Source organism: Strix uralensis, chromosome 9 (assembly GCF_047716275.1).
Source record: "Strix uralensis isolate ZFMK-TIS-50842 chromosome 9, bStrUra1, whole genome shotgun sequence".
Classification (NCBI taxonomy): Eukaryota; Metazoa; Chordata; class Aves; order Strigiformes; family Strigidae; genus Strix; species Strix uralensis.
The window spans coordinates 10244016-10704102 of NC_133980.1; the positions used below are offsets into that span (position 1 = coordinate 10244016).

The following is a 460087-nucleotide window of genomic DNA, read 5'->3' on the forward strand; positions in this document are numbered from 1 at the left end:
GAGCTAAAGAAAGAGATTTTTTTTATAAACATTGAAAGCTTATAAATAGAAAAAATTAAGAACATAAAATTGGAATCAGAATCTTCTCCTCTATTCTAGATTTTCAGCTAAAATAATATGACAAATGGCCCTGAATGAAATTGTCCTCTAAATTTCTAATGTTTCTCCACTTAAAAATTTAAAATGTGATTGTGTGATTGTTTTTCCCCTCATGTTCTTGGTGTTCTTTTTTTTTTGTTTTTTTGCTTTCCCACTAATCTTAGTAATTACCTTTTACTCTACAACCAAGCTCTGGTAAAATATTAATTTCTAATTAAGAGTGACACTGATTCAGCTATTTAACATACACAGTCACAGTCCATATGGACATAAGCGTCCTTGATATCCACTAACCACAATGCTCACTTAAAATGCAGTAAAAAATAAAGTTGACTTTTATATCAGGATGTTTACTTTTACAGTGTTCACACGGAGGAATGAGGTAAGCCTTAGCATTCCTGCAATGTTTTTGGACTGAATATATGGAGGTAAAGAACATTTACTTATACAAATCCCTTAGCGTTCCTCAGGTCACAGCCGCATCCAGGCTCGTGCCAGCTAAAACGTTCAGGCATGCCCTGTGCGGCACCTTGGACTGGCGTGTTATGGAGATAAAGAGTAGCTCAGACGTTTTTTCTGGAGATCAGAACTCAAACTCCACCCAAGCACTGGGGTGTCTTTGGAGGAGCAGCAGCACTGCCATGCATTTCAGTGCCTGGCATTGCAGTTCTGATCCAAGTTTAGACCTGCCATAATCTCAGTCTGCCACACTCTGCAGAAAATCTATGATTTTCTTCATACCTGTCTCAAATTCAACTGATAGCGAGTTACGAAGGGAACCAGAGTCCAGAGAATATAACAATCTCTCAAACTAGTCTCCTGATGAGCAATGGAAGCATCAAAAGTGAGAAATTACAGTACTGCTCATTTTCACTAGTCCTCGTTTATCTTTTTGCTGCTTTCTCTCCCTTACACCATGAGTCATCCAACTTTTAATGCTTGGGGACACCATGTGTTATTTTGTCTTCCAGTCACTTTTGTCCCTTTCTCATGCAATGCATTCACACAGGCCCTGTGATCACAGTGGAGCCCCGGCCAAAATGGCTCAGCTTCCTTCCCAGGGTGTCAGCCAGGAAGAAAGGTTTGTTCAAGGTCTTGGCTCCCTCTCCTGGCTGGCTTTGTAGCAACTTAACATGAGATTTTAGCCCTTCAAAAATTAGTGCTTGCTTACTGCCAACACACACTTGAAACAAGAGAGAAGAGCACTCTAGTCATGAGACTCTGGTTTTAAAAGAAAAATAAATTAGAAAGTTGGAAGCTAATCTCACTAAAAATACAGTTATTTAAAGTAAAATCATCACGGTTTTGATATAGATTATTTGAAAATGTTTTCTTCCTGCCAAGACTTCTTGAATGCCACATACATATGAGAAAGGGTCTTTTTTAAAATTTGTTTGGTTTTTCTGGATTACCTGTGTTTTCCTTCTGATCTGCAAGCTCTAGACTTCTGCTTAGTAAAGGTCCCAGTAAAAGCTGTGTGTTATCTTTAAACAGTGGTAGCATTCCCCCTACCTGCTAATTGCTTTTTTTGTCCTTACTGCTTCCGTCCCCTCATCAACAAAGGCTTTAGCATAAAGGGCAATGAGGTAGAACATGACAAGGAGAGTGGGAGCCAGAAGAGTGAATACTTCTGTAATTACACAGTAGCCTGGAGTAGCTCTTCTCAAATCAATTATGTAGCCTGGATTGCCCAAAACTCTGAGGACAGAGCCCTTGTTTTAATTTGCCTATGGAGCTATGTGCTCCAATAATGGGCAAAATTCTTGCCTTGTTACCAGTTGCCTTTTATTAGAATCCACATAATTCCTTCCTTATTTATTTGTATCTAATTACTTTATTAATAATACATTGTACTTAGCACAGCTACAAACCAACCATTGCAAATTGCTTTGCAAGCATTAACAAATGAAGTTTCACCTTATCTAGTTGAGAAGGTAGTGGCATGTCCATTTTTCAATGGGGAAAACTGAGACAGAATATTGTAACAAAAAGTGATTAGAAAAAACAACTGGAAAACCACCCACAAAATCCTGATAAACTTTAGTTGCAAAGTAAATTGTCGGATAAACCAAGAATTTAACCCAGCAATCAAAACATTCAGCCCAGACTCTACAGTTGCTGTGCACTCCTCGGCATTATCCTTTTTAGGAGTTTATATAGACATGAACCTGGATGGAATAGAAGCAAAGTATTGCTGGTGTCAAGAGGATTTCAGACATTTTGGAGACTGATTTTTGTTCTTGCTCAAGAGTTTAATAAATAGCATACTGCATGTAACATGGGCCTTAACAGGATTAAGGAGAATGTGCATCTTTATTGTCAACTCATTTCACAACTCCATGAAGGTCTCTTGTCCTCCAAAGCTTCTAGCTCTTGTTGTTACAGAAGTTAGTGTCAGAACTTCCCTGGCATCAGTGACTACGATTTGGCCCACATGGTGGTCACTGCCCTCATGTGTTTCTTATTTCTTCCTTCCCTGTGGGACACCAAACAGAAGTGTCCAAATGCCTGGAAAAGTTTGGAATCAGGCAAAAATTTGCTTTTGATCCCTATTCTCGTCATAAATGAACTACCAATATGTAATGAGCAGCCAGAGTACCAGTTGTTTTATTTAAGCAATGACTTCAGCAATGCTGTAGAGAAGGGGAGAAAATATTTTTGAAGATATGTTTAAAAGGCATTACAGCCACTGCCTGAAAAGAGAAGTTTACAGGAGGCAGGAGGGTGTCTAGTGAAGTTGTTCAGGTAACTGGTTGTTCAGTGACTGAGGTATGTATGCAATAGCAGAGGTGAAGGCCTGAAGTAAAATATTGTGCAAAATTTTGGTGAACTAAAACACTGAAAAAATATTTCCTATTTCACTGAAAAGCAGTTTCGAACTTCCTAGACATTTTTAATTAACTGCAAGTAAATTTAGAATGAAAACATTTTCAGACTCTTAGTTTAAAAAAAATCAACTCAACACCCATTAATGAAAAGTTTGTGATCATAATGTCTATTTCTAAGTGAAAAAGGTTTATCTGGAAAAAACATGTCTGGCTCTAGCAGTAACATTATCTGCATAACCTGTAATAGAATAACTATAGCTATAGAAAGACTTTTGTTCTTTTGGCATAGCTGATCAATTAGATGCGTAGGATGGAGTTACAGAAGCTCTTACAGTTTGCAGGAGTTGCTTTGCTGCTCATGGCTTTATGAACAGCACAGTGCTAGAAATAATGTTACAAGGAGTGAATGATATTTTGAAAACTGAGTTGTTCTTCATGTCGTGTAGCTAAAATCCTCAATTGCCACTGGTTTCCCATAGGATTTTGATGCCACAGAAATGTACACGAAGGGTCAGTCCTTGCTTCAGTCTGCCTTGATGGGGGAAAATAAAGGCAACGGTGTTAATGCCTGTTTAATACAAAGGGAGCTGAGGCACAGAAGGGCAGGCTTATTTTTATTCTGGTTTTGGTTTGGGTTTTTTTTGTTTATGCCTGGCCAAATTTTCAATAAGCTTTTTATATTAATTTCTATTTTTGATGCTTTTACCATCACTATATCATCTTTCCATCAGCAACTCTCATTGGCCCTAAATAACTTGTCCAAACTCTCTGAGGAGGTTGCTGGGAGAGCTGGGAACTGAACCTTTCTTATCTGTAATGACAGTCAATGCACACCTCTAGATAGGGAATAGATATAAACCTTCATCCAAAATCCATGTCAGGTTCAAAAACACCTTTTAAAAGACAGCTGACCTACTGCAGGATTACAGTTTCAGGTGAAGCAAGCCGGAGCCAGAGCAGGTCCTTACTGAATAACCTGCTGTGTGCAAGGTGAAAGCAGCACAATTTCAAGGCTGCGTACCCTTAGAAAGTCCAATGAGCCCATGGAGAGCAACTAATCGACTGGGAATGACCCAGTACATCTTGCAAGATTTTTTTCTAGGCAAGTTGGGTGCCAGTAAAATAGTATAAAGAAGCAAAAGTGAAAAGTTTAGTAATTTATTTATGCACAGAAGTCCAGTAGCTGGAGGGCAGGCTTGTCGGTGGAGTGTTACCTCCTGTGCCTGGGCTCCCAGACATCTCAAAAGGCAGCACCTTTTCTTTTTTATAACTCATTAAATTTCACTAGGGAAATCCAAATGCATTATCATCCTGATATTATTTTTCCATGTTAGCCACTGCTGTAATGCCCAGACAGTCAAGAGAGCAGGGAATAATTGTCATTTGGGAGGAGACAGTATTACACAGTTAGATAGAAATCACCCCTTTAAGGATTTATAGGAAAACAATTGGTGCAGTATGGTGTCCAGCTACCTCCCCAACTACTGGTAATGCGTTTGTGAAGGCACTAACACATTAAAGTTTGAGCTAGGCTCCCCCTTATCTTAGAACAGCCACCAAATGGCATTCTTGCAGTATTAACTTTCTGTCACTTCCAGCTCAAGATGTGACCTAGAGTAAAAGGCTTCCTATCTCCCCATCAGCTCCCTTAACTAATCCCTCTCAATGCATGTTAATTTTGTGCCTTTGTTTTGCAGTGCACAACTGGAAAAAATGATGGACTTGTAGCAATATTCTTCCAATTAAAAGAAAACATTCATATTGTCAAAGTTAGAGCTAATAAAGCCATCTTACAGTTTTCAGAAACTTCAGATATCAAGGAGCACACAGCCTTACCACACAGATTGCAGGCAAGTGCATTGCAGTTTTTTGTTGCTCATATATCACTACATTTGCTAAGTTAACAAAGCGAAAATAAAACAGTTCTCTGTTTCTTTAAACATTGGCTCTTTTTTGTAGCCATGTGCTGCATGCACACTGATATAACACCCCCCCATCCTTAAAAAAAACCCTCCTGCCAAAAAGCAAGATAGATTTCTAAAACTTACAAATTGTTGTCGTCACCCACAGCCCATACTGACAGACAGGGTCTGTGTCATGATGATCAGAGGCTCAGGCAGCAGCTGGCAGTCCGGGGCAGCTCTGCCTGTGCCCAGGCCACAGCTGGACAGGGCAAACACCCCTCTCTGCTTTCCCAAACCCAGAGGCAGAAAGCAGAGATCACCTCCACTTCATGCTGCCAGATGAAAGGAGTTACACACTGCAGCCAAATAAACTGCCCAAAGCAGCATATTATACTTGGTGTTTATGCTGAAGGTCACTTTTTACACATCTAAAATTAAGAATAATAAATGTGACTAAAGTACTGATGAGGAATAATGTATAAATACATTTCTGTGTGGCCAGTCTGACCTATGGAGATGTGCATTTGGCTTTTTAACTGATATATGTGACTTTTTTGCTTTGCCAGCACAAGCATCACTCCACCTCTGTGCTCTTTCATTTCTCTTCAGTATGGGAGGTGGCAGGTAGGGTTTGATGGGGAGCGACTGTCGCAGCCCATGGAGTTCTTCCCTCATTGCATAGCTGGCTCAGGAGGACTCAAAAACCGAGGGGGAGGAAGGGGCCATGAGCAGCCTGAACACACTGGGAAAAAGCATCTTTATCACTGGGAAAGCAGAGAAAGCCAAAAGAGCTAAGCCTCCCTTCGTCCAAATCTTTCACCTTTGAGGGCTGTTTTTTGTTGGGTTTTTTTTAAGGGGAAAAGGCCGGGGGGGGGAGCAAAAATGCTGACCTTAATTAATGGAAGGCCCACTAGACCCGAAGGAAAAGGTTTGGCTCTCAAGGCCCGGGCCTCCCCCTGAGCCTCTCCTGGGTGTAATGAGAGAGCTCAGCTTCATTACTGGCAGCTGAGGGGAAGGGTCACTGGGGCTGGATTTGCAGGGCCCTCATTGAGGGATCACTCCATGCTGAGAGGAGCTGGCCATGCTCTTGGACACCTGGTCATTAACATTGCTAATTAGCGGCCATTAATCAGGGCCCTGGGTTTTTTGTTGTGTGTCACCGGCTCAGAGGAACCAAGTGAATAAGAAGATTGTTTCATTACCTCCACAAGAGGTGGAATGAAAGCAGTTCCCATCAGCTCAAGATGAGCTGAATTAAGGGAAAGGTTAGACAACAATTTAAGATGAGCTGCCAAGGGGGAGCTGGGGGACCTGAGCTGTCCTCTGAGAGGAAAACCAGTCACCTATAATTAATGAAATCTTCCACAACCTCACTCTAATCACCGTGTGAGCTTTGCACCAAAAAAACCCTATCTTTTACATCGGAAGGAACCTAATTTATCTGTTTATGGAGTTCTAATCTTGGCAACCTTTAATTCCTTGGGACTTGAGCTACATATATATATAAACGTAAGTGTGTATATAAGCATATGCTCACATAGTGTGAGTGTGTCAATGTGTTCAATATATTTACCTGAGTCATCAAGAATGCTTTTTACACAAACACCCCTGGGAGGGGGAAGGGGGAGGACAGAAATCTGTATTAAAAAGTATCTAGATTGTATTTGAAAGATTTTTTTTTTTCTGAATTGTATATAAAATATTCAGCTATATATTTGTATTTTCTATGCTATGGCTATGACAGCATAGAAGAAATCTGCTGTTTTTCAGAGGCAGAATAATTAAAAGCAAGTCCTGGTTTTGTAGGTTAAAAATGACATGGGAAAAATGATAGTTATTGGTGTACATAGGAAAAAGTAAAGAATTTAATTAGCAACCAGATTGTTAAAATGCAGTGTTCTCCTCCCATGCTCTATTGTCTAACTTTTGTGGAACAGGTGTCTAATTTTCCTAATGGGATACATTTTAATTGACAAAGTAGTTTGATTGCTTTACACCAATTTTCAGTTTCTTGCTTACCTTTAATATAATAAACTCTTTATTTCTACAAACTCAGATGCCCTCAAGAAAGTAATTAGAAGCAGGTTTTATCTGCCTGTCTTTTTTTATAAACCACTTTTTGATTTCTAAAACCAACTAACCAAAAGCTTGATTTGTTCTGCTGATGTGTGAGAGCCAGTAACTTTTAGTCATATGCACTGAGCATTTCAATCAAGTTGTTTGCATATCCATTCATTTTGGAAAGACTCTCAAAATGGATTACAAACATTTAATTGTAAGAGGAATAAAATAATTAAGGAAGGACAAGTGGAAGTTAAAAATATGCCTAAGGATTCACAACAGTTATTGGATCATTCTCATCATGGGGCATAAATTCCTTCTTGTAGTTTCAAAGGACTTTATTCATCTAAGGCAGATTGCCTTTCATAACAACAGAAACTAAAACCGTGTTTCTTATGTATGTGATTCTCTTTGTAGAGCTGTGAGGTTGGTTAAAAATGTCCATAAAACTAATCTTTGGAGCATTTCAGCTGGTCTGGAATTCTATAATATGATTTCTGGGACTTCATGGGAAAGTTGAAGGCTCGAGGGGAAATTACACAATGAACAGCTGAGAAAAAGTTGCATTCTGGCACAGAATCATGCAAATGGGGCACATTCTTCAGTTTTCTCATGACGGATTGTCTCTGAAACTACTGAGCCAAGTTGCTGAAATGCTAATGAAGGAGAAGCATCAATGAGCAGTGTCATCCTGGGGGCTTCTGAAGGGGACAGAGTAAGAGACAGAGGGAGGGGGCGAGGGGGAAGGAAGGAAGGAAGAAAGAGAGAATGAAAAGAAATTGAGCAGGAGGAGTTTCAAATATTGGGGCTGGCCTACTGTTAAAATTAAATGGAAGAGGAAAAAAATAGAGCTGTGATGAACTCTTATGCACAGGTCCCTCTTGACTTATAAAAATGAATAAAAGCACTTACAAGCCAAAGAGTCTGGCTTTGGACTGGTGGGAAGTGAGTGTGGGCACTGCTAATGTTGGGGGCCACCCTTCTGTTTGATACGTGGGGGAGATGGGTGTAGCTCCCCCAGGCTCACTAGAGATAAGCCTGGGGGCAGCACGCCAAAGTTTGAGGGATGGTATGCTAGTGAGGGCCTTTGGTCTGCCATTTCAGTAGAGGTAGGGAATGGAGATCCATGTGGCAGCAAAGACGCAAGGGCTACTGATGTGTTAGAAAGCATGGAAGTGCCTGGGAATGGTCACATAGGAATTAGGACTTCTCCCCCAAAAAAGGCAGTGGGATCCATAGCCCAGCTGAAGTGCATCTTCACTGATGTGTGCAGCATGGGCAACAAACAGGTGGAGCTGGAAGCCTTTGTACATCAGAAAAACTGTCATATAGTTGCCATCACAGAAATATGGTGGGATGACTCACACAACTGGAGTGCTGCAATGGATGGCTATAAACTCTTCAGAAGGGATAGGCAACAAAGGAGAGGCGGTGGGGTAGCCCTGTATGTTAGGGAGTGTTTTGATTGTCTAGAGCCTAATGATCGTGATGATAGGGTTGAGTGTTCATGGGTAAGAATCAGGAGGAAGGCCAACAAGGCAGATATCATGGTGGAAGTCTGTTATAAACCACTCAACCAGGATGAAAAGCAGATTAAATATTCTATAAGCAGCTGGGAGAAATCTCACAATTGCTAGCCCTTGTTCTCATGGGGGACTTCAACCTACCAGATGTCTGCTGGAAATATAATACAGCGGAGAGGAGACAGTCTTGGAGGTTCCTGGCATGTGTGGAAGATAACTTTCTGACACAGCTGGTGAGTGAGCCAACTAGGGAAGGTGCCCCTCTGGACCTGTTGTCTGCAAACAGAGACGGACTTGTGGGTGATGTGATAGTTGGAGGTCATCTTGGGCATAGCGATCATGAAATGATAGAACTTTTGATTCTTGGAGAAGTAAGAGGGGGGTCAGCAGAACTGCTACCTTGGACTTCCAGAGGGCAGACTTTTATCTGTTTAGGAGACTGGTTGACAGGGTCCCTTGGGAGGCAGTCCTGAAGAGCAAAGGAGTCTAGGAAGGCTGGACGTTCTTCAAGAAGGAAATCTTAAAGGCACAGGAGCAGGCCATCCCCATGTGCTGAAAGACAAGCTGGCGGGGAAGAAGACTGGCCTGGCTGAACAGAGAACTTTGGCTGGAACTCAGGAAAAAAAGGAGTGTTTATGACCTTTGGAAGAAAGGGCAGGCAACTCAGGAGGACTACAAGGATGTTGTGAAGTTATGCAGGGAGAAAATTAAAAGGGTCAAAGCCCAACAAGAGCTTCATCTGGCTACTGCCATAAGACAATAAAAAATATTTTTATAAATACATTAGCAACAAAAGGAGGGCTAAGGAGAATCCTTCATTGGATATGGGGAGAAACATAGTGACAAATGATGAGGAAAAGGCTGAGGTAGTTAATACCTTCTTTGCCTCAGTCTTTAATAGTAAGACCAGTTGTTTTCTGGATATCCAGCACCCTGAGCTGGGAGACAGGGACAGGGAGCAGAATGAAGCCCCCATAATCCAAGGGGAAATGGTTAGTGACCTGCTACACCACTTAGACACACACAAGTCTATGGGGCTGGATGGGATCCACCCAAGGGTACTGAGGGAGCTGGTGGAAGCGCTCACCAAGCCACTTTCAATCATTTATCAGCAGTCCTGGCTAACCGGGGATGTCCCAGTTGACTGGAAGTTAGAAAATGTGACACCCATCTACAAGAAGGGCTGGAAGGAAGATCGAGGGAACTACAGGCCTGTCAGCCTGACCTCAGTGCCAGGGAGGGTTGGGGAGCAGATCAGCTTGAGTGCCATCACGCGGCATATACGGGACAACCAGGTGATCAGGCCCAGTCAACAGGGGTTTATGAAAGGCAGGTCCTGCTTGACTAACCTGATCTCCTTCTATGACAAGGTGACCTGCTTAGTGGGTGAGGGAAAGGTTGTGGATGTTGTCTAGCTAGACTTTAGTAAAGCCTTTGACATCGTTCCCCACAGCATTCTCCTGGAGAAACTGGCTGCTCATGGCTTGGATAGGCATACTTTTCACTGGGTAAAAAACTGGCTGGGTGGCCGGACCCAAAGAGTTGTGGTGAATGGAGTTAAGTCTAGCTGGTCACAAGTGGTATTCCCCAGGGCTCAGTATGGGGGCCAGTTCTATTTAATATCTTTATGAATGATCTGGATGAGGGGATCACGTGCACCCTCAGTAAGTTTGCAGACAACACCAAATTCGGTGACAGTGTTGATCTGCTTGAGGGTAGGAAGGCGTTACAGAGGGATCTGGACAGGCTGGATTGATGGGCCGAGGCTAACTGTATGAGGATCAACAAGACTCAGAACCAAGCCCTCCACTTGGGTCACAACAACCCCATGCAATGATACAGGCTTGGGGAAGAGTGGCTGGAAAGCTGCCCAGCAGAAAAGGAGCAGGGGGTATTGGTCAACACCTGGCTGAATATGAGCTGGCAGTGTGCCCAGGTGGTCAAGAAGGTCAGTAGCATCCTGGCTTGTATCAGAAATGTGGCCAGCAGGACTAGGGAAGTGATTTTCCCACTCTACTTGGCACTGGTGAAGCCTCACCTCAAATACTGTGTTCAGTTGGGCCCCTCACTACAAGAAAGACATTGAGGTGCTGGAGCATGTCCAGAGAAGGGCAGTGAAGCTGGTGAAGGGTCTAGAGCACAAGTCTGATGAAGAGCAGCTGAGGGAACTGGGGTTGTTTAGCCTGGAGAAAAGGGGGCTGAGGGGAGACCTTATTGCTCTCTACAGCTACCTGAAAGGAGGTTGTAGCAAGGTGGGTGTCGGTCTTTTCTCCCATATAACAAGCAATAAGGCAAGAGGAAATGGCCTCAAGTTGTGTCAGGGGAGGTTTAGATTGGATATTAGGAAAAATTTCTTCACCAGAAGGGCTGTCAAGCATTGGAACAGGCTCCCCAGGGAAGCGGCTGAGTCACCATCCCTGAAGGTATTTAAAAGACGTGTAGATGTGGTGCTTAGGGACATGGTTTAGTGGTGGGATTGGCAGTGCTAGGTTAACAGTTGGACTCGATGATCTTAAAGTTCTTTTCTAACCTAAATGATTCTATGATTCTAAAGAGAATAGGATCCCATTGCAAAAATGTGGGGGAATAGTGCTTAATAATAGGTTTTTGCTTGGCCCTAAAAGTTGTTACTATTTACAATTTTTAAAAAAGCATTTTCCTTATGACACAGACTTTGTGCCCTTCTATTTGTAAAGAAAAACAGTCACTTTACCCCCAATAGAGAGCTGAGCTTTATAACCAGATACCCCAAAGCCCAGCTATGAATGCTGCTTAAAATATTTGGCTTACAAGTATCAGATTTTGAAACACATTTATATTAAAAATATCCAGCAGGCTCTGTGTCACAGACTTGCAAAATGGTTCTGTTCTCACTCAGACTCCGGCATAAACGGTCAAAGATCTCAGCAAGTTGGTACTATGCTATTTTGAACATCTGTCTGGAGGTTGCTTCCAGTTAGCGTTCCTAGAGGCACTGCTGGGTGCTAGGTGCTTTAAAATACAGCCTTCAGCACTCCAGATGCAAAAGCTGCCAGCCACAGAGGAACAAAATCCAGTCATCTGCCTTTGTCCTCGTTGCTGGAATAAAAGATTAGTAGATGTCATAAGTGTGTGTGTAGACAGGGGAGGAAACCAAACTCTCAGTTTGGGTCAGCATGAGATAGAGCTGTGCAGTGGATGTGTCACTAGACCAGCAGTCTAAAGCCCTCATTTATAACCTCTGGCAAGTCCCTTCACCCATTTTTACTCCCTCTCCCACATTTTGCCTCACTGTGTTTATTTAAATTTGTTGAAATGGAGATAACTAGCTTTTCCTATGGCTTTTTATGTTGTCTACCAGGATAGGGCCCCAGCTTTATCCGTGGTTTTCTGATGCAGCTCTAGTACAAGCAGAGATAAAAGTGGTATAGCACAAAAATCTGAAACCTGAAATCTTTCAGAACAGTTTGGGAATGGCTGTGCTATATTGGGCCCACAGCAGTTATGTATGTTACGTTGTATGTAATTGTGCTTTAATGGACTTGTTTAATGGTGGTTTTTTACTGCTTTCAAACCTCAGCAATACTTACAGCCTTAGTTTCATAAGCAGATTTTAAATGTGGTACCTGTATTTGCACATGCAAATCACTGGGTGGTGTTTGCCTGCCTACATACTGCTTTTTTTTAAGTTTATGTTACAACTTGTATCATTATTATAGCATCTAAGGGCTCTAGGCAGAGAGCAGGACTTGTGCAAGCACCAGTTTCCCTGATGCTACAGTAATAGCAGGAGACAGCAGAGAGAGGCAGGCTGATGTGGGAACACCAGAGCTCTCCTGCCTGCAGTCCCATGGGCAGCAGGTTGAGGTTGGTGTCAGCGCACCAGTGACCTAGTTATTGCCCTCTCTTTTGGGTTGTTTGGTAGGAGAGTTTTTGCAGATGGTACCCTCCCAAGTGAAAGGCACAGCCCAAAGGTATTTCTGTTTGAAATCATCATGTCTAGACCACAAGGATCAGACTTGACCTGGAGCTGGGTTGGCCATTTGATGCTTAATGAGAGAATGATACAGGGAGAAGGGACCAGCTATGAAGGAGCACTTAAAACACAACCAGCACATGAGGAAATCTCTTTGGGTAACTGGCCCTGACCTTCCTGGGTAGGAGTTAAAGGAGAGAAGGGAGCAATTCCTCCCTCACATAGTCTACATAGGCACACAATCCATATTGCTGCTAACCTCCAGGGGAAGGGCTGACAGCAACACAGAGGTGTACACATTGGAATACACGGCCTTTCTTATTCCCAAATTATATTGAAATGACTGTAATTAACGTGATTATGGATGTCATCCCAGCCTTCCAGGACTTATGCCACCTTGGCTGAATCCAACCTCTCCACATGAAGCCCTGTCCTCCTATACAGTGGTGTCCCAAAATGAGGCAGGACATGCTCCTATGCCCAAGGACCTCTACACCCTCCCCACCACTGCAGACATCTCCCAGTAGTTAGTGCATCCCACCCTGCTCCCAGCCAGAGCACACTGCCTCTCACAGACCCTTGGTAGCAAGCTGGGACTGTGCCAAACTAGACATTTACTCCTCCTTCGTTGCTGGCATTTCTGAAATATTTTCTGCACCCCTACAGGTGATGAGGGATTTCTCACCTTCTGAAAATCCTGCTTGTGCTGTTGCTTCATTTCACTTGATTCCCAAGTCTGTGCCGTAACTTCCTGATTTGTGGTGGAAGGATTGCTCTCCCAGCCCATCTGCACTGTTTAAAAAGCTGGTAAGTGCCGAGATGAAAATATGAGCTCTTTTCTGTAGGGTGGTTATATAGTTCTGTAACTACTGGAAAATATGTGTGCATGGGGAGAGGGAAGATAAAAAAAGCTGTTTGGATTTTATTGCTTTGATTAAAATAAAAAAGAGATTCTTCTATAAGAGCTGGAAGTTCTTTGGTACTTAAGAAGGTTTTACGATGTTCCACCCAAGCAGCACTGAAGCAATAAATGAATGAATTACAACAAAGTAACCAGAATGCAGGGTAGGTGACCACGGCATAAAGCAGGCTGGTATAAAAAAATGAAAAGTCCATACATAAATAAACATGGATGATCAAGAGGAGCCTAAAAGTGCAACTGAGGCCACAGCCGGTCCAATGAGAAAGCACATATATTAGTACCCAAAGTTTTTATAGTATCTAATCAAAAAAGTTAAATAACATTATTTATCTCTCAAACTAAACTTTTCCAAAGTCTAGGGATGTCTGAAAGCAGGATTTTTGCTCAAAGGGTCATCTCAAATGCTATATTGTACACAGCAGTATGATTACAGTGTACAAGAATTAGGAGATCCTAAAACATGCTGACAGCCCCTAATATGCCTTATTGTGCTTCAGTGCTCCAGCTCGTATGGTACAGTCAGGAGGACCACCCACAGTTCATAACAGCCATAATGGAAAATAGTACGGGCTGGTCTAGCTAGGCATAATTGGATGGGCAAGAAATTGAGTTTTCCAGCTTTCAGAGCTGTTTACTTGACCTGTTTTAATTTTAGTTGAGATGGAATAATATGTTTCTCAAGGAAATATTCAGGCGTTGTCACTTTTTAGCCTAATAAATCTCATCTTTAGGAGAGTCTCTAAGACATTCACATTTTTAATGGCAAAGAATACAAACTCTTTTGACATTATACATTAAATCCATGGTAGTTGTACAGCTAACAGCACTTACACAGAACCAACTGAACCGCTTGAAAGTTTTATAGGAACCAACATGGGGTTTTTTTCATCATATCATTTGACCTGCTCTCTCCCACTCTGCTGGCCTGCAATTTACTACTTCTGATGTATCCTTAATTCAAGTCCTGGTGTGCCAGTGTCACCCTGAATTATGTTTATTTTGAAAGCTTGTGGACATCCCTGGTGCTTTTGGACTGACTGCTGAGAATTGGTATTGGAGTGTGTTTACTCTGCTCCAAGTCCAGCATCTCTTTGGGCTGAAACTTGAGAAGAGGCTACCAAGACATTTTTAAAAACAAATGGGTCTTAAGCCATGTGACTGTCTAGGCAACATACCAGAGGCTGCAGAGCTCAGAGCTGTTATGTTCATTCAGGCAAGTATCCATTTATGGGACAATGTAATAATAAGGAGGGTTTGCACCAGCACAGTTTGTTTTGGATGGATTATTGTCCATGGTGCCATTGGGTTCTCACAACACTCTAACACTGCAGTTGGCCTGCATATTTCAGCTGAAAGTTTATGCTGTACCAGTTTTGGAGTGATTGAAAAAGCCATAAAAAGATGTGAAACTCAACGTCCTGACATATGGGCCATAGCCCATGACAAGCAGGTGTCCCCAGAGTGCACCAATGCTCGGGGTGTTCTTCATTGCCAGAATGAGCCTTTGACTTCCTAGATAGCATGGCACAGATTAAATCAGCCTTAGACTGTTCTCATTTACACCTCAGTCATAATTCACTTATCCAGTCCCCAAAATAGGGTACCTTTCTAGTTCTATGTCTATCTGGCTTGAGGTTCTTTGAAGCCACTAAAGTCAAGCACCATTTTCCTAGCAGCACTCTTACAGTAAGGTTATTGAAGCTGTTGAGTCCTTCAAATAATTTCATTGCAATGGGCAATGTAGCAATACTTTTATTTATCAAAACTTGGGACTGCAGCATGAAAGAAAGATCTTGGTGACTTACAGTTTTGTAAAAATCACACAGTTTTCATAAATCAGGAAAATAATATATTTTAAGACAAATTGAAAACATTTCTAGAAATTGGATCAGCACCAGAATCTTCTTTCCACTCCACTCCCCTCCCCTCTGCCTAGAGTCACACTTGCCCGTTTGGACCCGAGGTGTGTTACCAGGACACTCTGTAAGAAACTTGTCTGGTCTTCCACACTGATGGGAGTTTCTCTGACTCAGTGGGAAATTTGCCTTGACTTCATGGCAACTGGATCAAGCTTTCTACAGTAAATAAAGGATCCCATTTCCCACGCTTTTGCATAGTGTCTTTCAGCACTGCAACATCTGTGCAGGTTATTAAAAATAATGTCATCAAACTGATTTTTATTCCTGTATATTCTGTCATGAAAAATCAAACTGAAAAAAAAAGCATAAACTCATTAAGCCTTAATCTAAAACAAAAGTTTGGAGCCAAATGTCCATGTTCAGTCTTTTCATTCTGTAAACAACAGTGTCTTATTAGAGAGAGATAACACATAAGGGGTACAGATGACAAACAACACGTTCATAGGATCTGTATTCACTCTGAACAGAAGGGGAAAAGAAGTGTGTATTTACCAGTAATTAACATTTTAACTAGTGTTTGGTGAAATCCATAATGTGATTAAAAAAATAAGAATTCCTGGATTACAGGGAAGAGCAATTACCTAAACAAAAGCTACTGAGAAGTTGTCCAGAGGTATATAATAATAACAATAAAAAAGATCCCCCTCCCCAGTGGGAAATGATTACACAGTAATCCATGCCACTTAGTCAAATATCAGAAAAGGATCCCATAGACCCATAATTAGCAATGTAACAAGCAGAGCCTTGAGAAAACAAGCTGGTCCTCAAGACAATAATCTTCATTGCTAGCACCCATCCAACAGGCTTCATCTCAAGGAGTGAATGAGGCAGGCAAGATAATAAAAGGACCTACAGAGCCAGCAGGAAAGTTCCCCATGTGCTACTTTGAGTGGCCTTCAAGGGGGTAAAAGGAGGAGAGGTAGGAGGGGGCAAAGCAGTTGTGCCCCCCCTGCCCAGAAAAGAATGAAAAAGAAAGGAAAAGAATCCCACTTGCTTCTGCAGAAGCTGCCTAGCGACACACAACTAATTACTATGACCGGTCCCCTGTTTGCAGATCTTGTTATCAGTAAAAATAATAATAAAATGAGCCCTAGCAGTCTGGATATCTGCAATTACAGTGTGAATTGCATGAGAGGATTATATGAAGTGCTCTTGGCGTGGAGGGTGGGGGACCAAGGCGCTTCAACTTGAGAGCAGTAAGCAGCTGCTTTGGGGCTTTGCACCTGCTGCTCACCAGGCTGTTTTCACCTCTAGACGAAAACAGGCTTCTCTCTCTTCCTCTGTCTCGTTTCTTTTCACACAGCGCACAAATGTAAAAACAGAGAAGGATTTTTATTTAGAAAAAAAACAAGAAAGAAAGAAAATGAAATCGTCTTCTTAAAGAAGTTTCACTGAAGCAACATGAGAGGCGTCTTATGGCAGTGAAGGGGAATCTGAAGATGGAGTGTGGGGCCAAAGAAACAGGCAAGCCGGCTCCATTTTAATGCAGAGGCAGCAGACAGAGTGCGATCTGAGATTGGCAAAGTTTCAATGTAAATCCAGGGGGGCAAGGGGGATGGGGCTGGGATGAGAAGAAAGGACTCTTTTACTGTTTCATGCTTCTAAGTCCTGCCGATCAGCATAAGCTCAGCTCGACATTCTGGGAATAGCAATGAGGCACACACAACAATCAAAACACCCTAAATCTGTTTGATGATTCAGACACTTCGTGCATCTGCACCGACAAAATGGGACTTCAATTAAATAACTTGCAGATTTCCACAGAGGGGGGAAAAAGTCGGGGGAACATGAGGATTTTTAATTAGTAACTCCGAATACAAGCCGTTTTTTTAATTAGGTGTTTGCACTACCACTTTATTCTTAAAGGGAGATTTGTAAGCGCGTGGGATTGTTGTGAAAGAAGATCCTGGACAGTTTGTTCCTAACATTTTGTTGCAACCTGCATTTGCTCCTAAACAGCTTTTCTTTAGCGAATGAAACTCAGCTACAATTCCAAGCAAGTTGTTCAAATTAAGGCCGAGATTTTTTTGAAAGCTTTAAGTGCATACACGCATCCATAAATATATACACACATATGTGTAGTGTCCAGGACATATTTCAAGGCCCTGCAACAGTTTTCCTGTGTTTCTATCATTCAGATTACTCTCTGTGGCTAACCTGGTTATATATATAACTGTACTGTAGACACTACATACATAACTGTACCATACACAGGGTTGAAAGAGAGATAGTAGAAGTTTGTTACAGAGTTGAATGAAATTCCCATATGACTTTACTGAACTGCAACCACCACTTTTAGAGCAAACCACTAATGATTGCAAGCTTCAGAGACTGAAAAACGATGGGTGAAATCCCGGACCCTTTGAAGTCATTGAGTGCTTTTCATTGACTACTGGGGTCAGGATTCACGCTTAAAATCTCTCGAATGTGCTCTGGCATGGCACAGTGATGTACATGCCCCTCACACACATGCACATGCACTGTGAATCTACAAAATCTCCCCTTGAAAAGGCATCCTCTCTGTGGCAGGCCATGATTTTGGAGCCTTAGAAAACAGATCTGATCTTTTTAGTAGACTAACCACCTAGTGACACTAGAATGAGGACACTCTGTATTAATTTTAAAAATATGACCAAAGAGGAAGCTGTGGCATTAACATATTTTTGAATCTTTATCTCTTGGTTCTTGGGCAATTTTTGCTTTGACAAAACATTTACACTGATGTGGAAGAGATTAAAAGTTGGATTTCTTTTTTCCCCCTCCTTTTCCTAATAGGAGTACAGCAAGGAGATCATATAAAGAGGGACCATAATCATTTATCCAAATGCAAACAAACCTAAGTATGAGGATTTACCACAGACTGACTTTCTTTTTTAAAAATTTATTTCATGTGTTAATACAAAGACTATTTAGCAAAAGTAGAATGCCAGGATTTGCATATGAATAGGTACCTAAAGATCAACGAGATCAACTCATTAGGGCCTGAACATCTAAACATACGAAAGTCAAAGAGGCCAGAGCTCAAGAGCCGGGCTGCTGAGATTCCCAGTGACTAATCCAAGCAAAGCTGGTAGTTTTAAACTTATTACTATTTTTCCTGCCTTAACAAAAAAATCCTTTACCTGAAGTCAAAACTCAGTCCAAGGAAAATAGCCTAGGGATTGTGTCTGGGACTCAATTTCTTCCTTTGCCACAGCCTTTCTCCATGGCATTGGGCAAGTCATTTAGGAGGGGATTCATCTCACCTAGCAGTAGCTGTCTCAAAGGGAGGGATTTTAACTACCTTGTCATCTGGGCTCCCTTTGCAGCCAGAGTAAAAAAAGGCCCTTACCAAAGGGCTGTTCGTTCTCGCTGACGTATCCCTTCCTAAAACAGTGTCTAAATCTCTGGCTGCAGGTGCTTATCTCATCCTCTTGCCTATGCCAGGAGTGTCTCAGAGTAGCTCAGACTGAAATGAGTATGGAGTCTGATGTGCCTCAGTTCATCATCTGTAAAATGGGATTAAGTGATTAATGCTACCCCTGTATCTCATGGGTGAGGTAGGAAGTGGAATATATTATAAACCATGAGATGTTCAGATATTAAAATAGTGGGAGTGATATGGAAGCCATAAAAAGATAAGGTCCTGATCCAGTATCTGTGGCAACCAAGGGAATCTCTCCTCTGGCCTTTTGTGGGTATTAGATCAATCAATCCCCAGTGACATTATCCATTCACTGCAGAGTAAGTGAAGGTATGGCCAGAATTTTTCCACCGGCAGAGAAGGGAGAGGGTATGGGAAAGTCCTGACCTTACTCTATGCTTGAATAGTAGGAAGAGGGAAAGGACAAACAGGCTTTCAAAGCTGCCTACAGGATTTGGACACATCAGCTTATTAATGTTAGCGGAAATTGGGCATCCACATCTCTGGAAATTTCAGCCTCTGCATTTACAACACAAAAAGAGCCCAACCACAGAGGAGATATTTCCCTAATCTTGGCACCACTGCAGATTTTTGTTTGAACTTCCTTGGATTAGACCTTTAGCAAACGGCACTGCTCGGATGTTACAGGAAGGACACATTTACTCCTCGTCCACCCTGAGGTGTAGCAGCCCAGTGTCAGGGCAGTATATTCTCATGGCTAGATCCTGAGCCTGTCATTAAATCCGTCTTTTGACCTTGGGCAAGTCACTTAACCTCAGTTTCCTCTGACTGTAAAATGTAGATAAAATATTCCCTGCCTCACGGCAGTGTTAGGAAGATTAACAGTTAGACATTGTTCTGAGAGCCTTGAATAAGAGCTGTGAGTGCATGCAGAGTACTGTTTCTATTGGATACTGCTTTCTCTTTCCACGTACAGAAGGGCTGACTTTTAAACTGGCAAGAAGCCCAGGCCCGTGACTAGTGGTGTGCCCCATTTGAATGCACAATAACTACAGTTGCATGCACAAATTGGGTATCCGTGCATGGAAACTGGACACACAGTTGTTTACAGAACAGAAGAGTTTCTCTCTCGCACTTGCTTGGAAAACTCAAGGACTCCATTTATTAAGTAGAAAAAGCAATGTGCCACCACCCGTGCAATATCAAACAGTTTCTAGGCAGCATTTTAAACAGGTTAATAAGGTATAGTATCATTCTCTCCAGAGACTGTAAGGTGGGTGCTTTATGTTGACCTGAGTTAAAATTTCACACTCATTTTACAACTCTTGCAGGTTGTCTTGGTTTAAATGTGCCAGAGGAGATCCTTTTGGGGAAGTTGAGAAGGGAAAAGACCTGCAGGTATTTTGTTTGGCGTGTGTAAATCAGGGCTGAAATAAATGGCATAAGTGCAGTTTACCCTGAGATAAACTGGACTTGGCTGAGGATCTGGCACTCTTTATACATGCACCCATAAACAAACAACAATCAGGACAGCATTCATGTTGTGTGAAGCCTCAGGAGGGCTGCTTTGCCAGGGCTTGGGCTGTGCTACCCTCACTGAAGAGCCCTAGGAGGGTCGGGTGGGCAGGGAAAGCGCTCTGGTCTGGGCTGCACTGGGTGGTGATGTGCCGGTGAGCTGTGGGAATCCCAGCAGCAGCGAGCTGTGGTGGGAGGAAGGGAGGCTGCATGCTCCCTCTGTGCACAGTCTGGTCTCCAGGCATTTTCCCGGATCATAACTCTGGAAGAAAAAAAAACCTCTCATGAATAATGTGGTGGTGAGAGGAGAAGGAAGAGGGAGTGAGGACAGAGAGCTGCTGGCTAGGACAGCATTTTCTCAATCACACAGAACTCCTTTTGCTACAAAAGCTAATTAGGAATTAAGATTTAATTAGGAATATCTCCTATACCTGTACTCTCTGCTTTCTGCCTGGCTGTCTTTGGAAGTATCTAGAAGGGATGCCAGCAAGCTTTTCCATCTGCTTTCCTGTGCCATACAGTTTCAGGGACAACCTTGTTCCAAGAGCATCCTGCTTACAGGTGCCCTCCCACGCCCCAGGCTTGGTCTGTGCGGTGGCCCCATCAGCAGCAGGAGCCAATGTTCCTCTCACACCTCAGCGCACTAAAAGGAGATGATATTCTGGGATGGCATCAGGCCTTGTTGCCTTATTTATGGGGAAGAAACAGGCTGCATAGGTCTCTCTTCAGGGTGGGTGAGCAGCATCAGCTTAGGATGTCCCCATCGCTACGGCTTATCTGCTTTAAGCAGTAATACACTAATTTACTACTGTGGTAGGAATGATTGAAATCTTTAGACATAATGGAGGAAGTTTAATAGGGTCTACTGAGAAACCCAGGTGTTTAGATCAGCTTAAAAATAATAACCTTCTCCCCTGCTGAGCACTTTCTTTTCACAATAAGCTCAGCTTTTATTCTTAACCATAAAGACTACCTCAGACAGGAAATTATTCACGTGATTGGTCTTTACAAGTAGTGGAGGGTTTAAACTCGGGGCTGGAGAGGTCATTAGTGGACAGCCATGTGATTAACCTTTGCTTGCCCGTTTCTTTTCACACTTTGTTAACAGCTCCCATTATTGCCCTTCTGTGTCTCAAGGAAGTAGTTTATTGACAGTATTAAAAATACATAGCTACAAATTCCAAAGAGCCCATCCTTGTGTAAAACCTCCAGTAATTTCTTGCCAGATGATAAACATGGGGCAGAGCCCCTCAACTTCTGGTGAAAGGGAATCCAGAAATAAATTCACACATTAACACAGGATTTGAGTTAACATCTGTTTGTTTTACCCATCACAGGACCTGTTCCCCAGCCTGTCTCAGAAAGTTTTATACCACAAAAAAAGCACCAAGGTTTAGTTAAACAGTAGAGTTAGTGCTTGTCTTAACGTACCACAGCTTAATAGGAGTCACACCAGACGCTCCAGTACCTTTTTGAGTAGAGATGGGCATCCAAAGGACTTTGGAATCTTGATCAAAATGATGCAGTCTTTCTGTGCTGTCTTGATTTGGAGATAATTCATGTGTTCCTTATTTGTTTTCAAACCAAAAGAGCAACCTTGCGTTTCTTTTCTGAACTGCACTGACTGTGGCCCTGGAGCTCGCAGTGTGCTGGGTGAGGGATGGCTGGAGAGCAGCGTGTGCTACTCTGTCCTTGTACCCACGTGTGACACGGTCCCCTCCCTCTAACACACGCAGACCCAGAGGGTCTCCTGCACGGTAGGATCCCTTCCCACAGCCAAAGAAACCAAGCCACGGAAAAAACGTCGAGGCAAAAGTGAAATGTTATGAAAGAGGAATAGAAGTTCTGTGAATATAATGCCAAGTGGCGGCATTTTACACTTGTCTGGACTTTGCAAGTGTCTGGCATAAAATTAATAGTGAATATTGCAACAACAAAAAAATACTGCAGCAAAGGCTTGGAGCAGGGGAGAGGGGTGCCTCTACTTATTTATTTTGCATTGTTGTTTCAGGGTAATTTTAAGAGGGAGGTGAAAGGGGGGAGGTCTTCAATAGGGGCCTTTCCAAAGCAAAAGGGTCTTTTGGACAGAAAGGAGAGTGTCAAGGCATTTTGACAGCAAGTGGCTGAATGTGTCTTTTCTAGTTAACTTCTCTGAACTGTTGGGCATTTCCTCACACAAAGGGGCACTTTCTTGGCAGCTGAGGAGGGAGGGCAGAAGTCAGAGAGGGCAAAAGAGGAAGGCAAAGGGGAATATCAGTTTATGAATGCAAAACTTACAGTAGAATTTTTTTTTTTAAGTAGAACATGTACACTGAAGAAAGCCCCAGGCGGCCACAACTTCCTCGGCTGGCATTTATTTGGCAGAAAACCCAAGCCTCAGTAAATTTACCAGTGCTTCAGGAAGCATCCACCCACGACATCACTCAGCCTGAGCTCAACCCAGCAGGATGCTGAGCCCAGCCCAGCACGATGCTGAGCCCCTTCAATTCCTCTTGAAGTTGCCCAGTGTTGTGGTGCTCAGCACATTGCAGGGATGAGGCCTTAGCTCAGGATGGCTACAGTCCTGGTTTGGACCTGCAGATCCCAGTGTCTGTTGTTGGACAAGGTAAAGGCGTGAAGCATGGAGATGAAAATTCAGAAAAAATGTGTACATGATCCTAGAGGTAGCTCAAATACCAGTGGCTCCGGTGTCTACATCATTTGTGGTACCCTGGCTAGATTATTTCAGATATCTCTACACTACATTAAAAGTCAGATATATCCTAAGAATTCAGCACTCCCCTTCTCCATCTGTTACTCTATCTAGACTTTTGGGTTTTAAGTAAAATGGGGAAATTAAAGTACTTGACAGAAGTGAAAACAAAAGACATCTTTAGGGATTATGAAAGCTTCCATGAAGATAAACATCAAGGAAAGCACCTTTTTATTCTTTAATTTTACCTACATCTGACTATTTCTTAATTTATAACCCAAACCAGCCTAGGCCTTCCTTTATGATGGCTATAGATCAGAAGTGAGGCAAGATTTGGAATTTACTATGAAAGAATTAAATGAAAAACTATTCTGGGGAAAAGGTGAGATCAATCAGAAAGGTTTGTGAAGGTCTCTAGAAAGAGCTGAGGTGGAGCAGTGAGAATTAAAAAGCTGTGCAAGAGCAGCAATGACAGGAACCTCAGCAGCAGCTTCTAATTGCAGAGTACATAATTTTATTTATTCAGAGGGGGAAACCTCAAGGTAAGGTCTCAAGGCAAATGCAGCTTGTAGTTTAATTAGATCCACAGACCCTTCTGGCATTGGCCATTTATGTATAAACTGGTCAAGAAGTAGTTTTGTGAGGAGAGTCACAATTGTAGTTTGTGTTTTGACTTTCCCCTTGGAAGGAAGAACTATGGTTTAACCAAACTTAATTAACTTACATTACTACTTAAGAGTAAAGGGGAATGGAGATACAAAAGCCAGATAAGAACTCGTTAGGATGTTTTTACTTTTGAACTCTGTATTAGGAAGACGTATTTGTTCAGCAGCATAAAAGCATTTTATCAACAACATAGCAGAGGTGTTAGTGATGCTTTAACAGTGAAGAGCTTCTAACCAACATGTTTTAATAATTTACCTGTACCTGGTTACAACCTTCTAATTAAAGCTGTGTCAGAGCTTCTATGTATTCTCAGCTTTCTGGAGTTTATCACTTGACTTTAGAAATTAGCTGCTGGCTAAAATTTGTCATACAAGGACTTACATAGGAGTATTTTTTAAATAATAATAATAAAACCCCACTTTGACAGCTTTATAAGTTATTACAGTGTTTCAAAAATGAAATCTGTCAGTTTAGGTTTTCTTAGGACCCCCTGGAAATGGTGCTGTCTGTTAAACAGCAGTCCCTGACATTTGGGAATTGTTTATAAGTGTTGGGAGTGGAGCCAGGTACCTCAGCTGAGGCATGTTTCCAAAAGAAGTTACTGCAGGTGTGTTTTATTAACACACCTCCCTGTGAATTTATTCTGCATTTTAGGTCAGAAACTTCAAGGGTTGGGTCTCCCTGGTCTACTTCTGTTGTTTTATTCTGACTGCAGTACAAAGGTAGGGTCACATTAGGACTAGGTCTTGTTGTGCTGTTGACTTGTTTGGGTTTTGGGTTGGTTTTTTTATTGCAGCATAAAAAACTGAAACTTGGCTGAACTTGAGATTCTTGAGAGCTCTCAGCTGGAGTTGTTTTGCTGTGTGCTGCTCCTTCTTCCACAGCAGAGGTGTCAAGGTAGGATTATAGGCTGTGCTTCCTTGTTCTAGTGCTGTAGGTTAGAATTATTCTGAATTTGATCTATCTTAGAACAGGACTTGAGAAGACACATAGCATCCTGGTTTTTGCCCATCCCTGTTTTGTGCTGGGTGCAAATCATCTTCTGGCCATCAGTCAATAGTAGTAGAAAAGTAAGAATTCACTCTCTACATGGTGCTCTGAGCATAGTTTTTATATGTGGCTGAATATAGGACACTTTAGTAGATCTTCCTGTAAGTTTTCTGTGATAACTCCCAGCTGTGCTCTTTCTGTGGATGAGTCTAGAGAGCTCACTGGGAATTGAGTGTATTTTGGGGAAGCCTTGAGCATGCTGTGAAGGAATGGATTTTGGCACTAGGTGAGACAAGTAAATGGTTTTTTAGTTACACAATTGTTTCTGCCCATAAACTACTGTACTCCAAACATTCTTTATCCTACTGCCCTATGTCCTTTCCCTGTAGCTGTCATTTGGTCCCTTAGTAAGGAGACATCCATGTGCTATTAGCAACAGAGGTTGGTTACTCACCATGCTGAGACCACAAGCTTATCCTGGCTACAACACCCTGAAGGCAACAGCACCTCTTATTCTGAACCCTGAGGCTGCTCAGTGTCTCTGGCAGGCTTGGTATTTGCTTGTATGTTTTTTCTGTACTTTCACAGTGAGAAATCAGCAGGGGTTTCAGTTACTGACAATATTCACATTTTGAGTACATTTTAGTTGATTTATATAGCCAGAGCATGTCTAAGCAGGTGTAAAAGGCTGTTCTTTTTCATCATGTTGGCTGATGTGACTTGAAATATCCTAGTCTGAGCAAGTGTACTAAGTGTACTAAGGTTTGGGGGAAGGGAAAGTCTCTTCAGACTGCCATCAGGGCACACCTTGGTGTTTTAAATACACAGAGACGGCATTTAATACCTTAGCAGTAGGCTCACAGCTGTACAAATCTGACCAGAGCAACCACAAAACCAGTTGCTTTTCCCACACAATTTTGTGACTAAGCTTTTCTATTGTAAAGGTTAGCTTTGTTGCTGTTTATTGTTTTTAAGTTCTGGTTTCTGTTACATTTGATACACCTGTTATTATTTGGAAGGGTGGCTCAGGCTGTGGGGGTCCGAGTTGAGATGTGAGCTTTGCCACAAGCTGGTGTGATAGAGGAAGTCCCTTCAGCCACCTGCATCTCCCTTATTCTTGCTGCAAAAGTGGACTGACAGTACTTCCCCCCTCCCCGTTTAATTGAAAGCTTTTAGAAGGATGCTGGTCTTACTGCTTTGGTGAGGTGGCTTCCTTGTTTGATTTTTTTTTTTGACTGATAGCTCTAGTTTTTGCTATAATGCCAACATCAAGTAATGAAAAATGAGCGAGACAACACTTCTTCCCACCCTTTAGAGGGTATATCGTATCACAGTGCTGAGTATTTTTGGTGAGAAGAGATAAACAAGCCCCTACACTTCTGCATGGGGAATGGCCACAAAGGAGGGAGGAAGGACAAGACTATTTTTTTGGCAGTGTTTTATTTTGAAATCCCAAGCTGTATTGTTTGCGTTAACTCACTAGCAAAGGAGAGAAGAGGGGCCAGTGAAGTTTTAATATTGCAATTCTAACACAGTTTTAGTCCTTTTTTTTCCTCTGTATCCATTTCTGTCCTGGAAGTCATATTTACAAGCATATTCTGTGGCATCACTCTGATGTGTACATGAAATCTTTGTGTGTTTCTACGTAATGAAGAATTTTAATTGCATTTTTAATATCTTCAGAAAATCTTTTCTGTAGTTGGAATGTCAAAATATCAAATCAAGCTGGGTAGGAGCTCTGTATTTCATCCTGTGTAGCACATGCTTTGGGTTCAATGGGCCATCTCTTCTTCAAGCATTGCCTACACCAATTGGCACTGCCAGATGCTTGGCTGCCTTTTCCACAAGTGCTTTCTTAAGGTGCTTGGTACTCAGACCGTCAGGACAAAAGCTGATTCAGACCAGCTTGATGCTCAGGTATACTGAGAACTAAACCACGAGCAGATACCATCAGAACACATTTCACTTGTGACCTTTCACAGCCAATGAATTGGAGGGATTTTCCTTTGCTGTGGATCAAATTTAAAACTACTTCCCAGGAGTGAAAGGTCATCGTGTGGAGTCATGATATCCAGTTAAATACAGCTAAATAGAACTCGTTAGCATCACAATGAATGGAGTTATATATTACCTGGTCTGGAGGATGACTGAGTAGAGTAGGAGGAGGGGGAGAGCAAAGGAATAGATCCCACATGACCCTTAATAAAGCACTGTAATAGCAGAGGAAAAGCACAAAGAGCAGAATTTGACTAAATCTGCCCTTTAAATCTGTTTCTTCTGGCCAGCAATATGAGTGGTCAGAAAAACATAGGAAGTGTTGCATAAAGGATGTATTCTCCTCTTGCCGTGTTTGCATTCACAGGAGTTACAGATCCATCAAAGTGAGAATATACTATTTACTAGCTCCCGGCAGGGCTTTGATCTCCAGATACAGTCTGCACCGAGGAAAAAGGAAATCCAGTGATCTCGTGTCTGAAATCAGATTCCCCCAGAGGGGCAAATTGCACCTCTAGACACTATCTGATTGGCAGAAGGACCTCATATATAAGTGGATCCATGACATCTTTTATCTTTCCAAGCCATCTCACGTCTGGGGAGTGTTTCTTGCTCTCTAGACCTTTCCTAATGATTGCTATTTCAGCCTTTCTGTTTCTGGTCATGCTTCAGGAAGGTTATTTTCTTCAGACTGAGTGTGAAGATACATGGCTCTTTCCCTAGCATTGGCAGCAGGTAGGGGATATGAAGTGAGTGCAGGAGGCTTTGGGGAGTGCTTTGGGATCTTTGGTGAAGAGACTGTCTGCAAATGGGGAGTATCTACACACAAAACAGCATCGTTGTCCTGTGAAGTGAATATCTCATAGTCAGTCATTTACCTGGTGATCTCCCCTACTTGGCACGATTGGGTTTTTGTTTTCTCTTTCTCTGTTTTCTTGCGGAGGGAAGGGTGGATGAAATCAAAGAGAGGATCAGTTGCTCCTTTGTTTATTTTAAATGAAGCACTAGTTGAATTCTCTCAACAAGTGGTTCCTTTGCTTTTATATATATATATATAGTTTTGACTTTTCTGTGCAGATTTAAAGCCATGGATGAGCTGCCATTTTGCTACCATAGATGGTATTGGCTTTCTTCTCTGGCTAGTTAAGCAGGACCCAAGCTGTGGAAAATGTTAAAGAACTAAATCGGATTTTTAGTATCTTGTGGCTACAGTGCCCTGTTCCCAATCTTCCCGGACTCCTACTTCAGGCCATGCTCTCCTGCTCCCTCTCAACACCAGATCCAGCCATCCGCTGCAATTCAGGAACTGGGGCAAACATTGCTCTAAACAAAACCAGTTTTTTCCGAGTCAGATGAGTGTGTCAGCAACAGTTTTACTCCCTGCTGAAACTACTGGAGATGCCATGGGTGTGATCCAACACGCAGCAGCGCCTCTGCTGGCTGTTCAGGCAGTGTGGCTGCATTTGGAGCACCAGAACAAAACCAAGCTGAGGAAAGTTGTGGACCCTCACCCCCTGCCATAGGAAACTTTCATTTCTTGCCCCAGGTGCGAAATACCAGTCATACCTGAAAGCAGTATGTTCTGGCAGACGAAAGCAAGCATGTAGGACAAATGGGAAGGAGCAATACAGAAAGGGGATCAGTAATGAAAGTTCACATCTATACATGCTAAACCAGGGATTAGTCTCGGTGGGTGTAAGTTATTTTGCTAATATACCCAAATAAACCAACCCTCAGTGCTAGCTGGCCCTATCTAAGCATTTACAGTGATTCACTGAAGAGATCTTGATGGAGGATGGTCCTGGGAGAAGTCTGGAGTATTTACTTTTTTTTTTTTTAGAATAAAACTTGTGTTTTAATGACTTCCAATAAACCTGCCATCCATGTACTGGAAATACCTCAAAATTTCCACCCCTGCCTGAGGCAAGCTCCACTGAAGTTAGGCAGTGCTGATTTACACCAGCTGAGGTGCCTGATTTTATTTTATTTTATTTTTATTGGGTTTTTTGTCCTTGGTTATAAAACTTTTACTAGCTGGAGGAGATCACATTCCATTCAGGAGCTTGCTTTATGTTCTTCAGATAGGAAATCATCACCTTGGTGCAGACAAGTTTCAGCATTTCGGCACTGAGAAAAGGGGGGCGGGGGAGGGGAGCAGATTTATACTTCCTAAATTAAGCGCTTCACATGGATGGGGAAATGCCTCCAGCAGAAGCAGGCAAAGGGAGTCTGTTCTATAAGGAACATCTGGAAATAGAGGCATACCTATTGCTTTGCTTCATCCTTCCAGAGCTGCAGGGAAATTCTGGCCCAGAAGACCACTGCCTGCTCTGACTCTGAGCTCTCCCCATCATCTACAGCTTCCTCTTTTCCCACAGGCTTAACCTGCTGAACATGGGCATTTCCCAGGCTAAGGCTCCCTGAACGCATAACACGATAGTGATCTGTCATCTTCAATAGGGTAACCAGCCACCTTTCCCTACCCTATTTTTTAATGAGGAAATGATCTTCCTCCTTTGCCTTTAATGCAATATATCTTTTGGGATTTATAGAAATGCTGTGTACATTTGAGCCACTGCTGAGCGATTCTATCAGTTGGGTTTATCTTAGAACTATTCTGCACTTTTGTGGTTTCTAAGGCAACCATACTTTTTGAATGAACTGCAGAGTAAATGAAGGTATCCAAAATATGTGACAGTTCAACCTACATGATGTGCCTCTAATATATTAAGTACATGCATGTAGCAGTTCAGCTCTTAAAACATTCAAGGCTAAATGGTATCTTGAGCTCTTACAGAACCTGATTTCCATCAATCACGGGTCTGATTCTTGCTGATATAGGACATGGTGCTTGGAATGGCCAGGCAGGTGAGGACTGTGAAAGACAAAGCAGAGCCTTGAAGATAACAAGCTGCTCCTTAAAGAGTTCCACAGGTTCAGGCAGTTACCACATGAAGAGAAGTGATAGGACAAATCCTGAGATTTTTATCATGAGCATTGCTATAAGTGTGATTAAGGGGATGAGAGTACTTATTTCTCTGTTTTCTAAATATTTAAACTCATCAGGAATCAAGGCACTGGAATTCTGAACTTTTCAGTCTCCTATTTTCTAAGGGTTTACTCTCTCTGCAGAAACAGGACTTCTTGTGTTTTAAAGATAAATGATTTTTCCAGTACAGATCAGTTTGGAGCTGCAGAAATTTTATTTATTCTGAGGATATCACCACTAACAAAACTGGAAGCGATGCGTCAGCAAGAGGATTTCCCCTGTATCTGGAAATATGTGAACATGAAATAGCAGCCTGTGAGCTTGAAGAAGGATGGCTTTTTGTGTCAAGGTGCACCTCAAGCTCACTTCTGCAAGAGGAAAGCCTGGGCACAATTTACTTAATGCGTGGTAGGCTGGATGGTTTGGGGGACTCCTGAAATTACTCCTCTGAAACTGCTACCCATTGCACACGTTAGTCGTATATACCTGGATGAATTGATTGGGCCTTCTAGGAAGAGGGCAATGGAGAAATGGAGAGTGATTGACAGCTCCCAGGATGACTTATAGGAAATGGATTGAGTGAAATGTGGCTTTCAGTTTTCTGTCTTACTTTTTTCCCCAGCCTCCCCTCAGCTTTGGACTATGCGTGTGGGTATTCTGACATTTCCGTATTAGCACAAACCTGAACCATGTGCATCTTCCTTTGGACCAGATAGTTAAAGGAGACTTTTTATAATGCCAGATCTACAGTGCAACAATGCAGCATAATATGTACTTTCAACTATTGTGCACACCTCTTTGGCAAGGAAAACTTTTGATGCAGGCTTTCATCTTCCTTCATTTTTATGTGGTTCAGCCCTGGTGCTTCTAGATTCCTGCCCCTCCCCCAAAAAAGAAATATTTGTTTAATAGATTTTGCATTGCTCTTGCATTTCCATTTTTAGCACATGCAGATGTGCTCGCTCTGATGGAACCTTTCATTTTGCTAAATGGGGAGAAGGATTTTTGCACACACCAACTGAGCTGCAATTAGGATTATTACAAGAAATAGATCCAAGGAAGGTTCCTGTGTAGGCTAGGTCCAAGTTCCTTGGCAACAGATGGAGGGGGGGGGGCGGGGAAGTAGAAAAACATAAAATTGAAGACATTTCCTTTATAATATTCTCTTTCCCTCATATGTAATCTCCTGTTGGGCTTTTCTTCCCTCAAGCCTCTCCCTCCTCCCAATTTCTCTTCCCAGGAAAGCAGGTAAGTGTGACTGTAGGTATCCCCCAAAGCCTTCTCTTAATGCCATGATAACAGAATGGGACTCTTCAAAGATGTGCTTGAAATATGCAATCACCAATTCTCCTCTGAGCAGTCAAACATTATTCTGCCTTTGTTCTTGATTTCACCTAAGCAGGAATCAAGGCTATGCCCACCAAAACTTTGGCATTTAAGCTGTCTTCACTCTTCCTTTGCCACTGAGAGTTAAAACGTAGAAAAGCATTTCAGTTTCCAAACCCAAGCATTGGAATGGAAACATTCACTTTCCTTAATCTGAAGAAGTGAATTCAACTGCAATTTATGAACGTATTCTGTGACATCCTTGCAGTGTTTTCATGAAAAGCCAGGTAACCCTTGTTGAATGAGCCAGCCTGTAAAGTCGCAGGAACTTCCTGACGCACTAGTATGGTGCACACAGTCTCCGGGCTGAACACAGCTCCGCGCCTTCAACTGACGTAACTTTTAGGTATGCAAAATGCCACAGTCTTGGAAATGGACATGTAGAGAGTGATCTGCTGAATTCTGTCAGGCAGTCGTGGGAGTGAGAGTGGGCTTGGACCTCAAGTCTAGGCTAGCAAAACCTGTATTCCAGGGAGCCTGGGAGGACTTGCCATTAGGGGATTTGCTCTGAGACATCAGTGCTGCACCTCATGCATGCTATGAAAATAATCCTTAATGAGTGGGCAGGAAAGTATCCCTTTAACTCCTAGAACTTGAGGGAAAACACTTTTAGGTGGGAGGTTTATTTTGAAAGCCTCTGGCCTGTTTTTCTAAGGGAGCCGTCACGAGCTTTCCTAAAATGTTTGGACAGCCTAAGGACTGAAAGGTCTGAACAGCTTCTCTCTGCCGAGCAAACTCAAGAGATGGTATTTCTTTACGCAAGTTTAACAGTGGGTGGTAAACATGGAAAAACGTCTCTTCCCTCACATTGCAACATGATGTGTCATGTATGGCTTGTCAGGAAACAATGTCTGGCTTATGTTTGCTGCCAGGTATTACTGCAGGAGGAACACCTGACCTGGGATTTTTTTTTTCCAGGTAATTAGTGGGTGGGGTTATCCACACCAGTGCAAGTATTTGGGGATTAGCTGCAAATCATTCAGCAAAATTAGGAGCATCACTTAGCAGAAACTCAAAATAGTTACTGCTATGTGCAGTACATACTTCTGAGGCTTTTTTTAAGGTAGTCATGCACTATCCCAAACTTCCCCTGAACCACTCTGACTTCTCTAGAAATGAAAGTAGATCCTCACATAGAGAGTTAGAAAATAGAGTTAACTCAGTATCTTGTTATAAACCAGGGTAATTTCTGAATTTAAAACTTGGGGTTTCTGTTCATTGAGATAGTTGGGAGGAGGAGGAAACATAGCAGCACAGTCTTCACAGCCTATTTTCATGTTGGAACATCAATGGAATATCCCCACACACCACCCATGTGTGCAGGTCTAGGACTATTATAAAGAGATATGCACCATTAAAATGATATCCCAGACAAAATTCCCTTTAGCTGATACATGTTACTGTATTTACATATAGTTATACATACACATATAACTAAGGACAGACTGGTGCAGTTGGGATAAATGGAATGATAATAATAAATTGAATATAAAATGAAATATAAAATTAATAATACTAAAAAGCCTTCATTCTTCCACAGCTGAGAGTACTCAGTATTTTGCAGACCTGGCTGCCTTAGCAGTCAATACAAGACTAGATGATAAAAGTTTGGGTATGACAGTGTGGTAGTCTCTTTTGACAATCTTTCTCTGCAGTGAAATAAAATTATCTTACTGTTATGTGGAGCCCAGGTAAAACTGATAGCATATGCCAGTGTCTATTTTAATCGGGTGTAACACCTTCCCAGGAGGTGCTGGTAGCACTGTTGTCCCAGGAAACCCAGAAGGCTCTGTTGTGCTTGTGTGGAAACAGATATTGCCAAAATGAATTCTGGGAGCAGAAATTGCTCATTCCCTCTGAGAACCTCTTCATTCAACATCTGTAATGACCATATCTCCTCTCAAACTCCTCAAACTCCTGAATGTAGTGAGCTCCTTAGATCTTCCCCCATAAGTCTAGTTCTCCAGCTCCTGTATTATTTGTGTGGTTCCCATCTGAACTCTTTCCACTGTTTCCAGATACACAAGTAGACCTCCAAATGACATAGTTTTGTTGTCATGATCTCGGTTTAGCTCCCTACTGAGGCAGGATCGCTTCCCCACCTCTAACTTGATACCTCCCTTTTTATACACTAAGAAGACACACTTGCCCTTTTAGCTGCAGCTTTGCATTGAGAGCTCATGTTGAAGCTGTTATCTTCACTGACTTTCTCAGTCTCACTTAGGGTCACTTTTTTCCAAGACAGAATCTTCCATCTTATAGCTGTAATCTGCCCTCCGGGTTCCCAGATGTATCACCTTGCATTTGGCTGTATTAAATGCAGCCAAACTGAATCACAATCATTTGACCAGGAGATTCGGCTCACTCTGTAATAGTAACCAATCTTGGTGATGTCTGCTGAAACTTTATCAGCAAGAATTGTATATCATCACCTAGGTTGTTGGTAAAAATCTTCAAATACTGACAGACCATAGGGGAATACTTTCTCATTTTTTTTCCACACTTCTCTCTAAAGATATCCTGCTAATTAGTATTTCTCCCTTAAAAATTGCACCCATCACAAATACAGTTTCAAGATATAGAAGGTATATACTATGTGATTCCTTTTAACTGAAGTTTTAACATTTCACTTATGGTAGAAAAGTTCAAGAACCCTATGTTAACAAACTCCCTTTATGAGCCTGCCCCATAATTCTTCTACCCTCCCCTTCCACCCCCAAAAATATCTCCCAGACAGATTCGTTAATTCCTAACCTGTGTCAAAAATACACTAATACATACACTGGTATGAATTATGTCCTTGGCACTAGTTATCCGTTATACTGAACAAACTGTTCCATTATTTTTCTGGGATTGCTCTTGAGCTAGCCTCTGTAGAATGCCGCATATAATTGAAAGTCTGGTTTCCTAAGGAAATTTTATTTAGTCAGATCTGGACATCACCCATTCCTCTCCAGTAACAATTGAAGCTATTAGCCAATTTGAACTAAATTTCCTGGCAAGACTAACGTTCCAGAGATACTAATTATTAGCGAGTTTTGTAAACAGATTCCAAAAAAAAGAGTGGAAGAAGGAGGCTCAATATAATGCCCGCTGCTCAGCCAAGCCTACTGGATCCTGGAGACTTCATCTAAGAGAAGACCTTGGGAAAGCTGGCTCCGTAAGTTCAGTGTCATGGCACTGATGAAAGAATATCTCAGCAGGTTGCTTGTCTCTTTGTCCCCGCTGTTTTCTAACGTTAGACTAAGTTTGACATAGCACCTCTCAACTAGTTCCTGCAGTACACTTCAGTGTGCTGCATACAACTCTTGTTTCAAAAATGTCCATTTTTGATAGGTACTGTGTCCCATCCTTATTTCTAGTCCAATGCCAGCATCCTATTGAGAAGGTGGCATCTTCCTCCTGTGCTCCACACACAGAACAGACGTAGCTGCAGGCAGTTCCTGCCTTTTTCTACATATCTTTTTTTTATCACTTCTCTGTCTCAGGCTAGCAGTGATCATATGTGTGACCTATAGTTTGTGTGTTCCTAACAGGCTTGTATTCAGCTCTTTAGACCACAGATATTTCAGGAATTCCATTGGCTTCACTGAGTAGTTGACTACATATTTTAGCTTACAGCTTTTATTTTACCTTATCTTGTTTCCATCCGTTGTAGACAAGCTTCATATCACTGATTATGCATCTACTTGCAGTATGTACAGCTGCAATATTGACATTAATGAGGGCTCCAAGATAGCATCTTTATTATAATAAACTGTTAATATGGGCCTGAAATGCTGCTGCTTGTTGTGCTGCTTCAGTGTGAAGCAGCTGGAAGCTATGTCAATTGTCATTCTGAATATATTAATATACAAGAAAACACGGTTATTAATATGAAGCAATACATAGAGACTAAACCAGGCAAATGGGCCTAGAACTGCAGCCGACCTGGGCTTGCACAGAGTAGCAGCTCACATACACTTGATGAAACAAGTGTACGAGTTTTCCATTGTGATTTGGACAAAGATTGAGGACATGAATTTTACCTGGAATCTGCAGTTGTCTCCACCATGGCACCCTACTCATCAAATTCTATTTTGTTGTGATCTTCCTGAAGATCTCAGTGTCTTTTACAAAAGTCACTAAAACTGCATAGTAGTCTAAAGAATATCACAGGAAAATATTACCCCCATTTTGCAAGAAGATATTAAAGAAAAGTAGCAGTAGCCAAGCATCTTGACTTCCAGGCCCTTATTGTCGTTGCTAGATAACTTTGGCCTCTCCAGAATGTGCTCTTCTGAGTGTGGCGTCCTACTGCAGATATGCCTGTGTCTGAAGGCCGCATATTCAGTACTAATAATGTGCACTGCATTATTAAAATGCTGACCTGTGATCTTAAGTTGCTATCAGGTAGAAAGCACTGAAATTGCAGGTGTATGTGTGATGTTTGTTGTATGTTTGTTGTCTTCTCTACAACCTGGTAGTGGTGAAAGGCTATCAATAGTGTAACTCATTCAGCCACAAATTTGCAGTCCATGAATTGCAGTACTATATGTTCCACAGAAATGCCAATTTTTGAGGGGGACCTGTCTTCCCATCTCAGCCTAACAACCACTGTCCACTTGGTGACAGTTTGAAACAAAAATGAACGTAAGAAATCAGAGCAAGAGGAACAGAGAGGGGTAATGCTGAAGATGATTTGGGAGGGGAAAGCAACCCCTCCATAGATTGCATTTGCCCTTGCTAGCCTTGTGAATGGTGACTAAGTCGAGGTTACGCAGAGATGTTAAAAAGATGAGACACAACACAAGAAGAAGCAGTGACAGGATGAAAGGTTTGTTGAGATCAAATGAGAGAAATGAGGACTAGAAGGGTCAGTCCTCCCTCTTACGCTTGCAAGTTCAGGCATTGGCTGGGCAAGGAACCACAGTTGACAAGGCAGGATCTGCTGAACGACGCAGGGATGAAGGGCCTGATTCTTCACTCTCACACCAGCTTTGTTGCGTGATACCCCCAGTGACTTCAGTGGATAAAGCTGCTGGGAGCAAAGGAGCAGCAAGTCCTCTGAACGAACTGTGTAGGACCACTTAACCCCTACTGGGTGGGTTACAAACTTGTCATTACATTAAAGCTCCCCAAGGCCTAGGAACACTTTGGGAAGATTTTAAGAGCTCAGCATTTAACCATTTATTTAGCTGCAAAGAAAAGAAAGAAAAGGTTTTATCTTTGCAAACATTTCCCAATAAAATGGGAACACTCATGGGTGAGTTTTTGTTCACCTGCAAGCCCCATGGAGTTCCAAATGTTTTTCATTATCTGATGAAAGCTAGGAAAAACAGCAAAGCCATAATAGCTAAAAGTATCCCAGGAAATATTTGGAAGCTGTGCAAAACTCCCACAGCAATAAGGTATGTAACCAATCCTGCAAGATCATATGAAAAGCTGCATAGTCATTACGTATAACCAGTGTGGGATTAAATCTGTATCCTCCAGTAAATTCTTCTTTCTACAGACCCTGGTCTAAAGTGATTATGGACAACAACTAATGCCTCTCAACAGTGTATCCACAACTCGGACTGGTAAGATTTTGAGGTTGAATGCCATACTGAATTTAATGTGACTATTCTGCTCAGCTCTGCACTCCATGTACATATTAGCCACGGAGTTGGCCTATTAGCAGTATTCCAACCATTACAGCAGTTAGGGAAGATGAATGTGTAAATATAAGTAATATTATCACTGAGTAACTTCACTATTAGCTGGATTTTTTTTCCTGCCCAATAACATCTATAGCCTTTCTGCCCACTAAAAATGGAGAAATAAATTCATTATTTGCTTACACTGTGCAGTGCAACACGGTACAGAAACTTTAGAGGTGGTGCTCATGAAAACCAGAAGCCCAAGTAGGCACAGTGATGCAACTGGACTGGTTAGCCTTACCAAGAGCGTGGGCTCATTCACACAACATAATGCTGCACTGACATGGTCATATTGTTTCTGGGCTCTCAACTGGTGTCTCTGCATGCTAAGAGGAAATGGCTGTTGATGGTGCTCTGAGCAAACTGGAGGACATCTAAGAAAGCACAGGTTTGCACTGTGTGGGCAGAGCCTTTGTAGCAGATTCTGGAGGGTCTTGCTCCCATTGGTCATGGCAGTGAAAGACCTCAGTGGTCATGAAAACTCCTTGTGTTCAGTGGGAAGGGAAGAGGAGGTATCTTATAAGAAAAAGATGATCTTTCAGCAAATCTATTTTTTTGTAAATGTGCTGATGAAAACTATTTAGTTTCATGAATATATATGGTGTATTAAGCCAGGCTGTTCACTGTGACTTTAAACAGATCTAGCAAAGGTGATCTGCTCTGCTAAAGAGGCTGTTTTTTTCATCAACATTATTTTAATTTGAAATGAAATGCTCTTAAGAATAGATTTTGAGATTCAATATTGATCCGGTTATCCACCATGCAGAAAGCGTATATAAACACGATCTGTAACAGAATGATGTACTGTAAAAGAAGAAATTGTTTTAATTGGTTTTCATGGGGTTTTAAGTTGAAACCACACCCCTGTGGTCCAAAAACTCTGTCTGAGAACACCTCCAAAGCAACACTTAATGTGTGTGTATGTGCTTTAATGAATTTCTGTTCTCAGTGAAAGAGGACTGCACGTCTCAGCACTCTGAATAAGAACAGAGCATTCAATCCCTCTCCATAGCAAATTCAGCCTTCAACAAGTTAGTTCTTCCAGGGATGGCAGTGATGCAAAACTGCTTTGCAAATGTTTTTCTGGGTTTTGTTGCTAGGTGATGACTTGGAAAACTTCGCTATTCCTGCTGAGAGGTTTAAAAAAAACAGGCCTCACATTAAAGAGTATAAAAAATAGGCCATCTTGCTCCGTACCTCCCATTTCCTAACTCCTGGAGTCTGCACCCTGTGTGCCTTCTACACTCTCACATGCCCCTCTCCCCCCTGCCTCGGATCTGCTTGCCAGAAATTGGAGGCCCAAAAAACCGCTTCTATTACAGTGTAAAAAAGGGAGAGAACATTAATCATTCTATCCCAGACCAAAATAAGCAATTCTGCAAGTGCACGTTGATTTATACTGGCCTTTCTTTTCTACTTAAATTTTATGGGTTTTTAATTTTATTAATCCAAACCCAAATGAACAGATTAATTACTGATGAAATGGTTGCAATCACTTTCATATAGCAAGAAACAAGAAAGCTTTGGGGATAACCCCACTGCAGTTTATTGAATCATGTACCTGGGCTGGATGCAAAATTCCTTAACTGGTAGCGTGTTGGTAATTGATGAGGAAAAGATCTAGAGGTGACACTGTGAAATCAGATTGGGAGCTCAAAGAGCTATTCCTTGGGCTATTTCCAAACTAGACCTGTTAGTGGGGTGGAAATAAGGTGTATTTATTCAATCCATTGTTGATTTTTGTGTCTGTTGAGGCATTTTTGATAACTTGTTATCAAGTTTCCAGACATGTAACCTTGAATTAGTACATGACTAAACACAGTACAGTCAGAAGCAACGCTGTTCTCCTAGAAAGCCATTTCTAAAATCAGGGATGAAGGTCTTGTACTATAAACTGAATATAGGAACAAACATCTTTTATATATTGTGTCTGGACTAAAATATTGATAATGGTTAAAAATTACCATGGCCAGAGGCTAAAGTCAGAAGAGTAAACACCTATTTTCACCAGCCAGAAAATAAGGATCACTGGCCTTTATAGCCTCAATTTGCAATTTGCCTCCTTTGGAGCTTAATCCTGTTTCACATCAGATTGACCAAGTAAGAAGACCTCAGATCTCATCTCCAGTGAAGTTCTTGGCATTTGACAATATTCGGTCTCTTAAAATGATAGCATTTCTTGAGTGTAACTGGCACCGTACAACTCCATTGAAAGACATAAAGCCAAGAATTTCAGGCCCTAATCCTGTAAATCCTTGCATTTTCTTTTAAAATCTATTCACGTGAAAAGCTCCCTTGGCCTCAGAGACACCATTTGTATTCATGACTTTACACGTGTGAGAGTTTTTGTATGATCAGGGTCTAAAACCAGGAGAACCAACAAGCCTCGGTGTCTGAGACAAGTTTCCACCACCCGGTCCTAAGCAGCTTTTGGCGGTTGTGGGTTTGGCTCTGCCGCAGGACTCGTTTTCTCTCCCTGTGCAGCCTCCACAGCAGAAGCACAAGTGCTAGCAGTTGCTTTAACATTTTGTTAGTTATGGTGCGATGGCAGAAGTTATATTCTCTCACATCAGGAAGCAGTAAGTTGGATGAGGGGTGTGAAAGAGGCACTTGCTTGCAGGTCTCAGAATGGGCAATACTTTCACAGGAGCAAATGGCACAGACATTGTCCTAAGAGATTGCTGGATTTCTGTCTGCTTTTTTTTTTTTTTTAACAAACTTAAGTAAGCGAAAATGTAGTCAGTGACAGCTGAATTAGCTCCTCTCCAGCCTTCATTATACAGAGTGGATGGAAACTCTACTCTCAAAGATTCAGAGATGCATTTATTATCTAATTATGTATTCATCACTGTGAGAAAAATTATTCATTGCAGCTTTTCTGTTCTGTGCAAAATACTCCAAGAGAAGGGAGGGAGCTGGATACCACGTAAAGAGGGGGCTTTCTGTGGTTGGTGGTGTTTAATATCTACTCACTGGTGAGCTTTATGTGTGGTTTATAGGTCTCTTCAGCTAAGGCTAAAGTTTTTCAAAGGTACCAATTCAAAATTAACTGTTTATTGTCAGAACAGCTTAGAGTGGGTTTACTCCACCTTGTGAGTCTTCTGGTCCTTGGCTGTGTGGATGTCAAGGCAGCTTCTCACCAGCATTTGACTTTTGCTTTCCTCTTGTCACCTGTGTAGAAGCAAAATGTTGTGGATCAGTCAGTGTTTTTGTGATAGCACTGAATTATTCTTAGAAGTTTGCTCCAGTCTACTCTGTACAAACTAATGCATTTTGAATGTGTTTTTAAAAATATATGTCTGTTTAATGGTCTGGAATCATTTGGGAAGGGTAATGTTAATGTTTGGGGTGCAAAAATCCAGTAGTTTAAAAGAAAGGCAAAACCAACAAACAGCTTATTACTGAACATTGTTCAATCTCTAGTACAAGAATTTAGAGGAATCAACCACTGTGGAAGATGACTACCAAGAACACAGCAAGTGAATCTGTGTCAAGTATGAGAGAAGGGAAAGGGGATTCTAGTCTGCTTTCAGGTATTTTAAAACAATGGTGGAAAATATAGGTTAATGTAGTCAAATGACATTGCAGTTTGCAATAGTGCAACACCTAGTGAGAGGAGTTCACTTAAACACCAGCACTGTGAAAGATGCCATATAAAGGACTGTTAGAGATGGATCAGGGAGGACTGTCACCAGTGTCTATGAGCATCCCTCTCCCAGTCTGGTGGAGAGTTTCTGCCAGGGTGAGGTGGCACAGTGGGAGTTGCAGTGCTCAGCACCGCGGTCCCTGCTCATCTGTTTTCCTGCGGGACCAAAGGCTTACAAAGGAGTGCTGTCCGCATCCATCTGTGTGTCCCCTGCTAATGACTTTTGAACACATTTGATGATTTCATCTGAACTTGACAAGAGCATAAAGGTCTCAAAGATCAGTAAGTTCCTACAGGTTTCAAGAGGTTTCCAATTAGTCTTGAGGCAGGGGCCCAAACAGTAGAAAATCAATATAGGAGAAAAAAAATACCCCACATATAAATGACCAATTATGTCAAACACTTCTGCTGGAACTTCATCCTCAGACACCAAAGGCAATGATGAGAGGTAAATGTATAGGAAATCAGTCTTCATTATCTTCGTTAGTTTGCAGAACTGCTTGTTCCATTTTGGGTTGTTAAACAACCATAGGAGAAGTTTGATTGCTGAAAGGGCAGTAGCATCTGGGAAATGCGTGGGGACAGTGAATGCTGGCTCCAGCAGAGCTGTTACTAGACCAGACACATTCAGATGTCTATGCAGTGAGGTGTCCAAACCCAAATGACCTAATTGCCCTCAAATGGAGATGGTTATGGAGGAAGGTGCAATTGTCCAAATACTTGGAAATTTGGACCCTTGGAGTAAAAAAAAGAGCCTGGGTAGCTGAGATAGCAGATGAGCTAATGATTGGTTTGGATTTCATTATGACTGGTAACTTTGTATTAAATGCCAGGAACAGTCTGTGGAAACTCCCTTTAAAGATGTGTCTTGGATCAAACAAATGATTTTCAGACAATTAGTTTGCTGTGAACAAATTGTCCAGGGACAGTGGAATAGCAGCTACATGCTGCAGGAGTTTTCCAGAGAGAGGAAAAAAAAAAAAAAAAAAAGGAATGACTGAAACCTGTTTAAAGATCAAGTGCTTTGCCAGGGATTTTAGCTGTGCAAGCTCATGTTGGTCTGCAGCAGAAACAGGACCTGTCCGTTTTCCAAATTCACATTTCTGACAAGCAGCCAGTAGCAGATAGGAGCCCCATAGTAGCATGAGTGAACCAGAGAATTAAGGAAACACCAGTACAGGTGAAGGAGACAGTGATTTGCCATGTTTTCTATCAGAAGGATCTGCTGCAGAGATGTACCTATAACTGGGGAGTGGCAAAGTCGTCCTGGGAAGCCTGCAGCTTGGCCACAGCAGAGATTCCCCCATGCTCTGTGCCAGCCAGATCCAGGTGAGAAACTTCATTAGTGTGGCAGAAAGCAGCAAACCATGGTGGGGAGCAAGGTGAATCAGTTCAAGCTGTGATGGTGTGGGTGAGCAGCTGCTGGCTCTGCTCTGGGCAGCCTGGAGCAGGGGCAGAGCAGGACCCAAAACATAATAACATCAGAGAAACCAGCCCTATAGTAAAATGCCTCTCAGTGCTACTGGACAAGGCAAGAGCACAAATATTAGACGTCTTGAAAGGGTGATGCCTGACTGCAGAAAAGCCTCCATTTCCTTTACAGGAATTGGATCGTTGCTGAGAAGATGCCACTGGAAGTGGTCCCTGAGCAGTGTCACTCTCGCTCTCAGGGAGTGTTGTCGCTGATACTCGTATTTGCAGTCAAGATGCACTCTGGACCTACTTTCTTTTAGTAAATAGTTTGCTCATTCAGAAAATGAGGTTTCCATCACACTGAAGGTAATCACAGGTGGAAATCAAATTTTTCAAGTAATTTTTTTCAAATAGTTTCAGCAGAGGAAGGAATTGGAGTGAAATTACCGATGCCTTTGGGCTCTGTCACTGAGCTGGTAATTGAAGGAAGAGACCATTGACAAGGTATTTCAAGGCTTATCCTTCATCCTTTGTTTTTCTTACAGCTACTCAAACAGAATTTTATTTTTATTTCATTTCAGGGCAGAAGGAGCCAAATCGATCATATCCCTCTACATAAAGCACAAGTGTCTTTTTCCTTTTTTTTTTCTTCTTTTTTTCCCCCATTTTTTCAAGAAAGGAGGAATACACTGGTTTTGTTCTGCCCTTTTCTAAGCAGGTTTTGGTTCAGCAGCCAAAATGGTTAATACTTGCCCAGCCCTAGCCAGGAGAAAACATGCCTCCATCCTGTGGCTCACCAGACTTGTGTACGCAGAGAGGGAGCTTGCCGGGGGGCTGGAGCAAGTGTGGTGCTCCCCCCGCCCGTGGGCCTTGGCAGGCCTGAGCATGTGCATGCCAGTGGTGTGGCCCTGTGCAGACTGGTTCGTTGGGAGACTAATTGCAAACCTGCCCTAATTGAGTGAGCGAAGAAATAGTTGCTCAGGGGAATATACATGTCCAAAGGAGATGGGGGTTTCCTGTTGCCCTGAGTTGTTATATGTGCAAGCATGCCTGGTTTTGCTGCTGAAGGACTGGGTGTGTTGTCACTGAAATGGCCTCCAGAGCTGCTTAGGGATTCCCAAAGGGGAGACCCTGGTATCTTCATAACATGTAGTTAGAAATGGTTTGGTCACAGTGGGAAAAAATGTAAATTTAAAGGTGATCTGTGTTTAGGTGATGGGGATAAATCAAAGGATCCCAAGGGCAGCTATCAATGGGTGGAAAAAGATATTGATTAAAGGAAAAAGAAAATGATTTCTTGCTGTGGACATAGTGAAAGGGGTCCCTGCCATGTGACTGAGAGGAGACGGGAAAGGGGGGGAAAAATCAGGAGAGATTTACATGGCACTAAAATTGCTTTGCTTATTCACGTGACTGGCTAGAATGTGCCGCAGATCATGGCACTGACTTAGGTTCCACGGAGGTGATGAGTAAGGACGAGGTGGAAGTGTTGCGAGGGTTTGATCTACCCACAGCTCCAAGTTCGTTTTCTCACAATGCCATGAGCCCAAACAGTTCCCACCCACCAGCTTGTCCTGGCTGCTCTTTCCTGTCCCCTTCCTGACTGGCGAAACAGCCGTCTGTGGGGCCATGTTGTGAGCTGGCTGAGGCATCTGATCTTCCTGGAAAATAACCTGGCACAAACGGAAAATTTTTTTTCGGCTGCATCAGCTCTGTGATCCACTTCACAGTGTTGTGGCAACACATCCAAGGAGGGGGGTGGAGGCCAGAACAAGCAGCAGGGCGTGAGAATATTTTAGTCTGATATTGCCATCAAAGGTAGGAGCCTGCCCTTAAATGTCACTGAAATTTAGAGAAAGTGAGCACCACTTCTCTTGCAGGGTCACTGTGAGAAACAGTGTAAACTTCTTTCAGAAATCAGGTTAAACCAATCATGGCTCCCAACTCAAACACGCCAGAACTGAAAATGTAGTATCTACAAGGCCCACAGGAAGGGGGTGCGGTGGGTGTCTTTTGGTGGCAGCTGGGATGCTGTAGGCGGCACCAAAGCAAAAGTTTTCAAATAGGCTTCAAAAAATAAGTAATTTATCTGGTTTTCTCCCGTGTTCTGACTCATTAGGGATCACATTTTCTACCTAAACAAGAATCCTTTTTAAATGTAATCAAAATGACTCCAGAAGTTAGGGCTTTAAGCAAAATAGAAATGTATTGAGACTGACACTAGAAGTGTGGGAGTTGATAACTCCAACACATTTACTTGCAACTACTGTCAGGATTTTGAAATTCAGTTGAGTCGAGAGGTTTCATGAGGCAGCTAGTTTAGAAACATTTGAAGTTGGGTAGTTGTGCCTCAGCCCTAATTGCAAGCAGAAAGGAAAGCATGTTTAAAACAACAATCTCCTCTTTTCTCTGTGTCCCAGAGAGCAAACGGGAGGCTTTAAAGAAGATTTTGTTGCAGAATTTCCACTCCCAGTACTGAAGGATTCTAGCCCCACACTTTTTTTCTTTTTTTTTCTTTCCACTGTGAGAGAAAGGCAAGTTCACTGTAAGTTGAAAAGCAAACAACCAGGCTAGGAATGTCTGTGTACAAAGCAGATGGACGCACATGGCCCTTTTTGGGATACTTGGGTAGGTCTCCTTAACCACAGCTTGTTTTGCACGGTGTATCACTCCACATGGGCCATTGTTGCCACACACCTGTCTGTAATTTTGGAGGTTCATCTACCTCCAGCAAACTATATTTAAAAACTCAGCGCTGATTAGAGGGGGAAAAAAAAGTTCAGGGGAAGGGATTTCCTAGTTCACAAATAAGAATGTGCAGTGGAGCACTCACTAAGTAAACAGAAAACATGGGCAGCTGAGAGAAATCAATTTAGCTGAACAAACAATGTTCCATGTAATGAACTACTAATTATCCTTTTATGCCATGTCAGTCTGAGTGATTACAGAGCTGTGCAGTTTAATTTGACGTTTGAGCATTGCCTTGCTCCATTAGCCTCATATAAAGCTACGACACGTTGAGAGGAATTAAAAAAAAATGGTGGTGGGTTGGGGGGGAAGTGGGCTGTATTTATCCAGAACTAAGTAAGCACCTGTAGCAGTCATGGGGAAAAGAGCTTCTTCATTTTTAATTCTTTTGGCTTTTTAAATTCTTGATTGTGGTGAAAGGGGCAGCACTTGGGAGACATGAAGGAGTATGTCTGATGCTCATAGAAAACTCCTTCAGTGTGTTGATTATGTCCCAGATCTTTAGATGCTGCATTGAACTATCATCAAGGGCAAGAATAAATAAATTGCGTAGATCAGACACACATACAGATCAAGGGGGAAGTAGATGGTAAACAATACAGCGTGGGAGCAAATCTCTTTTCCTGGATACTTTCTTTTTACTGGCGATTTGCACACAGTAGGTAAATCAAATCCCTAGGTACTTGGGAAATCTCGTGGTTAATCTAGGACTGAAGGACATGTATTATAAATACTGCTTTATTATCATACTGTTTGTCCAACTACCTGTACTGATAACAGGATTAGAGGGAATTAACATATGGAGAAAGCTAAAGACAGTTTGTTGGGATATATATTGTGGCTATTAACTCTTGGAGCACCAGTAGAGTATCTGTAGTCTGATATAGAGCTACATATTTCGAATTAGATTTTTGTTTCACAAAAGGTAAGTCAAGCCCAATAGCACCGAAGTTCTAGGGGAGATTTCCATGGGAAAGGCGCAGATGCAGGGAGGACCATGCCCCGTGTCTACACAATACACCAACATGTGAAACAGTGTCGTGAGGGATAAATTAAGCACAAATTGAAAAGCAAATGTTTAAAAATCATTTGTTGTAACTACCTGACATTTCTGATATGCACACCACAGAAATATGTGCCATGACACCCTCCAGGCTCACTCTTCTCACAGTGCGAACATAGATGAGAACTTCCAAGTTGAGATAATATTTAAAGAAATGCCTTTTCAAAATATCTGTTTAAATTTTATTTTAAATCTCAAGGAAATTAAGTAGCAACTTGAATGGGAAAAGAAAGAAGAAACTCAAAGATCCAGTCGACTATTTTGGCTCAGATGTAACTCATACAAGGCCAGATCCTTGGCAGGGCCAAGCTGATTTCAAGTAAGAATCCTTCTTCTGTCAGCTAAGGATGGGGCCTGAACATGTGCAGAGGATGCGGTGGCCCCTCTCTTGCACTTGCTGTTAACACACAGCCTGCCCATTTTGGCCATCCCCTAGGCTGTCCTCAGCATCTCCATCCTGTCTCCCTTTATTTATTTATTTTAGTTCTGTTGAGAAATATCACTTTGACAACCCTAAAGACTGGGGGCTTTTTATTTGCCACAGAAGTGCCGCAGAAGTGGAAATTTTCCTGACACTGCCTTGCCAAAAGGCTGCAGCCCTGACACTGTTCAGCCCAGGCACTCGCGGCAGGAACATGCTGGTGTTTGGACACCTGGCTGTTGCACATCTCATGACTCTCAGCCTGCTTCTTTGGGGTTTTACATAGGATGCAGCCACCTAGCAGGTGATACTGGTTTCTTGTCTGGTTTTTTTTTGTTTTTGGTGATTATCCTGTTGGGCTGGATTGACGCTGAGTTGAATTTCAGCTCTGCTGCAAGGCATGACTGAGCTGCAGGCTCTTACCCCAGGGCTGAACTGGCCCCTCTGTTTCTTCCTAATGTGTGTTAGACACATTGGGGCCTTTCTCCACTGTGCATTTGTAACTCCCATTGACGCTAATGGGTGTGACATGTGTCTATCCAGCGGAGAATAGACCCCATTGACTATAGCAGTTCCCCGGCCTTGAGCGGTGCTCGTCACTTGATTAAGCCAAACTAATGAGGCATGACCAGGGCCAATGGGAATGTGTGGGACTCAGGCATTGCAAAAGCTGGTGGAAACCTGCAGCTTTTACTGGGGGCTGGGTTTTGTTTTGGCAGGCAAAGATGAACGATGCCATGGGATGGGGTGCTCAGTAACGGGCGGTGTCATAGAAATGAACAGCATGGAGGGGGTTCACCATCGCTGATGACAGCACCCTGAATTGCCCTCTTCTATTGGTAATTACATGAGAGTGTCTTGTGTCCTCAGCAGGGTTTAAAACTAGGTTTCGTCTTGGCTCTTGCTCAGTGTCCTTCTACACTAAATCCTGAAGTTGGCCCTGTGACTCTTTCTTTGGGGCATATGTATGGGTGGATTTTTGGCTCTTTAGCAGACAGCCCACAGGTAGCTAAGGCAGGCAGCATCCTTTTCACCACAGCATCAGTTCGGGAATTGGGAAAGCTGAGAAAAAGCAGAGACCCTGCAGTGAGTGTTTCTTGCAGGTTGCCCACTCTGCAATAAGAAGAGCCGTTGGAGGCACGGCTCCTCTGCTGTGTGCTCGCCCTCCAGTGCATTGCTGGATACTGCCTCCAAGTGCAGAGCACCCACTGTACACAGGAGGAGCTTGAGGAGCCTGCAGGGCTGGAGCCTCTTTTGCTTTGCCTGGGCCCAAATCATCCAAACTGGGCCAGATGCAAGAACACAAACTTAAGGTATGTGAGAAACAGGTTGGGAGGAAAATCAGGATTTAGGAAGAGGCTGACACCTAACAAACTGAGAGCATGGACATGGCTTCTGTGAACAGGCGTGTACCCTGTATGGACAGGAGATGCTGCTTGCTGAAGTGAGGCCAGGAACCCTGGCCTTCCTGCAAAACACAACATCCTCCAGAACCACTGTGTTAATGCAAGGACACAACCTAGTAGTCCAGGGCCAGACTACAAAGATAGATAGGTCAGATGTAGATCTTGAGAGAAAACAGCATTAAAACAACCAAAGTTCTATTTTAAGACATGCTGTTTTGGAGAGCCTGGTTGAGAAGTTGCCTGTTCTTTCCCCTGTACTTTAGCTGCTGGTACATTCCAGGTCAGAGGAGGTTTGTATTTTTGTCATATTGCAATACTTGCCTTTATGTAAGTGCTGCTAAGAATAAAATTAGCAGTGGGAGAAAAACATCAGTTTGATGTCTAAATTTGGAAAACTTGATGAATAAATCTATTAACTTCGTTGTGGGGAGAGAAAAGAATAGCAACCCTTTGTTTAAAGAAAAGATAAAATAAATATAAGAGCTGATTGCTCCCTCTGGTTTTCTGAGGTGGGTTTTTTAATGTTCTCTTGTCCCCTTCAGAGGATAAATATTAATTGACTGTTTGATTCGCACAACTCTGGCTTGAGAAGATATGGTCAGTTGGATCTGAGAGGCTTTGTCATGATTATCAAACACTTCCACCATTTGTGAAGGGAGAGAGCAAAGGGGGAAGGAGGGTTCATCTGCTTGAGTAGGCATCCTCCCAGAAAGCAGGCTCCTGCCTGGTGTTCGGCACCACCACTGTCCTCACTGGCACGCTCACAGTGGGCAGCCCCCTGTCCCAGGACACTGATTAATCAGCAGGGAGGCTGTGATGGGAAGCAGCACAGGGCTCTCCGAGGTTTGGCAGAGAGACTCCAAGCTTAAAACTGCCCCAAGTACCTCCAGTCTTCTCCCGTCCCTGCGTCCTAGGCTGTGTGCTCCAGTCAAACCCCATGGTGATCAGAGTACACATAAGAGTCTTCTGGCTTTGTCCAGAGTTGTAGAGGACACTGCCACCTGCACCTTGCAAAGCAGGTGCCTCCTTCTGCCTGCCTTAAAGTTTAGCACAAGGTAGTAAAGTCCCCATCACAGACTGTAGCATTTTATGGCAAGCACTGTTTTACTTTGCCCAGCATCTCTGGCAGCTGTACCCACCACTTTTCTTAGCATATCTAGTACAAGTCACTTTTACCTTTATTGGTGAATTATACTTTTATTGGTAAATTAGAGATTATTTATTAAGCAGGTTGAAAGCAAGACGTTAGACATGAAAAAATGTATTAGATACTAGCCTAGTATAGCCCTGGTCTATCTTAAGAGGTGGATAACTTCCTAGTCATCTCATCTGTTTATCTTTCACGTCCCTTATTTTTATTCCAACTGTTAGCACTGCGTGTTCAGCATTCAAGTTCTGCAGAAATGCTGCCTTCAACCTATTCCTTCTTTCCTCTAATCCTAATTCTCCTCTCTAAATCTTTTGGAATAAGAAGCTGGCATAAGAATGCAAGTGTCCTGTTTAGTTCTTCTTCCCAAGTGGCAGCCTTGGGTGCTTAATGACCATTACCCTCTCCTGTTTCGTACTAAATTGGCTGTGCATGGAGGAGAGGCAGTGCATAAACTAAGCAAATACTGTTTATGTTCTTCCTGTAGCTGCTCTTTGGACACCTACGGGTCATTAATTCCTTTGTTTCCAGCCAACCTGCCAGCTGGCAGCTCTCCTGCCCAGTTTGAGCCCTTCCCTTCATGTGGGCTCCTGACCCATTCCCACTGAGCTACGTTACAGGACCTGTTCAGGAGGGATCAGGGCTCTTGGGATGTTACTAGCTTTCTGCTGAGACCAGAAGTGATATAAGTGATACAGTCATAATGCATCTAACCAGGAGCTTTGTCTGTTTTCCCACCTTACTCTCCACATGTTGGCAGTGTTAAATGAAAGAGCGGTATTATTACTTTGGTGGGGGCATTGGGCCATGCTAGCAGGTGGATGCCACTGCTGAAGAGGGGCTAAGAGCTACGCTGTGACTATAGATCCATCACACAAAAGCCCAAAGGTGTTACTGCAACCTCCAAGAAACAGCCTCTGATGATGGAAAGAAAATCAGCGTCATTTCATGACACTGCTGTTCCTGTAGGCTGTGAATTTAAAAGAAGTCAGGCTGAGGAATGGAGCATGGAAATCCCTGCTGATCAGGAGCGAGACTATTTTCCTCCTTTAAGAACATTTGCTCAGCTTTTTGATTTCCAGCGTTTCCAGTTGCCATATCAACCTGAGAAATTTGCCTGGAAATTGACAGCGTATTTTTCAACAGAAGATTTAAAAATTTATTTGCATCAGCTCCAGCATCTGATTGCTGGGATTTCAATTTAACTCATTTTATTCCCAGTATTTGCTTTCCAAGCCACGTTAGCAGATGACCAAGGATCCCCACCCTCCCTTTGACCAGGTGCATCTCAGGTTCAGCAGTCCATGTGTAGAAGTTAGGCATCAGGTCAAAATGCAGCAGACATCAGTAGCAGGGATAAAGCCTGCGTGACACATCCTTCTTGGGTGGCAGGCTGGGAAAGGCCACAAGCATCAACAGAAACACTCTGGCTTAATCTAAGTGGCAATTTCATCTTTTATGTTGCTCTGAAGAGCAGGAGCAGGAGGCACAGTGGAGGGCAGGGAGGTTGCTCCTGGCTTTGCATTGGACAGTGTGTTGCTTTTTTTTGGAGCCTGCATCTGCCCCCATGTTCCTCCCAGCGCCATTGGGGTGGGGAGGGAGCCTGTACCAATTTCCAATGGTAGTCCAGGACCTTCAGTGTTCCCCCATCTGTCCATCCATATCCTCTCTCTAGCCTGTCCCTGGCCATTCATAGTCAGTGGTGTAAACGGGGACTGAATCTGCCGCAGTGCAGATGAATCTGCAGGGATTTTTCTGTGGTGAATATATTGTTTGGTTTGTGGTGGGTTTTTTTTAAAAAAAAAAAAAAAAAACAAAAAAAAAAACCCAAATAAGAATGGAAAACAAAAAAGTCAAAAAGCCCTGAATCTTTACCTTTTTTAAGTGGAGACACTACCACAGCAGGACATAATGGCTTACTGTGGTGGTGGTGGTTTGCCTGAGAGCCTGGAGATTTATGTAATGAGAAACACAATTCCTGCAAAGAACATTGTTAAATCTTTTCAAAATTTCAGCTATAAGCCATTTTATTGCTAATAATATGGCTAGATTCTCCTTTTGAAGAATCTGGGAATGTTTGACAAGAGGGGAAAATGGAGAGGACTTGAGGCACCATAATCTGTATTTTCCATTTACCTTGCTTGAAACTTGAACAACACATGTGCCACAAATGATTTGTTTATTCCTAAGCGCCCCCAAGGAGCCCAGTCTCTATTCTCAGGCATATAATGGCTATTCAAATGAAAGCTTTAATAGATTGTTGCAGATCTGATATCAATGCAGAGAGAGAAAGAGATATGCAAATATTCAAAATTAAACAAACTAGCTCCTGCCCTTTGCCTTTGGAGGTGCAGTCTCAAATCTGGATGGTGTTACCAATGCAATGAGTTTGTTAGACTCGGCTCTCTGGAGAGCTAGTTCCTTTTTCTCTTTTTTTTTTTTTTTTTTCCCCCACTTTGCCTCACAAAGCTTTCACGTTGTTTGAAATATTTTCTGTCTGTAGCACTCATGAGTAAGGAGAGCCCCAGCTGGGGCTGAAATACGTGATGTGTTCTGATTTGAGACTGAGGAACATTGCTGGAGGAAGCTCCTGCTGTGCTGGTTTGCTCCATGTCTTCTTAAAGCAAGGCCCTTAGACTAAACACCTTCTCCTGGGCATTTTCCCATATTGTAGAAACTATTTTGGAAGAGTAACACAATCAAAAGCTTGCAGAGAGTAGCACTAGTCCAATTTGGGGCTACAGTCTAAACAAAATTTGGTTCTGTCCACACTGCAAGACAAATTAGGGGCTTCACTGGTTCTTAACACAGCCCCTGTTCATCTTTCTCTCCCTGTAATGTGTGTGGGAGCTGGGCCCAAAAACCACTTCAAAAATGTAAAAATAACATGTCATCCACCTAACCATTGAAACCGTGCCAGCAGCTACTGTGTGCATTGAACAGCAGGGAAAAATAATAATTTTACATCAAAAACACCATAAAAGTTTTCAGTGTCTTCTAGGCTCTTGTAAAACTGCTATTATCTTGTCCAACCCCCAAGGCTTTTCACACAATTATCAATTATGCTGTGTGGATTTCAAAAAAGGCAGTGTCTGAAACATGGCCCACGTGGTGGATCACACAAACAGCAGTGGTAGCATGGCTGTGCCTGGACGGCAGGAGGTCCACAGGCACCTCGGCTCTGCTGCAGGCTCCCAGCTCAGGGCCAGAAGGTCCCAGAGCATCCCTGTACCTCTGTTGCACTCCTATCTTCTGTGCTCTGATCACAAGAGCTTTGCACCTCCATCATTACTGCTGGTGAAATGTTGCAGCAATGATGAGTGGGACTCAACATAATATATCTCCAAATATCTGCAAACATCTAGAAAACCCCTGAGCTACAGTATGAGCAATTAGAAAAGAAGACAGAGCCTAATGCTCAGCAGAGAACATGAGGAGGACCTTGCTTTGGTTGGGGTATGTGGACAGTCTTCTGGCTGTAATAGGGACCAGAGTATGTTGCAAGTAGTGTGGGATGGTGGGTCTGCATCTCAGAGACTTGATGCTCTGCTTCATTAATGTTAGCCAAGGCTGGACAGCTTAGGGTTTGGGGGGCAGAACATCTGTTGAGAACAGATGAGGAAGAGGGCTTCAGAAAATAAACTCTCCACTTTAATATAGCTAGTCATTTATTTCAGAACCAAGGAGGGAAATGCCTAAAAGCCCAAATGATAGGGAAAAGATCTTCCCATACAAGTGTGAAGAGTATCATACAGAAATGTTCCTCAAAACTGTATTTTGTGACAGTGTTTGGAGCCATAGCCAAATCCCATATTTGAATGTGGCTAGACAGTTTGTTTCTACCTGGAATTAAAGGAGATCTCTGAAAACCATAGCCATGTTTAAACACGAACTGGGCTGTAAGCTTCTTATGGGCTGTGGTTACCCAAAAAAATGGCTGACTCACAGTGGGAGAGGACTGGGTTGGAACATTCCCATGCAATCCTCCCCACTCTCTGGAAGTGCCCAGTCTGTTCCTAGAGGTCCTGGACACCCAGCGCTCCCATATACTTCCCTTGACACTTGCAGATTGTTAGTATTTCTGAAAGACCGACTTAAGGGCTTCAGTTGAGAGGTGTTTCTTTTGGCCTGTCAGTAGCACAAATGAGAAGAAAGAAAATGGACTTCTCTAAAGTTTTCCAAAATGCGTGCCTAATTCAAACAGATTTGTCTAGTTTCTTTGCAAGTGTGAGTCCCTGATCACAGCTAAGTCTAGCACAGACTTCCCTAATATCATCACCAACTACCATCATTTCTGCATTGAGCTAAGCAGTGTACAGAAGCAGATTTGTATAGGAATTTTCCAATTAGGCATTTTTCTGATTCAAAAATATTAATTAAAAACTGATATATCTTGTTTTCGTTGGTTTCGGCATATCTCATTTTCAGTTTAAAACATTTTGACTTGGTCAGCATTTTAGAATGAAAAATATTCTTTTTCAAATAGAAGCACATGATTCTATAGGAAAAAATAATATTTAAGCATGAAATAATGCCAAAATATTTCATTAAGATCCAAGCACTATCTAAGCAGGTTTTGTTTCTTTCAGACTACCAGTTTTCAGATATTAAGATCACCATTTCTGGTCCTATTGAAGACTGGGAGAAAATACGAAATTCTGAAATCTTTTCAAGGTTGGAAAATAGTTTCCCACCAAGCTCTCCTCAGATGAGATTGCAGAAATTCTGTTTTCACCTTCCTCCCTGGCTCTGTTACCATGCAATTCTGTTCACGCTGTTCTCCAAGACAAAATCTGAGCCAGGCTGAGATTTGTGCTGATGGTGAGTGCCTGCCTTTCTTTTTTTTCTTTCTTTAAATAAAACAATTTCCTAAGGCGTTGGAATGGGGCGGATAAAAAGCAGCTTTTAAAATTCATTTTAGTAAATAGTTTGAAACCAGACCATAAAGTCTTATAACTGTAGGTTTGCCCTTAATTGTACCTCACTGACAGCCCATTTTCCTTCTCCTCTGCAACCAGCCTCCTTTTTCTTTAAGAGCAAAGCATATTGTATGCTACTTCTGAAAGATTTGTGGGGTTTCGCACAAGTTGAGCAAGATCTGTAGGTAAACAGTGCCACCTAGTGGATAAACGGCATCAATTTTCCCAAACTGTGGAAGAAGTTTGGCCGTGTGGTTTTTCCATTTTGTCCTAGAAAAATATTTCAAATTGGAAAGAGCCCTGTACTAAGAAATAGGATTATTTCCAAATCGCTGCAAAACCAAAGATGCATAATGCAGTGGCCAGCACTGAGCTTGGATATGTCATGTGCATGGGCACGGATCCTGTCACATCAGCAGATGCAAAAGGGGAGAACCGATTCTCCAGCTCAGTGCCTGAATAGCAAAAGGTTAAAGCAGCACAATGTGAAATACTTATTTCAGGATGTGTAAAGGTGTACCGGGCTCCACATCATCTCCTGCACCATCAGCTGCCCCTCCCCAGGCACAGAAAACAAGAGAATGTCAGTAGGTGCCTTCGCTGTGTGATCACCTGAGGCTTCTGAGCAGTAAAAGTAAAAAAAATCGCTGAGTACTTGAGGTGAGAGATTTGGCAGAGAACAGCTGAATACTGGAGAAAGAATATAAACTCCATGGAAAAGTCTCTCACCCTGAGAGGGTGGGATGATGACTTTGGGGATGTGGTGGTAGGGATGTATGAAAAAAGCTACTTAGAGAAAAGCAGGAGATATAATAAGGCTTGAAGAACTTTCTGAGTTGGAAGTAACAGGTTGGCAATTCAGGGCATGATAGCCTCAATCAAGGGTAAAATGCTCCAGAAGGAAGGATATGTTCCTGAAAACTAAACAGAGGCTGGATATCCTGGAGACCATTTGCAGTACTTAAAATATCTGCTTTCTAACTAATTTGCTGTCAGGATTCCTTGGAGTCAAGCTGAATTTGAACAAAAACACTGGAGGAAGAAATTAGTATAAACAGAATTGAGCCAAGAATTATGTGGAGTTCTCCAGGCTCCTAGAAACTCTTTGGGAAAACAGAAAAAAAATGTAGAATTCAAGCAACGAAGGTGAGAACTCAGGTAATTCGGTTTCTAAACAAAACAAATATGGGCATTCAGCTGACTTTGTGTAGTGGGGGTGGGAAAGTGGAGGTTTTATGATCCCCTCTCGCTACCCCTCGTTCTTCCTCCTCCTGCAAAGGCATCACTGCAGTTTGTGAGCATATTCTGGGAGCAGGGTCGGACATCTCAACTCTATAGTTACAATTGCATTTGTTTTTTCTGAAAATCCCTCTAATATCCCTACTCCTTTTCTCACACCTTAATGTAGCTGCTTCCCTTACAGCTCCTCCTGCTCAAAACAGGGTCATCTGAGACCAGGGCAGGCTGTTCAGCACAAACCTCAGAGGATGGAGAAAGACAGCACAACCTCTCTGGGCAACCTGTTCCAAAGCTTGACTGTCTTCATGGTGATACAGTTTTTTCTTCTATCTAGTCAGAACCACTCTTCTTCCAGTTTATATCTGTTGTCTCTTATCCATGTCCACCCTATGCATATCTACCATGCACCCCTGGGCTGGTTTCTCTTGCTCAAATTTGTGGGTTTGCTATGTCAGTCAATTACTCTGCCTATAATTAAAGGAAGCCCTACCAAGAGCTCTGTCATTGGTTACCTGGTCCTGTCACAAGCAAAGCCACGATTTCACTGGTTTAATTCATGACTTGTGTAAGAGTGGCTGAGAGCAGAATGTGGGTGCTGCATGTTCCTCATGGAAAATTCTTCCCAGCATGCTGGATCTAATTGGAAAATTCACTTGTGCAGTGGTAGAGCATGGAGGCTTCAGTCGTGGTCCTGCTGTGCTCTGCAAAACCAGGCTCTGGTATGCTTCCTCTTCAGGGGTTTGGCAGGAGATAATGCAGGACACAGATGGGGGCAGGAGCACAAGCCATTGAGATCTTGGGGGCACACTGAAAAAGAATGTGAAGGACAGCAAAAGCATGGTTCCAGAGGTGGCTCTTCCAAGAGGCAGCAGGTGGGAAAATGTGAAAGTGCCTGTCTGAAAGCTTGATAGTTCACCTGCAGGATATTATCAGCTTCTTCTTAATGTAGACACCAGTCATGAAAAAGAGGAGGATTATGTGAGGTGGTGAGGAAGAGAAAGATGAAAAGGGGTGTGACCCGCCTGACCTGCAGGCCCTGGATCATAGGCCTCCAGCATGCTGGCTGTGAGAGCACTCTCAGACTGAACGTTTAGACCCAAGTCTTACACTGACATGGATTTGGTCAAAGGAATAAGCCAGAACATTTTGAAGAATGTATGAATGAATGTTAGAATTATAGTCAAAATGATAAATAGGTAATTTTCATAGTTCAGGAAACCTGAACTCTAGTACTTAATTCCCTCCCAAATAAAAGGAAAATATTGATTGATTTTTATGGCAGGTTGTTCTGCTAAGTTTGTGTTTGGCCTCTGTTTTCTTCATTTTTGTCATGTATCAAATGGATGGTCTGTCATTCTTCTCCAAAAGGGTGAAAGTGATTATCATGAAAAGCCCAAGGAACTCTGTATACAGGCAAGCTAAAATATGCTGCAAGTCGGGACTTTTTCTCACCTGAGTATACATTCTGTTTCCAAAACAAACACTGGCGTAGCTGTATTTGCTCTGTTTGGTGCAGACCTCCTTCAAACTATTTCATTTTTCTTTTTTGTATTAGTCTTCTTGGACCAGTTTCCACTGATCAAATCAGTGGAAGGCCCCATCTTCTACTGGACCTCATCATGGGCATCAGCTGGCATGGACTTAGTCACATCACTTTGATTACTGTGACTCAGTTTACTTCTCCATTAATGTAAGTTCTACACTGGCTTTCCACAGTGCTTTTATTCTTGGGATCTCAGAGATCTTTTCTTAGCTATCCTCTCTCAGATAGTCAAACCATTACTAAATCAGACACTTTTCATTTTTCCCTTCTCAAAGAGAGGTGATACTATTTCCTTTGCTCGTTAAAGTGTAAATGGAGGGGAATTCTGCTTAGTTCAGTTATACTATGAGACGTAAAAGCAGTGTATGAGGTCAGAATCCTCCCATGTGAGTTACAGGTGCAAAAAACAGTGAGCAAAAAAGGCTAAATGGATCAAGAATCCCACTCCTGGGAACAACAGAAGGAAGAAATAAAAGTAGCACCTGGAAAATGCTGCCCTCATCAAGAGAGGCCTCCTCTACTGTAAATATGTGCTAACTCCAATATTAAATAAATAGAGATTTACCTATTCTGTGGAATCCTCTTTTGCTTCTTTACAGGGACACTTGTAGTAAAGCCTGGTCTTTATTTTTAACAATAATTTTTAAAAAGTAACTCTTGTTCCACCAGGAAATCATAATTTCTTCAGCCAAGAATATCTAGTCTGAAGTTTGAGGAGGGCTGGCATATCTCCATAATGATGTGTAATGACAGCCCAAACATCTTAACATTCCCAGCCTGGATCCATCCCTGCTGTCAGCAAACCCGTTGGATGCTCTTGCTTGGCCTCCTGGCTGCACGTGCTCCCATATCTGTGTGCTCTAATGGCACCACGCCGAGCCCAGGGTAGGCTGCCAGGTCCCCCGGGGACACAGGTACTGTGTAAAGAGGGGTTTTGCCAGGCAGCCTGCCAAAAGCAGAGAGTGCTGTTGCCCGTGTACAAAATTCCCTTCCCTCTGAGACTGCAGCATGCACAAGTGCTCCTAGGCCCGGTTTGGACCCATTTATACACATACATGCCAAATGGTGGGAGAAGAAGCTGTGTGGGCAAACACCATTGCCAAAAAGGCAAATTGCATCACTCAGGTAGACAGGGAACCTCTGGCAGCCAAGGAAGGATATAAAAATATAATCACATTAACATCCATCCCTCAGGCTGTGTGGGCAAACAAAGAACCAGAGCAAGCTGAGGAAATGGGCCGGTCGTGAAACACTCGTGTGTGTGTGTGTACGTACGTACGTATGTACGTACACACAAAAACATAACCACTGCTTTAGAAACTCCATTCCTGTTCTCTTTTAATGTTAAATCAGACTTCAGAGTTAAGAAAAGTATTGTCTGGAATGGTCTTTTTTATTTATAAAACAATATTTATAGACAACATATTCTGTTTCTGAGTTGCAAAGAAAAGTCAGAAAATCTTTGCTTCGCTTGCTTTTAAGCGCATCCTTGCTTTAAAAGGTTAAACTCTCTCAGTTTGTTGGTTTGCTGTTTTCAGTATCCATCAGCTGTTTCCAGTAGTTCTGATCTGATTTTCTGAGGGAAAATTAACCTTTTCTAACCAGCTCTATCAATGTGGTCCATGGAGGACATCTGTTGACCCCAGCTCCAGTAACATGGTCCATGATATAGTGGGAAGGTAAAGCCACAACACAAAAATATATCAGCTTTAAGAATAAAGGGTAGAAGGAAATGTAAGTGTGTATCCTCTGCCTGAACATTAAAAATGCAGCAGGTAGTGCTCTAGTAAGGGAGGCCATCTTATATCTATTTAAATGATCAGCATACAAGAAAAGTGAAACACAAGGCTTTACAAGCTGCCTGTATCCCATCCTTCAAGGTGGCCTCATCCACTAAGTAGTCACATTCCTGAGTACTGGGGAAATTTGAGGAGTTAATCATTTCCTCTGACTCAAAAGAAAACAGCAGAGCAAAAACAAAACAAAAAACACCCAGCATGTTTCTGAAGCTCCCTGTTTAAATTTGCTTCTCAGCATGCATAGGATTATTTCACATTATAAACTGTTTCTCAGGGTGATTCAGTTTAGGGCTTTGGGTAGTGTGAGGCTTGAGGACTTCAAGAAATTTGAAGGGAAAGTCTAGAGTAAATATGAAAGACTCCACTTTCCTCGGCTTCCCTCCCAGCTGCCCATTCAGATTTTCCAGGAGTGCTACAGAATCAGCTTTTTATCTCCATCACCAGTTCACATCCAATCCCGAAGCAGGTTATGCCTTTCCATGGGAAAACATCGGGGAGCTTTGGGAACTGGTGTATTAGGTTTGCATGGCAAGGTTTTGGTAGCGGGGGCGGCTACAGGGGTGGCTTCTGTGAGAAGCTGCTAGAAGCCTCCCCTGTGTCCAACAGAGCCAATGCCAGCCGGCTCCAAGACAGACCCACCGCTGGCCAAGGCCAAGCCCATCAGTGACGGTGGTAGCACCTCTCCTATAAGATATTTAAGAAGGGAGGGAAAAAAAAGCTGTGCAGCAGCAATTGCAACTGAGAGAGAAGAATGAGGATGTGTGAGAGAAACAACTCTGCAGACACCAAGGTCAGTGAAGAAGGAGGGGGAGGAGGTGCTCCAGGGACCAGAGCAGAGATTCCCCTGCAGCCCGTGGTGCAGCCCATGGTGAGGCAGCTGTGCCCTGCACCCAGGGAGGCCCACGGGGGAGCAGAGACCCACCTGCAGCCCAGGGAGGACCCCACACCACAGCAGGTGGGTGCCTGAAGGAGGCTGTGACCCCGTGGGAACCCCACGCTGGAGCACAGGATCTGGGGCCCTGTGGAGAGAGGAGCCCACGCTGGAGCAGGTTTGCTGGCAGGACTTGTGACCCCACAGGGGACCCACACTGGAGCAATTCATGGAGGACTGTAGCCTGTGGGAAGGACTCAAGTTGGAGAAGTTTGTGGAGGACTGTCTGTCATGGGAGGGACCCCATGCTGGAGCAGGGGAAGAGTGTGAGGAGTCCTCCCCTGAGAAGGAAGGAGCGGCAGAGACATTGGGTGATGAACTGACCGCAACCCCCATTCCCCATCCCCCTGCGCCGCTGGCGGGGAGGAGGTAGAGAATTCAGGAGTAAAGTTAAGCCTGGGAAGAAGGGAGGGGTGGGGGGAATGTGTTAAGATTTAGTTTTTATTTCTCATTATCCTACTCTGATTTGATTGGTAATAAATTAATTTGGTTTTTTTCCCAAGTCGAGTCTGTTTTGCCCACGACGGTAATTGCTGAGTGATCTCTCCCTGTCCTTATCTTGACCCATGAGCCTTTTGTTGTATATTCTCTCCCCTGTCCTGCTGAGGAGGGGAGTGATAGAGCATCTTTGGTGGGCACCTGGCACCCAGCCAGGGTCAACTCACAACCACTCTGAAACAGGAGTTTCTTCAGTGGCATCTACAAAATGTTAGCAGATCTCAGGTCATTTTCACATGAAACAGCCATGTGAAAGCCCATCACTGCTGCTGGCATTACTGGTTTAACGCTGGCTGGGTGTAGACACTAATTTGCCCTCTTGTTCCTTGGGGGTGGGCTACCAGGACAGGACATTAATGAGGCAACCAGGAGGAGGTGGCACCACTTCTGTACATGTAGGACTTCAATCTCCAGTGGTTTCATTCCAGCACCTTGTAGTGCTGTAGTGGAGGTTCTTGTTCATTTTCTAAAGGCAATATTAAATGGGATGTTTTAAGCTGAGAATATTTTCCCAGCTCCTGGAAAGGGTTAGACACACAGCCCTGAGGTGGGCAAAGTGTGTGATTGCCATCAGACTAAGCAGCCGTGTTCAGCTTGTCTTGGATTTCTTTATATGAGACAGGCGATGATTCATAAAAAGAAATGCTGAGGCCACACAGGTTGTCAAGTCTCTAGTATAACCAGGTGTAATGACTGAGGTTTTGCAGGCAAGCTGCAGTTAAGGGAAAAAATAACAGATCATGGGTCAAATCCATCCCTGATGCATCTCCACCATCTTCAGTAAGAGTTACCCCCATGTGAATCTGGCCCCGTGTTCCTCACTCATAAAATAAAGCAAGATCCCTCCTGCAGCAGAATCAATTGGAAAAGGGAGAAGGGAAAAAATGCTTCTTTCTAACCCACATTAAAAATAATCACTTTTTGTTGCACAATGGGGCAGGGAAAACCAGTCCTACTAGACACCAGAGTACAATTTCCTCAGCATATGTCATAGGGGAAAAAAAAATTGGCACAATCAAGAGGTCTCTTTCATCTCTGCTCAGTTCTAAACAATACAGGGAAGAGGGGATAGCCCTCTTCCCTATATCTATAATCTATATCTGGATATATAGATAGATATATTTGTGCTTCCTAGGTTATGTCACCAGTGTGAGATTTGGAGGTATTTAGGAGGAATTTTGCACAAACACAGAGTGATTTAGAAAAAAGGATTATATTCCTTCTGTTGATTAGACCTGTTGTTTAAAAATAGTAAAATATATCTGTTTTAAATGCCTACTAGAGTTTTCACTGCTGCGTGGTGTTTTCTGTCTCAGGTTTTTCTTTCCATTTGGCAGGTCTGTTGTGTACGTGAGCTCTACGGGAATGCAGAAAAGCCACCTGAGGGAGAAAATTGCTAATCACTAAAAATTACTAATCATTCTTTCACACTAAACAAATCCCACTGAGAGGTTTTTAGTTACACAAAGGTGGATTTTTTTTTCTTTCCCCTTTTCCCTCTTTCCTCCAGCTAATGATACAGAAGTGCAAAATGCAGGATATCACATCCTACTATGCATTAGCTGCGGCATTTTCATATGATAAGATCTAAGTCTGAGTCCAAAATAAAAGCACAATAGCCTGAAAATCTTCTAATGCATGCCACTAGCACTTCGCAACCAGAACGGAAGGAAAAGCAATTCAGACAGTCATAGAATAATCTTTCTGAGGTTGTTTGTATTCCAGCAGCAGTGGGGTCCCCTTACTGAGACCCCCATGCAGTTGCCCCCTAAAAGTTTACAGCCAAAACAGATGAGGCAGAAGGTTGGAAGAAAGATACGATTTGATCTGCAATTCTTACAGTTAGGAAACTAGAGAGTAAGTGCTTTTCTCAAGGTCACTTGGGACCTCTCTAGTGGAAGTAGAGGCTAGACCCACTTCTGATTCCCAGAGTCCTCACCAGAGGAGCCTGCTACCTCCCAGCTCTCCTCTCCCAGCATCACTCCCTTGCTTTTAGAAAGTCTTTCACATCTTGGGAATGTGGAGCCTTTCTTCTTCCCATTATACGTCCAACAAATCCATTCACACCTAAAACTGCTCATTTGTCTTCACTATCCTCCTGCCTTGGCATGGGACAGCAGGCAGCAGCAGGTGCATGGCAGGCGAGGAGCTCGGGTGCTGGTGTATGGCTCCTTCTGCACAAGGGCATCCTGCTCCTGCAGCCCTCAGGCTCAGCCACTACGCCACAGCCCTGCAGGTGCCATCTACGAGCACTGCAGCGTTCCTGTTTCTCACTTGAGCAGAAAGAAAATGAAGGTGACAAAATTACCTCGTTTTCAGCCTGTCATCAATAATTTTATTGTGCTGTGGTTATGGATGCTTCACCAGTGAAGAGAGCCTGTTTAATTTATGTTAATATATTGTGGTTTGATTCTCTGGACCAAATTTAGGCCTGCTGTAAGCAAGCTGATCCCAGGTATATAATACTTGGAATAGATTTTTATTTCCATCCTGTTCCCCTCTGATTTTTCCTGGTGAACACACCAGACATCATCTAAACCAAACCAAACAGAAGTGCAATATGTTTTTTATCACTGCTCTAAACTAGTCTGAAATTCACCTTTTTGTGTCAGCTGTGCCTATTCAAGTTGCAAAACATGAGATCCTCTCCAGAGTATTTTTACCACACTCATAAAGAAATAATGGAAAACCAAAAACAGTTCCTTGAGAAAGGATGCCATGAGGCATGAGTGATGCCTGGCTACAGGTCCACTCCTAATCTCTTCCCTGGACAGAACAAAGTAAGACGGTGCACTTAAAATACATCTATTTTATAACCAGACTAGTGGCTGCTTTGCTTTGTGGTGATGAGCAGTGATACTAAAACGCTATCCCTGAGCTTTAGGATTAACACCTGATGGGAAGCATCTGCAAGGAGCTGGCACTGCTCAGCCCTGTGGCTGTCCTGGGAGCGCTGCCCACACAGGGACTGTGGAGTGGGCACTGCCACTCTATGTTCCTGCAGATTGCCTTAGTTTGTGGTTTCTAAATCACTAAGTATTTTGCCTTGAAATATTTTGTCTCTACAGAAGACAGACCGGAATTTTCTGAAGCAGAACATGGCATTACGTAAATTTGATGTTTTGACACACTGATATTTTTAAGCTTGCAGAATTCACTGAATTCCACTCAAGTTTGTAGTTTCAATACCTCAGAAACATCATTTGTTGGTCAGTTTTAGGCTTCCTCAGACAGACTTATTTTTTCCATTGCTCCATTTGCCAGGGGAGCCTCCACAGAGCATCCTTTGCGTGAGAGGCCAGTGATGACAACAGGCTTTCTCAAAAGTGACTATAAGGACTGTGCTGTAAAGCTGCTGTTTTGTGATCAAAACATGCCCCTGCCAATATCAACCAGCAATAGCTACTGGCATCTGTAGGAGACCACAGTATTGCAATGAGGTAGGTTAATACTAATTACAAGGTGTTTATTCAGTCTAAGTAAAACACACTGCAGTTTAGTCATTAGCACCCAAAATGGCACATTTAATTGGAGCAATATATTAATACAAACAAGGGATTACAGGTAAGCAGGGTGCTTAACTGTCTACAGTTAATTTATAGTTAACTAAGGTGCTCATTTACCCTGGTAAGAGTATACATCCACACAGCAGCTTTGTGAGAGAAGGATTTCATCACTCTTTAGAGAAATGTAGGTACTGGGTCTTCTCTCATGTTACCTGACCTTATTGGCATTAATGTGTTTGCAATAGGAAAAGACAATTTTCCTTTGCCCGGGTAAGGTTAAAATGGCCTTTCTCAACTCAGCTTTTCTTCAGCTGACTATCTAATAACTAAAGCACAGTAAAAATATAATCTATTTTCTCATGTCTTGTATTTTCTGAATCTTTCCTGTGTCCATAATCAGGGCTGATCCTCAACTAGTTTATAAGAGATTTATTATGAGATCATAGGTTGATTTCATAAAACTCACACAGAAGTCTATATGGGCACCTTTATGACTGTTAAACCTTAAAATAATTAGGAAACAGTCTCAGATCAACCCAAACAATTATTATAAAACAAGGTAAAAATATTTTCTTAGGGATTTGTGCTGATTGAAGTTCACCTGTACCTTCATCTGCTAACTCCTTGTTGTGTATTTCACTATGCTACCTGCAAATCAGATAGAGAACACCTTAAGCTGGTTGAGCCTTTTAATTGTTCCATTGAAAATGACTGAGGAAGATGCAGACCAATAGAAAAAGAGGATTTGGTTCTTGTTAACTCACAGGTGGGGTAACTTTCTGACTATCAGGATGGTGGAGAGACTGTAAAAGTAGGAAAAGAGAAGGCATTTTTGTCAGGAGCATGTAGGAGTAACTTTAGACAAAAAAAAGAACTTAGGTAAGAGTTATTGTATAGGATGATTTAATTCACTTGGTTTGCAGTTAAAAAAAAATGTAGTTGCTATTTGAATTCTAATCTGTTCTTTCTTTTTTTGGCAATGGTTTTACTTCTCTTGGTCTGAGGCATGTTTCTGGAGTGAATGCTGATTTCTAGAGAACTGTGGAGCTTTGTTTTGTTCTTTATCAGGTAGGAGACAATACTGTTCTGGTGTGATAACTTTGGCTGTCTGCTAGATGCCCACCAAGCTGCTCTCTTGCTACCCATCCCCAATATGGTAGGGGGAGAAAATGAGATGTAAAAGCTCATGGGTTGAGATAGACATGGAGTTCACTTACCAATAGGCATCACTACCAAAGCAGAAACAATTAATTTTGAGGCAAAGGGAATTTAATTTATTGCTGATTTAAAAATAGAGTAGGATAGTGAGAAACAAAACCACCTTCCCCACCCCACTCCTTCTTCCCAGGCTCAACCTCACTCCTTCATTCCTGATTCTTCTATCTCTTTCTGCAAGTGGCACAGGTGGATGGGGGCTTGTGGTCAGTTAATATCACCTTGTCTTTGTCACTCCTTCCTTGCACTTTTCACCTGCTCCAGCATGGGGTTCCTCCAACAGGATACAGTCCTTCCCAAACTGGGTCCTTTCCCATGGGCTGGGGTTCTTCAAGAACTGCTCCAGCACAGGCCCTTTCCATGGGGTGCAGCTAGTCCTTCAGGAATGGACTGCTCTAGGATGGGTCCCCATGGACCTGTGTTCCTGGGGGTTCCTGCTGGAAAAACTTGCTCCTGCATGGGCTCTCCTTGGGCTGCAGCTTCCCCCATTCACCTGATGCAGTATGGATATCCGCTCCAATGTGCGCCTTCAGGGGCTGCAGGGGGACAATCTGCTTCACCATGGTTTTCTCTGCAGACTGCAGGGGAATCTCTGCTCCAGTGCCTGGACCACCTCCTCCCACTCCTTCTTCACTGACCTTGATGTCTGCAGGGCTGTTTGTCTTGCACTTTTTCCTCAATCCTCTTCATTGTAGCTGTTGTGCAGTGTTTGTTACCCCTTCTTAAAAGTGTTTTCACAGAGATGCCACCAGCATCACTGATGGGCTCAGCTTTGGCCGGTGGTGGGTTCATTTTGGAGCTGGCTGGAATGGGCTCCCTCCAACGTGGGAGCGGGTCCTGGCCTCTTCTCACAGGGGCACCCCTGCAGCCCACCCCCCACTACCAAAACCTTGCCACGTAAACCCAATACAACTGTCTTAATTGATACGCTTTGGTTTTGTGAAGGGGGGGGGGGAGGGGAAATCCTGAAACCATGTACATATATGTTCTGTATTTCTGCTTGACAATGTTTATTGTGTGCTCTCTGTAAGCTCATTTTATCGGCTGCTTTTTCCTATTAGGTGCTCATACTAACAGGTACTGCTGTGCAGTGAAACCTTATCACAGTATTCTGGGCTTTTTATATCACTGGTCACTCTGCCCTAACCCTAGATGTATGTGTTGAATAACCACATTGTTCGTTTATAATGTCCTTGGCTTTTCTATAGCCTTGTCCCTATGATATTACTTGTGGACACAGTGGGCTGGATTGAAGACAGTGAAGTTAAAAGTGGTGATGTATGCAGCTATGTAACTGTGAGAAGAAATGTATTGATTCCACATACTTCCTTTTCTAACCTGCTGTAAGGTGTTTCATCATGTAGGACATCATGGAGATCTTATATTTGTTACTTAACATACATTGAAAGGTCTGACTTCCCTTTCTTGCTGGCTTTCTGAATGGAAAAAGCTGTTGTTAACATGTCTTGCGTGTCAGAGATCAGGCTGTTCATGACAGCTTATGAAGCTTTGAACGTATATAGTAATAGACAGGAATGGCAAACCGTTATATTAATGTAGCTGAAGCACAAAAAGTGAAACTATTGACCTTGCTAGCTCTGCATTTGGGGCAAATGTTACTGCAGTGAATAGAGTAACTTTAACTCGCGTTAAACAGAAGTTGTTTTGAATTTTGTTTTGTGTGTTTTGCTCTGGTATAGCTAAATGTGAATGCCTGAGAAGGGCTGGGCAAAACGCTAAAGATAGTCACAATTTTGCAAATGTCAGGAATCTTTCTGGTGAAAACTTTTACTTTTGGACAAAGAGGCCAATAATGAAATAGGAGCAAAAAATATTTCCATGAGTTCTTAATTCACTGAAAAATCCTCTGTTACTCAACTTCTTTTTCTGAAATAATGCCCTTTTAAAACAACCAACCAAACAAAAAACCTTTACTATTGCTTTTGCCTGGCATGGCATTGGTATTCCCTGAACAGAACCAGCAGGTATCCAGTATGTGATTCAGGACAGCACAGCTCTTGACCTCCCTCAGACAAAAGATCCTATGAGTTACAGCGGCTGATTCCTGGAGTATACAAAAGACACTGAAAAAACATATGGCAAGAGACGTTAATAAGATTGTGTTGAGAGGTGTGTATGAGCTACAGGGAGAAGCAAAGTGCTTAGCTGCTTTCCATTCTTTTCACCCAAACCCAGTACCAAAATCAGCCTTGCAGGACAGTGTATAGTTTATCAATGGGCTGTTTCCAGGCTCAGTGATGTTACGTGCCTGCCCGAAGGCCCTTATTCCATGGAAGCAATTCCTGCCCCATAGTTGATTTACATGGTCTTTCCACTGCATGCACCATCACATTTGCTTACACAGCTGCTTCTCCAGCAGGGGATAAAGAAGTTGGGGTCAGAGGCACCAACCCACCCCTGTTGGCTGGCCAGCTGTGGGTCTGCATGGCTCACATCACCTGGTGCAGCCCAGAAAAACTGCTCTCTCTTTCCCCCAAAGGATAGCCCATGCACTCGAGCCTGGCGTTATTTCCCAGTCCCACACCAAGTCTCTGGAAGCAGCTTCCTTTCACCCCGCTGGCGTGTGGCTTCCTTGGGGCACCACAGCACGGGGAACGTTCTGGGGAAGCCCATGCCATGGCCATTAGCACTGCGCCGACAGCAGCCTCTGTGGATAACGAGAAGCCCTTCTGCCTCGCTGCTATTAAACTGCTACCTTTTCACGAGAGGAATCCTGAATTCTTCCTCAAACCTAAACAAAAAAGTCAGCCTTTTATTCGTTTCATCATTATCTAGGGCTGCCACATTCAAATGATTCTCCAGCAGTCCCTTCATTTCCGAGTGCACACGTCGAGAAGGGATTGGAAGCCTTTTGATTAAGAATAAGAGGTGATGACACTACAACCAGTGCAGGGTTGTCATCATTACCGTGTACCTGCACTTCCACAGAGCTCTCGCTCTGGGTTGCCTCTGATACAAAGCTGCTGTACTCTGTGCCCTAATTGAATGGAACTATTTTATAAACACGCATTCCCTGAATCCCAGAAAAGATCCTTTTAGAGGGGAAGATATGGGGAGGGTGGTGGGGAGGTGAGGAGCTAGATGGGCTCAGTTCCTGGCAGACCAATTTTGTCTGTGAGAGAGATTTCTTTGTTCCCTGCAAAACTGCTTGTCGTCTACGAGCGGATATCGTGGGGTTTTTTTCCCCTACAAGTCAAATGAATGATCTGACCACCCACTTTTAATCCTGTGATTTTCTGCTTTTGGCCTGGATTACAAGTCACCTATGGCCACCTTTAGTGTGCAGCAGGCTGCAAGTTTACACAAGGCACCTAAGGGAAAACATCCGTTCCTCCCTGGCCCTGTTTGTTAACTGTTCATGTCTGATAATTTAACTGTCTGACTTGGTCACAGTAACGACCTTTTGGTAGCAACACAGGGAAGAAACCTGCCGTTTACCCACCAGGATGCTCTCATCTGTCTCACAAGATTGTATTCATGTGTACATCCTAAACCCACACTGCTTATCGCAGGAGCAACACTCTGCAGATGGCTTGTTAAGCAGCGTTCCTCTTTTCAAGCACTCTGTGCTTACGCTCTGGAATCTCCACTGGTGACTTACTGTTTTCCAGGTTAACTTTTAAGTGCTGATTTTGACCCATATTCCTGTCCTGGTTATTTCTCTGCTCCCATGCAATATAACTGCAGCTGTAGTGGAAAGAAGTGCTGTGCCTAAGCCTTGAAGGATGCAGGATCTGTGCTGGGCCAGTGCTTTCTTGGAAACTGGCCCCCAGTTGCAGTTCAATAGTTAAACTAATCCTCTGCTATCTGTGTGTTTAAAGGTGAAAGGCTTTTATTGTTAAACAAGCTTTCCCTGGAGTCTACATTTTGGTAAGAATACTCTAAAACTGCTATATGAAATTATATTAATAGACAACAAAATTACAGCCAATTCCTGGTACTATTTCAATAGCTATGTATGAAATTTACTGCATAAGGGATGTTGAGTTAAAAGTGGTCAGAGGAGTTACTTTTATCTTGGCTTACATATAGCATTACATTTACACCTGAACACAGGGTGAATTATCATCCAGAGGAGTTGAGAAGGAATCTCTTTTCTCCAGGAATGGCAATTATATTTGATTAGGTACATGGGAGCTTTTTCCTCTCCTGGCCAAGGAGCTGAGGGCAGTGCTTTGAAGATACCCAGCCTCATGATCAAGGTGTAAAGCATAATGACAAATGTGAAGTTCCTGCAGGGTCAGAGTCAGCTACAATAGTTCAGGGGAGAGGGCATCGGACTGGGACTTAAGAGGCTTGACTTGACTGCCCTGTTCCTCCACTGGGCTGCAGGACAAATCACTTCCTTTCTGTGCCACAGTTTCCTTATCTGTAAAATGGTGGTAATGAGCCTTTCTTCTTTATTTCTCTTTGTAATCGCTCCAAGAGCTGCAGGTAAAACATGCTATACAAGCACTTGGTATTACTGTGTTTGATTTGTGGGATTTTTCTGTGTGATATCCTAACGCAAGGAGGTGTTTCAGATTTGCACACATAAGCTCAAGGACTGTGGTGTTTGTCATCCTGCTGTTAACAGCTCTTCCCTGAAATCATTTGGATGTACAGGCAGTACTCTGGTTTTGTTTTTGTTAGGATATCTGCAGCCCGCAATCTTAGTGCAACAGGATTTGTTAGTCAAGCATAGCCTGCAAACAAAAGCACCCAGAGGATGTGACTTTTTAGGTGCTCTCCTTTGCATAACGAACCCCCTGTCCTTTTGCCTCTGGTCTCTGCTGGTTCCCTGTTGAGAGGCCTCCATGCCTGTGGTCATCAACAGTTTGCCAATGTGAGGGGGAGGAGGTAAAAAAATCCCCTTGACATGTGTAGTAACCTAAGCCTCATTCCAAATGTGTTTGCTTAAGCATTGCTGAGGGTTCCCTCCTTCCCGTCCCCATCACTTCTTCCCTCAACCTGTCTTTGTTTCAAGATAGGAGGAGGCTGCTGGAGGGGTGGGGGGTTTCTGTGGCGGTGTCTGCTGTGATCTGGGCACTCTTTGTTTGACAACTTGTTCAGAGTCCTGGCCACTATCTCCTCTTGCTAATGAAATACATTGGGATGAAGAGTCCTAATTGTGAGGTGATACCCCACTGAGTGTCAGAGCAGGCGGGGTGTGCATGATGCTCTTTAGTTTGGGTCATTGGAAGTGATAGATGCAGGAGGATGGTAGATTAGTTCCTGCTGAAACCTGAGAAGCTGCCTGTGTTGGTGAATGTCACCCAGTGCTTGGCAAATGCATTCAGATGAAATCGCTAAAATCTTGGGTTTCAGGCCTAAGTGACCACTACAGGCACGAGCAGTTCCTGCCTGTGGAATAAACATTTGCTGAACACGCTTCAGGATAATAACACTTTGTGCCGCAAGCAATTGCTCACCACCCTCTGCCTCTTCTCGCTATTGTGACAATCCTAAATGCTACCCAGACCACAACTATGTCAATCTCTCCTAGAAGTGTTTTACTAATAAATTGCTTGACTTCACTTCCCTTGACCAGAAGTCAGGGTGCAATATTTGCTTGTTGAATGTATTTGAGTTTACTGTGCTGTTTTTTCCCTATCTGTTCCCTGGAGCTGCAGAGCAGGGCACTAATGGGAGACGCAGGACGTGCAGCCTCTCCGCTAGCATAATATGCAGATAGTGCTTGGTGCTATCGGTGACCTGTAATATAAAATTACTTGTCCAAGGCCATATGTTTCCTCCCCTTCTCCACCTCTCCAGCTCATCTGCTGAACACCGTTAGCATTCTGGAGTAGGTGCTCTACAATGCTGATTGTTTATCCAGTGCTGTGGGATATGAAATCTCACTCTGACACAATGAGGTTTTTTTAGTGATAAATCAATTTTCGGGAGGTCCAGTGTACCTTTTGTTGACAGAAAACATCACTTGCAGAGTGAGGACTGGAGCCAAGTCTCTTCACTCCTGGCCCAGTGTGTCATCTGCAATGGGATCTTGTTCTGGGGTTGGAGCTCCATGGTGCTACTACGCATTTATGCAAGAGGACCACTTGCAGTAAGAGATGAAGGGGTCTGCTCTGTAAAAACGAAACTGTACCTGTAAAACCCTTATAACAAAGTGTGGACAATGGACAATATTATGACTTCAAGATTATGAAGATTATAAAAATGGAGAAGTGCTTCTCTTGCATTTCATCAGGCCTTTCTGCAGTATTTAAATGAAATTTCTTCTCCTGTTTTCAAAATTTATAGAGCCAACCATGAAATTAGGGACATGTCAACTGGAAATAAGGAAGCATTTGACTTTGACACTAAAATTAATTAAACTGTTATTACTCGATCTCTACAGCATCTGTTCCACTTGTACGCAGAAATGCTAGTGTGCGCTATGGGGCCATTTCATACTGGTGGAATTGGATGCTGCGATCAGCCATATGCTGATAAAATTATTCTTTTGTCAGCATGTCTGCCTGGAATTGCTTCAGGAGCTGGAAATATTCAAAGCAACAATGCTCAGTGCTGAGTGCTTAAGATTGCTGATGTGAAAGGGACTTTTGGTCTAGTTCCCTACTCCACGTACACTTCATACCTCTCATACAGGTTGGCAAGTCTGTTCCTGTGTAAGCATCTAAAAATGGGCTTTTAGCGCACTTGAGTTTTGAGACCAAACTTTGTTTACTGAATAGGGTATCACTTGTTTGCAAAGCTCCATCCAACTCCAGTCCAGTCCAGTTACATGTGGTAGTTCTGTTGCACTTTGGGGGGATTGGTCAGACCCCAGAGAAGTCAGAGTAGAAGAAACCTGACATAAAAACCCTGATGAGTGTGTCAGGTGGAAGGTACAGGTAATTAGGTTGGTTTGTTGGATGGTCCTTGGTGACCTGTGTTATGCTTGTACAGCTCAAAGATAGATCAGTCACAGGCACCAACTTCCATCAGAATATAAAAGGTTTGTGTGGCAAATGACAGAGCTGCATTCACGCTTTGCCTTCCTCTATGGTTTGCATCCAGGATTTGCAATGAGCCCCTATTTCACTGCACGTGAAGAATGTGTGATTTGTCAGGTGCTAGGAGGGGAACTGGAGAGAAGAAAAACAAACCAGCCATTGCAGTGGTTTGTAGAATAATGATAGAGGAGCTGTCTCTGTCCTGAGGTTATCTGCACTCTGCCCAGTGTGGTCAGCGTTGCATGTGGAGCCCTGTAGGGATTTTTTTTAAAAATGATGATGACATGGGACAAATCCATCCATGAGTAAAGATACCCTGATGATGACCAGAGCCTCATCTGATTGTCTGGGTACTGTCCATATCTATAATTAGTCCCTAAATATGCACCTGAAGCACAGCTGTTACAAGCTTTTTTTTTTTTAGGAAAAGTGGCCATTTAAAAATGGGTATTGTTCTGAAGAATTTTCTTTTTGTAGTTTCTGTTTACCATTGAAAGCAATTCTCTTCAAGCCTTGAAAAGGAGGTAATTATTTGCTTTTACAATTAAAGCCATAAAAGCAGCTAGCTATTGTTGCATGCTCCTTGAAAACATGCTATTGCTTTTGATGACTGTGATATTATTAATCAGTTAATTATCATCACTGGATTAAAATTAAAATGCCCAAGTAAACACAAATGCCTTCTCTTTAAAGAATTCATCTGAACACTTCTGAGTTTGCATATGTGTTTCTGAGCACTTGTTAGGGCTGTGCTGTACCCTACGCACAGCCACCATGCTCTCACAGGCAACGTGCGCAGGCACAACCTGCAGCTCTGACAGCGTTCAAGCCCCTGAAAGGTTGGTGCTTTGTAACAACTCCATCAGGTGTCACCACAAGGTATTTGTCTGTCAGCAATGGCCAGCTAAGTGATTAGCTGACACAGCTACTCACTGTATGGGTCACGGGCAAAACAGACAGGTTCAAAAATGTAAGACATTTGTTCCAACTCCTCCTGAATGTCTTGCCTGCTTCTTTCAGCTATCAGCTCCATTGTCTTGTGCAGGCAAAATAACACATGTTGGCACTTAAACTGTTTAAAAATAGCCAGTCAGCCCACGGTGGGCAAAAATACTGAATTTTGTTTGTCTGGAGAGGAATTTTTTTGGCCTTCCTAGGGCTGTTTGCTGCCTCTGATAGAGTGGAAAGGAAAGGCAGCCCAGTCTTCCATTCTGAGCACTGCATGTGTCTGCACTTGTACCAGTGCTACCTGATAACTATATTAAGTTTCCTAACTCTGGCCTCAATTTTGTGTCCTGTTTTCACAGTTGTAAGAAAATCCACATCAACACATGAAACTGGTTTTAAAAGACAGATACAGCTTTTCTGTCTCCAGAAGTGCAGCTATCTGAATCCACACTGAAATGGGAAATTTGCTTTCATCAAGTTACTTTTCAGGCTTGTCCCTCCCATCATCTTTACTCAAGAAAGATTTGTGTGAACTATAACCAAGGAATAGTTTGGTGGTTTAAAAAAAAAAAATTAGTAGTAATGTCCTAGCCCTGTAGATAAGTGTAAGTGAGTGTTATGATTGTGAGCTATAACAGCCATAAGAACACCCAAAGACAGGAATAAGAAATAATAAGGACTAATACCCAAAGACAGGAATAAGAAATACCAAAGGTCTATGGTAGAGCTGATGGCTTAGGAAATGGTCAGCCCATTCTTGTTACAGCACAAGGAAAAAGCTGATCTGCTTTTCTTAATTAAAGCTGTGTTTGGCACTTAGTTGGGAGGGTTAAAAGTTGCTTTCCATTTAACATTTCATTTTTTTGAGAATTACCCTAATGATATGCTATATCAAAGTTTCATAAGGGCCTGGTTTCTTGAATTGCCTCCCCTGCATTCAATGCATGTGATTCTCTCTTGAAGTGGTAATGTCTGGTGATGAAAGCTAAGGGATGGGTGCAAGGTGATCCTGCTGGCCAAAAAAGTTGCATAGATGGAGGAAGCTAAAGAGCAGTGTTCATGAAATATAAAAGAGGCAAGTGTGATTGAAAGTCAGGGGATATATTTAGATAGAACAGGATCATGTCCTGTGTCTAGTTTCCATGGTGTCAAAGTCTTAGCTAAATCCTCATATCATAAAAATAAAAGTAGACAGAAATGTACTGTTTTAAATTTCGATTGTGTCAGAGGGGCAATAGGATTTGAAGATCCTGTCAACAGACAAAACAGAGAAGTATTATTCTTTTGTAGGATTCAGCACACAAAAGATACTACTCAGTTGACCACAAATACAAATGTTGAGATATACAAGCCAAAGAACATTTTGTACCATGTGCGTAAAGGACTTCACATAACTTACACTGGGCTTAAAGCACTCCAAAAAGGCCCACGTTTTCCTAATATTAAGGGTTTGACTTCAGGCTGAGAGAGCAAAGCTATTCAAATCCTGAAAGCACAATGTTCTGCTGTGTTGGTTGTCTGAAAAAGACATGCAGCATCCCACTGAGAGGTATGGTGGAGGAAAATATATCTACCACTCCTCCATCAATCCCTCTAGCCCTTAATTTAACACCCTTTTTTCACAAATCTTAGTGAAAATCAGTGGCTGTATTTCAACATACCCATCTTTTTTTCTTCCCACAAAAAAGGAAAACCATGAAACCCATGAATACTTTCTCCCTCTTTTATAAAACCTGAAGAAGAGGAGAAAATTTCTCAGAGAACACATCACTGCTTACTTCCATGTGTTTGTGAGCATGGTTGAAAGCAAAGATGACCTTATTTTGATGAAGCTCGTGTATGCTCCGCTGCAGTATTTTAGCAGTCCTCTCCTCAAGACTACTGAGACTCCTTGAAGTTATACGAGTCTATGGATGCCAGCAAGTCTGCGATAGCAAGCCATGGCTCTGCACTCAGGCTAATTACTGCTGAAGTCAAAGGGGGACGGATTATTTCCTGCCAGAAAGTGCTTGAGCTGCAGCAGAATGAATTCTGCGTGCAGAACCATTTGCGTGAGTTTTACTGTTTTCCATCCTGAATGCTGAAATTGAGGCAGAGCAGGAATTAAGCGATTTGCCAGAGGCTGAACAGAGAGGCACAGACTACAAGGGAAAAGAGATGGGGCTGGTGACTCCCAAGATATATTCATCAGTTGGCAGATTGCTTTGTCCTACCAGCATGCATTGCTAGGAAAATTAACTACCTAAATGAGATGATTTTGAAAGGACTTTTTTGGCATCTCCCTCAGCTGTTTTTTTGGTAGAGGAAAATATGGGATGTAAGCCAAAACTATGTATTCCTGTAATGGCCAAATGTTATTCAAGCACTGTTACTAATAAGAGCAGAATTTGGCCCTCTGTTTGTCCTGTGCTCTTCTCTCTGCTCTATACTACTTGATGCTGGATCAGGTGTTACTCCCCACTGTTCAGAAAACAGGAGAGGCATAGTCACATGAAAAGCTCAAAATTCATTGAATGCGTTGTTAATTAGGAAGAGGTAGAGGCGAGAACCCTGTGTCTAATTCTTTTGCTGAATTCTTGCAAGAAAAAGTCCCCCCTTAAGTATATTTAAATTTTTACTGCCAAGTTAAACCGTTGGACAAAAAAAAAGTCTTACAATGGAAATGCTGACAGGTCCTTAACTATAGTAGCAGTAGCAGTCTGCCATAATAAAGATGTTGCATGTTATCAATAATCCTCTTTTTGCCTGAATCCCTGTACTTCTAAAGAGAAAGGGCTTACTGACTGGGCAAATCTATTTATAAATTTTGTCTTGGCACAAGAGGAACATATCGACAATGCAGTGGAGATCTGGGGAGGCAGCTGCTCTGACTGCACGCAAGCAGCAAGCTGAGTGTCAAAACAGGGCACTTAAATTTTCCCTCATTCCTCTAAAAGAGGGAGTGGGGGGAATTAGGAAGAAAAATATCTTTCCTTTGAGCAAGGCAGGGTCAGAGGAGTTACAAAAGATTGAGTAAACTGTCACACTTGGCTCACTGAAGGGCTTTGAAGGGCTTTCATGTACTACTTGCCATTGGACAGTGTCATCTGAACTGGGAACCAGGGTGTGTGTGTATTTATACCATACAGAGGCACGCGTACCACAACAGCCCTAGCTGATAAGGATAGCTCTTCCCGGGGTTTGATGATACTTTGCTTTGAATAAAACGATGGAGGAGGAAAGCTGGAAGGAAAAGAGATAAGATCTCAAGAAGGACACTCACTTTTTTTCCCCTCTGTGACATTCTGAAAGGATGGGGTTTTTTGAATATGCTGTGGTGGATTTCACATGTGCTCACTTCTAAGCAAAATCTTACAGAGAGAAGATGATGGATTTATTTCATCAACAGCATGAACTGGCAAAAAAAGTTGAAGTCCTATCATTTACCATCTTTTCACATTAGTGATATTCTAGTAGAAATTGGGCTTGTTCCTGTCAATGGTAAGAAATAGAGATGACATTGCTCCTTAATATTCCTGTACACCTGCAGCTGAGCAGTACCAAATAACTGTCTTATCTCCCCAGGGCCCTGGCCCATTTCTAACCAGTGTGATAGAGAATAAAGCCGCCTAGATACTTATTAAGTGACCATGTTCCTGTGAGAATCAAGGCTTTGTGAATTTTTTCTTTCTCTTTTCTGCTGTTACTTTTCACAGTTCATTGTATGCATGTGTACAAACACTGAGCTGCTGTGTGCTACGAGTTACCACCTTAACTCTGCCTGCAGACTTCCATTACAATTCTTCACAACCCTTTCTGTACGTAGTCTCCTTCTGGAAACACTGGGCAGTTGACAAGAGAAACATTTCCCTTATTGATGGGATTGATGAAATCATGTGGTAATGGAGTGTGTGTAGAACAAAAACGGGTACATTGATACGGTGTGTAGTCTGAGTGATACAGCTCTGGTAATGGTAAGATGGGTGTTTAGGTGGAGGTGAGGATGTGTGCCCTTAGAATTACTTGTCGTCTTCTGGCAGCTGTGTTGCTTCGCAAATCCCACGAATGCTTCACAACAAAGTACTTCATGTATTAGTATACCTTGGGCAGGATTTTTTTTTTTAAGAGCTCACTGTTGTCCTAGCAATGTTTGATTTCAGGTTGGGGACGAATGGTTTTGAAAATCCCACTCTGAACATACATGGCTGTCCTCTATTACATGGATGTCAAAATTTCCTCCTCTTATACCCAAAGGCTAAAGTTTACTCAAAGCAGAACAGCAAGGATCACATTGCTCTCATCAAAATAGCTTACAATGTGCAACCAGTAAGTAGGTCACTTATCTGAATGGGATACTGTATAAGTAGCATGTTTGCCACAAGAGACTTATGAGCGAGTCCCCTATGGTGTATATATAATAGTCTGTCGATCTGATTCAATTCCCACAGATGTTTAAACTAGACCTTGGTTTAAATAGAGATGGATCAAGGGGTATGCATCATGTATGAACTATGGATGTGTCTTTTTCCACAAGGGCTTACTGAAGTAACTGGGGATGTCACAAAAGGCCAAAACTGATTGTATAAGTTCACTTTCAGTCTTCACAAGCCATTTGAATGATCCAGACATATTCCTCCAGAAAATGCAGGGTATGCAGGGGAGGAGAATAATGCATGTGGCAGCATTAGCTCGGGACATCGATGAACTGTTCAAATCTTGCAGGTGACCTCACTCTGACCCTTTTAGCGACTATAGAGACACGAGTGTTTCTTTTACATTTCTGTCTTCATTCTCGGCTGGCTTTGGCAGAGCGGTTCAAAGTTATGGGGAAGATGATAAAGACAAAATTCCCAACTAAGGCAAAGAAATACTGAAAATCTTGCTGGAAAGCCTGTAATTTGGGCAATTGTCTGCTGACTGCTTTTGTTAATGAAGCACATTACATCCAACAGCCCCAGCTTGGGAAAGGAGTCGTGATTCAGGGCCCAGGAGCTGTTAAGCTTCTCTTCTAGTGCTGTGTTTTTCAGCAGCACTGGAGAAAATCTCTCTCCCTCTGCAGTGAAATTCCATCTAGGGAAGAGCATGACCCAACATGTTTAAGTTTAAACTTTGACACGGCTTACGTGAAAGATAACCTTTGACTGCAAGGACACAGGAAAGCGCTCACCACAGGAGTCATCCAGCTGAAATCCCAGCACCGAGTTTACATCCCTCTGAGTTTTGAAGACTGTGACTATAATTAGGAGGTGCCTTTGATGGATTCCACCAACACCTCTTCTCCCAGAGGACAGAAGTCAGGCTTGTAGCTAGTGGGAGATCAACTGTGAAAGCCAAGACTCCGACTGTATTGCACTGAAAAACCATAAAGAATGGGACAGTGTCATCATTAATTTAAAACTATTTACAGTGCTGATAACATGACACAGAGAAAGGATTGGCATTGACAAAGGATTGTTCTGCAGGGACAACTTAGTTCTTCTACTGTTCTCATGACAAGAATTGCCTTGCTCTGTACTCAGTAAAGTACATCACTTTCAAATGATTTAAAAAAAAAAAAAAACCAAAACCAAAACCCAAACACCAGAAAAAACAGCCCTCTTTGCCCTTTGTATAATTTCATATGTTCAAAATCTGGTTGGTCAGTCTAGGGTAGAAGAGTTGAGCACTGAACAAGACCAGACTGCCTGGCTGTGCCCTCTCTGCAAGTATCTGTTTTTCTTAAGGGACAGGAGATGCCTGTGGGTTTATTCCCCTGAGTATCCAAGGTTATCTGATTTCAACCAACATAAAAAGGAAGAAAAATTATGTGCCTTATTAGATGCTCTGTATATACCTCCCTGACTAGATCCTCACTTCTCACCTTGTTGTAGCTCTCCCTACTAGCAGCATAGGTTTTATACAGGTCTACCTTTTGCCCTTGATCTTTGTGCAAAAATTCAGTGCTGAAAAATGTGCTTAAACCAACTTTTCTGCTTAAGGTGTAAAATTAATTGTGATTTTCTTTCTCTTGCTTGTACTAAGATATTTCACTTCAAGAAGCAACCTTTAAATCTGTGTACAGGAACCCTGGGTGCCATCGCCACAAATACTGTGTTTGTGGAGTGTTACAGAGCAGGAACGGGTGACCAGGACCTTCATTAGATGGCAGATTTCCACATTAAAATGAACATTAGCAATTTCAGCCTCAAAAACACTTCTTCTGAAAACAGTTAAAAGGCACTGAGACCAATAAAATATTAATCGTTGGCAGTTTTAAGAAGGTAAAAGCATTTCCCAAGGGGCATCTTGTGGTGCTACAGCCTTGCCTTATGCACAGTTTCCTACCTCTCACTTCCTTCCTCATTAGGTTGGCATTGGGATAAAAGAGCAGAATGGGTCAGGAGGTCCTGTTCCAAGTAATTAGAGAGTTGCTTCTTTTATCTAAGTGTACCTTGTTAAAGTATATCAGTGTCAGCCAGGTTAATTGGAACTTTAATACATAATTGATGCTAATTTATGGCCCTTTTTGTTCCAGGATGCTCATGCGGACCCCAAAGTCAGGATACAGTTTTCTTGTTATTAATTATATACTGAAAACCAATATCCTGTTGGGAGGAGACCCACAACTTATTACAGTTGCATAGCTTTTCTGCCCCTAAACCCCTTGGTTCACTAGCATTTCATGTTTTTTTAAAAAGCTCCTACTTAGCCTCAGCATAAAATAAATGTAAATGTTTATTCCTGCTTTCACCAGTCAACTCAGCTCAACAGAAGTGTTCCTCAACTGTGCTGCTCTGAGAAGGGTAGCTGGTACTATTATGCCCACAAAAAGCTTTTCCTCCCCAAATTGATAAAAAAATCCATGAAGAGAGAAGTAAACGCTATCACTGTCTTTTAATGAATTTTAAGGGTGAAGTCAGGGCTGTGCATTGCTTTTCCAGGTGGATATTACTGAGAAGGAAGCACCTAGAAAAGGCAAATGAGGGCTGAGTACTGTGCACCTTTGAGGCACGTTGTTTTCACTGGCTGAGGTTTGGGCTGCCCTGGGAAGTAGCGGCTTTCCCCTGAACAGGAGTATTTAGTATAGTTGGAGAACTGAGATTCTCATGGTGACATTTCATCTGAGACACCCAGGAGCCGGCATCCCACAGTGACCAGGAAGGGCAGCAGAGGCGTGGGTCAGTCTGCGGTTCCCATGTGAGATAGATAGGGAGCTGCTTAAGAAAATCACGGGATGTATGGGATGGCCAGTTCGTTCATTTTCCTTACGGTCTGCACATTTTGGAAGTCTATTGGTTTTCAGTGCTTCTCAGGCAAAATGTGAGGAATACTTTTCCCTCTTGTCAGTTTAGCTGAGATTTTAGTCATATTTTTTCTTAAAATTGTTCTTCTAGCACCTAAGTATAGCAGGGGTTGCACAGATAATATGGTGTTATCAGATGCCCCCGCTTAGACACATCCAAAAATAATGCTATTTCTGGAGTTAGTGATCATCCTACATGTACACCTGCTCCTATATGTTGCCAGATATTTGAACTGGTTAGATCCGATACGTGTACAACTGTTTCCTCCTTTAATTTGCTGCTCGGTTCATTTTGTTCTCTGGAAACCAGATGTGGCATAACATGATAACATACCTGTAGTGGCTTATGCTGGAACATGACACAACATGTGTCAAGTTTCTTTCGAACCTTTCTGAGATCAGGTATCAGTCAAAAGAAGGTCATTTTAATTATCAATGATTAATTAATTAGATGATTGTTGGACAGATGAATCCAAAGATTATATAGCTCTGCTGATCAGTGTCTGTAACACAGAAGAAAAATGAAGATTAAGTTAAATGAATGGAAAGATTGGTGCTCAAAATTTCAGTTGCTTGTATGACATTTGTGTAGCATTTCAGAGGGTTGAAAGTGATGAGGTGAAGTAGCATCTCTCAGTACAACCTCATGAACAGTAGCAAATAATTAGGCATCACTCTGCATTTTAGAAATTAACTCTTGATTTAAATATGTTCCTACCCCTGTTTGATTTTGGTTTCCAGGTATCCAAACCGAACTATTTTTATTCATACTGCTATTTAGGGATTTGAGTGCTGTGCAAAGCTGGTCTGCGCCAGCAGTACTTGCCCAGTTATCCCACGTGGATTCTCCTGTTGTTGCTGCTGGCCAGTTTGGCTTAGGACCTGTAGGACAGAGTGATCCTGATCAAATCAAAGGCAGCACTGATCACAGAAGGCAAAGCACAGACATTGGAATGGGGATATTTTGTCGGTAGAAAAATCCTTTTGGTCAGATCTGCTGTTTTAAATGATGCCTCCTGTGTTCTGTAGCTCTATATATGCCAGGGCACTGAGAGTGCTAATGGTCCGTGCTGTCCCTGAGCAGGTCAGTGACCCCATTTCAGCCCAATAGTGTGTACACAACTCAAGCGCTCATGCACCCAATATTGTACACAACCTATAGCATGGCGAAACTTTGATATAAGATCAGTGCCTTTGATAGGACAGTTTTTGGAGACCAGTTTAACCTGGGGGGAGCTAAGGAGATATTAACTCTTTGCTCTTTGCTTTCTTCAGTATTTCAGCTGATGCACTGTTTGCTTTTGCAGCATGTGAAATGTTAATGTTAGACAAAGGTCCACTACTGCCCCAGGTGCGGTGAGGTCATGGTGAGAGGGAGTGCAAGGAAAGCCTGAAGGTCAGTCCATGGCTCCCATTAGGAACAGAGAAATACAGAGGTGCCAGTGAGCTCCAGCTGCTGCAAAGTGATGAGGAGTTTGGGCCTTTCAGTAAGAAAACTGCATTTGTGAGTGCCCACTGAACAGCAATTGTGTTGGCAACTGTGGTGAAGAAGAAAGAGGGCTTGGCAAGTTGATTAGGCTTGTTGTTGCCTGGATGGCTCCACGGGCCAGTGTTTAACACATCAGTCTCCATGTGGCTATAACCACTTGGACTAGCTTCTTTGCACTCAATGCTTTTTGGGTGCCAGGCTATACAAGGTAAATCTCCTCACAGAGTTTGGGGAGCTCTAGCATCTCAAGCAGTTCTGATAACTGACATGACGTTGCACTGTACCTTGCTATATAGTTTTTCAAATGTGACACAGACTGGGTGCTCTTGGCAAATTAAAAGTGCAGCTCAGCATTCAGGGGTCTTTATTTAAGGAATGATATGAGCATCTAGAAGCATACTTCTAGACTGAGACAAATACCATTAAAAATTGAAGCAATCTTAAGGCTATAAGGATTGCATGAAAATCTCCCTTGGCTTTTTCTCTTCTTATTCTTTCCTGTCCAAGGATCTCACAAGAGAGGACTGAGTGGAATCGATTAACCTCACAGAAACTCCAGCAAGACTTAATATTCTCAAAGGAAGGTCACCAGGTTTCAGTTTGTGCCAGCACTCACTGTCCTGAGGTATTGAAGGCTGGGGAGCTGGAAGTGAACCTTGGTCTCCAGCAAAGGAACTAGAGAAATCTGCCAAGAGATTTGAATAGAAATTGATGTGGCAGTAATTTTTTCTTTTTTTTGGAAGTTGCTCCTGTTTTCAGGACCATGCTCACCTCAGAAAGGAGGCTGGGGAATAATGCTTCACGCAGCTGATTGTTACCGCTTTGGTGGCACAAAATAAACAGAATGGGGAAGGCAGCAAGTGCATTAGGGCAGGGGAAATAAAGAAGCATTTCTAACCTCTCACAGCAATAGGCAGCAGGGCACATAATGAGCTCTGCTGCACTAGTGTGAACTAAGGGAGTCTTTTCTTTCCCCACCTCCCTCCTGATGCTGCATCTACCCGTGCCCCGTGGAGAGCAGTCAGCGAGGGTTAGCAGTAGATAACACTGTCTTATTAAGTGCAGGGTCTGATTTTAGGGGGGGTTTTATTGGATTTGATTGGAGGATTTTATTCTCCCTAAAGGGTGGTGGAGAAACCTGCAGGCCATCAACGTGGATGGAGTTGGCTGGGGTTTTTTCAAAGCTGGGTCAGAAACTGTCCCTTATCTCCAATGTAGCTGCAGCAAGGCTCCTCAGGTGAGGAGCCAGTGCTGGAGTAAACAGCCCTTAAGAAAAACAAAGCCCCTGTTTTCCTGTAAATGTCTGCAGTAATTAAAAACAAGTGAATCATGAGTTGTCTGGCATACCCACAGCTTTGTGTCTATACAGGCACAGGCTTGGCATGACAGACAGGCTGGTGGTGGGAATTTCCTTTCTCTCAGACATTTCTCAGCTCTTGCTGAGAGTGTCTCCTTGTCCCTACTGCTTTCTGCACCCTATGTACTGCTTTGCATTAAATGAATAATGATAATGAGAATACTACCAACTCATGAGTCTCTTTAAGACAAAGAACGTGTAAAAAGTACCGCAAGGTCGCCTGTTTCTAACCAGCCCTCCGAAGAAGCCCAAGGATTTTTATTTTTATTTTTTTTAGGAAGAGAATGTAGAAAACAGGGGATTTCACTTATTAATAAACAGTTGACTCCAGCAGTGACTGAACAAAACTGGCTAATCACAGCTCCCTCAGGAGGGCTGGCAAAATTGGGAAAGGCACCACTGCTCTTACCAGGAGACTAGCTCCTTCTATAGCTCCATCACCTACTAGAAACACTTAAAACAAAATGAGAAATACTCTCCTGCCTGGTCCCCAGCCCCAGGAGCAGCCCTTCCCAACTGTCACTCCACCTGTGGAGGTCCTTTCTGGCTGTTATACATGTTTTGATTTTTTTACCTCAGGGACACTTAAATTATGAGGCTGTGCTTGCCACACATAGCAGATGCTGCTCCCTGGGGTTTTTAGCTGCTTGGTTTTTAAATCACGCTGCTGTTGCAAACCAGTTAGGGGGGTTTTTTTGGTGTTCTTTTCCTGACCACAAGAGTCCGGTGCATGTTTCTGCTTGAACTGTCCTGTTTACCTGTTGCAATGTATTTGCACTAAGGGACACTGACGCTACAGGTATCCGAAGGTGCCTTGTGCTTTAGTGTGAAAGGGTAATGTGCGACTCAGCAGACACTGGCTTTGTAACTTTAAAATATTCAGGTGTTATACATCACCCCTTCAAAGCTGTTCACATTAAATCAGTAGAGATGTACTTTGTTTCAGACTCGCATATTTTTGTTGTAAGCATCACTGTATGTGTTGCATAGCAGCGTTTTTAAAATCTTAGCTTTCAAAAAGAGATGAATGGGATGGGGGTTTTATTGAGTCTATATTGACAAGCTTAGGCTATAAGTACTTGGTAACACCTACAACTGTGTTCACTCCAAACTAAAATGTATCTTCAAGACGTTCCCAGGAAATACCTTGTGAAATGCTGTATAAGCCTCATGCTTCCTCAAGGTGCTCAGTTCCCATAAGAGTTTGTAGCTGCTGTATTGCAAACCCAAAGTCAAGGAGCAGATTTACATTTCACAAATGTAAATGCACCGTTAATTCTATGTACCTAGCTACCGCAAGAGGAAAGAAAACGGGTTTGGTGACGTTTGCTTAAATGGGAGCCAGGGCCGAGCTCTGAGCTTGGAGCTCCCTTCAGCGGACCGAGGTGTGTAGTGCACTGCACCTCGGGCTTTGGCTCCTGGTGACTTCAAATCGCAGTGGCTCAGAGTATGAAATGCCGTTATCCAACCCATTTCCCTGTCAGTGTAGAACTGTTAATGTAAATCCCGTTTTTCAGCAGTGTTGACACGAATCTTAAAATGAAGTCTCTGTTAAAGATGGGGACAGGTGCCAGCTCTCCCAACTTCCACCCGGTAACCAAAAGAGCAATCTCTCCTTCGTTTGCAAGAGTCTGCTGAGCAAAAAGCAGGACTCCTTTGTTGGCTGCAAGTCTGGATTTGAACCCCCCTAGCTGAGCCGGTTCTCTTGCTTGATTTGGAAAGCAAGTGCCTATTTAATGCTAAGTTCATAGAGCTAGGATTGCTGGGACTTGAAACTGCTCTTTCCTTCCTTGGTCAAGTGGGTTACAAAAACAAATGTGCTCTGTTGCTGTGTGCCTCCAGCCCAGGATAATGGAAGACCTCAAGACCCAAGTATTTATCTGTGGAGAGTAAAAGAGGCCACCGGAGGAAGTGATGGGTGGAAGGGAAGGAATTGTCTCCTCTCTCCACTGGGCATGAATTACCCTGTCACTACAAGGGCACACCATAGGCTCTTACATCTCAAGTGCTGAGCATGTGACTTGCTTGTTTCACCTTTCTTCCTGTTTACCGCATCTGGAGCACTGTATCGTATGGTCTCACTCCCCCTTCTTGACCCCATGGGCAGACTGTGCTGACTTCTCTGGAAAAGTAGGACAGGATGTAGGACAGTAATGTCAATGATGAGTCCTTGGAAATAGGTGGGCTATCTCTGGCATGTGACCTCTGCCTACCTGAGCCTGTGCTTTGGGAGTGGATGCTACTCAAGCCTCTCCTGCACGCCACAGCTGTCTATATGGTGAAGTAGGGCAGATGGCAAGTTGGTACTCCAGCCTATTCCCAGCAATTTGTCGGTATCAAGTCCTTGAGTTGATGATGTAGAGTCCTTTTGTTTATACATCTGAATATTGGGGGGAAATTGTTTCAAGCCTGATCCTTTGTAACTTACCCTGCCTCCCGAGAGCACTTAGAAGCTCCCAAGGAGTTACCTGCTGCTGCAAAGTCTTGACATATAACTTACAAACCATGATACAATTCTAGAATTAAAAATGCTCATTAAGAGCTATGTGAATGACCAGAGCAACAAAATATTGACAACTAAAACCTGATTGAGTTATGTTTCTGCAGATAAAAAGCTTGAATTTCAAAATCCTGTACTGACTTTTTCAGGTTTTGACAAAAAAAGTCCTTCCAAGGTTTCTTTTTCCCCATATAGCCCACGCAAATTTTAGATTTGCATCCATTATTCATGGGAAGTGTTTTATTTTTATTGGGTTTTGCTATGTGAGTGAGGTCATCTTCATATAAAAGCTAATATTTGGCCTGAACTGCTGGGTGAAGAGTGTTACTTTCATGTCTTTCTTGCATTTGTTTCTTTGACAAATACGTTATTCCTATTTTTACACACCCCTTTCCAACCTCTTACTCTGAGACTAGCATGCCAAAAGTGCTTGCCGTGATGAAGTTCAGATTTCCCATTAACCTCTAAAATTCACCCTGCAATGTATGGCATCATAGATGTTTAAGAAAGTAATCTATACCGCTGATGATAAATATTCAAAGGGCACTGATAAGTTTCTCTTCCCTGAAAGTATGCCTTGATAAGGAGAATGTAAATCTAGTCTCCATATCCACTCAATACAGATAAATGAAAACCAATGGTCTGAGTTGCTGGCAGCCTGTACCGAGTTTGGACTGATGGCCTATATGCAAAGTATTTGATTTCAGTATCAACTGCTTTGGTTGTCTGGTCCCCAAAAGTTTTTCTTTGACATTCTTCACTGTGATGTGATGGAAAAATGCTGATAACATCCAGGCGTATTAGAGTAAATATGTGAATTTGAACTCCCCATATTATAGAATTTGTTGCGTTTTAGAAGAAGATAAAGGATGAATGGCTTCCTTGGGAGCAGGAGCCAGTGTTTGGCTTTGGAGGAGAATCTAAATTTCCTATGTCCCAGGAGTGGTCAGGTCTCGTGTCAGAGCTCTCGGCTTCCAGCCCATTTCAGGGAAGACTAGTTGCATGTGGTAGCACATTCAACAAATGTGCAGAAAATCAGTAGCAAGTCTAATTGGTGACTTTGAAGGATGGGGGAGCCAGCAGGATAGAGCAGGAGATAAGATCTTGACAACGTTGCAACTTTCCATAAACTTGTTTTGTTTAATTCCATGGTTTTGAACATATGGTCTATCGACTCCTCACAAGCATTTAAATTACATTTCCTAGTGACACTGAGGGATACGTTATTAATGCAGGATGGTGGGAGGTGTGTTCACAAATCCGTTTATCAGATAATGGGATTAATACGCATACCTCCCGAGTGCTGCTTTAAAATACTTCTAAATCTACATATTCAGCGACTACAGCAGCCACATTACAGCACAACAAATGAAAGTGCTGGACAAGCGTTTTGAAGGCCTTCTCTCACGGTGCTGATAATACGGCAGCGGCCCGAAAAGGTGGGACAAGTTCTCACGTTACCGAGTCAGTTGGAGGATGCGAGCTCCTGAACTTGATAAAGTGAAACAAAGGCAGAGGAGATTGCAGCTCCGTTTGAAGCAGAAAAGAGCAGCACCTAAACACTGAAGGACACTGTCCTGGCTGTACCAGCATCTCCTTTGCTTATGATTTCAGCAGTAGACAGAATGGGCCCAGGCAGAGAAGGGGAAAGATACAGATGAATTACAGAGATATGCTCAGACCTAAACTTCAGTTAACTTCTGCTGTGTTCTACATAGGTCTGGCCATGCCACAGCCTATGTCTATTCACGTGCACTGGTGTATTATGACTTTCTGTGGTTTCATTTCTTATCCCACCCAAATTTTTTATCTTTTTCCTACTTTCTCCTGCATTCTTTATAGTTAACTGCTTTTTTAATATGTCAATTGTGGTTTGATGTGTTCCTTTTCTGAAAAGTCTCGGCTCTAGAAGCAGTTCTTTGAGTTTAGAATCTAATCAACCACTGCATTTTTACTGTTACAAGCATTTTACTTTTATTGTAAAATAAAAGTACAGGAAAATAAATTAGAGACAGGTTCTCTATGCAAATTAGCAGAACAATGTTCTGTTTCTAGAGTCAGGTGCCTTACTTAGCATGAACTTCTGTTTTGTATGTGGCCAACCACAAAGCTTATCAAAAAATTATTTCCATAGGCAAATACAGTTTAATTCAAACTTTATTATTTTTCCATCTCTTAAAAAAAAATCCTTGAAGGGAAAAAGAGTATGTTTTCTTCAGGAAAAGAACTGCAAGTTTCTCTTTTATCTTTGCTGGTAGAGACATGAACAAAACTCAGGCTGACACTGCTGAATGTGTAAGTCTTGTAAACACAACCTGCGGCTTTGTAGCACCAGCCTTTATATTTCTCTCTTTGCTTGTTTCATTCTTGCAAAGCAGAGACGAAGGAGCAGTTTCAATATGCAAAGAACATCCCACCATTTGCAGAATGAGCTGGCTTCTAAGAGATGCTGGTCTCTGCATCCGTAACACCCTGGCTTTGGCAGGAAAGCCCTGCTAAAAATTCCCATCACCTATACAACCTGCTGTGTCTTCTTACTCCCTGCTGCAGTTCCTACCCCAGCCCCATGGTACTGACAGTGTTGGCAGGGTAGATGTGGGTGGAGGAGACATGTCCTACCCTGACTTTGCTGCTGAAACAAACACATCCAGCATATTCTAAGTTTAATGCTCTCACAGTGCATGTGTTAATGTCCACCTACTGAAAAACATGCACAAATTTAAAGATTAGCAATAACACAGAAAAGTATATTGTGAGATAGGATATGGAATTTTATGGAGGAAAAGGATTAGTAGATATTGTAAAAAGCCACTGCAGTAAAAGAAGTGCTGAGATTTTAATAACCTAAGGTATTAAGTTTTTATCTCTGTTTTTCTAAAGCTCTGCATCAAGGTTTTTTGGAGCCATAGGGAGGATTTACACACACACATCATCTATTAATGGAATCTGGATGCCGAGCAGAAACTCCAGCTATCTTGAGACAAGCCAGGCCCAAACTTAGTGGTTGTTCTCATTGTACAAGTCCAGGGTACAGGCTGGGCCATGGCCCTATTAGGAGTCACTGTTCTGGTTTGGCTCCTAACCTTCAAATGCCAAGGTAGTGCGAGTCCAACGCATGCATTTCTCCCTTTGGATGAAGTAGAATATAGAAGAATAGACACTGTTTACTCTTGTTTTGCAGCTGCAAGGCCAAAATTGGAAAGGATCAGCCTGGCATCAGCATAGGATCCAGAAGAAAACATCTTTATTGGAAGCACTCACCTTAGCTGTGGTACTTGCAGTGTGTGGCTGTGTTTCCCTTCCATAACTCTTCAGGGATCTCTACCTTTAAAAAAATTTCTGGCAATGGCACTAAAAAGGTGTAACTACTAGAGTACACCGAGCTGCTGCTGTCCATGTTCATGATGAGACTCCCTTCACTGACTTGTCCTCAGGAATGCAAAGTGAGAGGAATGTGTTAGAAGGCTCTACTGTTTCATGACCCAGTGCTGGAGAGAACTGCTCTGACTTCAGGAGTAAAAGATATGTAGCATTTTGTGAAGCTAAAGTACAATATCCTACAGATTAATCTTGTATTATTAAATCATTGGTTTATATCCTGGTACATGTGCATTCTGTATCCAAAGGAACCAATAAGGAAAATTTCTAGGGAAAAATCCTTGTTTGGTTGGATTTTTTAACTGAAGGTAGACTTTTTGAAGTATGACATGTAATTGAAGTTCTCAGCTGAGTGTCTGAGCCCAGCGAGATAAATAGCGCAGCAGTAAGTAGAGGTGGCAATAGATGAATAAACAGGGATAGGAATATTGGTTATGACTCTGTTGGGTTGGCTCTCCACATCCCTCCAGTACAGCATAGACGGGTGCTCCTAATGCCATCCGGCAGCAGTCTCTGAGGTCTCCATCTAAGACCTCTCTGTTGTGCCAGCTGAGCAAGATGCTAGCTGTCATCATGACTGTGCCTACTGGAAAACCCAATCTTTTTATAGACCTTTGTACCACCCTCAGAGGAGAAGGGCTGCTCAATTCATGTTGTCCTTGCTGGGAGAGCCCTGGCTATAAAGGGATACATTCAAACAGCCAGCGGGACCCCTATGCTGTTGGACCCTGCATGTGCCAGCAGAACAAGGCCTGCAGAGACTGTGCCACTGCATGTGAAAGGGCGGTTTAATCACCCTATTCTGATATGGTAGCACGGAGCCAAACGTACAAAAGCTTTTCCTTAAACCCCCTTGGTCCTGCTTGTGTGGTCAGCCCGTGCCAGCCAGCACACGGCCTCTGACAGGGGAGGACTGTAAACAGCAGCAAGAGCACATGAGAAGCTCAAGGTGGATATGACAGGAGCAATAGAGAGTAAAATATATATGCAGGGAGCTTAAATCCTTAAATCCCAGTAGACAGTCACCTTTTTCCTTTTTTTCTAGCCCCAACTCACACCTTGAGTATTGTGTCCAGTATTGTGTCCAGTTTTGGGCACCTCAATACGAGAGGGATATCGAGGTGCTGGAGTGAGCGCAGAGGAGGGCAACGAAGCTGGTGAAGGGCCTGGAGAATAAATCCTATGAGGAGCGATTGAGGGAGCTGGGACTGTTCAGTTTGAGGAGGAGAAGGCTGAGGGGAGACCTCATCACTCTCTACAACTACCTGAAAGGACATTGTAGAGAGGTTGGTGCTGGTCTCTTCTCACAGGTGATTAGCAACAGAACAAGAGGGAATGGCTTTAAACTGCAACAGGGGGGGTTCAGACTGCCCATTAGGAAAAAATTTTTCACAGAAAGAGTGGTCAGACAGTGGAATAGGCTGCCCAGGGAGGTGGTGGAGTCACCATCCCTGGATGTGTTTAAGGGTTGTGTAGATGAGATGCTGGGGGATATGGTGTAGGGGAGAGCTGATGGTTGGACTCAATGATCCCAAGGGTCTTTTCCAACCTGAATGATTCTGTCATTCATGATTCTATGAACTTGTTTTCTCAGTTATGATTATACCCTAACTCCCTCCCAAAGAGGAAAGAGAACATTTACTCCCAGGGAAGCAAGCCCATACCGGGGTTTGTTTCTTTTTCCTTGATGCATATCGCTCCCAACAATCCGTGTGTCCGCCTAAATCCGACCTTACACAGATTTTTTTCCCACTAGATGGTGCTTGAACATCTCCTGAGCGCCCGGCCCCGCGGCTGCACCCCCGCTGCCCAGACAGCCCAGCTCCGCTCAGGGCTTGGGAAGCAGGAGCACGCACCAGTGCAGGTTTGGCGCTGGGCCTGCACCGTTGGCATCGTGCTTGCCATGCCTTATCATTAATAATACATGTCTTTTCCTCTGCTGAAAACAGCAGCGGCAACAAAATATTGCTTAGTGGAAAGCCAGAGACCCCAGGCTAATGCCTCCTGAGAGGATTCCTGAAGTCACACACTTGTTTGCAGAGCACCATCACCATGTCATCTATATAATGAAGCAATTTGCATGTCTTTGAGTGCTTTTATTTTGGAAGTCTGCAGTGTAGCTGTGTGCCTGTGGGCTGTATGGTTTGGGAAAGTAACTTCTGAAATATGGCTGGACTCTGCTCTGGTACAATGCCGTTTGATGGCAGACTGTCTGAACCCGCAGACCTCTAGCGATGATAGCGCTGGGAGAAGGAGCAACGCTTGCCAGCCAGGCTGTGGTGCGTGTTAGCTCTGAAGCTTAGTTGCATTATGGTTCATGTCAGTACTAAAGTTCACTGCAAATGGTTCTAGACGCACGAAAACTGCCCTGTTGAGGGGATCTGTGAAGACCAGTCATTGGTATTTCACTGGAGCCTGATGGGAATGAGAAGTTTAACTGCGTCTCCTGAAATGAAAAAAATCTGATCTTACTGTCCCCAAAGAAAAATAGAAAAACATGCCTTTCCTCGTATCTTCTGAAAATTGGCAATAAGCCTACTGTGTATTTTTCTGAGTTTTTAGTACTGTGCCCTTCTCAACCTTGGCTAATTTCAACTGCTTTTATGCTGTGCATTTGGACTTCCATGAGTGAAATCTTAAAGCTCTCTGAAAGGGAAAGGAGTTTCTGCTAGCGAGGGAGGAGGGAATTACCAGCTGCAGAAGGAATTCAGTACTCAGGGAAGTAAAGGTTAAAGTGAAGCTGCTGATTTTCCCAGACCTGGGCCTCTCTACATCGCTGAGGGAATAATGAATCAATCTTTTTAAACAAGCTCACACAGGCGAAAAAATGTGACTGCTTCCTTCCTATATAGGTAAAAGCTGAGAACTTGTTTATTTAACTGAAATGGTCCTCTCCTAAGCATTGTTTCCCCCAAACAGTTAGGAAAAACTGTGTTATTAATCTGTATCTGTATTAAATCTGTGACATAACACTAAGGGGGTGCGATGCTTCCTGTAATTTTCAACAATTCTGACTACAGGGTTGAACACCCGCAGCAGGACTGAGCCCACCTGGCTGGTTCCTGTGAGTCCATACAGCATCTAGCTCAGCCTGAATAGACTGAAACATCTTGTAAATCACAGTAATACCAATGGGAAGCGTGCATAACGGCAGGGTGCACTGAGCAAGCACAATTCCTCAGGCAAGCATCAGATAGTATGTATTATTTCTAGGCTATTTTGTTCTAAATTGAAGCTTTAGCTGCCAGACAATTTATCAGCTTAAAAATTTAAGATGCCTCTTAAGTGGAATTTTACTGATCATCATTAAACTCTGCAGAAGAGGCGTTTTCCCTTCTCCTGAACAGGAGATTTGGAAATTTGCTGTTGACATAGCAGTCATTCTGCTTCAAGTGAAGATTTCTGCCAAAACTGCATCAGGCATCCTTGAAAGCCCAGGCATGTCTGCAAGCCTGACAAGCGGCTCACCTCTGAGCTTTCCGTAGGCACCAGCATAGTTCCACGTGGGTGTCAGTTTTCTGACTCCACTTGCAAAGTGCTTAATTGTGATTGAGCCCAAAATGATCAGCCTATTGTGCACTGTCCTCCCCAGCAAAGGGTGCCCTGAATGGCTCCTATTACGTTAGCTCCACCAATGTACTGATTGCAGGGATAAATAATGTATGTTGGGAACTACCCAAAGTGATGGGTGAGCTTTTTAGAGCCTGCCTCTGTCACAGGCTTCAGTCACAAAAGGCATTGCCTTTTTTCTCCTCTTGTTCTCTGGTTATTTTGAAAGTGTGTTTGGTTTCCAAAGCTAATGGTGACATTGTTTGCTTGCCAGTCAGCTGATTGGCTATTGTTATTTTAAATCGGAGGGATTTCAACTAATGCTCTTTAACTGTTCTGGAAAAAATATAACTTTACAGCTGGACTCAATCAGATAATGGCAGTGAGAAATGCCACTCAGTATTGCAAGAGGGCTGCTTTTCAAATGGTCTGTGGTTGCAGTGGAAAAAAAAAGGTTGACTGGCAGCTGGTAATGATCCACCTGATGTTTTGATTATGCTGTTACAGCTGGTTTGTCAAGGGCTCCTGAAGAGTCAGCTATTGCACTGGAAAAGCAAGGGAAAAGTTATCCCATGAATGCTCAGAAACAAATATATCACCATTTCAGGGTCATCCCCCAGTGTTGCTTTGCATCTTCAAGAATCATTTCTGAAGGGAAAAGTACTTGGATGGTATTGCTTGACTTGGTGTTTCCAAAGGCATCTCAGTGGGTTAGATGCCAGATCAATAAGACTGAGGCTGGCCGTATGAGTCGAGCATCTGTAAGTCCTGTCTGAAAGTTGGGGAGACAAGCACATTTAGGACTGAAGTCAGAAAAAGCCCAAGATTTGTTCAAAGGGAGGTAAGAAGTCTATTACATACCCAGAACTCATCGTCCCCACACAGCGCAGGAACTGTCAGACAGACATCTCTGATCTAACTATTTAAAGCATTCTCATCCTCCTGTTTTTTTCCTATTTGTATGCATGGGAGGGACAGAGAAGGGTGCTTCTGTTTTCAAATTAGGCCGGAGCAAGAGAGTAGAAGAGCATGCCCAGTGCTCCCAAACCCTTTTTATCTTCCACCTTTCCATCTGCCTGCCTGCAGTAATGGTAATACCCACAGGGATTTGCACCTCTCAGCTGGAGCAGGGGAGTCCTCCAAGCATGGGGAGAAGGGGGAGGCACACAGTTTCAGAAAATACCATAAATATAACTGCCAGGCTCAGGGGAGCACAGATCAGAGATGTTGATTTGAAGAGTTAGAAGGTGGGGAGCAATTCACCCTTGGGGATAAGGGACCAGCTAAAAGGCAACAGCAGTGCTAGGGGTGAATGTGGAAGTCAGAGAGAGGCAGTGCAAAACTCTTAGCCAAAGCCGTGTAGCAGGTTCTTGGGCACTGGGCTGTGTTTCTTCAAAGACAGCCATGTCCTCCGGAGGGGAGCGTTTTATCTCACAATCAGTGCATTAGTGTCAGCCGCCCTCACACCCTGCCCTCCCACACTCAGCAGTGACTTTCTGAACCCTCTGATGCTCCTGTTTTCAAATGTATTTCCTTATTATTTTCCCCAGAGATGAATCTCTCTTGTCACTTCACTTCAGGCTATGCTGTAAGTTGTTTTTTTGTTCTGTTATTCTCTGTAAGTGCTGGTGTGTAACTGAGCTGTCACAAGAACAAATCGGCAAAATAATTGTCTCTGACAGGGTATTCACATCATGTAACTTCCAGTGTCTGGTACAGATATTTAAACTAGCCAGAAAAACTGCTCTGAATCACAGAAAGGCTTTGATTTTTGAATGTGTTGTAGGTCTGTTACCTCCCCACCTTGTCTCACCCTCAAGGTCTCACTCCTACCCCCACAGTTTGGAGGCAGCCTTTGCATTGCCACCATGTCCAACCTGGAATATTTCTTCAATCTGTGAAAGATGGAGAAGAAACCATGACAACTGTCTCAAAACAAGCCTCCACCTGCTCACTACCCATAGGTCTGCTTAGTGACAATTCCCACCCAGGGATGGGGTTAAGGATCTGATTTAGAGGTGGGGCTGGCTTAGTCCAAGACAGCTGGTGGGGTTACTGCTGCCGGCTCTCTGCCCACCCATGTTCCTTGGAAGCTGGGATGGGTTGTGGGTGATCTCCAGCCCAGCTGCAGCCTCCAGCTCAGCACTGCAAAGCCAGGCAGAACTGGTAATACTGGGGAAGATGTGAGAAACTGCACTTCTCACATGGGCATCTTATCTAGGCACACAAAATTAGGCTGATTACATGCTGGCTTGTAATTTGTCTTGTTCTCCCCTCACTTTGATCCTGGAAGGAATAAAGACTAAATTTTATGAAGTGTGTTCAAGTATTTAGCTGTGCAATTAGGAAATGCAATTTGAAAGTCCCACTAATTGCCTGGCTGCACCATTAGCCATTTAAATAGTTTAAAAATCTATACCCCCAGTACCTGACCTTGTTTCACAGAGCAACTTCCTTCCACTTGGGCACCCAGCCAGTACTCTGGGTGTGAAGGCAAGTGAATAACATGGTGCAGGGGATTCTACCTTTAAGAAAACAGAGCTTCTCCTTCAGCCATAGGGTGTTTTTCTTCTCCCGTTTCATCTGCAGCCACTGTGTCCTCACTCTTCCCGTTGCAGACAGACTGACTCTAGCCATGAATGAGGGAAAAATACATGGCAGTGACACAGGGAGTATATCTGTACTGGAAGGGATGGTTAGGAAATAGAAAGCCCTGAGGTTTTCCTTTCACCCCCACCTAGCCAAGATCAGTTTCAAAACTACTGCCCTGCAGGATACTCAAGATTGACGACAACTACAATGTTCAAATATACTGCCTAAAACCACCATCAGATTACAAGAAGGGCTCCCCCAATGTGTCCCTTGTTCTTAGTCTCCTTCTCTAATCTGATGCTGACTATTTTGGAAGACTGATTCAGGCCAGCTGTTCATATGTATGTATTTATATACATAAATATTTTCATATGTGATTGCTTTATGGCTATCCCTGATAGATTCAAGAAAATCATCAACCTCAGACAAGGTTTATTAAAGGTTTTAAATTAGCAATTTTGTTTAGATAACATAATTGTTGTTAATAGTATATATTAATGAGGAGAGAATTATACTCAAGATTCATGTATGAAGACACGTAATTTCAGAGTAGCTCAAAATTTTTGGTTAATATCGTGTATACAGAGAAGTAAAGATTTGTGATGCTCTCAGGTAGACTTTAGTACTAGAAAACTGCAAGCTACTAGCTAATTATCACTGTTAATAAATGTCTGTCAGTGCAGAATACAGCTTATGAGCTTTAAAGCTTACACTAATCAAGAAGCAAGATCAACCGCTGATGTAGGTCACTTACAGCTCAGCTGATACATAGCTGCTCCTCATTGATGTTACCGCTTAATCATTTATATTGATGAAATAAAAATGTACAGTTCTACGATCTGAAGTTGGGGAATAATTACATTTTGACTATTAGGAAGTCAAGTCACCAGTCCCATTTGCACAAACACTCAAGCAGATGAAAGGACAGAAAACTAAATGTATTCAATGATACATCACCTGAATTTTGTTGCTTATAAAAAGTACTGGAGCCTCCATGTAAAAGTCTTAATTGCTGTAATATTGTTATTTTAACCACAATTATTGATTTATATTGCTGAAGTACTTAAAGGCATGTAGTCCCTGGGCTGCGGGCTATTGAGAGGGAACCTTTCTAAATCTCTCCTTTGTTTGTGCAATGCAGAGATGGTCCAACACTTTTATGGAACAAGGACCTCATATCTCAAGTGAGTGTCCTAACCACCTGTGGTGGTTTAATCCCTGCCGGGGTCTGAGACCACACTGCCGCTGCCCCTACCCTACAAAGGGAGTGAAATGCAAAGCCCCGGGGCTGAGATAAGGAAAGGTTTAATACAACAGTGCAACAGCAACACAACAAACAACAACAATAACAATAACAGTAATAACAATGAACAGAGCAAAATATCTACCAATACAGCAGTGAGAAGCGCGATGGCATAACACACGTGTTAACCGACCCGTCTCGCTTCGGCGCCAGGATGTGACATCCGCATGATATATGAATAACCCAGCTAGAGCTCCCCGCCACTGCTGGGGAAACTTAACCCTATCCTGGCTAAACCAGGACACCACCATGTGATGTAAACCAGCCTCTCTTTCTGTCCCAGTGATTACTTTTTCATTCACTGAAAAACTGTTTCAGTAGGCAGGCTGCTTCCCGCAGCTTGATAGTCAGAGCTTTTTCCTAGAACAGAAGTGATGCAGATTCAGGTCTGCATTTCACTCCTGGCTCAGGCTGCTCTCTTCACTTGGTTTCTAAGTATATCCTCTGTGTAGTGCTTAACATGCTTAGAAGAGAGACCTTGGATTGAGGCATGGAAAAGGGTAAGAAAGAAATTGAAGGATGTCAAGCAACTCTACAGTAACTCTGCATCCTTCTGTGAGCTACTGAGCTGCTAATTCCTACTTATATTGGTTCCCAGGCAAGCAGCTGCATTATTTTAATGTATTCTTTATATTATGAAAACTGTTGCCTTAGAAGTTTACAAACTTTTGTGCATGTTAGTTATCATTAAGAGTTGATATTTGTATCTTGGTTCTCCTTTCACTTGCTCTGGTGTAACTGAGGAGTGGTTTGGTGAGCACAGATTGAGTGGATGTAGCTCAGCACAGCACTACTGATTTGTTAACAGTGGTTCACAGTTCATAATAACAGTGGTTCTTCTCCAGTAAAGTTATACCAAAGGATTACATTTCAGTTCTTGATTTCACTACCATAATTGACATCTAAATGCTTAAAAATGGAGGCAAGTATTCCATAGCTGTGTGGTCTAGGACTACTTATCACAAGTACAGAAGGAGAATATTGCAGGAAGAATATAAAAGGATTGAGAGCTCATTAAAGCTTAGGAAGTCATTCACTCTCTTTCCCTGGATTACTCAAACATGTATTTTAATACTCTCTCCTTTCTAGTTTAAGTAACATTGAGGTCATGAACCAAAGTAGCAAAAGCAAAAAAGTTCAGTTAATGGTGACATTGTCCCTAACTTGCCCTGAGCTGGAAAGGTGTCTTCATGACACAGCAGAGTACTCTAAGGACACAGTCACAAAATTAACTCATGTTTCACCACTGGCAGTGTACAGCACAAGTGTAAAATAATTTAAATATTTTGGTTTCCTTTGAGAAGTAGGACTAGCGAGCAAATGTCTGAAATGGGCTGCTAGAGATAGAGACAGCTTCTGATCCTCAGTTCTTTACCTAGTGGTGCTATCCTGGATTTGCATTTATGTAACAATTTGGCCAGGGTTAAAGAATCACACGAAGGCTTGGTCTGCCATTCCTTGCTCTTACCAGTTATGGTTTTCCATGGAGTGCAGTGAGTACTGGGTTAGACCCAAAACTAATTAATTTTCCAATAACTTGTTCTAGAAGTTATTTTTAGTTTATCCTGACCTAGCTGCATTGTCATTTTGTTAAGAGCACTTTGATAAAGTAATTCAATCAGATGTGCTACTACACAGCAGAATCCATGAAGCAACATCTTGTGTAACAAGAGAAATGTAACAAGAGTTATCAGGTAGGAGCTAGCGTTTCAATCTGCGGTATTCAGCTTGTTGTATGAGATTCTGGGTAACATTAGACAATCATGTTTTATGAGTTGAAACAATCTATCGATGCAAAACTAAACACTCACCAAGGATGATAAACCTTAATTCTTGCTTTTAGCTGTCTCTGGTGTAAGGACACATCTCTGTCTTGAAGAACCCCATTCCATTTTCCAAGCCTCTGCACCAGGAGGTTTGCAAAGCAGTGGCTGCCTGAAGTTCTTACCATGGGGCAGACAGCCTTTTCTTTTTCCCAGCTCCATTCCTGGAACTGGCTGGAGCTGTTTAGATAGCGCCCTTTTTTTTTTTTTCCATGGAACTTGGCCTGTTGCTGATCCCAGTATGGGAAGTCACAGCACAAGTTTTAAGGTGGAAAATTTGGCCTTACTTCTTCTAACGATTTGTTTAGGCCACAATTTTCAAATCAGACTGCCTAGACGTAGCTCTCTAACATACGTCCTTTGAATCCATCTGCAAGGATTTAAGAAGCAATTGTTCATGTTCCAACAGGAGATACCACACTTGTCAAGGAGAGTACAAGCCCCTAATTCAGTGACTCCAGTTCATGCTGTGGTACCAACGTAGGTAATCTAAATTGATGATTTCTGTTGGATCAGCAGTGGGAATAACAGAGCTTGAAGTTAAGCATCTACCTGAAGTTACGCATGATACCAAATTGGCACCTTAAATCTGCATTGAGGCCTCTTAACATAAAGCTGAGTGACTTGGCAAGCTTATGTCCACATTAATAATAGATCCTGGTGACACAGCCCCTTTAAGAAGAGCAGTAAGAGCTGAAGTCTCCTTAGGGGAAACAATCTGCTTTGTTTTGTTTCAGTGCAGCCAGAAGACTTGGAAAATTCTATTTTATTCTGTGCTTTCTCTAATTATCAGAGTTTCTAAAAACAGTATGGTTCAGTCAATATTCTTTTAACTAGCTTGTTACTTTATCTGGTTAGTCATTTTAAGAGCTATCCACTTGCCTAGGGAAGTCTGTGTGGTTTTTATTTTTATTCTGAATGACTGCAGTCATCTGGCTGTTTATGTGAATGATTAAAGTCTTTAAAAGCCCTGATGGATTTTTTTACTCCCTCGCTTCCATTACATTCCAGATTTCTGCAAATGCAGATAAATGCATTGTCACTTTGTTAAAACAAAGGCTATTATTAAACAGTGAATAAACTAAACTCAACTGGACTTCTATTATAATGGCAGACTAATGAGCTGAGTAATTTGAGTGGTATAAATAAGGAATGGCCAGAAAGCAAGAGAGGCTGTAAAAGTGTCCATTGTAATAAGAGACTGAGTTTACCGAAGCGTTTCAGCAGAGTGATGATTTCATAAAAAACCTTATAAGCAAAGGTCCTAGCCTTGAGCCTGCTTGTACCTCTGTACTGCCCGTAACAGGAGAACCCTGTGTTAGTGGGATCTGGTTCCCTTGAGTTCCAGTAGAACCAGAGGGGAATCCAGTCTCATGGCTGATGTTGCTCATTGGTGGTGCCTTTCGACCTGGAGTGCAAAATGAGGCTGGATTTCATGTGAACCATTTACATAAGTTATCTGGCTCAGACACGGCCCTGGCAGGGGAAGTAGCACAGGAAAGGGCCCCCCAGCTTGAAGCTGCACAGCAGGACAAAAGCACCACTTCCATAGGAGAGAGTAATACAGGAATCCAGGGAGTGGCAAGAGGTGACTTGAAGTGGAAGGCTTGGTGGAAAGACTGTATTAAACTACTTTGCCTCTGAGATGATGCAGTATGATACATTTATGATATGTATGTATACATCAGTTTTACAGAGCTTGCTAATAGATTTTGGATCATCAGAGTATGGGAAATAAATGAGCATACATACTGGAAATGACACTGAGGGTGTAGTAAAAGATGAGCAGGACACTTCAGGGATTATCATCTATTATTTGAAGAAATGAGTGGATCTCATTCCACAGGGCCAAGCCCTTTACAAACATATTCCCAGGCAGAGAAATATTTCTATTACATCAGCTTTCATAACAAACAGCTAGGATTGGTTTACAGATATCTTTAAAATAGTGTCTTCCTTGCAGAATAGTGTGACGTTGTGTGAGACAGAGGACCAGACCAGCAAAAGGAAATCCTGCCAAGTTGTGGATATATCTGGGATTTTTATTTGTATAGGCTGAGCTGAAGACATGCTGATAAATAGTAGTGCCTGGTATTCCCACATGACCTCTTCCTTAGCCAATGTTAAACATTTTTCCTAGTGTATTGGCTGCCAACAAGTGGCACAGGACACTGTAACTACTTTCCACCCCTGTCTCATACTTTTCTGACAATGATTTTTGACTGTGCTTATTTGTGTCTGTGTTGAAAGAAGATGGTGTAAATCAGAGAGTTTTAGCTGTTCCGTTGTTCAGTTCTGTATTCAGGTTTTAAATGATTATAAGCTCATGCCTATAAAAGTGTCCTTGTTTCCATCACCTGTGTTTGGCTTCCAAGCTACATACCATCACTGAAATTAATAGAGATTTTGCGGCTTACAGATGCTTTGCAGAAATTTTTGAGGAACTGTGTTCTCCATAGGCTTTGAAACTGAGACTGCATTTGAGTGGAAGTGGTGTTCAGGGACCAGAAACAAAGAACAGACAGAGTAAAAGCAGCTTCTTGTGAGCGTAATGGTTGGAAGTTTAAAGCCATTTAAAAATGGCTGGAAGAGTCTCCTGATTTATTTCAGGCATTGGGGTGTAAATGATCACACCCCATTTGAACAGTCTATGACATGATAAGAACAGAGATTCATCACCTCAGTCCCAAAGTGTCCTTGAGCAGGTTGATGCCATTAAGATTCATATTAGCTTTTCTGTGTGACTCTGACTGCCACGAATCATGCAGTGCTAGTGAGAATGGTCCACAGAGAACAACCAGTGAATGTCAAACTTAGAGCCAATGTCTCTTTTGGTTTTGCTTTCCCCCAAATCTGAGTATTTAGATGCTGAATCCCACCAAGCAACGGTCTCTGCTGCATGCAAGAAGTGGTCTGTCCTCCCATGGCATTTCTGAGTTGTCAGAAATGACCAGAGAGCTCTTGGGATCTTGCTGGGGCAAGCAAATAGACTTCAATGCTTTTACAAAAATACATATGATGCGCTTTTTTTTTTCCCCCTGATTCTTCACTGTGCTTTAAACTGAAAAAAAGATCTTAATGTAATTTACTTCAGATATTTGTAGCAAATATCTGAAAATGTGGCTTGAGAAATCCTGATAATGCTGATTAGTCAAGTTTCTAGTACAGGAATATTTGTGATTTACAAATACTGACCACTCTTCTCTGGAATGGTTCACCTTGCTTTTGATTACATTTTCCAGCCATACTGAATTTTCCCTTGTAGCAGGTGCAGATGAGTACAAGAACTGAAACAGAGAGCAGCAGTGTGCTTCTTGGGGAAATGGCAAGCAACTATGTAATTTACTCAGTAGTGTATTTCTACTTATAATTATTGCTAATTCAAAAAAATTCAGTGCAAATTGCATGACAGCACTGTGTAAGATGGGTGTAGAGATAAAACACGAATACCACCCATGCCTTGTAGGCTGACAAATGAAGTGTAAAACGCTATTGTTTGTTTACTGACTGCCTAAGCATGTGATGAACGATTATCTCTGCCTCAAGAGGTAGCCCAAGGTTTCCAGTGGTATCAATCTTCCTGTTTGTGATTCATTTGTGCAAACAGTGGAAAGCTGAGCATGTAACCGTGAAGGCAATTACCTGATTACTTCTCTGCCCCTTAAAAATTGTGTTGCTTCTCCATTCCCTTTCAAAACTCAGGGTTGCACTGGAGCGAGCCTGGGAGGGTGAGCCCCCCTCCAGCCTGGACATAATAGGGCAGGTCCAGCGTCACAGTCGAGCCTGCAAACCTCTCCGCTGTGAATTGCTGCTTCCCTGTAGCAGTATTTTTCTAATGAGCTCACAGGGAGTGGGAGGAGAAGCCGGATTCACCACAGTGCATCCAGGGCTGCCGAGCGGTGGGAGTGACCTGTCATCCTCCCTGGTGCAGGTTGAATTTATGTCCGCATCAGGAGACTGTTGAACAGGGTTGGTTTTAGGGTGTGACATAGTTTTTCTCTTTCCTGCGCAGAGGCCTGAGGAAGCCGCAGGGGGAAGCTTTCGCTCCAGCTCATACCACAGCTGCAACAGCAAGCTGTGCCTCTGAAAAAAGTAAAGTCCCAGGCCTGCTCTAGGGTCTCCATACTGGCCCAGTTAATGGCAAACTCAATGAGGAAGCTGGTCTGGGCAGCAAAAGATAGATAGATAAATAAATAAGGAAGTCAGGTGTGAGCCTGATGGGTGTCTGAGTTCTCTTCCACCCACCGTGTAAGGTGAGAGCGGAGCAGCAGGGGGTCAGGGCAGCTCCTGCCATCTTAACCCAGCTGCAAAACCACCCCACTGCACTCATCCCCAGGGGTTCAGCTCACAGCACCTCGACCAGGCGTTTTGGGAAGAGTCTCTTTCTCCCTTCCTATACCATGCAGCACCCTGAAGAGTATTTCACCTCCGAAGTGCCATGGCGTAAAGTCTCTGCAAAACCCCCTCGGCAGCATGCACCGCACAGAAGCTGGGTCTCAGTGGTATGAAATCCAGGACGTGCCAGGTAGCATTATCATTTTCCCACATCAAACAATTATGCTCAAGCGTTGTTTTGCCTTCACAGGTGCTTCTTTCTTTCTGATTTTGATCTGTAATATTGTATTCATTCCGCTTCTGGCGACCTGATTCCCCACAAAGCACTGCCTGTCTGCAAACCAGGCTTGAGGAGTAAACTGAGCTCTGGAAAATAAACAAAGCTCCCAGTGAAAATTGTGGAAAGCTTAATCCGTTTAGTGGATTAATGTAAAGGTGAAGTGGTGACTAGACAGTAGCTTGTAATGTTTACATAAATAAGATATCTGATATCTGATAGTATTGGACTCTCTAGATTTTAAAGTACATGGGACTCCTAAATCCAGTGGATATCTTAAATCAGACTCAGGGTAAAGTTTTGCCTCCAGTTTTAACAACGAAGTGATTGGACACTGCAACAGCTTCATAAGGGGAGGCTGGGCTCCTCCTCATTTGAAGCCATTAAGTAAATAATTGGTTCTTTTTTCCTGTTAATGTCTAAAAATACCTAGTTTCATCAAAAAGTAGAGTCTGCATATGGGACATAGTGAGTGAAACCACTTGGTCTGTGGAATGATGAAGTTTAGACTAAAAGGTCTGACCAGCCTGTGGATCTACACTATCATTAACTACTAAAATAACTGCTTTGAAATTAACTTAGCAATTCCCCAGCAGCTCTTGAAGAGAGTGTTAAACAGTGAACTGTGAAAATGTAATGAAAATGATGCTATGACAAGACACAAAGGTCTAATCTCCAAACTCACCAGGCCATTGAGGACCCCAAGGAGAAAACAAACAGATAACTTTCACTACAATCTGCAAAATGATCAGTCACTTCTTCGTGTGTGGGCAGTACCTCAGAAGAGCACCTCTGTGTGGCAGATCTGCTCACCAGGGCAAATAAAACACATATTATTTAAAAATGTATTCTGTATGGTCTATGACAAGTGTTGTTAATTTTTGTCAGAAACAGAGAAATTAAATTTCACCTGCTATTTGAATAAAATGGAAAGCCATAAGCAAACAGGTGACAATAAAATAATAGAATATTTTGAAGCCAGGTCGTGACATTTATAGGAACATCTTGCCTTTCCTTTAATCGCAGCATTGGAAGGATGGGGACTAGCTGTCCCTCAGGAAACACACTGTTGGTGCGGCCAGCTCACAGCCCTATGGACTAAATATGAACAAAAAATGCAAAAATACAAATAATTATTTGACCATACTAGCTTTCTTCTGGAACTTGGTTTGGGTGCTAAAATAATGTGCACCCCATTAACTTTGGTCCTGGATGCTCCTGGTTTGCCCAGCCCTTGCTTGCATAGCTGAGTGCCTGCAGGAGCATCACTGGAGCCCAAGGATGATGGAAGAAGGTTCATTTCCATGGACATGTTAGAACTGGTCTCCTAGGAGATTGACTCTCCCTATCCAAACATCATTTCCTTCCCTTTCTCTCTCCAATTAAAACACTGTTGTTCCACCTTTATTAAAACTGAAAAAAATGATGAATTATCCTCCAGGAAATAGGGATCTCTTGTGGGAGTTGGGTTTTTTTTTAATATTACTCTTAACCTAGCAGCATCATTACATTGCTACCAGAGTAGAAATGTATACAGCACAGGCTACAGCCTCAGCTATCTGATCTTATATAGTACAGTCTATTCGTGTACCAATTTGTAACACGTCCAAAGCCTTGTGAAAGCATCCCCATGTGTAGAATTACATTTGTGTCATATTTATTTAATGATAGATTTGCTAATACAGCGCCTGCTAACAGAATTGCAGACTACGTTGAAATCAATCACCGTATGCAAACTGCTTCTAGCAAATAGGATAGGATATCTGCCCTGCTTACTGCTAGTCAGACAGCTGAGTATAGTTTTAACTATGCATATCTCTGCGTGTTAGTCATCTTTTTTTAACATAGCTAATAAACTTGACTGTTAGACTTTTTGGACACATATTAAATGTTTTTCTATTTCTACTGTGTTTAACTAAATGAAAACTGGTGCCCTCTCTATACTTGGAACCAAACTGCTGGGAAGTCAGTGGGTGTCGGGAATCGGGGCCTCTACATTAATGAGGGAGAAAATTCAGCTTCCAGCTAGAGGTCTAGCTAAAGTTAGAGATTCTTCTAAATCTTCGTGTGCATGTCCTTGGAGATGGATTTAGAGAGGTTTGACCTTGAAAAGGCCGTGTTGGGATTACCACTTTCTAGCGATGCCTTTCTGGGATGCTTGTGGCTGCAATGAAGTATTGTGGGCTCTGACCTGCTGTCAAACTGAGGTGTGTTCTGCTCGTTCTGCTCGCCCTCCACATCAGATATGCCTTTGGGCACATGCCTAAGAGAGGGAAAAACAGCCCCTGGGGAGGGAAGCATGTCTGGGAACCCAAGGGCATCATTCTCATCCCATTTACATCCCTGTTGTAATTCCACCAGTTTACCTAGGCTTCTTCCTGGATGATTACCACTCCTAAACACCTCCAAAATACATAAATTAACCTTTGTCTCTATAAAATTCAACTGAGTATCATTGCTTTGGGAAACTGTTTTATTTAATTTGTGTTTTTAATACTCAGTTGGAAGCTGGAAGTACTTGAGCTATAAAAGGAGCTTTGTGCACTTGATGCAGCTGACAACTTCCATCATGAAAAATATATTAATCATCAGTTGCAGGAGTATGTCTTGAATGTTTCTGATTAATGTGTCCCCCAGAAAGATGTTCTAAAACCCCAAAAGAAATGTTTTTTTTTTAAGGCACTAGTATGAATTATAACATTCATGATAATTAATTAATGATTACTTATTGATTCAGTAAATAATTTAATGATTCTGTATACTATCAAAGACTCACATAGGGTTAATTCTGGCCATCAATGGAGGGAGAGCCAGAATCCTTCTGTGATTAATGTTAATGTATTTTCTTCATGGTTCTGGATGAAAAATAAATTTGGTATAAAAACTGACAGTTTCTTCAGCTTTAGAGGTAACTTTCATATTGGTGTTAAAGGCCCTTACCATCATAAATCAAACAAGATGGTACAAGAGTTCCTTTCTGTATACACTTCTTGCTTTTTGGTTAAAAGCCTATTTTTCAGAACTTCCAAGACAGAAAGCTTTAGCTACTCAAATATTGGAGAGCTTTTCTGTAACAGGAGATACCAACAGAAAAACTGTTGCTCAGCTATATGCCATTATTGTCACTATAAAGGGCACTAGCAACTGAAAAATATCTGACAAATTGACAACTTGACAGGGACACGAGATGGTGAATTAATCTACCTTGGCAGAAGGCTGTTGGTGAATATTTAAATAGGTTAATAGTCAACATTAGAACCCTGAAACCAAATACAGGCTGGCAGTAGAAGAGAACAGGTAAATTTGATATCTAAATTATACTGTTAATAGGCGTGCTTCAATCTCAGAATGAAAATCAGGTTCTCAAATCTGAAATAAAAGAGTTCATAATCTTTTCTTACAGATTCTTTTCTGAGCAACAGCCTTTTCTATCAAAAGAAGGATTTTTTTCCTTTAATTTATGTGTGCCTTTACACAGGCAAATCCCCAGTTCCTTATTTAGCTCAAAGATACATGCATTCAAATAGGAAGATAGGTAAGTTCAAGAAAGACAAATCTATTAAAAATAAATAAACCCTAACTGGATTGGTTTTGATAAATTTTGAACATATCCATGAGTCCCTCAATTTCTCTGGTCTTTTTCCCAAAACATCATGAGAAATGCCTGCTGTTCTGACCATGTATGACAGACAGACAAGAACACATCTCCGTGGGGTGGCTTTCATGGTGGTTTTACAGCCAAGATTTGTATTCAGGAGGGTAGCATCCATCCCACACCAGAGCTGGAAATGCAATCAAATGAGAAGTAAAAAAGGAAGATAAGGAAGCTTAGCAATTGTGTAGACGATCTAACCTCAGCTGTTGACTGCTGTACTTTCTGGGTCACCTGCAGTATCTTTTTGGCAATATGCAGAAGGGCTAACTCACCTGGCACCATATACATTTACCTTGCAGAATATCAGTAAAAATGCACAAGTTGGATAATGCACATTGTCCATATCACCTTCAGGTATTTTCAGATGGCATTTCTCCAAAGGGCTAACACAGTTCAATAACAATTGTTTTAGCCATCTGTGTGCACTGTAATGAATTTTTTGACTAACCCAGAATCCTGTTTATCTCAAGAAAGGCTCCAGGGTAGCCATGCAAGTTGGGTGCACTGGAAACTATCTGTTTTCCAAGGATAGCTCAAATCCAGGTTAATAATAAGAGCTAGTGCTGGTCAAATCCATTTTCATTGTGAAAATGGAAGGATGGTTCTTGTGGGAATCTATTCTGGGTCCAAAACTAATCAGTATTTTCATTAAGCATTCAGATTAGGGAATACTGTGTTATTATATTTGCAGATGATACCAAGCTGGGAGGCACTTTGAAGGAGAGGACCCAAATTCAAAATAATCTTGGTAAACTAGATAAATAGCCTGGGTGGTGCTAAAAAAAAATCAATGAAAAAATAGGAATTACTTAAGAATAATAAATTGCATGAATATTAGATATAAAGTGACTGATTTGGCCTGCAGGAAAAAAAAGTTTAAAATGTCATAGCAGAACATATATTGACCAGTAGTCAACAGTGTGATAGCTATGCGGTGAACAAACACCGTATCTTGTTATGAGTTATACAAATGTATGCAAGATAAGTGAAACGATTTTTCCGCTCTATGCAGCACAGACAAGGCCTCAGTTAAAGTACCGGCCCTGTTTGGTACTTGGCAATTTGGAAATGAAGTGGCCAGCAGGTAAATGTCCAGATGAGAAAAGAACCACAGATTTTATGAGCAAAATTTGAGTAAACTGGGTGTTCTTCAGGTTAAGGAAGAAGGACTATTTTCAGATAGTACAAAGCTATTGCTCACTATTGTTCCTCATATTTGGGCCAGGATAAGAAGCAAAAAAAATTACCTTCTGGTGAAGATCTAGGTTAGAGGTTCAGAAAAACTTACTGCTTTGGGACATGTTGGGCCTTTGTAATTGATTTTTAGGAGCAGCTGGATGACCAGGATTGGCTGGTGCAGCAGGTCCTGCCTTGGGCAGGAGTGTGGGGCTGGAAAACTGCTGCCCATTTTATTTTCTAGAAGACAGTTGCTTAACTCACAACTGATGTCAGTGATATTGAAGCATCAGAATATATTTTTGTGGAATGAGCAAAACTGGGGATGAACAAAACAAAAGGAAATACAGTTACTTAAAAAATATGAAATACTATTGTTTTGCTTCCTATTGCTCGTCATCTATTAACATGTGCTTGAGCACTATATGCTAAGCTGTTGCCTTATATTTTAGCATGGGAATCTAGTAGCTGCCATGAAATCTGTAAGTTATCAAGTGGCTAGTAAATTCATCATTCAAGAAGCTTTACTGTTAACTATAATCTCATATGAGATTTGAAGTCTTCATATAATTAATACAAGCAATTATGTCACCATCATTGTCATTGTGATGCTATAGTCCTAGTTGTGAAAGAAGCATGATTTGTGTGGAAGTGCAATAGCAGTAATTAAACCAATTGATATAACTGAAAAAGAAGACAGACACCTGAACTCTTATTTCCATCGACAGGCACTAAGTTTTTGACTGCATATGTTCCTTTAGCCTCTGACCAGGTAATATTATATATCACATCACCAAATCTTAGTTATGCAAGGCAAAATTTAGTTAATCTGTGTGGATTCCACAGAAAGAATTATTATAAATATAAGTTTCAATTTGTAAATACATTTATAGTGATTGTGTTGGGTTTCTTCCACATATATTTTAGCAAACAGATTTATGGGCAGGCACATTAAAAAAAAAATAAATTGGAGAATAAGTGCAGGACTCATCAATTTATAAATGTGAATATTCTCTGCTTAAGAATTATTTCTATTTTAGCAAGCAAGAAACAGGAGGAATAATATGTCAAATGTGAAACAGCTCATTCTTTCAGAGAATAAATTTGGTGACATTTACAGAATAGAGATAAATCTCCAGTGGCCTAGCACTGTTCCCACTCAAGTCAATGAAAAGCCTGCTATTTATTTCAGCTGGACGATCTCACAGCTATTTTAGCAATTAGGTTCATGTAATGAATTAATTACATAAAATTATAAGCAATTTGTAGACAAATACAAAGAAATTAAATTAACTGGATAAATTATATGCTGTGAACCACTCAGCTGTAATACTTATCTTTTGCTATTGTGCATCCTTAGAAATATTCCAAATAAAAGACACAGTTCAATAAAAGGGACATTTTCTTAAAAATTAAGAATAATAATTGTCATAAGATAATTTAATTGATATGTGGATTATTTTATAAAGCTTCTGGTGAATTTTATGAATCTGGTAAATTTCAAAACATCTCCTGGAAAGATATCACAAAACACAATCAGTAGCGCTCTCTCCCTTGTTTTTCTGAGTCCATCATTTAAATCTGTACAGGATCCTGTCCCTCCTCCCCGTTTTTCATTGAGCCAGTGAAATAATTTCTTATTACACCACTGCCACAAATCCTAGGGTAAAATCAGAAACAGGGTCAGGTTGCCCACAGAGAATTCAGTGCTCCAAAGCTAGAACTTATTTATTACCAACTAGTTTGTTTATAGCTATCTTTGATATCTTCTGGCTACTTTGAATTATGCATTGTTGACATACCCTCAGCCAACCTCTACAGACATTAATAAAACACCAAAAACAATAGATACACCACTAAGGACAGAGTAAAAAGTGTTTAAAGACCTCTAGATTTGTTCCAACAGGTGCTTCAACAGGGTGAGGCTTAACATCTTATAGGATTGGGCACCAGTATAGCAATAGCATCAGTAAAGTACCTTTGCTGTGATCAAACATAGAGTACAATAAGAAAGCTGGCAGAAGGTTAAAACCCAGACCTCTCATTCCGTTAGAACCATTATCAACTAAAAATGTACGCTTTCAGAAAAAGACAGGAGATTGGGAAACAAAAATAAAAATATGTGGGGAAATCATGAAATATGGGAGATTTATAGATTTACAGCTGCAGCAAGCCTAGATGGAGAAAGTGAGACAGCAGAAAAGGGATTAGGATTAGGATTGCTTATGCACTTATATAACGTTTGTTCTAAATTTGATTACAGTACTCAGTAAAATGAGACCTCGGTATTCATCATGCACAGCAAAAAACTTCACATCAGCATCATTTACATTTGCAAAAATAATTAGGAATAATTTGTAAAATGCTTTAATTATGTTAATTAGCCAATGTTTTGCTACACTTTGAAGACATAAAGCATTGTAGGAACTTCAGACAGAGCAGCCATATGTTTCTTTGTCTCATATGGCTGCAGGAACATCATCTGTCATGTTCACAGCTATCTTTTTTTTTTGTCTGCAGAGACCACAGACATCCCTGTATGGTAGATTATTGCACCCTACTTCTAGAATACTAGACCACAAATCATTTTTTCAAATTAATTAATCAAATAAATACACACTCAAATTTTGAGTATCCAGTCTCAGATTTATAGAGCTTAAGAACTGCTAAACATTCCTGTGATTTTATTCGTTACTGTAGTTAGTTCTGAAGTCTGACTCTGAAATTATAGACAGGTTTTTGAAACTCTGAACCTCTGTGACTTTTCTTGAAGCTTAGCTGGAAGTGAAATGCGGAGGTGTTGTGGTATCAGTAGTACCATGATCTGTCATTAGACTATACACATACTCTTGCTATGTGATACACAACTTGTGCTAAAAATCATCTTTTAGTTATGGTACTCCATGCTAAAGGCCAGTAAAGTCTCATGGCCCAAGAGTAGTATATATAACCCCACTTTACTATGTTTACCTCAAAATAAAGAAGGGAAAAAAACCCCAGCCAAAACCCTTTTTGTGATTGCTATTCAAATATTAAATATAAAATGGCAGTGTACATCAGCATCAGTGGTAACCTAAACTACAATGTACTGTGTCTGAGGGTGAGGAAAGCCTGACTGACGTGCACAAACCAGCACAGGGCACAGCACGGGACAGTGGCTCCAGGGGGGCCAGAGAGCAGTGGGGGATCCCCAGACTGGGAGGCCAGGCTCTATCCTACCACCTTAGCAAGGGAGCAGGGCCAGCCTGGAGCTGGTGGCCACATTCAATCAAGAGAGCAGATCGTCAGTTTATGGTGACAGAGCTAAAATGAGGTCATGGTCCGGATCAACAGGTCCACCACTGGGCAGGGCTGGAGATTGGCATCCCATAGAATTGTCGGGACAGGATGGGCAGCCCCAGGCCCATGGGCAGGATGGGGAGAGGGCCTAGGTAAGGCTGCTGAGGTCCACAAAGGTCCATTAGCACCCTCAAAGCACTGACAGGGTGAGGGAGGTGAGCAGCTGTTTGGAGACAGCTTGGCATTGCTGGTGGACACACCTACACTACAGGAGATATGCCTGGAGATACAGAGTGTGTTATTAGCACACATTAGCACTTGGTTTAGGTAGGAAGGATGGTGGTTCTTAAGAGACTTAAGATACTTATTCTGAGATGCAGATAGGTCCCACAGCAAATATCAACTGGAGATGTGATTAATTTACAATTTTGAAGTGCCAAAAACTTTACTGTAAACACTGTACTGGAAGAAAGAAGTGGTTTTGCCAGCTTATTCTGGTTGGCAAATGCTTTTGCTAAACCCTTTTGCTGTATAAAATGCATCTCTGTTAAAAAAAAATGCTTTTACAGCTGTACTAATGAACAGCCTCAACAGTGTTAAGTGCAAGCTAGTCATTTTGTCTTGATCTGTGAGGCCTTCTCATACCTGCTGATGTATCTGAAACCTGTGTTCATGGCCAACATTGGCAAAGCTCTTTTATTTTGTCCTTTACAGCCCAAGGTGGCTGTATCAGTTTTAGATGAGACACTGAAATTTTCTTTACCTCGCTAAGGTGTCTGTCTTGCCCCTCCAAGCTGTCTCTGCCTTGTTTGCTGAGGCATTTGTCCAACCCAGACACACTGGAGCCCTGTGCTTTGTCATGGAGATGCCTGAGGAGGGAGCAACTATTACTCTTTTCAAGACACCTGTACAAAACAGGCACACAGTTAAGAGTCACCATCTGCCAGTTTAATCTCTCAGACTCTTGAGAAAGGGAGGAATTCACTGATACTGGGTCATATCCTGTCACTTACCATTGATGCACATGCTTAAATGTCGGGGAGTTGATGGAGAAGGCACTCCTAAATTGTTTTGCCTTTATCCCTGGATGAGTTGAGAGAAGGGAAGATCCTTGAAGAGGAGCTTTTGTAATCACTGCTCATTGCTGCTGAAAACGGTAAAATCCATAAGCACCCAAGTTAGGTTTTCAGCATTCAACCTGGCTACAACCCAGCCAACAGCACAGCAAGGAACACCTTGAGGAATATCTGCTTCGTAATTTGAGTGCAGTATAGGGACATCTAAGTTAGCTTTATATGAGCTAGCTCAAATACTAGAAAAGCTGAGCCCTGGAAATATAAATAATATATAATATAGATACACCCTTAGTTATGACAAGCTTACTTCATATCTAAATCATTGAGATTTAATAACAAAGCTTTTTCCAGCTTACATGACTGTAAAGTCTTAACCAGGAGGTGGTCTCAGAAAACATCTATCAAATTCAGTATGGCCTCCAAGACATGGGAAACAGAGGTTCTACATGAGGGCATTTGAACCTCCCACTATCCAGAGAATGTCCCATATAGTAGACGTTACACTATTTTGAAATAAGCTATTAAGCCAAGACAGAGTGCGTACATCCATGAACAGAATTCCTATGTTCCTTTCGCACAAAGATCTCAAACTTCTTTCCAAAGTAACATACCTAGGTGTGTCAGTGTTTGTATTACAGTTGTCACAGTAGTGTCCTAGGAGACTAGTGTCAAGAGACCCAGATACTAGTCCCTGTGTTTATTCTCCAGAATTCAATCTTTCATTATCTACTCCGTGGTTTTAACTGAGATGCTACAAAGCAGAAAAAAAGCTTTCATGTAGAATATATTATGAGTATTTATTAAGAAATCCAAACAATGAAATGCATCCTTTTCTGCCTGGCAATTTTTCACAAGGGCTAAACATGAGGTGATGTATGAATGTGTCCAATAATCATTTGAGCATACAAATAAGAAAAGTAAATTGTTATAAAAGGGTGAGTATAAGAATGAAATAGTTGGAAAACTGTATTTTTATAAATCACTAAATAAGAAGTCTGGAGAAAAATTCATATTTTGTAAGATATCTGCGCTTATAATACAGAATAGCAAAATGATGTCACTGTCCAGGATATAATAGCAATTAACTGACTAATCTTAATACATTTCCTCACAAAACCCTGTTTTGCAAGATTATGAGTCTTCCAGTTTCTATCAAGATAAGAGATGTTCCAAACTTTATGAGCTGTAGGTTCAAAATTTAGCTCTTCCTCTAAAAAAAAAAAAATAAAAGAAGAAAAAAAGGGGCATGAACAACCAGAGTTTTATTCTTCATCCTGGTCATACTCAGCTTCATGAAGATAAGGGATTACTTTTAAGCATTTCCTGTTTCCTCTAATCTTGGACTGCTTTCCTAGGAGGGGGGAAAAAAAAAAAACCCGCAGTTCTAGATAAAGCCACAAACCAAACATTATGGCTTACAGGCAACACAGAATTAAAAAGTTAACAGTGAGGCTGAACGGGAGGATGAACTATAATTTTTCCACAGCTTGCTGTTATCCTGGGGCCTTGCAAACTGGGTAGCATTGACCCCAAACTCTCTGACTTGCATTTAGCAGGCCAGGCTATTCCATACAGTCAGGAGATCATGTAAGCGCAGAGTGTCTTTTTGTGAAGTGTGGTGCAGTGCAAAGGCCTCTGTGTGTGTGCAGGGGACCTGACAGGTTTGACCTTCTGCATGCCGCATGCAGGCCCTAACCTGGTGCTCTGGGATCTGGCTCTGTTGAGCTTAATGTGTTGGGTAAGAGTTGAAGCTCTATGATGTAAACAAAACCTTCACATGAAAGGAAAAAGAAATGATAGAAAGGTGAAGTTTTATGTCAGGAACCAGGTTTTAGCAATTGAGAGAATGGGTAAGAAAGAAGAAATAACAAAATAATGCACTATTTTGTAGATCCCGTAAATGTCTTGGAAATGTCACCTTGTGCATCCTGCAATTTAATCTGATCTTCTTGCAGGGCACAAAAAAGCAATAACAAACTACACAAAAGGTTTTCCTTTAAAAAGCTCAGTTCATTTTCTAACTCTTACTTTTTCCCTGAAGACTGGTTGCTCTAGGCAAGAATCCACATGTGTGTTTAGACGAAGGGCCTTGTGACTGAAAATCAGCCACTGATGATCTATATATAATTGGTGCTTCAGCCAGTAATTGAATGCCTGTGGAATAAAGATGCCTTGAAGAAACTCTGTGTCTCTCAGGCAGCTCTTTCTCTCTACGGATTAGAAACAAAATGGGCGTTTTTATAGTTAGTGTACATTTTTAATTAGACCGCAGTTACTTAAGTAAATAATGCATGGATTAAAACACTCATTTAAAAAAATGACAAAATATTTAATTGAAAACAAAATATTGAGAGGAATTCTCCAACAGGAAAATGGTGTACTGTAAGGAGCTATTATTAGTCCTTTGCTACACAAACCTACATCCCTGCTCCACTCCTCTTAGGCTTTGCTGTTTTTCTGTTTGGCCCCAAAGGACAGAAGTGCTCACTAGCTGCAACACAAGACCTGGGCTGCCTCACTGCCCGTGCACCAGCACGCACTGGCCCTTTTGCTAATTGTGTGCCTTGTTTGCACTGCAGCAGCAACCTGCGATGTGGCTGGTGCACCCAGGGATGTGGCAGGGGAAAGAGTTCAGCTACAAGCGAATCAAAGTTTTCAAAGGCAGGAATGCTGGAGGCAGCTCACCCTCTGGCATCAGTGCCGCACTTCCATCCCATCTCATCACATACTAGATGTGGCCATACAGCCATACAGTGTGCCAACAATTCACCAGCTCCTGCTGAAGAATGGCCCCAAAACACCATTCAAGAACAATGGAAATGCATGAATGTCTCACACAAGAACAAGGTCAAGGAGTAACATCAACAGCCCCACTGTCAGTTTGATGGTTGCATGTTCAGGCAATGATTCTGTGGACACCAATGTTTAATTTTATAAACCTAAAAGTAGTACCATTGATTACATAAGAATTACTCATGCACATATCATTAAAAGCTTGCTGGGACTAACATTTAAGTGTGTGCTTTTATGTTTGTGTACACATTTTTATATCGGACAACATTTGTGTCCTCATCTTGCTAAACAAACATCTGAAATCACTGCTCTCAGTGGAAAGCTTGGAGTCTCATCAAGAAAGCCTAGGTGATAGGTTAAACCTAATCTTCATATCAGAAAGTGATTTTTTTCTTCAGCAGTTGTTTGTTTTTTTTTTTTTTTTCTGTATAAGCCAGCTATGCAAATTCAGGTGAGGTTTCAGGGCAATATTTTAAAGTGGGATCTCTGATATCATAGAATCATAGAATGGTTTGGGTTGGAAGATGCCTTAAAGATCATCTAGTCCCAACCCCCCTGCCTTGCACTTGGCCTTGTTGAACTTCATGAGGTTTGCACAGGCCCACTTCTCCAGTCTGTTCAGGTCCCTCTGGATGGATCCCTTCCCTCCAGCATGTCGACCGCACCACACAGCTTGGTGTCGTTGGTGAACTTGATGAGGGTGCACTCAATCCCAGTATGGGAATCTTCATTCTTAATACAGTTGACCTTTGATTCCAGAAGTGCTGGACTGTTATTGGCTAATCAATATCTGGCTCGGCTGCTCAGCTTCAATTTTTATTTTCTGAAAAATATTTAGCTCGCAAGGGTGAGATGAAACTCCATAAATGTCTAGTATGGGCTTTTGAACAATTTAAAAGGTGCAAAGTTTTACTAGCCAAGACATTAGGCAAGGATGTCATTCTGTTGGAATTTTGCTGCATAGTGGAAAACACATGCAGTCAGACCCTTCTGCCGCACACAGCAAAATAATTTCATCCTACCAATATAATTTCATCCACTAAAATACTTTTTAAAGTAAAAACATAAACTGCAGGGTTCAAATCACTTGTAAATCGCTTCCAAGTTTTGTCTGGTGAAATAGTATCATTACAGCAACATGGAACAGGAAGCGCAAAGTAGCTTTATGTAACACAACTGCAAGCCATGGAAATAGAGGCTTGCAGAAAGTGCAACTCATACTTGAATTTGGCAAGGACACAGCGACAAATATACCTGCACTTTGGAGAAATGGCATATGATTGTTAGCATGTAGTGGTCAGGACCCTGTTCTACGTCTGATGATAAAGGAGGAGCATGAGAATATTGAGTGTATCGGTTAAGCTTCTGGCTTAAGGCCACTCTCCAGGCAATGTGCCATAACTATGAAATCACTGTTACTTTAGACTTCACATTAGATGAATAGGGTAATGCAAGCTGTTTGAAACTCAGCTTTGATGTATTTAACTGTTTTGAAATAATGCCTAGCATTTAATACAGAGTTTTGCTAACATTAGCTTTCCTAAATGCCTGATAAAAATAGTCTTATTCTCCACTGTTTCAAGGTTATTTTTCTAATTAAATGCATATGCTTAAACCATCAGCATTCACCACAAGATTCAGTTGTCCAGGCATTATATCATTTATCTTAAATCCTGAATTATGGTCTAAATTTCTAACTGAACAGTAAAAACTACGTTAGCTCTATGGCAGATACGTTTATGATTCGTTGCTATATATCATAATTACCTAGGAACAAATGGGAATGGCAGGAATGGTACTCTGAACTTTACATGCAAAAAAGACTTCTCTTTAAGTCAGTGTCAAAGTTGTCATTGACTTCACTGACAACAGTGTTCGGTCACAAATACCCAGGTCTTTACTGCTTAAAATAATCTCCTTTAGTTCTTAGCCCCAGAGGCCCAGAAGCTGCAGACTTGTATAGGTGTGCATGTTTGAAGCTGAACACTGTTTTGTTTTTGTAAGTAGTAGCTGTTTTTAGAGCAAAATGGAAGATTTCAGAGAGATCACTGCCTGACATCAACACATTTCAGCACCCAATTTTAACCAAACAGCAGTTTAGCACAACACTGCCAGTAGCAGGAGAAAGGTGCCAGATCCTCCCAGCACGTGTACCTTGCTTTGGGACACCTACACACTCTGCACTTGTTTTTTGAGTTGAAATCAGTGGTTATCAAGCCTCTTTTCAAAGTCTTTATTCCAACATGTGTACATTTTGCATTTTTTTAGAAGAAAGTGAAGATAAAACCAATGAAGATGTGAAGTAGCTTCACTTCACTAGAAAAGGGGAGTCTCAGAGACGCTGAGGCCCTGGCTGACAGACTCAGAGACCTGACAGGCTGCGGCTGGAGCTCCTCTGTGGGGAGGGGGGGATTTTTTCCAGGCCAACCCTGCCCAAGTCCCTGTAGGAGGCTGCCTGGACTCAGGTCACTCGGGCCCACGCACGGCCCTTCTGATCCAGAAGCAGCACCTGGGGCAGTGAAGAAATCAGGACCAGCGAGTCACCCCTCGCAGATAAGGCCCGCGCTGCACAAGGCGCGTCCCCCCCACCCATCTCCTCGGCCCCTTCCTCCATTCCTCCACACCCAACCCCTCTTCCCGCCTCCCCCTGCCCTCAGACGTCACTTCCTGGGGCCGGGCCACAGCGTTGCGGGTGTCAGCGGCGGCCCTGTGATGGCGGCGGCGGGGCGCCGGCAGCCGCGGCGGCTGGGGGCGCCGGGGGGGCTGTGCCGCTCCTAACTCGGCGTCGGGCCCCTGCGCCATGGCGAGGAGCCGCGGCGGGCGGCTGGCCTGAGGCGGCGGCGACAGCGGAGGGCGCGGCACCGCCGAGGGGGGCCCCGCCGCGGGGGCCGCGACCCGCGCCGCCGGGGATGTTGCGGTGGGTCCGGCAGCAGCTGGTAGGTGCCTCCCGCCTCCGCGGGGCGGGGGAGGGCGCGGCGCCGGGACGCGGCCGGGGGCTTCCCATGCACCCCGCACACCCCCGGGCCGGGCGACCCCTCGCCTCGGCCCGGCCCTCCGGGGCGGCCCCGTCCCGGCGCCTCTGCCCGGGCCGCTGCTGCCGTGGGGTCCCCGGAGGAAGCGGGGGTGCGAGCGGGAGGGCTGAGGGGGAGCCGGGCCGGAGGGCGTGAGAGAGGGGAGTCCTTCCCCCCGCCGGGAACGGGGGGGTGTAGGGGCTGGGGAGACCTGCCGGCTTCACTTGGATCATTATTTTATTTTTAAGACGTATTGGGTTTGAGGTGTTTAGGGGTTTTGCGGGTTTTCTAGGTGGTTGTTTTTTGGGTTTTTGGGTTTTTTTGTTGTTCGTTTGTTTGTTTGTTTTTCTTGAAACGACGTTGACACAGAGGAAAGCACCTTCCCTTACCTGTGGCCCCCTTTGGGAAGGGCTCCCCAAACTTCTTTTCACGGAGGAATGACGGTGCCTTTTTCTGAGGACCAGCACTTCAGAGATTTACTGGCCTCTCCTCCTCCTTCACGTTGCGAAATCTTATAAGGCTTTTTCACCCGATGTGCGTCTGTCTCATTTATTTCCCTGTACCTGAGAGTTTTGCAGCCGTTGCTTCTGCGTGCGTGTTAAGGCTTTGAAAGTGACGAGAAATGAAAGAAAAACATCCGTGAGATGCTTTTGGTGGGGGAACCACTTGAAAAAGGCTGCGGTTAGACGGTGCCTCCCTCTAGACAGGAGCTACTTGCTGTGCTTGTGTTATAACGTGCGAGGGAAATAAGGCTGCCGTGACTGTAGTGTCTGTGGCAGGGAAGTACGTTGAGTTTGACTATTTCGATCTGAAGTGTTGGCCGGCTTCCTGTCCCCTCCAGCGTTATTTCTCTTGCCCTTTCTCAAAGGGAGAAATTCCTTCTAAATGATGTATTCACAAAGTTACTTTTTCCATTCATTGGCATTACCTTGCATCACAGATGTTGTACAGGTTAGTACGAGAACTTACATTAGTTAGGTTTTTATATATTAATGGTTAAAGCTTCTGTCTCACTAATAATTTAATTTGTTACATCACTTTTTACAAAAAAAAGATATTTTTTCCGTTGGTTTTTTTCCCACCCCCCACCCCCCATCTCCTTTCCCATGGCCCGTAGATTTATCCATACTTGTGTCTGAATCACAGAGCTTGTGGTGATGGTCTCAATACCAGCTTGACAGTACTCACTAGTTTGGGCTGACCCCAAGAGTTTTTGACCGGGAAATGAATTGCTCTGTCTGAGCTCTCTGACTGCACTCTTCTGTTACACTCATACATACGCTTATTAGAATAAATCCTGTTTGTCGTAACATAGCTATCATTTTTCCCTTTGAAGGTGGCTTGAGGTTTGTGTGTGTGGTTTTTAAAGCAGCATTATGTTGTCTTCTGTAGAGTTTAGATTAGACTGTATCAGTGCTAGGAATTCATGTATCAAACATGATTGCTTTTCCCCCAGTGAGTACACTAACTAGCTTTCTGGAAATATGTTTGCCCTTAATAGAAATTAAAAGCTTAGTGTAACAAGATGAGCAATAAACCTAGCACTTACAGGTTTTTGTTCTTCTAAAGGAAACTGATGGGAAAATAAAACTTGCACTAGTTTTGACAGCGAAAGATTAGTGTAGTAGAAGAAGGGGATAATAAAAAGTCAAGATGCTTGGACAGATGTTTAAATATGGTACTAAGGAAAAAAATTGTTGCAAGAATACATGTTCTGTGTTTTCTATAAGCCTCACTGTTTGATGTTACCGGCTTGTTTGTTTCACAGCTCGTAAAGATGAAAAATGGCCTAAGATAGGTATCACACTGCATGTTTCTTCCAAGGGACACTTGGACAACTCACTCCTGTGTGTAATTGTTGGTTTAACAGAGATCCCACCATGTTTGCTGTTTCATACATCCATGATGTTTAGGTTCTGAAAGAATGTCAAAGGGCCAAGAACCTGGGAAAGGATGCTGAGAAAATAATCAGAGTGAGTAGGAAGAGTGGGGTAGCAGAAATATTTGAATCAAAGGATGATGAAATCTGTGTCTGATTTATTTCTGATAGGAGAAGAGAAGAATGTGTGGGTTTGGATGCCTTTAGAGCATGTATTTGTACCTGTGCTTGATGTGGTAATAGGTTTTGAAAAAAGTGTTTCTTCCATACAGGAAGGTTGGAACCAGGCAAATACGTGGGAGTGATTTAAGTGGGATGTTGTAGTAATACAAAAGAAAAAAGTTGGTGTACAGAAATTGGAAAGTAGGAAGGATTTGGGGAAAGGATGGGAGGGACTGGTACTTTGCTGAAGGTGCTTTTAGGTAGTTATTAAGTACACCCTGTATGAAACCAATGAATGTTTTGCGACTTCTTGTTTCTTTAAGAGGACAGTATTTCATACAGTAATTAATGAGATTGTACTGAGTGTATATGGTCTTGAGAGCTTGTGTTCTCAAGTGTTGTAAAAGGGACAGGGAAAATGAAGCAGGTGGTCTTAGAAGTAATGAGAGGACCTGGTATGGAATTCAGATTATTTCAGTTAAGTTCTTTGAGAGGTGGCTTTGCTGTGCTTTAGCCTGTGAAGATGCATGCCTTTATAGATGCATAGAGGGATGACTATGAGAACAGGAAACATGCTGAGAATGTAAGAGTTCACATAAAGACCGTCTTTATTATGGTCTTACAAGTCCAAAACAGTTTTGTAACTGATGAGTTATTTGTCTTTTCAGTGATTTGTTGTATAATAGAAATTGGTGACAGTAATACTGTTGCTCAGTCTTCAGTGCCTATGTAGAACTCTTACAGATCATCAGTTTGTTTTGGTATCTTGGCCTTCAGTCTGCTTTGTTTGCTCAGAAGCAGTTAACACCACCCTACACAAACAGTTTATCAGTTTTTCTTCATCTAATGATGTCCCATACTAAATAAACTGTGTAGTAAGTCATTAACAGCATGCAGCTTTCTAGTTAATATTATTAGAATATCACTCTCTAGTTAATAGTTGGAGGTACTTGAGTTTAGTAACAAAAAAATGTAGAGACAAATGGAGTTACAATTCATTGCTTTCACTAAAATGCCCTGATGTATGTCAAAGACAGGCTTTGAGCGGGAAAGATGCCTGAATTCCGGCTCTGTTACCTTGAGATCTCAGAAAGACAGTAGGCATGTGGATTTGCTGAGGGTTGCATAACACCACAGGCACAGCCAGCTCTGCTTGAAAAAAGCAACCGGGTAAACAACAGTTGATAGGAAGCATCATTAATATTCAGTAATAGTACAATACACTTTATTTGCATTTCCAAATATGATGGGTTAGACTACAGAGCTAATCTTTTGTACAGCAGAGTGCTACTGTGGCTCTCCTGGTCAAGTTTGTGCAGTACTGACACAAAACAAGAGTAGAAAGTGGCATTTGTAATGCTCAGTGACTTTGTGTACCACTTCTAGTTTGATAGATTTGTGACAGCGTTTGGCCTGTGCTAATGTCCCAATGGTGTACATGAGCGTAGGAGCTGTTGCAGTGGTATTAACAGAAAGTAATGACTACTTCCGTTGTCTGGCAAGGAGGTCTCCAAAAATTGTGATAGAATACCCTTGTATGTATGATCTTAGCTGCATAATTTTGAACGATTAGTCCTGTCAAGTGAAGAAGGGTCTCTGGATTTCCCTTCTAGTTGCTGTTATGTGGAGTTTGAGCCTTTTGATCTATCTAACAGTGCAATTATGTACAAAGAATACTGCGTGGAGAAAACGTAAGAGCTGCCTGCCTGGTTCCTCTTATACGTGACAGTTCAAGAGAAAGAGAATTATGCTGTATTTATTTGGTAGAGTATCTTCTTCCTACAATTTAAGAACCCAAACGCACTGTGCACTGACAACTTTTATACTATGCAGAGCAAAGTATTCAGGCCAATGCAACTTTGATATTTAACTGGAAGTCAGAAAATGTATAGATTAATTCCTTTGAATTGGTGTCTTTTAACTGGAAAACCTTGTTACCAGACTATTTTGTGGTTATAGGAAAGTTCAGATTAGGACTAGATGAACTCTTGATGTCCCTTCTAAAGTTCTGCATAAGAAGGTGATCACAGGGAATGTTTTGACTGTTTTGTGTTGGTTGTCCCTGTTGCACACCACACCTCCCCAGGATGAACACGTGTTCTTGTTCATCTTTTGGATACGTTCTAATGAAAAGTTTCTTCTACTGATAAGGGAAATGTCCTCGAATAGATTAGCACTAAAGGGCTGTATGTTTGGGATGTTCTTCCTTTTCCTTCCATGTGTTGGTATCTGCTGAGATGTTCTGAGAAGGGCAGATGGCATTCTGTGATAGCTTGTGGTTATTTGTATTCTAAACAAAGTGGACAGCATTTGATCTCCTTGTTTGCACTGACGTTTGTGTAGTATTTTCACTTAATCATTTCATAGAATTGAACCAATGTAGTTACTCCTTCCCCCCCCCGCCCCTGCATTCCCCTCTATTTTTTGAATACTGGAACTACTTTGAACTAATCCATTGACTGAGATGCCTAGCTTCTGAAATCATGTTGCTGTTCTAAAGCACAGTTTCCCCCTTCTTTTCTTGTCATTGAAGCCTGTTCCCCTTTTGGTTAAAATTAAGTGGGTGTTATTGTGTACTAGAAAAATAAATGCGTATTTGCTTAAAAGAGTTCCTCTGGTTCAGACTGCCTAGCTAATACCTTCTGTATTGTCACTGAAGGATCAGTGAGATGCATGTTAGAGCAGCCCAAAGGTTTCACTGCTTTGGTTAGAGTAGCTTCAGAACTGGGGGTTAATGACTCCCCTCATGTAACTTCACACAGGAGAAAATGTGGCCCAGTTTTTTGCTGGAGATATTCTGTGATCTGCTGGACTAGTCCTCCCATTGTGTTTGGGTCTTTTTAACCTTATTTTCTTTTTATATTCTGCGACTGCTGAAGGCTAATATATTTGCAGCACAGTGTGTTCCAAAGTGTGCAGAACCTGGCCCTGTCTTCAGCCAGCTGTCTGTTCCAAACAGAGACATCCGTTGTGCCCTGTGTGTAATTTATAAATCTTATCTCATAAAAATTAGCTCTAAATTTAAAAATTGCCTACCAGAACCTAATCAAACCAGTCTTGACACTGTTTCTTTCAAAGACCATTTTAAAAATGGGAAAATCAGGCTTGTCTAATGTGCTGCCTTTCTGTGAGACTTGGATGTTTGACCTGTATCTTGTCCCATCCTTTTTTTTTTTTTTTAAATTTCCCCTAGCCATGAGCCTTTTAAGCAGCAAATTTTTATTGTGCCAAACTTCCACTTGTCACACAATAATGTGACCATTTCATTGACAGTATGATACTCCTGCACTAATAGGGTCCTGCTCCCTTAATAGCCACTGTCTATTTGTCTTCTATGTGACTGAGGAAGAAAAGTGTTATTTTGTTGACAGAGAGCTTTTTGTGTTCTGTTCAGTAGATGGTATCTGGGGGTATGGTCAGGGTGATGCGTCTTTATTTATTGCTAAGAGATTGCCTCTGAGCTCTCATCAGAAGGTAAAATTAATAATCTAAGGCAAGTAAAACTGTGCTGAATTCAGTAACATTCAACATGTGTTTTGGATATCATTGGTATTCATTTTTCTAGTTGTGGATGGGTTGGCTGAATTCATTAAAACTTTTGTTTGCTTTCTTCTCAAGTGGAGAGATAGGAGTTATAAGAGAAAAATATAATAATGTTTTTAAATTACTTTAAAAGCATCATGACTTGTGCCTTTCACTAGTGATCTGCCATCTGTTTTTCTTTATTGTGCTATGGTGTCCTCAGTAGTTATGACTGTTTTTGTAACTATTTTGCAGGGAAAAAGGTATCTACAGTGTACCACTAAAAAAAATCCTTTAATTTCTAGCACAAAATCTGTTTGTAAGCCAGCAGATCAGAACTGCAGCAAAACAGATCTGACAAAGCGCCTCTGTAAACGCAAGGTCATATCTTCCAGCAAAACCCAGGTGACATATTTGCAGCTAGACTTTTTTTTATACAAACCTCTTTTCAACTGCTGTTGAAAAAAAACCACTTAGCAATAATACAGACCATGGTAGAAAAGACAGAAAGTAGGACCAACAGCTACATGATTTAAAAACCAAACCCCTGCAATTCCTTGGTCTCCCACATACTGTGACTTAGGAGGTTTTTTTTCTTGTTTAGTTTGAGTGAAAATAAGCATGGGAAAGGAGAACTTTGCTGTAAATGGGAAGGAGAGATAATAATGTGGACAGAAAGCAAACTGTTTTCATCCTGAAATATTTTACCAGGGAAAGAAGTTTTATATGGTTTATACCAAAAAGTATGTTTTGTTATATGTTGTTACATTTTGTTAGTCTTTCACTGTCCTCTTTGCACATTTTTGTTCTAGCTTTATGCATCGTTGTGCTAATTTTTGCAGATATTTACATACCTGTCTGGAAAAAGAATTGCAGCAACTTCGAAAGGAAGCTTAAGATTTAGCAAGCTTGAAGGATAAACTAGTTTGTAGATATGTCTGAAAGCAGGACATTAAACTGATGCTTAGGTCATAAATCATGTTTGAAATGGAATTAAAACTTAAAGTAATATTTGATGAATGCGGTAGACTTAAAACTGTAATGTTAAGTTTTCCAGAGCAGGCTTTATCAAAGCATGTTAAAAGGAAGAGCTAGAGCTAAATTATCTTCCTGTGAAACTTGTTGAGCAACAACTGACAGAGCAATTGTCAGTATAATTTTGCCACGCATTTTGAAAAAGCCTTAAGATTTATTTTCTAGGGGTGGTTTCAGGGGAAGAGCTCGTGAGAAGTTTTTCATATTGAAGGAAAATGTGAATTAGACTTGCAGTGCAGGAACTGATCAGCACAAGTAGCTGTTGCATACTAGAAACAATCTAAATGTTGAAAATGGTGGTTTTCAGTATTCATATGGGATAATGGTCATAGCAATAGCCCAGAACAGGAGCCCTCATGCTTGTGTAAAATAGTTTTATAAATAACTCTTCAGAGCAGTGGGTAAACAGCATTTCATTTTCAGACAATAGTGCACATAGTATGCAAGCATGTGAAGGAATGTGTGATTCTTCTGTATTTGTCCTGTCAGGGACTTGACAAGTGTAGTTTTTGTATATGGTGAAATTGCTAGCTACAAAATTGGAACTGCTTTCTAATTTTAAGTGGAAACAAAGTTCGTAACCTGTCACAGATTTGAATGTCTTATTTTATATTGGAAATCAGATAAAAATATTTTTGCTATAAAGTAAATGAAAGTAATCCAGGGACTGTGCAGAAAGGATACAATTAGAATTTTGGTTTTTTGAGATACTGTGGTTATTCAAGGTATATGAAGGATTTGTGTGTTGAATGTTTAATTTACTGTACTGGTCCTGTATTTCTTAGTGTGACTTTCTTTAGTAACTGCTATTTCTGTGTGATTGATTGTTGCAGAATTGTAGCACTTTCCATGTTCAAAGTACTTTATCTACTTTGATCAGCATTCTTAAAAATGGCTATTCATTTTTGAGATTTCAATTCTTATTTTATAAAATATGATGCCCTATAGTGCCTTCTGATGGGTGTCTAAAGTCACCCATCAGCTTTGAAAATCTTGCCTACTCTCTGTTTGTACGTGTCTCAGAGGGAGATAATATTGCAGAAAATTGCTGGAGACCACAGAGGAAAATTTTTAGTTCTGAAATTAAAACTGTGTAGTTGGAACTTCAGAGGCATCTTCATTCCTACTTCAGAGCAATAGGCTGCTTTGGGAATCACAGAAAATGACCAGAGATTTTGAACCACAGATGCTGTCAAGCCTCAACTTCTCTTAGACCTCTTGGACTTCATCATAATGCATTTGTTTAGGGAAAAAAGTTAGCACTGAATGGCCTTGCACAGTAGTTCGGGAGCCACTAGCCTTGTCTTTGAGACTGAGGCTTGCTTCTTAGAATCTGAATGTTAACTAAATTGCTTTCTCTATTAGCGTTGAATACACATTTATTGTAAAGTCTGTTTTCTGTCAAAAAGCACCTGAGCAAAAGTATCAATGGATCTGTTCATTATTGATAATTTTCATAATCTGTGTGTCTGAGTATGAAAGGGAGCATCCTAATAAAGCAACAAATGAGGAATATATTATAATCATTTGGTTAATTGAATACAAGAGGATAAGAATTCTAATAATCCTGTAGAAAAAATGTGAAGCTTGGAATTTTGTTGAAGACAGTCACCAAAGAGTAGCTGTTATAGTGTATAGGGTTGTTTTATCATATGAAGTCCAAAATGGATTATGCTTTGTAAATACTATGATTTGAATTGTAGGGAAGGATAAGAAAGCTGGTTCCTTAATTCATGCAAAGTCAGATTTTAAAATTAAACAGTGTACCTAAATCTCTGTTAAAATTCTTTGTTACTGGGGGAAACTGGGCATGTCATAAGTCTTTGAGAGCGCGATGTTAGAAAGCCTAGCTTGCCTGCTCGGCTTGCTTTTCCTTTCTGTTTTTGTTGATGTTACAAGACCAGTATGTTTGGCATCAGTCACCTGAGTAGAGAAACTGGCACAGGGAAGTATGTTCGCAATGAATGAGGCCAGTTTAGCTTGCTTGTTGTTTTTGCAGATAAATAAGGGCAAGATAGATGGGTTTTTAAATTTTAAAGTAGGGATTTTTCCAAGATATTTTTGTGGGCATTTTGACAAAATAAGGTAAAATAAGAACAACTTGAGCTGTATTGTAACCAGGACTGTGTTCCAAGCACCAGTATGACTTTTCTGACTTTGTGAAAGGAAGGAATATTGCTTTGTGGTTTCTCAGGCCTTGTTTCCTAGAGTGTTTGTAGTCTGGTTAGGACTTATAGGAGGTTACAGCATGATTTGTTGTCAGATATTTTAAACAACTGCAGATATAGTAAGCGGGAAGAGGAAGTTGCATGAATAGTGCATGACTTTTAATACTGTTCTATTTCTTTACTGCATTGATATTTAAAAGAGGAGGAACAAATTGCATGGCACTATGTAAACCTCAGGGTGCTTCAGCTGATTCACTACTTTAGTTGTTAGAGCAGTGTTTAAAATTGCTGTGAGAGGCTGTTTCTTCCTTCATGCTAACCTTTGATATGACAAATTCAGTTTGACTGCTGCCCAGTTACATGACTGAAAGAATTATTGGCTGACTGTTTTGAGTACAAATTCACACAGACTTCTGAAAATGTGCATGGAGTGTGAATAGATCATCTTATCTGACAAAGGGAAAAGTATTCCATGTATATTCAGAAAAAAATCCAAAGCAAGAAAATCCATTTCCTCAAAACACCTTTAATCAAAATATATCTTGGCAGCAGTGTAATAGCAGGCTTTGACTCTATCTGCCAGGAAATACGGTGTTCTGTTTCTGTGGCCTCAGTCAGTCACCTCCCTAGGAAAAAGGCTTCCTGAGGCAGAGTTTTCTTCTGTTTATTAGTTTTATTAACAAGTATGTGGTGTCCAAAGGGCTTTTGGGGGAACTACTGCTTTCCTTAGCAGAGTTCAGTGCGGTTTTTGAAAGGAGGAAGAGGCTCTAATTGAGACTTCCTTATTTCAAACCCCTTTCACTAAAAACTGGTCACATAGCAGAAGTTCTTTTAAGTTCTTTTAGCAAATATAATGTAGCTTTTTTTTTTTTTCCCTGTAAAAGCTGTGAATGATGAATAAGAAACACTGGGAGATGATATTAAAGTATCTGCTTTATGCAGATCATAAGCAAAAATTGCTTGCCAAATGATTTGTGATTATCAATGCATGTATTGCAAGGCTTGAAACAGCAATTGATTTGCTGTGTGCTGGTCTCATGTTGCTAATCCTAGCTGAAAGATCTGCAGATTTCTGCTGTCTCACTTAACAGTGCTGTAGAGTGCATGGGGAGGGTGTACATGCATGCTGCCATAAGTTAATAGTGATATTGAAAAAGTAAGAGTCTGCAGTAGATAGGGTATATTATATCAACAAGTTGACTGAGGAAGCATTTCTTCTTTTCTTTGTTTATGTTTGCAGGTTGTTGGGAGGGCAGTCTCATCAACTGCACAGTTCCTTTTCATAGTGCTGCTTTTCGTTTGCTTATTCTGTTTCTCCAGTTGCCTAATTCGTTGTTCATGCTAATAATGCTTCCTCAGCATCAATATAAAACTCTTCTTCCACAGTGTTTTGTTACATCACCTTTTGTTATTGGCATGACCATGCAATTGTTCTAGGGAACTGATAGTTAAAAATAATAAAAAACAACTGGGAAAATGGTGGGGCTTCGGTTGGATCAGTTTTCCACTCCACTTTATTGTATGGCTACATGGGCAGTTCTCCTAGGACAACGGTGGAGATGGAGACAGAATGTAGGACAGGATTGTTTGGAGGAGTGGCTGTTGAAGCCCATTTCTTTCATGAAAGAAATAACATAAAATCGCAGTTAAAAATTTCTCCTCAGTTCCCCAGGATATGTTTTCTATGCTGTTTTAAAGGAGCCTAATTATTACATAGAGGATGTCTTTGCCTAACTTTTAGAACACTAACAAAGGTAAAGGTGGGGACTAGGAGAATGAAGCCCATTATAGGAGAAGATCAGGTTTGAGACCATCTAAGGAACCTGAAGGTGCACAAGTCCATGGGACCTGATGAGATGCATCCACGGGTCCCGAGGGAACTGGTGGATGAAGTGGCTAAGCCGCAGTCTGGTGAAGTTTTCACTGACTGGAAAAGGGGAAACACAACCCCCATTTTTAAAAAGGGAAATAAAGGAGACCCGGGGAACTACAGGCTAGTCAGTCTCACCTCTGTGCCTGGTAAGATCATGGAGTGGATCCTCCTGGAAGATATGCTAGGGCACATGGAAAATAAGGAGGTGATTGGTGACAGCCAGCATGGCTTCACTGAGGGCAAATCGTGCCTGGCAGATTTGGTGGACTTCTACGACAGGGTTACAGCACTGGTGGACAAGGGGAAGGCAACTGGCATCATCTACCTGGACTTGTGCAAAGCTTTTGACACTGTCCCACACAACATCCTTGTCTCTAAATTGGAGAGACATGGGTTTGATGGATGGGTCAGAGTTGTGGTCAATGGCTTGATGTCAAAGTGGAGAGCAGTGACAAGTGGCATTCCTCAGGGATCGGTGTTGGGACCAGTGCTGTTCAGCATCTTTGGGAACATGAACAGTGGGATCGAGTGCACCCTCAGCAAGTTCACCGACGACACCAAGCTGTGTGGTGCGGTTGACACCGGGGGAGGGGTGGGATCCATCTGGATGCTGGAGGGAAGGGATCCATCTAGAGGGACCTGGACAGGCTGGAGAGGTGGGCCTGTGCAAACCTCATGAAGTTTAACAAGGCCAAGTGCAAGGTCCTGCACATGGGTCAGGGCAATCCCAAGCACAAATACAGGCTGGGCAAAGAGTGGATTGAGAGCAGCCCAGCGGGGAAGGACTTGAGGGTGTTAGTGGATGGAAAATTGACTACAAGCCAGCAATGTGCACTCGCAGCCCAGAAAGCCAACTGTATCCTGGGCTGCATCAGGAGAAGTATGACCAGCAGGTCGAGGGAGGGGATTCTCCCCCTCTACTCCACTCTCCTGAGAGCCCCCCTGCAGTGCTGTGTCCAGCTCTGGGGACACCAACATCAGAAGGACATGGACCTGCTCGAGTGAGTCCAGAGAAGGCCACAAAGGCGGTCGAGGGCCTGGAGGACCTCCCTTATGAGGACAGGCTGAGAGAGTTGGGGTTCTTCAGCCTGGAGAAGAGAAGGCTCCGCGGAGACCTTCTAGCAGCCTTCCAGTACTTAAAGGGGCTACAGGAAAGCTGGGGAGGGACTCTTTATCAGGGGGTGTAGGGATAGGACGAGGGGTAACGGTTTTAAACTGAAAGAGGGGAGATTTAGATTAGATATAAGGAAGAAATTCTTTCCTGTGAGGGTGGTGAGGCCCTGACACAGGTTGCCCAGAGAAGCTGTGGCTGCCCCCTCCCTGGAAGGGTTCAAGGCCAGGTTGGATGGGGCTGTGAGCAACCTGGTCTAGTGGAAGGTGTCCCTGCCCATGGCAGGGGGATTGGAACCTTCCAACCCAAAGCATTCTATGATTCTATGATCTGTGCACTAAGGTAGAAATTACTTCACTAGATAACTGCAGGAAAACTAAGTTTTGTTAGAAGACATTGGTGACAACTGAATATTTTTGCAAGACTTGAAATTTAATTTAGGGATTCTCTGCTCATGCTGTTTAGCTGTAGAAATCCTTTGACAAGGGCATGTTACCCTAGTTTTGCAGCTGAGTTTGATAATGACATTAGAAAGGGAAAGAACTGTCTAATAAGTGAAATTAGGAAACAGTGCTTTCTGCACTTCTTTGTTGGCTTGCATATAGAGACTATGCAAAATCCCTTTGCTTGGCAGAAATTTGGAATACAGATCAGTTTTGTGTCAGGAGCAAGATCTGTGACCAGCCCCATAGTTACAGAAAAGTTAAAGGCATTTAAGTTCTTGAACAATTAAGTTCAATGTCTGTACAGAATTTTCCTTGGAGAGATGTGTAATTAAAATTTCTCTGGAAGATCTGCTTGGTTGTGGTCTCACCACCTTATTATGTGATGACAGGGTTGCTGGGTAATTTCAAATGATCTTACTTAGTTAGATATGAAACTTAGGAAATCTGAGTTCTGTTCCCAGCTCTGACACTTATTTTCTGCTGTGACTACAGTCAAGTCACTAAGGTTGTCAAGGATGTGTCCTTTTTCCAACCATAGCTCTGACAACTGAAGAGGTTCTTCAGCCTGCCTTGCTTGTGTATTGCCATCTCCATAGATCTGCTGACTGCACAGCTTCTGCACTTTCTTTGTGGTAAATTTCAACAAAACAGTTAAATGTGTATAGACTGCAATTTTAAGCTGTTTTAGCTGCACAACAGCACCTGTCATATGGCCTGAGATTCTGATTTGGAAAATAGATTCCTTGCTTTCAGACTTGAGTGTGCTTCAGCGGAGGTATTCTCCTCTGGTAGAAGTGCTTGTGCAGTTAGGCTTGAGTTGTATGGAGGTCTTTACTTTCCATAATAAAAATGTCATTAAACTCATGAACTTTCAGGTGCTCAGATAGTGGCCTGAAAAGGGCATATAAATAGTTCGGAAAAAATTCAGTGATACCCTAGTCTCTCTGAAATTTTTCATTTATCTTTTAATAACTTTCAGCGAGTGGCATGGAGATTAGCATTTATCACCATCAGAAGACTGCCAGTTGCTTTCTTTGCTTTTTCTGGTTTTTTTTTCTGCTTTACATCTGTTTGGTTTAGAGTGGAATTTTTTCAGGCTGTAGAATATGACTTTCCAAAGTGAGGATGTCTGGCATTTTGTGATTGCCAGACATTTTCTGAGATAGAAAAGAGCTGTGTACCTGGTCTTACTAATTAAGCACATTTTTTTTCTTGCTTGCAAAACACTTTTTATTGTGGCATCTTCTGGATTGATGTAGAAATAATGTGTCACTAATGTCAGATACCCAAAATGCTTCTGCTACAAACATTGTTCTTATTTTAAATTTTGTGTCAGCATTTAACGGGTACATTTTTTCATCTTACTTTCATGCTTGTATTTCTTAAAGTTGTTAACAGTTCCTTTCCTTTTGCTTTTGGCATCCTATATATTTTTTTTGCCGTCCTTTCCCCTATCTACATTTTGTCTCCTTGCTCCATTCTTATCTTTAAACAAGCTTTCACACTGGCACATGTGACTAGAACAGCCTTCCACTGCTTGTTATCTAAAGTTTATTCTCCTTCAAATCTCTTTGAAAAATCCCCCTTTATTTCTTTCTCCCTTCTTTCTTCTGGACCTCCTTTGTGAAGCAGAATGTTTCTGTAGTAATGATGCCAAATACAAAAATTCGTATGTTTGAGAGGATTTTTTATGTGAACATACCTAATGTCCTGTATTACAGATATTAAAGATTAAAGAAAATTCTTGGTTGGTAATGCCAACCATTTTTTATGTAGCTCGTTGTGCTCACTCTTCACCATCCTCTGTAGTTAACTGGTACAGAAGTATCTTCTCTTGGAGTTCTGTGAAGTGTCAGTTTTTATTTGACACAAATGAAGGTCTGAGCTTGGTTTCACAAGTGGAGCAACACAACTGCAAAGGTAGTTTCCTCACCTCCAGTAGTGGAGTTGGTAATGCCCTTTCTAGCTGTTTCATTGGTTGTCCTTTCACTTGGCATCAGAGAACAAGGAGACTGTATATACAGTGCAAAGTCAGTTCTAAGATTGTGTGGAGCTTGGGCTGAAATTCACTACTTCTTGGACAATCATTGATTCCCTGTTGAACAACTTAATGGTTCCAAATTTAATTTCACTACTTTGTTCTGTGTCTCAAAGCTCTTTTAGTTTTTATCTTAGTAATTTTCTTGGCCTGTTATGTGAATTTTTACCGTTTTACTGTTGTGCATGTCTCTTGCCATCACCTGCTTCTCCAGGTTAGAATATTAAAGCTAAGAAGGGTTCTGGTGAGTCACATAGCCCCAGGAAAGGCTCAATTAAAGATAGACTTGAATGACCTAGATATAATAAGCCCTTGTATTACCGAGACATTGCAACCTTCCCATGTGATTTATTTTGGTTTTTAATTATTCCTTCTCATAAGAAAGGAATTTTTGTTTGTTTTTCCAATATTCAAACAAAGTTTTCCTAGCTGCAATTTAAGATTACTTTTGTTCTACTTTGCCCTTCGGATTACCACTTTTCTTGTTGGAATAGTCTTTTATATATTGGAAGATGTGCTAGTATATCCCAAGTTTCCTCTAGGCTAAATGACTCTAATTTGTTTACTCTTGCTTTTTAGATTGTTCAGCCTTGTGCTATATGTCATATTTTCAGGATCTCTTGTGGCTCATGTTCCACTCCTATGGATGCTGTCCAGTTGGTTCACAGTGCTTCAACTGTGGCTCCCACTTCTCCTCCAGCCTCCTTAGTACTGAAGGCCTTTTTCTCCATGGGATGACATTACTGACTTATACTCAATCTGTGATGAGCCTTTTGATCTTTTTGTACAAAACTCCTATATGGGCTTTTACTCGCTTTTTGTAGATGCAGTTAACTGTCCCTAACGGCTGTATCTTTCAGTCTTCCATGCATCTGGTTGGTCAAGGTGATTTTGAATTTTTTCTTGTAATTCGGTGTTCTTGCAGTCCTGAGGTGGTGTCATCTGCAAATTTAACACCTATACTCCCTTCCCCTCGCAGAGGTAGTTGATGAAAATACTGACCATTAGACCTGCAACAGGGCTTTGGTTCCAAGGGACCTCACTCAGCTCTTCTCTTTTGCGAGGAAACTATTGTTAAGTATTTCTGAGTATCCTTTTTTTTTTTAATGAGTTTGCTTTCAGTGTTGATACAGGTCATGTGTAAATTGGTGGTAGTGGCAGAAAATTGTGTTTGAGGTTAGACAAAATGTTAGTTCTTAGAGCAGAACTTGTTTGGAAAAATACTGTTGTCCAGTCAGATGCATATGCTTTCGTTTTTAAGCTGGTGAGAATCTTTTCAAAATCCAGTTATTACAGCATATTACTATGACTTGTTTTGACCTTCTACTTTTCTCACATAATCTGTTTTATTAGAGTCATCATGAGCGTTGCTGTGAGGTTTTGTAATTTATATATGTTTTCATCTCCATTTGTTTCTTCAGGTTTGCATGATAGCAAGTATTCTCTTGTCCTTTTTGAGATTTAGGATTTTTTCTTTCATTTTCCAGATTGAGTACAGAACCTCATAATCGAGATTTCCCCCTCCACCCCCCATTTTTGAAAATTCTTTGAACACAACAGACTTTAATTTGCATGTTAATTTTGTTTCCCATTCAAAAGCCACTATCCTGAAACAGCTGCTTGATATCTGGATATCACTTTTTAGCACAGAGGTAACAATTTTACAAAGCTACAGTTAATAAAATAGTCTTTCTTGATCATCTTTTTTTATTTTGTGTTTTAGGGTTTTGACCCACCGCATCAAAGCGATACAAGAACTATTTATATAGCAAATCGTTTCCCCCAGCATGGCCATTATGTTCCTCAGAAATTTGCGGACAACAGAATCATATCATCCAAGGTAAGGAATCAATTTGTCATGGGAAAACCACTTGATATGTTACTTAAGTTGTGTAGTGAATGTGCATGTGTGTATTATGTCTAATGGTGCATATAGAATATTCAAAACGAAACAAGTTCTAACCTTTTTTTGTGAAAAAGCTAGGTTGTTTCCTATATAGTTTTCTTGCTTCTCTCATCCCTCTTTCCTCAGAACCTGGCTAAGTACAGAACAATTAAGCATGTTGGTCAGAATTTCTGAAGAAAAGCAGGTTTTAAACAAGCGTTGCCCATGTCTGGATGTGATGCACAGAACCACTTAAAAGGAAGGATGAAGCTGGTTGTGAGGATGTATAAAATAGCCAAATTGTAAGCTAGTACTCTGCATAAAATAAATCAGCAATGGACTGCAATTGCAGATTCCCTCCTACTGTGACCTTGGATTGGAATCAGTAGAACTGATGGTGGGGATGTGTCTTGTCGCTCTACTGTAAGAGAGAAAGTTACAGCTGCAAGAATTAATTTTCTTGCTACCCAGGATGCAAGCAGCCAAATGACTCCAGCTGCTCCTAGCCCAGTTGGTAGGAGAACGTTTAAACCTTTGACTGTAAAAGCAATGCAGTTGCCACCACTACTTCCCTGCTAGCTGTACTTAAAAACTACTAAAACTGGATACAGCAGATCTGTGTGGGAGTAGGGCAAGACCGGAAGAAGATTTGGGGAGTGAAGATGGAAAACTAAAAGATTTAGGTTAAGAGAGTTTAACAGGAGCAGAACTGAATTTTACTGAAAAATTGTTCAGTATGTCATAACGGTTCTTCTCTCTTTCCCTTTTTTCCCTTCAGTATACAGTGTGGAATTTTGTTCCAAAAAACTTATTTGAGCAGTTCAGAAGAGTAGCCAACTTTTATTTTCTGATTATATTTTTGGTTCAGGTAAGTTGAATAATACTCAGGAAATTGCCATTTGTGTTGTAAATTCTGCCACTGATTTTTTTCTATTAATTTAACTTCACATATTCTGTAAATAAAAACAATGCATTTCCTGTTTCTCTGGGAAAAGAACATAACTTTTAATTATGTCCAGATTTAAGTACTGTCCTTGGCATTCATAAAGATAAAACCTAATACATTTAAGTGTGCAGCTTCAGAGTCCATTGCACTGCTCACACAGGGACTCAATTACCTGCTTCAAAATTCAGTTTTAAATCTCTTAAGTTAGTAATAAAATTCCAGATATGGTTTTTGATTTTTGTGGACATTGGTGGTGTTTGAATAAACCAGTTGTTTGAGCAGTTTTAGACACTTCTTGGACATTAGTGTGGACAAATGTAGATACTCAAGTTCACTTGTGTCAAATTGGGCAGTATGCTTGCTCTTCAGCTGAGCGTATATTAGTGTATATTCTCATTGTAGGTGGAATCTTGCTTTTGTAATCAATACACTATTTTCACACAGTTCTAAGACCCTCAAATTCAGTTTGTTGAGATAAAATGAACATGTAAAAATTTACAGCTAGGATTGAAAGTTTGTCAGTTTTGAAGACATCAGTGCTGTTCTAGATGAAGGATAAGTGGAAGAAAGATTGTAAGGAGAGATAATAACTTTTGAGAGACCAATTAATATCTGAGACAGAGACAAGATTTTGGGGTACACAAACTTTTCTTTCATTATAAAATAGAATGCTTTGAATGTACAGCCCTCCACAGTGATTAACCAACATTTACAGCATGCATCTGAAAAAGATGGTACCTCATTTGACAAAAAACGGGAATAGTGAAGAGTTCATAAGATTTGTCTGTGATTCACAGAATCATCTAGGTTGGAAAGGACCTTGAAGATCATCTAGTCCAACCGTTAACCTAGCGCTTTGTGCAAGATGTCAGTAGCAGGGCCAGTTCTGCAATTTGAATCCGTTGCCTCCTGTGTCCCTTGCACTTGTTCTTTCACATTTAGAAAGAATTAACTTTCTAATAGGCTGAAAATTCCTGTGTTGGGAGTTATTGAAGTCATATAGTTCTACCTTAGTCTAACAGAATGCGATGCCCATCTCATCTTCCTAGTTAAGAATATTGACTTTGTCATTCCCGTTACAGTATTTCATGCTGTTTAACATATTGTAGCATGAGGAAGATGGGGGCATGCTGGAGATGGAACAGAAGTGTTACTTAAAGTAACCACAGACAGTGTTGCATTTTTAAAGCTTTTGTTTCTTTTTTAATGCAAATTTACCTCTTTAGTTCAATTTTGAGTCACATTCCTTTCAAACTGTTAGGCTTCAGTAATATCTAAATGTGATGTCCACAAACAAATATGGATCTAAAGGCAGAGCGTGATCCTGTTCTCTCAGTTCGTGACTCAAGTGGATGCCCTAATTTGTATGGGAAATGTCTTGTTTCTATGTCTTTATTCCTGGAAACTGAACAGGAGAAAAGCTGCAGTCATTTTTGTTCATTCGCTAGAATGGAATTCTGGTTTTATTCAAATCCCATTTGGAAGTTCATTAATATCTAGTATTTATTGTCTTTTTATAAGGCAAAGGTGCCTTTAAAAGTTGATCACCATGGTATCTTCTCTGTCATATGAATCTCATGTGACCAGGATGCAGTGTCTGTCATTACCACCTTATTCCACTGGGGATGACAGAGCTGGGGCAAGTTCTCGTTGTGTGATTTAAACATGCAGCACAATCCAGTCCGTATTGTTCACCAGCCATATGCATGCCAGAAACATGGTGACAGACTGCATTTTGGTCACATGGAGCTCCACACCAGTTGTGTGGTGGATGCGTGTCCAGCTGTGTAGCAGGCAAAGGGCCATGGTGTTCCGGTGGAAGAAGCAAAAGAAGCAGACTGCCATGACAATTCCACCTGTGCAAAACTTGCTCCATTTTCACATATGACTCTCTTGAGAAAGGAGAGAGTGTAGATGGCACAAATGTCATGGCTTGCCCTATCCGGCCAAAAATCAGATGCTTTTGGCATGGGTTTTCTTGGACAACATACTGCCAGACTGAAATTGCAGTGCTACAATTGAAGAACAGACAATATTGCAGGCTAGATCTGATTTTTGTGGTGTTCTATACATTGTGTTTCAGTGGCGGAAAGAAAAAAAGCTCATGCATGTGTTGTAAAGTGGCATAATTTGTTTTCTCTATGAGATTCTTGGCTCTTAACAGAGTAAACTTCATGTATGATTTTTTTTTTTCTTCTTTAATGGTTTCCTAAAGCAATGCCATAAGTCTCAGGTAAAGTGGATCAAATCAACGTCTGTGGTTTTGAATAGTTCTTGTGTGTATTTTCTTTACAGCACTTGACCATGTTGGTTTTTTCCTGCAGCAGAGGAGAACCACTAACATGCCCCCCACACACAGAATTTTAGTGTATACACTGCACTTTTGGCATGCCAGCAATAATAGCACAAGCTGTAAAACCTGCATGTTGACTTGGGGAAACCAGAAAGGAGCAGTCTAAGAAACAATGCCCTCTAATATCTAAACTGTTGGAAATTAAAATTTTTAACTTAATTTCCACTTCTGAAGTGGATGTTGTTATACTCTACATTGCTTTTAAGCAGTAGATTGTATAGAGTATTGAACAGCTTCACAAAATGCATATTTCCTTCCTTTGTAATATACTTTCGAATTAATCTTTGCAGGATGAAAACATATCTTCCTTTTGCTAAGGACTCTTAAAATTGGCATATGCATTACAAATATGATTAAGTCTGTTCTGTGCCCTAGGACCTTTGTTTGCATCATTATTGACATGTATTATTTAGCTGTCAGGAACTGAGTTTTGCTTCAGAAGTACAGCAGAAAGTGCAATAAAAATAATCACAGGTTATAATGAGGAGTTTGGAAAATAATTGTCATCTTGTTTCATTGGGGTTTTGGGTTTTTTGGTGGGGTTTTTTTTGGTTGGGTTTTTTTTTTTTTTTTGGAAGGTACAATCATAAAAAAAAAAAATTTGGGCTAATTTTCATATTTTCTTCTCTTTTAGCTCATGATAGATACCCCTACTAGTCCTATTACCAGTGGATTGCCATTATTCTTTGTCATAACTGTGACAGCCATAAAACAGGTAAAGGGGAAAAAATGTTGTAACATGAAGTCTTTCTAAGGTAAAGTTACTTAACAAAGTCTGACCAAGATAATGTTTAAATACAAAAAAAAAAAAGGTATAATTTTTAAAAAGGATTTTGTATTTAATGTTTCTTGTTAGATGCTTGAACTTGAGCATTTTGGTTAGTTGTCAAGCGCTCAGTGACTCACTGCGGTACCCTTAAATGGACAACGAATGACTGTCAGACAGCATTTTTGTCTAAATGTTACGTGTCACTTGTTATAAGACCTTTTCTGAAAGCTCCTAACTTATTCCTTTGGCACACCTCACTGCATATTAAAACCAATCCTCCAACATGACACACTGAGAAAGGAGCTTAGGTGGATGAAACAATGGTGCAATCCATGTTTGTCAGTGGTTAAAAGCAGTATGTTTCATGCCACAAAATACATATTAACTGTAATCCTGTACCAGGTAAAAGGTTTAGAAAGGTTCTGGTTTTGTTTTCCTTTTCTTTGGTTGGATAAAACATTTTGGAGTGCTTTATAGCACTTGAAATAAGAAAAATCTTGTAAGTTTGAGTTTAATAGAAATCTTATTCAAGCACCATACTACATCTTACTAAGACCTAGAGCCCCTGGAAGAAGAATGTCTGGGAAAAAAAAAAATCTTCTGTTTTCTTTAAACCCTTAAAGCAAGAGGAGAAAGAAACAAGGACATAAATAAAGAGGTGATGTGGATGGAAACTATAATCTCTTCTGCAGGGAAGTAATTTTCAGGAACTATCCCCTTCAAAGGGTTTGACAGTGCTGTCTGGGGAAGAGATGCAGTCATAGCAACTGAAAAGTAAGCAGGAGACTTGCGGAGCTACAACTGGAATTTCAATTTGCCTTCTGTGCCAGTAAGACCCAAAGCCACCCTGAAATAGGGCAAAAGTAAAAATAGCTCTAGCTTTCAAGCAGATAGAATGGTGTTTGGGGCACAGGGAATCTTAATGCTGGAGTAATATTTGAACTAACATTTCATCTTGTTGCTGTGGAATTTGTGTATGTAGAGTGCCCTAATCCTAGTCAATTGCAGTTGTTATCATCACCTCCAAAAAAATCACCTGTTCAAGAGCTATAGTCATAAGTAGGCAATGGAGGCAATGGAAAATATCCTTTAAAGACGTGTGAACTGAAAGAGGTTGTGCACCTTAGTAATAAATACTAGATTTTTTTTTTCCAGAAAGAAGTTGGACTTTTGTAAGTCTAAAATAGTCCAAAATAATCTATTACCACCTTATTTCCAGATGTCCAGTCTTTTATTGGGAAATACAAGTATCTTACCATCAATTGCAAAGGATAGAGATTCTGGCATTCCTTCTTGAACTTTCAAATCGTTCATGACTTGCCAAGCATCAAGAGTTTTTCTGACTGTCTCAATATCTCTGCAAGGACTATTGGAACCACCTAAACCAATCTAAAGGCCTCTCATGTTTATCCTACCTGCTGCAAAGTAGGCAAATAGTATTCACAGTCTTGGAAAGACAATTAAGTGTGCTATTTCCAACAGGCTGCCCTCAGACAAGGAAGAAAGATAAATCTTCGGTTGAAATGCAGAGGGGAAAATAGCCAATATGGTCTCAAAACCAGCTTCCATTTTCTCTCAAACCAGCAGTGGAAGAGGAAGCAGAGTTTAGGGAAAAAAAACCTTTTGAAAGCTCCGGGGCACTGGTTTTAAACAAAGTTTATTAGGATAAATGTTAAACTATAACTCGGTAGTCTCTCAAAAGATGAAGGGGAAAAATAGAAGCATTAACCATATACAGGTTTGAGAAGCTTAGTAGTGGGTGGAAAAACACCCTTGCTTCCAGAAGGCCAGTTCACAAGGCACCTCTACCAAACCTAAAAACTCAGCTTTGTTTTCATCTCAGCCAAGGAGATAGAACTTTTTCTTCTTAGAAGTGTAATTGCACCTAGGTCAGAAGAAGGACATACAAGACTGCAAAGTGATGCAACTCATGCTGTGTCATTTTGTCTATCTTGTTAGCCAGAGCACTTTCGTCCTTATGCCTGTGAAGATGTGAATGCAGTCCTCAGAGGAGTCCAAAATTAGAAAATAAAATAAATCAAAATAAAAATTAAAAAAAATCCAACAAAACAAAATACAACAAAATAAAGGTATTTACTAAGGAACTTTAGGGAACTGAGTAAATTTCAGTAAGTTCATAGGTATTTAGCAAACAAGCTGATTGAATGCAGATGTTTACATGTCTGTCAGGTAAATTAGAAACAACTACTTCACAGGTTTTGATTAAATATAGACCTAATCTGAGAATGAAAACCCTGGTAATATAATATGCAGGCCTGTTTTAATTTTGTCATTTTCTCAAGTGCATTGATGCAGTTATTTAAGCAGGACTTAAGAATATAATTTAATTGAGGGATTTTTAATCTTTAGTTTGTTTTCATGCAATTAAGCAGCATTCCCAGTATTCCTATTGCATCTTTCTTTTCAACAGTATTTTTGCAATATTTGCAAGTGAGGATAAGGAACTGTCTCAAAAATGCCGCAGTAGGTAAATTTTGGGGGAATTTAACCTGAACACAGTAAGTTGGCTCTTAAGAATTCCCTGGTGTGAGGTGTCACCTTTGAGTTGTAGGCAATAGGTGTCAGATGGAGAAAGCGCTGAAATCTGTACTTTCTAAAGAAGGTAAATTTCAGTTCTTTGCCAAATGTCCATATTGCTCAGCTGTTCAGGTTTGAGACAAATGCCCCAAGGTTACTGGACATTAGTTATATCCTTGTTTTCTTCTGTCAGTCACCTTTAACAAGGAGCTGTAGGTACTGACTCTTGCTTTTTCATACTGCTTAGGAAGGACTCTTTAAGAGTCTTAGGGGTTTTAGGGTTCTGATTTCCCTATATTTCTCTGTATGGCTGCTGTTACTACACACTTCCTAATTATTTCTTTTTAAGCAGTTGGCATATAAAGCTTCCCTCTATTTCCTTTTTCTGTTTCCTTTTTTCTATTTCCAGTAGCGCAGTTCTGCTGTCCTTACTCGTTTCTGCTAGTAACAGTGGAGGTGCATGAAGGTAGAACTGCAAAACTATACTTTTAACATGGCTAAATTCATCATACAACTTTCCTCCAAACTCCAGTCAACTGCAGAATTCTCCAAACTACGTCTGCATTAGTACTCTTTGTATAATGACATTCACACATAATGTTCATAGTGTTCTGGGATGAGTTGGGATATGCCTGCTGTTTCAGAAGGCCCCCTTCCTCTGTCTGCAAACTTCCAAGGAAGTGGTTTTAATTCTTTCACATTTGTTATACCTACAGAAGAGCATTTTAGGAAATGTCTCTATTATTGCGTATCAGTTGTAGGAGTCTTGCCAGGATGTAAAAGGCAGTTGAGCTTCCTGCATAGACTAATCCATTTCTTGTGCTTGCTTGTGGGGCTTTCCAAACAGTACCTAGACTTAGGGATCAGAGAGGTCATGCTACTGACAATCATGCTATTGGATTAAATAAGCAATGCATTAATAGCTTACTAAAATAGAAGGAGAATAATATACCTGGATTCATCCTCATAAATGTTTGCACGTGTGTGTGCATGGGATAAAGGGTGCTTAAAGAGGTGCTGAATATCAGGTAAAGGAAAACTGCTTAATGTGTATCCATGAAAAACTCAGTTGCTGTGAACTGCTGCATTAGGACTCGGAAAGAACTAAAACCTTCTCAATGATCTTCTCTTGCTACACAGAGCTGATGTGTGACAGCATGTTGTACAAAATTAAGAAATCTTAAGATTTCATGCCTGGGCTGTGGCAGTAACTATAAGAAGTGCTGTATGGTGTGACATGAGGAAGTAATTTCAGTCTGTTAACTTCTCTTACAAAAAAAAAAACAAAACCAAAACCACCCATAAGAGAGACTGTTCCTAGTTTTGTGGTATATTAATCCATATAGATAAAAGATTGAATAAGTGCTTGTTCATCTCATCTGCAGAAAATCTCACTGCCTGTTTGTTTTAACAGCACATGGGACTGTTGAGTTTCTTCACCACTTTTGCTACTTTATTTGCCTTTACTTATTTGTGTAGGGTTAAAATTAAGAGGTTTACCAGGTGCTTGAGTAACATCTATAGTAGAAACTCAAGAGAAATTAGTAATCTATTCAGACTATGCAGCAAGTAATTTGAAGCACATTTGCTTAGAAGATATTTGTTGTGCTTTATAGGTTTCTTGCTTAAAAAGTAAATTTGTATGTGTTTTCTACAGGGTTACGAAGACTGGCTACGACATAAAGCGGACAATGAAGTAAATGGTGCTCCAGTTTATGTTGTTCGTAGTGGTGGCCTTGTAAAAACTAGATCTAAAAACATTCGGGTATGTGCCTAAGGACAAATTGAAAATTGTGTTTCTATTGCATAGCTAAAGCTCTTGTTTCATCATGATTCAGTAACAATGCTGAAATGAATTATTCTCTTTTAAAACTCTCTTTGTACACTTTTGTGTTCACTTCATTAGGTGGGGGACATTGTGAGAGTAGCCAAAGATGAGACTTTTCCTGTTGATCTGGTGCTTCTGTCATCTGATCGAGTCGACGGTTCATGCCATGTTACTACTGCAAGTTTGGATGGAGAGACCAATCTTAAGGTCTGGGTTACTGCTGTGAAATAGAATGTAGTTCATTCACGATACCATTTTTATTTCAGCCCATTGGGATACTCTCTCTGCCCAGTAGTCCTGTATCATTAACTTCATGGACACTGTTTTACAGACACATGTTGCAGTTCCAGAAACAGCAGTGCTACAGTCCGTTGCCAACCTGGACAAACTTGTAGCTGTTATAGAATGTCAGCAGCCAGAAGCAGATCTATACAGGTATCATGTTATTAGTAAATATTTTGAAATTAAATCAAAATGAGGTGTTTAATATTAGGAATGTTATGGGTCTTGCTGAGATTAACAACTGCTTCAAACAACTGCTTAAATTTTAGGTTTTAATAGTTAGTGCAAGTGTTTATGCATATGTAATTGCTGAAAGTTGCAAGTGACAAGTTTTGTGTTTTAACCGTGACACTTATGTACATTTCTGTTCTAACCAGTAAACTTGTTACCAGATTTTAAAAAATTAAATGACCTGTGAGTCTGAACAGGTTGGAGAAGGAGTTGTATAAGGTTCTGTCAGAAGATTTGAGTACTGTTTAGTATATATTTTTTAAATGGGGTTAACTCAAACCATAGCAAATTGTTGTAAGCTTATGTTAATTCTAAGGGTACGTGTTGGTCACGTTTATTTTGCTTATGTTCAAGAGAAGATTTGAACTCCATTCTTCAGCAGCAAAAATTTAGTATAAAAACAGTTGTATCTTAGTGTGCTTCATTTCAGCTTTTAACATCAGCAAGCAATGCCCTATACTCTGTAACAAACAGCATCATAGGTAACAAAAATTCTATTCCCATCCAAGTTTCTCCTGAATTGTATAATGGAAAATACTGTCAAGTAGTAGTTTTCAAAATCCAACTATATCACAGCAGCTATTATTAAGTAAGCTTTGGGATTTTTGAGAAATATTCTTAAAAACTAAGATACTTAATTTGAACAGCTGTTCAAATATTTGATCTTTAGTTCAGTTTGTAGAGAACATCAAGTTAAGGTACAATTACTATAAAAGTTTATGTCCCTATTAGTAGCTAGGGTCATGTTAAATATGTAAGTGTCAGATTTTAAAAGCAGAGTAGATTGGCTTTATTAAATGAAAAATTACTATTTCTGATGGATAATATGCTAACTTATATTTGTTAAGGAATTATTTCTTACTGAAACACGAAGAAGTCACAATCTGTTTTAACTGAATAAGAAATATAATCTTTTGTGGGTTTATTAATGAAACCTAATAGGCTTTCTCAAATGACTGTTCTTTGGAAGGATAAATGTTTCTGTTAAACATCTCTCGTAAAATGATTGCCTGTGTTGCCATGTTGGTTTAGTTTGTTAATGAAAGTTGATTATTTTGTACTTGTGAAATGTTAATGGCTTTTTTTGTAAATATAGAGGAGTGTTTTAAATTTTTCAGTCTTTATCTAGATATTTCTAACACGTGGTCATCTTTCATAGATTTGTTGGAAGAATAACTATAAGTCAACAAACTGAAGAAATTGTACGGTAAGTAAAATTTTATAAGATCAGTGTTCAGAACTCATGAATATGGTTAAAATCATGATCAGCACAAAAAAGAGTTACTGTTGAATGTACAGAAGGGAGAGGTATTTTTACTGAAAGTATCAATTGTAGCTGCATACTTCAGATGGAGATGAGAGAAAATTAGGAAAGAAAGTTCGTTACTACCCGGTTTTTCAGAATTAATAGGACAGTTCTGGAAAGCTTGGCTGTTCTGATGAGGGTAATTTTTAGGCACTGGTAATCAGCTGGTACTTTGTTGCTATTTGTTATTTAAAACATTTATTGATCTTAAACATCTTCCAGTGGCATATTATGTAGACTGCAACAGATCCTGTCATCTGTTTATCAGAGGCACTAAGCAGGTGTTTTCGCAGTTGGAATTCCTAGAAATTATTGGTTTGTTTTAATAAAGCCTCTGCTACAGATTTGTAGCTTTTAACATGTATTTCAAACTGCTGTACTACCTGGACTGTAAAATTAAGTGCTTACATCTGTAATAGTCAACACATAATTGTGTGCACATAAAGCTCTGTGCACATAACCACGTGCTCACAACCTTTCCCTGTGCAGTTGTAGCAAGTAACATACACCGAAACACATGTGAAAATACGAAAATAAAGATGTGAAGCCACTTACAGACCTACACGTGACTTCCTCAAAAGGTTTCTAATTGCGGTGGGTTGGCCCCAGCTAGCAGCCGAGCATCCACACAGCTGCTTGTTCACCCCCCCCCCCCCCCCCCCCCCCAACAGTACAGGAGAGAAAATAGGAAGAACAGGAGTGAGAAAAAGGTCACGGTTTGAAATAGACAGTAAAATCATTCACAAGAAATGGCCAGGTTTTCAGAAATATTTAGCATAGCGTGCAAGTTATTCAATTGTTTCGTCTTGAGAGTTGTTGATAATCAAGCTTTCAAAAAAGCTTGGTCACCTCAAAATGTGAAGTGCTGTGTTATGATGTATAAATGTGTCACAGAAACAAGTAAATCTGTTACGATTCTTTCACTCCTCTAATGTCCAAAATGCCATCCTTCACACATTTCTTTTAGTGAAATTTCTACCTGAATCAGTCTGAAGAACTTAAAGACTCAATCTAAGAGCCTCCTATGAGGCTGGCAAACATCTGTCAGTTGTAGATAGGAGTAACATGGAGTTCAGAGTGAATCAATGATTTGTCAATGGTTTTGCAAGAAGTACGGGAATGTAGAAGGCAGATCACCTGGCTCTAAGTCCAATGCCATAGCCATGTACCCCCCCCTGCCCCCCCCACCCCCCCAACCCACTCAGCTGTTTTCTAAGGTTGCTTTATGTGCTACTTCGCTTAGAGCTTTTCCAAATTCATAACTGCCAAGCTTGACATGTTCAGCTTTGGGATAATCTTATCAAAATAATCTAGTTGACAACATATAACAGAGCCAGTTTAAAAGGAGTGTGAAAAAAAGTTGTGAGTTCTGACTGCTGGTGGAGTTGTATTTTCTGACTGTCAAAGATAAGCTTGTCTAGTCTGTGTTGCACTGATTGAGGTTTTGTATTTTGGGTTTGTCAGACTGGTTTTACAAACTGCAAAAAACACCTGAATCCAGAAATATACATTAGTTTTCTTATATGAAGAGGTTAAATGCTTGGGCATTTAGTCCCTTTTAGTTCCATTTTTCAGTTAAAGTTTGAGTCTAGCCTAAAATACTAACATATGTATGTGAAATTTAAAGAACCTGTCATAGTCTGTGTGTATAATTGGTGTGCACAGTATTTGTGATGGTAACTGTCACGTTTGCAGTAACATTTAAGTTAAATGCTTAACTGTAGGAGGTGGGGTTTGAGTTTGAGGTGGGTTTTTTTTGAGTAACTCCACGATATGCTTTCAAAGGGACTTCAAATATAAGAACTTCGTTTATATAGTAGTGATCATGGTGGTACAGCTAATGGAAAAGACAAACCCAAGGACTTGTATGCCTGTAGCACTTAGTATATGATCTTCAATTCCTTTGCTTATACCCGGTATGTCCACCTGGCCACTGCAGTTGTTCAGTTTCTGCTTTCATTTGAAACACTGCCAAAATAGTAAATGCACCTTTTTTCTTTTTTTTTTTTTTTTTTTTTAAATTTCAAACCAAACCTGCTGGCAGTTTCTAAGGATGATAACAGCTGTTGGAGTAGAGCATACGACTCTAACCTTATATCAACCTTCATTCTAACTGGACCTTTATTTTCACAGCGCTCTTTATGGTTAACTTCGCCTATGAAATTCATGTATTATTGTGGTGTGATAGATGTGAGGAAAAAACACTTATAAAATTTTAGTCTTGTGTTAGGAAACAGAACTTGCACTATTGTGGTGACATTGTGTCCATCTAGTTGTTTGTTTTTGTTTCTCTGGTATGATTAGCTTTTGAACTTCCTAGATCATTTCAGTTTGACAGAGGGGTAGGAGTAAGATAGGGAAAAGAGTCAAACCTAAAATAGCCCTTCTGTTGCACTTTGAGCTCAATAAGTTTTTTTGCCTGCTAGCTTCTCAAGTAACTTGCAGGTCTTTCTGAAGCAGCCATTTGGTATATTTAGCTCAATCACTAATTATGGAATATTGAACAGGGTTGGGAGACTGTGGCAGTGACCAAGGGAGGCATGAAAGGCAACTGGGAGCTCTGGAGATGTGTAGGTGAGGCGTGGTACAAGGGGTGAGAGGATCAAAGATGGACCTAAATGAAAGTGGAGTTGGGGTGGTTGTGGTGGGAATTCATAGGGGGTATAGGACAACTTGGCATAGGAAACTGGATTTCACTAGTCCTATAGAATATAGAACAACTAATTTTTAAATGCTGATATGTCTGTTTCTTTTTAGACCTCTTGGACCTGAAAGTCTCTTACTTCGAGGAGCAAGATTAAAAAACACTAAAGAAATATTTGGTTTGTAGACATCTAAATATTTAAAGAGTATTATTTTCTTAAAACATGTTGATGAACTGTGGTTTAATTCTACTTACACTGAAGAAATTGTAATAATCTCACTGACTGTTACCTGAGGGGATATGATTATAGATGAAAGTAATGATAATCTCTAAGGATATAAAGTTCCAGCTCCTCTCTGTGAAAATATTTGAAGTGGTTTGACAAAGGAATAGCTTAACTTCAATGAATAAATGACTGTTGTTACTGTTACCCATTGTTTAAGACTTTCTCCTGAGATTTACCATTCTGATTTCCATAAAATACATACTGAAGTGCAGTACAGTCATAATAATGAACAGTGTTTTAGTAGGTGTTAAAATTACTTCAGTAGTACTGTTTTACTGTAGCAGAGTATTGCAAATACAAAATGCTGTCTCACCATTGTACTGAGGTAAACACAAAACTAATATCACCTGTCTCTTAAAATGAAAAATTCTGCAAATTGTATATATGCAGAAAATAAAGTATAACTTTTTCTCCCCCTCTCCCCTTCGTTCCCAGGTGTTGCAGTGTATACAGGTATGGAGACAAAGATGGCATTAAATTACAAGAGTAAATCTCAGAAACGGTCAGCAGTAGAAAAGTATGTTTATTTTCTAATATCTTTCTTATTTGTAGAGTTTTAACTTAGTTTTTCCTTGGTAACTTTAAAACCCTCATGATCTCGTTATTGGGTTGTAGACAAGGGAAGAGAGTGCAATTCCTTTGCCTTCAGTAGGAAGCTATGAAGACAAGATCCATTTTTTTGGTGTTTCATCCTTTTTCATCCTTTATTTATTCTTTCTGTGGTGTACAAAGCTGAAATACCCGAGCTTAAAAAGGACTAAAGCAGAAAAAGTTAGTTTGGGAGGTTTGTTTTTGAGATGTGGAGATCATTTAATGATAGGTGAAATACTGCTTGAACCAGATGGTCAGAGATAATTTTCACAACAGTTCCAGCCTCTGCTGTTCTCTGCATCTTCTACTGAAAAACTGCATCACGCCTTTAAAGAGGACAGATTGAAATGAAGTCTTAATTGCTTACAAATCTTATCCTGAATTGTAGTATTTGATAGAATGGACAATAGCTTTGTTTCACACAGTCTAAAGGATATAGCCTATCCAGATATGTTTTGCAGTGAATCTTGTTTCTAGCACAAGTTGCAGGCTCAGTTTTAAAAATCTTTGCTCATAGTTACAGGATAGATGCTACTATAATAGAGATTTGTATATTGAACCTCATGAATTATTTTTAATGGAAAAGAAATTCTGATATGTTGCTTTTATTCCAGTTACTAAAAATCTGAGGTAGCCTCCCAGCATTCTTTTGCAAACATGGGATTGATTATTCTTCTATAGCCAGATGCAAGCAGAACTGTAGAGTGCACAGGAAAAGTTCAGCTATATCCTGGTATATTGTGGCCTGAGTTAAATAATCAGATGCACATGGTAGTGCTCTTCTAACTTAAGAAAAAGGTGCAGCCTTGGATTTCCACTGTGGTTGCTTGTACTGCCTTCACAGCCTTGCTAGATACTCAGGGAAGAAGAAAAGGGTAAGTCAGCCCCCAAAATCTTGGACAACAGGTGTGACACAAGCCAGCTGTTGGGTATTCTTGCACCTTAATCTAGTCTTCATATTGCTATGTGTAGAGTATATCTTAGTCAGATGTAGGATTTCTTTTCACTTCTGTTGCTTGCTTGTCACATAGAAACTTCATATCCATATCAAACATGGGATACATTGAAAAAAAAATTGTCCGATAAGTTTTTGATCAATTCATGTAACCAGTGTATCAGCAGACTACTTAAAATAAACTGAAGTTGCCTTTTTTTTGCCTCTGTAGGTCCATGAATTCCTTTTTGATTATTTATCTAATAATCCTCCTATTTGAAGCCATTCTGAGCACTATTTTAAAGTATGCATGGCAAGCTGAAGAAAAATGGGATGAGCCTTGGTATAATGAAAAGACCGAGCATGAAAGAAACAGCAGTAAGGTAATGTAGTTCTATGCAGTTGTGTATGTGAGGAACCCTCAACCACTGTGTACTGAATGTGATATTTATTATGTCTCTATTCTTGAATATAGGTGTAACTACTACATGATCCACTTGCAAGTCTGTGTGCTGTTATCTCAGTATTTTTGAGAGGGTTAGTCCTACGTAGCCTCACCCTTTGTAGAAATATCTTACCTGTTACTGGTTGGACTTTTTTCTCCCTTTATGAAGAGAGTAAGCTGTTTGAAAATTTTGGGTTTTGTTAGGACATGTTCCTCATGTTCTATGTTCTTATTATAGTTACTGTTGGTTTGGGTGTCTTTTGTCATTCCTTAAATGAAAAGAGAAGGAGGATGGCTGTTCTTGTGCACGTTCCATTGCAGTGATTTCACAGTTCAGGCCCATTGGACATTCTGTGATGTTTAAAATTGTTCACACAATTTTGTAGGGCTGTAATTTTGCTCAAGATCCTGCTTGCCTTCTCAACTTTCTCTAGAGATTGGAGGGATATTTCAAAGTGTTCCTTAAGTCTGCAGTTCCAAGTAGTCTCTTTTTTTAAATCATTCTCTATTTTTCTGTGTTCTAATTTTTGATTTCTGTACAAGTAATTCTGCTTCTTCCAAAGCAGTTCAGGAATGGCTGGAGCTGATTTCTACGATGTAGAGGGGATTTTCAAAGCACAGAAGAATTGGAAATCCAGTTGCCACATGTGGTGTGGTGTCAAATGTTTAACACCCACAGCCCCCCACACCCTCCCTATCTTCCAGAGGCTTGAGACTTGAATGTGCTCACCAAGGTGCCATGTGTGCAAAAAGTTCCAAATCCTGAGTCAGGAGAGTTCTGTTCTGCTTCACAAATAGAGTGAAATTTCCGGCCAGTACATAGTGGTTCAGGAAGGAAAAAAGTAATTCGAGAATGTCTTTGATTCAAGGAGAGTTAAGAGTTTACTGGCACTTCTGTAGAACATGCAGCTTTCTCAGAACCTTGTCATGCGAAGTGTTTTTGTGCTTAAACTGGAAAAATATCTCAATGCTGTGTTCTATTTAAAATTACTAATTCAGGTTATCACTACAATTACCAAAAACTTCAACGTATTCTAAAATAATCTTATCTAAAAGCGTCACTGTTGAAAAGTACTAAATTTAGTAAAGTTCTCAAATTGTTTAATGACTTATTTTTAGTACCTGCACCCACTTAATGCACTTTCAACTGCTTGAAGTGGTCAGTCAAGTAAATTGTTGGCTTCTCTTAATTTGAAGTAGTTGCTATGTAACTTAGACTAGCCTGTGGAGCCTTTTCCATTCTGAATAGAATTGAAATAAGTATTTACTCAATCTTTCTATTCCTTTACCTTTGCCTTCAGGAACATACAGAGCCATCTGTGTTTCTGCATGTGACTCTCCTTCTATGACGTCTTTGTTTTTCTCTGTTCTTTGTTTACTTGCACAATCTGCTTTGCATTTCTCGATATGCTGACATCCTTATTTGGAGTGCTTTCTCTGTTCATCTGTCCTGTGTTCTGCAGATTGTTATTTAATAGACAGACTTGAAGAAACTCTCTAACCTTAGTAATTGTCACGTCTTCTCAGTATATCTTCTCTTATGTGAATTACTGCTCTCAGTCTTCATCTATTTTTTCTGGTTTAGTTTGGAACGTGTTTTAAGGCACAGAACTTCCTGAGTTTTGTTAGACACCTTAGTTATTGGTACTGACTTTTAAGTAATTATAGCAACGCTCCCTAATTAGGAAGAACAGACATTGTTTAGCTTTGTAAACTGTTGACTGCTTTTGTACTCCCTTTCTTCAAAAGGTTCTCTTATACCAATATCTGGTAATGTTGAAAGAGATGTCCCAGTTTTTCTCATCTCTAATCTCCCTTGCTCAATAATCAGGTGTTGGTAAGAGTCTTCCCAAAGTACAATTTAGATAATGAGTTTGTTGTACAAAGGAAAAAGAGACTTCAAAGGGACTGTAATGTTGCATTTCAGAATTAGTTAAAATTGTCATACCTAATAAAGAGAAATTTCTATCCTATTACATAGCTGTTTACCTGAAATGTATGTGTTGAACAGTGATTTGAAGAGGCGTAAAAGAAGTCTGTGCCATTGAAATCCACACAGTCTCTTTCTTGTCATGTAGTCTGGATCACCCGTGTCACTTGGGAATGCCAGTAGACTGAAACCCTCTTGTCGCTCTGCTGTCCTAAACCAATACAGAATACTTGCAGATTCCTCTGACAACATGGAATACCAGTTGTTTGCCTTCACCATTTATGGTTCCTTAGAAAAGCCTGTGAATGGTGCTGGTTGATGGCATGGGGAACACGTTAGTTTTTCCAGACCCAACTCTTTCAAGAGACCTGTTTGAAAATAGAATCACCATGACAGTTAATTGGCAGCCCTCCTGACAGATTCAGTAGAAAGGACAAAAATTAATGAACTTGAGAATTGAAACATCCAGTCATAGCTTAAGGCAGTCTTTTTGCATCAGTCTGAAGGCGCATTACTGGGGCAACCCGGAAATACCCGCATTGTCACTTTGTGTGTTGCCTGTCTCATGCGTATGTGGGACTTGGTCTCCTCCGGCTCTGTCAATTTGGCATTTTTCATGCGTATTGAAACATAACTAAGTAACCATGTTTCACCTGTTCACTACAGTAATCTTTACATTTTCTCTTTTTCTCTTGTAGATTCTGAGATTTATTTCAGATTTTCTTGCTTTTCTGGTACTTTACAATTTTATAATACCTATTTCACTTTACGTGACTGTTGAGATGCAGAAATTTCTTGGATCTTTTTTTATTGGCTGGGATCTTGACCTCTATCACAAGGAAACAAACCAGAGAGCACAAGTAAATACTTCAGATCTCAATGAAGAATTGGGACAGGTAGAGTAAAAAATACATTGTTTCCTTTTTTTACATTCTATTTTTGACTTTTTTAATATTAAAATTCATTACTGCAGAGTTTTTATTGGTTGCACTTTGCTTTCTGATTAAATTAAAAATAAGGTATAAATATCTGATGGTAGAAACTAAAATTTTTATGTGATCAAAAAGAGGTGTACAGAGGAGAGTGTGAGTGGAGATTATTTTGGTTTTGGTGGTTTTTTTTTTTTTTTTCCTAACAAATACATGTAACTCCAAGTCTCTTTTTTGTTTTATTTTACAAAAGGTAGAGTATGTGTTTACAGACAAAACTGGTACATTAACTGAAAATGAGATGCAGTTTCGGGAGTGCTCCATTAATGGCGTAAAGTACCAAGAAGTCAATGGTAAATTAACTCCAGAGGGGTTTTCTGAAGATTCTCCAGATGGAATTAGGCACAGTTTGGTAAGACTTCCCCCTATTAGGCATCCTAGATAGAAAATGTTTTATTTCAGAGAAATGAACGTTAACTTTTTTTTTAAATTACAGTTTCTGAATAGTTTGAAGCTATTAAGTGTTACTGAACAAAGAAGATTTATTAAACGTGTTGAGATGATTATTTAACATGTAATACTTTTTAAAGATTTTAAAGTAAAAACATATTTGTATTAAGTATGTTCAAAACTTGGTTGATATGTAAATGTTACAAATAAAGTTTTTTCTTTCTTACAGATGAAAGAGGAAGAACTCTTCTTGAAAGCAGTTTGTCTTTGTCATACAGTGCAGATCAATGCAGATCAAACAGATGGTGCTGATGGTCCCTGGCATGCCAGTGGAGTAACATCCCCATTGGAGTATTATGCTTCTTCACCAGATGAGAAAGCTTTAGTTGAAGCTGCAAGCCGGTGAGCTGTGCTGCAAAAACTATCTAATGTAGAAATTGCCTACTAGGGCAGGCAATTCATGGTGAAAGCAACCTTAAAAATCGCTCAGACAGATTGTAAAGCCCAGGGCCTGTCACTGTCAGTTTACTATGAACATATAAAAATAAAATACACAAAAACCTCGACATTATTATAAAGTGATGATTTAAAATATTTATGGAAATCCTTGAGAAATTATAGTGGACAGAGTATGTTGCTATTAAAATATTGTAGAAAGTGGGCATTCTTCATTTTCTCTAGAAAGAGAGCAGAGCCTCTTGTCTCCTTCCCCCCCACCCCCCAATCAATAGGCATTATGTCTGAAGTGATGATTAGACATACATTTTCTTTTCCTTTTAGGGTTGGAGTAGTATTTACTGGAACTAGTGGGGACAGTATGGAAGTAAAAAGTCTCGGAAAACCAGAAAGGTATTTGGTTTTAGTCCTTGTTTCTTTTGAAGGACAGAACGGTAGTGATCTTCTCTTAATCCTCTCTGGTCATAAGAAAACCTTGCCTTTCCACAGCATGCTCTTTTTAATGCTTTTTCTTGATGTCTTCAAGAAAGCTTGCATCTTCCTTACCAATCGAAACTGAGATACAAGAATTTCGTGTCAGTCACTCTGTATACAGATATATATCTGTATAGAGATAATACCTATAGGTGTGTATTAATACAGTTTGTATCTTTGCCTGCTTCTCAAAGGTTGAGACTGTAGTAGAGTTGGAAAACTGGATTGCTTATTCAGCTCTTACAGGTTGTGCTTTCAGCTCTAGATGTTCCCAGAATCATTGTGCTTTCAGCTCTAGAAGTTCCCAGAATCAGTCTCATGTATGCATAATCTAATTACATATTTTAAACTTTTCCCAAAATGAGTAGAAATATTCTTGATAACTGTATATCTGCGGTATGTCATAACACCTTTTATCGATTTGATCTGTGTCAGTTGGCAGTACTTTAAACCTCAATGTCTAAAATGAATTTTCTAAACTAGTGGTAACATAACAAAAAATAGTCCAGTTATCAGGGAACTTACACTCTTTTTTGACTGTGTAGATTGTTTATAAGTGTTAGAAACAAAATGTAGTTTTCAAATTAACGCTTGAAGTAATGATAGAAGGATAAAGGAATAGGTAAGAGCTGATTGTAATCTCCATATGCAAAACTAATGTTCAGAAAGCTTCCTATCGGTAGAAGAACCTTTTATTCTTACAGGATGGAATTAAGTATATGTAAAGTGATGAAAAGCAATCAATTGCACAAACACCGGTAGGAGTGATTGTTGCTTAACAGTGGTAGCATTACTTTTAGAGTTTCTATATAAAAATGACACTTCGAGGAAAGCTCTGTGGGGTAAGAGTATGTTTATAAGTAATTTTCTTTGGAAATGTATTTCTAAAAATGTTTTTTTTCCCCTTTCTATTAAAACACGAAATACAGGTATAAATTGCTTCATGTTTTGGAGTTTGATTCAAATCGCAGACGAATGAGTGTCATTGTAGAGAGCCCCTCAGGTAAGTGATTAGAAGTTGCACAAGCTGCAGTTGAGAACTTCTTAAATCATATGTATTCTTAATTTCTGTTCTATTTTACTTTTTAGGGGAAAAGCTTTTATTCACAAAGGGAGCAGAATCTTCCGTTCTTCCACGTAGTAAGAGTGGAGAAATAGACAAAACAAGGATACATGTGGATGAATTTGCTTTGGTAAGCGTATATGCTTGCCCAGCTGATTGGAAGAAAATTCTTCCAGTACAAATTCTGTGACTTGAAGTGAGCAAATTGCAGGTGACACCTTCTTGTTAGATCAGAATCTTGTCTACTCTGAATGTAGTCTTTTATTTTCTCACAGAAAGGACTAAGAACTTTGTGCATAGCCTACAGAAGATTCACACCTGAGGAGTATCAAGAAATTGGCAAACGCCTTCATGAGGCCAGGACTGCCTTACAACAGCGGGAAGAAAGATTAGCAGATGTATTCAACTTCATAGAAAGGGATCTGGAATTACTTGGGGCTACAGGAGTAGAAGACAAGTATGCAATGGAGTTTCTGCTAACTACACTCAAAAACATAGCGAGTTTAGGATTTATAACTGAAATATGATGTGTGCCATGAAAAACTCTCCTGTCACAACCAGAAGTTCTGTGCCATTTTTGTTTAGTATGTTTACCACTCTTTGGATTGAGGAGCATTCAAAACACATGTTGTACCACATGATTTTGGCTTAATAGCGATGACATACAGTGTGCTTCATCAGGAGAGATTTAATGTATGTGAAATGGAATAATTGCAGTAAATATTGAGGGTAATGGCTAATTCCTTGGGAAAACTTCTATACATACCTACTTCACAAAGCATTCTGCTTGTGTAGTGTGTATTCTGTAAGTCAGAGGATGTATTGTACACTGGAGTGTACAGATGGAGCACTTAGAAGCTTTTCAAGCACCACACTAGATAGTCATTGTTGTGGACTGTTTTAAAGCTTCTGAAATGCAGCAACGATGCCTAATTTAAATTGATATGCTTATTACAAATTTTTGATGACTTAATAGGATTGAAGTTCAGTGTTTTGTTTCATCAAGGCCTTCGTTTTATTGGTGGTAACAGAATGTCGTGTGCCAGACTTAAAATTCTCTGAAAATACATGCAGTCTTAAATCATGATGATAGTGGGGTTACAAGAGTAACATGGAGTTACAGTGTGAGCTCTTTTTTTGTAAAGTGTTTGACCAGTTATTTAAGATTTTTCTTGTTTCTAGACTGCAGGAGAAAGTCCAAGAAACTATAGAAGCACTCAGGTTGGCTGGTATCAAAGTGTGGGTACTCACTGGAGATAAGCACGAAACGGCTGTTAGTGTCAGTCTGTCATGTGGACACTTTCATAGAACCATGAACATCCTTGAGCTTGTGCAACACAAGTCAGACAGTACATGTGCAGAACAACTGAGGCAGCTAGCCAAGAGGTAAAATACCTGAGATGTCATTATCTCAGTGATGATCTTAGCTTGGTTTTCTTTTATTTTCAAATTTTATGACCATCTCTTTGATGTATGTGCCAGACACATGAAGTTGCCTTTTTAAAAAATGTATTTATTAATATAGTAACAGACATGAAGAAGCAGTCTGTCTAACAGGCTAACTACTTTGTTTATTGTATGGGCAACCACATAGTTCATAGCAAAATTGAAATTTTTTCATCACACCAATACAAAGCCAACATTTTTGTCCCTGAATAGAATAAAGGAAGACCATGTTATCCAGCATGGACTGGTTGTGGATGGGACCAGCCTCTCTCTTGCACTCAGGGAACATGAAAAACTGTTCATGGAGGTTTGCAAAAACTGTTCTGCAGTGTTGTGCTGTCGCATGGCACCCCTTCAGAAAGCAAAGGTAAGTGAGAATGTAATCAGGATTCTCTTGTGTTTTTATCATGCTTTGAGGAGGCAAGGATTTCTGGAACTGTTCGCTTTGTTTGCCTGACCTTTTGTGTGACTTTTGAATCCTTGTTAAATTCAGTTGATCTGCAGTAGTTTGCTCAGAAGTTTCTACATGCGTTTGTGAAGATTTGCAAGTGGAGGGAGAAGTCAAGATACTGCCACCGAGCAAGAAAAAGGCTAATCTTTAAGCAGCCTCTTGATGAGCGTTCTGTAAGGCAGTAGCTATCCTGATCACCTGCATACCTTTGCATTGCCTGTTCCATCACTTCTCCAAACAAAAAAGCTAAATTGAAAATTCACGAAGCTGTAGGGAAACAATGTGCTTCTCTAAAGATTTAAAAAATACCTAAGTTTGCAGAGGAAGTAGAAGGGAATTGAAGCTGAGGCCCAGGGGTCTCCAGGGGAGGTTTGCCTCAGTGCTCTCTTTTAAGACCATTTTTCTTTCACATGTACTTAATTTGACTCACAGGTCAGATAAAATTCAGATTTTGTGATTATTTTTCTCTTTTTACTCTAGAAAGCTAAGCTCTGAAGTGCTATATATAATATTTATTCTTTCCTTTTGAAATTTTATCTCTTCATTTTATGCTTCTCTTTTTTTTTTTTTTTTACAAATATTTAATTGTATACCTCTTTTGGAGTATTTTTTGATTATACTTTCAGCTTATCTATATAGTTTAAAGGCTTCTTGCATCTATTTCCAGCAGTATTAAACCTCTGAAAGGACACTGCCCACTCTTATTTTTATACCTTGTCAAAAAGAAAAGGAAAAAAGACCTCTTTTTTGCCTTAAAGCACTAGGAAACCCTTATGTGAGGTACTAGATGTGCAAAAGAGGGCAGGCTGTTTTATTATAGCATGAGTGACCTGTTTCGACGTCATTCTTCCTGCTTCCAACATTTAGCCAGACTTCTAATGCCATCTTTAGAATGACTTCATTATAAAATTGTTCAGCCGTATATAAAAGTTGGTATAATATTAGTTTCAATAAAATGTTAAAAGGAAGTTGTTTGTAACTACTGTGAGAGAAACAATTTGTTGGATGTGTCCACTTTACTCTCTTTAAGGTGTAAATTCCCTATGTTATGTCCTTGTTCTTATTTTGTCATTTAACTTGATTTATAATGTGTTTTGTACTGCCAAATTTGGCAAATAGCAGACAATAATGCTTTTCTTAATTCTTACCCTGTTGAGCAGATAATCTCCATTATTTCCTGTGTTTTGTCATGAAGTACAGTAAAACCTAATTTTGATGGCAGTGACTTTTTAATTTTAAACGCTGAAGTGTATAAATCACCGAGACAAATGCCATACAACATGGGAGGGAAGGGTGGGGAAGGAAGTGTATGGCAGTTTAGTGTAGCCTTGCATTTGATTTTCTGCTGTAGGCATCCTTTTTGTGAATTTTATTCCAAGGTTAAGCTGGAACTCAGTTTAATATTTCCTGCATCTTTTCCCTTAATTTTAATGCTTGTTAATATATGGCTAATGGTCTTACTACTTATTTTTGTATATTTTATGGCTTGGAAACCTTTTAAAAGATCTTTCATGTTAGCCATTCAGAGCTGCTGCTGATTGCTGCTGTTAAAATTTGCCAGAGGATTTGTCTGGACCTTTTAGTGTAGATGTTTGTCTAAATTACCAACCACAGTCTTCGGTATCTCATGAGGACTGATCTGAGGGACATACTGCAGCCTTGCTACCTCTTTAAGGCTGCTTACTACGATCTAATGTGAAATGTACCTGAAATAATTACCCCTTAGGAATGGGGAACCTTTGAACTTGACTGTTAATACCTGCAATTCAGGAATGTATTCCCACAATCAGGTGGACTTCTCTGGACTGTGGATTTCATCACTGTTGTATGCCTTGTGTGAAGGGAGTTACCACTCCTATAAGTCAATGCACTGACACTGCCAACTGGAACTCAGTCACTGGAATACAGTTGTTTGTGTCTGCTTACCTCATGCAGTTGTTGCTCTGTTGATATTTCTGCTTTGGGTTTTCTGGAACTTCGGGGGAAAATGCAGTATTTTTTCATAGATAAATATGTTTTGTTTTTAGAAAGCCTTCTGGATCTGCATTTACACCTCTACCTCTGCAGCCCATTTACAACTGAATTAGTGAAGCTTCTAAGTTTAGTTAAGGCTCTATGAATTACTAAATCTCCTTAACCAAAAGCCTCATCTAACTCCTCTCTATTTAGAATATTGTTGGCACTTACCTTAAAGATCTGTTTAGTTTCTGCGAAGAACAGGATATCGCTGCTGGTCTTTTGAGTATTTTAGAGCCTTGTATGTAAACAATTTTTTTCCTCTTTTCAGTCATGTCTTCTTCTGTGACTTTCCCAGCTGAGAATACCCATTGGTGATAATGAAGTTGCTTTAAAAAGAAACTATTTTCCTCAGTAACAGCATGTATTGATCTTTGAGCTAATAACATCATTTTTTTCAGATTCTTCTTTTATACTGATTAGTTCCGTTAGTTGAAGGTGTGAAGAATCTGGGCGTATCTAGTAAGGGGCATTAAATCTGGATTACTTACTAAGTAAATTTTCAGTTCTAACTTTTACTTCACTATTCTGTCTGAGAAAGCACCGAATTTAGAGTTGTAGAAGACCATCTAAATAAGAACAACAAAAGAAGCTCAAGGCAGGCATAACATTTAAATAAGGCTTGTGCCCCAAAGCGAGCAGCTTTTCTAAAGGAGCAATGAATTTGCTCATGTGATAGGCCAAAGATGTTTTTTACCCAGGCATCCACATTCATAAAACATACTAATTATATTTACAGGTAGGTAACTAAGAAAGATACTTGGAAATTAGTGGCATGGTTTGTAAGTAGACTATCTCTCTAGTCTGAAAAATTTCTGCCCTTGTTTTTTTTCCAGGTAGTGCGACTGTTAAAAACATCTCCAGAGAAACCTATAACGTTAGCGATCGGTGATGGTGCTAATGATGTGAGCATGATACAAGAAGCACATGTTGGCATAGGTAACTTTCTTTTGTCAGAGGAAATAAAGACAAATAAAATGCAAATTTTAGTAGAGGATTTGGTCATGAACAGTGTTTATAAACAGCTAAGCTTCTAGTGGTTTTGCACCTGTGAATGACAGGGTGTTAATCTGAGTCATCTGTTGTAGCAGAATTTTAGTGAAATTTAACATTTAAGGCTGTCTGCTTTTAGAAGTCTCAGGTTTATTGTGTAGTCTACCAATAATCAGAGGTCCTGCTTAATGATGCCTTAAGAACAGCAAAGATTTTCTGTAAGTAGAATCTCAGCAGTACTCTGCTTCATATATTGGAAGTGGCTATCTCTAACTTCAGACATTGTCAGGTTCTGAGTTCCTGTGTAAACTTGACCTTTAAACCTTTCTTTGCACTAAACCGCCAGTGTTTGCACCATGTCTGTGTCACTGTAGAAATGCCATCTGTGTCTAGTTTGTCTTTGAGGAGAAGGCTTTCATTGTATCTCTTGAGAGACTGTTACTGATTTTCAGCTAAGCTTGGTATTTTTCTCTGTTTATATTGTTTTCTGTTATCTAGCCAGGACCTTCTTTAAACATTTTTTTCTTGCTGTGTTTTATAACTGAGTACAAAACAAAACATACGTATAACTGAATTGGTACCCATCACGTAATGGTTTTGTATTTCCTTTACTGACTTTGGATGGTGTTTATTAGAATAGTAAATGTTGAAGGTTCTTCTGTAAGGTATTGATACATCAACATATTCTGTCTGTCACACTTTGTGATTAAAAAGGTGTATGTAATGTTTATCACGTAAATCATGTGTCCATGATTTTTAAGACCATGGGAGTAGCCTGCTTGAGAAGGTTACAGGCCAATAGCAAATGAAGCTTTATTCTACAGCGAGTTTGTCAACTAACTGAAGCTTATTAAAAATAAAATTATCCAAGTTTTTATTGTAATTTGTAACATATTAGACATTACATGTACGCTGGTCAGAACTAGCAAGTCTTTGCCACTGAGGTTGACAGGACCATCAGACTATTTTTTTTCAAAAGCAACTAGCACTTTAAGTGTCTTGTTTTCAGGAATTCTGGGCCACTTTTCTTCTGTAAAAGAGCATTTTGTGTTCTGTGTGTATGCTTATCCTCATCTTAATAATATTTTTTAGAAATGATTTTGTGTTCAGCTGTGACAAACATTGTCAGCCCATCAGATTAAGTAAACTGATACTGTAAGAACTGCATTTCTTTAATTCTGCTGTTGAGTATAGGTTATATATTATTTCCAGAAAGTAGTGTAAGAAAAACCTCTCTGAAGTAAAGCACACTAAGTAAATTGATGATGGATTGATAATGATTTGCTTGATTTGGGAATCTTGGTTTTGTATGAGTGTTGTTATTCCTAGGTCTTGCCATAAAAATCTTAAGTATAGTTTACGGAAATAGTGGGGTTTTGTTTGGTTGGTTGGTTTTTAATTAAACCAGCATCAAATGAGCAGTTTCCCTTAGTTGTGTCAGGAATAATGCCTTCTTTTGGAAGTGCATTGAAGTGCAGGTAGGCAGAGCTGTAGCTTCAGGTGTGTGTTGTTTGGGTTTTTTTAACTTTAATTTTCATAACGTTTAATCTGTTTTCTGTTTTGTTTCCCAAATATTACAGGAATCATGGGCAAGGAAGGAAGACAAGCTGTAAGAAACAGTGACTATGCAATAGCACGGTTTAAATTCCTCTCCAAGTTGCTTTTTGTTCACGGGCACTTTTACTATATTAGAATAGCAACCCTTGTACAGTACTTTTTTTATAAGGTAAGTCTTCAAAGAGTGCTAGTGAAGTTCACAGAAAAATGTTTAACTTTCTCAGCAAGAATTCAGGTCTAAGACTTTTGTTGGGAACAGGTTAAATATCTGTTCAAACATGTTTTCTGGGCTTTTTTATATATTTTACAACCAAATGCAGTAGTTTTAACTATGTTGAGTACTTCCATCTAGAAACAGGTTTTAAATACTACAATAAGTTTGCCTAGGCTGACAGGCAGGCATGTTTGCTCTGTGAAAGCAGTATTAGTAGCTTGAAATTAAATGCATTCTTTAGTGAGATGTAAAAGTACAACCTATTTTGTTTATTGATTTAATATGAACCAAATCCATTCATCTTTCTTAAAAGGAAAAAAGAGCACAGGAAGTGGTTGAGGGAGGGAAGGGCCCACAGAAAGCGTGTTGGGGAGAGAGCGTGCTTTTTGCCAGCAGGCTGACCTTTAAAAAAATCCTTAACAGTCCCAGCCCTGACTGAGGAAATTCTGAGGTGAACACTGCAAGGGAAGTAAGCACCAGGGACTGAGTTTATCTGTGGATACCTCTCAGGGAGCTGTGGACATGGAGCAGCCACTTCTTAACTTCTATTGTCTGCTTTTTTTTAAAGGTACCAGCATAGTGTTAGGTTTTGGTTTCTGTTTTGTCTACTCCCATGCAAAAGCTCACATGAGCAGGGCACAGGCTTCTTGAATGAAATGTGGAAACTGTTGCAAAGAAATTTTTAGAAAGAAACTTCTCCTCCTTTAATACTACTTGTACTCCCATAATGAGATGTGTTTATCAAGCACATACAAATAAGTTTATATTTTTCAGGGTCGTTGTCCCAAAGGACAAACAAAACATGCTCTCAAGCAAAGCATATTATTTTACTTTGTCAAGTAAAATGCTGAAATGCTTTATGCTCTCCCTGTGTATTTTTACCAGCTTGTAAGAGTTAGCACTTTCTTTTAGGGTTGTGAGGCATATATTGAGGATTAACTCTTTCTTCCACTTTTCTTTTTTCAGAATGTGTGCTTTATTACACCACAATTTTTATATCAGTTCTTCTGTTTGTTTTCACAACAAGTAAGTATTGGATGCCTTACATCTTGATAAATGTGTATGAAACACTCAGGGTAAATAACTAAAAAAATGGGAAATAACTACACAGGAGCAGCACAGATTTTACACTTAAGAAATATTCAGCTTCACTTTCTGTATTTGATAGTTTGATGGTACTAGATGGTTATGTGAGTATAGCTTTTTCTAACTAGAAAATTCACGTAATCAATGATTTGTTGCTGCTATTAGTGTGCTAATAAACTTTAACATAAACAACCCTTTTTCTTTACAAGACTCAAAATAATTTTTGTTTCCGTTTTCAGACACTCTATGACAGTGTATACCTGACTTTGTACAATATTTGTTTCACTTCCTTGCCTGTCCTCATATACAGTCTTTTTGAACAGCATGTGCATCCGCATGTATTACAAAGTAAACCTGTGCTCTATCGGTATGTATATCTTACATATATTGTCACAGTAGCACATAATTTAGAACAACAGTGGCACCTGCAGAAGTGTGAACTTGCTATTATGCATTCCGACAGTGTTTTTATCTGTAGTTTATGCAATTTTTAGTAACTATCTTGATGAGGAAGAACTGCAGCCACATAGTTTCCATCCTAAATGAGTGAGTATTTTAAGAGAAGCGTCATTTTATGTCTGTCATGTTAAGACTGGAAGAGAATTGAGCTCTTGGTCAGCTTACATGATTGGCAGCCTTCTTCTCCATTACACACAAATGAAAAACTAGGACACTGTGATTAGGGGAATCACCACCAAAAAATGCTTTACTAAGAGGGGAAGTGATTTCCTGTAGAATTGGATGTCCTCCCAGTGGTAGCATGTTGCACTGCATACTGCTTTTTGGAGAAAAAAGTGTGTATTTTTGTAAAAAAAGAGATGTCTCTTAGATGTTTCTCTTTTCCTAAAGGTCTTTTAAGCGGAACAAGGGGCAAGTATCAGGAGATCTGATTTTTTTCTTCCTCTTGCAATTCTACTTCCAGGGACAAGAATTCTAGTTTGTGCTATTCTGAATTTGCTCTTTGCCATTGGTGATCCTTGTGTAAAGCAGAGGCAAATCACGAGAGCTCAGAGTTCTTTTTTTGCCCATGATTTATGTATCTTTTTCATATGTCAGCATTTGTTAAATGTATCTTGGTACAGCTGAAAGTTACATATATTCAAAGCAGTAGCAGTCATGCAATGTGAATAGCTGATGGATTATAGAAAGACAATCTGAAATCCAAAATTTGTTTTTATTTTTGCAGAGACATCAGTAAAAATGCCCATCTGGGATTTAAACCATTTCTTTACTGGACCATCTTGGGCTTCTTTCATGCATTTGTTTTTTTTTATGGCTCGTACCTTCTAATGGGAGAAGACACTTCTCTGCTGGGAAATGGCCAGGTACAGTATCGTAAGAATTATTCTACCACTGTATTTTTGGTGATATTTCTTGGGTTTTTTGGAAAAGTCCTCTTGTGTCAGAAAAATCTAAGCTATTTTTATGAACTACATAATTACCGAAAATACTTTGCCAATATTTGTTTGTGCTCTCAAGAGTAATATTTCTTAGCGTGGAAAACGTAAGACATGTTGTCAGAAAGTGTATGTCCATGAAGAACATATCTTTCAAGATTATAAATGTATTATGGTTGTCTTCAACTTTTTTTAATTTTGTATACTATTTTTGTCAAAATCATGTTATAATTTCAGTAAATGAGAATTTATATTCATTCATTCAAAACTGATTTTGAGTTGGACTTACTTGCAATGTCAAACAATGGCTTCTCTTTACCATCTCTTACAAAATTAGTCTTAAATCTGAAAGTTGCCAAAAGTCTTAAAGCTGCGCCTGAAAATGTATTATTTTAATTACTCAGGATTTTTAAAAATTAAGTGGTGCAAGCTGCTTTTAAATTATACTTTTCATTCAATGATCTTTTTAAGACAATAACTTAATGGAATAATCAAATACTAATTTGACACTTTCTATTTTAAAGATGTTAAAGTTCACAGGAAAAATCATACACAAAAAAACTCTAAAGCTTGGATGAAACCATTACAAGCCTGCTTCCTCATTTTCCCCAGTTCTGAGCTAGTTAACGTAACTTAGAACAATTAGATACTGATTTTTCTGTCATAAAACTCTTATGGGTAGCAATGCAAAAATACATTTGCTTCTCTCATCATGCCATTCTTACCACTGACATGAAGTGCTTGCTGATTCTTTTGTTGTGTTTGATAGAGTTGCAAGTTAGGGCACAAGGTACGAAAATACCATCATGCCATATTCACAGTGGTCACCTAGTGATAGGGAGTGGACATGAGCTCAGGAAGCTTAGCCAAAAAAAGGGTTTCCATATAATGATGTACAGACAATGGCCAGAATTGTCTTGAGTGACTAAAATCAGAGAGCATTTGAACTGGTGGTTAGCATCCCTGGAGAAAAAGGAGCAATAAAGGGGGAGTGGTGCAGCTGGCTGGAGTATCTATTTCATTGTGAGGTGTTTGGTAAGAATGTTAAAATAGTTGTATTTTAGACTAAAATGTCTCTTGCAACTGAGGTATGAGTGTGTCCTCTCTTGTAATTTGTTACAAGCTGTGTGACTTTGAAGTTCCTGTGAACTGGTAAAGGACCTTCAGTACTCTTCTAATGAAGTAATTTTACACTATGTATCAGTGTGTTTCTGTGCATCTGTCTTAGTTGTCAAGCACCTCACTTCAAAATTGATTAGTAAATGTCCACAAGGCAGGAACAGATTTTTTTTCATTGAATTTAGTAACAAATGTTAGTTTGGGGAACAGATTATATTCTGTTAAATCTAGACCAGTGTGTTAATGTAGACTTTATGGAGAAGGTTCTTTTAATGGTTTCTTGTATAAATGAACCTCAGGGGTTTTTAAATATACTTAGTGAATGAGTATATTGGAAATAAAGCTTTCAGATGCCCTTTGGCTTCTCATGTTTTCTGTGATGTGACTTAAAAAAAAAGTCTTAGATTTTATTTAGAGCTAGCATCTACCTCTCTGTACTAAAAGATGGTTGTTGAAACTGGTAGAACTGTGTGTTGCAGTAAAATATCTGTGGTGCATAAAGTGTGTTGCAAATTTAACGTCTGCCTGAAAAAGCCAAAGTTAAGGGCAAGAGAAGCTAATGTACTTCTGAAGGGATTTCTTGTAAGAAGTCCTCAAGAAGTGATCCCTTCGTGTGAATGTGTGATACAGGGTAGTGTTAGTGCAAAGCCTCACATATTCATTCCAAGTTCTCAGTTTGGAGCAAAGCAGAATAGAAGAGATGGTAAATAATTTGTTAATGCTGGTGATACATTACCTCAACACATTGTGCAACAACTTGATCTTTTAGTTCTTTTTTTCTCCCCCCTTTTTCATGCTGTGCATGTCGTCAGATATTGAAACCTAACAGGCAAATGGTAAGAGTTTAGAATAGGAGAAGATACAAGATATTGTATCTGTTACTTCACAGGATTAAAGGATGCAGCATCCACAGTGTAAATGTGTTCAAAAATAAAATGGTGGCAAGAACCTGTTCGTGTTTTGCATTCTAACTCTGTGACCATTGAGAGCAGTGTTAGCAAAGACACTTTCTTTCACAGGTCACTCAGGAGCAGTAGTCTAATTTTACCTTAAGGTTATTATTGCAGCAGTTAACAGCAAGCATGTTGCTTGTTAAACATTACTGTAAGTATGAAAAGTAAATAGAAGGCTTCAGAAGGCGCATTAACAAAGATCTTTAAATTTATCAGTAAATCTAGACTTATGGCTGGCTCAACTGAGAAAAGCAGTTGTGAGATCTATCATTAGGCTGTTGGGATTTATTTTGTCAGAGCTCTGTAACAAGGAATACAACTGTGTGAATCCCAGTTCTGTGCCTCTGTGCTGTACTAACAAATCAACTCTAGGATGACTTTGCCTGTCTGCATGTGGTACCTTTCTCCTTGCTTGCTTAGTTTGCTACCAGTAAATACGGAGTTTAGGGTCTGGTCGTTGTTCAGTATGTCAGTGGCAAAAATAGCTATGAAACAGCAACGTCTTCAGTTTCAGCACTCAGACTGCTTACAAGAGCAGAGCAGTTGGACCTGTTGTGGAATTGCAGCGTGTGTCTGAGTAGCATGTGTGTTAGATTACAAACTCACCATCCCTGCTTGGTTGTCAGAGCTGAGATTTTATTGTTGTACAACTTGTTCAGAGTTTTGATAATTTAATTTACACGGGCAAGAGAATCCAAAAGTGGCAGATACAGCGTTCTAGAGTTGAAGTCTAATTCTGTGTTTATTAGCCTTGAAACAAAGTGTCTTTTCCTTAGAATTTTCTTTGAAAAATACAATGGCACCATTATTTTTGAATTATGAAACTGTGCTTGGGGTAAAAAGTGAACTTTCAGGTGATGCTGCACGTTGAAAATAATCTGGAAATGTTTAAACTCAAAGTGTTTTGCACTTACGTTAAAGTGAATACCTTCCACCCAATATTTGCTTTCTACTGGATGCTTATATTTAATTGATCAAATTGATATCTTCATTTTCCTATCATTTCATGTTACTGTTTTGGTCTTCCTTCATATTTCCTGTAGCCTTTGTGGTGATTTGTTTTGAACTAAGAAGAAAGATGACTTGTGGGTTGTTAATTTTGCTCCTATCATAATCTGTATTTTTTTCTAGTAGTCTGTGTTGTATCCTTGCTTTTTCATGATGATGAGTGGTCACAAGCTTATGTCCACAGACTTGTTTCATTAGTGTAGCTGATTTGAGAAGAATCTTAAGTTACTGTGAATACTTCTGACTGATTTTTTTTTTTTTGCTTCCATGATTTTTGCCTTGCCGTTTTCTTAGATGTTTGGAAACTGGACATTTGGTACTTTGGTCTTCACCGTTATGGTTATAACTGTTACGATGAAGGTATGAGATTATACTAATTACTCTCTGTGTTTGGACATATAGGCAAATATGTAATAGAGCAATAATTTAAAATTGATTCAAAAGTTATACGGAAGTAATTGATTCTTGAGGATTCCAGATAAGTGATTTTTATGTTTGGTTTCAGTGGTGGTTAAAATTTTTCTTTGTAGGTTTTGCATGCTATAACAATATTTAGTGTTTGAGCTGAAAGTTCATAAGTATGTTCAGACTGATATTTATAATTTTCTGTGAAGTGGGGGGAAAAGGAAGTTCATTTAAGTTATCTTTGTTTCAGATGGCACTAGAAACTCACTTCTGGACATGGATAAACCATTTTGTTACTTGGGGATCCATTGTATTTTATTTCATATTCTCCTTGTTTTATGGGGGAATTATCTGGTGAGTGATTCTTTTTGATTCTTTTTTTTTTTTTTTTCCCCCCTCTCCTTTCTACAGCACATATGATAGATGAAGCTATGAAAAAATAGTGAAGTGTTATGTTCTACCATCTTGCTCTGAATTTTGTGACAGGTGTCAGAAAACAAATTTTTAAACCTAGAGTAGCCACTTGCTTTTAGTGATTCTTCTAGAAATTTGAGCAATGCTGCTAAGCTGTCCTGTGCTCAAGGACAGGCATTAATTGTGTCTGGCAGCCTGTGACCCTAAAGGAATTTTTGTCTTTTGAAAAGTAGATAGGTTCCCAAGGGTGCTATGTAATAGGTAAATGTTTGTAACAAATTAAGATGCTGGGGTTTCCATCAGTGAAGTGATGTATTTTTGCTTGTATTTTGGGATCTTGGAGGGATAGGATGGTGATTACTTTCCTGCAACACAATCAGAACGTTTCCCTACAATGTTCGGTACCCTTCTCCCCCAGAGTTGCTTTGCAGGTCAGGTCCAACAGATTGCTAGACTTCTTCATGGACACCATGCAGTTGTAACTCTGCATCCTGAGAGACTTACTACTTGATGTAAAATAAGATACACTTGATCCTTCCTGTGCTGTACTTTTGTTTCTAGAAATTCCTTTTAGTAATTGCCACTTCTTTTAACTTTTCAGGCCATTTTTACATACCCAGGACATGTACTTTGTATTTGTTCAGCTGTTGTCAAGTGGTTCTGCTTGGTTTGCCATAATCCTCATAGTAGTTGCTTGTTTGTTTATTGATGTTGTGAAGAAAGTGCTGTACAGACATCTACAACCAACAAGTACCGAAAAAGCTCAGGTAATGTTATGCTTTTGTATCCAACTTGATCAATAGTTAAAAGAACATGCTTATTAAAATCTGTCTTGTAAACTAATTACTTTCCTGTGATACTTAATTATCTCCTTATATAGCTGTCATGTTTAACATATAAAAGTGTTCTCATTTCAAAAGACAATTGTTAATTTAAAATTACAAAAACGAGGACACCATTTTACAAGGAAATAACATTTATATTTAAGTAATTAACAATAGTACAATTATTTATAAAGGGGTCAGTGTTTTGCATCTCAGCTTGGAACTGTATGAGAGGATTATACTATACATTTTTGTAGTGCTTTAAAGATGGTAGCTTATTCTCATTTTTGTCTAGGTATTAGAAGCTCTCTCTTCAACTCTAATTGGCACTGAATAGTTCTTAAAATGTGATGAAAACAGTAATTAAAAAAATTACTTTAGTAGGACTTGTTTTAATTACTATTTCTTAAATCTTGATCATATCATATGCCATGTATTTGATTATGTCATTAAAGATAATTACCTGTGTGGCATTTTCATAAATTCATAGAAGTCTAAAGATATGCTGTGATAATAGAATCTCCCTTTTGCCTGACACAGGCTACAAAAACTCCTTGAAATTGTTCTGTTGAAATTAGTCTGTCTTTTAAGTAAATATCTCATCTATGTTTGAGTGTGTTCTTTTTAGTGACAGTTATGGAGAAGTCATCCTCACCCATTGTTCTAATAGTTACCGTCTCTGGTTTCAGTTTGCAGCATTTTATGTTTCTATACTTCTGCTAAACTGAAAAGCCTTCTATTAACAGTTCTTTGTTTTATTCATGGTTAGGTTTGTGATCAAGTTGAATTTTCTCACTGATAAATAGATTGGACTTGCATCTTTTGTCAAAAAGGTTATTTTCCAGTCTTTGGATCATTCTTGTGTTTCTCCTGTAATCTTCACCTTTCCTCAACCCCATCGTGAATTTTGGATTTCCCCCGTGGGCACAGTATTCCAGCACAGCATACATCAGTGCCAAGTATGGAAATCATGAATCCCCCAGCTGTATTCAGTTTACAAAATAACATACATCAGTAACCTGTTATCTTCTGCATCATTTTCTCATTGGCAAGGGATTATGTTGGTTTCTTCCAGGTCATTGATGTCAAATAGCATAGGGCCAAAAAAAAGTGAAAGTGAATGAAGAATCCAGTTGACAAAGATATCCCATATACAGTTATGTTCTGATACCTGTTATCAGTTTTTAGTCCATTTGTGTGCCATATTAATGTTGTGGCATCCTAGTTGCTTAATGCAAATTGCACTGAGCTATGTGCCATACAGCATTCTTAACTGCATTACATAAATAGTTACCTTTAGCATCTAACCTTGTAATTATTTTGATGTAAGTGCATGTTGACGTACTTAAATTATATTACCCTTCTAATTTGTGTGTTAAAAAAAGTCCATGTGAGACATTCTCTTAATTTCCCTAGGATCAACATCATGCTGACAAACCTATTGCTAGCCCAAATATCCTATTAGTCCCCTTTCAAAACTGGAATATCAGCTGCTTTTTCCAGTCTCGGAATTTAGTAGCTAAAAGCCAAGGTAAATAACCACTAGCTTTCAAAAACTGTTCAGCTAGACCTGATAAGACTCTTGATTGCATGTTATTGGACTTTTTGGATTAAAGAGTCTTGATTTAGGAAAAATTCTATAGGTAATGATACTTACTGTTCTTTTTTCCTTCAAAAACTAGTGGCAATATTTATTGAACAGTTCCCTTTCCTTCCTTCACATCAGCTGGTTTTGTCTGGCAGTCTATTGGTATGGTTGTTGAGGTTTCTCATGTTCCTGAAGTGCTTTAATTAAGAAACAAAAAGTCCGCATCATTAGTCCCTAGCTTTATCCATATACTTCTTGTTGCATTCTCTTTCTTTCTGGATCAGTTCTCAAGAATTTCTGGGTTCAGTTTGCTTCCATTACAGTTGTGTCATCAAGGTCACAGTCGGACTTCTTATTTTGAAGAAGGAATCTTGATGAATGTCTAACACCTTTCCTATAGCTTGATTCATAGCCATGGGAATTTTGCTTTGTGCATCTCTATTAGTCTTTTTTTTTTTTTCCTCCTTATTCCCATTGTGCTTTGCCATTTGACAGTGTCAGCATTAGGGTCTATGTTTACCAGAATACTGTCTTTTTTGAAAACACTTAATTCCTGATATTGCAAAGTCAAGGTATGTAAAATCTGATTTGACGAGAAATGCTTCAGCCATCATTCAGTGATTTCTCTGTGTGTGTCTGATAGTGAAATCATAGTTAAAAATGTATTTGCGAAAAGGCACCTGTTTGTTCCTTTCTTGAGGTTTAATCTCTTGAGATTTTCCCTCTCTTACTTTTAATGGGACAGTCAGCCCCACTGAATTTCATCGGCTGTCCTTGTGAAGAAGTAGTTGTAAGTGAAGATGAACAGATGACCACCTTAGCACATCTATTGTCAAGAAGTGACAGAATGCTTCTTTCATTATTATACCTCATTAGATTTGTTTAAAATTTCTCGTAAATCTTTTTCTTTCTGTTTCAAAGCAGAGGAAAGGACTCTGACTTTCAGATAGAATGAATTTGGAGAATGTCTTTATCCTAAACGCTAAGGAATTTTCTGTAGAAGTCATCGAAAGAGTGAATATGGAACTTCGTATATTGCCCTTCTAAATGTGTTTCTCGTAGTGTAGGTGCACCCTCTCCATAACTGAATATTTTTAATTATTAATTTTTAATTGTAGGACTGAATTAGTATATTTGCATATTGGGGGAAATAGTAACTGTAAACTAAACTTAAATTCTTATCTGGACAAGATAAATTGCTACATGAACTAGTCACTGATTTCTAAATCTCAGCTATTTAAATGTATTTGTTTCTGTCTGCTATCATTTAAATTCTAAAATATTATCAGAAACAGTGAGCAAAACACAGGTTTCTTAACTGAAAATGCTTGCCCCTATTGTTTTAATTTTTCAGAAACTAAGAAAACAATAGTTGTGCAAGTTACCCAACTTGGTGCTCTAGAATTCACTGTATCTGTAGGCATCTGTCTTACTCTACTTAGTATATAAGGAACTTGATTTCATATCTTTTATTTAGTATAAGGTCATAGCATCAACAGTCTTTCTCTCAGTTAGATGTTACATGTAGCTAAGTTATTCATGAGAGCGCAAAGAAATTTAACTGGTATGAGAGAGAAGCACTTGAGAAATTCTGCTAAAGACAAACTTTTAAACGTAAATGTTGTTCTGTCACAACAACTTAAAAAAATATCTGTGCCATTTTGGGAAGCCAGTATGTTAAAAATTTGACAGGCAAGCATGAGTTGACTTTTACAGAGGGATGAATTTGGTTAACTTTACCTTCCTTAATGCAGTTAAGGTGCCCCTGTGTAAATTTATTTTTTTCCCCTGTGTTCCAAGTTTTTTTTTGCTGGCCTTAAAGAACATCCATCTTACCATAGGTCTGTTGCCCTGAAGTAGCTTCTGGGTAATTTGTGACTATAGGTCTGTTACAGACTCGTATAGGAGGAAGTGGACAGCAAGGTAAATCTGAGTGAAAATATAAATCTTCGGGTAAATATAAATCACAGCTCTGTTGAATGGAGAAGGTAATACTGTATAAAGATGTCTGGTAAAGTATAGATGTAAAAGTGTATAGGCCTTTTTTCTCAGTATGAAAGCTAAGGTACTCTTACGAATGGTCCTACCAAACAATGACTGTGATGATCCCAGGAGCTGTCCTCAAGGTACCAGGCTTGTGTTCTGTATATGATGTGTATTCCACTTAAATAACAATGTCTTGTCCTGTGTCTTTCTCTTAGAAAATTACTGCTGCTACTTACTGACATGTATGTTCCATCCCTTCTCTGTCCAATTGTAGATGTACTCCAACAGAGTTGCTTTAAGTGACGAGTTCATCGCACTGCAGCCATTGTCCAGGGCAAGGAATCAGCTGAGCAAAATTAGGTAGAGTAGGAGGGACAGTTCCTCATCAACTCTTATGCATGCTGAAGGTGAACTAACCAGTGCTGAGAGAGATGGGAAAAGGCATGAATATTAGTGGGTTGAGAGGGCGATACCTGTAGTGCAGATAAATTCAGTTTGGTTATTTCTTGGCTTTGCTCTGTGTTTTTGAGCCAAATGCTTCTCCTAAGTAGCATGTGTTGGACGTGCTTTTTTTAGGAAAAAACATCCCTAGCATGATGCTCAATTTTCAGAATACAGACCTAGTTCTTCTTGCATCCATTTTTAAATAATCACAGTTCCTAGCATGGTTATAATGCTTTTAATTTCTTTATGATGAAAATTAACAGTGCTTTTTGCATGTTGAATAATTACAGCTTCATAAGGCCGTGACAGGAAGGTCCATGTATTTCAGGCAGCAATTTCTTGTGAGTTGTTTGCCCGTTTAATTTGCTTTCAGTTGTGTTTTGAAAGAGCAGAAAATGTTTTAAGTTTGGGTGCGTACATACACTTGTGCAGCTAAGGCTTTTTTGTATTTGTTTTGTGCATCTATAAAGTGAGTGTTGTTTGTTTTCAATGTATATAGATACATATTCCTAAAGGCATTTGGCTACAAAGTCCTAGAAAATTGTTCAAAAAAGATCAAAGCATACATGTGTCTACGTAGGTTTCTGAAACCCTTCAAATGCACCGAGTTCGGTACATTAAAAGCTATCAAATGCTGATTCTATTTTAAGACTAAAACATTCATGTATATCAATAATGTCTCAACATGTTTGATGTTTTATCCCACCCTTATCTACTTCGATATTTTATAGCAAGAATTAATACAAAAAACTGGTTCCTTTTAAAATATATTTTTAAAGGTGACTGTGTTGTTTAAAAATGTGTAGATAGGTGCTAGGAGAATCAACCAACCTGCATTTGTGGGACTTAATTGCTGTTTGGTTAACTGAGGTAAAGTAAGAAACAGAAAGCTGACCTTGTAAACAATTAGAGAATTTTTAGTGGTGAATTGAAACAGATGATAAAAGTCCTTTGGTGGGGTGTGGGAAGAAAAGCTTTGTATTTCCTCAGTGTGCTACACCTTTGCAAGGCAAAATTTGAAATGACTGTTGTGTTTAGCTGTTAGTTGTCCCACTGTGAGATGTACCACCTTAGATTTCCAAACACCCCAGGGGAGGTAGTGGTGAGACGGTTTGGTTTTGTTGTTTTTTAAATTCAGTACTTGCTAGCTTTTAAAACAGGCAAACTGCAATATACCTCTTTGAATTTTAGTAAACTTATCAACATATTGGGGAGATTCCTCTGCAAAACTTCTACAAGTTCACTTTTAAAATTCTTGGTTTATCAGTGTCATGTAAATAAGTTACCTTTTTAATACTCTGGATAAATATATTTCCAGTAAATGTGTTTTCTCACTGAAGTGTTAAAGTGAATTACATGGTGCATCATATCTACACCAAAGGTTTTAGAACAAAATATTCTGTTAAACCTTTCCAAAACTTTCCAAAACTTAAGCATATTTTAAGGGTTATGCAACTGGATGGTGAAAGAAAAATAAAGCTGTCTAGAAATACAGCACTGTAGTTATTAAAATATGAAAAGCAGGAGAATTCTTGCTAACTTGAGGGGATTTACTTCATATTGCACTTACGGAAGGAGTTGAAAAAAATGGGAAATTTGTTTTGTCCATGAGTGACAAGTGATTATGCAAATCCAATTGTCTTGTATGTCAGAATTTTTACACTTGCGTATCTAGTAGTAAGGTACCAGAAATACAAGCATCGAGTGCCTTATACTGTGCAGTTGAAGTTGTAAAGTGCAACAAGAAAGAAACAAGGATTCGGGTTTCTCTAGGTCTTTATAGTCTTTGGATGAAGTTCGGAAGCTGTCCTGTGGATCCTTATCTAAAACAGTAAAAAGGAAAGTGAGTTAATAGATGGAGACTAGTCACTTCACTATACTAAATAAAAGCTAATCTGGAGTGAAGATCGTGGGTTAGTTTCTGTGGTACCCAGGACAGCTGTTTCCAAAAGCACTAGAGCAGAGAAAGCAAGGAAAACTGTAGGGACAGGAAACAAAACAGCTGCTTGGTGAATGTGGCTGTAGGCAGCTAATTGTGTCACACCTCATTTGTACATGCCCACCCAGTAATTGCATCCTTTGTGACTGCAGAATACGTGCAGATTGATGAACAGACTCTGACAGTTTTTTGTTGTTTGTTAAATATGTATTAAAAATCTCAAAAGGAGTATAGCACCAGGTTAAAATTGAGTTATGCCTTGTTCTGCAAGTGTGCTTAATGTTCTGTTGGTACACAAAAGGAGAATACCTTTATGAATGCAAATTAACATACAAGTATGATGTTATGATCAATTTTTATGTCTTTAGGCTTAGTGTGCAAAAAATGTTCAACTTACCTTTGAGGGAGGTCTTTTAAGTGTCCGTGTGATTTCTGTAAGTCAGAAATGCAGTCTTGTGTATGCCTGTGAAACTCTTGCCTCTGAACTTTACTGTCACTTTTGTAACTTGGGATGAAGAGGAAATCAGAGAGCACAGGTCAGGTGCAGGCTTAACTGGAGATGGACTGAGTTCTTCTTTGCTCTGCAGCTGTCTCTCCTGTTCTTGGAACATGTGAAATGTTTATCTTGGGGTACTAACTGGGCCCCATTGTATCTCATTTAAGTTTTTTCTTTGTAAACAAAGTTTTGTGTGTGTATGTATATATACATGTCTCTGTGCTTTATAAGAACTGTCAGAAATCTTAAGCCACATGTGAAGTGATGCTCGGACAGATATTTTAATTCTACTTACTGATCGGATTAACTATGTTTATAGAATTTTTACCTTTGGACAGCGTGTTACGATTGTATGCAATACTAGGGAAATGCAAAACACAAAAAAGGTTTTTATTTACAGAGAAGGCTGTCAGTGCATAATGTTATATCTGGGACTCTCAAACTGTACCATTTGCCTTAGCACAGCCAACATCCTGTTCTTTCCCCATCTACAGGCCCATGAGTCTATTGTTGCCCTGTGCTCCCTTCATCTCTGTACAGATCTGCTTTCTTTAGCTGTCTCCAGAACTCCAGGCTCCTGGTCCTGGCTTTACAGCCTTCATTACTTGTCTGTATTTTTCCCTCTAGTTACTATTTCATAGGATTCCCCTCCTAATAGCTTTCATATCTGATCCAGCCCAGCTGTGTAAAAGTTGGGAACAGACAGGTTTCTGTTCCTTTTACAGCATGTGTTTTCTGTAAGGAATGTATAATTTCTGAGAAGAATATTCAAGCGCAAACTTGCATTTGCACTAGTGAAATGTACCAGAACATCTTAATATGCTAAACTTTGGATAAGGGTAATCTCGTCCTTTACAGGTTTGTATAGTGCGTTAGCATAGTGTGATGCTGATCTGTTAGCTAATCCATAGAATCTATTGCAGGAAGAGGGAATAAATTAGAGAAGAACAGACTATTTACTATTTATCTTAAGTCACAAAATTGTACATATTTACTCACCTGAAGATACTTTTGTAAAAAATTTAAAAAAAAAAAAATTAAAAAAAATATTTAAATCTAAATGTTTGGGATTTTGGTATACAGCATATTAGGGGGTAAAGTGAGCTTTACAGTAGGGAGCACGTTTTAACTTAGTTGTGGAATAGTAATAACCATCTCATGTATATTTTCTGAAATGTCCGTGTGATATCAGACATGTTGGCAGCTAGGACCTGGGCTCAGGAAGATACGCTGCAGGGCTCTTCACTTGATGTACAGGACTAAATACATTTCCTGTTCAACAAAGTCACAACTGTGTATTTCAATGTGATTAAATGTTTAGTTGAAATGTCTGTCTTGTGGTGTATAGAATACCCTGTAGTAAGACAAACAAACTGAAATGGTCCTTTTCGTTAGAAGGGGGGAAACAAATAAAACTCAAAAATCTGAAACCAAAATCTGAAAATTTGAAGTAGATTTCAAATTTGTTGGGTTTTCCCCTTTTGTAGTCTGTGGTGCACAGAAAGACGGAAAACTTCTAATACTTTTGCACTGATAAACTGTGTTTGATCCACCGATTAACTTGAAAAAATTGCCTTTTTACCTTGTAAATATGCCTTGTTCTCTCAGGAACAGATCTGTAAAATGAAAGTTCGTATAAAAATGGTAACAGTTTTAAAGCAATGCAAGCATGGTGCTTTATAAGATTTGTTGCTTTTCTGTCCTTCTAGATGGAAGAAGATAAGGGTTCAGTCAGCTCAGCATGTGACTTTGCTGAAAGCAGGCACAGAGGGGAGGACAATAGGCAACTGCTAGATCCATCTAGCCTACCCGACAGTTCTTACGTTCACTAGGTAGTACTCCCAACTCTACCCTAATGTGTGTGTATATACATATATATTTTTATATATCATATATAGACAGTCATGGCGCCATCTCCAAAATACCCATATTTTTGGTATCTACAAGAAAATTTGCATCATGGTGTGTGGGTTTGATTTTTTTCTTTATCAAGCTGAATCATTCTTTAATTCTGCACTTCAGTTGCTTTTTGATTTATGACATGAAATGGGTCATTATCGTATAAAGTATTATCTTTATTGTGATACTGGATCTTGCCTTACGAAAATCCTTTATTTGCAGCCCAAATAGGAATAATATCAAATATTTCGCTATACTTACTGATTTTTTTTTTTTTTTTAAAGCATTGTCTCTCCTGCCTTTTGTTCCTGAGGGTTTGTTTTAGGTCTTCAGAGACCATTATGCTCTACTGCCTTACCATGCCAGGTTTTACTTTGATATAAAACCATGATCATAATTGTCTGCCACAGAGAGAAAAGTGAGAAAAGGGACTCTTTAGCATAATATAAGCATTTTCGTTCCAGGTAGTAGATATAATATAAAAATCCACATTCATCAGGCAGTGATACACAATATAACTGCACATAAAATTGAATTTATTTTTATATTGTCCTTAATGGTCTCCCAGGGTTACTCTACACTTAACTGTGAGTTTGATAAAACATAAATGTTGTTTCCAGGCTTATGTAAGGTCACATTTTCTGTTTTTTAAAAGAGGGTAATATTAACTTTTCCATAAATTGTGGTTCAAGCATGATCCTAGCTTTTTGTGAGTATCTAACTTGAGAAGAACAAAGGAGATTCTCATGAAGGAAGAGACACCAGCCCTCCAAAATCCAGAGCTGAGGGTTCACCCCTTGGGAGCTAGCTTAGGTTACTCTTGCTTTCTCTTTCTGCCACCTAGGACTGCTAGCTCTCACGTCAGCAGATTCTAGGGGAAAAAAATGTCTGGTCCATCTGATCCTACATACAACCACTGTAATATGACCTTTTACAGTAACTTCAAAGGTATTACTTGGTCTGCTTCAAGATAATGGATGGACTAAATGTTCTTTTTGATATCCTAAATGTGGGAATGAGAGTTTGTTTGGTATTGCTGTGAACACAACCGTGAAGATCACTGCATATGCAGCAGGGAGTTTGCTTTCTGACCTCCTAATAGGAATTCCTTCTGCTCTGTGTAATTTCTGTTCTGATACACTGTGAGTGCAGAATGAAGTGGCTCTGAAAGTCATATATGCTAGTACGGCAATGCTGCAAATTGTGCTGTTCCTAGTTATGGCATCTTCTGGGACAGTCAATTGTGACTCGATATGGTCATCAAATAAGGGTGTTCAGGCTCTCAAGCTCTGTTGAGGTTTGTTTTGGTTTGGTTTAACCAGTAACCCCTTTTAGACCTGTCGGTTGCAGTGCTTCTGCTCCTGCCTCTCAGATATTTATGGAAGTTCATTGTCATAGTAAATGTTCATTTTGTGTCCAGAAGAGCTCCCAAATGAGTGCGAATTAGTCAGAAGTGTGTGTGCTGCCTGCACTCATTCATGGCCTCCAAGTGCAGCAACCAAATCAAGGGTTTCATTTGTAAGGCTTTGTTAACTGGCAATCCTGTAAGCATCACGTTAGGTGGTGTAATGGGAAGATCTGGAGGCACCGTGGGGAATGCAGAACAGAGCTGAGGGAAGCAGCAGGCATAGGAAATGATGCATGGAAACACCAGTTCAGCCTGTGTGCTCCCTCCTTGTCCTACCAGCTGGGATTTTTCTCTTGTATTTCCAAATGCCTCTTATTTCTGTTAGCTGTCTCTTCTTTGTAGTATAGGAATTGTTCTGTTATGAAGCTGTAATCTGTCCACTTGCCTGTTTCAGGGTGATTAGAAAGGAACATGTTCACTCATAGTAAACTGTTCCCACAGGAAACTGAGGTTCTTTGCTTTCCTGGCGGTGTTGGGCAAGTGTGGGTGGCATGAAAGAAATTGGGGTTGGAAACCAAAGTCTTCGGACACCAGTCAGCGACCTTTGGTCACATGGTGAAAAGTTGGGGGAAGCTCTTAAGTGACCTGTGTTCTATCATAGACTAAGATGCCTCCTCCCAGATGTCTTCATTCACGGTGTCTGAGAGTTGAGGTGAAGATAATGGATGCTTAAATTTATCCTGTGTGTTTGGCATTTGTCTGACAGGATGCTCTCATGGAGAGTTTCAGATGAAAATAAAACATGAAATTAAATTAAAATGCCACATTTTTATTTCCTTTTGGAAAAGATACTGAAGTCAGTTTTGGTTATTCTCTCTCCAGCAGTATTAGATTTCAGTTAGATTTTAGTTACACTGCAGTTGACTGGTGTGCAAAAATAATATAGAGGAGGAGCACACTGATAGATGGCACTTGACTTAAACACATGCATCTCTGTATTACTGCTTTCATTTTGTTTGGGTCTTTTTCTTGTGTACAAAGAATGAACAATAGAAAGTTTATTATGCTAATGTTGAATTATTCTTCATGCTGGCATGAACATGACTGAACCTTTCTAACATCAGCCTTGTTTGCATTTAGGTAAAAGATATTCACAAAATCAGGAATGTGCTTTTGTTCCTTAGCAAGCCAAGGGTATTTATGGTAGTGATATAATTTAAATTACTATAGGAAGTTGCATTCGGCACTTCATGAGGAAAAATTACTACTTACGATCAGGTTGCTGCATTGTCTTCTGCAGCTCTGGTTTGAAGCTTCCTCTTGATAGATTTCCCTTAAAATAGGGCAGACCTGCAGCTTGTATAAATTGTTGTACCTGCATTGAGGGTAATCAAGGCATCACAGCTTAAACTGCATGACACTCTGCTCCAAACATTTGTTATAGCTGTAATGCAGAGAATTTCTGACCAGTTTATTTCCAACATTAAGCAGAGATGGTGCGAAACGATTTCCATACACTCACCAAGGCTGCATTCAAACCTTGGGAAGATCAAATTTTTTTTTTAGTAAAGGAAATGGTAATGTTAGTCATCATTGTAGTGCTCCTGTAAAATTGAAAAATATTCAACACTCTAACTTTAAGAAAATCTGCTTTACCTAAGTGTTTTCTGGTAACATCTTTGTTGTTAGAATCTGTAAGTACTGATTTTAATTTTTATTTATTTATTTATTTTTTTAATTTTCTCCTTCCAGCTTACTGAGGCAGGTTCAGGTATCAACTGCTTGGACTCCATGTGCTGCTTCTCAGATGGGGAAACAGCATGCACATCTGTTAGAAGAATGCTGGAACGACTAATGGGCAGATGTAGTCCAACCCGGGTCAACAGGTGTGGCATTTCTCTCAATAGCCTTTGCTGCAGACGATTCTCCTATAAACTGGAACCTGATGAGCCTGCAGCAATAGATGTCTAGCAAACCAGCTGCAGGTTTTGCTTATTTAAGTAGGAAATGCAACTCTTTATTGTACTTTTTCATCCTAAAAGAATAGTTTCTTGTTTCTTTTTGAGTGCTTTCTTTTGGGATGGGGAGGGGGAAAAACAGTTTTCAAAAAATCTCTGTTAAAACGTTTAGTTTGGCTTACTGCAAGTTCTTGTGTTGTATCTATCGTAATTTCTCTTAATTTGTACATTCGTCTCTTTAGAAAATCAAGCCTTGCTGCTGGTTTTGTTCTCCTTTTTATAATTTTTCTTTTTTTTTTCCTTCACAAATCAGGAGTTGTTTGTAAAGTCAAAAGACTTTTTTCCCTTTGGTTCTTGGTGTACAACCTCCAAATATTTACCTTGGAGCTTGCATTACTCCTGAAGATATACAAAAGGCTCACACTCCCCCCCCTTAAATATAACTTCATTGTTAGAAGGAGAGTATTTAAATCTTTCAGCCATTGATTGATACGAAGATAAAATATTTTTGTAGTATAACTTTTATAATCTATTTCTAAAATCAGAGTAATTGACAGAACAGAACCTTCAGGTTCTAAGAATTTTAAACTTTTTTTGGTTCTGGAAGGTATATTGTCAAAATCATGTGTGCCATTCCAAAGTATGTGCTAAATAAATCTTTTTTCCTTCACCAACCACGTGTGGAACAAACCTCAATGGGATAAAAGCACGTTAGAGTGATCAAATACATCTAAGCAGCAGTACTGCTCTTGCAGTCAGCATAACTGTGAGGAAAAGCTCTTATTAAATCTGCTAATGTGCCATCTCCCCTTTTCCAAATAAAGAGGGATAGCTAACAAACATGGAAATATTTGGGGGTATAAATAAAAATAGTCGTTTGTACATCGTAATCTCTCAGTCCCTGAATGATATCATGGTCCTTCACTGGTCAAAAGGCAAACCTGAAAAAGTTGCACTTCACACATTTTCAAGGAAACTCATTTTCTATTTGAACAACTTTCTCCTTTGGTTAAAGGTTGTGATATCATTCATTGAGTATAAAATCTTGTGTGGGTAATTTTCACTGACAAGCTTTGTCAGTTCTGATTCTGCCTTTAGGTATTGACATGGTGTGTAGTACATCTGTTTTGAACTCTTGTGTTGAACACGGTGTCTGTGGTTTCAGTTTCTCTATTCTGGCTTGCTTATGAAATTTATTCAACATTTCTACAAATCTAGGGTATGATTATGCAAAATGTTTCATTCCATATGAAAAATGAACTGTTATGATTTAGTACATTTTTTAATTCAAACTCTCGCTGTATAGAAAGTGGGCATGATGTATAAAATAAACAATTTAATAGAATTTTTAATCTACAAGGTGAGCATTTAATTGGTCTAAAAATCAACATTTTCGTAGCAGTTGCTCTACATTTTTTGGGATTGTTTTCCACTTCTCTGTAAAACTGTGCTTTCCAAATGAGGAACTACTCGTGTTACTTTTTTTCATTTATTAATATCAAACTAGGGCAGATTTTTTAGTTAACATTTGCCTTAGTAATATATGTAGTCTTACAAGGTAGGTATTCTGTGTTTATTTTCTGCAGTGCATTTACATTTTTACAATTTCCTCTTATTTTCCACTCAATTTTTCTTTCTTTAACAACTTACAAATATTTATTGAAGATAACTCATATTTGACAGAATATTAAACACTTTTTGAAGCCTGCTTTTTCTCATGTTTCTTGTCTGCTTACCTCATGTAATTTTCAGACAAAGTTCCATCTAGCTGAATAAGCTTAGAGTTGTTAGAACACAGAAGTTAGTATTATGTTTAATGAATATGCAAAACTGTCGGTGCTACACTAAGAGCTTGAAGTTCTGTAGTTTTTGCTTCTGCCTCTGGTTGAAATTACTCTGAACCATCTTCTAGTTTTACTGAGATTTATGTACAGTACAACTAGAAAAGACTTGTTTTTTTAAATTTCAGTCTTACTTGCTCTCTTCAATGACTTCAGGTCCTTCCACTCAGTACTGACACTTAAAAACTAGTCTAAAAGTCAAGGTACTAAGATTATTTTTTCGCCTACACATTCCTGGTAATATGTGAAAGTCTTTGTTTATTTTTAATGTACTAATTGCTTAAATCACTTGAGGCAGTTACAGGTTGTGAAAGGTTAAGAAATCTGTTTGATGATTTTAAAAATGCTTTTAAAATTGTTTAGCCTTTGTTCATGAGCTTGATCTGCTTTGATATTTACCTAAAGCTGGTATCCTCAGAAGATTGTGCAGTCCCAAGCAGGATGGTCTTTTGAGCACTTGTGCTTTATAAAACAGCTGCTTATTCAACCAGGAGGTAGCTGCAAATTATTTTTGTCGAATGAAGTGATGCTGATAAATACATTGTCTGTGAGAGTGCTGTAGAATGAAAAGCACTATTTTAAATAATGTTGCTGTAGGTAGCTTGTGTTGTATTCTGCGCTCCTGATATTCTGTCAAATATGATAACTGAAATCAAACATGGTATCAAATACTGATAGAAACTTTGAATCAAAGTTGTACAAATGCTTGGAGTAGTGGGCCACAGGAATATAGTCTCTTGTACTTAATTTACTGCTTGTAAAATGTATTTGAGAAATATTTTCTATATAGCTTCATTTACCAGTTAGAATATAAATGTGTGGTGTGGTATGGTAAAATGCATTTTTGTCTGTCTGTTCCATTAAATTGTCTGTCAACTTGTCAGTCACTAAAATACTAAGAATGCTGGATCACATACATTTCCTGTACAGTAGGATTCATTACTGAATTGTTCAGAACTCCCATTAGTGGTACTTGTGTCAGGGCACCGCATATAAAAGTTCTAAAGAAACAGCAGATTTCTGACAGAGGCAAATTTGGAGGATAAGTTTGTTACATTTTGATTTCCTGCCTTCCAACCTCTATTTTTAGCTTTTCACATACAGTAATTCTTCTTAAGTAGTAATTTGTCCTTAAGCAAGGGATGTTGCGAGATCCCATCTGAATCAAAAGCTGTGATGTGTTAGGTAGTTTTCCTGATGCCTTAAAATTTAACAGTAAAGGATGAAATAGATTCATGGCTGTAGATGAGTTTTGCCTACCCACAACTTTAGACAGCGTGGACGTTTAACATTAGAACACCGGTTTACTGGGTTACCACAGGTAGCTGCGCATACCACAAGGCTTTCCTAGAATGACCTTAGGCTATATCAAATCCTAGCAGTCACAGTGCCTCAACCTACAGTGCAACATTCAGATTTTCCTTGAGGCACAATACTAACATTTTAGTTGTAAAACTGACATATAAACCTCTGGTCATTTTAGTTCATAGTGATGAAAATATCTGTAGGTGTGAGTAAACTTTGCCAGAAAGGTAAACATAGAGTTGTTAATTACATAGTTGGCATGATTAATTGCAGTCTGTTTTCAAAGGTTTGAATGTATTGCAGGTGCCTACATGAAATTAATCAATCTTTTAAAGAGTTACATTTGCCAAATCTCTTAACACTTTTATCTCACTTTCATAGACTTTTCTCCTCACCTCTAGATTCTAAGTTCCCAGTCAGCCAAATTTTTCTTTTATTGTTACTTTAGATCATGGAGTTCATCGGATCCCTTCTATGCCAACGACAGAAGCATCTTGACTCTCTCCACAATGGACTCACCCACTTGTTAACAGGGACATTTGTAAATGCCTTGTGGAAGCCATGTGGTGCTCACACACCTATAGTAGGTTCTGAAGTGAGTTCATCCCTGCCCTAGAAAAGACTAGCATGACTTCTAAATGCAAACCGTGGCTTGTCTTGTGGCCTGGCATAAGTCATCTGGACAGTAATCGCTTCCAGTATTTTTTTCTAAATACATCCACAAATTGCTAAATTTTTTTTTTTTTTTTTTGTGAGGGAATGCTTTTACCTCTGACCATCTAATCTTTTTTGTTACCATATGAGCAGTTTGGAATCCTGCATTTGATACTTGAGATGTCACTGGAGCACAGTGACAAAATCTTTCTCCTCCCAAATTTGAGTGATCCAACAGAACTGAATTTGCACACTGAACCTTTAAAAAGTTGCATTTTTCATGATGACCCTTCACTTTGAACATACACATTAATTTTGAGCTGTCTCTTACAGATGCTGTCTTAGCAGTCTGCAAATCAATTTTGTTATTTCCATGGACGGTTACTGTATTCTGTAAGCAATCACTTTAGTAATTTTTGAGAATTAAATACAATTCAAATATTTATGCTGGTGTATGAATGGCAATATATTAGTCATTGCTTTGAAAAACACTGTTAACTTTGACAAATCAATAATCTGGAATAGTAAGGGCTATAACAGTTCATTGTTCCCTTAAAGTATAATCGAGAAGCCAGTCATCTTTTGTTATGCCCTGTGTGTTTTGTTAACAGTTCTTGATCCTGACATGGAAAAATATGTAAGAATTGGTGGATTGTGCAGAAGTATCACTAGCATAAATTTTTTGAATTACTAATCCTTTTAAAGTTGGGGAATTTTTGCATGTTTTATTCTTTTTCATGTATTTATATTTGGTCATGTTGTACTTTGAAGATACAGGTAACGCTTAATTATCTTCATATGTCTGAAGGATCTGAGACATTGATGGCAATGTTTTGATACCTGAGTATGCCAATAAAAACAAATTGCACAGATGGAGCTTTGAATGGTACATCTTGCAGGTACATCTGTTCTCCCAGTATAAACGTGTCTGCATGTTTGGGGCTGACATTTGCCTGTGCATTCAGCCAGGATGACTAAACCTATTGGTTGTCTTTAGATGTGGGAGATGAAATGGAGGTGCTGCCATAGAGCATTGCCTTGGGTACGGCAGTTTTTATGGCTGGAGACTGGTAAAAATGCTGCTGCTTCTGACCTTTGTTTGGATATCCAATTTTAAGTCAGTCACTGACACTGAAGTCCCATCAGTAATTGGAAGATTCTTCCTGCCAGACAGTAAAAGCTGAATATTAAAATTATCTCTGGGTGGAATAAACTGCAAATCAAACAGACTGTAAATAACACCTACAAGAACTTCTGTAGTAAAGATGTGGTTAAGTGTAGGATTTGGACAAAACCAGGATTAGCTGCTTTCACCCTGCCTGCACAAGTTTCCACTGTTGGCTTAAGTGCTGTCTCCCAAGCAAATTATGTGGCAAATTCTTATTTCATAATTAAGGCAGACACATCTTACCATCCTGGTATGACATCTCAGTGGGGCCTAGCCTGCTGCCAGAGGAGTGTATCCCTCTTGTTACGGTTATCCCAAATTCTCCCAAGTTCAATGAGCTGCAGGAGAGGAAGTGTTCAGGAGGTCCGACTTTCCTGGTATCGAATGCTTCAGATGTTTCTTACCTGTAAACAACTCTCCTGTTCATTATTCTTGTTCGTGACTTCAAGTGCTATTCTTTCTCCTCATGGAACTTTATTTTTGCATTAATGACTGGAAGCTTCACTCTAAAGTGAAAGCTGCAGATACTGCTGTATTTTCAAGATCTCATAAGGCAATGTTTGTGTAGTAAAGAAATTGTCATTGCAGCCTTGTTTTGAAACTTATAGTCACTTGAACATGCAGTACAAGAGGTTTTTATCCCACTGGTATAGATGAAGACAAGTTCACAGATTGGTTAAGAAGCTCTAAAAATTAATTACGGAACAGAAGAAACAATCAAAATGTAGCAAATTTCCTTTCAAGTAAGTGTTTCATTCAGTGTTCATAGTTCATACCTGTATCATGCCTTCAAATACCTAAGTGCAGTGAAGTTTAAGCTTGAAAATTTCAGTTGTACGCTAGATCCCCACATCGAGTGTCCAGATGATGAAGAATCATTGAAAATTGAGTCTTGTGTACTCCGTGTAATAGGTATTAACATGTGACTTGTCTGACTGCACATAGTTTGAAACCTGGTTCCTATGTGGAGATGCAATAAGCTGATTGCATTCTCCCCAGTCCCCAAGAAACCTTTTATCCAGATAGGCAGTAGTAACAAAATACACTTGGATTTCACGTACACCTGTAACTCTCTTTTAATAATATATATATGATATATAATCTGTTTTTAAAATAATTGCTGTCTTCATAGTAGTTTCTCATTCTAAAAGTCTTCATACTGCCATGGATACCTAGGAAATAAAGAATTTTTTAAAAATACTCTAATCAGATATCTGCTGTTCAGTATCGTTTGTCTAAATCACAGTGTTTCAGTTTACAGAAGTATTTGTCTGTCCATGTCAACCATAGCATTGTAATCATCCAGTCAGTTTGTGTGACCATGTAACCTCATTAGTCTGTGTGGTTAGTGTATCATGTATTGAAATATAAACTGGGTAGAGTAGAAGGCAGAGGCTTTGATATACAACCCCGCTCCAAGCATTTAGATTGGCTCAGCTCTGTACATAAATGTATTTTGGCTTTTACCACACGAATATGTTAATTTTATTTGCACAAAGCAGCACAGTCCTATATTTGAAGAATAATTTACGTTCATTATGTGTTTCTTTAAAACCTTCCATCTCCTCTTCTCCCTTTCCCCCTACTTTCCCTTTTCCCAGTGTTTGTAAGGTTACCGAAGAAACATGCATTTAAACAATTCAGGAAGAACTTAAGAATCCATCTGTCTGCCAAGGTATATTTTTCTATTTGCAGTAAATCTAAATCAGTAATTTCTCATTTAGTAAGAACATAGAATTGGTTTGCATAAGACCAGATTTTTTGGTCTGACAAGTATTTTGGATGGAAAAAGTGACTGTTTGTGTACTGATGTCACAAATCTCTTAAAATTGCTTCTATTCAAGGAAGAAAGATTTTGTGTATTTCTTTGACTGCTGAAGTGTATGAAACCATTCACTGTGCTTTGGGTACAGTGTAGAATTCTTCATGAAGAAGACTGAACAAAATACGGCTAATTCAGTGTAACGCTGGCATTCATCTCTCCGAGTTAGAGTATGAATGGCTGAGGGAGAATTTGCCATAGAGAGGAAACGTTTTAGAATTACCTCTGAGCCTTGAAATCCATAGCATATGGCAGAAGAGCCTATAGTAGATATTTGTAGTTAAAAGCAAGAGTGGTGTATAGTCCCTTTACTATGCAGTGTCTCTGAAGAAGCACCTTCTCCATAGCCACCTTGAGAACGGGACTGAGTTCTCAGCACATTTTAGTTCTTGTTCTGTGAAAATAGGGTTTTGCTTTTGTTACTTAGGAAAACATAGTTGCCAAACTTACACTTTCTAAAGGGTACTGTGGAAAAGATTAAGTGGGAAGATGCTCTGAATTGCTTCACAAACTGAAATGTAAATATTCTGTATATTTTTTAAGCTTATGGGGAGGGAGGGGGAACAAAATGCAAAGGAAGGAATGCTGAAAACTTTGGCTTTACATTTTCAGAATGATTTCTTGTTTTCTAGTGCAAAAGATGATTTGAGAAAAGATTATGCAACTTAGAATGCATATTAGGCAACTATAATTTCTTACTGGAAACCTTTGGTAATACTTTCAAACATGGTTTTTTATGACAGTATAAATTCTATATTGGGAAAAAAAAAATCTCATTTTTCTAGTGTTAGAAATGCCTCAAAGCTGTAGTCTACATTATTTTTAATAGCTTTATCTGATACTTCTGTATTTCTAAGTATTAGTGATTTTGGTGAAATTCAGTGCTCAATCATAATGTGCTTCCGAACCATTTATTTTGAGATTCTCGTTTTCTTGGTGCAGAATACCTGGTACCTCGCACACCATCGTCACTGCACTCGCCACTGCCGTGTGACACAGACAACATTTTTAAAGGGGTTATTCCTAGAGCTGGGCGAACTGTTCATTATGGACTAATTTTAGCCTTTTTTTCTGTTCCTAAATTATTTCCCAGTTAACACTCTTCTTTGCAGATCTGTTTTCTTTCTGTGAATGTTTTATTGTTGGTTGTTTTGTATGTTCTTTGCTTCTGTTGTTTGCTTCCAGTGGCATGACTTGTCTGGTTTCTGCTCTCTATTGGAATGACTCAATTTATAACAGGAGGAGGAAAGATTGGATGCTCATGGCTGTATCAACTCTTGCCGTCAATCGTCTTTAGAAGCATTCGCACGGGTATTTGCAAGGCTTCTGCTTTCCATAGATCTTTCCCTTCAGCTAAATACTGCTCGTAGAGGCTTCAGAAATAACGCAGTAGAGAGACCGTGTGTGCTGCCCGAGCTTCTGTGGCTTTTGTTAAAAGGAATGTTCTCATCACGTTGAAGTATTCGCCTTGCTCTAGCTGTCGCCATGCTATGATGTTGTATTACAATAAGTACATACAATTGTCATCACTGTAGATACAACTTTTTTGTTGTTTCCAGTTTGTATAAATGCATAGACATGAATAAAACCTGAGGGGCCATGGGCTAAAGACCTCTATGTGTAACAAGAAGTGGAAAGAAATAAAATACACTGGTTAGGACACAAAGTGTGATCTGTCTGTGCACCTAAATGGCCTGTGGTGTAGAGTAATTTTTCCTGAGCTATTTAAAAGGAAATTATTTCAATCATTGGCAGGTTCTCAACCTTTTGGCAATGAGATAAAAGATAACCCACAGGACAATAGTTTAGAAAGGGGAAAATAGTTAAAAATGAGACTCACGTTCAGGTATAAATAAGGTATCATTGCTACAGGAAAGAATATATTTTTACAATTCCTAGTTAGGGTCCTGTGAGAGCTTGTAGGTCCTGTGCACCTAAAAATAAATCAACTAGACGCCTGTTTCTTCACTGAAGTGTAATCAAGTTCTACCACCTTTTTGAAGAAAAAAACTTGACTGATAGCATCTCTGTAAGAAGTACCTTTTTTAAGATGTTAATTTTAGGCAAATAAGGGGCATTGACAACTGGAAACTAGCAATAATTAGTATAAAGAATTTTGGACCTCCGACACTGTGGCTGCCTCATGTTATTTTTGGTTCTCGGACAGCGAGTCTGTGTGCTTGCTCATTGTACAGCTTGGTCAGTAGATGTTGTTTTAAAGATGGTTTATGAAAATTATATTTATTAAATAAAACTTTCACTTCTAGCTGAGTCATTGTTTTAATTATGTAAGCGTTAAGAGAAAAATAAGCAAGAATAAAACAGGGGTCGCTGCTCCATGGCCCCAGGGTCATTCAGCAGCCCCTTTGCAGCAGGGTGAGCACCTATGGCCTCACCTTGCTGCCTTCTCTAGCTGAAGTCCACCAGTAAGGGGGGGGGGGGGAAACCACACCAACTTTATGCAAAAACACCTGTACATGTATGTGTACATGTATGTAACCCTGCAGCAGCTGAGCTCAGTCAGCCCAGTAGCTCTAGCTCACCCTGGAGCCTAGCATGAGGTTTGCTTAGTGGGGAATTCCAGCGTGAGCTTCAGTCCCAGGTCTTCAACAGCAGACTTAACCGACCAGTCCCGTGGCCTCTCCCCAGATGTTCACAGCTCCATCATCTCTCAGAGGCTTCCTGGGCAGCTTCCTGCTCCTCCTTTGATTTACAGGATTATTCTAACTCCTGGCCTTCGAACTCTTCAAGGGAGGAAGGCTTGGAATTTGGGCTTCTGAAGACATAGAATCGAGTTGTAATTTTTTACGTGAAACATTCAAATTACAGATGGCAACTTCTATTAAATTGAGAACTTGAAGACAAGTTAGTGGAAGAACTTCCAGAAGCAGGGTGCTGAATTTTGTACCAGCGTAAACGTCCAGACTTGGGTTTCAGTTGCAGGCGTCTATTTCAACTGTCAGGAGCAAAACTTTTGAGTGTTTACTCATGCAGATACTTACACAGTCAACTAAGTCTTACAAAGCTAAGGCCTATTTCTGATAGCTAAGGTCATATTTCATCAAGCATTTAATGGTTTGGTCTACTCTTTGAGAGCTCAGAGCACTGAATGGCACCATGGGTTTAAAAACCAAAACTAGGCAGCGTACCCTACTCAAATAAAATCTACAGAGACTTGTGGCAACATTATTTAAATAAAGTGTGAATGACAAAAGTTTATTAAATGCATTCTTAAAAAATTATATCTTTCTTAAATAAGGATTTCTCAGTACGAATTTCATTGTAAAACAGTTTTGAAGCAAGTCATAAGTTACTTATTAACAGGTTGCTCAATAAAAAAAGTCACGTCACTTATGTACGGTAGTCTTCAACCATATTTAAACAAATGCACTGTGTGTGGTGGCTTCCTTCACCTGCTCAGAAGTGTCACTGCAGCACAGCTGGAAAGGAGCAGCTCCATTTTGTACTTGTAAACATTCAGAACAAGCAGTAGACAAGGTGTTGGAGCAGTTCTTAGATTTATTCCCCACACCCCCCCCTCCCCCCAAAAGACTTACCAATAAAGTGTATTTTATGCAGAAGACAAGTTTCTTCCCTGCTTAAAAGCACATTTTAGAATTAACTCTTACAAATAATACACTGAAACAATGCATGAGAAGACTTAGTCATGGCAATTTCACTGGAGCTTTATTGCCTCTGTTGGTAATGAGAGGGATTGTAAGAAGTTACATTTGAACTTACAGAGATATGTAAATGATGGGGTTTTTTTTACTAAATATAATCTTGAGATTAAGTGTTTTATATCAGGGCACTTCTAATTTTGTACATATTTAATGTATAAAAACAGGTTACAAACTTGATGTTCGCTTTTTTTTTTCCTTGACATTTGGCAAAATTAAATTGATCCATTTAAGGGGAGATCATCAAATTGAAGACATAAGCACTTACGAATTAAAGCAATCCAAGTAAGCAACTGTCTGCATTCTTAAAAAAAAAAAAAAAAAAAAGAAAAACCACACAAATATATAAAGGGAAAAAAACCACATGGCCACATCTGAGCACATTTCAATACAAAATATTCCCTGTAACCAGGCATTTTGTCCTTAGAACAACACCCTGTTAAATCAATGTTTCTTTCAACTTCAGTCATTTTTGAAAAAATTTAAGATGCCATCATAGCACAAATAACCCTTTTCTGCAACATAATTAGTCAAAGTTTTATGTATTTCTTTATAATTACACAGTAATTATAAGCATGTAGTACCAAACTGATGACAACACTATTTTGTTGAAAAGATCTTGCATTCAAAAGGAATATTCTTTAAAACACCACGGCATTACGCCACTACCCAGTCTCAGACTTGTTTGAGGGACAAGTCTGTACTGGGATAAAAAGCAAGTCAGTTCTCCTCTCCAAACACAGCATACTTGAACTAATCAATCCGAAACTGTACCAAAACCCTCAAGACAGAAAACAGCACGCATAGATACTTCGTAGAGCTTTTTTTCCATCCCCACCCCACCCCGTAATTTCAAATCCCCATTTATATTTACACAAAATTGAGAAAGGAAATACTGAAAGCAGCAAAACACACATTTTTTGGCATAGCCAATTCCAGTAGCTGGAGGAAGTTTGCAAATGTTTCTGTGGAACTGTATTCTTGAAATAAATGCACAACTGGATTTTCTTAAAAGGGCACTGCTATAAGGGGAGCTAGCCTTATCATCAACGTCAGGGAGTACAAATAAAAATTCTTTAGCAGTTTGTCAATTTTTTCCTAAAATACTTTTAGCATCTGCATAAAAGTATTCTGCTGTTTAGTGCAAGTACCAATTGCTCATGTCAAAAATAATTCTGCCCTTGTCATGGGACTATTTAGAGCACGGACTTAAACCTCTATCCTTACTTGTAACTATAATCTTTCTTTTCACCTGGAGCTTGGTGTTTTCCAGCTTGTTTTACACAGTCTTTACCAAATCTCTTCACAAGTAACTAAGCGAGGAGTAAAAGACCATGTTTAGCACAAAAGCAGCTCAAAAGCTCTTGTAATATTAAAAATAAAGAATTGCATCTGATAAAAACCTGTTTTGAACAAAGTTAACTTGATTTAGTTAAATGCAGTAAGACAATAAGAAGTAGTGATGATCAACACAATAATTTAAGCAAACAAAGCCAGTGTAGTATTTTATATCTGGTCTGTGCTTGTTTGGGAAAGCTTTACTCTTAATTTCTATATTTGGCAACCACAGTGATATGTCAATTTAAGAAAAACTCAACAAAATAATTAAAAAATGGGTGTCATCCACAATGGCAGTACCTCTACGTTATAAAGAGTTAACTTACTTCTGAGGATAATGTTTTCAAAACCTAGATTCACATCAAACTCACCAGCTTCTTGTACAACAGGGCCATTTGTTTCATCATACCTCAACCATAAAAATTACATGTCTCAATTTAAAATACTGTATTGTGTAGCAAACATTTAAGACACAAATTCAGTATATTCAAGTTTTAGATTTCCACAGAAATGAAAAACCTTTCTTTGACAGACAGATAAGCATTTCAAAACTGTAATGAAATCTGATTTCTTAGATAATAACCTAGAGAATATTAGATTCTATCATGACGCACACAGCTTATCTCAATGACGCTCACTGAAGGCTGACTATAACATTAAACACGGGTGCTTTAAGTGCACAGTAGTTGTGTCGTACTTCAACTGTTCTCACAGTCAGCTGATGTACAATCAAACCATTCAGATAGGCACCTAGATACCCCAGTATCAACAACCTTGGGTTTTCTTACTTATTTCTGTAATTGTTTTTACCAGATACTCAAACTCACTTAGACAATACCTGTACTTTTCCAGAAAAGAAAAAAAAATATCGGACCCAGTACACTTAAATATATCACTCTCACAGGAAGTGCTATCAATACAGTCTTTGCAACTAGCCCCAAGTGTATATTTAAGGATTCTGTTAAAAATTGTTTTGATGTTGATTGGTATAATTCAGATGCCATACAACAGTTGTCTGATGATGACCAGCATTGTGCTTTATGTGAAACCAGAAACCTCAAAATAATTATAAAGCTTCTAGGACTTCTGGGAGATGAAACTAGGGTGGTCCACCAAAAAAAAAGAAATCCATGATGAAATCCACAATGTTGGAATTCTAACGGGCAAGAGTGGTCCAGACTAGAAGAAAAGCCCAAACCACCAGTAGAAGAATGAAATATGATATGGTCCAAGATGTATCCTTAAAGGTTTGTCTCAACCCTCAGCCATATTGTGAGGATTGATCTTCAGTTCAGTCCAGCCAGCAGAAATTGACTGTGCAATTTTCCATTTCAGGTATTTGTACAGACTATGTACACTCTAGAAGGGTCCTTTAGTGCTACACTGTCGTACTTTTTGTCCCAGCAATTTGAGGGCGTGCAAATTCCACAAAGTCATCGATAAGAACTGGCCATGCCCCTAAAAGGAAAAGAAAAAAAAAAAAATACCAGAATGTAAGAATCCTGTTCAACAAGGCATTCTTCTTAAAGCTTCAGATCTGAATAAGTTATTTATTTTCCAGTTTTAATTAGGCATACTTTCAAGCAAAAAATTGTAATTTGATTTTCTTGCTTGAAATTTAAGAGCTGGTTAAAGATTTCTACATCATTTAAACCCAGTTGATACACATCCCTTTCAAGGGTTATACTTCCTCCATCTTCCTGACAAAAAAAAAAGAAGAAATTAAAAAAAGCTGACAAAAATTCTAGCTTAAAACTGTCCAGTTTCTGGCACCAGAACTTGATCTCCAGGATGGCAACAGCTGCTTAAAAAAAATTTTGAACGTTGGATGAAGCAGTCTAAGATGTAAGCAGCAGCATATCTTAACATACTACAGCATTTACCGCTCACAATTTGATTTTCCATGTGAATGCAGTGCTCATCTGTTAGAATCAGCATATTTAGCCATACCTGAAAACAGCAAAATGCACTCCGATAGCCAGCAATATAGTACAATGCCCTAGAAGCTGGTATTACACTTTATGTACTCTTCCATATTCCTTATCAAGAGGTAGTTAAAATGCATATCAATATTTTACATATTATGAGCAGCCATATCCAAAGAGGTCCCCAGTCATGTGCATGATGCTCATGTGAAAGTTAAAAATATCTGTGGGCTGTTGGGTTTCTTCCCCGCCCCCCCCAAATGTTTTATTCCAAATCATTAAAACATGTTTTCTGCCTTTAATCTTTCTAAACTACCTTGATTTATTGTGGGCAGCAGCCCATTTGCTCAACAATAAGGGAATGATAACTGTCCATAATTATTAAATGAAGTTGTAGAAGTTTGCTCCCCTCTGCTCTGGAAGTATCAGAAGTTTACAGTTCCCTCCACTCACTCAACTGATCTGCTGCCAATGATTGAAGCTGTTCTTGGCTACAGATGGACTGGAAGAGGAAAGATCAATACAAAAGTTTACAAGAAACACGCTTGGTAGGATATAACTTATCGTTAGCGATCCCTGTAAGCTGCCAGCTTCGCTTTCATATTACTACATGTCCAATCTTCACATAAAGCAAAGCAACCAAACTCAAATATTCGCAGCTAAGAAATGCAATAACCAAAAAGCCCTACAAAGAACTGCACAGGCCACGGAATCAGTCAGTTAGTTGAAGATGCCAAGAACTGCGCTGACAGAGAATCTGTGTTTTTAAATGGACAAGTATCAGGGTTTATCTCAAAAAGGAAGAATTAGTATTTGAGCTCAGACAGAAGGAAAAAAGAAAATGGATTTAAGAAAGTTTCAGCATTTTTTTAAACCTGCCGTAAGAAACAGATGATAACATACAGTAAACTAGCTCTAACTGAACTCTAGATCACCAGTGATATTTTAACTATGCTGCTCTTAGACAGCTGTGCCAAAGCAGGTACACAGTAGTAAGTATAACATAAAATACAGTTAGAAGTTAATGAAAGAAAATGGAAATGTTTACCTTCCTCATCATAGTTAGACATATCATCTGCTATCATTGTACTAAAGTCTAGAAGAAGGTTCCAGGTATCCTTAGGAATTGATCTTTTATGATGTTCCTGTTTGAAGGGGTGGAAAATTTATGTTTAAAAATATAAATTAACACACCCTTATACACATCCATTTTTACAGTCTTGGACACATCCATATCCCCAAAACATACATTTCTCTTGTACACACCATGAAGTGCAGTATCTGGGGTCTGGGTCAAAATAGTCTATTTCATCTACTCAATAATTTAAACGTATTTATCTTTCAAGTTTTGAAAATAGTGCAGTCCAGTTTATGTAAAGATTTAAACTTACCAACAAAAATTTGTTCCACAAGTCTAGAAATTTAAATCTTCCATTAAGTACTAAATTCCAGTAGGCAATGGCCATTTCTAAATCTGTAACATTAAAATATATTACTTTAGAGATACACATTTCAAACATATAATCTCCACAGGTATCTAACACTAAGATGAACCATATATGCATAAAGGTGAAAAGATTAATCTAATGCAAAAATACACGTGGATCCTTTACAAAAAAAGCAACCATAAATAAAGTGTAACACAAAAATTTTACAGATTTTGATACTATCACTTGAATATAGAACCGAAAATTGCCAATATTAGTATCTAAAATATCCAACTACACAAGGATATTTCATGCCTTTTCCTATCTAACAATACTTTAGTTAAAATTCAGTGAAATATTTTTGTCTTAGAAATGCTCTTGACTTGAAAAGAAGATCTGTAGCATTTTGTAGTAAGATCTGCTTTAATTTTAACATATAAAATACAATTTACATAAAACTAGAATTTTATTATCTCATTTTTAGGGCAACCTTGTTACAGGTGCTGGCTCTGTAACACAGCTTTTGTCAAGTGTTCATTTCTGCAATCAGGTTTCCTTTTGAAAAAAATCTTTTAAGTACAGTACAAGCAGATGGTTGATAGCCGGTTTGTTAGTTGGTGGTCTTTTTTTGGTTGGGATGGGTTTGGGGGAGGAGGGTTTGTTGGTTTGGGGTGTTTTGTTGTTGTTTTCTTTTCGTTTTTGTTTTTTTTTTTTTTTTTTTTTTTTTTCCCCCCCCCAAACACTCCTGTTAAGGTCTCACTTGTTTTGAAACTGTTTCTCAGGACGAGTCAGGAACAAGAACAACCTACTGCCTGTCGGGCAACTGCGTGCTGCTGTCAGCAGTGGGTGCTGTTACAGCGTAGGAGTTAGAAAGAGAGACTGGTTAGTCTAACATGTAAGGAATAAAAACCAAGCCTCACCTCCCTGGTATTTGCCAAAGGCTAAACTGACATGCATTTACTGTTTATTAGTGGCATACAGTAACATGTTAACTGATAAAAGAAAGTTACATATCCGAGTTCTAAATCTCTACCTAACGTGATCTCTATCACCAGGAATTAACAAGGACCTCTGTACTGTATAACAAAATGCTACTGATCTTACTGAATTCAGTATCCATCACCAAGTACGTACAGTAACCCCAAAAGGCTACCTAGTTAAGTGACCTCTTTCTTAACAAAAAAGTTCATATATATTTTGCAGTCTAGCAAATTTCTTCCATAAACAATCCTCTTGCAAGAACAGAGAGAAGAGGCACATGATCAACTGCACCTCAGGAAAAAAAGAAAAAGAAAAAAACCCAAGAAAACCATTCCCTTCCCCCAGATGCCCAAACTATTTAAAAGAACAGGGAGGTAGATCTTAAGAAGTGAAATCAATAGCAAACAAAACAAAGCATGAACTCTGCATTGCTGAAGGGAAAACAGAAGGTGATGGGGGGAGTTTCTGAATTGTTTAGTATCTTTGACATTAAAAGTTCTTCTCAAACAGCATATTCACATTATGCTGCTTCCTGACCAAAGTAAAGAATAAAATTTGTGGAGGGTTTTCCAGCAGCTGAAAAGGGGTGTGATTTCAGACAAAAGCATACGTTTGACTTTCGAGAAGCAGAGACAAATTAAACATAAGTCACTATTCCTCAGTAAATAAGCCATATGTGAAAGTACCAACTTATTAAGGAGTATAAAGGCTAGGTATCTCTCTTTAACAGAAGATTCAGATATAAAAATATGCACTTCAGCTTTCAACTAAAACTGAAGAGATACAAACTTCTAATTAAGATGATCAATTCCTCAAGGAAACAGATTAGAAAACTTTATTTAGTTGTGATGCATTAATAGCAGGCATACAAAAAATGCAAGGTCATCAAATCACAGCATAGTTACGGTGGTTTATAAACAAACACTATAAACTGTGCATTTCAACATGCTTATACAATTTTGAGATTATTCTTGTGGGTAAGCAAAGGCCTTTGAAAAAACAGATCTCAGGATGCTGCTACCTCAAACTCATTATATGAGTCCAAACACGTAAAGCACAAAGACATAATGCCTTAGGCCAAACTACATGTTTTAAAAGAAATTTTATGAAATCACAAAATTAGAAAGCAAAGATGGAGTTTTAGGTTTTCATAAGAAAGTGAAAGAATGCTCAGGAAAGTCCTCGTGGATCAAATATGGAAGTCTCAAAATATATGCTTCAAGTTTTATCCAGCGAGATGCAAGAGAAGCAAACAATGTTTGAGACGAACATCAGCTAAAAGGTATTCTCAAATCGTATGCAAATATCACAAGAACTTTCAAGACATCCACATTACTTACATGGTAGTAAGGAATTATGCTGAGGAAATGCATTTCCAGAACTGTAACTGAGCTACTACACAAGGTTTGGAAGATTAGAGACCAATATACATTAAAATCAATTTGCAAGTTCCTACAAGCAGTTATTTAGACACTCCAAAACTAATTGCCTAACTAGGAGCACTTACTTTTCAGCACTGTACTTCTCCCAATATTCTTTTGCTTCAGGGTTTCCAGAATTATTCTGCCCTACTGTAAATTCATGCCTAGAACTGTGTGTTTATTGGCACCAAAAGGGCTAGTAAGCATCCAGATTTTAAGCTCAGTTCTACAGCAGACCCAGACTTAAAAAAACCAAACACACACAAAAAACCCCCATCTTATACTATGTATATGCTACATGGATCTGAGAAAACTATACTTGTCTTTGTCACTGTTAGAGCTTAACCTGCATAAAGAAGCTTTAAGTTGAATGAGAAATAAAGCAAAGGACTTAGTTTTCCTGGTAAATAATTTTTACTGAAGTCTGTTCCATCTGGGATACTCAAAAGATTCATTTCTATATGGGACTAGAGAGAAAAAAAACTCAGAAAAAGAATGTAATTCTTCCTTATACCTTAGAAATATGGAGAAGAAAATAAGAGGTAAGTACTACATCAGACAGTTCTGTTATTCTGAAGCTTTGAGAAAATTAATTAAAAGTGATCATGTAATTATAATTGTAATTATTATATCATTGTAATTTGTCATTTCACTTTTATCACCTTACAGGGATTCTGCAAAATAATCCTTGTTGCATAAAGCTGTTTAAAGACTAAAAACAACATACAAATGTTACAAAATGGCAACCATAAAAAAAACCACCCCACAACCCTGCAACCGTTGACACTGCAGAACTGATTCCACACTGACACTCTCCATAACCTAACTTCTATCTTCTGACAATTGAGTTACTGCCCACATTTTTCTTGTAGCAGCCTAAAAAAATTAATATGACTTCTACAAGAAATAAGAATCAGTCCATTTGTTCATTTGCAGGATTCAGGTCTGGATACATGCATGCACAAGTATTTTCAAACAGTTTAGCAGTGCTCCTTTAGCTTCTTCTAAGACAGTGAAACTCACACTCCAATTGAAAACAAAAAACAGGATACAGAAAGATGTTTCAACTCTGTGTCATCAACAAAGACACAGAGCTGTTGCTTACTTATTTTTCATTATTCATTTTAAGCCAGAAGTTGGTCCACATATAAAAGACAATAAAATCAAAGCAGAATGCTCATCTTTTCATAGCACATGAATACAAAGCTGGTCAGTGGCAGTCAGTTTAAAGCATTTTCATTACTGAGAAAAATAAATTCATAAGCTGCCAAGCAAGAATCTACTGGCCCATCAGTATTTTACTTCTCAAAAGTAAGACAGTTTACAGAGTCATGAAATACTAGTTATGGCTAATATCTCAACTATACTGTAGATAAATGAATATGCATTCTAGTTGGTTAACACTGCTGCTTGAAAGAAATTTTTGTTCCCTCATTTTTGCTGTTTTGAATAGACAGATCTACAATTTGTTCATTTAGCTCCATCAGAGCTGTGGTGTTCTGTCATTATTTTTAATAAGTGATTCTTCCACTTCACCTGTCACACTAATCAAAAGCACAATCAGCAGAAGAGCTCTGAAATAATGAAAAAAATCAGTGAGCTGAGGGGGAAAAAAAAAAAGGTTGTAGGATAGGCACCTATTACCAACGGCACAATAACAACAGGCATCAAGCCCAGGATATAGAAATCTATTTGTCCTATTCCAGTTCTATTTTGTCAAGACACTTGCAAGCATTTTTGGTCTTACAAGAGACTGTACAAGTGTACTTAAGAGTTTTACAGCTTAAATGTATCCTAAAAAGGAAAATTCAATTAATCTGTTCAGTACTGTAAATTCTAAGTGATACAATTATGCCTTTAATGTAAGGCCATAATCCATCGTGCTTACTGAGAACTGCACACACTCTTAGTGAAAGAATAAACCTCTTTCATAAAATTTTGTAGTCTATATTAATGATGCAGATATTTCTATCAATTTGAACACCTTAAATTGACATCTTTCACAAGAGATATGTATTTTATCCTAAGGATGGTTATCTTTCAGACTCATTGGATCACAATAAAACTCTCACTTACTGCTTTAATCAATCATTTCCCATATTTAAGAATAAATGTTTATAATTAAGAATACATACCTAAACCTTTCTGTCCTGGATTCTTTGCAAAGTTGAAAGTAAACTGATAAAAATCCTTAAATCTTCCTGGCTCTTTTAATTCTTGTTCCATTTTAGGAATCTGGGCCTTCAGTTTTTCTATGCTGTCACATCTGCATTTTAAAAAGCATGTTTGTTTATGTATTATTCATTTTGCCATAAAATAGGAGTTATAACAAACAAAAATTTATAAAATTTTTGTGGAATACAATATGATTATCAAAACAAAATTTGGGAAGCCTTTAATTAGTCTGCACCCATACAACAATTTCACTTCTTTGCTGTTATTTCTTCACATTGCCATTTGCACATACTAGTTGATACATCAGATTCTATAACCCACAAGATTCTTCTAAAAATGAGATAGAGACTACTACATTCTCATAGGCAGAGAAAACCCAGGTATGCTAGACTGCAGACTGATATCCTTGCTTTACACACCTGAGTAGCTCTATGGCAACTAACTGAAATACTCACACAACCAAGGCAAGTAGCACTTACAGTTGCCTCCCTTTTTTTGGTCACTAAGCATCTAGCCCACAGACAGCAGATGCGTTTTTACAGAGGCAGACAAGTGATGCTAGACTCCGAAAAGTCTCTTCAGTCTGAAAGCACAACGTGACTGTGAATTCCCCCAAACAGAGCTGCTTCACCGTATGTTCCAGCTTCTAATACTGAATTACACAGTCAGTGTCCAATACTTACTGCACACTTACCCTAGCTCAGTCATTCCATCCATGAATTCCAGCTTTGAAAATTCACACTGCGTTGCAGCTCGGAATTTCCATGCAATGATGAGTACAGTAATGCTGGCTGGGTCAAGAGCTAGATCATCACAAAACTGCTGTATACCATCTATACCAATTTTATTTTCATCTTGAGGATCTTTGGGATATAAAAGTTAAGTACATCAAGAAAAACAGATTTTTGAAAAAGCCAATTTATTTAACAGCTGTACTTAGGATAAGCAAACATTTTCAAGAAGCCATTTTTGGGATCAGCCCTTATAAGTGAACATTTTAAAGACAAAATTAAATTAGTATTTTCACTGGTTAAGCTTTAACAATTGAGGCAGTTACTACAATAAAGCCTCCCGTACAATGAAGCTTATGTTATTTTCATTGAGAGACAAAAGCACCACAAACATTTGTTTCTGCCTAATAATATGCATGATACTCTGACTCATTCCATACAGAGAACAGTGGTCCTTTCCCACCAGCACACTTAATTATTGGCATCTTTGGTAAGATTGCCGATCTGTGTACCATTATAAGAAATTCTGCAGTGTCCATGTGCAAGCTGTACTGATACAGTAGTAAAATCTGCCCATAAACTACTAAATCGACATTAGTTTTATGCATTTTCTGGCATCACCAGCGTGCATGAGATTGGACACAGTAACCTCCAAGAGGAAAGTTACACTGCCCCATTACCGATTCCAAGTCAGCCAGGCACACTCCTCTTTCCACCAAGGAATCAACATCTGGTCTGAAAGTGAGATGCTCACATTTCAAGTGTACTAACAAAGGTCTACTAATGTAAGCCAACAAAGACTTCAGGAAAATGGTATTTGGATTATGCATGCATATGAAAACCGACAGAAAATGTAGCACTCATTTGTAGATTTTTTTGAAGTGCCTAAAACACAGAATTTTTTCTACTGTACTGAATCCACTTTACTATTTGTGGCAGGATATCATCAGTTGAACACTGGCTATATAACAGACAAAGAGACTGTTTTCTTTTCCACTCTGTCTGTAACTATCTGATAATAAGCACAAGAGGAATAAAAATTAAGGTAGAATCCATCCTTAGTATGCAACCTTTCACTTTGTCAGGATCGAGTCCTGAGTGATGTGCTTTCCCCAGAAGAATCACCTAAAATCCATGTTAACCGTTACAGTTACTCACTGTACACACAATTCCAGTCCCAGACCCTAATCTTGTATAAATGTACATATATTTAGAGCACATAAAGTAACTTCATGTAATCCTTGTGAAGTGGAAGCCTGCATATATTCCCCTTCTAACTTGTATTATTAATAATAGAAAAAAATGAGTCAGTTAATATTTCCAAGCACAAGAGCGCAGCTGCAATAATACACTGTAATGAAGAATACATACATACAGCTAGGAAATAAACCTTAAAATTCAGTGTACTCACCTTTGTATCTGTTATATAGTTGTTCTAACTTCTTTCTGTCCAATGATCCTTTAACACTCTCTCGTATATAAAGTTCAGGATTTTGGAAAAAGTTGTCTGTTGCAACATCTAACTTCCAGTCATTTTGAGACAGACAACTCACTGCTGTCTTTTCACTAGATTGCGTGAAGACCATAAACTGACGCACTTTATCCTTCTGTGATGATTTCAACTTGTTCTAGTAAAAACAGACAATACTGTAATTAGAAATGTTTTACTGGACAAAAAGAAAAACTGAACCAAACAAAACATCAGTAATGTTAATTTTTTTTTAAATCAGTACCTTTTATAATTTTCCCAAGCAATCAGACTTCCTCTAACTGAGGGGGCAATTAGACACTCAAACCAACGCTTATTTCTCTTTTTTTTTTTTTTTAATTTAAATTTACCTTCATTCTAGGTACTTTACATTTTAACAAAACTGAATTAAATCATCACAAAAATCATTCTGGCAATCACAGAAATAAAAAATTGGTATTCTTACTGCATATTTGGAGAGAGCACTGAAGGGCATAGCAAATTCATATACAGCTGTGAGCTGGGATGCCTTTCTATTTAAAGCAATTTTTGTTTTTTAAAAATAAAAAACCATTCTCCTCTTCATAGAAGAATGCTACACCTACCAAAAAAAGGCAATCAAAATATTTGATAAATTGCCTCAACAGATGCAGCAGAACAGGCCGTTTAACCGCTTACCATCACTGAAGGAGGCTGGCATTCATTTAGTCCCAGCTGACCCAACTAACAGAAACACCAGCTAGTGCAGGATGAGGAGTGAGACCACGCTGACAGGAACAGGATCTCCTGATGTGCCTCTTGATAGCAGCAAGGCACTAGGCTGGGTCATCCATTTCAGGGAGCTACACACCAAAACAGCTTAAAAGACTTATTTTTTTTTAAAAAAAGAGATATTTCACTTTGAAGGTGCTCAACTCCACCTACATAATTTGCAAAACATTCCAGTGAGGAGGCATTGTCTCCATTTCACAGGTGCAGCAACTGAAGCTAAAAAAAAGGGTAAGTAATTTTGCCGGAGGCAGGCAGGGGAGCGAATAGCCAAGGTGAGAGCTCTGGAATTTCAGGCCTCCTGCCCAGACCAAGAGACATCCCTCTGCTCTAGCGCAAAACTGAACGGAGAACTTGCTGTCAGTAATTTATCAGCATATAGGGATTCCCAAGGATATTTTTGATAAGGGAAAGCACACTCAGTATCTCAAGGGTATTAGTTACGCAAAACTAACCACTGATCAGGAGAAAGCAATCATACAGCTCTTGCACTAAATAAAAATCCAGTTCTAAAGTTCACTCAATATATTCAAAGGAAAAAGACTCCTAACATTACAGCTTGGTAAATAAAAGTTCTGACTTTTAAGTCAGGATTGGATTTCTTACATGGCATGAATATTTAATTTATAGTTTCTGTTGCATTGTAACCAAAACTTGTATATTCCGTTCATTATTGCAAATTCCAAATGCATGGCTCCTTCTCAGGGAGTATGGGGAAAAAAGGCCAAAAAATCTCTAGACGTGATAAACTATCCTCAGCCAAAGAACGAATGGTTTAGGAGCAGTACGAGCTCAAGCTCTTCATTCCAAAGGATAATTAGTGTCCAGTCACATTATCATTAGAAAAAAGAATTAATGCTTCAGAACACAAATTCATCTGCCCTAAAAGTCAAAATCAGTTTTCTGCTGCTTGAGGACACTGAACATGAACACTATTATTTGTAAGAGCAGTTAAGTTACCAGCTTCAGAGTCATACCTTTAAAAAAAATACAAGAGCATCACACTTGGCTTAAACTGATACCCACATAACATACTAAACAGACCGATACCCCTTAATTTAAGAACCCTTTTAAAAAAAAAAAATCCTCCCCAAACCAAAACAACCCTATATCTACAACACTTAGCTGAAGTCAGAAATTTAGCACACACTGCAGACTTTAACACTGTGATATTAGTTAGGCTATACTACTTTTAAAGGTGCAACATGTTGCTGCTTTATTTCAGTCTTGAGTAAGTTTCTCACGTTGGACTTTTTGCTACGAACATGTTTCTGAAACTCAGATTTTCAGAAGTTGTTCCAGGTAAAGGTCAAGCCATCGGAGCAGGTCCTGCAAAGACCCACTGCTGACAATTTGTGCACGCTTTGAGTTTCACAACAGACATTCAGCACTTCACAATATTGAGCTCAAACTTCCACAAAAAATCACTTATGCTGACAAAGCCACGTGGAATGACTTCCTGAAAAGACTAATGGATTTTTAGATGCAGTTTTTAAAAATATATTGTAAACTCAAATATATTAAAACAAACCATTGAATGAAATCTCAAATGAAGACAAAACAATTCCAAGGCTAATTTTCTATATCAATTACCAGCTTCTTCAAATCAGTTCCACACTGCCAGACTGCTGCATCTCCAGACTCTGCTGCACTACAGGGCAGTCGTGCTTATGACCTTACCTTTTCTTTTTTTTTTTTTTTTTTGGACAAAGCTGGTGCCTTTAATCATTAGGTTGTCTGTTTGGTTTTTGTTTTTTTTTTAACATGTAAACATAAGTATGCATATCCCTTTTAATACTAAGTGTTCCATAAAACCTCAAGAGGCTTTGTTCTGCCCTACTCCTGCAAGTGTAAACTCTAAAAGCAATGACATACAATAAAAAGTCAAGGAACAGGTTTAAAAGGGCTTCGCTGTGGATGCCCAAGACCACAAAAGGTAGGGTGTTTTGCGTGTTGTCACATAAAAGGAGAATGCCATTTATTAGATCAAAAAATTGCAGCTTAAATCACTTTTATGATAAAATTTAAATCCTATATATGTACATGAAATCTTCCCATGCTTGGGGCTCCCTAAGTGATAGTAGCAATATAAAACCTTTTTCAAAAGAACACCGAGTTTGCCAAAAGTCAAGCAGCTAATGACACTAATCAGTATAGCATTCGATAATATATTAAGATGCAATAAATCACACTGTTCAGCCATAATCTTTTTCTGGAATAACTGTATTTTTACTGGTCAAATATGAGTTTATTTTTAGTGAAGAACTGCTAAAGACCTTTCTTTATATCCGATGAATGTTTCCGCAGAAGCTTGCCAACATGGACGAGACACTCCACATCTTAAGTGACTGGACAACTCTTTGAAGGCCTACTACAGGACAGCAAGAAATGAAATTACTGCTGAGTTTTATTATCCTATTATAGCTCTTCTTTCATCACATTAAAAACCCACACTTCAAGCAGGAACAAGTTCCAAGCCTTCTGCACTTTTAAGGGCTATTTCTAGAAACTGAGCTCTAACAGTCTATTATTGTTTTAAGTGTGCAATACAGAAGCCAGAGCAACCTATAACCTTTAATCCTGTAGTCATCAGGCAACAAATACCTTACACTGCAATTGTGTGTACTGTAATGCAATGTAATCCATTTAAAATAGCTCAGCTTTAACACTAGTTAAAAAGGAAGATAGAATTTTATTTAACAGATATCTGTCTTGCTAAATTATACAAGTGAAAACTAATGGAAAACAAATGCAACAAATTTTCTAGTAAGTCTTTCCACTTGGGGTAAGGGGAAGAGGAAAAATTCAGATCGGCAAGCCTCTGAACAAGTTTGTGTGGTATCGAAGCTATCTTTCATAATGAGGATGTCATAAGAGACAGAAGATGAACTTACTTTTAAAACACAGAATAACTTCTCCAAATGAAAAGCTACATTATGTAGATTCATAAAACTACAATATTGACATCATTCTAATGAATGCCTAATGCTATAACATTGATTTTAAAATGAAAATTTGCCCCTCCCCATGAAGTACCAAATTTGATAATTCTAATTCAATAACCCATCCTTGATCAGACACTTCAGTGAAAGATTAAAAATAAATATTTCGGCTTTTTTTCCACAAGTATTTTCTTTTCTGGACTCAGACTGAAACTCCCCCCAGTCTAGGGGGGGAAAAAAAATAAAAGCTAGAACTGATCTGCCAACTCTGACTACATGTTTCCTTATCTTCTACACTCAATTTTCAGTCACCTCAGATGCAAAGATCAGCTCTGCACACTGGTCATCAACATTTTCTGGATAGCTAACAGCAGTACGAGGGCTCCACTATCCTAGATAATGTCCATAGGAAACAGTAACAACCTTCGTCCCACACTGCCAGGACTGGAGAGCTGAGGATTCCTACCAAAACCCTGCTCTTGGACTTTGCTCAAAGGTTTATACGCAGCCACCAGCTAGACAAGCAGTGCACGATCAGTTTGAAGAACTACTGTCCAAAATTCCTTACAGCCCCCAAAGAAGGCATTCACGTAGTTACTCCTGAATGTGTAAACTGCTTTTCACCGTTCCCTTCCCAGCCACTGCTTACACATGATCCGATTCCTGCTAGTTTCACTGCTAACGAAAGGAATTTGAACGATGTGACATCTGTGCTTTTGTTTCAGTCAGGACTCAAAGAAAAGCCTGTTAAGTTCTCATGCATGTGACAGGTAAAAGCCTTTTCTAAAACAGTATCAACCTCCACAAAGTCTAGGCTTTTATACTATCTGCATTTAAACTCTAGCAAGAGATCTGGCTGCGGAAAGCATCCTTGCACTTTCAATAGACCCTTAGTGATGTCTGTTCAAGCCCAGCATAACTTCAGCCTGCAAACAGAAGAGCGGGCTTGTGCATGAGTAACCTTACAGACCATGACTGCCAGTTTTGTTGCGTCTTCATGTGACACTAATGGTCTAGAGAATATTGCTCCCTTACAGCGTCTGAATCATTCCACATTGGGCTGTATCCATTAAAGGAACGTACAAGACACCTGCAAATAATCTGGTTTACTGCTTGTATTCAACAAATATATGGCTAAAGCTTAAAAGGCAAAATCATGAGTATTTTTCTGTTTGGTAAGAAAATAAAAGTTAATCACAACAAAAGTCTGTGAATACACTGAATTACATTTTAATCCACCAACTGTGATGGCATGCATGTATACTACCAAAAAAACCATCAAATTCAAGTTGAAGACAAAAAACAATTAAAGAAAATAGCCATAGTTTCTGTATAATGTAAACAAACACACCCTTCAACTACATTTTATTTTCCACAGCAGTTTCTCAAAAAGAGGGCACACAAAGTAAGATCGTCAGGACATTTTTAAGCTTCTGCTTCAAACTGATGTGAAATCCATTTGTCTGCAGTGAAACAGAACAAAACTTAAAAATTTACAAGGTCTGTTGAGATATAAAATCCAAGGAAAAAAAATCAGAAGCAACATAAAATCAAAGTAGCTTTTTTACACCCTCTGATGTTCTTTTAGTGCATAAAATCATTTTAGTACTTGCATATGGGCAGAAAGTCTTTCATAGAAGATATATATAGCTACCCAGAAGAACACAGTAGTTGTAATAGTGTTTTAAGACAATTCACGTTAACCTGAGAGGTGAAGGAAACACCAAATATCAGGGCTTTCTCAATTAAAAAAGAACAAGAGACCTGTCAGTTGTTTAGCATTCTTAACTCTGATCTGGGGCATAAGCTCTATTCAGCCATTAGAAGCTGCATTCATACCTTATATTTGCATTGGCACCATAAAACATGAGTAAAATATCAAGAAATACATAATAAATTTCACACCTTGTTCTCAGAGTAGTTCCTATTCCTGAATAATTTTTTCATGGCCCTAGTTAAAAGTGATTTTACAGTATAAGTTCAAAGGGTTCTCTGGTAAGCTGGAAGAGGAAACAAGATCACGTACCATCTTGTCTAGCACTCCAACTACTCCATCCTAACCATAATGCCAAGAATCTACAAGTTTTACAATGGGAGAACCAAAACAAAAAATTAATATCAACAAACTGCTACAGACATGAATATGCACCATACAAAATAGCCTTGCAGAATAGCTTGTTGAGTGAAACACTACATAACAATGTCATGAAGTAAAGTAACGTGACAGGAGACACCGTCAGACATGAAATTCTTGTGATACTAAATTTTTACAACTTCCTGTCACCTGAGGTTTGCAGTAAGAAATTATGTATATATCAGCATAGAAATATTTTTCAGAGAACACAAATTGGACAATATAATAGATAATGTAAATAGAGATAAGGTTAGCATTTGGCTCTGGATAAAAACATGGAGACTCACACACTTGCCTTGATTATCACACATAGTCCTAAATTCATGAAATCATTCCGAACAGTACAAGTAGTAGCTCTTCTCAGAGAAGATGATTTGGAGTATAATGGACCAGCATGCTGCTCTGTCTTGATCTGCAGGCACATTACTCGTCCTCATGATGCGATGAAGCAATAACATACTAACAGATAAGGTGAAGCAGACCATTTCTACAGATGCTGCTCTGCTCAAATGAAAACGCAGGTAAGACAGGCAGATTGCTATCAGCAATTCAAGGATTGTTGCCAGGCTGCTGTACCTGAGCACTGGACACAAGACACTTTTCAAGTAACCTAAATGGCCAGAGCAAGCCTAACAGGCTGCTGTAATGGTTCCCCTTCCAGATATTAGACAAAGACAGTTCGAAGCCAGGAAGCCCTCGTCCTGAAAGCAGGGGCCGTATGAACACTGGGGAGCCTAAGTTAGAGCCAGAAGTGCTCTAACTGGCGGTGCTACATGGGCAAGTAGGAGCCAGGCCACAGCTGCAGGAGCCTCTACTGCAGCATCCACTGTGCTGGACAAGAAACCCAGCCCCAGGAACCTGCCACAGCCACTGGAAGGACTAGCCAGAGCAGCAGTGCATACAGGCAGAAAAATAGGATGTGGAATCTAATGTTTCTGGATGACATCTTCAGATCTCTGTGAAGTCTGCCTACTCCTTCCCCTAACTACATAGAGGATTTTGACATACCACAAGTATAGGTAAAGAATCATATACCTGGGCACTAGAAACAATTCATAGCTGTATTTACTACTTTATAAAAGCTGCAGCCTGTCATTTAGTCCCACTTCAGCGTCTATGTCATCCTTTCACCTGGGTGTTGGAGTCAACAAGCACAACCTGGAAAACAGCTGTTTGCACAGGGCCTAACAAGGACGCTCAGGGCCACGACCAGAGTATTCAGATCGCCCCTCCAATCTGATCAACACCAATCTAACGGTATAGTATTGATCCACTGCATATATCCGCTAGTTCTTCAGTTAAGCATTTCCAAGAAGATTAAGCAGATAGGATTCTGCTGTTTCTCACAAAAAGCTATTCTCAGAACAACGTGCCTCACTATTTCTGTTACACTGCCACTTACTACAGTATTGTTCAGTTTAAATTTCTAACCACCTAGCCAGCCAGTAATATATGTATGTACAAGACATCAACTGTGTATTTATTTTGCATACCTGTGCTGAATATACTGTAAGACAGCTCTAGGTGATTTTTATGGAAAAAAGTCTTCATAAAAAGTTGTGTAACATTACTGCATGCTATTTGAGACAGTCCCAGAACTGCAGAATTACAGTAAGACACCTCTACAGTCTGAACTTTACCCAGACTTTAGTTTTAAGCTCCCATAAAAAACTCAAGTGAAGATCTACATCAAACTATTCAATTAAAAATTATACTGGTAACATAGTGACAAGTTTATTAGAGGTCTATATACTGCACCACTAATTTAAATCCTGGCCAACCAAATTTTTATGCCAACATAACTCATCAGCTAAAGGTGACATTTTAATTTTTTTAATATGATTTTAACACTGCTTGCCAGAATAATATTAACTGCAGGTATAAGATATCTTTATATCAGTAAGTGTACACCAGTAGATCTCAGACTCCCTCCTACACCCTTCCTAAGACAATACAGCTGCTAAAGAAAAGTTCTACTTTAAACTGTGCAGGTGTAGCTAAAGCTGTACAACTCTTGTATAGAGAAAAGCCCTAGAAGTATGACTATAAACATTTTCCCTTGGCTGCGGAAGACACTGTGCAAGAGACCAATAAGGACCCCCCCCTTATTTAAAGCTAGGGAATGTCTTTTTCCTTTTGTTTAGGTGAACAAAAATAGCAAACTTTGTTCCAACCACTGCGGTTCCCCTCTAGCAGAGGGAAGGGAGAAAGCGAGTCGATTTGAGTCCACAGCAAATTCTTAGCTCTAAGGAAAAAAATCTTACCGAGAAAATGCAAGATGGATAGGTCCTCCTTTACAACACTTACATGAACAGGAGCCTTACCAAAACCGCAAAACAATTATCCAGAAATTCTCCAACACAATCCCAGTTCAAGAAGGATCAACATGCCCAAGTTTCCCAGGGAACTGACAGTGCTTAATGGGCCCTGAGCCCCCTAAAATCCTGAGGAAAAACTCCAAGTATCCCCTGGTTTCTGGCAGCCCCTGAACTCACTCCAGTCACTGCTGCTCACCACCCCACACAGGGCACAGACCAGGCTGCCCACAGGACACCTCTATTGCTCCTGTCCCGCACAAAGGTGCCTGAACCCTCTATACAAAGTGGAAGCGAGCACCTCCTCGCCATGAGGAGGCCTGACAGAGCCCCGCCGGCCCAAGGCCTCCGCGGGATCCCGGCGCCCCCCCAGTAGGCCCCGGCGCTCGCCCCTGCCCAGGAGCAGCCTCCTGCCCGCCAGCCCCGCAGCCAGCGGCCCCGGCCTGCCGCACCGCCCTTCCCGGGCCCCACATGCCCTCCCCGCCCTGCTTGGTAGAAGGGCCGAGGAGCCCACGGCCCCAGGACATCATGCCCCGGCTGCGGGGCCCCCGAGACCGGCCCTCCGGCCGCTCCCGCCAAGCCGCTCCCGGACACCCCAGCCCGCAACGACTAGGCCCCAGCTGCCCCTACGGCGCCGCCGCGGCTGGCCGGCCCCGAGGCACCGGGCCGGGCCGAGAGGCGACCCGGGAGGACGCTCACCATGTTGAGGGCTGTGCAGGCCTCTTCCCTCCCGGCTCAGGCGGAGACTGAGGGCGGCGGCAGCAACGGCTTCCTCCGGCGGCAGCAGCTCCCGGCTCCTCACGGGCCCTTCCGCCGCCTCCCGCTCATGCGCAGTGCGGCGCATCCCCCGCGCCGGGAGCCGGCGCTGCGCGGCTGCGGCGCAACGGGCGGGAGCCTTCAGCGGGAGGCGGCCCGGCAGCCTCCCCTGCCTGCGGGGGGCGGCCCCGGCCCCGGCCCCGGCCCCAGCCCCGGCCGGGTTTCTCCGGGAGCGGCGAGGACCGGCCGGTGCCCGCCCGCCCTTCCTCCCTCCCTCAGCGCGGCGGTTGGGGCTGCGGCGCGAATGGCGGTGGGTCGTCGCACCGAGGGGGGGCCTCGTCCTGGGGAAGGGAGGGGAAAGGCTCCCCGCTCTTCTGGGTGTTATTGTGGGGTCGGGAGCGGGGGTGGGCCCCCGGCCCGCGGAGGGGTTGGGGCGAGGAGAGGCTGCGGAGCAGGGGGGCTGTTGTGGTGGCGGTGGGGTCCCGCCAGCCTCTGAGGGCTCCTTCAAGCACCCCCCGCCTCCTTACCCCGGGACCCGCGGTCACTCGGCGTCCGCTCTTCTGTCGGGAAAGCTCCTTATGCTCTTATTTCTTAAATACCAAAATTAAAACGTTTTGCGAGGGCTCGGTGCGAGCGCGTGGGGTGTAACTGCCCGTCCCTGCCGCGCCGTGCTCGCAGAGGCGTTTCGGTGTCTTTGTGGAGGGCAGGCAGGTGCACAGCCCCAACGCGTGAACTTAAAAAGAGGTGAGGTGGAAAAAACCTTTTCGTGAAGTCTCAGGACAGCACCTTTAGAGGCGTTTTCCTAGGGGACCACCTCCACACTTGTAAGATTTTCCTGCTAGAAGTTGTGATCCTCTCTGGGGAGCTGTTGCTTCCAAGTGGCTGTCGACAGATGCAGCCTTTTCTGCAATAGCATAGATGTATTAGCAAAAGAGGTTGTAAGGGTTAAATCATGGTTTGTACCAGTATCCCAGACAGTTGTTTTTTCCCAGGAAAGCTTACTCTGCCTACTGCAGACTTCTGGCAGCTGAGGAGGTTTGGGGAAGCAGAATATTTGCTGATAAAACTCACAGTGGTGGCAAACTGCTAGTTGTGAAGGACAAAGGTTCAAGATCTGATTCTTGTTCTCTCATCTCCTGCTGAGCTGGGAGCTATCAAAGTAAGCTTTTGTATTTCTATTACATGACTGGTATGATTGCACACACCACAGAGAAAGTAAGACTTCAGAAAGCCATTCATCATGATGGATGTCCAGGGTTTATATATATGTTTTTATAGAAAAGGGTCTGAATTGCTTCTCACTTCACTGAAAGTCAGAGCTAAGCTTAGACAGAGCGTGAGGAGTTAAAGTAGTATTTGGAGAGGAGAATCAGGACTGTCCTGTCAAGTGTCCAATTGTGCTGGTGTCCTGAAACAGTAAATTTAGGAGTTGTCTTGATAATAAGCGTATGGAAGTATGTGTGAATTCAGCTATCCTGAGACACAGTAGTTTCCTGGATACCTTGAATCCTACTGAAAAGTGTGTTTTTGAAATCGAGAATGGCTGCAAAGTGGCCAGTGTAAACAGCCGTGAACATTGCACACCAGCCCAGCCCACATGAACCAGGCCAGGGGAGACAAAGCCAAACCTGAAAATCTGCTTCATCAAATTAACTAATTGCCATCACTATAAAGTGCTGTGATGGCCCTCCCGCAATCTGAAGATACAGTTTAGACCTCCTTGAGAATTATTTCGACATGTAACAATAATCTGAGAGATGAACTGTGATTGCAGTGGATTTCTCAGGACAGAGGATTTTTAAATGGCTTGTTTTTCCCTAATGTCTGTGAATCTTGGTGCTTTTCTGTAGTGTAGGGTGTGTTGCAGGGTTTTTTGAGTGTGTGTTTGGGGACACATTGTGTTTGTGTTTAGTTTTACCTATTCTTTTAACAAGTTGTGTGTGAGATTCTTTTAACTTAATGTTGAAAAAGTATTTCTCTCTTTCATTTTGCTTCTTTTGTTCACTGAATGAAGTACTAAGCACAAGTTAGTTTTAACTTTTTCTTGTTTAGGTCCTAATTAAAAAGGTTCTGAAATGAATATAGTCCTTTGCTTTATTTTCAAATGAGTTTAATCTAAAACTCATAATAAATTAAGGCCTGATGTTACAAATATTGAAGAGCACAAGGAACCTCACATGCAAGAGTGTTCATAAACTCTAATAAGGTGCTACTTAAATCAGTAGACTCACAGGTGTTATCTAGAAGACCTGATTTTATATATGCAAATTATGTTTACTTTAAAAACATTCCTTGAAAAATTCACCATTGCTACAACTTGCAGTTCAATCCATTATTTTCATCTTCTGCCTGGGTTACAAATTAGCAATTGTTAAATTAGCTGCAGATCTGGTAGTTGTTCTCAGTACTTCAGTGTTCAGGAAAGGTTCCTGCTGTACCATCTTTCTTTTTCTGGAAGTTTTGGACTCTGCTTCCAACTTCGACTTGTGATTGATCTCTCTAACTTACTAAATGCCTCTACATTATGAACTCCCATTGTATGAGGCATGGAAAATCATACTTTACTGCTTTGCAGGGGCTTCTTAGCAGGGCAGATAAAAATGGATGATTCGGTGAAATGCAAGTGAAATATAAAAAAAATATGTGAAATGCAGATTAATGCTATTCCCAGTGCACATGCTACTGTTTTGTGGGTTTTTCAATTTGAGTTATAAGGTGAAATTGTCCATGAGAAAAGGAGTGGCTTCCAACTGCCATTTAAGTTGTAAGTCTGGTGTTACTGATTTTAGTGGGAGCTACAGTATGCTCTTCTGTCCTTGATTTCCAGAGTCCTTCCATAGGTATGTCTGAATTGCTGAATCTAAGGTAAGTCACCCTACCCAGAGCTCTTGGCTACCACAGCCAGGCTATCTGGTGCCTCAGCCTGAGCCTGTTTGATTAGACTGTCCGAGTTATCTTCTCCGTACGTGGCACACTGCAGTAGGCGTATCCTGCGCAGCACAGCTTCAGGACACAGTCAGATTGCCCCAGTTCCACTCGTGTCCGTAGGCCTGCAGGCTGGCTGTACAGCTGCACATGGAGATCTGCACTTCAGTGACGCGTGTGCTGGCTGAATCTCACCCTTGCCATTTCTGAGCGAAAAGAAATTCTTTGTAAAGCAAGAGGCACCATGAGCCTGCCAAAAAACGTGTTTGTACATATTCAGAGTAAGTTGTCTAAACTGGGCTTGTTACATGTTAATTTCTGTACAACTCCATCCAGGATGGCCCACCACGTCAGAGCAGTGATAAACAGCTCTGCTATTTGTAAACATGATGCATGCATTCAGTGATACAGACTAGAAGGAAATATTATTCATTGTGCAATCTGCATGCAGCATAATCACTGTGACCACAGTAACATGATGACTTGTTTAATTTATGGTAAGGCTGACACGCTTGCCTTGTTTTGTTGTGAGATCCAGTGATGGTTTATCATCTCATGTGAACCCTACGAGAACCAGTCAGTGATTTTTTTTTTTAAAAATTCAAGTGTGTCAAATGGATAGTTCTGAATATAACATTGATCTGTTTTACACTGAGCTCTCTTCTTGAACAGATGATAGAGCAGCAAGTCTCACATGAAGTCAATGCCGAATCCATTCACTGTAATCCCCTTGCTGAGAACTTCCACTTAGGGCACTTTCTGAGGAAGGGGCCCAGAGCTTTATGAAGGATAACAATAACGTGGAACAGCTTGTCCTAGAAATGTCTTTCTAACCTCCACATCTCTTTGTCAGCTACTTTATTCTCTAGAAAGTGAAACCACCCCTTCATCTTACACTGAAGGAAGAGCCATAAAGTGGTTACGACTATGGCCCTTTGCCTGCCAACGCTGACAACATATAACTAAGAGAACAAAGTCCCATGAACTATCCTGCACAAGGAGATTCAGTGCCACTCTAAAGGCATGAAGTTCCTTAGCATCCACAGGTACGGACCCAAGGGTCTGCTCCTATCCCGCTGTTCAGCTGATACAGTTGGAATGTCTGTATCAGCCCATAATAATTTTTTCTGCATTGAAAGAAACACAGAGGAAGTAAACAGTCTGAGTCCTCCTGTAGGTGTCTAAACAATTTGACCTGTAAACTGGCACATCGCCAGTAGCTGAAGATTGTTGTCAATAGGTTGCAGGGAAGGGTGTTCACCTTCTATTATGTTTTTCATCTTTCCTGCATTACACAAGAGGTTAACAAGTTACTACACCCAGTCCAAGGCACTGTTAGGAGCTGGGTTACACATGATAGTATCTCTGGGAGGGAGCAGGACAGGTTTATGTGACAAAGGAAGAAAAGTCAGATCAGTGAACATAAGAAAGTCTGAAAATTTCTCATGCACCTAACTATACCCTGGCAAGCCTGAATAAACTGAGACCTTCCAGGACACTTAATGGGCAGACTGTAAGACTTACATATTTTTTTGGAACTCATTAGAAGTACTGCAATACATATACTAAAATAAAGGCATTTTAAGTAGCACGAATTAAGAAATGAGAGGGCAATAAGAATTGAGGTAGATAGCTGATTTTTATGTGGTATGAACACTTCCTTAGTTCAGAACTTCTGTAAACAAGGTATGATCTTTGCAAACAGAATGATTTGAAATTTGCCAAGCTATAAACCAGACGGTGCCATCATAGCTATGACTTCATGATTAAAACCTACACCTTTAAACTGTAAGCAGCTTTCCATTCTCACTACAAAGAATTACAGGTGATTTCAAGAATCTATGAGACTGAGACACACTATTATTTCCACATCACAGTGATTTTCTGTGTGTGCATTATTTAATTGTTCAACTTAATAAAAATAAACCATCCCAATTCAGAGCATGTATTTTGCTTTTAATATATGCAACAGTAATTTAAGTTACATGTATGGGAGGCAGAGCTTTTTGCTTTGAGGTAAGCAGTCTGCAAGAGTAACGCAGACATACAAAGCAAGGGAAATAAGATGACTCTTACCTCCTGTCATACATGTCACACACATTTAGCCTTTTCCACTCCTCACACTGTCATAACAGCAAACTGGTTTTCAGGAACATGTCTGTCTACACAATCCAGATAATACTGACTTTCTGATAGCTGAGTGACAAATTGTAACCTTCATGCCCATGACTAGTACAGTAGGGCAAACTTAAGGAAAACATGCATTATCCACATCTGTATATAACAGTTCTGGTTTTAAATTGGTTTATTCTAGTTCATATGTTATCTCATTTTACAACTCTAGACCAGGAGCTGTGTCTTATGTTTCTGGGATGCTTAGCAGAGGACACTGAACACACCTGGGGTCTTTGGCTGCAATTATCATACCAGTATTTATCACTATTTCTGTGTGTGCCAGTGCACACTGATGAGTGACCAGAACAGTACAGCCCTGAGTAAGAGGGATGCAGCTCTCAGCAGCAGTCTTTTTCACCAGACACTCTTTGGAGCTTTGCTGGCTCTAGTACATTAACATTTCCTGCTTTCCCCACTTTTTAAGTGAGTAGATTAGTTGCCATTCACAGAGATCAATTACCATTTCAAGAGCAACTTTTTGGCACCAGAACTGTTTATATGGAAAACAGATTAAAGCTAAAATCCAGCTACCATTGTAATTTCAAACACCCAGTAGGACTCTAGACATGCATTTTACTTGCTTATTAGTGCTATAATAAAATATGGGATATTCAACCAGAACATGCATGTTTAACATAGATTCACTGTATAATCAACAGGTTTTAAGCTAACATCACATGTCTCAAAATATATTGCATTGCTTTTAGAACCCAGGCTCTCTTCTTTCAAGAAATACAATCAGTCCACATAAAAATAAATGCCAAGGTTTCAATTATGAATTTCTGCAATATTGATTTTGTAATATGGCATTTAGTAGTGTATATTACTTTCCAAATGGAATTCTTATGCAGAAGGCTGTGCTCCAGTATCATAAAGATACTAAGTGATATTTACCTATGAAGCATTCATGTGTAAAAGTCTATCATTTTGTACATAACTGTACAAGCAGTTAAAGTATCTGGTGAGAACATACTTTGTGTAAAAGCTGTAAGTTCAGACCTTTATCCATTGCTGTTGACTGTTCAGTAAACACATTCTACACAGCATGTTGAGCTTTTTACAAACAGAACAGATAGAACACAGTCAAAATAATTCCTGATTAGACTGAACAGAATAATCAACAAATAAATATACCTGTACACTGGTTGATACGCCCTTTAAATAGGTACCAGTTGCTTTAATAATTAGTGTGCTCAGATCAACCTTTTTTTTCCTCACCACTGACTTTTAAAGGTCCTGCCAAAACACTTGAGTGTTCATTTTTTTTAATCACCATGAAGACAGAAGTTAGGATTTTCTGGTAACTAGGTAGTATAACCATTACAAGCAAGGATTCAATACACATTGGAAACTTTATTTTTACAATTCACTGGTATAGATATTTACTGTATAAAAGGTAAAAAAATAAAAAGTAGTAATAGTCTACATCTGAAATTAGTTTTTCCAGCAAGCATGGAAAATAATTATTTATAAATCACTGTATCCATGAAGTTTGCACTGTTTCGATTACCATCAACCTCTTTAAATAGGAGGAAACACAGGCAAGTATCTAAGTGACTTGCCTGAAGTCACAGTCAGTCAGTGGCTGAAATAAACACAGTCCTGCTCTCCTGCTTTCCCCTCCCTGTGTCCTAATCACTGATTCAGCATGAATTCAGGCTCTGCTCCACACCACAGATGGTTGGGTATAAGCTACAGTAACCGACACCAGCTGAAGAGTGCAAAAGAGACAGAGATCCCTGCAGGTGGGTAACTAAGGTTTATGAAGGGCTGTCATTTTGGAATGGTAACATTCACACCTCCAAGGAGGATGTTACACACCTGACATAACAAGCTGGCCCATAAGCTCACTGGGAGTGTTAGTCTCTGATCCTGTCTCACAGAAGCCATAGTCTGAAACACTGACCCCCTTGTTCTTTCCCGTGGACTATCAACTGTGGCTGAATTGCATCTCCTATGACCCGGTGCCCTCTCTTCTGGCAGAAGAGTACCTCATTACAATTAGAATCAGTTCAGATTCATTGTTTCTATAATATCTGACTCTTGTATCAGAGCTACAGCACTATTTGAAAAGGTATATTGATAACAAATAACTGGGAGAGATTATCCTTTTAGCTCAGATACTAAAAAGTACTGCATTTTAAACAATTACCAATTTTTTTCTTTCTTACTAAGTGTTCTACAGACAACAGTTTAGTTACAGCTATGTTACTATCATATGGCTCTTATCAATTCACACTTGTAACAGGGATTTGTAATAAACAGAAAATTTGTGAATATTTTGTAAATTAAAATTCTGGGTTACAGGAACAACCTACCTTTAATAATTCTTCGCACATCTCTAAGTTCAATTAAATCACATTGCAGCAAAACATTTCAAGTGTCCAAATTCTGACACTGACTTCTGCAAGAGATTTTACTCTGAAATAAACAAAAACTTCATTATTTGAAAAATCAATCTCAGTGGAAACCCACAGAGAAAAAACCTAACAGCTGATTTTCAGAAGTGACGGGAAATTAAAACTGGTAAAATTGTTTGTCTCCCTTCATTCCGAAGAGAGGACATTTTGTCAGCTTCCAAGGAACATGTTCTTGTTTCACTGACTGGATAAAGCAAGCAGCACAGACTTCGTGGACACAGAACCTCATGCTGTGAGTTTTAATGTTTTGCTAGAGATGCAGTGTAGCAAAGTAGGTCTAGAAACACAGCAATGTCACATAGAAAGAAAAAAATAAATGCTAAGCTGCAGTGTCTCTTTGTGACTGAGTTCATGTTTCTATATGTAGATTCAATTTTTAGATAAAAGTAAGTCACTAAACTTACCTGCAGTGAAAACCATTGTAACTGTCTGGATTACTGCCTCCTAAGTGTGATCTGCAGATTGTGGACTGTCAAATATCAGATGAAGATACATAAACAGCTGCTTAAAACCCTCTAATGCATAAACATAAGCAACCAAGGAAAGAACAGAACACAGAAAAATGAAAACAAACATTCAAAGTTAAACTTAATTTTATTTGACAGTAAATAAAAATCACTGTGGCATTATTATACAAGATGATCACTGGAGTGTGATTTTTGGTTAGGTGGCCATTGGATTACAAGGAAAATTGAAAAGTATTACTCTACACTTTTAATGTACAGACCATCCAGAGCCATTCCTTTTTTACAATTTTTGTCTGCATTGCAGGCAGGGCTGTGCAGTTACAGAATCAGATCAGAGAATTCCCCACAATGTATATTGATTCAGAAACAAGATTTCAGCTAAGTATAAGAATCCATTGGCACAGATGTAACTGCAGTATCTGTGTTTGTTCCTTTCCACAGTATAAACCATACTATTGTCTTAAATTAGTATATCAAAAGTTCATATGACAAGCAGAACTTCACCTTAACTAAAAGGTGAAAAGATTTTGCAAGCTTGCAACAATTAAAATGTATTCTTTCTCTTTTCCTGTTTCTCTGACGTGCTTTTTAAACAAGTTAAAATAAATTTATAGCAAATGATCAGTATGCTGCTTCTGAGAAATATTTTCTTTGCATATCAAAAAAAAATAGCATTTTTCCCTTCTGCAACACTGCAGATACAAAAAAAAAAATTTCTAACTATTATTCTTAGAAATATTTCATGTTGTTATAAAGACTTCGGTATATTTCATTCCAGCCAATAATATACTAGAACATGAACAATATGGGAAAAGTAATGAGAATTTTGATGTCTGTATTTTATCACACTTTCTAAGTATTAAATAAGTGTATCATCTTTCAGTGCTACTGCTTCATGTTTAAAGATCAAATGATATTTTTGGAAAGTAGTTATGTTCCAACTTTGATTAGTGTAGCAAATGCTAATATGTATTTGAAAAATGCTTTGTATCAAATATTTCAAGGTATATTAAAATAATTTTTGAAATGTGAATTTTTACTGGTCATTGAGGTAAACGGGAAAAAAATGTGCACCAAAAAATGACTGAGAGGGATCTCGGGCTAACAAACAACCCTGAATTCCCCATTCAGGCAAAACTGTAAGCCACTAACGGGAACTGTGCTAGAGAAATTAATTCATGAAACAATTGGCACCTTTCAGATTTCCTTCAAATCAGTGCTCTTACATCTCAGGGAAATAAGGCAGCTGTAAATGAAAAAGCAGGCAGAACCACCCTAACTGTAACTTACAGTCCTTACTAACTTCTCCCATCCTTTAAGAGTTCCACATGTTCTTCCAGTCTAATAATGCCTTTTCACAAGCAAACATAACCACTGAACAACAATCACGTAGGTCCACGAGTTATATATACAGTGACAGTATAGTGATATCCAAATTTCAGTGAAGTCAGCATAATTTACAGTCAAACTATGCAGGAAGTGCAGAGGAAACCTATTTCCCAATCTATTATACAAAAGATTTGCTGAAAATATGAAGAAACCTTCTCCTGAGAGAAAATCAGCAAAGTAGAAAAATTAAAATGCACCTTCCTTGAATTTTATTTTGACTCAGCCTCTTCATCCATGAATTCAACTAGCGGAGCATGTCTGTTGGCCTGGGCACCTTCTTGGAAATTAACCTTTTTTATCACTCCTGCCTTTGGAGCCCTTATGGTATGCTGCATAGAAACAGACCAATAGTGAACAAGCAGAGTACTACTTTTTTCTCCTCTCTCTCTCTCCAGCAAACGCTAATATTACTCTTTGGTGCAATTAGAACAGAACACACTTAATTACCTCCTCTGACACATGTATATTTATTTTAAACCTTTTTAAAAAATGTTACACTAGTCCTTTTTCAAGTTTTATTTTCTCATCAATATTTATTTTGATAGGTATACAGGGGACAAAAATGCTTTACAATGTTATATTTTGAAGTATGTTATTTTACTTCACTATTACTTTTTGTTATTATAATAAATACCAAGCAGAAATAATACAGTTTTAGTCCAAAATGTTAATCATATAGCAGATTTGTTCCCTTAAGAGGAATCTGCAGATTTACTAAAGATACTTTTGTTTGCTGGCCAGGAGGGGTCTTTATTGAACAGATATTTGACAAAATCCAGATGAAATACAAATACAGGTACTACTGACAGTAAAGAAATAGCATGTTTACATACCAGTCCCCCAATTGGTCTACTTGTTATTGTATTAGGTTAGTTTTCCATTGAAGTTTTGTGTCTTGGTAGTTTTCTACATAGGGTTAGTCTAATATCAAAACACTCAATATCAGATACTAAATCCCCACAACTAAGCAAGGATTTATTTAAATAATAATTTGCTTTTTAAATTTTACATTTTATATTTCAATACCACTGGAAAAAAAAAAGAGAACAACTCAGATAATGTCAGTCTGAGATGTCAGCTAGAGTCACAAATATTTAGCATCAAATTGCAAATAATTTTGGGTGTAATTATTTTTTAGTGCACAGTTGTTGTAGTTCATGTAATTTTAGTGTAATTTACAAAGGAGCATGATAAGGGAAAGGCAAATTTTCTCAAATGTTAATTCTGCTACCGCAAACTGAAGTTTAAAATAAACTAGTAGCCAAACCAAACCAATTCAGGCTACAAAAACTATAGTTCAAGTAATCTGAACCATGGTCAAGCAATGTGACAAGATTTAATGACCAAAATGCTAGTCCACTGAATGCCACCTGGACAATTACAAAGAATCTTTAGTGCACTCTTGGTAAAACTTTATGTAAATAATAATAAAAAGATCATAATCAAAAAAAGGTCCTGGGCATATTTACAAAGCCACCATTAGCTAAATTTCTGCATGAAGTAACTGCAGACATTGTATATTCTTTTATCACAAACACTGAGCAAGAGATAGACAGTTTTCTCCTAGAAAAATGAAAGGAGGGGAGGGGAGAGAAGGACTGAGAAAGCTAACCAAATGAATGTTAAAACATCTGCAGAATACCATGGATTACATAATCGTTTGTTAATAAAATAACAGCAAATACTAAAACTCTAAAATCTAGTCAGACACAACACTTGTTTTACAGCATATGAAGTGATACTGACATCTGCAACCTACACTCTGCACCATACTTCAATAATGCAACCAATAATTACTAAATTCTGACTAGATTTTTATTTTCCCAGTTGTTCTGGTTTTGGCTGAGATAGAGTTAATTTTCTTCCTAGTAGCTGGTACAGTGCTGTGTTTTGGATTTAGTGTGAGATTAATGTTAATAACACACTGATGTTTTAGCTGTTGCTAAGTAGCGCTTATCCCAAGTTAAGGATTTTTCATTTTCCCATGCCCTGCCAGTGAGCAGGTGCACAAGGAGCTGGGAGGGAGCATGGCCAGGACAGCTGACCCGAACTAGCCAAAGGGATATTCCATACCATAGAATGTCATGCCCAGTGTATAAACTGGGGGGGGGGGGGGGGGGGGGGTTGGCTGGAGGGGATCACTGCTCCAGCATCGCTCAGCAGGTGGTAACTGCATTGTACATCACTTGTCTTTTCCTGGGTTTTCTTTCTCTCTCTCTTTTTTATTACATTCCTTTTCATGACAATTATTATATTTTTTTCTTATTGTTATTATTACATTTCAGTTTAGTTATTAAACTGTTCTTATTGCAACCCACGAGTTTTACTTGTTCCTTTCAATTCTCCTCCCCATCCCACTGGGAAGGGGGAGGAGTAAGGGAGCAGCTGTGTGGTGCTTAATTGCTGGCTGGGGTTAAACCATGACATCAGTAATTAAAACCTTTTATATGTCACTTACCTCCATTTTCATAGCTATCATAACCATTAGAGGGTCTCCAATCTGAACCTCATCCCCTGCTTTCACAAATACCTATGATTCAAGAAAAAATCATGTATGTCTGTACCATTAAAAATCATCAGCTGGATCTTGGCTAGCACAATCCACTGAGTGGTTGTGGTTTTGCAAAATAGCCTCATATCATCTTTATTACTGTTTAATTGGGTATCTGAGTTCTCTTGATAATACTCAAGGGAAGTCTGAGGCTATAGGAAGAGGTTCAGTAACAGGATGACCGGGAAGCCATTTATGTATCAAAGAAGAAACACTAGAAGGGACAATGTATATTCTACCCTTTCTGGGCTTAAGAGCTGCTATTCTGAGATAGAATGCCAAACCTCTTCCTGGAGCCAGTCCCAAAAGCTGTTTTTAAAACAAAATCCTGAAAGAAGATTGCAGGAGCCACCCAGTTTTTCTACAGTAACTCTGATTTAGGGTGTTCAGTCAGTACGTAAGAGATCCACATTCAATGTACTCCACCTTCTGAGAGGGTTCATGCCTTTTTATTGCTAGCAGAATTCTCTAACTACTAAACTCTCCTGGAAATCTCTTTTCTGTTGAAACTTTATCACTGTACAAAGAAATACCCAAAACTTGTTGAGCTAAAGAAAAAAACCAAAACCAGTAAAACCAGAAACAGAAGCAGTGAAACACACAGCTTAACAAAAAAAGCATTTCTTAATATTTGGGTTTTTCCATCTAGCATCCCACTCTTTTGGTTAGATGAAATGGATCAAACAGCCTTCAGGAAACTTCGACTTAGAAAGTAATTAACATGAAGAAAAAATTATTTAAGCAGTAAGATGAGTTAAATAGTCGGATCTTCTAGAGCTCTATAAAAAGAAGACTAGAAGCCTGACAAATTCTTGGGTGGCTGCTGAAAACTCAGTAAACAGGCCTTTTTCCAATTGGGAGATGTCACACAGCACTGACATTTCTGGCCCTGATTCTTTCCTGCCAGCACAGAAGCAAGCACCATTTCTGGAAGAGTGAACTTGGACATATATTGGAGAACTTATTTCCTGCCATATTATTATAATTACCTTTTCAACTGTGCCTGTCATGGGCGCTACAGCACCGCTTTGCATTCCCACAGAACTTACTGCAGATAAGTACTTGGGTACAGGAAGGCCAATCTGAGCACTACCTTCCTACAGAAAGAAAATCAACAACATGAGTTCACAACATAAAATGATAACCACTAGTACACGTGCTGACAAACAAGTAAAGAACAGATCCAGCTTTAGGCAAACCAGTCAGCTGTTTAGGGTGGCAGACTACCAGGGTCAGGGCAGCAAAAGGGCTGTTGGCATGCTTACTACTTTGCCAATGTCCAAGTCCTTAAAAGCCACGCCTGCTGCAGCTAAGGATGAGTAAGGAAGGAACTACCCCTGTAAAAAAGAGGCTCCACGGGGACCTTTGTACCAAACCCGCACCTTCCCCGTTCACGCAGCAACAGCACAAAATGTTTTAGAAAATGCATAAAAGCTGTTTGCACAACGGGTAGGCAGGTTGCTGCAACAAGACAGACAGACATTGTCAATATGAGTGGTTTGTAATTTACAATAAAATGGATTCAGTGCTAAGTTTAGTGAAAAATTCTCACTGTTATTCAAAATCCCCTAATTCCTCTCAGACTTGCTACCCAGAGTTTCCCAAAGACTTGTTCTCCCCCACATCCCACCCATACCCTGAAACTCCTGTGATTTATTCTAGATCCCCCACCCCAGACTCCACTCTGATACCACAGAAATACTGAGCTTGGCCATTCCAGCAGAAGTTATTTTCTCCTCATCATTGGAGCAGCGAAGTTTTCACTGCATTCTGCTGAAAGTCGTAAGGGACTCAGAGCTAGAGGTTAATTATGGAAACTAGTACATAATAACGTACTTTAGATCACATTTTTATTGAGTTACTTTAAGGCCCTGTAATCTTTTTAACTGCAAATAAAAAAAATTACCAGCCTAACAATGCAAATTAGGGTACCTCTTCTTTCAAATGCCATTATTGATGCAATGCAGATCATGCCATGGTAACTCATAATTCCGATTTTTTAATATTAGCTGAAGTTACCCTTCCTCAGACTAATACATATTTCTTTCTTATAATTTAATTTTAAAAATGTAACTGAAATAAAAATACCAGTTACAAGCATTTTCAAATAATTCTCAGTTTGAAGTAATTGCTACTGTTCTATGACAAACTTAGATATTTGACCATTTCATATTTTGTGTTCCCCCTCCCAAACCATCATTTGCAACTCTGATTCACCTAACTGTATTTTATCTTTCTGAAAATAATGAATCTTCTCACTCATTGGCCATAAGCAACTAACTTCTAATTATAGCTATAAATCCAACAGGTATCAAAACATTATGGGCCAATGTAAGAACTTGAAATTATGATTCTCTTTCACATTCTCTTGCAATTTATATTGTTCATTTACATGGATAAAACTGACATTTTATACTTGTGATAATAAAGAAAGGAACTTTACCGGAAAGAAGAGATAAATGGTGTTGTCCAAAATGACCAATTTGGACTTACATACTGTTCCATTTACTGAAGACCTCAAGTAAACTGAATCACCTTCATTGAAGATCTCTCCAGAAATATGGAATGTTTTATCTTGAATCTGAAAGTTAAATGCTTTTATAAGGACAAAGGTTAACCCTTCATGAACAATAAACCAAAAGGTAGTATTTGTAGTATACACTCATAACCTGTGATTCTTCATAGATAATTCTGGAATTTAATAAAAATAATAAAAAAAAAATTAAGTCTTATGTATCCTTTATTTTTCAGTTAACACACTGTATTCTGTGTCCAGTGCAATCAGTTCAGAAGACTAGCTAATATGCTCTGCCAGGACAATTTTAATCATAAACTATGCAATAGCACTCAGCCAAATATGAAGGTATACTATTTTTCAGGAAAAAATCAGAACATTCAGTTTAGTGATGCTACTAGAATCCAGTATTTTTAATTTGTCCTAGCATCTTGACTTTCTTCAAACTGAAAAATCCGTACTATTCAGTTGACACCGTAAGATTCCACAATGCTTTCCAAAAGACAGGTAACTTCCTCAGTCTTGGAAGCTTTTAATACAAAATCTACAATATATTCAGTTAATATAACAGTGTCAATTAGACAACAAAACTGCAAAAGAAAAACCAAACAGAAAGGTTATTTATTTGCAGGTAACCCTTTCCTCTACATCAATGGAAAGTGCACCTCTGACACCAACTTCAGAATACAAAGACAGTAAGTTTATGAACATAAGGGCACCACATTTAACTGATATTTTAGTTCTAAATCTAACATCACTGAGCAAAGAATCAGAGACTCACTGGTTTTTCAGGATGTTATGAGTAGTGACAAAATTCAGTCTTCATTTATATAGTCGCATACTATTTCTCCACTGAATGAAGACCTTATAACATGCATTGAAAGGATAATGTTGATCTGAAACTGATCCCTGAGAAAAAAAATCGTTTGCTTGATCAGTATCCTGAGCAGGAGCACAAATCAGGGCAGCACTGTGAGTGCTTGCCAGTTCCACGGCCCAGCAGTCTGCTCTAGCTGATTGGCCTCAGGACAGGTTCTGTAGCACTCCAGAGGCACTGTCCTCCTCATCTTCAGCTCCCAATTCTGTTTCTCCATCTCTTTATCTCCAGCTTCTCTCCATTTTCATCTCAAACTCCATTCTTCCTTCTTCCCTGGGAAGAAGCCTTATTCCCTTCCTTCTTCCCCCAGTTGCACTTCCCCTCCCCTAAAGGCCCCACTCTATGTTCCTTCCAGCTTCTTTTTATTTTTTGCTGACATTACTTATATGAGATAAGCCTAAAGTGTAAAAGCTCTCCTGCATTACATATGTAATCAATACACTCAAAATAACCTGGGTATTAGTTGAGGGATGTGGGTTATCTCAATATTTGTATCAGGAGAAATAAGGGTTTGAGTTACCCAACATGTGGTTATACACATGAATGCATAATAATTTTCTCAGTATTCTTCTAGTATGCTCATCTCCATACAGTCTAAACAGTTCATAAGTACTGACTTATTCTCATAAATCTCCTTTTATGAATATTGAAAACAAGAAGCTGAACTACAGAGACTGCATTCTTGAGCATGCAATCATTCTGGGTGCCAGATTTGAAAGAAAACCCATTCGACCCCAGGTGATGAAAGAAGGAGATTCAACACTGAGCAAAACACAACCCCCATAAGCCACACAACTGGGCACTATCACACATGTGCACACAAAAATATCTATGTTTAAAGAATCTTGAGTTGTATCTTACAGGTCCTCTATAACATAGAGAAAAAGCCAATTCTATGGGCCATCATTCAATTATTTAACCAGAAGATGTACTACTCTCATCATTCCTCATCTCATTTGGTAATCACTTTCCAATTTCCATCTTCAAAATAAAAAGTGTTATCTTACAGATAATGCTCTAGAAAGCTTTTATTTATCCCACAAGAGATCCGTCTCATGCACAGAATAAAGCAGGGGTCCTGTGGAAAAACAGTCTTTTTAAATGCAGATTTAAATCTAACTTCCAATGTTTTAGAAAGACAAATTTAAGGAAGAGGAAAATAAAGAGTAAGATCTTTAAACACTGGAAAAATAAATGCTTTTCTTAGCTTTATTTTCAGAAGCATTTTAGTAGCTCTTCCATGCCAATCCAGCATCTAGCAAAGATAACTTCAGGCCAAAATAATATTCTACAACAACAGCTGCAAGCAAACCAAAAATAGAATCCTGTATCAGTAATTACCAAGCAACTTTAGTAACAGTTAATACCAAGTGAAGTCTACAAGAAAGTGATTCTTCTTCTATCTAGTGAAATATCTGAAAAAAATGGATTTGTACCTGCATGCTGTATGACCCGTCTTGATTGTAACTTACAGCTACATCCACAACTGTTCAATAAAACAAAATATGTATATGTGAGTAGATTTAATTACCGGATCTAGAGAATAATGGCATATAAAAAATATTTAGTCTATATTTCTTGATAAAAAAAGAGACTAAGAACAACTATCTTCAGATTAGCTTAGTACACACTGCAGATTTCATACTGAATTATAGACAATTTTTTTTTCCAAAGATGAACACCTGAAGTTATGCTCTGAAATCTGTATTAAGTGATCTGGACAGAAAAAGAGTTTTTGATGGGAAAAAGTGCTGAGCACTTTCATATCAAAGTAAATTACAAAAAAGTCAATGTCAGTTAGCTCCTTTAAAAATTTCAACCTTTTTTCATTTAAATTGTGAACATTAGTAGCATCATTTGAATTTGGTTTATATCTCCTCAAGATCTAACAGTGTGGATTAAACATACAATTCAGTGAATTCCCAGCTTAAATTGCATAAAACTCATACTGTTTCTATTTGCTGTTTCTCAGCCTGAATTTTCAAGCACCAGTTGAAATAATTTTATCCATCAAGTATCTCCCTCCACACACTTTTTTATTAACTTACTGTTTTCCCCATCCAGTAGAGACAGTTTTCTAGTATAACATATATTTATTCTTCTACCAGTGCTGGATGCAAATGGTGAGAATTTATCTAAAACACAAAACATACTGATACATTACTTTCATTCTACTTTGGCAAAACACAATACTTAGAACTTACACCATAAAATCACTGTCCTACTATTATAACCATCATATATTTATACTGCACATAAAAGACTGGGGAACTACTGTAATAGGTAGTGACAATCCCTCACTTAGGCTTCAACACTGAATAAATTGATGTTGTGTAACCTACAGAAAACATGACACTAACAACAGCACTTCCCAAGAAGGATATTGACTGTTCTCCATGAACACATTCTTGAACAGGACAAGAAAGCATGGGAATTCAACTGCAACATAGCAGATTCAGATTAACCGTTAGGTGAAGGTTCCAACTCTAAGAGTAGTCAAACATGGCAGCAAATTGCCTGGGACGATTGAGGAGTTTTCTGTTACTTGGTGGTTTTGAGAACAGATCAGATACACAGCTATGAGATATTGCTTGACTAGTTCTTGAAGCAAGGGAATAGTGTATGGGAATCTTTCCAATCCTGCTCTCCAATGTTTCCAGGATATTTAAAGTGCAGGAGGAAAGAAAATTAACGAGGTGTTGACAGCATGTATTAGATTTATATGAAATTTTTGTTAACAGCCGTCACATGCCACATTGATATAGCCATTAACAGTGTCAGAACTCAAGAATGTTCAGATCCTGGAGTCCTGTTCATTCCATTAAACCCTACTGCCTCTCCCAACCCTAGCAGAGTCAATTTTATCTCTGAAGACCTTGGGCCAACTGTAGGAATAATAGTGACAGATACTCACTGTTTATTCTTGTAAAGAGCAAAGAGTACACGGTGACACTGATTATAAACCCCAAGGTCTTTCAGATAGTGCCTATCTGAAATGCTGTGGGAAGCAGTCTCATTACAGTGGTGATATATTCAATATCTGTCCCTTAACAAAAGTTATAGTCTGCTCTGTGTGTAAATATCTGACAGATGCCAGAATGCAGAACCTTGAGCAGGCACAAAGTAAGGCAAAAAGGAAGGACGCAAATTAAATAATTGCACATGAGCTTACAGCACTGTCTCATCCAGTCACAAGTAAAATAAAACAAAAGAAGAATGATCCTTACCATCTGACTGATCTCTAAAAGCATCTGTTAGCATTTTCTCTTTCAGTATGAGTCCTAGAGCTGCCTGACACATAACTTCATGTGGGGTTGCCTTTTTGGTTGGAAATAGTTCATCATGGTGTTGAGGAATGAAATTAGTGTGCACATTTCCAGCCTCAAACTGTGGGTGTCCTGACAGGCTCAGTAAGAAATCAATATTAGTGCTTAATCCTACAATCTGTAAAGAAAAAGAAGCATATTGCCAAATTGAAATGAAGTTATGAATAAATATCCAGCTGTATGCTCAACTTATGCATAGATGATAGATGAATTTTTCTTCAGACGGCACCATCAAAACACAAAGTTTATCAATAAAATGTAATTAATTCAACTGGTCTGTTTTATTACCAATGAAATAATTGCTTTTAAAAAGAAAAAAAAAAAAAACAAAACAACCAAGAGTAGCTTTCTCAAAAGCATTCTGTTCTCAAAATGCTACCTTTGTCCACTGTGAAGTCAAAGCAAGTTTCCCAGCAATAGTAATGGGAGGTAATTTAGGGAAAAAAAACCCCACTGTTTTGGAAAATCATGCTCTGAGTATTTAAAAGAACATTCCTATTATGAAAAATGCCTCTTACTAAAAATTAGTTACAACAGTTTCAGATATTACATATTTGATCTTTTAATAGTAACAAATGGGAACAGTGACTTTTACAAATTTACTAGATACTATCAATTTCCTGTACTGCAAAATACCTAAGCAAACAACATGAAAATAGAAATAATTATTCTAGAGCAATCAGTGAATCTGGTAACTATATTGTGCTGTCAACATTCATTGACAGAACTACTAAGAATATTCTGAAAAAAAAACAGGGGAATTCTTTTGTCTCTTTCACTGGCAGTAATCTTCACTTTTAGCTAAAACAATAGCGGGCCAAACATTTTCAGCACCTCAATCATGTTTATGTTGTTGATTTAAAAGCGTAAATTAATTCTGCACAAATAATGTTCAGTCTCACTTCAAATTAAACCTTCTGAATTCTGCTTTTGAAAATAGATATAATACCTGTAGTTTTTATAGAGGAAAAAAGGACCAATTCTTAAAAAGAACTGACAGCATAAAAAATTCTCCATATTTCTTTACTACATGTATAGAGTCTAAAAATTTCTTTATAAATTAGAAATTACAAGCAAACATCCAACTGAAAATGTTTAGCCTTACTCTTCTACAAAGTCCCAGCTGCATCATCCAACTGAAGATACTGGAAACTTAAAAATCTAGGTGTAAAACTGGACTTCTATGAAAACGGTTTGCAAATTAGAGAAAAAATACAGCCTCTGCAAGCAAATAATGAATCTGAAATGGTAGTGGCAACAGGCTCCCTCTTACAAATCATTTTTGTTTTACTGTAGTATTTTATCCAGATTTTGTTAGCTCAAGATGTTCACAAAGTTAGCTCAAGATCTGAAATCATACTGGGTTCCTTCTACTTACATTATAGTGATGCAAACTGTATCGCAACTTTCTCAGTGCTGCTTGACGATCCTCAGCCCAAACAACTAGCTTTGCAATCATTGGATCATAATGAACAGAAACCTCATCACCTAAAATATATTTAAAAAATGCTGTAACACTAAACCAAGTATTTCTGAAATTGGTAATGCATACTACTGCACACCATACAGCATTAAACTCTGACAACTGATGGCCACATTTCTCTACGTCCTTAAAGAACATTAATGACATGACCTGGCATTTCAATTCCAAGGACAACTTCAGTACAGACTTTTGTAGAGGTAACATTACTCAAATTGAGCTTTCTCTGTTGCAATCAGAATGCAGGATTGATAAACTGTGATGAAAATATAGTCAGCATGATCCAATGGATAATAATTTGGTAAATAAAATATTCTGCAGTTGACCAAAAGTACACGGACAATCACAAGAAAGAATAATTCTGTAGAGATTTGTCTTTATAACAACATCCCGTCAGACAAACTTATTTAAGCCAAAGAGGGAAATGCTTACAAAGAAAAGATTTTGATGTTAAATATTTCTGATTACACCACTGTCTTCAGTTTTACCTTGTCTGACTCCAGTTTCTATCCTGGTGAAATTATCAGGTGGTGGCGTGGATAAGTGCAACAATGGCCCAGCCCCTGGCATAAAGTTATTATTAGGGTCTTCAGCATATATTCTAGCTTCAAATGCATGGCCCCGGAGCAGAATCTCTTCCTGCATTAGGGGAATCTTCTCTCCTGCTGCAACCTGAAAACAATATTTATTTTCTTTAATGCAGGATCAATATTCTGGAGTGCCAATGTATTAAATATTAAATATCTTTCTTCTAAACATGAACAATGAGAAAGCACATTAAAAAAAGCACAAGGAGAAAAAAGTGGTAGGTCATAAAAGGCTAATTCTGAAGTTACTCCCTTTTCTCTGGAAGTCACTGGCATATGATGTTGATTCTTCTGTATACTGTGGGACCTGTACATTGAAGGGAATGCTTCTCTAAGGGGATTTCTAACAATTTAAGAACCTTTAATGGGGAAGGAAATATTGTTTTATTACTCAAAGGAATTCACATCACAAATACAGGAATACCAACAAACACCAGCAACACACCAGTTTGAGACTGAAAAAACAGGGCTTTTAAGGACAAAATAGTAACAAGAAGCCTGCTGCAGTTAAGCACAGGGAAGACCCTTTACCAGGAAACTACACAATTTCCATCTACATGGGAAAATTCCTATTAAAAAATGGTGTCAGGGGTTTTCCATTGTCCACCTTCTGCCTCCAAACTGTGGATTTCAACAGAGACAACAGAATATTACTTAGTATTCAAAGAACGAGTAGTACTATAAAGATGCACAAAATAATCTCTCCAAGAACTGACAGACGTTTTTTATCTATTGACTCATTAAGCCACATGCCAAGACCACTGAACCTTTCCACCTTATCTCTTTCTTCCAATATTGTTTGATCCCTACTCTAACTCAGCACTCAATGCTCAATTTCCATTCCTAGATCAGGAAGCCAAAAATTCTTCCTTTTTGCATCAGCATTTTCCATTTTAGTTTTCTTTTTTGTTACACTAAACACGCCCCCACCCTATCTACTTAAGCTCAATGTGTGCTGCTGTCATCACTTTTAGATTTATCTAACCAGAACTGTTTTTCATTTCCAGTTCCCTAAGGTCCAAAACTTCCTGTTATCATTCAAACACGTGAGTAATCTCTCTGCAAATTGGGTGTGTGAGGAAATAGCCTGTTTCCAGTCCACGCAACTATACATTTATTTTAGAATGTGACTATACTGGTATAACACCAGACACATGTTTTTGTGAAGAGTTTTCCTCCTACAGCCTGATCCAAGAATGATTTTTGGGACAGAGATATATTTGAACTAGAGTTTTGAAAAATTTTCAGCATTGCAAGTGAAAGATCAGGACCCTACTCCTCCCACTTTCCACATTCCCTATAACCTCTCTAAAAATACTTTAAGAAATGTTTTTTCTCTACACAACTGGAAGAAGACTTTGCTGGAATTCATAGTATCTACACAATGCTCTACAATCAAATACAGTAATACAAGATGTTCCTTCGGAGCAAAGGAAACTCTACCCTATTAGCTGAATAGGAGATGAGGATCTGAAAACCTATCTGGTGTCTCATAGGCAATATCAAAGAGCACTAATTCACCAGACAAGAGGAACTCTACATGTAAAATCAATTAACACTTACCCTAAGCTGCCATTCCACCAAGTCTGTTCCAGTGATCATCTCTGTAACTGGGTGCTCTACTTGCAGTCTGGTATTCATCTCCATGAAGTAAAAATTATGTTGGGAATCCATAATAAATTCCACTGTTCCTGAAATATTCAATTAAAGGGCACTTCACCAAAACAAGACTTTTTCAGAATGAACACCCAAGACACTTAATTCATTTATGCCAGGACAACACGATTATTTCTAAATCACATACCGTGAATTTCATTTAATTCTATACAAATTATCTTACAGGGTCACACAATTGAGGTCTGAAAACAGAGGGCTGTTGCTTTGCATATTACATATCCTGTGCTGTTTAGTAGCCATTCTCCTCTACAGTAAGAGCTGCATTTCATTAGAGCTGTAAAAAGTGCATCAAGACTTATTACTATGTATATGTATAGGGAGTGTAATTATTTTCTTAAAATAAGTTCCCAAAGATAGCAGTGAGAGAAGAAAGTTGCAAATCATTTTAGTAGGTTATTTTTCATCTGTAAAATACTGTGGACTTTACAGACAGTCAGTTGTGTTTTTCTTTTAAAGGCTTTACTGTTTGAATATAAAGTATTATTCCTTGTATGCTGAAAGAGAAATTGTTTCTCCCTTGCTCTACTCAAACTTACTAACATTCATAATGCTCACTTTCCAACACCAAACTAGTTGATTGAATTATCTGCTCTGAAATTTTTTCCTTCTATTCTCTAGTTGTCACTGGTCTTGAACTCAGACCAGGTATGCTAATTTAAATATGTAATTACATCAGAATTAGCTATGTGATTACTTGCTTAAACCTCAAAGAAGTTGGAGGATGTGCGTCATACTCTAAAACAATCAGATGCCATTTGCCTTGAGGCTTAAAGTCTTACTGAGTTAAAAGCATACCTCTGGAGCAGCCATACCTCCACAGACTTACCTGCTCCCACATAATTCACTGCTTTAGCTGCTTTGACAGCAGCTTCTCCAAGTCTCTTTCGAACTTCAGGATTAATTCCTGGCTATAAATAATAATAATCCAAAAGATTATAAATTATTGTGAATTTTGGTGATATTAAACCTACTATGCATTTTGTGGTATTTAGCAACTGTAGTGAAATCCTTATCAATGTTATACTTGAAATCTACATAACGTTTCCCCGAGAATCATTTTCCTAGAGAAAGACATTTTTTCAATTAGAACTTTTTCTGCAGCAAAATTAAAACACGTACTGAGAATTACAAATAAATTACTACCCACTAAATAAATTCGATGGGGGTTAGCAATTACTTTATAAATATGTCAGTTCATAAAAAATACTGTAATAATTTTCTTGCTCACCCCTGGTGCCTCTTCAATGATCTTCTGATGTCTCCTTTGCACACTGCAGTCTCTTTCAAACAAATACACTGCATTGCCATGCTGGTCACCAAATACTTGGACTTCAACATGCCTGTTCCATAATAATAAACGTTTCAACATATTTCAATAAAGCTCCAATCCTGTGATTGACTTCATCCAGACAGACTTTGAACTTGTACACAGTGCTGTACACTTCAGTGGGATTTCTTGTCTGCCCTCAAATAGCCAAAAATATAGAAATGAGGCTGCTATTATGCAGAAATTCAAATGGTAAATGCCAGCTACTGCAGTGAAACCTCAGAGGTCGTAGGACAAACAAGATACGTATCTAAAGGCTGCTATCTCTTTATTAGTTATTTTATTATAATAAAAGTAAAACCCCCTCGTTATTTGATAATGATGATTTCCCTCATACTTTACTGTGTAGCAATTCACAAGAGGCAGCAGCCCTGGCTCAGGAGTAACATTGTTTATTTCAACATGCCATATCAGAGGACAACTATTAGGTGGCAGAACTTTGTTCTATGTATAAAACTAATAAAAATCTGTCACCTTTCTGATAATCCTCTGATGCTGGCAAAAGAAATTCCGTAGGAATTTAATGAGATTTTTCTCATGCCCATGTGACAGCATAAGCAGACCCTCAGTTTCTTTAGAATAAATGCTTTCTTTATAGTGATGCTTCAAGAAAAACAGATGTAAAATACAAGAGTATCAAACAGATCTCTGAGAAGTTCTTTATAAAAAATAAATTAGCTCAGTTTCACACGTCAGGCATGAGCTAAAGACTACCACTTCTGTTTTAAATATCAAAATAGAGAAAGATTAAATAACTAGTTTAGGACACCTGAGGGCAGCAGAAACACCATGACATCTTCAATCAGGTCTATGGCTTAAGTATTATAAAGTGACTTTTTTTTCTAGATGTAAATTGAGTTTAGAAAGCTCACTTAAGGAGGAATATCAATGTCATTAAGTGCCACTGCCATGTCTCCCAAACAGCAGTATTTTAATTCTGATCATTCAAAACAAAGTCACTACAAGAAATTCAATACATTATAGACAGTTTTGACTAAATTGACACCTGTCATAGTGCAAATAAAACATGAGACCAATTTTCATCCTACTACTAAAACAGTTCTGTTTATTTAACAGTAGAACAAACATTGCAGTGTTTACATTAAAGCATCTATTTCTCACCTTGGATTATCTACAAATTTCTCAATCAGCATTGCATCATCATTGAAAGACTTCTTTGCTTCTCTCCTAGCTGATTCTAGCTGGTCCAAAAACTCCTTTTCTGAGCGAGCAATTCTCATCCCCTGAAATACAGAAAAAAAGCATATCTAAATGTCTAAAAATATGGTATACAATAAAAATCCTTTTTGCACACAGACAGCAAGAAATGAGCTTACCAATAACACTTTTCCCTTCTTTCTTAAATTTTAGCAAAATTGTGTTATCAACCTCTATTAAGATAATCCTACTAAGTCCCACTGAAAGTGCCATAAGAAGTGTAAAAAATAGATATTATCATTCCATTGATATGGATGAGTACAAAATCCAATCTTATCTTAATGTATCATAGAAATTTTCCAAGGTTGGCAGAGAAAAACTGATTTCATTAGAAAACAAATACAGCTATTTTGGAAATAATTAGAATTCTCTATCATGTCATTTTTATAGAAATTTATTTCAGAGTAAAATCAGATTTAGACATGGAATTCACTATACACCAAATGGTATTTCTAATCACTTCTAATGCAACCCTTGAAACTGTTAGCAAAAAAAGTCACAGAAGCTATCACAAAGTAACAATTTATGGTCCTCTAATTTCACACAAACAAATCCACAGGTCAATTAATAATAAATTTTAACAAAAAGTAGTTTTCCAGTTTCTTTGTTTTCAGATTTCTTTCAGAATATTCAGTTACAGATACCAAGATATGACAACTTTACACCATGTCATGAACAGATTAGTTCCTTTACCTTTCCTCCACCTCCACGAACAGCTTTAATCATTACTGGGTATCCTATTCTCTTGGCATGTTCCTTTAGACACTCATCTGACTGATCTTCTCCATGATAACCTTCAACAACAGGAACGCCAGCAGCAGACATTATAGCTTTGGAAGTGCTTTGACAGAATAGTTTTATGTTTAGAATGATAATAATATTTTTTTCTTACTTTAAGCTCCAAAACTGTACATGTTCCCAATGTCAATTCTCCTCACAAAAGTAGTTCCACTGACCTCAACAGGACTACTTACATAAGTGGGTTACATATGATTGGATTGTAATTAATCAAATGCTTCAAACAGGGATGTTTTTTCTTCAATCCCTCCACATAAAAGCAGTAGTTAGTTTCAGGCTTACTGTTCTTTCCTATCTTTTGACCCACATTATAGAGGCCAAAACCTAACATTTTCAAATTACAACACTGTATCCTGCCAAAACTATATTTGAAGTTGTACAAAGGCAAAAGTCTTTTCATGACACAAGCTGGATTCACACCACACATAAAACACTCATGCATAACAACTATAACTTCAAATATGCATGCAAAACTAGTTAAATTACAGACGCAATTTACTCTCACATTAGGAAGTGATAAAAAATTAATTCTCCGAAATTACACAGTTCATGTGTTAGTAATAACTTTATTTGCATATTCTTGATTTATACTTCATACCCTGGAAACATTTCTTTGATCTAAGTAACTAAGATTAAGATCCTCCATGATAAACAGAACTTATCATCCCAATTTACATGAACCACAACAACCCCTGATGATACGGTGTTTCTTTTCCACGGTTCTTTTGACCAATATACAAGACACCCAGTCTGACTGTTGAACCCTTAACTATGTAACACTGTAATGCCCCAATTCTGGAAAACTAGAATCAGTTAGGTATTTAATTACCAAAATCCCAACTGAACAATCTTGATTGTTTCTGTATCTATAGGAATCCCACATCTATAAAACTAGAGCTTATTCCTTTGAAGAAAGCCATAAAAATAAAAGGCAATGAAAACTGACAGAACAATTATGGAGCAACTGGTCATTTGTTAACAAAATTAGCTTTGCCAAACTGTAAACTGCATAACCAAGTAACAAATCAGAAATAGATACCTCTTAATACCCATATCTCTGATAGCAGATGAAGGCGGACCTATGAAGATGATTCCCTCTTGCTTGCACAACTCTGCAAACTCTGTGTTTTCTGAGAGGAAACCATAACCTGGATGAATAGCCTAAAATAGAATAATGTTACCAGCCTATTTTCATATCAGTTTAGCTTAGAAAACCCTGAAACTTCAGTAGAGTGCTAAGGAAACAGAAGATGGAAACACCATGGGTAAAAATAAAGAACTAAAGAGCATGGAAGAAACAGAAGAGTTAAGGTCATGATCTCCTTACCTGTGCTGCTGAGACCTTGGCCACCTGCATTATTTTCTCCATGGCCAAGTAACTCTGCTGTGAGGGTGCTGGACCAATGCAATATGCTTCATCTGCCTGTTACAGAAAAAATACGTATCACACAGGTGGTTTATCATAACAAAAAGCAAATTTAACTGGATTTCTGAGCTAATTATCAGAGTCCTAGCATGCAACAGTTTAAATCACTGCCTCTCTTCATGGAGACACTCAACTGGGTGAAACAAATTCTGACTTTGTTCCCCAAATCAGAGTCCATTCTCTAAACCCCCAGTGGCTACTCTGGAGTTACAGCGCCAAACTTTAAGGCACTTGCTGTAAAGTTGTCAGGTGCTGAGACAGAGACTTAACAAACTTTTCACCAATTCAAGGAAAACTTGGAAGTAACTCTGGAGAGGTGAAAACCAGCTGCATTAGCACACATAACTACTTTCACACTGAACTTATTAATGAGAAATACCGTTGTGAATGAACGTTAATCACAAAATTAATAAATATACTTCACCATTGCTACATGCATGGAATTTCTGTCTGCTTCACTATAAACTGCTACAGACTTCACACCCATTTTCTTTGCTGTTCGCATCACTCTGCATGCAATTTCTCCTCGGTTTGCGATAAGAATCTTCCCTATGTTGTGACCTCCTGTTAAAAGGGATGAAGCCATTTTTAAAATAAATATATCCTTAAAAGCATTCCTGGAAATAAAGCAATTTTAAAATTCAGATTTCTTTTTCATCATTTATAGTGTCTATGCATTTCTTCCAATAATGAAAAAACATACTTCATCCAAAAGTATTTCCATGATAGCCTTGGAATTTTTTCCTTAGAGTCCTTATGCAGAAGTATGTTTAATTTAAATCTTTTTTATTTTTAGAATCCAAGAAACATATTCTAACCCTAAAACAACACTTAAACATGAAAGTTGATGCTTATATTTTTACTGTGTACTTTCTGGACCAACTAGGAAACAATTAACACTTGTCATCCCCCCCCCCCCCCCAAAAAGTGATTCATATTTCTTTGAAGAGCACTATTCCTCACTGATACACAGTCACAAAGAACTAACAAGGTATGAATTTTTTTGTTGTTTTTCTTTTTTTTTAAAACAGTGACATACAAGCTTCTATTAAGCCTCATGAGAGCAGTTAAAACACGATAGAAATAAGGCCAGCACAGCCAGAGACCTCACAGGCAGAACTAAATAGCTGAAAACTAATAAAATGAAAATATATCTCTGAATTCTAAAACATATCTTTTTAGACAGTGTGACAACATGGTCAGTTTAAATCATCTTGCTAAATATTATTTACTTTCCTTCATATATTGTTTAAATACCATTACGCCTAAAAACCAGTTCTCAGACTTTGCAACATTTGTATCAGAAAAGGACTCTGGGGAAAACATCACAAAGATAAATAGTTTTCATTAAGTTGAGTATACCTAATTACGATAGATAAAATTATTCAAAATGTTGTTTACACATTAAAGATGATTTGTTAGATAAGCTACAGACTACTGTTTCCAGAAACTATACAAATATTGAATAATTATTTAAAAAACCCTACAGTTTTTCAGCAACTAATGGTCTAAAACTAATTGTAAAACCATCCACATTACACAAGCAATTAAACCCAGTAGCTAAAGAAGCTAAATTTCATACCTATCGTTGAAGCCCATTTCACAAATCTTTGTACTTGGTTCCATTGCCTGTACAATTATAAACATAGAAGCGTTACAAAGGTATATGGAAAAATGGTAACTGAGCTACTTTTATTTTCAGGTGAGAGAAGGACAGCACTAACCAGCTCTGAAGATTTTGATACAACTATTTATACAGAAGACATTCAAGTACAACAAGGAAGGTTGTACAAACTTCACCAGATCTCTCCTTAAGTGTGTTCGACTCAACAGAAATTATCCACATTTTTTTAGCACCATTCAAATTGAAAGAGTGAATATTTTAAAAAAAACCAAAACAAACTACTCTTTTAATGGACAGAACAGCCAGTGTCTGGCATTTATTACAGAGAAGCCAACTTGAAGTATTCGGGAAAGAAGACATGAATCACCACAAAACAGAAAAGCTTGTTTGTATAGGGAAAAGGTGCAAAGAAAATAATGGAAAGATAGCAAGAAAGAAGAGCTATGAAGAATTTCAGAAATGAAAAGTTAAACTTCAAACAACTAATATTTTTAAAAGCAGGTAGCAGAGCCTAAGTGGCTGGAAGAATTAAACTCTCGAAACTGTTTCAATTAACATATAACTCAACTTTGGAATCTTGGATCAAGTCCAGCAATTCTTAAACAGCCTCAGACAAAAAACCACGAGACACCCTTGACACAACCCCACCAAAAGCTCAGTTTCAACAACGAGAGGGGAAATAAGTGCATTTCCTAAACTTCTAATAAAGAGCTGTCACGGTCACCAATTCCTTCTGCACAGGATGGCAGCCAGCGGAGGGGTGGCTACAGCGGGCAGCCAGCGATGGTTATCAGACTCCGAGCACCCAGGGCACTTTCACGGAAACTGTACCGGCTGCTAAAACTATGCTTGACACTCTGCGTGGGGTTTTTTTGCTCCTTCTTTCCACAGAGGAGCCCAGAGTACCTGTACCCCCACCCCCCACACACACACACTCGTCGCCCGCGGCACCGAGCAGCGGCCCAGCTCCCTCGCTGCCTCGAGGTGCAGGCACCTTCTCCCTCCCTCCTCGGCTTTGCGAAGCCTCCCCCCGCGCCAGGCCCGACAGCCGCCGCCGCCGGCTCCCTCCCGGGCGCGGTCCCTGCCGCGGCCCCTGTCAGCCCCCGGTTAACGGCCGCCACGGCGCGTCCCGCCCCAGCGGGGAGAGGGGAAGGAGGCGAGGGGGGCGCCGGCCACCCCCCGGGCAAAGCGAGGGGGCGCAGAAGCAGCGCCCGCCCCCCCCGCCCCGCACTCACTGCCGCCGCAGCGCCCAGAGGCAGCAGCGGCCCCGCTCGACCGCCAGCACCAGCGCCATGTTGGCGAGCGCGGGGGCCGGCGGGACGGCGGGTGTGCGCGCCAGGGCGGCCTGCAGTGGCTGCCGCCGCAGGGGCGGGCTGAGGCGGCCGCGGCGAGGAGGGGCCGCCGGGCGGGGAGCGGGGGGAGAAAGCGCTCGGGGGGCGGGAGGTGGCGGTTGTGTGCTCGCTCCCGAGGGATCTGCGAGAGGGGGTGAAAGGGCTGTGGAGTGGGGGCAGAGGCAGGAGGAGGCGGCAGGCGTCGGATGACACGGAGAAACTGGGCAATAAAACGGCAGATCAAATAAAATTCATATAAACGTGAAGTGACTACATTTATGGAAGCATGGCCTCGGAGCTGACCATCTTCCTTCGGGAATGACATCTGGGATTGAAATAGAGCAGCAACACAGAACGTGAGGGCGGTGGGGAAGAGCACAGGGATCCCCAGATACTGCAACATCCCTGTGCCCGGGCCTGACTTCCAACTCAGAAAATACTGTGTAAATGGAAGAGGTTCAGATTGTTGTGGGACCAGCACATCCCACACTCTCGTGAACAGAAAGTGGGCACCACCCGTACAGTTCCCTTCGGCATCGCAGGTTTGCTGGTTGCCCTGGTGCCCGGCCCTGCTAAACCCCGGCTCCAGCTGGGTGCCCGTGTTCCTGAGGGGACAGGGCCCTGGGGAGCTGGGCCTTGGGTCAGGCCTCACCTGCCCGGTCTTATTTTTCCATGTCAAGCTGGATTGTTATGAGCAAGAAAAGCAGCAAAACAAGGAGGGTGAATCCCCAAGGTCACCTTGTTTGCTTCAGTCACACTGATTTACTGAACCTAGGTTAACAACAATGTTCAGGTAAACTGTGATACTGATAGACTACAATAAAGCCTTTCCAAGGTCGTATTTCACATGACCACGTTTTTAATATTAATTATATAGAGAAATTAAAAAAAAAAAACCCAAACAGTAGCACTTAGTCAAAATAAGTATTTCTAGTTGCTGTTCATATGTTTCACAGAAGGAATACACAAGCTATCAATTGTAATTGTGGTAGTATTTAACATGTCTTACATATTCTCCATACTCTGAAGCATTAGCACAGTTTCTTACATAAAGAGCATTCTTGGTATGCAGGCAATATCTGCTTGTTCCACTGATGCTTTTTTAACGTGGCATGATGACCTCTGACACCACGGGCTGAGTGGTAGTAGGTTGGACACCAGATCAGCTTTGGGAAATAGTATGGTCCCTTGAACCTGACCGCAAGAGGCGGTGGGGTCAGCACCTTCTCTAAAGAGAAGATTTAGAAACTAATCTATTAAGTGAAGCTACAACTTTTCCATAATTCATTCACTTTGTTCCTCAACATAACATGCTGACAGCATTGATCCTACTTCTGTCTCTTGAAATCCAGATTTTAAAAACTTTCAGCATGTTTAATTTTTCTCTGAACACAAGATGGCAGCATTTTATGTAGTTTACCATTGAACATTGCAAATTGCTGCAGATATTTTACGATATATAAATCCGAGGTTGTGGAGGAGTTTAAGCTTTGAACAGTAGAACTAATGGAAGTTGCAAACCCATTTATACTGCAAATCTGCTCTTGGTGAAGGGATCCTGCAAGCATGGCTTTTAGGGCTTGCAAAGTCAAGCTGGATCACCAGATTGTATATGCAGATGTTTGAAAATGCAACATAATAAAACTGAAATGCACAAAATAATAATTTTCTCACTGACACCAGTAATACACTTAATGTGCATGTACATAGAGGCACTGTGACAAACCTAGTTATGTACTGGATAGGTTGGACTGGCAACATTTTAAACTTTATTGTGGAAGCTTGGCATATTTTGAAAGCCACTTTACATTAATAATGGGAGTACTTTTCTCATTGTTTTTTCCATGAAATTGTGAACATCATAATTTGTTTGAAATATGAATCTGTTTTTCTTGAGGAGATGAAAAAGGTGTAATTCCATGGGAAAATGAAGGAGGTTAAACATTGGCTGGACTCATGAATCACATTCTTCAGAAATCTCTGGGGTATAGGAAAGCCCCAGCAAAGCTGAGGTTCAAAACCAAGATCTGTGTCTCTAATCTGCACAGATTTTCTGACTCAGATTGAACACTTCCATTTTTCTCAACGGCCATTTATTTTGTTTCTGCATGTGGGAAATGCAACCTACTCCTTTTTAAAATTCAGAAGAAAGAGTTAAGTAAGAAACTGAGCCAATTAAATTATAATTTAATAAAATACTTGCGATCTACCAACTTCATAGGCAATAGGACTGGCAGAAAAAGGGAAATGCAGGTTTTGTTACATTTTGTGGCTAGCTGGGAAAGCCCAGATGCTGATGAAAGCCCAGGAGTGTGAGTGTTGCTGTGACTGATAAGCCTCAGACATGCATACCCCTGCATTATTGGCATGCAGTGGCCACAGTCATAGATGTGAGAAAGAATGTGTAGTCTCCCAGTGTCACTTTACTAGTGAGGGTTAACTTCATAGAAATCTTTCTCTCTTCACTCTTATTATTTTTCTTCAAACGGATGCTTTAAAAAAATGCTTCTTTTTTCTTCTAGACATTGTGATGCAAAAATGTTTCTCCGGTGGATTTGAAACCTTTGTGCTTCTGGGACAGTCCATGGTGTGACTTACACATGGAAGGGTTTTTGCCTTAAAAGGAAAAATGGCAGACTGTTCCTCCATCTGCCATTAAACTTTTTAAAGAAAGAGAGAATTTGAGATATCCAGCAGCCTTCGAGGGTCCACTTCAGACCACCCCCCACCCCAAGGCAGTGAACATGCAGAGGCCCCATCTAAATTCTAATTCATCAGCTGAAATGCATCTCCCAAGTGTGTATTTACTAGATCAGCTTCTAAAACTAACATAAACAAGCCAGGAGCCTTGTCTACTAAATAGGTGTATCACTTAGGTGAGTGTGGCACCAAATCTAATATTGTACCAGGCCAAGCAGGTGCAAAAGAGCAGAGCAAACTGACCCCGCTCTCCTGGCAGCCCTGCTTTTCTACTGAAGGGCAAATTGAGGGGCTTGGAATGTTTTCACCTTGTCACCTGTAGCCCTTAAATTATCTATCATGTAGGGATGTGCACTGACACAAGAAATGGTAATAGCAAGTGAAGCATAATTCTGGTATTTTATCACTGAGGGAAGTTACTTTCTCTCTGCTGCCCTCACTGGCACTTCTCTATCAGGTTAAGTTCCTGAATCAGCTGCTGGCAGCAGAGAAGTTTTTCAACCCCATCTTTACCATGTCTTCTGCTTTCCTGCAATCCACCTAACAAACTTTCCTTCTGTAGCCATGAAGAGCATGACATGTGAGACTCATTCAGCCATTTCACACCCTTATCTCGCTCATCACAGAGAAGGTAGTGTCCTGTTCCCCCATCTGTCTGCCTACCCCTCTCTCCTAGCCAGCCCAGCTCTGTCATACAACCTCCCAACAACAACCTTAGAGGCAATACAAGAGCCTCCACCCAGAACAGGGTCTGGCTGCAGTTATTAGCCAAACTAGATCTAGGCAGATTTGGTTTCAAGTTTCTCTGGAAAACCTTTAAAGATGAAGCTGCAGAATTTTTGAGTGGTCCCTTTTATTAAGAAGTTTACCTCATGCAGTTGTCCCACAGTTATATTTTAAGCTGGCTGTTGATGTCACAAACAGGAAAACCACAGCAAAGTCACACAGAATTGTAGAGTGGTTTGGGTTGCAAAGGACCTTTAAAGATCATCTAGGGCAGCCCCCATCCTTTGGGAAATTCCTTTGACCAACATAGAAGCTACTGAATTCTCAAGTTTATGTGTGGTATTTTCCAAGTTATTTATTTCCTCTAGTTTCTATACCTGCACACTAAAAGGATGCATTCTCCTCAAAAAACTTGTATCGTAATTCCTAAGATTATTATCTGTGAAAGCAGTTTAAACATGAAGTAACAAGCATCTATCACATCTACTGTGATTTATGGTCTGTGTTTATTGGACCAATATGAAACAAAAAGAGATCTAGTTGTATAAAGAAACATACATAGTGAATTCAGACACTCTGGAAGTTGTGTGGAGATTAACAGAAAACCACATAATATTCTCAATACCTTTTTTTTTTGTTTTAATGCTGATGAAGCAAAGACAGAAATGTCAGATGAGCTGCCCAAGCCACAGAAGAAATAATCATCAAAGTTACAGTTAGGATATAAGCATATCTGTGTCTGTGGCTTGTGTCCGGAGCCCAGAGGACCCTACCTGTTTGATAGATTTACTTGCAGTTTAAACAGTTTAGGTAAAAAAGCACCCGAGAGAGAAAATAATTGCACAGCAATGCACACTTTAATGACTAAATACAACCTTTATTACAGAAACACCAATAATAGAAAAATAAAGAGCATATCTTCTCATAGCAAATTAATTTTTAGGAAACATATATTGTAGCAAGCTAGAAGTGATCAACCAAACCATCTTCATACACTCAAGATGTTAATCTACATCTCCCTTCCTCTTTCAACCAGAATAACAGCTGTTTTTTAATTTGGACTTTGTCCACCAGAGAGCAAAAAGGACTGAAAGAAATTAAATCTTGCTTGCGATTTGGCTAAGTATGACATCATCATGCACATGGCTTGCCCGTGTCTGCCTGGAGTGTGCAAGGAACCATAGTGAATGGTCTGGGGTGAGAGCTGCAGCAGAGCGTCAGGGAGCTATAGGGATGTGCTCACCTTCTAATTTCTACGAGTGGCCGCACTGTATCCTGACCAGCACATGCTTGCAGGCAAGTTAAGCATAGCTTTCCTGATGGGATGCATCATGTCATCATGATCAATAGCTTCTGGTTCAGGGGTGGGTTGATCTGAGTCTGGAACTGGGGAAAAGGGTGAGCTGGGGGCTCAACATCGCTGGTCACTTGGACCCAGCTGCAACCTTGCCCCTCCACAGCAGACTGTGCTCTTCTCTCTGCTCTCTGGGTACATGGGCTCATGCTGACCATATAAAGGTTTTTGGCATACAGAATTTTAGGGCAGGTTGGTTGGTAATCCTCTGTCCCAAGCACTGAGCAAGTTGCTGAACAAAGGTCTGACTATGGCAAAGAGCAGCCCTGAAAGGGAAGCAATCTGCCAAGCTTAGAAAATACTGTTTTCATTTGACACCCATATCGACAGGAAGCAAATAAACTGTGAACTGCTGTGCGTGGTATAACTATTATGGCCCACCTAGTGTACAACTAGTTTATCATAAGAGCTGCTTCTTTGTACTGTGCTCTTTTAGGGACTTTTTGCTCAAAATGTTTCCTCAGACAAGATGTTTAAAAAAGAAAGTCTGGCAACCAAGAGCAGTTACACCTATGGAGTCTTCCCACTGGGAGGAGGACCTGAAAGCAACTCCATCAGATAAAAAAGTGCCAGCCAAATATCTACCTAAATTCTGGCAGAAAATATATACAGGCATCAGCTTTAAAAGTTGCACATGGCAACTCGGGGAGCAGCTGGGCTGTCTAATTCTAATTCAGCGTTAAATTCAGAGAGACAACACTCCCTGCTATGCTGGCATGCTGACACGCATCCCTGCTGCAGGCTGTTTGTGTGTTTTGTGGTCAGGGGAGGAGGTGACGGCACGCAGGCTCAGCTGCAGGTGGGAAGAAGGTTGTGCTTTGGGGCTGGGATCTCCTGATGCAGTAAGGAATTCTCCAATGGATCCTTTACTGCTGTAGAGCACTAACTTCATTGGATTAATTTTGCTGCATGTTGGCAGCATTTCATAAGAGCATCCAGTTGGTTCATCAGTTTATATCACATGCACTTCACCTGTGCTGTTTAGAGCAAGCCCAGAGTATTATTCATCTAGAAAGGGCAGTATGCAGCTTCATAAAAATAACAAACAAATAATAGCAATAAGAAGCATAAGAACAAATCGGGTAAACCTGAATCCAAACATTGTCCAATACCAACAGTTTGATTCACTGTAGAAAGAATAAAGTGTGGGGAAAAAAAACATTAATCTTGCATCATTGGTAAAAATGCCAGAGGGTGTCACAAGATTAAACACAGATTTATCAGTCATTAAGAACAGTCTTCTCTCCTCATGTTGATATCAGACGTTAAAGGACTGAATATTAACATAAAGAGATTTTTCAGAACATATCAAAAAAATGCTATATCCATATCAGTAGAAGTAACAAACTGTACAGATCATGCAACCCAACAATCCAAGGAACATGTGAAATAGGACTTAGTTTTCAAGGGGAAAGATGTCTTATTGATCAGTAGTCAGAACATCTTAGGGTCAGGTCATGTGTGGTGCTGAGCTTTTTAGGCAGCGTATGTTGTTAAAATGTCCACATGTAATGGTTTGGGACAGTAACATCACTACTGCATACACAGGCTCATTTTCAAATGGAAGCTTTTCCATATATTTACCTTTCCTGTTGGACATCTCATCAATTTTCTTGTGTTAAAAAAATTAATGTTTTAATCGAGTATAAAAATCTGCTTTCTAAACAACGGATTGATAATATTAACTAACCCTGAGAACTAGAGGGATCTTAATAAGGCAAGGGCCTGGCCAATGCCACTGAGTTCAGTGGGCTGCATGTCCACTGACGGGGGGGGAAGGAAGAAGGGCAAAAATAAGCTAGCTAAAGTTCATTAAGCAATACTAACTGTGCTGGAACCTTTCACAAAGCAATAATTGAAATACTCAGATTGCAATTTGAGTATTCAACTGAATCCGTATCAAAGGTTTGAAAGTTTTGTATTCTGTTACTTGCGCCACTCTACCTCACAATCGTTTTCAACTGCCTCCCTTGCTCACGGCTGGTTCTGACTTCTGTCTTACATTTCCGCAAGTGCAAAAGTGCTTCAAAATTGTCTTTATCTTATTTACTGGTTCATTCAGACTTAAAGGGAACATTTCTGGAGACTGTTAATGACTTGAACAGCTACATATTATGTTGATTATGGAACAGTATGACCATGTTTCCTGCTTGACACAGACCAGCATCTTCTAGTAATTAGTGGAACAAAAGGATTTATTTTCTTTCTTAATTTAAATAAGTAAACTTTCAATGGTTAAATACTGGTAAAATATCAAAACTATTTTTAAAATGCTTAAGGAAAATTGAACTCACAAGATATTATCATCAGTTTTACCTAGTTAAAATTACCTAGTGAGGTTCCATCATCACTAATAATTGCTCAGGATCTGGGCCATAATTAACAGAAATTAAATTAGCTCCCAGAATTTCTATTTTGTTTAGATCCAGATTAAACTAACAAGGAATTTTTGCAGATGACTTCAGTCTTTCTTTTGTTTAATGGGTGCCATTCCACAGTCCTTTTCCAGGCAAAACTTTTATTGGTAGAATTTAAGCCATAACCCTCACTTCTAAGGGGGAACTGTGCTCTTGTTTAGTATTATTTTCTCTTTTGTAAATGTTTTTATACATAAATTCTTATCATTTTGATGTCATTTGCTGCAGTGAACAGATTGTGTGGTGTGTGGGGGTGTGTGTGCGTGTGAGCACATTTGTGCATATGTTTAGCTTTGCAAATCTTTTGTGACGAGATTTTCCTTGTTACAGCAAAGAACATGAACTGAACTTAATCTCAAAAGCAATTACTACTTTCATGCCTTCATCATTGGCTTAGAGGAAACAGACTATAGAGTATATGAATTAGTGTGCTTTAAAGCAACTCCAAATTATTTCCATATGAAAATCCAGCTGCTCAGCTGTGAGCACACTGGATAGCATTCACTTTTGGGCAGAGAATTTGTCCAAGGCCTGTGCAAGCTTTTATTTCCCATAGAAGCCTTGACCATACAGCGTCAGTGGATTTCCATTTGCTCATGGACCTTGTGCAGGTCTGCCACAATTGTGGCCACTTAATCCCAGGCATGTTTAGTGAGCGTGGTATTTTCCCGGATTAAGAGAGATCACAGTGCTGCCATCTCAGTAGAGGGACAGTTACTGAGTTCAGCGGCGGTCACTGTAACAGGTTCATGTCTGAATAGGAAGTGGGTGATTCATGAGCTCTCACAAGACCATGAAATATTAAGCTCCTTGAATTTATCAAGCAAATTCATCCCAGTGCCCATCTATTGCTCTGGCAACCTTAGCACCGGCCCATGTGTCAGAGTGCTTTCAGAATCCTCATGTTAGCTTTCTCCATGTTGTGTTACAAACGTGTGGCAAAGGGATGCTGTGCCTTAAGCACCGATTGCCAAGTGGGGTGGCTTGGCCTGGTGTGGCAGATGGATGGAGTTACCGCCTCTAAACGCCTGCCCAGTTCTGCATAGACATCTCAGCTGCCTGTCAATCAGCTCCTGAATTGTGCAGTTTGCAGCATAACACTTCAGGATAAATTTACCAATGTCAGATTGCTCTAATGTGCTGTGCTTTATGAGGCTGCAGTTCAAGAATTATTGGCAAGAAGTTCAGACATCTTTGCAGTAGGGCTGACAAGAAATGACAAGTGATAATTTTGGCACATAGTGGTCAGGCAGACCGTGTATGACCTCAGTTGGGTAATCTCTTACTTGCATACACAATCACTGGAAACTAGAAAATTTTCTAAAAATACTGCCTCCAGAGTAAGAGTCACATACGACCACTGCGTCTTTGCGAAGGGCTTAGTAGGAAAAACCCAAGAATTTACGAAGTGTAACCCTGTAACAGCACTGGTGACAACTTGCTTGTCACACTTACACTTGCCCTGAGACTTCAGCGTACACAGTGTTCCTGCAAGGCTTTCACTGAGCTCTGATTTAACACCGTTGTCTGTAGCTGTGGACCTCTGTTTTATTCACTTGAAGGTCATATCACTAGATTAATCTGTTTTAATAAATCTAAATGCTATCTTTACCAAACCTGATAGATTTTCTGTGGGATAGCAATATTGCTCACTTTAAGCTATTTTTAGGCATTTGATTTAGGTGGTCTGAAATGCTTCTCACTTTGGGCCTCTGGACTCCATCTAAATTAGATGCCAAGAATAGCCTAAAGTAGATGGTGTGAGTTCTCTCCTTCCAACCTTAAAGAAATCACTTCCAGAAATATTCATTAGCTTTAAACATATGCTGTCATCCCACTTAAAAATATGGCTTCAGGACAGTGAGATTGCCAGGTAGAAGCTAAAACTCCTGTGACTTCTCTACTTGCTACACACATTTGGAAGTATAAGGGCACCTCAGATACGTTGGTATCCTTGATGCGGTTTTCTTCTGGAAATCAGGAAAATGGCAAACCCAATGACAAGCAATCCCAGGATACTCAGGCCAACCGCGATGGGAGCTGCTTTGCTGTTTTTATCAGCAAAACATTCTTCTTCTGAAATAAAAAGATCAGAGACTGTGTTATAGCAGAACACTGCACTCATAGACTATACATCTATGTTCCAGAAAAGTTAGCAAATACAAGCCAGAAGTTCTCAAAAGCGTGTTTTCTTTTTTTTTTTTTCCTTTTTCCTGAGCTATACTTATCACATTTTTACCTGTGGTGAACCTTATCTCAGGGAAACAATATTTGCCCCTTTCAAAATAGCTACATGCTTCACTGGAGAATGCTCTTTCATGTCTGCAGTAATTGTTTTACCACCAAGATCAGTACATACACAGTAGGAGGCTTTCTTGCTGATAGCAGATGTGGAGCATCACACCACGAAGTGCAAGTCTAAAAATAAAGAGCATGGACAAAAACTGCTCCTATGTGGCATCTAATTGCTTCTGCCCAGTAAAAACAATGAGGCCAGAGAAGGGAGCCCATAGTCCAGCACACCATTAGCGCAGCAAGGATCCTAGTTAAGTCAGTGTTTCCTAAGAAAAATCAAATTCTAATTGTTCTCTGTGTTTAAATCAGAATATTTGTGGATAATTGTGACTAACTCAGAACATCAAGAGATTAGGAAGGCAGAAGCCTTGGCTTAGTCCAGGGGGGTGCTTTAGCAGTACCACTGTAATTTTATTGTACGTATGATGATATCAGAAAAGGTTTTGACACAAATAATATCTTTTAAGAACCATCCAAAGATACTTTCACTCCCAATATACCTCTTAGCTACAGAGGGGGCAAATCCTGACTTCTTCAGCCAGTCCCTACCCAAATGAATATTCAAGTCATCTTTTGATTAAATGGAAACTCATTACTTAAAAATAAACTTCCAGACTGGGGTAAATCAGTGGCTTTCCTGTGGAGAGACTGCACCATCTGGGTCACTGACATAAATGGAATATTTACCCAAGTAACAATGGCAGGATCAGTCTCAAATTCACAATACGAGTGTGAAGTGAACTGGGAGTGAAGGCAAGGTCTGGGAATGATCACTAATGTGTTATTCCAGAACTGGATCAGACCTACATCTTCCATCTGATCTGTAGGAATGGTCCTTCCTTGGGCTCCAGAGAAAGAAAGACCTCCAGGACGATGCGCTGAGTGGCACCTGAGTAGCAAACTATTCTCTAAGTAGGGTAGTTTGATCAGCTAAACCCCACAGTATATCCCAGCCCTGCAGTGAATCCAGTTTATACCCAGGTTATGAGGGACATCCAACACCCTCTGCCCCTTTCACTCCCTGTGACTGTTCCAAAGCAGATTTCAACCACACTCTAAGACAAAACCCTCTGTTGTCATTGTCTAATTCTGATGACTGTACTGGCCCAGACTGTAGCTTAGCTTGGGCTTTTGCCCAATGGGAATCTTTATGCCGATGGCGGGCAGTTAGCCCAGGGAGCATGTGGAGTACATGACATCATGTCACAGCTCCAGAGACTCCACATGGCTCTCGCCAAAATCTGAACCTCTTCTCCTCTGATCCAGATGGTGGTTTCATGTGATGCCACAAAGCCAAAGGCATCAGCATTCTACTAGATGCTGCCTTTTAAAAGCTTTGGTTAATGTAACCTGCTGTTAAGGAAGTGAGCTGAAAAGTATTTACATTTGAGTATTGCAAAAGCCAGAGATGTTTGAATTGGCCATTTTGATTTGACGAAACCTTGGGCTATGAACTCTAGGGAACTGTTTCTGAAATACTGAAGTGCCATTCAGAAGACGCTTTTACAGCTTTCCGGCCTCAAACAGGCCAAGATACTAAAGTAACACTGCTGCAGTCTGTATAAAATTGTAAGGAACTTGAAACCAACGATCATTAGTGTTTTCTTTTTCTTCCCCTTTTAAAGATAAGCAAATCAGGAGCAGCAGAAGTGAAACTACCAGTCTTGAGACACTTGAGGGGAGGAGACTGGTGATGTGTATAGAGTCATTCCTTCACTGGGGATTTTGTCTTTCAAAATCTGCATATACAGCAGAGGTACGTAACAGTTTCATAACTATTTCATGGCCACTGGGGAATTATTTCAGAGGTAGTAGCTGCTTTCTCAGCCCTTTGATTAAGAGCAAAAGTAATTTAATTTTGTATTTGGTATTGCTTAGCAGAGATTAGTCTGACCTTTGAGGGGGTGGGGGAGAGAGAGAGAGTGTGTTTTTAAGCTCTGTCTCCGCTAGAGGTGAGGCTATACCAAAAGCCATAACTGAACTCACTCGTTGTACAAATTTGAATGGAAATGTGTGGACCAGATGGGATCCCACGAGTTGTTCCAGCTCAGTGTCATGCCATGAAAAAAATCTTCATGAGAATGAAAGCATAGATTGGTTTCTCAGTGTGGCTTTTACAAACTTAACGAAAAGTATGCAAAAAAAGGTCCATGTCTTAAAAAAGCCCCAAATGTTGTTTCTGATTATATTCCTTTTAGAATAAGAAAGGCAGCCAAAATGGTGAACTAACAAAAGAAGAATCACTCAAACAGAGCCAAACTGAGTTAAAAGACAGATCTAAAGTAAAAAGAAGAATACAGGGGCAGTATTTTGTAAGCATGCAGAAAGTCAAATGTCAGAAGAAGGGAATGTTTTCTTAGTGCATCTGAAGGGCTGGAGAGCTGACAAGCCTATCTGCCCACCTGAGTTCCTCTATGGAAACACCCTGAGAGGAAGTCACAGAAATGTGAAGAAGTACAATTTGAAAGAGACCACAGGGTCCCATCTAAATCCACCTCTCTGCTTTCTGTACGGTCTTTCATGCACCTCATAAGATGTAAGGTGATAGACCACGAGAATGTCCATACTGTGGGACATGGGAGTTTCCTGATGCACCCAGCAGACCTGGACCCCACCGCCTGGCCAGGTCCTGGCTGCATTGCTGGACAAGAAACAAGGATGACAGCATCTCATTTCCCTGTGGAAGGAACCCCAGGTGAGGGTGTAGGGAAGTTGTGATGAGCCCAAATACATTCTCCCAATGTGTGTAATCCAGAGACCAGGGGAGTCATACTGGTCTGTCTCTGTCTTTTACCAAGCTACATGGTTGCCTCTTTGTAGCTGTACTCAAGAAAAGACAAATTGCAGAGATGAGCATCGCACTTAGTTCTGAAACTGGGAGCATGCCAGTCGTGCTCCTTCTCAGGAGCACATTTCATCATGTCTAGACACAGCTGCTCTGAAAGTATCAGCCTGCATTCACAAGTGTCCCTTATTAGTTGGAAGTTTTGCTGCTGCAGCTGTGGGACATCATGAGTGTCAAAAGCCTTTCAAAATAGCTAAAATATGACTATATCGAGAACAATGACCTTGAACTGAACATATTAGGGGATTGGGCAATGCAATGGTGGTGAACACACCTCCACTTACTCTGGGAGAAAATGGGTGAAGAGTAAAACTGTGGTGTTGAACATTTTTAATGAGAAGATGAAACAGAAGGTACTGAATGCAGGAGGGAAACTTTTCCATCTTCCACACATATTAGCACTGTGTTGAAAATGGCTCAGAAAGGGTGAGAATACAGCAGCGGGCAGGTTACATTATTTGGGAACTATTAGAAAGCTGTGACTGTGCTGTAGGTGTAACAGGATCACCACATGTGTATGGTTATAATCTAGCAGATTATATCTATCAGACTACCAGAGTGCTGACATATAGATCTTGGAAGGGTGGAAAGCGTATCCTTCTACTTACCTTTTCCAAACTGGTTACCAACAATATCAAACGCCTGCAGGTGCATATTAACAAAGAGTAGCTGGAAGTTCTTCTCCAAGCGGAAGGTTTGCTTGCTGGCACACTTAAAGGAACTCCCCAGCTTTGTTGTAAACAGCTTCTCATGTATGGCTGCATAGTAAAGCATACCTGGAGGCCATAAACAGAGACAAATGAGAATCCACACTAACTGTTGAAACCAACATCTTTCTGAGCTAAAATGGAGGATCCCTGGTGCTTTAGCAGAGCAGCAGCCACAGATGTGACTAAAACATGGACATTTTCCCCATAATCTATCAATTACATTTCTTCCATGTTTTAATGAGAGCTGAGCTGGGCAACTCAGCTCAGCTTGGGTCTGAAAAAGTGGCTAAAATTTCAGATGCTTCTTCAAATCATATTTTAACAACCTGAGTTTGCAAGAGGGGGTTAGGACTCTCACGGGAGCAGACAACTATCTTAGGTCTTCAGCATGGCTGTTACCAGACAAAACAGAGATATTATCTCTAGCATGGGAATTTGACATCTCTAGTCTCTATTGCTTTAGGTATTAAATATGTTTTTAACCATATTTCAGTGTCACAGTACCTTATGGAAAATACGGCTCTAGTTCAAAGCACAGAAAGATCTTGTAATGTTTACGCATATCCTCCTTGGAAAGCAGATATATGAGTTTAAGACAAAATCATCCACATCGTCAATTCAGCATCACTGTATCTCAACCACAACTGCTAGCATAATAGTGTGCAGCATACTCCTGGTCCTCTTTGGTCAAAATCAGTACACCAATGTGTATTGATACAGTTAATTCAGGAATTTTTATCTTTGAAAAGATACAGGCTTGCTCACTGCAAAAATACTGCTGGTGGACTGTGAAATGGCAATATTGGGCAGAGAGACAAACAGCCAGGGATAGCCAGGTCTCTTGCCAGCATCACTGTGGAGGACTCAAAATATATTTGAGGATTTTAAAATTTATGATTAAGCTGATCAGTTTGTATTTGCTGCAGTTTGTGCTTAGCAATGCACAGGAAAACTCTGGTCATTTAGACTGAGAACATCCCTAGGAGACTGTCTTTTGGATCAGCTTTTCTTTTACTTTAATTGCTGTAGATCAGAATAGGCTCCACTTGAGTTAATAAAAGTGCTCATCAGTGAGAAGAAAAATAGGCACTGGGCTTCCAAAAAGCTCAGTGCTATTAGGACACACCTAGTCAAGCTCCTGATTTGTTTTTCTTCTTTCAGGGACAAAAGTCAATCCAAATATTATGAGTAACAAATGGAGAAGTGACATAATATAGTTGTTAAGCTGTCACAGATTTGATATATTGGGAAGAATTTGTGCAAAATTAACGTCAGAGAAAATCTGAAGTGATGACTCAGAATTTTTCTCTCTGACCTAAATGATGTTCTCTTAGCATTTCTTGGGACATAGGATCTGGGGCAGTTCCTGACTGTTCAAATGGGGAGAATCAGGGCTATATAACAAAAAGAAATTCCTATCGCCTGAGAAGAGCACAGACAAGGTCTAGGATTTCAGGATGGTTTGAAGAACCTCAGCCTGTGTCCAGTTCTTATTTTTGCCAAACCAAAATGTCAGATATGCCGCCTCTCCATATTGGTGCATTTGAAATCTGTATATAGCTCTGCATTTCTGTGATCCAGATACCATATTCATTTAGTTTGCTTATTAGATTGGAAAGACACATGCAACTGAACCAGAGTCACAGCATTTTTGTGTGTTTGCAGATAAAAACTTCGGGGACTCTTTTGCATCTTAAATTTAGGTTTGAAGTAATCTCTATTCTGAAAGAGGTGGGGCAGGGAAAGATTTTGAGGACAAAAGGAAAACTGAACAATTCTGATGAAACTGTAGCCCCGTCCCTTCTCTTCCATTTTCATACCATAAGAATCAGGTGAATGACACGTTGAAAGCCTGATAAAACACAAAATTTGCAAAATCCAGTGTTTTAAAGATATGATAGCCTATCCTATACCCAGAACAGTTTGATATGAAATTAAGACAGTGTAAAGTCACTGACCTTCAGACTGTAATCTGGTCTCGATTTTACTGACATAGTATGTTGGAGTTTGCTGCAAAAGAAGATATATCTTTATTTGTAATACATCCTCATATTTGTGAAAAAAACACAGTTCACCACTGCAAAATGATCACAAAGAATTTCCCAAAGAAACACATTTTAAAACATGACCTTCAAGACCCAAGAACCAACTTGCTTGGATGCATTGCTTTTTCTTTTCCAGATCACTCCATCTAATAGCTAAGAAGCTGGCGTAATGCAGCAGTCTCGGCTACATCATGAATTCTGCTCAGTTCAGTGAAACTGGACCACGCAGGCGTCATTTTACAGACGCTGCTCAAGCTACAGCGTGAGACTTGTGGTAACCAAAAGTAGGAAGGAATTAAGCAAACATTGCACAAATTAACAGGCATGTGATAAGGCCATTTTATTGTTATTCACCTGTTCTGCTTTCACTGAGAGTCCCTACCATGCTCTCCTGAGTAAGCCTGCCCTGAACTAGTCCAAGCTGACCTGCAGGCCGACTGCTTGCAGGACCTAAGCCCACACCTTTAGAAGCATTCATGACTCTCAGCGCTGCAGTGCACTTTATGCATAGATGCCCTTCATGTGAGCAAACTGTAGAAAGCAGCAGTGCTTCTGTGCTGATCATTATTTTGAACTGGGAGAAGCCAGCAGCAGGCTGAGCGCCGGGAGCTCCTCTCATGGTAGCACCACTCATTTCCTAGTTTGGCTGCCAACAGCAGTCACTACAAATGAGGAAACAGCAACCTGGACGTGTAGGGGAGAAATAACTGTTCTTTCCACCCTGCTGACACTGTTGGTTCTGGCTGGCTTTTTTTCATATGCCTACAGACTGCTGACATAGAAAGCACCTAGTACAACAGCACAGAGCAAAATTTCCAGCAAAGTGTCCTGTCTGCATGTGCCCCGAAACCCTGGTGCAACCTGAACTCTGTCTTCCCCTGGACTGTCACAAAGTGAGAGCCAGCCCTAGGAGCTTTTCCCTGGTAGCAGTGTTGGAGTATAATGTGAGTCTTTATGCAGCAGTCCTACTATTCATTTTAATTCCAGCTGTGAGCACACTGGGACTGGTAAGTGCAGCTGGTGGATAAATGGCAGCAGACATGAATATCTCCTGTGCGGCCAGTTTGAACATTATGCAGTTTAAAAGCTGATAAGACAGATTGGGAAAGTTTAAGAAAGAAATACACCAGAGAAGAGGTTCTCAGCTTTATTCCTACTTAAAGACATAAACAGGTCAAATATTACCAATTTTTGGCAGCAGCACTCTGTTCTGTTTGGCCACAGTTAATAACTTTGCTTGGGGAAAACATCTGCTCCTACTTCATGTCTTGTGGGTTGGTTACAGAACTTCCTTTTTTCAAGTTCTTTGCAAAAGGCAGCTGGCAGTGGTGAGTACTGAGCCAGCCGTTCACCTCCCGCTACCCCGCACCAGCACCGCAGCCCCAGGGCCTGATCCAGCTCCTCTTTCACCAGTGAAAATCAGAGGTGCCACTGCTGGAGCACTCCTGGTTCAAAGCAGTTAGAGAGGGTGTGGGGGCCAAACACATAAAAAACAGCAGCAAAATGATTTCTTATTAACTTGAATTTCAAAGAAGCCTAAGCTGAGCCCTGCTATGCTCTTCAGGCTTATCTTTAAGTGAAGGGTGGGTTGTCTAATGCTGTGCCAATAACCACCTTTTTCAGGGCAAGACAGGTCAAGTACCTCCTAAAGGTTCACATCACTCTCCTTAGCACTGCCACAAGCTGGGGCTTTCATGGGTACTTGAATCACCAGCCTTTTTCTAAGGATCCTTGTAACAGAAAAGGCTCCCACTGTTGCAGGAAGCATACATTTAAAGCAAACACTTGAGGTCTGAACTGATCCTTTGTTTTAAAACAGCTCCTTTATTTTTTACCTCATTTTTCCTCTGTAGTTTTTAGAAAACTTTCTGCCATAAACTAAAATCAAGATATTATTAACTGAAATCTTTTCTCTGCTCAAGCAGTATTGAATCAGGTGTGGTATAATTTGCTGTTGCCTCTTGGACTTTCTATGGAAGTGACTGATTAGCCATTTGTACTTTTCTTAAGTGTCACTAATTTGAGCTTGGGACCAGGTTGTAAGATTGATATTTGGCTCAATTAACTGAAGGACACAGAACAGCGATGGCCAGATGCAGCTCTGAACTGCTATGGAGCTCCAGGACATGGCTTCAATGCACATTACACTCAAGAGTTTGATGGGATCCAACCTGTTCCATATTCCTCCCTGCCCATTAATGACTTTCTACACAGTATTGTCTTTAGCCCTGCTGGCATCACCATCCAGCCCTCACTGGCTTTCAGATAAATAGTACTGCGTGCTGCCTCCCAAAATGTGTAAACCATGTAAATGTCTGAGGGAGCAAGAGGATGGCTGCATGCAGCTATTTTCTGCTGTGGTTGTAATAGCAGCAACACTCTTGGTAGCTTATGTTAAAGCCCCGTCCACAGATGATGCAGTCCCAGTGGGGAATGTTAGTATCAATAGACACAATGTAGAAAAGAAAGCTCATTTTCCCACTGTGTAAGCAGGGCCTCTCTCTTGCCCAAGTTTCTGTGTGTACTTGTTATGTCTCTATGGTGTGGTGCATTTTAAGGGCACTTACCTACAATTTTGTTGTCGTAGTTCACTTGTTTGGAATTTTCCACTCAAAAATCAGATGAAATTAGGCCCCTTCAGCTGCAGATGGACTGTGGCTCCAGAGCACTTACAACTGCCCAGGCTGCCCTTTGGATTTAATAACCACAGCTGGCTTTTGGCTGGGCAGTTGTCATACTTGGCATTTATGGGAAGCAAATAATTGACCTCACCTCCATTCAGGTGGTCCCTGAGACACCATTTCATAAGAGGAACTTGACAGTGAGTCAGAGCTCCTGGCACACACACCTTGTTCCTGCACAGGGACTCCAGTCCCAAACCCATTCCCTCTGTCCCGCTCCAGTGCAAACAGCAGACCCAGCCTTCCCACCCACTAGATTTTTACCTATGTAAAAATGAGTCTCAGATTTTGCTTGGGGCTATTTCCAGACTTTGTGCTGCTAGATGGGTGGCTTTAACAAGTGGCCTCCAAAGGTCTTTTCCAACCTGAATTAATCCATGGTTCTATGATTCTAGACTCTTGGGAAGGGCAGGAATAATCGTGCCTTATATACAGGTGGAAAACTAGCATAGAGATGGATGAAATGCCTTTTCCCACAGCACAGCCAGATCAAAGGCAGGCTAAGTTCCAGCTCCCCGATCCTAAACGCTCCTTCCCTCTAAATGCAACAATTACCTTTACAAAGGTGAAGTTTATAAACCCTCCGCTGAAAGTTATGTTCAGCTCAGACTGCTCTGTCCCACAGCTTCCAGACGTCTGTGTCGCATTGGGGTTGACAGCCATGTACTCCATCCGCTTCTGTGGAGAGAAGAGACATTGCAGGGCTGCTGAAGAGGAGGGGGGGAACTTAATAAGAAACACACAGAGATGTATAGCTGCTTTTTTTTAACCCCAGACAGGCTCTGTGTGGCTGAATGAACAGGCCAGTGGTGGTGGCAGCCTAATTGCTGTCTGCCAGGGCCATTCCCCACTCATAAACCAACACTAACTAGTGCTTCTCTGACATGTCCCTGAGCTGTTCCAGTGCATTAAGCTGGCAGAAAATAATAGTTTTCTGCTCATTCGGTGAACTGATATGATTCAGAGCAGGGTCAGAGGAGCACCAGTGGTAATTTAAAAAGAGAGAGCAGTGGGAACTTGTGCCTGAAGGCAGAGGAAAGATCAAGACAGAAGCAGGCAGGGGTTAGATTGGCTTTGACATATGATGCTCCTCGTATCACCCCAGCCTCCTCGTTATGTCCTGCACAGTTCATCTCAAGCATCGGCCAACCCACGTTGGAGTCTGAAAGGAGAGCTCTGCAGCCCTGAATAGAGTTTGGCTCCCTCAGTCTTATCTCAAACACACCTTACTTTTGTAATAAACATCTCAGTGTGGTCTGGTGAGGTTGGGAATCATGCTCCCTGCCTGGCTTTTGCCAGGATGAGGGATGAAAATTACTTTTACCAACATGAGATACTCACCCCATGTTAGAAATATTCAGACCCCAAACAAGAATATTTAGATTTGTAATGGGGATGGCTCAAGGCATATGAACTCCAGAGCCTGAGGATGTAGCCACACATATTGTATTCACGGAGGCTACAAAACTGTAAGTCTGAGGCACATAATCACCATTTTGGGTTTGATGACATCTTTTGCTGAATCATTCACAGTGGATCACTGCTAGGAGAGGTTACCAGCTCCCCAGGCCCCCTGCTCTGATCCAGTCTGGCAATTCTGTGATCCTAAAATCTCCATGTGTCAGCATCAAGACAACCCACCTCTGAATCCAAGTCTGAATTGACAATTTCTTGCCTTCATTGCAACTCGCACTGTCAAGCCCTTCACTGAAGTCAATTCAGATTTTAACTAGTCTCCCATTCTGGGAAACACAAATAATGCTGAAGGCTGATTTACCCCCCAGTATTGCTACCACATATACATCACTGAAATAAGAAAGCACCCATACATCCCACTGACATCATCATACAAGCCAAAGTAGAGCAGCTGAGATGCTGTGGCACAGAGAAGGCCTTAGACTGGTAGCAAACCACTTGTTTTTATCATACAAGCTAACTTCTGAAAACTGCTTTGAAAGAAGTAGAATAAATTCCAGCTAATGAAGAAACAGTCACTACAAAGCTCAGCCTTGTAGTGCTTCCACCTCACCGTCTGTGTATTTTGAGCCATCAGTTGCAAACCCATGACCGCTTTGACGCAGGTCCTGTTCCCACTGGAAACGGTGTATGTGCCAGTGGGGATGAGGGAAGGCTGCGGTACGAGAGTGGGTCTCACTGTCATCGTAGTAGATGGGATGGTTGTTTGAGTGCCTGGATGAATGGTTGTTGTGTTGGTCACGGCTGTGGCTGTTAGACTTGTATGCGCTGTTGTTTGATTTCCTGACCCTGTGGTGGGCTTTACAGTTCGCGTGGTGGTGGCTGTAGTGGTTATGGCAGCAGCTGTCATCTGTGTAGCTGGCGTTGTATGATTTATGGTTGTGTTTGTGACCACCACTGTCGCTTCTGTGCTCACATGTGTTCTGGCTTGCCTGGCTGAGGACATTGGTTGTATGGTTGTGTTCTTCACTGCAGGTGTAACCGTTTCCATTGCCTGGGTTGTAGTTGTGTTGTCTGCTGACGTTGTGGATACCACCGGGGGAGATTTCTGGCTGGTCACTTGTATGGTGGTTGTTCCTGCCTGGGCTGCTGTGTGATGGCCTGCAGCTGTTGTTACCTGGCGCTGGTCTGTTGTCTGCACAGTTGTTCTATGGCTTATGGGTGTTGTTTTAAGAGAGCCTGTGCTGTTAAAATGAACTGTGGTGCCTTGATGGGGTGAAGAATGATAAAGGGAAAGTGGCTGAGCAGAAGTAGCTGTATGGTGGAAGGATGTGGTTTCTGGAGACAGTTCGACCCTGAGGGCCGCTTCAGCAAAGCAGGAGGAAAATGCTGCAAGGAAACAAGTAAGTCAGCAGTCTAGAAACTTTTACATTTAACATTTCTGTTAAATGATACCCACAACATAACTGCACTGATCTTGTTATCAAATGGATGATATGATTTTATTCTTCATTTGGCTCCAGTCATGAGAGGACAGTGAAAGCAGACATGCTGTAGGACTATCCATAACTTTTCACCACTCCCCCAATCTTCACACCTCTGAATATACCCATCACAGTGGAAGCACATTGGCTCCCAGCTTCCCACATGCTGCTTTTACTGCTGAAAAAGCCAGAGGATGCCAGAGGTGTGAGCAGACCTTTCACAATCCCCAGGCAGCAAAAGAATTCCCCTGCCGGCAGTAGTACAGCAAAATTTGCTAGAAGCAAATTATCAAGGTCTAAGGAATATGAAGTGGGTGCAACAGGTGACAGGGTGGTTGGTTACTTACCAACAAAGCATGGGGAAAGGGAACATTTTTTGTGTGTGTGAAGGAAGTGAGGCAGCATAATGGTCTTGCGGTGATTCACAATAGTCTGGGAAACCGGTCTGGGAGACAGGGAAATTCCAGATACTTATTTATGGTTTTATTGTAGCTATGCCAGCTTGAACCCTGAAGTTCTTCCTCCTGGGAGGTACCCAAGGGGATGCTCCAAAGAAGGAGAGACCAGCCCTCTTAGTGATGGGCTTTCAGCAATGAGAAACAAGTTTCAGGCTACAGCATCCAGGGCCATTTTGGACCACATCTGAAAATAGTTGCAGCACCAAAATTACGCTTCCATCTTATAACATTTACAGAAACCTGTCCTTTGAACTGAAAAGAAAATATCTGGCTCCTAAATAACAAAGTGAAGAAAATGTGGTAAAAGTATACTGTAGAATAGATGAAGGTCACAACTCTTCTGCTTGAGTCTTTGACTGTGAATATGCAACAAGACTCTGTAAAGACAAGGTCAAGCTAAAAGAAATCATAAATCACTGACATATATGAATTCCTTGATGTGCATGAAGCTTCAGGTGTAGTTAAATGCTTTACTGCCTAAATTAGGTGGAGGACAGAGATTAATTCTCCAGTTTGGAGACAGAAGGGACCCAAAGTCCAAGATAGCTCATATTTCTAGCAGTACAGCTCCACTGAGGATGCCACATCATGTTGTCTGAGAAGTTTGTTGTATGCTGGTTCTTCCAAAGAAATTTCTTATGAACCAGTATCAAAGGTTTGTGGCAGGCAGGTTGCTGAGATTTGGATTTTAGGAACGATTAAGGCCAGAGGCACATTCAGAGTGGAAATGGCTGACATCTCACAAGCTCTTCTTCCTTTTATTCATTTATTTTCACTCAGTGTGAACAGAGATCTTCAATAATAGCTGAATTCACAAAATCTCACCATTTTACGATACACATAAACTAAGAATAATAAACCTACTGGGTTTTGAATCAAATTCAGGATCAAAACCAAAGAAATGAGAACAGATGTATAGATCTGAACCCACACCACAATTTTCCCTTAAAAATGGCTACGCTAGAGAAGAGCAGAAGTGTAGATGTATACTCCATATTCCTAAAATTGCCTAAAGTTTCACCTCTGTGCAGTACAGACTGGCAGTGTAGCTGTTATCATCAAAGAAGTGCAACAGTTGAAAAGCCACACAAATGACTGGACAGATCCCTCAGATTGTGAATTTTATTGGAAGGAACCTAAAAATGCCATAATTAATATCATACTTTAGTTAATTTTCTCACTTGCCCCTAGACTTTGCCACACCTGCTGGCAGAGTTGAAAAGCAGGTAACATCTCCTTCTCTGTGTGCCAGTGAAAAATCAGAGCAGTTGCCACATACCAGCTATAGGCAGTTGCACCTAAGTGTATTGGCACGATAAAAACAGAAAAGAAGAAGTTGCAATTTTCACTCTTCTTTCCCCTGTAAGACTGCAAACCAACCCACATTTAAATTTACACAAGTCTTAAATAGTCAGTACTTCTTAGTTTTTAGTTAACAGATTAGTTTCAATTACTGACCATCTTAAGCCATGGAGAAAAACATCATTTCACTGACACAGCTTTTCATGATATGACATTTCACCCATAGCTTTTAAATGAAACTTCCTTTTCTCCAAAAGGTCATTTCAACCTAACTATTTTTCATTACAGAAGCATTCAGCCTGACCGGGTCACTGAGGGGTAAAGTCAGAAATGTTTCTGGGGTGACCTATGGCTCGTGCTCACCAGGTGACCTCCCCAACCGCTCCTCTAGCCTCCCACAGCTCTCCCAAGCATTTTGGAGCTTCTGTCGGGGCACGGCCACGCTGCTAAACCTGTTGGCTTGAGTCATCTTCTCAAAAGGCATTTGCACACACGAGCTCCCAGGGATGAGTAAGGATTGCTCTCTGGTTGCACCTAGTGGTCTTGGCTCTTCTAGGGAGGCTGCTGGAGGTAGCTCAGTAGCTCTGCTGCGCGCAGGGGCAGGTGGGCCCATGGGCTGCCTGACCTACCCTCCAAGGAGGGCCTGGAAGGCTTCCCCACGGCTCTCTCCACATTGCAGCACTGCCGCGCGGGGAGCCTGGCGCAGCTCGGCCAAGGAGCCGAGTGGGGGGCCACTACAGCCCTTGTCACAGCTCTGCCCGCAAAAGAGGCCACAGAACAGCAGAGAATTGCAGCTCTGCATGCCCTGTTAGTCTCCTTTTTTTTTTTTCCTGTGAAGCCAGCTCAAAACTTCATATGACCAACGTTTTGCTTGAGGAATGCGTGTTCCCTGCAGTGTATCCTCCTGGAGCAAGCAGCTGCAATCCCCTCATCTCACCTCAGCTTCAGAGCTGTGCGTTACAAATGTCAAGGGCTGCGTTTCTGCCTGGTAAACCTCCATGCACACAACATTCCAGAATAAAATTCTCAGAAAAGGATCAGAGCAGCTCTCAGAAATTCGCTGTTCCCAGTCTGGGCCTGGAGCCCCCATTTTCATGCTTTGGTGACAAGTTTCAGTCAATGCCAGCAAAGGAATGTCACCACTCTGCTCCCAGGAATTATGGTGGGAAGTGGAGTGCTCAGTGCCATGATCTGGCTGTGACATTTCTCAGCCTCCTGTCCTGTAATAGCGTGGGTGAAAAAAACTCTTGCTGAGCACTTTTTCCTCTTCTCACCTAACCACACACTCATGCTGCTCAGCCACCCAGCAGGTTTGTTCTGCTTTTTATGCTGCCCAGAAGGAACGCTCGTGTTTAGCTGGCTGATTTTGTGTGGACACAAAAACCTGACCCAGCTCCTACAATCACTGAAAACACTCTCGCCAGCTCCCGCTGCTTTGGTTTGAGTCCTTGAGGAACTCGAAAAGTACCAAGATTTCCTGAGAGGTTTCAGTACTGTCATAGTTTCCCTCCAACATAGGAGCAGTTTCTTAAACCTCCACCATCAGACCTTTATCCCTTAAACTCTAATTATGTTCAATTCCCTATCTGCACAAAAAGACGTGACTTAATAGCATTAATAAAACATCACAACAAATTACTAAAGGAATGATCAAAAATGGATAAGGAGATGAGGAAACAAGTTCTTTCTGGTCAAAAAGATGCTTGCTGACCACTGAGTTATTAGTGTTACTTATAGATATATTATAATAATTATATATATAAAAAAGTGTTACTTATTATCTCAGTCTGATCTTGCTCTCCTTTCGTGTATACATTTTGGGGCTACTTCAGCAGACTGACTGCGAAGCGGGTGTGGGAAAGCAGAGCAGATACAGCAGGAGCTGCTTGTGGTCAAGTCCCTGGGTTGTTTCCCTGCTCACTGTGCTGGGAGGAGGACGGGGGTTGTTATTAGTGTGATCCCTGTATGCCGATGGCAAAACACACTGCAGAAATCCAGCTCCCCACCAGCGAGCTCAAACCTTCAGCCATTACACAGATTAAATCACGCTCCGTTCTCCTTCACACAGCAGATGTTGTACTGCTGCGGGTGTTCAGGGATGACTTAACGTGCTGGGACACATCCTTGACCAGGCTGGCTCCACAGATTGTCACAGAGCAGCATTAAGGATTGAATGGTGACTTTGATGCAGTTTGTCATTGAGACAAGCCCCAGCCTGCCTCCTCCAAGCCCCCTGCCTCACTCTTGCTTTCCTGATCATGCTCTGCATCTTGCAATGCAGACAAACAACTCGAGCAACGCTCCCTTACTTCTTCTTCTGCTTTTTCCACTCAAGACTTTGTCAGTTCTGGTGGTCTGGAAATTATTTTTAATTAAGAAAGGCAAACTCCAAAAAGTCTGCTTCTAACACTGTTTTGAGCTGACTCCATCACACAGAGTTTATGTCACCACAGAGTGCAAGGGAAAATACACAGGAAAACAACAGACTAAGGTATACCAGCTGCAATTAAATGAATTTACAGTTATTTCTTAGCAGTGAGACTTTACTAAAAGCACCCTTTGTGCTAGCAACAAAACTATTTAAACTTTTCAGTCTGTTAGGTGCTGTCCTGACTGCAAGGAAACAAAACTAGCATAGTCTATCTCATTTTTCTGATAGAAATGATGGAGAATATTACTCACCACAGGCGAAGGTTAGCAGGATGAACTGGCGTGTGCTCCTCCCCATGGCCAGCACAGCTGCAGGTCTGAGAGATGCTGCTTCTCACCGTGGAGCGGGTGGAAAGGAAATCAAGGTTTTCTGGGGACTGCAAAGTTTCACTTTATGCAGGGAGTGCTCAGTCACATGGCTGGAAAGGAGGTGGAGAGAGAGGGGGAGACCGATGCTTCTCCTCTGTACACTACCAGAGGAGGAAATAAATGATAGTTAGGAAAGAAAGTGAAAACAGAAAGGACTGCTGGGCTAACTGGGGGGAGGAGAGGCTCCCACTCTGCAGCTGAGACCAGGGGCTCTGCTAGGCCACGTAAAGCTTCACGCATCTCCCCCCAGTTTTGATAACCTGGTGCACACTGCAGCTGTACCCTAGCGGAGGGTTACAACCCTCAGCACTTTCCCTGTGTTCTTTAAAAAAGTACTTTCTTTAGGGCCAAACTCTTTTGTGTTAAGGCACAGAAGGGAGAAGTGTGATCTTGAGTCATCTCTGCAGAGCACCTGCTAAAAGTGAGACAGGGCTGAGCAAAGCCCCACACAGGCTCTGGTCCCACCTGGGGACTGTCAGCAGCCTTTGCAGGGTGGTTCAGTCCTGCTCCAGGGACTGAGCTTGTTGCAGGTGGATCAGCTGGGGCGGCTCACCTTCAATGTTGCATCCAAACACACTCCTCAGCAAATAGCAACGCCCCACCTATGTCCCGTGAAGGGCCTCCTGCAAACCACGCCGAGCTGGGACAGGAGCTGCACAGGCAGGTCCCGGCATGTGTAGCTGCACGCCAGAGATCTGCAACAGGAGAGCGTTACACCTGCTCACGTGTGTGGCTGCATTTCCAGCCCTGGGCCTTTGCTGTGGGGCCTGCTTGGTGTGGGGGGAAGGACGCAAGCCCCACCCCTGGGACCTGGTGTGGTCCTAATTCTTCATTTTCTCATACCAATATTGCACTGCAGTAACGTGCTAAGGCCAATGACTTGAAAACTCAACTGAGGTGTAGTTTGCCCCCAGAAATCTGGATACCAGCTGGTATTAGTTCCAATTTATTTTGCTCTCTCTATTTGCACTGTGTTTCTACATTCTCATTTTTACCTGCTTGCCCTTCCGCATGATCCACAACATGCATTTGGGTCAATTAGTGCTCCCTAATAAACCATTGGTAGCCAAAGGTATGCAGATATCTTGGGGGTTAACTATAATAAAGTTATCCTACAACTTCCTTACCTTATGGCTGCAGCATTAGCATATGCAGCTCTGAACTGTCCATGTGAATATCTGCACTCCCCTAAGAGTCCCAGGGATTCAGGAACATGACTAAGGTAGATGGGTAAAGATAAAAAAAACACTCTCTGGCTTTTCTGACACGTGTCGGACAAATAAAGGTATGTTGGACAGATATGTGGATTTTTTTCAGCTGTGCTGATGTGCCTTTACTGATACCCATTTATTTTGAATAGAAAGAAAGCTCACTTGACTTGTTACTTCATATAGAGACATCAACCACAATGGTTTGTACTAGTTATAATTTTTATAAATTTCAAACAAAGTGTGGTTCTACACAGGTCAGAATGGCCTAATTACAGAAAGTTCATTTGCACACTTTTCTCTTGTAATAAATTCATACATTCTGTCTTGACTGGAAAAAAAGGACAGGTAATTCTGTCCTCTTTCCCTGTCTGATTATCTCTCATCAGTCACGATATACAAATACATCATTATCAACACCATGGAAAATATGTAAGAAAAACAAACTGTACCAATTCTCAGCTGGGGAGAGGAAATCTTAGCAGCTATTTCAGCTCCAGCTGCAAGAAGAAATACACAATTTGGCTCTTTTTTTCTTATTATTCTTATATATTTCTAATCATACATATATTTGAAGTCAGGCTTTGAGTATTTTTTGGAAAGTAAGCACATGGCCTTTCTCATACACAATCCTGTTTGAAATCTCAGAGTCTAAGAAAATTACGAATTATAAAATGGCTTTTCATCACATACACAACCAGAATATAAGACACACACACAGCTTTGTTGTCACTGGCAAGAAAAGCCAGTGTCCAGACATGGTTTGGCCGCAGCCATTTCAAGACAACCACCATTGGTCTGATTCTCCACCTGGGGCTTAGACCATGAGAGGAGAGGATCAGGCCTGATTACATTTTAGCCTGGTTTACTAAAAGCAAGACTTGAGTATCATGACAACTGCTCATCTAACTGTTTGTCATTCCCACCAGTAAGGAAGGAGTCTGTTGCCCAACTACACCCCACTGAGCAGAGGGCAGAGATTTGAGGATATGAAGTCTCTGCAAGTTTCACAGAAGATGGCAGCAGAGCAGAGGGAAGAGATCCAAGTCAAAACCTCAGCCTGGAGGGCAGGTCTCACTAATCCAGACCCAGAGAGAACAGCCAGGCAGCTGGCATGGACTCGCTAGTCAAGCACCAAGGGCACAATGCTCAACCAGAGTGCTGCTACAGCATAGATCCACCTCGGACCTTGTCTGTTCTACAACTGAAACTTAGTAGCAACCATTACTTTTAAATGACTTTCTGGTCACTATATCATCTCCAAACAACACTGAAATGAAATCCATATTTGAAAACTATGATTTTTAGGTCCACTACCTGAAAATGATGGTGTCAATGACCTACACACAGAATAAGTATACCTTAACGTACATATTAGTCTTGCTGGACATTACCAAATCATATTCTAGACTGTACATGGAGAGTCATTCCCTTAATTATCACCTTGCTTGACAGAAATACACTAATTAAAACACTATCCTTTCTACTATTAAAAAAAAAAAAAGTCATCAAACCCCAGTTTGTCTCATCAGCAAAGCCAGAAGGTTACTTCTTGCTGGCTGCTCTCAGACTTGTCTGATCTGTCACTGAACTCTTCATTCTTTAAGAAAGCAAACCCAGCAGCGTGGCACTGTCTCACTGACATTTGCACTGCAGGCATCGACCAGGCAAAGGGCCCGGTTACTCCCCAGCAGCAGCTGCAATGGTTGCAGTAGGGTCTGAGTTTGGAACGTGGAGTCAGAAACAGGCAGCTGCCTTTGGCTCGACGGCACTGCGGGAAGATTAAAGACACAATTAATGGTTGTGGGCTGCCTGCTCAGGTTCGGCAGTGTCCAAGGATAGCTGTGATACAATCAGCTCCCAAAGACCGCTGAAACCAGGGTGCTGTGCCACTGCTGCACACAGCCACGGGGCAATGAGTCACTTGTCATCCTCAGGACATTCATGGTGCAGGAGTGATTCCAATCTTGGTCCAACAGGATAAAACATGAGATTTTAGAAAATGAAATAAAAATTGTTTTTCAAAAGCAATGTAGGGAGGATAATTGTTATAATCCAGCCCATACCTCTGCAGTTGTCATGATGAGATAGTGAGCTGGGACCTCCCTGCTCCGGCTCTAGACTGCCCCACAGGGAGGGCACAGCGGGGTTGAATGCTTTGCTGTCCCCTGGAGGGTCCCCGAGTGTTGCACACATGCTAAAATTTAGCATCAGAATTTGACACATAGGAAATCCAATAGCTCCCATTTTACAGGAAGATACCGAGGCACCAGGGGATACAGGACTAGCACACTGTCACCCTGCATACAGCAGAGATAGGAAATGGACTGACAATACCTGATTTTCCATCTTCAGTTCAAAGACTTCCCACTGGCACTTCACCCTTAGAATGAGATTCCTCCAGAGAAACTCCAAAGTGCAGGTTTGCATCTTTCCATCTGTCAGCAATGTCACAAATTGTAGTTTTGGCAGTTTCATATACCCAGGATACCCTACCACATCTCTCTCTCACACACACACACACACGAAAGCTTACTATATTTATTAATGTGCAATCAAAGCTCCCTACCCTTTTCCTCTCCTATGCTTAGGGCACGGGTAGACAGAAGCTCTGTTAACAGGCTGTGCAAAAATTACTGAAAGTAATACAGAAACCAAAATGAACACGTTTTAGGGAGAGAATAAAATAAGTGCACTACAAGAAAACATCACTGCATATTTCCTTAGGGGACTGAAAGGAATCAATTCTTCCCTCAGGATGCGCATAACTACAGTAGACTAACAGGATTCATATTCCTATCATTTTTAAGATAAATGACCAGCACAAAACAGAAAAGCTCTTATGTCTCTAGAACAAAGTTAGCTTCCAAAAAGGTACAGAACTCTCAGGTCTTTTAGTCATGAACAGAAACATCAGAAATCACAGAGTTTAGATACGGAGGGTTAAAAGAACCATGGGAATTAACCACCACTCATAATTAACGAATAAGCCTTCACAGGAAAACAAAATCTGAATAAGCCTTCAACTACTCTAAGGCTTGTTCTTGAATGGGATTATCTACCTGCTTCATAGCTATCCTGACGCACACCCTAAGATATTTGCAATGCCAGCCTCCACTGAGACACAAAGAAAAACCTTTGGGTCCCTGCAAAGATGATAGCAGATATGATACAGACTCCTACTATCTTGCTCGGAGGCTCAATGACTAAAGAGTGGGGTTTAGTTTCATCTACATTTTTAGTGCTTTTGTCCCCTTTTTTATTTACATAGAGCACCACTAGTTTTGGGGTTAAACAAAAAATCCCTAATAGTGAAAGCCAATGAGCTTCTAGAGTCATTTTTACCAAGCTAATCTTTGCCTGTTTGCAACCCTTAGTCAACACTTATCTCTTCTAAAGTATTAGCAGCTTTTGTGGGACCTAAGACCCAATTACCATCAAAATGCCTTAACAGCTGCTCTAAATGAGCTAATGGCTTGTATAGGAATAATAACATCTGTAATCACTTTATATTATACATTACATCCTTATGTGGCAGAGATTTGGTACAGTCCTTTAATCACATGTCCTGGAAAGAAGTATTTAACAACAACAGTTTATCCACTCATTGGAGCATCTAATGCTCACTGCCTATTTGCAATGCTTAAGTATATTCCAAATGGGGGGTGAAATGTATCTACTCCATAGCCCAGCACACAAAGAAAGCATGCAGTCTACTCAAACATATGACATTAAATGGCATTCAATTGAATTCTCGGCACCAAATGCAAAGGATTGTGATCCAGCAACCACAGACTGCAGAGGGAGCAGAGGAATGACTTATAGTGTAAAAAGAGTTCAAAATGTTCTTTGTCACAGTAGCTGTCACACGTCTTTGCTTCCCTGCTAAGCCCTGCACCTCCACCTCATAGCCAGGAGTTGCCATCTGCATCATTCCAACAGAATGCTGCACGCAGCAGTTGTTCACTGTGCCATTGCAAAAGTAGTCACGTCATTGCTGCGCGAAGCCTCTTTGATGGTCCAAGTCAGAAGTTTCCTTTCCACAGCCACCCTAAAATGGGATGGTTTTGGTGTTGACCATCAGCAAAAAGGGCACATTTGTGATGTATCAGCTGGAATTAAGGAGGATGGGGAAGGCACAGCCAGAGGAAGCAAATGGAAAAACCTCCAGGCGACCCCATGGTAGAGCAAGAACTCGTAACCATGCATGTGTCCCTCTGCAGTAACTCGGTGTTCAAGGAAAGTTGCCAAAAGGTGCGTGCATAGTAACTCTTCAGCTCTGCTGTCGACCTAATTTAGGCCACATCTTCTGAAACAGTTTGATAATCAATGCAAGAAGCATTTTTCTCCTCAAATACTGAAGGTGGGGTTTGATGCTTTCTGGATGTTTAATGCTCCCTTCAAGTTTGTTTTTCGCAGCTTGCCAGGTGGACAGCACAGTTCTCATCTGTTCATGCTGATAAAAGTTTTAGTGAATTATGAACCTCAGAGCTTGTGAGAAAGGCAACTTTGATCCAGTGTCCACCCAAAATAAACAGAGATGGATGGGGTCCTGAGGAAGGCTGGTCCTGCTGTTCAGCTGCCAGCCCTCTGTTCTGCTGGGAAGCTTTTGGCCACCTCACTCTCCTTGGTGTCTGACTCTACTGAGGCCGTACTGCAGGAATCGTTGTATGTGTCTGAAAAGGAGGACATGGGCATGGTCACTACAACATGTCTAAAGGATTTCCCATCTACAGTCTTGAGGTTCATTGTTAAAAGCCTGAAATAAAATAAAAAATAATCACAATTCTACTGCTCTCCTAATTCCTTCACTAAAGACAAGGGAGGCATTTCTGGCATGTAACTAACTGTAATATGTCTGGCTTTATTCTTCTTTTGAAGCATTAGACATGCCAAAGAAATGAGAGCCATAGATAGGCACCAAGGGTGAAGACAGAACTGACCTTCTGTGGAGGTGAAGGAGCAGCAATTACCAAACTCCCTTTAAACCACAGCAAAGAATCTTGGTTAACTTTCAAAAAGGTTTTTCTCCACTTTAACAAACTGACAAAAAAAAAAAAAATCAAAAGAAACCAGTAACTCAGAATAAAATGCTGGTAGCTCTCTATCGCAGGTCCCCAAGGAATGGCTGTGCCAGACTTTGCTTTCTTCTGTTACCAGAAGAAAAGCAGGACACATTTTGGTAAATTATATTTAAGGATGGGTAAAAATTAATCTAAAATTGTAAACCTTTGATCTGCAGAGTTGCTGAGATTCAGCTTTTCCAGTGCAACCTGTTTGGGTGTTAGGTCAGAACCAAAGCTGAAGAAAGGATGACTTTTAGTGCTGATTTGGCTGAAATCTTGCCAGAGCAGCCCTTCCTCCAGCCTTTGGAGACAGCAGTGAAATATGATGGAAGCAGTAATGCCTCATGAGATTTTAATGTTTTAAAACCTAGACCAGAATCACAGCCCTGATGCTGATCTAAATCGAAATGCTACCCGTGTCAGGATGAAAGCTATCCTGCAGTTACAACACACCCTGTGATAGGACACAGCTGTAAAGTAGCCAGCGTGGGTATTGGTAGCCACAGGAGTCTGGTGGGAGATTCAAATTCTGTCCAGGAAGGGGAAAACAATTAAATCATGCCAAGGTAAGCTGCTGCGCCTAACTAGCTCTGACACCCACAGCACCAAATTTCAGGCTAGCTCAGCTACGTCACCAAAGACTGCAGCACAGACATACACTCAGGCCAAGTACTTTAATACAGAAACTGCACTGTTTATCACATCCTTTTTTAGTATGAAAAAAAAAAAATGCCAGTAACACATTTTCTCTATTACCTGCATTGCTATTCTTAATTATGTTGTTACTGTCTCCCTCTGCTGGCTGCAGTATACTGGAAGGAACCCAGTCGCTTTTCTCAGAGACCAGTTTCTTCACTAACCTGAAATTCAGAGAACAGTCAGTGAATTTCCCTACACTCCCTTTCCCTAGGTTCTGCTTCTTAGAGGTGCATGTTGGGCAGCTATTTCCTAAACTAAGGAAGAAGGCAGAGGACCCAGGGCAGTCCTAGAGGTGACTAAGTTTCAGCAGTCTCAGGTGGTGACCCAGTATCCCAGATCAAGCTCATTTGCAAGCAGACTGTGTGACACAGAAGCAGTGGGCTTGGCCTGTGTTTGAGACCCTGGGCCAAATTCAGAGCTGAAGAAAATGAATCTTTCATATTGTCCAACCCCCTTGCTGTGAATACCATCTGGGGTAGATGGGTTTAGTTCACTTCCCACCTACTTCATCCTCTGGGACTTGCTCTCATCTCAGCTGCATGTCAGTTCTGAGTGAAGGGTCTGACTGCATGGGCATTTCAAGGGGATCAGATCTTCTTCCTCCAAATCGCTCACAGAAGGAGAATTCAGGTGTCCAGACAGGTCTGTTCCTAACACTCACTTGTCAGCAACAGAGAATAAATACACCAAAACGTATGTGAGCTCAAGGGGGGCAGATTCATTCCACTTTGTCAGTCACATCTTTGGGGCTATCACTGCTGCAGCTCGGTGGAAGGCATGGGGATTTAACTGATGTATCCTATGGGAGGGTACTGCCTTTGACAGCTGTCCTGCTGGCTAGAAGGTGTCAAAAGCCCAAATATTGCCCTCCATTTCCTTTATGCAAACTTCTGTTCTCTTAAGGCTCATGCCACAAGCATTTGGGATGAAAGCCAACCAGGTGGAATTAACCAAAGCTGCTTGTATATTCATGCCCCTTTCACATTGTGGTCAATGGGGTGAGTGGATTTGGATTGATTTTGAAGAGGCTTTGACATTCTTCTGAATATTTTCCATCTTTTCCAGGAGGTTACGGCTGTTTTACCTTTCAAATTCTGTCTCTCTGCTGTACTTACCATTGACCATTCTCTCCTTCCTGCACAAACTGCACTAAGTCTCCATCCTCAAGCATAAGAGAATCCGGGAAACAGCTGTCAAAACTGCCTTCTACCCGAAAAAGATTGGTCCCCTAGAATGAATGAAACAATGCACCAGAAATAGTCACTATGGATGAAAGAAAACGTTGCAAGAGAGCGCTAGTTTAGTTAAATACTGAATTAGGCATTTCAAGCTGGTAGAGATTTCTTCTGTAGGGAATTGTGTCACTTTTTATTCCTTTTATCATGCTCAGGTTAAATATTATTCAAACTTAGGACAGAACTGTGCTACACATTCAGGCTTTAGAATTAACTGGCCAGACATTATTCTGATACAGAAATTGGGTTTGTGGCACCAGGTTGTTATCTGGAAAAGTCTGAAATTAGTTTTTTAAAGGCTCTGAGTTTTCCCTCACTTTGGTAACAGGTAAAGCTACAGCTTACAAGTAAGAATGACTTTTTATAGTCCTGATCCTGATCAACAGAATAGTCTTGGAATAATCTCCCAACACCCCAGATCAAATTCCCATCTTCTATATTCCCACGCATCCATGAATTTAAGGCTGGTATGAACCCAAACTTTGCGGGTTAAACCGTGATCTTTAGAGAAGAGGAGGTTGCACCAGGAAAGGGCAGTGTAATTTGAAAAAGGAATTACATTGTTAGGGTTGGTCTCCTCCTCCAAGTCAGAAGAGTTGGAGAGTTCATCTGTGCTGGAGGGGATGGCTTCGAAATCTTCAAATGTGTCTAGAGATGGCATTTGCCTGCTGGGCCATCCTTTACAAATGAGATAAACCAAAAAGAGTTAGCTGTCAGTTATTAACCTCTTTCAGACTCAGTCTTTTAAAAAATCAATGTCACAGATTCACTTCCCACTATTCCACTTACTGAACTGCTTGTACCTTTTTACAGCTTGTTCCCTGATTTTGCTATAAAAATTATGTTGCAGCCATTATTCTGTCTCTAAAATCCTGTACCACTTGCTGTCATTTGTAGGAGGACCGATTGTGTGGCCACAGTGTCCATGCCCATCAATACCTCGAATGTTTAGCTTTGCTAAATCTCTTCAGTTCAGGAAGTACAAAAAGCAACGACCAGGAATATTTCTGTGGAGTAAGTGCTGTAGCAAATGATAACTTTTGCTGACGTGATTTTCAGAAGGCCATGCTCACTCAGTTTCCAGCTACCTCTACGTGTTTATCAACAAACTGAACTCCAAAGCCACTGAATTTTATTGACTTCTTACCTCCATCTCCCCCAAGGTGATATTAGCACCTGAGCAACTTACAACGACTATGCCCTGGAGCAGGCTGGAAGTGCAGGGAAGGGACAGAGTAAACAAGGCACAAAGACAACCAGACCTTGGTGGTAAGTAGAGATCTCATCAATATTTCTGCTGTTAGCAGTCTTATTACATGATTTGCACCCAAAAACACCCCAGCCAGTAGAAGAGACTTAATGAGAGATTTCCAGCCCAAGCACAACAGCCAGTCTCTTTACCTACAAAGGCATGTCCAGAAGATGTGTCCTGAGGGAAATTCAACGAGCCTTATGAAACCTGCCTGCCTGAGGCTCCCATGATGGAACAGTAATTCAGCCTCTTCTGTACAGATGGCAGTCATGATCTACACTTTCCTTCACACTTGATGCCTGTCCCTTTTCTGACAGGGATGGCTACAGTCCAGCTAGGAGGAAACAGACCTTGCGTCTACCAAGGGATTCTGCAGCCCTGACACATACGAGCTAAATAGAGTCAGTCAAATCACCATGTGCCTTCCTACTTAATGTACCTGCTGTGCATTAGCTGAATCACCGTGACTTGGGCTGAGCAGATGCTGAATCAAGTTCTCTACAGCCTGTGGGCCATTGCTCTCAGCAAGGCAAAGCACTGCTCTGACAAGGCACAGAGACAGCTGCTCGTGCAGTGGGATTATGCATAACAGCACTCACAACCCACAGCAAAACCTGGCCTGAGACAATACAAAACCCAAGACAGGCAGTAAACAGAAAAGCAATCTCATCTGGGAGGAACAGGTTTATTAATTGATTTAATTAGTCCCTTCCCACGCACATCCTCCCTGCTACAGGCACTGATTGGTGCAGTATGTGGTCACATAGCTCTGCAGCCCCTTCTCCTCCCTCCTGTTACACAGGGGCTGTGACTGCCCCGACCGTTACAATTCAGCTACAAGAGAGACAGTGACGTCCTAGCACCAGAGCAGCATCCCCAGTTAGAACCCTACAGGTATGGTTAGCTCATCCGTCAGGGTGTAAACCAGTCTCTGAGGCTGTGTTCATGTGCTGGGTTGTGAGTGTCCCTGCCAAGATCTATACCAGCAGAGTTCTGAGATGGAAGAGCCAATTTCAACTACAGACATATAGAACTGGACCCCATATTCTGTATCACACCAGCAAAATATTAGCAACTGTCTAAATGTACAAGAATACATTGATACTAATTAGCTTTAAACTGCTACAGCAATTTTAGTTCAAATTCATAGGGTGGGCTACAAACACCAAAAGAAAAAGATATCCCCCTCCCCCCTTAGACAAAGCTTCAGTAATCTTTTGCCACTGTCATTTGTAGAAAGCATGCAAGGCAGAAACCTAAACAGCAACAATTCCTTAGAAATATATGCATCAGCCTTCCTCTTCCATACCAATTGCTATTCTAATTTCAGAGACTAAGAAATAGCCTAAGTTTTACATACTTAATTCAAGCTATAAAATAACACAGATCAAATTCTGAGCTCTCTGACATCAATTAAAGCTGTGCTTTTAATTTCAGCTGTGCTTGACCTACAGAAAAGCAGAATCTGGGACATTGTTTCTATACCTGCTATTGATCAAAGCTTGTTCTTTCATTGCTTTCATGGAAAATACTGTTCATTAAAAGAAAAATCTCTTTAAGCTGAAGAGAGTAAATATTATCATAAACTTATATTACACTCTCAAATTGAGATGATAAGTGTTTTAATTTTGTTTACCTGTCTGTGAAGCAGATCTAGGTACAGGCCTCGTGGTAGAACCAGTATTACATTTAGTCTGGGCCAATATGGTGTTCTCAAAAGCATCTGTGACAGGAAGTACAATTTGTGTCTTCAAGGTGAAATAGTGACCAGACAACCAGTACAAAGTGAATTCCTGTATCACCTCTGCAACTGGTAGTCTCTTTAACAAACACATGGACTGGGGTCCAACAGTTATAAAAGAGGAGACACATGACCAGCACAAATGAGTGAAACGACAGCAGCATTCCACAGAAAAACTGTAAGTCTGAGAAGGACAGAGAACAGCCAAATGACTCAAACAGAAATACTGATGTTGATTAAGGAAAACAATTGCTGGGTGAACAGTGCAGTGTTCTATTTCACTACAGCTTCCTTACACGTTTTTAATATAATTTCCTTGCAGCATTTCAAATAATTCTGTAGTTGATGGTATACGGTTTTGATGCCCATCCATACAGCAATGCAAGGGGATCAGGGAGGCTCTTCTTTCCAGCCAGAAAGGAATTATTCTCTAGAATGAAACTCTTGAGAAATGCAATGCAATTTTGTGCAGGAAGTTTTTATCTAAGTACATCAAATCCTTTGCATTATTAACTCTGCCAGAGCCCTGGCAATAGCAGCAATATCTTCTGGTAAAGGGATGATAACGTTTATTGTTCCCTACTTAAAGAAACTCAGTCTGGTGAGAGATGTCGTGCAGTAGGACGATGTTTTTAACCAGCGAGGATCAACTCAGCTGTGTCCTACAGATAGTACTTGTACCTCGAAATACGCCCTACCTCTGCAGCCACATGGCATGCTGAGATCAGAAGTATATGTCAGTGAGGAAAGTGAGGTATAAACACCACAGTTTGGGAAACTCTGCTGCTGGGTGCCAGGATGATTCCAAACATAGTGCCAGGGATCACTGGCAAAAGGAAATATTCTGCAAACAGCAAAACTGCTATTTCCTCTACTGTCTCTGAACTGTTTCTTTCAACCTCTCTGTTCCAGTCTTGTCTTCTGCTGGGAATGACATAGGAGATAGCTCTGATATGTCACCAATTCCATCACTGACCTGGCCACCTGCCCTTTCTACCAAGGTTTTGTGCAGAGCAACATAATCCTAAGAAAGGATTCTTCAGCCGACATCTCTCTCCTCCCTGTCCTGCAGCAGGGGTACCTGACTGCTTGTGCCCCACAAGGCAGCATGCTCTGGCAAATGCTCATGTAAAGGAGAAAGCTGACAATGGAAGCTGATGATCTTCTAGTGGCTGGGGACTAACTTCCCAGTTTAACTCTTTGGTACTGTTTATTAAACAGTAATTGACGAATATGCTGCAACAAATAGGTGGAAATTCTGCTTGGCTGAAATGAAACACTGCACCTTAAATGGATATTGATGCACAGCCTAGCCTCTTCTGTAGTCTTCATGCACATGGCTCCTGCTCCTCTTATTAGGTATAGACACTAACAAGGGAAGAGGGATGCAAGCAGCCAGACTGCAGGTGAAGGTGAGAAGTAGCCCCTTGGCTCCCTGCTGCTGCACTCTGCAGCATGAGGTAGAAGCCAGGCAGAAAATCCAGATCCAGATGGCACTTTGGAACATTACTTCCCAAAACAGGCAGAGAATTGGGGTTTTAATTTAGGCCCATCCCTAGGTGAAAGTTGGTAAATATGAGTGCAGGGGACAGGCAAGGGGGTGACAAGCTGTGTTTATCACAGTTAAACAGATAAACTGACACCAAACCCCTAATGGACTCCAGTGTTGTCTGCCAGCAGTGATGAGATGTGAATTCAGTAAATAATATCGAAAGATTGCCAAACAGGTTTTCATGCAGGATGGAAATACTCATACCTTCAAACCCCAGGGGAGTTGGGTCACTCTTTATTTCATGTCTCTTGACTTTAACTGCAGGAACAAGGGGACCTGTGTGAAGTTTGCAGAGTCACAAGGCTGTAAACATTGTTAAAGGAGAAACTTGCTTTCCCGTTACCTGGAAACACTACCTGCCTAATACTTTCCATTCACCCAGAAAAAAAAAGACCAGCCCCTAAATTCTAGGTGGTGAAGATAAACACTTCTGTGATGCAGATAGGAAATAGACCCTTTTTGCAGAAGACATTAAGACACAGTAGATGTATCTGCTTCCATTCAGGTTTCACAGAAGTTTTCTCTCATTCTGGTCCAGGAGATGGCACTAATGCAGGCAGGCCCACAATCTCCGCTTTCTACCTATGAGGCTGGCAGGGAAAAGCCCACAAAAGCCACCACTTATGCCCCACAGAAGTGGAGGGCATCCATCACAGGTCCACGTACAATGTTTCTCCTGTGTCCTGACTCCGCATGTGGAGGATTGGTGATGTGACAAAGCTGAACTGTTAGCAGTGAGGATCAGCACACAGCAGTACGCAGTAGCCTTGAACGTGATGATCCAAACACCCTGGCTAGACCTGCATTTGACTGATGCTGAGACAAGACTCAGGCTTCAGTTATTTTCTCATATGAAATATTTTCTTAAAGCAGATGCTGTAAATAAAACACTTAATTGAAAAGCACTGATTTTGTTTTCTAGCTTTTAAAATCATTACAAAAGTTTTCTCAGCATCCCAAGAAATTGCTAACAATCTTGTGGCAGACAGGATCCCAGGTCAGGATTTTTTGATATGAAACTGTAACAAAGTTTGAATTTCATTGCAATTCACACATTCTCTCTTTGATAAACCACACTAAAGACCAACCCTTGGTTGTCCATTCTCTTTGTACATATGTGCATCTTCCTGTCCCCAGCTTTGGAAATAAATATTAGGAAGTAATTCAATCTTCCCATAACTTAAGAACTGATCATGTATTTCTGAAGTTGTTGACGAGGACAGAAACCTATAAGAACTTCTCCTGTCCTATGCCTATCATTTCCATGTGGTAATGTTTTAATGTTACTGTCCAAAGACACTGGCAAAGAAACATTTGTAGGTAGCGGTAATATCACATCCTTCCTCTACCAATAAACCCCACCACGCTCTCATTTCATGACAGCTCATGGCACAGTCTAGAATATGGTTCATATCCTTCACAACTATTTAGAATGCACTAAATACTGTGCAACCTTCTTCCTGACAAATCTACAGGAAAGATTTTAATACAAATGAATTCAGCTGTTTTTCCTTCTATTCTGGTTTATGAATTGCCCTGCGAATCGTAAACTTGCCAATCAGCTCCTCCACTTCATTCCAGGAACTGCCAAAAGACAGTCTATTCAGAATTCGATGTGAGACCGTATGTTCTGTTCTGAAAAGTAACTCTGACATCTAGGCATGGGTGCCTACAATCCTACTGATTTTCAGCACAGCCAGCTTGCCCAAATGCATGGGTTGCTTTTGAGTTTAAATGTAGGCACTAGTGCAGTAGCTTCAAGTAAATTTTGTAAAAGAGCCTTTTCTCAAAATTATTACAGCTCAGAAATAAAACTTTCATCAGTTCCCACACAAACTGCATAGAGTTCAGTGCATTCTGGGCACCTAGCTCCTTTACACATCTGAAAATTTCCTTGCAAACATAATTTCTAATCATAACTGTGATTATGCTAAATATGCCTAAAACTGGCATCTATTGCTACTCATTTTTGGCTTGATTTCAGGCTTTCTTACCATCTGATGTCTGCTGCGCAAGAAGGAGATTCTTTCTTGAGAGCAAAAATCCTAAACAGCTTTAAGGAAATGGGAGAAATAATTTCTACTGAATTTCAGTTAACCCAGAGTTGGGAGAAGTTGGAAAACCTAACCCCACATCAGCCAAAAATTAATCCAGTTTCATGGAAACCAGAACCACTCTTTGAATCCTATCATAGAGAAACTGAGAAGAGTCACTATATATACTGGTAGCACGTCTTGCTATACATTCAGAATGTCTTGGCCTGCCTCCCTACAGGTGCTATACTGGTCCTGACTCTTCTACTGGAACCTCCTGCATTTATAAAACTTGAGCCTGATGCACTCACTCTGTGAACAGCATTTGGCAGTAAATGTATCGGTCAGCAGGAAGGGAGAAGGGTAGCTAAGCAAGCAGCATGACAGTACCTTTGGTCACAGCAGAAGCATTAACTGTGGTGCTGATAGAGGAGGCTAGGGAAAAGCGACGGGTAACTTCTCTTTCCTTAGTTTCTGGATCTGGGAGAACAGACAGATGCAATGCAGGGCAGGATTAGAGGTTAATAAGCACTGAGGGTAAAAGATGTCCAAAGCAAAGCAGCAGCTGGAAAAGGGTAAATGAAAGGTAGGTTGCTCCTCTAAAACAGCCAGGAAAAATATCCTGAACAAACTGAAAAGCACAGAAGAGAGTTTATATGAACATATTTTCAAAGCAATTCCAATTGCACCAATTTTAATATTTCAGAAAGGAGACTTATGCCAATTAATATTTTAGCAGCCAACTAGTGTCTAAGTTCAGCTACAAAACACAGAGAGATGAGCATGATGGTTAGAGTGGAGCGTGTGTCTACAGATGAGATTTGGATTATTTTAGACACTGAACTGCTTGTTCTGTGATGACTGACCTGAAATACACTGGAAAACAAACATGAATGGTTTGGAGTTCACATTTATCGTTTCTAGAAATTAACAGTGCGAAATGCCTGAAAATGTTCTCTGAGCCTCTATCCTTACTGGTCCGAATCAGCTCAGAGAAAGTGAAGGCAACAGAGCTTTTTTTTGTTTACTCCAATTCGGATCCTGCCTTTTCTTAAAGTGCACTCAGGAGTGAAGACACAACTTCCCCAGATTTCACTACGAGATGCGAGTAGCATTTTTTACTCAAAATATTTCATAAACAGATCAGAGGTATAAATGCACTGTCAGCTAGCTTCAGAGAGCACATGATGTTTCAAAACACATTGAGGTCATTATGCAGCTCTCAAGAGATTGTGTCTACACGTCTACAAGCACATCAGTACACTTCTTCCACCTACCGACTACAGCAGCACCATTTGGGAGAAAAAGTTGCTTGCTTACAAATATTTCAGGATTAACTTTTTAGTCTCTTCTGCTGAAAACACTCTAAGCACATGTGCTGCATTACTCAAGTGAGTATTTCCATTGAGGCATGAGTAAAGCTATTCATATGCTTTATATCTCAGCTTCAGTAAGATACTTGAATACTTAACTCTACCAGGACACAACCTCAGTTGAAAATAGAAATGGCTTTAAATATTCTGTGAAGGTTTTCACACTTGTCAAAAACTATTTGTGATTTTCATGTTTTGATTTTTAAAAATATCAAAGAAATATTTATGTAAAAATTAAAGTTGTTTCCATTTTCACTGAAAAATTTCCTGGGAGAGGTGAAAAGTTATTTCATCAAAACCCTTTGTAGCACATGCTTGTATGCTTTGCTGAATCTTAGCCCAGATGTTCCTAGACGGTGCCTGTGATTCAGAGGGACTCTTCTATTCCAATTGTCTCCTTTCTCTTATCATGTCTATCTTCTTTTCTCTCTCTCTTTCTTTTTCTTTTTTTTTTTTTTCCCCCATGGTTAACTGGCATACAGCACTGGAGTAAAATATGTTTCAGGTGATTTTATATTTCAGGCTTAAATATCCTGTGCACAATTATACTACTGTGAAGACTTCCTTGCCAGGGATCTTAAAACTCTCTTTCCCATTCCTCATCTTCTTCACATTTCCTTATTTTAATGTTCAGTCACAGAACTTTTCTCTTTACTTTGTTTTTTCCATATTTCTGCCTAGTAAGTGTCACGTTCACTATATGTTTCCAGAGGAGCAGAAATTAGGGTGACTGGTTGAATTGCAATTCCTATAATGTTTTATTGTGCCAAAACATCAGGAAACCATATTAGCTCCTTAAAATTTCAGTGCAACTTTAACTGTAGATTGGCTACTGGAAAAAGACTGTAAATTTTGTACCTGCTAATGCACTTCCTTATCAATTTACTCATAAAAGCACATATATTCAAGTACATCCTTATTCACACCTCCTGAAAATGCTGAAGAAAAATGAGAGGTTAAACTCTACTCTCAGTGATAATTACAACGGAATGACTCCACATTTAGGCTGCTGTAACTGCCCTTATGGAGAGACAAAGAAAATTTCACTTTATAATTATGGTGTTGGGCTACATTTGCACCACATCATGCAGCTTTTACAGACCCTGTGCCAACCCCAAGGAATATGAGCTTGGCTCTGCAAACCAGGACAGCTAATGCTGACCCAAGGGTGGGGGAGATGCAGAGTGCTACAAGTGTGGGCTTTCACACACCTTGGTGCCAGTTCTGGTATGGCTGCCTTGGGGGTCTCTGCACTAATGGAGTGCAGGATGGTAAAGCTTCTCCTCCAGACTTAGCATTTCTTTGGCCAAAACACCAAGGTGCTTATATACAATGTTTTCTACCCCATCATATCCAGCCTGGCCAGACAGTTCAGCAGTGCTTTGAGCATCCATGCTTCACTGCCAGTTGATATCCATCAGGCAATCTTGTTTTCCCCCTAATTAGCCTTGTAATTTTATTGTTTAAACCTTCCCTTTTATGTGTTCTGGACATGAACAGACACAGTGGGTCTGAACCAAAGTGTGCTCAGCTCAGTATGCCATCTCCTGCCACTGCCAGTAACAAATCCTTAGACAAAGGGGTCAAGAGCAGGACAAGCGTAATTATTGCCGTAACCTCACTGTTACCTTCTTACAGCTTCTGATCTGCCTTAACAGCCAGTCCATATAGTGCTAACACAGCTTTGCATTGTCACTACCTGCAGAAATGACCACTCTGCAAATCATCCGGCCGATTTGCCAACTGGTTTCCTCTAGGCCAGGACCAGATTAGTAACTGAACAACACAACAAAGTGAAAGGGGACATTGTGTAATGGAGGTGTTTCACAGGAATCTCAAGTAACCAGACCCAGCAAGTCTTTGAGCTGAGAGTGCCTACAGTTTAGGGGGTATGAACTCTTCTGAATTGTGCTTTGCTGTCTGGAACACTGAATACAATGCAAGACATTTCACATGACAAGAAAAATTCAGATAAAAGAGCAAAAGAGACCCAAACCAATATTGCAGATCCAAACTTGCCTGAATTACAGCATTATCCCGCATTTCTGAAATCTGTATTTTGCAACTGATTTCCCTAAATCACAGGATCTGAAAACCACTCCTTTTTTTGTATTCAGAACATTGAACTCATTTGTCCATCCTGCAAGTGCAGCCTTAACCTTGCAGCCAGAATCTTATGGCTGTATTGGCTCTTGGTGTATTCTCATCTACTTTGTAACACTGTAGTTCAATGTTTCTGTATTTATCTTTCTATTCTTTCATCCTGTTTCTTCCTCCTTTGATGCTCACCCTCTCCACTGCACACTAATCCTTTTTCTCACAGAAGAAATATAATTTATCAGAACAGAAGACAGATAATAACAATAAAAAGAGTAATTAAGTTATCTTTTCAGAAAGTTCCTGCAAATAGTCATTCAATTTCATTTCTATTCACATTTCTTTCTTTCCTCTAAAGTCTCTTTCTTGTACAGACATCACAGGACCATGCAATGATCTCTACTCATGGATATTAAGCATCTTCTAAACATTTATGCACAAAGACTCAGAACACACCATTTTAAAGTGTCATATAACATAATCAAGTAGGAATGACAATAAACCCCAGATCTCCTGAATTCCAGTTCCTCAGTGTAACCACTAGGCTATGGCTGAGCAACATTTGAAAAGGCAGAGGTCCAACCAATGAACAATTTAACACATGAAAACCTCATGTAGCATAACACAGAGATGATGCTCTTCCCTTCAGGCCAGCAAATTGCTGAAAGAAGTTAAGTTGGTGGTTTAAAACAAGTTCACACTTTAGCCCTTGAGAGAAACTAGAAATAAATGTTGCACCAGTAAAAAACACAACCAGTCAGCTCAAAGGTTGCCTGCCAACACTGCTATGGGAGCAATTTTTGGTAACAGGGTCTGAGAAGAGGAGCCATATGTGTGCATCAGACAAGCATTTTGGTGAGATGCAGCAGCACTTTAGGAAATAGTGATGGATGACACTATGGGATGGAGAGAACTATTGTGGGAGTGCAGGAGACACATGGCCAGCAACCAGATGCTGCATGGGGTGATTTTACCTTTGGGTGGAGCTCTGCGGTTGGAAAGACCTTGCAATGTGAATCGCTTTCTAGCAAGCGCTGTGCGCTCAAGGTTAAGGCTGGTGGAAGCATCAACTAGGAGAGAGAGGGAGAGGGAAGAGAAATAAGGAAGGAAGGGTCAGCTGTTCAGCTTATGGGAAAGGAAAGGTTAGCACTGGATGACAACTAAAAATAAATAAATAAATAAATTTTGATTCAGTTCAAGCCTGAGCAAGAGCTAATCAATTAGAAAGGTGACATGAGGTCAGGGTGGTTAAACCAGCTGAGCCAAACAGAGCCCCTGGGTTGAGTTTGGTTCACTGAGTTTTAATGGAGAACTACAACAACAAAACAAAACCAAAGAAAAACAGGTGAAGGGATGTAGCTCTCATCAAAGGAAAATACAGTTTAGCAGCAGGCTCATTAAAAAGGATCTAATGCCTTTTACTATGAAACCGTATCATTGTGGTTGGAACAGCAAGGTTGTAGAGAGAAGAGAAGCAGCCTTGCAGTGCAGGACATGTACAGACAGCAAGTGTTGTGAGCAGTCCCACTTCTGCTATCCAGTACTAGCACTGAAGAGTCTGCCATCATCAACCCCATGGCTGACACACTCTCAGCCTTACCTGCTGAAGTCTTTCTAACAGCCTCCGAAGTTGGCATATAGTCATGCATTTGATCTCATGATTTGCTGGGATGTAAGGAGTGCCATGCCAGCAAAGCTTACGTGCCAGGCTCCTACATGAATAAGCCAGCCATGCTGCCTGACAGCTGCCTTTATAGAGATAAGTCACAGATGGATCTAGGTCCTGAGACTCTGGGTTTGAAAGATAGTAAGTTACTTGCAATCCAAGAAGCAGGTGGACCTAGATCAAACCCCCAGATCCATGCATTCCTGCCAAATTCTGCATCTGTCCCTTTCTTTGTGTGGGCAGGTAACAAAGGAGGAGAAAAGCCATGTGTTGGCTGCCTGGTTCTTTGCTTTAGGATTTAACCAATAGCTTTTTCCTTTTCTTTATTTCCTACACTGCCAAGTGAAAATCATTAGAGGGACAAATGAAGACCAGAAGTACAAAGGGAATATGTAGAGACAGTGAATCCACACTGACAGACAAGCAACAGACAGACAAGCTGTGCTTCCAAGGGAAAGCGCATCACATCACTTCCTGATTTGCAGCCAAGATAATCCAGGATCCGAGATGCCTGCATGCATAGGTGGGTGAGAGATGAACAGATTTTAACAATACAGAAGTATTACGTCCATGTAGTTCAGCTCCTTCTACCTGGTGGCCTGCTGCCAGCTCTAGGCCAGGCAGGTGCCTCTGGTGAGGAACTGCTACTGAGTGGCAGCTTCAGAGGTGGGGCTGCCCACAGGTGCACTGGGAAGTGTTTGGCTTTCAGACTGCCTGTGCTGGCCTAAGAGCCATTCCCTGCCATGGCTGCTCCCACTACAAGGCAATCTTTGTAAAGATACTGTAGCTTATAAAGAATCCAGAAACGGGTATATAAAATATATTTACTTTCTGTTTGCACAGAGCAAGAAAATGCGTAATATCTCATTATCACAGAGTCATGTGGCAAGTACAACAGTGCATGTGTGTAGGGGGTGGGTTTATATGTTAGTTCTTCAGCTATGCAATTATATCACTTCACTGAGGGACCCCTTAGGATTTCACAAGTCCCCACAGCTTCTCAGCACCAGTCAGTCATTAGATACTGGTCTCTAAAGACATGTTGTCTCCACCTAAGTGATTTCAAACCTTTTCCTTCATTCTGTAGGTATACCAAATAACCCTGGAAACCATTTCCAAGCATAATAAGCACTAGGTCCTGATGGGCAACATGAGCCTGCAAAGTGTACTTGTGGCCAAAACCACATCCTGGGCTGCATTAGGTAGAGCCTTGCCAGCAGGGCCAGGGAGGTGATGCTTCCCCTCTACTCAGCACGAGTGAGACACACTCGGAGTGCTGGGTCCTGTCCTGGGCTCCCCAGTACGATGGACATGGACATACTCGAGTGAATCCAGTGAAAGGCCATGAAGATGATCAAGGGATTGCAGTAGCTGACATGAGGAGAGACTGAGAGAGCTGGAACTGTTCAGCTTGGAGAAGAAAAGGCTCAGGGGGATCTTATCAAGTAAAGAAGATGGAGGCAGACGCCTCTCAGTGGAGCCCAGTGACAGGATGAGAGAGGCAATGGGCACAAATTGAAATACAGAAAATTCCATTTAAAAAGACGAAAAAAACTTTTTTACTGTGAAGGTGGTTAAAGTTTGGGACAGTGTCCCCAAGGCAGTTGTGGAGTTGCCCTTCTTGGAGCTATTCAGAACCCAGCTGGACACAGCCCTTTGTAACTTGCTCCAGCTGACCCTGCTTTGAGCAGCACAGTTAGACTAGGTGGTCCCCAGAGGAGCCCCCATATAGCTTCAAGTTGGTGAATCTGCCAGTCAGGGCCACACAAAACACTGCTTTCTATGTAGATAACCCAATTACAGGTGCTTATCCATAAGAATAATGAGACTGAAATAGCTTGCCAATAGTGCCCTCCCCCTCTGTACTATAGAAAGAAAACAATATTTTAAAATACTCTGTAACTGCATAGATATTGGGAGTATTACAGTCAGTAGGTGGCACAAAAGAGGCAGTTTTGGCAGAGCACCAGGCCCCAAGCTGCGTGTGAACCGCAGACGAGCACAGCCATGCTCCCCCCAGCGGCCCCAGCACCATTCCACTGCATCTCTGGAAGCAGGACCTCACTCTACAGTTTTAAGACGAGTTCAGCTCCTGCAGGGTCCCAGCCAGAGGTGCCCCACAGGGACACAAGGTTCGGTGGGACATCTAGAGCCGGACAGTTGTTGACTGTCTCTCTGCCGGGCGGGTTTGGCAGCCCGGGGTGCACAGGCGCCCCCTGAACCCCGCGGCTGCTCTGCAGGGCTGCACCATCCCAGAGGATGGGGAGGCCCCGGGCTGAGCTGGCAGGAATTACAGCGAGTGATCCCAGTTCCCACACTCTTGTGTAAGCTGGACCAGTTCAAAAACATTAATAATTTTCCTGGAAATTTTTTAAAAAGGGGGTTTATGAATTTCAAATTCAAGACTGCTTTTCAACTTTTTTCGATTTCAAAAAAGCTCTTATTTTTTAAAAAGACATTTTAACTGAAACAGGTTTTTAACATTGGATTTTTTAATGAAGAAGCCATAACTTTCTCCCCAGAATGAAAACTTATTACAATGAAAAAATCTTTTGGTGAATAGCCTATTTTTCAAAGAAAAAAATATTCCTTTTTTTTTTTTTTTTTTTTTTTTTTTACCATCTCTACTTTTAAAGGGACCTGCTGTTACCTTAAACATGATTTGGACCTTAATCTCTCAAGACCTTGCAATTTTCTTTTTTATATTATTAGAACAGTCTTTGCTCTAACATTTCAAAATGCTACCTAAAAGAGAAGCTCCTGTTGAAAGATTTTCTGTTCCTGTTACTGCCACATGAGATCCAATTTCTTTTTAGCATTCACATTAACCTATATTGTACAGAATATATCTATTGTATTCATGCCCTCAAATAACGGAGGGACTTTCTGTGACTGCATGTGCATTTATTTACTATACACTAGAGGGTGACCTATACACAGAGGAGGCAAAAAAATCTCTGACATAAAGCAAGGAAATTAATTAGCAAAGTCCATAGACAATCTTAAAATTAAATATGGCTAGAAGCCAATTTAGCCAGGATATAGAAGGTTAAAATATGCATACTACTGCCCCTCCCAATTCTATTTTTAAATAACACAAGTTGTATAAAGAGCGCTGTAATGCATCAAAACTCAGACTTAAAAAATCCTGAACTGGTAACACTTTTTGGTGTTCAGGAAGTTTCATGGTACAGTCACTCAGCTTTGTAGAATTGTTTTTTTGATGTTGGGTTTAAACAACATACATTTAAAATGTCCTCATCAAACTCCAGAAATGAGTGTGCAAAAATAAAAATATTACCCTTTGGAAGCAAAAAGGTCTGTCTCAGAACTCCTACCTCTCTTTTGTCTGGCACTGGGACTGGAATTCCTGTTTTTATTGTTAGATGTTTCCACGTTTGATGTCTCAGATTTGTTTTCATATATACTTGATGACTTCCTGCTATACCTTTGGACAAAAGAAATACAAAAATAGTTACATTCCTGCTGAATACCTAATGGAGCACTGAGCACTAAACATTATTTTTTACCCTCAGATATGGAAGCCTAAGGAATAAAAGGCATGTTTTAAAATTCTGTGTGCTATGAAAGTCTGTATCTGTGCAGGCATGTATGGTGGAAAAAGCCATTCTAGCCCCTGTCTCCTTTCCACACCACACAGTAAGGCATGTGCTAAGAGAAAGTTGGGAAGGGAAAAATGGAGGAACAAGGTGGTTGTCTGCACAAGTTCTTTTTGCAAGTCCAACAGATTTGGAAGGAAGGAGTGGAAAACCAGTTAGAAAAGAGGACCCCAGTTTTCCAACCTTTGCAGCATAAGTATATTTGACTCCAGGAGAGAAATGGGTACTGGATGGTCATGCATAGGTCATACCATGCGTAGAGGAACATATGGATTCCACTGGCTCCAGGATCCCCCAACTTCTGTTTCTTTTGCTCTTTGAAAACATGAATCCAAGTGGGATATCCCTGTCTACAGATGAACTATAGATGAGAGGATCCATCTTGCCAGATTTGCACAGGTATCAGCCCTGTCATCTGTAGTAGGAAGGAAGCCCTTGCCCCAGGTTTGTAGGGCATTGGAGATGCAAGGTTATCTCATGGTTCTTATCCTCATTGTTTTGCAAATGTCTGGTACTTTAGTTTGGATGTTTGACTGTTACCTTTGGCAGACTGTTCCACACATTTCATTGTATCTGCACACCTGAAATACTCTTTCCCAAAATGCTTGTTATTAACATATATCAGCAAATACATTGCTGTTTACAATTAACATATGAACTGTTATACTTAACATTCATACGGTTTGTCTTGCTGTAAGGGAAGGTGCAAGATAGCATGAAAAACTTAAAAGCATTTGGAATACTAAAGATCTGTGAATACCTTTTATAACTACAAGGCAGCCTGGGACTCATTGCTTTGTATTTGAACCTCTGACCTGTTTCTGATGGAACCTTAACAGAGGTCTCTGTTACCTCCTGTACTAAATCAAAATGTGATTTTGCAGCCTGATGTCAGGTACAAAATGGGGCTCAAAATAAATATGGGAACAAATCCAAAGTACACTCACATTTCCTTAGCCTTTTTTCTCTGTTCCTTCCCAGCTAGGCTGAGATAACTGTGAAACATGCAGCTGACAGTTAAAAGATTTACAGCTGGGAGAAAGACACCAAGAAAACACACGAGCTTCTCTGAAACAGCATCTGCAGTAAAACTCCAAGTGTTTGTGTATATCTATGTGCACACGGGATATTTTTACATGGATGTATGACTGAATCAGTCATTTCCAATAAAGCAGATAGTTAAGCAGTTAGAACAATAGTCTATTTAAGTTTCATATGTTTAAATAGATTAGAGAACAATACAAAGGGATGAGTTCATTATCACTGAAATGCAGCAGCCATCCCTTGAGAGAGATACAGCAGCAATAGATACCACAGGGCATCTCATTGTAGGATTAAGCAGTGCAACTTTGGGGAAGAATTTACAGAGAATTTAAATAAATTGAACAGGATTCAGAGACCTTCAATAACCAACTGTATTAAGGGCACTGGCTCTAAGTGTCCCTTTTGCCAACACCTCAGCTCCAATCCCAAGTCAGCCCAGCCCTGCCTTATCTCATGGAATTGCAGCGCCAAGTGCTGCTGCGGCGTATAAACAAGTAAAGGGATAGTCTTTGTCATTGAACAGATATGGCTCAAGGAGGGGAGAGTGTCCTACCAACAGATTTCCCCAGTGTCACAGTACAGGTTTGACAATTCCCAATAAACAGTAGAGTCACTGTTACACATGGGCAACCCAGGAGAGGGTGTCTATTGGTTAGATAAAATCTCAATAATTAATTACCCTCCAACCACTAGCAGAGCACTGATGATGCTGGTTGCTCTTTAGCTAATACTGTCTACCACTGGCTTGCTATAGCGCCTTGCACAACTGGGGCTGCTTTAGTCATGTCAGTCGTAAACACAGGCTATGCCTGTGTGGGTAGCTATCTCAAAGTCTAGTTTCTTTCTTCCTCTCCTTGCCTCCACCCTGCATCCCAAAACAGGCTGCAGAAGGGGCTCCACAGTCTGAGGAATTTTGGATCCACTATTTCACATCAGCTAGTGCAAAGCTGCAATCCCCCCGTCCTTGTTTCTCTCTGAGACACATGTTACAGAGGATCAAGGTGGCCTCTGCTTACAATAGCCAATAGGACACTGTTCCATTCAAGAAGCCCAAAGCATTGTTCTTTTATGAAGACTTACCATTTTCTTCCTGTACCTATAATAACCCAGCATTTGGAGCAGAAGCATCTGAGCTCTCCTTTTCTGATCACATGGCCTTCTTCCTGGAGTTAATTGATTTTCTGTTGACATATTTTGTCTACAATTTCTGCTCTGAAAATTCTCACTTTAAGAGCCTTATAAGAGGGACATATATCTGGATTGATTTGAAACATTTTTGTGATTGCATTTCATATATTACTGGAATACTTTTCTCCTATCTAAGGTTTTGCTGAAAGATTTTCACCCTTAAACCTTCTCAGCTTAAACCTTAAACAATGCAAATGTAACCAAGCCTAGAGGAAAATATGGTGCAGGACAAACAGCACTGCATCTGTTTATAATATCTTGCATCAAGTTGTACAACTCTCAAAGGCTGGCTGTGTTACCTGGGATCTCTTGGTTTGGTTGATCCTGCTAAAATTTTACAGTGATATCCCATGCCAACTTACATTAAGCTTGCCCAGCAATTGGATCATTACAAAAATTTGATGACAGCTCCACTCAACATCCTGGAAATGTTCCAACACATTTTGTCTAAACTTGAGTTAATCTGGAGCATATGGGTCTTTTGCAAAAGTAAATTATCATCTTTGAAATGAATTCTGCATTGTGATTTTAGTTACCCCATGAGCAAAACGTTTGTCTTCAAACTCTTTAAAGACATGTAGATAATCGAGTAAGTTCATACTCAGGAAGCTAAACACAGAAAATGAAGAATTTATGTACTGCAAAACCACAAAGGCAAGACAAAACATGGCCCTGATATGCTATGATAACTGCAGTTACCTGCTTGCATTGGAGGAATCCATTGGTGCATGGTATACACTCTCAGTGATTCTTTGGTGCAGTTGACTTGCTTCTGTTAAAGAAAATGTAAAAACAAATTGCTCCAAATTGTATAAGTTGCTTCCTTGTTTGCATAGAAGGTGGGAGAGAGAGAGAGAAGTAGGAGAGGAGAGATTTTGACTTCTGCTGCGAGAAGAGAAAGTCATGTGGTGATCTTAAACAAGAGCTGAAAACTTAGCTCACCCAAACAGCTCTTTTACCCATATTTTTTCAGTGCAGAAGAAATTTCTTTCCCTACTACCTTCTCTTTCCTCTGTACTTCTTCCTAGCTCACTGCACAATATGGATCTAGAGAATGGACATATTGGCATTTTTTCCAGAATACAAGTTTTGTGGCTCACAACTTTTTCTGGATTAGCAACACACATCCATCGGTCCTTTTACACATGCAGCCATCTAGTAGAATATATCCCCATCCCTCTGAAGAATTCTTTTGCTTAACATCCTGGACAAACAGCAATAATAAAATGTTATTCAGATGCCACTTGTTCGCTCTTTTTGCACAGCTGCAGACTCATTCATACCTATGCCCAGTAACTGCTGAGTGGAGAAAGATGATAAGAAAGACGCTGACAACCTGGTTTTCAGGACCAGGAGAGTCAAGACACTGAGAAGTGAGGAAGCAATGGAAGGAGCTGCTGAGATCCTAGAGCTATTTCACTCTGGAAGAAGATGAAGCTCCTGTCAATGAAAGGAGAACAAAGGGACAGGGGCAGCACTGAAAGAAACCTAAAGCCTTTTGTGGGTGGGAACGCTGGGAGAAAGGAGCACTCTGCATGGGGCGTCAGAAGTAGCTCCATTCCTGGTTTTGGCAACTGATTCACAGGCTGGCACAAATCCCTTAAGCTGCATCCATAATTCCTTTGCCTTCAAGAGACAATTATGCTCTTTGGGATCGATGGATCAAGGTGTTACCCAAAGCCTTGTTAGTATTCCATGCTCATTGCAGTATACAATAGAAGGTATATATACACTAAGTGTTTGGACGCTAATGACCTATATGTTAAACTATTTATCACACATCTCTGGCCACCTTCCTTGCCCTTTACTCACTCAGTCATCTCAGCTGGTTTCTTCCAACATTCCAACCCCCTGTGCAACTCCTAACAACAGTCATTAGAAACAGCCCAGACAAACAAATGTATCCCTCTTCCTTCTCTCATTACAATGCACAGTTGGAGAAATATCCAGTCTTGGATTAAGCATGAATTAAGACCTCTTCTTTGATCAGTCATTGCAAACAGATTAAAACCACAGGACAAAGCATTTTCCTCCTGGCATCAGTACTGTAATAAGGGCTTTGATTCATGTCATCAGTTGGGAAAAGGCAATGGGAAGAGTTGCAATAGCATATAAGATACAATTTTTACCCTCTGACTGCTCTTCTGCTGGATTCACAATGAAGGAAAGCTTGACTTTGCTCATAGACTAGGATGAAAGTCATCCTTGTATGTTCTCAAGACCAGAATGAAGAAAGTCTTGAGTTTGACCAGTAACTGACTCTGCTTTGACAGGACATTGGACTATGATGTCCCAAGGTCCCTTGAAACCTAAAATATTCTAGGATCCTATGATCTTAAGACAAAACAATAAAGAATATAAAAATAAAAATGTTTTTTAAAACTTTTAGTCTTGATTCCTGCATAGTTTTCTCTGGAAAATGCATAGTAACTCTAGCATATAGGTCTTATATGCTACAAAGATTTCACAAATGCTCATCTGTGTGACATACAAGCTTCATTTTCTTTGCCTAGAAACACACATGGAGGATTAGCACTCTATCCTGTTAAAAACATACATTTTCTCCATAAACTACTTTTCTGTGGTAGCTTAAGTAAAGCCAGTTTTTATGTTTCAGAAGTAAATATTACAAACCACAGAGTCCCTAGATCAAGTCCTGAAACTGTACTGATAAAAATCTTGAGTTCTTTCCTCAGCAGTTTCTGAACTGGCCACAGTGAAATTCAGAATAAAAAGGAAAAAGGATGAAGACAAGAATAGTAGTAACAAAATACCTGAGTGATAAGCATTGTAAATCAGTATATTGTTATGGGTTGGATTAAATTGCTGAGGCTAATGTGCATAGTTGTTTCCCTCCACTTAAGGAGGTTGTAAGAACTCATTGTCTTTGTGAAACAGACAATTAAAATAAAGGTGACATCTAAAGTTAAAGCTCAGGCACACGTTTCCGTCTAGGACAAAGTCTGCTTAGGAACCTGAAGGATGTGGGTGGAGAGGCTTTGCTGGCATTGCTTTAATGAGAGGTGTGTGTATGAGAGAAGCAGAAAATGACAGGTCAAGGTGAGAAGCAATGCCATGGCCCAGCAAAAGTCTATATTGGACAGAGCTATGTTTTTTTTCCTGAGAGAGCCTGAAAAATGGCTTTTAGAACTCTGTACATTCTTTTTCATAAACAGAAGAGTATCTCAGATAGCTTTCATCACTATGTTCTCTTACTATCTGGAATAACCTAACTGAATTTTGTCTGTCTTGGGTTCAATATCTTACATAAAAAAGGGTGTTGTTATTTTAGGTACTTATGAGGCTTCAATCATTCATGACTGAGCACGTCACAAATCATCTTCATAGTGACATCTCTGTGAGAGAGGGAAATGTCATTAATTGTGTTTTACAAGGAGGTCACCAAGACAAAAAATGGGATAACTGACTGACATTTAAAACATAGGGTGGGTGACTAGATTTAAAATAAAACCCCTCAAAAAACCCAACAAAGCAAAACAAACAATAGGACAGAGAGAAACAGTTGCTGTGTCAGGTCATGTATGTGGAAGGAGATCTTTTGTGTCAGGTCTTGTGACAACATGCAGAGTGAACACTGGACCCCGTCTCCTCACATGCTGATATAAATGGATGTTTCTAGGGTTGCGGCTTGAGAGGGAGAACAGAGGAAAACCATGTTCCTTGGGCTAACTGTGAATGGAACAATTATTCATGCCATTTCAAAAGTTCTAAGAAATTTTCTTTGATCAGGACAAGGGTTTAAATCCCAGCAATGCTGCAACCACCCAACTCATCATCGCATAGATCTGTTCTTACTGATCTCACTGGTAGTACTGGACAGGACCGTAACTCATCCCAGCTCCACGTTGTCACACACAGCTACAGAAGGAAAGCAACATTACCAGATCTCACTTTGTGTCCCCTACCTCTACACGCTTCCAGTTGTCCTGTCAGGACTTTGCGAATCTCTGAAATCCAAGTGTTTTTCAGCTCAACAGAAGATGCCTGAGAACACAAGAGGAAAAAGCAAAGCAGATCTAGTCAAAGTATGCTGCCCATCACTTGGCTGCCCTGACCTACATTTGCTCTCAATTTTCCCAAGGAATGGAGCATTGTGGCCAGCTTTGCTCAAAGAAGAGGATGCTCTTCAAGATGGAAAAGTTACCATCAATCTAAGGTCCTGTCCTTGCTTTTCTGTCCAGCATTCCAAGTAATTTTCCACTACTTTGTTTTGCCTTTTACCCAAAATCATAACCATTTTCACAATGATAAATTCGTAATTTCAGTGCTAATACAACAATGAAGCTTCCAATGGCTGTTGTTTCTTGAGTGTACAGGACAGTGAAAGTCATGAAACTGAAAACTTTCCTAAAAACAAGTCAATTGAAAGGAAGTATAGTCCTCGGAAGAAAAAAAAAAAAGGATTGTTGTTACCTGAATGATGTAGACCTCTTCTCTGCCATTATACCAGATCTCAAATTTCTTGTTATCCCCTTTTACATTTTCTGTAATGCCCACAGTGCTCATCTGTTTCAAAATAGAAAAGAAGCAGCTGTAATCTGGAAAATGTCAATAGTCTTTAAACTCTTTATCCTCTGAGAACTATTTTTAAAAGGCTGCATTCACTTCTGTGCCTTAAGGAGTCATTAAAAGTAAAATTCAGAACATGTTATTTCTCAACATCTAATTTATCATTCATATTTTTGATTGTTATAGGAAAAATTTTTTTTAAAAATTTAAGTGCTCAAAAGTAACACAAGCTAATGTCTGATCATGAGTTAATCCTCTTTGCTTTTTTTTGCTTGAACTGTGGGTCAGTTTTCAACCCTACCCTGGCTCTTGTCCACCTATACAAATTTTCAGTTTGAGGAAGATAGTATTTTCAACTTGCCATCTCTGACCTTTTGAGGTGAGAGAGGAAGAGGGATGGAACAGGGCTTTGTGAGATTTAATGACTCATCTGCAAATCCAGACAACACAAAAAGTTTGATAGAGTTTCAGGAAAATTAAAAAAATTGGTGAGCAAGGAGCTAAGTGCCTAACTAGGCAAGACAAACAAGGAACTGAGGAAAATAATTCTAGATTTCTTAAATGATTGATTCTTAACCACAATTTTGAGGTCCAATTGCTGCTATACTTACCAGCTTCCCATCTTTTTTCTGTATTTGTTCATCCCCCTTGTTCTGATTTGCCTCAGCATTAGATTTGAAGATTTAAACAGCATTGATTATGTCATCATTCCTGCTATCTCCACAGAAAGAAATTTAAAACATTCATATGAATTGGTTCGCTCCTTGAACCAGGTTCTATTACAATTCTTGTCTGGTTACTCTGTAATAAATTTGCAGCATGATGACCCATGTTAGTTGTCTGAAATCACAAGTGTCACACCAATGTGCTTAAAGGAAAAATTTGGCCTACCTATGAATGTCATCTTAACAGAAAATGTCCTGACTCATATCTGGAAATGTCAGTCTTGCAAATAAAAGGACGCTCCTACTGCACTGTGATTCATCTGTAGCTACTGTTGTCACAGAATATATCTGCTCAACTGGTGTCAATAGTAAAACCCACAGTAGAACTGAACTTGGAGGATGCTTATAGGCAGAACAATGAGAGATCTGGGTCCATTCAGTCTTGCTTCTCTTTGTGGGACACTGGGCAAAAACACACAAGGTGCCCATTTGTATTGAGTTGCAAAACCAAGGCTCACATCTGGAGTTGCAGGACATGTGGGTGGGTCTGTCTTCAGATCAAAATTAATAGGAGCTTTCATTTACTCAGGAGTGCAAGATAGCTCCAGATGCATGTACCTTCTTCAGGTCTCCACATGGAAACATCCCTGTGTTGTGAGAACACCAGGTTTATTTCTCTCCCCCACCATTACCACATTTATTACCTTTAATGAATTTTTAAAGCTGTATGAAGCTGTCTTCTCATGGCCATCTGTGTTCTCCTCCCGTTTCTTGCAGAAAAGTAGCATCTTTGTATAGAGGAAGAGATGTCTCTGCATTGGTTTGAATCTAGCCAAGTCCTTCACCTTGTTGTGCCCCTTCTTGTGGTCAGTCCACACATTGAAGGAACCTTGCATCAACAGTTTTCCAAGCTCACTGACATCCCCCTAGCAAGCAAGAAAAAGAGAGCCTACATCACATTCAGACTAGGGTAATCCCAGGCACTGTTCCTTCCCCTAGTGGTGTTTAAGCTTTCAGGCAGAGGCACGTGTCTCAGTATCTCTTCTGTTGGAGAGTGGACATGTTACCACTGTAATCCCATCTGCACATGTCTCCTTGCTAAACCTGTGTGGTTTCTTCATATAACCATTCACCCCTTGTTTTCCATGTCCATAATTCCCAGATTGTCTCCCCATCCACAGTTAGTGTGTAAGGTGTGTCTCAGGACCTCTTTGGATCTGACACACAGGCTCTACCCTTTGATGACTTCAGAGGAAGCATCTTCTGACAAGAACTGAGTTTCAAGACTCCTGACTCCAAGGCAGTATGAAAGCCCAGTGCAGTCCAGATATCCAGGCAAAGGCCTTGGCTCTGAAAGATCTGGGTTCAGTTCTGCTCTGCTACCAGCTTCTTCTATCCCTGGGCAAAAACTTGAAAGACGCTTAGATGTCTGAAGACACAGATTGGTGTCTAAAGGTATGTAGGTGTGTAATTCCCTCCCATTGCAAAATAGTCCTTAAAAGCTTTGTCAGTAGTTTCTCAGCTCACCATCTGCAAACTATGCAATGCTGCACAGCCCTGGGCAAAGAGGGAGCAAGTGCACCAAGGAGCCATAAAAGTACCTAAGGGAGAGTGAAACTAAGCAGAAACCAGACTTTTCTAACTTAAAGCCCTTGTCTGAAGACTGTTGATGGGTAAATACTTCAACTGATATAAGTATTTGGCTCAGATGCCACCAGCACAAGTATTTATAGCACTATTTCCAAGTATTAATAGTACTAAAGAGTGTAGTAATGTGTGGATAGAAAACATGGCAACATCTATATGGTAATGGGCTTCAACAAATAATGATAAACATAATTATCACAGCAGCAAGTTTTTCTAGGAGTGCTTTGAGGGAATAAGCTCAGTGCATTATTAAAGTACTTATTTTCAGCATTTGTAGTTCTGTTGATTATAAGGTGAAGATGATGTCTCCAAGTGGGAATGTCTCATTTCTTAAACTACAGATTGCAAGCTGTTCTCCCTCTCACTCCCCATCCTCTACCCTCAGCACAACTGCAGAATCAGGGTTTGATTAGGTACCTTTTCACACCATATCAGAGTATTATTAGACTCTCCAGAGCATTCAAAAAACCTCAGTAATTTCTATAATAGTCTCTCATCTCTAATATATAGAGTTAGATTTTTTATTTGTGCATACAGGACTGTGTGTGTTTGTATTTATATGTGCGTGGGGGTGTAAACTGCAAGCCTGTGGAAAGCATATTGATGAGATGTACAGCTAAATAAAACAAACAAACAAACATATTTTCTACATAGTTCTGACAATGGTGAGAGGCTCCTGTCACTCCAGGCACTGTTTGATACGGCACTGAGATCCAGAAGATCAGTTCAACTTTTGCGATAGGTCTGTCTCTTCAATCTTGGATCTAGGATTGGGATTATGGCAAGTGAAGCAGGAGGGTACCGCTGCAGAGAGAAAGAGGATGGACAGGGACGGCAGTCTGCAGCAATCTCACAAAAGACTTTGAATATTAGTCCACAAGCCCTGGACTCTCTTTTCAGTGTGGGCAGCGAAGAGAGAGGAGGACACTCTGGTAACTTGTGCTAGTGGACAGCAATATTTTGTCCTAAAGGAACTTTATTTAAAATGGAGGATTTGATCACTATCCCACATATTTATTCCCTGTTAGAACAATACACTGTATCTCATGTTTATGGAAGATGAGAGATACATATGAATGGCTTAAGTGCTGCTTAACTCATGGACAAACTACCCAGACCAGATTGTATACAAATGGTGGGATGATAGTAGGAAACGTCTCTAAAACTTCTGCTCTCCAAGCTTTACTTTTTTTGTGTCTTTGCCTAAAAATAAAAAAAACCCAAAACCAACTCCAAACTTAAATGTTAGCAATTTCTAACACAAGAGTTCAGTTCCTCAAGTCTGCATGCACACACGTCCAAGAAGCAGCATATCCTATGCAATTAGGAGTGTTCATCAGCTGCCACAAAACCTGCTTTTCTGCTGGCATAATACCCTTCTCTGAAAGGTGTCCTAGGCAAGTATTTCTATCATACCTGTGTGGGAAAGACTCCACAAGATGAACTATGGGAGGTGTTTATTTGGCATCACAGCTGAGCACCTGGGACAGGTGGAACAGGGAGAAGAAATTATTGGCTTTATCCTCTTTCACACTTTCACCCCATTTAATAATCATGTAACAGACCATCTCAGGAATGCTGTCAGCATCAGGCTACACAGAAGCCATGTTCCACTTTGTCATATCTTTTGGTTCAGCTAACAAAACAGAGACAAAAATCTAGTCCTTGGAGCTATATCTGGCATTTCATGGAAGGCTGGCAAATTCAAAAGTAGAAGCTGAGAAGGAGCAGAATGTTCTGTTGAATTCCTGAGCACAAAACTACTCTGAGATTTGAAAGTAAGGAATAGGCAAAAGAATAACCTCAACATTTATACGGATAGGAATCTGGATAGATCTCCTCTGCTCAGGATAACATGTTACCTTTCTTGGAGAAGCTCTTTCTGCCCATCCCTTACAGAAGTGTTTAAAAACAAATTTTTGTAAAATTTCTGTAACTACATACATTTAAACTGGGAAACACAGAAAGACAGCTAACTTTCTCTTCAGGGATGAATCAGAAACAGTGGAAACTGGGGAAGTAAAAGACATGCTGTATCCACGAGCTTCCCATGCCCATGTTGACTGGTTCAAGTCTGCAATAATAATATCTAGGCTTTAAAGAGTCTTTCTAAAATGAATCTCCGAGACACTCAGAATTAGCCATAACCAGAATGGTTTAGAGAAGCTTTCACAAGCCTTTTCTCCTGACACCAAGAAGGCTGTAAAAGACTCACTACTGAAACCAAATGGACTCAAACCAAACAAAAACATGCAGAAAAAGCCTTATCTTTCCTGCAAATACAAATGAAGACCCGATTGTTTCAAAAGAGAAACTGTTGAACAAGGTAACATGTTCAGCAATGTGCAAGTTACCAGTTTGTGCAGCAGTTGCTGGAAACCCCAGGAGGAGCCAGCAGGCTGTCACAGTAACCAGTAATTCAAAAGGTCACATCAAGAAAAACCACCCTGAGTACTGAGAACAGTGGCACCAGGACAAAGGCACCTGTCTCTAGAAAGTCCATAAAAGAAAGTCTGTAGAAACCTGAAAGCAGCAGAGATGTCTTGATGTTCATTTATACTGCTCCAGGAAAAAGTTTTCACAAAACAAAAGTGCTAGAAGGGAAAGTTTGTCTACTGTGATGGGAAAGTGAACTCAAGTTTTGCTGTTGGCTTTAAATAAAACAAAACAGCTTGCCAAGAGTAGGAAAACTAAAAGGAAAACTGACTACTAAAGTGAACCAGGTTTGTTTTCATTCTCAAGAAATACAAAAAGGAATAAACCATACAGAATTAAAATTATTTTACCATTGAGCTTTAGAGGTCTCAACGGTTTTTATCAGTAGCAGTTTAAACATATTTGGACGAATCATCATCCGTAGGGAGTCACTTTAAGCTATTGGCTTGTCTCTCTATATTTAAATAAAATGTATAGCTGAGAATACTTTTAACATCCAATTACACCAGTATAAAATATTTCATTTTAAGACCAGTGTTTTCCTTTGTGTTACCGAAGTTAAGATTTGTTCAGTGAAGATTCAAAAATATATAGCATTTCTGCTACAGCAGGAGAGATATTACTAAAGAATTCTTTAAGAACTTTCAGTGGTTGAAACAGTCAGATGCTGGATTTCACCTTCTATGTCTGAGAAATTAAAAAGCATGAACTATTCCTGTTCAGCCAACAAATCTGAAAATAGTAGGCTTCTCCTACATTGAAAAAACTTGGAAAAACTGAAAATTAGATGGAAATCATATCAGAAAGATACTGCTAATCTAAACTAAGCAGGAAAACTTCATGCTAGATTCTTAGTCTAAACCCAGCTCTTGGTGCAAAGACATATAGCACAAGACCCCACTGATCAGTTCATGATGGGCATAGCTCATAGCTGTGCAGAAGGCCAGCTTTACTTAAGCTTGACAGGTTTGGGAGACCTAAATTATGCTTAGGACCTGTGGTGTTTCTCTGATCCACAGGCACTACAGCTCATCTGTGTGTTTACTAATAGAACAAGGTGGCCACTGCTTCACATTCAACCCAGTACAGCTACTGCAGGGTAACAACTCATTCTCATTTCAGATGTAATGCACAATCCACAGGAGCATCTCCAACTGTGTACAGCAGTGATCTATAACATACAGCCGAGCAAGCAGCTAAATTAATTTATAAAATAATGCTGACAGAGGGCATGGTTTCCTCAGCTACCAGATGTAGATGTGCTTGCACAGAAAACTACAGAAATTAAAACTCCTGAAGCCACTCCATCCTACAAGACACAGAATAACTCTTCCCACCCAGACACAGTCAGTATAGACGCCAGCACTTTCTTGGGAAGTCACATTTTGCATAAAATACTGTTTTTCTGGTGTCCAAACTAAACCCTGTTACTCTGATCTAATAATTATTTGAACACAGCTTCTCAGTATATTGTTTTTTCTTGACACTTTCATCCTGCAGTTATTTCAAAATGGGCAACCACATCACCCTCAGGCCTCATTTTGCGAGGCGTGTTTCTCCTTTATGTGTCAATCACTTCCACTTCTCACTTAAAGGCTCATTTTATGTAGGCAACACTAGTTCTGGAAAGTCATATGACTTCAATGGAGTTTCAGCAGAGATACATACATTTGTGGCCTTTGATTTGCACTGTGCTTGTTATTTCATGTTTCAGATAATGAGTTTACCAGTCTCTGGGATGGATTCTATTACCCACTTCAAATGGAAGCCTAATTTTCCTCCCTAAGTGCAAAAGATTTGGAAAGACTTGAGTTGCATAGCGGTCACAAAGTTTCAGGAAATTTCTTAAGTTGTGTCTGTCACACTTGCTGCCTCTCACCTGCAAAATGAGTTTTGGGTGTGATTACTCAGAAGGACCGCGTTTGTCCCACTTCCTCCCCACATTCACAGCCCCACCTCCTCATGACAGGCATGTTGACATGTATTTTTAGTCACCACAACATGCTACTGAGTAGCATCCTTCAAGAACACAGCACAGGCTCCTGCAAAGCTTAGCAGCCACGGGCACAGCACGAGTAGTGATGAGAGGAACATTGCATGGGTCAAGACCAGAGTAAGAGCAAGAGCAAATAATACCTCATATCCTGTGATTGCTATCTGGTGCATGGAGTCATTTACTGATTTGATGATATCCAACATTGTGGCCAGGGCTTCTTCCAGTTCAGCGGTACCCTCTGAGTTCTTGCTGCACTTCAGCATTTCCTGATTAAAAAAAGATATGAAAACGACTTGAAAACTTCTTATACCAGAACCCACCATAAGACAATCCTCCCTGAAATTTGCACTGCATAGACAAAGTAGCTGAACTATAGGGGGGGGGAAAAAAAAAAAAAAGAAACGAAAAAAACTGAAACCAAACAAGACGTTCACCAGGGTTGTTACTGAGGATGTACATTTTGACCTTTTGGACATTTTTCAAGTTTTATGGGTTCATTTAAGATGAGACAGGACCATTCTGACATATTTACAATGTACTTCTTGCATGTCACAGAATTACATCCAGAGGTTTTTTTACTCTACATCTGCTAGAAAAGAAACTCAATCTTAATATAATGATTTCAGGTGTTAGAAAAGTCACCATTTCCCTTTGCAATTTGTTCCACAAGGTATTACCACTATTAAAAATATAAATTAAATTCTAGACTGAATTTGGCAGGTTTGATGTTCTACTTCTCACGTCTTAGCAAGCTCTGGTCAGATAAAGAACTTCTGCATGGGAAGAAGCCACTTCCTGTGAAAATGCTTCTAGACTTATGGTCAAATCATCTCACAAATGTCTCTTCCTTAAATTAAATGAGACTTCTTTAATCTATAAGACAGGTTTTTCAGCTGTTAATTTTTTGGGCGTTGAAATAGACCAGATTACTATAAATCTTTCCCACCTCTTATTCTCTGCCTTTCCACTACCATCTACAGATCCACATTTGCAAATTTGAAAACCTTTTTTGAGAGATAGTAATTTTGAAGATCAATGCTGACATCTAACAAAAATTCATCAAACCTTATATTCTTCTTGAAATAAGGGAAGTTATTCCATTCTCCAATCTTTGCACAAGGAAAAAGAGACAAAGTTCTGGACAAGTTAAGAGGCATGTACCCAAAGCAAATAAACAAACAAAACCTTCTGAGGGCTCAGTTTCTGTAATCACTTCACATTCAGAGATCCTGTTTAGAGTTAAAAATATTTAGGGCCAACTACTTACGTAGCCCAGTACAGTTCCTTACAAGGATGAGTTTTCTTATTTCTATATGTGTCTTTTGCTTGAAAAGTTCTAGTCATAGCTCAGGACTTAATTCTCTTCTTGTAACCAATGATTATAATCAATGCAAATCCTGAAAGACACTAAAATCTTCATTTTAAATTAAATTAACTGCCTTGTCTCTTGCTCTTCTGCCTACAGAGCAGCCCTGAACCTGATTCAGATGCACAGATTGTTTTTTCCTCGCTGTATTGTATATAAAGCAGTTGCTGCCAATGAGTATCCACCTGAGATCAGAATCAGACTCTGTATCTCTGCTAAAAGGATCTAGGGAAGAAAATCTTAACAGATACAAACCCACATATGGTTGGTACAGTCTTGAGAAGACAGGAATCTCAAAGAAGCTGGAAGATCCCAAGACTACACAATAGAATTTGAAACCAAAGCCAATCAGGATTCCTACCATTAAACAAAAAAAGTAACATGACTGTAATCAAAAATAGTAAGATAACTGATCACATAAGTGACCTGTCATAAATGATGCAGATTCCAAGCATCAAAAATCAGCTGAAAGAATGTTTATTGGTTGCTAATTAGATAATACTTCCAGTGACAGAATTCATAATCAAATAACCATTTTTTTCATCATTATTGACTTGTCCCTGCCCTATATATCTACTGGTGGAGTTAAAGAAGTGTTTGGCTGGATGCAATTTTCATTTCAGAAATGCAAGCTGTGAAGAAACTAAGAAATAACTTCTTATAATAATAGCACCTCACTAAGAACTGTACTGTATGTGAGTTTAGTTTTGTTTCCTTATACTGAATACAATGTCAACAGAAACTATGCTCCAGAAACATACCTAGGAATGAATCAAGACTCTACTAACTTTACTACTCTTTATTATAGTAAGAATTAGACCCCTTCAGCAGGGGTGGCCATTGGCATAGTTTTCATTCAGGCATATAATTTTGAGCCACATTTTGAGTTTGGAAATCATTTAATACAAAAGCTGAGGCACTTGTGTTCCCATAAAACAGGGCTGCAAAAAGGTAATTCTTGCAAACCCTAAACAGCAACAGTCTCTCCTCAAGTGCTTAGGTGACCAGGGCTTAGAAGGTAAAAGCAAGATGCATTCCTATAGTACCTATTACACAATTTCTAGGATGAGGATGGATCCCTGCTCTCTGTATAATGGTCATGCTGCTTTATAATATTAGCTAAACTGATTGAAACTAGAGGGTTGCAATAATTGTGATCCAGAAATTAAAAATAATCTGCCCATCACTCAAGGCACACAGCTTCTTAGGCACATGTTTGTTACCAATTTTTCACTGACTCCCCTCTTCCTACACTTTAAATGCTCCTACTGCCAGGGAAAGAGTCCACCATCTTCACAGATCTCATAAGCCCTGACGAAGGAAATGTCGTGCCAATGTGTTGTTGCTAAGTACAAAACTGGTCTGACCAGCTTCAACCCCAATGGCTGCAACCTGTTTTGCCTGAGAATTTTACTCCTTGATCTAATCTTGGTTTTATTTACAGTCACATTTCAAATTAAAAGTAGAATCTGGTTTACTCTTGCTCTTCTGAAGACCTTGACATTTTCTCCCTTCTCACAGAATAGTTTCAAGAAATAGAGCCAAATTTACTTCTGGATTATGTTGATGTAAATCTACTGGAATCAGTGAAGTTGCATCCTTGTTAATATCCCCCTTCAATATTTGGATTCTACAGTTTTGTGTAAAGTCAATAAACAGGTCACAGAAATACTGCACAAGTGAATGGCCAGCCAGATTCTCATGGTTTAAACTGGAACAATTTGACCAGTGCCATGGTAGCTATTAGCAAACAAAATTGCAGCCTAAAATCTTAATTGCAAATTTCATGCTAAATTTCATGACAGTACACAACACAACATTAAGTCCAGAGGCTTGACAATAGCATGTAATTCACCTTCATGACCTTCCCATAAGGAAAGTCAGTAAATACTTTTTTTAAGAACTGAGGAGATGAAGACAGAAATTTAAGCCACTGTCTTCAAAAAATGCCATTGTTTTGAGAGCATATATTTCCTGTTTCCCAGTTCAGACCAGAATTTCAAGCATGGACCAATCACAGTTCCAACCAAATCAAGAGGGAAGTTCACATATTCATCCCGTGAAAGAGTTACGATTTCTTACTAGCTGGGTCTTTAAAACGGAAGCACCAAAGGGGAGTGGCTTATTCTGAAAGGTTTGAGTCACAACCACGGGAAAACATCAGGTTCAGAGAGCTGAAACGGTTTTGTTAAACAGGGACAGATGTCAGAGACAGGATTTAAAGCATCAGTTCCTGTTTTCAAACCCTAAGACCACATACTGATCCAATAAAGCCAAATTCAATATCTGTTTAAAGATAAATAAAACAATAAAGACAATAAAGTACTTACTATATAAAACATATTACTTTATATACATAACAGTATATATAGTTAATAATAATATACTGCTACTGCTTATTATACAAGTATGTACTTATTCTGAAATAGAAGTCCTTTCTTTGACGGTTTGTTACCATTTTACAACTTATCATTACAAAGTATTTGTTGAAGAAGCGAGAGAGGATTTATTTCCAGGTAATCCTTCAACAAATAATGCTGATATGTCATTCTGTAAATAAAACAAGCTATACATTGGAATTCTTTGCACTGTTATGGAGAACTTACCTTTAACAGCAACTGGTACTTTGTGATTCTCTGGACTGGCTTTAAGAGATAAGCATCTAGTGAGAGCTTATGATCCAATTTACGCTGACATTCCTGTAAGAGACAACAGGAAAGAAAAATACAATTGTTTCTGGAAACACGGGGAAGACACCAACATCATTATCATTTGTTAAGATTAAGATTGTATGTTTGTGAACTAATTGAGAGTGAAATTTGTTCCATCTGCATAGGAGTTTCTAGGTTACTTATGCCATAGTGAAAATATATCTAAACAAGAGCTAATGTGTTTAGGTTCCACTTCGTGTTGAAATCTGGCATGCCCTGCTTATGAGATCGCAATCACCTGGGGTTTGCAAGGAAGCCAGCACTTCTTTGCTTTGGGTATAGCCTGAAGAGTTAGGCTCCTGTCCAGGAAATCTACCTGCTACTCTACCTAGGAGTAGTAGGTAGTCTCTAGTCTCTTGTGGAGAGCACCTGCCATCAGTATAAGAAGCACGCAGAAAAGTCTGTATATTGCTCTAAGTTTTCTAAAGAAAGAAGAAATACAGAAGGAAAACAAGCTTTGATAGCCTTGCACTGCTAGTCTGCAATGGAATTCCACCTGAAAAAAGATGCTGTCTCCACACTGTCTCCAGAGAGCTTCAGACCTTGGCTTGTTCTGACAGTATTTTTCATATATTTGGAGGTCCTCTTTCTGCAAGAAAAGGAGAGTTTAAGTAAGGTAAGAAAAAAAGAATTCACAGAGAATCTGCCTTGAGTCACTCTTTTTCTTACCTTTCATCCTAACACATGAAGTAAGTAATACAGGGGGATAACTCTGCATATAAAAAAAAAATGGAAGCTACCAAACTTGCTTTTTACTCCTGTAAAGTTAAATACACCTGAAAGTGAGATTTTTTTCTCACTTTTTGTACAGAGCAAGGAGACTGCAGACTGGAAGACACATAATCTAATTGCAAAACAGTTATCTTCCATGGAGAGGAACAGATGGTTTGAAAATATTAGAAAGATAAACTTTGTTAACAATATTGGCACAGACTGGTAATTGCTACAATGCTCACCACTTAGCTAAGGTTTGCATGTGCAAAACACTTTGAAAATAGCATTGGGTCTCAATAGTACACAGATGAATTAAAAAACAGCAAGTTTATCTTGATGATGTCCTAGGGGAAGTATTTAAACTCTGTTTATCCCAATTAGAAATGGGTGGATTCACTTGACCTCTATTTACCTTTGATTACGCTCCAGGTGCTCTCACTGAAGTCTATGGCAAAAATCTCACTGACTCCAGTGAAAAGAAAGGCAATCTCTATAAAAGCCCAGAGGGGTGTATTTTGAGCTCCCTAGGCTCTGTGGGTGGATACAGACAGACAGACATTTATCTGCCAGGTCCTCAGCTCACTAACTGTGCACTGGGTTGGCACAGAAGCCCTGCAGCCACGCGACGATGGAGCAGTGCCATACAGGCTCCCGAGCAGGGCTGGCTGTGTCTGACTGGCTGGGAGCTTCCCATCTTTGTCTGCACCTATCCTGGTGGATGTGACTTCAGTGAATCAAAGACAGTGCCAAAAATAAACCTTGGGAACTCCTGGCTCTTGCCTCTGTGCTTTCAGCACAGTAGGCAGTGCCTGTACACTCTTGGTGCAGGGAAAGCATCTTCTTTTGTATAGAATTACTAGAAGAAATCAGTATTGCTGCTATCTTCCTCTATAGACCTATACTAGTGTCACCCTGATGAATCAGATGTGAAAGCATTACAGATATGACATGTAACACCTTACTGTGTTAAGGATTACACAATACCAAAAACTCCGTTGCAACTCAATAGAGTATTAATGGTGCTGTTTCAAAATAAGCATAGTGTTTTCTTCACACAAATAGAATTGTTTGTACATGTTGCCTTGGGAAGTTAGCAGGAGGTAAATAATAAAGTGTAATCAAACTTTACAACTGGCCCACAGAAACCTAACTGGACTGTGCAAGAAGAACAGACAGCAACAGTCAAGAGCACTATTAGGGGTAAGAGAAAAGTACCAATCTAAATTTAAAGAAAAGGTACAATAATCAACAATTTAATAGTAATTTGTCATAGTGCAACCACCCTATGCCAATGCAATCTACTGCTGCCTAAATCTGTGACACCTGCTTAGGCAGATACATTTTTAAATACAACTTTAAGTTTTGTAATAGTGTAAGGAATAGGAAATTCCTGGTGAAGTTACTAGGATCAGACTCTAAAATGCCAAGAAATAATGAATTGTCTAATTACTCAAATCCCAGTCTTAAGTGTTCCACACATCTCTATTTTCATATCCAGAAGTTCTGAATTCTTGCTGGTACTTTTACACCATGCTCATCTCTCCTGTAATGCTTTTCCTTTCCATGGTGACTTGCATCCTGAGATCTTTGTAAGCTTTCACACACATGACTGTATTGGGTTTGCATGGCAAGGTTTTGGTAGCAGGGCGGCTACAGGGGTGGCTTCTGTGAGAAACTGCTAGAAGCCTCCCCTGCGTCCAATGGAGCCAATGCCAGCTGGCTCCAAGACGGACCCACCGCTGGCCAAGGCCACCAGCAACGGTGGTAGCACCTCTCATATTTAAGAAGGGGGACAAAAAGCTGTGCAGCAGCAATTGCAGCTGGGAGAGAAGAATGAGAATGTGTGAGAGAAACAACTCTGCAGACACCAAGGTCAGTGAAGAAGGAAGGGGAGGAGGTGCTCCAGGGACCAGAGCAGATTCCCCTGCAGCCCGTGGTGCAGCCCATGGTGAGGCAGCTGTGCCCTGCACCCAGGGAGCTCCACAGGGGAGCAGAGACCCACCTGCAGCCCAGGGAGGACCCCACACCACAGCAGGTGGGTGCCTGAAAGAGGCTCTGACCCCATGGGAACCCCACACTGGAGCAGGCTCCTGGCAGGACCTGTGGTCCCGTGGAGAGAGGAGCCCACGCTGGAGCAGGTTTGCTGGCAGGACTTGGGACCCCGTGGAAGGAACCCACACTGAAGCAGTTCATGAAGAGCTGCAGACCATGGAAGGGACCCCAGACTGGAGCAGGGGAAGAGTGTGAGGAGTCCTCCTCCTGAGGAGGAAAGAGTGGCAGAAATAGTGTGTGATGAACTGACTGCAAACCCCATTCCCCATCCCCCTGCACCGATGGGGAGGAGGAGGTAGAGAAAATCAGGAGTAAAGTTAAGCCCAAGGAGAAGGGAGGGGTGGAGGAAAGGTGTTTTTAAGATTTAGTTTTTATTTCTCATTATCCTACTCTGGTTTGGTTGGTAATAAATTAAGCTAATTTCTGCAGGTTGAGCCTGTTTTGCCCATGATGGTAATTGCTGAGTGATCTCTCCCTGTCCTTATCTTGACCCACGAGCCTTTCATTATCTTTTCTCTCCCCTGTCCTGCTGAGGAGTGCAGTGATAGAGCAGCTCTGGTGGGCACCTGGCACCCAGCCAGGGTCAACCCACCACAGCTGTATATGCACAGTTCCAATTATCTTTGTTCACTGCTGATTTACAAATAAATTTTGCTTCAGATTAGAATTTAGCCCTTTGAATCCAACTCACAGGTTTCTGGTCAGCTGCTACAGTCCTTTCACAGATAGCTTCCTTTTCTAAAAGCTTTCTTCTCCCTGAATGACCAAGTGCCCCAACTGCTGGCTCCTATTAAATTATTCTTTTTCCAGGGTTAGCAATATGAGTAAGTAAACACTGGTAATCCACAGTGAGTCACTCCTGTCAGGCACCTCACCTGGCACATACTGGTAAGCAGTCTGACACACCTTTCGTTTCTCCCTGGGCATTCTTACCTTGGTTTGGTAAGCTATCCTTCTTCCCAGCCACACGTTTAGCAGATCAGCCCGGAGTGTCCTGCTTGTTGCTGATAAAGCACTAGAAGACCCATCCTGCAAGACCCATTCAGTACAGTCCTTGCCACACAGAGCTTTAAGCAATGTCAGGCTTCTTGGTGATGGTATAATAGCTGCTATGTGGGCAAAGTTGAGCTGGCTTACTTCTAATTTAGTTCATATGAAGATCATGTCCTAACAAGGCCAGACAAAGTGGGAGGGAGGACAAGAGGGGTATTTCTGTCTCATCTTCCAACTGATTCTGCTACTGGGTTCCAGGAGAGAAGCCAGAGAAGAGAAATAGGCTGGGACGCCACAGACTGTTTCTGCCATCACCTGAGAAAAAGGGTTTACATCCATGCTGACAGCTGACCAGGTGGCACTGGTGGAGGTGGGAGAGTGTGTGGGGACACAGCAGCAGAATGACTGGCAAGGAATGGAGCAGGCACCAGGGTGTCCCGCTGCAGCTCTCAGGACGCTTTCAAGCAGCTTTGGAATCCGGGCTGAAAAGTCCCAGTGTGATCAGACAGGGTAATATTCTTCAAGTACGAATCTAAAAATCAGCCTGTTTCTAATCACAGGCCCACCACAATGTTGTGGCAGGACGGTTACACCCATACAAAGAAGAAGAAAGAGAAAAGTGAATCTGCAACAATGCGAGTTTCCTCCCAGAATTCGGCATCACCTTGAACAGCAGCCGTTTCAGTTCCCCTCATGCCAAAGCAGGCACAGTCATAACTCACAGGGCAAGCCAGAAGCCTCTGCTCAGCAGGAAGATGCAAAAAGCTGCCAAATCGTGGGGAACGCAAACACACAACCAGGCTTTTGTTTGTGCCTCCTAAAGGCTGTCCAACAGAAACAACGAATTTCTGGACTTTATGTGGCTTCTTCTAAAAACAGAACATAAGGGTAAATTCTTGAATCAAAGGTGCTACTGTGTGAGCAGAGACATCTCAAGAGAGAGGCTTTTACCTTCTTAGCGCGAAATTTGAAATAGGGAGAAAGCAAATGCATGATTTAGCCTCTTATTCAATAGATTTACTGTTGTTTGACTAGGCCATAGAAACTGATAAGTAAAGGTGACAGAGGGACTGATTTTCTTTCACTTCACACGTGAACCATAGCTTTAGTGCTGCTGATTTCATATTGGTAGAACAGTGAGGAGAATTGGGCTCAACAGTTGTTTTTACAGAGAGACATAAGCTACAATATTTAAACATGGAATTTGAACTTTCTGCAGAATTACATGACCAAATCTGTATCAAGAATTTATCTTTAGCTCCAAATCCAGGGATATTTGCACATATAGACTACTTTTTCTTCTTGGATTTCAAAGATCTGCATTCTTCAAAGACTGTTTATCCTGTTTTGCATAATGGTTTCACCACATTTTCCTGCTCAGCATTTGAATCTTAGGATAACAACATATTCCTTAGTAGTGTCATTTACTCAAGCTCTAAATGCTTCACCATTAAACAGAAAATAATTCAGTGGACTTATAATCACATTTACACTCATACGATGATCTTCAGCCTGACCTGTTTGTAAATTGGGGGCATACCCTTTGGAAGTATCACATGTTCATAATTACCACTGAAATCTTAAGAGATGTGGCAGTGCTCAACACCTCTGACAACTGGGGTATGTATGTTTCATCCAAATCTGTCTGTATTTCATACAACACCTTGTTAAAAAAAGATTCACCATATATCCTGGAAAAGCAGCAAATGCTAGATGTATACAGTAGAAGCAGGAGGTACCTTTGACTACGGTGAAGAGGACGGATTTTCCTATTTCTCATGCCTCTTCCATTTCCCATCCAAAACACAGAGTCTTATTCAAGCAGTTTTTATAGACTATGAAAACGGTAACAACCCACCAAAACAGGTTTTTTCTTATTAGTAGGGCCTCTGAATTAGTGCTATACAAACAAGCACCTTTTGTTATGTTACAGGAAACAGAGCTAACAGTCATGCCAACTGGAGGGGGTGGGGGGGGAGGGACATGACTGGGAGCTCTTGGAGGAGAGAGTTGTGGAACTTAGGCACTGAAAGTCACAGGAAGCAAAGACACATGCATCTGACCAAAGCCACCACTGCCTGTTGGCTTTGGGCTTTCTCATAAACTAAGCTCACCCTACTTTTAAACAAATACCACTTCATACAAGTGGGAAGAATCCCACTGGGTTGCTGAATTATGTGAACAAGTAAAGGAATCAACCTCACAGAGCTTTATGGAGCTGGTGGGGTTTGACCATGCAAGGAAGGTGGCAGACTCTGCTGGACCAGTTCTAGGGGAGTAAGTCTCTGGAATGGTGCAGAGAAAAGAGAGAGAAGATAAGGCAGGAACAGGATGTACTGTCTGCACTCAGAGCAATCTGCTGTGATACTGTTCTCTGCTTGTTTACAGTAGGGTGGTGTCTGGGATCCATCAGACTGCTGGTATAGATTTGTCTGATATGAAAAGTATGTTAAACATTTGAATCACTGGAGTTTTTTTATTAACCAGGTCTTAAAATACATTGGTAAAACACTGGTAATAGATCTCTTCCTATCAGTAAACCAGGTAAAGGTTCAGATTTCAGAATACACACTTGTTAACTGTGGCTTAATTTGGGAATATCTGCTTATGTGAGTTTCTGTCATTCACAAAAGCAATCAGAGTGAAAGGATAGAAGTAAATCTGTAAGTACTGTACAATAAGACCATAGATATTCATACAGACCTGCAAAAGGATTTACTTACTCTTTTCAAAAAGCATCGGGCAAGAAGGTCGGGGTTTTCAATGCAATTTTCTATCTCCTTAAGGAAGATCCTGAGAGGGAGAAAGGAAAGCAAACAGTAACGTAACATCCCACTCACACAGTGTGCTAGCTTCTGTGTAAATCCATCTTAAAGCCTATGTTTTTGTAGTAAGAGGATTCAACGGGGAACGTAACAGTTCTGACACACAAAGAAATATATATTTTAGGAAACTGGGATGTGGTTCACAGCTGTTTGCCTGATTCACCAATATTATCATGTTTTCATCTGCTCACAAGCATCTCATACATCTGGTTCTTCTGGCTGTTGAGATTTGTTTGCAATATGTAGCCCAAACACCTGCTTCCCATTTGATTATGAGGATTTTTCAGAACAGCTAGAAAAGACAGAAAAGCTCTGTCAAACGCAGTTGCTTAATCAACAAGCAGTGAAAATATGGGATGTAGTCCAAAGGCTTCTGTAGTGGCAGTCAACGCACTAAGCCTTTAGGGAAAGAAAGACCAGGCTTGCGAAGGGAGGGGAATGTCATTGTTCAAATGAAAGACACATTCTTTCAAAATAATATGTAAACTGGAAAATAATTTTTCTACTATGTATCAACTCCTCTAGCATAATATTTAAACTTGCAAAAGAGGGATTTTTAATGTATTTTGTTTAAATGTTTGTTACATCTAATGGGCAATTATTATCCAGAAGAATTCCTAAATTCTCACTTTGGCTACAGACAGTTTTACTTAATCAAGGCTAGGAAAAGCAGGAAATTTACAGAAGTAGCCCTAAACTTTGCTTTGTGAAAGAGGATCAAAAGGAGGTTAATCTTGTTCGTAATTGGTATTCTGTAGTTATGGACACTAGATCACCTTGTCCACAGTGTGGACAAGGCCTCTGGAAAGGTTTTTGATCATGTGAAGGATAAAATTCCTTAAGAAAAGTGCTATCAAATATATCATGTCTTCTGATGTGATAACAGAAATACAGGACAAATAAGCTGAACACTAAGAAAACTTCCTCTCAGAACGAGTTTTGCCAGAGAAGGAACATCAGGATTTAGTCCTGTGACATCTACCAGTGTACCAAGAGAGGTGGTAAAATACTTGCCACGAGGGACATTCAAAATGGATAATAACAGGGGAAATCACTAGTAAATGCACAAAAGAGTATAATCTTTCACAAAAAAGATGAAACATGATCTGAGATAGGACACACACAGAGGCAAAGTGAGGATGACTCTTCCTGACTGTGTATGTGTGTGACAAAGCGCCCCACATAAAGGGAGTAGAAATTACAGTAGCACCCGAGGGTGTGGGACAACCGCCAGTTCCCACGTGCCTGTTGTGGAATTCGTAGATTTCTGGGAGGTTCCCAAAAAGAATTTCCTTCTTGTTCTGGAGTGCAGATGGAATCAGATGCACTAAATTGGGATTGTCCATTTCTGAAGCATACCCCTGCAGAGAAGAGTGGAAAATAAAACCAGCCTGTTTTTACCAGGGAACAAGTACTGTGTCTGAGACACTGAAAAGCCCCAGTCTATGTGCTTTTTGTTCTCAACCAAGCATGCAAAGGCTTCTCCTATGCCTGCTTCTTTGCTGCTCCCATGAATTTCTCATGCTTCTAATTGTCCCCAGAGCTTTTACCCCAATAGCTGTGAAAACAGATTTTTAACCACAAATGGACAGATTACTGGATTAACAAAAAAAAATGAAATGATTCAAAAGCCATTTTGGTCATGTAGGGATGGAAACTGCTAAGTTTGTTAGAGGCATATCTTTCTACTACATTGCTTCACTGCAAAAGGGTTAGTTGGCTTTATTTGTTGAACTGTGGTATTTGGCTTGATTGTTTGATTGTTCTTGTAGAAACTGGATTGTGTTTCTTCAATAAAAACTTTGAGAGAAGAACATTCTGAGTGCAGATTTTAAACTCAAGAGTAATAGATCAATTATCAGAGCTGTCAGCTCCCGCAGATCAAATCCAATAAAGAAGCAACCACATGGTTGTAAAAAGAAACTACCCAGTCCTTCAAGTTCCACCCAAATAAAAGCATGACCAAGCTCTACTCAGCCTCCATCCTCCCACGGACTAGAGACCTCAGACTCCACACACACAATGTATGCTGGTATCCTACGAGTTTCAAAAGCTCAGGAGTTATATTTGCACTGTAAGCTGCTCTTTTCTGTGTTCAGACACCACATGGGACAATAAACACAAGGGGGAAGAAGGCCTTCTTTTTTCCCAATCATTTTCCAAACTTATATTCACAGAAATTTAGTGTCTGGCCCCATAGAAATCAAGGGTGCTGTTTCTGAAGCCGATTGAGGATATTTTGAAAAGGCACATTATTAACTACTCCTCTGACCATAACTTTGAGAACCATGCAACTGTTATCATTCTGTGGGCTGGGGTCAGAAAAGGTGCCTCTTCCTTTAAGCCCTGAGGAAAGATGTTCAAAACATGCTTTTCATTTTCCATCTCCAAGGCTGAGCTATCTTGCTAACAGAGCCTGTGTACTCTAAACACAAGGTGGGAGGTGAGAGTGCTCAACCCATGAAGGATGTGCACCCGCAGTGATTACTTAGAGGTTAAGCACCAGAAGTCATTACAGAAGAATTTCTTACCTCTATTATACTTTGAAGTTCTTCTACATAAACCCGTTCTGTTTCTATCAGCTCATTGATTATGTGGCTAAAAAAGAAGAAAGATGGAAAGTTATGGTGTTTACCAGCAGTTCAACAAAGCACACATGAAAGAAAAAATGGGTTTCCTTGTAAATTCCTGTTTATGCCTCTGACTACACAAAAAAAAACCCCTTCCTGTGACATCTCTGAAGGACATTTCTCCATACTTCAATATTGTGCGTCGTTGATAAGCTTAAAAGTCCTAAACATCCCTTGGACTATTATTTTTTCAGCTCATTTTAAACTCCATCTTGGTTGCTTCTGTTATTTTTATACCTACAAATCTGAAGAAAAAGATTAAAAATGCCTGAGAAGGTAAACAATAAAGGTTTCCTCCTCTAATCATAACTAACAATACTCAATAAAAGGGGATTATATTTCCCAAGGCTATGTTACATTTCTGATTTGCTTTATTTTATAAAAAAAAATAAAATTGGTCATTAGACTTCCTTTCTTTAATACCTTGTGGAAACAGGCAGCAGGATGATGTCAGAAGTCTGAAAACATGAAAGTAAATTAGAGCAAAATATTTATACTATATTTTGGACTTTTCTAATATTAGTTCAATGCTTCCAGGTAACTTGGAGACATATATCTTGAAGATGCCTGATTTATTTCACAAAAATATGAATGTAACCAATTCACTTTTGGACAAATAACTAATTAGATTTTAAAACAAAATTGCATTAAATCCCTCAATTTTTTTTTATGCATCAGTTGTCCCATATCCTCAAGAAAATGTTCTCTTTAATAGTCTTATGAACAAAACTTTCAGGATATCTCTTCCAGAGGTTTGAGCAGTTTGTCCAAGTAGAAGAGGACCAATGCCTAGTATTCCTTTCCTGGTTCATGCTTCCTAACAATCTGTAATCCGCAGCTACATCAAGCAAAAACACATCACCAGAAGGACACTAGGGAGTAATGTCTAGAGGAACTGCAGTACAGCCAGTCATAAGCAGCACACAACCTGAGGCTACTAAAGTGTAGGCAACTATTGACAACAATACCAGCACAAACATTTGTCCAGTATCTCCCTGTACCTACATTAGGGTAAGGATGATATCAGTGATGGCTAGAAAGAAGAAAAATATCTTATGCTTGGAGATCCCTCTACCTCAGGAGCTATCTGCAACTTTATACATAAAATCAGTACCATTAATCCCAGGTTTTCCCCTGGAAATGTACTTGCTCAGTGTGCCACTAGCCAGCCAAAGACATCATGGTGTGTCTCCAGAGTAAATGCTACAGGAACTATGGGTTTTGGCAAAAATACAGATTTCTGTCATTTTGGTAAAAAGCTCTCCAAGAGACTGGAGGACATAGCAATCTGCTCCTCTGCTGTCTAGTGCCAGAAGTTTGAAGCATCTCAAGGCTGCTTTCTAGAGGAAAATATAAAGACAGGAAAGTGACTTCTATCACTCCTGCTGGGAAGATCACTCAGACTATATCTGGTTACCTGTTTTTTATATATCATGCAACAGTCGTGTAATCAGCCAGACCCCATCAGCCCTTTATATCATGAACAACCTTTACACTGTTGCATCCACTGTAAGGGGATTTTGTCATCCTCAGCATTTTTTAGGATGTCCTTTTTGAGATTAATAATTCAATCCCATTTCTGATAAAGCGTTCTTTAAATGGTATAGCCAGGCATTTGGAAGTAAAATACATTTCAGGCAGTCTGAAATGCAAAAGCACTGAATGAAACCTTACTTACTAGGTTACCAAAATAGATTAATTGATTTTCTTCACATTTACCTAGTCTTTTTCAAGGCAATATGGTTTTGCAGGCTAGGTGGGGACCACTTACTCTGGTCTCATAGACAATTACTGCTTTATGGACCACTACTTGATAAACATTATAAATACTGAGAAAACTAGACCTTACTTTCAACTGACCCATAATGTTTCAAATTTTGTTATAAAATAACTAGGATTTCATAGGTATCTTGCCTTAAGACCTTAAGTAAAGACAAAATTGCAGAGTGTCTACCACAAGGTAGGGAAATGGGTCAGGGCTGTACCCTTGCGCATTCCAGGAGTACTGACTCCAGTTAGTTAACCTCCACATTGACCTCAAATTGAGCTATTTATGCACAGGAAAGCTGCATGTAGCAATAGGAAAAAATGGTATCACCCTTCATGACTAAGCAATACTGTTGAACAAACAAGGGTGCAAAGGGTTCTGCAGTACTATGCATGATCTCATAAAGCCAGGCTGTATTGGACTCTAACCCATGTAAGAGTTCTGTCCATGTTTCCCTGAATTTGCACACCTTTGAGCTAGAAAATATGTTTGGGGTATGCTCAGAGTACTAGATTACTCCTCATGAGATAGATATATGTCACTTTAATGCACAGTCAATGTTCTAATGGGCCATTTGTCCAAAAAACTATTTTACAAACATTAGCACTTGCTTTTACAGCTGACTGAAACAAATAGAACTATTATGGTTACATATGCATTTCCTTTTATCAGCTATGAAGTAACTGCACAGACCAGATGCAAAGGGAGACAAGCAGATTGCTACTGTTCTAGCATCACCACTACTTGCAGCGCTGAAAAGAAATCATGAGGACAACGCACAACTTGTTTCTGGGGTCAGAAACTTAGGTTGGCTATCAAACTGAACTAACATACCTCAGCAAGCTCAAGCCACCAATAGTTATCAAACTACAACACAAACTCTAGTGGCAGAAACTTGTTGAATCAGACAGATGTTTGGTTGTCACTATCTACTTCAAACTAAGTAGTTCAAATTACATTTGTCATTCTGGCTATCAGCTTCAGCAGAGAAAACTGGAGATTGAGTTGTCCAGGTAGGCAGCTAATGGTAGATACAATAAAACAGACACATGCAAGTATAATTTCATATGCAAACTTCATATTTGCATTGGCACAACAGTATGGCCATAGAAACTGTGCATATATCCTACCTGTGCACACAGCTATGGTCTTTGCAATGACACACAGAAATATTTTAACTTTTAGTACTCTTCAGAGCCAAAGGATAGTTATATTCTTGCTCCCTTGGTAGACCTAAGAACTACTGCTCCACACTTATTTCATGAATTGCAGAACAGGTTTGACGCTGTTTGAAAAGGTTGTTCCATCAGTTATAAATTTTGAAATATCATCTTTAATTTCAGCTCTACCCTAAATCTATTTTAAATTTCTGTTTATTATTTCTGTTCTCCAGATCCAGAAGACCTCAAATTTCATGTTGCAGCAATTGGAACTTCATGAGGTTTATTTAATGCTCATGATTCACATTTCCAAAGACCCGCTGCATTGTTTAAAAAAAATGTAACAGGACAGGTGTGACAAAGTCATCAGAGAAACTTAATGTTTTTAAGTTTTAAATTAATCTTTACGTTTAAGTTCATCTTACTGTTGAAAGATGCTTATTTACCTGCAAACAAGACATAGATCTTCCAGATGTTATTTAGTCTGTTACCTAATGGATTACATCAGGACTGACTCTAAAGCAAACCCAACACTTAGCTGACAATTATACCTGAAAAGCAAATTATTAGTCCATAGGTTTCCTAGTAACTGTCATAAACAAACAACAGTGTGGTGCCCGTCAAAAGCACAACTCAAAGTAATGCAATAAGTAGAACAGAGGTTTTTAGGATATTTTACTATCCAGCTCTCTATGAAAGATGAAGCACAAATGAATTATTTTAAACTTTCCTGAATCCTAGTTTAAAATAGAGTACCAGCTCTTGAATCCCCATTGTAAGAAATCTGGGTTTTTTTTAATTGATTTACTAATCCTAATTTTGTTTGGAAACATTGTCCATTTAGGGCATTAAAAAACAATCACATATGAGAAATGTTTTACTAGAGGAGGTTCTGTGGGACTCCTAAAATACTGCCATTGTAGTTATGGGGTTATCATAAAATCAAACACAGTTCTTTAAGAAGATTTAGTTTTATTATTTAACTTAATTGCCTATGTAAATTTATAGTAAGAGTAAATGCTTTAGCTTTTTAAGTCTTATGAAAAACTTGTCTAACTAACCTTTTCACTCCTTGTAAAGGTGGTGTTAGCCATTTTATCATGTTGGTTTCAATGACAAACAGACACAAAATCATGATGGTAATCCTTCAACTCATGGTTAGAGTTCAAGAGCTTCATGTCTAAACCATGAGTCTGTACATGAAGGGTAATCATTTTCCAATATTTCTCCACAATGAGATAGCAGGATTTGCTGCCTAAATCAGACTTTCACTGCTCAGTTTTTTTGGTGGGTTTTTTTGTCATAATTTTTTGTTTTTAACTGAGTCTTCTTCCAACCACAAATTGTGTCCACATGGAAAAAGTGGAATTTGACCAAACATCCAGTATTCTGTCAGACTCAGCACACATGCTTTACAGCTGTTTCTACACTTGCCTCTTAGTGCCCATGGCCAAGTACATCTCTGGGATTTCCTACTTGGAACACAGGAGCTGTATGCTTCAGCCTCCCACTGTCCCCAGAGCACAATACCCCTCACGCCTCTCCAAAGAGCTGGTGGGTGCAAATTCTATTCCCAAGGCTGCCACTGGTTGAAGATGTTGCATGACATAATCCATCCATCTATCTACCTGTGCCCATCCCACAGTCTCCAGATCTTATTTTACATGATTACAACACTATTCTTCTGAAAGTGTTATTCTGCATTTCTCTCTCTAACAGGCTCGGTGCTACAGCAGCCACCAGGAACACTCAGTACAAACCCATGAGAAAAGTGCTCCCAGAGTAACTTACCTGAATTGCTCTCCAAATAATAACCACAGCAGCAAAATCTCAAACATTAAAGGTTGTTGCACATGAATCACTCTCTCGTCAAGCTGTTAACAATAGAAAGCTGTGCACTTGGTCAAGGGCCTTCCACAGACCTTAGAATTGCCCTGACAAAGATGCAATTTAAGAACAGTAAATTAAAGAGCTGCATGTGTGTCTTGCTGGTACGGGGGAAAGCATTGAGAGGGTATAAAGGAAATACTTTCACACTCGCTGTGTGAGCATGTTAGATTGGTAAATGATGAAGCAGAGAGCTCACCGTATGGCACAAGGGATTTAATGGCATTTGAGATAGTCTAATGGCCTACAAAACTGGTAGTGACATCATCTGATGCCATGAGGGGTGAAATGTTCATCTCATCCAGGATGTCATGGGGCAGCGAGGGTAGCTCAGCATGCACCTGCTGCGAGTATCATGTTTAAGGAAAATATGATGCAGCAATTGACAGGACTATTGTCACAGGCAGTTCTTCCAACTCCCTTTTTTCCTTGTATGGTCTCAGCAAGCATGACCAGGTTAGAAGTAATTTCTGGTGATCAGCTACATCAAGTCCTCTTTACATTGTCCAACATTTGAACGAAGCTAATATTGCAAAAGAAAACATACATTGTTTCTAAAGAGAAAGGACACTGGACTGTAGATAAGGAATTAAGACAAATGCAGCTAATCCATTGTCTCTCTAACTGCTAAGAAGAAAGGACAGGCACCACGGTTCATCCTAATGTTTCTGTCAATAGTATCAGAAATTAAACAAAAGGTGAAACAGTGAAGGAATGAAAAAGCATATCAAAAAAATGAAGAATACAAGCTAATCAATGGCAGACCAGAGATACAGGCCCTTACTATATTTAGAGTTTTAAACTTAGCTCACAGTTCATTCAGTCTCTCTCTTTTTTTCTGTGCCCGTGTCTAAACTACACAGCAAAGTTTCATGCAGATTTCTACCAGCTTCCAAGGGCTTTTCTCCAGCCCTTCACACACACTGCTCGCTAGCCCAAATAAGCAGACTGCTCCCTTGGAGGCAGCAGCAGACGCAGCACTGATGTATCTGCCACCCCACCTGATTTTGTATTTGCTCCCCCATTCACAGAGAAACATGAAAAAACAGGAGCTGGAGCTGGGAGGGACTGCTTGAAATCTTGCCCTTGGTGCCAAGGGGCTGTTCATGGTTTGGCCAGTAAGTATGAGAACTTGTGTCCTATAAACAGGCTCGTTGCAGTTCTCTGTGTCTGAGAGGATTTAGAGGTAATTTCAGAAGAGAAGCAGCTTGCAGCCTCAACTTCGAACTCAGCATTGTGATTACGGGAGTGACCCAAACACTCCACTTGGTGACTGGAAAGTGGAGGAAAAAACAGGTGAAACTGGGATGTGTGAGGTAAAGGGGGGGAAATCTTCTGCACTCCATCGTTCCTTCATTTCAGACACATTTTACAAGAATATGAGGTTTGGATGGCAGTAGTCCAAAGACAACAAAACTCTTAGTTGACTGAAGTTTATGGGCAACTCTTACAAGGATAGCTCCTCACGAAGATCATTCCCAAGTAAGCAGGTCATCTCAGCATGGATAGTGAAGGATCAGGCATCTGACCTAAAGGTCTCCGGTTTCCATGGAGTCTGAGCAATCCCTAAGGTACTATCTGTAGGCATCCTTGTTGCCAGTAAACCTTCATTCCACTGGAGTATACTTACTCCTTCCACAAAGAAACAACGAGATTCACCAAATTAGAACAGTTCTAAAGGTGAAATAATTCTGGTCTCAATAAATATCTGACCCACTAGCTTTTCTGGTGTGGAAATAATGACATGAAACACTGCTCATGAGAGCAAGGCCAACCTTCCGTCTGTGGAGAGTTTACTATGTGTCCTAGCAGAGAGGGCTCAGTCACCACTAACCTGGCAAAGCACTCTAAATGGCAGGGCCTGTGGTGCTACCATAACTTGGCAGAATCAGGATGTGGCTGTGGCAGGGAGAGATCACACACAAGCCCATTGATGTGATGTTGTCAGATGTTCCTTCAGCAAAGGAAACTTCTTGTTATGGGAAACCATTAAAATGCATGAACTAGTTCACATTTCTTTGAATTATTGGTCTGGGTTTCTAATTAAACATCATGGCCTTGGTTACACTAAGACCACATTTCCCACCGGTATGATTTCACATCAGTTTCCTTTGGGCAGATTATTCTTGCTTTGGCACCATGACATCCCGTGGCCCTGCAGTACTACTAATATCTCGCACATTGAGCCAATTTCCACCTGAAATGACTCCTAGCTTTGAGAGGCACTGCAGTGCCACCACAATAAGGATGATAAGAATGGAGAAAGTAATAGGAAAACTGTTTCTACTTTCTCATAAGTGCTCTCTCTGATATCTGGCAAGTTAGTCATGCCATGCTGAAGTTAAAAAAAAAAAAAAAATGCATAAAGGATTCTCTCCAACAGAAGTGAGAATGTAGGATCTGCAAAGCACAGCAAAGCATCAGGAAGAGACTTGTTTTTAGCCAAGGTCGTAAGTGAAACCTTGAAACTGAGGTAAATGCTGGTGTTAATTAGCACCCTTCACTTGTATTGGTGCATTTCTCTATCTGTCACTGCCTGTGCTGACATTTAGACCAAATGTAGCTATTTATATTGTGTTGGACTGTGCAAATAGCAACTAGCAATGTTGTTAACCAAGTACAAACTAATGCTGTGCTGCATTATCATATTGCAACAAAACTTTGTCAATAATATGAGCTGGCTTCTTCTGGTAACTGAGAGCACACTACTAGGAAGGTCCTCACCACAGTGACCATAAACAAGACATGTACCAGGCCATTATATATTAATAACTCTTTCTCCTTTCTTCTTCCTTAATAACAGAAGAAAAGGGAAACATAATTGAATGGCTGGCCAAGCTCCCCAAGTGTGTCAGCTCATTATGCAGGTCTGTATCATAATAATTCTGGTAGGAGCAGTGTCAGATGGTTTCTCTGCTGTGACATGTGCTACCTTAAAAATCTCTGTCAAATATAATGAAACACTAAGCAGAAATATCATTTAGAGACTACCACAAGTTATTAGTATCTCCTCTGGCTAAATCTCAGTGGCTTTCTGCTCATACAGTTACTATTTATGCATCCTGCTCAGATGGCAACACAAAACTAATTCGGGATTTTTGTTTCCGTAGCTGTGCTTCTTTTCTAACAAACTCATTGGCTCACTTCCATTCACAGATCTTGTTTCTATGCCAGGATTTGCTCTCACAGGTGCCTGTCTTGATAAGGAGTCTTTTCCCCAAAGAGGAATTGGAGCCATCAGATAGAATTAAACCAGTGAGCTTTTCTGAAAAAAAAAATCCACCCATAAAACAAAACTGGTGCTCCAAAATTATTATGCTGCACACATCCTGTCTGCATGACTGATATGGAGCCAGCAAAAGTGGCACTTGTGCACGGGTACTCCATATGTGTCTTGCAAAAACACACAATGTGTGGAAGATGAAAAGTTAATATTTTCAACAGCTGAAACAGCAGAATACCAGTGTGCAAGAGCAAAATACTCAGTGGAATTTATTAATAAAAATAAAATGAACATCACTTTTATATATACGTCTAATTTAGGTAAAGACCTTATTGGCCCAACACCCTGGCTAGTCTTAAGTGTTGTCAAATTTCTGTTTCTGAATGTAAATAAAATATAACAAAATTATATTTTTTGCAATAGTGTCTCCTTTGTAGGTAGTAAATAGTGAAAATCTCACTGGCCCAGTGGAAATAGAATCAGCAATAAATAGCACATCCAGTTTTCGATTAGAAATTGCTACAAGAAATTTTAAGACTGGTTTAATCTTAAAATCTCAAAATTATCTCTGTGCTATGGAATCAAAAGAAATGACATCACGTCACCTGCTGCGTAGAGGAAACTTCCATTCCACTTACATAATTGCTTTTAAGAGGAATTTTTTTTCATTTCTCACAGTGCTAAAAGTGCCTTTTCCAGTTGAAAAGTATTTTCAACTGAGATGATTGTGCAACAGCTCAAGTGAAATTTAAGTAATGAGTCAGTCGCTGTACTTCACTTCCTAAAGTGGAATAAAAGATCATTCTGGACGTAAGAACATTAGTTTGAATGGAACTTTATATTTGTTAGTTGATACAGAAAACCTTTCTGATTTCTCTGACACATATACCTTTTTTATTTTTCCCCAAATGAAAGAGCAACGCTTTTAAAGAACAATGATTGTTCTTAAAGCACATTTCATGGCTGCAAATGAACCCCAACTAACTAACTTTGAGAAGCATAAGGAATTTGGGTAGTATGCTTCATCTCATCTGAAAATTAGTGCCTCTTAGTGAAGATATTGTAATTGCCTGCCTAGGTGATCCTACTCTGTTACAATGCCAAATGGATTTGCGCAAGTTATTATGGAAGTTCTTTTGAGCAGAAGGACTGTATCTTTATCAGAAAAATATTTCACCACTGAAGTCACCTTTTATAGTATTTTGCTTCTTCTGAAATGATCTGATCTCTTCACATATAAGGAATTGTCCCACATTCATTGTTCCCAAAACAGATTACCTTGGGGAAATATTTTTATATATCTTAATTAGTTGACCTACATTATAGGAACCAGAACATAGTTGTTAATGGAGAGGAAAATTAATTAAATCACCTACAGAAAGGAATAATATGAATAGAGGACTAAAAGTCAAATGAGTTGTTTCTCATCTCAGCCGTTCATCTACACTGAAATGATGCAGCTCTCTACACAGATCTGAGCTAGCTTTAGACAATGTGGATGCTGCAGACTGGTCCTTACTGTACGTTAAAATAACGTGCCAAGTAGCTGGGTAAATATTGGTCAACTACCCATATTTGTGAACTACCCATCAGGCCCACCTTGTGATTTCGGTCCTTTAACCTTGCAGCTGCACCATTTCTATTTGATGATAGATCGGTGATATCTCAGCATTGAGTAATCAATTAGCTAAAAGTAGGTGAATAATTTATAGATCAAATTTGCTACTAATATAACTGTGGTATTAGTATTAGGCCATATTTTAGTAGACTGTAGTAGCTTGCTAGTAGATCATTATCTGTACAAGCTACTTGACACACATATGCTTGTAAAATATCTGCATGTAACTGTGACATTGCAGGTTAACCAGTTGCTCCCATACCGTGGAGACTTCCATGTAATTTCTTAGCATTGTTTGCTTGCTTGAGGTTATGAGTATTTACTATAGGCCACAGAATTAAATTAATGACTCACATTTCAGTATTCTTCCTTAGAAATACTATCCAATCAAAAGCAAACCTGATTTCTTAGGGCCAGGCAGATCCAGTACAGCTGGATCTTTCATTTACTACAGCAAAGTATATTGCATAAAGGACTTAAAATGAAGATGGGGAGAAAGAAATAATTCTTCACTACACTTGCCTAAGAATGGATTTAATCTGCTAAACTGAAATCATTATGGACACTTAAGTTTACCAGCCAGCAAAGGAAGCTCACTGCTTTTTAAAATATAAAAATATATACATATATGTATCAAAATTAAATAAAGGTTATTAATATATTCATGTTGAGATTTACCCTCTTACTTGTTTCTAGCTAGTAAGGACTAGAACATACAGTCACAGATTATAACCAAAAGATAAGACCTCCAAAATAAAGCACTCTAGATTTTGCATGTCCTATCATTGTGGAAAATTCACAGGATTCCTGTGTCCTGGAAGCCATTTCTTTCCTAGATGCTTTTTTCTTAAAAGTCGGAAATAGACCAGGTAAAAGACCTCTAGATATGTAATAGTTTCTCACTTTTGCAAAAACTATTTAACAGCTTTTTTCTATGCTCAACTTGACTTTTAAGACAAACCACTTTCAGTTTACATGCAGTGTACTTTTTCCATTCTTTTGTAGACACGATACAATAATATCCAAATACCAGTTGACCTCATTGAGCAAGAAATCTGATAAAGGCTGACAGTGCTGTGGATTTTCCCACAGAGCGGTAAAGCATGGTATTTGAGAAAGCTTTTTTAATAAAAGCAAAAGTTACAGTGGTGAAAAACGAAAATTTTCGGACAGACAAGACCAAAAAAATAAAACCAAAAAGTGCATTAAAGGAAGCTTAATGGGCACTATTTATACTGAGAATTCATGTTGACTACTAGAGCTCAGGCTCTAAGTAAACCTAAAACATGCCCACAGCCTCTCTCCAAAATTCTGTGTAATCTCAGGCAGGTATCCTTGCTGAGCTGGTGTGACAGAGAAGGATTTAGGCACATGTGACTCAGTTAGGTACAGATTCCTACACCACCCTAATCTCTTACTCCAGAGCACCTCCGTTAGGTGCTCTCTCACGCCTGTGGTACTTACTCATCCTCATCCTGGCCCTGCAAGGACCTTTTGTGCTGTGCAGAGACATTCTGGATTGGGACACAAAACTGTTGTTCACTTAATGCAAATGGCAACACAAATACTATCCTGAAGGGCCCACTGCTGGAGGTAGAGAAGAGCTACAGTGGTTTTGATTCTCATAGCAAATCTGCCTTTGATAGCTTTATTCTGCGAGACTCTGGAAGGCCATTTAGGTAGAATGAGGAATTAGTTTTATTATTAAAATTAATAAGAATTGATTTTACAGACAGCCCTGAGTTTATGTTGAAGAGGGCAGACCAGGGAAGTGCACGTTGCACTTGGAAGAGAGGGATTAGATCTGATGAAGATGCCTAGTTCCTATGAACAGGCTGCCCAGGGAAGTGGTGGACTCACCATCCCGGGAGGAGTTTAAAAACCGTGCAGATGTGGCGCTTAGGAACATGATTTAGTGGTGGACTTGGCAGTGCTAGGTTAACAGTTGGACTTGATGATCTTAAAGGTCCCTTCCAACCTAAATGATTCTGTGATTTCAGTCTGAGATACAACCTTAAGGAAATTCCAACCTGCAAAATCTGCTTCTCCCTGTAATAGGACACAGCATTGTGCCAGACTTAAAATCTGTGGTACTTCTGCCCGAGCTTTGGTAGATCTTTTGGATATACACTGCTTTTAAACATCCTCAAGAATCACTATTCTGTGGGGCTTGGGGGAAATCAACCAGGTGTTAGTTACATGACAATGGGAATGGAACAGGGAAAGAAAATCCTGACAAGCTAAAACGGAGTTTATGGGAGCAGCTGGAACACATATTCTGCTTTAGTTAATCTCTTCTTGGCACATTTACATCAGTAAGTTGTGAACTGCCATGGCTGAGGAGCAAACACATCCTTTTTTTGTGTGTCATGCTTTCTCCTCAGCATTAATCTGAGGCAGAGGGGCAGGCAAGGATCACACCATCTGCAGCTACCACACTCCACCCAGCAGTGACTGGGAATCACAGCTCTTAGCAACATCCATATCCATTTACTAAGCTATACTTTAGACAACCCTCTCTACTGCACCTCTGGAATGCAGTTTGCAGAATTTAATGATAAACTTGAAGGAAGAGGGAAAGACACTGTCTGTTGGAAGATATTCCAAACTTAGAAAGCAGCTTTAGAGAACTGTGGGATAGATTCCAGCTGGAGAATGTGTTCAAAGGGCCACTTTACAGAAAACTTTCACAATTGCAGATTACAAGAAACTGGGAGGGTATTACCCAGTATTTAGGTAACAGTATTACCCGTTTCTCATGTTTTTCTCTAGGCAGCTGCTAATGGCCAATGTCCAAGATAATACAATGGGACAGACAGATTTCTGGGCTCATCCAGGAGTGCCGTTCCTCTGCTTTTTTCCCTGGAAGTATAGGAAGCTTGGTTTATCAGTCTCAGTGACTGTCACAAGTCTTACACAAGCCTTGCCTACATGAGAAAGGTCTAGGTTGCCACTTCAGTGTTTGTAGTTAGAACTGGGGCTGGGTGGTGACTGGAAGAGGTAAGAGCACACCATGCCAGGCAGAGCTATTAGAGAGGTTGGAGCTCTGGGTGTGCTCTACCCACACAGTAAGTCTGGCCTGAGAGTACGAGTGGGGGACCCAGCACAGACAAACAGAACCTATGCATTTTTACCAAGAATAACACACTCACTGCCACGTTATTTAGCTCTAATTCAGGTCAGGTGACATAAAGGCAATATTGTCCATACTAGTATGTCCAACATGGCTATTAACCAGGGAACAGCATTTGAAGACAAGTTTGCAATAACTAGAATTGCAAATAAAGCATCGGTGCCTTCAAACTAGAGGCTACAGGAAAAGACAACAGTGTATTGAATAATCTGGATATGCACAGGAACTTTGCAGAGGATCTGCTTGACAGACAAGTGATTCTATATAGAACAGAATTCCTGTTTAGACCCCTATGAGGAAAGAATATTCCTGCTGGATGAAAAAACCTAAGTGAATTTTCAGAAGTAAATACAGCATTCTAAACATGAGTATGTCACAAATCATCCAAACCTGGTTATTATATTCCCGGTTAATGAGCAGCTTGTTAAATGCAGGAAATAAATATCAGTGGTGATTTACTGAACAGTGCAATTGATAAATCACTGCTCCATTGCATCAGTAGCTACACAGGACTGAGTGATCTCCCATCTGCTCTGTCCTGTCTGCTACTGTCCTGTGAACCATACAATTATTTAGATCAGCCCAGCCTGGGTGCAAGCCACTGACATTCTGATTAGGCAACATGACATGCTCTTTGTGCTGCTGTAAATGACAATGTGAAGTGCTCAGCACTCCTTCATGAGCTAACTGACATACAGGAGCTGCATGTTTTTAACTTCACAGAATCACAGAATCATCTAGGTTGGAAAAGACCTTGAAGATCATCTAGTCCAACCATTAACCTAACATTGACAGTTCCCAACTATACCATGCCCCTAAGTGCTATGTCAAACTTCAGATCAGTTTAAAACCAGATTTTATTGGAACTGGTGTGAACGTATACTTCGGGAGCTGTGTCTGAAGTATTTTACACCCTGAGAGGTGTGATTGCTCCTAGTTTGTTTCAGTGGTTTCTTAGCCTGGAGACTGTCACTGTGCTGCCCTTTAAAAAGAAAGTGGCACCATCTGAACTGAGGTGTTACAAAATCATACCAGTGCCTCTCCTTCTCTTTCCCCGTCCATCAGCTTGGCAGTGATAAGAGAGCTGAGTAACATCCTCTGCTCATTGGCTTGTGCCTACATGACCTGGGATTTCTAGGTGTCCTTCACACAAATACAGAAAGGCCAAGGACTGTCAACCTGCTACGTCAGAGCAAAGCAAGGTTTTTACGGAGAGGTGATGGAGCTACAGTTAGGGGAGAAACAAACATAGAAGCCTTCAGGGCCCTCATGTGCTTCTTCAGACAAGATGCATCCAGTCCTAGGCCAACACAAAGCAGCCTTTATTTGCATATGCCCTATATACCCTGTGATGGATCAGGGGGTGGGAGAGAACAAAACTTTAGTACTAAAGTCCTGGATAGGCATAGCAAGTAGCCATCCAATAGATGATGCAGATTGCCCCCCATTGACCATGTGCTTCCTGAAGTTTCCAATGCTTTTCAAGTGGAGCACACATATTCCTGTGACACAGGACAAGACAGAAGATACCTCTGATCCTAATGTCCCCACGTGCCTAAAACAAACCAACCATCCAGTATGTGCATGTGGCCAGCTGCATTCCAGGAGCCTGTCCAGAGCCAGAAGGCAGCAGAACAACTGCCCAGAAAAAAAGTTGAGGAATTCCTGGAATTTCTGAAGAGTATTAAAATAACCTTAGTATCCAATAGCAAGCAGGTATGAGAGATAATAACAGAAGTGGCTGTTTATCCCTCTGATACTTGATTAAGTGCAAATTTTGTAAGAAAGCATGTGAATGTTGAAAGTGTTTATTTCAGCTTTTCTCTACCTCCCAGATTCTTTGGAAGCAAGGACACAAGGACTTCAGGAAGCCTCCAGAACACTTAATAAACCACTGTATTCTAACAATAAGATTCTTTTTTTCTCCTGTTCATAATAATTTTCCCAGTTCCCAGAACTATTTGGATCTATAGTAGGAATATGTCTCCTCTTGCTGTTCTACACACATTTCTATCAGCAGCAAGATCTTCCGACATGGCAGCATACATTTCACTTCACTTCAAAGATCTTCCCAACCCTTTAGGCTGTAATTAGTGTTGTAAGTGCTGGAGCCAATCTGCCCAACAGGGAAACTTCTCTGAAAACAAAGATTTTGTAAAGGTTGAAAGAGATGATGGCAGACAAGAAATGGCTAGTGGCTTCTTGAAATTTCTCCTGCTGACTGCTCTTTCATTAAGTCTGGTGAAAGAAAACAGTCCTCTGTGCCTAACAATAAAGTCAAGAACACAGTTTGTCTTTTAAAGTGTAGGCTCCAAGTTCCTCCCCTCTAGCAGCTGAAAGTTTTCATGAGTCTGGAAATCAGAGTGGAAATACATGCTGTTGGGGTTCTACTGTAACACTTAGGTCTCAACCACTCACCAGAGTCACCTTATCTCAATTGTAAGAGAAGTCACTGTTATATTATAGTGTGACATTTGTTACACGCTGTAGGGAAATCTTTGAAATGGATCTTACTTATATAAAAGGGGAAACTCACTCCCCCTTTTGCGGTTGTTCAGTCTGGAAAAGAGAAGGGTCCAGGGAGACCTTATTACAGCCTTTCAAAATACAAAGGGGGCTTATAAGAAACAGACATTTACCAAGGCCTGTAGTGACAGAACAAGGGGCAATGGTCTTAAACTGAAAGAGGGTAGATTTAGATTGGACACGAGGAAGAAATTTTTTATGATGAGGGTCCTGAGACATTGGAACAGCTTGCCCAGAGAAGTTGTGGATGCCCCACCACTGGAAGTGTTCAAAGTCAGCTTGGACAGCAACCTGATCTACTGAAAGATGTCCCTGCCCATGGTGGGGGGCTTGGACTAGATGATCTTTGGGTTCATTCCAATGCAAACTATTCGATGATGCTATGATTTACCTCCGCCTCCTGTAAAGGCTCTGCATCTTTGGCCAAGAGCTAATAAAATCAGGGATCTTAGCTCCTGTCTCCTGCCATATGCAGCTTTGGTGATTACAACAAGCACTTGGACACCAAAGCTTTTCGTAGCACTCCCTGAGCTACTAGTATTTTTGACACCAGTCCACACCTAAATTTAGCAATTCCCAGACCTAATGTCAGTGCAACTTTGCTATTGCTGATTTAGAATAGGGCTCTGGCACAATATTCTCATTCTGAAAATAGCTTCTAATTCTTCACCCAGGGTAAAAGTGCTATCCTGTTCTCCCCACACAACCTGATGATTCAGTGATACACTTAGTTATTCTCATGTTCGGAGTGATGCACAGACTGATTTATGAAGCTCCCCAGTCCTTGTTAGATCAATAACATTGAGGGTAGGCCTGACCCAGGTATTAAGATACACTGAATTTAAAGTACTCTTAAATTTGAATCATATCCAAATCTCCAAATGTCCTCAGCATGTAAAGCAAACTTAATGTGCATGTTCAGAGGACAAACAATTGAGTTTGGACTGTGTACATGATTGGAGGCTGTTTTACATGTATACAGAAGTGCTCCGTGCACATATGATAGCTAGGGCCATCCCATATTCTTGACTCTCTTCCATTTAAGTCACATAAATGATACCTCTGACTCTAAACCCTAGAGCTGGTCATTCATGAAGTTAATTCTATCTGAATATAAGCTCTAGGAGAGTTTACAGTCTCATGAGAAGTTAATTTAGAAAGCAGAGATTATGCCACTTACATGACATGCCATATCTGAGCGCCAAACCAGCAACGTCTTGCAGTTTTCCAGCCTATTATTCAGCAGTAATAGACATGAATGAAAATCAGACACAAGTAACATTTCTGTAACTCCTGCCACTGCCACTGCACACCTACCGCTTCAAGATACATGTTGCTGTGCTCATAAGTGATCACTGTCAAGGCCACACTGATGACCCATTGATATCACCAACACCATGTGCAAGATCTGGGAGCATCTCATGAAAAGAGTTAAGCTGTGGTCAGAAAGTCCAGCAACACATCATACTTTTGCGTTTTCAATGGGAAGCACTAACATTGACTAACAAGGTCTCCCAGCCCTTGTTGCAAGACGGACTAGAATCTGGGTGAATCTGATCCAATACCAATCAACCAGAAAATATTCCAATTTACAGGAAATTCAGTTTCATATCTGATGGGGATCAATATAAACTCGTTGGATGCAGTTTCTTGATCAGTTTATCCACTCCACAACTGTGAAGGAATAAATATGCACCTTTGCATGCTCCCAGCCACTCCATCCTGCCCCCTCCCTTGCATTTGACAGCAACTGTACACCAGCATGGACACTCAGATAAACCAGTGAGCAAGGTAAGTTGACCCAACTCAAAATTAACCTCACAAAAAGAAAAAAAGTCATGCTAGCTGCACAGTTGCAGCTGTACAAGGGATACAAATGGACTACATTTGGTGGGCATGTGGAAAGAAAGAGGAAGATAGGACAGCAGCAGCAGCCCTAAATGAGCTTAGTCTGATTGTGAAACTATAATCAGAATAGACCTATGAATCAGATTTCCTTTCATAAAATGATACCAAATCAGCTCCACATAATAAGAGTCGAAAACAAATTGCAAAATATCACACTACTGTAGTTAATGCATATAAGATACTAAGGAGTGCAGTAGTAAGAGTCCATGAACTTCGGTCAGTTTGCTACAATAACATCTATACAAGCTGCCTACAGCCACTTGTGTAAATGAACTAGAAAGGGTTGTCCTCCTTGTGATTTTATCAAAAATGCCCAACTATTTAATACTTACAGTCTAAGCTCAGACTCATGTGATTATGGAAGACCATCAGATTTCTCATACAAGAAATATCTCATGGATACACAGAAAGATTTGAAAATGCAAACCAAAAGGCTCTCAGAATATGATGTAACAGGAGAGTTGCAAAGGCCACCTGATAGTAAAGGCAATGAGAGTCCAAAATTATGGTTTTGGAATGGAGAGTGCCGGTTTGACTTATCAAACAGAACTGTGCTTCTGGATTTAAAAATCCTCTTTACATCAATTAAATACCTCCTCCCATGAATCTTAGACCCAGACTCTGTATCCTGGGTTGCACTGGATGCAACAGTTAGGGCACACAACTGCTGTTGTAGGTCCATCCTGTTGGAATGGATCTATGGGATGAAGAAGGCAGCAGCTGGGCCAGAGGCACTCCACAACCCCTCTGAGAGCACTGCATGACTTTGTCAGGGCTCCACGTAGACTCAAAGGCTCAGAACCATTAAATGACAGATCTCTGATCCCAACCTCCTTGTAAAAATACTTAATTGGTAAGCAGACTTCTGTATTACTTTTTCTTTTCTAGAAACAAATGACTCCTACCATTCCCTCCCACTGGGCAAGAATAGCTAAAGGACATTGCTCATACCAAGAGTAGGAAACAAGAATAGCAGAGCAGCTTAACACAAATCTGCAGGAATTGCAATTCACTCTACAAAACTGTAACATCTAGGTATTTCTCCTCTGTTGAATCTTATCAGCTCATTATTTAAGCTGAAATAGGGTCCGAAGTCTCCAGCCAGAGGTGAGGCTAACTGTGCCAGATGGCTGTATGCATACAAGGGATCAGCCTGTCTAAAATCCCATTGCTGCAAGCATGCGACTGTACCCTCCTGCATCAGTTCTCAAGTATCAGCCCTTACACCAGTAAACCACTCCGCTCTCTAAACACCTCTGAAGACCTGTGTGCGCTGTAGCAGAGCATGACAGAGTGTGATTCACACACTGGGTAGGCGTTTCCCGGAGAAAAAGATGTCGAAAGAACTTTTTAGAATAGCATGCTTGAATAGTGCTGTTTCCTTTTTTGTTGGTTTAGATATGCAACCTGCTATGCATCTCTGTCAGGGCTGGGGCCAAAGTGAACAAGATATGGCTGGGATGGGGTGTTAAAGATTTAATTTATAAACAAATAAGGGTAATGTACTAAAGGAACCCTCCCTAACAACATTACTGGTGCAAGAGAAGACGTGAAGCTTTATTTCTAAATAAGTTTTTACCTCAACAGAGGATATGACCCTAACAGGATTTTGGGTTAAAAAAAAAAAAAAGACAGAAAGAGAGAGAAGACAGTAAGTCCATTTGTTTTTATTACTGCAAAATAAAATCCCTTAAGTGATACAGATAGAAATTCTCCCATTGTAATTTCAGGACAGAAGCAGGATGAAGCCTGCTTAGGTCACTGACAGAGATGCTTCTTTTAAATTGGGGAAAAATTAGATCAACCAAGATGGGGAATTAGTGAGCATAAATAAAAGGTTGTTCATCCTTTGAGCAGATGTCACTTTTCAGGAGAAAAGTGGACCCAACTGTAAGACAAACTCAGTCACACTTAACTAAGTCTATTTGTCGTGCTGATTAGAAGCAGTCACTTTTGTTTAATAATTTAAAGACTTCTGACTTTGCTTTCTATGGACCGAGTTCTTAGAATTTTGTAATTATGTCTGAATCATGTTTCCCCATACACATACCTTAAATTTTAAAGGTATCTCCTGATTTTGAAAATGTGACTCCTTGAAGCTGTATTTTCTGGAAACTCTGTTATCAAGACACAGATAATATAGAAATATTTTGGGTTTAATTTTTAAATGTCTTTGGAACATTTTTCTTTGGAAGCCTCCAAGTTGAGACTTTTTCATGCTTGTGTTTGGCAAGCTGGCCTCCTACGCATTAAAAATATTAAGTTAAAATTGCATTAAAAATATTAAGTTAAAATTGCATGCTTACAGTCATATTTGGTTGAAGCATAAATGAATCATGGTTGGTTTTTTTTTTTTTTTTACAGTTAGTTGTGGAAGGAAGAATCCAGCTGCTATTTTTTTTTCTTACTTGGTTTACCAATATCAACTGAAAACAGGAAAAACTGGTATCACCTGCCAAGAAATCGGTGCTCTAGAGTTTTTTAAATATCTATCACTGAGAATTTCACATTCTGAAAGGGACCATTTTATCACTGATAAAAGGCTTGAATGGGATGACACCTAAAAGAATGAAGAATAAACTTATGAAAAAGAAAACATTCATGAACTGGGGAAGGAATCAGCAGTTATCATTTTGATGATAAAAATGAATGATGCTTTGTTTATAAGGTTATTTCTACTGTTATTTAAACACTGCTTAGATAACATGCCAAATTTGCACAACGATCTACAAACTTTCTGCTAGGGTGAACTGCCAATCATAAAGAATGATATTTTGTCTTACTGAAGAATCAAACAAAGAGAAATCTGGGAAAGCTGCTGTAAAGTGTTTAGTCATATTAAGACATACAACAGGAGAAAGAAGAGATCAAGTGAAAAAATCCTTGAAGTTTCCCTAAACAAAACCGGTGTTACAAAGCAACACATCCTTCTGTGGGATTTTAACTGCTCAGGTTTTACCCTTGCTCTACTCTTGCTGGGTGCCCTTGACAACAGTATTCCTATCTCTGATTTTCTCTCTTGTGTGTGAAAAGAAAACAACTCCTCACCTCACAAAGATGTTGTCAGATTATGGTTGTAAAGTGACAAACAGACACTAATTGTCATGACATTCAATAGTTAAGTTTCTATGAAGTCAATGATTAGGTCAGGAATGATTCAGATCAATCACACTCATGTGAAAGAATGGAAGATACACAACGGGCTTGTGTTTGATATTTATGTTCAGTGAGAAATCTCAGATTTCCAATAAACCATACAGGCACAGTGTTATAGTGGCTTTTCAACTTCACTTGAATGAGCGCTTTTTTTTTAAACCTTGTTTTTCTCTTTACAAAAGTATGGCAAAAGTGTATTTAATGAAGGCATGTTTATAGTGCTTACCTTGGTTTGTTTTTTAAATACTTCCATCTCAGTCTACTGACCACGGAGATTGACTTACTGATGTACTTCAATGATGCAAAAAAGTCACCGAGGTTTGTGGGGAGGGTGGAAGAGAAAAACCCCCTAAACCCCACTCTTCCTTCCGTCTCTGAAGATTTCCAACACGAAAGGGAAATAAACGTTTCACTGTGACCTACAAACTAACTAGCCACAATAAGATGTTATTTAGCACCTCGGAGACATAGAGCAGCAATTAGCTGAACTTTAATCGTGTCCCCTAAAATATTTTAAAGATATAAGTAACTTTGAACTTCTAAGAAACATTACTCTTAGCGCTTTGAATGTCATTGCAAGACACTGTTTCCCCACACTGCAGCCTCACCCTCACCAACCTCCTCGGCAGAGAGGAAGAGGAAGAGGAAAAAAAAAAATCGCATCCATCTGGTACACCAGGAGTATGGATAATCCCAAAGGCCCGCAGGCGGGCAGGGTGTTTATAAACAGTGGGACATCTGAGAAGAGCATCGGGAATCCACGGCCAAGCCCGGAGCGCCTGTAAGGTTCGGCGGAGAGGGAGGGGAGGAGGGCAGAGGGAGAGGAGGAGAAGGAGGAGGAGGAGGAGGAGGTGGAGCCCATTGGCTCCCGGGGCCGAGGGATCCTATATGCTGCGAGTGAATGAGGCGGCCCCGAGTGCGGGCTGGGCGCCGGCTGTGCCGGGGCGAGTCCTCTTCCCCCGGCAGGAAGCGGAGCAGAGAGCAGCTCGCTGTCCTCGGCTGTCGGTGAGATACGGGAATCTCTGCTGGGTCTCGTCCTGTCCCCGCGGTCGCGAAGTTTGCTCGCTTGCAAAGAGTAGCCGGGTTGTTCGTTCCTCACTTACGTGTGAAGCGAGTAGCTGGGTAATTAAAATTAGCGAAAATATCCTGTTTTCCTAAATGCTTTTTTTTCTCTTCTCTGTCTGACTTCGGGGATTGTAAGAGCTGGTTTATGCAGGGGAGGAGGCTGTCTCACTTATCCGCCTTTCTGGAATTGCGGTTCCATGCTTTGGACAAACAAGTTTTCCAACTGCTTTGTTTAAAAGGTTTCTGCTACAGACCGTATCCATGAACTCCGTACGCGATCGCCTTGCTCCTCTCTTAAAGAAGGGTTTTGTCGGGGTTTGGGATTTCAAACTTCTGTGATAAACAAAACCCAAACTTCACCGCCGTTTTAATGTCTGTTTTGTGTAGCCGCCTAGCAGATTCCCCCCCAGTCTCTGATCACTGGCTGGCAGTCGATTATATTCTTTAAAAAAAAGAAGAAAAACCTCAGAAATTTTTGGTGTTTTTTTCAGAGTCTTTCTCATCCCCTGAGCCGTGGAGGGAAAACTCGCAGCTACTCGAGCACTGCGATGAAATAACCCATTCAAAGCAGTGCTGGTTCCTCCCGCCCCTTGTTCCGGCAGCCCCTCCCGGGTTCCTATTTCTCCAGATTTGGGGGGGTTTTTTGTTGTTGTTGTTTTTTTTGCTACAGGAAAAGTGCGGGGTAGTTTTTTTAGTGGTGGTGGTGGTGTTGTTTGTTTGTTTGTTTTTTTCCTCAACTGTTCCCACCCAAGAAACTAGCAAATCCGGCTGGGACTTCCTCTGCTCAGCCCTTGGTTGCAACACGGGACGCGCCGGCGGGAGCGCTGGGGCAGCCCCCCCGCCCCGGCCCGACGAGCGGCGGGAGCCCCTCTCCCCTCTTTCTCCTCCTCTCTCCCCGGTGGCTCAGGCAGGGCGCCTGCCGGCCGCTCGACGGGCGCAGCCCTGGCCCAAACTCTTTTTGAGGACGCTAGAGGAAAAAAGTCGGCTGGAGAAAACGCGTTGGGCGAAAGGGGGAGATACTGAACGCTTTCAAAAAGCGCCTTTGCGTTAAGCAAAGATTAAAAAAAAATAACTTTTTTGCTTTTTTGGGGGGTTGGGGTTTTTTTTTGGTTTTGGTTTTTTTTTGGTTTCTTGGGCAGGCTGCCGACGTTGAAGCTGTGTAGGCTGGAGGCGGCGGCCGGGCGTGCCCGGCGGGAGGTGTGCGAGGGGAAGGGCCGCGCCGGCTCCCTCCTTTGTTCCCCCGAAGGGGCGCCCGCAGCCGCATGGCCGCCGTCTCTGCCCCTTCCCCCCTCCCAGGCTGCTCCCGGGGCTCCGCGGATGCCCCCGGGCGATGGGAGGAAAGCTATGGATGGCTTGGCGCTTAATTTCGGGCTTCGCGGGGGTGCCGGGAGGCCGCTCCGCAGCCGCTGGGTGAGGCGCGGCAGCAACAACAATCGGCGGAAACACCGCGGAGGCGGCGGGGGGCACCGCCACCCCGCACCGCTGCGAGCTTCCGAGAATTATCGATCCTCCTGGGTTTTAGAGGTTCTGGGAAAGGGCTTGGGATGCTCTCGGCGCCGGGGGGCGGGGGTGGCTGCCCGGGGCTGCGGCAGGGCCCGGAGCGAGCGGCGTTGGCTCGCCCTCGGTGTAGGGGCGCGGGGACCACCTGAGCTGCTCGGGAGGAGCAGCTTTGTCAACGCTTCTGAGCGAAATCTTGGAGTATCTAGAGATGGGAGACTGGCTTTACTCCAGTGTAAGCAACTAAATTAAGTGCAAGGCAATGATTAGAAAAAGCCTGTAATTCTGTCCTAGCTACGCAAAGCAGTGCAGAACTCATTACGTGCTACTTGTGCTGCAGCATCCTGCTGTTGAGAGTGCCGAGGCTTGTGCCTGAGGATCTCCCGGCAGTAGCGTTGAAACTACTACTGCAACTGTTGAAATCTGTTTTGTATGATGCTGTCCTGTTCTCACTTCTCCTCCCCAATTCTTGCATTTCTCCTAGCAGTTCGAAACGGAAAAGGATGGGGTTGGCAAATGGATTATTTTAAAAAAGGGAAAATAGTTGTAATCTAAGGATAAATGCCTCTTCTTCCCCCCCCCCCGCCCCCTTACAGAGCAGGGCAGGAGACACTAAATCACTGTTGATAACAACAGCCATGGAATATTCTAGCAGTATTCCAGAAGGCTGGATCATCACATAGAGCTGGGTGTTCCTCTGGTATTATGAAAGTTACTGTCTGCTCTGCACAGAACTAGTTTCATAGAAGCCCACTGTCTGTTACATACGGAAATGTAGTATCTCAGTGAAAATGCAGGCTTTTTCATTGGTAAGGTTTTGGGGGTTGGGGTGTTGGTGTTCTGCTTAAAAATGTAATTTGCTTACTAGTTGTCTTCCTTGAGTGAATCAAAACTGTACCACTTCTGCTTTCTCTAAGATCCTAAATTATTAAGAAGCAAACTAGTTGCTCATGCTGCCCAAAGCAGTAGTTGGGACAGTCTGTCTGACATCTGGCCAAACTGGAGTAGTGAGTACTGAAGCTAGGAATGGTAAATCACCTACAGATTAGGGAGAAGCATGTGGAAAACCCTGCAAGTCATCGCTTATCATTTGAAATGCCAGTGGCTTATGTGTTTGGTGTTATTCTGTACCTGTTAAGGCATCCTAGGATGTACTCAGTGTTGCCTCATCTCCCATGGTTATCAGTCTATGCCTGAAGAATTGTCTGGGTAATTCTTGAACTTGAATGTGTTGCTTAAAGTACAGAAGTACTGAGGGGGGGTTTGGTGTTGGGAAAACTGACTGTGGTTTTGCTGTTACAGCAGTAGGTCTGCTGGGCCTTGGAACTGGTAGAAAGTGGTGGAAGGAACAAGGAAGTGATGGATTAACATTGCACTACTAGCTCTTCCTTCCATATGGCTTGTGGAGTTTAGTAAAGTACCTTCCTCAGCTTCCTGGGATATGCACATCTCGAGTGAGGCTGTCTGAATATTCAGCAGACCTCAGTAATAACTAATATTTAAATGCCAGTGGAAAGCAACATATGATCCACCTCTGTCAGGCTGGCCAGAAGTGACAGCAGGACTTGCCACTGATACCAGAGACATTGAATATTTGGGATTTTTGCAACATTTGGGAAATTGTGGTCCAGATCCTGAACTGAGGCTTTCAAAGACTAAAATAATAGTCATAGACACTTCAGAGGTGGTATCCCCTCTTTTATGAGTTTTGTGACTAGAATGTTTGCCCTTGGTAGCAGAGTGGGGAATGCTATGGAAGGATCTTTGAAAGACAACCCTTGACTTAAATTCTATGGTCAATGAGGAAAACACCACAACATACGGAAACAGGATGATGAAACAAGCCCTTCACGTTGGAATTGCAACTTTTCAGAATGAACCTGTACCAGTCCTGAAGTTTATCTGTTGTTTGGGTGGCATAGTCTGATCTTCAGCTTAGATGGAATTGTGGCTTGGAGATGCTGCTGCTACATGCCCAAACAACTCAGAAAATCTAACAGATCCCAAGAGTGCTTAAACAACCTGTGGACAAATGACCTCAAAATACAGGAATGTTGTAAGCAAAAGCAAGTTGGTTTGAAGGACTGTTGAAGAGGGACCTGTGTCTATATACTGCTAAGACCACAGACTGTTGGAGTTGCTGCCTTGTAGCGCAGAGCAAGTTTGCTTGCTGAAAACCAGTTTCCTGCAGTCAAGATTGATTCTCTGGTACCATCTCCAGATTGTAGTAGTCTTAAACTTGAATAAAAAGTGTTTGGTCACTCAGAACTCTCAGGAATGCTGCCATGCTCTGAAGGTACACTGTCACCTTTCAGGTGCAGCAACTCAACCTCACCAACTGAGGTGCAACAACTTTGAAATAAAGAACTCCTTTTGTCAACATGGCTTATATTGTTGGAGGTGCTTTGGGACATACTGGCAAAGGAAGGGATTTTAGCTAGTCCTCTGTGTTTAGAGCTGAGGCAACTTGCTTCACATTGAAGTTACTGTTGGCCTAGTAAGTCACTTTCTACTCACATTTATTCTGCTGCATCCTGCAACTTTTTCTTCCAGTTTCACTCCTGCTGAGACCTGAAGAGGCTTGTGCTGATTGAATTAAACTGGCCTTTTGTTTTAGGGCAGGAAATGTACAGCTTCTCTTGCTCTTTAAGCTGCTACTCATCATACATCACCACAGCCCCCTCCTCCATTAGTTGTGTGTTTCCGTGGAATATGAAACAGGATGGATAGATTTTCTTCTCCTTGGTTAACTAAAATAAGATTAGTCTTTCACTTCACACTGTATACTGGGGTTGTAATCATGTGTTTTATTGTTAAGACTAGATGAAGTGTTTTTGCAACTCTTCTTTGTAACTTTCCTGACTTTCCAATAAAATATTTATTCACTACATTTTTAGTAGCTAATAGGCGTGGCAAATGTACCATATTTGTGACTGACTCAAGACCTGCGTAAAGTCCTGTGGTAATTACAAGTACTGACTTTGTATTGCATTGTTCTCAAGGCTCAGCTCTCTAGAATGAGCAAGATTCTTTGTTTTTCCTTCTGCCTTAAGTCATCCCTGTCCTGTAAGCTTCTGCTTCCATCTTTGTAGCTTCCTTCTAGAGTCTGCAGACTGGTGTTTTGTGGTCTGTCTCCCAGTGAATTCCATTTGTAGTTTCTACTTAACTGTTTCACTAAACTGTCCTCACAGAAGTTCTTAATCTGGTGCTGTGTGTATGCTGATGCTGTATGTAGTTCAGTTACGTTCTTGGCCTTATATTAGTCTTGCATAAAAGTGTGTGTGTATATTTATACACACATACATACAACAGATATATATTTTATATATATTAAAATATTATTTTCACCGGCTCTTGATGTTGTTAAATCATATGGCCTACTATCTATTTCTCGTAAGCAGAGACAAGTATTTCTGGTTAAATGCAAATGCACAAGTTCATTTAATTTACAAAGACTGTAGCCTTAGAGAAATCTCACTGCTGATTAAACATGTTGGGAATGTTTTGCAGTTCCTCTGTTTGACTTTTATCTGAATTGAATCTTGAAGCTAGGCCTGAGGAATTTTAGTCCTCTGTTCTGTGGCTTTTTGTGGCCAGTGACTTGTTGGCAGCTCTCAGTGAGGGTACTTCCAACTGTGGTAAGCTAGAAACTGCAGGATGCTGTGCTTAAGTTGTTACAGTTTACTGTATTGTCACGTTTTTCATAAGTGCATGTGGGGGGTGTTGGTTCTTTTTGCTTTTCTGCCATGAGCCTGTGCTGTTACTGCTCCCCATATTTCATAACAACAAAAAGCAGATGAGCGTCTCCTGTTCAATCCCCGGCCTTCTTGCACTGCAGAAAAGGCTGTATAAAAGGCCAAAATTCTCCTTGGTTCCCACAGATGTAGGATAGGATTAATGGCATTCATCCCACCCAGTTTGCAGACAGGCTTAAACAGAGCCTCGCACCGCTATTATTCTGGCCAATCTGCAGCTCTTTTGTATATGTTGAGGTGGTTCTCCATCCACTTTATCATAAAATCTGAGATGTTTGTGTCTTTCTGGTTTGCTTGAAACAAACATGGATACCCCCAACTTGTATGTAGGAGCATTCTGTATTGAATTTATTTTTTTTAAATTTACAAAGAACCAACATCTTTTGATGTGAAATATTTGACTGTATTTATTTAAAATGTGAAAATGACATTAAAGCCTTAAAACTTATGTAGTCATATAAAATAATTGAAATAGACCTTAGCTTAGCACTTCACTACTGAACTAAAGGAAGAGGTTAGCTAGCTGTATGAGTCCAGATCTCATGGAAGAGCTAAAACTAAAACAGTGGTGACTATTGTCAGCAACTGTTGCAAATGCAGAAAACATTCTCCTCTTCAGTCTTTTTTGGTGGCCAGCTCTTCCAGTACACTTAGCTTTAGCAAAACTTTCTTTGCTGTTTTCTTTAACCCTCTCCCCAAACTGATAATCACTCCCCAAGAAGGGGTGTCTTTTCATACAGATAGATAGATAGATTGGAGAGCATGAACCTAACAGGTTTGGATGGTATCTGTTTGATAGGAGTTTGACTTTACTCAAACTACATGTACCTCTTAACACAATGCTTCTAGCATCTTTATTCAGATTCAACTTTAAAACTATTTGGGGCTTTCTTATGACAGTGAAGACTGAATGCTTTCAGAATTGCAGTCTGGAAGCAAGGATTTAGGAGGAATGGACAGTCTGATGCATTTGCTATTTCTAGATAATGACTTGCCTAAATCTAGACTAATTGAATTCAAGGTGATGTTTATGTAACTTTAAATTCATTAAAAATGTAAGTTCTTTAACTTCTGTTGGTGTATCTTGAATGACTAGTACTTCATGCTTCTACAGAAAATGCATATATGTAGTATATATATATAGACTTCACTTTTACACTGCATTTGCATGAGTTGAAACAGTTTTAGCAAATTAGTGCTGAACTACCCCAAATGGGAATTGATCTCTTGAGAAAATGACTGAAGTATAAATGCTAAACAAGAAGTGAATACATGGTCAGATAGGTTGCTTGCTTGATTCAAATAGATTCATTTCCCATTAATAAAAGACAACTCACTAGATTATCCAAAATGCAGACAGGGTCATTAATAACTCTCCTCCTCTTTCCTTAGCCTCGAGTAGAATACAACATTTCTCTCTCTGCTTAAGAGTTGCTGGCAGCTATGCACAGCAGTGAACAGGAGAGGGTGAGAATGAACAAGGCATGACTCTTCTTAAGGGCCAAGGGAAGAGTGCGCAATGACTATCTATCTGTTCTTAAGTGCTTGTAGATCTGTGGGTGTTAGGAAAGATAAAGTGGCTTAAGCAATATTTGCTATTGGTGATCTCAAGAGGAGGGCTTTGAAGTGTTGTGGCAATGGCAGCTCTGCTACATTTGCGGGGCTGATGAGCCATTAAGGGGTCATCTTAAAGAGGCTCTCTTACGATTTTTTCACTCATCAGAAAACTCATCTTTTAAATTTAATTATATATTCAGATGCTTTCGTAGATACTGATACAAGTATTGTTTTTCTCCATAGAGCTGCTTCTTTTCTAGGCTGATCCTATACTTGCTTTGAGACTATCTTAAATTACTAGGAGACTTCTGTGTAGGTGTGCTTTACTTGAGGTGATCTCTGCATGGTGGATTCAGTCTAGTGTTAGACCTTGTGCTTGCAGGGTGTGTGTATGTGGTGGGGAAAGCACGGCCTTGAAACTGAAGACCTGGATACTTACCCAGCAACAGAGAAAATTAGTCTGTACTGTCTAGTATCCCTATGCATAGGATTGGGACCCAACTTGCTCCTTAATTTCTACAATGTGTATAAAGAACTGAAAGCCAGGCTATGTTCCTGACGACGTGACTTGGGTCACCGAAGTTGGAAGAGTTTTTAACAAAAGTGACATTGGTTCTTACTGACCCAGGTACTGTTAGGATGGGAACCAGCACTAGTGTTCTGCAGCCCAGCTTCCTTGAACTCTTGTGTACATGGTTTGCAGGTAGACAAGCCTGCAGACTTGTCTCCTAGGGCTCTACTTGTAGGTTTGGGAACATAAACTAGTGGAGGAAAAGATCTGATGTGAAAAGGAGTGATCAAGGACTTCTGTCCTTAGTTGTGTATAGATTATAAATGGTGTCTAGATGGTAAGTCAGCATGATGCTTGGCTAAAGTTAATAAGCCATGCTTGAGAGAGAGAGGCAAGTTTATGCAGCTGAGCTGATTTTGGGAAGTTTAATGGGATGATACTCTACTGTGTGGACTCACGAATTCACATATCTCTGATCTGTGCTACCTTAAATCTGGAAAGGAAAGAACTAGTCTAATAGAACACTAAAAGACTCCACCAGTTCCTGTACCCTGTAGGTTAACTAGTATTTGACTTGACTTTTAAATCTCAACATGTTTTATCATCATTAGTCTAATTGAAAGAAAAAAAAAAAGACAATGCTTTGGTGCAAAACCACCTGCATTCTAATCTACACATTGAACTTTTCATTTGCTGTCTTCCTGCCTTAGTGCCCACATGCTAGTGACATGTGTAACATGCAAATTTTTACTGTAAACTCTTGCTGCAGTATGGAAGATCCATCTGGAGTTTGATGCAGAATTGGGATTATAGGCTAGAGTATGGTTTGAGGAAGAGGGATAGACTGGAAAGCCCATGAGAGAATATTTACTCTGGAATGAAAAGCTTAAAACATGGAACTAGGATAGCAAAGCCTAGCATGGTTTAGAAATGGCCATGGTACAACAGTGTTAGCCATCTGTTTAAATGAGTCCTTCACTTTCTAACTTGCTGTATTTTTTGGAAAGTATTCTCACTAGGCAAAAAAAAGTTTCAAAGTGAGGCCCCATAGGAAGGCAGCTTAAACTAGTCATCTTGCAATTAGTTGTCAGTCTTAAATTTGACTTCCTCTTTTAGTTTGACAGCTAGCATGGAAAAAGTCTGCTTCAGATACCTGAAGATCAAGCTGTACAGCTATGGCATGTAGACTGGAACAGAAATCACTTTAGGTTTGTGGGGGAAATAGACAGGAAATAACATCTCTAGATCTAGCTGCAAATAACTATTTGAATCAGCTTACTTAAAACAGGACGCAGAAGGAATTACTGATGGGGTGGATCTGTGATGTTGCAGTTCTTCAACTTTAACATGCTATGAAACAGGGATTCAGCATGAATGTGTAACTAGGGAATTTGCATTCTCTTGTCTTCCAGTCTTGAGCGTTGGACTGGATCCTTCACTGCTTGATACTTCACAATTGCTTTCTCTAGTATGGGAAAACCAGTTTTCTTCAACCTTCAGCTTCAGTCAACCTTCAGCTCAAAGCTTGTCATGTGTAATGGGATGTCCTTCTTGCAAGGTTGCCTGAAATATCTTTTTGTAAAGAGATGAATACACTAATGTGGGATAGAAAGCAGTGGCAAGCTAGCCTTTTTTATAATGCTTTTTGTGGTCCTCACCCTCTTTTGCAAGCAAGGTGTATTTATAATATTCTGAGAGTAAGTTATATATAGTCATTAGAAAATTCTTTACACCACTCATACAGAAGGTTCCAAATACGAACGAAATGTCTTTAAATACAGGCACTGTAAAAGCAAACTTACATAAATGCAGACTGCTCTTTGGTATAGCATTAGAGCTTATCGCTGTCATCTGCCAAAACAGATGCGATGGGCTGTACAGTGTGTACCATTAAGACCTCTGTAGCTGGGTCTTAAGAGTTCTGACTTGCCTTCCTGGAAGTACTTAATTTTGTCACTGTTCTCAGAATATGAGGTCATGCGGCCTCAATCATGTCACTGCCAGACTGAAACTTCAGAATATTATCCTTATTGTCAGTACAAAGAACTGGCTCTTTTCACCCAATCTGCTGCACACAAAGCAAAGAATTTCTTGTTGGTGCATGTGTGTTTTGTGCAAAATCTCTTGAACTGACTCATTTTGGAGGCTTTCATACTGAAAAACGCAATCCTCCCTTCTAGCTTGTATGGGAAGAGTCTGCAGCAGATATAGCAGGCTAAAGCAACTGAAAATTGCAGTCTGAATATAGACTGGTGCTTGAAAGATGTGGTCCTGCTCCTGTCCTGCTATCTGCACAGTAGCTGTTTCAGGGAACTGATCCTGATGAAAGCAACTTAAGAAGGCGAGTCTGTCCATTCTGGCAGATGTCTCCATTTAGATTTGCTTGTAGCAGCTGGGAAGCTTGATGCTCATCTTAGGGGAAGCAAGAAATCACACTCTTCCTTCTACAGAGGTTTTGCACTTGCTGTGGTGGAAAGGTAAATCTCTACTGGCAGTTGGCTGTTTCCTGGCAGTGTTAAGCATTTACAACCTGTTTCTGCTTCCAGCCCTGAAGGACTTGAAATGCTTTACTCAATTGCCATCTAATGCTTTGCCATCCTTTGAATTTCTCTGCCAAGGAACACTTCAGAGATTGCCCCAGCACTTGTAAGTGTTACACATCAATGAGAAGCAGGAAGTGGTAACAGCTTTCAATGTCTCATTTTTCTGCATGCTGCTGTAGATATTTCTGATACAAAGCTCCCCTGGGGGAAGTGCTGTACTTCAGTGCCCATTTTTTTTAATGAGGGGATTGCTCTTGATTGAGCAACTTCAGAATCACTTAAGGAGTTCATATTTTGGAAGGTGCTGGATGTTCACCTTCTGAAAATCAGGTGTCTGTTCAATCTGAGAAGTCCTCAACACATGCACCAAAAGCATTTAAGAATGCTGATTCTACCATCCCAGGAAACTATACTCTGACTGCAATTTGCAGGCAAATTAAAGAATTTACAGGCAATGCCTGCATATAAGATTGCAGAAGGATGGGTTAAATGTTCTTGAAACAAAATTTTCAAAGCTACTGTCAGTCATCCCTGCATTAATGTTCCTTACTGATGCAACATCCGTGACCAGACTCTAAACTTCTCATAAATCTTTATAGCACGAGACTGTTTCTTTTTGTTAATCCCATTATCATTGTGACCGTATTTTCCTACAGGATACCTGTCCAAATCAACTTCCATTTCTCACCAGCTTTGTACAGAACAATGTATAACAGTGGAAGCTTTGACATTACTTGAAATTATTTTCTTTGCAGGCTGTGTGCATGTGCTTTCTTTCCATCTCAGTGCTCATGAACTATGTAGGAAGGAAGGCTTAGCTAAGTACCTTACTGCATCTTTTTTTCTTAAAATGACCATCTGTCACTGTGGCAGTAACTTGCTCAGTGTTTCTGTTCAGTTTTCTTTTGTGATACAGCTCATATATAAGAGGAACTTGAATGTCAGTTTCAAAGCAACTTCTTAATGTAGAACAAGTTCTTCAAACACTGATGAGTGAAGGAGGAGGACATAGGCCAGGGTAGAGATGACAGCATGACTTGTGAAGAGACGTCAGCAACAGAAAAATGGTAGGAGGAACCTGGGCTACATACGTAATCTTGTAGCTAAAGCTGTAAGCAGCAATGTCCATTCAGGCTTTGCTCCCACTAAGTTAGGCACATACTTTCTTACCCTTTAACTAGTCAGTCGGAAGGGAAAATCTTGATAAACATGTAACTTTGTGTTTTGTTGGCTTATTTGATGTGTGAACTCAACTAGATTTCCTTTGGTCTTTTGGTGTAAGCAGTACCTAAATCGGTATTGCTGGAGATGGAAGAGTTCAATTTCATAGGAATTACAACTGTTTAAATCACTCAGAAACCATATGTTGCAAAAAGTTTTAAATTCTACTTAACAAACAAAACTCTCAGACATGCCAAAATATGTTCTTTGAACCCCGTAGCTTCTTTCTAAACAGATTTTTGAAAGCTTCAAGGAAATCCAAGCCACTCTTTTCAGGATTGTCTCACCATTACACTAGGCTTCACAAATCTGAATTTAAATCCAGGCAGTGGTAATCTTAGTCTCTGCAGCTTTAACTGCAGCTTGTCTGCGTTTGTCACATCTGTGGTTGGGCACATCCACTTAGTGCTCTAAGTGGTGTTGCAGTTTAGGTCTATGACATCTGAAATCTTCCAGCAGGAATGGAGCATCTCTGCAATGTGCCTTCTAACCTGGAAATCCCACTCCACTATCAAACAAGGTGATATGGAGTAGCTCATGTGACAGGACTATCCTGACTTTAGACCAAAAGCCAGCCCTAGGGCTTCAAGTTTTCTGTAGTAACACAGAGCCTGGTAGTAGCCTTAGAACTGAAAAGACTGAAAGCTTTAGAAACAATGTGTGTTACATCTGGTCCTACAAAAGCAACCCTTGAGTCCTGCTGTGAACTTAGGTTAGGCTCTAGATAAAGTTTGACCACTTTCTGATACTTTCTTCTTCAGGTTTTCAGCAGGTTGATTTTTGAGGGCAAAAGGTTGAGAGGAGCTGAACTGGGCTTGTTGAGCCAACTGTATAAGCTCCAGAGCTGTTGCAAGCTGTGGAAGGGCTGTGTGGTGAGGATGAGAGGGCAGAGTGAGTGTAAGGCTGTCCCCAGCTGGCAGCAGTAAGCTTTTGATTGAGCTCAACCATCACATGGAACTGCACCCTTAAACTAAGTGGCTCTTTGGCAGAGCCAAGGACAAGATGTGGAGTTAAGTTTTGGCAGCTCTTCAGATGACTTGTGTTTTGAAACTAGGTAATGTTTGAGGTGTTCTTTCTTGTAGATTTCTGAACTTTCTTTATCAAAGAGTTGTTGATGTGAAAGGGACAGTTGCTACAAGCTGATAGTAAAAAATGGTTCTATTTAAAATAGTGTTTCCTGGAATATCCTGTGTGGCCTGGGAAGGCCACTTGTGATCTAAACTTATCTTCTGTACTAGGCAGAAGGAGTGAAAAATAACTACATATTATGATCTTTGTCTTTGTCCTAAAATACATGTTACGCAGGGATGTGGTATATTGAATCTATTACAGATTAATTGAAGCCCAGCCTGTGTATTGTAACATGACAAAATTTGTAGCTGGGAGTTGTGGTGTTTTCTCTCGGGGCAGTCTTAGTTGGTCTCTCTTGGGTTTAGGTTTTTATCAGGGTGGTGGTAGTTGGAAAAAATCTCCATGTTGGAGTGTCTTTTGTGTGAATGTTGTCTCTTCATGGCTCCTCCTGTCTCTGGTGTTTCATGTCCGAGGCATCTGTGTGTTTCTCCAGACAGCGCTTGTCTGTCTCTTGTCAGTGGACTTTCCAAAACTGTTCTATCCTGAAATTAACTTCATACTGACTTTTTTCAAATATTGACTTCTGTGGACATTTAAAGTAGCTCCCCAAGGATCTGCTATTCCACAGTGGTTACTCTACAAACTATTGAGTTTGCATAACAAGCTGTGCTAGTTCCACTTTCATTCCAGAATATATACTGAATGGAAAACACAGAATTGTAAACAGTTGCTACATTATAATGATAGTCATGCTTGTTGTAATACTGAAAGCTTAAATAACAAACCCCTTTAGAAAGGGTAGGATTGCTACAGGGTGAAAAAAGCTTGCAGTACTTGCAACTGTGGGAAGACCACATGCAGTTGTGAATCTTCAATCTACCGGAAAGGGAAGGCAGCTACAGGAACTGTGTATGGGTGCTTGGATCTCCCAGTCTCTCTCACGTCTCAGAGTGGATCTAAAAGCTTCCAAGAAAACTTACACCAAGAGGCAAACCACCTGATGTTCAGAAAAATGGCTGTCAAGCATGGTTTTATCCCTGTTCCATGATGTTTCCTCTGGCTAGGGTGAACATATTGGTATGTTTTGTTTTTTTTCTCTTAGGATGAGAATTAGTTGTCAGTGAATAGCTCCTGTGGTGACTCAACCTGTCTCTTAAGGGAAGGAGAGTATGACTAAGCCCGAAGGATGGGTGTTGCAAATGGGTGATAAAAAGTTCTGACAATGAAGGAGACTACTTGTGCATTGGCACCTTCAATGGGAATCTCCAGGCTTTTTTGGAGGGAGATGGGGGCCAGGTATAGGCCTCCTTAAATTTCATCAGTATTGCTCACCTATAATCGCATTTTGAAGTTTTACCCGAGAGGTATGTTTGAGGAAGATTCTGAAAAGCATCTGTCTACTAAAGCCTGATCCGATTCCTGCAAACCTAGATCAAGGAAATGGCAGACCAGACTGTTCCTGCCTTTAGTCAGTTGATTTTTATGGCTTGTTTCTTCTTTAAGGAAAAGCTTAGGCTATCTTTTCAGCATCCCTGACTTCCAAGAGGGGAGTGCTAGGGAGCAGAAAACTTAGTCTGTGCGCATCTCTTGTCCCCTGCTATCTGCTCCATAATTAAAGCTGTTTCCATGATGTGATGGATTTTTGGGTCTTTTTTTTTTTTCTTTTTCTGGGGGCTTTTATTCTTCCCTAGTGGCAGTAATTGTCATGTAGGTTAGTTTCACTGCTGGTCTTCAGTGACCTCTGTCACTTTGTGGTGTTGACTATTGTCTCACTTTACCAGATGACATGGGCAGTTGCAGACTCTTGCCAAAACATGTTATCTAAGTGTAATCTAAAAAAAGTTGTATTTGGTGACTAGGATTCTTGTGTTTACCACGGCAAACTTTGCTTCAAATGGTTAAATAGATTGCCTTGTGCTCCCTTTACTTTCAGAAAAGTCATTCAGCTGCTTTTAAGCTATCATGATGGCAGGATGGCAGTAGGCAACCCTTTTTTTGTTTTTTTTTTAGACTTTGTGAACTTAGCTGGGGGAGATGCTGCTGTAGCATTTGTCAAACTGGTCAACTTCATGCAGAGTACAGGTATTTTGGAAAAAAGCACAAATAAGTATCTAGGTCAGAGGGGAAAACCAGAATTTATCTTCATTCTCTGGAAGTAGTGGGTATCTTCAGACCCACTCCTCCAAAAGGACCTATCAGATGTCTGGATTTCTGTAACACTCCAGCTTGTCTGCATCTCTGTGCTTCATCTGAAACAAGAGTAAGCTTTGCAATAGTTCTATTGTAAAGTTGCTGAGTTTATAACTCTGAGGTGCATTGTTTAACTTCATGTTTCCAAAATAAAAAGGGTTTAAACCAATACTATAAAAAGCGCTGACTGACTTTTATTCACCAAACTGCCCATACAGCTTTTCTGTTATGCACTACAATCTGCAAGCCTCAACTGCACCGATGCACTGTTTCCAGTTTGAGCAGCCAGTCCCCTTCCTGTGGTAGATAACTACACCGTGAAATTGCTCCAAGTTTTCTTATCTCTGTATAGTCTGTTTCATTCTTATCATGCTACCTAGTTGCAGGACTAGCAAGTCAGATGGGTAGTTGCAGGTCAAATGGGTAGAAAACTCTCAAAACATGTGTTGCATGTAACTTCTGACATAATAGTGATTGTGTTCTCTTTCTTCAGGGGTTGTGTTTCTGTGCGACAAGCTTGTGGGGTGTCATTCCTTGTGGTGCTAGTCCTACACTTCTTGCTTGACGCTGTAGTCTCAGGTTTTTACAGGATGAACAAGTAACTGCTACTTCAGGCTGTTCTTGTTTATTAGATAGGAGAGACAACTCTGGCTATGAGAACTGAGTTTTACAAACCACAGGGTGAGAAGGCTGGACTTGTGTGGTTTCCTGTGCTTTGGATTTGTCACTAAACTCCAGTTGGTAGCAGAGATGGTAGCACTGCAGTGTTAGCTGTCTGGTCTTAATAGGTGTATCTGACAGGGGTGTCTCACTGACTGTCTGTGCTTCTTGCTGCATAACGTGCCTCTTAACCGCAGCTCGGGTTGCAAACAATTTCTATCTGCACCAACGCCAAAAAACAGAGGCCCTAAGCTTGTACATGGGATATTCGATAATGGGAACCACTGGAGCACGGCTGGACTAGTGGCACTTTTTGGCCAACCTCAGGCTGGCTGTGGAAGTCAAAGGGCTGCTTCCCCTCGACAAGCGTGCCCGGGGGGTCGAGGCGGGAGTGCGCTGGGGCCCTACCAGGGCCGGGGTGAGGGGGAGGAGTGACAGGGGCCAGGGCATGACATGGAGGTGGCGCCTCCCCTCAGGACGGCGGCGGCGGCCCCGTGAGAGCTGGGGGACCGCGCTGAGGCGCGGGCGGCCCTGCGTCGCTTGCACCCCCACGGCCCTCAGCCCGACTGGAGCGAGGGCAGCTTTGCCCGCCTCCCTTCCCCTCGGCGGCGGGGCCTTCTCGCAGAGCGCCTAGTGGAGGGGAGCGGTGGCGAGGGGAGGGTGGCAGCGCAGGGGACCTGCGGCGGCTGTGAGGGAGGGGAGGCCTGTGGGGGGGTCTGGCCGTTGTGACCCGGCGCTCCCACATCCGGGAGGGGGCTCAGCGGGGGTCTCGCTCTTTAATAGGCCGCCCAAAGCCGACCTGTAAACTCGGTCATTTGTAGGGTGTGGCTTCCCTCCTATCTTAAAGAATTTAAACAAAATGTCATCGTCGGTTAACGGCAGTGGGTTTTTCTAAGAAAGAGTTTCTTGTATCAGAACTGAAGCCTCTGTGTCTGGTTCCCCTTCTTCACTTGCCTCCCTCGAGCTTGCTCAGGGCTACTGACAGCCTCTGACTTGCTGCCAGGTGGTTTTTGGGGGGTGGGGGTGTGTGATGTAGGTGGATGGTAATGGGGAGTGTCTGAGTAGTCAGCTCATTTCCATGACCAAACCTACAACCAGACATGTTAATAACAGCTCACTAAAACTTCTCTCCTCTCCCTCCCCTTGCAACTGGTAGGTATTCATCCTCGTGAAGGAAACACACATGAGAAGATCTGATTTAGAGCTGTGGTGTTCACTTCAAGATGTCCCAGAAGGAGAATACTCATTTGCAAGTCTCACCTTTCAAAACTGTCTGCATTCTTTCAAACAAAGGAAAATGTTTTTTGAGAAAGATGACTTGTGAAATCTGTGAACAAAGCTGAGTGGAAGGATACTGAATGAAAGACAGCATGCCTTACAACGGACACTTATCTTGAAGGGGTGACACAGTCCTCTTAAAACACAGGCACTGTAAAAACACTGATCCTGAACAAGAATAAGGATTATAGAAACTGCATCAGAATGTTTGTTAGTTCCAGGAGAGTCAGAAAATGCCATTTTTTGCAGATATTTGCCACTTGCTTCATACTGTGTCTCATGATTTTTTGGGGACCATTTGATAATCACATTGTGAGCCATATGAAATCTTACTCATACAGATACCTCATAAATAGCTACCATTTTGTGAATGACAGCCTGTCTATCAACAGGGATAACTTGGACAGAGTATCAAGCTACCAGTACTTGATCAACCACAGAGAGAAATGTCAGCAGCAGGATGTCCTTCTCCTGTTGTTTGTGAAAACTTCTCCTGAAAACCGTCATCGGAGGGATGCAATTAGACAAACTTGGGGTAATGAGAAATATGTTCGTTCTCAACTTAATGCCAACATTAAAACTCTTTTTGCTTTAGGACGACCAACAGATCATCTGCAGCAACAACAGATGCAAAGAGAACTTCAGCTGGAAGACCAGAAATACAATGATTTGATTCAGCAAGACTTCTTAGATACTTTTCACAATCTTACTCTTAAATTGCTTTTGCAGTTTAGCTGGGTGAATGCCTACTGTCCTCATGCCAGGTTCATTATGTCTGCAGATGATGATATATTTATCCATATGCCAAATCTTGTTGCTTATCTCCAAAGTCTAGCACAAATGGGTGTTCAAGATCTCTGGATTGGTCGTGTCCATCGTGGATCCCCTCCCGTAAGAGACAAGAGTAGCAAATACTATGTTCCATATGAAATGTACCAGTGGCCCTCTTACCCTGACTACACAGCAGGAGCTGCATATGTAATATCAAATGATGTAGCAGCTAAAGTATATGAGGCTTCACTGACTCTCAATACAAGTCTTTATATAGATGATGTTTTCATGGGTCTTTGTGCCAATAAAATGGGAATTGTACCACAATATCATGTATTCTTTTCTGGGGAAGGAAAGGCTCCGTATCATCCCTGCATTTATAACAAAATGATGACGTCTCACGGACACGTAGATGATCTTCACCAGCTCTGGAAGCAGGCTACAGATCCCAAAGTTAAAAAGTTTTCTTCAGGGATTTGGGGTAGAATATACTGCAGACTAGTCAATATTGTGCTTCTCTGTAAACTATACTATGAGGACACATACCCTTGTTCAGCTGCATTTTCTTAATACTTGAATATCTGCGTTGAAGATCCACTGAGCCAAAACAGAGCAACAACTTTTTAGCTGTTTATTCAAAATATATGTAAACATGGAAAGAGGTAAAACTTAAATGTGAATAGCTGGGGAGGGGAGGGTGTGGGGTGGGGCAGGAGAGATGGTCCCAAATTCTGTTCAGAAACTTATTGGAATAGCTCTCCTATTGTACTGCAACTTTTTACATTGTAGCCTGTTTTTTTTTTTACACTCTTCAAGGGATGCAAGTATGGATTAAATGAACAATAATGGACTTAACTTCTAGACTTTGAAATGCTTGGTGAAAGTGTCTGTTCCTTTGAACCTGTCAGTAAGTCTTAAGGTTTTTTTTAAAAAAAGCTATGTGAACTAAGGCACATGATGGAAAAAAAAATCTGCTATATCAAAATGGAGTAGACCTTTCAAAACACAAGGAAAATACAACTTCTGACTTCATGAATGAGAGACTATTGCAGTAGTTTAAGGCAATGTGAATTGGTTACAAATATTCACCATTTCTCAGTGCTTCATAGAAAGAAAGTCTGGACCTGCACAATTGACAAACAGTGCTAGAAGTGAAGACCTGCTACAATCTTTTTCTCAAAGCTCCCTAAATCTTTGAAACAGGGAAGCAGTGTTTGAGTGCCCTCTGACTTGGTTGTTTTAAGTAACAAATGAGGTCCTTTTAGATCAGGACTGAACTTGAAAGGATAAAATCAAATATTACTCATGTAACTGGTTTTGCTAATCTTTCTCTGCCTTCTGAAAACTGAAGTAGTATATATAAACAGTCCAATCTTTAATAAGCAAATAAGCTAAATGAGTTTTCTTTTAACGATGCTTCTGCTTTCCAGTATTCATGGTTCTAAAGGTTAAAAGCAAGCAAAAGTCCCTGAGAATGTTACTTATAGCTAATTTGAAGCTGTTAAGTGTTAGCAGAAGCATAAAATTTTGCTTTTTAAACTAAGAGAGAGGGTATTTTCTGCTCAAAGTTTGACTTCACAGTGAAGGGATAGGGCGATGTTGATCCACAGAAAGTACACAAATGAAAATCACTAATATTTCTTCTGAAGTCTTAAGCACAAGATTGTCTTTAAAATTTCAAGGTAGTTTGTGTCCACAAAGCCCTGTATCTTGAATATATTTCAATGTTAATACCACCTGCAGGAAGAACAGCACACCTGTGCATTGTAAATCAGGATAAAAGTGATGTTCAAACTCCAGCCATTATGAGTTGTACTGTGGTGCCATATAAGTATGATAGAGAACCAAAGTTCTAGGATGTCTGCAGTCTTTTCTTGTATAGCTCACTAATGGTGTTTTCACAGACTCTCAGGACAGATATTTTAGTTGCTAATTGCCAAACCTACGGTAGCTCTTCTGGAGTGGACACAGAGCCCACACAAGGTATGGTCAGATATTACTTGTGAACTGATTTGATGCTGGAATAAGTTCCAGTGTGGACAGTGTCAGAAAACTACTTCCGAAAGCTTGACTGGGTCAAGCTTATCAGCAGAGCAATAACAATGCAAAAGCTCACAAATTATCAAGCATCTGTTAAAAATGGGCTAATTGCAGGAGCAATACTACTTGCTTTCTGCCTAAAACTAGCCTTTTTCTTCTGCCTGAAGCTTCTCACTGTGTGGAGCAGTGAGGTACTTGGTCTGCATCTTCTGACTTTACTGTAGAACAGCTATACAGGACTTGGCAGTTTTAAGCCACAAGTAGTAAACTTTGTTTAAATAATTGCTACTGCTCTTGGAGCTGTGCTGCACGTTTTAATCGTTTGAATGGCTAATGGTGTATGTTAGCATAGACGGAATCCAGGAGTGAGCTTGCTGACTGTTCTCTAAGCTGCCATTTCAGATGGATGGTAGGTAGCTACTGGAATTAAGTGAAATACATAACTTTCTATAATTGGTTTTCCAGAAGGAAAAAAAGAAGAATGTTGGGTATATAGAGAGTCCACAAATAAATAATTTATCAGTGTCAGAATGATTGAAGAATGTAACAGCTATACTTTACAAAGAACAAATCCAGTTCCTGTTCTTGCCTAAACAGATTACTTACAGTACTGTGGATGTGTGCGTTTTTTAAAAAAAAAAAAAAAACAACAACACAAGACAACCCTAGATCTATATAACCTGTTGGCTTACAGGGAGATAAATGCACATATAGAGAAAGTAGTATTCTGTACTGAAAGAAAGCTGCTTTATCAGATCCCTGACCTGTTGTGAGCCATTTAAACCAACAAGCTGCACAGCAAAACTGCGCTACTAGAAAAAGCCATGGTGTTCACTGTAGGGAAAGAGGGTCTTCATATGCAGTATGCAACCAAAATGTACTATTAAGACTACAATTTTTACCAGCATAACTATGTTGGGATTTATTATTTTCACTCGTACAAGCCAAGGTAAATTAAGTTTTAAGTACCTTAAACTTCTATAGGGTAATGACCTAGCTAACATCTAAAACTGCTTAAATGTAGTTTACCATTATTTGAAAGTCACTTTTGGCCACTGAAATACTTTGTTTTACAGCTGGTTTGAGTTTTGTTTGGATTGTTTCTTAATCTTAAAAGGGCCTTGATGTTTGTAGTATGCATTTTCTTTTGCTGCAGTGAAAAGAAGTTGCTTGTTGAATAAAAAGGAAAGCATGAAGGCACTCCTTTCAAAAAATGGAGACGCTAGAAAACATACTATTTTCTGGTTCTAAACACTGACTTAAGATTTGTACACCTTTACCTGGAACCTTTTTTAACAATAGTCTCGGTGCTCCAATGCAGGGCTGTCAGGTTTTACTTTTACAAATAAAACTGTTACCAGCCTGAATGGTCACTCCTCATTAAGAGTTTGACATTGTTGCACAGCATATTTAATGCTAAAATTGTTTTTACCTGTTTGTTTGGTTTGCATCAGTTTCCCTTTGATATTACTAATTTTTATACAAGTGTTCAATATTTATTCTTAAACTTTGCTCTGTACCACAAAAAGACAATTGTTTTGTAAAATTTGTTTTGAATAAACAGACTTATTTCTTTTAAAAAAACCAAAACAACACTGCAAAGGTAGTATCTCTTGTTGCTTTCTTTGTAACTGACAGGCTCAGCTCATGCTTTTAAATGCTAGTCTGAGGAGAGGACTTCAAATTGCTGCTCTCCCCCCACCCCCACCCCCCCCCCCTTCTACCTTGAACCAAACGTTTTGTGGAACAAAAGGCAAAATTGGTGTTCCCAAGAAATACCAAGCTTCTAGGTCTAAAGTGGTGTAAAACTGCCAAATATTAGAAGTTTAACTTGTTAACTCCAAATTAGTATGTTCCCTTTAGGCAATCATTCCTCAAGAGATGTATATCTATCTAAAGTTCTATTTCAGATCACACTTAGCAACTTGAAAACTAGCTGATGGAACCAGTCATAGTATTTTCATAGGGTATAATTAAATCCAAATACTAATAAGTTGCATTTTTGTATGTCTCCAATTTCTCTAGCATAATATCAAGCTAGCATGTTTAGAATGTACTCTTTTGCATCTAGTTACTTCAGTGTATACCTCTGAGATAAAGGCGTAACATAAGTATAAATTATCTAAATCACACTGAAGAGGAGAACAAAGGAAATGAAGTCAGTAAGGATTGTGGGGCTTGGCTTGTTTCAGGGTGGGTTTTGTTGTGGGTTTTTTGTTTTGTTTTGTTTTTTTAATTGCTCCCTTTGGTCTAGAAACAGTGCAGTTCAACTAAGTTAAACTGGGTTTGCTTGGTACTTTTTGTTAAACTAAATAACTTAAGTATTTGGTGTTTTAGAGTACCTCATTAATCTCTTTCTCAAGACTTTGCAGAAAGGGAGAAAAGATTCTGGTTTTTTAAGCGCAATAATCCTCTCAGAGGCATATAGTCAAATACAAATATCCTGAACACAATGATATGATCTTTAATACTGCTTTTTTGTAAACACATGCAAGGCCTGTTCTAATCACTTATTTTCTTATATCATGTAATTAATGCTAAGAAAAAAAATTGCAAAAAAACCCAACCTGCAAGCCCCCAAACAAAAAGATCCATCTTGCTTGCTTTTCCAGCAGATAGTGTGTATAAATGCATGGCTATGAGCATTTCAGTGACTTGATTATATCTATTTATTAATCTTAGCAAACTTCAGAGAAGTTTTAGAGAATGTACTATAAATGCAGTTATTTACATTCTAAGAACAAAAAAATTGCACTGGCTCATGCGTGCAGCCTTACCTCCTCCTCGTTGACAAGTTCTCATCACTTTCACTCATCACCAGGACTCTGCTAGATCCTCCTTGACTAGCTTCATGCATCACTTCAATCTGAATAAAAAGGACACATTAAAAGTGAAAATACTTAATTGCTGATGCTCTTATTTAGAGAATTTTAACTCTTTAAAAGAATAAAAACCAGATCCTCCCTAGACTAGTAAATCACTGGGCAAGTTAAAATAATTGAATTCTATATATGCAGGTTGTAAATCAAGAATGCATTTGCTCAGTACTGGCATGGGAGGCATTCTTGACTCCAGGTAGTCTTCATGATCTTTTACCATAGAAGGTGAATTAGCTCCTTATGTAGATAATTACAGGCATAACAGTCTGTTCCTTAGACTCTGAAATACAATTTTTTGATTGTTTGTTTGTTTGTTTCCTGCCTGAAGCCAACCCAAAAACTTAACATTTTCAGAGTTCTTTGTACAGTGCCATATGGAGAAGTCTAGGGAATCCATCTTGTGCCTCTGAGAAGTGTCTTTGCACTAGTAACACTATATGTAAGACAGCGCATACCCTCAATTACTGAGAACAGTATATGCGCAAGGGCTGTCCCCAGGTTGAAATGGACTGGGGCTTTTTGTAGTATTTTGATAATATTAACCTACTTCCTTGTCCAGTCTTGCAGAGTTGGATCACTTCAAGTGTGCTCCAGGCAAGTTCTAAGCAGGCTTTTACTCCTTTTTGCCTGCAGCCTTGAAAGTATCAAGCACTATTTGGGCTTACTCAAAGGCAATCCCTTCAAATTCAGTAAAACAACTCAGCTGCTGAGTCTGCAGTTAATCCCAGTCAATATCTAAACTCTGGTAGAGTCTTTTAAGTTCTTGATAACTTTAGTTTTTAAGGGCTGATTCTGGGGAAAAGAAAAAGCAGTGGCCTGTCTTATATGCTGTATAGCTAAATTATTTAGCTGGTTGGTGATGATGGTGGACTCCATTAATAAACTATCCTCACTTGAACTATTATCAGAACAAATAAAATACAAATAAACTTTATAGCAACAGTGGGAGGGAAGGAGAGTGAGAGATAATTTGCACTGTAGTCTTGGAAAGTAGATTTAAAAATGAATGAATGGATTATAAAGCCTATACCACGTTGTTGCATATACCTAACTATGTGAGAGAAATGCAACTGATTACCTGCATTGCTGATGAGAATAATTCCAAAGTGACTTTCTGTGAAATTAGACAAAGGTGAGACCAGCTGTATGTTCCTTCTGATAACTAGATTTTATTCTGTGTTTATTGCTGAAGTTATAGGCTGTTTTGGCCATTTCAGAAAACGGACTGAATTTAATTTTTGTTTTTCAGCATTAGGGAAATAAAGGTCAAATGTATGAGGAAGTCAGGGGTATGGATAGCAGAAGAGTTGGGTTGAAGTAGCTTGCATTATATGAAAAGTTAAAATTAAATAATAGAGTTGTGCCAGGTAGACACGATGCATTTTTAGTTTTCTGTGCCTCAGGGTAACACTATTCCTCCCCTTCTCCCCCCTAACTATTCCCATCTCCCCCAGAAAAAAACAAAACAAACAAAACCCCAAAACAACTAGTTCTGATCTGTGTGGAATTTATGTACTAACAGGATTAAACAGGATTTAGGCCAAAGTAGCACATCCATGTGTGGCTGTTACTGGTGTAAGAAGTGCTAATGTAAGAGTTTCATTCTGTGAATTACTCATTAAAAATCAGAAAGTCCAAAATGCTTCTTTTAAAAATACTTCCAATAATAATGGACTAAACTGGAAAAGACCCAAAGAACTTTCATCATAAAATTTGATCTATGTTATTGGCTATGTTCTCATATAGAGCTCACCTTTAAATATCACCTTTAAAATAACTAATGAACTATGAAAAAGTTAACAATCGCAACTCCAAGGGCTAGTGTGTCATCTCCTTTCCCTGGTAAATAACCTAATTTAGGTTGCGGTATTTCTTTCCCCCAGAGATGTACTTATTCCCTTCCTCCTTTTCTGCCCCCAAAGTGCTGAACAGTGTGAAATAGGCTACTTGCTGTTTTCCTCACACTTCCATGAGGCAGCCAAATCAAGATAATACCTCTCCCACACTACTGAACTTTTTTTGCTATTCTTTTCTGAATATTAGTTGTAATATTTCCCTCAACACAGTCAGGGCCCTCTCATTTTTTTCTTTCTCAAAACATAACTTGTGGGGGTTTTTTACCATTCTAATGCTGTCCTAAAGAGCTAATATTATGAATCTTAATGCAGGGAACATGCAAGAGAATTATGGCAAAGGGATGTTATTATTTAAAAGATTGGGGGCAAATGGCACTGTATGTTTTGATTTTTCTTATTTTTGGTAGAATTGTAACTAAAGGGGGTGCTGACAAAGTTACGAAACATTTGTGCACAGACCCTTCAGAATACAACTTAAGTGGTGGTACTTCTGTCTCTTTCACAGGGATATTTTACATGGTCTAAACCCAAACATTTTAAAGCCAAATGAGGCATTACTTGAATTTGACAGGAAAAAAAAACAGTCTGGTCTCTGAAAGCAGCTATTTCAGCTAGCCTGGGCAAATTAAAAGTTTCAGGTTGTAGCTGCACTTCATCTTAGTTACAGGAATTGCAGATGAATGAAGTTTCTGGATCCTCCTGTTTCCAGTCTTAAAATACTCAAGGAAGGCCAAAAGCCTGTCTTGAGAGCTTGTTATCCCAGTCAGTTTCTACAGCTGAAACAAAAGACTCTGTGGTAAGGGCTGGGCTTTTAAATGCTGCCAGGCTTGGCAATAGGGAAGAAAGGATAAGGATGGTCAAAGAGCCCTAAACAGAATCTTGCTGCAGAAACAATAATGCAACAAATCTCATCATAGAGATGCAAAAGCAAAATACATTTCTCTGAACAATACTTGCCCATGCAGCAACAGGTAACAGTGGAATTTTTCTTTATTTTTTTGGTTGGTTGGTTGATTTTTAAGTATTAAATGTCTAGTCTTTCCTCCTTTACGTAGAAACTACCCTTAGAAAATATTTAAATGAGAAAAACCATATAACTTTGTAAAATAGTGAACATAACACATCGTAACTTCAGATGAGCTGGAATAAGATTCTAGTTTTAGAAACAAAAGAGTTCATAAGCTATAAGGAAGGACGGGCATTTTGGATGCACTTTAATGTATTATTGTTGGACATTCCCTCCACATTTCCCCTTTTGTCCTTTGAAAATGATTTCTACTTTAGTGTAACTTGGTTTTCCATGCACGTGAAGCATAAATCTTTCTTAACACTGTCATCTGAGTAACTTTCAAACTGCAACATGAAGTGTAACAAAAAAAATTGCTTAGAGTTGGCTTAAAAAATTTAACGTTTACAAGTATAAATATGTAAACCCATATTTATATTGTCTTGAGTTCTCTCACAGTATGGGATGGCCCCAAAACACAGATACTCCTACCTTAATTCCACCTTTAGTCTTCTTAATGTTTTTCTTTTTTGATAACTCTACTTCAGAAATGGACTTTGGAGGACAAGAAATTTCTGTGGACCGCCTGTTGGTAGCTGAAGGAGTCAAAAAGAATCTAACATTAGAAAATGTGTGCTAAAAGTTGAAATCCTACTTCCTAATAACAGTAATGAGCAAAGTTCCTGTCACATCAGTGGTAACTGAGATGTGGCTTAGAGAACTGAATTGTGGCTGGAGCGGTGAAGGGGATGGGCTATGTTGTTTGGTGCTCCACTGTGTCTTGAATTGGCACTTATGGCTCCATGCTGTAAGGAGTAATTTGGTTTGGCTTCCTCCCTGGCAAACATCTTTAGGGTAGCAGAGGTAAATGTTAGCCAGCTGTATCAACAGTTGGGTAATTTTCATGTGCATAGGTTTTCAGCTCAGGTGGTGTTATGTGTGTGGGTTCTGAAAGAAAGGAAATTTTGGTTCTGGTAATGGTTTGTTAATATCAGATTATAAGGTTTCATCACCATGTGTGTAATGACATACATTTCAATTATTTCAGGATATGCTCTGTGTATCAGGTTTGTTGGGCCTTGCAGGCTCTGTAAACCACAGTTGACCATGAGCTCTCCGATGCTACTAGAAAATCATCCTTAGCAATTTAACCACTTATCCTGAGACTGCTGTCCAAACAAGAGGTTTAGAATGAACTGTAAGAAGGGGAGTCATACATTTGGCTTGAGTGTAAAATCATCTCATTGTTACAGCTTGGATCTTTGTTTTAAATTGATAATGAGTTCACAGTGTATGTTATATAAGTACGAGACAAACAGTGCTCTCCTTTTTCTTAGCTGCTGAATTGATATAGGCAACCAGGCATGTCATGGTAAAAACAAATATGAATACTAGATAAAATGATGAAAGAATCTGGGTCAGGCAACAGAGAACAAAACTGTTGTAATTCTGAGATTAGGTCCTTTTTGGTTTTATTCTGGGAAAATTTTCTAATTGAACAAGAACTTTTCCAAAAATAAAAGCTGGTGTTTTCAAGTTTCAAATGTTCTGTTTAAAATGGTTTCACCAAGTTTAATGTTTTGATGTGTTGAGACTCTTGGTTGTCAGTAATAACTTTTTATTCTTCTGTGGGAGAAGCTGAGGGATGTAATAAAAAAGATGCAGACATCTTTGAATGGGGAGGATATTGACAGATTTTCCAATGCCCTTGTCATTAAAAAAAAAAAAAAGCATAGAAACACCCCAAATTTATATGGTATTAAAAAGAGTGTATCAGTTTCATAGACAGTAATAACATAAGCTGACACTTCTACCCTGTGTCTTTTCAACTGCCTTATCATGCAGCTGGAAAGAGAATTAATTAAAGCAGCTTCTCTCCAACTCTTTCCTAAATCTTCCTGTTTTTATTCCATGCTGAATGACACAAGGACTTGGCAATGTCCATTTCATGCCTATTACTTTCTCACAATAACTCCATATTAGAAAGTTTCTTCAATGGAACAGCAAAGTCTGGCAACCACCAGCAGCTATAATCAACGGGTAGAAGATTCTTGTGGTTCCCAGGACTGAGCTGAAATGCAAATGTCGAGACTATTTGGTTCTTCCATCACACTCTTTCAGAATATACAGCAGGGGATTTGTTTTGGTTTTGAGTACTACTTTCAACAGATGTCTTTTTCCCATCTCCAAGAAAGCTCTCCATGAAGTAGTAATTGTTCTCTCACCCCAAAAGTGGTGTACTGACATTTTGAAACCAAGGGGAAAAAAAAGGCAAGATGCAGCAAATACAAGCTATTTAAGTCAAAGTTTTTCATAACTTTCTAAATCTACAGAGGCGATGATTTCTACCATTGGTAAAACCAGAATACCAACCTTTATCACCTATTTTATGAATTTTCAAACAGGCTCTTTTATGTTTTTCCCCATGAATCCCTGAGTAAAGAGGTTACAGACATCAACAAATTCACTCTTTTCCATTGTAATGCATCCTGAAGATTCTATTTAGCTTTAAATTCTCATCTACCACCATCTTGACATGATGCCAGCTGTGATCACACTGAACAATATTCTTTCCTGCAGTTTCTCACAGCTATATATTATTTTTAACTTGTCAAATCAGCATTAAAAAAAATAAGACTTGATTACAAAAATTCTGATTCAATTAAAGGAAACCAAGACATTGTTTCATACTCTTCCCCGCACACTTACCAGGCACTCCTGAGTACCCTAGATATGCTGCCAGTGTCCAGTTGCGCTATCTAAATCTGAGTTCAGTCCATTGGATTGCTCTACAAAGCTAATCCCCAAGTTTTATATCTACTGGATATGTTATTAAAAGGAATGGAAGCAAAGCAGGTAACTTACAGGTAACATGAGAACTTTTACTTAGAACAGCGTAGTCAGCAATACCAAGTTGTTTGACCTATTCATTAATCAGAAAACTTTCTGGCTTGAAGGTACGGTTGATATTGGTATGAAAATCCTGGCTGAAAACTAAAACAGTTATGACTTTGATGTCTGGATCACAGCTTACAAACTCAGACAGCTCCAGGTGATCCAGGAAAGAGAGCACTGGATAGTTTAAGTGAAAGGTGACACATTCACAAAAAGCCCAAGTGCAGATGCTCCTTCATCTAGCAGCAAATTGCTCAGGTCAGTTTACTAGCTTAGTCTCGGCTTCATCTGTATGACCTGTCTCAGAAAGAAGGAGGCAGATACAAGATAAGAAAGCAGTCAAATCTAACTGCTTATATTTTAGGGGTGAATTTGTTTCAGATTGACACAGCAAACTTTCCCCTTCCAATCTGACCCTGAAATGAATTGAAAACAGGAAGCAATCTGTTTTCGGTTATGTTCCAGACTATTTTTGAATTATTGACTGCCCCATATTCAGAGACTGCTGCATGTCACACTACATTTAAGTAGTTTGTGGAGCAATTTGGAAAGAAACAGCCCAAATACCTGCCAATTATTATTGCACTAATTACTGTGGAACTGGAAATATTTTATAAGGGAAACTCCCGTATAAAATTCAGTACAGTTGGCTGTTTCAAGGTCGTTACTGGACTGTACCGCTGAGGAAGCTGAAACTAACAGTGTTCAGCTGCCTACTGAAAGAACAAAGGCACAGGAACAAAAGAAAACTATACCTATCCATAAACAATCTAAGGTCTCAATGGTTTCAAGGTTGTTTTCATCCTGTTGTTTCACAGTACTCCCCTGGATAATGAGTAATGAAGATTTCCTTTTGAACTCATTAATATTTTAAATTGCTTGATGCTCCTTTTAAAGCAAATATTGTTAAAGGGCATTGTATGCAGAGGTAAACATTTTATTTCAAGAATATTTACAGTAGAGCAGGGTTTGGGTCTATCACTTGCATTCACCTGGAGCACCACTGTGCTTTTCCTATGGGGCTTTAGTACTGCTTAGTTTTTTATGATAAATATGGAATTACTGTTTTATTACCTAGCCTACAGCAAATGGCAATGTGGGCTGTACTGTCCCTAAAGCTGCCAGGAAAGGAGACAGACTCCTGTGTTCAATGTTGCTTTGCAGTCTCTCCAGCACTCCAGGACTGAAATAAATTCAGTGAGGACAACTTGCTGTGCTGCTTGTGAGGAAAGGCTGTGGTTTCACCCATTTCCCCATCCCACTCCTGTGTGGCAGGGTACAAGTACCATCTGTCAGGTGTTCATCTCATGGGGGGGGGGGGGGCTCTTCATCACACAATGAGGCACAACCAAAACTGTGTGCAACTCCCAGGTGCTCAGAGACAGGTGGATTAGTCCACTTGGATAACTGGCCTCAAGTTTGCTCCTGCTACAGTAAATGTAACTCATTAGCTAGCAAGAGACACAGACTCTGTAGTCGAGGGTTACGCAGCACTTGTAAGACATTCAAAGCCCCCCTCAAATAACTACCATGCTTTATCTTCAGGTCTTGTATGAATTTCTCAACCACATCCTTCCCTACCTGTTTTCTGTGGAAGAGTCTGTGTGTTCTCACTAATCACCTACAGCAGAATCACAGTCCTTTGGCAAGAACAGGCATGGAAACTAGTCTGCTAAACTGTTTATTGGGGCTTGCAGCTCATGCTGTCCCACAGGAACACGAATTTGAAGATAATTAATGACTTAATAGTTGTTTTAAATGCCAGTGATGACAAAACAGCATGCTTAGGCAGCTAAAGAAACAGCTAAGCATCTAAGGTTTATCATTTCATGGCTTAATACAGAAAGTATTTTCCATTCTTAGGCAACATAATCTATACTACTTTGCTCTAGCAAAATTGCCGTCAAGCCCCCTGAAAATCTGCCTGTATAAGAAGCATAAAGCAAGGCCGTTGTATGTAGAATATTATTCTACAGACACACTGCTTGGTTTCCTCAGACTTGCCCAAGTGTGATAGCAGCCCTACTGCCACAAAATTGAAAGCATCTTTTCCTTTTCTCTACTTTGTTTATAGAAGTATCTTGAACTATAGAAACTGGTGGTTTCCCAAAACCATTAATGAAAATCATATGCATCATCTTTTCTGAGTCAGCTAATCTCTCTGCAGCCTCACATCTCCTGCACACATCCCCAGACTTTTGCAAGACATTCTTCTTTTATCCTCTATCCAGATGTTACTAGTTAGTGAGTGTTACGCATTAGTGACTGTGAGGAACGCTGGAATGGATCCAATGAGCAGTCGTACACATTTAACTGAGATGGAACCAGTTTAAGTTTTAGTATTTAAAGAACTGAAAAGGCTCCAGCTGTGTTCCCCCATATGAATTTCATGTTCCAAGTTGGCCTTCTAAGATGCTTGTAGGGCGAGTCATGGATTTTGTATGTGCAATGTGCTGTTAAACATGTTATTTGCTTAATGAGCTCACAGAAATTTTGATATCTCTGCTCCTGTATTTCACATTTATGTTGCACACAAAGAAATCCCTAGGTGAGTATGTTATAGTATTTAGAAGACAGGAGATGCCAGAAGCAAAGTTACATGTGCAACCCTATTTTGCCCCTTTGCTGCTGAGGCATCTTGGTCCACCCTCTCTAAGAGTCCTGGCCTCATTCAGTGCATGGAATCAAAACCACTTAATTCATGAGCAGCTATTCATTATTCTGATTTATCTGTATTTCTCGGTGGGGGCCCAGAGCCTTACTATCCATATGCTATTTCAATCCCTGCTCTGAAAATAATTGTGGTTTTGCTAATGGTCGTTTTTACAATTCAAGTGCTTCATAAATATTTACTGAGCTGTTTTCACAACACTTCTCGGACGTAACAGGCTGTTATCAACCACACTGAGATCTCTGAGTTCCATAGATAAAGATCAAAAGAGAATACACTACTTTGGGAGACCAACTTGACATTTTTAGAACTGAATTTTCAGGTTACCGAGTATTATATGCCACTTCACACGTTCAAGAGCACATGCCCTGCCCAGTAGTTCTGATTTCAGTCTTCCACTGCTCTTTCAATGTAGATGTCTTCATACAGTTGCACAAGTTATTAAAAACAAATCCCCCCAAACTGCACTAAATTGAATCACATTAACACCCATATGGGTTTTTAACAGGGTTGAAACCTTTACACCTACAGCACCAGCTTCTCTTTCCCATGTCAGCACGAGTAAAAGCAGCAGTAAGTAGTCACAGTTTCAGGGGTGACTCCAGAAAACCCAACTGGTACAGTTCTCCCTTTCCTCCCAACCTCTGGCCACAGGCTTCTGTCTCCCTTTTTGGCAGCATTGCTGTTCATGGGATTGGATGATGATGAGCTGAACTAGCCAAAACAAAACAAAAAAACCCCCCACAGTGACAGTTCCCTCCTTTGTTCCCACTAGTTATGGGACCATAAGTACTGAGGGAAAGCAGTCACAAACAAACTGCTGTGCAGGGCAAAGAGGAGAGGAGAAGGGGAGACAGTGACAGCCCTGCATTAAGAAGGACTTAAGCTGCTGCCAGATCATACTGCAAGGAAACAAACAGTGCAGGGAATAAGGAACATATTTTGTCTCAGGGTTCCGAAGATTTTTGCTGACAACAAAGAAAATGAGACTGTAGGAGCCAAACTGTAGCAAGTTCATACATAATGAACGTGTATGTACTGAGATTTTTTTTTTTTCCCCAAGTGTTTATAATTCTGCCAAGTCTGGACGCTTTAGAAAGGGACGAAACTCTTTTGTACTGTCCTGTTGAAGCTCTTGCCACGAAGGTAACTAAAGCAAGACAATTTTCCTAGCCTTGTTCACTGAGATGGCCAAATCATTTTTAACTGAAATTTTCCAAGAAAGTGTCAGGCTGAAGAAGATAGCCTTTGGGAAAGTTTCATTTCCAAGAGCCAGAGTTTGGGAGAATTACAAGCAAATTAAAATAGAGAAATGCTAACTACAGTCATCTCTAATAGTTTATATTATCCTTCACAGTTCTGTGGCTTAGCCCTGTGTGCCTGACAGCCTATAGGCAATGCTAGCCCGCACGGTTTGACTTTGTGGACCTATCCCAGTTCACTCCAGCTAAGGAGTTTTGTACAGAAACGCAGACCACAAATATGTAGTCAAATCATCAAAAATGATGCCCTCAGAAGTGAACTAGAGCAAAGGAATTTCCCCATTAAGTGCCACTTCTTTCCTCCCAACATATACAGGGACAAGTTTAGCCATTAGCAGTATTCAAGCAGCTTCCACTGGGAGTAAACAGAGTTCTCCTTGAAATAAAGTGTTATATATACACTACTTAAGTATTTTCAATGCATTTATTATAAAAGGGACAGCAGAGAGTTTTCTGCCTTTTCTGAGTTGATCTGTGAATAATATTTAAACAGATTTCCACAGCTAAAATGTGCACCAAGTCCAGCTGGCATAGACTTTTGAGCATCATAATTCCAGTACTAGTTTTTCAATGCTGAACAGGCCTGTCCCTGCAAAATTTACAAGTTCATTTGTGAAACCAAAAGCTTCAAGCAAAAATGGTATGAATTTAAAATTTTGTTTCAGAATTTCCAGACCCACAGAAAAGCACTGGGTGAGGTAGAGTTACAGTGCAGCTCTGAGTTGCCTTTCTGGCACTTCACTAAGCTAAAACTTTGCCAAGAGTTACCAGAGACCATAAGGACATAGACATAAGGAACTGTCACAGGTGTTTCCCTGATAGAAATCTGCCCTTTCTCTCATACATGGTGTCAGCTCTCTGCCTGTATGCACCTATGTGCATGTCCATGTAAAATGAAGAGTCTCACAGGAGGATTTCATGCCTGACCCTTCACATCTGTTAAGATTTTTCCATTAGCACCCTGAATTAGATTGAATTTTCCCTACCACTCCTTGTTAGGGAAATGAATAGTCAGCAAGTAAAAACAAAATGTATTCTGGAACAAACGTAACTTTTTTCCTTTCACAGACAACTATTGCAATGCTGCCATGGTATTGTTACATTTGCTGCCTGGGAACAAAAGCCTTTCTTTCTGGTCTTCTGTTTACCACATTTTATTGCCTTTGTCTGCCTTTGTATTTTACACAGACTAGGAACATGGTTTTTCCCTGTTGCCATATTCTATTTTGCAAGCTTTCAGAAATATTCAGGTGTGTCCTGGGTAACAAATAACAATGAGTTACAGTATCTGTTTCAAGAAGGTGCTCTTTTAGCCTCTCTCATTTTTCCAAGATGGTGCTCAATAAATTCTCCCCAAACATAAATGCTGATACTGACTGATCCTGTCAATGAGAAGAAAGGGCAGAGGAAAGTCCAAAAGAGGGTAGCTTCAACATGAGCAGAATTTCACAGCCTCATTTTCAAGGCTTGGAATAGGACTCAGTATCCCTCTCTTTAGGCTCAGCCACATTTCAGACTCAGACTGTGAAACCCCTTGGTGAATCACAGTTTATCTGTGCTTTGGTTTTCTTTCTGAAAAAAAGAAGTTAAAATACTTAACAGTACTTGCCAAGTGCTTTGGCAGTCTGAGGGAAAGGGCACTCCGGAAATTCGAAGTATAACTCTTTGTAGTGGACAGTATGATAATACCCAAAGGATGCCATTACACAGTATATGTAAATATACATGTACTGTTCAGGGCAGTTAAAGTAACTGGTTTTAAGCCCCAGAATAAGCTGTAGATAGTCAGGGACTTCTGTTTCTTTGTACAGAGGTACTTTAGGTCAATCATATTCAGGCACACAGAATCTGAATAAGATGATACAGTCTGCTTCTTGTCGTCTGAACAGGACTGGGTTGCGCTTTGCATCTCCTCACAGAACAACTAGAGTAACATTTTAAAATAAATTTCATCCACTTATTAATTTGCAACAGGACATCAGAGGCTAATCCTTATCACACAGTTATCCTGTGTTGTGTAACACGGAACTGCAATGCAAGGGTCAGAGCAAGGGAGCATCTCATGATTTTCTGTGAAAAAGCTGACAGTATTGGATTGGCTGTACGAACAAGAATCAAAACTTAAAGCATTGTCATTTATATACTATTCCTTAAGGTTCTACCTATACCAAAAGTTTAATTAAAAAAATCTGCAAGTGCTCTAAAATGACAAGAAAGAAGTTCAAGAAACACAGACTGCATGCATAAACAGAAATGCAAGACACACTTAGCCTGGAGTTTCACAATAGGTGAAAGCCATTCTAAAACTGTAGTACCACTAACAGGGACTAACTAGCTCTGACCCACTGACCCCATAACCCCATTTTTCCACAACTTCCTTTGCTTCAGCACTAGTGGCCATGTAGTGAACAATCTGATCAACTTTGAAGTTAGTGGTGCTTTGAGCAGGTGATGGTGCTATGTGATCTCCAAAGCTCCCTGCATTTTTGTAACTCGGGCAATGGAAAACTAACTACTACATTTTTGCAGTCAGTTCATTGAGTTGTCAAGTTAAATCACAACTCATACAGCTAATTGACTGCCAACAACAGTGCAGGAGGAGAATACATTGGCTGGAGGATGTGTGGGTAGCAGAGCAGACCAGGACCTCTTCAAAGGCATTGTGGTCTCAGCTTGCCTTAAGCCAATAGTGAAGCTGAAACTTGAGGTTGCAACTGTATTGTTAAGAACACTGCTAGCATGGTTTGGGGGAAAAAAGTACAGATGTCAAACCAACATGGTAACTGGAAGAAGATGATCTTCCATGGTAAGAAAGGATGAGTGTTGGGGAGCAGTGGAGAACAACAACAGGGACATTTGTGTGACCTTGTGATAGTATGCCTAGAAAGCAAAACGGTCAGGCTACTGGCCATCCTAATCTTCCCGTTGAGAAAACAAAGTTTACTGTATGCGCTTCAGGCAAACCAGTTTTTTTCAAGGCTTTTTGCTAAAGCTTCCCCTTTTAAAAAGCCCTAAGGTTCCATTTTTAAATTTCTTACAAGCATCTCTGCTGTAAAGGGAAAACCCCTTCCTGCCACCAAGTACAGGGTAGCTGGTCTCCAAGATGCGCTGTTTCAAATTAGCTTCACCCATGTTCTTTTATCAGAAAATACCTATCTTGGTTAAAGGCACATGCTAACCTCAAATCAGGACCTTTCAGTAAATTCCAAACAGAAGCAATGTTCAACTTTTATAGTTAGTAGAGGACAACACTAGAAAGTGAATAAACAGTTATATAGAGGGAAAAAACAAAAATTGCACAAATGAGTCAGTGTCGCTAATGAACACTTAGCCTTTGCAAGGATCTGATTGAAACTCGAAGAATTGTGACCTTTTAAATTCAAACATTCATATTACAGTATATGCAATGTGAAAGAGGTTCTCACGCTTACTTTGCACGCTTGCAGTAACTAGCCTGGTTTGGGTGTTCAAGAATTAGTCACGTAAGACTTACTGAGAAACAGTATAGAAATGTACTCTGTAGATTAGACCTAGGAAGGGAAGCCCAAATTTTTTTGATTCACCCTTGTTTGTATGCTTGCAGTGACAGATATTTCATGTTCATTTTTAACAGCTGGGCCTACAAGGCTGACACTGAACAATGCAAGTCTTCATTCTGATAACAAAAATTACACATGACCGTGTGGACAAAACATAGGTGTGTATCTGAAAGCAGCTGTTCATGGCCTACCTACTCCTGCTGGTCTGGTAATCTTTGGTGATGCTCGCTTTGGGGAAGATTCAGGATGTGGGGCAACAGGTTGTACTGGCCGGGTCTGTTTGGCTGCCAGCTTCTTCAGACTTACTTGCCTCTTGTCAAACATTTCTTGTACATCTTCTAGTTTTTGTAGAATTCTTTGGGCATTGGCCTAAGCAAAGAAAAGTCAAACAACAGATGGTTGTTAGTGCCGGACTGAGCAAGTTAAAAAAGGACTTCTGTTACCCAGACTCAGACTAGAGCTGAAGATCATAGTGTGCTGCAGTTAAGGCAACCCAGCCCATGCACTCACCAAGTAAGACATGGTGACTCATGCAGTCTTTCTAGCACTACTCTGAAGAAAATCACGTATGTGTTCCATGACTACTCATCTGAGTAAAACTTACTGCCCCATGTGCTCACCTCTGTGCCCTTTTGGTGTAGGGCAAGAGGCATATTTGAGCAGATTCAAACATATAGCCCAGTACACTCTCATGTACAAGGTAATTTGTAATTTTGAAATTCTAAGTGACTGCATGCACATTTGAGGGGTTTTACCTTTATTTCAGGGGTGAGGATCATGTCAAACTGATTGTAGAACTCCTTCGGGTTAGAGAGCTGGTGTTCCTTAGCTGTTACCAGGAACTTCTCAATTTCAACGAGTGCAGTTTCAGCTCCCTCTTGTGACTGGCACTTGTCCACAGCTTGGGAAGCTAAGAGGTAGATTCCAGCTTCACACCATTGGCTTGCCTTTAAAGAAAAATGGGGCAAGAAGGACTCCATCATCACTGACAGTCCATGTTGTGAAGTGTTGCTTTTGCTCCATGAAATATGGATTTGCCTTAACATGTCACTAAAGGGAATGAATGTTACTTTGTAGCACCCAACAGTTCCTGGCCTCAAGTCACTCTACCTAGATATATAGAACAATAGCAAGTTTAGCTCTCGTGGCCTAGATGGTCCAGTAACATGTACAATAATAATATTCCAAGCAAAGAGGAAAAGTGCTACTGTGGTTGCTGCAAACAAAATCTGTCCGCTGTACTACCTCATTTCGGTTGTTCAGTCACACAATAATCTAGAAACCAAAACAAATACTTGAACCATATCAAAATGCTCCAAAACCTCTTAGGCCTATAAAACTCAGTTAAAAATACGCAGGTTTTTACGGTAAAATTTTGGTAATTCCTGTTTCAGATGAGTCTGGAATAGCATGCAGACATTCTTAAAGCATTTAGCTTCCTATTGTAGCTAGATCAGAGGAACTGAAAACAACTGAGCAAGCAGTAAACTGTTCATTTTTAAGCACTGGAATACATTTGGTTTTCATTTCAAATTTAGGCCTAGGGCAATTTTTTCTTAGTTTTATTTCCTACTTTTCATCATGTTAAGACCATAATTATGGGAAGCTACTGCTCCAATTTTTATAGTAACAGTTTCTGAATGAAATGGAGAAAAAAAAAGAATAAATACTTCTTCTCTTCATCCAAATTACCTGAGCTTATAAAAACATTAATTTTCAGTAGAACATTACCAGGGCTGTTATCTGAGAAGGTTAACTCACCTTATCTAACTGCTTATGCAGCTCAAGAGACTTTCCCAAAATATCATACTTTTTCTTGGTCTCATTAGTAAAGTCATCACAAATACGCCTGAGTTCAACACACTTTGGTCTAATGGAGTCAACTGCATAATGGTTGTTTTGGATGAGCTGTTCTCCATGGAGAGCTAGAGACTGGGCCTTCTCCAAAGGTTCCTGTAAAATTAATGAGAAAAAAATCCAAAGTTAGATCTTAAAATGACACGCATAATAAAGACAATCCATCTCTGTAATCCCTGCTGTAGCCTGGAAGTAAAGGTTTGGGATATTAATCTAGCTGATATGTCTTACTTTATATTTACATTGAAGACCAACTTTGTTGTCAGTGAGTATATTGAAACACAAGAGGTTCCATCTGAACATCAGGAAACAATTTTTTACTGTGAGGATGACCAAGCACTGGAACAGGTTGCCCAGAGAGGTTGTGGAGTCTCCCTCCTTGAAGATATTAAAAAGCTATTTGGACAACCTGTCCTCCTGGACAACCTGCTCTAGGTGGCCCTGCTTGAGCAGGGGTGTTGAACAAGATGACCTCCAGAGGTGTCTTCTATCCTTAATCATTCTGTGGTAACTATGATTCCGTGAGCGTATGCCGCCTTCTTTCTCACATACTGAGGACGTTCATTTTACAAGTTTTTTTCCCCTGCAAAGTTCCCAATAATCAAAAAAACCTGTATTTTTTTCCACTCACTAATTGCCAGGTTTATAATGCATTAGTTTATTTTGATTCCAAGATATATTATGGAAAACTCTTGGGATCCTACTGAGTACAATTCATAAGCTTAGTCACAATGGGATGAAGTTAGAGGTGGCTAACAGGAACAGAGCACACATCACTACCTTATGTGTGATGTGGACAATGGAAGGAAAATGCATGCTACTATAACTTTTATTCCTTTAGGCTTCTGCAGAAGGACTGTGCAAATATCACAGTATTTCTAAATCTTAATTCTATTCTTAAAGATATCATCAGCTTTTCCATTTGTTCATGTTCATCTTCCTCTGATTCAACTTACTTGTTTGTTCAACGCTTTCTAATAGTACTAAATGTGATGTATATCACAGCTGACCAGCTGATGGAATTACCAAGTCCAAATATCTGGAAAACAAAGATGTTTATTGGAGGCATGGGTGTTCCTCAAACTGCTATGAGTTTGAATAGAATGGTCTTAAAAAGTTATCTGGCCAAAGTAACCTGCTAAGTATTCTGAGTTTTTCAGGTTCCAAAGATGGACCTAACTTTCCTGGTTTGAAATACAGATTTTTGAACTGGATTCTAGCTTTCCAAGTAATGAACTGGAACTACTGGGTCTGAACAGCCCTGGCTTCTGGAAATTAGGATCTGAGTTTTGCAATTTAAAATGACTCATGAGAAAAGAGCAAGTGTGATGTAAGGACAGTGACAGGGAAGTGTCTAGATCATGTCTATAGCAGCTAGAATACTATATTGAGTGCAAACCTGTCCTTTCTCTTCCAGTTGTTTCTGTTCCCTTAGGAGGTGCTCCACTCGAGTCACGCTGTCTCCAATGTCAGCAAAACCTGCTTGTGCTTCCATGAGATTATCCAATGTCAGTTTTACCTAATAAACAACAACAAACATAAAACAGCAACAACAAAAGAAAAAAACAAAAAACCCCACCCAAACCCCCATCACAAGATACTCATAAAATTATAACAAACTATGGCTTCTGAACATTCACCTACATCTTTTAGAAGAGTCTGCATCTCAAGTTTAGTCTTTCAGCTCATTCCAAAATGGAAAAGCCAAGGAATAAGGCAACAATCAACTATTCTTCAAAGAGTTGCCCTGCTTCTCACTATTCAGGCCCACATGGTTGCGAAGATCTGTAACTCCAGAGTCTATATTAGTCCGGAATGTGTATTACTTCAGCCTCTGGGCTGACAGTTGGGCTTTCTGAATTTATTCCATTGACTCTGGTGGGATTGGAAACTTACCATCACAGAAGAAGTGATAATTAATAACATCACACGTAGATACAAAATGATTTATCAGGAAGTAGGTGCTTCACATTTTGGCCTAACAGGCTGGCATTTGCCTCACTCTGCCTTATTCAAAAGTTGTAAGATATCCGATAGCTGTCAAGAATTTAATTTCTGAATAACAATTTCCTATTTCATAATGAAGGGCTTCCCTCCCAACCTCCTTTTTGGATTGCCAGTGTACTCTAGGTATGGGTAAAGTTTGACCTTATTTACCAGAGAAGGCTAGACAGATTGAACAAATGAAATACCTCTCTAAAATCATGTTCAAAGTGTCGAAGCTGCAGGCATTGTTCTAGTTTTAAGTGATGCTTGGTCCAAAATTGATCAAAAGCCTTTTCTGTTTCATCCAACTGAGCCAACAACCTGTTAAGAAATTAGAATGAAAAGAACTTACTTATTACCTATAGTTAATTTCTTTTAAGTTACAGTAATTGATGGCAGAAAGCAGAGTAGGGAAATGGTGGCGAGCCTATGTAAGAAGGCTCCATGTCAACTTTCCCTTAAGCAAAAGAGAATAAAATTTGCAGTGGGCCAGGCAGGAGTGTGACTGATGAGTGACAACTACATGGATTCACTGAGGCAGTTGTAGTCCTGCCTCCTGACCTGCAACAGGAACACAGAGCTGTTCCATGCGCTGACAGACAAAGGCAGCTGTCTCTCCCTAGCTTCCACCCAATTCTTCAAAGATAATTCATCCCAGGCTAATGCAGTTTGAATATGATGCAATTATTATTTTAAGGAATGCTTAAAGCAGAACTCTACAACTTGTTCCTTTTCTTCACCCATCAGAAATAGGGAAGGGCTGAATCATTTTTCCCAGTTCATTAAAAACAATAGATGAGGAGCTCATAGTGCCTCCCATGGACATTGTTTCACTTTGTGTAAATGATGAAACATTTATTTGCAAAGAAATTAGTATCAAGGTGTCATACATCTTGACTAAAATGTCTGACACCAGACTAGTGAGTCATCGTCAGAGTCTCTCAATGATCTATTAATTGTATTACAAAGTAGAACACTTTGAACTGGGAAAAAAAAAGAAAATAAAGTCTTTTCTGAATATCCTATATTTCAATAGATGGGCACTCTTTGGTCAGGCAGAGGACCAGGTCTGATGTTCTACAAGCCCAGTGAGTGCTGGAATCATCAAGTTATTGGGGCAAACACCAATAGCTCCCTCCTGTTGCTCTCAAAAACAAAGTTCTGTTTTCAATCTATCCCTGAAAAACGTGTTTTTAATCAAAGCTAGTTGTTGAATTCAAGATGAATTCGCAAATTCCTTTGGGGTGACTGTTTAAAGGATTTTAAAGTATTCAGTGAAAAATATCAGCTCAGCTTTACTTTTGGCAGCTTTGTTCCTAGTGAATGCAGACACACTGAAACACTAGCATGGCATTTCTCTTTCCACTACATCACATGGCACAGCAGAAACTTCTACATGGTGACTAAAAGCTTTATGGTAATAACTAGCATTGCGGAAGGAATAGGGGTTTCTCTCTCTCTCTATGCAGCTGTGAAGGGGTATGTTTCAGAGTGTCATCTTCATCTGTTCCTCCCCCAGTGTTTCCACAGACACGCACAAGCACATACCCTCTCATCTCAATGGATTCAGATGCCACTTTCTAACCAAGCATAAAAGTTTGGAGAACACATATGTTATGGGGAAAGTAAGTTCTACATTAAATCTTCAGCCAGGTAGTTAGTGGTCTAACCAAAAATTACCAAGAAATTCAGGACTTGTTTGAACTTGCCTTGACAGTTTAATCAAATAACTTCCTCAAAACTAATCCCTTCTCTGAGTTACTTGTCCAATAAATCCTGAATAGCTGAACCAGGGGGAATTGATAACCTGCATATTTAAATAATTTAAATTACACTTGCATTTCTTAGGAATAAATTAGCAACTTGCACAAGGTAGTCTAGCTTCACTGACCTTTCTACTGTTGCCACATTTTCCAGTTCATCTGGACTGAGTTTGCTGTTGGCACTTCGGGTGACTGGCTCCCTAATGCATGTTAGTAGGGTGGCCCCCTGCTTCACAGCCAGTTTCAGTTCATCCTGAGGGAAAAAAAAAAGAAGCCAAACAAATTGTATGCACTTATTCTAACAATGCTCACATCTTGTAGATGGACAACGTAGATAGAATTGATAGAATTAAATCTGATGGAATTAATTCCGGCCAGGGACATCAAGGGCAACAAAAAAGGCTTTTACAGGTACATCAGTGATAAAAGGAAGATAAGGGAAATGCGGGCCCTCTCTGGAAGGAAAAGGGAGAGTTGGTCACCCAGGATATGGAAAAGGCTGAGGTACTCAACTTTTTTTGCCTCAGTCTTCACCAGCAAGGGTTCCAGCCACACTGTCCAAGACACAGAAGATAAAGGCGGGGACTGGAAGAATGAAGAAGCACCCATTGTAGGAGATCAGGTTTGAGACCATCTAAGGAACCTGAAGGTGCACAAGTCCATGGAACCTGATGAGATGCATCCACAGGTCCCAAGGGAACTGGTGGATGAAGAGACTAAGCCACTATCCATCATATTTGAGAAGTTGTGGCAGTCTGGTGAAGTTCTCACTGACTGGAAAAGGGGAAACATAACCACCATTTTTAAAAAGGGAAATAAAGAGGACCCTGGGAACTACAGGCCAGTCAGTCTCACCTGTAAGATCATGGAGTGGATCCTCCTGGAAAATATGCTAGGGCACATGGAAAATAAGGAGGTGATTGGTGACAGCCAACATGGCTTCACTGAGGGCAAAGCGTGCCTGGCAGATTTGGTGGACTTCTACGACAGGGTTACAGCGCTGGCGAACAATTGAAGAGCAACTGACATCATCTACCTGGACTTGTGCAAAGCTTCTGACACTGTCCCACACAACATCCTTGTCTCTAAATTGGAGAGACATGGGTTTGATGGATGGGTCAGAGTTGTGGTCAATGGCTTGATGTCAAAGTGGAGAGCAGTGACAAGTGGCATTCCTCAGGGGTCAGTGTTGGGACCAGTGCTGTTCAGCATCTTTGGGAACACGGACAGTGGGATCGAGTGCACCCTCAGCAAGTTCACCGACGACACCAAGCTGTGTGGTGCAGTTGATACGTTGGAGGGAAGGGATCCATCCAGAGGGACCTGGACAGGCTGGAGAGGTGGGCCTGTTCAAACCTCATGAAGTTTAACAAGGCCAAGTGCAAGGTCCTGCACATGGGTCAGGGCAATCCCAAGCACAAATACAGGCTGGGCGAAGAGCAGATTGAGAGCAGCCCAGCGGGGAAGGACTTGAGAGTGTTAGTGGATGGAAAACTGACTACGAGCCAGCAATGTGCAGTCGCAGCCCAGAAAGCCAACTGTATCCTGGGCTGCATCAAGAGAAGTGTGGTCAGCAGGTCAAGAGAGGTGACTGTCCCCCTCTGCTATGCTCTCATGAGACCCCACCGGCAGTACTAGAGTACCTGTCCCCCAACATAAGAAAGACACAGACCTGCTTGAGCAGGTCCAGAGGAGACCACAAAGATGATCAGGAGGCTGGAGCACCTCCCTTATGAGGACAGGCTGAGAGAGTTAGGGTTCTTCAGCCTGGAGAAGAGAAGGCTCCATGGAGACCTTCTAGTGGCCTTTTACTACTTAAAAGGGGCTACAGGAAGGCTGGGGAGGGACTCTTTATCAGGGGGTGTAGGGATAGGACGAGGAGCAACGGTTTTAAACTGAAAGAGGGGAGATTTAGATTAGATATAAGGAATAAATTCTTCATTGTGAGTGTGGTGAGGCACTGGACCATGTTGCCCAGAGAGGTTGTGGCTGCCCCCTCCCTGGAAGGGTTCAAGCCCAGGCTGGACGGGGCTTTGAGCAACCTGGTCTAGTGGAAGGTGTCCCTGCCCATGGCAGGGGGGTTGGGACTGGGTGATCTTTAAGGTCCCTTCCAACCCAAACCATTCTATGATTCAATGAACATAGTAATGCTGAAAGGAGGATTCTTTCATAGGTATCAAATACTTGGAACAAAATATAAATGCTCTACCAAAGATGATATGTTTATCTAGAAATGCGGAAACTGAGAAAAGGAATAATATATAATTTCTGAGCAGATTGCATTTCTGACCAGGCAACTTACAGAATAAATTATTCTACTACAAATTGAATGTGTGTCACAGATCGTTCTGTGAGCTGAGAGACTGTGCTGAGACACTGCACTTAATGGCATTTCCTTAAGCAACATTGTGACATGCTAAACCACAGTACATCAGCTATCAAGGAGTCATCCACAGAAGAAGGCATCTTCACAGCATGAAGGATGAGCAATGAAAAGGACAATGAAGCTCAAACATTAACATGTCAGCTGAGGAGTCCCCACATCACTGCACAGTTCTTGCATAAAACTTGTTTTTGTGCTTATATAGCTTAAGTAGTATTTTTTCTCTTGTGTTTTACCTAAGGTGTTTGTTGACAGCAGTAATGTTTTCTTCTGAGCCTTACTATGCAAAGCTAAATATGCCTCAACCTTTTTTTTTAAAAACAAAATGACAGTCATCATCTAGTTAGATCATTCTGTCTATTCCAGGATTATCCTCACAGATGTTCTCTACCATTTGCTCCGGTGTAAGTTCATCCTTTCTGATGAACCCATGCTATTCCAGATGTGAGCCCATCACACCCTCTCATAGAGTAGAAGTGACATTTCCCTGTTCTATCATTCCTGAAGCCGTAAAAAATCCTTTTTCATAGTGGAATCAAATTGACCTCCTGAACCCAGGTTTCTCTCCTCTTCAGTACTTTCCAGACAATGGACTCCCAAATGGTGGCAGAAAATTGTTAAATCAAAAATCACATATTACGCTGATGGAGCTGTCATGAGACAACATTCACCTTCAGCTTGCTATGGTGGTCAGTGTGTGCGGAGAGGAGTTCCTCTGTGCACTGCACATCGTTGGGAAGTTCAGTCTCTGCTAGGTCTGTTCCAAAGGTCTGTAGCATCTGTGCTGTTGTTTTTACTGTCATTGCAAAGTTTTCAATAGCCTGGAAAAGCAAGAGCATAAAGTCACAGACTGGTTATTTACCCTTAGCCTTTTAACAATGCTTAGTCCTTCAGGCACACTGCGCTGCAAGTATTACATGCCTGTAAAGCTGGTCGTGTTGCGCTTTTTTTGGGTGGATATGCTTAAAGTTACAAATTAAGTTCTGTGTCACAAATGATCTTTTCACAGGCCTACAAGTATTGTCATCTCCATGAACTAGCTGGGGAACTCCCAGAACTTAACAGACATAATTAAACCACAGAGGACATCAGCTTCAAAGCCAGGACTGGAACTTCAGATCCTCTGCCCATGCTTGCTGGGAAATTCTGCTGTATTTAGAATTTTAATTAAGGCTTTATTTAAGTTGAGGAGACTCTGCAAAGCCTTTTTACATTTATGTTTATACAGTCATTGTTCATTCAGCAGCAATCTGTCTTCCTCCTGACTTCTGAAAATGTGCATCTCCATCCCGCCTATCTGTACTAGATGCATTCCAGTCACTCCCTCCCATCTGTTAGTTACACAAATACAGAACAACTTACTGCAAGTACAGTTAAAATGCATAAATTCATTGGAGCATTGCTGTTTCTTTATCTCTTGGGTGCACCAGCACAAAACTTGTTAGAAATCTGTGGTTTTACTGAAGAAAGGGGAAGCGAGGAAGGCTTAAAAACAATGCTGCCTTTTCAGAGTAGAATATATTGTTCAGACTTGTGACGTGATTAAAACCTTTATATCTAATAGCAAGTAACTGCATGGGATGTTTTTTCATGATCATGCCCCAATTTCTTTAGAGACTGTGTTGTCCTGTATACCCCTTTATTTTTTACACTTTTTGATCTAACACACCCAACAGTTTGAGTCAGTCAACAGCACTAGGGATGCTCTTACACCCAGTCCAACACTACATAGTTGTTGCGAGTTGCATTCCCTTCTCCAGCAATGATGGGAATTCCTCATTTGCAACCATGACAGTTAAAATTATACTGTGTGCTCAGTGCAAAATAAACTAGAGGTTGATCATCATTCAAAAGGTGCAGAGAGAAATTACAGTCCAAATATGTGATCTGAAACACACCCCAGATGAGGCAATGCTAGTAGGAGTTCATAGCCTTCTTTCCTTTTTACCATAAATTCTTGCCTGCTTTCAACGTAAGTAGTACAGACCCACATATGCTCTGGCTTAGTGCTTAGCAGCTGTAGCCTGCTGTTCTCAGCACTGAAGCTACTGGATTAAAGTTGGATGAAATGTCACACTTCTGACTGCAACACAGATGGAGCCATCCATAACCAAAGGCCGTTTACTAAAAGCCAAAAATGTACTCTGTGGGCAAGAAAGCTCATAGGCTCCTAGCCATTCAAGACAAGAAAGCAGAAACAAAGAACAACGTTGTGAGATTGCTGTGTCGCTACCATTTATCAACAGTGTAAAGCTGTTTCAGAAAAGCAGCACTGGTGGGACAAGACATGAGAACATTAAGAGAAGCAGCAAAGCGGATAAAGACCATAGCTCAGCAAGACTGAAAGTCAGGTTGTTTCAAGTTGCCATGGAGGCTGACAGTTCCCTCTTACCCAGCAGAGATTCTTTGGCTGACCGCACCACGCACCATGAGCTTATCAGTGTTTCACTTAATAGCATGCTTGCCCCCACCCTCTCCTGTGCGTACTAGTCATAAATTGTTTCATATACCTAAGTTACATCTGTGGGGCTTTTTTCACGTCTCTGTGTTGGTAAAAGTTTTTCAAGCAAATTTAACCAAAAGATCTGGAGGTTGCATAGCCACACTCAACTCAAATATTGGCTCACTTCTGTTTGCACACTTTACCAAACTATATATTCATGCTTTATGTAAACTCTTGTCATTAATAACAATATAGACTTTGTTGTGCCTCTTTTTACTCCCCTTCCTCATTTTTTTTCAAGCCTTTAGCAAACCAGTGTTAGAGGAAATTCAGATTCTGTGTTTGTATATTTAGAAGCCTGAAATATTTGGTGGTTCTCAAGAACAGTAAAATTTCATTTTATAAGGACAGTAAAGCACAGAAAATGATAGCAGGGAAGTGACAAAAGTGATTTGACTTAACAAAGCTTTCTCAGAAAAGCTCTTTTTCCAAGTGTTAGACCTAACGTGCAGGTCAGCAACAACAGACTCAAACCCAAGGCTGCTCAGAACACTGCAAAACATTGGGCCTACTTAGATATGAGCTCTGACATACCAGCCTTGCAGGTAGACCCACAAAGGCATATGCAAACATTGCATACAGTCTCCAGGAAATTAATTCATTTTCCAGGATCAGGACCCAGCTTTGTCCATTTTTGCTTAGATAGGATGATACAGTATTTTGGTTGCTAATGTGCCAGAGTTTGGCGTCTGTTTTTTGTAAACTGTCACCTTTTCTGGGCACCATAATCAATTGTTTATATTGTTTTGAAGCAGCCACTGAAATGCATTAATCAGCCCAAAAAGGAACAAAAAATCAAACCTGTAACAAGTTTTCTTAAAGGCAATAGAAAAAGTCCCAGCTGGAGTGCATGCTCATGTAGCACAGAAATGAAAACAAAGGAAAATAAAATCTAGTGTCTTGAGTTTTCCTCTTAAAAACATGGACATAATTAATCACTAAGGCAAGAATTTTGACCTCTGATTCAGTAAAATGCTAAAGCGTATGTTCAACTTCGACCATGAGCTGAAGGTCTATGAATCTCATCAATTATTCAAAAGCTAAGAATGTGCCAAAGGGTCTTCTGAGTAAAAATACTATGACACTGTTAGGCCCTAGTCCAGGTCGACAGGGAGATACAGATTACTAGTTCTATTATGAACTTTTGGGGAATTTACCTTTCTCTATTTGAGTCACGGCTTTCCTCTTTCCATGAGTCCCTAGCACAATCCGTAGGCTGAAATGCAGTGGAAATGTTACTACTTAATGGTTGCTCTACATTCGTCATCTGGACAATTCTGGGTGTAGATATGTGGAAGAACAACACCAATACTCACAGTTCGGTGATGTATCCACTGACTGTGGCCATACTCCAGGGTTCCTCCCAGCTCCCGGGTCAGCTGACTTTTGTCAATATAGCCATGCAGATCAGAGACAGAATTTAACATGATGATCTGAAATGAATCCAAACACAATGGCCTGAGAGAAATAACAAGACCTTTCAATCATTGTTCCTAGTATCTGGGTTTGCCTTAAACATATATGACCAAACTGCCGTTCCACCATAGGCAGTGATTTCTCATTATGTATTTGTTCATGCAATGGCCACAGTTTATTTCCAATAGATTTTGCCTTCTCAACATGTACATTCTTGAACTAACCATAATTTGACATCATTTTGCTCCTTGCTAGGCTGAGAATGCAGTCATTTTGCATGTGCATCAAGAGCAAAAGTATGGTATTTATAATGTTCACACAAGCTTCCATCAAATAATTTATGTATTTTCTAGATAACTGTTATTTCCAGAGAAATGGAGGAGTGGGCAGGTTAAGCAGCTTCCTCAACACCAACCACTTGATCCAGGGAAGTGCTGAAATGAGATCAGTGAGAATAAGATTTTCCTTTCAGTTGTATCATTTTTATAGCATTGTATGTCCACTGAGTTCACTGGCGTTATTCCATTTTAAACCATGATGAAAGAGAAAGGAGAGACAAACTTAAATCCATTTTCTTACTTTAAAGAGTCTCCTTACCACTAGATGTACTTAATGAAAGCAAAAGCAGAGTTGCATTCAGCTTCAGGTAAATGGTACTACCTTTTGGTGACCACTGTAAATCTGGCAACACAAGTGGTTACACAAATAGCATACATGTATTTAATTATGCCTTGTTGTTCTAACAGCTAGAAAATACTCCATGATTTCAGCAACCGAAAAAAAAGACGTTGAGCACAAACGACTAGAAATGTTAAGCCTTAGACTTTAATATATGTCAAATGTATTATTTCACTCTGCTGTTTAAAGAAAGGATAACTGGCTATGCCTGTTAGCAGGCTCCAGGGGAGCATAGTAAGTACACTTGTAAGCACTGTGGACAATGAGATGAGCACAGATGTATGGAGGCAAGAGGATGTATATTCTAGGCCGACAGTGCTCTAAGAAAACCCTTGAGAATGAATCTGAAAAGGTTTTTAGCTGATCTTTGTTACAGAATCACTCTAGAATAATTCAGGTTGGCAGGAACCTCAGGTCTGTAGTCCAACTTCTTTCTCAAAGCTGGGTCAGCTGTGAGATCAAACCAGGTTGCTCCGGGCTTTATCCACCTGGGTCTTAAAAACCTCCAAAGATTGAGACTGTACAACCTCTTTGGGCAGTCTAGTCCACTGCCTGATTATCTCTTTGGTGGAAAAGTTTTTCCTTATATCAAGGCAGAAGTGCCCTTATTTCACTTTATGTCAGTTATCTCTTGTCCTACTGTCATGCACAACCTGGCTGTATGCTCTCAGTAACCTGCTTGGAGGGACTGAAAAGCTGCTGTTATGTCCTATTAACCTCCCAAGCCTTCCCTTCTCCAGGCTAGGCAAGCCCAGTTCCCTCAGCATCTCCGTATAGAGCACATGACTCTGACCTTCTTGATGGCTCTCTGTTGACCTCACTTCAGATTAATATTTTTCTTGTACTGAGGGGACCAAAACTGGACAGGGTATTCTCGGTGTGACCTAATGAGAGCCAAGTAAAGGGTGATAATCGCTTGTCTCAATCTGCCACCTGTGCTCCTGTTAATACTGTTGCTGCTAATGCAAGATGCTGATAGCTTCCTTTGCTGCCAGTGCACACTAGTGGTTCACGTACAGCTTACTGTCTACCAAGTTCCCAGGTCCTTCTCAGCAGAGTTGCTCCCCAGACATTCAGGCTACCGCCTATATTGTCAACAATACAACACTGTTGTATTGTTGGGAGGGAAAAACACGGGTTCTTCCTTCTTGAGGAAGGAAGTCCTTCTCAGTTGCAGAACTTTGCATTTGTCCCTTTTGTATTTCATAATATGCTGGTCAGCCCATTCCTTGATCTTATGTTCCAGTGGTCCTGTCTGAGTGTACCAACTGCTTCTCTCAGTTTAGTGTCATCTGCAGACTTGATGACAGTGCACCCTGTTGCCTCTTCCAGGTCCTTGATAAAGATGTTAAACAGGGCAGGTCCCAGCAAATATCACTACACCACTCTTGTCACCCACCTCTAGGTAGAGTATGACCCATTAACCATTTCCCTCTGAGCCCAATCACGCAACTAGGTTTTAAATCCATCTAGTTGTCCACGCATCCAGACTTTAACATCCTAACTTGGATACAAGAACATTGTGGGAGATAAATCTGGTCTCATGGACCTGTATGGGTTGAACATTCTCAAGTAGTCTCTGACTCAATTCTTTTTCACTTCCAGCAGCTCATCTTCTCTTTGAACCCTGCTCCTAAACATAGAGGCCAGGAAACCTTGTTGGTGAAGAAACTGAGGCAAAGAAAACACAGAATACCTCAGCCAAAGCTAAAGGGCAAACTACTCCCTGGATATGTTACCAAATGCTGTTTTATTATGATCAAAGCCAGAAAACTCAAAAAACTACATCATGTTGGAGTAGCCTCAGAGATGTTGATGACAAGTTGGAAATCTTTTGATACTCCAAACTTGACTGAAACTACAGAGGAACATTGTCATGCACTTTTCTTTTAGGAAGATGTTTGCTTTAACCTGATATGCTCAGCATGAGTCACAAAGCAAATCTATTAATATTGCCAGCTGTGGTGCTACCCAACAGAGCACAAGTCTTCACCCTGTAGGCATCTCTGCAGGAGAAAGCCTAGGAGCAATCCAACATCCGTCTAAGAAACCAATCTTACAGAGCATTAGCATCTCCCATACTTCTTGCCCAACTGAAGACAACCATGTTCAGTAAGCTGGAGAATACAAGAGAGTAGCAGTTTAGAAGAGAAGGGTCTGCATAAGCAGGTCAGCGTGGAACACAGAGCTGCTGTGGGGTTGCTTCATGATGGGTTAGGCCATCTGAAAGAAGTCACAGTCCACAAAGGTCAAAGAAGTGCCTACTATAGGCAGATTACTCAGCCTGTTGTGTGTGCTTTGAAGATGCTTTAATTCACTTCCCATGATGGAAGGTTCCTTAAGTAAATCTCCGGGTGTTCCTTTGGAATTGCCAGATTTTCTCTCAGGTGAACCCTGGTGTATCTCCTATATTTCTGTATCTTGCTCATGGGTAATGATATTTAATCAAATCACTATTGCAATAGAGATTAACCTCAGGAAGTTTAATTAACCACATTTGTATGTCAATAAGTTATATAAATCCTGCATTTCCTTATGGTGTCTGGTTTATTATTTCGGCCTTTATTTCCTGCTCCTGTTTGATCTTCTGGCTTCTACTCAATCCAGTGTTGATTTAACCCAGCAAATCTATTTTATTGAACACTTTTGCAGTCTGATAGCTCAGATAAACTCTTCAACAAATGTTTCCTTAACAAATGCACACCATATTCCAAAGCCCCTTTTGAATGCTCATATCCTGGCCCTGACTCACTTATAGTTGTGATAGGAAATGCAACCCATCCACGGCCCAGTTATGACATTAATGTTGTCATAGTGCCAAACGCACAACATGAACAAACAACCTGTAAACAATTTAAAAGATAATGGTGGTATTAAAGATAGGTACTAATACCCAATTCCTTGAGTAAGTATATCTCCCGTGGGACAAGAACTCTCTGGCCCTGTTCTCATGCTTGGCATGTAGGATCCTGTTTTCAAGGGGAACAAATAGATGTTCTCTCAGTAACTTACCTGTTCTGAAAGTGGGGTACACAGGGGAATGCCCAGATGGTCTTTTTAGGGTGGGCTGCAAACACAGGTGAAAGACCCCTCCAGAGAGTATGGCAGACCCCAGGGATGTAGGACACCTTTAGCACAACCCTAAGCAACTTGTAATAACATCACACACATGTAGACAGCCTGCATATAAATCTGACAGGCTGTCTACAGATATCTAGGCAGGAGGCAGGCAGATCTAGCAGCAAGCATATCATGCTCTTAGTTTTTGTAAGACTGCTCTCTAAGAGCTCTGTGGACATACCCAAGATGGCTCAAAATCTGAATGTCCAAGACGACCCCAAACTAAACTCATATCTTGATTTTCCTGTCTGTAAGAAAGATAAGTTACTATTTAATACTTAATGCAGTGTTTGACCCCTGCCTAGAATTAACCTCCCTTCCAACTTTGATAGTTTCAAGTTGGCTTTGAAATGCAACACTGTCATCAAATAAATTGCTTAAAGTATAGAAGATGCTGAATTGTTAGAAAATGCTAGTCCTCGATGAAGTTGTCCCTTTCTGGGCTGCAGCCACTGGTACAAGAGTTGCTATGGTAACAGATTGTGCCTTATTAAATACAGGAACATTCATTTTTTAAGGTACTATAAAATTAAAAGATTTTGTTTTGTAATCATGCATACATCTTTTACATCAATTTTGCATTTTAATTACCAAAAAGCCACCCTTGCCAAACTACAGTCAACATTGCAATTTAATCTACAATAACCAAATGAATATTCATGGTTCTTTTTCTGTATGCATGGTAATGAACAGGCTGCTGTCTCTTACTTCAGAAGCAGCATAAAGTGTCTTAAGCACCTGAACTTCAAACTTAGGTATTGACAGAGCTAGGATTTGTTGGAGGAGAGCCATGGGTCTTTTGCAAAACAATATAAAGCCACAAGCAAAATCCAAAACAATTATATGAAATCACTCCAGTAATGTCACTGTGGAACACAGTATGAGTCTGGTCCAGGATGAAATACCATCAATAATCATAATTCAGGTTTATTTATAAAACACTTTGAAACCACATGCAAACATGCAGCTAGGAACAACTCCCAAAAGAGCTCTCACAGAATAATCTAAAACTTAAACTGTTTCAGGATTGATAACCTGCTTCAAATCACATTCTCATCAACCTAGAGCATGACAGGTGCATATAAAAAGAGGTAAAAAACAAATTTTCTAATCGTGAGGGCATGGGGATCATAAAAGGCATTAAGAATAGGCAATGCTATACAAGCACTTAACAGAGGCACTGTCAGTAGTCCCATGATTAATTCATAAAATAGGGCAGAATTCAGCCCTAGCCTTTCACTGCTCTGTAGTCCTAAATAATTATGTTTGTCACTGGACTGAGAAGATCTACCTCTGCATATATCAGGAGAACAGCTCCACTGAGTTAAGATATCAAAACTTAAAAATCAAGTCACATTTTATAACTAGACTGACCTTCCACATGGAAACATGTCCATTAAATACTGTGAAGCATCCACTGGTAATTAACTCTTTGGCACTACTATTATATACACCATACAGACTCAGATAACAATCCCCTGTTGCCACTTGCAATCAAATTTCTGTTACTGGGTTATGAGAAATTGCTGATACCTAAGAACTGCAGACATGAAGGTAAAGAAAACACATGGACCAAAAAAATGCATGCTTACCGGTACCTTCATTTTAAAGTCATCTCGATAGAGTTTAATGCCAATGTCAGCGATTGTCCTTTGGATAAAGCGTGAGGGTCGCAGGACAAACACCAGCTGCAGGTTTCCTGGAAATGCTCCCTGCAAGAAATATAGAACTATTAGAAAGCACAATTCTGCCTTACAGGAAGGCCAAGGGAATTTTCAGCCAAGTGTTTCCTAAAGAGGGCAAAGCAAGTAGGATTTACTGAACCTTGTTCAGTCCAGCTGCTAATAATATCAGCTGGTCCATTCAGCACATGCTCATTGTCACAGTCTCCAAAGCCAATAGAAAGACTGGCCCATGGATTTTACTGCCCAGCCATACATTGTTTTCTGATATGGATTTAGCAGAGAGCTCTGAAGTTTCTGCACTGGTGCCTTCTTCCCCCATACCTGAACCACACCAATCCCCCTTTGCACTACGACACCGCAGGTTTTCCCATTTTTCTAGGCTGCAGCCACTAGAGGGCAAAACTGGCCACCCACGTTGGACTTGATGAAAGAAGCTGGTGGCACAGATGAATTCCCTAGGCTGACCTAGCTTCCCACTCTGGAAAGGGTTTTTAATCTTTTTAACCTCACATATTTTTCCCACACACAGGCACTCAACACATTCATCAGACATGGCCCTGTCTGCAACACCCAGCCTACACCTCTCACGGAGTCCTGAGCTCATCAAGCATAAAAACCAAAAATTTCTACAAGAAAGCAGCTAAAAAGAACTGAGAATGAAAAGCAATTCTGTCTAAATTCCTTGAAAGAACTCAAAGTCGCCTTGGTCATCCCTCCATCCTAAACCTCTGTGTATAAGCTCTCGATCCTCACACAGCACATGTTCCTGATAACATGCATAAAACCAGGTGCTTTTATTAAGACTGAAAATCAGTGCTTAGCTCTGACTTTTGCAAATGAGATATAATAAGCTATTACAAGTTTCTGACAGAGATCGCTTACTACCACGCAAACACAAGTCCCTTGGGATCTGTTTCTTTCATAAGCAGGCCACGTCATCACTCCTCAGTGCGCAGAAGGGTACCTCTGTTATACTCTTCTAGGAATCAACTTCAAATTACTAGAATTTATACTGCAGTCAACCCAGCAAATAAGGAATTTTTCCTAATTCAGCAGTAAACAAGGCTGTGTAATTTGTTACTGCAGCTTCCTCCCTCTCTTATTTAACACTCATGAGCTTCAGGGCAGGGGAGAATCTGCATCCACAGACAGAAAATGGGAGCAAAAAATGAGCACACAAGACTGTATCCTGTGCTGAAGGTTCACAGTAGATAATTTTAATTTATAGAAGATAAATAACAAAAGCAAGCACTTACTGCTATCCGTGTCAGGGATGCCTTGACTGCGCTCCATTTGTCCCGTCGTCTGTCTATGATGATGATAAATCCGATGCTGGCAGCCTCCAGACTGCAAAATAGATTAAATAAGTATGCTGGGTTACATGGAGATACTCCCGTTCCAAGAAAGTGTACTGCAGCAAAACACAGCCTCCGTCAGATCACCCTCTAAAGCCCATTATGAAAATGCAACGTACAGTGGAAAGAATGAATATTTGGCAGAAATTCACATGAAAATGAAAGCCGGCAAATTTTCTCTTTCCAGCGTAAGGCTAGCAGCTTACACAAAACATGAATATTTTATCTGCTAAATCTCTCAGCTGCTATGCTACTCTGCTGCTAAATCTAGGGGATATGAATAGTTCAGGATCACGAATCACACTGTGCTGTATTGAAGACATAAACTTCAGATCTTGTTTTCTCTGCAAAATAATTCAAGTTATTAGATGCCCCACTTCAGTCTTCATTCTCCAGGTATGCTGACATCTGACAGGGGCACTTAGCTCCAGGGAGTCAGTATCCCACTACTGTCACCACCTTGCCTGTGTACACTATGCCCCAGGAATTCTAGTAGGCAAAGCGGGAATTGAAGAGATATATCTTGCCAACACAAACTGGTTCTAGAGTTACAAGTCATTCAGAAGTATCCTTTTAACATATTGCCTAGAATAACAGTTACTGTTCCTTCTCAGTACTTTTCAAGGAGGATCTAGATGGCATTGATTTGATCTACATCTATGTAGACCTCATAAATATCCCATCCTCTTTCTCTCTCCCAAAAATCTCACTTTGATGTGCAGAGCTTCAGTGGGACTGCTCTACTCTCTGCCTTTCAAGAGTGCTTGGAGTTGGAGAGGAGTCCTTGGAAGCTGGAAGCTAATAAGCACACACTGAGAAAAATCCCCAGAAACTTAATTCTAGCAGGATGGCTCAGTCATCTCAGAACAAACCAGAGGCAGGATGAAAGCATATAAATGTCATAATCAAAGGACATACTGCAATCAAACATCTAATCACAGATTAAGATCAAAATAAATTGTATAAAATACTTCCTTGATTCCTTTTCTACTGTCCATACAAGAAGCAACCCAGCAACACCATTTTCATGGGTTGTTTTGTGCAAACTTGTGTCAATAATCCACCAAAGAGCACCAACATTAGCAACTCTGAGCTTCTGCTGCAGCTCTGCAGGATCTAGAACAGCAATCTGAAAGCCAAAGTGTCATGCAAATCTGTGATGCCGTGCAAGTGTTCCTAATAGTTCACACTGGTAATAGGAAAACTCACTGAATTTCCCACTTCAATATGTTTTACAGCATTCCTCTGGCAATTACAAAATTCAATGACAATAGATGATCTTTCCTCTTAAATAGTACAACATGCAGCTCTTTACGCAGAGGACAGAACATGTGTTTGCAGCAGTGCCTCTCAAGCACAGGGAAGATAATTCATCAGTTTCTCTTTTTATATGTATATACAAATATATGCATATCCTTCAATAGCCTAACAAACATTTCAAGGAAAAAAATGACCAGCATGGTATCTATGTGTGTACTCTAGATGTTAGGGAAAAAAGTTTCAAACAAAGGCAACACAGAAATTCTGTGTATTGCAGATTGTTACAGAAAGGGTGTGAGAAACTAAACACAAAAATCTCAGCCTGGAGGCTTCCTAAACTACCCAAAAATCTGCATTGGTTTTAATCAAACTGCTTCTGCTGATTGGGACCAAAAATTGCTTTGGAAGTCTGGTAGGCATGAAAGGCCTGAGGCAAACCAGACCACCAGGTCGTATCTCTGTGGACAAGGTGTCTGTCCTGCGTAATGGAGGCACATAGGATGAGGTCAGGCTTTTTCTCTTTGCCTTGATAACCAATGTTGCTGCATTATAGGTGGGGTGCCAGGAATTCTGGTTACATCTCAAATGGAGAAGGTTGGGATAAAACTTGCTGATGGTTTGGGAAATCAAAATGAGCACAAAGCTATGTGTCATTTTCCTCCTTTGCTTGATACATGTCAAAAAGTTATTTTTTGTTTAGTAATTTGCCAAGAAATATTTAGGTCACTACAGAAAGAAAAAAGCTGCTAGAAACTGTAGGGTGCAAATGCATTTAGGAGTCACAATGGAAAGGAAAGAAAGGGTGGTTTTTTGCTTTTCTGTTCCCATTTAATACCCCCAGCACAGCATCTTGCTCCAGGCAAAAGGCTGAAGTGGTGTGAACCTCTACTCCTCAGCGTCAGAGCTGCATCCACCCCGTGCATGTTGGTCTGCCAATCCCTGTGCCAACAACAGCCCCAGTTACTCCATTTATTGCAGATGAACCTGGAAGCTACAAGCCCCCAGTCCTCCAGCTAATACAACCACCACTCCAAAAGGCAAAAAAGCCATTGAGAAGCTGTCAAACAGAAACACACTAAAAAACAGACTGATGTGGGTTGCACCCAGTTCCCTGGCCTAGGGAACAGGAGACCATCTGATCAACACTGACTGCTGTCTGACCATCCAGTCCACAGGAAATGGCTTGTTAAAGACAGGATCATATTCATTAACAAATATGTGAAAACTCTCCTACATACTACCCCCCAGTTTAGACTAACCCAGAATAAAGTTTTTAAACATTTGATACTGATAATACTAACAGTTGTCACAATCCAGTGCTCTCAAAAACAGTCCCAGCACCCTCGCTGGCCTCTTGTTACAGCACAGACTCAGGCATGCTCTGGCCCCACACAGGTGGAGGTTAGCTCTTCTATTCACAGTTCTTCAAATGACCAGAGAAATGAGTAATCACAAAATGAATGTCCCACTTAAGTTTCTTTGCTCTTAAAGGGAACAGGATTTGATCCAAATATCTGGTTAACCAGAACAAATACAAAAAATGCTTGTTGTGACTAATTATTCCAAGAGAACAATGTCACAATTCAATGTCCATGTTGCTTACAGTGTGTTACTGAAATTGGTCCATTGTTTAGAACAAAGCTATTAGTAAAATAGTGAGATATGAAGGGGGAATTAAGTCAATGCAGTTCTCCTTTCAACAGTTACATGTGTAGATGACCTTGGAGGGCTGTCTCTTTAATATGCTTTATATATTTTTGACAGCCATGTTAGTTTTTGAGAACCATGTTAAATCAGCAGGAAAATGAGACTGTAAAGGGACACCATTTGAATCAAACGGATCATCAAAATATGGCCTCTACTCCAAAGAAACAGAGAATATATATTGGAATCAGCATCTAATGATGTTTTCAGCTCAGACTCACACAACCAGTCTGTAGCTGCTGAATATCTCTTAGACAATAACTGGACACATACAATCAGGTTCAAATCTGATGTAGTTCCATTGAAACTGGTGATTTATAACAAAATGACCAACAAAGTAGGTGTGTTAGCTGAAGTTAACAAAATGCTGATGTTGGTCTAAAGAAATATGTCATTCAACTAATATCAGGTTAATAAAAATGAGAAAAATCTGTTCTTCGCAAAATTTATGATGTAGCTAAACCACAAGTAACTATATCCATAAGTACCATATTCACACGTGCTGACTGCACACAGAAATCACCTTGTTTTGCCCATCTACCTGGTCTGAGAGAGTGATTAAAGGCTTTCTAATATGAGTGTATGTGGAGGATTGGAGGCCCAAAAGAATTCAGAATCAGACCCTTATAATCATACCTTGGTAAGCAAACTGCAATGGAAGTAACTGACAAGACAGCAGCTGCCAAAAGCAACTGTGATTTAAACAAACACAAAAGTATTTGTTCCAAGTAAAACTTGCCTCTATGCCTCAGAACTAACTCTTAAGTCCCATTTTAAAAGTCCCTCAAACATGTAGACCACCAGTCACTTAAAAAGGGACCTTTGCTCTTTTTTTCAAGTACATGTCCATGATTGAGCAGTCCATTTTTTCAGATGTTCTTCTGCATGGGGATTTGTAACAGCACAAAAGCATCCAGGCATCAGAGGCAACAAGAAAAATTAATTTCATAGATAACAGGAACAAGAACTTATGAAATACAGATAGAGACATGAAAATGCAAGAGAGAAGCAACAAAGGAATTTTCTTATAAAATTAGGCTTGGCAAGAGTGGTCACAGGGGTGGGGAGAGCTGGGAATAGCGAATATACGGGAATAGGAACATTGCTTATCAGTTGCCACTGCAAATCACAGTGTTGCAGGCCAGTTAGAGACAGACTGAGGAAATGAAAGATGAAATAGATACTTACATAATGACTTGGATTTAAATATGGGAAAAGAGCAAAGGAGAGCAAAATACCACTGAATGTGCAGCCTAGCTATGGTGGGGCACTACTCGTAGCTCTCTTTCCCTCCAAGACCAAGTGTAGTAACTTCAGCTGGCTGGCAAAGACAAAACCTGCCAACCAGTCGTGCCTGGTACATGGGGCTGTGGGGGGAAGGCACAGGCTAGAAAACTTTATTTCACAAAGAGTGCAGGTACAGTCCTAGCTGCAGAGGAGTAAGAAGAACAAGCCAAGGCATGAGATCTGAGAGAGATTTGCCAGGGTAAAATGAGAATCAGGCCATTAAGCAAACAATTCATGTACCTATTGCAGTATATATCATTTACAACATTGAACTTACCATGTTGTCTGAGAAGAAATGTGTAAAAAAATGGAGAATAGACTTAAAAATTACATGATATGAAGGAGGAAAAGAGTGGGGAGAGAATTTGAGAAAACCACATGCTGCTAAAAAGGAAAGTAGCTGAACAGAGCACAGAAGATAATGTGGGAGACTATCTACATCACTCAAAATCTGGCAGACTATGCAAAGGCAAGCAACAAAGAAACCATACAGAGATATACCTCTGTAAATCTTGGCTGCCACAGGTTGATGGATGCAACACGACAAGGGTCTAGACAAGAGAGGTACCTTTGGACAACAGAAAACTCAAAATGGGCCTGTAAGCCTGATACAAAGCTAGACCTCAGACTTCTGCAATGTTATTCCCTGCTTTTCACCTTGATGTTCAGGATAGTATCAATCGTCTTCACTGAGATAAGCCAACATTATTTGTATGTTTGGTGGTTTTTTTACTAGATAGGGCTGATTTAAGCCCTAAATTTAGCCAGGGAACAAGAGATAGTGTCAGCAAGTGATCCTATTTCAGTCAGTATGCTGAAAGGAAAGGCCATACCAAGGTCTGAATGTCATTTGGCCCTAAGGGATGCATGCAGGCAAACAGCTGTGGGAAGAAGCCTAGCCAAGATGGCAGCATCAGCGCAAGTGGATGTACAGCTGAGAAACCCCACTCGTGTGGGTATCCAGAGGAAGGGAGTTTGTTTAAAAACAAACACACACACTATCAATGTTTTCTCAGTGTCAGTACTGTAGTATCTCTACCCTAATTGTGGAGATGCATTGAGGTTTTTCCAGTTCTCTGAAAAGAGGGATTTGAAGACAATCCTGCACATCAGATAAACATCAAGCTTACCTCCAAATTAAATTCTGGCATATTTGGCTAGACCTACAGATGTCTGGCAGAGAGGGTTCCTTTCCCTGAATGAAGTGTGTGCAACCAGCAGAGCTGTTCCATCCTCAGCTCTGAATTCAGGTAGCCCTTGAACACTGATTTAAGGAGGCCAGCAGATGTCGAATTTCCCACCCTCCTCTGGAAGAAGGGCATCTGTTTGTCAAAGTAGTTGATCCATGTCAATTGGAAGAGAAGGGAATTCTGGCCATGGAATGAAGCAAGTAAAAAAGGGCTTTCTGGAACTATCTATTGTAAGTGTGCATGCATAGAGGTATGCATGTGCATACACCATGTTAATTAATGTTGGTGGATGTGTATGTTTGTAGATCCATTCGGTGGAGCACTCTCGTGAGCAGATGTTGAACTGGAGGGAAAACTAATCAGATTACAAAAGTCTCACTGGGCCAATCTTCCATTCTGGAGAATAGTTAATGTTTCAAAGCCCAGAAGTGTTAGGTTTACTTACAGCCCACCCCAAAACACTGTGGTATGCCACAGCTGGTAAAGAAAATTTGCTCAGCAGCATCAAAGACAAGTGCATGCCTGTGCATCTGAATAACAACATTTGTTGTCTGTCTTTATCTTTTCAATGTTTTGTCACATGGGCATATAAAATCAATCATTCCAGAGGGACTTAGAAAGCTACTCACTGAATGATGTCATCTGCCATCACAGATCTTATCTCCACAACTAGCATGAACCTTATTGTACAGGATATGCAGGAATAGACACTACTAAAGACAGATATTCTCTCTACATTTGCCTAAAAAAATGATGCTGATTTCTCTAGTTCACTGAGCTATGAAGAATTATTTTCTATGATAAACAGGGTGAACTGCTTTTCAAACTATACTGCATCTTACCTAATTCATGGCCATACCCTTTGTAACTCCACAAGAGTTAGAGACTATTCTCTTCTCTTAGTCACTTTCTTTGATACCAGCACATCTTTCTTGAGAATAAAAGGTGAACTACTAGCAGTGAAACAACATGTACAGGAACGCTGCCATAATACACACAGTAGTATGTAGTACAGTAGTGCTGATGAAAGTAACAAATGCAGTCCTTTTACTGCTTGCTGAGATGTATGACAGAGACACTGTCTGCGCATGGACCAGCCAACTGCAGATTAACAAGGCTCTGCTGCACCCTATCAGGTTCACTGGTTAGGCAACATTAAGATCGCACTTCACTTAATTATGTCATAAATCACACAACCAAACCTTGCTGCTCAGGTTCTTCCTCTTCTAAATTAATACCTTTGTCCCTCACCATCTACATAAAAGGTGGCAAGTTTCAAATAGTGACTCAAGAAATGTGGTCAATCTTTCTAAAAGCACTGCAACAAAGACTAGCAAACTCCCTGGAAAACTCACATCCCTACAGTGTGATCTGTGATTGAACCTAGGAGTCAAACTAATGTGCTGGTATGCAGAAAATGTAGGTTCAAACCCCAGCCTGTCACTGACCTTGAACAGGTCATTCAAATCAAACTGAATGGTCACTTACTCAACCCAAGTTTTGGTGAGCCTGTCTATAGTGTAAAATATTACTTACACATACCTCACCATCTGTAAAATAAGCATATTGCAGGTCTCCTGACTTACGAAGTTTTGAAACTTAATTCATCATTCTTTACGCATTGTTCTGGGATTCCTCAGGGAAACCACAAAACTGATAAAGCGAATCAAAGCAAAGGTCCATCTAGCCCAGTACCCCATTTCCAGTGTTGGTAGGTAATGGATGCTGAGGCAAAAGCAGAAGTGAGAAGGACAATCTTTCTCTCAGTATATTCTCCCAAGTCCCAGCATTAAGGAATATATGGATTACTTCAGAGTTTGCATCTGAGCCATTGTGTTCAGCTGCCATTCATTGATGGAGCTATCCTTCATAAATTTGGCTAATTTCTTTTCAACCCATCTGTATTTTTGGCTTTCACGCAGACTGAAGAAGCATAAAGCATTTCCGTCTATCGTGTTGACAACGTAACGTGCTAGTTCCTCAACATGTGACATTACTGGGAATCACCCACCAGCATACCAAATACAAAGAACTGGAAAACTAGGTTTGTGTTTTTCTCAGCTACTATTGCTGTTTTATTAACCCTGAAGCTGGTCATCTTCCCAGTCCTGAAGCTAATGAGGAAATAGGTAAGACAGAATTTCTCCTGGCAGAATAAAAGCCCTACAGAGCAGAGTGAAACAATGAAGCTGTTAAGTTCACAGTGTGTGGTTTCTCTCAGCTTGCTTTGGCAACTCAGTATGGGGAATACATGTAGGTGGAGCTGGAAAACTTCTTACTCAAACTTGAAGGAGGCACGTTTTCCCCTCATCCTCCTCTAAGCACCTTTATACACAAGACCACAGGAAATAATAAATCCCTGCTGTGCTTCTAGCTAGCACAAAAAGCCACGGTCCAGAGACAGGATCAGGGGACTGAAAAAATATTAAGCTCTCTTTTTGGATAAACAAAAAGTAATTCAGCAGCCATGCCTTAGCGCATTTCCTCAGAGCAGTGGAAGTGAGTTTGTTTCACTATCCTTGCACAGCTGCAGGCAAACAGCAAGGAAAACATCCTAGCTGACGAACAATCTCCCAATAAATGAAGCATCAGAAAGCACAAGGTGCTTGCCAGAATCCTGTCAACAGGGCACCTAGCTTGCTTTATTAGAAAAGAGAAAGCTTGCACAGAAAGATGTACTCGGAGAATAATCAGTAAGGGGACCTATGTACATTTGGCTCTTTCCAGATGCAACCCTTCCCTTGTTACATCCAGTACTCCCGAGAGTTTTCACAAATGGTTCCTCTTAGCTCCCTTTTGATCCGCTATCTTTACTGCTGCTCTTCAGGTCTATACCTCCTCCCATCCAGTTCAAGCCCTGAACAGAAAACCCGTCCTGTGTTTAATTACGTAAGTGCTTCCCAGGGCCTCCTGCACACAAGAAAGTTTCATACTGATTGGATGGATGTAGAGTCACCAGTACATCCTGGTAGCACCACTAAAAGCAGTGAGCCGCTAAGGAAGCAAAGCTCTCTAGGAAATCAATAGACATTTATGCTTAGTCTCACCTGGGAATGCTGGTTAGATATGTGACCACGTTGAGAAAATCTTCATCAGGTATATCACTGAATCCTGCAAATTCTGGGAATGTTATAATGGGTGCCCCATCCTTCCCTCTTCCTCCTGCAAAAGAGAGGTTGTAAATCTTAGAGGGTGATTTTGTGCCTGTGGACAGACTGGTCAGCACTCAAGTTGGAAACACTGGCATATCCCTCATTGAAAAGCACCCAGATGCAGTACACATGATCAGCTTCCATCTGATATTATAACTAACTGCAGTTTTCATTACCTCCATTTACTCCAGCCTCTGTTTATTCTAGCTTTTTCGGGAACCTTGTGCATAATTTTGATTAAGCGCTTTCTTCAGTTGTTTCCCATTTTCAAATAATTTCTTGTGATAATATTACAACATTTCCCTATGTACAGGTACAGCACTCTCTGATTCCTTCTAGACATTAAAGGAAATGAAGTAATAGAGCATACAAGCTTTGAATACACACATATAACCCATGACACAGGCCTAGGACCAATTCAGTCTAGGTCTTTCCTTAACAAAAAACCACTCAAAGTGCATGGAGTATTTAATCAATGAGTTTTGCTCTTGTCTTTGTATCAAACCTCCATTAAAAAGGACAGGAAGTCATAAACAGCAAGATCGAGAAGAGTCCCTATCTGAGGGACTCCCTGATCCAAACAGCAGTGTTCAAACTCTGGTAGAGCTCCAGGAAGCATGGAGCCGAGTCCCTTATAGCCAAGGAGTCAGTTCTCCTGACCCAATGCTCAGCTCTAGGAGATGTTGTAGTACACAGCACAAACCCTGATGACTTGCAGAACCAATCCTAACTTGGTTCTGTTTACTGGGTTAGTGTGGCAGGGTTTTTGGTAGCAGGGGAGGGGGCTACAGCAGTGGGCCCCTGTGAGAAGCTTCTTGAAGCTCCCCCAGCTCCAAGTGGAACTTGCCTCTGGCCAAGGCCGAGCCAATTAATGATGGTGGCTGCACCTCTGTGATAACATATTTAAGAAAGGGAACCTGGGAGGAGGAGTTGGAGTTGTGAGAAAGAGTTTTGAGGAGGACACCTATGCAATCACCAGGTGGAGGAGGGAGGTGTGCTGGAGCAGAGACTCCCCTGCAGCCCATGGTGAGAGGGCAGGCTGTGCCCTACACCCATGGAGATCACCGGTGGAACAGATGCCCGCCGGCAGCTTGTGGACGACCCCACGCCAGAGCAGGTGCCTGCACCCAAAGGCAGGCAGGGCTGTGGGAACAAGCCCCCGCTGTTGAGTTCAGTGCTGGGAGGACTGCAACATGTGAGAAGGTCCCACGCCAGAGCAGCTAAGGAAACGCCGCAGCCTGTGGGAAGGACTCATGTCAGAGAAAGTTCATGGAGGGCTGTCTCCAGTGAGAGGGACACCACACTGGAGCAAGGGCAGAAGGGGAGGAGTCTTCCCACCCTCCCTGAGGAGGAAGGAGCAGCAGGACTGACCACAACCCCCATCCCTTGCCCACTGCAACACTGGGGGGTAGGAGGTAGAGAAATCAGGAACAAAGCTGAGCCTAGGAAGAAGGGAGGGGTGAGGGAAGGTGTTTTTAAGATGTGGTAATGCTTCTCACTGTCCCACTCTGACTGTTAAGTGGTGGTGGTGTTAGAGTTTGAATTAAACTGATATTCTTCTCTTTTGCCCGTGACCATAACGGGTGAGTCATCCCTCCCTGTCTTCAACTCAATTCCCAGGACTTTTGCTTTATTTTCTCCTTCCCATTCCTGAGTGGGAAGGGATGAGTGAGCAGCTGCATGGTGCTCAGTTGCCCTCTCAGCTCAAACCATGACATTCTGCTAATAAATCTGGACATCACTCGATCCACACAGAAGTTAACTCTCCAACTTGGACTTTCTCACCAACTTGGACTCAAAGCCAAGAGCAGACTAACGAGGCAATAGGACATAAAGGAATATGATGAAACAAAGCTTTTGTCACAGGTACCTCATTGCTTAGTGCTGCTCAGATAGGGCATTAAGGACATGCTTTTCCCTGAGTCTTTCTCCTTCCTCTACACTCTCTATGTAAGCCTATTTTTTGCATCAGGCTGAGGAATTATCTACCAACTCAATACTGGGCCTAGTCCTGCAGCACACACAGTTTTCCTAGTCATTTGTCACCTGCAGAAGATTCTTGTTCAAAGAATAGCCATGCTCTGGGTTTCCCCTTAGTGAAGGGGAAGCTGTGAGAGGGAGACAGAAAATTACCTTCCTCAAGGAAAATATTCAATAAATTATCCCATTAGGAGTATGGGAGGAAACAAAGACTCGAGGGGGAGGGAGGGAGAGAAGAAGAGTTCTTCCTCAAAAGTAACCTCTAAATCCCCATAAATAAACCCTGTTTCCAGGCTGTTCCCACAGACCATTGCCTTTCCCTGCTGATAACCACAGCTGATGCCACAAACCAGTTGCTCCTGCTCCTGTTTTGGTGGTCATTGCAAAGAGGTGCTCCAGCAATTCCTAGCTATTTCTGTGTAGAGTGCTCAGTCCCTTGCTAGTCCTGATCCTGCCTCTGCCCAGCTCTCCCAAGCTCAGTTGGATTATTTAAGGTCTCTTCCGTGCTGCCTCACCATGGAGAGCTGGGATGGTGAGGAACCAATGTTTGCATAAAGTAGAAGTCAGAGCTCTAGAAAACAGAAATTTTGAACAAGGAAACCCTTTTCCTTCTTGACATCTGGTGACATGGTAGATTTGTCAGGATACTATCTTTAGCCCCTATTTTCCTTTCTGAAGGTTGATTATTGCTTTAATTACATCTGAAAATGACTCAGTTGTGTTAGGTCATCCACTAAACGCACCCTGCTAGGGAACAAACAGGCCTACACAGATTCAAAAGGCTTTCAGCCAAAACACAAAGAAGGAATACTACCATTCACACTGCACTGCGTTGTATTTCAAATGCGGAGCAGAGCCACAGCCTCCACACTGACCTCCACATCGGCCTTGGGATAAGGCCAAATGCTGATGCTCGGCAGCTTGATCTCACGGCACTCTAGCTGCACTATCTGCAGTCAGCAGTGACAGAGCATATGCTGTCATGCCAGTTTAGTCAGACTTTCCCCAGACTATTTGCTGCACTCTAGAGACCAGAAATTCCAACCAGCAGATACCCAGTTAGGATGCTTTGTTACAGATTCTTAGTGACATCTTCTGGACACAAACAGTAACAGCCAAGAAAATGAGACGGTAAGCTTGTCTGCTCTCCTTGCAGAGTTCAATCCATGTCAAGGTATTTCATAGATGGTATCTTGTACACATTAACATGGTTCCTGGGCACCACGCTTTCCCATTCATGTATTTCAGAGATGTGAAGATACTCTAAATGGGGGGAATATAGTAACCTGGAATATTTTGGTTTAAAGCAGCAATACTTGCCCCTGGAGGATAAGAGAAAAATTGCCCTGGATCCCCTCCTTCAACACTGGATAGCTTAACTGCAGTTATACTCAAGAGTTGTTTAAACTACAAGTTTCACATGGCTCTTCTAATGCTCCTGCTGATCAGGGTCTCTGTGTCCTTTTAATCTTCTCTTCCTCTTGCATCCATATTCATACATGTGCTCTTCTTCCTCAGGCCTCTTTTCCCCAAACTAGACAAGGCAGCCTGATGATGCACTGCGTGTGTGTGGGTGTGTATTTTTGTCACAGGATCTTCTCCTATAAAAAGCCATCCAAGGAATGAATGTAAGCAGACTGAACACTGACTTCTTCCCCTCACCATTGGCAACAAATCTAGAAGGACACTTAGCAGAAGCCTCAGACTAAGCATTCAACTAAGAGCCAGGAGCTCCTTGCCTCTGACTAGGCCACGCACCCTTAACAGCTCTTGGGCTCCATCACCTTCTCCAAGGTGAAGGTAGCACCTCCTGTCACAACCAAAACAGAAGGAAGCTCAGAAGGTTCTTGAATATAGCTGTACTTCAGACAGGGAAATAAACAAGGAAACCCTCAGTTTCTGCCATACCATGAAATTAGGGTGAAGTCTGAGGGAATTTTGTGATCAGAAATTGTTAAGTACTATGACAAGGAGAGAACAGGAATGTCTGAAGTGTTGGGTGGCACATAATAACACAAATGTTAGGAATGGGTTGTTCCTGCCCATATCTCAACCTTGAGCAGTAGTTGAGCTACAAGGGAAAACAATCCATATCCATTCATCTATATATCTAGCAAGGTAACAAGAGTTGATGTTAAGGGATATAAGGGAAGCTCTTTATATACCAAGGGTGTCTGGAAAACTCTCTCCTCCGGATGAGAGAGCAGTTCCACACATCTAAATGTTAATGCCATTTTTTTTCCTGACACTAAACCAAGATTTGCTGCAGTATGCAAATTTCTGCAGAATGTGAATTGACAAGCCACAGCCCTTTTTTTCTGGGCCATCAACCTTGCTTTCTAGGGATTTGCACTGGATTTCTTTCAGTTCTTGAAATACTTTAACTGGGTATTCAGTGTCTTGGAAGGGGAGAGAGCACAAACTAAAAACCAACAGGGACAGTCTTCAGCCAGTTCCACAGCCATAAGGACTAAACGCATGGAATTTGGCCCCAAGGACTCTCTGTATATGGTCCTTACACTTGCTGGGACTGTGGATAACCCCCACACTCCTGGACACCACTTGTGATAAGAGTCTAACTGCTGAACCAAAAATTTTACAATTTTACAATCCATCATAACTAAAATACACAGGGACAGAACAAGCTCCAGCAGATCCATGGAAGGCCAAAAGAAAAAAAAAAAAAAGTCCTCAAGAAAAAAAAAAATGAACATTTTAAGCAGAAAATGAGGGCAGAAGGAGAGACAGAAAGTAAGTGCTAAACAGAGTGAGCCACATGAACACAGCACAGAGCTGAGAGGCTTACATTACGGCTACCCAAGGCACATCTGCTCTGTTCAGCAGTGTTGATACAGCAAGGTAAGGGGGCTCAAGGACTGCCATAACTTGCGTTATGAGCAATAACTTGAGTTTAGTGCAGTCAGAAGGAGAAACAAAGATACACTGAACGATAGATATCAAGATCATGGCCATGCCTGGCAGCTGGCTTCATACAATGCACAGGCCTCTGCCTCGCTGACTTGCAGCTCCTCCAGGCACCATTAGATGCCACTCTGCAGCACTCCTCAAGCAACCCAGCCACCTCCAACAGCTTCTGGCAGGTCCAAATCCTGATGCCAAGCCAGGAAAAGAGGCAGTGGCCGTTGCAAGCAGCAGCCACAAGAGCTGGAGGTTCAGCTGGCAGGAGGGGAGGTTCAGGACTATCCTCTGGCTGACCTAACATGAGGCTCACTCCTGACCCTGCCTGAGTGAAGCCAGGCCATCCCACTGGTAGTCTCCATGGGTCACTGCTCCTCAGTCAGACCCCAGGCTGCTTTGTCACAACTAGCCAGAGTTTTGCCTGCAGAGGAACCTCAACCAGATTTTGTCTACTATCTCCTGAAACAGACCTGAGCTCCCCTCCCAGATACCACCCACAAACACAACACATGCTGCCACCCTGATTCAGCCATCAGTTTCCTTCAAGATGTCCATCTCCTTTCTGCTCTCTTGTCTCCGCAGATAGCATACCTGCCTTACATCCAACCCAAACTCATTGTGTCAAAGGTATGGATCAATTACTGCTTGGGGAAGGGCATTCTGGTTAAAGATCTTGATGTATGATCAGAGGTAAATTATCAGCAAGCAGTTAAATCATTTGCATTCAGAGTCACACACACATTGGTGCATCAACTCAACAACCTGGAGCACAAATGAGACAGACAACATCAGGAGTTGGAGGAGCAGAAGGCTGGACTGCCTGGAAAAAGGAAAGACTTAAGAGATTACAGTCAGCTTCAGCTTGACCTTCTGTCTGGTTTGCCACTCAGAATGACAGCATCCCTTTCCTCCTCTCCTGGGCACTTTCCTTATATTCCACCTTAGCTTCTTGCTCAACTTCTCCTCTTCTCTTTTGGCCTAAGGGCAAAGGGACAGGAAGAACCTGGGTGACAGGACAGAAGTACAGAAGAATATGGAAGGGAAAGAAGAGTAAGAGAGATGGTGTACAAGCTGCATCAGGGTGGTACAAGGCATGGTAATAGGGCCGTCACTCACTCTTACGTGTGCCAATTCCCCACGTCCCAGGACACAAAGCTGCATTCATAGTTGCTCCTATTAGAGAGACTTTCCAGCTGCCAATGCAGCCTGGCTAGCTGTTGCAGTGAAGATGGGGCCAGAATTCAGCTATGGAAGTAAAACAGCTGAAGTATTTGGTGGAAGAATATGCATGGGGGAGAACGGGATATGGCAGCAGAGAAAATTTAATTTTGCTTTGCAGTGTAAAGGGTGTGATTGACAAATGAGGTGTGAGCACTGAATTCTGAGAGCTCCAACAGCTGAAGCCGCATGTTGGTATGACTGATGTAAAAGCTGCAAGCAATCACAACTGCAGGCCAAGTTCCTGGGCATGACGGAGGTCCTAGGAAATCTCTCACTCCCCAGTTCTAGCCCACCAATGCCTCCTGTCCAGGGACCAAAAATATCCATGATTTAGACAATCAGGGGCTACACTGAAGTCCTATTCCATAGCCAGCAGATCTTCTTGTAACACCAATAGCAAGATTTGTAAAGTAACATCTAACTAGCACTTAGCAAATATGCTGAATCCCTTGGAAAAAAAAGAAAACCAAAGAACCAAAAAACAACAAACAGGCTATGGGGAGAAGTTCCAAAAGTTTGTCTGCAAGTTTATAGTGCACACCTCCCCAGCCTGCCACAGACACTAACTCATCAGTTAGTATTGGAAAGTTTTCTTTCAAATTTTGCTGACACGTGCAAGCTAACTGCTTGGGTCTGCCCACATGCAGAGAGCTCCCTTAGTCATAGCAGATCTGAGCGCAAGTCATCTCCTGGGTCAGACAGCTGAAGAGTTCGGTGATATCTTGGATAAAATTTCACTGCCTTGGTCAGGTTTTGCTTTTTCCATGCTTCTGTTTTGGTTTTCCACATTGATTAAGGGTTGTGAATGCTGAATTTCTCATTAAAGTTAAATCATGCTTCCAGGGTCTAGATTTTTACACAAACTCCGAACTGTCTTTCTGCAAGGTCAGGCCAGGTTTTCCAAAAGGCTCAGTTTAAACAGGAAGCAGATGGCCAAATACCCTCCAGGCTTTGGAAATTAAACAAACTGCCTTCAGAGTCAGTTACCATTTTCAGATAGTCTCCCATCCACTGAAGTCCACTGACTTAACAGGAGCAGAACACAAAGAAAATTAATCTCTGCTAATACACTTTGTGACAGTTTGTCTAATAATTAGTGATTTAGTAACAGGATCCATTATTGCTGCAATTGGCAGATTGGGCTCTTTGAGAGGGTCATTACAGATAAGAACATGTTGTGAAGCTGCAGATAAAAAGGGAGGGGATAGTATTTCCAAGAGGAGATTGGTACAGCAGGTTATTAGTCTGTCAGCAGGACAGGAACAGGATTTTACCAGTGATTCTTCATTCTTCAGTAAAAACTGGTGTGTGTTAGAATAGCCACGTTTTCAGTACTACCCAACTTTGTGATCTAGTTCCCTTAACAGCTACAGGAAACACACAAACATAGCTGTGCACTCCTGTGTTGTCACAGCTGTAGTCCCATAATTGGGAGTTCAATTTTCAGGGAAAGGAAAGAGGCTGTAGTGGTTTTAAAACTAGAATTTAACCACAAGAACCAGTACTCTCACCAAATCTCACAAGCTAAGCAGGGCTAGATCAGCTCATGGAAAAAGAGATGACCAAAGTAGAACTACGTGATTAAGAACATTGTCACATTATGTCACTTTTCCATGACCACAGCAGACCAGGGAAGGCTTTGGAGAGTTTCCCTGTTCTTGTCATGGACAGTACAGTCTTGGTTAGCCTGGGAGCTAGAGGGCCGGGACAAATAGGAGGCTGTTAGTATCCAATACATTCATTATAACTAGACCCTGACACAATCAAACACCAAACTCATTAGGCTTGTTATATAATTCCTACTATCTCCTCAGAGACTGCGAGACACTCAGATCCTCTTCTAAGAAGTCTGTACACAGCAATAGTAGAGGAAAGTGTTTCTAATGAGTCAAATCCAGAGAAAACAAAGAGCCTTTTACTTCAATCATTCTAGCTTTTCTTTTCTGCTTTCCTGCAAGGGAATATTATGGTTTCACTATATCTGCCTCAGCCATCAGGTGTTAATAAAAAGCTGATATTAACCAAATAAATACTCATTTATAATAATCTCTGCAACAGTCAACCAGTTACTTTTATTATCACTGGAGAAATGGATTTGGGGTCCACAGGACTCAACAGGAGAGCTCGACAAAGCTAGAGGCTGTGCAGTAGCATAAACCACACTCACTGTTAACATCCTCTGAGCTCTGCACGTGCATGTGTGGAAGAGGTGGCTAGCTGCCCTCTGGAGGCTGCAGCCTACAGAATGAAAGAAATAACCTCACTAGAATAACCCCACTAGTATAAATCAGCATATACCATTTTAATGAAGTTGTTCAGAAAAACATATTATATGCCCAAAACACGCTACAAGTAAGTTGGAAGTGTCTTTTACTGCCCACTGTGATGGGGCCAAAGAGCAGAGGGTTTTTTTTCAGACAGTGGCTACTGAGCTGGAAGTATCAGCATGGAAAACCAGGAAATAGGCTGAGTATCAGGAGATTTTCAGTCTCCATGTAGGCAAGCACTGAAGCACCAAAATATTTGTGGTTGCTTGTGCCTAATGAAAAGCAGCATGCTTTAAGAAAAAGCTGTGGAGCCGCCTGGGAAAGAAATTAAAATAATCAAAATCAAATGAGGTCATTTATGTGCGAATTACTTTAATAAGTAAAATAAGGCAGGAGAGTGCCCAAATCTGTTTTCATTGGATGAAGAAAACATCCTTTTGCTAGAGGAAAAAGAAAGTTGCACTTATTTAGAGAAATGCATTTTCGAAAAGTATTGTAATTTCTGGCTTGTCCCTAAACCTCAGTTCGCAGGAGGCAACAAAGGGGCAGTAAGGAAGATTCCTGCTGTTATGTTTTACCTATGACCCACCAGTGGTCACCAACAGAATAAGATACTGGGCAAAAGGAACCTCCGAGTAGATGATTTGATGTTCGTGGTTTGGTTCACAGGCTGCCACAGGGATTTCAGACTGGAGGCACCCAGGTTTCCAAATTTAGCTGTAAACTTCAGATTGAAATCAATGTAGAAACTATGAACTATACTGCCCTGTTTCTTATTAGGATATTATTTCTGGACTGTACCAAGGAGATTTTAGATAAGCCTGAAAATTCTTCAAATGGGATTTTTAATTCATGTAGATGGGGGCATGAAAGACACCTTTTCACTCAGTTTTAGTATTAGTTATTGTATTGTATGCTGATGAACCAGTTATTTGCCAATCCCTAACAAAAGAGCCCCTCAGCCCTGCCTTCTATGAAGAGTTATTTCCAAAGTCTTTCACCACCTTAGGTTTAAATAGTCTTCTTTAAACATCTTTCTCATTGCTTCTAAGAATAAAAGAATTAGATCAAATGTGAAGAGTTGAATTTTCTGTGATCTGAGTAGCATTCCTGAAGCAGTTCTTTAAGTGAGGATTGGTTTCAAACTTGACAACAGTCCCCAGATTAAGAGACTGTCAACTCCCACCCATCAGTCATTATTTTTTCAGTTAAGCAGCTGCTAGCACCTTAAGGGAAAGGGGTGCCCAGCTCTCCCTGACCACCTAATGCTTCTGAGACCTTGTTGTGGCATTTGTGCATTGAAATCTCTGGCAGTCAGGTGTGGAATACCTAACAATAATACCAAGTTACTCCCCATCCTTTCCAGTTTGCATGGCAGAGTTATAGTAAGCACATAGTATGCAGACAAATGCCTGGACAGCCAAAGGAGAATACTGCAACATTACCCTACAAAAATTGTCTTAGGGTAGATGCTGCAATAGCATTTCCTAGTTGCCCTGCACTGAGCACAACAGTAGGATGCAAAAAGCTTTGAGCAATTTTATGCAGTTGCTGACACTGTTCTGCATGGAGGTTTGTGTTTATTAGGAATTCTAGGAAGATGTGACCATGAGATGCTTTACTGCAGATGAGAACGCAGCTGGTTCCACCTCTGCTCAGTCAATACCCTCTGCGGAGTGCAAAACAGTTAGATTGAGCTTAAGAAACTGCCACAAGATGCTACCTAGAAAACTTCAAAATCAAGTTTTAATACTCAGAGCCCCATAAAGAATTCTGAGTAACTTATTTGGATTTCATTTGGCAGCTTGGAGTGTACTTAAAAATGTGAAGATGCAGCAAGGATTGGGTCTGCTGAGTTGACCATTCGCAGAGCTGGGTCTGTGTACTCTCTGCACTGTGTACCCCGTGTTCCTCTCCACCAAGCAGAGGGACAGGCTGTCCAAGAGTACTTTATTAGGATTTTGTGCAAATTCATGATACTTCACTATGTGTCTATGGGGAAGAAGGAAAGCAAATTCCTAATTTCCTTATTTGCAGAACAAGCGGAAATAGAGACAAAAGGAGTTGCCAGAGGCCACAGAATGAACAGCAGAGGCCATTTTAGGACCCAGATAAGGATCTCTCTTCTACAGTATCTGAAATATGTGTATTAAATAATTTGGCAAATATTTCCATGTCAGCTATTTATTTGGGGCAGGAACTGCATCACTTGTGTGATTGCAAACTTCAGGCAAACAAAGGAGTATGTAATAATCAAATCTTTAAAAGATTAGAACCTTACACTTTAGAAATTAATCATTTCCAAAACAAAGGCAAATGAGGAAGAGGGGGAAGGTCATGAATAGCTCCCTGATAGAGAAAAATCTTTTCCCACAAACAAGATGCTTGGACATTGTGCAAAGATATGTACATAAAGATTTGTTTAAATTCTTACTCTCTAAATTTGTCTCCCCCACACCCTCACCCCATTGTGGAGAGCATGGAAAATGAACTTGCCTTAAGAAAAACAAGCACAGCAAGTTGGCATTTATCAGTTCCATACACTGTGAATGTCTGATTGTAACAGTATTTTTCATCAGCAATATAAAAATACTATTGCAACTGCTGTACAAAGCTGAAGGGTGACAGTCAGCATGACAGATTCCAATATGTTTCCAAGAGAATCACGGACTGTGATTACCAGCAAATTCTTACCTGACAAAATAGCAAACTGCCTGTGGAGCTGCTCTATTATATCCACTGCAACCAGCGGCCGTATCTCCTGCTGCATGATTTCATCTGTGCAAACGAAAACAGAAATCTCCAATGAGTTAATAAAACCTTAATGACAATTTTTCCATCCTTTAAAAACCCTGCAAAACAAAGATGACACTCAAAGGAAAAGAGCCTGGCTTGACTATTGGTTCAGATGTTATATGACTATCAATCACGGAGAAGTTTATGATACTTACAGAGTCTCATTTTCAGCCTACTTACTTTATCTATCGCCTTGTGATGACAGAGCGAGCTTTTCATAAACAAGCTCCAGTAGATTTGCCAGAGCTAGTCACAGGTTTGCTCAAGCTGACAGCCTGCTCCTTACTACTTCATGTTCCATATTAAGCCACTGCATTTGGCCTCCCACATAAAGCAGCTTTTCAGTGTTTGAAACAGTAAAGTCTATTTCAGATACAGTGCCATGCTCCATACTGAACTCCCTGGTCTCTGCCTGAGGACTCTGTGCAACCAACCAATCCAGAACAGTTTCCTTTGCTGTTGCTTTTTCCGCTACAAGCAAATACATAGTAAAAGGAGGAAATAAGGGGCTGTGAGGCTTTCTTCTCATGAAAACAAAGCCTGTTCTTCTGAAGTAAACACTGAAAAGTTAAAAAATAATCTGGCAAGCAGCTGAGGAAAAATCACCACAATTTTTGTGTGTGATCACACACACAATTTGGTGACCAGCACTTATAATCTCACATGGAGCTAATTTGATCTCTTTCTGTAACAGGTGCACCCATTTGCTCTCCCCACTCTTCACCCTGGCCTCGACCAGCAACATTTACTGGGGAATATCTGCCTGCTCTCTGGCAGGATCAAGGTTTATGTTACAATAGCACCTACTGTAACATAACAGTGGCCTTTAGCCACTGTACAAATACAGAATAACCGCCAGTCCTGGCTTTGTACAGCTCACCTCTAACTGTTCAGAAAACAGGTGGAAGGAAGGAAGCTGATAGAAGATCCAGATAGAAGATCAGAGTAAAGACAGGCAGTTGCCCTATTTAAGCATCAAGATCTTCATTGATGTCAATATAATGCAGGTACTGATATACTTTTGTGCACCTGGTTTTAAACAAACTGTCCAGAAATAGAGACGGACATCAGAGAGGTTAGAAACTAGCTTCTTTCTCCTGCATCCTAGTCTGCTGCCCAAAATAACATCTCTGTCTTGCTTTCAGACATCTACTCTCATCCTTTCCAGAACTAGGAATTCTAGGTTTTAAATGACACAATGTCATTTGGAAACTTTTCTGTTCACTTTCAAACACTTCACTGATGCCTTGAGACAAAGTAAGCAAAGAGCTTGTGTCATTGCCCTCTTCTAGACAGACAGTGACACACAATATGGAAAGAAGTTGCGTAGATTTTGGCTGATGCACTAAACAAGGCAGTAATTCCAAGCAATTGAAAAAAAATCTCAAGGGCATTGATTCTGCAAATACTCCCTTTGGACTGAGAAGGGGAAAAGTCAAAATAGAATGAGTGATATTTTTGATGTGGAACCTTTATTTCCATCCTGTTTATGCAACCCACTATCAGCTTTCCTGATTCTTGACATTGCAGGTGACTAAGAGCAACGGGAAGAGCAGACTAATGAATCACAGCTAAAAAGCTTGGTTTCAGTGATGTTCATAGAACTCACTGTAATGTCAATCTACTGCTATGGTCATGTATTTACACTACTGCACAGAGTTAGCAGAGCTAAGGCTTAGCTTTGGACATAGACTAGTTTATTTTCACCGTGAGCTGAGATATACTACTCCACACAACACGTCAGAAGGTAGATACAGCCTTTGAAAACTACTACATATCTTCTCCCCATCCCAAGGCACCAGAACTGCAACAACGAAAACTGCATTCCAACACAGCTTCGCAACAGCATCTTACACACAGACTTATGACTTAACGTCCAGAGATGACCCTGTCAAAACCAAGAGAATTTGCCTTTGCTTGGGATGGCAAGAAACCTTACAAAGCCCTGTTGCTCTCGGCTGATTGACACAGCTTGTAAAATAAGGGATCCCAGTCATTCTGCCAGGTACAAATACATTCTGACACCAGCTCAATGTTTGCTTTTCTCTCCAGACTTCACAGAGCAGGAATTAAGAGTGGGATCTGCCTCATCTCTGCCTTGACATCAGGGCAACTTAGTCTTATGCTCTATTTCTTAGCAGCCACAGTGCAGTGGTTGTCTGGACCACCCCATCACACCCTCTCTTCCTCCAGCCTTGATCACTACAGCAGAACTGCTAAAAGCAATGCATGTCTACATGTAGAATTGCCCTGTGCTACACAGCATGCCACTGGTGGATGATCTTACAGCCTATTGCTGACATTGTTGTGAAATCTGCTTGGGAAAACAGACTCCTCAACATGATCCTCATGACTACATTTCACAAGGCTTCTATAACAAACACGCCAAAGGGATCAAAGCCTGCCCAAGGCCAGAACAGGGCTAGTCTCTTCCAGTCAAGAAGCATATGCTCTTCTCTGTGCTATATTTGTTCTGCAGGTGCTGAAAGAGAGTCATTCTCCAGGACTGGAACAGCCATCAGGACCTTTTCATCAGCAGGTCACTCACTTGCAATTGATTTTAAAGCAGGACAATAGCCTGCAAGTTTGTAGACAGAGAAACAGAAGGCTAAAACATTGTTCCGAGTCTCTCTGTCTTGTAGACACCCTAGACCTGAATAACTCGATGTTATGGTCTGTGGGAATCCATTGAAATGGTTAGTAAAGCTAAACTCAGTACATCATATTCAGCAAGTAATGTTCAGTTTCTCAAAGCAAAGCCCACTGAACAGCTAGGGACAGAGAACTGATTTCCATTCTATGCCTTTATAAATATAACTAGCAATTCTTTTTGCTGGGCTTTGCTTTTGATGGAGTACATGGTCACTTAAGAGACTGAAGGACTGAACAGCCTCCTGATCTCTCCACAGGGATCCTACTGACCCCAGGTGACATTATTCAAGGCAGCTGAGTATCATGCTGCAGCAGTAATCTCACCCCTCCTCCCACAGCTTTTTCTTGTCTCTATATCAAACATCCATAAATCCTTAATCCTTAGACATCAGGATTTCCAGAGTCTGTTTTATCCCCTTCTGACAACATTTCTGTGCATAGGATGGACATATGAACAGACACAGCATCACCTGTCTAGTGCATCTCTCACAGACAAAGCAGGGAAGTTAGACGACCCACAAAGTAGTTCATAGCCTGAGCCTGCTGTGTTTACCTCTTCCCTCAGCCCACTGAAAATTACTTTTATGCCAATTCATTATTTATATGATGGCAGCAGAGAGATCCCAGACAACAGTCATGTGGTACTCCAGGTTTTGAGGAAACTGAAAGAGGCAGGTATACATTCCCAAAGTAAACAAAAAACAGTAACCCATCAAGTTTTTCCTTTCTTACTCTCCAGTTTTCCCCATGCATGTCCAGAATGGGATCTGTGGAGGAAGGCAAAACAAAATAATTTTGAATACACAAGGTTATTTATTAGAAAGCAGACAACACCATAAGCCTGACTCCTCTGTTAGCCTCTTGAGAGCAGAATGTTGATAGCCCTGTTTAGAGTCAGATAAATACCACACCCAAGGACCAGCAACAAAAAGGTCTTGTAATTTATGAATACAGTTCTTAACAGGTACTGACATGTGTCTCCAGATCATTGGTCAAAGACTTCTAGCATCCTTCAGACAGTCTACTTGAAGTGTTTCTGAATCACCATAATAGTTATGGATAGGCCATTTTCAAACCACAGGTTGGCAGCAAGATGGAGGCAGAAGAAAGAAAAATGGATTTTTAGAGATGACTATAGCTGAATCAAAAAATAGAAAAAATAGGAAAAAAATAGAAAAAGCTTCCTTGACCTGGAAGCAGGGGGGAAAAAAAAAAAAATCAAAATAATAATTAAAACAGAGCTTGGACTCTTCGAACTGAGAAACCTTGGAGAATCCACTGAAGAAAATACTGTTGATTTCAGCATCCAGAAGAAGCAAAGATATTGTGACAACTGTGCAGTCCCACAGGTAGACAGGTGCACTCAGGTTTGGGTGACCAGGACTGAGCTTATGCCAAACAGTTGTAAAAATGTAGCAAAGGTTTCTACAATGGATGAGACAGTCACAAGGAGGCTCGACAGAAACGGAAAATTAACTAGAAAATGTGCCACCATCTCTGGCTTCTCAGAGACTTGTTCATCCCTCCAGGGTAACAACCCTGCCAGTACAATAGCTTGCTTTTGATGTTTGTCACTATGAAGGCATCATTAATATCAACCAGTCTTGAGCAAAACAGAATTACCCCCCCCTTCATATAGCTGCTTTATTAGTTTGCTCTAAAAATAGCTTTGTTTCTGGTTTCTAAATATCCCTTTTATACCAAAAGAATTTTGTGGTGTAAGAAGAAGATGAAGTAATAGAAACAAGAACTTAGTTCTCATCAAATCCCCTGCCTGGGCAAGACAAGCCACATGGGATTCGCTGTCAAACCCACACTCAGCAGGAGACATCCAGATGATGAGAAAGAGGGTACAAAAGGCATTTGGTGACTAGGAATCACACATTCAAGTGATTACAGCTCACACACTGACATTCCAGTAAAAGAAACTGTAGCAGAAGAAACTATCAGGAGACTGAGAAAATCGGAGGAAACAAGGGAAGGTGCCTCATGAGCTCAAATGGCAAATCAGATCACATGGCTACAAAATGTCAGTAGCTGTGGCCAACAGCACACAAGGTCACATTTGCCCTCTTTCATCTTCCTCTAGAACAGTGCTTAAAGGTAGTTACTCTCCAATATTGATGAATTTGTTACACCATCACAGCACAGAGCTTGCAATAGAAGTCCCAGACCTTGGAAACGTGATTACCCCGGGGTTACTACAGGAAGTTTTTAATCTTTGGCTAAAAGAAAAGCTTGGAAAAAATTCTTAAAAGCAAACCAAAAGACACAGGTCTGGGTTTGTTTTAAAGCCATGATATTTTGCCTAGTATCAGTGAGCATTAATCCCTTCATATCTTCCACTAACTTCATCCCAGGAGGCTCTGTAGTGTTCCTGGTCTGTGTACTGCAGCCACAAGCCTGCAGGAAGTGGTGTTCAGCCTCTTGGGCAGGAGCAACGTACCATTTTCCTGGGGGTCAGATACCACAGCTGAGAAAACCCTGCTTTAGGCTGACACGAGCCGATATTGAGGTAACAGCTACAGGTTCATAGAGTACTTCAGAAAAACTTGCTGATAATAGGCATGTTTTAATTTACTACACAGGAACCCAAAAGTCAATGGGAAGGTTTTAGGAAGCTGACAAGCCGCAGGAGCTTGACAACTGTCTTGCTTCATTGCACCTTGCAGAAGAGATTGGACAACCCCAGGTCACTTCAGATCAGTCCTATCCTCTGATAAAAAGTCTGTATAGCCATTCAACTAAAGATCATCTCAAAACATACACCAGCCAAGTGACCGGAACATGGTTATCTTGGCAACCTTGACTCAGGCTTTTCCTAGCTTCTGTGTGATTATACTTGTGGTCTTAACATTTTTTTTTAAATGAAGAGGCAGTTACACATAGCTTCTCAATTTTAAAAAAAGAAAAAAGCTTAATTGATCAAACAGTACTATGTGAACCAATGGCAATCCCCTACATTCGTCACCAAAGTTGAATCTTTACACGTACCATGCAGCTCTTCATTACTTGAACTAATTGAATTTGCCAGGACAATTAAAATGTGAATAAGGATGCGATACTAGAGGGGAAAAAAAAAAAAAAAGAAACAAGCCAGTTCATATACTCTTGGTTCTCCTCTTAAACTGCTACAAATTCAATTCCTGGCAGAGACCACTTTCACTGCAGAAGAATTAGGCCTTACAGTTTTGCTTCCCAAGGTTTTCTACCAAGGGGGAGAAAAAGAAAAGCAATTACTATAGCCATCTGTCTAACACAGCTTCTCCTCCCTCCCAGATCTCAGGGAGGCTAGTTGCAATTGTGCTATATAATCTCTAAGGGGAAAGCCATTCAGTTATGCTTCATAATTCCTCACTCAGAAATGAAACATGCTTGGGCTTCCCCACACACACTTGCCTATTTTATTTCTCACCACAGCTGTATGTATTCCTGCAGCAGGTCTGGAGCACAGCCCACAGACTGCCACCTTCAGAGCTATGCCAACGGCAGCTGATTAAAAGCAACAATGAATATAACCTTGTACCTTCCTCTCTTCTCTGAGCAGAGAGAAACTAGTTTACATGCTAATGGCAACCAATGGTTTCCAACAGTGTTGGAAAGATGACCCGCTGGAGTGAAAATTGGACTGCACCGAGCAGATTGACACACAGCAGTGCCTGTTGCTCCATGAAAGCCAACCAAAGGCAACCAGCCATAACAGGACACTGAGGTTTCTTTGTTTTTTAGTGACTGAATGCTACAACTGCCTGGCCTTCTGTCGACTAAAGGAGGGGGTTGCTTCAATCCCCCATCTGAATTCACTAAATCTTGGAATAATGGGTTATAAATTTCCAGAGCAAAGTTCATCTCTCCTTAATGACAGCCTAATATGTGACTCACAGGGAAGGAAGACAGATGGAAATGAAATAAAATCTTTGTTAAAATCATAGAGTATGCCCGCCTACTTCCACTCTGTGCAAGCTCAGTCAAAAATGACCCTTACTGCATTCAAATCAAAATTGTGGATTTGGGGAAAAATAAGATTGCTGATGTGATGGAATAGAGCCAGATAGGTTTAAGCATAAGGCCAGAAATTTCATTTTAAGAGAATGAAAGGGAACCTAATGTTATGTGTTCTTATTCTTCTTAAAAAGTACCAAAAAGGCAACACACAAATCTAGAGCTCAAAAACTGCAAAGTACCTACAGTTTAAATGTTCTCTCACGTCTTGTATCTGCTTGCCACAAACAATGTTAGCTAAGAGTCTAGCAGAGCTAAGTTAGATTTCAAGAATTAAACACACTAAGGAGACAAATTTGCATGTCTTCAGTGATAAGGTTTAAGTAGGCTAAAAGACTGCAAAATAATCTGTCCCACCAGAATTCCCAATGCAAACCCTTAAGCAAAATATTTCCCTTCCTGAAGGCCAAAAAGAACTTCAAAGTTGCTACATCAGAGAAAGATTCTCTTGGTTTGGGTTTCTTTTTTTAAAATTCTGTTTATTTCTCTTTCTCACCATTTGTGCCCTTTATTTACTTTTTGGAAAGGTTTGTTTATTCTTTCAGCCCAGAGAAGCAGCAAGATCAGTTACTGACACAAGCTGGCTGGGCTACAGATTGTTTGCTTTAAAGAACTAAAAATCCAGCTATAAACAGAAAGGAAATCCCATCCTTTCTCTTATTCTTCTGCACATTCCCACCACCTCTTTTTTTTTTTCCTAACCCATGTTAAGTCAACTGAAAACTAAGCCAGGAAAAAAGTTACTGTAAAAAAAGTGAAGCAATCTTTTTCTTAGTGGATTCGTTCTTATCTGTGTTAGTTCTCTGCAAAGGAGCTTGAAGGGTGCAAGTGCTAGTAAGGCATGGGATGGGAAATGGCAAGGCCAGGATTACCTCTTCCAGCAGAGAATCACACTTAGATCAGCTTAAAGCAAAAGCCAAAATGCACCATAGGTAGGTGACTCGCGTCATCTTTTCTCTCAGATCATTTGCTAACCAAGCACAACTGTAAAACCTACAAGTGTATTTGATAAATGCAATTTCTGTTCTCATTAAAACTAAGTTTCATAGCAAAGTTCACTAACTAATTTCCAAAGACAGAAGAGTCCTCTAAAATATTTAAGTAACTCTGGTTCATGTTTGGAAATATCCCCTAAAGTTTTTTGGGGTTTTTTTGGTTTGGTTTTTTTAGCTGTAACAGCAAACCCAACTTTGTGTACACTAATGTAGTAGAAAGCTGGACAAGCACGGTTAGGAGCAAGACTCCAACTGTCTTGAGGGATGCACTGCTGATATGCTCTGATCCCTTGAGAAGGGGACCGATCTAGGCCATGGTGTGGATGAAACTGCCTTGCAAGCTTTCCCAAACAACGTTCATGAAAGAGGAAAAGGTTAGAAATGCACACCTTTCTCTGAAGAGCTCAAAAACCTGTGACCCTCAGTGTCTACCTGGGCAGAAGCTGAACTAGTGCCCGATGTGATCTTCTATTGCACAGTAGATCTGTTCTGAAGTTTTCTCCTTTCATTATGCTAAGTCGCGATCAGTATTTCCAAAGCATTCTGTGCAGCCTAGTGAAGGACATACAGCTTTAGCTGAGCTTTGCTATACAGGCACATTAAACATTTCTTCTGATTTTAAGTCTTTCAGCATGGATGACTTGGATGACTGTATTTTTCAGTTCATCTTGTTGACTAAATCTGATGTTAGCTTTTACCATAAAATTACAGGAGTGAAGAGGTCACAGATTGAAAAGACCTGTTTAGTGGTTGTGTTTTCCCATGCTCCAGGAGTGGTTACAGACTTAGTTAAACAAGTTGTTTTTACAGGCAGGCATAGTACACATTAGGAGTCTACTGTGGATGACTTGGAAGGAGGTGAAAGGAGAGCTGTTTATATCCAAGAACTGAAATCATGTACTTCCAACTGGAAATCTCCTCACTTTCAGTTTCTTGAGTAGGTATGTTGGGCCACTGCAGTAACTGGAAAATCTTACCACCCTAAAGATGCAAACCCATTAACATACACCCGTGCTTGAAGTTTACGGAATGAAAGATCCAAGAGAGGCTCAAAGCAGTCACTAGTGGCAATCTCCGAAGGAGACAGTTGAATGCTGTCCAAGTAAGAAGGTAAGGCCAGGCAGGCATCAAGGCAGCAGGGACACTGGGGAGAATTATAATTCCCAGTTATTTGCAGGTCAACATTGCCACTTCATAAAAGGGAAATTTCTAGCTTGCCCTCAAGACCACGCCAACCATTAGCAAACTGCAAGGACTTTTCAAGGACTTGCTTGCAGTGAATTTCAAGTCACAAAGAGTCCGGCATGCTCCTTCTTTACATTGAAAGTGCAAGTGAACTATACACTGTATGAGGAAAGGCTGAGAGAATTGGGTGTGTCCAGCCTTGAGAAAAGAAGGCTTAGGGGAGACCTTATCATCATGTTCCCGTGTTTAAAGTGTGGTTACAAAGAAAATGGAGATTTCTTTTTTACAAGGAGTCCCATGGAAAAGATGAGGGGTGATGGGTACAAGTTACTCCTGGGGACATTCTGATTGGACACAAGAGGAAAATTTTTCACAACAAGAGCAATCAGCCACTGGAATAGTCTCCCCAGGGAAGCGGTAGATTCCCCAACATTGGACACTTTTAAGATTCAGACAGGGTGCTGGGCCACCTTGTCTAGACCGTGGTTTTGCCAAGAAAGGTTGGACCAGATGATCCTTATGGTTCCTTCCAACCTGGTATTCTATGAACCACAGTTATTTTGGATCCAAACCTGAACTTCCCCCCAGGTTTTAGATCTAGGCTTTCAGGTGGTTGCTAATTCAGCAGACCCCTCAGGCATGGTCATAAGGCAAAGTTAAGCCCATGTGCAGCTGCACTGAAACTAAAGGAAATGTACATACGCTTGGAGTCCTGTTTTGTTAAACATTTAAATATGTATTAATCTAAAATGGTAGCAGATGACCAGGAAGTTCAGATACAGAATCAAAATCAGAGCCTGGGGAACCCCAAGACTCAGAAGTAGTGAAGTTGATAGTTCTCAATCAGGCCTATCTATAGTTTAAAAATCAATTATTCACTTCTGTGTCAAATTGGTGAGCAGGCTGTCACCAACCCAGGCAGGATAGGTTCCTGCTACTATTATATGCAGTGCTGCTACTGCTAACGTGCACCCTCTAGGGTTTATTTCAGCTTTCTAAACCAACTTCATAAGATTTTGGTATAGACTTCCTTGGGTGAAGAAACAAATTTTGCCACTTCTTCCATTTAACCATTTCTTGAAAAACAGTCTTTGGATGTTCTTGTTTGACTTGGGCTTTTTTTGTTTGTTTTTAAAGAGAATGTCTTAAAATTGATTGGCAAATCAAAAAATCAAAATCTTTCTCCTACATAACTAAACTGGAAAGAAAGTTAAAACAAGCCAATATTTTGATTTACTGTTGTTATGTTTTACAAAAATACATCGGTGTGTACAAATTTATAGTCATGCTTCAAGGATTTTGCCAACTACATATTGTCAGAATACACCATACATTTATGCACAGATCTAAAAATCATTGATTAATAATCACCATAAAACTAAATTGTACAAACTATTATAAAATTGTTATAGTATATACTCTCACTGTTCAGTTTAGGTGACTCCATATCCCATCCTGTTTTGAAGACACTTATAATTTTCTGCAAAATCCTAAGAGATAGATAAGGAATGATTAACAGATCTTCACTATACATTATGAACTATCCATATCAGCAAAGACCTAAAGAAACACACCATTCCACATCATTTGATCAGAAATTTTTTTTTTTTTTTTTTTTTTTTGAGACGGACATTGCTTGATTTCACAGAGCATGCACTGGAATATTATAGGGGGATGTTGTATCCTGCTCTCCGCAAAAGAGGAGCTCCCCTAATAAAAGGCATTAAAGGCCAAGATCTAATCTCAGCATCAGCCTCAAGAAATTAATCCAGATTTATAGCAGCATGGCACAGCCCCTTGCCTAGTCCCTCACTAGTAAAAACTTCTTGATGGTTTCCAATTTTTGCCAGAGAAAAGTTAATTCGTTTTCTTCCTAAAACTTGTTACAACAATTGTTACAACATAAATTCCTGCTCAAAGTAGAGAACACAACAAAAGGTTTCATATTTTCACACTGTCATGTTAAAATCCATCACGAATAACAAAAAGTACATGTGGCAAACTGCAAAGCTAAAATACATTCACTACAACACTTGGACACTAAGCTAATCAAGAGATACAGCAGACTGTATGGCAGACTTCATTCCTTCCTTCCCAGAGCTTGCTAGCAGACAGTTTCACAGCTGAAACAGTATCTTAGAAAAATTCCAGCCACTGGCTCTGCTCTGAACTACTGCATCCACCAAAATAATGTCAGAGTCTATTTACATAATTTTTGAGGGACCACTTGGCTCAGGAGCTGAAGGGCTATTTTCTTGCTCACTCCTGAACAGAGGCCAGTTAGCTCAAAAATATTTCCCTGGTTGCTGCCATTGGAGACGAACATTGAGCCATAGCAGCCATCACTGCTGCCAGCAGCACTCTGATGTGTATCTCGGTAACAGGACAAATACTGCCCGCAGCCGACCTCTCTGCCCGAGGAGACCCAGCCACCCCTCCAGCAGCCTTCTTCACGCTGTCACCACCATCTCAGTTCAGATGCCCATTAGAAAAAGCAACAGAAACACACTGCAAAGAGTGATGCCTCTGCTTTAGACCCCCACACACTCACAAGGATGTGCCTTCCCTTGTGTTGCAGGCTGGCTTCTCTGCAGTCCCGCTGTGGTAATGAGTTCACACGAGGCAGAGGGGAGGGATGGAGAGAGGCAGCCTTCTGTGGAAGCAGTCCTGGATCTAACCAACCATACACCAAAGAGCTGACAGTCTCCTGGAGGAGCCTGCACAAATTGCTTAGTAACTGCTTCAACCAAACCACAGCAGAGACCTCTGACACACTCCACACCCAGGCTTTAACCCTCCCCAAGGTACAGCTGGCTTCTTCCCTCCCAGGCAGCTCTCTACACAGACCCTTAGACATTTAGGAAGCATTCACAGCTTAGCACAAATAAAGGTACGTCCCAACAAGAGACAAAAGAGATTCACTTGCTCAGACTAAAGCATGGAAAGGTCTCTCATTAAAATAACTTTAAATAGTAGAGTATTCAGGGCCAAGGGAAACCAACAGTGCTGCTGCAAATAGCTGTCTTGGAGTACTATCCCAAAGGCACACCCACACACCAAAGCATAGTGCTGTTATTTAAAGACAAAGGAGAAGACTGCAGGAGACCTCTGAAGTTGGTTGGAAACATGATGACAGTTCTTGAACCGGGGAGTAACCAGTTGTACATACCTAGCGCAACAAATACTTCATGACCCAAGTTTGCACTGTGCATGATGAACATACATACATGCTTTCACGTTGGTGTGCCAATGGTAACACGGCATCTGTAGCTGTCTGAAGCAATACTGGGTCATCACTTTAGCATTAGGTTTATTGGTAAAGTTGTCCCTTTACTACCACAAACCCCAGCAGCTCAGCAACGTTAGATAGAAGTCACTCTTTAGCTAGGGTACAGCAGCTGTCCCCTAGGATGCATGATGTAGTAGTAACGTCTTGTTTCTTCTGCATGTCCTGCCATCAGTCAGGCTCAAAAAAGACAAGTGTCGTTCATTTTATAGATAGGGAAATTGAGGCATGGGGAGAGGAATCCAGGTCACAAACAAATCCGTTTCCCCAACCTATAAAATGAGGAGCAGACTGAAGTTGTCTACACAGACCAGCTAGTGGAGCGGACCTGTCTTAAGGATAACACATCCAGTGTTTCCATCCTTCCCCCATCAGCCAACCAACACAAATTATCACAATGTTTATAGTATAGCATGAGAAAACTAACAAGATTTTATACGTAGTTAAATGCCAAATCAAAGCAGATCATCACTTTGATGCTAACTGAGCTTAAGACACCTGTAGTGTTACAGACAGACACTACTAGGTGGACAAAGGTAGACTAGCAAAGTGGCAAGATGCGTAGTATGGTTTTACATTGAACTTTCTTTCCCCAGCCTCTCCTAAACTTCACGCTAAACAAATGAATTTACTGCAGTGAGTGTGTAATGCTGCCTATACAGATATAAATATTCACATGTAATCAATTTACAGTCAGAATCTGTCTCTCATTCCAGACACTTTTTGCTCTCAGGAGGGGAGGCTGTGGGTGGGAGATTCGGCTCCAGCTCTGCTTGCGCACAGTGAACGCAGTTACACACCGAGACCCAGCTCATCTCCGGTGGGAGCCCCCCAACAGGCAGCAGAGTCAGTGCAGAGTTCCCCAGGCAAGGTCTGGTGTAGTGCAGTGCCCTCTCCCGGGCAGCGCTCCTAAGCCTCCCGCAGAGACTCGTCCTCTCTAGGAGCAAAGGTGGGAGAAGCTCCAAAGCGTTATGGACAAGTGTCACATAGATGTAAGTGGCAGATAAACGTGCCAGATGATTGCACTTTAAAAATCATTTTAACCCTGTGTGTAGAGATGCTGCAGAAGTAGCTGATCCAGCTGTGGAGTTAGAAGACTAAATGCTACTCTGCAAGTGAATGTAAATGACTAACATGCTGGATTCCTGAGATAAGGAGAAGAATGAACTCCCATAGAAAAGGCACCAGAAATTCCTCTTAGTCCACTGCATGCTCAAAGGAAAGCTCATGAGGCAGCACTTTCAGTTTCATAAACCAGATTTACAAGTGTCCAACATTTTTTTATTTGCATAACTGTATCCTGGGTTGCATCAGGAGAACTGTGGTCAGCAGGTCAAGGGAGGTGATTCTCCCCCTCTGCTCTCATGAGACCCCACCGGCAGTACTAGAGTACCTGACCCCCAACATAAGAAGGACACAGACCTGGTCGAGCAGGTCCAGAGGAGGCCACAAAGATGATTAGGGGGCTGGAGCACCTCCCCTGTGAGGACAGGCTGAGAGAGCTGGGGGTGTTCAGCCTGGAGAAGAGAAGGCTTCAGGGAGACCTTCTAGCAGCCTTCCAGTACTTAAAGGGGGCTACAGAAAAGCTGGGGAGGGGCTCTTTATCAGGGGGTGTAGGGATAGGACAAGGGGTAACTGTTTTAAACTAAAAGAGGGAAGATTTAGATTAGACATAAGGAAGAAATTCTTTACTGTGAGGGTGGTGAGACACTGGCACAGGTTGCCCAGAGATGCTGCCCCCTCCCTGGAAAGGTTCAAGGCCAGGTTAGGCAGGGCTTTGAGCAACCTGGTCTAGTGGAAGGTGACCCTGCCGACAGCAGGGGGTTGCAACTGGGTGATCTTTAAGGTCCCTTCCAACCCAAACAATTCTATGATATGATAATTAGTAAAGATAATTTCCATGTGTATCTGTAAAATGTCTTTGCCAAGCTTAAAAGGTTTAGTTGTGCCTCTCAGCACAACAATATTTTGTACTACCCAAATATTTTCCCACCAGCATACAGCATATAGAATACAGTAATACTGATGTTTCAGGTTTTGTTACTGGTAAGCATTGCAGTACATATGGAAGTTTACTTTAAGGAAAAAAGTCATTCAAGGACTTGATTCTCAGTTGCTACCCCAGTTTCATTGAAATAACTTGTACCATCTGAGCATCTGACCCCCCATGTTCATGTGTTCACACCTGTGGGTATGGGTCTCCAAAAGCATGACAAGGAACGGCTCACACCCAAGTGCCTCTAACTCAGAGATTATTTTCCCAGATTCTTTCACTGAAGGACCATGGGAGACCACTAGGTTCATTGTGTTTGACTTGTTGAACACACAAGAAGTTCACAGAAATTGGATTAAACCAGTATTTTAGAAAGCTGATTAATCTTATGTTAAAGACTCCAGGCAACTGCAAATCCACTCCTTCCCCTAGAGCTGGCCTAACACAGAGAAATTGGCTTGTGTTTCAAAGCTCCCACTTTAATTTCCAGCCCATTGATTCTTATTGTGGTTTTGACTTAAAAATTTTATCATTGCCCCCAATTTCATCCTTTCTCTGGGAGATCTCCCTTCTTGAGTCTAGTGGTAAAGTCATGGGAAAATGGAACAGAGTATCCCATTCCTCTACTTCTTCCCATCTCACCTCAGCTTTTCCCAATACTAGCAGAGGATGACCTTACTAACTAACAGTATCCCAATTTCATAACCAGATCTTCAGCCATGTGTAGACCCTTGCTTCTTAGAGGCCCCCACAGCAGCACACTGTATCAAGGTGGTGACTCAAGAGTTTAGACAAATAGCCTGACCTCAGCAATCTCCAACTTAATGACTCACAGGAACAGGTTCTGAATATGAATGTAGTTCTGTCTCTGTGCAGAACAAAGTTGCTGAGACATCCTGGCTTAGAAAAAGGTGAAAAAAGAAATGTTTGGTCAATAATTCTTCTTGTCTGTTGCAAAACCCTGGAGGACGTTTTGGTTTTTTTTTTTTTGCCCTTGAGAAATGGAATGAACTAACAAGATCAGAAATACAGTCAACAAGACACCTGGCATAGTCTCAATATTTGTATACAGGAAGCTGGGCTGCTACAATCAAGCTGTATTTATCATTCTTTGATACTTAAGCACCTGTAATTCTACCAGATAACATACAGGTGGTGAAGAAGGAGAGTCCATGACTTAGAAACTTCACTGGACAGGCTAATCCACAGCAAGATTCAGATAATAAAGAATCAGCACAATTTGTGCACAAGATCAACATATTAGCAGAGTAGAATTGGGTCTTTAAGTGGGGCTGGAAGCAGCAGAAGTGGCTCAAATTGGAGAATAAGCTCTGTGGTGATAACCAGGGTGAGAGCTCTGCACAGATGCTCTCCAACCTCCCAGTACATCCAGCACTATTTTCCCCTGAAATCTTCTCCCTAGACAGTTTACAGTACAATTTAGGCAATATGAAAAAAGCAAACTGAGCTATTATCTTATGGTAATAAGTCCCACAAGTTAACAAAACATTACCAATTACAGCAATCTGTCTATCCATGTTTGATGCTTTTCCATTTCACAAAGATGTTTCTTGTTCTGGTATCGTGGGAGGAAGGAAAAAACATAAATACCCAGAAGGACTCTGCTATAACTTGCCTTATGAGAATTTGTTCTCTTGATCTTCTCAGCACTACTTATCACTCAAAACTCTTTTTAAATGGAAATCAAGCTATGCCTTCGCTATTTACATCACCATTCTCTGGACTTTTCTGATTAGGTAAACAGGGTTCAGTATTGCTCAACAGCAGCAGAGCAGACTGCATATCAGTGGGAACAGGTGAAAAGTGACACAAACATCTAAGATAAGGATCTTTTCTTAGAATAACCTCTATGGAAAATAGAATATTTTATTTTAGCTATTTTCTTTGCAGCGAGAACCAGATGAAAAAAGTTATCCCAGGTTCCCTAGGTAGCATTTTACATTAAAGAGGAGAATAGATACTGAATGCAAATAAAACAAGAAAAATTCTGAGCAACGCACAAGGAGACACTGTGACTGAGTTTCAAGGGGGTTAGAAATACTTTCCACTTACACTGCAGATTTCAGTCCACACATGAAATAGTCACTTTCCCCAGTAATGAGCACCTTTGTGGAAGGGTCAGCCATGTGGGAAAGGAAAGCATTTCTCATTTATTTCACTTTTGAAGCTGGAGAAGCTACAAAAAGTCCAAGAAATTTCAGCCTGAACTCATTCAGATGGGATTTCCTTCTAGAGATAGCACTATAAAAGCAGTTTTCTGCTTTTAACTGCTTTTAAATCCTTAACTGCTCTAAAAACATTTCCAATACTTCAGTCTCTTTTTCTCCCTGAACAGATAGATCTGAAGAACTGCTTTTCATTTCCAGCAGTAAGAGAGATGCAGCAGTAGGACCAAAAACAAGCGTCCACGATTGCTGGACAGACAGAACTGCGGCATTCTTCTGTCCTACAGAAGGACAAAATCAGAAATACTGTGTTAGCACAAGAGAGCAGTCCCCATCCTACAGGCAAGGAGGATCTTGCCTGGTTTTGCAGCAACAGCAAAATCCTGAATAGCCTCAGTAATGAACTGCATACTTCTTAGGGTCTGCAGATTCATTACCCTGTTTTATGCAGCCACCAGCCTTCAGCACAGATGAAAAACACACATCTATTCACTTAAAAATATATAATCTGCATGCAGCCTCAAGCTCCACAGCATGCAGAAACATAGTCTAACCAACCAGTTATGTCCCAGTAGATGTGTGGTCCCATTGGAGGACTCAAGCATCACAAGGCAGGCTAATTAAGATCATCTGGGGACTGAGGGGGCCATTTTGGCAGGAGGTGTCCTCAAGCATAAAAGATGTTAACCAGCAGCTGAGTGACATGAATAGTCATGTCAGTGCTGAAAAGGCACACAAGCCACTGTCCAAGAATGATGTATTTCATGACAAGAGACTATGCTTTGCTTTCAGCTTTAGTATCTCTTTTGTGAGGAACTGAGAGCACTACAGGGAGTATCAACTCTGCACTGGAGTCCCTGCCACATTTCTTGCCTGGCTTTCTGGGGGCTCCTTCCCCTTGGTTGTCATTTATAGCACCTTGAAGCCGCAGCTCCCAGAGAGTCTCAAGGTCACATACTAGTACTCAAAATAGCATGATTTGTACATCAGACCCCAGAGGGGACTTCAGCACCCATAGGACAGCTTATACAACAAGGTCCCTCCTCTGCCTGTGCAGAGAGCCAGGGCTGTGGAGCTCTGAGCAGTCATCATGTGGCCATAGGGAAACCGCCCTTCAACTGCCTCCTCACAGCGGCACTTTCTTTTTGTAAGCATTCACTGTTTTCATCTCTTTACATGAACAGAAGACTACAACCACACTTTTAACCACTCATCAAAACAAATCACATTGATTCAAAGGAAGCCTTGAACTTGCATGATCCAGGAACTGGATTAGCTTGGCACAGCGCTGCTGGCTCTGGGGTACTGCTGATCAAAGGTAGGTCATGTGCAGGCCACTGCAGGCCTGACTGCAACCAAGTGGGCTCTATTTCTCCTGTAGTTACCTGTGTGCCTTCCACCTCTTCTCATTATGATATTTAGTACAAGACAGAAAATTGTCACAGATGATTCACAGGACTCCACAGATGTGGTCTGTATGTGAAAAATGCTTCATACTTTGGAGTGCCTGAAGGACTGATTAAGCACTAGGCAATTAGTCCTCAACAACACTCCAGCTGGATCTTTATATTGCAGAAGGGTAACCCTAAGTGAGAGTCAAGTCAGAACACACCACAGAGATCCATGATGCTGCACTGGCACTATGTTCACACAGAGCCAGCCTGAGAAAAAGACACACATCCACCCCTAGAGTTCGTCAACGAGTCTTTGTTAGTAGCAAAGGACTAACAAGACAGTGCAGGCAGAGCCCAAGTTCTCTGGTACAGATCATCTTTCTTCCCCTGTGTTTATGCAGCACCTACTGCAAAGGGAAACTGGTCTAATCTTCAGAGGATAGTCATAGCTACATCATCAGGATCCACTATTTATGGAGGCAGGTAATTCCCACTGCTTCTACTTTACAGATATGAAAACTAAGGCCAAAACAAGACAAGAGATGAGTCCCGGGTCAGTCAATTCAGAGCAGGAGAGAAGAACCCAGGCAGTGCTGTCATGACACCTTGTCAGCTCCTTAGCCCCCTGCTAACATGGTCACCGCATGCAGAGTTGTCACTGGTGTATTCTCACAGCTCACACAGCTCTAATACACACACCTGAAGGCACCTTGTCCCTAGCAATAACCTAACTTCTGCCCCTCCTGTGGCCTCTTTGGTCAGATTTAAAACAAAAGCAGCAAAGATGGTTTCTGCCTCACAAAATGGCAACAGGCTCTGACTAGTTGACACACTATCTGTTGTCTAGCAGAAGATGATTTTGCAAGGGATTTCCGCCCATAATAGCATGCCAGGTCATCTCTCAACATGAGAGGCAGGGAAGGTGTTTCCCTGGGAACAGTAACCATGGCAAAGCTCTTACCACTGTCTTCCCCTCTCTACCTACAGGAAGAAAAAGAATAGCAGATGCCTGAGCTCTGCCTCCAGCAGGCCCAGGGGCCCCTGGAGCTGTAAGCAACCTGGAAGCACCTGATCAAAGATTCAGGAAGGAATTTAAATTAATTCTGTTCTGTCTTTTACTGAGATACCAGACATTTCTGCCATGCTACACTGAACTCAGAGTGCCTCATTACAAAGAGTGCAACTGGAAACATCAGTGTTACCAAAAGGTCAGCCAAATACAACAACGCATAGGTAGGCACTGAGCCCAAAAATCAGCACGGATAGATGCCCAACAGAAGCAGAGGTACAATGGACTGACTTTGCAGTTTTCAAACCCTGGCATTGTGCATTAGAGCCCTATTAAAGAAAGCATCTGCAAACCCCAATTTGTAAGCAGTAGCTGCCAGCAGATGACCTGCTTCTGGTCCACCTTTTTTTCTGCAGAATATTCTCGATTTACCAGATTGAATGCAACTGTCTCTGCTGAAGAGCTAATTAAATCATAAAAACCAATTCAACTTGAAAGTACAATCATATTGCATATTTTTGGGGATCTTTTTGTCACGTACTAGAAAGTGTTATAAATTTCTGGATCTGAGGTTTGCTAAGTATTTATTCAAGTTAACAGAGCAAATGAAACTAAAGGGCTCCTTGATTAATCTTTCTCTCAAATGACACATAGAGAAAAAGTGTTCTATGATTCAGCAATCTTGACTAAACAGTCAACAGCCTAGATTTCAACTACCATCACTCCACTTCAGAGTTAACATGCAACTAGCACAAATTGCCAGGACACCATCATCTTGTACTAGCAACCCACTCAGAGGGGATTACTGCCCTGTAGCCAGGCTGACTCGCACAGAGCACAAAAAGCTTGATAGTCCAAGTTTGTTATGAGTACAGTGAAACCAGTATCTTTACAGAGAGAAAGATATTGACCTTCTACATAGTAATTTAGGAGCACAAGGTGACAGGGTCAACTAGGTCATGATACCTACCTGCCCCATCTCCTTACATTCATTTCAAAAAAGTACCTTACATGCGCAGCAAATACCTGTCCCAGACACCTACAGAATCATCAGTGTCTGATACCCGACTGAAATAAACATTTATTCAGAATGAGTCTGGCATTCATATTAACCTCCTCTAAGTCAAATCACTGCAAATATCCCAGAAATACACAGCCAAGTCAAACGATGCACTCATACCTGAGTTAATAGCCAAATCCAGCCATTCGTCTTTACTACTCCTCAGAGAAAGGATTAGAAAAATAATCTCTTTTTGCAAATCTCCTAGGAATGTGATGCAGCTACCACTAAGAGAAGATGATATTTCTTTTAAAGATGCTGCACATACCTTTCTTTGCCATGCACTCCAGTCTAATGCATCCTCCTATAAAATCATGATAAGATTTCATTTCTCCTTCTGTTATCCGGACAGCAGTGAAAGGTGGATTCCTGGGCACCTGTTGTCCACATTTCTGACACCGAGAAGCCATTGCCACAGCTCAGGAGAGTCTTGTCAGGAATCTGCTCTCTCAGTTTGCTGGAATCCAGCCTGATTCTTCAGCCGTCAGTCCAGGCTGGTGACTTTATCCCACTTAGTTCATTCAAGGTCACCCTCGCCAGCAGGATGTTCGCCATTGCAATTGGCTAAGACTTTTATAGGCTTACTGACTGTGTTTGTTTCTCTCTCCTCGCTTTCAATATCAGTTTACTTTATTCTCTCATTCAGAATGAAAGCTGTGAACCTCAGCACAGCCCATGCCCTGAATGGTTTCCTTATCATTAATTTAAAGCTATCTTATAAGCGACAATGAAGAGAGAAGATCCCAGAAGCATGTTGCAAGATCACAGAATGTCTCTTAAAAAGCATGCCAGATATGTTCACAAAGAATTTTTCTTTAAGAAAAGGGTTTTCTTCATGATTTTTGGTCTCTTTCAGGCTTATAATTTTGTGATTCTTCATCACTGAGAATGGATTTTTTTAATTCTGCATTTCAGCCTGGACGGTGCAAGGAGACTGCTCTGCAGAGCTGCTCAACCAATTACTCATATGTCTGGCAGTGGTACTGGGAAGCTGCAACTGTACAGAAAAGCCCTCTGCTGCTGTGCACAGTCCCTGCTCATAAGATCTGATAATCGAAATGAACAGAGTAGCAAATAGAGGACAAAAGGGAAATATTGCTGGCAGACATGCTCTGCTAGCTGTGCAACCCCCAACCCAAATTTTTTTAAAATAGAAGTTGGATCCATCAGTCTGACACCAAAATGAGAGATCTGAAACATACATTTAGAAATCCCTCTTTGAAGGTGCTGGACCTTTTAACAACTATTATATGAATCACTGATCAGAGAGCCTTGTGAAGAAACTAGTACTTGGGGAACTGAGTGCAGAGAGCACTCAATTCTGATGCAGTGAAATAAAAAGGAGACTCCCTTAGGGTCAGGGGGGCACTGCACAGGAGATGCATGAAGAAGCACAAGGCCAGCACTAGTGACAGTGCAAAGAATACAACAAGAACCTAATGAATCAGGGCTGAGCTGCAACCCAGAGATCAACTGCAGGGACCTGAGCACAGAACAAGTTTCCTCCAAGGATCTTATATACAGGCCAGGAGAGCCTTTGCCTTCCTTCACCTCAAGCACTAGCACCTGTTAACACTGCACATCGTTGCATCCTGTGTTCAGCTCATAGCCCCCTCAGATCACAGCTAATCCCTTGACATGGAGTGGAAAAGGAGAAGCCTAATTAATACAAATCAGAGAATGAACTAGAGGAGACAAAGATGCTCAGGAGAAAAAAAAACCTCACATGATGCCATTACTAAAATGGTGGATAACTAGATGGACAGTCATGAATGCCTGTAAGCTGAAGCTTATAGAAGTCAACTCAGCCCTACTTCCCCATTCCTCAAACTTCTGCAGCTTCTCCCCTGCCAGATCCATGGCTCCCCAGCCACACAATGAGCTGTTAAAGCTTCCTAACCCAGCACACACAAACTGACCATGCAGTAAACCAGCTACCAGACCTGGGAGGCAGTGAGTCTCAGGATCTCTCCTTTTGACGAAAGGAAGTTATAAAGGGGATCTCCACTCTTAAAGTAAAAGACTCGTGCTCCCTTCCCCCCCCAAATTTGCTGCATGGCATGAAGGTGGTCACTCTCCTGTTCTTTGCCTTTGCCAAAACCCTGCCTGCAAAGTGAGGACAATGATGTACTGAACTGTTGGGTGACCTGATTAATCAGAATTTGCAGAATATTTATTAGAGTGTCCATAGAGAAATCCCCAGGGGACTGCAGTATTTTGCAGATAAGGAAAGCAATAGCACAGAAGGTAGAATTAATTTGTAGAAAACTGTCATCATGAGATAAGAACACTAGAAACATAACCCAGCAGTTTTATTTTAAAGCCTTTCTTCCATCCTCTTTTCTTTCATTACAGGGGCTCAAGGTGTCCTTCCATACACAGGCAAGCGTGACGTACCTTGGAAAATAAGCTTTTCTGACAATATGCTCCTGTGTATGTCTGACATACACAGAACAATTGCACTTCAACCTTGCACTTATTTAGACATACAATGGGGGAGAATCCAGCATTTGTGACAATACACTTCTGTCTGCCATCCTCCCTTGCATTTGCTGTTCTCACCGGTATCCACGTGGCTTAGCAACAGGAGGAGCTGTGAGACACTCTGTTTCAAGGGGGAGACTGGATGCTGGAAGTGGGATATAAGAAGAAATCTGCCCTAGGTGTGAGCTTCTGAAGCACAGGTAGCTACAGCACGCACCAGAAAAACTATCTAAAACCATCTAAATGTCAGTCTTTCCCTAGGAAACATTACAATGCTATGTCTCTGATGCCTGGGGTACCACTGCCATCACCCAGCTCCAGACAAAAAACAAGCTGACTGTAGCTGCTACACATTTAGCAATAGGGCACATAAGGTTTACCTCAGGGACTGAGCACTGTGCTGCAAGGACCGATGGACAAAAGGATCTGTTTATTCTCCTGTGAAGTTTCATTCCATTCACATTTCACAAGCAGCTGGGCTAGCTTCTCCTGACATGTATCAGAAACCAAAATATCAAAATACAACCATGTATCAAAAAACATGGGAGCACAAAGAGACCTGCAGTTTCCTACCACACAAATTACCTCTTCTGTACTGCACTGGATGTATCTGCGCAGGAGCTGCTGCAAGGGCTGGCTTGCAGGGATGCTGTTATGTAACACGTTACCAAACATGCACTCAGCATGGATAATTGATTCTTCACATTTTTCTTCCATTAGCTAAAAGGCATCAGTCTGACTGAAAACAAATTACTGTTCTTTGCATGAAGAAGAGTATAGGGGAGAGCAGGTACAGAAAATGGCAAGCATGCTTCCCTGGGTCTTCTCCGTAGATAACACTGAATGGAAGGGAGTTACTTTCCTGCTGCTCCAGACAACCATAGCAAAATGTTTGGAAAAGCTAAGGAAGAGGACATTTTCTGCTTATTAATTGCCAGCATTACCTAGCAACATCATCTTGGTTGGTCTGTCAATAAGCAAGTAAATAAATGTAAGAAAGCGTCATCAGGAATGAAAAAACCCCACCCAGATATCCTCAGACGTCGTTAACCAAAACAGCCCAACGAACTGCACTAGTTCCTAGTTCCATTTGAAATAACAGTTCACCTTGGAATTGGAGCTTGCTGGAAGGTCCTTGCTGTCATTACTGTATGCCGAAGGATTGCCACAAATTTAAAGTCAACACAATTAAATCAGTTTAAGCCCTATATCTCTTCTTGTGAAATAATATACTTCTACCCCAAAAAGCAGTGCTCCAATGGTTGGTATCACTGTTAAGCATGAAACATGCAACAAACACATTGGATCTCAATGATGCTGGGCACAATGGATGTAATTTCTTGTGACGAGTCAAGAATTGAGTTTGGGAACAGCATTTATGTGCCAGAGGAAGGAGGGAGAGAAGTTTGCTTCTGCTGCAGGTGTAAATGAGGCAGCTAAAAAATACTGTAAAACACTCTGTTTGCAATTTACCCAACACAGTCATTAAAACAATTGAGGGGAAACAGACATCCCTTTTCCAACAGAGCCTTGTAAGAACCATCAAGAACGTTTAGTAGATGAGACTCAAAAATTGCCTCTCCTATCCACCAATGATTTAAAAAAACCTGACAAACCAACAGTGAGATCAGCAAGAGATATCTTATTTATTCATGAAAACCAGCATCTCCCCCCACATATGTATAGTATTCTATAGGACTGAGAAATAAGTAATCTAAATCCAATGCTGCTATAAGATTGATATACATAGAAGCTAAGAAAAAAAAAAACCACCTGTATTTCATTCCTGAAACCCCAGCTTCACATTTTCCTATATTTTTATGTGATGTTTTATATGAAGTTTGAACTGTTCTTTGATAACTATGCTGAAACACACCATTCCTTTCGCATATACCTCCGTGACCTTTTTTCTGCCTTCCTCACCATCCAGATCATGAATCTGATAAGCCACAATGCATTTCAGCAACTTGACTTGAAGGTTTATTTTCAGAGCACACTTAGTTCTGTTAAAGGTAACATCCATTCTACTGTTCAGCTAGGAAACTGAAACTGGTCTTTTCTATTAACATCCATTTATTTTCTTCCAACTAATAAAAAGCAGACCAAGATTCCCTCCCCCTCCTTTTTTAATAAAGTGCTACATCCCAGACACTGTTTTAAGCCCCAAGGAGTTAAAGGAATGAGCAGAGGAAGAAATATCTCTGCTCTTGAAATTACTTTTGGTATACAGCACTGCTGCACTTACAGAATGCAGTTACTGCACTAGAAGGCACTAATTCCAGTGCCATATGGTTTCAGAATCTCATTACACTGATCTGCTTAAAGTGATTTCCTAACTGATGAGCAAAACATTTTTGGTCACCTTCAGCAGTGGGAAACAAGAACTCTGCTACTGTTGGTGCACATTTACTCCTACGTGAGCTGCCTAAAGCAGGAGTGAGTATAGCAAAGATCAGAAGACAAGCTAGCCAAAGAACTTTTGTTGCCATCTCAAAGCTGTGTAGACATCTGGGCCTAATCATTATTTAAAAAAAAAAAAAAAAGCCAGTGCCATCACTGCTGGATTAGAGAAGTTGTCCAGGAGATCAGGAGATGAGTGGAATCTTCACAGGCCAAGCAGTGGGTAGGACTTACTGCTGCACCTGCAGGGTTTATTTTATCTAGCTCTCTTGACCTCTGCAACCAAGTGCACATCAGCAAGAACAGAAACATCTGCATTTCTGTCCTGCTAGGCATCTGCTTGGCAAGATAAACAGATTCCCAAAATTACCCAAATTACCAAAGTTACTAGCACAGACGTAAGGAGCAGCTAGATCCAAGGTTTAGGCTTGGATGCAAAGTTATTCCAGTCTTGATCATGAAAATGCCTAAGGACTTAAGTGAGGATAAGTCTTTCTTTTCAATACATGCCCAAAACATACCTCTTGTCTTAGAGTCAGGGGAATAAAATGAAAGACAAGTACTTCCAGTACTTAAAGGGGGCCTGCAGGAAAGCTGGAGAGAGACTCTTTATCAGGGAGCATAGGGATAGGAAAAGGGGTAACGGTTTTAAACTGAAAGAGAGTAGATTTAGATTAGATATAAGAAATTCCTTACTGTGAGGGTGGTGAGGCACTGGCACAGGTTGCCCGGAGAAGCTGTGGCTGCCCCCTCCATGGAAGGGCTCAAGGCCGGGTTGGACGGGGCTTTGAGCAACCTGGTCTAGTGGAAGGTGTCCCTGCCCATGGGAGGGGGGTTGGGACTGGATGATCTTTAAAGTCCCTTCCAACCCAAACCATTCTACAATTTTATGAAATGCAAAAGGACCAGATGAGAGAGATACTGGGTAACCCAGAGAAGGTTGTGATCCATAAAACTGGGCATGTCAGACCACCATTCTCCCACACTCCTAAACACCATGATCACCTTAGCACCAACATAGCATGCACTGTGAGAGGTGAATGCACAGGCAGAGTCTTTGTGCCGTTGACCTCCAGCAGCAGCATGAGTGCTGGAAGATAAAGTCTCTGGACGTTAAGAAGGAAACATGTTTTTCACTTCTCTGTACTCTTCCACTGAGTCACCTCCAGTGTGATGGTAACCCTGATTCTTGCTAGCATCCAAAGCACTGCACTGTTCCTGTTTCTCTCCCCCTTCACTTTTTCTCCCTGCAACCAACCACTGGAGCACACATAGTGCAGAACAGCTGCGGGATCCATGCAGCCAAGACCACCAGGACAGCTTCTCCCTGAGGAGCAGCTGGGCACGTTCCCTGACAGAACCATTTTTTAATGTTGTTGCAATTCATAACTTAAAGCAGATAAAGGAGAACCAGAAAGACACAGGGATAAAAATAGGATCTGTAAGAATCACAAGGACTGCTGATACTCAAAGGCTTTTGGACACATGCCAAATGTTAACCGAACAGGAGGAAACAGCTTCTCACGTTACCAAGTACAGTAAAGGCATTTCCAATGTTTTACTGCCATCTCTCAAACACTCAACATCAGTTACTACGTAGGGTGGGGGTACTGGGCTTTAGGGACTATTGATTTTTTTGTGTTTGCATGTCTGTGCACCGAGGTTCACTCAGTTACTCTGAGCAGCCCACAAGGAAAAAGGAGCTCCTATCTAGACTTTCCACCAAGGAAACAAAACACCAAGGCTTTGACTGATTGGGCTCTCTCAGCTGGCAGATACACATCAAACACACTCCTTTCACATCCCCCAGGGCAAGGCTTTCATTCTTCTAGGGAACTGAGGATGAAATCAGTCAAAGAGGAGTTATTCCCTCTGGTCTGGCAACCGTGAAGTGCACATTCTTATTTTTTCCGAGGACAGGGCTGCTGTCAGAAACCAGCAGTCTGTCCTGAAGGGCCTGTCCACACGGTAGTTTCTCAATGCTGGGCACCTGCAAGTGAGAGGCTGCAGCACTCTCCTCTGTGTGCACCCACAAGTGCAATCACATGGGGCAGCTAGACACTTGCACTCACCTACACCCAGGCAGTAGGAATTTGTCCTGCTCAATGCCTGATGCTGCAGAGCTGTTTCTTCCTCACACCCACCCACAGCCTGAACCCCTAAGATGTTCCCAGTTTATTCTCCCCAGCTTTGCCTCTAAGCCATCAGCTCTAATGGATTTAAGATTCTAGAAAGGTACAATCTGCAGGGTGATTTCACAAGTTACACCAAAGCCTGGTGTGTAGCAGAAAAAATAAAGGGATGTATAAACTGCTAGCATGTGCATCAGCGTACATCATGTGTACACTTCATTTACCTATCCCCACCCAGAGCACTGCCTCATGCACCAGGGCACAGCAAGTCCAAGACATTGCCTCACCACACACAACCACACTCCCAGCCCTCTTCCTCTCCTCCCTAGCCAGCACAATTACTAGTTTTTAATCACCCTACTCTGTCTTGATTCTGTAATGTCTAATAGTAGGGTAAATTAATGATTGGCTCTCTCACAATCTATTTTCACAAGATGTACAGGAAACCAAGAATTTCAATCCTTTGTCAAAACCAGGCAAGAGCTGCTAAAATTATATGGAAAAGGGCCAGCTGGGATAGAGAGACAAAGCATGAGCATAAAAGCCTCATTTCCTTTCATAGCAAGCCTAAAATTATCCAGGGACCATATATACTAATAACAGGCAAGCAAGTCCACACAGTAAAAGAGATGTTTGCAAGTCAGCTTCAGATGAAGAAACAATATAGAGCTGCATCTGAGATAACTTGTCCTACAAGAGGCAGCACAAGGGTTTCTCTGCAACATTACACGAATGCACAAAGACCTTCCCTGTCAACTCAAGTGTCCCGCTATCAGGACATGCTGCATTCATATGTTGGGATGGGCTAAACACTATCTGCACAAGGCTTGACCTTCAGCCAACATGAAACAAGAACAGTGCTTTGACTTCAACAGCATTATGGACTTCAATTGCTTAAAGCTGAGTGGTGCAGCATTCTGATGAGATAAGAAATTGCTCTTTAGTCTGCCAGGAAACCCCACTACAAATGCTTTCTGCTGACCAGCACAGATTAACTCGATCAAATGTATCTAAATCCCACATCCGTTTATGGACCTTAGTCCCAATAGGCATAAGTCCACTTCATGGAATCTAGCATTAAATAATGCTTTGTACTTCTCCAGTGATTCTCAGCTGAGCACTTTGGCACCACAGAGAGATTGTTACTCCCATGAAATAGACAATTTGCCATTTAATTGCCAATATAAAAAGATGGAGTTTAAGAATAATATTTTTGTTTTGTTTTATTTGAGCCTGTATCTGAGAACCATTTCACAAAGGCTGAGGGGGAAGAGCAGGAATAATTTCACCCCACGAGAGCCAAAGTTTGGGGAAGAATGTGTTAAAAGCAGATATCCATACATCTCCCACTGGTTTGAGAGCCCTTCGAATTGGTTTATACTGAGGGGAATCTTTAAATACAAAGATGTTCTGCTTAAAGAAGCAACAGCAAAATAGTTTGAAAGCAGCTCAAAGCAGTAGGTTCACAGTTAGGCCTATTCTGTTGTCAAGAATGAAACCATGTCAGACTTAACCTAAGAGACTGTTGACATGACCTCAGGGTGGGCAGGGGCATAAGGATCAAGTGGCATGCCATCCTCCTAATTGCTCTCAAATGTAGGTATAGCTACATTGGACTTTTGATTCTCTGAGGTACCAAAGACCCATGCTTGCACTGGTACCACCTGAGGTTAGAGGCATTCAGTCCTGTTTCAAAGATCTATAGAAACACTGATGTAGGTCAGCATGATCTCTCCTGGACCTCTGCAAACTAGAAATATCTGCCAGCACCATCTCACTAGCAGAGCACCCTTTTCAGTCAGCTGTACTTAGAGCATGGCTCCAAAGATACCAACAGAGGCATGCTGCATATGAGCAGCAAAGGAGGTCGAACCATGCATTATCAGTACATACACACCACTAAAAGTAGATTTGAGTAGGTGACACATCTGATGGAGTCTGCATTTATTTAAGAGGGATTCCAGCTGCCAGTGCATCTGCTGCTGCACCAATACAGACAGTTGGCAAAGATCTCTCTTACTGTGAGGACTTTTGTGCCATCTGACCCCACACCCCAGCAGAGAGCAACACCCTAAGCAGACTTCAAGCACCACCCTGCTCACCTGTTTCTAGATAGTACTGAAAGCCAGCTGTAACACCCAGGAAAATATATTAGAGCCAGCCTCAATCCAGCCTATGACTCAAATTAATTCTTAAGTGATATAGAGACATTAAGAGTAAACAGCCTCTTCTCTTCCTTCTCAAATACTGCTTCCTCTTAAGATGCTGTAACATCAGACCAGTCTCTACTTTTTCTTCCACCTCCTGTAGCCCTGAAGGCTCCAAGAGCTCTAGGTTAACAACTGACTCCACAAAATTACTATCTATAGTCACCTTGACTGAAAGATAATCTAATTGTTTAACGTGCTGATAAATAAACCATGATTGTTGCTCGCCTCCCTGGGCTCTGGAATATCCAAAGGATCTCTTAGAAGTAATTATTTCTTTCTTAAGTCTGAGCCATGGGAGCTGATAACATTAGACTCAGATCAGACTTCTGGCCTGTCCACACAACACACGAATTTCCAGCCACCCACCTGGCCTCCAGGTCTCCCATGCAGCCTTCCAGCATCCTGCTCAGCCTTCCAGCTTCCTGACAGCCTTCAGTCCTCCCATACACCCTTGCAGCTTCCCACACAGCATACAAGCTTCAATCCTCATATAAGCCTTCAAGTCACTTGTGCAGATTTCCAACTTCACCTCCCATGCATCATACAGTCTTCCAACCTCTCTTCTATACCCAAAAATCCACCTTCTTGTTTCATTTCTTTCAGGTAGTGTCTCTTTCACAGCCTCTTTGGAACAGGCCCTGTAGCCATTCTCCAAGCCACTATTAATAAAAACACCTGCTCTTAAATGGTACCTGCTTTTCAGGTGGGGAAATAATAGTTTCACCCCTCTTTAACCCTTTCTTTGCTGCTCCTTTGTAACATAAATTCACATAATTCTACGCAATATTTTCCTGTCTCTTGTTTTAAATATACTTGCTTCAAGAATAGCAATCAACTGTGAAAAAAAAAGCAATTATAAGAACCCACCAATGAAATTTAAAATCTTAATACAAATAATGAAGCATAAGGAAAAACCAATTTCAGCTGGGAACTGAATCCCAAGGTATTCATACAATTTGTCTAAGATCAATTGCAGTTACTGCAGTAAAGCTGGAAGATAAATGGAGACATACCAAGAAATACCCCTTTCTTGGTTGTAGCCTTAAACATGGCACACAGAGTGTTTCCCAGGTTTATATTATATCATTTGTAGATATCCCCATCTTTTCAACACTGTATTTTCAAATAGTGTCTTGCTCATTAAAGTTTTGCAGTGTTGTTTGTGTCAAGCTAATTACTACTACATCATACACTTTCAGAGGCAGCAGGTCTGATAGTGAAGGCTGCTGAACTGAAACTGCTAAGAATGAGCTAATTAGCTGAAATAAAAACAAAACACTAACGAGTTTTAAAATCAGGCTCAATGACTGATCCCAAATACCTGCACTGGTAGTGGACATGGCAGGTATTTTAGAGCATGTGGGCTGTACTGAGAAAATATTTGGCATTTGGCAGCAGCATGTAGGGGTCCTGAGTGCACTAATCAGCCTTATCTGCCAGAGCATTCTCACCTGAGGCTCCCACCAATGCTCCAACTACTCCTTTAAGAGGGGCCCCAGTTCCTCCCTTCCTTATACTGTGGGTAATGCTGTTTTCAACTTTCTCTGCTGTTCTTGACCTGCAGTTTAGGCTTACTAGATTAATTTAGACCCAATACGTCATTTGAATCTGTCACCATCTCTACGCAGGTATTGTGGGACTGCTCTCTGGGGGTGAGGATGATCATACTAATACTAGCCTTATTTTCCTGTAAGGTATATTCCAAGTCTTTGTGTTTCCTGGCAGATGTTTAAGACTTTTATTAATTTTTATAGTGTTCAATTATCAAAATCACAACAGGTTCTCACATTTGTTGAAAGAGAAGCTGCTATAAGATTTGGCTCTTTCTTGTATTTTCTAGTGATTAAAGTGAAGGGATGTGCTTACTCCTAAACGGGAAAATGGCTTTTATGTAAAACTTAGACTGTGATTCCTAAAGAGATCAAGAATTACACGTGTAGTCAAGTGATATCCTTCTATAGTATATCCCAGTTCGGATGAAAAGCTTAGAGAACTGGTGTGCCCCAATTTTCAAAGGCTCAGCACCCACCTCACAGGCCACTTATCTCTGGAGACCACGCCTTTCTTTGAATTCGTGCTGTCCGGGTATTTTGCACTGTGATACTACTGTTGCGTGAAGAGGGAGACGGCCTTGTGCCCGCAGGGTTTGTGCAGACACGGCTACACCCTCCCGTGCCCTCTAGTGGCTCCTCGGCAGAAGAGGCAGCGGCGGGCCCAACAGACAGTATCTCCAGGGTACCAAACCCTACAGTGCCATAAAATCTCTTGGAGAAGGGGCTTGAGGGAGTGAGGCTCCTCTGCCTAACTCGTTAACACTCTGCCTTTCAGCTCATCTGAGAAAGGAAGATAAAACGGTTTGACCCCATCCTTGAAGGACTTTGACAGTAGAAATTGAAGTGCAAACTGGCACTGGTGTGCCCTCTCCTCTGCGGCAGACAAGGCTGCCCCACACAGCTGCCTTCCTGAGACCACCAGACCCCCCTGCCCTTCCCCAGGTAGCAGCCCTGCTCTGGTACCCTGCTGGACCGAGGAGGGTGCAGGGGATGACTGCTTGGGCTTCGTCTTCTCCTCTTCCTATGGCTGGGCTGGGGAAAGCTTGCACGGTGGTGGCACCCAGCTCTAAAGGGAAGAGTGGGACAGGCGGAGTGTGGCCTGTACTGAGCTGCTATCACAGATACTGTGGTAGAATGGGCACAGAATATCACTGACAAACTCTGCTTCTGTCCAAACAATACTGTTCCTTAAAGTGCACTTGGCTGCTAGCTTTCTTTTCCTGTTCAAGATACGATGCGCAAGGCTCTGCTGTATAGTCAGAGTGTAATTTAACATGATTCAAAATGACAACTGCACATTGCTGAGACTGCATTCTCCTCTAGCTGAAAACAAAGCCAGAAAGTAGGATTTTTATGACCTACAAAAAAAAGGAGCAAAAAGTTTACCTCAAACTGAACTATGACTTCAAAATCCACTGTGAAGCCTCTACAGGCTTCCCCAGTGTAGGAGGGGAAAATATACCAGATACTGATGAGAATGCAAATATCTGAGACAGATGAAATGGTGACAGTAGCTTTGAATCTCTTTTTTAAAAATAGGAATTTTGTTTTCACAAAATAAGCTGATCACCATAACAAGGATTAATCAGATTTCCCAGCAACCTTCCTGCAGCAACTATTGCCATGTAATTGCTGGGAGCTTTCTGATTAGTTATGCATGTGATTACAGCTCAGGGTCCCACTAAGGCCCTAGCTATTTCTGTTTTAAATAACCTTTTCTCTGAATATTGCAAGATCAATAGTATGGTTCCTATGTATGTCATCAGCCTTGGCTTTTATGCTGCAAACACCAATATTGATTACTTCAGAAATTAAGCCTTGGCTTCAGAGAATCTGAACTTTGAACCAAAATGTAATGGATAACAGTGAACATCAGACTCAAAAGGAGGAAATATTTACAGTCATCCTTTGTTATTTGAAGGAATACTGTTTGATAACAAGAGGCAAATTTTCCTGATAGTAATTCTAGCCACAGCATTTCTATTAGAATATGAACTCCATACCAGAAAAAAATGCATTTGAAGTGTTAAAGTTGTAACATATATAATTAATAGACAACATAGCCAAACTCCACACATCCAAATAATCTCATTTCTACTTATTGTTACTAGAGCTGCATGTGTTTGCTGCAGTTCCTTCCCCTAGTACCTGTCTGTCAGCAGTTGCACATCCGCGGAAAGTCCTAACGAAACCATAGATACTGCAATAACAATAATTGGAGCTGCCAGTAACTGTGGGCTAATCCTCTACCTATGTATAATTAAAATAGGGCTGCTACCTTAAAGGTCCTGGAATTTAAAGATGACAATCACTCTCCTGAAATACTGAAAGATACCACCTTTGGTTTTAGATTTTCTTCACCTCTTCGCGTTCCAGTATCTTGAAATGGTTCTGCAGTGTTACCGGGAGTAACTCCTATAAAATCTCTGGAGCTCAGGGCATGTTTTGAATGAGGGCAGTCAGATCTTGTCAGCAGCTGTTGCCAGGCAGACCAAAATGCTGTACATTAGAATTGTTTGGCTTGTATTTATGTCTTGAAACTGCAGATAACTGCTCTTGTATCCAGGGCCAGCTGTAGAGAATTCATTGCCCAAGGGAAGCTGGAAATCGTACAGCTCACAGTCATGCAGAGAAAGCAATAGCTGAATGGTTTGCAGCCCCTCATATCTCGTTGCCCTAGGCAACAGCCTGCACTGCGGAAGTGGCAGCTCCAGCCTTTCTCATATGAAGTCTGTAACATATGGTGTTAATATATGGATTGATACTATGAAAGCCCTACTGTAGTACCATTGGGGTACTCACATATTAGGTGATACGAGTGGGTGCGTAAACAGTCTCAAGAGAAGAGCTGCTGGTTTCCATCCAAGATCTTTGAGACACAGATGGAAGTAACAGGAAGCCCAGAGATTACAGCCTGCATTCATGGATGTGGGGCATCTGACACAAGATCCTCTCAGCCTGGCTTTCCTTGAGCTCTTATAGGAACTGACCCAAGATCCCCAATTGAACTCAGGGCAATTCTCACAGTGGGTTGTAAGTGTCAGGTCCCAAGGCAGTGCCTGTGCTGTGCTGCCTCTTAAACCTGTTTGCAGCAAGGGCTACAGCTGGGTCACTACAGCTGAGTACACTCAGACAAAAATATCTGGTCCTGCAGAGTACTGAGTACCAGCAGTTCCCCATTTATTCACACAGAAATAAAGAGGTCTTTGCACCTTTCTGGATCAGAGCCACTCTGTTGTAATATTGATGAGAGATCATTTCCCATCACCTCTTTGCAATGTTTCAAAGGATTTTGGCTTCTGCAGCAATTTAACCTTTACTCCCATGCTTGAGTAATCTAGGTCAGGAATCAGTGACTTTTAAAATCAAAAGTTGGGCTAACATCCCAAAAAGGACCTTTGTATCTCTGTCTAAGCTTCCAGGGAGTCAGATTTGCATTCCCTGTAATAGTTCTGCACTTACTGCAATGGTAGAGAACTTCATCTCTGTTGCATTCATGGAGCACTGGAATCAGGGAAGCTCTACCAATGTGAGGGAGGGATGGGCTGGCTGCCTTGAGGTGTCAAACAGGCCCCTCTGGCCTCGAATCAGGAGGGCACTAGGTGGTAGTACCTTATACCAGAGTCAAACCATGGGCACAATCCATCTTTGAGGCAGGCAGGGTAATGATACTGAAATCAGTGGCAGTGCATCTCTATGAAGGCATGGAGAATCAGTGCTTTGGCTGTGTGTGTTTAGCTCTTGACTGCCTAAAGGATTCAGGACTCCGATTTCAGGACAGTAGTGATTTTGGAACAATGCATTTTCAAGAACACTCCAAATACAGTGCACAGCAGGTGCAAAGCTGTGTTTGAGCTATTGTGTGTGTGTTGTTCTGGTAAACAAAATGGACAATCATTTCATGACCGCATGGATTTTTGACCCTGGTAGCCTGTCTTTCCTTTGGCCATATTGTCTGGGATATCATTCTGTACTGTCAGGTCCCTCCAATGGCCAGAAAAGATGGAGACAGAACACAGCAGCTTTGTAAACTAAATCCTAGGGTCCACTGCAAATTGGGATTGTCTGTCTCAGTTCAGTGCTTCATTCCCTACTACACTGCAAGGAACAGTCTAATAGAAAATGGGATAAAGCACTATTCATTAATGCTGAATTATCTGCAGGCCTCTGCTGAAAAGGCATCAGCCTTCTGTTAATGCCACACTGTAAATGATGAGAAGTGGGTGCATATAAATGTGATGTATTTCACCCTTGAATAAATACTGTTGCTTCAGACTTATACCAGCCTGAGTACACATGCTGGACATGGCTCTCTTCCAATACATGAGGTCAATCGTTCCTCAGAGGCAGTTATGTCTTCAGACTCACAGATGTTATCTATGTTGTGCTTACATGACAGTGGAGCTTGAAGGTACTGTGATCTCAACTCAATTGTCTCCTACGTCGAAGTGGAGCCTGCTGTCCTTTTCTTCACTAAACTCAAGCTTTCCTTTACAGTGTTTCTGCTCTCAGAGCAGTATGTCCCTCTGTGCCATGATTTACAGATCACTTAAGGTATTTACAAGTCATGTTTTTTCCATCTATGCACGTAAGAGTTGGCTGTTTCTTCACCCTGTCTCCCTCCTGTTCCTCTGTTTTAATTCTGGCCATGTCTGGTGCACTGGTTAGTGTGAGTCACCAAACCTAACTGACTAATAATGATCCATGTGCCATGTTATCCCTTTCACATTATTCTCCAGTGTTTTCTCATGTGAGTAGGAGCAGGCAGCTTTGTAGAGAACTCAGATTTCTTCCAGTCACTGACCACCTGGGGAAATCCAGATGTTACTGTGCCAAACTCTAAAGCGAGGTACAAGAAGCTCAGTCAGTGGGCTACAACATATCAGCATTAACACAAAACATTTATGGTTTATCTTCTCCCAAATGCTAGAACACAAGCCCAGTACTGAAAAACAGGAGAAAATACACAAACGGGGCTGGGATCATGTACCAGACACCGTGCTGTCAAAATGGTTTTAGCAGTCATCCAAGCCTCATGCAGAAAGATTCATCCTAGATTGAATGCTGAGTCATTCCTTGGGGGCTAAGAGAGGCCTCAAACATGGTGCAGAAGAAGGGAGAAAGGAGTAACAGCACTGAAATGACTTAGCTTATTCTCTACTCATTGAGATGGTCTGGTGCTGCAGGTACCTTCCCAAGTGCTGAACCTGTTTCCCCCAGGGAGATGTCCTCTCAGGGGATCTCTTGGATTCAGGCACCATATGGAAGGCGAGAAAAGGAATTAAATAAAAGATGAGGCAAGAGGTGGAAAAAGGCCCTTGCATTTAACAAGCTGCCAGGAATTGTGATAGATGTCAGCTCAGTTTAATTTTCAGCAAGGCCACCTGAGCTTCCCTCTGCCACAGAGATGGGACTAGACAGGGGCTCCTCTCTACCTCCTTTTGGCCCTATTTGCTTTTTAATCTTGAGACTTAGCAGTGTGGAACGGTCACAACTGCCTACCCTGTTAGCAAGTGATGACTTCTGTCAGCACCAGCCGCTTTCATTGTGCCTGACCCAGAGACCTCACACAGGAGAAAACCTCCTATACTTGCTCTCCCCTGGAGAGTCCCCCCATCTCCTCCATCCAGCTTGCCCTGGGCTTGCTCTGGAGTGTTGAAGATGAGAGGGGGAAGTGCCACAGTCTGAGAGTCTGAGTACCTCATTGAATGATGCTGCAAGAAATAATTTTTCCCCTGCTTGTGATACCACATTATTTTTTTAAAATTATTATTTAATAACCAACCTTCCCCCCTGAAAAAAAACAAACAAACACCAAAACCAAAAAAACAACCAACCAAACAAACAAAACCCAACAGAGAACCACTACATAGTGTTTGCAAATGCCTGCTCTGGAAATTGGAAGTTCCCGTTTTCTGCTGGATTAAAACTGTCATAGAGGGCTATCACTGTCTGAAATACAGTCCTGAGACAGAGGTGTGTTCAGGAAAGCCATGAGAAGAGCTGACCCAAATAGCAGACAAATAGACTTGCTTGCAACTGAAACATGCATCTTAGGATAATTGTTTGAGTCCCAACTACTTTCCAGGCACCAACAGACAAGCTACAGAGCCCAGCAGAGCTTTGTAAGGATGCACAGGACCCAGTGCCCACATGCATAGCTGTGGAAGAGCCCATGGGCACCACCAGTACTAACAGAAAAACTTGGATCCTGCCACCTGACTTTCCTTTAATAATTTTCTCACATGTTAAACACTCCTCCATGCATTCACTCCAAGAAACAAACACCTACAAGCCATTACTGAGGTAGGCTAGAAAATAAAGAAAAACTGCTGTAGCATTTGATTTAACAGCAGCAATGTGGAAGTTTTCGAAACAGTGACCTACAGATTGACAGACTGGATCACACCTCAGTTCCATCCAGCCTAGTACCCTGTCTCCAACAGTTGCCATCACAAAATGCGTAAGCAGAAAGTGTGAAAACCCTGCAGCAAGCAGATGGTGGATGGTAGCTACTCCTATTCCCTTTTTTCCCCAGCAAGCTGGTCTCTTACTGGCTTGAGAATGAAACCGCAGGGTTTAACAGCCAGTTGTGGGGAGGATATCAATAAATGAAAAAACAGTGAGGGCTGGAAGCAGCGTCTCAGTTCTGTGGGGCTCTGCATGGCTCTGCTTATTGCATGCTGCTGTAAGAGAAATGATTAACAGTAACACACCTGGATATTGCAGGGTTTTTCTAACTTTCTCTTGAATACTGTTAAGCATGGTAGAGTCAGAGTCACATCCCATATGAAAAAGTATTAGCTAAAGTAAAAGACAGAATGTAGAAGAGGAATACCTCTCAGCTGACCTTTCCTGAAACAAAAGCAGCGTTAATGCAGACTACTGTTTCTACCAGTTATGGGATGCTCTTTAGTCACCTCTGTCTCCCTAAACATGAGGCCAAACAATCACATAAATATTTTGCCTTGAGACAAAGACAAACTAGCGTTCCAGATCCCCAGCTTATAACAATTTCTTATGGTCTTTACTTCTGATCATGCCTCAACAAACCAGGTTAGAATGGGGTCTTGCTACTTGTAATATTCGACATTTTGGAGAATGCATTAGGCACATCTGCACATTTTTCATGGATTTCTGTGAAAGCTTGATTTCCACTTTTTATAGGCACAAACTTTGCAGCATTAGCAAAACACTTTTAAATAGTTCCTTATTAAACACTTCCCAGTTGAAACAGCTGCACAGAATAAGCCATATAGAATGGGGTAAAATTAATAACCACAATCTATGAACAAAAACGTAAACAAGTAGCTTTTTTTAAGCAACAAAACCAAAAATCACAAATTGTTATTACTTCTCCTTTCCACTGTCCCATGTGGATTCTCTGAGGTCTAATAGAATGAGCTTATTAGCCTTTTCTTCACTAATTGTATCTTTCTCTTCTCTTCAGTGACTATTTTCATATTTTGCATGAACTTAATATTTTAGACCTTTGTCACTTCACCAAATTTGGCAAAAATTGGCCAACAGTTCAAAATCTTTATTGGGGTACAGAGAGAAAGATGCAGATAACACAATCACAGAAGGTCAATTTTTTAATAGAAGTAGGTTAATGGGGAAAGGAACTCCAAACTACCACTTCTCATTAGCATGAGATCCCAAGCAAATTTAGCAAACACATTTCTGCAGTTTTCTATTGTCCTGTTTCATCTAGAATGCAGTGATAGATGCACATCCCATGCCTGTATCTTACTTTTGGGCAAGGATATCTGCTGTGCTGTGGTTGGTAGAAAAGACTGGTTGCCCCTAGCTTCTCACCAAAAAACTGAAAGTAGGACAGAGCTGTAGAATCAGTGGTTCGAAAAGAGCTCCAGAAATGCATGAATGCTCTAAAACAAAGGGAAGAATTTTCTGTTGCAGGCAGGGGAATTTTCATTGCCTTGATTTAAACCTTTGCATAGAAGTAGCAGAAGGCCTATTTGATACGGTACCTTGAAAGCTAATTTCTTTTTAAAAATCTATTTTGAGTATCGTTGCTGTACACAGGCACAGATCAGAAACATTGCAATCATCTATCCAGCTGTGACATATTAGATTATTTGTGGCTTTGCAGCATAAAACAGATTCTGTGACTTGTGATGCTAAGCCATTGGCCTCGGACAAGAGCCAGCTCGGGTTATTCCATTCTGCTGACCTAAATTCCTGTCAAACAGTGAAGTGGACACAGTATCATCCTTCACTTCCTGTCCCAAATTGTGGCACAGCTTCTCTTCACAAGCACAGATATTTTACACTGCTCCTCAGAGCTGGTGGTTAAGCCAAGAGTGGTAGGAATGGACCCACCATGGTTAACAGTGATTGTGTAAGTTCTGAGATGTCCATCCTAAACCAAGGTCTGCCACTGACTTTCATTTTGATCTCCACCAAGTTGCTTAAATTCTTTTTCTATTCAATAAGTGGATGGCATGTGCAAAACCAGATGAAAGTGGACATGAACATATGGGTTTTTTCTTGTATTTATTATTTGTGCAATGTGTTGTTTTCTGCAATTTGACATCAGTGCCTCCCCTACCAGGGACGCTGACAAACACCTCACCTGGATCCAGTTGTCATTTGAAGATGTGAGGAGCTGTTACAACTTAATTGGAAGTTAAGGGGAATCTCTAAGAAAACCCTGTCTCTAACGTGCTCCGGAATTCTTTGCTGGTAACAGAGAGGAGTCAAGCTCTGCTGTTTCCTTTTGAGACAGCTGACGTTGGTTCTGGCAGCTCCATCTTATTATAAAACCATTTTAAGAATAAAAATCTGTGGAAAATGGGGCACTGGGTGGAGGTGCTTGTGTGCGTAACTGCCCAGAACATTGCCCACACATAGCAAAGCTGGCATCAGAATTCTGGGAACCAAGTGTGGGTGGGTAGTGAGTGCACAAAAGCATATTCTGGTGGGCTTCACAAGCTGGAAGAGCTGTAGCATTCCCACATGCAAACAATCCTGTTGTCAGCACCAGGCACGTCACCCAGCAAAGCTTCTTCCCTCCTCATCACAGAAGAACTGCCACCTACCCAAAGGACACGCTTTTTTCAAAAGAGATGAGTGCTTCCCCAACACCTCCCAGCAATCAATGAAAGTAGGTTAAATTAAAAAAAGAATCTTGACGCAGTTTTGGTAACAAGATTGGGTAACATTTTGTGCTAAATCTTGGATAGCAAGCAGAAAGCCTGCTAGTATTCACAAACTACTCCTGTCCTAGACACCTGTGGTGGCCCCATTACCTCACCCACACCGGGGCAACCAGGAATAATCCCAGAGAGGCTGTGGGAGCACAGTGCTATTTAAGAGATCTAATTTGGTCCTCTATTGTTTGACACTGTGCAAAGATGTGGTGCAGAGCAGGGTGCATGAAAAGTACCAACTTAAGACAGCTACTGTGGAGTACGTAAACAGTTTCAATGCTTTGATTTTTAACCTGGGTGAAGCAGGTAGCTATGTATGAAATCTGTAGCAGGATAAGAGGCTTTTTTTACAAGCACGTGAACTGTCTAACACAACACAAGTCAGCTAATGAGGGATCAAAGCTTCTGTCCAGGACTGATAAGTTGAGCTCCAGGCAATTAACTATGTTTGTGACACTCTTATTGACACAATAAAAATAAACTGGTGTGTCATCTACTTCACACAGACCAAAATGATCCCATAAAGTTTTTATTGCAAATATAAAGGTCTTGCTTTTTAATGCTACCATAAAATTCTTGTTTGGCTTTTTGCAAATACTGCGAATAAGTTTCTTCCCTCCTGCTATTGGGTGATCTGAGAGCTGTGCTGCCAACCAAGAGTTGGCTACATTCTAGACAGGTTAAGAGCCATCAATCCAAGCAGTAATATGAGGATGACAGATGCTGTAAAAATAGTAAACACTATAAAATATGTTCATGGTGAGGGATCCTCTCAGTTTGGTAACGGTGAGAGCCCTTTCACTTGTTTGAGCTGTAAAGATTGCCACTGAACTTTCAAGAGACCCCTGCAGCTGCCCAGGAATTTCTGTTTCAACAAGTTACTGCTGATTCAGCTAGCGCAACTCATGTTACAAGGTGTGATTCATAAACATGGTGCATCATCAGTGGGTTTGGAAGACATGTTCTTCCTTTGGCCAGTAACAAATTTTTTTAACATTACTTGCTTCCATTTTTGTACAGCTGCTTTTTCTAGTTACATGACTTGATAAAAAATGAGCCCTGCCTACAAAAAGGCAGGCAGACTCTACGAGTAGGGGCTGATTTCTAGGTCTTGAATGGCTGAGAAAATGGTGGGACTATCCTTCCCTGTTGAAGCTGGTGAACTAGGTTCTTGCCTCAGTGTGAAATGGGAAAAAAACAAGATCTGTGAGCTTCATTCCTCTCCCTGGGACTGACCTGCTGGTTGACCTCCAGGAAACCAATGAGACTCTTTAGCCTCAGCCACATGACCCAGGAACCTCTCTATTTGTCAGTGAACAGAGGAAACGTTCATTAACATCTTTCTAGTATCCAGAATGATTTCCTACATTGCTAAATGCTAACATAATGCTATCCTACCTCTAGCAAATCCCTCCCGACATCAAGGAGGGTCTTCAATGTGGATGATAGGGACCTGTATTGAGTCTAACAGGAAAACCAGGAGATGCTCAAATCTCTTTGGCTCCACTGAAATAGTCTTCCTAAAAAAAGTGTGCCTCATACTGAATCCCAAATCTTCATAATAAAGATGTGAATTCATGTGACTTTGTGTCAGTCTGAATTTGTACAATTGCAAAGCAACTCGTGTTGGCATCACTGGGTCAAAGAGGCTGACGCTGCAGGCTCTCCTGGCTATCATACTCTCTCTCCCATACCAAGCCCCCGATGAGGTTACCAGGAGCACCAAGACTGACCCCTGGAGAAGAGCTTGAAGAGATGGGACCTGGTCTTAAGCATTTTTTTCAGTTTAAATCTGCTTTTGTCCTATTTCTTTAGGCAAGCTACCAATTGCATTTGCTTTCTTAAACTTAGTTCAGCTGTTAGAGCTAATATCAAATTCAAGAAGAATTTTGGTCTAAAATCTTAATTTTATATTCTCCAAAAGCCACATTTTGGTCACACTACGTTTCATATACAGATTGAGCAAAGTCAATGGCAAAGGCATTTCAGGAACCTGTACAACGTCTTTGGCATTCACAGCACACAATCCATTACAAACACTGACAGCTATAAAATTTGCTCCCATGCAATTCATCTAAAAATGTTCTCTTTACATGATGCAACACAGCCACAATCTGCTTTAACTCAATTGTATGTAACAAAAAAGGGTCCCAAAAGCTTTTCTTAGTTGATATTTTAATTACCAGCATCTCCTACTGTCTTGCTAGTTTCAGGTTATTTGGTTCCCTGTAGTTTGGCCACCAGTGCCAGCAAGTGGGTAGCCAGCTTAGACTTACAAGGATGCCAGTGCATAGTATAAGGCCTTACCTGTGTTCACTAGCATTTGAAGCTTAGCAAACAGTGAAATCAAGCCTTAAATTGGAGAAGAGCTTTTGGGATCCTGTCCTTCGAGAACCCTTGAAACATCAATGGGAATAAAAAAGACTCTGAGAATGGGCTACTATTCCAGTATGACAAGCAAATGCAAAGCACACCAGCAGTGCTGTTGCTCCAGCATCCTTCCACCATCCCTTTTCTATACCACCTCCCTGCAAGGACTGTGCTTGGGTATTTTACACAGATCACTTCACAGATAGGACACTCTCTGCTCTTATTGTTTCTGCTTTTCAAAGAACTGCATGCTTGAGAAACAAACCAAACCATCAATAAAAAGCTGTCTAATTGCCCAAAGCCATGAGTTTGCAATCTGCTGATGGCTCCTCTTTCACGCACAGGTGTGATATTGTCACACAAAGGCTTCCTGCCTGTACAGAACATCAGCACCTCCGGGGGGAATAGGGCCCCCCAATTTACACAAATGTAGTGAGAAGAAAAATAAAGGTGTCTTACCCACATGGGTGATAACCGTAGTCAGTCGCTGGGTGAGCTCCTGATGTGACATCTCTTCTTCTTTTAACCAAAAAAGCATTTCACACAGGGAACTGCACAGCATCCAAAAAAAGATGCACCCAGAGTGGGAGGCTGCACACTCACTGCCTCGCTTGCACACAAAGCGAGGACCACTCCCACGGCACAGCCCTTCCAGCTCTCACATCTTTTGCCGGCTGCTCACCTCTTCCAGTTTGCTGCCGTCCATGCATAGACCTAGAAAAGCTCCTTCCAAAAGAGGATTTTACCTCCCTTGACAGCAGGAAGGGAGCAGGAGGGGGAAAATAAAAAAGGAAAAAGAAGCAGGCGAGTTGATTGCTTATGGCTTTTTTTCTCCCTTCTCCCGCGGATGAGGCAAAGGATAAAGAGACAAACCAGCAGGCAGATACCTTCCTCCAGGGAGACTTTTGGATGGTGATGCTGTGAGTCAGGGAAAAATCCTGGAGGTAGGAATGGCATCGGGAGGAGTGGAGCTGGCAGGAGAGCTGTAACAGCAGCAGCTGCTCTGCGATGCTCTCTTCACCAGTGTGCCTGAGAGCCGGGATCAACCCGCCCGCAGCCTCCGGTGCTCCCCCTTGGCCCCGGGGGCCCTGAATGCCTTGCAGCTGTCCCCAGATAGAACCCCACAATGTTCCCAGAGACCCTCCTCCCACCCCCTCTAAAAGCCCTTGCCTGGCAAATGGGGCTGCCACATACATGGAGGGGGTCAGTCGGTTTTTTAGGGGTGTTGTGGCCAGAGGCTTTATTGCCCTCCTGCACGGACAGGATCGCTGGGATCCTGGTGTGACTGAGCCCGCAGGACCCTCCCCAGCTGCACGCGTACAGGAAGGGCGAATTCATTACCCCTGGGTGCTGGACAGGACTCACCTGCCTCATGGCCACAGAGCTCAGCTGTGCCCGTGGGCAGGCAGGCACTGGTGGACAGCAGTGGGCCAGAGCAGGTCTGTGGGGGGCAGCTGCCGCGGGGTGCCAGGGACACAGCTGAGCCTTGCATGGGTGCGTGGCTGCCGTAGGGTAACTGGCTGCTGAGCCACGGCAGAGCTTAATCCACCCTCCCGGCTACAGACCCCACCTGGGATCTCAGAAGAGGAAAAGTGAGGCAGGCAAGAAAGTGAGAAGGGGCAGGGCATGCCAGAGACTAGTGTGCCTCCATTCCCTCTTTGCACCTCCTCCTTTGAAGCCTACCTGAAGCTCCACACCAGATACTTCTGGAAACAGGGAAAATTTATTACACATAAAAAGATGAAGAAATAAAATAGAGAAGGGTGTAGCTGCCTCCAAGATCTGCTCTATTCCCACAGAATGGATTCAGCTCTAATACCAGATTTTCCTACCCATCCATAGGATTTTGCTTGGGTCCACCTTTCCAGATGTGCCAAAGAACATGACGACATGTATACACAAAGCTGGAGCTGTGGACTCACTGGATCTCACAACACAGTTAGTGCATCGGTCCTGGTGTTGCAGAAGGTTTTATCTACCTCTGTGATGGGAAAATCCTATAATCAGCTGGCTGACCTACAAGCCAGTCTGAGTATCTGTGCTGTCGTCCTCATTTTGGGATGATTGACCAACTGTGCTGAGAGGTTTCTTGCATACTTCTGTTGAGTCAGTTTAACAGCAAGTCTGTCTGAAAACAAGTGAGGAGGATGACTTCAGAGCCACCCACCTGTCAACATTTTGGGATTAAAGCAAAAGCCACATTTTTCTAAGATCCTCTTTTTACTGCCCATCTGGGCAGTAAAGTTCAAACTCTAAAGACCTTGACTAATGTTAAAAGGATTCCCTCAACCAGGGAAGAGATGGCATTATCAGGAAAAAAAAAACATATGGGAAGCAGACTGACACCGAGACATAATCTTTGGAGGGGTCTGAAAGATCTGGGATGCTTTATTTTTCTCTTGGAAGGTCACAGATTGCAGGTAGGACCACGGGACTGGAAAAGTCATCCTGTTTCCAGACACTTAACAGATTTTTTCTTTTTTTCTGCAGGCAGAGACACTGTATAATCCCATTCATAAATGAAGTTATCTCCACTGAGAAGCAGTGTAGATGGTTTGCTCTCACTACTCCTACAGCAAGGCTGTTCAAGAACATCAAGGATAGCTAAGAGCCTTTGTCTTACTTCTAGCTAAATTCATTCTCAGTTATTTTAAGACCATATGCTCCTGAATAACAACATTGTTATTCAGCACCAGTAACTGCAGACACATGTATATTTGCTATTTTAAGACCCTTTTTCTCTTATTATTTGTTCTTGCTATGTTAATCTGCTTTCCAGTTTTTCACCGTACCTTCAATAATTTTTGAACCTGTTGGTCAATTGCAGTCCAACTCAGGAGACAGAAGTTAGTTCTTACAGGTTCATTGAAGATTAGCAAGGTATACGAAGCCTGAAAGGGGAAAGGATGCAGTAGGGACTGAATAATTATGTTTTGTGGCTACTCCCTGCCCATCTTATACTGTGGGGTGAGTTACATAGGATTCAGAGTTGAGGGTGCTGTCCTATGATGTGAGTTATAAGGAACAAAAGGGGGAAATTGGGGTTATTTTGGTGGGAGGGTTTGGGCTGCAGGATGCAGCCATGGGATAGGAAACTTCACTAGTTTTACCAGTCATGGGATGATTTCTTTACACTGCCAAGATTCAGTGCTGCCTGCATTAAAAAAGGCTGCTGTTCGTAGTGTGTATTGCCATTACAAATTCCCAAATGGAAGAACCACAGGGACTTAACCAAGTCAGAAATACTACAAAAGCACTGGTGATCCACAGTTCAAGACCCAAGTTGAGAGGGTGAAAAACAGGAACCTGGACTATAGGGATTTCTTGGAGACAGACAGAAATGAAAGCTCTGTGTTTGCCACTCGAGGCATGGCTTAAAGATGCTGAAGCAACTTAGTCCATCACTGAGACAATTTCCAGTGCTGCAAACATTTGTGAAATTGAGCCAGAACTTTTACTACAAATACAGACTTCCCCTCTGAAAGATAAAAGCCCTTGCTGATATATATGTATTAGAGGTACAGAGGATGATGATTTACATTTCAGGCATGAGTCGAGGTCTCACCAGAAACCAGGGCCAGGGGCTGTACAAACACCACAATTCAACTATTAAAACAATGGCCAACAGGCAAAAGAATTTGATTTCTCCATAGAGTGACAGCCTGACAAATTGCCAGCCATTTATTAGATCCTGAATCAAACAGCTGAGGCCCAAGCATTTTAAGCAATTTTAATAAACAGTAAATTGCACACTGCAAACAAAAAATGTTCACAAGATCCTATGGCCTGGCCAGATGGGAGGGGAAACTCTCACAACAAAATATATATATAGATGAATCTAATCTTTCCTCTTTTTTTTTTTTTTCATTTTATGTAGCAGTATATCTCTTTCTTGTGTCACTAAAAACCATTCAGCCAACTGAGACTGAAGGGCTATTAAAGATCAAAATGAGATCCATCCATGAAACTAGCCTATCTTCTTCACTGTATTGATTATCTCCATTTTCCCGGTCCTACATAACCTTTATAGGCTAATGCATCTCTTAGTTTTTCAGGAAAATCTCCTTCCAGAACAAGATCACAACCTTCTGGTGTACAGAGTGCATCTGAAGACACTTTCATACCAGAAAAAAGACAGGCTGATGGAATAACAGAAAAGTTTAGAATCCCTTTCCTAATTTTCTTCTTTTGCAAACAAGCTACTTTGGTATCACACCTCTTCCTCCCTTAACTTTTGTCTATAGACTGTCTGATCTCCATATCAAAGGCTGGGGCTTTATTACTCAGTGGGAAGAACTGTAACACTGTAGGCACAATCAGGAGAGGTTATGACACTGTCACCACTTCTGACTGGTTATGGCAGTACTTCAGATCTGCAGCACATTTCCATTAGCAGAAGAAACTGGTAAATGAGTCAGATACTTCCTTGATGCATACCTACAAAGAAGGCAGAGAGCTGTTTCTCTTCTGTAACATCAGTCACATAGAAAAGGAAAATACCACTCCGTATTTCAAGTTTTCTTACTTTTGTCCTTTTTGGAACACTTCAGTCAACAGTGCTCTTGCTTAGCTTTTAAGAGGGTCACAGTGCTAGTGCTTCTCTGGCTGTTCTTGGCTTTCCATTGTCCTCTCAGTCAGCTTCTGTGACAAATCTGGGCTTCTCTGCTCAAACTTGCATGTACACTTTTTCTCCCACACACAGCTTCCCCAGCAATGCCTAGGTCTCTGCCTTCAGGCTTAGCCTCTTGCCTAAGCTTTGCAAAGCCTGACCTGCTTTGCCTCAGATGCCATTTCAGCTACTTTACTTGAAAGGGAGCACAGCTGTTTCTAACATCCATTCTGAAGGAAAAGAGGCTGCTGAAGACACCAGTTTTAGCAAAGCTCTCTGCTCCTCTCCCTTTCTTCCTTCCCCATCATAAACCTTTTTGTCACTATCATTTACATCAATCATTCACTGTCTGTGCTCCAGAACAGCTGTCCTGACACAGACTGGGGCAGTAGCCCATCTGTGAGTCGGACCATTAATATACCCTTAGGAAAGAATGTATGAAACAGCCACTTAAAGAGAGAGTCCTTATCCAGTATTCCCCTTTCAGATTGCAGCAATCTGTAGTTCGTGGCCTTTCTGAGTTTAAGTTTGCATTTGCCTGATCATATTTAATACTCCATTTCTTCATTAATCTGTCTCATCATTTTTTGAATCTATTTATAATTTTGACAGCCATAAAGTTTGGTAGCAAGCAGATTTGCAATTTAAATATGCATTGTGTGAAAAAAATTACTTCTTCTGGTTTTAAATATGAAGCCTGATAGTTCAATTTCAGTTCTCTGGTTCCTGCATCTTCAGAAGGAAGGAACAATTCCTTATTCACAATACCCATCTTAGCCATGACTTTCCATACAGTGATCATATCCCGCAGTCACTCTTTCCTGAGCTGAGCTGAATGCTGTCCTAGTTACTATTTCTTCCTAAAAAAATAAGCCAATTCATACCTTTCAACATTCTTGCCATCTTGCTTAGAACCTTCTCTTGTTTACGCAGCTTGGACAGTGAAAACTGCCAGTTTCAGTCTGCTCTGTGTTGCTTACATAATTCTGACAGAAGTCTTCCAATGCTGAAAGCTATTAGATAAATATTTGCTGTTAACCTTTTAAGAAAATCCATATATACCTATTTCTATTGCATTAATTTCTTTCAACACTTTCTATCATCTTTTAAAACAAAGCTTGAATTTTGGACAAAGCTGCTGGACAGTGATCCTGTAATTTTTAGGGTCAGCTTACTTTCTAAACTCTATGTAGTTTATTTTAAGGAAGCCACTTCTCCTCTTTCAGTGTCATAAAAAACCCCGAGCTCATCTCCCAGGAAACATTAATGTCAACTGGCTGAAGATTTAAATTGATGGAGGCATGGGCAGGTCTCCAGGGCAGCAGGCAGAGTAACTTATAAAGACAGACATCCTCTGCCAAATAATTCTTTTGCCCTGCTACTGTCCCTAACCCCTGACACATTGGTTTTCCACCAGATGAGCTCTTGAACCCTCAATCCATTGTACACCTGCAAAAGCTGGCATAAGAAGATTGGGAAGGAAGGAGACCAGGCTTCCCATTTAGGTCAGCTCAAGCTGCTAGAAAAGTGTCCTGCCACCAAAAGATGCAGTCTTCACCTCCCTACCCATCCCACCACACGCTCCCACTTCTACCCCGTCTGCTGTAGTAGTAGTGCAATGTATGGTATCATTTCACTGAGCTGTGGGATCTGTTTTTACTAGTTGTGAAACCAGACCTGAGGTACTTGGAAGATACTAGAGTTCACGTGTGGCTGGAGGACCTGCCTACAATGAAAATGAAGAAAGAAGGTTGCCTTCGGTCAATATCAGTAATGAGGCATCTGCCACTGGGGTACTACGATTTTTAAATACCAACACATCATGGGTTGTATAGCTTTATAAATTGAAATAAATAGTCTTAAATAGTCTTACATAAGAACAAATCCAGCATGCAACAAATGATTAGCATTTTCCCGCTAAACTGGTTTTTCTATGCGTTAGACTAGTAGTTTCTACGGGCCGCATTTGAGGAGCACTGATGAGGCTAGTGAAAAACACAGTCTCTGCCATGGGAAACACTGGAGTCAGGCAAATGAGAGGACGTCATAACTGTTGAGTTTGATCTGTTGGACCCTAAGACAGTGAATGAATGCAATGCAATAGAATAGAGCAAGCACAGTTTTCAGTCCTTGTGTATGAGTGGGAGGAAGAGAAAAACAGGGAGCAAGAGAGAGGAGCTTGCATTTCATTATCCCTTCCTGGAATTTTTAAGTTTTGTTAAGGTAATGAAACAAAAAGTTGTATTATGAAGTTAACTTAATGTAGCTGACAGCAAATTCCATTGCTGAACTGAAGCTGAGGCTCATACATAGTTCATAATATGCTCAAATACCAGGTATATTTGAAGTGGCCCCATTAAGGATGGTGGATCCAATAGAGACCACCAAATAGAATGAAGCTTCAAAAATACAACAAAGCTTTATACAGTTTCAGAAAGCTAAACAGTTCTAGCTGCTTATATGTCTTACCATTTCCATGTTCCCATGACTTGGAAGTACCAAATATAATCATAGTGGGGAAAAAAAATAGCATTGCATTTTCAGCTAGAACAAGACAACTTCAGTAATTATATGTGTGGGCATTTCTTGCTGTTAAGGCTACAATATGGATTTCATACTTCAATAGCAGAATGTCAGATGAAACAGCTTATTTAAAATTGCCCAGACAAGGATTACAGGCTTGTCTCACTGACAGAATGATGTATTTTCACCCTAAATTCTTTTCTGCATCTCCTTTTCCAGAGACTGTTCATCTGTTGCCATAGAGACCATTTCCAGTCTCCTCTTTTCCCTTGCACAGGTTCTATTTTGGGTGATGGCTACCGCGGCTGC

The 460087-nt window shown here is 40.7% G+C and overlaps 6 protein-coding genes and 1 long non-coding RNA gene across 36 annotated transcripts; 3 read left to right on the plus strand and 4 right to left on the minus strand.

Moving 5' to 3' along the window:
* Nucleotides 1–116415: 116415 nt before the first annotated feature.
* On the plus strand, nt 116416–187915 carry ATP11B (ATPase phospholipid transporting 11B (putative)). 15 transcript variants are annotated; one of them, XR_012630123.1, is made up of 33 exons: nt 116416–116669; nt 132702–132818; nt 133642–133731; nt 136797–136877; nt 141127–141234; nt 141376–141504; nt 141629–141732; nt 142970–143017; nt 145874–145938; nt 146482–146563; nt 147804–147954; nt 150645–150842; nt 151129–151287; nt 151555–151727; nt 152106–152174; nt 153185–153258; nt 153345–153448; nt 153594–153775; nt 154501–154704; nt 154978–155131; nt 158068–158170; nt 159805–159950; nt 160962–161021; nt 161321–161448; nt 162268–162406; nt 164410–164433; nt 165853–165918; nt 166214–166317; nt 166979–167144; nt 171050–171135; nt 178654–178787; nt 185429–185502; nt 186592–187915. XR_012630123.1 is itself a non-coding variant. In XM_074878580.1 (32 exons), the coding sequence occupies exons 1-31, from the start codon at nt 116643–116645 to the stop codon at nt 178754–178756; spliced, it is 3444 nt and encodes a 1147-aa protein (XP_074734681.1). In that variant the 5' UTR covers nt 116416–116642; the 3' UTR covers nt 178757–178787; nt 182454–187915. The 15 variants fall into 15 exon arrangements, 12 of the variants coding, with proteins under 12 accessions (XP_074734681.1, XP_074734683.1, XP_074734686.1 ...); XR_012630124.1 differs by having other exon boundaries at nt 186835–187915; XM_074878580.1 differs by having other exon boundaries at nt 182454–187915.
* A 1399-nt stretch (nt 187916–189314) lies between these two features.
* DCUN1D1 (defective in cullin neddylation 1 domain containing 1) lies at nt 189315–209800 on the minus strand. Of its 5 annotated transcripts, none has more exons than XM_074878590.1 (8): nt 209654–209800; nt 201474–203934; nt 200739–200955; nt 199291–199459; nt 198557–198687; nt 193984–194066; nt 193641–193737; nt 189315–192125 (listed from the first exon to the last, which is right to left on the minus strand). In XM_074878590.1, exons 2-8 carry the CDS (start codon nt 201474–201476, stop codon nt 192046–192048), a joined length of 780 nt encoding a protein of 259 aa, XP_074734691.1. In that variant the 5' UTR covers nt 201477–203934; nt 209654–209800; the 3' UTR covers nt 189315–192045. The 5 variants fall into 5 exon arrangements, with proteins under 5 accessions (XP_074734691.1, XP_074734694.1, XP_074734693.1 ...); XM_074878593.1 differs by having other exon boundaries at nt 201474–201637; nt 209654–209798; XM_074878592.1 differs by having other exon boundaries at nt 201474–201715; nt 209654–209798.
* A 676-nt stretch (nt 209801–210476) lies between these two features.
* Nucleotides 210477–214570, plus strand: LOC141947449 (uncharacterized). Its single transcript, XR_012630128.1, has 2 exons — nt 210477–210534; nt 210703–214570. It is a non-coding gene; the product is annotated as an uncharacterized LOC141947449 (long non-coding RNA).
* A 3235-nt stretch (nt 214571–217805) lies between these two features.
* Nucleotides 217806–239795, minus strand: MCCC1 (methylcrotonyl-CoA carboxylase subunit 1). Of its 2 annotated transcripts, XM_074878588.1 has the most exons (19): nt 239728–239795; nt 238451–238497; nt 237293–237432; nt 236770–236865; nt 236482–236603; nt 235338–235485; nt 234549–234670; nt 233328–233439; nt 232926–233007; nt 231986–232113; nt 230324–230507; nt 229734–229843; nt 228257–228473; nt 227078–227164; nt 226466–226515; nt 224081–224218; nt 222627–222734; nt 221545–221616; nt 217806–219415 (listed from the first exon to the last, which is right to left on the minus strand). In XM_074878588.1, exons 1-19 carry the CDS (start codon nt 239784–239786, stop codon nt 219296–219298), a joined length of 2142 nt encoding a protein of 713 aa, XP_074734689.1. In that variant the 5' UTR covers nt 239787–239795; the 3' UTR covers nt 217806–219295. The 2 variants fall into 2 exon arrangements, 1 of the variants encoding a protein (XP_074734689.1); XR_012630125.1 differs by lacking the exons at nt 217806–219415; nt 221545–221616 and adding an exon at nt 224934–225061 and having other exon boundaries at nt 222716–222734.
* A 4292-nt stretch (nt 239796–244087) lies between these two features.
* On the minus strand, nt 244088–265052 carry LAMP3 (lysosomal associated membrane protein 3). The gene is made up of 6 exons (XM_074878589.1): nt 264939–265052; nt 259626–260401; nt 258152–258274; nt 254829–254880; nt 252769–252936; nt 244088–249096 (listed from the first exon to the last, which is right to left on the minus strand). The coding sequence occupies exons 1-6, from the start codon at nt 264982–264984 to the stop codon at nt 248957–248959; spliced, it is 1305 nt and encodes a 434-aa protein (XP_074734690.1). The 5' UTR covers nt 264985–265052; the 3' UTR covers nt 244088–248956.
* Nucleotides 265053–266467: 1415 nt separating this feature from the next.
* Nucleotides 266468–453527, minus strand: MCF2L2 (MCF.2 cell line derived transforming sequence-like 2). 11 transcript variants are annotated; one of them, XM_074878598.1, is made up of 34 exons: nt 453106–453527; nt 410461–410544; nt 399275–399389; nt 390688–390778; nt 389339–389458; nt 383849–383965; nt 380701–380850; nt 377775–377899; nt 376090–376204; nt 375297–375416; nt 373802–373993; nt 372796–372987; nt 372232–372409; nt 362166–362269; nt 358710–358798; nt 315296–315362; nt 314010–314125; nt 312663–312732; nt 306677–306769; nt 306076–306168; nt 302244–302369; nt 296729–296950; nt 295264–295356; nt 294756–294834; nt 291529–291601; nt 288316–288425; nt 284286–284381; nt 280232–280321; nt 278013–278084; nt 276152–276238; nt 273823–273941; nt 273144–273256; nt 272086–272189; nt 266468–270939 (listed from the first exon to the last, which is right to left on the minus strand). In XM_074878598.1, exons 1-34 carry the CDS (start codon nt 453206–453208, stop codon nt 270839–270841), a joined length of 3819 nt encoding a protein of 1272 aa, XP_074734699.1. In that variant the 5' UTR covers nt 453209–453527; the 3' UTR covers nt 266468–270838. The 11 variants fall into 11 exon arrangements, with proteins under 11 accessions (XP_074734699.1, XP_074734697.1, XP_074734698.1 ...); XM_074878596.1 differs by lacking the exon at nt 453106–453527 and adding an exon at nt 430593–431023 and having other exon boundaries at nt 389345–389458; XM_074878597.1 differs by lacking the exon at nt 453106–453527 and adding an exon at nt 430593–431022 and having other exon boundaries at nt 278013–278066.
* On the plus strand, nt 336643–357534 carry B3GNT5 (UDP-GlcNAc:betaGal beta-1,3-N-acetylglucosaminyltransferase 5). Its single transcript, XM_074878606.1, has 2 exons — nt 336643–336778; nt 353000–357534. The coding sequence occupies exon 2, from the start codon at nt 353326–353328 to the stop codon at nt 354460–354462; it is 1137 nt and encodes a 378-aa protein (XP_074734707.1). The 5' UTR covers nt 336643–336778; nt 353000–353325; the 3' UTR covers nt 354463–357534.
* Nucleotides 453528–460087: the final 6560 nt, after the last annotated feature.

Excerpts from the sequence above, each read along its gene's own strand:
- ATP11B (XM_074878575.1), top strand. The coding sequence starts at position 116,643 with ATGTTGCGGTGGGTCCGGCAGCAGCTG. Across the intron at positions 153,776-154,500 it reads GCTACAGGAGTAGAAGACAA|ACTGCAGGAGAAAGTCCAAG; the intron begins GTATGCAATGGA and ends TCTTGTTTCTAG. Across the intron at positions 161,449-162,267 it reads AGTAAACCTGTGCTCTATCG|AGACATCAGTAAAAATGCCC; the intron begins GTATGTATATCT and ends TTATTTTTGCAG.
- DCUN1D1 (XM_074878590.1), bottom strand. Across the intron at positions 199,460-200,738 it reads ACTATATAACAGATACAAAG|ATCCTCAAGATGAAAATAAA; the intron begins GTGAGTACACTG and ends TATATCCCAAAG. Across the intron at positions 198,688-199,290 it reads GATGGAATGACTGAGCTAGG|ATGTGACAGCATAGAAAAAC; the intron begins GTAAGTGTGCAG and ends TTTAAAATGCAG.
- MCCC1 (XM_074878588.1), bottom strand. The coding sequence starts at position 239,786 with ATGGCGCTGGTGCTGGCGGTCGAGCGGGGCCGCTGCTGCCTCTGGGCG. Across the intron at positions 238,498-239,727 it reads CTCTGGGCGCTGCGGCGGCA|GCAATGGAACCAAGTACAAA; the intron begins GTGAGTGCGGGG and ends ATAATTGTACAG. Across the intron at positions 226,516-227,077 it reads TCTACTGGATGGGGAAAACA|TTGTGGATGTAGCTGTAAGT; the intron begins GTAAGTTAATAA and ends TTTATTGAACAG.
- LAMP3 (XM_074878589.1), bottom strand. The coding sequence starts at position 264,984 with ATGGGGAGGAGCACACGCCAGTTCATCCTGCTAACCTTCGCCTGTG. Across the intron at positions 260,402-264,938 it reads CCTGCTAACCTTCGCCTGTG|CATTTTCCTCCTGCTTTGCT; the intron begins GTGAGTAATATT and ends GTTTCCTTGCAG. Across the intron at positions 258,275-259,625 it reads TGGCTCAAAATACACAGACG|AAGCGGATGGAGTACATGGC; the intron begins GTGAGGTGGAAG and ends TTCTCTCCACAG.
- B3GNT5 (XM_074878606.1), top strand. The coding sequence starts at position 353,326 with ATGTTTGTTAGTTCCAGGAGAGTCAGAAAATGCCATTTTTTGCAGATA.
- MCF2L2 (XM_074878595.1), bottom strand. The coding sequence starts at position 430,734 with ATGGCTTCTCGGTGTCAGAAATGTGGACAACAGGTGCCCAGGAATCCA. Across the intron at positions 375,417-376,089 it reads TTGAACATGATTTTAGAGAG|GTAAAACTGACATTGGATAA; the intron begins GTATTTCATTTG and ends GTTGTTTATTAG. Across the intron at positions 306,169-306,676 it reads GAGACAGCATCTTTTTTCAG|GAATGTCAGCGTAAATTGGA; the intron begins GTGGAATTCCAT and ends TGTCTCTTACAG.